The 526,122-nt window shown below is 45.9% G+C and overlaps 29 protein-coding genes across 63 annotated transcripts; 12 read left to right on the forward strand and 17 right to left on the reverse strand.

Moving 5' to 3' along the window:
• Positions 1-16,232: 16,232 nt before the first annotated feature.
• Positions 16,233-77,499, forward strand: CFAP20DC (CFAP20 domain containing). 3 transcript variants are annotated; one of them, XM_062500792.1, is made up of 17 exons: positions 16,233-16,253; positions 18,437-18,526; positions 19,011-19,104; positions 21,016-21,088; positions 30,450-30,564; positions 32,408-32,564; positions 36,137-36,295; positions 38,968-39,104; positions 40,278-40,434; positions 40,963-41,109; positions 46,292-46,623; positions 48,367-48,780; positions 54,158-54,304; positions 54,755-54,760; positions 60,444-60,505; positions 72,062-72,153; positions 77,387-77,499. In XM_062500792.1, the coding sequence occupies exons 1-17, from the start codon at positions 16,233-16,235 to the stop codon at positions 77,497-77,499; spliced, it is 2,316 nt and encodes a 771-aa protein (XP_062356776.1). The 3 variants fall into 3 exon arrangements, with proteins under 3 accessions (XP_062356776.1, XP_062356774.1, XP_062356775.1); XM_062500790.1 differs by lacking the exon at positions 54,755-54,760 and having other exon boundaries at positions 54,158-54,364; XM_062500791.1 differs by lacking the exons at positions 54,755-54,760; positions 77,387-77,499 and adding an exon at positions 73,574-73,655 and having other exon boundaries at positions 54,158-54,364; positions 72,062-72,145.
• Positions 77,500-99,636: 22,137 nt separating this feature from the next.
• Positions 99,637-103,856, forward strand: FAM3D (FAM3 metabolism regulating signaling molecule D). The gene is made up of 9 exons (XM_062500766.1): positions 99,637-99,664; positions 100,432-100,539; positions 100,861-100,881; positions 101,377-101,500; positions 101,738-101,796; positions 102,167-102,217; positions 103,211-103,295; positions 103,436-103,562; positions 103,767-103,856. Exons 1-9 carry the CDS (start codon positions 99,652-99,654, stop codon positions 103,854-103,856), a joined length of 678 nt encoding a protein of 225 aa, XP_062356750.1. The 5' UTR covers positions 99,637-99,651.
• A 14,887-nt stretch (positions 103,857-118,743) lies between these two features.
• On the forward strand, positions 118,744-132,999 carry FAM107A (family with sequence similarity 107 member A). Of its 2 annotated transcripts, none has more exons than XM_062500845.1 (4): positions 118,744-118,804; positions 128,308-128,482; positions 131,614-131,770; positions 132,892-132,999. In XM_062500845.1, the coding sequence occupies exons 2-4, from the start codon at positions 128,313-128,315 to the stop codon at positions 132,997-132,999; spliced, it is 435 nt and encodes a 144-aa protein (XP_062356829.1). In that variant the 5' UTR covers positions 118,744-118,804; positions 128,308-128,312. The 2 variants fall into 2 exon arrangements, with proteins under 2 accessions (XP_062356829.1, XP_062356828.1); XM_062500844.1 differs by lacking the exon at positions 118,744-118,804 and adding an exon at positions 120,119-120,182.
• A 7,174-nt stretch (positions 133,000-140,173) lies between these two features.
• Positions 140,174-156,501, forward strand: ACOX2 (acyl-CoA oxidase 2). Its single transcript, XM_062500693.1, has 14 exons — positions 140,174-140,348; positions 141,515-141,677; positions 144,298-144,449; positions 144,699-144,806; positions 145,466-145,585; positions 146,043-146,158; positions 146,561-146,733; positions 147,787-147,949; positions 148,600-148,790; positions 149,919-150,080; positions 151,031-151,136; positions 153,196-153,413; positions 155,121-155,250; positions 155,983-156,501. Exons 1-14 carry the CDS (start codon positions 140,189-140,191, stop codon positions 156,043-156,045), a joined length of 2,025 nt encoding a protein of 674 aa, XP_062356677.1. The 5' UTR covers positions 140,174-140,188; the 3' UTR covers positions 156,046-156,501.
• Positions 156,502-157,677: 1,176 nt separating this feature from the next.
• Positions 157,678-165,613, reverse strand: KCTD6 (potassium channel tetramerization domain containing 6). 2 transcript variants are annotated; one of them, XM_062500694.1, is made up of 3 exons: positions 165,482-165,613; positions 160,266-160,374; positions 157,678-159,046 (listed from the first exon to the last, which is right to left on the reverse strand). In XM_062500694.1, the coding sequence occupies exons 2-3, from the start codon at positions 160,290-160,292 to the stop codon at positions 158,360-158,362; spliced, it is 714 nt and encodes a 237-aa protein (XP_062356678.1). In that variant the 5' UTR covers positions 160,293-160,374; positions 165,482-165,613; the 3' UTR covers positions 157,678-158,359. The 2 variants fall into 2 exon arrangements, with proteins under 2 accessions (XP_062356678.1, XP_062356679.1); XM_062500695.1 differs by lacking the exon at positions 165,482-165,613 and adding an exon at positions 163,326-163,361.
• A 258-nt stretch (positions 165,614-165,871) lies between these two features.
• PDHB (pyruvate dehydrogenase E1 subunit beta) lies at positions 165,872-169,372 on the forward strand. The gene is made up of 9 exons (XM_062500869.1): positions 165,872-166,063; positions 166,225-166,332; positions 166,404-166,466; positions 166,550-166,585; positions 166,697-166,982; positions 167,673-167,783; positions 168,408-168,499; positions 168,776-168,917; positions 169,218-169,372. The coding sequence occupies exons 1-9, from the start codon at positions 165,926-165,928 to the stop codon at positions 169,361-169,363; spliced, it is 1,122 nt and encodes a 373-aa protein (XP_062356853.1). The 5' UTR covers positions 165,872-165,925; the 3' UTR covers positions 169,364-169,372.
• Positions 169,373-171,299: 1,927 nt separating this feature from the next.
• Positions 171,300-203,928, reverse strand: PXK (PX domain containing serine/threonine kinase like). Of its 12 annotated transcripts, none has more exons than XM_062500857.1 (18): positions 203,749-203,928; positions 194,896-194,946; positions 194,186-194,233; positions 189,842-190,028; positions 187,897-187,974; positions 187,647-187,720; positions 186,730-186,804; positions 185,794-185,898; positions 185,534-185,635; positions 184,717-184,878; positions 183,284-183,401; positions 182,764-182,842; positions 180,693-180,741; positions 179,852-179,929; positions 179,354-179,440; positions 178,658-178,727; positions 177,680-177,739; positions 171,300-171,525 (listed from the first exon to the last, which is right to left on the reverse strand). In XM_062500857.1, exons 1-18 carry the CDS (start codon positions 203,848-203,850, stop codon positions 171,329-171,331), a joined length of 1,722 nt encoding a protein of 573 aa, XP_062356841.1. In that variant the 5' UTR covers positions 203,851-203,928; the 3' UTR covers positions 171,300-171,328. The 12 variants fall into 12 exon arrangements, with proteins under 12 accessions (XP_062356841.1, XP_062356840.1, XP_062356846.1 ...); XM_062500856.1 differs by having other exon boundaries at positions 177,680-177,742; XM_062500868.1 differs by lacking the exon at positions 171,300-171,525 and adding an exon at positions 174,814-174,849 and having other exon boundaries at positions 177,680-177,742.
• A 793-nt stretch (positions 203,929-204,721) lies between these two features.
• On the reverse strand, positions 204,722-206,868 carry HTD2 (hydroxyacyl-thioester dehydratase type 2). Its single transcript, XM_062500386.1, has one exon. It carries the CDS (start codon positions 206,866-206,868, stop codon positions 206,362-206,364), a length of 507 nt encoding a protein of 168 aa, XP_062356370.1. The 3' UTR covers positions 204,722-206,361.
• Positions 206,828-209,404, reverse strand: RPP14 (ribonuclease P/MRP subunit p14). The gene is made up of 5 exons (XM_062500387.1): positions 209,334-209,404; positions 209,162-209,246; positions 208,270-208,346; positions 207,612-207,690; positions 206,828-206,965 (listed from the first exon to the last, which is right to left on the reverse strand). The coding sequence occupies exons 1-5, from the start codon at positions 209,402-209,404 to the stop codon at positions 206,909-206,911; spliced, it is 369 nt and encodes a 122-aa protein (XP_062356371.1). The 3' UTR covers positions 206,828-206,908.
• A 1,850-nt stretch (positions 209,405-211,254) lies between these two features.
• PRKAR2A (protein kinase cAMP-dependent type II regulatory subunit alpha) lies at positions 211,255-270,561 on the reverse strand. 2 transcript variants are annotated; one of them, XM_062500385.1, is made up of 12 exons: positions 270,353-270,561; positions 249,283-249,299; positions 246,692-246,727; positions 230,228-230,280; positions 228,535-228,618; positions 227,375-227,481; positions 223,308-223,461; positions 220,440-220,541; positions 218,630-218,704; positions 216,226-216,291; positions 215,371-215,509; positions 211,255-214,864 (listed from the first exon to the last, which is right to left on the reverse strand). In XM_062500385.1, the coding sequence occupies exons 1-12, from the start codon at positions 270,559-270,561 to the stop codon at positions 214,731-214,733; spliced, it is 1,176 nt and encodes a 391-aa protein (XP_062356369.1). In that variant the 3' UTR covers positions 211,255-214,730. The 2 variants fall into 2 exon arrangements, with proteins under 2 accessions (XP_062356369.1, XP_062356368.1); XM_062500384.1 differs by lacking the exon at positions 249,283-249,299 and having other exon boundaries at positions 270,312-270,561.
• Positions 270,562-292,904: 22,343 nt separating this feature from the next.
• Positions 292,905-303,169, reverse strand: SLC25A20 (solute carrier family 25 member 20). Its single transcript, XM_062501052.1, has 9 exons — positions 303,047-303,169; positions 302,308-302,400; positions 300,266-300,393; positions 298,041-298,131; positions 296,970-297,087; positions 295,746-295,818; positions 295,012-295,121; positions 293,559-293,683; positions 292,905-293,058 (listed from the first exon to the last, which is right to left on the reverse strand). The coding sequence occupies exons 1-9, from the start codon at positions 303,149-303,151 to the stop codon at positions 292,996-292,998; spliced, it is 906 nt and encodes a 301-aa protein (XP_062357036.1). The 5' UTR covers positions 303,152-303,169; the 3' UTR covers positions 292,905-292,995.
• A 224-nt stretch (positions 303,170-303,393) lies between these two features.
• ARIH2 (ariadne RBR E3 ubiquitin protein ligase 2) lies at positions 303,394-339,654 on the forward strand. Of its 2 annotated transcripts, XM_062501048.1 has the most exons (15): positions 303,394-303,549; positions 307,271-307,618; positions 320,252-320,319; positions 321,958-322,021; positions 326,717-326,864; positions 327,371-327,492; positions 328,387-328,496; positions 329,323-329,440; positions 330,952-331,002; positions 331,103-331,124; positions 332,607-332,758; positions 333,828-333,971; positions 334,326-334,394; positions 335,318-335,401; positions 335,879-339,654. In XM_062501048.1, the coding sequence occupies exons 2-15, from the start codon at positions 307,370-307,372 to the stop codon at positions 335,948-335,950; spliced, it is 1,473 nt and encodes a 490-aa protein (XP_062357032.1). In that variant the 5' UTR covers positions 303,394-303,549; positions 307,271-307,369; the 3' UTR covers positions 335,951-339,654. The 2 variants fall into 2 exon arrangements, with proteins under 2 accessions (XP_062357032.1, XP_062357033.1); XM_062501049.1 differs by lacking the exons at positions 303,394-303,549; positions 307,271-307,618; positions 320,252-320,319 and adding an exon at positions 320,811-320,852.
• Positions 339,655-339,786: 132 nt separating this feature from the next.
• P4HTM (prolyl 4-hydroxylase, transmembrane) lies at positions 339,787-357,411 on the forward strand. The gene is made up of 9 exons (XM_062501050.1): positions 339,787-340,035; positions 340,106-340,187; positions 349,529-349,719; positions 350,753-350,849; positions 352,891-353,053; positions 354,659-354,844; positions 355,252-355,342; positions 355,775-355,898; positions 357,148-357,411. Exons 1-9 carry the CDS (start codon positions 339,787-339,789, stop codon positions 357,375-357,377), a joined length of 1,413 nt encoding a protein of 470 aa, XP_062357034.1. The 3' UTR covers positions 357,378-357,411.
• On the reverse strand, positions 341,514-353,876 carry LOC134048947 (secreted frizzled-related protein 5-like). Its single transcript, XM_062501053.1, has 6 exons — positions 353,846-353,876; positions 352,681-352,711; positions 347,078-347,290; positions 346,160-346,332; positions 345,149-345,238; positions 341,514-343,988 (listed from the first exon to the last, which is right to left on the reverse strand). Exons 1-6 carry the CDS (start codon positions 353,874-353,876, stop codon positions 343,654-343,656), a joined length of 873 nt encoding a protein of 290 aa, XP_062357037.1. The 3' UTR covers positions 341,514-343,653.
• A 185-nt stretch (positions 357,412-357,596) lies between the features above and the next one.
• On the forward strand, positions 357,597-361,685 carry WDR6 (WD repeat domain 6). The gene is made up of 6 exons (XM_062500990.1): positions 357,597-357,663; positions 357,732-360,150; positions 360,431-360,526; positions 360,695-360,811; positions 360,999-361,117; positions 361,199-361,685. The coding sequence occupies exons 1-6, from the start codon at positions 357,597-357,599 to the stop codon at positions 361,672-361,674; spliced, it is 3,294 nt and encodes a 1,097-aa protein (XP_062356974.1). The 3' UTR covers positions 361,675-361,685.
• Positions 361,686-361,689: 4 nt separating this feature from the next.
• Positions 361,690-366,099, reverse strand: DALRD3 (DALR anticodon binding domain containing 3). Its single transcript, XM_062500741.1, has 13 exons — positions 365,924-366,099; positions 365,511-365,800; positions 365,155-365,426; positions 364,878-364,936; positions 364,658-364,780; positions 364,463-364,533; positions 364,304-364,362; positions 363,938-364,020; positions 363,714-363,837; positions 363,568-363,626; positions 363,347-363,460; positions 363,074-363,142; positions 361,690-362,858 (listed from the first exon to the last, which is right to left on the reverse strand). The coding sequence occupies exons 1-13, from the start codon at positions 366,092-366,094 to the stop codon at positions 362,739-362,741; spliced, it is 1,614 nt and encodes a 537-aa protein (XP_062356725.1). The 5' UTR covers positions 366,095-366,099; the 3' UTR covers positions 361,690-362,738.
• Positions 366,100-369,592: 3,493 nt separating this feature from the next.
• NDUFAF3 (NADH:ubiquinone oxidoreductase complex assembly factor 3) lies at positions 369,593-370,782 on the forward strand. Its single transcript, XM_062500525.1, has 5 exons — positions 369,593-369,668; positions 369,788-369,980; positions 370,069-370,135; positions 370,287-370,387; positions 370,514-370,782. Exons 1-5 carry the CDS (start codon positions 369,610-369,612, stop codon positions 370,676-370,678), a joined length of 585 nt encoding a protein of 194 aa, XP_062356509.1. The 5' UTR covers positions 369,593-369,609; the 3' UTR covers positions 370,679-370,782.
• Positions 370,783-372,177: 1,395 nt separating this feature from the next.
• IMPDH2 (inosine monophosphate dehydrogenase 2) lies at positions 372,178-385,736 on the reverse strand. Of its 5 annotated transcripts, XM_062500503.1 has the most exons (15): positions 385,623-385,736; positions 385,486-385,534; positions 385,295-385,396; positions 384,998-385,072; positions 384,319-384,525; positions 380,132-380,219; positions 379,321-379,520; positions 378,176-378,266; positions 377,412-377,507; positions 376,014-376,085; positions 373,711-373,854; positions 373,383-373,527; positions 373,155-373,298; positions 372,694-372,777; positions 372,178-372,423 (listed from the first exon to the last, which is right to left on the reverse strand). In XM_062500503.1, exons 1-15 carry the CDS (start codon positions 385,718-385,720, stop codon positions 372,402-372,404), a joined length of 1,617 nt encoding a protein of 538 aa, XP_062356487.1. In that variant the 5' UTR covers positions 385,721-385,736; the 3' UTR covers positions 372,178-372,401. The 5 variants fall into 5 exon arrangements, with proteins under 5 accessions (XP_062356487.1, XP_062356490.1, XP_062356489.1 ...); XM_062500506.1 differs by lacking the exon at positions 384,998-385,072; XM_062500505.1 differs by lacking the exon at positions 376,014-376,085 and having other exon boundaries at positions 385,013-385,072.
• Positions 385,737-391,387: 5,651 nt separating this feature from the next.
• On the reverse strand, positions 391,388-413,951 carry QRICH1 (glutamine rich 1). 3 transcript variants are annotated; one of them, XM_062500483.1, is made up of 11 exons: positions 413,881-413,951; positions 412,854-412,914; positions 409,074-409,403; positions 399,861-400,877; positions 397,415-397,592; positions 396,676-396,830; positions 395,791-395,905; positions 394,363-394,471; positions 393,868-394,019; positions 393,098-393,188; positions 391,388-392,328 (listed from the first exon to the last, which is right to left on the reverse strand). In XM_062500483.1, exons 3-11 carry the CDS (start codon positions 409,380-409,382, stop codon positions 392,136-392,138), a joined length of 2,319 nt encoding a protein of 772 aa, XP_062356467.1. In that variant the 5' UTR covers positions 409,383-409,403; positions 412,854-412,914; positions 413,881-413,951; the 3' UTR covers positions 391,388-392,135. The 3 variants fall into 3 exon arrangements, 2 of the variants coding, with proteins under 2 accessions (XP_062356467.1, XP_062356468.1); XM_062500484.1 differs by lacking the exons at positions 412,854-412,914; positions 413,881-413,951 and adding an exon at positions 413,324-413,489; XR_009933561.1 differs by lacking the exon at positions 413,881-413,951 and having other exon boundaries at positions 392,286-392,328; positions 393,518-394,019; positions 412,854-413,294.
• Positions 413,952-415,036: 1,085 nt separating this feature from the next.
• QARS1 (glutaminyl-tRNA synthetase 1) lies at positions 415,037-421,298 on the reverse strand. 4 transcript variants are annotated; one of them, XM_062500485.1, is made up of 24 exons: positions 421,165-421,298; positions 420,658-420,805; positions 420,475-420,584; positions 420,293-420,368; positions 419,949-420,013; positions 419,674-419,727; positions 419,415-419,478; positions 419,243-419,314; positions 418,988-419,073; positions 418,695-418,781; positions 418,488-418,587; positions 418,289-418,367; positions 418,049-418,157; positions 417,838-417,968; positions 417,619-417,711; positions 417,353-417,490; positions 417,192-417,279; positions 417,003-417,116; positions 416,797-416,901; positions 416,323-416,415; positions 415,923-416,050; positions 415,661-415,727; positions 415,329-415,454; positions 415,037-415,226 (listed from the first exon to the last, which is right to left on the reverse strand). In XM_062500485.1, exons 1-24 carry the CDS (start codon positions 421,294-421,296, stop codon positions 415,176-415,178), a joined length of 2,316 nt encoding a protein of 771 aa, XP_062356469.1. In that variant the 5' UTR covers positions 421,297-421,298; the 3' UTR covers positions 415,037-415,175. The 4 variants fall into 4 exon arrangements, with proteins under 4 accessions (XP_062356469.1, XP_062356470.1, XP_062356471.1 ...); XM_062500486.1 differs by having other exon boundaries at positions 415,694-415,727; positions 416,973-417,116; XM_062500487.1 differs by lacking the exons at positions 415,329-415,454; positions 415,661-415,727 and having other exon boundaries at positions 416,973-417,116.
• A 943-nt stretch (positions 421,299-422,241) lies between these two features.
• LOC134048628 (epidermal differentiation-specific protein-like) lies at positions 422,242-425,084 on the reverse strand. The gene is made up of 2 exons (XM_062500522.1): positions 425,009-425,084; positions 422,242-423,320 (listed from the first exon to the last, which is right to left on the reverse strand). The coding sequence occupies exon 2, from the start codon at positions 423,298-423,300 to the stop codon at positions 422,242-422,244; it is 1,059 nt and encodes a 352-aa protein (XP_062356506.1). The 5' UTR covers positions 423,301-423,320; positions 425,009-425,084.
• SLC6A8 (solute carrier family 6 member 8) lies at positions 424,785-430,374 on the reverse strand. Its single transcript, XM_062500511.1, has 14 exons — positions 430,307-430,374; positions 429,821-430,039; positions 429,337-429,468; positions 428,483-428,756; positions 428,273-428,405; positions 427,893-428,027; positions 427,699-427,802; positions 427,471-427,595; positions 427,279-427,391; positions 427,062-427,199; positions 426,650-426,752; positions 426,473-426,573; positions 426,091-426,261; positions 424,785-425,270 (listed from the first exon to the last, which is right to left on the reverse strand). Exons 2-14 carry the CDS (start codon positions 429,906-429,908, stop codon positions 425,139-425,141), a joined length of 1,749 nt encoding a protein of 582 aa, XP_062356495.1. The 5' UTR covers positions 429,909-430,039; positions 430,307-430,374; the 3' UTR covers positions 424,785-425,138.
• Positions 430,375-431,410: 1,036 nt separating this feature from the next.
• USP19 (ubiquitin specific peptidase 19) lies at positions 431,411-452,327 on the reverse strand. Of its 8 annotated transcripts, none has more exons than XR_009933556.1 (28): positions 452,259-452,327; positions 448,082-448,326; positions 446,305-446,361; positions 445,102-445,230; positions 444,421-444,554; positions 443,702-444,109; positions 443,103-443,370; positions 442,818-442,974; positions 442,649-442,720; positions 442,009-442,124; positions 441,474-441,688; positions 440,993-441,194; positions 440,770-440,903; positions 440,405-440,563; positions 440,215-440,325; positions 439,941-440,051; positions 439,684-439,785; positions 439,347-439,487; positions 439,047-439,165; positions 438,684-438,821; positions 438,230-438,594; positions 437,458-437,568; positions 436,713-436,929; positions 436,249-436,401; positions 435,978-436,141; positions 435,719-435,897; positions 433,187-433,904; positions 431,416-431,552 (listed from the first exon to the last, which is right to left on the reverse strand). XR_009933556.1 is itself a non-coding variant. In XM_062500474.1 (27 exons), the coding sequence occupies exons 2-27, from the start codon at positions 448,188-448,190 to the stop codon at positions 431,412-431,414; spliced, it is 4,206 nt and encodes a 1,401-aa protein (XP_062356458.1). In that variant the 5' UTR covers positions 448,191-448,326; positions 452,259-452,327; the 3' UTR covers position 431,411. The 8 variants fall into 8 exon arrangements, 2 of the variants coding, with proteins under 2 accessions (XP_062356458.1, XP_062356457.1); XR_009933557.1 differs by having other exon boundaries at positions 431,443-431,552; positions 433,113-433,904; positions 443,702-444,106; XR_009933558.1 differs by having other exon boundaries at positions 431,443-431,552; positions 433,113-433,904; positions 441,474-441,682.
• A 445-nt stretch (positions 452,328-452,772) lies between these two features.
• LAMB2 (laminin subunit beta 2) lies at positions 452,773-462,761 on the reverse strand. The gene is made up of 33 exons (XM_062500469.1): positions 462,636-462,761; positions 462,286-462,449; positions 462,061-462,196; positions 461,793-461,866; positions 461,504-461,692; positions 461,365-461,428; positions 460,295-460,497; positions 460,081-460,201; positions 459,590-459,778; positions 459,339-459,518; positions 459,150-459,262; positions 458,989-459,068; positions 458,776-458,911; positions 458,446-458,601; positions 458,208-458,335; positions 458,008-458,125; positions 457,701-457,893; positions 457,483-457,626; positions 457,145-457,376; positions 456,909-457,072; positions 456,608-456,829; positions 455,952-456,166; positions 455,769-455,865; positions 455,328-455,700; positions 455,072-455,256; positions 454,755-454,996; positions 454,484-454,687; positions 454,253-454,397; positions 453,766-453,973; positions 453,543-453,684; positions 453,287-453,463; positions 453,046-453,205; positions 452,773-452,962 (listed from the first exon to the last, which is right to left on the reverse strand). The coding sequence occupies exons 1-33, from the start codon at positions 462,691-462,693 to the stop codon at positions 452,826-452,828; spliced, it is 5,349 nt and encodes a 1,782-aa protein (XP_062356453.1). The 5' UTR covers positions 462,694-462,761; the 3' UTR covers positions 452,773-452,825.
• A 246-nt stretch (positions 462,762-463,007) lies between these two features.
• LOC134048605 (laminin subunit beta-2-like) lies at positions 463,008-476,831 on the reverse strand. Its single transcript, XM_062500468.1, is given in 37 exon segments — positions 463,008-463,254; positions 463,402-463,558; positions 463,649-463,825; positions 464,041-464,178; positions 464,267-464,478; positions 464,561-464,705; positions 465,059-465,262; positions 465,348-465,577; positions 465,649-465,833; positions 465,914-466,292; positions 466,699-466,795; positions 466,886-467,100; positions 467,491-467,715; positions 467,802-467,965; positions 468,295-468,526; positions 468,927-469,070; positions 469,261-469,447; positions 469,919-470,039; positions 470,165-470,286; positions 470,363-470,521; positions 470,619-470,762; positions 470,950-471,106; positions 471,353-471,432; positions 471,551-471,663; positions 472,042-472,221; positions 472,347-472,535; positions 472,827-472,947; positions 473,027-473,232; positions 473,307-473,370; positions 473,449-473,637; positions 473,744-473,817; positions 473,933-474,056; positions 474,161-474,336; positions 474,833-474,882; positions 476,532-476,632; positions 476,635-476,786; positions 476,789-476,831. Coding segments are annotated over 37 exon segments (5,790 nt in total). The 3' UTR covers positions 463,008-463,120.
• A 1,848-nt stretch (positions 476,832-478,679) lies between these two features.
• Positions 478,680-488,955, reverse strand: CCDC71 (coiled-coil domain containing 71). Of its 2 annotated transcripts, none has more exons than XM_062500513.1 (2): positions 488,891-488,955; positions 478,680-486,455 (listed from the first exon to the last, which is right to left on the reverse strand). In XM_062500513.1, the coding sequence occupies exon 2, from the start codon at positions 486,392-486,394 to the stop codon at positions 485,210-485,212; it is 1,185 nt and encodes a 394-aa protein (XP_062356497.1). In that variant the 5' UTR covers positions 486,395-486,455; positions 488,891-488,955; the 3' UTR covers positions 478,680-485,209. The 2 variants fall into 2 exon arrangements, with proteins under 2 accessions (XP_062356497.1, XP_062356498.1); XM_062500514.1 differs by having other exon boundaries at positions 478,680-486,447; positions 488,891-488,940.
• A 212-nt stretch (positions 488,956-489,167) lies between these two features.
• Positions 489,168-493,608, forward strand: LOC134048629 (uncharacterized). Its single transcript, XM_062500523.1, has 5 exons — positions 489,168-489,322; positions 489,396-489,781; positions 490,373-490,533; positions 490,935-491,067; positions 492,520-493,608. Exons 1-5 carry the CDS (start codon positions 489,169-489,171, stop codon positions 492,721-492,723), a joined length of 1,038 nt encoding a protein of 345 aa, XP_062356507.1. The 5' UTR covers position 489,168; the 3' UTR covers positions 492,724-493,608.
• Positions 493,609-494,465: 857 nt separating this feature from the next.
• Positions 494,466-497,814, forward strand: KLHDC8B (kelch domain containing 8B). The gene is made up of 5 exons (XM_062500521.1): positions 494,466-494,885; positions 495,436-495,600; positions 495,803-496,027; positions 496,274-496,375; positions 497,175-497,814. Exons 1-5 carry the CDS (start codon positions 494,513-494,515, stop codon positions 497,369-497,371), a joined length of 1,062 nt encoding a protein of 353 aa, XP_062356505.1. The 5' UTR covers positions 494,466-494,512; the 3' UTR covers positions 497,372-497,814.
• A 4,383-nt stretch (positions 497,815-502,197) lies between these two features.
• Positions 502,198-524,887, forward strand: IHO1 (interactor of HORMAD1 1). Its single transcript, XM_062500991.1, has 9 exons — positions 502,198-502,253; positions 508,907-509,066; positions 510,421-510,578; positions 512,433-512,481; positions 513,145-513,232; positions 520,398-520,501; positions 521,251-522,442; positions 522,659-522,716; positions 524,752-524,887. Exons 1-9 carry the CDS (start codon positions 502,198-502,200, stop codon positions 524,885-524,887), a joined length of 2,001 nt encoding a protein of 666 aa, XP_062356975.1.
• Positions 524,888-526,122: the final 1,235 nt, after the last annotated feature.

A 526,122-nucleotide genomic window follows, 5' to 3' on the forward strand; every position in this document is an offset into this window, starting at 1 on the left:
AAAATTATATCTATGTTTATTCTATGGACAGATACCTCAGGGAGAAAAAAAAGAAAAAAAGAAAAAAAGAGAGAAGCATTTGATTTCATGAGTAGAAAACATTCATCTGACAGATTAATTATTTTTGAAGCAACAGCAGCAATGAACTGATTAATACATGGAGCTCTCTATCTCCATGCTCATATAACCATCACATTAAGTAAATTCCATTTCCCTGAAAAGATTCTGACTTACTGAAAGGTCTTTATGCACTTATAAATGTGTCAACAAGCGACAAGGAGGTAATAGTTTCCAGAAGGTATTACTGCAATGTATATTTGATAATGAAATTTGCTGGGTAAATTAGCCAAAGAAGAAGTATAAAGGTCTAATGGGCTTAGTCTACCATTCAAAGAAGCACACACTGCTGGCTGTAGCAAAGATATGATGGATGCTTTCTGCAATGGAGCATCACAACCCGCCAGGACAGAGATTAATTTATCTGTTTGCAAGGGAGATATTTTTACAAATAAATTTGTCCATGAGCACAAAGTCTTTGCTTTGACAAACCATGCCCCATTACAGTAGTTACCAGTTTATTTAAAAAAAAAAATCTGTCTTTTGTCTAGACCGCTGCAACTTGCCCACTCTAGGAATCCTTTACTGGACATCCGCTGAGGGTCACTGACCACTTAAATCATAAAATATCATTGCTGTTCTGATCCCTAAACAGATTGTTCAAGCTAGAAAGTGATAGAAGAGCAAACCAGCAGGTCCACTCTGAACATTTGGATACTTTCAATTTGTACTTAAATTAATATTTTTAGATTTTCAGTAGAAGGTAAAGATTCAGAGACTTCTGGGAGCTGTGCAGAAAGCACACACTGGGAATTTTATGCCCCAAAACATTATTATAAATCAAATTCCAAGTTTCTACTCTACCAAAATAACTTGAAATCACTCCTGTTAATTCTTGATTAGCCATACCAGCTAAACAGCGCAATGAGTACTACTTATTACACTGGAGAGAAGAGCTGCCTAAAACCAGAAATCAAAATCTCCAAGATTTAAAGATGCAGAGCATTTGCGAAGCCATTTGACCAGTACTCAGTCATACACTCTGATTATGTGATGAGTGTCTTATAAGAAAGGATTCAAGTGTCAGAAATGTGTCATGTGCTATCATGGAACGCTGTTCAATATGTCAGCTCATTGTCTAAGAAAAGGAAAAACCTAGTGGGGTGTAGCAAAATGACAATGGTATATCTATGTAAATGCATCCTTCTCATAAAGCTTCTCATCAAACAAGATGAATTACACTTCATCCTCAACTTGAGACAAATTATAAAATACCAGAATATTTTACACTTAGGTAATTATTATCACCTGGAAGAACCCAGTCTAAAGGGAAGATGTGAAGCAGCAGAGAGCTCTGGGAAAGGATTTCCTTAAGTAAATGCAACCCATATTTCTGTAGAGAAAAAATTCACATTGGAGAGTTCTACATAAATATAGAATCATGAAAAAAATTCTAAAACTATACTGGTATGTTAATGGACTAGCTCGTCAAAATATGAGCCAGATTTATATTTCTTCTTATGAAATGCAACAAGTCCTTTCAGATTCTTTCTGAAGTGAAAAGGATTAATGTTCATTTCTGGAAGTGTGAGAAATTATGCTTTATCTGTAAATATAATCTCTTTACATATTCTGGTGTGAAATTAATACATCACCACTACATAAAATGTATAATTCATGTACTGACACCCAGTCAGATTTAGCAGCCATGAAAACAGAAGCTTTTGCAAATCATCAGCATACATCTGCAAAACAAGTGATGGCAACAATCCTCTAAAGGTGGACTGCTAGGCGGGAGGAGGTTTAAGTACCAAATTTTCAGTGCATCTACCTGTTACCTTTGCAAAGTAAGATTCAAAAATGGAAATTATACTTAGAAAATAAGATAAAGTTGACGTTGGTTTTGGTTTTTGTGTATGTGTTTGCGTGTTTGTTTGTTTGTTTGATTAAAATCATTATGTATAAGCAGGAAGAGAATCAGTTGTTTTGGACTCTAGAAGACAAACACCTCAATACAATGAATATAATTATGGCATGAGCTCTAGGAGAATAGTAAGGGCATATATTGAAACAATTATGTAGCTTGTAAGTGTTGCTGAGAGCAGGATTTGGGAAACAGTGAGCAAATTAGGAGCTAGTGACACAGAAGATAGGCAGACCTTCAAAAACTCCTGTTTGAGTCTTTCTTTGCTGTGGACCAGAGTGTGAAGGATCATCCCCAGCACATCCAGAAGGTGACAGATCTCTGACAAAGGCACCATGAGCAGATTGCAGGGGACACCATGGAACATATAACATGTACCACACAAGTGAATAAAAGTAGCACGTAAAGTTGTGCATTAGCTTGTCAGTAACTTAAACAATGAGAAGGTAGATATCCTGAATATAAATTTATATACCAAGAAAAAAAGTATTCCAAAGAAGCCAGAATCTGTACAACATATTTACTGAGAGAAAGAATTGAGTGGATTTGAGGGTGTCCATAATAGGTATTCAGTGTCTGATGTAGTGGATATCACAGGCACTGACTGAAAATGAGGGAACAAAAATGCCATGTATCTTCCATGGCTGGAGTGCCAGAGTATAGGGATCACAGCAGGAAAAGCCAGAGCAAAATGCTTCATTTCTGTAGCTCTTTACAGGGACCTCTTTGACATTTCAGGTCAGTGCTAGTGTCCCCACACAACCAATATATGGCCTGAAAGAGAGCTGACTTTGTTGTCTGAACCTCAGAGTATTCCCCCAAAGCATTCCTACTCATCCTCATGGGAAAATGCTGGCAGGATTTGCAGGACCTTGCACAGAAGCCACAGGAGACAGAGGCCTTGTTCTCCTCTCAATCACCCAAGGCTATACAAAAGATCCTTCTCCCCCAGTGAGCCTGATCCCACTTTGCTGGCCAGCTGCCATTCATTGTTCTAATGGCTTCAAGCAGCCCTAAAGCCCATTAGCCACTCACTGGCAAGAAACAGAACATTTCCAAAGCACCCCAAATGTGCTGCAGCCCCAAGCTGTCAGTACAGCCCTACAGACACTGGCAGAGAAATGAGGGGAGGTGAGCTTTCACCAGGAAGTGCAGCAGAAGCTGGATGGCTTCAGGGTACTTGTGATATAAAAGACAGACTTTAAATCACCTTTATATGTAGCCATAAATGAGGGCCTGGCTCTTTCCATGGGACTAAAACATTAAAAAAAAATCTTTTCAAAGCATACAAGAGCAAAGAATCATTTGTACTGGCTAGTTCTGTTCTTCCTGCTGTGTTCTCCACACATTGGCACGCTGGCCTTGACAGATGCAATGCAATTTTTGCTTCTTCACTCTCATTTTGCAGTGGTGGCACAACTACAAGAAACACTGTGAATCCATTAATCAATTACTCTCAAACATCCAACTTCTCCTCAGACCAAACAGATGCCCCACAAACTTGTCACTGCATGTCTCAGGGTGCCTTTGTGAAAAAAAAATATTTTGTTTATTTTACTTATATTAAATAAAAAATTAGCAGAAGAAGTTACATGTAAGGTTTGAGGAATAAGCAGAACTTGGTATCACAGAATCATAGAATGGTTTGGGTCGGAAGGGACCTTAAAAATCTTCTTGTTCCAATTCCCCTACCATGGAGGCAGTGACACCTTCCACAAGATCAGGTTGCTCAGCTCTCCATCCAACCTGGTCTTGTACACTTCCAGGGATGAGGTATCCACAATTTCTCTGGGTAACCTGATCCAGTTTCTTACCACCTTCTTAGTAAAGAACTTCTTCCTAACATCTTATCTAAATCTCCCCTCTTTTAATTTAGTTTTCCTTTGTCCCTACACCTCTCATGGAAAAACTGTTCCAGAATTTTACTTCATCAACAACTAAAAATGTCCTTCTAGTTTCCAAATTTAATTGTATTTATGATTGTTTTATGCTCATTTGTCCTTTTGCCAACACTGCTCTTTAGCTTCAGCATTTTCGCTTCCTCAGTCATTTCCCATACACAAGCTTGCAACTTATTAGTCTCCAAATGCATGACCTTGCACCACACAGCAGTGAATTTCATCTGATTTTCACTACTCCAGGCCTTAAGTTCATCCACTTCTTCCTAGCTGACAGACTGTTCCTACTCAGAGTTCTTTCATCTGTATATTTCACACGTAGACATGTCCTTTTCGAGAAAATTTTGTGTACAAAAATACCAAAAAATTAGTCAGGTCAGTTCTTAAAAATGGTACTGTAACCTAGTATTTCAATTAAAATTTTCTAGTGTCTCCTGTAGTTCTCAAACCCTCACATGATTTTTTACTTGCTTTGCAACTTTCTTTCTGATGAACATTATCTCTAATTTCCCTAGGAGATGCCAGATCACATACACAACTGCAGTCCAGCTAGAGAAGTCCAATTGCATTTTCCTATATAGAAAATGAGTTATCTTATCAACAAGGTCCCTATAGATTTATCTTCAATGTATTCCATCAAATCAATGCTGAGCAGTGGCCAAAAGGACAAGTCACTGAAAGATTGTTTGCAAAAGTGCCAGGTGCTGTATATTTTATCCAGCACAGTTCACCTTCATTGTTCATAGCCCAAAGCTCTATTAGTGGCTAATGTGACATCAGTGCCTGTGTTTGCCCCTGTGCAGCTGAACCAAATTCCATCATCACTGGGACCTGAGTGTCCCTATTTATCTCAGCAGCCATGCCAGGGCACAGAACCTCCCCATCTTCCCTGTCTTTAGATTTGTGTTGTATCAAGATGCAGTATAGTCCACAGTACCCTGTGGTAGAAAGTTATACCTCTAGCAGTAAGCTCCTAAAAGAACAGGATGTCTAGTCATGGATGGGGTAAGACAAAAAACATAATCTCCCAGATTCATGACATTCATGAAAAACTAAGCCAATAAACACTGTTTCACATCATCATGATGGCACTGGTGTGCAGGACTCCTGAACTATGCCAGTTTGATTTGCTTCCCAAACTTCTCCAGACTTGGAAGGTAACACGACAGAAATTGAAGAGACCAAAAAACTTCTTCTATTTTAGTAATTCCCTAAAGCCTATTAGTCCACACTTACTTTGCACCTGGCTTTATTCCTAAGACCTAATGACAAAAGCATTCAAACTGTATTAGCAGAGTTCTGTGAAACCTCATATCATCAGTGCACACAAAAGCACCATGCGTTTTCATATTAACAATACATCCTGGTAAGAAATAAATAAATGTACCACTCCACAAACTATCCTCTGTGAGGGTGGCTGCTGCTCCACAGGCAACTCCCAGAACTTGGTTCATTAATTTCAAATGAAAGTGAGAGTAATTAAAATTTTATCCTTCAAGAGAAATCAGTTAAAGTCATACAGAACTCACTCTTTGGAAGGGAGCAATGTATTGATGTCACATTGCCTACTGCAAAGTCTTTGCAAGCAAGCATATAAATGTGTGAAAGGAATATCACATTCATTTTGGTAGGTTTAAAGTTGTTCATCTCCCCTCATGACAGAAGAATTTGTCAGTTCCCTCTAAGAAATATACAGGAACATTTGTTTTAACTTGTTTAAAATGAACCTAGCAAGAAATTATGTAAGACATGGCTCCCCTTCTTTTCAGTCTGTTTACAACAGAAAATTAAAGCTGGCTGTATCTGAAAAAGGAATATAGCTTTAACCTCTACCAGCATTGGAGGTTTTGACAACCAGCTACTCGGTCATAACACAATAACTATTGATTTACAATTCAGATCAAAGATATTAATAAAAGACCCAAGACAGTCACCTTTCAGAATACATTGTATTACATAGAAATGCAAGACTTTAGGTCAAGTACTCCAAATCTTCCTCTTGAAATTGAAGACATTTTTTAGACTTACTTCATGTGGAATATCCTAAGACATTAAGCTCCTGAAAGGTTTATGAGAATCAACAGCAGGATGCAGAACAGATGTTATTGATGCTGCCATTAGAGAAAGGTGGGAAGAAATTAAGTCAGTACTCATTTGCTTTGGCAGCAGCCAGGCTGACATTCACTCCCTGTCCAGTCAGCACAGCTCCTGTTGGACACACCACAGCACAGACTTTATTTTCTGGCTGCTGAGCAGAAACAACGCAGAAAGGACTCTGGGCATTTGGGAACTCTACACTGCAGGAAGAGTTTCAGGAAAGCAGAAACTGGTCAAGATACAAGATAAATTGCCAGGAATGTAGAAATGTGAAAATATTACAGAAGATAAAGGAAAACAAGTGGGACTGTTGTTTTAAGGGAGTCACGAGAGACAGAGGAAGTTGAGGCTGTTAGGCAGGAGGAACTCAAGGCACATATCTGTGTGGTATCTGTCTTTGTTAAGACTTTTTTTCACAGAACAATTTTGTAGAAGCCAAAATGAAGAATGCTGCATGGAATCTAGTGACTCAGTCCAAAGAAATTGCAGATGCTCTTTATTTCCCAAAATTTGTATTTGCATGTTTATTTATATTCCAAATGCACAAATAATTTTATTTGAAACTGCTTGTATTTCTGAAAAAAACATTAATTTTAAAATATTAATTTAAAAGATAGCACAACAGAGGCATTTATATGTAGTGCATACTGTGAGAAACCTTAAACCCTAAAAATGTGAACAATAATTGAATGAAAAAGCAGTATGAAAACACTAAACAAAAATCTGACAAGTTAGATGAGCAACATCAAACTATATATTGACTTCTTTTTTTATCTTGTCAGTAAAAATAAAATCAAAGGTGGAGAGAAAGAAAAATAAGCCCAACAGCTATCAGAACAAATAAAGTCTGTATTTATCCTGTCTCTGCACAAAAAGAACACAGGAAATGTCAGAATAGAAGAGTCCATTTTGACCCATTGTAACCAATATTGTTCTTTCTAATATTTTATGCTGCTTCAAAGGAAATACTCTGTGGTGTTCTCATTCTTTGTACAAACTATGTGATGAAGAGATGAAGAAATTCATCTGTGAGTCCAGACAGCCATCCATTTTAACAATGGATCATGGAGCTGCTTCCAAAATTCCAATTTTTATTCTTGTCTGGACAAGTTACTAAGACTTTTTCATTATGCCTTAAGAAGGACACAATAACAGTAAACTACAGTGGTTAGTTTCTTTTATATAGACAATACAATCAACAGGATAAAGACCATTGGTACATTTCAGAGGCAAAACTCTGTGCAGCACTGGACTGGTGTGGAGATGGTTTCATTCTGAGAACAGCTTGGAAATGGTTTCATTCCAGACTGAGAACACTCTCCTCTGATTTACAATAGATAATGTGCTGAGTGCATAATACAGAAAATGTACAATGATTTCTTAAGAAATCATTGGCACGTTAATTGTATTATAAAAATCAATAGTTTATCGTTTAATGGATTTACTGGACAGAGAAGACTGGTTATGCTATTGAAAGTTCCCACCAGTCATCCTCATCCAGAGGCTGTTTTTCTTTAATCCTATTCAAAAATTCTCTGAATCAAAGAAGCATGACCAAACTACAAAAGGCATTACACAAAATATCCTTCTACACTGCAAAGCTGAAATGAAAAAACCAATAGCTTGGTATAGTTTGGGGTGTCTGAAGACTGTAACTCCTGTAAAGCACAGTAGCAGGTGCAAAGAGAACCTGCAAATGTTTTCACTCTAACATAACTTGCCAAACTTAAGAACATGTTGCTTCCATACTAGGCAAACCATGGCAAGTTTCATTTTTCCTGTATGCTTTCCTTGTTATTACATAACTTTAATGAATTACCTTGAAGGAAAGCAGGGATTAGCCCATACACTGCATAAAGCTGATGGGTCTTTCAGTTACAGAAATTCACTGCCTTTCTTTAGATGATATCACATTTTTTTAATCTGTAAACAGATACCAGTTTCCTCAAAAAAAATCCAAACAAATCAAAAAAGAGGAATAAATTAATCTTTTTAGACCTGTGCTGGTTGTCTTTCTACATCCATAGATGCTGGCTAACTAGTTAGGCATGTTCATTAAATACATCTTCATGGTTCAAGGGTTGAAATGCCTGCTCTGAAATGTAATGTGGCCAATTGGTCACATGAGTGGATTCCTATAAAGCCTGACAAGACATAAGCAGCCAGTTTCAAGTATTGCTGTCTGAGGACTCAGTGCTTTCTGGAGTGAAGAAACACATTCATTTTACACAAAGACTACAATTTTTTCCATACTTTGTCAACAGAATTAGCTGAGTGATGGAGAGTTGTCTTTGCTCTCAACTCACCTCTGTCCAGCCTGGTGTAAAGAACAGAGAGATGCAAAGGGAATATCTCCACAACTTTTCCATCCCCACTGCAGCTGTGTCTATCCCCTTGACAGTCCCTTTGACCATGACCATTCTGGAATCCCCTTCTGTGTTTGAGCATCAGAACTACACATCAATGAGAGGAAATTTCATCTAATCTTGGAAGTACACATCACAGAAATTGGCCCAACCCAGTTTTGTCATAACTATCCACAGCACTCAAATAAGAATTCTTACAGGATGTCTATGATTAAATACTTGTGGAGATTTGGAACATAGGTTGTGAACTGATTCTCAGTTTTAACCCACAAAGAGTCTTCTGCAAACTTCCTTTTTCTGAATCAGAGGTGTTCCTCCATCCTTCTAAAAACAAAGCCTTAGGATGCTGGAGAGATTATACACATCTCTCACAGGATTTATTTTATTCTAGAAGAGCAGACTGACAGTCATGCTGACTAATGAATTTCACTTTTTTTATTTATTTGAACAGTATTTCTATTAAAAACCAAGATACAAAAAAAAAAACTATAAAAATTCAGAGCTCTTGTACATTGCTGAAGAAGGAAGAAGCATTCTGCTGGAAATTGTTCAGAGATCCAAAAATAGTAGTGGATACAGTGGTGACTACACAGTTAAGTTACCCTGCATGATGTAATCTTGGCAAACATACTCCTAAGAAGGTCACTGGCTGAGCAGGAATGTTCAGAGGAAATGCAGAGTGGCCTGGCACTGGGACAAGTATGCCTTGGCCCCATGGCAGCTGTTACCAAGTGAAGGCTAAACAGGAAGCAACTCACACAGTCTCCCTTCCCTGCACATCAAGAATGGCAAGAAAAAACTACAGAAAATTTCATAGGGTGCCTGGGAGTCTTCTTTTTTAGCTTAACTAGCATTTATAATAGATATAGATCTCAAGACAAAGCATAGGATTTTACAAAATACAGGATGAACTAGAAAGACAAGAGATCTCCAGACTATGTGAACTGACAAGTCTTAAAAAGCACAAACCAAAGCAATTCAGAGCAATACCGTACAGAACAGACTGGCAAATGGTCATTAGAACTGAATTGGAGTTTTACAAAGAGGGAAGGGAAACTGCTCCAAGTGTGAGCAATGATATGTAGTAAGGCTAAGCCAGGAAAGGATGAAGGAAATTACAGAACTATTCCTATGGATATAAACCCAAGCTATGTCAGTGGGGGTCCTTTAAAAATGGCTGAGTTTAATATCACACATCAGATACCTAGTGCACATTGAATACTCTCCTAAATTAAATCAATTCATTTCCCAGCATGATGCTCCTAACTTCTCAGTATTTTAATTTAAGACAGGAGACCCAACCACACCTTATGCTCAGGTTGTGTATGAGAAGAAGGGATGTTCATGTGTTCCATTTTCTTAGTCCAAGACACAATAGAATTCTCTACACTGAAATATGTTCTAACATGTAAGGGGTGAAGGTAAATAAATGTGAGTTTTCACAGTTTTTCCTGAATTATTACCCAAACACTTGCTGAATACTCTGCTTTTCTGGGGCTTTAATAGATGTACATTGTACAGAGGCTTCAAAATATTCAGCCAAAGAAAAGTGCATAAGCAGCAGCTCAGGTACCAACTGCAGACAACCTACAGGTGCAATCTTAAAGAATTCATCATAACACCTTGATTGTCTCATCACTAGTTTTACAGTTTCCCACATCACCATCATTCCAAAATAGACTATGGAAATATGACGTACACAGGCTATGGATGGACCAAATTCAATGACACAAGATTCCTTGCCAGTCTTACATTACCTGCAATTTTTAGGTCACAAGATACAAGTTTTTTTTCTGTAAAACTGAAAAAAAAAAAGGGGGGGGGGAAAATTCCCCTCAAAAGATGTCTAAAACCAGTTTCCTGTGGCAGCTCAATTTTTCCCCCAGCAGGCAGGTAGCTCCTTACACCTCACACTCACAGATGGCTGATTCATACACCATTTCGACTTTAGTATTTGCTTATTCTTCAGCCCGAATCTCAGTTTTCAACTGGAATTTCTAAATTACTCAGGCCTTAGCATAACTCCTATCAGAAAGGGTGCAGGATTTTTAGATACAGTATTATGTGTAATTAATTTCAAAATTACTTCAGGTTAAATTGTATGTAATGAACTATGTCATTTCTGTTGGCTACAGAACTCCACAATAGTTTTTTAACCTTTCCTTTCCAATCGTCTCTCTTCTGTCCGTGTTCTATTAAATGTTTTTATTTAATAATCTGTAGCTCTGCTTTAGTAGTGTTGTTCTCCCTATCTCCAATATCTAAGAACTCTAACCAGTGTAATCCAGTGTATGATAAAACAACTGAAATTTGTTTGAAAACAACTGAATTTGTTTGAAAATCCTAAGGTAAAATGAGAAAGCGAAATACATCCTAAAATTGATTTAGCTCATTCCCTGCCTTGGCAAAATCAGGATGGTACCTTCAGGAGGAAGAGTGAGGAAGGTGAGCAGAGCAATGGTGGGCTGAGCACAGCAGGTCCCACTGGTAGCTCAGCCCTTCCAGTTCATGTATTTCATTGTTCTGTGATGAGTTACAAGGCTCTTAATAATTGCTCTTTGTAGAAACATTAAGACACACTTTGAGGAAGAAAATGGTATTCTAGTACTTTTCTGTGAAAAGGCTACAAAGCTGCATGGAGAAATGTTGTGATCAAATAAGCAGTCACTTCAAGGGAAGATCTTCTTTGAGTAATATCTCATTATAAAACCCCAGATCAAATTGGTTCCCCATGACCTTGCTCCCGGAGGTTTTTGAAGCCGTCGGGAGGTGTTTGCTTGTACTTGCCAGTGATGTTGAACTAATGGAGCCATCCTTCTCGTTTCCTTCTTGTAGGGAGAGATGCCAGACCTCTGAGGCCAGTGTAGTTCCTTAAAAAACAAGGACTTTGATGTGGCTGCCGTAGTTCACCCTTCATCCCTCTAATAAAAAATAAAATATAAAAAGAAAAAAAATAAAATTAGAGAGTGAAGCCTAAAAGGAAAAGGGCAAATACATTTCGTGAGTTGCCATATCAACGACACTTGAGGCACCTGCACGGGCGTTGGGTGACACGGCGTCATTTCACACACGCTTGGGACACCTGTGAGGGACCAGCAGAGGCTCTGCGACAGCCTCGGTCATTTGGGAGTGTCTCGGTGCGGGGCCGGGGCCCGCGGGCAGCGCGGCCCCCAGCGGAACCCCCGCCCGGCCGCCGGTGGCCCCGAGCTGGTACCGGCCCTCAGGGGCCGCCCCGCGCCGCCATCTTCAACGGCCCCGCCGCCCTCACGCAGGTGAGACCCGGCCGGCACCGACCTCCCCGGGCTCAGAGGCTCCGGCCCCACGTCCCGAGCCCGGCCCCGACCCGCATCCTGCTCCCGACCGGCATCCTGCTCCCGACCGGCATCCTGCTCCCGACCGGCATCCTAATCCCGACCCGCATCCTGATCCCGACCCGCATCCTGATCCCGACCCGCATCCTTATCCCGACCCTCATCCTGATCCCGACCCGCATCCTAATCCCGACCCGCATCCTAATCCCGACCCGCATCCTGATCCCGACCCGCATCCTTATCCCGACCCGCATCCTGATCCCGACCCACATCCTGATCCCGACCCGCATCCTGATCCCGACCCACATCCTGATCCCGAGCCCAGCTCCAGCGGGGTAGCGTGGCCGTGCCGCTGTTGCTGTGCAGTGAAGGGGGTGCCGCAGGTGATCGAGAGCCTTGTGTCAAAGCGTTTCGTGGTCCAATTTTTATAAAGCAAAAGCAGCCTCTACTTAAAGTTGTTTTTCCCCCTTAATTCCGCACGCTGTCCATAAAAGCTGGGCCGCTCCGCCCGTTGGAGCACCCGTAGTCTTGCAATAGCTTATTAATGGTCTTTCTGCCCGTTTATTATGCTAACTTGTATTTTGAGAAAATATATAGTGGTGTTACAAACTCAACTTTAAATATTTAATATGTGGAATTCATTTGTCTGGGAGATACTAAAACCCTTCATCAGTGATGAACTGCTTTCCCTGGCGTGTCCCAGCCACCATAAATCAGCTCTGGCTTTGGGCCCATGATGGTGAGTTATATGTATGAACATTCCTGGGTCTAAGCCTGTGTGCCCTGCCAAAAATAGTGTATTTGTGTCATTTTTCAATGCAAATTAGTAGTATGTGCAAATTCGCTTCATTTTGCTTCACAGATATGACTTTGGAATAAAAAATTTTGAATTAACATAGCTTTTCCAGCACTGGGATATTGATCAGAAACTTGGATGCATATACTTATATTAATAGTGCCTTTTAAGACAAGGGACTAACCATGACTATGAAGAGTTTTAGGTCTGTGTGAGTCTGTCCTGTCCCTCCTGGATTTAGAACAGTGCTTAGTACTAGCTAGATTAGGAAAGCATGGAGGTCTGTTTGCATTTGCTGTTTGTGAAATACTCTTTTTGCTTGTTAATTTCAAAGGACCAACTGTTGGAATCTGGGGCCACATAAACACCAAATATTATTGAAATATACATAAGAAACTGTCATAGAATGAAGATATTTTTGCAGTTTGTGTGAATGGAAGGAATAAGGGGCCCTGTGGATACTGCTACTTTATTGTTGATGTAAGAAGCATGGTGAAGCTAATGATCAAAGTCACTGCACACACCAAGACATCGCAAGGTAAATTTGGATAGGAATCTATTCAAAGATAAATATCTTTCATTGTTACTTAACTTTATAAATTATATTCTTGATTATTTCTCATTGACTGATACTTTAGGCCTGTACTTCCAGTTGGGCAGACATACTTAAATACACAGTTCAGGGCAATAAAAAAAATAAGTTTGATCTGTGACTGAAATATGAGAAAGCTACTAGTTTATAGCATTTTACAAAGATATCATAAAATACCTATTTATTTGATAACTATGCAAAAAATTGAGGACTTTCATTTCAAATTGCTGATGTGTTTTTTTTTAAATAGTCCCTCTGGATTTTAAGTACGCTTGATTTTTAGACTTACTGGAGGGACTGGGAAGAGGAGAGGTGAAAAGAGGAAAAATACTCCAACTTTCAATTTTCCCGACAATTCTCTCCTTTAAGAATAGCTTACTGTAATTAATGACAATACTTGATGCATCATGAAAGCACTTTTTTAGCATTACCTCAGTAATTACATGACAAATATGTCATCCACTTAATGGTTTTAGTGTCTACCAATCTTAATAGCAAAGGTAATTTCAAGTCTTCTTTTGCAGTTATAATTAAGTTTTAATTAAGCAATATGTAAGCAAAGATGTATTGCAATGTCACTTGCAGTATTTTTCCTGCCTTCATGAAAAACAAACTGACATTTTGCTGATTTCACAGAGGTGTTTACAATGACCAGCTTTGTAGCTGAATGACTTGTCCAAACACAAATGCTTATAAACTTTGGGTCTAGTTTACCTTCCTCTGAAGTTAGGAAGGGCCACCTGGTGATGAATTTGGTACCTACAACTGCCATCAGTCTTCTGAGTCTGCATAAATATGTTCTGCAAATTAGCAGATAAGCTACCTTGTTCATATGAATATCAGTTTAAAACACAGCTGCATTGATGACAAATTTTAAGCCAGAATACTGGTAGTAGTCCCTGAAAGAGATGAATTATTTTTTCAGTCTCAGAATTTAACATTTTTATACAATGACTTTTAGATCAGAATTCCTACATTTTTTAGTCCTAATATTTTTTCTGAGATGTAATAAGGCATAGCAGAACTGCAGAATATGTGAGGGCTGTGCTAGGGGCATGATGCTTGGCTAGTCTGAAACTGATCTTTAAAGCAAAAGTTAGTGAAAGTGCTTTGACCCAAGGAAAAAAGCAGTGTTTTCCTTTGCATCTCCTTCACTTAAAAAAAATAATAAATAAAAACTTGGCAATGATTAAATCCTCAGTCCTAGAATGTCAAGTGCCTCAGAGTGTGAGTTACAGGGATACACTCATCGTAAATATGTCCTGCAGGAGGGCTTGGCTCCTGTCTCTCATTCCCTGCAGGTCCTTCACATTCTGCTCTGGCAATGGAATCAAAGCAGTAGGTCACTGAGATTAGTTTCATGGTGCCACTACTTCTCACCAAGACATGAATCATACAATTTTGAGTTGTTCTGACTTGTTTAAAGGCTGTAGATAATAACAAAGATAGAGCTGCAGACAGAAAACTGAACAGTGATTTCAGAAAAAAGTGATCTTTATGTTAAGTGAATATTTAGAGAGAAGGAAAAGTCTAAATACACTTGCTTTAGAAGTTAATTCTTTAAAAGGTATTTCTAAAATGTCTAGTTCATAATTAAGTAGCTCAATATAACTGTTAATACAGTAATTTTAAAAGAAATATGCCAACAAGTGGAAAATCTGTATCAAAAATGGTCTAAGACATAGGCTAATGCAACCGGTGTTTTAGAAGTGCAGTGAGAATATTAGTTAAATTTTATCAAAATACTAATTACAAGTTTTGATAGGCCTGTTACAAATGCTGTGTTTGTTTAATTTAATTTTCCTTATAATCAAAAAATTTTAAATGAACTAATATTTCTGACAACAGTATGGAATAAATTTACAATATCTGATTGCTTTCCCATTTTTATTTTATTTACAGACAATTTTAAGATTGAAATAAATGTGGATAAATATCAATAGATTTCATCACATTTTCGTAAATGAATGATTATTTACTTTTTCAAATAGAATGCTGCCCTAATCCTTTACATGGATTCATTCTTCATAAACTCATGCATATTGTCACTGAATTTCTAGTTCATTTGTATTTATATATATTTTCATAATTTTTAAAAACTTTGTTACTACTTGGTTGTGAGAGCTGAACTGTTCATTATGAGAAGCTGTATTTATAATCACCTGGTCAGTATATTGTTTCTAAAAAACTGGTTGCAGTCTGCAAAAATATCCAGTATTTAAAAATAATTTAATTCTTAAGTTGTTACCCAAACTGAACGTGAACAGAACTAAGTGTATCAAATAAAAGTGAGGCAGAGTCTTGTGAAAGGATTCTTCTGTGAGTTGAGGAGCACTTTCAGTTCTCAGTGTAGGTGCTTGTTGTCTCTTGTGGCTGATTCTCCCTGTCTTTGGGGAGTGACAACTTCTTTTTATGTTCAGGCTCTCTTCACTTTCTGTTGATGCCAGGTGAGCCCCCAGACACTCAGTGAGGAACGTGGGAGGCTTCCAGTGTCAGTCCCTTCCCTTTGCACTGTTCCCATTCTACAGCTGCAGCCATCCCTTAATTCACAGTGATTTGAGCAGCCCTCAGATAACTGAAGTGCTTGGTTTGAGTCTTACAGTAACCACCCTCAGAGAGTGCTGAGTGTGAAGGAGAACTCCTCTCAGAATTCTCTGCCAAATACCTCTAAATGGAGAGATTTCTGTAGCAGCTGTTCCATGTTTCTACTTTTCTATATTAAATGTTAAACTCCTCTTTAATGGATTCTACTGTTTTCCTGTGGGCACTTGAGAACAAAGAACAATAAAAAAATATGTGTTAAAGATGATTTTTAAGTGTTTTTAAAGAATTAGAAAGTCTTTTTGATTAAAAATAAGGACTGACATAAAACTGCTAGTTTTACTTGGTATATAAGAAAAGGTAGCCCTGAGTACTTGATGCACAAAGAGAATGTTTTCCAAGACAGTGTCAATATTAATTTTATTTTGATGTTAATTCTTTTGCAGTAGCACTGTGATGCAGTTGATAGACATTTCTACTCAGAAGAGTACTTTAAATACTATTCACATATTTTAAAATATGGCTGGATTGCCATAGGATTTTTTTCATGTCAAATCGTACATAAAGTTGTTTGTTTTTCAGCATAACTTGAAAGTGGCTTTACTGATTGAGAACCTAAAATTATTTTCTGCCTATGAAAACTGGAAAAAATGTTCAGAAACCACTATCAGGTAAAACAGAAATAATTCTAATTTTTACCCATTTTCATTTCATCAATTAAAATAGCTTATCCTGAGAGGCAAAAAGTCTAGCTGCAGGAGTGTTTTAGAGTGTTTCATAATTTAGTATTTTTATGGAAGTGTTATGAAGTACTGCGTAGCTGTTGATGCTCTCAGGTCTAGAATGGGCACAGTGTGAGTTTGCCAGTGGCCTTTGCTCTTTAACACCTGTGGGCCAGGAAAGGCAATGCTGCTTCCACTCAGTCACGGAAGGAGTCCCAGCTCCTAAGGTGTAGTCAGAAATGAGGGTTGGTTTATTCCCTTGGTCCAACAGCAGTCACATTATTTGGAACTTCATTATCCCTTTTATACTTTCCTGGCCTCTCTTTTCACCACACTTTGCCTTCCTTTCTCTGCACCAGTCCCATCCCAAGAGAACAACCCACCCCAACCACGTTTTCCCCACTGGTCCCAGATGTGCTACTTCTGTACCTAAAATTGGTATTTCTGATGCTGTTCTCTAGCTGTCTCAGCTTTTCATGGAATTTTTGATGCCTAGCTGCCACTGGCCTTGCAGGATTGTGCTCCCCAAAGATGCTCCATACTCCCCTCAGCTGATGGTGGAGTTTGGCAGTTTCTTGCCTAACTTCACTGGGGCCCCGGTGAGACCCAACCATCCTCCACAGCACTGAGTAACTTTTGTCAGCTTCTTGCATCACTGTTTGTTCAACATTTTCTCATGTCGTGTCTGGTATTTTTCAATGTCTTCTTCAGTTTAACCTCAAATCAGGGCCAACTGTAGGTCTGTGCTATTAACAAAATATGTTCGCAAAGATGGAACAAAAAGATACTAGTTTAAGATTTGCAAGCATATACAGCTTGGCAGTTAAAATATTTTTTAACTTTTTGAGAGCTTGATCCTTTAATCCTTAAATAAATCAGGTAACTTGGAAATTGATAGTATACCATATTAAAAAAATTCTTCCACTATAATTTTAAAAAATATTTTGAGTGCAGTTTATGGAATGCCATTTTAAATTTCCTTAGAACTTACTAAGTCCAGTCACTGGGAACAGCCATGTGGCTGGAGCTGCCAGGTGTGTGTGGGCAGAGGAAAATACCTCATTCATATACAGTGCAGAGTTGATGTTCTCTGAAAAACTAATCTGAGGAGCATTTCTTTTGCTTGCCTCTCTTGCTCATTCTGACTTTCAGGCAATTGCTTGGGCAGCTGAGCATAAAGAGAATTGGGGAGTGCAGGCAACTAGAAATAAGAAGGGAATGGCAGAGTTGTAATGATTGATTAGGTCAACCATGCTGCTGAAAAATGCTTAGCAAACTGTAGGCTGAGTACATCAGGTATCACAAAAAAATGCGACATCAAATGGCAAAAATCTAAGAAGCAAATAATTCCCTAAACAGAGGTGATAAATACAACCTCCCCAAGAGCCTGTGCTTAGATTCCTTGATGTCCAATAGGGCACATGCTCTGTGTCAGGAGTTTTCACCTGATGGTGGCACCCATAATAATCTTTTCCCAGCAATAATTCTCTGTTGCCTCATGAAGGCCATAGCCCTTACCCTTTTGATGGCGATACTCACTGGAATAAATCTACTACCAGGCCACTTAAGTTGGCTCAGAACAGTTAGTAACTTTTTGTTTGGTCAAATCAGGTTGGAATTTGGTAACTAGTAGAAAAGTTACTGCAAAATATATAGGCAGAACTATTCACATATGTAGACAAATGGTGTAAACTTCATTTCTGTTGGAAATCAAACAAAACATCCAATCTGCAGCACGTTTTATTTTTTAGCTGCGTGTTCTAAGACTCATTTCATTTGGAAATTGCAGAAATAAATTTTATCCAGTTATAAATTAGTCATCTCTTGCATGGTTTTAGAATATTTACAATAATTTTGCTTTTTAGAGAATGACATTATAGATAAAATAATTTTAAATACTCCACAGTATTTCTTCAATTTTGTCTTCTGATCCTCTAGTAAAGGCAAGTATTGACTGCATGAAATGATATGTTATGGTATTTGGGGAGTTGTTATTGTTATTCTGCTGTCTGACTGATCAGCAATACTGACTGTGGTAACAGTGTGATACAGAAAGATTCTTAGGTTCCCATCTTGAGCATTGATATTTTAGTGCTGAGCATTTGATGTTTCCTTAAACCATTTTATCATAGGGGGGCCGTTTTGTTGAAATATTCAGTGCTCAAGGCAAGAACCCAGGAGCAAAATGGAAGATTTTTGGCAACCCATCAGCTATATCAAAAGTAAGTTTTTTAAGAAATCTATAAATCCTAGAGTATAAACCAGAAAAACATGAATGAAACTTAAAATTAGAAGGTAATGAGGGCTTTGACCTGACAGTGAAGTTGTCACTTGCAGTTCTGTCATTATGGCAGACTAAATGACTACTTAAATTACTTCTAGATGCCTTCTTGCAGACTGAGTTAGTCACAGTGTAATTTTACAGTTTAAATATTTAGAAAGTAATTTTGGTACTCTGGTAACCAATGAATTGAGCTTTGCTCACTGAATCATGAGTCCTGTTTGTCAGCATTATTTGTTCATAAAACACACAAGGATGTATTTGTGTAGATTGTATTTATTTCCATCAAATGTGAACCAGTCATATTTGCAGTTCCATCTGCATTTTCTGATGTGACAAAAAAAAGCTTTGCATGTTAATAGTATGGTTGTTTGTCAGGAGGAGAATTCTATCAGGATGCTTATGGTTGTTGTTCCTTTTTGTAGGAATATGACAAAGACCTAAAAGGCTTTGTTTTTGTACTTGAAGGAAACAGTCTAGTCAACAAAATGAAGCTGCCAAGGGAAACCAAACAAACTTGTGAGTATCAAAGAATTAAATGTCTGTGATATTGTCCTGATTATTACATAAATCTTATATTGGAATGCAAAAAATTACATTATTTTTCCTTAGTTCAGGCATAATTCAGCATAAAGAAAGTGTTTTTTCATTAACTATTTAGCAGGTCAATTACAAATAAGTAAGACTTACAGAAATGCCATATTAGAGTAATTGCTGTAGGGAAGATGTAACGTGTCCTGGTGCTGCCAAGTTCACTTCTGTACCTGATCCTACTACTGACCAATGTCTCATAAATTACCTCTGACTCCATTCAGCACTTACTGAAGGCAGTTATTCTACTGGCATTAATGAACATGAACTAGGTTCCTGAGCCTTTCTCATTTTACTTTTTAAAGAATTTTTACTTTTGTATCAAATAAGCACTAGTGGTATAAGGAAGATATACCCAAATTTCCACTGTGTTCATTTAATCAGTGTTTAAGTGTTTTCCTAGGAGGTCCATTGCACCACAATAAACCACAATCCAAGCAGTGTGCAATACAGCAATCATCATGTGCCTAAAACTCCATGAGGGGGTGGTGTACTTTATAAGGCTTGTAGAAGTGGATTGAGCTGCTTCAGAATTAACTGCTTTCTTTTGAAGAAAAATTGAGATGGTGATTTTAAAAAAATGGAATGGGAATCTTATAGTATACTTCTCACACAGGGTATATAGTAAGAGATAAGTTTTTTCTAATAAATAAATTTTAAAAAAAGATTCTTTCGGCTGGTTATGCTGTAAGGCCTTGAAGTTTAGTCTGATTTTCATAAAAGAAATAGGCTGTTATCTTCATTAAAATAAATATTAATGCAATGTATATTTTTGAGAAACCAAACTAATTTATTTTCAATGGTACAATAAATTGCTATAGCAAATAACAGTAAACAATTAAAAGAAAAAAAATTGCAAAGTGTTGCTAAACATTAAAATGAGGATTAAGAATTAATTGTGTGGGTAATCACTGCTAAAAATAGTTTGGTTTTAAATTTACTTTAGCTTGTGCTGCACTACTGCAGTCAGGCTTCCATCTGTTACCATTCTGTTTCCTTCTCCCTTGGTCTCTTCCTCTCTTGAGGTGTATGTACCTCAAGATTTAATTAATCAAGTATACAGTCTCCCAGTTGCACTGAAACTTTGTATACTCTTCCAAAATAAAAGATACTATATATGCAAATCTAATTTGAAGTTTTAAGGTGTCATTTGGCCCTCAGAATAAGAAAGTTCTGATTTTTCATTCTTCAGAAAAGCCAATGTTGCTGTTCAGTCTTGTGAAGTTAATGAAAAGCATCCTGTATCGCCTCTGTTTGAATATCTGAGAAAACAACATATGGTTCAATTCAGAGAGCTTTGTACTGTTTCCCCTTGATAGGGAGGTACCTGAGTTTTTTGTTTGTTCCCTCAGTCAGACTCCTCTGCTATTATTCTAAAAATCAGAAGCCTCCACTGAGCAATGTTGTCATGATCTGAATTGTACTCCAACCCAAGATTTTTTTTGAAGTTGCTTAGCAAGGGGTACATTCTCACCAACATGAGTGCAAGTTTAACATGACTATAAGACAATCTTGATAGGAAAGTATTGCTTCATTTTATAATTCTAATGGGATATTTACTGTCTTCATGCTCTCGGAGCACAAAAACTGTAAGGAAAAGAAAAAGGGTTCCTTTTGCTTTCATGAGAATTCCACCAAAGCCACAGACTGGACTTTTAAAACAATACTTTTATTGCAGTTTGAATTTGATTTCTTCAGGTTTTTCTTGTGTTCTTATGTTGTGTGAACCTTGGGAAATAGTGTTGTAGGAGCATAGCATATGGTACAAAATTGAAATGCTGGATACTGAAACGTACATCTGCATGCACACAGCACTTTTTTTTCCCCCCCTGTTTCTAGTGGGACTGGTGCAGCAATTTCTGACGCTTCAGATTTTTGTGCCACTGGGAAAAGACTTCTCCACGGAGTTACTGTAAGATGTATAAAATTTCCTTGAATACTTAAAGTGAATTCTTGATTGCAGTCACTAATTGTGGTGGCATATTTTGCATTAAAGCATGGTGACTTGTCAAGTCAATAAAAAGTAATTAAGCTAATGAGATCATTATTTCTTAGATGTTTTAAATACTGACATTCCTTTGAAGACAGAACAAACTCAAAAAAATCCTGAATGAAGATGATGAAAAATCTGAAGAATTGGGACACAAATTTATCAAACATATGGAAATACTGGCATATGAGGACTGCCTGACTATTCATAAGAGACTTATAGGTCATAAGAGAGGGCCCTTTGGTCCAGGGCAAAAAGAAATACATATTCTAATAACTGGGGGAGAAAAGCACAACCAAACAAATGCTAAAAAGCAAGAAAAACAAATGGAGTGCTCGACTCATATAATTATTTCCACTCTGTGAAGAGAGTAACAGCATAAACAGAATTTTTTATTAGTTAGGTGTGAAATGATTTAATAGAGTTTTAAACTTGGGCACTTGTCAGGCTTTGGACAACATTTCTCCCCTAGTGACACCATCTGTTTATATTCAAACAGCACAACTCACTCAGCTTTGTAGCCCATAGAATAGCTGAGATTGGATTAACAAAAGAAATATTAGGCCATTAGAAATGCGGCAAGAAAGGATGGGTTGAATGATATAAATTAAATTAGCAATTAAATTGTGTAAAGTGAGAGAAGGAGTTTATTTTTTTTTACTTTCTGTAAGTTTGCATTTAAAGAGACAAAGGAACAAAACAAAGAGTTTATGTCATGCAGCACACAGAAACCAAACACCAAGTACCAAACCAAAACCAAGATTTGCTTCTCATGGACATTCTGTAGGCAGGAGCAGAGATTTAATAATAGGTGCAGGAATTCAGACTTTTCTGTAGTGTCATGTTCAGTTTGATTCTTTTGGGTATTTTCCACCTTCTTAACAGAACCTCTTTTCTACTTCTAATTTTATTTTTCTCAATGGTTGCTTTCTTTTGATAAAAACGTTTTCTATCACCTCTCCCACCCTTTCCAGCTTATATTTAGACTTTACATTTTCTTTCTATTTTCTGTTCTCATCTTTACTATGTCCCTCTTATAGAAGCAAATATATGTCTTAAAATATTCTTAGGTACTTGTATAGATTTAAATACATGCATTTTGTATTTGCTATATATAGATATTATCTAACATATACCATATTACTATATAATAAATATAATATAGACTATATTAACTATATATTTTCTCTGTAGCTCCTGTTACTTTGAATGAAGGTGTTTATGTCTTAAAAGTACAATATCAATTGCTCCCCACTTAGTGCAACTGTATGAAAAAGTTAATAAAACTTCTTTAAAAACAGTTTTAATACTGAGTCTTGCATTTGAAATCAACTATAACTTACTTGTACCCATAAAGTCCTTCAAGACTTGCATAGTAGAAAATGCATTATTTTATCCTAGCAGACTTACGATAATCCAGTAAATAAAAAAAACAAGTCCTTCTTGCTTCATGTGACTGCTGTTCAGTTCCCTTCTTTTCAGATGTTTTGAAAGAAATCTCATGCTTATTTGCAAACAACAATCTCTTGTTTTGCTTCCTGAAGTTTAATGTTCAAAGATGGTTTCTTGCACAACCTGACCACTTAGTGCTGAATCTTTGAGCAGCTACAAGTGAAAACTGATAGCCTGCCAAACTATGAAATTTACTTTATTCAAAAATCACTGGCAAGTTTTATAATAGCTGAGCATGAAGCTTTATGTTACATTTCTTGCTCTCCCATTCTGCAGAGAGATGGAAGTAGGAATTTAGTTTGAGCTTCATCTTCCTTTTGCATTCTGTTCAGTGATTGATTTGGTCAGCAAACAAGAATTTTTTAAGAACCTCCATCACTGCTGGCATCAGCTGAGCTAAACTTTCTAACTTGCTGCTGTCAACCAGTCATGCGAGATTCCTGCCATAAACACTGAAATGTGCAAACTACTGTCTATATTAGCTGCTTATCTTTTCTTTGAAGGAAATCTAAATAGGATTTTAGGATTTTTTTACACGGCATGATTAGATGAATACCACCACATAAACAGTCAATGTATTGATCTGTGTAAAAATGTGTAAAATATATTGTGGATGAAAAATTTGATGAGGCATAATAAAATCACAACTAAGGTAGAGAGCATGTAATTTATGCAGCTTCTTTGGAGCAAATAATAGCAAAGCTATTAGTAATGCTGAATATAGCTGTCTGCTGCAAATGCAGTTGCCAGTTGTTAAATCTTCAGTGTTATGTATTTTGCTACTTTTCTGAAAAAGCAAAGGTAACTCAATGTTTGAAAAAATATTTGCATGTAAAAGAAAACAGCATCTGGCTTATGTTGTCATTTTTGCTTTAATTCCCAATACATCGACATGTGGGTGTTAATATTTCTGCTTGGCAGTTTGACAAGCACTCAAACATTTATTCTTAAAGAACTGTAATGCCAGTCATGATCATACTTTGTTTCTGATATGGTTTTTCTCAGTGTTGGGTATCACATAAAATTAGTACATCTTGTAATAGAAAGTTTTACAGCAAATGAGTAGAGCCGTTGATGTGAGGAAACAGACCTTGAAATTGTACCATAGTATAAAAAAAAAAAAAAACAGCAAAACAAACAAAAAGAGTAGACTGGTCTGGTGTAAGAACAAGGATGAGATGCTTAATCCCTGGTTAGTACTGAAATATTTTGTTATCTTGTGTGAGTCCCTTTGTATTGCTCAACCTTTTTTTCCCCAATTCAGGCATAGTAATTGCTTATCCATTGCTGTCTCTCTCAGTGATGGCCAATTCATGCTGCTTCAAACTTGTTTAAATCTTTGCATGGTAAACAGCTGTAAATAACATGTGTCACAGCTTCTGGCTGGAGATGTCTCAGTTCTCTTATGAGATCTTCTTGCCTCTGACATGAAAACCTGCAGAGCAAACATGCCCATTGTCAGTGCAAACTGCTGCTGCCCCCAAGCCCAGACTTGGTGCTCAGTATTAACGTGCCATGGGGCTCTGCTGTGTTGCCACTTCCTGGAGTCATCCTTCCATCCAGATTGCACTGGGGATCACAACGTGTTCGTTCACTCTAATGGCACTGATGTCTCTTAATTTCTTAATTCTTCCTGATGTTTCAACCTCAGCCTTTCAACCTTGCCAGCAAAGTGCTTATCAACAGGTTTGCTCAGTTACTATCCCCCTGGTCATTGTCAGACTAACTTTGCTTGCCACTAGCCAGCTCCAGAAGGCATCAGCTCTTGTTATATTCTGAATTAATGCAAACTCTGTGAGAGTTTCAAACTCTGGAACATACCTGATAAGTTTTCTGTTGAAACTAGTTATGTATGAAGGAATCTGTAGAGAAAAAGGAGTTAAAATATCTTTATTCCTGACATAGTGTTTGCTGATAAGAAATCTTACTAGAAGGCCTTTGAACAGTACAGTAGAATATATATTTTGGTACCATATTTCCTGTTTTCAAACAGTTGTTTCTATAAATATAAGCTTATTACTTTGAGATTTTTAATAAACACAACATAATAGGTTTTACAGGCATAGCTAATTTATTCATAGATACCATAACAGTTTGAATTTATGTGAATTAGATGCTATCATAATCAGTCATCATTTTAGCTTTGCTGACAGAGATATCATAAATTATTCATATTAACCTAAACACCCAGAATGTATTCAGAACAATACAGAACAATATGAATCTTGGTTAGTCTTGCAAAACATAGACCAACCTCTTAAAATTCAATGCAGGACATAGATGCTAATTCTATCATGTACATGTGAAACTACTGGAAGATTTTAGATAGAGACTGAAGGTAAACTTTACTGAATAGATTTAGCTGAGGAATTATTTGAAATTCTAGTATTTAGTAGCATGAGACATGTTCCTTGAATTTTTGGGAAGAAGGAGTGAAATATAGAAATATTCTTAGAAATGTTAGGGTATGTAAAATTTCATCATTTACAAAACAGGCTTTAACTCATATAATTGAAAGTAAAACAATTTTAATAACTTTCCCAGTCATCACATCTTCTACAGCTTTCTATGGAAGCAAAATACTAATCATATTTTGGTTAGTTGATCAATGTAAGTAACGTGTGGTAAACTGAATCCTATTTCTATTTGGTTGGTAGGGTTTGTTAGTCAGGATTTTCATATGCCAAATAAAGTATATTCTGTTAGCAAGAAAGTTGATTTTGTCTTTTTAAAGGGCAGACTTCATAGTAATTCATAGTAATTAGAATAAATGTTTTAAATATGAGAATTATGGCTGTATTTAAGAGAACTGTTACATTAGCAGGTGCAAACATCCTTTCCTTTTTCTCAAAAAGATGGATGAAAGGATCTATTGTCTCTTTAGAACAGAAAATTCATGGAAAGAATACAAAAGCAGAAAAAATAACAGCCAGTGAAATTAAAAAGCCAACATAACTTCCTGCAGGCATAAATAACAGCATTTTAGAGGTGCTTTTTTTAGATTCTGGAAAAGGAGACAGCACTAAACTTTCTACATATTAATACTCATTAGAGTACTTTGTACTGAAAAATTAAAAACTATTTTCTAGAATTACATTTTTCTAAATTATTTGGCAAAGTTAGCCATGTTTCAGAGGAACATTGTGCTGTAAAATGGTATTTACTAAATACTTGGAAATAAGAGAAAGATGAGCTTATTTCAAAAGCAACGATAGATACTAAAATATTGATAGACATTTCTGAAATATATGTTATGAATATTAGTGAGCTCTTCCAGAATTACTTGTGAATTGTGGAGTTGTAAGAGTAATTAAACTTTCATGCTGTTATTCATGGTCAGCAGAAATACCAAGTCACTTTCTTATTTGGAGAATTGATGGCAAATATGTCAGTATCTTATAGGGAGAGGTCATGATTCACCAGTTCTTCATAACTGCTCGGTTTTTGAAAGATTTCCATTCTAACACCAGATTTGATTATTCTTGTTTTGTGCCTGCCTCTTGTTACTCCATTTATGGATCCTGGTTAAGGGCACCTCGTGGGGCTTTTTCCTTAATGCTCTCCAGAAAAAAAAAAAAAAAAACACAGTCAACAGGAAATTCCAGTACAAAATACAACAACCTGTTCTCTAGGTCTGGGTGACACATCAGTCTTCTAGATCTCTTATTTTGTAGAGATTTGATTGAATTTAGTGTAACTACATCTGGTTTTATGAGGGCAGGATACAGGGCTCTGGACTGCAGATCATCAGGCAGCCACTTCAGTAGCATAGTATCTCCTACAAGACCAATTTACAAGTATCACATAAAATAAAATGTATGTGAAGTATGGGGTGCTCCTGAATGAGGAAACTTGAGAATCTTAAAGCATTGCAAATCAGCTGACAATTGCTATTCCTTTGTTTTCTGTCTTTAAAATGGAGGTGATGATGATAATGATGCTACTATCTAATTTTTAGGAAGCACTTGTCTTTTATGGAGAAAATGGCAATACAATTTTGAAGTACTAATATATTAATACACTAATTGTGAGGGATTAGCAAAGGATTCTCTCTGGATCTTGACCAGGACATAGAGAATTATGTTTGTCTTAAATTGCATGGGAGTTGTTCTTACCTTAGCAACATCAATGAAATATCTGCTTTCATGTTTGGTAAACTTCCAGGTAACATCATTTATAAAGAGAAAAACTCTTGCATTTGAAGACCAAGTGATCCTGACAAATGAAGCTTCCCTTCAACAGTTCAGTATTGTTTTTTTTCTAAGTTCATTTCTAGCCTTGAATTGAACATTAACAAATTATTATAAATTATTATCCATACAGAAGCAAAGTGAATAGGCAATCTGAGCAGATGAGTCTGTCTGTGCTCTTGGGTAGTTGCTTCCTTTCACTTGCAATCTCACTGTAGTTACCATTGTGAGAAAAACAGTCAATCAAATTTGAAGGTGCAAAATAAAATTGAAAATTGAATTGGAAGGTAGTTTTACTTTCAAATGGTTTGCAAATGTAGATGTTAAGTGTGAAATGAATGCAGTTAATGACCATAGCTGGAGGACTTATGCACCTGCTGATCACAGGAATATTATTATAAATGAGATTGATTTTCTTGTTGACTACCTCATTTTTCTCAACATGGTCTCATTACTTTTCTATCACGTCTGACCCTTAGACATAAATATTCCAGCACAGACATAATAAAAATACATTAACTCCCATATAGATTTTTTAAATTCATCTTTGAAAATCAAGATGTGTGCTGCAGATGTTTCTTGCCATTGTAGGTTTAACCTAAGTTCTGCTTTTGCATAGCAGAAAAAAAACGTTGAGTTTCACCAGAAGTACTCTGGAGTCATTTTGTGACTGATGTTCTAGTTCCCATTGTCTGAATTATTTCAGAAAATAGTTTCTCCAGATGCTTCCTTTATTTTTATTTTCCAATAAGCAATGTAATTGAAAAGTCTGAAAGTTACACTAACTCTTAAATAATTATCTTACTTCCCCTGGGAAATAAATTATTTTGTATAATTTTAAGGCCATCTTATTTTTTTTTTCTTAATTTGCCTGTTTGAATGTTTCACCTATTTTTGCCTGTGGAATAAAAGTGTTTTTATTGTTTCAAATGTATTTACAGAAATAAATTACACTTCTTTAGGAGTGATTATATCTATGCATCTCAGGTTTGCCCCTTCCTTATGGCACATCTATGGTCATAAAAGCCTTATTTTAGACTTATATGGCAGTGTCTGATATAAATGTATGTCTTTTGATCTAAACAAATGCATTCAGTGTTACATTTTGGAATGTCACTGAGCTGTATATTTACCAATGGCCTTTCTATAACCAAGGTACTAATATTTTTTCATGAGAGTGATAAACCTATTCATATAAGAAATAAATAATGAAATTCAAACATATTGAACTGATAGTGTAAAGCAAACTTTGGTTTTATTGCCAGTTGTTTGGAGATATGCATGACTTAATTCTAGGCTCCTACCACTCTGTTATAGCCTCATTTAAAGCAACATTCTATGTTGAGAATTTGAAATTCAGCATGGATAGTATTTTTGTTTCTCAGTACTCAGGTTATTGCAATTGCCTGGTTTCTCAGCACAATTGCTCAGCTCTACATGCAACCAGGAAATCCAGGGAGCTTCAAGCAATTGTTTCAATACTTTGGACTTCTTTGGTGCCCCAATTTTTTAGCACTTCTGAAGACCCAAAATTTAGAGTGAAGAGTTTCTGGAAACTAGATACATCAGTTTTTCACTAAAGGCTATATGGGAAATAAAGTGATGGGTGGAACTATGCCTGAATCTGGGACAAAGACCTAGGTGTGTGGCCCATTTGCTGATGATCTTAAGGGAATTATTTCACATCTTGCTTAAACTTCTTCAAAAGTAAGATCAAGGCCAGGTACCAGCACTCTAAGACACTTGGAGGTAGTCTGAGGAAATCACTTTTCAAGGACTTCATATGATTTTTCCATTCATAAATATATGTGCAGCTGATTCTGGAATCTCTTATGTCAAACAATAGAAATAGTGAAGATATAATGGGGTTTTCTTGGCACAGTAGTGGAATTTCTGCTTTTAAAGTGCATGTGGTTTATGAGGAACTGCCAGTCTTTCAAAACGAAACAGGTAGTAGAGTCTTCCACTTTGTTTTCATTTGCCCACCCATGTTATGAGGATGAATAGATTAAAGGTCAGGTTATATGCTAATGAAAAAGTGTTTTCAGTAATAAAACTTAAAAAAAAGAAAGTCTACAGGGCAGTCTCACTATTTTAAAGTAAATCCCAGCATTTGAATTGTTATGAGTAATTACTTTTAGCAACACTAAGTAGTGACAAAAAGTTGTTCATTATAATTTTTTGTCATCTTCTCAGAGGGGCTGCTAATTACAGAGAAATACCCATCTGTTTGAAATAGGCTTGTTCAACAATAATAGGTAAATTAATCATTGTTTCCCCATACATTAAGCATATTCTCCCAGACTGCAGCCTTTAAAGTAATAACTGTGCTCAGGAGAGTTAAGGGAGGACTGTTGGGGAATATCAAGGTTGTGCTGCTGTTGTGGCTTAACCCCAGGAAGCAGCTGAGCCATAGCAGCCCCTCTGTCTCCTGGGGAAGAGAACACACGAGGGTAAAAGTGCAAAAACTTGTGCATTGGGATAAAGACAGTTTAATAGGGAGAGCAAAAGCTGCACATGCAACCAAAATCTAAACAAGGCATTAGCTCCTTCCCAGGGGCCTGCAGATGTTCACCTATCTCCAGGAGCTCAGGGCTTCATCCTGTGTGATGGCTACATGAGAAAACAAACATAGCTCTGAACTTTCCCCATTCCTTCTCCTTCCTCACAGCTCTTACTGCTCAGCATGGCACTGTGTTGTTTGAAACATCCCTTGGATCAGTAGGCATCAGCTGTCCTGGCTGTGTCCCCTCCCAGCTCCTCACCCATCCCCAGCCTCCTGGCTGGTAAGAAAAGGTGGGAAGCAGAAAAGGCCTTGACTCTGTGTAAGCAGTGCCCAGCAGCAATGAAAACATCCCTGAGTTACCAAGCTTCCAGCACAAACCCAAAGTATAGCACTCTCCAAGCTACTCTGAAGAAATTTAACTGTGTCCCAGCCAAAACCAGTACAGCTCCTAACAAGACTTGAAAGAAACGAAACATAAAAATGACCCCCTTTATCCCTTTAAAGGAAACATAATTATTTCTGTGACCATGACTGTGGTTTGAATTTACTGCAAATGTTGAAATTCAGTGTCCTTGTTATCATTGTGAGATGACCTGAATGGTGAGCAATAAACTTCTGCATTATAATTCAGCTTTGAAGATATGTCCTCATGAAGTAAAAGAGACAGACAATGCATTGTGTTTACTGTTAAGCTGAAAAGAGTCTATATGCAGTGACAGAGGCATTTTTAGGAAAAGAAAGCAAATAATGTTTTTTTTAGTTAGCAGGCCCCAAGGTAACACAAGCTTAAGGAGCCAAAACACTTGTGATTATTAAAGGCTACTGGGTTTTCAGTTCATCCAAATTGAATTCTTTCATACTCTGAAGGGCTGTGGAAATCTAGCAAAGAGTGTAGACTGTTGAAATTAAATTAGCATGTAAAGTAACTTTTATATATGCAGGGATATAGCCACAAAGTTTGATTTGGAGAAAGAAATCTCATTACTCATCTTGTAAAAGAATTTTTAAATTCCGTATTTGTTATCACTGACATAAAGGTTCTGCACATGAACAGGTTTTTTGTGATTTCCCAGAGATACTGGATTATTGAATTGACAAAGATCTGTTCCATTCTCTCCTGACTTTTCTTTTATAGGATAACTGATTTTGAGAATATTAAAAGAAGATTGTATTTGTCAACAGTCCACAAGGAGTTATCTGTTACCCCTCTACATGCAAAAATTCCTCTGTGTATGGTCAAGCGCAAAATAGTAGGTACCTTGGGAATATTCCCTGGACTGAGGTTGAGCATGTTTTATGTTCAGAAATGTTTTGTGTATATTATGAACTTTTTGAAATTATTGCTTGGTTTAGAACTCAGCTCCTACTGATTGAAGATAGCATTTTATGTCTCCTATACCAGATGGCAGCAGAATCACTTAGTGCTGCACCTCTTCTATCCTTCTTATGTTAGGAATCATTCTCATTTTACAAAATTAGTGCTGTTTGTGTTTCTTCACCTCTCCTGTTGATCCAGCCTCTATAAAATTCCCTGTGTCCCTGATAATTCTTCATGGTAGTGCTCCTGCTCACATGTCCCTTCTCTTATAATGACCTTTGATGACATTCACTGGAGCTGCAGGTAGACTGTAGCTGATAGCTGCTTTCACATACTTCAGGTTCTTCAAAACTACGGCATATACAGAACAATCTGTGTGTCAAACAGATGAAAACAAAACAATAATCATTATTTTCTCCTTGTTCCACTGCCATGCCCAGCCACAACATGTGGTAATAGCTGACAGGATACAAAGCCTGATGGTTACTGCATGACCATGTAAGGACTGGAGTTTCAAACACTGCTCTAGAAAATAAAGTTGATATAAGAATAGTTAGATTTCAAATATTTTAAAATATATATTTGCATTAAGAGAACTAGATAATGGTATACAAAGCCGTTGCAAATTTAAGGCTAGACATGAGAGAGAATATTTTGCAATAATCTCTGAATTTATAACTTTTTTGAGATAAGTGAAGTGAAAGCAACTGTGGTAACTTAAAATTGAGGAGTTTTCTGCTTTGTGGGAAGAAGTAGTTGGATTTTTTTAATGGATATGTGTCCAATCATACCCCTGAAGTTGCTGTTAATTCAAAATCCAATGAAATTAAATTATTTTTCTTCACTGTAATTTCAGCTAGTTGGTGTCAGACTAGTACAGGGATTTCAGGATTTAAGTGTGCATTAATGTACACCAAGTTAGATTTAAGCAGAAGATGAACTTCAGTGATGTATTTTAATTTAGATAATAAAGCATGAATCAGATATGCCTTTATGCTCAGATCATTTATAATGACAAAATATTTTAATAACCTTAATGCTTGACCAACCTTGAAGAGTAGATCTGTATTCCATAGTGTATCTGAATACATATCTGTCTCCCTTAAATGGTTATCTGCCCTTTTATCATTACTTCTGCTTAAAGGAGGGAGCATGCAGCTTTCAGTGATAAGATAGATCTTTTACATGGCTCTGATAGTTCAACTTACTGTATATGCAAGCTGATTGTTATTGTCAGCATGAGGGGTTGTGATTCAGGATATATAATAAGTTGTTTGTTCCATCAGTAGAACATAGTTTGTGTTTTCACATGCTAGCTTTCTGTATTGTATTCCTACAGATTATTCTATTTTTCAACCTCATCACTAGAAGTATCAGTTATAACTAAATACTGAATTTTTCAGTCCATTGCTTGCTGTCTTCAAAACAAGTATTACTTTCCTTCCAAAATTTCAGATTTAAGACCTGAACACTAATGTATGCACCTATTTTTTTTTCTCTAAAATGTTTGCTATTTGACAATTAGAAGCTAATATTTCTGCCTTGACTTTTTAAGGAAATTAGGCATATATATTATGTTTTTACTTTTCCCTTAAAATTTCAACCATTGATAAGCTAAATTTTACACATGAGTAATCGTATCAAATATATTACAGTTCTGCAAATTGAATGAAAATTGCTGCATTTCTCCTCAAGGCTATCTTATTTGTTTGTATAGGAGGTGTGTTAGCCTCAGCTCATGGGTTTTACTAAAGAGTATTGTTTCTCTTTTCTAGTGGTGCAATATGTGTATTGACTTGGTAACATTTACCTATGAAATATTCAGAGGAGCTTTCTTCCGGTCTTTGGATGGAATTATTATTTCAGCCAACTGTAAGCTAAGAAAGATCTTCACTTTAAAATTCAAGCCGCAAGATACAGCTGAGGAAGATGGTGTGTTTTAATTACTCTCTAGTCTTAATCATAACTGTTCATGTTATAAAATGGAAAGCTCCTTATTCATCAGATTGGCAATTTGAAAGATTACGTGATTTCATAAAAATTAAAGTGGTACTACAGCAAATTAAGTCTGCTAGTGTTGGACTTAAGGCAACTAATTACGTATGTGTGTATTCCTGTGTTTTAAACACTGAATTTCTTAGAAGAATTTTATTGAAGAAATTCTGTAGAATTTATCAAGTAGATATATTTAGGATTAAGGTTTATCAAGTAGAGAGCTTGTTTTAATGAGGTTATCAAATGCTCATAGAAATCAGGTTTTGGCCAAGAACTGAGTATCTGAGAGGAAAGAGAAGTACTGAAAACAGCAACATTTGCTGTTTGTTTTCTTAATTTTGGACCTTAGCAAAATCTGATGAAAGATTTATTTTTGAAACAATGCAGAAAAAATTGTAACAAAACTTTATATGAATAAGAGCTATGAAACTATAATAAACACCTCAGATCACCTCACTCCAGTTGTCCTAATGTGACCTTGTTTATGGGAACGTAATATTGGTGGTGAGCTGAAAAATGACAGGGTTTTTTTGTAATAGATCAGGGTATTGGTCAAGTTTACAAATCTCCAGACTCACATCATAATCCTGAATCATCATTTTCCAAGGAGAGAACTTCATTCCTCACTGGTATTTGCAGTAATAGAGGAGAAATTTAAAAAGCACAGCTGGCACTTTCTTATTTTAAACACACCCCTAGGAATAGCTCAGCTTCTATTTCATTCAAATTTTCATTTTGTGGCTTTTAAGGAACATACCTGAAAAAACGTTTCTGTTTTCAGAAGGAGGGTAGCTAACAGTGTTGTAAGTGTAGCAAAATATATCTTCCATTTGGAAACACTAAACCAGTCCGGGAGAGTAGGGAAACCTTGTGATTACTCCTCTGATTTTTTCTTGATAAGATTGTAAAAATATTAATTAGAAAATGTCTACAGAGAGAATATGGCAAATTCTCAGCAGGAAACTGCAGTTCAAACTCTCACTGGCATTCATTTAATTTAATTCTATTGATGCATTGTATTTTCCTTTCCATTCTAAGCAGCATCTGAAATGTGCTTAAATATTTTAAATTAGTTCCAAAATTCTAAAATGCAGTTAACATAATGAGTCAACAGCTTTAATAAACTGTATGCATAGTAAAATATTTCACTTTTAATTACTTCATTATGAATTCTATGATTATTACACAGCTGGTGGGCATTAGTACTTTCTGTATGCTTTTGAATTTCCTTATCTAGGCAATTCATAGAAACAGAATCATGGAATTGTTTAGGTCAGAAAAGACCTTTAAGGTCTTTAGAGTCCAGCTGTTAAGCCACAACTGCCAAGGCCACCACTAACCCATGTCCCTAAGAACCCCACTCACATGGTTTTTAAATACAACCAGGAATGGTGCCTCCACCAACACCCTTGTCAGTCTGTTTCAGGCTTTTGATGAAGAAAGTGCTCCTAGTGTCCAATCTAAATGCCCTCTTGCACAACTTGGGACTATTTCCTCTTGTGTTGCTGCTTGTTACCTGGAAGACACCAACACCTACCTCTCTACGAGGTCTCCCTTCAGCCTCCTTTTCTCCAGGCTGAACAATCCCCATTCCCTTGGCTACTCCTCTCAACTTGTTCTCTAGACCCATCTTAAATTTTCATTACAGCTGAAGGTTTGGCTGAATTAAAATTATTCTATACTTCATACCCAATCAAAGAAAAACAAACAATAGTAAGATTTTTTTTTTTGTTATTATTAATTAAGTTTGATGAAGCTTTTTCCCTCTCAGAATGACTGGACCAGTTAGTTGAGCTCCACCGAATACAGTGACATTGCAACTTGTATTGAGTTGTCATGCTTTAACCTGTCAGCAACTAAGCACTACACAGGCACTCCCTCTAGTGGGATGGGGGTAAGAATCAGAAGGGTAAAAGCAGGAAAATGTATGGGTGGAGGAGATAAGAACACCTTACTAAACTGTAATGACAAGGGGAAAAAAATATTCAAAAACCCAAGAAGGACAATTGTTTTCTAGAAGCATAACTTGTTTACCACCAGCAGCTTCCCCCAGTCAGCTCTCCCTGTAGTTGATATGCTGAGCACACTGCCATGTGGTCTGGAATATCCCTGGAATATCCCTTGGGTCAGTTGGGGTCAGCTGTGCTGGCTGTGTCCCCTCCCAGCTTCTTGTGCCCCCTTGCCATCTGTTCACTGACAGGGCAGTTTTGGGGGCCTGAAGAACAACTGGCACATCAATATGTTTTCAGCACTGGTCACATGCCAAATCCAAAACACAGCCCTCTACCAGCTAATGGCAAGAAAATTAAATCTTTCCCAGTAGAAACCAGGACAAGGGTCGAGTTCTTTGCTTTAAACTCCTTGGTGTGGTGGAAGTACTGATTTCAAGATGCAATGAGTGTGTTACACTTTTCAAGAAGCAAGTATACAGTATATTTTGAATTTTAAAAATTACAGTAAATGCAAAGGAGAAACCACACATACAAAGAAATTATTTCTGTATGAGATTATTGAGAAGAGGAAAAACTTCATCTTTTATGCCTCATGACACTGAAGCATACAATTTTAAACTGTACCTAGTTTCTTGTTTCCATAGTAATGAAGAACTTATGAACAGGTTTTTATCACTAAACATTGCCCAACAGTGATAAATAATGTACTGGCTTGTCAAAAAAAAAAAAAAGGTTAAAAAAAATATGTATTGTACTGAAATACAACTTGGGACATTTGAAGTTTTTTATTCAAATCTCAATACTTATTCACGTTTGAGTTTCAGATTGTGTTTTCCTCTTCTTTTCCTTGGAAACTAGGCTAATTCATTAGCTTATTATATTCAATTCTTCTAAAATTTGGAATGAATTTGCATTGTAACATCAGGATTGGTTTTGACATGATTCCTTTCTTTGTAGAGAGCATCTTTCATAAACTCAGTCTGTATTGGTTATCAAAGGGAAAGCAGAGATAATCAGCTCACATTCTACTAGTGTCTGGTGTCACAAGAATAGAAAGGTTTACAGTTTTTTGGTTTATCATGAAAGCATAATGGTGTCCCAAGTTTGAAATTAAAGCTTGTTAAATTCTTTATTTGCATATATGGCACTTGTTTCCTACTTCAGTCCCACAGATGTGAATACCATATTTAGATGTTCATTTTATCTGAAAATCACTGTATCAGTGTTACAATTAAAGCTGAGTTGTAATAAAAATTAACAAAATGTATTTCATGACTGTTTTGTTTGCCATCTTGGCAAATCAAAGAAGTTGATTTTCTATGGCTATTCCAACCATTAGTTTCTATTTCTTTAACGGTATGCAAAATTTTTGGCCTAAAAGTATACACAGTATAATTTCAAAATTTGCAATAAAAAGTGACCAATTGCAACAAACTTTTCAAATTACCATATATTTTTCCATTTTTATAGCCATATGAACTAAAGTATATGTAATCTACCAAATAATACAAGTCAAACCGAATTCCATGAAGTAAAGCCCATGTTTTTTGATTCTAGGTACGTGCGTTGTTGCACCTGGGCCATATGAGGCCTCAGATGATATTCCTCCAACCTGCCAGCTCAATTCTGATGTCCCACAAGTTACACAAGTGCTGAATCTAAATGAAATTCACAAGTCAAAAATAAAATATAGGGGAAATGCAGTGCAAGAAACAGGTATTCTATTGTATTAGAATGCTGTGAATGCCATCCATACAGTATGTGTACAAACAATTGATTGCTTTGTAAATGTCCATGTTAAGAGTTCCAATGTCTTAAAATCAAACAGGACAGCTCCTACACACCAATAGTAGGTAAAGAAGATAGATTTTTATTCTACTGGGTTGAGAACTTTCTCAGCCTTGAGGATTCTCATCCTTATTATTTGAATCCAGTGAATAATCATTTCCATCATTTCTGTTAAAATGCTCTGAAGAAAGGTGCAAAACATTGACCAAAGGAATAAGGTTACAGAGAATGATTACTACTGGTTAAGTTTAAGACTGTACTTTCTCATGAAGCTCTAAAGAAAAATAAATTCCTGAGAACAACCTTGATAATACCAAAAGTTTCTAAAAATTATTTCTTAAACCTCTGTTCTTCTGCTTTTACCAGAATATGAAAAGAACAATTCCTAAAGGTTTCATCATCCACACTAAGGTGCCTTTGCTGGTGCTTTTTCCAGCTGTTAGCTTTTGCTCTCTCAATATACTTCCTTAGCAAGGACAATCTTTGTCCAACAGCAGCTGAAATTAACAGTAAGGGTTTTGAATTTTTGCTTAGAGTAAGACCCTTCATATATTTACTTATTTAAATTACATTCATCTTTTTTCTTTACAAACAAGTACAATTTTTATATTAAAGGGAAAATAAAGTTTTAGAGTATTACTGCCCTACAAGTAGTCAAGCCAGAGTTCTGTTGTAAAGTTGGATTACAAATTTGCCTTTGAAATAGCAGAGGAAGCTCTGTAATCCAATTTCTTAGAGACTATATTAAAAAAAAAAAACTTCTTGGTTGGATTGTCAAAATATAAGGGACCATAAAATTTAAATGAGTACAATAGTGTGAATCATGCATCTAAGTGGAAGAAATTAATGTTCATTTAAAGCAAGACTCAGATTTTACCATCCGGACTACAAAGATACATAGCCCTTAGGAATTTATGATAAAATAATTAATGATATCATCCCTCACCTGCATGAAGTTGAAATGTCTTAAGTTTAAGACTTACTCTTTTTTTAATCTCACTTTATGAACATAGCATGTGTTCTTCCAGACATGTTTTTCAAATTTCGGAAGTTTGCCTATTTGAAATTGGAAGCTTTTGTATATTTAGGTACATTTTAATAGGAAAATGTTATTTTAATCCACCAAACTTCTTTTGTTTATTTGGTAATCAAAAGCCTAATTATTTTTAGTTTCATCCACTTTTAATTACACATTATTTCATTATGTCATCAACACACTGTTATGTGTAGATGTAGGTAATTAATTGCAGTCAATTAATATGGTCATTAAGAGATATTTTAATGCAAATCAGCTTTTCTAATTGGAGCTAACAACATCCCAAGGTAGCCAGCAAAAAGAAATTGATGTTAAACCAAGACAGGTCATCTGATCTTGTGAAATGGCAGCTGTTAACAGCAACCAAATGTCACATCAGGAAAAAAGGAGTCAGGTAATGGCAGTAAGTAGCTCCTTCTGGGCTTAGTAGTACAGTAAATGAGGGTATTGGTGGCTAATGTATGATCTGTTTTTCATTTCCTTGATGACACCGTAAATAAAGCTGATCTTGAAATAAGGTTATGAAAAATGCTCAGGGGAATCAGAAAAATATTTTGTTTCTACTTTATTGCTTTATGAAGGTGTCAAATCTCTAAAGTGAGATAGTAATTTAATACAAGTTGTAGCAAGAAAATATCTTTGGACACTGTAGATATTAAATATAAATTAATGTGAAGATAACATTTTTATCAGCTCTGGAAAGGAGAATTCACTGACGATCTTGGAGAATTATAAAAGAGGAAAATAGATAGTACATGCAAATCTACAACCCTGATGGTAAAATTAATGTTTAATCATTTTACTGTCCTTCTTTTTTAAAATTTTTTGAGAGCATTCACCTGCATTCCATGTTTATTTTTTGTCTTGAAGACTGATTGGCAATTTCCATGCTTTAGAAGACTTATATAAATAAATCTACAATTTAAGCAGTAAAAAAATAAATAAATGGTGAAAAGGGTAGGACATTGTAGAAGTGATAGAGTGCATGTGCAATATTAGGGCTCAGTCCTGGTAATGCAGTAATTTCAAAAAGCATGGTACATGTAAATAGTTCTCTGAGCTGTGACTGATACCTTGACAGTCTTGCCTCTGGTTTTTGTTTGTTTGTTTGTTTGCTTTTGTGTTATTATTTATTTATTCTGTTATTTATTAATTAGAGTTCTTTTTTTTCTTCCTGTCAGAAGTTTTCATTGAAGTTACAAAGAAATCCTGCAAACCATGTTTTTGTTTATAAATAACCCAATTTTGAATAAATCTTTAACGAAAAAGATTAGAAATATGTCTCTATAGACTAAATAGACTAAATAAGACTAAATAGACTAAATAATAAACTAACTAAATAATAATAGACTAAAAGTTTCTTGCTGATACATTGATACACTTTTATAAAATGTGCATTTGCTATTCCTATCTTTCTAGGGAGTGCACTTTAAGGGAACATAACTTTTACATATGTTTAGTATTCATAATTCTTTTCTTTTAGTTGGTTCTTAAAAAAAATAATACTTTTTATTGTTTGTAAGTACTGTAATTTATTTTGAAGCTCTCAATTTTCTTAACTTAGGTATCTTGGGTAATAGAGGCCACGGCAACATATGCAATGGTAAAACTCAGGATGTATCACATATTGCATTTGGGTCAAAGATCCTTGGGCCACCTCCATCTTCAAACAGAAGAACCAATGCAAAGGTACCTGGAAAGGTAAGAAGGGCTAAATTCCAACAGCACCATTGGCACTTCTGCAAAGGAAAATATTGATAAGCAGAGGAGTTAAACTAAAGCTTTATTTCAGAGTCTGCCTCCAGAGAACTGTGATAGGTCATGGACCTCCAGTGCCAAAGATCCTGTAAGATCCAGAGGAGGGCAAGGAAAATGCATGGATGGCTCCAGCACAGGGCATGGGTTTATTGAGCCCACAGGAAAGAAGGCTAAGGGGAAATCTAGTTGCCATTTTCAATGAATGCAGGGCTGTAGAGGATCCAGACCTCTTCTAAGAGGTGCCCTGAAAGGCCAAGGGCAGCAGGCCCTAATTGCAGGGAGGCTCTGACTAAATACAACAAAGTGGTTCAGTACTGCCACAGAGTCACAAAAGATTGGAGAATTTCAAAATTTCTGAAGACGTAAAAACTGGCTGATCTAATTTCAGCATCAGACATAAAGATGCCTCTTTCTACTGAAATTACTCTGTTATTTCGTATCGTTCTTTTCTGAATTTTTAGTTCTTTGCTGAAATTTCTCTCTCTCTCTGTGTCTCTGTGTGTGTGTGTGTGTGTGTAAATATTTTTCATTATGATGAGAGCTACAATGCAGAGCAGAAATTACATTTCAGGATGCTCTGATAGTCAGTTTTACAGTAGCTCATGTGATGCTGTCAATTACAATGCCAGGGGAAGCACCTGATCCCAGTCTGCCAGCAGCAAATATGCAGGTTTTTGGAATCTGATCAGAACTACAGTTTTCAGTTTAACACCAAGAATAAGGCAACTCTTGTGTAGGAAGTCACTTGAAAGTCAAGATGTAAAATAATATTCCTTTCTCTAAAGAAGAAAAGACTCCTGAGGTCTAGAATAACTACCAGCTTTAGTCTTTTTATTCTGATAGTGAATTCTAATTTTTTTCCTTTTTCTTTGCATTGTTCCATTCATTCAGTCGAAAAAAAACCCAAGAACCTCTGCCTACTACTTAACTGTAAAGACTGAAGATACCACACTGAATAGAACCTGCCATTAAGTTTTCTGAAAATATAGTGTTTTAAAAAAGATGTGGAAATATATATATTTTTTTTAAAGTGTAATTAATAATGTGTGTTTTACCTTTGAGTATTTTGAAAGCTGTTATATTTTTGTCTTTCATCAAGAAATAATGTCTTTCAAGGTAACAAAGACCTTGGGTAGCAAAACATCATGCCAACTTCAAAATTCAGGAATGCCAACTGAGAGATTGGAACTACCACTCTGGCCATGCAATGATACTTTAGACCAAGGAGGCAAAAAAAGTGCTCTCCAAATAACTGCAAATGAATATCAAAATGGTAAGAGCATAAAGCAAAGACTACATAGATTTCACAAACTGCAAAATTTTTGCCTGATTGTGCCTTTGAATCTAGGACTTAATTCTTTGTTTTTCCAATCCTTTATCAATCTAATTAATTGCTAAAGACATGTTCATTAAATCATGATTTATTCTCCTGTATGAGGGTGAATAAATGTTCATTCTCTCTGCACCTATTTGTATTGTCAGTGATTGAGCCAGGGACCATCACCTGCTGGCATTAGCAACAACTTATACACATGTTCCTCTTTCCTCATGCTGTGAAAAATAACTGAGCTGCTGCAGTGGTTTTTGATTGTTTTGCAGACTTTTGCAAGCCTGTTTTTTATAATTACTATGGTTTTCCCTTCTTCCATACGTAGTGTTAATTTTTTCCTTCCTGATGGCTGCCCCATTCCTGCTACCCTGCAAGATTCCCAGGCTGTTTAGATTTTGCATCCCAGTACAATGCCCCATATGCACACAGTATGAGTCTTCACAAGCAGTTAATTTCTGCATTGCATTTCAGACCCTGAAATTCAGACTCAGAAAACATCTGTGAGTGGAGAAGCAGATTTTCAGCTTACCTCACCACAAGTACCATCAGCAGACAAGAACAGCCCTAGAAGATTATCTCTAAAAAATGCAGCCAAACCCGCATGGGAGATAACCAGTGGTATGGTACTCATTTTATGTTATTTTACATTTCAGTTCTATGTGGTCTGAGGGACTATCTGTTGTAAATTTCAAAGGACCCAAAAGCAGTTAATATTAAAAAAAAATGCCTGTGTTGTGGGGGATTATGGAAATCAAGCACCCTGCAACAGAATTGCTTTTGAACATTGATAAAGATTTGCAGGATTAAGCAGAGAACCAGAGCAGTGAATGAATATCAAAAGAAAAATTCCATGTTCTCATGATTAAAGGAAAATAACTAAAAATCATTTATTCATTATATCCCTAATAAATTTAACACTGAAGTCTCCAAATATGAAATATACAAAAAATTTTACTTGTCCTAGATAAGAGTTTAGAATATTAACTGCAGTACCTATGTAATATTGGGGAGTAAAGGGGGAAAGGAGGGGGGAATGGTTGTTTTGGTTATAGAGTTCAGTGGTGATTTATTTATTTTCTTATTCACACAAAGACACCTCAGCTTATATTTTGGGTTTCTTCGCTTTCTCACCTGTCTGCCAAAAAGTATGGATTTTTTTTGTCATACAGTGTCAATCAACTTCCTTTGCATGAGTCTGGGAATTGCATTATTATGGCAAAAGTATCCCTTGTCTCTATGATAAAGTAGAGTTACTTCTTATTAGAAGGCATAGCCACCAGTTTGAAAAGTGGTTGGACTACTCAGATGTGCTCAAAATTGACCAATGAGATTTTCCTTCATATTGTGAGTGATTTCCATTGTGTTTATTCTTTGGGGAGTTTTAGGAGGTATTATATGCTCTGGTAGTTTCGGTAATCCATAATTGCTATTATGCATTCCATAATTTGGCTGAAAGGAATGTAAGATGTTCAAGCAAATAGAGAAGTCTTCTGTAGAATTTTTAAATTCCTTCCCATTTACCTGAATTTTGAAAACTCTGGGGCAGGAATCACTGTCTTAACTTCTTTTTCATCTAGAACACCAGGACCTCCATCTAGTGCCAGAATTTTAGAAAAATTAACCAAGACTTGTTATTTTGTGTAAATGAAAGTGATATGAAAGGACAGCCTTAGGGCAGTAGACTGGCCTGTCTAAATGCCCTCTCATAAATTCAGAGGCAGAGAACTGAGGAAGAAAGCTATGTGTAAAGTCTGCTCTTTTGCTGTTTGTATTTGCAAGAATGAAAGCTGTTTCCTTATAATCTTAATTGTGTGTACACAGGCAGATAAATGCATTTTGTGAGTTTGTAAGGTACAGTTCTACAAACGTTTTTCCCCATATTTTCATTCCTTGTCATTGTTGTCACTCTCAGTATGCAGATTTCAGTTTCTCCTCAATACATGGTGTTATCTAATTTTATGTAGATGACATGATGACTTCTTTATCCACTAGTACTGGATTTATTTTTTCTGAAGGACTTCCTATAAGCAACTTCTTCATCAAGAAAGTTTCCTTCTAGGCTTGTTGTGGACTTCTTCCAAAGTGGGATAAACTTGGACTAAGAGAAGAAACAAAATGAGTGAACATTGTTTATGCCAATCTTATTTACTCAATGCTGAAACCTTCATTAAAATGTTAGGCTGCAATTAGAAGCTTTAGCATAAGTCTGACTGTGTAAAAGAGTTAATTGGATGTTAAGGTGATCATTCTTGCATTTATGTTGTTTGCTGCAATGTTGTGATTACATAGTAGTTTGCATATTCTACTCAGAATGTACTCCAAATTATTCACTACAATTGACATAGAAATTATGAGTTAAAAATAAATTCTAGTATAGATTTTGTTGAAGAGATAATGGGATTTTGTTTGGTCCAAAACTGCCCGTATCTTTCACTTGTGTACTATTGAAAAAGTGCTACACTGACTATAGGTTACAGAAGTTTCTGAATTCTGTTACCAGCATAAAATGTCATCTTCAAATCATACAGACTTTTCTGTCTTCCCACTGGATCTTTGAGTAAGACTAAGTACTGTGCTGTGCAAATGAATGTTTGGATTTTACTTATTCAAAGTATATTTCTTCAACAACTCTGGAAATGAATGTAGTTATTTACAGGGTGGCTTAGACTAAAAAGGAAGAATTTTCAGGCTAATATTACATAGATAGTATTAATTTTAAAGTAGTTCTTTATATTTCTGAAGTCCTTTTGATCTAGGCAAGATATTATAATGGTGACTAAAGTGCAAGAAATTTTTGGATGTCTGAGGCAGATCCAGGTGTAGGAGTCAGGAGCTTAAGGCTCTAATTGCCTCATGTTCTCTAAACACTTGACAAAAACTTTTACTCCAGGATTTCTTTTCCACTTTTTCATATTTTGACACTTCATTCAAACCTGACTTAAAATCTTAAAAAGCAAGTGATTCATCATGTTTTTTCCTTCAGAATTCATTACACCATTTTATCCGTAATGCCCTCTACTAATCAAACAGCAACAACTACATTGGAAGTTATTCTAGAATGAGAATAGAACAGGTAAGGTTACAATGTGGGAAGTTGGTTGTTACTAAGTCAGTAGACAAAAAAAATAAGCCACTGCTCTCTACTCTTTCCCAGTTCTATGTGCATAAGATTTAGTGAAGTGGGTTGTACACTAAGTGTATAACCATACCCTAGAGGGCTCTTTACAGTGGTCTGAGCTATTAGTGCATATTTGTAAACCATGAAGGCAACATGAGATATGTCAAATCTACTTTAATGATGGGGAAAAGACCTTCTGAATACTGAAGGAGTGTATGTTGTGTATTTTGGTGTTAGTCAAGATACTGATGGGGAAATCTAATAAAACATGTCTAGATTAAACTGGAAGGGTGGGTGCCAGACTGGAAAGAAGACTGCAAAGTGCTGAGATAAGAAAAAATACAAGAAGTTTCTTAGCTAGTACTTTTGAAGAGTGTTTGTCTGTTTGTTTGTTTGTTTGTTTGCTTGGGTTTTTTTTGTTTTAAAAATGCAACAAGTAAAAATTTTAATATCTTTGCCTTAGGAAAAAGGGTAAACATCATTTTAGACTTATCAACTGAAATAGGTGGGGAAAAGATTCTTTACATTCTTTACATTCTTCTTGCAGAAGAGTTGTCCAGTTGAAGTTTGGGGATAAGTAATATTTTTGTGGCACCTCTGCGTAGCACTTTCTGGAGTTATGAACAAGGCAGCATCTCCAGGGCCAAAGACTTTCAAAACAATCTCAGCCTTGGTGGGCCAGATTCCTACAGGGTAAATAATTGAGTAATTGAAAATACTGACTTAGTGTGACAGAGTTTTAAATCATGTTAGGTCACAGAATCAGTTGGGGAAAAAACAGTTTCTGAGTCTTTGTTCTTGTACATCCAAATACTGTGTTCAGCCTCACTTGAAAAGCTCATGAAAAGATCCCTGTTCTCATTTCATTTTTATAGGAGAAATGGTTGCTTAATAAAGGTAGCTTACATAGATAGTAAAGTATAGCAAAAGCATAAAATCTGTGAAATTTTCATGACTGTGTTTTCTCTTATGATTTCAGTTGTTTTATTCGTGTACCACCCATGACATGTAATTCCAATTACCTATGAAAAATATGTTATCAGAGGAGTGTGACACAATCTTGAATGATAGTAGACTGCAGAATTCTGCTCCAATATCCTCCTTTGAAGTACCTGTAGTTATAGATCAGAACTAAAAATCATTTGGTTTACTCAATGAAGGGTGTTTCCTAATAATTTTGAGTAGTCTCACTCATTTCTTGATGCTCTTGGAAAAACTAGTCCAAAATATTTATAAAATAAATGGAATCACTTGCATGTTCCCCTTTCAAGGCTTATAATAATTAAAAGCACCATCTACTACATTGCTTGAAACCAGAATGATTTTCTAATATAACAAGGGTTTACTTGAAAAGCCTTGGAGGTTCTTACTAATGATGGTTTTCATGAAGAGATTGAAAAATGGTCTTTCCTGGAACAAGAAGATGAAAGCCATGGTCATACAAGACATGCCAAGTCCCAACTTACCACTGGTTCCTGGATATTGACTGGAGTTTGGTAGCTTTACTAGCTGTCTTCACTAAAGTGGAAAAATCACAGCAACCCAGTAAGAAGACAGCTGTTTCTCCTGGCATCTCATTCTTCTTTATGGTGATTTATGGTGATTCCGATTTCTTCCCCCACTCCAACCCTCCCCCCGACCCCCCAAGCTGCTATATGTGCCTGGAGTGATAATTGTAACAAAACTAAGTAAAATATCACAGTAATGCACAAAATACCACACTAAACTTACTATCTTCTGTGGTGGAAAGCATTTTATTATTGCAATGCTACTTTACTATTGCATTTTTAGTATTTTTCATTGAGTTTTTTTAATGTGGTTGATGGTAACTTTGTTTTATGGAGCTGGGAAGTTTCAATATCTAGTGAATAATCCACACCACACTACCTTTAATGAAGATAAGGGAGTATTGCATACTTGAGCAATTCTCCTTTCCTTAGATGCTATTTGAGATTGGTTGTAATCAATCAAATTGACATTTTTTTCTATACCATCATTCCAAACAATAAAATATAAGTTAACAATAAGAATATAAAAATGGTCTTTTCATGTGTATCTGGTGCACTCAATCTTTAAATCTATTTCTGTAGTTTATTGTTTGTTTTAAAATTGTCAGATTAGTTGTGGCTATATCCAGGGAAACCTGGTGAAACAGATATCTTTATACATTTTTCATGTCACCCTTTTCTATCAGAATGGGAGTTTGAAATTGAGATTTAAACCGTAAGTTCTGAATGTAAAGGTGTGGAATTTCAGCTATAAAGAAGAAGCAGATTGTAATATTATGAACTTTCTGCCAATGTGTGATTATTTTTTTAAATGTCAGATGCAAAAAAATGCCTCTAGAAAAAGATTAATGGCCATATTTAATAAAATCATTCTTTCCTAGAATAAAATTCAGCTGTGCATTTCAAATCTTGATGGCTAAACAGCTTCAAGTTTGCAAATGGCAGGCTTGCATGTCCTGTACCAAACCCTGTATACTTCTTGAGCTCTGTTTAGAAATGTTTTACTGCCTTGCTGCACTTTGAAAACACCTGATCTTTTTCACTGCATCCTAATCACTCTTATTCTTCTTTCTGTATTAGAAAAACTTACTTTGCTGTACAGCTTTCTGAGAAAATGAGAATGATCAGAGTAGCTTACAATTTACATATTTGGCATTGAAATTGTATGTTTCAGATAAATGGGTGCTTCCAGAGAGGTTCACTGAGAGTATTCAGTTGGATAGAAAGGAGCACTCCACAGCTACTGGAAGTTCAGGCTGCTGTAATTTCCCTTCAGCCCAGAATGCCTCTGTTGAACATGACAGCAGGGAAACAGCTGATCATCACAAGAACAAGAAAGAGGTTTTCACATTTTCATCAAAACCTCGATCAGCTCCTTATGGAAAGTCTCCAAATCTCTCACCAGAAAGTTATCTTTTCCCATGGGAATTGCAGCTAGACAGTAATGGAGAACATGGGAAAACCAGAACTGAAGATTGCTTTGAAGGAACCAAAAGCAGTGAGGAGGTAGGCCACTTTGTACATGTAACTCTTAATACAGCAGTCCTCATCCTAAAACTCCTAGGATGAGATTCTGTCTTCAAGCCAGACAGAGAGGATAAATCATCTTTTCCCCATATACCAATGGGTAGATTTGTCTCTGTCAGGTTGCTGTGTCTAAGTGGATACAGGACTCAATGTAGGTGTACCCTGTGTAACACTGACAAAAGAAACCTAACTCTGTCAGCCCCTATGCTAACAGAGAGATGACATAACTGTGCATCATTACTACAAAAAATATTCTAGGGAAGTTTGCATCATGGATTTGAGTGAGATCCAAGGCCTTTATGGTTGCTCAAGACTTCAGTAAATAAGACTGCATTATGTCTTTTAAAACTGCAAATGGCTTTGTTCATTTACATTGTGGAAAATGAATTACAAAGTTCCAGCTTTTGAATGTCACTTGTTCATTGATATTGATATTTCTGCTGCCAGATATCCTGTCTCAGCATCACCAACTTTAATTTTTTGCAATGCAGAAATATTCCAGCAATTAAATTAATGAAAGAAAACAAACAATTTTTTAGTATATCTATCTAGTATCATCTGGTACTACTATAGAAACTTGCTGAATTGTCAATGTATGCAATAATTTCATTATGTCATTAGAGTAACTGCTGAAGTTCCTACCTTTATGAACATTCTAGCATATTTCACATTTAACTATAAAATCTGTTTCTTAGCATTTGAATCTGTAGCTCACAGCAGAGAAATAAAATCTAACTGAGTGCATAATAGCAAGATGGACTGAATTTGACTGTTTTACAAAATAACTGAGGGAATAAAACTATAAATTTCCAAAATGAGTACCATTAATAAGACTGAGGGATTATCTTCTTGAAGGTACATTTCATGCTGTGTAATCCTGGACTCACTGTAGTCAGTTACAATCTTGGATCACTTTCATGTGCAGCAGGATTGCACCTCAGCTGTGAGAGGCACACTGCAGGTGATACTGCCTTACATCCTCTGTGGGAACATATGGCAGAGGAGCAGCATCATGGGATGAGAATGAGGCCGCTCTCCTCCTTTCTTTCTAGAGAATAAAAACATTGAGGCAAACACTAAATGCACTCCTGCATTATTTCTCTTTCCATCTGTTCAGTCCTGCTGATTGTTGCTGATTGTATGAGTGAACATCATACACTTGATTCATGGGATATTTTGCAGAGACATTTTTAGAAGCATGGATATAAGGTTAATAAACTAACCTCTAAAATTCTTAAATTGTATTCAAATGGTAATGAATATGATATCCAATACCATATGATTACCAGAGAAGAGCAAAGTGATCTCAGTAGGAGTTGCTTCTTCTACATTTAAGATGAAGACTCAGTGTGAAAATATGGAATATTAATAATTCAATGGAAATATATCATTGCCATGGACTCATTGCTTAGTTTTGGTTTACAGTTGTAATGAATTCTATTGAAATTATGATTGTCAGGTAAGACATGGGATTTGGAGGTTACCAGCATTCAAAATCTGCCCTGACATTTTGAAAAGAGTAATCAGCTTCAGATATAAGAATATGTTTATGTTGTAGTCAGTGTATTTGCCAGGATAAGAAGCTGTTTTTCAGAATCCTTGTAAATTTAGAAACAGGAAGCAGAGACTAAGGGGAGATTTTGAAGTGCTAAGGTTATGTAAAACTGAATTGTGTAATGATGAGAGGGAACCAACTACTCTTGCTTTGTTTCCTAAATTCAGGATGACAACAGTGAACTCAGCCAGAGTAGTGAGAACATTGAGAACAGCCACAGTAGGCAAGGAACATCTGATTCGTCAGTTTTTAAAGAGATCCCATTAAATAAGATGTCACAGAGAAATGAATACTGGAAGAATAAGGAACACAGCAAATATAACTTCGAAGAGGCCATCTTATCAGAACCACAGAGTTCCACCATGAGAAAAACAGAATCTATTAGCTTTCAGAGAAGTTTAAAGCCTATCCTTTCTCTTTCTCCAATTCAAAGTAAATCCAAATCCTTTAGAGTAATTAGAAATGTATATGAAGAAACTAAAAGATATGAAGGATTTTCAGATCAATTAGAAAGATCTGTCAGTAAAACATCTCTCAAAAACGTCTCAAAAGGAAGTTCATGTCTGGCAGCGCAGACTTGTGTAAGTGATTTTTTCTTTGAAATTAAATTACTAGATTGTATGGAGAAGCTATATTAGATATACCCGTTTGCATAAAGTGATTAATAGTACATCTTTCATTCAGATATATTTTGGCTTCATCATAACAGCATTTACTGTGCTCAGTCTGTTGAAAGCTGATTTTTTAGGAGTTTGTGGCACAAAAAATAATATCCCAAATATAACAGAAATCACAAAGGTTTGTAGATAAAAAGATGTGTCATTGAGCAACTCACACTTTGGGAACATATGAGTTAGAAAATAGTTTGGGGCTGAAAAGTTACAGAGAAAAATTGGCAGATTTGAATAGCTGTATTAACAAATGACCACAGAAGGAGTGTTAATTTGGGTACTTCATGGTCTCTGTGTCTGCCCTGAGCAATGATAAATTATGTGACTGAGAGCCAGCAGTGAGGCAGCTTCTGTCCAGCAGTCAGCCAGAGATGGTTGCACAGAATAACAGGGCCAGGGCAGGGAAAGTACCTGGGATACTTCAGCAGCAGGGCCCTGCAGACTTCCTTCTAGCAGTCTTTAGCTAAGCCATTTCTTCAGGAAAGGTGGTGTCTGTGGTGAATAACTGGCAGTGGAATTTTTTACCACAGATTTTTGGGTTTGCATTTTGCATCTATATGGCCTTTGCCTTGTGACAGTGAATTCTGAGACTTTAACTGTTATTTGTGGGAAAGAATAGGTTTTGTTTTTTTTTTTAATGCATTGACTCATTCCTGGTGCTTTCTTATTCTTCTGTTCATTATAAAAAACAATTACTTTTTTAAATTAATATTCTTACCTGTTCCACTTCCTCCTTCATGGCTATATATCATATTCCCTTGCACGTGTCTCTGACAGGTCTAGGAGTTTCATGGTACTTAGTCCCAGGGCTGCTGCTTTGTGGATTGTTTTTAATAATTTTACCCAGGGATGTTGACTTGAACTACTGCATGATCATTATTTTAAGCATGGGGTTTGTTTTCTAATATCTTGGAAATATCTTGAATTTCTTATATCACTGGTCCCCAGGTACTGCACACCCCTGGGGACCAAAAGAATATACTCTTCTCTTTTGGGGGGACTCTATGAAGTAGGTGTGCATGGTTTGGAAATTTTTTTCTACTTTAATGTCTTGGAATATGATCTATACGTTATTTACATGAAGGAAATGGACATCTGTAATTTTGTGTCCTTGTAGTTTGTCTCATTTGCTGTAGGAAAGGGAGTGTGCCATGATTCTACTGGGGGAATTTTCCTTAGCATTTCTGTTGCCTGTTGATACAGTTAATTTTAGTGACCTGATTTGACAGCCTCTGTGAAAAGGGAAGCAGGAACGATGACTTCCATGGGACACGGCTGCTGCTGCTAGGGCAGAGCTATCCCTCTGAGAGGTTCTACCTGCCTGCCTGGAGCTGCTGTGGCTGCTGAGCCCTGCAGTGAACTGTGGGCATGGAAATCCAGGCAGGGAGCTGGGAGGAGCAATCTGAATTGGGCACCCGATTAAGGAATAGTGTCTAGGAAAGCGTGTTCAGCTTTTCTGTGTGTCCTTGTTGGGGAAATGCTCATCCTTCCCTGTCACAGATGCTTCCGTGCTTTTTGTGAAATGAGTCTCGTTTTAGTACTGGTGGAGGGGCTGGGGTTTATGTATCTCTCAGTGCTGTCAGGTTGTCTCTCAGACTGGGGGTACTGGAAATCTCTTCCTATGTCCTGTAAGTAGTTTATTGAATGGGTTGTAGCCCTGCACTGTTCCTGATAAAAACAGAACATATTTTTCCATGGAAGTCGTGGAGACTGGTTTCCTTTGGGAAGGAAGTCGACTGGGGGGAAGCAAGGGAAATGACAAACAATAGTGCAAGTGAAAATCAGAAACAGTGCTGAGACTTTATTATCATGAGAAATATCAGTGGCTGGTGATTTTAAAGACTATGAAAAGCAAAAGAAAAAAAATTAAAAACAAAGAAAATCCTATTAATAGCAGCATATGTTCCATGTATTTATGATCTGGAAAAAACATTAGAATTGCCACTAGTGATATAGAAAATGTGGAAGAAAGCAATGCATGGGTTCATTTCTATTTGGAAAGGAGATAATTTTTCAGTAATTTTCAGTGGTAGGAAAAGCCCCAGTTGATAACAATAATCTGATTCTCTTTTTCTTAGAGATGGTAATATGCAGTGAATGTGTATGATAAAATTTGTTTACATTTTGCATTCTATTACCCTCCTATTATAGTTTATGGGAATTTAATTTTTTTCTTTTTTCCAATAGATACTTACATCTTTGCGATTAAATGTCTTCCTTGTTTCCTGATACTTTCAAGTTTTAGAAAATTGTTCCACTTACAATTCAAGTATGTTTATTACATTCCTGAAAGATATTATCATTGTTTAATGCAGTCATCAACTTTGTCCTGTAGAACACAGCTAAATAGAGATTCTCTAGGTGGATTGCCATTGTTGATTACTAATTTAGACAATAAGGTTATCACCATACTGCACTTGTAGCTGTAAATGTATTGCACGTGGGATTTATTGCTTGTAAGTATTTTTTTAAAGAACAAATCCTATTATTAATGTACAGAAACTCATTAGCTACAGACTTCGTTTTATTGCTACAAAACATAAGATTAAAATATCTAGCAGATCTAGGTCTTATACGTGATTTGATCAAGTCTTAAAACTTTACAGAAGTGCTTCCTTGAGCTCTTTGACACTTCTTTTGGTGCTTGTACAGAGGACTAGTAAAGGGAAAAAAGTGCATAACCAAATCTTCTGCAATTGGTTTGCCTGCTGCTTAATATGCTTTAAGGACGTGGTTTCTTGCAATGTTTTATTCATGTTTTAATAGAGTTCTCTATTATTAAGTTCAAATATTTTTAATTAAGAAAGAAGTATAGCCCTCTGGGTAATATTTCAAGCATGTAGATAGCTGGTAATTAAAGTTTTCCACACGTGTGACTACATTCAAACAATTCTGAATAAATCATTTGAACCTAGAAGAATGAAAATGTCATTATATATTAAAAAAAATCCTTTAAACAATAGGTTTTATCAATCTAGCAAAAGTTTTAAGTGCTTAATAAAAATACTTTATTGTAAGGGAAGGATATGCAAATAGAAAAGATAAGCTTTTAATTACTAAATGAAATATTAATTTTAGACAAATTTACAAGTACTGCAAAATTACTTTTTATATCAAAAGATTCTCCTAAATTACAAAGTTAACTTAATTTCAAATTCAGTTTTCAAATTCCCTCTTTGAAAACCAAAAAAGACAATATAAAATTTTTGAAGAGTCTTTTTGGTAGTAGTCATCTGATGTTGAAAAATAAATATTCCAAATTATTTCTCCTTCATTAGTTTATTGCAGAGGATGTTTAATACAGAAGATGGCCATAGCATCTCTTCTCCTTCCTGAGTGTGGTATTTTCAGTGAGACCATTAAAGGAAAAGAAAACAGAATGAGAATTTGAAATAAGCTGGGAAGGGGGTGGGGAAACAGCAGATGTTTAGAATTATGCTGTAATGATTCTGAAAATCTATGCATCTTTCTTCATAGATGCAAAGGAAAAGGCAAGCAAGTTTGGGCAATGTTTTGTGCTTTTATTAAAAAGAGAATGAGAAAAAAAGTTCTTTCAATAGTTAGTGCTTTTATTCTGCAGAGCACCAGTTCATTCTGCCAGTTTAATGACTGCATACCAATTATATGAAGGAAGAAAGATAAGCCAAAGCTTCTCTTATAATAATCAAATAACTGCAGAAGGTTTATATATAGGAAAATTAACAGGAAATCAGAATGTTCAGTAAGATCAATAAAAGTTACAGCAGCTGCAGATCTGGTGGAATACTGGTACATCAGAGCAAAGCAGGCTCCCTAAGCAAAACAAAGAGACCTTTGGGTGAGGTGAACAAATGACTAATAGTCACTGAGCTAGTAACAGGCATTCAGAAAGGGTCTAGAGAAAACATCTCATATTATTTTAGGATTAAAAATTGTCATAATAATCACAATATTCAGGAATTAAGCCTGGACCTCATTAGCCAGGTATAAAAAAAGAATGGTAGCTGTGCAAACTGCTTCTGTCATCTTATGCTTTGTTTCTTCTGTCATCTTCTTGTACCTTGTATCTTATATACATAGGAAGAAAGCAAAGGAGTTGTAATTTCATTATGAATTCTGGTGATAAGGTGACTTCTGTACCCCTCAAAGACTCGCTAAAACATTGCACACTGCATTTCATAGTAGGAGAAGTTGTCAGTGTTCACTTGTACTGCTGACGTGTGTGTTCTTGAGGTCTTCAGTTACCCAGTGCCTTCTCAGAGCAAAAGAGACTGAGAAATCCGCCCTTCTGCCAGGAGTATGATACATTCCTGGTCTAAAAGCTCCATTTTCTTCACTCGAATGAAAGCTTTGTCCCTCTTTGGGAAATCCTTATATAGTGTCTCTCAGCCCACTGGCCAATTTCCAGTGATCTAAATCTATTCAAGTCCTGTTTGCTCCCTGGATTCAGTTTTCAAGCAGAAATGCTTTGTACTTACATTTTAGAATCAAAACTAAATGTTTCAACCCTTATTGGACTTGCTCCTTTGTGAAAGAGCAGTCTATGTAGGCCCTTTAAAAAGGGGAAAGCTTTTCTTAAAGAAGGAGTTCTTTAAACAAAGATAGTTCCAACAGCAGGTTGGGTGACTTTAGACTATCTTATCTTAAGGTTTTGAGAGAGGCTTAAGTACCAACTGCAAAATGGTTAGTATGTGTTTGCAGTTTTTGGCCTGTGGATCAAGTTTGGTATATAATTAGGGTTGCATTAACAATTCCACCAGTGTATTTGAAGAAAAGTGAAAAGACATTGAAGTTTACTTGAAAATTCATGCACTAGCAAACTGCCAGAATAACCTTTGAAATTTAGTGTTGACATGTCTTTCCAAAGAAATTCTGTGCTGTGCTTGACCAATAACTAAATGTTACGTTGATGGTGTTGATGATACTATGATAACTGTGGGTTTGCCTTTAATTCAGGATTTGTATTTAATAGCTGGTGGATTTTTTAACTTCTTAAAGCCTGCTTTTATCTTCTGTTTCTAATTGCAGCAGAACAGCAACTTCACTGAACACCTTGGATGAAAACTGCAGCTCTTTAGAGTGCTTGTGGTGTTCTTCCTTCCTGTAATTGTGTATAAATATGCTTGATCTTCATAGCTGAACAGAGATGTGTTAACTAATTTTTTCTAGTAAATATTTTGTTTTTCTTTCAGTATTGAATCTTCTTGAAGATTCTCTGAAAGATTCTCCAAAGTCTCTCTAGGCTTCATTCATCTATTCTGTTCAGTGATCCTGTCTATATTGTTGACTTTCCCATTTTATTTTACAGGAGTATGACAGGAAAAAGTACCAGTCAAATAGACCGAGTTCATCTGAACTACAGATGCTGACCAGCATGAAAAGACAACAAAATGAAGAATTAAGGGATGCTAAGATCTCCCATGGACTGAGTGCCTCACAGATCAATTGCTGCAATGCCAGCCTAAGTATAAGCAGTGATGATGATACAGCAACCTGGAACTCTTGTTTCCTACCAGTAAGTCTAAACCCACAGTATTTTCTCAGGGGTCTTGAATCTTAAATTTGCTTTGAGTAGAGTTGAAATTTAAGGTATCATTACCAAAGACTCTTAGAACTTATCAAGTAAAATATTGAACCAAGACACACACACTTCCAGCATGTTCTCTAGTACCACCATGAATAAAGAGCAAATCTATTATGTATATTCCTTCTTAGAATCCTGAATGATCATGTAGGTTGTACCATTTGTCACAATAGTGGCTGACAACCTGCAGGTATGTGATATAATACTTAAAAATAGTTCCAGAATGAATGAAACCCAGATATACCAGTCAGCAGCTGCATTACAGTGTGAGTAATGGAAAATAATTGCTTCTTACAACGATAAAGTCACATTACTGAAAAGCTAAATGTTTAAAGAACTGAAGCAGGAGAAAGCAGCAAAAAGCTGCAGTAGTTCTGAGCACTTAGTATGTGATCATTATGTATTTTATACCTTGGATTATTATTTGTCCTGGTACAAAGTGGTACAGAATCATTTACAGCTGCACTATGTGACTACTGCTATAAGAAGCAGAGTATTTGTTGCAGTCCACCAAAAAGTATTGAATGTATGAAAGCACAGAACATTTCAAGAACTATATAAAGGTACTAGCAGGAGCTGCTGTAAAACTGGATAACCTCATACTCCATTTATATATCAGCAATATAGCTGTTATTTTATTACAGTTGGAGCAATAATAAACAATGAATGTGACTTAAGTAAAGCTCACAGCAAAACTCTGAAACAAATCCAACATTAGAAGAATCCCCATATAAATTTTTGCAGAGTAAATGCCCTGAAATGTTAGGTGCAAATTACCTTCAAGGTTCTACAAGGTCCAAATAGAGGCCTGTAGGAGCAACTTTCCATAGTGAATGATCAACACAGGGAACTTTGGAGTACCCTGTTAAATGAAGGTTTCAAATGAGAAGAAATGTGTTGATAAGTGGGTAATTGGACATATAATAACTTGATTTACAGAATAATATTTTGCAGGACATCAGAGAAACGTTATTTGGTATTAACTATTTGATATACATCTCCATTACATATTTTGTTAATTTAATATTTCCAAAGTTTTTTCTCCATACTCATTAAATAGGTTCAAACATGGTACAAATCTGCAAGACCAGACAAATGGAACTCAATTAAATATAGAGAATAGCAGTCTCATTATTTTTTTAGTAGTTTAATTATAAGGAAATTGATAAGAATATTTAGACACGTCAGATTTGGTTAATACAAATTACATGACTAAAACAAGAGGAACTTTTAAAGTAGAAGGTACTGCTGCAGTATTCAGTGAAGCACAATGCGATTGCAAAGACTATTCTTTGATCTTACTGCCTTGATCAACTTCTGTAGCTTCAATCTAAAATTGTGTTTAGATATAACAGATTAGTAAAATAAATTGTAATTTAATATAGTTGTAGTTTTTCATAACAGCTCTTTATGGCCACCTTTCTCTACATAATTCAAGCATAAAAGGCAAGATTTTGTCTTTGAGAGAGTTCTTCACGTTTCATTCAGCTGACTGAAGAGTTTGATGTGCCTTACACATTCAGTCTTGTCAGGTTTCTCCTCTGCATTTTGCAAGGTGGACACTGAGGGTTTAAGATTATATGGCAAGAACCTCATTTCCAAGGAGGAATAATTTAGGAGAGAAACCTAATCTTCCTCAGATAAAGACTAACCACTTAGTCTATCTCAAAAACAAAGAAATCCAGTTTTCCACGTGTTCCATACCCATTTACCTCAGCCTTTATGGAGAGCAACACTGTACCAGTACAGTGTCAGTCAGTCCCCAGAATCTCCAGTTTCGCTTCATATTTTCCTTGCCAAAATATCCGCCAGAGCACCAGCTATTCATAGATATGATGGAAGGTTTTTGAGTATGGATTTGTGTATTTAACACTACTTGATGCCATTCCGTTCCAACATTTGGAAAAATGCAGAGTATCTATGTGATAATTCACTTTGTAGACCTTTGGTATCTAAGAAGGCTGTTAACAATATTTGTTAATGGATGTGATTATTTAATCACCCCACATTCTTTTAACACAAGAGCTTTTAAAAGAGTAGTTGGGGGGATTGTTGGTATGCTCATGTTAAATGTCAGTATATTTTGATATGCTTACAACATTTCAGATTACATGAGAGTAGCAATGCTGTGCCAGTTTTCAAATGGTTAGCTGAAATGAAAAAGTCTTTAGTCATGCATTCTCTTTCTGTAAGACCTAAAATCATGGAATTATAGAATACTTTGGTTTGGAAGGGGCCTTTAAAGGTCATCTAATCTGCAAGGATACCTTCCACTAGACCCAGTTGCTCAGGTCTCCTTCCAACCTGGCCTTGAACATTTGTAGGGGTGAGCAGTCACAGCTTCTCTGGGCAACCTGATCCGATGCCTCACCACCCGCATCATAAAAAACTTCTTCCTAACATCTGGTTTAAATCTACACTCTTTTAGTTTAAAACTGTTGCCCTTTGTCCTACCACAACAGGCCCTGCTGAAAACTCTGTCCCCATCTTTCTTGTAAAGCCTCCTTTAGGTACTGGACTGCTGCAGTAAGACCTTCCCGGAGCCTTCCTTTTTCCATACTGAAAACCCCAACTCTCTCAGCCTGTCTCATAGGAGAGGTCTTTCAGTCCTCTGATAATTTTTGCAGCTCTGCTCTGGACTCACTCCAGCAGGTCCATGTCTTTCCTGTGCTGAGGACCCCAGAGCTGGACACAGTACCCCAGGTGGGGTCTCACAGGGGCAGAGTAGAGGGGCAGAATTCCCTCCCTGAATCTTCTGCCAATGCTCCCTTTGGATGCAGCCCAGGATACAACTGGCATTCTGGTCTGGCAGGTCATGTCTAGCTCTTCATCCCCCAATACTCCCAAGTCCTTCTCTGTTGGGCTGCTCTCAATCCCTTCATCCCGCAGTACTAGTAAACTCATCATTTCTTCAGCTTCCAGTTTTTATAAAGAAGTGTTTCTTATATGAATATTTATTCCTTTTATATATTTATCATGTAAAAAAATATGTGTAAAATAAAAGCAGATTTGTTTTTATGTCCCTCATCTTTAGTACCACCATCATTTAAGAGAATTTTCAAATGCTCAATCCTTCTAAAATCAGATGTACAAACTGCAGAAAAGTTTATAGAGATATATATAAATATAGATCTGTAGCCATCTTCCAGTTGCATAGGTAAATGATTTTAGCAGTGCAGTATATAGAAAAGAAATAGAAATAATCCTCATATTGGAATTTGAGAAATTAAGGACAGCTTGAAATTCTTGTCATGATTAAATTTTCATGCTTACGTGTGTTTCCAGGTTGTATCTTTCTGATTCTTTAAATCAGTAATATGAATTGCTTTCTCTTATGTTTTTTCAGAGATAAATAAGGAGTATTTTCTCACAAATTTTTCTTCATTTTATCCATTTGTGACCTTTAGGTGGAATCTATGGCAACAGCACCACCAGAAGGCAGCTTTTTGTGTATCTTTAATTTTGAAATACCTTTGATGTTTTGCAAGGCAGGGCAGGGTATAATCATGTTAGATAGTGAATTTATGTATCAAAGTAATATTCTATATATAAACCACATTCTAAGTGAGTTTAGTTTTTTTCATTATTTTTAGCCTGATTTCCAGAGTCATTGAAAAGTGTCATGTTACTGACTTTAATGAATCTGAGAAATCTTTATGAATGTAAAGGCACATAGATCAATCATATTACTGAGCTTCAGTTAGAACAAAGGTCCTTAAACAACTACAAAACAGATATACTAAAACTGTGGATTTATATCCTGTGATAGTTTACCAAGAACCGAATGTATTCTGTCAGGAGAAAATGCTGAAATGTAAATGGTTTAGCTGCTGCTGTAAACTATGACAGCCAGAAAGGAATAAAATCACTTTGAATATTGTACATTACCCAGCATAAGCTCAGTTATAAATATGAAAAATTTCAACTTTAAAATGGATTTACTTTGAAGGAGAATTTTAAACCCTTGTAAAATGTGTATGGGGCACAGTTTCAATTCAATAATATGTGTGTGTTGAGCTAAATATTTTTAAATATTTTATTTGACCATGTCTTACCTGAATGTTTTCTTAAATCTTAAGACCTATGAAAATCCATGCTAGATTTGCAACACTATGAAAGACACAGTTCTACATATTGCAGAATTTAATGTGAAGTTTATACCCACACACATATACATTATCCAAGAAAATTTGCAAAGCTTACAAAACATTTCTGTTCAAATGCCTTGCTTTACTCTAGAGACCCTGTAAGACTTTCTTGCCCTGTCAGAGAATTGGCCCATTCATCTTCTTGGACAGTTGTTTCCACACTTCAGACACCAATTCAGATGCAACAAAAACATTCTGGAGAAAGATCATCTATACAAGTATTCAGGATATGCATAAAGTCCCTGTTTCTCAGTCAGAAATACAAAGGAGAAGAAAGATTCTCCTAATTGCTCACTGATATATCCTGGAAGCTTGTAGTGGTATAATAGTGATACAATGCTGCATTAGCAGAATCAAAATTATGCCCACTGCTAAGACCTGTCTTTCAAGTAGGAGTACTCACAGAAAAGAAAGATTACTTGTTCCACAAGAAACTTCCTAAATATAAATTCTGTCACATAAGTCTTGATCTGAAAAATCTTTCAAAGAGTACTTCTAGGTTCATACCTAACTTGTGGAAGGTCTTCTGGCCTCCTTTGTGAGTTTTCAGAAAGGAAAGCCACTTAGCACAAAAATAGTCTGGCAGAACTGAAGTCTGACAGACAAGAGGAGTGTTATTTAAACCCAGAATTATGTCAACTTTGAGCTCACTTTGACAACCCCTGGAGGGATCTGTTCACATCAAGTCAAATTGCAAAACTGAGGCAGAGTATTCTTTACTATGAAATGAGACTAAAAATTATTTAGACAGATATTCTGGTTCATAGACTGACTAATTCACTCTCTGTCTTGTCTTCATCTTCCACTAGCTTTCATCTGGGAATTGCACTATCCACCACCAGGCAGTGAGTCATATTTGGTAGTAATTAGGATGTCATTCTTCCTGAACATATATTTTACAACATCCTTTTACAGTTTCTGAAGCCATGAGGACATACTCATTTTCTCATTTTAACAATTAATTTCTTAACACTTATTATTTTAGCATTTAATCTAATAAATCGTACAAGTATTGTTAATGTATGCTTACATTTTCACTCCTTTTGCATTTCCTTCAATTTTGTTTAGAACTGCTTTAGAGGTGTGTGATAATGGCAGGGAGAGTCTCTTCTGGTAGAACTACATCTAATCTGGTAGAAAATGTATTTGTGGATTTTAGAATTGTTTAATTTTTTCATCAGTTTATGAATATCGATCTTTCTTGCAAATAACTCTTTTTAATGCCATAAACCAGATGTAATTTGAAACTTCTGGGGAATGTACTTACAATGGGTAGGTAAGATATGACTGAAAAATTATCATATTTTGTGTGAATATTCATACAGTCCTCTGTTAGTTATTCATGAACAGCTTAATCCATGCTTCAAAGCTGCAGTGCCATGGAGAATCATATGTGCTTCAGTAAATTTCATTTGGGAATGCTAAAATGACTGTTATTGCTGCTTCTAACCTGGTCTGCCAGCCCTCTTACCTCTCCCTTGGAGTTTTCTACTCTTAAAAATTGTTATTTCTGCACACATCCTACCAAGTGTTCCTTCCTCATACTTTGTACATATGTTCAATCCAGACTCTTCTGTCAGACAAGACTTTACCACCCTCCATCTCTGAAGTTTCCTGATTGTCCCAACACTCTCACAGGCAGCAGAGAAACAACTGTGATCAACTCCTTAACTGCATTTCCACCCAGACAAGAATCATCTTTAAAGTTGTACTTTTGTAGAGTTAGGACCAGAATATCCATTTTTAATTTCACAGATAAGAAAAAAGACTCTAAAATTCTAATATCTGAAGCTGCAAATGTATATGCTCATACTAGATCTCCGACATTCTTCTAAACAATCTATTATTTTTGTTTTCCACAGCCTGTCAGTCAGGAGCATCACTATGAGAAAGAAATGAGCCCACTTTCTCATTCCAACCCACGGTAAGATTCCATTTATAGCCCAGGCAGTAAGGATTCAGTTAGAGTGTTCTGAATATTAAATGTGACACTCTGATTTAATCTTCAATCTCTTTTCAATTGCAACCTCCTCTCAGAGGGCTTTACTGCTCATTTTAGTCATTGTCTACAGTATGTCTGAGCTGTCTGGGAACACAGAACTGAATTCTGCATGTTTTGGATGTACCACTGTGTATTTAAAGTATCTGACACAGGCCATGCTCCTACATCTGCTTTGATGTGTGATTCAGCAAATCGTCCTCATCTCACATACATACACACTCATCTATTTCTTTCTCCCTCTCTGCTTTGAAGACTCAGAACTAGAATTCTGTATGTGACTGTAGGTGTCAGGGAATCAATTTGCTCAAAAGATTATAATGCCGCTTATTAAGAAAGGGGTTTGTTTTCAATAGATAGCTTAGTTAGGAGAGGGGGTTACAACACTCTGGCATAGAGCAAAGGGATTCTGTCTACAGCTTATTTTGTCTGTCAGGTTTTTAGCTTGATCTGTTTTGTTTGGAATCAGCAACAAAATCCCTGTGATTTTAATGTAAGGTGAGATGACAAGAGGAGAAGGTGGCTAAGGAAAATTAATCACATTGAGACTGTTGAGACAATCAAGATTAATTGTCCAGTTTCAGACCTGCTTTGTACCTGTGAAACCCTAACATCACTTTGTCAATTTTTTAACTGCCTGCACAAGAGGTGTGCTATTTTTTAAAAGCAGTCCTATTTCACTTTCACTTGGTGTCATTAATGTGGATTTTGCTTGTCCAAGGTTTAATTGGATGATGCATGTGTGTTGGGGGGAAGGGATAGGAGGAGAGGACATTTCAGTTACAACTTTATATTTTACCAATAGTGTGAAATGTTTTATGAGAGCTTACTCTCAGTCAGTTGTGCAGGATGTGTTTCTCCTCACACAGATGTTTTTAGCCATTTGCTATCCACATTTTTATATGGATACAAAATCTTCTGATTAGATTTTATGAAGTGAACAATCTGAAACTTTCTATGCAAGTTCACCCAGATGCATCAGTTATTGCAAGACACAGCCGTGTATTTCCAGTGTACTACCAGAGTTAAAGAATAATCCTGGATTCCTGTTCCCTTTCACATGTTAATCAAGGTACTTAGGTTTGTCTAGAAGACCTCTCTGCCTTGGGTGATGATTGTCTAAGGAACCATCTCCTTATGAGCTGTTGAATGAAGCAGACAGAGATAATTTACTACAGTTCACAGAGTACAACAGGAGGTACCTTGAGACAGAACTTTGGACTCTTTATTCTAAAATTGATTTTATAGTTCTGATGACATTATAATTGCCTATATTTTAGTGCGAGCTACAGTGTTTGTCTTCTTTTTGCCCATACATTGGTTAAGTCAGATTTTATTAAGTTATTTTTATGCATGTGCTAAAGCATTTTGGTACTTGGTACATTTTATATCCTGAAAAAACAAATAAACACCATTATCTGTAAAAAGAAAGTGTTTCATCATATCAAGGTAATATGATCAACAATGAAAACTTGTTTTTCCATATAATAAAATTTAAAACAAAATAGTATAATTTATGACTTAGCTCTTATGCTATTATAGTTCCTATGGTATTATAATCCAGTACACAAAGTAGACTTAAATTTCTCTAGAAATCATTTTCGAGAAATGCAGGTGGCATTCATAAAATCCCTGACTTGCAAGTGCATCATAAATTCAGTAACCCTTGTGAACTGCCAGAAAATCATTACTGGGCTGTAAATACAGAAGATGACAAAATTATGAGGTCAGTTTGCATCATGATATAAAAACTGGAGATGATGTGGCTTGAATACCATTATTCACATCATTACCATTCATTTTTAATGGAAAACTGTAATGTTTTTCACAGAGGATGTGTACCTAAATAAAGGGGAAATAAAATTAATGGTAATTCTATAACTTAGTTCCTAAACTGTTTTTAAAGACAATTTTAACAAATCCTGTATAAGCAACTAGAAAACGTCTACAACTTCATAAGCCTACTATAGCTTTGTAGGGAACGCATGGAATATTTGAAATATAGCCCCTATAAGTGTGTGGGTGCAAATGCTATGGTATAAAAACAGTTACATGGTGCATTTAGTGAATGAACAAATAGTTTGCTGTACAGAGGGGTAAAGAACAGGTCTTGAGTAATTTTTAAAAGTCTAGTGTGATATTTTCTGCAAAATGAAAAGAGACCAGCGTGGAAGCTATTGTCCAGTGAATGTAGGTTCTGTCCCTAAGATAAAAGGACAAACCAAGAAAGAAAGCCTGTGAAGGTAATGGAAATTCAGTCAATAAAGACTCAGCTCGACTCATTGTCCATCGGTTCCGCTGGATAAAGGTCATAAGTCTGCCAAGAATATTGCTCCTGCCATACAAACCAGCTCACCTGGTGCTGCTCTGCAAGGCAGAGAAGCAGTTAATGAAAGGAGACCACTGAGTGCAGAGGCTGCAGGGCCAGAAGCGTGGGGTGAGGTGCGGTGTTCCGGCCCTGGCCGCGCAATTCCCACTGATGCGCTGCTGGCAGGACTCGGGAATTGCTTTCTGCGCTGCAAACAGGGAGCTGTCACTATCCGTGTTGCTTCTTCTTCCAGTGCAAGGACTACATTTTGCTATAACCAGCATCTGTTTGGTAAGAATTTGTCCTCCAAACTATTTGTGTGTCATAGAAGGCTTGGAAGTTTCACTACAGGAAATCCTGGAAGATAGGAATTGTTCTAGAATTTCAGCCATACTGAACTGTGATATGAAGTTCTGCTCTCTGAAAAAGATCGCTTGAACCTAATTTATTAATAGACTTTTATAAATGTCTACAGATTCTCTCCAGAAAATTTATTTCTGATAAAAGTTTATTTTTCTGCCTTAGAGAAAGGTTTCAGCTTATTAGAAAAATCCTATCTTTATAAACATTGCCTCACTAGATCCTGTCTTGGCATCCTACTCAACTCTTCCTAAACTACCAAATAAAATCTTTTCCTCTTGTTCGAACAGTTATTCCCAGAACAACTGCAATAAAGTAGGGCACAAATATTTCAACATTTAATTGAGTATCCTTTCACAAGAAGTATATTTTATTTAAATAATTTAATGCTAAATGTGCATGGCCAAATTTTCAATTAGGTTTTACCCAGATGTTTCTTTTTCAGTTTCTTCTATCTAAAATCAGCTGATTAGGCCAGCAGCCTCTGACAAATGATTAAGCGCCACTGACTTCCTTTCATGTGGACTTGGTATGAGCTGACTAAAGCAGGTTGTCTTGTCATTGTAATCTGCATTTGTTAAATTAGACTGATTGGGATGTCATCATTATTCTTTCCTCTGCAATCAAAAAACCCAAAAAACTAAGCAATACAATCAACCCAAAGAAAAGTAAATAACATTTTCATCCCTTTATGGTAAATGTTAAAGATTTGAGATTTGTCACCACAAAATGTTTCACTGATATGGAGAGTGGTGTGTTTAAGGATGACAATAACTTAAAAATAAAAAAAAAAGTTGTTGGTTTTACCTTAAGGAAAAAATCAGAACCCAAATCCTCAGTTGCTTCTTTCTCCAACAATGCGATTTTCTTATTTTTGTAATGATATGCATGCACAGCACTTCAGGTAATGAATCATGAAATGCATAAATGTACATTCAACTAAAAGTATATTTTAATTATATTCAAACTTGATGACTGGTAAAAATTAGGTATGTTAGTTATAAGTATAAATAATATGTAAACCTAATGAACACCTCTTTCTGTGCATTCTGACCACTCTATTGGTTTTAGTGAATAAATGATTTCTTTCTTTTTCTTTGAAATTTTCTTCTAGAGAAGTCTTTTTTTAGAACCCCTTGTTACCATATATATTGCCATTATCATGGTACCTGAAATTTCCATAATTTGCATATTATCAGTGATTTCAGCATAGAAACAAATCAGCTGTAAACTTTCAAATATTAAAAGTATCTTCAGCTTTGAAACTACCATTCAAGCACTCTCATCCATCCCAGATGAAAACTAAACATTCCAATAGCTGGTACATGTGTTATTATACCACTGAGAGATTCTGTAAAATTAAACTCACCCATGAAATGGTGCAGTAAAAGAGTGATTTTAGCTATAATATTTATTTGCACTACAACAGAACCAGCACCTCATGCAGGGTGTGAAATTCAGGCACAATAGGCCTTTGTATTTCCATGCAAAGGTTTGAATAGCAGAATAACTTAGTTAAGAATCACATTTAAAGACTGAGTTTTTCAAACAAAGAAGCATATTTATTCCTATGATTCATTATAAGATCATACAACACTAAAACTTCTGCAAAACAGACAATATTACATTATGAAGTAGTATAAAATTACACTAGTTGTCAAAATAAGTGAACAAGAATAATGTATCATAAAATGTACTTTGGATTTTATTTTACTTGTTCAGTTACTTACCCACAAAATAGAGTAATTTGCAGTAGATCTCCCAGTCGTTAATCTGAATTAGTGAAGTTCTGCTGCATTTGTCAGGCGATAATGTGCATGAAAAAGAACATGACAAAAGAAGCAAATGGCACAGGAATCATCTAATTGAACAGGTTACATTTTTTAATCATGATGTTAAAAAGCTTAGATGCAGAGAGGTTATGGAGAACCATGTGGCTAACATGTCAAAGCTTGTTAAAATAATCCAAAAATGGCTTTCCTTGTATGGGAATCTAAGAACATGGAAATGTGGCAGCATATGCACTAATGATATAAATATAAAACATGGCAAATACTTTCAAACATGCTGTTACATCCACATCAATGTAAGGCAGTCTATCTTTTGTTTTGTTTTGTTTTCCTTCAGGACTTACGGAGAATAATAATTTTATTGGTCACACCCATGTTCTGGATATTCTTGGGCCATTCAAACAGCCATACTTATATGTAAAGATGCAGAATAGGCAGTAAAAGATTTTACCTCTCAGATGTGTCAGATTGAAAGGACAAGATCCCTGTTCCCAAACTGTTCCAATCTCTCTTTCCCTACTCAGCTGAACGGTTGCTATTGCCCTCTCCCCCCATGCCTTTTTGCAGGGCATCTCCAGTGCCTATGGATGACAGGTTGCTTTGGTCCAGCCACATGCCAGCACCTAAGGTCTTAGTCCATCTTCTGAAAACTCTGAGAGCCTTGGGAACTGCACAGAACAGTCAGATGCTGTTGGTGGCTGGTTATGGTAAAAGGAATTACTTTGATTGCAACAAGACTTCTCAGTCACTAGATTCAGGTGCTTCCTGAACTGGTAGAACAGTAAAATATAATTTCTTTTTAAAAATTTATTTAATTGTTAAAAATATGCAAAAAAAATAAGTACATCCTACCTAACAGACACTTCATTAAATGTGCAAATCCATTTAATTCACTGGTCAACGAGTCTAATGTAGATACTAGAATTTACTTGCTTGGGTTAGTTTAACACAAAGGAATTTTGACACACTTTTGCAAATTCATTACTTCCAATTTATACAGCTGATCTTCTGATAAATGAATCACAACTAGCAAGGAAGAAAGAGCTAGTATTTTACTTACATCAGGTGTTAAAACACTGGTTTCCTCTACTAGTGCCATTTATATTGGTAGTGAATATCAAGACTATAATCTAGCCACCAAGATAACATAGTGATGATCTAAAGGTTCAGTCTTTAAGTAAAATTAAATGTTCCTTCCATTTAACAGTAGCTATGATAGCAATTTCATGTATTTAACTACAAAACGTTGACCAAATAACAAAATATATTAATTACTAAGATGCTAAACCTCCAAATTCAGGTCATTCATATTTTTAGATGTAGATGACTGTGTATGGTTTTAATAACCTACACAAAGTTATCATTTCAGCTTTGATAATGAAAGAAAAACTGGAAAGCATTGACACGTCAGATTTTCAGCAAATACCAGTCAGCATGATTATAGTGTAGTGCTACTTGTAGTAGCACCTAACCTTATCTAAATATCTTGTTTAGTAAGTAGAATTCACATCTTCTTGTTTTCCTTGAATCCAATCTAGCACCCCTAAGATAGTTCATTTAGAGATTTAAGGCTTTGAGAGCAGATTCAAGTGTTTCCTGCACAGTTGCACTTGCACTTTTTATGATCTCATGGACAATTAAATAATTTCACTTTTAAGGAGGTCCCTGCCTCCATTAGAAGTGAAGTGTTTGGCAAAATGTACTTTCTGAAGTGGTTTGGAGGAAGGGAAAATGCATTTGCTAAATATCCTTGTGATTTTCTCAGCCTTAGTGCTAGGAAAAAAAAAATAAAGTTCCAGTAAGGCATACAGTAAATGAAGATATTATGTATTAGGGATGGAATGAATCTGTCACTTTGACGGATTGTGAGGCAAAGAACAGATTAACAGATTACTCATAGTCAGAATGCAGCTCACTGTGAAAAATGTGCAGGAAATGATAAGTGTTGCTTTGTGCTGATTTAATGATATCTTGAAACTACATAGCACTCCAGGAAAATAACACAATTTTAGCTCATGGCTTACCTTTTTTTAGATCATCAAGGTATTGCTAGATTTCCCTTAAATACTTTTCAAAATAGGACTTTCAATTCATGAAAAGTTATAGGAAGAGGTATATTTATGTTATTTTTCAAGATTTTTTTTAAATATGCATTCAAAAATACTTGATTTTTATGTATAAGTATGCTTGGTATTCTTCTGGTAGTATATCTACTATGAACTTCTATGAACTCACTCAATTTTTCATTTAAAAAAATGCTGGTTTCCCCACCTGGAACTGAGTAGCACTGAACAGTTATTGATGTATAAATTAATACAGAATTTGTCTTAGTTTATGGAATTTTTATGGAAAAACAAATTTTCAAGAACATGAATTGTTTAAAGCATTTTAGATACAAAAATGGACAACTTAAAGCTCTGGTGATTTCATAATTATTTGTCATATGTATTGGCAGGACCTGAAATTAGTTTCAACATATTTTCAAATAATAATTGCATTTTGTACATACATCAATCAAATATCATTAATAATAGCCTACAAAAGTCTTTGCTTCAGTACTGAAGCTATTACTGAAGAATTTCTTTCTATGGAGGTACTTCTATTAAAAAATAAACCCAAACCTCCCATTATGCATACAGGATTAACATGTGACAAAGAGAAACAAAATAGGTGTGTGTAGGTAATTTGGCTTAAGTCAATGAAGTTACAAGTGTGCCTGAGGCTGATGAGATATGGAAATAATTGAAAATTCACATATTTTAATCTGGAGGAGCCTAACCAGCAACTCATGCTCCAAAAAACAGTTGCATCAGGGAATAGGTGAAGGGTCTTAAAAAGCTATGTAATTTTTTATTAATTTATCTGAGAACTGAGATAGTCTCTACTAAACTTTCTTAGAAAGACATAATTAATATTAAAAACAGGTGGAAATTAAGTCTCTATCTTAGCAGAACTAGACCATACTTTAGATGAGAGCTGGCACTCTACATTCAGTGCATCGTGACAAGATACCACTTCTGCATTTTCAGCATTTGCAGCAGGATTTGCTTCACATGCTATTAAATATTGCTAATACAGCAGAAGCATGCGCTGAGATTTAAGTTGATAGCTACCCAAGATGTCAGGAATTGATCCTTTTTTTGTTAAAATATTTTTATAGTTGATTCATACATTGACATTTTCTGACCCTCCACAGTTAGTCAAATAATCCACTGTAAAAACACAGTTCAGCAAATGTGGTCGCTTACTTCACCCAGGCACAAGTCCATTCTCCTCTCAAGTTCATAAAAATTCACTAAGTCGATGCAGTTAAATATGATCTTTTGTGTTTTTAGTGATTGTACCCTTCAGATGTTGAATAGACTGTCAATCTGATGTGTTCATAATGATACAAAACTAATGCTGGTTTTTAATTCCCTGATTTGATATAATGGAGGCCTTGCCTTGCACTTTTTGCAGTATAATACCTCTAGGCTGAACAAATATTCCTTTTAATTTTGGTATAGATTTGTTATAGATTGGACAAAAACATACTAAAACTTGGAAGCATTTCAATTTTTTTAATAAAGTGGATTAAATGATCCAATTGATTTATGTAATACAAATTAAGTGTGATCCAAAAGAAATGCAAAATATGCTATCTCAAGAGAGTGCAATATTAAAAATCTTTATACTAAGTGATCAGTCATTTTTTCAGTCCTCCAGTCTGCAGAAGTATCTGTGAAAAAATCTAAGTATCAAAGGTGTTCATTAAGATTTCAGTGAAAAATTTCTGATTCTAAGGATTTCTGTTGATGGCAATAATTTTAATACATTGTCACTGATAAGTGCTACTTAATAAAGCGTCACTAATTTTCTCAACAGACTTTGCTGATGGAAGCCTTTCTTCTGCAAAATTTAACATACTGTCATAAAAGTGAAAATTATGTTCATAAGTCAAAAAGATTCTTTTGCTTTCCATCACAGTTCAGCTGTCATGTGACATTTCACTATGTGACCACTATTATCTGAAAGTTTCTTTAAAGAATTTTTAAGTAATATTTTTTAAGAAAAATGTAACAGGATTACATAACATTGGAGTTATATTTTGGTATGGAGAATAGCTTCCAGTATAATGAAGAATTTTGGTGCAAGCACTAAAGGTACATGATACTGTTGAGTGTGTGTGAAACCTATTCTGAGCCTTCCTACAATGCAGCTCACAATGCCAAAAGACAATATTTGGCATTCCACACTGTTATCAGGAAGCTCTAGATGGTTTATTGCACATTGATTGTATTGATTACATCTGGAGGCATTGATAGCATAAATAGAGTGTTTTTAATTAGTCAGAATGTGTGATTAGCTTTTCTGTTTTAATGAGATAAACTACCTTCTTTAATAAAAAAAAAAAATAAAAATTCTTTATTCGCTCAGAATAGAACCACAATAAACAGGAACACAGACCAGAGTCTGCATTTCTTAGAATATTGCCAGTTGCCTCCATGCTTTTGTCAAGGTCAAACACATTTTTTCAGGATGCTTTCTTTAAATTCACTGAAACCCTCTGTCCCACACATACACACACACATGTGCTTTAGTTGCTTCCTAAAAGCAGCTGCAGATTTTACTGTGGAAAGTTTGGTGTGACTGCTCTGCTGCAGCATCTGTCAGAATTCCTGCTGTAAACCCACTCCTCAGAAGTTAAAAACTTCTTTGCCTCCTTCTAGAACCATCAAAACCGTTTGATCTTACACTTGCACCTCCTAGAAAAAGCAGTTATTCATCTAATGAGTCAGATACATCAAAATAAATATGAATATGAAACAATACCTTTATATAATATTTGACTCCAATAAATGAAGGACAAAATCAAAGATAAAATCACCCAGCTACTCAAAAATCATCCCATCTCTGATTTCTCAGACTTAATATTTCATGCAGATCTTCCAGATATGAGACTTCAAACTAAAATTCATCCATGTCCAGAGTAATAAAGCCTATCAGTATAGCACAAATACTGGTTTAACAACATATCATTACTTCGTTCCCTCATTGTTTTCTAAATGAATTGCCTCTTTCTTTTCCATTGGAGGTAATTACCTCAGTATCTTTTTTTCCTTCTTGCTAACATTCTCTATGCTTTACAGGTACTCTTTTCTTTAGGAATTCCCTGATACATGTTTTATATGAAAAACACGAATCTTTGAATGCTTCTGGTTTATGCCAGACAGGTAGAACTGCATATGTACTCTAAAGTTTTTATGTTTTGTAGCTGTGTTTGTTGGTCCGACTAAGATAATTCCGTTTAGAAGTAATCACTGTCTTTCTCTCTCCTTGCACTTCTGTTTCAGCAGTTGTCCCAGCAGAAATATCCTAGTTCTTCTCTGGTGCTCAAACACTGCTGCCTTTTGCAAATGCTGTAGTGAATGTGTAAAGGTAGCTTGGAAAGCAGAGATGTAAATTAGCACTCAGTACTTCCTTACCTTCCCTAAATTTGATGGAGTTTCTCTGAGACATCACCTTTGCATTTGCTGGCTTTGTGTTTCAGTGCAGTTGTAGAGAGTCAGGTTCGTGCTGCTGCTTTGTGCTGTCAGCCCATATCCTGTGAGGATAGCCAGATTCTCGTGATTATGGTGGCTGATTTTCAGGCAGTTCAAAACACACATGCAAGAGACAGGAATGGCAAATATATTCTACCATGCTACTATGTATCAGCCTGCATTTAACTGTTATTCCTAAAAACTTCTGAAGCTTTGGTGTAGACAAAGAGCCTTTGGCTGCATTCAGGGGACACAGATACAATGACAATGACAGACAGCTAATAATGAGAAGTTTAGGCAAGCACATGGCTGTGTGGATTGCTTGTGCCAGCTCCCACTGGCCTTAGCTGAACAGCAGAAGAGAAGGATTGGCTGTGAAGTTGGCCATATACGTGAAAATAATATGATGCTGTTAGAAAATTTTAAAGTATATTTTTTATATTTTGACATGATGGAAAATTCAATATCTCTTCCTTAAAATCTGCCAAACTACTTTCTGGATTTCTATACCAACAGTTCTGTGTCCTGAGGCGGAAAATTAGTATTTTTCCATTTTGACTGCAGATAGGTGGTTGTCCCCAAATTCAACCCAGATTATGCACAAATGTCAACAGGAGATGATGTAGAATTAATAACAAGTCTAGAAGTAGCAGAAAAACTAAAACTAAAACTAAATAAATAAATAAATAAATAAATAAAAACCAGTCAGCATATTTTGGCAATTGTAACAGATGACTGAGCCTTACCAAATTTCTCTGACAGAAGCTACTTGTACATGAGATCATGAAGGCTTTCCAGTAAACAGAAGTGTATTACCTATTTCCTTGCTGTTGGACAATCCAGTTGAGACAATTACAGTCTGGAATGTAAAGAAATCTGCCAAGCTTTAGGAAAATTTATCCCTTTTAGACAAAGCTATGGATGTTGAAGTTACCTCTATAGCTCTGGCTAATCTCCCAGCACTGATCTGGGAGACCTGTAGCACAAGTTCACATGCATAATGCTTTTGTGACAGCTGTTGGGACAGCAAGACATAAATTGAACCAATCCCAAACCAAGTTTAATTTACTCTTTAGAGCTGCACCACTCCCATCAGCATAAAGCAAACATATGGAAATTTATCCCCTTCCATACCTCTTGCCTTGCAGTTGACCAACCAAATAGGTTGGTCAAAAATGTTGGATCTATCAAAAATGAGGAGATTCATTGAGGTCCCTCAAATTCTGTGTTCAAGTGTGGAGTTGTAGTTTTTCAGTCTAGTCAATGATGACATGAAACCTTTAATGTGTTACAGCTCATTACTGCTGGAGAGGAGAGATAGGAACTTAAGGACACATCAGCTATGCACCGTGTGCAGAGATTAATTTCATACGTGATTTTGTTTCATAGCACTTTACAACCTGCAATTTCTTTTTATTTTTTTAAATAATCAAAATAATTAGAAAAAAATAGGAATGCAAACTGTGTTTTCATAAATGATATTTTGATTTGCATTTTTCAGGGACTGGTTAAGTGTGTTCAGTCCCTCTATCATTCCTGGAAGCCAACAACTAGAAGAGAACACTATATCTTCAACAAAACAGAGAACTCCAGGTAAGAATTTATGAAGACAGTGAAAAGAACCTGGGTAAAAAGACACTTCTAAATGTTCTTTCTGCAGTAGCTGGTACTGCCTTCTCATATTTTTCTATCCTACTACTTTTTGGTTTCAAGTTCAAGTGTTTATTAATCTCAGCTCGAGGTAGCAGAGTTTTCCATGGAGTATTATTTGCCTTCTCTAGAAGAATAATGTGCAGTTGCTGTTTCCTGATGTTCTGGCTCTATACAGATTAACTCATAAAAAATGCATCTTATTTGTTAAAAATAAGGAATTTATGCTAATGGGGATGGCAAACCTATGTAAGAAAGAACACTAAGACTAAACATTCTTATTCAGAGGCATGATTATACTTGCATAAGAGATACTTCTCTTACAAAGAAAAATTGCAGATTTAGCTTTAAATGAAAAAGATTTCCTGAGGACTGTTGTCACCAGAGTTACAGGCTTTTGCTTATTAATGGTGTTTGCTTACAGAATGGTAAAGACCTTAACTGAAACTGGAAAGTCAACAGTGGAATAAAGAAAATACCTTGTTTCCCTCAAATGCCCTTTTTCTTATCAGTTACCTTAGGAAACAAGGTAGAAGAATCATCATCATAGAATATCATAAAATGTTTTGGGCTGAAAGGGGCCTTGGAGTCCAGTTCCAACCTCCCTGCCATGGACAGGGACACCTTCCCCTCAACAAGGCTGCTCAAGGCCACATCCAGCCTGGCCTTGGACACTTCCAGGATAGACATTTACATTTTTCTTCAGGTCTCAGGAATTCACTGGGAGCTCCCATAAATCTGATTCCTGTATTCTGGCTGTCCAAGGGGTAAAGACATCTCAGTGATTTACTGTCTAAAATAAATTATGGCTCTCAAATTTGGAACATTTTCATAGACGTAGACTCGTAATTGTATGTGACAACAAAATACAATTTTTCTGTCAGGAAGGGACCTTGCTTTGAAGAATCAAGTAATATGTTGCGTTAAGGGTCCTAAATAAGCCAAACAGAATTGAACAGTCATCCTTGAGCTATAGGCACATTGGATAAAAATCCATGAAAGGTCCCAGAGAACATCTTTCATTAGTATTATGAAATCCAAGGCTTGGTGCAGTAAACCTATAATTTTTGTAATATTTTAATTGTGTTATTATCTTTTAAAAGCTTTAAAAAATAAATATATTTGGGTATTTCTCCTGTTATCCACACTAGAATTTCAAAACTGTTTTGTGAATTGTTCCTAAACTCGTTTAAGCTGAAATATTTTACATCATGTGCCTGTGTTTGCACATTTGGAGAAATTGTCTATGTACCATAGCTTTTTATTTTGGCTTTTAATTTTTTACCTCCACTCAGTCAAATCCTGACTCGTGTATATGTAGGATGTTTGTAATATTGATAATTTTATACATAAACTTTTCTATCTCCAGATATTCCAAAAGACCCGCTGTGATTAAGCGATCATTTCTCCAAGAAATAAGAGAGAACGACAAAGCCATTCCATGACCTTCCCTCCCCAAACAGGACAGTTTGGATTTTTTCTGAACTACTGGACACCCCTCTCTATGAAAGTAGCAGAGAATCTGCAGTGCTGTGTGATAAAGGCTGTCAGATGAGATTGTCCCCATCAAACATTAGAATCTGGATATTTTCCTAGATACCTTGGTTTAAAAAAATCCTGATGGACCATGGTAACTAGATGGTTTGGAGTACCATTTTTGGAAGAAGTGCTAAATAAATTGTGTCCTGTGATATATCTTGAGGACTTTGGGAAGACCTTTTTTCCTTGTTCACTTCAATCGAGGTCAGTTATTTGTGTGGCAAAAGAGCTGGTTCTTTACTGACAGTTATATACCAGATCTGAGCAACAAACTGAATGCTCAAATCCATTCCAGAAAATTCTGCTGCCCCACTTAGCCTCACCTTTTTTTTTTAATATCACATTAGAAAATTACTTAATTCTCTTGTTGAGAAGTGTCCCAAGATTATTTACTGTGTGCAGTTTTCCAGTGTTCCAAATATCACAGGATAATAAAAGCATATAATCAGCACTGAAAATCTGAAATTACTCATAATGTGTTCCAGAGAGGAATTTTATCTAAAAGTATCCTTAAAGAAAAATAGTATAGCATTAGTAAATTAATAAAAATTTGTCAATTCTTATATTTAAAAAAAATCTTTAAGTTGAGGCTTAACTGGGGGAAAAGGTGATTCCTTTCTAAGAAAGCATTTTACTGTAGTTCCTTTCTTAACATTTGCACCATCCGTTAGTTAAATGGCGAGATGCAACGAGAAGTAGTCTTCTATTCAAAAGGCTTCCCAACACAATAAAAGGAAAATTTTGACTCATAAATATGATAAATTTCCACAGATTTTTTCATTAGTGGCAGTGATGTTTTTGAGGTTTAGACACTTTTGTTTATCTTGACATAACAAGAAAATCTCCACATTAAGTGACAGTGACAGAGCTATAAATCCTCTGGAACTTACTTTATGGTATCTTGGTCTTAAGACCAAGGGATGAGTTTATAAAAACTCTAGGAACCACAGTCTTCCTTTTGGGGGCCACAGCTGCTGACAATATTCATATGTTAACCCTGCAGTACATAATTACAGAATAGATTTGAGCACTTTAGTTCAATGTTCAAGGATGATCTTGGAGAAAATATGAGCAGTGTTCTTCCCACCACACCATCTGCTGACAGCTGATCCAGTGCACTTCCATCATCATCAGAATATGATCCATGTATCTTAAAGTGAGATTTGGTACAAGATCTTTTCTAATATTAAAACCTAGAATAAAAATATATTTATATGAAAAGGGAAACTATATATTCAGTTCTCCAGACTATGGTGACTATGTAAATACTGTTGACATAATCCAAATAACAACACAGTTACTTGTACATTCATTTCCGAGTTCAGAAAAAGCTGACGTGCCTGCCCTGTTCTTTGTTTTCTGGGTTTAGACATCTTCATCAAGTCTTCTTCCAGAAAAACAGTAGCTCTCCTGATTTCAGTAGGACAGCATTTTATTTAATATAACATGTACTAGCTGCCTTCAGTCTTCTTTCAGCTCAACAAAAAAACACTCATCCCTCTATAATGTATATCACAGACCTCAGTTTTCATTTAAAATCAAGTTATTTTCTCACCTAAAATACCGTTTAATTTTTTAGTGATTTCAGAACAAAAGCTTTGATTCTGCTTTCACCATGAGATGCAAATAAAACTGCCAAGAGGTTTTTTTCATGCAATTCTGAGCATCTTCAGCCCCAAAAGTGTGGGTGGTGGCAACATGAACAACTATGGAAATTTTCTTTGAAAGTGGCCTGTTGATCAGTTAATTTGACTGCAAGCACTTCTTTGCTATATATGGTCAGGTTGCCCAGAACGTACCATTGAAACAAGACACCTTCTAACACAACCATTACATACTATTGGAGCCTTTTACAAGAATATAACTTAATTTGAGTAGTACTTCTATTTAGGGAGAAGAACAGCAATGAGGTTTTCATATGTCTGCTCAGGACTGAATACTCCATACTGCCATTGGAAATTTGTTGCAACACCTAGAAATGCCTTGTAATGCATTTGGGGGTCTTGTGTGCTGCTAGAAGAAAGAAGCCTGACTTTAAAAACAAGACAGGGCAAGAAAGCTAAATTCTCCTTTTGGTCACATGAAAGTATATGCAGAGAATGATTGATATAAAGGTATAAATCCAGCTAGTCCTGGATGCAATATAATTTTGATTTGTTATGAATTCAAGGCACATGGAGGAAGATGTATGCCTCTGATGCATCTGAAGAATTTCTTATTCCTAACTAAAACCAGGGAGTATATTGAGTGGCCATTTCCAAGGTTAAGAGGCAGGGACATGTAAGCTTAGGGGAGAAAAGAGAATAATTTTGAAACGCAGCATAGGCATTGAAAAGCAAAATAATGAAAGGAAGAATGCAGTGGAAATAACAGCATGGTTTCAGGTGAAATTGTAAGGCTGTGTGAGGGAGTGAGACATGAACACCATTTGCTTGTGTACTGTGATCTGAACTGGAGAAAAAGACATTCAGTTCACCTTCTTTATGCACTGTATCACTTTTCCCAAGAGCTGTCCAAACAAAATGTCCCAGTTAACCTCATTTATTTCCTAGGCCTGATGAAGCACCCACAGCAGGGAGGGAAACAATTTGGCTTTACCTTCTTATCTTCAGTTAAGAGTGAAAGACAGTTTCTTTCTAATGATATTTGTTACATGCTACTGAGGCAAGAAAACTGAAATCTTTTCTAAAAGGATGAAATGCACACTTCTGTATGCATCAAATGGACCAACCTTCTTTCTGATCCCCAGATAATGTACCCTATATATTGCTATGTGATCCTGGCTGTAAATAGAGTTGTGAAACCATTGCTGTTTGTGGAACAGGCCATTACTTATCACGGAGCTTTAGGGCATGCAAAGCACTTGGTATTAGCAGGCTGAGTAAGGATGAACATTTATGATGAAATTCAAGATACAGATTGCATTCAACTGGGAATTATCTCCTATCAAAAAGCTGTAGATCATATGACTTAAATTTAGCTTGTATGAAAGACATGCAGGTTCAGAAAAGAAGTTGTAATATATAAAGCACCTGTAAGAAAAGCCTGTAGGGCTTTATCAGTGTATTTTAGACTAAAGATTCATTTCTGTTACCTAAAAACTTTCTTGCATTTTATATAACTTTAGACAAGCTAGATTTAAAATTTTTATTGTCTGGAAGGGTCTTTTTTCCTCTCTGATATTGAAAGATCTTTTGCCCAGATTTACCTATCCTGGATATTTAAGTGACATACTGGATACCAGACATTCAAATTCTTTCATTCTTACAGGCCTTAAGTATGCACTGACTGTCTTTGTTCAAGCTAAAAAATTATTAAGAAAGTTATTGAGGAAAATACCATTTAAGAATACTTTGATCCACTATTAGTAAAGGTACTTTTGGTGAACTGCTCCATTGGACTTTGAAAATTCCAGTTGTTAAGCAAACTCCAGCTGACCTCATTTCACCTCAGTTAAGTACAAGTCTTAGGAAATATAATAAAAATGTGAATTGCTGTTATCTTGAAGGCAACAATTCAGAAGTCAGGAGATTATACATTTGAAAGAAAAAAATCTCGCATCTGACAGAAAGATATTTCCATGTTATTGTCTGAGGGAATAAGAGTGATTTATTCTTACTTTCTCCAGTTCACACAGGTGAAGATCACCTCAGTGCTGAAGTAGATGAGGAAGTTTTGACTCTTTTGTACAATCCATGTCTGAACTGTTACTTTGACCCGAATTCTGGGAAATACTACAAATTGGCATAGTCAGAACATCTGAGGATATTATTTTGTATTCATGGTATCTTCTAACTTCTTGCAAAGTCTGACTGAGCCATGTAATTTATTATATAACTTAAAAACTTAAATTTAGCAATAGTTTTGCAACCAAATTAATATATTTGGCAGTGTCTTATTTTTATAGCTTTGTATTAAATTGTAATGCAGTGGAAGATCACATAGCATAAAAGTTCCTTGTGTCTAAGACAGTTATTTGCAAGTCTAATTTATTTCCAATATTCACAGCTTCCATATGAAAACAAATGAACCTGAATCAAGAAGGTTGGTGGTGTTTATGTCTAAGTCATGCTTTTACTCAAATTAAAAAAAAAACCATTACCTGTTTACTGTGTATTTTTAATTTGTGTGAGATGGTGAGGGTATCAGCTACCATCACCTTTACTGCTGTAATGACACAGGGCTGAAGAGTGGGGAGGGATTGGTCCAACACTCCAAAACTGGAGTCTTGTTTCAGGTAAGGCAAGGAAGTGTGTATGTGTTTCATGTTTCATCTGTGCTCAGAATCTGTGCTGTGCTTATGTGAGTTTCTCCATTACACCTTGCAATAAAATAATGCAATTCATTTAACACTTCTGTACTGGGTTTCAGTGCAGTGTTCAGTGAGGATCCTAAATTCCAACTTGAAGTTTTAAATTGCCTGCATCACTGTGCATTTTGCTTTCATGGTATGTAAAGTAACTCTACTGATCACAGAGAAAGAATACACATAAAAAGCAGAGCATATGTAGCATCTGAAAATGAAATCACTATATAAAATTAATCAAATACCGTTCATGTATTTTATTTATTTTATTTATTCATGGATTTATTATCATGCAAGGATACAGTGTACTATACTTTGATCTTAAATCCAGTTAACCTGACCCTGATGTTTCTGGCTGCTGCTGGTCTCTGAGCTGTGCCTGACATTCCCAGCTCCAGAGCAAGTGCAGTGCTGCTTGCCAAGAGCATCCCCCAACCAACAGGACACTTGTCTAGAGGGTAAATAAATCATTAAAACATCAGCTACCAGGTATAGGAGAAAAGGTGTCACTTAGGAGTTGCCCATGACCCAAGAAGTCCAAGGAGTTTTGTTTTAATGGAGTTGAGTCAGTGGAACAGCTTTGGAGTCCACCAGTTCAGTACATAACACTTTTCTGGAGACAGCTAAAGGGAATGTGAAAGTCACATGGCAAAAGTGATCTATAGGCATTTCTGGTGACTCTTGTTCTAAGTTTCTACTTGATTATATCCAGTGCTATCCCACTGCAATTATTTTCAAGCTGACTACTCAGTGAATTTTTAAGAATAATGTATTTGAATGTCATAAAGCAAGCTTAGCAAGCTCGCTGCAAGTGATTTAAAATTATATGCCTGTAAATTATATGTAATTGTAGATCCCAGTTAATGAATATCCTAGAATCAATTGAAAATGCAGTTGTTAATAGTGGCTTGGCATAAGATCAGATTGTGTATTTGGTTCTGTGGCAGGTACAAACATATCATCACAAATTGCTTCAAGGAAGAGCAGCACTGAAATCCTCAGGAAGACAGATACTGCACTGAGATAATTTACTTACCCCACCTTAGCCAGAAAGATTTGTACCTGGTCTTGCTAATGCCATAATCACTTTAAAAGTTCAATGAAATCATTATTTTGACTTTCAGAAATCTGATGCTAGCTTATACATGCTTGTATGTATCTGGCCATCTAGTTATCAGGACCACACTCCCTCTGTGTGTGGCAAGGGTATTTAAAATATGTTATTAATTTTCTTTCATAGCCACATGTCTCACAGGAGAGGTTGGGTGTCCCAGTGCACCACTGTGAGTCCAGGCTGGGTCCCTGATGCGTCTGAGATAGCCACTCTCTTGGGAGAAAAGAACCCAACTAAACACTGGCTGCAAGCTGGTGTCAGAGGGATTGTCTGCCAACGCCTGTCTGAGTGGATGTGCTTGTCCTGGCTTCACAGCAGGCAGTCACTAACCTGTCACATACAGAAGTGCACCAGCAGGCGTCCAAAGCTTGGGCAAAAGGGAGACTTGGAGACTCTACACTCTTATCCCTGCCTTTAATGAGCTAAGGAGTCAGGTGAGTAGTGACAGTAGGTTCAGGGTGAGTCTGTTGCTCCCAGTTCATAGTCAAGTACAAATAGGATCTGTTTCCTTGTCATTAGCACAGTAGTATTTTATAGGTAAGCAGTTGTAACCTGCTTTTCAAAATCAGCAGTTTGGGATCCTTGCCCTTTGTGTTCTAGTTAGCAGCTTTATGTCTTCAGCATCCATGGGGATTGATTGCCATGATGCTGTGAACAACACCTCTGGCTAGAGCAGCACGAGAGGCTCACAAGGGCTCTGAGTTTTGCTCACAATGTTTTTCTTAATCATCATCCTGTGAACCTCAAACTAAAGCACTGCTGACACACAGCAGGTACTTTGTTGAGCCAATTTGTCAAAGCCAGCAGTTATGGCAAGTGATGAGGAACACAGAGATTTGCTCTTAGCTGTTATGTACAATGTTAGAGCCCATGAGAATCTCACCGTTTTCGCTAGAGCATGCTTTCCAACAGGTAAAAATACCTGTGTCTGGGCATAAAGCTTCAAGTTAATGAAACTGCAGGGATTTGTATCTACAAACCTGGCATCAGTTTGATTTTTGGGAACAGAAATTTTGAAATGCGGTAAATTTTAGTGAGGCTTCATTAATATTCCTTGGATCTGCATTAAAAATGGAAGAATTGAAGTTAGCTTGGTACAGCTGCTGGAGTCAGCAGATCACAAGTCAACCAATTGGTCTCTCAGGCTTTTCTGTTCCTTACACATGTGAGATGTAACTGATATCTCTGCTTTGTTTCTGCCTGCTAAGAAACAGTCAACCAGCTTTCAGATAGTTCAGAAGGAAGAAGAAATCTTTAAAATACATTTTCTTGCTTTAAAACACAACCCAGAACAGCGTGTTTCTATGTTGCTGGAATGATTCTCCTCATTTCTCATTCTTTTTGTTTTAGGTCCATCTACCAGGGTTTTCTCCAAAGTCCAGCCAAATTACCAGGTTTCAGCCTTCAGGTGTCTGTGGAGAGCAGCAGCACTGAGGTGCAGATCACTGTCAACCTGGTACCTTGTGGTACCACGTGGACTCCTCCAAGCAGCTCTAAGCTCATAACCTTGCAGTGCTGTACCCAAGTGTTGTCTGTACCTCAGCCTCATTATGCCAAACAAAGAACACACTCTGTCCTAAGGAGCTTACAGTAAGAAATCAATATTGATTTTTCTCCTCTGCTGCCTGGGTTACTAGGTGAGAAAATATGAAAAGTCATGCTTTATTATTCACATATTCTTCAGCTGTAAAGCATTCTGTTCAGAGGCACATCCTCTAAACACTGAGTCAAGTGGCAAGGATACACAGGCTGGAAAATCCTTGAAAATAATTTTGCATAATGCATTTCATATTCAATTTATTTTTTCATGGTATTTATTTTTTTTCAAAAAAGAGCTTAATTTTTTTAAGCAATGAGCTACATGTAAAATGAAAAGACAATCCAGTCTGTCTTTCCTATGTGATATTGCTGATAATCACTGTTTTTCTCATGGTTACTATAGAAACTTGGCATCCTTATCTGCCACCTTTTTTGGCACCTTGAAAAGAAACTATTTAAATTGAGTTCCCTGATAAACTGAAAGCTTGGCTTCACAATACCCATGGGAGTATGTGAGTATAACAACAATATTTGTTACTTCTTCTTATTTGGTGTTTAACTTGCTCATTAGCAGCTGCAGAAGCATTTCTGACTGTGATGTTCAGGGATCCTGCTGCAGGCATTGTCACCAGCACAAATGCGGCAGTCCTGGATGAAAGCCAGGAGCAGCCATGAGCTCCCAAGGGCTCACATGTAGCAGCCCAGGATGCAAAAACCTGAGCAGGATTTTGCTCTTATCACACCACTCTAAAAGCAGTTCTGTTTCCAAGTTTGACAGTTTTCAAGCATAGAAATAATCTGTGGGCATTGAACTACATGGTAAAAGTGATTATGAAGGTTCCTGTGGTAAATCAGTGGTGAATCAAAAGCCTGGTGATGCTTTTAATCCCTTTCCAAGTATATGCCATCCAGTCTGAATGGCAGCTGAGAGTGGACTTGGGCTGGGGATGCTGAGGAGCTGAAAGACATTTTTGGAGGTGAGTACAAGGCCAATGCAAACACCAGGTGTCCCAGCTGAGCACAGCTCCCCAGCAGTTTCACATTTCTTTTGTTCTAAGGGCACCAGAATTATGCTTGTAACAAAGGTTGTTTTTCTAGTTCTGTCAAAATGTGGTCCAGATAAGTCCCTCTGCTTACACAGCCCCTGCACTGGTGTCCTTCAAGATCTCTGCACAGAAATCCCCTCAGCAGTGGAAGAGAAAGGAGATGTCAACACCTGAACAGCTGCTTTTGGCTCCCAGCCACCGGGCACAGTGGTCCAGTGTGGGCTGCAGGGGAACAGAACATTCTGCTAAAGCCACAGTGTTTGGTGATCCATCCCTGCAGCTGTGGCATCTTCAGCAGATCTCAGGGTTTTAATTTGTTATCATGTTCTTCTACCAGGAGTTTTGAAGAACAGACAGGTTTGAAAGATTACAGAAACAAGTTACAGAACAGCAGAAGAAAAATGCTATCAAGAGCCATTAAATAAAATGCAATTTTACTTTTGCATTGTGGCTGGAGTGCTTCTGGGGACTAACACTGTGTTCTCATCCCAATCCTCACAGGTATCCTCACCTGGCCACTGCCAGAGAAGAGGTTCAGGCTATGCCAGTAGTGGATCCACTGCACTGACCTATAGAACAATAATAAAATACTTTTCATAAAGAAACCCGCCGAGCTCCCAGTACAAACTGCTAGTGTACTTCAAAAGATGTTTACATTAGACTGCTTAGGGGGTGTTTCAATGAAAAAGTTTATTATTGGATGATTGTGCATTTTATCTGTGTGGGAGACTGAAAAACCTGAGGTCACAGAAATTACTGACGTTGTTTTAGAGCACTGCATATTTATTAGACCATCTGCTGCTGCAGCACTCAAGGCAGAAACCTTCATACAGGCAATCTATTCACAGCTACTGTTTTACCACCTGATGTGCAAAATATCAAAGCTCTGGATGCATTTATTACAGCACTGAGTAATTTTCTAATGAATACATAAAGCTCAGGAAAGAGTCCCATTGCAAGAGTTTCCTGTACATTAGGCTGCTGTTTTCTCACTGTGGCTTGAGAGGGGCCTCTGAGGAGGAATACCATTGTGTCAGTGCTCTGAAATTTTAGTAGGGTAAAATTGAAATCATTCCAGCTGTGTTGCAGGCACATCCTTGCATGGGGCTGCCCATCACACTGTGGGGACTGAGCAGAGGAAAACAGGGATGGACGGGGCCATGTCTGGACACCCATGAAGGGCTCCTGCCATCCTCAAGGAGCTGCTGCTCCTCTGCAGTGCCACACAGTTCCCCCAGTGCATCAAGGGTCCCAGGGTGCCCAGTCCCACCCAGTGCTGACTTCTCTGGGGTGATACCAAAGAGGCCAGAGTTAAGTACTTGCTGTGAGACCCCCAGATAGGAACCCAGGGCATCATGTCCTGAGCAGCAAACAATAGATGTTATTATGAGGGATGTGTTTCATACAAGCAAGACACCCTTCCCCTCTGCACACTTAGAGTCAGGCTGGGACTCTACACTCAGCCCAGCACAAAACATGAAGAATCCTCTAGCCGTGTCTGAAACAGCTTCATCCTGCCCGTGGGTGCCTGCCACAGCAGCAGAGCTGGGGGTGGTGAGGGCTGGGCAGCTCATTGTGGCACTGATACACTACAGTGCCCCTGCTGTGCATTACACCTCATTTAATGTCATCTATAAATCCTCACCTGCCAACAGAAGGAAGTGTCTGGTCAGTCTGTAAGGTGCTCCAAGGACGCATCTTTTACTGTTATTTCCTGTTAACTTCCAGCTCATAAGCAAACCAACACACAGCAGGTTCTGAGACACCCAAGAGAAGCATGTCAGCTCACATGGATCCATCATCCCACCTCCTGCTGCCACTTCCCCTCCAGAGGCACCTGAGATACACGGATAGGAGGTATTTAAGGTATTTATACCTTTCCCCAAGTCAAAAAGGGGGCTTAATATCATGTGCACTCATCACATTGAAGATAATCATGGGAACACTTTGCCACTGTTACAGGTTAATGATGCATTGTTTAAATGGGAATGAGATATCGGTAGTTAAATTTACAGCTGTAGTTGTAGCACTGAGTGCCAGGCAGAGTCCTGGTGCCGAGCTACAGTGCTGCTGCCATTGCCTGGGCGGGGAACTGCACCCAGCCCTGGTGTGGCTGGTGGTCCAAGGGAGCTGCTGCCTCAGCCCCACTCCCTGGGACATGCTTTTCTCCTCCTTGGGCTCTGCTGGCTCAGACCCCATCCATGTACACCCCAGAGCCCAGAAAATCTTCAGAACAGACAAATGTAGGGCTCTGCATAAAGAACCCAGTGAAATAAGAATAACGGTGTTAACTCATTAATTTGCTTTCCCTTCCTGGTCCTCTGACACCTCCAGCTCTGCAGCCCTCTCAGCAATAAACTCAGAGCCAGGAGATTAAAATGTACAACTACGTGACACCTTATAAACCACATAAATATGAACTGGCAAGGCCCTGTAACAATGAAGGATTTTGCACAAAATGTTCAGGCACTAATTCAGTCTCAAGGCTCTCTTTCCACTGCAGTGGGTATGCAGTGCCATTACGAAACCTTGGCTGAATTATAACCTTTTATTCTTCTAAGGCACCTTTTTTTTCTATCTTCAACAAGGTTGTATTTTGACCCAATCACGAAAAAAAGAGCATAAAAATACAAATTCACTTAGTGATAGACTTGTATTCCCTGGAAAAACATGTTATATGCTAGGAATGCACCTATTAACTTGTAGGTTATTTTAAAGCAAATGGGTAATTATTATTCTGTGGATTTTTTTTTTCCCAGTGAAGAGTTTAGTTTGCTGGATGGTCCCTTTCCATTTGCAGCACTGATGTTTCTCTTCCCCTGCATTAACATGTTACCAGATGTTATCAGAACAAATGGCTGTGCTTTTGGCGTTGAATTTTTCTTTCACATTTTTGACAATTGTTTTTTATGTCTTGCATAAATCACTGTAACACATGATAAAGTAAAGCAGATTCAATGCCTGTGAATAGTTAAGGCACCATTTCTTCTTTATGCAATAGCCTGTAACTATATTTTAAAGCAGTCAAAATCTTTTATCAAGCACATCGGCACGTTTTTGTAGTTGGATCACTGAGCACACTCCAACAGCTCTTAAGAGCTCTCTCACACAGTCATGTAAATCCTTCTTAACTCACGGTTTATTGACCACAGTGGTTCTGGGTGAGCATCTGATACCTATCCCCTCGTGGGCAGGGTGTTCCTGCTACCACATCACTGTGCAAATTCCCAAAGTTCCTCCTGAAAACCAATCCAGGTGTTGCAGATCATCACAGCTTCCATAAGGAAACCAAGCTGGAGAGATGACACCATTTGCAGTGGGCTGACGAGTGGAATAGCCCACGGCCAAGCAGACACGAGCCCCTTGATCCTGGTGGGAAAAGCTCATGGGAAAAGCTCCAATCCAGTGTGGGACAAGGGAGCAGGAATTCCTCATCCCCACAAGGGCCAGTCCTGGGGGAACAGCAGGTGACACCCAGCACTTGGGGACATTTGTGGCTGTAACCAGTTCAACGACCCCCAAATCTGCAAACCTCCTGTGTATCCCTAACACCCGGGACACCATTTGTTCAGTGCGATCTGCAGTCCATGTGGGTGAAGGGGGTTATTTTGCTCCTTTTGTGAGCTGATTTATGACTTGTTTACTTGTATGTCTCACCCACACTGCTAGGTTGTAATTAAACCTTGTTAAGCTGCTCAGGCCCCCCTCAGGCATGTGTTGTAACACATTCTTTTCCCCATAACCCTAATTATTGTATGGGGGGAGGGGAAAACCTGGGTGGTGAGGAAGGGTGTCAGGCCGGCTTGGTTGTAATAAATACCTATTTAGCAAGCAGAGGATGTTTAGTCCTAAATCAGATTGCGTATTAAAAGTGGAAATTGCTGAGATTGGTGTTTACCTGTGAAACCAAAATTACTTCATGAAGAAAATAATTATAGAGGCAGGCTCTCTAAGAAAGCAGTTTTGAGCCCTTATTAAATAGTTAAAATCAAGATGCTGCTGTGAAGCACAGCATCAGCACATTGTGTGAGGGTTGGCTGGGAGTGGGCTGTGAGCTGTGTGTTGTACCCACCCCTCAGAGCTCTATCCCACCATTTTCCAGTGCACTGCAATGTTTTCTAGGAGATAACAACTCCCATGAAGTAATATTAAAGCAGGTGAAACAGGGCACAAGGGAGGTGTTTTATTACCAGAAAAGGCTGATGAGTTCAGAGAATTATTAGGGAAAAAAATGAAATTTAAATTAATAATAGTCATTTAAGACCTGTAACAAGATAGCAAACACTCTAATGAGGGAGTTCAGAGGCATAGTGTACTATGTGGTGTACAAACACCATGGCTGCAGTGCCTGTTCCAAAGCCCTTCCCCTGACTCTAAAGCAGCTTCAATTCAGTGCTGGATTTACTCAGGGGCTTCTCTTCGGAAGCAGATCCAGCAGTTACTACCAGGAGTCTCTCTAGATGTGTGTCTCTACACCTGGGGGTGTGTGAGTGCAGGTGGGAGAGCACTGGGGTGCCCTGGGAGCTGCTTGGCCACATGTGCAGCACCAGGGAGGTGCTGGTGGTCAGGTGGCAGCTGACAGATGGCAGCAGAAAGCCCCAAATGCCCTGCAAAGGCTCTTGGAGGGCCAGGGAACTGTTTACTGACACCTAAACCTGCTGTGGACACAGAGCCAGGAACAGGGTGGCCCTTTCCTGTAACTCTCCTACAGCGCTGCATTACAAGACAGCTCTTCCAGGAACGAACCTCATGTTGGAGCTTTACAGCTGAGGCACGCTGGAAGCTCACCAACAACTGCTTGGATGTGGACTATTTTTAGTCATTCCTGTCCAAAAGGAAAGTCTTTCCTGAAATAGGTGTTCCTCCTGGACGAGTGGCTTAGCACAGGATCTGGGAGAGTCACCTGAAGGACAAAGGTGCTGAAGAGCCCCGGGTTTGGTGTGAAGCTGGTGCTGCATATGTTGTGTGTCCGGCAGCATGGGGCAAATAGCACCTCTTCCCAGCACACTGGTGTGCCAGGGCAGCAGCTATTGAGCACCAGTTGGAGTATCTTCAAAATTAGGTTATTTGGGAAGGAATTGTTGAAGTGTTCAGAGCAGCAGCTCACCGCAGTGCAGGCAGCATGAGGGTTTTGGGTTTCATGGGCTGAACATGAGTGTCTTCAGTCTGGATTAACAAATTTCCCCTTCCAAGGATGGCAGAGCTGTGGTGAAGGACCCTGGGCAGCCCAAAGGCCTTGATTCTTGCCTTCACCAACTCTTCGCCTCAGGAACTGCACCACTCTCTATGCAGCTCCTGGCTGGATTCTCAGTGGCTGTTAGAGCTGGGAACAAAAGAGGGAGGGGGAAATAGATGGGTTCTTCTTATGGAGCTGCATGAAAAAATTCATTATAGAGTTTTTCAGGCAATTAGCCAGTTGTACCAAATGGCACGTGGAGTCATTCCTAAAGATGAACTGGTTGTTGTGCTGCCCTACATAGAAGTTGATGGATATTAAGGCCATGCAGTTTTCAAGGAAGTACAGACAGAAGCGCAAGGAGTTTTCACCCAGCTTGGCTTAGCCATATAGTGTGTGTGTGTGTGTGTGTGTGTGTGTGTGTGTGTGTGTCTGTGTCTGTGTGTCTGTGTCTGTGTCTGTGTCTCTGTGTGTGTTCATCAAAGGGAGTCATGAGTTCTGTTATCAGTTCTCTTGAGTCAAACACAGGAGTCCAGCTATAAGAATTCTCACCAATGGTGAGTTTTTGGGTGCCCTAGAAGTGCCATTCATTGATGTGAGAACTGCATCATGCACTGCCTCAGTCATGAGGCAATCTCTGTGACATGTGTTACACAAATGCCCCTCATATTTGGCCAATCTGGCTTGAAAAGCTCTGGAGGAATTTGCACTTAGACAAATTTTACCATTTCCTTTGGCAAATCCTTTTACCATCTCCATCAGCCATTTGCTCTGGGGCCAAACTGGCTGTGAACTGCATTGTGGCTGAACATCCTCTGGAGTACAGAAAAGGAAAACATAAACTATTGAAATACAGCAGACAAAAGAAAGACTTTTCACCCTCTAAAACCATAATGCTTGAGCTGTTGGTGCATTGTCACTATAAGGGACACTGGGTCAGGGCTCCAGCACAGGGTTTCACATTCTCTCAGGCATCTCCTTTGGAAAGTGAGGAAGGCAACTCCAGCCTTGCACTCATCAAGTCCCTCACCCTACTCGTCTCAACCAAGAGTAAAGGCTAAATAAACACGTCTAAACAACTGAAAAGCACGTCAACATCCAACTTCAAAATAAAATGCAGTGAAGTGTGAAATTATACCTTTTATTCCATAAATCTTCAGCAAGCGGCACAGTTCTATAGCTTGTATCACGCTTTAATACTGGCAGAATTTAACACACCATGCAAAGCCCCATAAGGTAATTACATTTCATCTCAACAAAGCAACAAAATCCCAGCTCATTCAACCCCCTCCATCTGAGGAAGGATTACAGACAATTCAGCACATGTTGATTTTTCCTGGTGATAAATCCAAAGCAGGTCACCAATGAAATGTGAATGTGGGTTCTCAAGGCAGCCGATTTAAGGGAAAAATTGAGATGTTTTTTGGTGTTCTTCAAGGCAGTGTCACCCTGCTTTCTGAATCTTACTGAAGTTTATCCTCCACCTAAAAGAAGATTTAAATGCAAAACTTAACCTTGAACAGCCCATTTTGGCACTTGGCAATTGCCCCTGTGCAGGTTGTTTACGTGCTTCACAGCAGATACCTATCCTGCTTTTGAAGAGTTATTTAATTTTGCAATAAATGAGGTTGTATGCATGATGATGAAGATGACGATAGAAAGCCAGCAAAAGACACAGCCCCTGTAACACCAACCATCAATCTCCAGGGGTTTGGGCACTCCAGACTCAACAGACCAGGCTGGAAATATTTGTCATCAGAGGATGTGTTGGCCGTCCTTCTGCCAAACCAAGGGTATCTCTCTCTACAACAAACCACAATTAATTTGACTAATTTATCTATTAACTGCCCTCAAATAAAGCCTCCCAACTTTAATTAGACCTTTGTGATTAAATGCAATTTAAACCCTTAAAGCAAGTCAACAAGGACTGCAGGCACTGTCATTCCCAAGGCCAGCACAAAGCTACAAACACACACAGGAATGGATAACTGAGGGTGAGGACAAAAGCATCTTTCCCCAGGCACAAAGTAACGTGACTTTATATAATCCCTAACTCAGACTCTGCAACAAGATAAGACCTTGGAAAGGAGACAGGACACAGTGGTGTCCTGAGGGATGGGGTAAGAGGCTTAAAAGTCCTAAAAGGGGAAAGGAATGCAATTGCCTGCCATGATAGGTTTGCTGCATCAGCTCAAAAAATGATGATGCCCCTCATCAGCCCTGGCAGTGATGGGTTTCAGTGAAGGCACAGGCACAAGGGAAACTTGCTGGGACACATTTTTATTCTTAATTCATTTTTTGTGCCTTGTTTCCTTGCATCTGAACCAAGCAGTATGTGATAAATATTGCACAGTGATGGGAAACAGTGGGGAAAAGCCGCAGCTTCCCAGCACTTGGTGCTGTTGCATAAAACTCAAGGCAGACAATGCAGAAATAACTTGCACAGACCTTTCCACACTTTTTTAGCTACACCTCATTCATGATACACCTCATGAATGTAGCTCAGTTCCCAGTTCCTTCCTAAAAAACCAAAGACTTGAAGTGATGCATGCAATTGTGTTGCCATAGTTGAGCCTTGTGCATGGAGAGGTCAGAGGGAAACCATCACAATTACCAAGACAAAGTGAATGACACTGAGTAGTGGCAGCACAGAGGATTAAATTGTGCTAAGAATCACCTGAACACGGAGTGGTCTTGATGGAAGACATAAAATTTGATGGGGAATTTTTATATCAAAAAGTTCACAACCTTTCTAGGAGATAGATGAGCAGTGAAAGACCAAAATGAGGCAAAATACTGCAAGGCGAGCACTAGACAGGTTGCACAGGCCAAAGAATTTGGTACTGTTATCATCAATTATGATGAAACGGGAAGACAAAACTAGAGAGGGCTACAAGAAACTAGGAAATGTCATTGCGGTGGGGGACATAAAGGACGTGAGCAGCAAGCAAGGAAAAAAATCAAATTTCTAAATATAAACCACATCCAGGTCCCTTGTTCCAGCTGTGGTCATTTCTCTTGCCCTTTAGACTTTTTGAAAAGCTAAGCTATAACTTGAACAACCCCAAATCATCCCTGCTAATGGCACCTGTATTCAGATTTATATTCTGTAGTCAACTGGAGTAGAAGGAGAGTTGCAGTAGGCACCCTGCAGCTCCCCAGCCACCGCAGCACAGTGTGCACGGCGCCAGGAAAAGCCCAGCAGGTGCAGGAGAGTTCCCTGAGTTATTTCCTACTCTCTGTCTGGCAGTAAAGACACAGCTACACCAGGTGGTAACTCTTAGCAGATGGTGACTTTTTAAAGTTGATTGCTGTATAAATGATACTTTCTGAGTTTGTTCCTTTTAATTCAGATTCTCAGTAGTGTGTTCAAATGTCAGAGAGCATCATATTTCTATCTTTTATTTCCTCTGTGAGCAGAAATCTTCTTTAAGAAGTCTAGAAATTACAGCTTGGGAGAGGAGATAGACTCCCTCGATGAAAGTGATCTACTTTACAAATGTTACAGAATACAATAAAAACAGGAGATGCAAAAAGCCCCACTGGCTTTGTTCTCAGTGGAGAGTTTGAATTTCTATTGAACTTTTAAAGAGACATTTTGTCTGCACTGTAATGTTTTACTGGATCTGTGAGGTCTATTAGCAGCACAAAAGCAGGATTTCCTCTGCTGACAGCACAGGGAGGGTGGGGAGTGGGGGTGGAAGACATCTAATTAATCTACTCCTGCAGGTAAATAATAGCAGGATAACTGAATGAGGACTTTATTTACCCCCCCCCCAACTGCCCTGCAGCCCCAAGCTGGGGTGGCCATGTGTCAGAACTCCATATCCTGCTCTGCTGTAACCAACCAGCAGGTCTGGCTGGCCCTGTGTGCTGGACTGTCATGTGCCCCTCAAATATCTACTTTTCAATGACACAGACACACCAGAAGTAGCCACAAACACCCCACTGACCCAGCACTAAGGTCCATCACCTCATGATATGAGTACTATGAAAAAGATGGAGGTGACAAATAGATGAAGCCCCTGTGTGATTTGCAATACTGTGGAGCCCCTGCCACCACAGGACACCCCCTGCCCATGTCCCCAGCTTGGGAAAGATGTACCAACACACATGCAACCGTGGCAAACTGGGGACATTCAAAGGGCTCTGGTACAGTCACTCATCCACCCTCTGTACTTCACCTCCCCTCAGAGTCTGTATCTCAGCCCATTTATTTATTGCACCTCACTGGCAAAAAAAAGGAAAGACATCCCCTGGCCAGAGGGAAATATCCCAATTAAAGAGCAAACGATGCAGTAAAACAGCAGAGCATTCTTGAGAGCCACGGTAAAAGCGGCCACCTCTTGTCCTCAATTTATGCTGCTCCCATCACCCTGGGCATTATATTTGTGCTGACAAGGATCAGTTTAACCCCTGCCTGCAATCTAATAAAAAGCTGGCATGGTGCAAGCATGCATAATCTTTCTTCAGTGTCCTAGAATGGATGCAATAAAAAACTGCTGCTGCTGCTCAATGGCCACAGCCACTGCCTGGAATAAATAACTCCTGTCCGATGCCAGCAGTGAGACGTGCTTTGGACCAGAGGCTTTTTGGACCCTCATCCCTTTATAGAACTTTATAGTCATGGGGTTGTTTAGGTCGGAAAAACCTCGAAGATCATGGAGTCCAACTGTGCTACCAGCACTGCCCAGTTCACCACTAAACCACGACCCATGAGCCACATTTACATGTCTTTTAAATCCCTCCCGGGACTCATCCACTTCCCTGGGCAGCCTATTCCAATGCTTGACAACACTTTTGGTGAAGAAATTGTTCGTAATATCCGATCTAGAACTCCCATGGTGCAGCTTGAGTCCACTTCCTCTTGTCCTATCATTCACTACTGGGGAGAAGAGACCAACCCCCACCTGGCAGCAACCTCCTTTCAGGGAGTTGTAGAGAGCAGTGAGGACCTCCCTGAGTCTCCTTTCCTCTGGGCTGAGCCCCCCACTTCCAGCTTAACATTCCAGCACATCTGTGAGTGCAGCACGTACCTGGGGGCAGTCACCCACCACCCCTCAGTGTATACTAGGGGCAAAGCAAAAGGAGAAGTCCCAAAGGCCTTGCCATAGACAAACAACAGATTCTTTCCCCTCTCATCATTAATTGACCAAGCCAGCACGGCAGAGCTGGCATTACGCTCTGCTACCCTTTGTAATGAAATCACTGCCTGTGCACAAGAAACAAATCTAACGATATGATACTAATAGGGTTAGAAATTTCCCGTGCAAATATTAATAATTTATATCTGCATTCATTTTTATTAATATTGCTTGCAGTCTGTAGCAAGGAAGTGCTGAGGTCTACCAGCCTCTCTCACAGAGCTTGTCTGGGAAGCGTGCAGGTGTTACCCAGCTGGAGTACCCTCAACACAATTTCACCAGGGGTTCAAATTAGCTTTTGTAAATCATGTCTTGGCCCATATCAGAAAAGAGACAATGCTTTAACAGGAGCACTGCTTGCATGGACCAGCCAGCAACAGGATGTTGAGCCTTGGTGCTGCCAGGCCCCTTCCCACAGGCATCTTTGCAAGAGCTGCACCAAGAGCCAGGGTTGCTGATCTCTCTGCAACAGCCCAGGACGAAATGAGCTGTGGCCCGACTATTACAGAACACACCAAACACCCACCTGCATCTTGAGGTAGCTGGCAGCAAAAGGAGAAACCTTTGGGCTGCGAAGTCAGAGGGATTTAGGGACTGAGGAGAGGGGGGAAGGGGAGGACATTTTATTTTAGGAGTAGCGAGGGATTTGTGTTGAATGTCCTATTTTTCAGCATTAAAAAGTCTCTGAAAGGAAGGGCAGTGACTGGGAACCTGCAGGGCTGAAAGAGAAACTAATTCCCTCAGACAGGCATAATTGCTGCAATTCAGAAAGGTAAAAATGTGAAATTAGGAATAATCAATGGCTGTTTATGATCTGTGTCTATACTGTGAATTCGGCTAATACGGAGTAATTACACCACACTAATTCCTGGTATTTGTCATCGTTCTGTTGCAGAGGAGTCCTGCAGAACAATAAAAGCAGATTGGCTGTGCTGGGCTCACAGACCAGGGGCTTAGCACCGCACGAGCTAATTTCTCGTTTAATAGTAAAAGCGGCTATGACTTGCCTTGTTTATTTTTCTCTCCCAGCCGCAGAGCCGGCGGTGCGCGGGGCTCGGCGGGCGCAGGATGCGCTACACAACAGCATCCCCAGCAGCCGGCACACGGAGCTGCCAGGAACCCGCCGCCACCCAATCCCTGCCGGCCAAACAGCGCCCGCCTCCTCCCGTGGAACTGCTTCCTCACCTTTCTGTCCGATATGGTTATATCAGCCCTCCTACAGAACTTTGTCCTCACGCAATCCCTCCCATCTAGGTAAGTGCCGGTGTCTCACCCGGATACTCGGTCACCCGTGAAACCTTCGGGATGTGTCATCGGTTTGTTGGCATGATTCACTCTTTGGCCAATGGAACGGTGCTGATTACTGACCTCTGCAAAAGTGGGAGGGGAGAGGAGAGGTGAGTACACGCGGCACTGCTTAGTGGAGGGTGAGTAATCCTCCGTAGTGGCACAGGTGGGATGTGCGGGCTGCAGGGACAGCCCTCGCCCTCCCTCCTCCCTCGCACGTGGCATGCGGCAGGTGCAGGTGGTGTTTAGCACAAGACAAACACACAAGTTACGGATCGTTTCCTTTCAGAGGAGCTACATTTAACATCTGCAGTAGTTTGGCAGGAGCAATCTGAAGCCATACGCCCACTGTGCTTATCAGTGGCCAAACCTTTCCTAAGAGAGTTTGTCATCAGTTTATCCCAGTGAACACACTCCTTAAAAGCAGTATTTCTTGGCACTGACCAACAAGGGATCTTTGGGGGAAACCTCCTCCCAGTGTTGACCTTTTCTGTCCTGGGAGGGACAGTCCTGCAGCCACTTTCTTGGAACCGGTGTCCCAGTGCTTCCCTCGCTAGCTTGCTCCTGCTGATCTACCACAGTTCTGGTCACAGTGCAGTGAGTTTGCACCACAGATTATTCATTCCCCAGTCTGGCAGCTTTTTGATACCACATTTTGACACCACTTTTGATACCAGCTTTTTGATATTTTTAAATCTAAACAATAGATTTTAATTTTTTCTTATTTCCTCTTTTTCTATATCATGCAGAACCCCCTGGGGGAGCCTGCGAATGAGACTTGATGCAATGTAATTGCACTGCACCAGTTAATTATTTGCTGAGTCAAAACTAAGCTGATGCCCCACTCCCAGCACTTGACACATTCCCTAATGTTAGGTGGGACTTAAAAGCCCGTTTTTGCTGTGTGCCACAGTGGATGGGCAAAACCTGGGCTACCACAGGAAGCAGAGACATGACACAAGGGCTCCCCACACCAGTGTGTGCCACAAGGAAAGCCCACAGTTCCTCATCCTTTCCTGTGGTTTCAGGAAAACATCTTGGATTGAATGCTCAGCTCCAGGGAGCAGAAGCATTTCACATGAGATTTCCTTGTTGGAGGCTCCTGGCCCTGCTGATGGTATTTTCTCTGCAAGCAGAAGAAACACCTCTATCCCCATAGAGGACTTGGCCTCAGTTCCCTTGAAATAGGTGGCAAAACTCATCATGGAGCAGGCCTCCCCAGGGTGTTACAATCCCCATGCCATGGGCTGCTCCTGCAGGGGCAGGAAGCAGGGGACACAGCAGGGACGAGAGCTGTGGCACTCCAGGGCTTGGGGCATTTTGTTATTGAGCTGAGCCGGTTATTGCCAGCAGCTAAACAAACTAATAGGAAGGATATTTCCCCAGAGAGCAAGAGGGGTTTTGATTTAGACTGTGCTGTTTAAGCTCAGACTCTCACCGCAGCTAAAATTTCCTTCTGAGGGCAATAATTATCCCAGTGCAGAGTCCAGGCGTGTGTTTGCTTTTCTGCTCCCTGTTTGGAAGGGTTTGGTTTAGAGGCTGTGATTTCCCCTGGTGTTCAGCACCTCCTGAACCTCTTGCCCAGCACTAAGCACCAGAGCTGGGGGGAGGCAAAGAAAAGCTCAGAGCACAGCTTTATACAGAGATCACCCTCAGGTATTAAACTAATTATCAGGAAGCAGCACTGGTCCCACAGGGACTCTGCTCCAGCCCTGTGCAAGCCACAGTCCCAAAGGCAGTTCTGTCACTGCCAGCCCCACATCTCCTCCACTGGTTCTTGGATGAAAATTGCTTTAAAAGCTCCAAGAGAAACCGTTTAGTTCTTCTAAGTGGTAAGAATGGAAAAGAAAAAGGAAAGAATAAATGGCAACACTTTTGTTCTTGGCTGCCAGGTAAATGAGGTCCAACTTTGGAAAAAATAGGCCCTGGTGCTAACACCAGGATTGATTTCTTCCTTCAGAACCATAATAATAACAATGATAAATGATTAAAAAGAGAACAGCCTAACTCTTAACCTTGAGTTAACACAGGACTCCTTTTGAATTCATGACTGTTGCTGGATGGATAAACAAATGCTTATTTGGAAGAGCAACCTCCAGCTTCCCGTAAATGAGAGGCAGAGAAGCAGGACTCAGGGCCAGCCCACACACACACACACACACACGCAGCACAGCTGGGGGGAAATCCCGACAGATCAGGTTATTCTGGTTTTACCCCAATTTGGGGAACACCACTCCTGGATTCATGCCCCGTTCCCTTTGCAGCACCCCTGCCAGCCCCGTGCGCCGGTCTGGTGAAAGAGCAGAAAGTCACCCTGGGAGAGGGTTCCCTCTTCTGACGTGCCAAATAGGCAAGGGCCAAGGTGGAGAACGCCTGCCAAGGAAACGCACGTGGCCGCGGCAATCAATGAGCGCTCTCCTCCCGCGGGAGAGCTGCTCCCAGCGCTGCGGCCGCTGTGCCCCGTGGGCTGCGCCCAGCTCCACGCCAGCCACGGAGATGAGGCTTGGGGAGGTGCCACGGGTCACAGGGGGCTGGGCAGGCCGGGCAGCTGCCGGGCACATGGAGCCGCACATCCTTCCCGGGATGCCGCAGCGCCCGCACAGCCCGCGGAGAGGGACGGCACGGCCGGGACACTGAGCGGTACGCGGGCTTGTCCCATCCCGACCGGGGAGATGCGTTTACTAGAGCATGACTGAAATAATGTCTTCCTGCTGCACTTTTCTTTTGGCTTACTGACAGGTTAGGGGGTTGCATGGGGAAGGTTTTGGTTCTTCCTTCTCGTAGGCTGGAGGTGAAGGGGAAGCTGGCATCCTTTCCGTGGGGTGCCATGGGCTGACCTAATGAAATCCCTGTGTGAATGGGGAGCTGTGATGTGCTGGAATCAGCTCTGTGATGTGGGGGGCAGCTCATCTTGGCTATGGATGAATTTGCAGGGTATTCACTGTCCAGAGCGTGGGGCTTGTCCAAGGTTGGTGTAGGGATCAGGTCTTGGCTGCCCACACAGCACGAGTAGGGACAGAATTACTTCCTTTAAAAAACTGGTGGCATCATGCGGAGTTTTGAGAAGCCAGACTAGATGGAAGAGTAGGAGGACACAAGGTACCAAGTGCTTTCTGGTAGAAAGCAGCAAAACACTGGTCAACACCCCGGATAACTGTGGGCTTGTGCCAGGGCCAGTTTTGCCATAAGATGCCCTCTCCATCCATTTGGGGGTTGCAGAAGCTGGCCAAGCATTTTTATAAGCAAGGAAATGTACAAGCTCTCTAGCAAACAACACCATCCTATTGAGCAACTCAGCAAAGTTTAGTCAGATTTATTCCTTTTGAGACTGAAAATGGCACTGTAGCATCCTCCATTCTCCTGTGGTGATAAACCCTGAACACAGGGTGGATGTGCACGCACCCTGCCAGTCCCTCCTTGCACCCCTGAATTTAATTGTGCAGGAAAATCCTAGCTTTTGGACGGGTAACTCAGTGGCTGTGAGCATCTGGCAGTCAACCTTTTTTGGAGTTGCATCCCCACTCTGCATCAAAATGGTTTTGTTCACACTCAGGGACCTGTTGGGAGAGAGGGGGACATGTGGGGCTCAAAAGCAGGGAAGGAAAAAAAAGGCAGAAGTTTGTGGGAAAGGGAAGTAAAGTTTTCTTGCAGCTTAGAGGGAGAACAGGAACATTCACCTGGTACGTCTTGGAAAGCCTCCCTGGGAGGGCAGGGATCTGTCTGTTCCTCCCAGCAGCAGTGACTCAGCTCCGCCAAGCGGCACTTCAGGCCAGAGCAGGCTTGAGTGGAGCTTTTGCTTTACAACACCATGAGCCTCTCCAGCAATATTTGTCCAAGAACTTTGTTGTTCCTGGGATGTTTATTTAAGCAAGATGCCAGAGAACAGGTGCCTTTTATTCTGGCACAATCCTAAGAAGAAAAAACAAAATTATCAATGCAAACAATTAAAAAATAATATAATAGAAATTCCAGGACAGGGCCTCCCTCTTGTAATGCAATCAGGTTCCAGGAATTCCACCACCCAGGGACTTCACCCAATAAATTTTATCTGGGATTAAGGTTAAGATAAATAGCCCAAAGAAATATATGACTTCCCTAAAGCACGGGCATTTATTGGTTTATTTTTCCATTTCTCTTCCTCTGCGATGAAGTCAATATGTGCAAGGAAAAAACACAACTTTGGTGAAGGGGAGGACTGTGCAATGTGCCCCAATGAGGCCAGTGCTCACTATAGCACTGGGGACCAAACAGGGAAGGTTTTGCAAACCCAGTGGAGTTTTGCTGCACTCACTATGTTCAAATCACAACCCAGGTCTGAATTCTCACCAGATCCAGGCTCTGCTCATGGCACTTGTGAGGAAGACAAGCTCCCAAACAAATATCAATTTTGAAGTCTTCTCAACTTGCCAAGAGGGATTGTGAGAACTGGCCCCATTTTCCAACCCCATCATCAGATCAGGCACTGGGATGGGGAGACAGAAATGGGAAGACAGTCCTTGTGTTTATAAACTTCATGCTGAAAGGAGAAAAAGGGAAGAGCCTCTGCCCCTCCAGATCCAGCCACAGGCAATGTTTGTCCTCTAAAACCTTTAAACTGTCCTTTTTCAGATCTGTGTCTCTTATACCAGGTCAGTGAAATGGGCTTGCTCATGCTAGCTCTGACACAAGCTTTAAAATCCATTTCAGAGTAACTGTGCTGAGGGCTGGGCTGTGGGGAAGAGCTTAGGGCACCACAGACCCCCTGCCACCTCCCATGGGGACAGACTCCTGCTCACAGCCAACCTTCCTCTGGGAGGAATAGCTGCAGAGGGAGGGGAGATGCTGCTGGGAAGCTGATAGACTATCAAAAACACATTGTCTCGGTACATGGGGGGACACAAATACCTCCCAAGGCTTCCCCCACAATGCAGGTGGGCCAGTTTCCCAATGGAAGCTGGTAGCTCCGTGCTGAAGCAGCTTTGGCACACCGTCCTTGCTGCAGTGTCACAGCAGGTGTGGGGACAGCAGAGGGGTCTCATGGGAAGAAGTGCCTGGCTCAGAAACATCAGCTGAAACATCACTGCAGGGCTGTCTAAAAACCCCGGACAGTGATGCTGCAACCCACCCCCGGGTGTAAGGGAAGCCATGGGGAGCATCTCCCCAGGGTACTGGTGGGGGACCCAGGTCCTTCCAGCCCAGGGCTGCTCCACGGCCACGGTCAGTAACACAGCCAGCCCTGGGAGAGGATCCGGAGCAGGGCTGGGCAGGAGGAAAAGCTTTTCTTGCCTTCCTCATGACGCAGCAGCCTGAAATCAACATCCAGCCCAGCCCTGCTACAGCCCGCTGCTCCTTATTTACCCTTCAAACAGGAAAAGCAACTCTCAGCACAGCTCGTTCACAAATTTTCTGTCAAACATTACTAAAGGGGTGGTTTAGTTAACATCAGGCTCATTAACTCTCAGCACCCATCTCGCAAGTGACAATTCCCCGGAGGGCTCCAGCGTGGTTTCCAGGACAGAGGCTCAACAGGCTGCTGCCCCAAATCCCAAAGGTAAGAGTGGTCCCAGCCCCTGGGGGAGCCCAGTGTGTGGGGTGGCAGTGGGACAGAGGGCAGCAGATGGATTTGTCCCGGGTAGGAAATAGTCCATGCTCCAAATTACAACCACGCCCTGTCCACAGGGTGAAGACGCTCCAGAATTTGGCCAGGTGGAAATATTTCTGCGTTTAAGTCAGGTGTGCACAAAGCTGGCTGCTCTCCTCAGCATAGTGGTGCTGCCCTTCTTCCCTTCTCTTTTGAATTTTAAGGAATGTTTAAGCTTGTTCCCAGAGATTCCAAGGCCAGATCACAGCTTGTCCTCAGACAGTATTTTGCAGTGCCTAATATTTGAAATCTTCTTTGCATCATCCCAGAAGAAAATATAGCAGAGCTGTGACTCAAAGTGTCCACCTCATTGCTATCAGCAGAACAGAAAAGGCTGGTCCATTTTCGAGAACAGGGCATGAACCAGGAGCACATGGGGCAGCACATGGTGGGGAGGGCTCTGAGGCTCCAGAAGGAAGTGAGTTGGGTCAGTGCTGCCTGCTCCAGGATTTGATCAGGGTGGGACCGAACAATTCCGCCTGACAAGAGTTTGTGTATCTTTGGTGACATCTTCACTATTGCAAATGTAACTAAAGATAGCAATTATCCTCTCATCTAAAATCTGCCTGGTTTTGGTGGGTTACAGGCACTCCTTAAGGCATTCCCTTCTCTCCTCAGGGTGACCTGGTACTGTCAGTCCTTCCTATCTGTTCTCTCTCTGCCCACCACTATGCGGGTAACAGGTAAGGAAGAGCACATATTTGCTTTTCTCTGTCTGTTTTACTAGGGTTCTTTATGCCTCCTTCTCCTTTACATGATGCCTTCCAAGCCCAGCAATCCTGCCCTTCCCCTGCCAGGAGCATGGGAAAGGGCCTTTGTATAAGCATGAGGTAAAAACCTCATACGAGATTTGTGTAGATTTCAGCCTGTTGTATTTTTCCCAGTGAAACCTTCTGTGACTGGGACGAGATGGCTATTGAGACGTTCCTGGTTCCATAAGAGCCATTCAGCTGCAATAAAAGTACATTTTTCTGCTCTCTTTCCATGCAGGACTGGAACGTTTTGCTCTGATGAGCGCTGCTTTAAAGCCAAATGCCAATCACAGTTGTATCAGCAGCTGCTCGGCTGTAGCTAGTGACTAATTGGGGGATAGCAGCCTTCCCAGCACTGGGAACATAAGAAATATTTGGATTTACATAGCTTTCTGAGTAATTATCAGATTTACTTTAACATAGAGAGAAATCTGAACAGTGCTTCCCAGCAGAGCAATAATGTCTATCTGAGCATCACCACATACTCTGGAGATGGTAATTAAGAGATCAGAATCCATTTGGAGGGTGAGGGATTGTAAGCTGCCTTCCCACACCAAGCAAGCCAAGCCCTGGCTGTCACCCTGTGCCTGGTAACCTTGGGACACACAGATCAGATCCCAAGAAACCAGAGGGATGATCCAGTGCCTACCCCGTGCTGCAGCTGCTGCTCTCACCTGGCTGCTCTCCCACCCCTGCAGGTGTGATCCGCTACACGGTGCTGCTCATCACCCTGCTGGGCACGTGGTTCATCCTGCAGACCTACTTCCACCGCAGCTGGAAAGCCATCAGCCTGCGGAGCTGGCTGGGTGAGCACCAACGGATCCAGAGGGGTCCACAGGGAGGGTGCCAGAGTTCCATTGTGAGCCAGCCCCAGAGCTGGATGTAGTCGCCCTAACCACTTGTATTTGCAGCCTCTGGCCAAGGCTTTAGCCATCAGCTCTGACCACTAGCACAGTGGACACATACTAGGACAATGTGCTGGGAAGTGCACTGGGGTGGATGGGTCCAGGAATGCCTGCAACCCTGAGAAGCAGTTTTAGAGAGCTGGTGCCTAAGCAGCCGCTCCTGGCTTGGGGAAGAGCCAGCAGCTCTCCAGGCTGTCTAATCTTCCTGCTTGATACCCACAGGTGCCACGAACAAGCCCAGGAGTGAGTAGCGCTGTCGACTTCATCACACAACTCCTCTCCAGGGTTCAGGGGGATGGTGGAAGCGTGAGATCTCCTTCAAGAGCCCCTTCCCTGAGGCAAAAATCCCCCTCTTCCAAACACGGGGGATTTTGCTACTGCACACAGCAATGGGGTCTTTGGTGGGTGGGTCCCTCCCGGGTGGGTCCCTCCCTTGGCCAAGAATGGGGAAACTGTGAGCAGAAAAGCCCCAAGGGGCTTTTGGACACCAGCTCCAAATGCTCCTGGCACACACCCTGTGTCATACCTGGAGCAGCACCTGGCCTTGGCACCATAAACCTCAAATAAGAAGCTGGTCCCGGCCCCAGGACAAGCCTCCATACAAGAAGTTGGTCCAGGTGTTGCCCCTTCGTGCCCCACTGTATCCCAGGGCCAGCCCTGCTCAGTCCCTCAGGGACATGGCCAGTGTCTCCCCATGGGGACAAAGCCATGACTTTTGTCTCCACTCCTCCCTCACAGGTGAGAAGCTGCCCCGGCACAAGTGTGGGAACCAGAAGAGCTGCCCCCAGAATTATTTTGCCTTCAAGATCGTCAGTGGTGCTGCAAATGTGGTGGGACCCTCAATCTGCTTTGAAGACTTGGTGTAAGCAGAACATGGCAGGGACAAGGCAACTGTGGCTAGCCTGGCCTTCAAGAGGGCAAGTTTGGCCTCTGCCAAGCACATCAATGGCCCTCACAGTGTATTTGTGGTTAAAAAAAATTTAAATAGATTTCTTTGCTACCACTTCTGGTTATTTTGCCATTGCCCCACCAGTTTCACTGGCATCAGCTTCTCCAGGGCATCCCTGCACTCACTGGTACTCTCTGCTTTCCTTTCCAGCCTCATGAGCAACGTGAAAAACAACATTGGCAGAGGCCTGAACATTGCACTGGTGAATGGTGAGTCAGGCAGGCACTGACCCCCTTCTCCCCACTGTCCTTCCTTCCCCAGGAAAGCACAGGCCAGTGGAGAACCCATCCCAGGCACTGTGGCTGAGCCAAAAGTACCAACCATGTGGTGTTGCATGGGGAGCACAGCCACAATTATGGTTGAAAGCAGTGCCAGGGAGAAGGGAACAAACCCACCTGGGATGTGCACAACCAACTCCACAAACTCCTCCCAGGCAACACAGTCACTGTCACTGCAGTTGCAACACACTGAGGGAAGACCAAAGCATTTTGCAAAGAACCCCGGGCTCATGGCCAGGCAAAGGCCAGAGCCATCCCAGTGGAAACTCACTGTGCTCTGTTTTCAATTTTAACCTTTCAGGAACAACTGGGCAGCTCCTGAAAACCGACTCCTTCGACATGTACTCTGGAGGTAAGCACAGTCACTCTGCTGCTTCGTGGTTCCCAGCCAGGGCTCACACAGCACTGCTGGCTGCTGGCTACTTCAGCTGCTTCCCTGTCATGTATTTAATGATAAAGTCAAGTGGACATTGACCAGATTTGCCAGCCTGGGTGGTAAAAGCCCACCTTTCTGTGAGGCCTGGAGTCCTCACAATGCTTCTACAGCCAAGATTGGTGTTTTGCTCCTGCAATAGCCTGGAAAACATGATTTCACTAACCTGAATAACCAAGACACTTGAGACTTGAGAAGGGTACTTTCTGAGATCAGGTAATTACACGAATCCTGATACTTTTCAACCTGTGACTCAGTTTTTGAATACTGGTGGTGACAGAGCAGCAGCTCATTCTACTGCCTTTCACAGCAGGATAAATGAAGGAGCTCGGGGAGACATGGCCCCCTCAATCACTCCTGGGGTTTGCAACCTGCTTTTGGTAACTCTGGAGTTTTAAAGAGAATCACCAATGTAACGAGATTCCCAGCCAAGTTCACGAGCAAGATGCTCAGTGGGAGAGACACTGGGAAGAAGGCAGCAGTCAGCTCATGTGCCACTAGATGGGGCATTGGATTCAAGCATCCCACAGATGCGGGATGAAGAACAATTCCCCAGTACAGCCAGAGGCATGATGGCAGGGAAGGCAGCTCTGGGGCCAAACAGGTTCATTTCTTGTTGTTGGGAAGTAAATTCACACAACTAGATTTGAGAGTTAGCAAGCAAAGTTTAGGAGGAATTTCCACCCTACAGTTGTACCAAAAGGAGGAAATCAGTCCTGTGCACTGCAGGAGAGCCCAGGTGGGAGCACAGGATGGGGAATGCATCATTTGGGAGCTCACCATTCCCCCAAATCCTGCCTAGAACCAGCACAGTCAGGTTATTTCCCACCAAGCCAGAGGAGGCTCCCCCACCTACCATGCAGAGTACTCTCTAAATCCCTTTTTTCTCTCCCTAATGCTCTTTCCTCCCAGACATTACCAAGCTGCAAACCTTCCTCCAAGGGATCAAGCGTGGCACCCTTGTGCTGGTAGCAAGCTACGATGATGCTGCCACAAGGTGAGTTTGCCCATGGAAGCAACACCAGGCTCCCCAAAAACACACAGCTGGGGGAACTGAACATGCTGCTGCCACCAACAGAGGGTAAAAGAGGAGACACCCACCTGGCACCACACTGACACCTTCTTGCACTCTTTCAGAATGAATGATGAAGTACGGGCATATTTCACAGAGCTGGGCAGCAGCGACGTGGGCAAGCTGGGCTTCCGGGACAACTGGGTCTTCTTGGGAGCAAAAGGGCTGATGAACAAGAGCCCCTTTGAAAAGGTACTTGGCCCTCCCCTGCCATGAACTCTGCAGGCTCCATCCTCCTCGTGGCACCTCCCAAGCTACATCTCACCCACCTGTCTGCAGAAGACAAGGACCAGTGGTATTATCCCCCAGGCCAAACTCAGCTGTAACTTTTGCCATGTTGCAAACTTCGCTGTTCCAACCTCCTCATTCATTTTCCCTATCTCTTTTTTCCTGCAGTGCATCAAAAATGATAAAGAGACAAATAAATACGATGGCTGGCCTGAGCTGTTGGAGATGGAGGGCTGTGCCCCCAGGAAGATGGACTAGCATCCAACTCCAGCCTGCCACGGAGGGCAGCTTCACCAGCCACACAGAGACACCAGCCCCACCGTGGGGACTCCAGCCTCTCCACTGCCATGTCACAGAGTCCAGCAGCTGCTATGGGAACTGGCTGTTTGACAGCAGGAACTGTGCGGGGCTTGGAGAAGAGCTGCACAAGTGCCTGCAGAGCCTGAGCAGACACGGGGCCAGGCTGCAGCCAAGCCATCCTCATCTACGGGTCAATTTTGGGTATTCTATTTTTCTATCTTTAAACCAAAAACTTTGTAGAAGGTTTTGTAAATTTTCTAAATGGGATTTCTAATTATAAACCAGTACCTTCTCCCTTCCATTTGCAAGCATAATCAACACTTTCCCCCACAGGTACAGCATGCCACCAGTCAAGCATCACTATCACCCATCCCACAGCCCTGCACACAGGAGCTCCCCCTGCCCACGTGGCACAGGGTAATGCCATCCCTGGGGATGCTCAGACTTTGGTGGTTTCCCCTTGGAGCTCTTGCCAATGTCCTACAGTCTCCTACAGCCACAATAAGTCCAGAAGTCCACAGGGATAGCATGCATCAATATAGGTTAATATTTGCAGGCCAGAGTATCATTCCTGGGTGTTACAAACTGGTTGAAACCCAGAAGAGTGAAGAAAACTAAAAGTCTCTGTGTATAAAATGGAAAGAACTTAGAAGGTTCAATATATTCCCCAAAATGAGATAAAAAACAAACGAGATTAAATATTGATGCCAAAAAAATTATATCTTTTTTATTTAATAGTAAGAGAGGCAAAGAGAAAGAAAGTTAAAAGTAGGGAAAAGTTAGAAAATACTGAAGTTACTTTTAAAAGCATAGGATAGGTCACCACCTCACTGTGCTACCTTTGTTGCTGCTGAGATGGGGTGGGGGGAGCAGAGCAGGTTTTGCCCTTTTTTTTTTCTGCTGTTTGAAGCATCTTACCTGCCTTCCGCGACCCGTGGAGCAGTTTGGCTGGAATGCAGCAGTCCATCCTCCGGGATGCAGGCAGTCCCTGCGGCCGAGCCCTGTGCGCTCGCGGTGCTCTCACCGCCGCGCCCAGGGCAGGGTTGTGGTTCCACAAGTCCCTGTGACTCTGGTCCAGGGGTGCAGGATCAGGGGTTCTCCCAGGCGGACAGCATCGGCTCCCAGAGGCTTCAGGGTGTCTCACAGCAGGCAATGCTGGTGGGGGTGGGGGAAAGGCAAAGGTCAGTGATTCTGCCCCTCCACATCTTTCACCAGTCTTGCCTTCCTTTTTATGGGCCTCAAGGTGGGTACTCACAGTCCATCCCACCCATAGTTTTCAGGTGTTCAAGAGCAATCATGGTAAGTAGACATAATGACAGAGCACTTTCTGAAGCGTTCTCTTATTATCACATTCTTACACTGGGTTAAATCCAAGTTAAATCCTCTGCAACACATTCCCATCAAAGATCAGGATAATGCCAGGGATGTGCCAACCTTGTTTTGCCCTCAGGGAGGGTGAGATGGATGGATGGATGGATGGATGGATGGATGGATGGATGGATGGATGGATGGATGGATGGATGGATGATGGATGTGCACGTTTCCTGGGCAGCTGAAGTTGTGCAGCACAACCAATAGGTGGGAGCCTTTTACCGGTAGAGCAGGAGCCAGCATCACTCCGGAGCCATTCAAGGCACGGGGGCTGGCACCCACTCAGGTCAGCCACACACCGGGAGCTGCACCCAAGCCTGGGGCCAGCCGACACCACCAGGAGAGGAAAGATCCCTGCCCAAAGGCAGGGCAGAAAAGCTCCATAGTCCTCCTAGAGCAGTGCCTCCACTGCTGCCCAGCACCGAGCACCTGGGGAGCATCTGCCCCTGCTCCTGTCCAGATGCATCAGCCAAGCGCGGTCTGTTCCCAGCCCCTCCCTGAGCCCCGGCACCACTGGTATCAGATGAGCTGCACAGGTGATGGCCAGGCTTATCTGTCATCAGCGACAGGGATGAATTTGCATCATGTACAGACTTTAATTTCCAATGATTGTATCTGTTTTTTCCCCATTCTCTGAAGCAGACAAGTAGTTTTGCAGAACGTGAGGATGGAGTGTTTCTCCTGGAGCATTTGGAACTGCCTGGGATAACAGACTGAACTGCATAGCCTTTTCTGCTTCCAAAAGGCCCTGCACAGCTCCTAGCACGCAGTTCACAGGGTTATCCAAGCCCTCAGGTCACACCAGGGGAGAAGTGAGGAGCACAGGCAGGATAAGGACACAGCCTGTCCTGTGCTGGCCACCTGAAGGATGAAACCATGGATTCAAAACTCAACACCACCAATCAATTGGTTTTCCCTAAACAAGAAAAAATCCCCACACATACTGTGTAACACCTTTAAGAACTTCCAAAGGCAGAACTGAAATGAAACCCTGGAAAAAGCCATCACAGAGGAATCCCCGAAGAGGTGTAGTATTTTATCCCAGCTTATCCTCCCATGCTCTTGGCACACACCTGATGGCACTGAGGGAAACCTCTGCCATAAATCGATCCCTAAATCTGCTGCAACAACAGCGGTTAATCCCAAGCGCTGAATCATCCCTACCCGTGGCAGCAGCAAGAAATAACACAACGAGCAGACACAACAGCCCTGCCGAGCTGCCAGCATAAATATGCCAACTATTTTAAGCCCCTCAGAGGATCTAGATTCACTCATAAACCAAACTGAAAACAGCCCAAGAGCTGTAAAGGTGGCTCCACAGGGTAAACCAGCATCAACTACATCCCCAAAAACAACCAGCCCCATTCAGCTGCAGGAAACTCTTCCTATCCCTTCTCAGTGAACATTAGAAATCTGGTTTAAAGCCAAAATAAAGGAAATTTATATTTCAGCACACTACAGGCAGTTAAAACTAGCTCTGAATCCATCACAGGGCAGTTACTAAGGTACATCACTGTTTTCAAGAAATAGGGAGAGTTAAAAATGCAACTCCTGTGCAGGGACCTTCAGTAGCAGCCAGTGTTTTGAAGAGCCATTCCTGCCAAAGTCACTGTGTCCTGATAAATAAATCAGAGTTTTTTTAAATATCCAGACGGAGGCAGGGAATAAATATGGATTCATGAGTCAAATTGAACTTGCTAATTTCTTTAAAATATTTTGAAAAGGACAGTGGGTGCAGGGACAGCAATCTCCAAATACCAGTGATGTGGCATTTTGAAAGCTGTATTACTGCAGGGACAGGCACCTACCTGGCTGGTCTGCACTGTGCTGCATCCCCAGAGTCTTCACCAAACACAAGCCTGACCTACCCGGACTCCCAGGATGCAGCTTCAGGTAACCTGGGCTCACCTGGGGTCACAGTAGGCACCAACGCTGCAGCAGCAAACAAGCAGCCCGGGGTGTTTGTGGAAGCAAAGTTTGCAAAATCCAATGCTGCAAAAGAAGCCAAGAGCCAGGATGCTGACAAGCAGCAGAGGGATAACCTTCCTCTATGTTTTGGGGTTCATTTGGGCAAAGCACCAAAGGAATATCTAGGAAAGATGCCACAGGGAAGGATCTGCGGGTGTCGGGCCGCAGCTGGGCGAATCCGCATCCTGTGACATCTTGCCCTGTCAAGTGCAATTACTGTAATCTTCCACAGCCTCTCAAAATACGGATCCCGGCTTAGAAACCGGGCATCCACAGCATGAAAGCTGCCTTTGTGCCCAGGCAGAGCCTGGGTGCGAGCCAGCCGTTAGGTGCATGAAGAAAATGAGTTCTCCACGTGCTGGAAGAAGGGAGGAAAAGCAAGCTTTCCCACCCAAGCCTGCTGCAGACGGGCTGGATTTCACCCACGTCTCCCCACAGGAGCCACGGAGGGGCTGTGAGCAGCACGGCCGCCTGTCCCCCCGGCAGTGACAGGGCTGTGACCACCGAGAGCCAGCCGGTCCCGCAGCCCGGGCACTGGAGCACAGCCAGCACATCCGACCATGGGCGCGTCTCACGGGAAAAAGGTACCGGGGTGGTTTTCCTCAGGGCTGGTGGTGAGAAGGGATGGAGAAGGCACCATCTGCTCACATGGGGCTTCTTGCTCCACGCGTGCTAAAGCGGCTGATGGCGGAGAGGGATTAGGGGAAGGGACCCGCTCCTGGGTGTGGGTGCCACTCATCAGGGCCGGATTAAGTAATTCCATCTAATGGGCTCAGCACTGGGGCCTGCCGGGGCTTTCAGGACAGCAAGGAGGGGATCAGAGCATTGAAAGCATGGCATTAGGACAGACAAAGTTTGGTTCTCCGGGGAGAAATGTCAGATTTGTTCTGAATGCATCCAGCAGCCTCTGGGATGTCTCCTGTAGATGCAGTGCAGAGAAAGCACCGAGTATTTCTTGGCCTGGGAATTGGTGCCAGCTCCCTCCCAGGACAGGGAGGAGCTGGGCCAGGTCCCACAGCACCAACATGTATCCCTCTCATCCAAATCCCTGGGGAGAGCAGTCAACCTGCTCAAAATGGAAAGAGTTTTATGGAGTGAGCCCTACAGAGATGGCTAGAGATGGTTGTGCTGAGGATGTTGTTGGATGTCATTTTACTTCCATGGCTGATGACATCAGTGCCTAGAGATGCATCACCCCTGCTCAGTTGCAATACCCTGTCTGGATAAGGCTTCCATAGCTCATCTCCCAGCTCTAAGAGAAACACACCTGTGCACCACAGTAGGTCAATAACTTCCACTGAAATAGAGACAGCAGTGACCCTTTGGCCCACCAGGGACCCTTCATGCTCAGCTGAGCATGACTGTGCCCTTCAGAGGTACAGGGACCAAGTGCCTTTCAGAATTTTGCAGACTTGCTGGACTTTCTTCCAAAACCAGAGCTAGACACTCTTGCAGGGCAAACATGTGCAAAAGCAACCCACTGGCCAATGTGACCAACACCCAGAAGGAAAATCAGAGCTGAAGTGAGACTAGTAAACATTTATCTATTTTTCTGGACTTCTGACAAGTGCCAGGTGCAGGAGGTGCTGCTGCCAGCCAGCCCTGTGCTGCTCCAGCACCTATCCATCCCAGGTACGAAAGCCACGCTGGCTCCAGCACACACAGGAGCCACGGATGTTCCCATGGCTCAGGGCTACAGCACACCCAGGAGGAGCAATGCTCTGCCCACAGCTAATCCTCAGGCCCCTGCTCACATGGCCCTGACCTTCAGGCTCCGGCGCATTTGTAGAGGCATTACTGGAAGCAGGGAAATAAGCTGGTTAGGTCAGTCTTGGCCCAGCGCCACCCAGTTAAGCCCTGCTGCATACAAAGCAGCCCATGCCAGCCTCCTGACCACCAGACCAGGCTGCTTTTGGACAGCCTTCCCCACTGTTCCCTCTCTCTGAAACACCACGATCCCACCACAGCCCGGTACTGAATGGCCTGGCTTTGAAACGCTGCCGGGAGCTCAGGCTCTCCAGCTTCTTGGCAGCTCCTAAAAGCTGAGACAGTTTTACTTTCATGGGTACCAAAAGGTCAGAGATGTCACTCCCATTTCAGCCTCCTGAATGTTGCCTGGGTTGACAAAAGCCTGTGCCACTGCCCAGCTGGCACCAAGCAGGGATGTCTGACTGGCAGCTCCTGGACCGGCACTTTTCCCTTAGGCTGATGCTCATGGGAGATGAAAGCAAGACAACTCTTTCTGCTGCCTTTCCAGGGTGGGCATAAACAGCAGGATCCAGCTCTCCTAATGAGCAGGATAAGTCCAGGTGGCAGGCAAGGAAGCTCCCCTTCCCCCAGCCCTTGCAGAACCGGGCTCAGGGACCTGAGGCACAGCTCAGGGCACAGGGACCTGCCAGGCTGAACCCATCTATCATCAGCAGCCCCAAGAAAACCCACAGGGAGCACAGAGCACTGCTCAGCACCCCTCACCAGCACAGCCTGCATTAGCAGTCTCAGCTGCACCTCTTTTGAGATTAGTCCAGAACAGCACTCCAAGGGGTTTACAGTAGTGGATTGTAGAGCGCAAGGCAATCCCCAGCTCCACAACAAAAGGGACTAGAAAGGCTGCCAGCGTGGCTCCGGGGACATTTTTACTTTAAAAGGCTGCATCTAGTCCCAAAAAAACCTGTTCTCGTATCACCAGTGTTCTGTGGGCCCAGGCCAACAGCAGGTTTCCAGCAAGACACAAACTTTTGCTGGGGTGCCCTTCTCTTGAAGGGAGGGCAAGGACTTTGCCACAGGCTGGTTCATGGATGCTGCAGAGGGGGTGCTGAGTGTCTGTTGAGCTGGTGATGATTCCCTGCTGATTCCTCTGCTCCACAGGGCTTCAGCCCCACTGGTGTGGCTGACATCCCTCAGCAAACATCCTTCAAATAATCTGCAAGCACAGCCCCACCAGCAACAGATCCCCAGGGTGCCAGGGCAGATGCTCGAGACCCTCTGGCACTGGAGGAGGTTGCTCCCAGGCACCTGCACCTCTCCACTTCTTTTTTCCACGTTTTCTCAAAGCAGAGTTTGCATAGTGGCTGTTTCCCCAGGGAAAGTTCTCTGTCCCCAAATTCCCAAGAGTGTCAGTTTACACTAATGTCAGATGAGCCCGGATTAGCCGTGCTGCTGAGCAGGGAGCTTTGCTCTGTGGCTGGTTTAGAACAACAAGAGGCAGCACGCCAGTGCCAGGGAGAGAGACTCTGCGTGTTCAGACAAACCACAGTACCTGGCTGCCCATGCTGAAAACAGAGCTTTGACAACATCCTTTAGAACTCCTCCATCTGAGTGGGACAGGACAAGCGTTTCTGGGAGCTGCTGGTGAGATTTTCCCACAAGCACTACTTGCCCCACTAGTGAGGGACCCACACAGTCTGGCCAGAGAAGTGTTGTAGCCTGTGCCACAGAAAGACAAAAAGGTCTGAAACAGCCAGAGCCTTGTGATACCCCAAGGAAAACCCACGGTCCAGCTCGTGGGTGGAAATATTACTCCAAAGCAGTGAGTTGGGACACCTCTGCTCCATCATGCTCCACAGAGCAGCAGGCACGGTAGGATTTTCCTGGCTCTCCCTGACAAGTATTTCAGAAAGCTGGTAGCCAGTGCTCCTGCCAGCTGTTTGAAAGTGTCCCTGTGCCTGTGCAGCACAAGATCCCTCCAAGGGACCCTGCCTGCTCTGACACTGCAGCCCTTTCTGCTGTCCCCTCCTTATCAGCCAGGGCTGCTCCACTGTCAGCAAGAGGGGTGCAGGTGCCAAGGCCCCTGAGCAGAACAAGTCCCACTGGCAGTCACAGAATGCCAACGTCTGTTGGGTGGCAGTGGCCTCGGGAGCAAATCCAAAAACCAGATGGCAACCAGGAACCACAATGTTTCAGTGTCCTTGAGCATTGTGCTTCCTGGGGAGAAGGGTTTGCATGTGCTGCCTGCAACAAGCCTTGCTTAGAGGGGCAGGGATGGGAGCTACAGAGGCACACCAGTAAAATCCCAGAGTGCCTCACTCAGTAGTGATAAAAAGGCCATTTCTGGGGAAACAAAAATACACACCAAGAAAATAACAGCTCTGCATCATGAGACAGCAAACATTTCTAAGTCCTCTCATCTGTCTGACACAGCACAGTCCAGAGTGGGGGAGCTGGGAGGACAGATAGTCCCCAAACCTCCACAGAAGCTCTCTGAGGTGACTGCCTCTTTTCCTGCCTCTTGCATTCCTCTTCTTCAACCCTTTAGGGTCCCACAGGTGGTGACACTTGGGGACTCTAAGTGGAGACACTGCTCTGGGCTTTTGTAGCTTTTAAAGTGCATAACATGCTGTACATCCCAACCCTTGGAAGCCATACCCATTAAAGTGGGACTACTCTAGCTCCTAGAATGAAATCACAGCTTTATTTCTTACTTCTCCATCCCGAGAACCTAGACAGCACCAGTAAACCAGCTCCAACACCTAACATAACCCATTCCCTGCCTCCAAACAGGCTGACATTCTGGTCCTGAGAGAGCTCAAATGGGCTCAGTGGACAGGGAACTAATTTGGACCCAGCTAGCCCAGGTTGAAACTCTGCCTTCATGCATGACAAGAGGCACAAGGGTTTGATCCATGGGTGAGAGAGCTGGGCAGGACACAGAGTGTGCTGCCAGCCCCTCCAGGGTGAGGGCAGAGGTTATCTAGCACTGGCTGATACTGCCTGCAGCACTGGGGTTGCAAGGGAGTCATGGAGAGGGTTCAGACAGAAGGGAGGTGCACGATGTGCTCACGGAGAGACCAAGAACAACAGTGCATGGGGAATGTTGCAGCTGCTGGCTCTGGGGTGGCTCAGCAGTCCTCAAATAAAAATAGATTAAAGTAATTAAAGGCTTCATTGGTTAACTCTGCTCCTGGGGGGGGGGGGGGGGTTTGAGTGGCATCTGCTGCCTCCTCCTGAACCCTGCCTTAACAGGGATGCTTCATGTCTTCCTTCACTGCCCCCTCCCTTTGAAGCTCATGGTGGTATTTGCAACCTGGCAGGTGACATCTCATCCCAGACAACAGCCAAAACTCCTCCCTTTTAGCTCCTTCCTTTGGGATCTTCTCTGCACAGGACCCAGTTGGCACACACTGCCCACAGGGATCAGACCACCCCGCTCTGCTTTGACCATTTGCTACCAGCAGTGCCTTGGCCTGGTGGGGCATTTCTGCCCTTGCCTTTCACAAATTCTGTTTTTCCAAGGTAGGAACCAATTCAAGTGACCCTAGGCAGGTAAAGAGCCCAACAAGGTGGTGTCGTAAGAGCAAATTTCTGATGGCAGCCCTATCCTTGGCCCCTAACATATGGTCCCTAGTTGTGAAATGGAATGATGATGCCCCTGCAGCCTGGCAGCTCTAGGACAGCATGACACTGTGCCAGAAATAAACGCTGTCCCTATTAATCATGTGGCATAAGCCTCACTTTTCGCAAAACAACATACTTCAAGGCACTTTAGAGTGTCTTAATGGTCTCTCTGCAGCATGACAACAATTCACTCCAAAGCTGTTGGAGCCGTTTTGTGCCAGTGACTGATGTTCTTCCTGTGCAATCAGCAGCATCCCCAGAAATAGTGTAGCAGTCTTTCATATCAGCAGGGGTGTCACATCTCCAGCACAAGGCAAGAATAACCTCCTGAGACAGGTAAAAAATGGTTTATCCATTGTAGCAACAACTTAACTGCTGCTGACATTGACGTGGGCAATACAGGTACTTCCAACACTGAACAGGGCTACAGTTTGGCTTTGCCCTGGTGTGCAGAGCTGGTGTGTGCTCTGCACTTTGCAAGGGACCAGATTATAAGGAACTGAACTGCAAGCAAGGATTTCCTTAGGGACCAAGGCAGAACAGCAGGTTCATTGATGTGTGCACTGCCCTGCTTTGTGCCAAGAGCCTCTTCGTGCCCTTCTCAGTAGGATGTCAGGCTTCACAGTCAACTTGAATGCTGACAAATGTGCCTTGTGCACTGGCTGCTGTGAGGCTGAGCCTTGCCACTGATTGCTGTCATTAATCTGCACGAAATCTTCTGCTGAGGTCTGGTGTGTCGCATCCCACCTCCCCAGCCATGTGCCCGGAGCAGCCAGGGAGCAGCTTTTGCTCAGACATCGTGGGAAGTTCCACGGGGCTCTCTGCCCCAGGGCTGGCAGCTCCAGCAAGCCTCCACCCCCATGCTGCTACCTCCCTGCTTTAGTTGGGGTTTTTGTCATTTTTTGTTGACAGTCAGTGAAATGGGACTCGATTTGCTGCCAGCTTTCACACCACGGGAGGGCTGTGCTTGCCTTCCGGGACCAAGAGATTTGGGAGAAGGAATTACATTGGTGAAAAGGACAGGCAGGGGTCAGCACAACACTCATCTGTGTCAAATTGTGTGTTCTTTATGAATAAAATAACACCAAGCACTATTTGAAGCATTTACAATTTTCTACTCGACTAGGCAGCAAAGTGGCCACCTGGGTGCTCCCAGACAGTGGAACAGGAGCTGAGGAGTGTCAGCCTGACCCCATCGGCAGACCAAGAGCCTGATCCCCTTCTGTAAACCTAAATTTACAAATTCCTGTGGTCGAAATACCCTTGAGGCTGCTGGCTGCTCTCGTGAGAGTGGCCACATGCATCTGCCCTCAGCTCACTTCAACCCAAGAAAGGCTGCAGACTTGTAGAGGTCAAAAGACCAGTAATGAAATCTTACACCAATAACTTGATATTTTTTAAAGTCCTTTGCAATATGATAGTGAAATCAGCTATGGTTGTGGCCAGAGACCAGGAGTAATACAAGCTCAGCTTCATTTGAAAACCCAGCTCCCTCTGGGCAGGTGTGCATGGAGGGCTGGGCACAGGCACCAGAGCGGCCGGAGCACAGGACAGGGAGGGCTGGGCTGAGGTGTGCACTGGACGCTGTGGTGGCTCCAAGATCCCTTCCCATGACAAAGATTTTATAGCTGCTGGCCCAGGAATGCTGGGATGTGCCTGGACACTGACTCCTGGGTGCCTGCCAGTCCCGGTTGCAAAACCTGCCAATAGAGCAGTGTCCCATTGTGAGCTGGGAGCACAGGAATGTGCACAGTCAAGCTCCCTGCCAAAGAGTAACCCTTCCAAACCCATCACTGCTCTGCCTCTGCAAGAGACAGGAACATGCAGTTTCTCACAACAATCCTGAGAGCAGCTTCATCATGACCACCACCAGGAAGGCAGAGCCCAGTCTGCAAGCTCCAGAAGGAGGAAGGTGTTATACTGCCTTTCCTAGCCCTCAAGAAATCTTGGAAATTCATCCAAACTGCAACGCTTCCTTTGGCCAATACCTTCAAGGAATTAGCAGCAGTATGAGGCATTGGGTTGTGCTGCTGGTTTTCTCTGTGTTTCTCCTTACCAAGAACACTGTGTCATCCCAGCAAACATGTGCCCCAGCTTGCTGAACCAAATAAGCCTCAACACCTCACATGGTAGGACTTTGCAGCAAAACAATAAAACTGACAGATTTTTGTGCATTGACATCACAGATGGGAAAAAGCCTTACTAATCCTCCAAAGTTCCTTCCAATGGATGACTTCATTGATGTCTCTGGATCAGTCCCAGTTGCTGCAAATGAGCACAGATAGACCAAAATTCAGAAGTAACACAGAAGATCTGGGCAACAGCTCAGAGGACATCTCTGAGTCCAGGGGCAAATACGAGATGTTTTTATACAGAGCACTGAGAACAGCAAAAGGTATTTGGGGCTAATCAAGAGGAATGGTAGAAAACCAGTAGAGAGTTTAGTTAACCTCCAAATCACATGTTTTGTGGCTTCATCACACAGAAATGCTGGCTTTGATCTCCCAGCCATTAATGAACCTTGTTCCGGGTCATGACAACACCTTTCAAAGTCTCTGGATTCATCAATAAGACCATTTTAATCAATGTATGTGGTCATTCATTTGTCAGGAGCTGCTACAGCACCTTAGGGATAAAGTACCTTTCTCTAAATCTATCTACTCCTAAATAGGCTGAGCAACATCTAACCCTGCTAATGGTGTCCCCCTCCCAAACCAGACCTGTGGGAATCACATCAGCCTGAGTGGCATTTGGTCCACTTTTATACCTCTTTAACACCCTGATCTGATTGCAGCAATCTCCTGCCTAACTCATTAGCTCAGACTTTGGCTATAGTGCTATACAAATGCTCTGATACTGCATCTTAATGATACCTGTATTGATCTGAACCTGCCTGAAGCCATTCTCATCACCCTTTCCACAGCTCACTCTCTGACCGTGCTGATGGCTGTTTTCCCTGCTTTTGTCAGAGTAGAGTCCAAAATTACTGTCAGCTGTGCTACAAGTAAACACTACAGCACCCACACGTGGGACAAATAACACTGGTTAATGGTTTATGCAAGGTGCTGGCTTTAAGCTCCAATAGGAGCATTGCGCTCCCCCAGTGGGGAGCCAGGAAGGAGGATGGTGGTTAGGGCTGGTGGTTTCAAAGCAGCCCATGCCTGTGACACTGCTCTAAACATTTGTTGTAGGAGCTCTTTGATGTGCATCCAAGACAAGGCAGGAGCAGTCCTGCCAGGACATGGTGATGCCCAGGATGTTTGGGAGTAACACAGAACCGTGCATGTAAAGCATGGAACTACTTACTATTTATACCTTGTGCTGCTTTGTGGGATTTAACCCACTTAATCACCAGGCTAATTCCAGCTGAAACAGTGGGTGTCCTCACTGACATGGTCAAAGCAGCATGGGGATCCCAGGCAGGAGGAGCTTGCCAGCAGGCTGGAAGTGGCACCTGCTCCCATCAGCAATGTCTCCAGGACTGTCCTGCTCAGCTGCAGAGGGACACAGTGCTACCATCTGATACTGGATTTTATTAATACTTCTTATTCCTGACAAGATTCAGTCACACTGCATGCAGAAGTAGTTTTCACTTGGAAATAGGTGTTTTTGGGAAATAGAAGGCATTTTCTGCCCATTTACTGCAACACAAACTCCCCATCTGAGCCCTCACTGTGACACATTAAGCCCTCTGACTGTAATACCTGTCCCTCAGCTGGTTGGGGACAGAGTGCCAGAACCTGCTTAGTCCCATAGGGAGCAGGCAAAAGTCTTCATCACCCGGGCAATCATTAACTGAACTGCCCCGGTGAGCAGGGGAGGTGCAAGGAGAAGCTGTCCCACTCTACAAATACACTAATGGCTCAAGTGGAGATTAGCAGGAGTGTGTCACCAACCTGTGCCAAGAGGTGACATGGTACCAGGGGCCCAACATGGTCTGACCAGCCTACATGCCCCCTGCCTTTGTCTTTGCCACCACCAAGGTCACCACCACGGTGCAACCAGCATGACTTCTGAGGTTGTACTGGGATTGCATAGAGTTTGTGCTGGGAGCTGGTGGGAGGGAAGGCTGGGCTGCACAGCCAGTCCCTAGCACCACAAGCAGCACCTCAGCCCACATGAAGAATTAACACAGCAGAGCAAATGTTTAACCAGCCTCTGGGGCCTCCCTGCAGCAGGAGGTGAAACACCATCTGCCTTTGAGTCCAGCCCCAGGTGACTTCAGCAGAGTAAAGTTTTGCCTGCAGATTGGGAGCCTGACATGACTGACAGTGATGCTCCCATCCCAGCCCTGTGTTGAGGGTGGAGATTTAATAAAGGTCTAGGCAGAGCTGTCTGCTCTGTCGCTCACAGCTGCACCCAGGCTCCTCAGTGGGCACACAGTGTTATCTCACTGTCACTGCACTCACGTCAGCAGGCAGCATTGCACACCCAGGGAGGGTCAGTGTTGGTGTTGGGAACTCACCTGATGCATCTGGGGTTTTTTTAATACATGGGAGACTTCACACAAGAAAGTTCCTGGTGCCACAGCAATTGGCTAAAGAGATGACAGCCAGCAGCCAACATCACTAACACAGCAACTCAGCAGCTGAAAGTCTGATTTAGCTGATCTAATGAACAGCCCTGGTAACAAGAACCCAGCTGTGGGCTTCTCCAAAACCATTTTCCCGTTCCCAGTATTTATTAATAACCATACAGCCACCCACCAGTGACACTCCAGGTGCACATTCAGTACAGCAATATTTTCTCTTTACATGCACATTGAATGAGAAAACCACATCATTCTCCCATCACAGCAGAGCCCAAGTCCCAAGAGATGAGCCCTCTGTGCCACACATGTCAGAGAGCTGTACCAGAGCTGCCCCAGAGCTATCCCAGAGCCAGGCCAGAACTGCCTGGGTCTTCTGCCAGCTGCTGACACAGGGACAGCCTGGGTTCACTCCTCTGGGGTGATACCTCCAAAGAAGACCCCCTGCAAACCCCTGCAGTATTCCCAGCAATACCATGTACAGGAGATGCAATGGGTGATGCAGGAATGAGCTCCCCATGCCACCTATCTCCTAGGACATGAAGCCACTGCCTGAGACACCTAGGGCAGCTGGTGAATGATGTAACTCCTTGTCTGCAGGAGCCACTCCAGAAAAATCTCACCCAGCAATCAACCACCCTCACAAAGTAACCTTCAGGAGCTACAGGGGTAACACAAAGGCTTTTTGTTAATCTCAAAGACACAGGAGCTCAGGGGGAGGTTGCTCACTAATTTAGATAGCAAAGAGAACTGTTTTGCAAGGAGCTCCCAGAAAAGGAGCTTTGCCATTAAAAGTCTCTTGGTTCAGGACAGCACCCCACAAACCCAATTCTTCCTCCTCTCTGCAGGAGAGGGGCCCAGATGTGCAGCTGGCCAGGCACCAGAATGCATCAGAAATATATCCAGAAAATGTAGCAGGCCTTTTTCTGACTTTATTCAGTCAAAAGCAGGTGTTGATAGATCACAGCCCTTTTCCATTACCACATCCACCAGCCATAACCACACTTCCCTGGGAGCTCAAAACAGGTTTAGATTGATGCTCTTTTCCCCCTTCGACACATCTCCAGTGAATTCACAGACCTGAAACTTGTTCAAAGGTGACCCAAGGGGAATAACATAGATGTGTATCCATTTTCTTTCCCATTCAAATTGATCCAAGTGGTATTTTTGGAATGTGCAATGAGCAGCCAGGGCATGGGGCAAGGCGTGATCTGAGGGGAGTCTGCTGGGCCACGAAAATCTTGTAGGGCACACATGGGCTGTGAGGTCACAGCTTGAAAAACTGTACATCCTCCCCAGTTAAAGGCATCTCCTTTGCCACAGCCTTGGTTTAGGTGCAAAAGCTGTGTGGGGTCCTCCAAACCATGCCTGTGAGTAATCCACGTCTGGACAGGTCAGGCTGACCATGCTCACAGGCACATGGACACACACTGGAGTAAGGACCAGCCTGCTTCTCCTTTCCTGCATCTGAGGCCCCATCTCAATTAAACTGAACAGTTCCTGCTCAGGAGGTTAATAATAATAATAATAATTTTTTTTTAGTCTCCGGTAGCAAAGGACCAGCAACTTATTCTATGTTTCATCTCCTGTGATGAGCAATACCTATACAGTCTTTTCTCATTTCTCTCTTGTCTTTTCTTCCAGAAAGAATATTCCCTTCAGTCCAAGGGTCCAAGTGGAAACAAGAAGCCAGGGAGTGGCAGTACAGGTGAGTGCCAGCAGCTCATGCTGAACATCAAAGAGCTTTGGAGGCAAACTAGGAGGGACTGAGGCTTCTGCTCACACTTGGTACTGCTGAGCCCTTGGCTGGGAAACATGGCTGGGAGGAGGGACAATGTTGGGATGTGGAGAGGTGCAAACTATGGAAAGGTGCAAGTGAAAGAGCACACCTATGTCCATGAGAACCTGGCTTCTTTCTCCAGTCCTTCACAGGGCTGGGAGTGTCAGACCAGAACACCCAACACCCTTGGGTGCTGCAGAGTGTGACCACCCCAGTGGTGCCCCCCCAGCTTTCCTGATCCCTTTCTTTCATGTGAAAATGGTTTTGCTTCATCCTTGACCCTCCTGGGACTGGGACACTGCAGGCTGGCACTGGGCAACCTGGGCAGAACTGGACCACAGAACCCACTAAAGAGCTAAAAGGGCTTCTGGAGTGGTTTAACCCCTTCTTCTCCCCCACCTTTGCAGCCTTTGGTTTCCCAGGCTGTGACAATTCAGGGACAGCCAACACGGCACAGCCACAGTGATGGTGGGGACAAGAAGCCCAGTTCAGACAGGGGCTGCATCCCAGCAGCAGAAGACCTGGGGCAGCGATGTTGTGGCATCGCACAAGCTCTGATGTCACCAGGACACCCCTGGCCCTGTGTAGGGGCTGCTTCTCCCTCTCGCAGCCCTTAGCCCTGGGGTGCTGCAGTCGGTGGATGACAGGGTGTTGCAACATGCCAGGGAATAATCACGATACCTCGAGCGGTTGCCCTGGTGCCGGCTTGGCTGTTGCAGTGGTTGCTAAAGAGAGTGGGCGTGCGGCTTCCTCTGGGGCGATCTGATTTCTCCAGGAGCGTGGTTAAGGCACGTTGAGGAGGAATCGTCCTCCGTGGAGCAGGGACGCGACCTCGCCACCAGCATCAGTGGCTGTGCCGAGCGGGCAGCTCGGGTGCCTGGGCACGCACTGGGCTGTTCGCTCTGGGGAGAAAAAGCGATTAGATTGTTCGTCCATCCTGGGAAAACATCATCAGGCAACAAAGAGCAAAGGGAAGAAGTTTTCAGGGCGGCAGAGGGACCGGCACTGAAGAGCCAGCAAGGCCAGCAGCTGCTGGCAGCGGAGCCCCAGCTCTCAGCGAGGTCCTGGAGGGGTGGCAGGAGCAGCAGGGAGGCAGAGCCGAAGCAGAGCCACCTCCACGTGATCCTCCGTCCTGCTGCCACCGTGGGGACCTGCCAGGAGGCTGGCAGCTTCCTTGGACCGGCCAAAAGTCACCCGGGCACGAGCGCAGGCGGGCGGCAGCGGCAGGCTCGGCACAGCCCCATGTCGTGGGACACAGGCCAGCACCTGCCCCCCGGGCTCCCCAGGGCCTCCCTGAGGAAATCAGGTAAGCCCGGGCTCCCCAGACTGCCCCGGGGATCCCCGCTCCTCCGGGGCTCCCTGCTGCGGGGACGGGCTGCTTCATCCCCCGGGGCTGCTCGGCACTGTGTGCACAGGTGACTTGGGACCCGGGTTTATTTTATTTGAGATATCATGTTACTTTAATACTTGAGTAGCTGGTTGAGAAGATGCCCTTCTTCTTCTGCCTTTCCATATCCCACAAGAAATTCCCTTAGAATACCCATCCTGCAATTCAAACCTTCTTCTTGGAGAGGCATTGGGCTGGACAGGGGGCTAATGCAATCCCCGCAAAACAACATGGGAGGATATTTTCTGTATTTAACAAAATACCTTCGAACTAACTTTAAGCATTCATTACTGATTGCTGTGCATTTCTGTCATTGGTATGCAAATGTACAGAGCAAATATTTGGTGAGATATTAAAACTAAGTTTATGATTGTCAAGAAGGACTGTTAAGCATCTGCCACTGTCTAACAAAACTAAACCAGTGCTCCACACGCTGTTTGTAAAAGGCACGGGACGTCTTGGTGATTGCTAACAGACTAAGGTTCCAGCTTTGCTATCTTTGCTTATCACAGTCCAAGGTAATTAAATGAAATTATTAACCAGCACACTCAGTCCTGCCTGGCAGCAGAGAGGCACTTACTGCTGCCTGACATTACAAGCATTCCAACTGGTAACTTCTACACTCCAGACAGCTCAGCAAGCCTCAAACCTGGTGGGATTTCTCTCTTCTAAATCCATGTGCGTGAATGCAAAATTCAGGGGGTGACCATGGTGACATCCAGAGTCCTTTACCTTTGGGGTGGCCGCAGGTGGAGACACGTGAGCAGCCCAGGCCGAGCCCAGCACCTGCTCCGTGCACCTTTAGGCAATGCTGGGCTGGTGCAAATCCAGCCCTGGGGCTGCAGTGCTGGCACAGGGCTCAGCAAGGGAAGGCAGGACTGGGGACAAACTGGGGAGACTGGCTATGCAGTGAGAGAGCACTGGCTGTACTGGAGGGGTGCAGTGGCTGTACAGGTGAGCAGCCCCATCCCCAGCATGTGCTCAGCAGTGACACAGAGGTAGGGACAGTGGCACGTGGCAGCTGTACTGGGAGCTGCAGAGATGTGTCCCCCAGCCCTGATTTACATTTTCATTAGGGTTTTCTCCGCCCTTCTGACCTTGTGACCTCGTGGGGTTTATTTCTGACCATCAGGGCGGAGTGAAGGCAAGGGGACCTGGGGTGTGAGCACCTGCTGCCCTGAGGCAGCCACTTGATAGCTGGGAACTGCTTCCCACAGCAGCCACATCGAGTTACACTCACCCTAGTGCATTATAAATACCAGAATTAGCCTTGCTTAATTATTTAAAACTATAGATTAAAAGCAGACAAAGGCTCTTTGACTCCTTCCCAGGGCACACATATCATTTATCAGAGGTACGGTGGCCTGGTGACAAGCACAGGGGAGCGTGCCAGCTCTGTCGGTATGAGCTGCTCCTGAGCTGCTGGCACAGCTGGAGCCAGAGGAGAGCAAAATCACAGTGAGGATGGGAGCTCGTGCCATCTCACCCAGGGAGGGTAATGTTTAGCATCTGTTAATCTTTGGGCACACATTAGTACTATTATTATTATTATCATCATTATTATTATCATTATTACCATCATCATCATCATCAATCACCAGGGCAGTAAGCCACAGCAGTCATTAAGCTAATGTGAATTACAGCTATTTTGTTCCAGGTTGTTGCAACAGCAGCACACAGATTACTGAGGTGATAAGGCACATTTTGTGGGCTCAGCTGTGGGGACTCACCCACCAAAGGGCATCCAGGCACTGCGAGCCTCACCATTAAACAGCACCCACATGTGGGTGCCTCCCTCTGCCCTGAACCCACCAACCATGCAGAAAGGGGCTTCCTAAAGCAAGTGCCTGGCTTTGAGGTCAAACCTCCTGTCCTCCTGGCAGGTGATCCTCTGCAATACAGGTGAACATCTGGAAGCTGCTGTGATCAGACAAAGCTTTGGGGCTTTCAGAGACTGACATGGAATTCTTTCCCATTTTGTCAACCCCAGCTGTTCTGTATTTCTAAAATACAGTTAATTAACACTAGAAAAATCATGCAAATTAGCAAGTGCCATGAATTGAAGAATCCTAAATCAATGACAAACTTTCAGCTTCATTCTTTGTCAGACTTAACATACATAACCTTTTCTGCCATTATTCTCTCACAAGAAAAGCTGTAGAGCCAAACTCCAACTTCAGACACAGAAAGGCCATACTCTAAAATGAAACAAAAAGTTAAGTTCTGGTTAACAGAGAAAAGCATGCATGTGCTTAAAAGTATCAGAAGCCAGTTCAAAGATCCCAAAAACCTCCATCTGCACATGCAATCACTTGTGGGGACTGAGGACAAGCCCTGCTGCTTTCAGCCTTCCCAAGGGGGGTGAGGGACTCCTATTCTCACCCTAGGGGAAGGAGGACTCCCCAGGGACTGGATGTTGCTGGGTTCTGAGGCCCAGAAAAGGGATGATTTCTGCCATAATTGCAGTTAAAAGCATCAGAAACCTGCATTATCCCCAGGCTCAGGTTACTTGTGTAAATAGCTTTAAACTGGCTCTGCTGGCCCACACTGATGTGTTGGTTTTGCAGCTGCCTGACTTGCAAGACATGTATGACCAGCTGCTGTCAGCAGCCCTTCATTAATCTCTTGGTTCTTTTAAAAAAGATGCATTCATGAATAAATATCAGGCATCCAGAAAAGCATAGGTTCTTCCCTGTAACCACAGTTTTAAGTCATCATTTCTTCTCAGGAAATGGTCTCTTGGATCAGTGGTTTTACAAACCCAGATCCAGGGCTCTGAGCCTGGACATCCTGCAGTTTTTGCCCAGTCTTTTCCCTTCTACCATGGAACAGGGTGTCACAAGGTTACAGAGAGCAATGTCCTCTGAATACAGATCTCATTCCCAAAATTATGCCTTCTGACTGCTTTTCCATGGCTGGCATTTCCCAAAGGCCTGTCATTTGCACAGAAATGGATGCCAATACAGTATTTTTAACAAAAGCAGTTTGGTCATCATCTGGTCCCATTGACAAAACTCTTCGGAGATGCTCTAGTTCAGTTCTCAAGTGACACAGACAGCAGAAATAAAACACTGTGAACTACATTTGCTTTCTAGATTTCAGCTAAAGCTGAGCCCTGACCTGTGCTCCATAAGGCAGCATTGACAGCTTTGCAGTTTAAGGATGCAGGTGGCATGGGAAAGGGCTGAGGGATGTGCAGGGGGAAAACAAGATGTCACAGGGGGCAGGATGTCAAGGAGACCTTGGCAAAACACAAGTTGGGCACTTCACATAAAAACCTGCAACAAGCAGCTGCTGTCCTGCTGTACTCTCCATTCTGTACAGGTGCAGGTTGGCAGGTGCTGGGCAGGACCCCAGACCTCCACTCTGCAGCTTTCCAAATCCAACAGCTATGGATTAACTCAATTTCTGATTTGTTTAGTTTTTTCCTTGTAAAGAACAGCTGTAGCCATGTAGGCAGCCGTAAGCAGAGCTGCGTCCCTCTGGTTACCTGCTTTTCCAAGACTGTTAATCCCTTTAACATTCCTGGGGATTATTTCCATCCCGACAGGACGGTAGCACAGGCTGCCAGCAGCAGTGCACAGTCCTGTTGCAGAGGGGCTCACACAGCAATCCACCACCAGCAGACAAGTTTCTTAATCCTAAATAAATGCTATGTGAAGGGCATCTCCTCCTTATGAGGGAAAACCAAAAAGCAGCAGCAGCCAAAGGAAGCATAGCCCAGCTCCAGCTGTGGCCAAACCCTCATGTTCAATGCTTGTCCTTGGGCATGAGCCAGTCCTCTCCCTTCTCCTCTTTCTCCTTCTCTTCGGGAGCAGGCTAAAACCTTTCTCCTTGTTCTGGGGGGCTGCACAAAAGCCCCTCAGCACCCCAAGCAGCACACTGTGTTTTACACTCCTAGTAGACCATATTTAATATATATTTGCAGCATTCATGCTTTCAAAGCATTTAGTGCTTCACCAAAGCTGCCTGATACCCTGTTTCCCAAAAATATTGCAGCTGAGCATAATCAGAATCGGAAACAATTTGTTCCAGGATTGCAGAGTGATGATTTTATTGCAACTCTCCCAGGAACTGCGGTATTTATAAGTATTTCCAGGTGGTCTGAGCAGGACTTTGGGCTTTGCTTTAGATCAGAACAGAAGAAGATACTAAAATGTCACTTTTCTCCTCCGGTCAGTCCCACACCCTGGGGCAGGAGAGTGTCTGATCTCTGGGCCACTTCAAAGACACTGAAAATTCCCTGTGTGGTCTCTTAGAAAACTAATAGAGACTGGAGGCTCATTTCACATTATGGTTGAGAGAGGAGACAACACCATGTGTTATGTCCAAGTACCTGCCAGTGGCCCTGGCATCCTCATCCTGGCAGTCTTGCTTTTTACTAACAGAAAAGCAGCTGGAAACACACATTCCCTAGAAAGCCTCAAACTTCTAGAAATGAGGAAAAGGAAAATACCTAAAAGCAAGCAAAAGCCTGAGCCTGTTGAAGCAAACAGAGTTCCTTTTTATTAGCAACACTTCAAAGCAGACCTATTTAAAAGGTCACACTGTCTTCCTCGGTACAGCAGAGGGTATTAACATCCATATTTGGTTTTTTGTTTGTGTCTTGCAAAGAACAAAATAAAAATGTCCCACACCTTTTGCTGATTTATGGTGGTGGCCAGGGAGGTGCCAAAGCAGAGCCTTGTTCATTGATCTGCAGCCGAATCATGCAAAACCAGACATCCTGCTGTAAATCCACTGCAGAGACCTGGCTTGATTTACACCTCCAGCACCATAAATAATGACAAAAAACAGCCTGATAGCACTCTGTCTCTGTTACACAGACATGCATTACCTCAGGTCTCAGAAATGATAGATCTGACAAACATTTTGCACTGGTCCTATTTGCCAACCTGCAGGAGAAAGGATGCCCCATCCTTACCCCCAGCATAACCCCAAGCTGTGCTCCATACACACCAGTATTTTTATATTCTCATTTTTCTTTTTCTCCTCAGTGCAAATGAAGACATTCATTGAATTGTTCCAGGCTGAGGGCATCTGAAGGTTTAAAGTGCTATTCTTGTAGAGAGGTTCAAGGCTCCTTCCAGTCCCAGTCAGGGCTTTGACTTTGTCCCCAGGGCAGCAGTACAGACACTCATGGGAAGCCAAACCCACCGGTGGGTATCTGCACACCCCAAGGCACATCTAGGGCCATGAAAACCAAGCAGGCAACTGCTGTGTCCTGGCCCCCACAGTCTATTGAGGCAAATTGCACTCTTCATGAGGACTTTCATATGCTGGTTTAACAGAACCCAGCCAGAAAAGCTTCCAGTCCATTTCAGTTCCTCCCACTCCTTCCTCCCCAGTTTTTTTCTTAATTTGTTTTAGTTTAAGGGGAAAGTTCCCCATCTTCCTTCAGTGAATAGGTTGATAAATTGCTGTTTCTTTGCAAGCCTCACTCATGCAATGTTAGATTGCTGCAGTCTGGAAGTAACCACTTTAGCCCATCCAAAACCTCCAGGCTCACCTCGGTGCTCCCTCAAAATGCCACATAAGACAGAAGGGGGCCCTTCCCTGATCATCCTGGGTGTCTGGAGAAATATCACAACCCCAGACTGAAGGACTGATGACACCATTCCATGAATGTGCATTGCTGGGTGTTAGACCTATGTGGATGTGGGGGAAGCCTGCCCAACCAAATCTCCCAGGATCTGGATCTTGGGGTAGGGAAGAAGTGACTCCCACTCCTGAGCTGCAAAAGGAAAACCATACATCATGGAGGCAGGGAAAAACAGTATTTAATAAACAACAGTGCTTCACCAGTGCCCCAAGAGCTACCACAACAGGACCCAAAAGCTAATTGGTCCAGAGAAAAATACCAAAGTCACCTGAGTTTCAGCCATTTACACACTCAGGTTGGTCCTTCAGGCTTGGTTGGCTGCATAATCCTTCCACTCTTGCTACTCACTGCATTATCCTGTAGCAGAGCACATCAAGTGGGTTTAAGATAACAAATCCAAGATGGACATGTCCCAGCCCTTCTCCTGACATGCATCAGGATTTGGAGACAACACACAAGCAAGTGTGGCCATCTGTGTCACTGGAGTGACACAGCTCTGGACTAAACAGGAACAGCAGGAAAAGGCAGTGGGATACATGGTGACATTAAGCCTAATATATTAACATAGCTTCCAAAAACAGTGTTTCCATTAAAAACACCTGGCATTTTATTGAAGTTACCCCAAGGAGAGATGTTTCAGTTTAAAAAAGGAAGATGTAGCTTTACCATTTGAAATAGGAGTTCAACCATTTCATTCATGCCAAAACAAACCTTTGCTTTTGTAGCTTCGTTCCTTGTCTTTTCTCTGCCTCTTCTGTGGAGAAAGGAAAAGGAAAAAAAAAAAAAAGAGAAGTACAAGAAAAAAAATGAAGCCATTTTACCCCAGTGAAAATCTGATATGTTTTCTCATTGTTCAAAACCTGGCTTTCATCTAACAAAAATTAGCCATGAAATTGCACTGCCTTAACCCTTTGCTGCTCTTCAATCCCGCATCTCTCTGGAAGGCAAGGCTGAGCTCCCAGTTTCAGCCTGGGGAGTCCAGCCCTGCAAGGGTTTGAGTCAGGTACCAAACATCAAACTACACCACCTTCCCTTCTGCCAGCAGTGATGTGTGATCCTAGAGGAAAATAATATGATAAAAAAAAAAAATCACTGGTTCCAGCTTTCAAGCACCCTTTAAATATGTACCGAACTATTCACCCCAATTACACTCCTGTAATGGGCTCTGATTTGTTTTCCTTTGTTCCCAAAGCAGTAGGGCACTGGCCACATTAACATTCAATGAGAAGTTGTTTGATATTGAATCTTTTCTTCAGCAGTATTATTCCTTACACAATTCTGTTTGATTGCAATCCACTTCACATTTTTAAGTGCTTACTGACTGTGAAAGAATGACCTAGCCAGCTTTCTCTTGGCTTTTTTTATTGATTTCTCTTTTAAAAAGGTTTTATTTCTTTTATACATGAGATTGAAATATGAGAAAGAGGCAACATTACTGAACAACTGTTTTTCTTCCAGCTCCATCAACCCATATAACTTCACAGTAGTCCTCAAAAATACTGTAATAATGAGACACCTAAAGACATGAAGCTGCCTACACCCTTTTCCTGACTTTTTTGGTTCTTACTGGTAAACTTCCAAATTGTTCAAGTGAATAGTCAGGAATAAATTGCTCTTTCTCAGCCCCTGATTAGACCATACACTGGATAATTGGAGGCAGACCTACTGTGCTCCTCATTTAAAGACACAGCCCACCACATGCAGTTTGTCTTATAACTTGTGCTTTGCACTCACTTTGAATAGGAGTTTTTTGTAAAGAGAAAATGTAAAGGAATTGAAAAACACCAACAGTGAGCATGCCCTGTGGTTTGCCTGGAATCCAAGCTGCCATTCCTTCCAAAACAGTGGGCTCTTGTTCTTACACCCAGAACATACAAATTATTGCAGCATGATCACAGACTGCATGGGCGAAGGATGCTTTTCTTTGCATTGGACTCGATCCTGATGAATAGTTCAGCAGGTTATCAGCAAAATCTTTCCTTGACAAGAGGTTTCAGATACAGCAGGACTTCCTCAGGCCAGTGTTTCAGAAGTCCCTTAAATCCCATAGCATCCCCCTGTGCTATGGGACCATCAGCCTCATCCAGAACATCCAAAGCAGCAGCTCAACACAGTCTACATCCATGGCTGCTTCCAGTTTCAGTTAGATCTATCTTGCATTAATTAATCCTTGGCACTAAATTCTGCAGCCACTGAGCAGGCGAGTGGCTGGCAAGTAATTTAAGTGATCTAATTAATATGTGTCTCATCAACAACACAAAGGGAGTACTTTTTAAAACCGCTAAAAAACCCACACCAGCACATGAAGGCACGAGCACACTGACACTGACACAGGTGTCAAGCAGCCAGGACAAGCACCAGCTCCTCTCCTCTGTCTTGCCCAGGGTTCTCACACCAAGCAGGGTGAGGCTTCTCATGCAAACATCTCCTTTTTCCTTCCAGCATCGATGTACACAGAAATACAGCGGGAGCGACCAGATGGTAGGAATATCCTGACTCACCCAGACTACATAGATGGAAACCCAGACCTCATCAAGCCTAAAAAGCTCCTAAATCCTGTAAAAGCCTCGAAGAGCCATCAAGAGCTGCACAGGGAGCTGCTGATGAACCACAAAAGGTAAGGGGAGGTCACAGCCTGACACTGCAGCTGTCCAAGAGGTGCTGAGCTGTCAGAGCTCAGGAGCTGAAGCACAGGTGCCAGTGACAGACTGCAAGCTGGAATGGCAGGATAAATCCCCTCACTTGCAAACAAGCACAGTATCCTCTCCTCTTTTGCTGTATCCTTTCCTCTTTTCTCTGATGTGACCATTTCTTTTAAAAAAACAAAACAGAACAAAAAGCCCCTGCTCTGCCATCCTGAAGCATTGGGTGGCACTTTTTAGAGTCACAAGCACTGGAAGATGCAGAGCATCCTTACAGCCCCTTTTTGGTGTCCCTTGGAGGTTTTCTGTTTTATCCTGTCTCCATCACTAATCTGCCAAGTCCCCAGCAATGTACAGCATTCCTGTGCACTTGAAGGTCAATCCAGAGGCAAGAATAGGTGCAGGCTGGATGCAGCCATTGAAAGCTGAGGTAGCAGTGGGGTGAGATCATCTGTACAAGGCTACTCACCAACTCCCTAAATATCAAATGGGTAAAGACAGGTCAGAATTCATATTGCTGAATTCCTACCCCATCACCCCAATTTAACTCTTTGGGGGTACAGATACAAAATCAGGAAAACCATACCAATGATCAAGAACCTACAATGACATCATTCCATTGCAGCAACTGTCTGAACATCAGTGCAATAAAGTCATATTCTGCTCAGAGGCTTTTAAGCACAGCAAAAAACCTGCTGGCTTTATATTGACATTTTCTGAACACCCTGAAATACCCTGACACAATAGCTCTTTGGCTGCCTAATTAAAAGGAACACAGCCTCTGTTCTAAAGGACTGCAGTCATCACAAGAACCAGACACATATATTAATTCAGTGAACAATCAAGCCTGCCAGCAGGGTGCATTAATCAATACTGGCACTGGCTGGGCTTGGGTTTGATTTGATTTTCCCAGAATCAGAAGAATTACGGGGACCTTTCTCTGGCATCAAGGCACATGTCACTATACCAGCCAGATATTTTTAAAAATCTCTGGCTTGAGAGTGACCATCTCCTCCCTAGTGATACTGTTCAGTTTAAAGGGTCACCCAGCAGCACTGTCTTTGAACTCACAGAACATTATTCCAGTCTAACCATGATGGAAAAAAGAAACGAGAAACCCCTGCAATGGAAGCCACAGAGAGGAATGGAGGTGAAGGAGGTGCAGACCTTGCAGCACCAGAGCTGCACTTCACACTGGGAAACACAAAGTACATCATCTCTTCGTGTTCCAGCTCTGTGCCTGCCACTGTGTCATATCCACGTGTACCACCAGGTACTGGCAGGAGGCAGCTCCACTACAGACATTCTGCACCACCTACTCATGTGGCCCCTCTCAAGCATCAGTTTAAACCTGTTTTGGCTCTGACCTCCCAAGTATTTCTCAGCAAATATGTGAAACAAACCCTACTGCAAAAAGTAATCCACTGTTGCTGGTTTCTTGTCTCTCAAATCCACCAGTTTTGCTTTCTGCTAAATATTACCACAGAGGGAGAGGGGGGAGAAGGGGAGAGAGAAGGAATTACAACTTGCTCCTGTTTCGGCTTTGGTTGGTTTTTCCCCCTCAAGCAGCAGGGGAAAGCAACTGAAATCAGCAGCTTGTGTAACAAAATCCTTATCTTACTCAACACCTCTGGGCACTAACACAGGCTGATTAAATCAAAGAATAGTAACAAATCTACAGGCAACATTGCAAGCTGTGTCTCTAGCAAGCCAAGGCAGGTTTTTCTTCTCTCAAGCCTTGGGAAAAGCAATTTTGCAGCATCCAAGTTGTTCCTGATTCAAAAACCATCATGAAAACTCTAGGGCCAAGGCTATGGCTGCCTTCACTGATGTTGCTGTGAACTTTGTCCTGTCATTAGGCAAGAAAAAAAAAATTATAATAGGAAGTACTTACTTCCAGTACCTTCCAGGGGTACTGGAAGGATGCAGGCACTCACCTCAGCCATGCTGTGGCAGTGCAGAGGTTTGCTGCATCTGGAGAGGGTGGTTCCTCTCTCCTGCCTGCCAGTTCAGCTTCTTCTGATGTGAGGTGCCACCTCAGCACCTGCCACCCTGCCAAGAAATCCATTGCTCACAGGGTTTGAGGCCTCTGCTTTCAAACAACCTTGGCCAAAACTAACCAGCCTTTGGTCAACAGAGACTTCCTGGTGCTGAGGAGGAACTTTACATTAACAGCACTCCCCAACCCAGGGCATCCTGGTCAAGCCCTTAGCACAGGCATGGGGAGGTCCCCTCCTCTCTCAACACAGACCTGCACCCACAGGAACACCAAACACCACCCAGAACTACTTCAGGTGTGGCAATACCCAAAGTGTGAGGTCTCTGAAATTTGTTCAGGGAACACCTTCCATCTCTTTACTGCACATTTATGCCTTGCCTGCATGGCCCTGCTGTGTCTCCTTTCCTGTGGTCCCCTCACAGAACAGGGGTTCACCTGAGATGCGTCAGGTGGCCAAAGGGGAGTCAGGAACCTGTGCCATCAACAAACCCTCCGGCTTCCAGGAGAAAAGCACAGGGCTCATTTTGGCTTCTTGATCCAAACTATCCATGTCAGCAGCTGGATCGCTGGCCCTCGGCTCCGAAGCAGAGCTTCAGATGAAGCAAAGCTTCAAAGCTTCAGATGGGATGTGCGGGGAGGGAAGAAGCTGCCAGGACAATTCCTGCAGCCCAATGACTACCCCTGCTGGTGGGAAAAAAATCCGCATTATTGCACACATTCTCAACGCCGCAAAATCTACAGCTGACACCGTTAAAGCCAGGAACAGCAGGAGCTCAAGGAAGGTCCCGTTTCCACACCTGACACTGAAAGCCGTGGTACCCCAGTACAATGGGATCAGTAGAACTTCAAGCATCAAATGTGCCATACACGAACAGCAACATGTGCCCAGCCCAAGCAGGCAGCCCAAGGCACCATCAAATATCCTCAAACCTTGTGGATGGATTTGTGGATCAGGGCTGGTTCATGGCTCTCCCATGAATCTCATGGAACACAGGTCTCCCGTGCTTCCATTTAGGACCAAACCACGTTTTGGGGTTGCCAGGCTGGCAGTGGTTAAACCCCAGCTGTAGATGCTCTAGTCCTCATTTTTCTGCATTTTATCCACAGAGGTTTGGGCGTGGAGAGCAAACCAGAGCTGCAGCGAGTGCTCGAGCACCGACGGCGAGACCTGTTCATCAAACAGAAGAAGGAAGAGGAAGAGGCAAAGAAATTGCAGTCTCCTTTTGAAAAAGAGCTATTAAAGAGGCACCAGAGGCTGGATCAGGTAGAACTGAGCTTTCAGCCATCCTTGGATTTTCCTAACCACCCGACACATGGCACAGGGGAGATGGGTGGGCTGAGGCTCAACCAAAGGTATAGCACTGCTACCCCTCCATAGAACAGGAGCCCAAGTACATCCTCCACTGCTGCCCCACACAGCTGCAGCACTCTCATCCTCACAGTGAGATCCACCGCGTTTATACCACTTCACCCAGGACTCCCATTACAAGCCCCGGGTCTCCTCTGTGTCCCACACAGTGTCCTTGGGGTTTTTTTCCCAGTTCAAAGCACCCTAAACTGCACAGGAGGGCTCAAGAACCTACAGTGCAGGCTGAGAGGCTGCAGAAGTGCTGGAAGAAACATTGCTGCAATCTTACCCAAACTGCTTTGGGAAACAATTCCTGGCATGTACCCTGGCCAAAACTCTGCCTGGGGAAACCAGTATTCACTGTGCACTTGACAGCAGCATAGCCATGCCCCAGGTGCTCTGTGCCTGCCCTCTAACCCAAACCAGTGCAAGCAGTGAGCAGGCTCGTTACTGCCGAGAATAAAGTCATTGCCTCTCCTACTTGCCAGTATATGCTCTGCAAATGGATGAAACCAGTTTGTTTAATTAGCAACACAACAACGTCCATCAAGCTGATATCATTTGAAAATCAAAGCCTGGCACTCTCAGAGAACAAGGAATATGAAACAAGGTGGTTTAGGGAAGATCCATGAAGACTTCACACATAAAAGTAAGGCAGTACAATGACTTACCTCACCTTAGACAATACCTAATGCTGAGAGCTTTCCCAGGCTCACAGGCCTCCTTTGCTGGGAAGGATTCAAACCTTTTCTTCCCTCTCCATGCCAGGTCTGAAGTGAAACCCTACTCTGCTTTTCTGATGGAGATGTTCCTCCCTGGAGGAAATAAAGAAATTAATGTTTCAGCAGGACAGAAGGAGACTAGGGGTGAACACAGGTCTGGTGTGATGGCTTGTAAAATAGAGCCACAACACATGCACTACACACTCATTCAGCTTTGGGCAATAATAACTGGACCCAGCAATAATTAAACCTTCTGTTTTAACATAGCTGATGCCCTTTTGTCCTTTCATGTTCACAATGAATTCTTTCTTACAGCTGGAGAAAGAGCAGGAGAAGCAGGAAGACCATGCACCAGAATTCATTAAAGTCAAGGAAAACCTGAGAAGAACATCAACAGTGATGGGGGACGAGAAAGCAGCATAGCTTCTGCCAAAACCCAGCGGGATCGTACCAACGCCAGCGCCAACACCCCCACTGAAATCTCTGTATATGGTGGACATTCCCAGCCACACCATCAGGGCTACTTGCAGTTATTAACACTTGCTCCAGTAGAAGGCACAGAAAAGGTTTTCCCATACCAGGAGGGATCACTGTGGGAAAAGTGCAGTATTCACCAAAGTACTCACACAAGTGGATGCAGAGAGAATGGTGTTATTTTCCCCCCCCCAGACTGTGGGTGCACACTAACCACCAGCTAACTCTTGGTTAACTCTAGAGACACAGTGTATTATTAGAGACACTGTATTTCAAACAGGGAAGTCTCTGTAGGAACAGCTTTGGGGGAGACCTGCTTCTTCCTGGAGGTAGGTTTGCCAGGCACAAGGAGACAAGAGGGCAGCTGCAGCTCTGGAGAGCCTCCTAGAAACCTAACTAAAAGGGACAACCTATGTATTACTGAGAACAGCCCAGGTCACCATAATGGCTTTCCCAAGGTCATTGGCTTTGCACCAGTGTGCCAGTTGAGCGTGGCTGAGGCTGTGCATCTCAGCAGCACACCTGTACTATCAGAAAAGCCAAGCTCTGTGTGCCCTTACCAGTGCAGCACAGGCAGGTGCAGCTGAACTTCACAAGCACCTTTAAATGGTATTTCAACCATTTCAAAGTGACTTTTTTAGGCAGTTCCATGCTCAGGCAGAAAACACATTGGGCTGCTCCATCAGCTCCCCAGGTGGAAGGCAAATGTTGTGTGCAGAAAGAAAAGGCTGGGTGTTCCCAGCTGGGTGTCCATGAAGTGTGCAGTGACCAGGCAGCAGATCCCTGTGGATGCAGCAGACAGACAAACTGCTGCTTGCCCCTGCACTACTGAGCTTCATCCCCTGGACCAGCAGCTGGACATGTGCTACCATAGGGACCCACAAGAAATGCCCTGTGATGGAGAGGGGGTGATGTGGTCACGTCCCACCAGTGCCAGCTGTCCTGGTAACCACCCACATGCAGCTGGTACCTGTGGGCACCAGGGGGTACAGGGCATGTAGGTCCTGATGCAGAATTACTTGTCAGTGCTTCTCATCCCCTTTTTTGAGGACAGAGCTGCCTCACTGCAGTTGCCACTTTACAAAACTAAAACTCTTCTTGCTGCTGGTATAGCCAAGCTGAAGTGGATGGTGCATTTGCACCATGTATGGACAGAGCCTGTCACACAGGGCACTTGTACCCTGGGATATCCACATCTAGAGCTGGAAGTATGTTTTCAGGAATATCTCAGCTTCTTGCTTCTCACATCAACCCTGATACAAAGCCTGAACAGCATAACTCACCGACTGCCTTTGGACACTGGCTCTAGAACAGCCTCAGCGGACCTCGTCAGCTGGGCAGGTAATATCTGCTTAATCCACATTTATTATCCACATCTTCAGTGGATCTATATGTAACTTAAGGGAAACTGGGCTTTCATACATATTTATAAAAAAGTTACTAATCCATTCTTTAGTCTCCTGGTCCAGTGGGATGTTTCATTTCAGCAGGCTGTTGCTTGACCTGGCAGCTTGAGTAAAACATCTGAGCCAAAACACGTGTCAAGAGCAGTGATACAGATATGGAGTTTCTGTGACAGACTGAACTATAAAAGCCCTTAACTCAGCTTCAGTCCTTGAGCACCCCATCTCATGGCACTGCCTCTGCTGTAGTTTTTAAGGCCCTTGCTCATATGCTTATTCTAAACATGATTTTATTTCAGAAATGCAGTGCATATTGTCACTATGGGTCAAACAAGATTTGAAAGGATCTATTAACAGCCCTTCCAACTGTGAAGCTTTTTATACAGGTTGTGATTAAAACCATAAGGAAGAAGCAGCATCCAGTATTTTTTCATAGGGAAAAAAAGCCAAATTTCTCCAAGGATAAAGAAGTGTTGCTAAGGTTGCTTGTATATAGCTGTAAAGAATGCTGCATGATACTCCACAGGTAACATTGGTGTAAGTAACAAGCCAGAATTACTGTACTGAGGTTTTGTGAGGAGTTATAGCACAGATTAAGTAACCTTGATCAAAGAGCTCAAAAAATTCAGCAATTTTTAATTTTGCAACAGATGGAAATGCACTCCGGGAGAGGCAATCTGTTGCTCCATATGCACCAGTGAAATCCATGTTATCAGCTCACCCAGGCTGGGACAGGGGCATTTATGCAAGTCCTTGGGTGGGATCCATACAATAAGGTCAGCAGTGAAGAGGCAGAAAGGATTTTGCTGCTCTTCTTAAGTATTCAAATACTTCCTGGAGGGGAAAAATAAATCAAGGTGTCTCCCTTTGATGTGATGTCCACAAAGCACAGAGAGGGGCTGCACACAATGTGGTCCATTGTGGCTAAGGGGTGTCTGGGTCACTCCCAGCAGGTGTCCCAAAGGGCAAGGGAGGGCCAGGTCACACTGTCCTAACTCAGGCTGGGCTAGCAGAGTCACAAGAAATCCTTCCAGCACTGGAGAGACAGCAGAAAGCCCCGACCCAGCTGCCCACCAAGGCTGTGAGCTGGGACCCTCCAGCAGGGGCAGCCAGCACAGGCAGCATCCTGGGGCACACACCAGGGCATACAGAGCTCCAGGCTCCAGCCCTGGGAGATGGCACATGGAAAATGATCCTTTTAGTGTTGAAGTACTGGCTTAAACATCACAGCATTTTCCAGCACAGCTCTTCTCACCCCTCTGAACTGATAACCCCCAGCCAGGCTCAGACAGAGTCCATACAACTTTCACCGATGCTCTTGTGATGAGGTTGCACCCTAAAACAATCAGTGTAGGTATCACCTGGAAGATTTTGGGGTATATTTGTGTCTCTGTTTCTTTTGCATCAATTTTTCCCCTATGCCCCTAAAGCACATTCCTGAATAAAACTGGTGTATCCAGAAGATACAGATTATCAGAGTATTGATGGAAGACAATTTTTTGCACTGTGTATGTTTCTTATGTGGTACATAGTCTGTATTCTGTGTTGGTGCTTATACATTTATATAAAACTGTATGTCACACACTTCTACTGAATTAACTCGCTGTTTAATGTGGACACTTCTGAAGAAATAAACTAAATTATGATTGTATATTTTACCCTTTTCCACAAGGAACTAAAAAAGCTCCAATGATACAAACAGATAACAGCCAAATAAAATGAATGAACATAAAAAACACTGAAGTCTGACACCAGTTCCTTTGTTAATGTGTTAACTCGCTCACCAATGAGCTCTTTCTATCATCTGCATCCAACACTGCATCCGGTGCTCATCCCCAGACATCACCTCAATTTGATGAAAGTGTAAGGGCACACAGATTGTGAATCAGGCTTTGTGCACTGAAATTCCAATCTGATTTCTAATTGACTGTGGATGCCCACCTGCCTGGCAGGGTAAAATCCACACAAAGCCAAGGAAACACATCCTTGGATTTAATTTAAAAACACATTTTTGAGCTGATAAGTAATCGTCACACTAGTGAGCCTATTTAATTATTTTTAAACGTTTTTAAAGTTGCTTTAGCACCAACCAAAGACTATAGATTTAGTAGACAAGAAAAAGAGATGATGCTTCACACGTGCAGGTCACACACATCATGGGTCCTGAGAGCCAGGACTAAAACTGAATGCAGCAGACAAATGAAAAGGACTTCTCTGTCTCATTAACATCCTTATCAGCACAGATGCCAACATCCCACTCAGAACGAGGCAGAGGTGGTGATTGGATGCATTTCTCTACACCAGGTATCTGCTGGGATTGCCACACTGGGAGGTGTTCCCGACTCTCCACACCCTGTAGCACTGGTGTGGCCAGTCAGCTCTTCACTGGGACTAGGATCTCTAAACCTGTTCTTCAGGTCAGGTTTACAAAACATCTTCCCACCTCTTTGATGCACACAGTAACAGCAGCCTTGCTACCCTATCATGGCAGGCTGTGTACCTCATTTCCTGGCATAAACCTTTCAAAGGGACAAATCTTCTCTTGGCCTTTGGTTATATATGAGACCAGGACACTCACACAGGACTTTGTAAAATGTTTTATCAACCCTACCCAGCCTCAAACAGTGAGATTTCAATGGGCTGTGCCCCAAAACTCCTGACAGTGATCACAAACCTCCTTCCATGCATGAATGCCAATGGCAGTTGTTCATTATGACAGTTCCTCTTCTGTGGAAGAGACTAAGAACCAATCACTTCTGCTCTTTAAAGATAAAAACCTTTTAGCTATGCTCAAACTGCTCCACTGCCTGGGATTTACTGCCTGATTTAATCCTCATGACTGCCTCAGAAATGGCCAGTTCTGGTTTTCTTCCTCAAGTCAGCGATACCCTCAGACTGGCCCTGGCTGAATATCCCTTCCCAAGAATTAATCTCTGCCTATCTTAGGTACTTTGCCACACTTACATAATTCCCCAAAATGATCTAAAATTGCCACCAAATGAACGGTTTTGTGTTGATGAAAGCATTATATGAAATCTTGAATCGGCCATGGTACTCGTGAGATCCAGCCTAATGAAAATGGGCAAAAATGCAAAATTATCAACAACATAATAATGAGGTTGTGTTCCTTGTGTTCCTTGTGGGTTTTGTTGGTTTTCATCATGGCCCATGAGATCTTTGGCATCCCCAGGCACTTGGAGCCGAGCTGGTTGTTCAGCTCTGGTGGCTCTCCAGTTCAGACCTCACTAAGACAGACTGGCAGTGACCTACTCAGGCAGCACCTGAGCCTGCCCTAATATAAACCTGCATGAACATCAGGCTGCATAGAGATTCAGGGACAGGCTTTTTCCAATCTGTCATCCCCCACCTTCCCTTCAGGAGAGCCATACCTACTCACTGAATTACAAGCAGCAGTCAAGAAGCACAAGGCCAAGCACTTCTGACTCCAGCAGAAGGAAATGTCAGAACAAACAGAAAAATCCCACAGAGCACTTCAGAAGGGTGTACTGCCTCCCAAGCACTCATGACCCTGAATCACTGTGGGATGTGATACTGAGCAGTACAGACCAGAAAACGGCACATCCATAGGACACCCTGTCACTCTGGGAGTGCGATGGAGCCACATGGCATCTTTAATGTACCAGAGTGATCCTAAACACACCTTCCACTGCCCGTGAGCCACTCACTGAATTGCAGCTGGCTGCTCTCATTGACTGCTGCTCCTCGTGGCTGCTGGGCTTGGTTCAACAAGCTCAGCTCCAGGCTTAAAATTATTGTTACCCAAAACTACATCCGATTTCCCAACCTTTGCTTAACTTCCCATGTTAAAGCAAGCCTTCCGTAATGTGCACCGCAGGCGTTACACCTGACAAAGTGGTTTGCAGCGCGGGTCTGCAGCACAGACCCATCCATCAGCCGTGGGCAGGGGGATCTTCTGCTGGATCAGAAAAAGAGGAATCTCCTCATCCTGCTCCATCCAGGGGGAGCAGGGTGCGAGGGCTAAGAGCTCCCATCTCCTGCCCAGCAGCAGGGCCAGGGTCAGAGCTGCCGGGGGAGAGGGCAGCACATCCCTGCACAGTCCCCATTCCAGCCCTGCACAGCCCCCCATTCCAGCCCTGCACAGCCCCCCCATTCCAGCCCTGCACAATCCCCATTCCAGCCCTGCACAGACCCCGCTTCCAGCCCTGCACAGTCCCCATTCCAGCCCTGCACAGCCCCCCCCATTCCAGCCCTGCACAGTCCCCATTCCAGCCCTGCACAGCCCCCCCATTCCAGCCCTGCACAGCCCCCCCATTCCAGCCCTGCACAGCCCCTCATTCCAGCCCTGCACAGCCCCTCATTCCAGCCCTGCACAGCCCCCCCCCATTCCAGCCCTGCACAGCCCCCCCCATTCCAGCCCTGCACAGCCCCCATTCCAGCCCTGCACAGTCCCCATTCCAGCCCTGCACAGCCCCCCCATTCCAGCCCTGCACAGCCCCCCCATTCCAGCCCTGCACAGCCCCTCATTCCAGCCCTGCACAGCCCCCCCATTCCAGCCCTGCTCCCCGCACTGCAGTATCCCTGAGAGCACGTCAAACCCCCGGGCAAGGAGCAGAGACAGCCCCAGGCGTGCTGGCTCTCCACCCGGAGCAGGCTAGGAAAACAATGAACCAAAACGAAAAACACCAGAAGGGCAGGGTGTAGAGACGGAGCTGCCAGTGCAATCTCCAACGCGGCAGCGGCCTTTAGCAGGATGAGAAGCAGCGGGGCCGGGAGCGCAGAGCCCTCGCAGGGCAGGGCAGGGCCTGTGGGATGTTCCTGCCTGCAGAGGTCAGCGCTCGCTGGAGCGGCCGCGGCCGCGCCGCCCGCCCCGGGACAAGGTCCCCGCACACGGCCCCGAGCCGCGGCCCAGGCGGGGAGCAGCGGCCGGACGGCTCCACGGAGGACGCCTCAGACGAGGTACGTGGGGGGCTGCGTTTGCACGGACAGACAGCAATCGCGTTCTCCTCGCCCAGCCTCACGGAAGAGGAAGCCGAGGCCGAGGCGTCCCCGGCGCTCAGCCCCGCGCTCCCCGTGACGGCTCAAGGGCAGCGCCGCGTTCCCCAGCCCTGTGTGCTGCCCCGAGGCTTTTCTCTCTCCAGCAAGACACCTTGAACTAAAGGCCTGAATATCAGAAAAAGCCGGAATTAATAACACATTTGCAGTGGTTTCCACAGTTTGTATTTCTTAAAGTACTCTGATGTTTGGAAAGGTAGCAGCCTCTTCAAAGGAAAAATATGATTTATTTTCTACTCACCGCGGCTTTTGTTTTTACTAGTGTCCTGCGACCAGTCTCACTAACATCAGGTTAGGGGTTAATGTAAAGCTGAGCCCCAAGGACAGAGGCAGCACAGGCAGAGTCACTAGTGCCTGTGCGCCCTGGGCCAGAAACTCCTGTAAACATTAACACGTAGTTGTGGGATATTCCAGCATGAACTTCTCATAGAATACTGTGGACAGTCTGGGAAAAGAAAAATATTCTATGCTTTAAAAATAAGTCATAAAACCTGCAATTTGAAAGTGCCATAAATCTCCACTGTCCATTGCAAAGAGGACAAGATAGTGCCTAAATATTCAGCGACCCTTGTGCAGGTACAACATCTTGGCCAACCTACCAGAACCACTCCTTGCTGTGCCAACACCTCCACCAGGCATCCACTGACAGCTGCCAGTGCCAGAGAAGCCCAGTCCTTTTGCAGAGCAACGCAGCCTCCAGGATGGCTCTGCTGGAGACCAGCAAGTACTCAGAGGGCTCAGCACTCGGCAGCGTGAACCCCGACCTCGCCAGCGAGAGGCAAACAGCCTCCTTCAGCGTGGAGAAGCTGACAGCCCTGCTGGACGGCGGCACAGAGCAGACACGGATACGGAGGGCAGTGGGTGAGTGACCCTTACGAGGCCCTGGTGGAGCTGGCACAGGCTATGCCTGTGTCCTGCTGCTCTGCTCCTCCTTTGCGGCACAGTGGGGTTTGTGCTCCTGGGCATTTGCTTATCCCCCATCTCTTTAAAAAGTGGGAGTGTGGAGCTGGAGTCTTGTCTTCATGTAAATCAACACGACTCCGACTCCTCCGCAGCCACTCCTGCTGTCTGAAGCTTTTCCTCCTCCCTGCTCCCATCCCCTCTCTCTGGCAAGACTGGTTTAACTGGAATACAAGAACTGAGGGTCGAGCATCCATGTGCAAGGGAAATGTATGCAGGGGCTGGTACTGCTGTGCAGAAATGCACATCACCTGTGAACCACAGTCAGCTTCCCTCCTTGGCACGTTGGGCTCATCCAGGTGGGGAATTTCTTGCGTAGGTTGGCTCAACCAGGCTGAGCTGCTCTCACTCGTGATGGGTGTGCCAAAAAATGACTGTTGCTCAGAAGAAACAGAGGAAAAAAACCTCTCTGTTGTCTCTGTAACTGCATCCATGTTATACAGTAACCAAAGGAAAACAGCACAGCACGGGATCACCCTCTTCACAGTGCCACTGGAGTTCACTATAACCTTCCACATTAATAGACTCAAGGTTTTAAGGTAAAATGGACAAGGGGAGTCTTCACACTGACACAGAAACAGTGACTGAGTTGTTTTGCAACAGTGCAGTGGGCTGGTAACATCCTAAACAGGACACCCAGCAGGCTCTGGTTGTAACCCACCCTCTGGCTAACGGAGGTCCCCACAGCCTGGGCAAAATGCAGCTCACCACAGCCTTTACTGCCCTCACAGCAACTGGAGGCAGGGGGATCCTTGGCGTCTTCACCCAGAAGTCACCTCTCCCACCCTGGCCAGGGAGGGTGCCTTACCCTTTAGGGTCACCATTTCCACTCTCTCAGACACACTCAGTTCCCCTTCTGCTTCCCCAAATCCATTGCTTTTCAGAGTTAGATGTGACAGCCGTGGGAGCCAGAACTGGCAAATCAAAACCTGTCTGCAAGCACCCTAAAAAATCACAGCATTAGTGTCCACGAGTCCAGTCCTGCCTGTGTTTCCCAAACATGGCTTGAGGCACTGCCTGCACTTCCCCAGCCCCAGGAGAACTAACTGTTCTGTGTTGCTTTGCAGTGGAAGCTATCGAATCTGACCCTGTATTTAGCAGAGAAAATCAGTATTTCCAGACCCAGAATGAGAGGTACGAAGCAGCAGTCAGGAAGGCTGTTCATCTCCAGAAGAAGATGCATGAGATGGGATGGACTGAGAATGGACCTGAATATAAGTACATTTACAGGTGATTTATTTTTCTTTTTTTTTTATTTTTTATGTACAACTAGTTTTTTGTTTGAAGCTTTGTATGCCAACAAGAATCAGCTTTATCAAAGGCTGGGAAAGGCCAACAGCTAACAGAATAGGTTTGGATAAAAATGTTCTGCAGGTTTTTAATTCAGCAGCACACTTGGGAGGAGGGAAAATGGTGGTACACAACCAGGAACTTCTCTGAGAGCAGCACATGGGTACAGTGTGATAAATCACAGCAGTACACAACCACAGCACAACTTCCTTACTTGTGCTGCAGCTCTCATACCACCCCTTAGACATTTTTAAATGTATAACCAGAATTGGAAGTGGTGCATTTTCAGTTACACTACTGACTTCTAAATAAAGATTACATTTGGTGTATCTAGAAAACACATATTTTATTAAGGGAAAAGGAAAATAAAAAAGGAAAAAACTCACCTATGTAGGTAAATGAAAATAAAGTATTTTCACAGTCCTTTCCTTTAAAAGTTTTCTTAACACTTCGTGTGGGGCTGAGCTCCACATTTCACTTGCTTGCCCCTCCTTTCCTCCTTTGCTCAATCAGCTCCTGACTGGCTGTTGTCCAGGGTATGCTGTCTGCTTGGTGGGGTCACATACCCAGTAGGAAGGTGCAGGTTGAGAAGTGTCATTCAGAAGGGCAATGCCTGTCCCTTACACAGCACTGCTGACACTCAGAGCCAATTTTTGGCTTTTCATATACTCATAGCACAGTTTGGATTGGAAAGGACATTTAAAGGTCATCTAGTCCAGCTTTCTGCAACAAGCAAGGACATCTTCAACTAAAACAGGTTGCTGGGAGCCCTGTTCAGCCTGACCTGGAATGTTTGCAGGAAGGGGGCATCCACCAGCTCCCTAGGCAACCTGTGCCACTGTTTCACCACACTCATTGAAAATGAATTCTTCATCATTGAAAATGAATTCTTCATTATGTCTAGTCTAAATCTACCTTCTTTTAATTTAAAACCATTACCCCTTGCCCTATGGTAACAGGCCCTGCTAAAAGTTGTCCCCATCATACAAAAGATGATAATTTTTTTATGCTGAGGTCTTCACCACTTACTGTGAGTGGAACTAATGAAGAGGGAAATGTGCCATCAAGAGCTCTTGGACCTGATCATTATATTCCCATTAAAAAGCAGCTCTCCACTGCTCCCTCAGAACAAAAATAAATCCCACCCCTTCTCCCACCCAGGTGTGCTTTTATCAGGCCCCCTGATGCCAAGGGCTGCAGCAGGACCAGCCCTGTGTTTGCTGGATTAGGAGCAGAGCTGTCTGGCAGGGCTGCTCTTGCCTGATGGAACTCCAGGTGAGCACCAAGCTCTTATGACAGAATCCTGGCTCCCAGTGCCAGGCACAGTGAATCACTCACACAATTTAAAATCCAGCTTTTCAAATCACAGCTAAAGGAACGTTATTTCTGGCCAGGCTGCCAAGGATTCATTAAGTCATTTTCTGTTAATCAAAGCAATTTCCCTTTAACTTCTTTGTTCATATTTCCCCCCCACACTGTTTCAGCATGATTAATTCTCTCTCTGGGCCAGTATAAAAGAAAGGTCAGAGTCATTTGTTAACAATAGAAGGTATATATGTGAAAGGAGATGCTCTCTACAGCACTGTAGTAAAGCAATGTGCTAATAGCCATTCAGCCACTGAGAACAGCACAGCTACTTACTTGTACATGTACCTGTGTCTGTAAAGTGATTCAACCATGTTCTAACCATCCCTCAGGAAGAGGGATATAGTTATATTCCTCATGATTTCTTATTATTTCTCCCACACACAAAAAAAAAAAAAAAAAACCCCTTAAATAAATGTCTCATTTGCACCGTGGAAATCACTGTACCCAAGTTCCCATACATAGTTTCTGTAATAGTGCTTTTTAGGATGTATGCAGATGATGATGGCAAAGGACCTGACCAGATAATAAACCAGGGGTTACTTGGATGTATTAGAATTTTTCCACAAGAAAATAACATCTCAATTCAGGACAAATCTCCATGAACCGCAGTATTGTTCACTGACAGCAATAGGCAGCAAACAAACAGCAAAAAGTACAGCAACAAACACCATGGTGTTTCTCCTGAATGGGAATGGGATGGTTCAGGAGGTCCAGGTTCCAGTCTAATATGCCTCACAGTGAATTGCTAGGGTTTGGGGTTTTTCAAGTAGGGTGCTGTTTTGTTCTTTCTTTTTAGTTCAGCCTCAAAATCTGACTTAAATACTCAAGAAAACAAAATCTTATGAAGCAAAATAAAAATACAAAATGCTTACAGAGACTCAGGAGCTCTGGAGCTGGGTCGTGCTTTTAGCTCAGCATCTGCTACTCAGAACAGGTAATTCCTCCAAAACCAAGTGAAATGAGCAAGCAACACATATGCAAACTCTGTTATGAAAGAAGAGACAAAGGCAGCTTGGAAGGGCACTTTTCCTGCAATGCTGTGCTGATACTGGGTGCTGGGCAAGCTATGACAAGGCAGAAATCAAAAAGCAGCAGGTGGTACCGTCTAGTGACCGCTGCAGTGCCACTGCCTCATTCATCACATGCCTGAAACTTCATCCCTTTAAAATCACCCCTTGTGCCTTCTCTGCAGGGCACTGTCAGGAGACGTCGCGTTCCTCCTTCACCGCGTCTTCATGAGAAGTATTTCAGTGCTGGGCTCTGACAAACAAATTGCCAAGTGGATTCCTCTCGCCACTCAGCACAAGCTCATTGGAAGCTACGCACAGACTGAACTGGGACATGGTAAGGCTGCAGGGAAAACAGCATTTCTGATGGCACAAGGCTGCAGCCCAAATTCCCATGGGAATTTGACTCCAAACTCCGTCCTTTACAGGGTTGGGTTCTCATTCATGGTTCTCATTAGAAGGGTAAACCACAAACCCTGGTAATTCCCACAACCAGCTTCCAGGGATCCTTCACTCTCTCCATCCCTGTGATATACCAGGAGATAGATACATAGATAGATTTTTTTTTTATTTCTTTTTTTTAAAGGCACTTATCTTCAGGGTTTGGAAACAACAGCAGTCTTTGACACTGCTACTCAGGAGTTTATACTGAACACACCAAAGATCTCTGCCATGAAGTGGTGGCCTGGAGACAGTAAGTACCACACAAAATATTTTGATTTTTGCCTCCTTCAGTTGCACCATCTACCCTGATTAAGTTCTGTATTTGAGGGCCCAGATGCTAGCAGAAGACTTCAATAAAAGATACTCACATGGACAAGCAAGTAAGAGAAAGGGGTTTGTCCAAGTTCAAAGGCCACAAGGGAGCCACCATCATTTACAAAACCCCTTTGCGTTGCAGGCTGAAGAACTTCACTCAGAAAAGCTCTTGCCTCTGCAGGAATAAATCTTATCTTCTTTGTAAATAATACTCAGACAGCCAAAAAACTGCAGAGAGGTCATCAGCATAAAGGATTTGAGTGTGAAATTCTTGGCTCCCTTCAGGAAGGTATTTCACAGAAAGTAACTGGAGTCACTGCAACAGCAACAGTACCTCCCACTCTCAGCATTACATTAGCTCAAACTGTTTATTTTTTCTCATATTCTGTTACAAAACTGTTAATCCAAGCCTCATGGGCAGCAACAGAGGCAGAATGATGCTGCAACTTCTAAGAGTTAAGAGCAGACTGATTTAGGTTTCCAGCACACACTTGTGCTGACCCATACCTAAGACCCAACACATAATTAGTACTGACCTCCCTTTACAGTGTTTGTGCCTAACTCAAGGGAATGGGGGTGGTTTTCTTCTTGCAGTGGGAAGATCAGCAACCCACACAGTGGTCTTTGCTCAGCTGTACATCCATGGGAAGTGCTATGGCATCCATCCCTTCATCGTGCAGATACGCAGCCTTCAGGACCATTCCCTCTGCCCCGGTAAATAACCTCAGACACTGCAGCACTTCTGCAAGTGCTCTGCCTATTTTGCCCTTGAATGTTTTCTAAAACATTGAGCCAAAACCAAGCCAAGAGAGATAGCCAAGATGTAGTTATCATTAACCCCTACCTTTTGATCTGAAGGGAAATTTAACATATCCTCAACCATATCCAGACCAAGCCCTTGACATAACCAGAAGCCTGGGCTGCTCTGAGCACCTTTGCATTAACACCTCAGTTCTGACCCCAGCCAGCACAGATCCATCTGTCAATGGATCATGGAAACAAATTACAACAAGGCATTCCAATGCCTGTTCCACTCCTCAGGAAAGATCATCTATGCTGGGGAAAAAGCAGAGCTGACTGTGCCCTTCCGTTGAGGTCCCCATCCTGACACAAAATGGAGAGCAAAAAGTTTCAGTTGGAAGTAAGCAGGCTCTGTTTTCTCCTGCTGCAGGCATAACTGCAGGAGACATCGGTCCCAAAATGAATTTTGAGCACACTGACAATGGCTACCTCCTGCTGAAGAATGTGCGCATCCCCAGGGAGAACATGCTGAGCAAGTTTTGTGAGGTATGTGTGGACTCACATCACAAACTTGCCATCAGATTCTCATTTCACAGCCAGAGAGACAACAGGGATCTGTCTAAATTTGGGACAAAAATCTTCCTTTGAGTGTCAGCAAGTCTCTGAGGTATTATCAAGGGCAGAAGGTACCTGAATCCTAAATGAAAGTCAGTGTCAAGAATTCCACATTCAGAAGCTGGGGATCAGATCATGGGGCAGGCAGAACCTACCTGTGCCAGAAACAGTAAGAGTTTGTCTCTTCAAATGGATGGCTTTCATCCATCATACATAAAAGCATTGTTTGCATTCAGTGAAGGATTTTAATGTCCATTTTATTCCGTGCATAGCAATTACACAACCATAGTAGTACTGAATGAGGCAGCACCTGACAGCCTCTCTCTGCTCTAGGTTCGACCAGATGGCACCTATGTACGACAGGGGTCACAGCAGATTAATTATTTCACGATGACGACAGTGCGCATTTCGCTCATTTCAGACGAGGTTCTGACCCCCCTCATGAAGGCTTGCACCATCGCCATCCGATACTCGGTGGTTCGCCGGCAGTCCAAGTTAAAGCCTGGGTAATGCCATGCACCCCGCTGGGAAGGGGACTGTACACCGTGTTCCCCCATGCTAGTTTGTGTTTCTTCTCTTCATCTTATCATTCAGCCCATCATTGGTTGATTTCCTGGCCCAGACGGGGCATGATAAACTTGGTTCGCCATTATTTACATTAATGAGCTTCAGGCAAAGTACAAGAGAATGTTTACAGTTCTTTCCAAGATAAGTTTCATACTTTGAATAGGTCAGTGGCTCACACAGGCAACTTACACTTTTATAACTGGCCTTCCCCTGTAATCCCATAACTGAGCACAATCCAGACAAGGCGGACAAGCTGCTGAATTCTTATTCCACAGGGTCCTACTAGTGGATGTGACATTAAAATACTTTCTAACATCCAGAAATCCAATATTCACACTTTAAGCACTGAATTGTATTCAGGGTTGAATGCCCATTATTTTTAAAGAGATATGTTAATGCAAATGGATTACAAAGATTTCCACTTAAATCTCCTTTCAAAAGCAGAATGATACTAGTGAAAACATGGTTTGGTTCAAACATAAACCAAACAGAAGAGCACAGCAGCTGAACTACTGCAATAACCAATTCCATTGATTGAAGCCCTAAATGTACCAACCATAGCAGAAATGATAAGGAACATCCAAAAGCAGCTCAGAAAACTTTAAATAATTCAGACTCAAATATTTTCAGGGAAACGCATGGGGCCACAAAGATTCCATTTAAAAAGCCAAAGTTTATCAGGGTGCAATGCCACTGCCTTTCCTGGAACACCTAACAACTTGCTGTCCTTGAAGGCCTCATTCTCATTCTCTCCTGTTCCCCTCTGTACTGACTGACCACACAGAGCCTTTTCCACATTGTTAGGCTTTTTGGGGTTTGTTTCTCCAATAGCTCAGCAAGCTGGGCAGATTTGCTGCCACACTGTCAGCTCACTCTAGTCACACACTGCTTCTTGGCAATGAAAAATGCTATTTTCATTCTGCAGCAGGTAAAGTAACAGTAGCTATGCCCATGTCCACACTTTCCCTGCTTCATCAGCTGTCTTCCAACAGGGAACAAGAAGCTAAAATCCTTGACTACCAGACTCAGCAAGAGAAACTGCTGCCCCAGCTAGCAGCAGCCTATGCCTTTCATTTCATCAACAACTACCTGCAGGAGCTATTCAACAGGGGGTACAGAGAGATCCAGAGGAAGAACTTTGACATGTTGCCAGAGGTGAGCTGCAGCAGGATTAAGGCATACAGCACCTCTGTTGTCTAAATGTTAAACTATTTTAGCAAACTGGACAAGCATTCCTCTCACCACTAGAGAACTGGAGAAAGAGGAACCACTAAGATCTCAAATGACGTGTCCCAGGTCTGCAACCAGTCAGCAACAGCATTCGCTCTACCACCCCAAACTTTTTATTTTGGGAACCACTGCAGAGTGAAAAGTCCTTGGAAAGCATGTCCAAAACCTCATGCCAAGTAGCTGGTGGCACAAAGTCGTATTACACAACTTATTGTACAATAAGCATGCACATAAGTCTGAGCCAAAACCAAAAATGTGACTTTTTTAGACAGAACAGAATGCAATTGGGTGCTTGAAATGAAAACACACTCTGAACAAAGATGGCCAAAGCTAGAACTGGCTGAGAGAAACCCAAAAATGCATAAACTGACTACAGTGTGTCCAGCAGGAGCATGTGCACCATCCCAGTGAGACACCAAAGGCCAGGCTCAGGGAACTGGGTGCTACCACCATGCAAAGGGGGACATGACAGGGATTTCTTGCCCAGATATTGCACAAAATCTTAAAAAGGTACTTATTCTGAACATACTACTAGTAATACTCTGCTTTTTCCTCTCTCTCTTTTTTTTTAACAGCTCCATGCATTATCTTCGGGTTTTAAAGCCGTGATCACTCAGCACTGCACTGCAGGAGTGGAGATCTGTCTCCGGGCCTGTGGGGGCCATGGCTACTCCCTGCTGAGTGGGCTGCCTTCCTTGTACACCAAAATACTTGCCTCTTGTATTTATGAAGGGGAAAACACCATTTTGCTCCTGCAAACTGCCAGGTAACAATTCAAGTGTTCATCTAAAAGCCTGCCCCCTCATTTATTCAGCCTTTATGACTTCTTTTCCAAAACCAGTAAAACCAGCTATTCCTTTCTCACAGCCCCTTCTAAAAATACAGCTCAGGACATAAACTATTCATATCTTCAGTCTAACAAGCATGGAAGTGTGTGGGAACTGGATTATCTCTTCTATTTTTTGGTTTGGGGATGTATGCAGGTGCTGTTCTGCATATCCTCGCTTCCCTCTTTGCCTAGTAGTAAAGCAAAGGTATTGCTGTGAAAGCTTTGTGGTTTATTTTTTAAGCAACCAATGTATCAATGGTATACCATGTAACACAGTATTGGTAAAATGGGGTCAATTCAGGGCAAGCAAAGTTGTTGAATACTGAAAGTGGATGAGTCATGCTCCATCACTTTCCTCTAAACATGCAGACTGATGATTATCAAGAGTAGATGAAATATGGGATAAAGAAACTACAGCTGCTTGAAGTTTTAATAATCTGTGTTTTTACTAGGAGAAAACCAGGGCACTTCCCAGGGTCAGAGCCACCACATAGCTCCCTGCTGTCATTACTCACTCATTACTGCTTTTTGCAAGATCAACAGCAGGGTCAAGAGAAATGCTGTACCCTTTTCATTCCAGACCTGGCCAGTCTAGCTCATAGCAGAGGTACCAAAACTAAGGGCGTGGGGAATGCTCCTTGTAAACTCTCTACAAAGTCTCATGTGCTAACATAATGTGGTTGTGTTGAGGATCACAAAAGGTAAGACAAGATCACCATTAAAGCTCCAGAGCATTGAGACTCAGGTTGCAAAGTTGATAATGTATCTAATCACCACACTGCAGAGAATCCTAATACCACAGCAAGTTTCTGCTGAAAAGTTTATCATTATGGATTGGTGTAGTATTAAATGAGGCAGACAGGCCACTCCTGAGACCCACCACAGATCAGGTTATTGTGAGTAACATGCAAAACAAAAGGTCATGACTTGTTCAAGTCCATTCTGGGCCACTGATGGGATGGGTCACAGCTTGCTGCTCTTCACCTGAGCCCGCTTTACTTTTTGCATGTCCATCTGCTGCAAGATCACCACCATACCCTGCTCTGACTGTTACTCTCTTCCCAGGTTCCTGATTAAGTGCTTCATGGCAGCCAGTGCTGGCCAGCCTGTGCCACCATCTGTCACTTATCTGGCTGCAGTGAAACATGGGAAGTGTCCAGCCAAGAACAAGTTGGATTTTCTCAGTCCAGATATTTACACTGAGGCCTATCAACACGTGGCAGTCAGGTCAGTACAGAGCATGGGAAACAGAATTTCTCTCTTTGAAATCAGAAATGTGTTAAGAGCTCAGCTTCTTCCTTGCTTTAAAGGGAGGTAAAATAAAATAAGTTAAACTAGGAATGGCACCATCTGTTCCTGAAAAACTAAAGGAAGGCTACATAGGATTAACAGCCATGTCAGATATTCAGTATGAAGCTTTCACACTCAGAAGTTTTTAAGCCATGCTCTACCAAACAGCTACATTTCACAGAGTTGGTGGCACTATTAAATTAAATCCCAGACCACATCACTGAGTTGCCCAAGCAGTAAAATCTTTATTGGGCCCTGAATAATCCTACTAGAATCTTAAAATTTCACATACCTGAGAAAGTGATGTTTGTTTTCAGTTTACACCATAGCAAGAATAGAGCCTCTCATTCTGTCTGTAGCCTTTGAACTGCACATTCAGCAACTCAACATAAATAAAAATGGTACCATGAATAGTCTCAGAATTATGTACACATGGGCTGCATAGGTGTCACCTCTGAAAATCAGGTAGAAAGACAACTCTGCTGTCATTGAAACCAGTGTAAAAACAGCCACTCTTCGAAAAGCTTCATCAGGGGAAACAGGATTTGAATCCCTGTGTAGAAAAGGAGAAGCATCATGTAACAGCAGTCTAGTATTAGTGTTTGTTTTGCAAGCTCCCCTTACACACACACGACCCAAGAAAAGCTCAGCCAAACCCCTGGTAAACTACCCTGGAAGCTGAGAAGGCAGAAATCCTTCAGTACCAGGGTGGTCTGGGTTCTTCTCACAATTTATGCTTAGATTTTGCATAATCTAAGTTCATTCATACTGAGTTTAGATAACTCCAGATGTCAGAAATGCCAGTTTGCCCTTCAGTCACACATAACTCCCAAGTGCAAATTCACACACGTGGGATGCACATACAAGATGCTTTTTCAATTTTCCAGGCTCACAAGCAACACAGCAGCAAAGCTACAAGACTTGATTCAGTCTGGAGTCAAAAAGCACGATGCATGGAACCAATGCACAGTGCAACTGGTGCAGACTGCAAAGGTTAGCAAAATTTATTTGCTTATCTGATGTTTGTCTTTATGAAGCAATATGCAACAGAAATGGCATGGTTAGCTTAGAGCCTCAGTGTTGTTTATTGTTTCCTGTTGGCATCTGAGAGACACCACAAAGATCACTGTGGTCTGCATGGTGGAAAAGTGTAGTTAGAAGCAATTCCTGATCTGAAAAATTTGCTGTCTGTATAGGCCAGGTGGAAAAAGACTAGGAGAAATGAAAAGGAGAAAAAATGCATTCACAGTTATGGTGCCACTACTGGCAGAATCAGACCTCCCATATCCTGCAACAAAAAAAACAGCATCTCCAAAAAACACTCATCTTTTTATAAGAATCCAGCATTTCTGGTGCCCAGAGGAGTCTTCCTAAAGCCACTCCTCTGAAAGCTGGTGGAGTCACAGCAAAGGGTGAAACATGCTTGGTATTTCTTCCATCTGCTGGAAGGATAACTGCAGGGAAAAGAGTGAAAGCCAGTGATAAGTGCAATGTTAACTACTGCTGAAAGGTAAATCAAATTTTATAAGAGATACTTTCAGTTGAAGTAGCATTGGGACAGCAGCATTTGTTCCCTAAAACAAGGGTGAATTAGTACAAACTTAAGCAGAAAAGAGGGGAGAAAACCCTAAATATTAATGAAAACTAAATCTGTTCATAGTTCTGTATCTCCAAAAAACAAAATTCTTCCTTTAATATGCAATTAAGTGCAATTCCTCTACAGTTACGGTGAAGATCTTCCTTCCTTCCTTCCTTCCTTCCTTCCTTCCTTCCTTTCCCCTTCCCCTTTCCTTTCCTTTCCTTTCCTTTCCTTTCCTTTCCTTTCCTTTCCTTTCCTTTCCTTTCCTTTCCTTTCCTTTCCTTTCCTTTCCTTTCCTTTCCTTTCCTTTCCTTTCCTTCCCTTCCCTTCCCTTCCCAACAGATCCACAACTTATTTTAACATCATTAACTATTTCTGAAGAGCCTAACATAAGCAGAGGGCTGGCTCTGGTATCATCAGTGCTGCTGCTAGACACCGGAAAATGGGATCTGGGCCCCCAAAGTTTCTTAAATATTTCAGGGACAGGAAAAGTCATCCAAACCCCTTGAGTCTGCCCCGTAACTTCAAAATTTTAACACACTGCTGCCTTCTTGGGGCAATTCTGTATTTACTTCTTATTCCATACCTTCCTTGGAAACTCACCCACACATGTGGCATGGCAACTCTATGAACTGACACCTGCCAGCTCTCACTAGGCAGACTCCACACAGGGTTAATTGCTTCAGTGGCCACTCAGGGCCACTCAGCTTCTCAGGCAGGTTCTGCAGTCCACACTGGCCTCCACCTCTGCTGCTTCACCATGCCAGCAGGAAAAACTGCAGTGCAGGTGTGCCCTACTTACATCTACAGCTGGAAGGGAACTGAGGTGGGGGAGTGAACCCACACAGATTCCAGCACCACCAACCACCCACAGCAGTGTCAGTATAGCAGGAGTCACCCCACAGACAGGTGGGGTCAGCCTAATTCATCTCCTCTGCATCTCTGCTAAAGTTTCTGTCATTTCTGGGTCAGACACTTTTACTGGTGTGTGACCCAAAATTACCAGTTTACTTAAATTTTGGTTGTTGTTCTGTGACAATGGTGTTTCCAGAGCTGAAGCCTTGTAGACACTAATCCCAAAGTACCATGAGCTCAAGGTCTTCAACAGAAGTTTTCTCCTGTTGATGTACAACCAACATTCACTTACAACACAATCACATTCCAATGTGTTTCCTTCACATAAACTCTTTGGGATATTCACCAGAACTATTTAGACTTAAGTACTACCATGACTCCTGAAGCAGTTTTCTGGAGTTTACAAATACCACGGTGTTGACTGTTTACACATTCTGTCTCCTGCTGTTGCTGTAAGCCATGAATGCAAAAGGCCTGGTCACCCAGCAAACAAAGGATACAGACTGGAGAAGTGCCAGGGAAATGAAAAGGTTTTATATTCTTTTCAAGAACATTTGAGTCACTTGGCCTACTAAAGTGTTTGAGGTGCATTCACTGTTGATTGCATTTGTTTTCCAGGCTCACTGCCACTACATTGCAGTGAAAAACTTCGCAGAAACTGTGGAAAAACTCGAGACCAAGGCTGGCATCCAGAAGATTATGAAACATCTCTGTGACCTCTTTGCACTACACGGGATCTTCTCAAATACAGGAGCCTTCTTGCATGATGGATACACGTCTGCAGCTCAGATGGACATGGTCACAGCATCCTACCTGGACCTCCTGGATGTCATTCGGTGAGCTGCTTTGCCAGGACACACAGAGTATCCAGTTTATCCCTGTGCTAGATGTAAAAGGGTGCTGCTGTACCTATGGCAACATCTCCACAGTCAATTCACCTCATTCAGTTTTTATTTCCATTGCCTTGGAAGCACTAGAAATTGATTTAAACATCTACTCAGAGCTTGTTTTCATGGCAAAACAGACCCAAGTGTCCAGCTCCTCTGCAATCTCCAAAGTTCTGTAACATGAAATCTTAAATTATAAATGAAGAGGACATGAACACTCTCTACCATCTGCAGTAGAGTGAAAGCAGGAAAATATGTAGTCAGAGCACACTGCCAGGAGGCAGCCACAGCAACCCATCACACGTTGCAAAATCTGCTTAAGCCAGAGCTAATACAGCCTACTCTGTTGCCATGGCTGAGCTGCAACTGGTACCCAAACAATCCTGCCTACAGCTACTTGAGAGGCATCTGCTCGACACCATTTATCATCAGCTCTGTGAATTCTGAGTTAAGGTTTTCACTTACCACAACACTCACAGAGGCTTTTTGACAAAGGGTTCAGCTTTAACTACTCAGTGCTGTTTGTTTAGAACGTATTAACTTACGGTGAAGAGGAGTTGCTACTGTACATACAATTCTACCTAAGCCACCTGGAGAGAAACAAGAACACACTATAAGCAAGGGCTGAACAGGGCTGAGCAAAACAGCAAGGGTTTTCAGAACTGATAGCAGAAAATTAATTAAGTGGTAAGTTTAACATAACATTTTCAAAAGCTTAACGTGTTGCCTTTGGAATTCATTGCAATTTCTGTGTTAGTCCATGCCTCGTTAACAGGATTCAAGAATGGAGTATTTACATATTTACAGTTCATAGAAAGGATATAAGCACTTCCTGGTCTGTAGCAAAAACCCAAACTCTCAGACAGCACTTCCCCAAAAGGAACTGCAATATAGAAATGCTGACATTTGAGCAAACCACTTTGCATCGTGCTACCTCAGGAATGAGGTACAGCCAGCACAACTTCCTATACCCAGGATGATGGAAGGATGAGAAAAAGAAACCATGTCCTGTTTAGGAGATGCTGCCTGTGCTCCAGCTCTCCATGCTGTCAGACTGGCCCCTGGGCTAGATGGGCCCTTGGATGGGTCAGGGTTATTTTGCTTTTACAGACAGGAATAGAAGAGCTCAACACCTCGTGATGACATAATAGAAATACTGAAAGCTAGATAGAGGTTGCAAAAACAACTTCACATTGGTCTAGTAAGAACCTTATTCCATTTTATAAGACGCACATACAGTATAAGAAAAATGAAACAAAGACAAAAATCAAAAGGACTGGCAGAGACTACTGAGAAAATATCTGACATGAGATTGAGTCCTGAATTAGGGATGGAAGGAGTGATTACTAGACCCTGCAAACACCCATTCAGCAGTGCAGACAACTCAGGGCATTAGCAGAACATCACAGAATGACAAAATTATTAGGGTTGAAAGGGACCTCTGGAGATCATCTAGTCCAATCTCCCTGCCAAGGCACCTAGAGACGTCTCTCAGGAATCAGAACAAGCAGGATTTTCCCCCCAAGGAAGAAAACTGGCACAAGCTTTCCAGGAGAAACCTGGGAAACTGACTTCCAAGTTTACCTCCGATTTATTTTCCCATCTTGCAAAGCAGTACCCTCTCAGTAAGAGGAATGTCACCCCTGTGCTCTGTAGGAAGGACGCTGTGCCACTGGTGGATGCTTTTGACTTCACGGACAAGAGCCTGAACTCTGCGCTCGGCAGCTACGATGGGCAGGTTTACCAGCGGCTCTACGAGTGGGCTCAGAAGTCACCCACCAACCAGGTAGGGATGAGTGACAGCTGGGCAACTTCCACAGCAGCCAGGGCAGAAACTGCTTTTCTTCTCACAAGAGACAAGACCTGTTAATTCCTCTTTATCACTGATTTGTATCGCATTGTACAAATAAGCCAGAAGTCTGTTTACGTATGACCAGCACTGAATGCAGGGTATTTTCTATTACACTAATACTTTTACTAGTGCAAAAACTTTGGGGTTTAAGTATGTTTAACCAGAAAGAGTGTAAGTGTTAAACAAGGCAACTTCATGGTCTTTAGCACTTTGCTTTCTCAATTCATCCATACTCTGGAGTAATGTAAAATTTTGTGATGTAAATATGTATTGCTCTGTTTGAAAACTCAATTCGCCTTGAGTGAGATTTTTACTATGGTAATCGGTATCCTTTTGAAATTCCACAGCTGAACACAAAATTTGCCTTCAGGAAACATTCAAGTCCAAGCATATTTTCTGAGGTTAAATAGTATGCTGTCCCCTTTGGAAAGAGTGTGGTGTGCTGGTTATGAAGGACAGCACATATTATAAGGAAAAAATTCTTGCACAGAGTTGAAGTAGCTGGTGGGGGTTTTTTTTGGTTTTTTTTTTTTTTTTGTTTGTTTGTTTGGGTTTTTTTTATGTATGCAGCTTTATGTATTTCAGAGATTGTTCTTAAGAAAAAAATTTACAGCCTTTCCCTTCTTAATTGCCATTAATTCCCTTCCACATTCTCTTTCTGAACAGATGAGCCCAGCCTACGAGAGGTATTTGAAGCCACTTCTGCACAACACGCTATCAAAATTATGAAGACCATGTTCCAAGTGAAGGGCACACATTTCCTCCTGTTCTTTGTGCAGCAGTACATTTATGAAGCATCAGTAATGACTAATCAGAATTAATAATCAGTTGCTTACTTGCACTTACAACAAGTATGAAAGATTCTCAGCCAGCCATTTGCAATTAGACAGATGCCAACAGCACTGAGTGGTACCTGCTGTTGTGAGACAATCTAGTCAGGAATGGTCCAGGGCTCACTGTTTTCTATCCTGAAGTGTCTTGACAGCATCAAAACTCTCTCATTTGGCTTTCTTATTCACTTTCTAAATCTACTATATGATTGAAGGGAAAACAAACCACCACTACACTGTGAACTCTCTCTCTCTATTGCAACTATATAGTGCCTTCAAAAAATCCAAAACAACCAACTTTGCTCAAAAAATCTATGGTGAAATAATGATCCTTTGTTTTTAGGAACAAGTTGTTCTCTTCAATCAGAAAGTATATTAGAAAGTGCATCTGTTTTGACAATTAAAAATAGCTCTTGATTTGCTCAGTACTGGAATATTCCTGCCTAATGAAGATGCAGACAAAGCTGATGCCAGCTCCAGTCTGCAGAATTTTACCTTCCCATTAATAGAGCTGCTCATACTGTCTTTCTATAAATCTTGAGCTCCAATAAAGTGAATTATTTGGAATACTGCTTCTCTAATTATTATACTTCATAATTATGGAAAGGGCAGGATGATCCAGGCCAGTCATTAATTTGCTCGTAAATTAAGTGTTGCAAAGAACATCTTGTGATTCTAATTCAATGCCAGTTAACACAGATATTTCTTACCACGTGTTTCAAGAAAGAAACAACTTTTCCTGAGCTTCGTCAGTTCTGCTTCTCTTCCCTCCGTGATAGCAAGAATAAAGCTCTCACTGCTGCCTCTTATTATGTAAGTCAAAAACCTGCAATGTATGAACAGGAAGAGACAAAATATGACAGAGAAATACCCCCCAAGACAAGCTTTTAGAGCCAGATAAGGGATGGAAAACTCCCACCTACTTGGGACAAGAACTTCATGGGAGAACAGGATCCACTCCATGAAACAGATACCAACTCCATGACTCCCAGCTGCAATCAAGTTAGAACATAACCAGAAATTCTATTAATAACTATGACAAAGGGGCCAGAATAAGTAGAAATGTCTGTATGAAATTGAGTAAAGCCACAGAATTTGAGTGCCTTGACTTGAACATCAGAAAAAGCATTCTGCACAATCACTACATAAAGTGCTGACAAACCAGGCAACTATTAGCAGCTGCAAGTATTTAGGCTCTGTGTTCCCTCCATTCCCACCCCTCTAGCCAGTACAAATATTTGCCATTTTTCTATCAGTCTAAAGCAGTTTTCAGAACACAAGCTTCTTCTATAATGAAGACATTTGAATCAACTGATTAACATAAAAAGGAACAAATTACATCATTAATGGAAGAAACCAGGGCCCTACCAGAACACCCGAACTACTATGCAGCACAAAAAAAAAAAAAAAAGGATCTGGGGGGGGGGATTTGTTCGGTTGGGTTTGGATTTTTTAAGTATGAGAGTTCTAAAAGACAAAAAGAAAATACAAAACAGTATTCTGTATTTCACATTTTTATTAGCTTCTTCTGGCAGGCATTACACTTGGGAATAATATTGCACCAGGCATTAAAAATACGAATTCTACCACAGGGACATTTTGCATTTAGACTCCAATATAAATATTTGTAATCATATTTCCATGGCTACAGATAATATTTGGTTGCTTGATTTATATGCATAGAAGAAAACAGTTGCCATAACTGTAAGGAACTGTACTTATCAAGTACTTTTAAAGGGTGGGATTTGTTTTCCTAGAATATTACAATACTGTATTGATTTAGAAACTAAATTAGTCTACACAATAGCAGCTTCTCCCCAACTGCATTTTAAAATCTTTTTTTGTTTCTTGCTCCCAGTGTCATAGCATTAGATGGATTAGAAACCATTTAAACAAGAGGTAATTTTAGCACTTTGAGTCGAGTCAGAGAATTGTGTTAATGACACAAAATACCCTATTGTACTGATTCTTCGGACTCCCTCTTTCAAACAAAAAGGTGTCTTGACTGAACAGGCACATGCACGGTTTTTTTTCTGAACTGGACAAAAGAACAGAGCTGCTAGAGAATTAAACTCCTCCAGTCCTCACTGATAAACAATAAATAGTCGTATAAAAAAAGCCCATATTGTTGCTTTAGTCAAAAATCCAGACTCTCTTGGGTTCACTGTCCAATTAAGTTGCTAATCACTGAAGCGGCTCCCGTGGACTCAGAATCAGTCATCTGTTTTCCGTGCCAGTCTACAGAAAGTCCAGTTATGTTCCACAGTGTTTTCATTGGCACGCTCGCTCATGTGATGGACTCTGGTGTTCCTGATCGTGAAGCCTTGCTTCGTGATGTACTCCATGAGATGGACTCGGAGCGACACTTCCTGGTGGTAATCACATGGCCCAAAGGTGAAGGACACCTGGCAGTCCCTGGTGTCCATCATGTGCTTATTCCACTTGGTGAAGTGGTTTGAAATGCCTTCCAGTAGTGCATGGACTTTCGTCGTGATGGTGAGCTGCGTGATGATCACAGCCACCGGGTTGGAGTACTTGGAAAGCTTCCGGGTGCTGGACAGCTCCACCACCTCCTCAAAGGTATCCACGGGATACAGCGGCTTGGGGTCATTAAGACACTGAATTAAGGGTTCAATCTGATAGAAGTCTGCTTCCTTCCGGAGCAGGTCAAACTCCTTGAAGTCCAGTGGCAAAGTGAGCTCTGAGGTCCTTAAAAAGTTAAGAACATAACGGAAAAGTGGTCCATCTCTGTCAATAAAGTAATTGCCCTGAGAGTCCCTGGCAGTGGGGAAGTCTCCCCTGAACATGGCCCCGAGCATTGAGTCAGGATATCTCGTTAGAGTTGTGAGGGAGGTCGTATACATGTGTCCACCCACATTTAGCGTGACTGGATCAGTCATCTAGAAAGAGAGAAATTGCAGAGTTTATCAAGCCCCAACAAGAAGATTTGATCACCTTGCTGACACACATGGCAAATACTGCTGGAAAACTGGGGGGAAATCACACTTCTGTTCAATGCCTCTAAGGGCTGTTCAAACCTGAACAAATCCAAGCCACCTAGCAACAAGGCACAACTGGCAACCAGACAGGATGATACTTAGCATGCAGAATGCACATTTCCAGAATGCTTTAGAAATCTTAACAACTCAGCTACTGTCACAGGAGCAAGTTTAGCATTTGGGCAGCAAGTTTTTTCCTATTCTACAGATGGGGAAATGAGAACAGAGAAATTTCCTGAAGAACAAGTTAGTCAGAATGAGGCCCAGCAATGTTCCTTACTTTCACAATCTGTCTCTCATTCTAGAACAAAACCAAAACCAAAAAAAAAAAAAAAAGAAAAATAAAAGGAAATAAAAAATCAGCCAAAAAATGTTAAGCCTCTTTTTATCCCTCAAAAGAGGAAGACAATGCAAGTTTAAACACAGGACCAAGAGCTCACAATCAAAATAATCCATGCTTTGGCTCAGAGGCTTCATTAAAACAGGCAAGGAAGAAAAATAACTTTCAGCTTTTAACTCTAAAAAGGAATATTTATTAACAAATTAATGTGCTGCATAGAAGTGGGGGGCAGAGCACAAACCAGTCAGCATCAGACTCCTGATAGCACATGAGGAAGCAAGAGAGAAAAGAACATAAATCCCATCTGGCCACCAATTCTAACAACCAGGACTGCAGCCAGCCAGAGAAAAGAGACATATGCATGGCAGCAGAATGAGAAGGGGAGAAAAATAAGATGTGCTTGTCTAGTTTGAGACAAGGTTTACAAGGAAAAATACTTTTCTAGATAAATAAAATGACAAAGTCCTTAAAATGGTAAGCAGGAAGCACAAACTATGTTCAGCTTTTCTGCTAGGAAAATGGTAACAGTGAGCTCAAGGCATCAGTTCAGTCCTGGCTGATTGTCCCTAGCAAATCTGAACCTGGGCACTCCCCACAAACTGCACAGGAGGTGCAGCACTCCAGGGAAGGTGAGTAAGCTGTTGTAAAGCTGTTTTAACAGGCATAGTTTTCCCTCTCTCATGACTGAAGCTCTGGATCTACAGAAGGCAGATCTGGAAGGATTCTTGCTGCAAGACCTTGGAAGCCCGGTTGTAGTGCACAGTGCACACTTGAACTCACCATATATCCCCAGTCTCCATTATCCATCTGTTCAAGTGCTTGAACTGTGGTATTCCAAGTTTAACAGAAGGCTGCTGAAAGGATACACAACTCCCCTCCTCTTATCTCCCTGCAGGAAAAAGCACACACAAACACAGAACAAAACATGGCAGACCATCAGTACCTACAAGAACACCAAGGGGAATGCTTTCCAATCAAAGGCAGGTTCTCTGCCAGGAAAGCATTCAGATACAAAGTCACATTAGCAGGAGAATCTGCAAGCACACTTTTCCCTCCTTCTCCCATCACATTACCCACAGGACTGTCTCTAGAGCACACATAACCACTCCACTGGTTGCGTGAACATCCCAGTTTTCTTGAAAAAAATATGCCTCTGAGGGTAATACATGTTCACAAGCAACCTTTCACCTGGGAAACTGTGAGTACTTTGAAAGACAGATGTCATTTTCCCAATTAAGAAAGTTTATTTAGCTACCTCTGAGGTCACATGTGATCTGTTATCAGGCATGACCCCATGCTCCAGTTTTAAACTGCTCAGAAAAATAAATCAAGCATGAAAGTCAATGAAAACTAAGAAGAAAAAAACTCTCACTGCAGAATTAATAATTTAGTAGTGGAGAACTGCAACTGATAGCAAGAACATTAATCTACAGACAGAGTATGAATGGACTTCCCAGAGACCTACTCTCAAAATCTCTGTAGGAACAAGCCAAAGGACAGCTAACATGTTGTCAACCCACTCCAACAAAAGCAATTTGAGAAGAGATTCATGCTGTGACTTCCCAGAAGATGTTCAACTGCTGACTTGCATAACAAGGGGACTGTCCACACATCCACGACCGGGGTTGTGCAACTTGGGGAAGGGGAAAGTGAATGACCTCAGATACCAGTGGTGATTTGCCAAAGGTGGCCTGCCAACCATGTCAAGTGATGGAAGGACAGGGAAGCCAGTCATCAGTAAGCCTTTATCCCTACCCAGAGCCTGCCTCTCTGCTAGAATTGCTGAAAATTTAGGTCAGCCTTTTTTAAGTAGGGTACAGCTTCTCAGCTTTGTTTATTTTTACATTTTAGAAGACCACACAGTTCGCAAGACTTCTGGTCCCATACTCTTTACTAACAAACTTCAACATACAGCCACACAGCTAAAGGCAGTACAGATACTTAGCCAGAGCCCCATATTCCACAATGACTGAATGTTCACAGTTAATTCCCAAGCAAAAAAGATAACTTCCCCTTCTCATTACTAGGAAATGAGGTTGGTTTCATTCACCACAGAACAAGGAAGCACATCCCACCTCTCTGTGCCCTGCCCAAATTCACAGCCTGGCCAGAACAGTGTCCAACAGGTCAGGACTTTGAGACCAAGCAACACAAGCACAGTCCCAGCTGCATCTCAGGTGGATTAAAGAGTAAAAAGAAACAAAATCAGTATATGAAAATAGTGAGGTCAGACAACAGAAGATTAAGGAATACTAAGATACAGAACAAGTCATACCAGGATCCTATTTTTACAAATTAGAGACAGAGCATGCCTCAAGAGAGTACATTAAAACACATCCCCTGACAGCAGATAAACCTGGAAGACCAGGTCTTTTGCCAACCTCTGTAAATATTTTTTTTAACTGCTCAAAAATCAAGAAGAGAATCCTCTCAAGATTTCGTTGTTTGTTTTTGGGTTGGTTTTTTTGGGGGAGGGGGTTGTTTGGGCTTCTGGGGGGTTTTCTTGTTTTTTTTGGTTGGTTTGTTTTGTTTTTTGGTTTGTTTTTTAATTGTCACTCAAGTAGTTTGTAAACTTTTAGCAATAGACCAAAACTTTTAAATTCCAGCACCTGAAGGTGTTATTCTGGTCAAATACAAGACAAGAATAACATGCAGATGCATTAAAACCATATGAGAGTGGTACAGGTTTCTGATACTCACTTGAAAGTGAAATGATGCACCCAGCCAGAAATTTCACCAGTAATCATGACAGAAGAGATCTGCAATCTTAGTAAAATTACCTCAAATTACACATCCAGAATATTTCAAAGACAGAGATGTCCATCAGTGTTATTTTAACTGGTGAATATGATGTTATTTTGGTCGCATGTAAGGCCAGTACAGATGAATCAAGACTTCATCAGGGAAAGAAAGAGATGACACTGCAAGTCTGTGCAAAGGCATGATTTAATCTTTGATCACAGCACTGCTGTGTAACACCAGAGTGAATAATTTACAAGCGCAATTATCTGAAACAAACCTAGCCCTCAACATAGAAGGTGCATGGAGAAATCTCTGTGACCTTTGTGTAAGGACCCAGAACCACAAAGCACACACAGACCTCCCTGGCAAACCAGTGCTGGAGTGAAATGAGCCACACAAAAGGATGATACCAGGAGGCCATCCTAAAATGACCAAGCGTGATCCCAACTGTTCACTGCTTCCCTCATCAGCCTGGGAGCTCTGAATTTCTAGACAACTTTACAGGAGAAAGTAACTTGGTTTGGGTACAACCTGAGCTAAGAACTCGCCAAACACATCACAGCAAGGATGAGGATGGATGCCCTTCACGTGCCCTTTCAATGATGCTTTAAATCCTCCAGATTTGAACACAGTGACCATCAGTGGGGATCAGCAGACACTCCATCCATCCCCCAGGACAGGCAGCCTCAAGCCAGCTCTGCCCTTGTGTCACACACCAATGGACTGCATGTAGGGACAGGCTTGCCAACACAGCTACTCCTGTCCAGACAGCAAATTACAGACGACACACAGTCATATCCCAAGGCAGCCTATGTTTGATAACCACAAAAAATATTTCAAGCGAAATTCAGTCAAATTGCTGACACAGTTAAGCCAAGCAGGATGTCCCTCTCTAGTGGGAGCAGAAGTGCACGGACGGTGACAAACCACAGTCCTGCTGTCATGACACCGCTCTGCATGCAGGGAGAGGACGCACAGCAGTGACACAGTCACTGGGGTCCTGCCACAGCCCAGCACAGCCAGAACGGGCATGGCACAATGAGAAGCAAGAAAAGCACTCAAGTCATCACTTTATACTTAACACACCAAACTGGATACCTGCATTCATAAAACGCTCACTCTTATTTCATATGTTATGACTCAGAGGATTACTAGGCTGTTTATCAGCAACGCTGCTGCAACAGGTAGTGCCACTAACTCCAGCAGGGCTTCTCCCAGAACAGAGCTGCAAACCAGTTTGCAAACTGAAATTCAAAGAAAGCTTTTAAGAGTCAGATGAACATCTGCATCTGTGAAAACACACACATAGACACACACACCCCCTGTTGAGACCAGGCCAGGGGATGCCAGCAGCACTGCCAGGCATTTGCACTGCTGCGACTACAGGCTACCACCACTCCTGGAGAGACCCCTGCAATGCTGTAACACACAGTTACTCAAAGGAGGAGCAGAAATACACCAAGCCCCTGTAAGTCAAGAGGCACAGATCACCTGATTTGCTCTGAATGTTCTTCATCTAGTTTTTAAAACAAAATAATTAAGGGCTTTCTTGTGGCATTAGTCTTTCATGAGCAGTTTGGTATCAATATAATAGCACAGGTTGTTTAACCTGAAGAGTTACCTTTGATTCCTATGTCAATAGAGAGATGGAAGGAATTCTAGCAGCAGCAACTTAAAAATGAAAAAAGAGCAAGGTAAGACTCTGATATACACTCTCAGCTATTCAACCCTTTGTGAGCTCCCTGCCTCTCACACTTAGATCTCACAAGATGAGAAGAAACTCCATCCCCCAGCACAGTTATGCAGTACAGGGACAACCTCTCTCTTTCCCAGCCAGTCAGAACACTTGAAAGGCAACTTCTTACTGTAAATTACTGGTGACTCACCTGAACTGACAAACACTGAGCAGCATCAGTGCTGACTGTTCTCCACCAAACTATAGCAAGCTGACAGTCAGCAGAGCAACCCCTGAGTTCCAGCTCTGTGCCACCCTAACCAGGGGAGTGAGGAGAAGGAGCGTTCTCAAAACAAGCAGTTACCAAATCTTCTGGCAATCAGCACATCAGCTTCACTAAAGAAAGCACCTACCACCTTCTACACATGTCAAGTTTATCATGACTAATGCAGTTTATTAGAAGTTAACTTAGTTTTTGCTTTTCTTGAGTTGTTCTTTACTAATACTCAGTCTTTACCTCAGGCAGGACAGAAAAATGCTCATACCAGCCACTCAACATTTTTGCTCCTTTATATTTAATTGCTTCACTGTAGTTTCCATCCCTCCCCCAAGGAGCTCAATGACATCCTGTTTTAAGTCCCGATTCCAAACCTTTATTTCTTGTTGGAAGAGCCCCCATCCCAGTACGACTTTAGCACTCCTATAAGAGACTCAAAGGAGACTCTAATGTCCAGCCAGGTTCTACTGAAGCAACCCAGGGCACTCAGGCTTCCAGGACCTGCGATAATAATTGGGGTTTATCCATGTACTTTGCTTCTGTGATATTAACCACTGTTTTTCCAATGAGAAAACATCTCTGAACAGTTTTGGTGGCTGGCAGGTGTAAGAAACACCAAGCCTCCCTGCACACACTGATGGGGCTTAGCACACATACGGACCAAGGAGTGACAGCAGCCTGGGACAAAAATCCCCCCCTGAAACCCAGAGTGGGGTCCAGGGCTTCAGCAGGAGGCAGGAAGTGCCCGTTTTCATCCCAGAGGAGCCAACGAGATCGTGGTAAAAGAACTCTCCCCCAGATCACAGTGATTCAGCAAAGATGCTCAGAATGAACCCGTTCTGCCTCTCTCCTCGCAAGTGACCCAAGAGTCCAGAGCCTCACCCCGACCCCAAAACAGAGTCTCAGCTCTGCCTCCTCTCCCCAGAGCAGCAGGACCCGCTCCCCTCCCCACCCTGAGCAAAGCCCATGGCTCCCAGATCCTCCCTGCCAGAAATCACCGCCGGGCACCGCTGCTCCCACCCGGGCATCCCCACCGCGCCCGACCGGGAACAGGACCCCCGGAACACCTGTCCCATCCCCGCCGAACTCGGGGCCTCCGCTCCCTGTGCCCGGCCGGAACAGCCCCGGGAGCCCGGCACATCACCTGTCCCTGTCCCGCTCCCTGTCCCGGTCCCGCTCCCTGTCCCGGTCCCGCCGTGACGCGCTCCCCTCCGCGGCTGCGGCCCCCGCCCCGCACCGCCCCCCGAGCCGGGGCGGCCCCGGGGGCTCGGCCCCTCGCCCCCCGCCCGGCCCGACACTCACGGGCGCAGCTCTCGGCGCTGAGGCGGAGCCCGGCGGCAGCGGCGGCGGGGACTGTGCCCGAGCCCGAAGCGGAGCCGCCGGCGCGGGCGGGGACGGCGCGGGGGAGTGTCCTGGCGAGCCCCGCCCCGGCGGTCGGTGACGGGGCGGACGGGCGCGGCCGGGACGCGCGTTCCCGCCGCCCTCAGGGCCGCTTGGCGGTGCTGGCCCGTCCCCGCGGGCGCGTCCCCGCGGGGCTGCGCGTCCCCGCGGGCCCGGGAGGGGCGGCGGGCGGGGCTTTGGGGCGCGCGCCACGCGCGGCCCCGCGGGGATCCCCGCACGGCCCCGGTGCCGGAAGTGGCGCGAAAGGGCCGCGCGCTTCTCGCCACCGCGTGCGCGCCGCGGACACTCTCGCGAGAGCGGCGGAGGCGGGGCCAGGCGGCCGCAGGGCGAGAGGACACGAGCAAGATGGCGGCGGCTGCGGTGGCTCTGCGGCACCTGGCGTTGGGCTCCCGCCTCGCCCCGCACGCCCGCAACGCCGGGGCCCCGCTCCAGCGGCTCCAGCATCGCAGGGGCCTCCGCCTCTCTGCGCCCGCCGCCATACAGGTAGCGGGGAGGGCTGCCCTCGGAGAGGGCCTCGCGCCCCTCAGGGAAGGGTCCGGCACCGGGGCGGGCGGGCGGTGAGGTGACTTTAGCCCCCGGGCTGAGGTGACTCCCGGCGCGTGGGGAGCGTGTCCCCGCCCAGCCCGCCTGCCGCTGTCTCGCAGGTGACGGTGCGGGACGCGCTGAACCAGGCGCTGGATGAGGAGCTGGAGCGGGACGAGCGCGTCTTCCTGCTGGGCGAGGAGGTGGCACAGTACGATGGCGCCTACAAGGTATGCGGGAGACGTTAGCGGCCCAGGAAAGGGCTTCAGGTGGGCCCTGACTCCTTTCTCCTACCCTGCAGATCTCCAGGGGTCTCTGGAAGAAGTACGGGGACAAAAGGGTGATCGACACCCCGATATCCGAGGTGAGGCTGCTCTGTCTCCTACCCTGCTGATCCCTCCATCAGCTGCTCCCTGGTCCTTATCCCTTGGTTTTCTTTTCTTTCAGATGGGCTTTGCAGGAATCGCTGTCGGTGCTGCTATGGTTTGTACATTTGCATTCTTCCACGTGTGGTTTTAAAATTAAACTGTTTTTATGTAAAAAAACATATTTCACATTTTTATGTAAAAAAATATATTTCCATGCATATAATAGGCAGGGTTGAGACCGGTGTGTGAATTCATGACATTCAACTTCTCCATGCAAGCAATCGATCAGGTTATCAACTCTGCTGCCAAGAGCTGTTACATGTCTGCAGGATGCATCTCTGTTCCCATCGTCTTCCGAGGTCCCAACGGAGCCTCAGCTGGCGTCGCTGCCCAGCACTCCCAGTGCTTTGCAGCCTGGTATGGACACTGCCCCGGCCTCAAAGTCGTCAGTCCTTGGAGTGCAGAAGATGCCAAAGGGCTGCTGAAAGCATCAATCCGGGATGATAATCCAGGTGAGCACAAGCAGGTCACAGCAATACCTGGCACTCAGACCTAAGGAACGTCTGTTTTTCCCTACAAAAGCAAAGACTGGTTAAACCCTAAAGCACTCAAGGTTGAATTACTGCAGTTTTAGGGTACACTAAAAGACACAGAGGGATTCATCCTTTCCCTAAATGTCCTCTGCCATGCTAACAGTACATTTTGTGCTGCTGCTAGGTGCATAGTTTTACTGCCAGATTGGTATCAACCAGAAAACCTGGAAGCATTTATAAATCATAAAGGGGTTAAAAAGGGTGAAAATGACCTAGGAGGAGTTCCTGCATATATACTGCCTGTGTAACTTAGTTTTACAGATCATGAAATTCAGAATGTACTTATTCAAGAGCAGCAACCTTTGTCTTTATTTTTCACAAACACTAATTAAAAATATGAGACCTTTCTAAAACTAGTGATTGTACTGTCATGTACCAAAAGTAAAATACCTGACCTCATTTCAGAATAGTTGCAGAAGTTTTTAGAATAATTCATTATTGAATAAAAGACTTAAATTTAGGGGTTTTTTTTAAATTACTTCTGCAAACCTAGTCCTCACTCCCTTATTGCCTGGATGGGTGTACTGTCTTGAGCTGCAGGACTGTTAATGGTCAGCACAGGCCTGTGCCTGCAGATGTACACACTAATCCAGGTATGTTTCCTTCTAGTTGTGATGCTGGAAAGTGAATTACTGTATGGTGTTCCCTTTGAAATGTCTGAACAGGCACAGTCAAAGGATTTTGTTATTCCTATTGGAAAAGCTAAAATAGAAAGGCAAGGTAAGCTGAGAATACATTTGTTTCCTTACTAATTGATGTGCTTGTAGACTTTTCTTAACCTCTTGGCTATTCAGGGTACTACTGTTATAGGGCACAGAAAAGTGTTTCAAATGTTAAGTGTTCAAATGTTCTTTCATCTAGTAGTGTGGTTTCATGTTCTGTTGCCCTTAAAAGGAGCTAACACCTGATTGTCCTTACCTCAACTTAAACTATACCCTTCTAAAAGATTCCATAAAATATTTGTTCTGTAGTATAGAGATTTGGTAGGTGATGGCTGAAAGTTTTTTCCTCACCTAAGTATGTAATGTTGGTCAAAAATGCAAACAGAGATCACTGTACTATTTCAGCCAGCTTGTTCATAATTTACCTCTAAATTATATGAACATTTGAATAGGTTGATCTGAAAACTATATTAAATACCTCATTTAGTTCCCTGAATTCAGAAGTAAAATTTGTGTCTTAACATAGTCCTTTCTTTCTTCATACTGTGCTCAGTATTTCAAATAAACCTGAGAACCTTAAATTTGCAAGTGAGTCCTCATGCTGCCTTGAAAGGAGCCTGAGGTCTAGAAAAAGCTTTAAATCTCAAGAGGTTTTTTTTTTTTACTCTTGTTTCTGTTTTAGGAACTCATGTTACGGTAGTGGCACACTCAAGACCTGTTGGCCATTGTATGGAAGCAGCTGCTGTACTTTCTAAAGAAGGTGTAGAGTGTGAGGTGAGTGGGGTTTGGGTTGCTTATCTCTTTCCCTGAAGTGGGGGAAAAAAAGTAGCATCTTCTTGTTCAAGTTCTGCAGAACTTCAGTGTATCAACTACAAGGGTCTTAATTTCAGGTGCCTTAACAGCACACGCCTTTCATGTTTCTGAGTTAGAATTATTAAGTCTTGTCTTTGGAGTCAGAACAGCTGAAAGTGCTGAAGGGCCCTGTACCCAAACGGTGGTGACTGACAGGCTCAGATCACAGCAAGGCTCAGAGTGTCCCCTCTCCCCCAGGTTATAAACCTGCGAACCATTCGACCGATGGACATTGAAACCGTGGAAGCCAGCGTGGTCAAGACAAACCATCTGGTAACTGTAGAAGGAGGTTGGCCCCAGTTTGGAGTAGGAGCTGAAATCTGTGCCAGGATCATGGAAGGTACTGAGTTTCACAGTACATTGATCTCATTCCCTACTCGAAATGTTGATTATTCTTGATGAAGCCAGGCAAAGGCAGAGTTGGAGGTTGCATCACACGAGCTGGAGCTGTCTTGCTCTAGAGATTTTCACAGGGTGGATGATCAAACCCCCGAGTGCATGAACACAAACAAGCCTAGAACACTGCTTTCTGGAATATTAAGAGCTACAGGAACAAATTGTTTAACTAGAGTAAGAGTCAGAAATTGAATCAAGACAAAACCATAGTTACTTGGCAACCTGACCCTGTCTTCTGTTTCAGGACCTGCCTTTAACTATTTGGATGCTCCAGCTGTGCGTGTCACTGGTGCCGATGTCCCCATGCCTTATGCAAAAATCTTAGAGGATAACAGCATACCTCAAGTGAAGGATATAGTATTTGCAGTGAAAAAAGCATTGAATATATAAGTTGTAAATACATGTTTTAAAAATGACTTTACAAGGCATTCTTGGTGTTGGGCACGTTGTATGCATAATTTCTGTTGTATAAGCTCCATTATCTTTGTACAGTGGGGAAAGTATAGTGACCTCCCAAAATATTTATATGGGGTTACCCCCCAAGCCACACTTCCTATATGCAACAATGTGGTAATACTTGTTTGTTCAACAGTACAGCTGGGTTTGTGTTACTATTTGTGAAAAAACGCTATTCTAAATTCAAGATTGAGGAAAAAATCCTCTCTTTTTGCTTGGCTTGTAAGTGCCAGAGGAGCTGTGCTGAATCTCCTGCAGCAGTGATGGAGGGCAGAGCTGCAAAGAGCAAGAGCAGGCCCTGAATGCTGTACGGCTGCAGGAGCCTGTGGTTGCAGGGCTCATTGAAGAGGAATGATCAGGCTGATCATGTGAGGCCCAGACTGTCAGTGCAGCGCAGCTCTGAGCACAGTCTGTGGCAGCCCAGGGGCTCAGTTAAGAGATGATGACTGTGTCTGGTTTGAAGAGCACTCTGCACATGCAGAAGGGCTTCTGTACAAGAGCTGAAATAAAGATACTGAACCTTTCCAGTATGTGATAGGAAACAATTCCTAATTTTTCTTTACTCGCTGCCACATAGCAGTGATAAAAATAAGTGCCCAGATGCTTTGCTTTTACTGTTCCAAGTTTTTTTGTGATTTTTTTTTTTTTTTGACTCCCTACCTGGGCTGACAACTGCACACTGACTATAGTTCTTGCAGTGCAAAATGAGTTCATTTGCTCAGCTGCACTGAGTCTAAGCAGGTGTGGATTGTGTGTGAAGAGCTGGGACACATTCAGAGCAGCCTTTTGAGAGATCACTGCATCCCAGGGAGTTCTGCCAGGCTTCCCTCAGCAGCTTCAGGTACAGAGGGAAAGCTGCCTTGAGGAGCCTGTGCAGCAGGGTCTCCTCTGCACCTCAGGTAAACCAGGGAAGAGGAGGTACCTCTGAGCAGACAGAAGAGCTTGGGTCCTGTTTCTGAAGAGCTAGGAATACTTCCCAGGATATTTCATGTAGCAGAGGTGCTGTTCAGTTCTTGGGAAGTCTGGCTTGGAGGTTGAATCCCACCAGAACATACCCACCACATGCTGCTGAAGGAATTCCATTAACATTTTAATAAAAATGACTGAATATCACAGGTTACATGAAACTTTGTACAGACATTCTCTGCATAGTAACAAACACTGATGTACTTGAATTTTAAAAAAAATGGATTATCTATAATCCTTTAAAGTGCAATTTGTTTTAAGGTTTTAATTCAAAAAGGATCTTTCAATAAAGTTTAAATGGTAGAATTAACTTGAAGGAACTTTTCATTTAATTAAATCAACAATAACATCCCAGTGCCCTATAACCTCCCACTTCAACTGCTTCCTCATTTAAAAACACTTTCCCCTAGAGCTGCAGATAGGATGTCCATTAAAACAAGCTTAATGAGACAGCATTTTAACTCCACCAGCAAACATGGTGGGAATAAGATTTAATTCTCCAGTTCCCTCACCTGTGCATTATGCTTTAAGGGTTGGATTATGTAAAACAAACTTGACTCCATGCAGCAAGAATTAAGATCAGTTATGAGTGTATGAAAAGAGTTGAAAAATTGAGCAGACTAAAATTACATTCCTGTAATTTGAAATAAAGGGTGGAATGGAGCTAGGAAAAATGCATTAATTTACCATCATCGCGGTCATTCCTATTTTCAGATTTTTTTTTAATAGAAGTTGCTGTACCCCTGAAACTGTAGCTAGAGGACACAGTTCTTGCAGCCAAGCCCGGAGTACTTATCCCAGCATGGCAAAGCAACTCGAGCAGGGCAGTGCTGCTACTCGGGAGAGCTGCTCTGTGCCCGTGGGGCAGTTGCGGGTCAGCAGCGTCAGCACAGGAGGGGGAGAGGGAATTGAATCCTGGAGTGACCAGTGGCCTCAGCTGATCCTGGGAGCACTGTAGTCGCACGTCTGTGTTTTCTTCAGAGTTCCTTTCTGAAAGTTCTGAATGGAGCTGAGCAAGGCTCCTCGGCCTGCGCTGACCTCGGGCCTCGCCGTCGGCACCTCTGTGCTCGGGGGAGGAGCTGCTGGCGGCAGGGGCGGCGGGGGCGGTGCTGGGGGTATGGACGATGCTCCTGAGAAGTTGGGGAGAGAAGATGGAGTTTGATTATGCCGGGGATGTCCTGCCACAAGAGGCCTGCGGCTGCTCGGCTGGACTCGGTCAGTCCTGCACTATAGTCACGTCATCCCTTGAATGCCAGTGGAGCGTGAAGAACAGAACAAATGGAAAATGCCAAAGTGATCAAATCCCTCTATCTGCAGGTGAGTCATGTCATCTGAGATACCTCTGAAATGAAGCCTGAAGAGCCTCAGGACTCAGATGCAAAACATCACTCATATGTGATCTTGCACCAAGGAAAATAGAGATCCCTTAAAGGGACTTCCAAGATTCAGTTTCTGCTATTTGTCCCTAGTGACGTAATTTGCTCTTTGGGACATGAACAGTAACAAAGACTGGAAGCAAATTTTACTACCTGTTGTTACTTACATAACTCACTTTACAATTATATGAATGAAGGACCACGTCACTGTAGTATCTGTGGTGACCATTTTGCTTTGTCATATTATGCCTAATTTTTAAAGTACTAACTGCAGATAGAGTTTTCTGGAAGTGTTTTACACTTCCAAAGTTCTGTTTGACTTTCTCCAAACATGTTGTAACAAATGGTCGTTTTGACAGACTGAATGAATCACAACACTGTCACACCACACACCTCCAGCCTGCCTCTCCTGTTCCCACCAGCCACCTTTGTATTCTGCCCCTTGCTCCTACATCAGCCACATCCACTTTCTGCTTCTCATCCAACCTCAGCCTCCACATCCCGACTCCCTGGGAAGCCAGAGCCCGCAGTGGAACATACAGCTGGTCCAGCAGTGAGGGCTGCATGGAGCTGTTTCCTGGCAGTTCAGATCCAGGCAAGTGGCCTCCTTTGCCCCAGGCACTCTCCCCAGCACATTGCACCATCATTGCCATGCAAGTCAAATAATAACGGGCCTATCTTGTCTCATATCCTGGAAGGAATAGGGGCATAATGATTAATATCCTGGAACTACTCAGCAGTGAATTTCAGCTCTATCACAGATCATGAGTTGTGCCATAGGAACACTGAAGAGACAAACGGCACCTATTAACACTTGCTTCCAGTAGCTCTGACTACAAAGAGGAATATACTGGTAAGTGGCAAGAACTGTGATACTGGGCAAGGTAAAACAACATTAGGGCAACCAAGACACTGCTGTTCCTGAAGCAGAATAGCTTGCCAGAAGTGAGCAAATATCAAGCAATTATGTCACATTACACCACTCAGGCTCAAAAGGGATTTGAGGAAGGATAAAGCTCAATTACAGAAAAAAAGCAGACAAAAGTTCTCTGTTCTGCATTTGTCTCTCAATTCTTCATCCACAATTGTTTTTAGACTAACAAGTAACAGTAAAAACAGAACTGTTGTTATTAAAACAAGGAGTTATACTATGTGAAAGATAAAATTCAAAACTCTCTCATTTTCTATCTGTACCAGTCTTTGAAGAAAGACTTTTCCCACTTGAGAGCAAGCTCAAAATGCAGAGTATTCACATAAAGCATCCATTTTTGCCAGTGTGCATTAATACATGCTGTGATTGTAGCACTTCCAGCTCTTCAGGAGAAATTCTCATTGGCATAAAAGCCTCATGTGGAAATGAAGCATTGAAGTACATATTGAGCTCATCTTCATTCTCTTGCCTTCAAGAGGAAATACTGAAGTCCTAATAGAAATACCAGAGATCAACTGAAGCAATTTACCCTGCCTGTTGCATGTGGATCAACTGCTTTCTAAAGTAACCAAAACTTTACACAACAGCAGCACAAACTGAAATAAATTGCATACTAGGGCCTTCTAACTTACCCAAATCTGCTTTTTACACTTGCCAAAGATCAATTTACTATTAGAAATACTGAAAAAAACATTCCTGGAGTTAGAGTCCTGTTTCTCCTGTGGATGGACTGCCAGGAAAGAAAAACTTGGCCAAAGGAAGAACAAGACCAAGAACAGTCCAAGTACCCATTTAGTGGCTGAAGTGGTCAGACCAGGACCCTGCAGGACTGGTGCACCAACCTACCCCCAAACAAATCATGTAAACTGCTGTAAAAGCACCAAGAGCAGCTAATCATAAAAGAAATGGCTTCAAAGAGATGCAAAAACTCCAGAGAACAAAGACAAGATTTTTGTCTGGAATTGCAAGGTGAGGCTGAAAGAGACTATGCAAGTAGTTGTACAAGTTGCAGTAGGGAATGACCATGAAAGCAGTGCCCAGGGAGTACAAATACAGTGGTAACACATGTGGTGAAAGAAGACACATGTGACACACACAGGGCAAAAAACACACAAAATGCTTGGATCACTAAGTATTAGGAGGCCAAGATTCCACATGTTATCTTCAAATTTTGGTCTGGTTATTTTACAAAAGTAGAAAAGAGAAGAAAGTAGGAGCAGAGATCAACCTTTCTTCCTGGAAAATTGTTAAATTCCTCAAGATTCATTATTATTGAAATTGAGCTGCTGCCAACATCATGTAGTTAAACTCAGGGAAAACTGGTAACAGAGAATTATACCCTTACACTTGGGCTCTGCCTTAAGACATAAATACACAGTGTTCAGAATGCAGAATGGTATCTGACTAGTTTATAAGCATTACATAATGAACCTGCTAATTAAGAGCATGATTCAAAAATCTTCAAATCCATTCACTCCAGTTAGGCAATCAACACCAAACTGTCCTTCCCTTCTTGAATAGAGTGATGCAAAAGAAATCTTAGTTCACATACATGTATTCATATACATTTACATCTACAGATGAAATTGTTCTGCCCTACAGTGAAATATTTTCCTGCACTTACTAGAAAAAACATTTGAGACAAGTGTTTAGCTATCTCTAGGCCCTTCCAATACATATGTTAAAGGACATATGTTGCCTGCAAACACACATTTTATTCATTCATGCAGTTGTAAGAATAAAACACTCAAACAAGAACTTACCAAGGGTTTTTACAGGGACATTTTTGTTAAAAGAGTGTGTTAAAAGGAATAGGAAGTAAATCAGATGCTGTAAACTTGATGCCTGAATTGAAACAAAAACTTAATTATGAATTTAAAGTGACAGCAATTGTGCAAACAGCATTAATAACTTGGCTGAGAATGGGATGTGAACAAAGAAAATAATTTTAGTGATAGTTTTTAAAGATGCTGTATTTCATTAAAATAATCTGTAAGAACATTCAGATTTTTTTTCTATTCCCTCCCAATACTAAGCAACTTCAAGATTTGCATCCAGCTTTCCCATTCAGAAACAGAGCATCTTTAAAGAGATAAATCAGCATTAGCTTACTTTTCCGAAAATTCACGTTCAAAATGATGCATGCTCTATTGAAGACAGCAGAGAAAGAGAGAGGACACAAGTTAATCATCCAGTTCTCATGTCAAAGTAAGAAAAACAGATACTGTTAGCTGAAAAGTTAGTACAGAAGTCAATACATTCTTACTGACAAATAGGAGGACAGCAGATTGACTATTTCATATTACATTTACAATGTTTCATTCAATTCTAAAAAAATGAACAACAATTTTCCATGCTCTAAGCATTATTATACTTGATCAACAAATACAACATACATGCTTTCAGTTGCACATGCCATAATTCAAGCTTTACAGGACTAAAGTGCATTTAGAGAGATTTAGCAAGAAATCTGAAGGAAGATTAGCCACAGAAGATGAAATCCATTCAGTTCAAGAAACACTTCCTGCTGTACTAACACCTGTGTTCACACTTATGGGTCAGAGACATTCAGGAAAAGCACTTCCTAAAGCATTCCAACTGTTTTACAGCAAGGTGAGGGGCAGGAAAGATGCACCATATGGGTGCCAATGAAACATGTCATACTGAAGGATTCAGAACTGGCACAGAAAAAGATTAAGCACAATTCTTTCACTATTCCTGCAGGGAAGTCCAGAGAAGCAAAAGTGACACCCTCCAAGTTCTTCTCTGTTGAAAGAGATCTTGCTGTATCTTGTGGGCTTATTTGATTTAGAAAATAATCAGTGAATTTTAAATAACCCATACCACACTGTTCAGCATCCCTTCTGACCCTAGCTACTGCTCACAGCCACAAAGAAAATGAACAGATTTTCACAACAGAAGCAAAGAATTGGGGGGGGGGGGAAGAACCACACCAGGAGAATGTCAGAAACACAGGATGTTACATTAGAGTCACTTGCATGATCTAACAATGCATTTCTAATATGTTAATCAAGTACCTGCAACACCACCGTGCTATCGTATCAACAGGATGCTTTGAGATACCCCAGCTCTAACACAGCCATACCAAACCAAATACACAGACTGAAAGTCTCAATGCCTTTTTGAGAATCATCTCACCACACACACCCATGAGTAACTTTGGTATAGAGGTAAATATCCTTAGTAAGTAAAAAGAAATCAGAAGAGAGAAATGCAAGCCACAGATGCATCACTTGTCACAAATAAAGTCCTACCATGGGACCAGTGTGTCTTTCCTCAAGGCAGCAATAGCATACTTGCTCAGAACAGTTAAAACTACAATACTGCTGGTGAAAAAAAAAAAAATCTAGTTTTCTCTCAGAATTAATATCTGAAATTTCTTCTACAAATTCTACTCACAAAAGCATTCCTGAAAATGTGACACTTGGTTTACACCTCATAAACAGCATCCAAGCCATCAGCTCACTAGCACACTTCCCAGTGTGAGGACAGGTAGGGCCACAAACCATGTTAGACAGGGCTGATCCCCACTAGTCATCAGGAGCACACTGGCACAAGATGATCAACAAACACACTGTGACAATATGGTTTGAACTGAGAAAAGTTTTGAGCACAAAGCTGAGCTACTTTGATCCACATCTGCACATAAACCTGCATGCCATGCTCAAAACTTGAAAATGCTTTCAACCAAGTTCCAACAAGTTCAAGTCAGAACATAACTAAGCAATCGTTTTATTGGAAAAAAAAAACAAAGCTTTCTAAACTTCTGTCCATTTTGGGGGCACATTTCAGCTACTTCATTATTAAAGCCCGCAGAACTGGTAACAAATTCTCCAGATCACAGTCAGTGCATCCAGAGAACAGCACTGTTACTGTGCAACAGTGACAGTAATTATCTTGCTTAGGCTATCTGGGAGAAGTTATTCCACATGCCCTCTACTTGAAGGAGAAATTACTAATTTGAATTTCAGCATGACTGATTTGAATTACATCACACAGACTGCAGTGTCCTTTGAAAGACTATCTACAGCAAAGACAAATTTGATTGCATTGCTTTAGTTAATGAGTTGTGCTGTCTTGAAAGTTCCTGGGACTAGAAATCTTATGGCAAGAATCACCATAAAAAACAGCAATGCCATGGCCTGCTTCCCCTCTATAAATATATTCTGTTAACATATTTTGTTATTAATATTTGACAGTGCTCTTCTTCCAGTCTTTGAGACTGAAGCACATCCACTACTGTTCAATATTTAGATTTGCAATTAAACTTTCAGGCTATTTCTATTGCCCATTCAAGCAGATTCTTCACCACTTCCCACCCTTTTTTTAAACATTAGCAAAACTCTCTGCACAGTTACCCAGCAAACTGAAAAACAGAATAATAAATATATCATTTTTACCCCAAATCAATCTTGTTTCTAGACTTGTTTCTACTAACTCTACTGGATTATAAATGGGGTGTAACAGAACTAGGGAGATTCATGAAGTTTAAGCCACCAAACTTGTCACACCCAAAATTCCTGAAAATACATCACAGCAGTACAGGAATAAAAAGAACAAAGAAACAAGGTAGGAGCAAGCAGTATTTTAGAGTGAACAAATCATTAATACCAGAACAAATGCATACTGCAACACGAGGCCCAGAAAATGCCTGGAAAGTTGCAATGTGGGTAGGCCTGGAGGAATACAGACTTTGAAGCTAGCACATACACCCTGGGTAAATCATATCACGTATATCTCAAGAAAGTTATAGTTACAAAAAAGTTCTCTGTGACTCTCAAAGGAGAGCACATGCCCACACTCAGGCTGCCACAAGGTAACTGTCATCTTGGTGTTCCATCCTCGAAAACCATCATCCCTTTATCATCCTTGGGAATAACAGCACCACTGAGGGGCAGAGGGGAATAAAAAAAACAACATAAGAAAGATAAACACTGTAGTGATTCTTGAACATACCTGCTGTGGAGGGCGGAGTGGGGGATGATGGAGATGTTAAAGGGGAACTCGCCCCAGAGCCTGCTAAATAAAACAACAGTCAAGTAACTACAGCTGTGACATGGCAGGTCAACACAGGCAGATTGCTGGAAGAAGGCAAATTTTATTGACTGAAAATGCAATCCTGCTTCCACATCTTGGGAAATACTCCCATTTGTAGCAATGGTGGCTTTACAGTTCAGAGTATGAGAGAAGCTCCAAAAACATAGGAAATGCATTCAGTATTTCTCAGTGGGAAACATTTCTGTTGCTTAGGCTGCTGGATTTCAGCATACAAATTCCCCTTAAGAGTTGTGCCAATGCATGGGTGGCACCCCATCTCTCCTAAGACATGATTTTCAGCCAGTTGCTGTATTCCACAACAAGCTGCTTTTAGGCATATTTTACCCAAGCAAATCAACTCTGGTAATCTGTTCCATAGTACCAACTGCACCTTTTAACTAAATGAAAACTTGTGAAAGGCTCTGTTGATTTAGAATTTGGCACTGAAGCAGCAATTTAACACATAATTTTCTCATTCATCTTAGCACCTTCCTATGTAATACAAATCACCAGAGAGTCTCCCTGAAGACTGCATTATTTAATGGCCCAAGTAATGGATGTTGTTGTTATGCAACTCAAATATCAAACAGAATGAAGAGACTGATAATTTTTTTGGGGGGAATCAGGCACAGAAGAGGGGAAACATTACTTTAGATTAGGCAACTGAAAATATGATAGCAACAATATTTTTAAGCCCTCAATTTACTTATTATTAAATACCCAAGCCAAGTGGTACCAGACTTTGGTAGTCAAATATCCCAAATAATAATATAATCCCAAATAAACCCAAATATTTTCAGACAGAAAATGACAGTAATAACAAAAAAAAAAAAAAGAGAAAGAAAAAAAAAAACTTAAAACAGCTGTGTAGAAGCAAATTCCTCTCTCTGTACTTACCTGAGTTATTTGAGTTGCTGTATTTGGCTGAGTGTTCTTCCCCACTTTCATTGGCAGAGCGTTTTGACTTCTTTAAAAGGGAGCAGAGGAAATAGAAGATAGGAATGAATAATCACTTTCTATGATAAGGATTGAACTGACACACAGATTAGTAACAGCTATGCACTGTATCACACAATATTTTTCAGTGCTCAACATCCCTCTCACCATACCAGGACACACTGACGTGATTACAAGAGCACCAAGGCTGTTTGGTGCTCAAATATCTCTAGCCAGGCAGCAGGGAACTCCAGTGCCCTCTGACCACAAAGGAAGGGAAGAAAACTGACACACACACCCCTCCCCAGAAAAGAAGAGTAATGCAGACAGTGCTGCAGGAGCAGGGTGAAACAGGCTCCAACACCTCCCCAGAGAATGGGACAGAATAGAGCAGCTCATCTGGGTATGAGCTGTTAACCAAGACTGCTTTCATACAGCAACCTCAAACAGGTTACACCAATATGCAAGTCAGCTACCACTGTAACTTAAACTTTTTAGTAAATCTATTCCTTAGCTGAAGAAGTGAAAACAACCAGGAAGTAGTGCAGAAAAACACAGGAAAGAGTAGAGTCATGTACCTATGGCTAAACCTGTACATGGTAAACGTTACAAGAAGAAACATCTTCTGTGAGAGAAACCTACTTAAAAATTGCTTACTTTTCGTGCCAAGATCTTCCTTTTCTTTTTTTCTTCTTCAGAGCCATGATGAGATTGAGCTCTTGTCAGCCTTCTGTGCTGGTGAATCTTCAAAATCAAGGAAAAAATAGAAAAAGACGATATTAAGATCTGAAATGTTTGAAAACAACATTTGGGCCACAAGAAAACTCACTGTATTCACTTTGCATGTTTGGATTTCCTTTTTTGTTTCTAGTTTTTCCTTTTCTGTTTCTGGTAGAGGATGGAGACTTGTACTGAAGTTAAAATGATCCTCTAATTTGGGAAGCACTACCTGTGAAACCACACCTCTTAAAATAGTGAAATGCCATATAGTCAACAGCTGTTACACAAATCCTTATATTGCATTTTTGGGAAACCAAATCTGTTGATGAAAGCCTTTATTACTCAAAATCACTTTAGAGTAAAAACTCACTTTCTGCATGTAAAAGTGATGAGGAAATGAAATGTCTGTAGGAAATAGAGAAATTCAGACATTACCAATTTCTGTTCTTCTGTTAATCGCTTTTCTATGCATTCCTTGGAGATTTTCAATGCCTCTTTTAGCTTAGTAGGAATCTAATACAGAATGGGGAACAAAAATCATAGCACAAAATGTGATAAAGGAAAACACAACTTCACTGATCAAAACTCACCATTCATCTGATCATATTTCTCATCTAAAGCCCCAAAATGTTACACTATTCCTTTAGTGAAGCAGAAAAGAAGACTCCAGATGCATGTTTTTCAACTCCAAATCTAGCTACAGATCAGCAGGGACAAAGAAACACCAAACCCTGGAAGGGATACTCTAAAGGCAAGGACAGATAACTACTTTGAGACTCCAGTCACATCCCCAAATTTCTATAAGGCTGACAACACAAGACACAGGCCACATATCCTCCAGGAGAAGTGCCCTGGGGCAGCTCCCCAGTGGGACCAGATGTGGCCCCTGAAATGCCCCAGTGCTGGAGCTGGCAGCAAGGTGCTGATGGTCTCAGGTACCAAAATCAGCTTTCACAATGTTTGCAATGTGTTTCCTCTCACTGCAAGGGACCTGCATGGCTCAGAGCCTCTGCTCAGACAGAGCATCACCATCAGTTACACAAATGGGCTCCAGTTCAGCAGCTGCTCTTGAACATCCCCAGGTCACATCGTGTCCCCCTCTAAGATGTGGTACAATATTCTCAGGGACGGTGTGGCAGAGGAATCCAAACACTGATGGCAATAGCTATAGAGGCAAATAAAGCCAGCTCTCCTCGACCCCCCTCTGTCAATTAATATGTAGCTACCCACATCCTGGAACATCCATAAACATCAGCAAATCAGTGTTCAGCTCTACCTTAAACTGTGGTTTCTCAGAGTTTGTTAGCAGGACGTCACTGAATAATCTGTGAGTTGATAAAAGAAAAAAGAAAAATTATTCCCAAGAGATGGGCAAAACTAGAATGAGAATACTATTGGTACCATTCACTTAAACCCCTCTTTCTCTTTTGCTTCTCTGTTGTCAAGCCTTGGCCACAGGTGTCTATGTACTGCTTTTTATTTTCTAAGCATTTCTGTAAAATTAGCAGGACCCAATTCTCAGAATGTAGCCACTACTGAGAAAATTGGTTTGTGTGAGTATTTTGCAGGTAAATAGAACAGGTACAGTTATCAAAGACAGAGAAGGGTTCCCCACAGAAAATAATACCTTATCCTTAAAAGTATATGGATTCTTTATGAAAAAAAATCAGGGACTTTATTTTAAATTTCACCTGAACAAAATCATTGCTCTTGTTAAAAAAAACTTCTCTTAGTACAACCCTTGTCTTAGAATTAACAAGAAATGTGAAAAATCAAGTGAACTTAACATTTGAAAATATCTGCATTCTTGCCTGTCCTCTACAAAAGGCAACTAAAGCAAATATTGTAATATTTTGCTCTCCCCTCTATGGTATCAGCAGAAACACCATAAATGATTAATCCTTTTCCATCCAAAACAAAGACACTAGAGGGCAATGGTAGTCTGAAAATAAACTGGTTAGTCCATTTTCAAGATACTTTGTCCTGGAGAACATACTAGAAAACTGTCACAGAGAGACCTCAATCCTGGCTCCAAGATAAATATTTCTAAGCTGCTGTCCACTATGAAAAAAATATCACAGGCTTATACTAGAGAAAACGAATTCACATCTAGAATCAAGTTAATTAAGGAGAATGAAAAATTCAGAAATAAAGCAAATTTTAAAATACTTCAAAAAATCCATGAAAGTTCATCCTTGTTTATAGGACTTTCTGACCCTTTCAGATTACATGTTCTTATGGTTATAATAAGTAGGTATTTAAATTATATTAATTGCTTGAAATTACATTAATTGCATTGCGTTTCGATGTAAAACACTTTTGTAAAGAGTATGGGTATGAAGAGAATGTGGTATAATATCTTACATATCCAATGCAGCTGGGCATAGATTATTTATTCAACATCTTTAAATACCTGTGTATTTTTGTATTCACAAAGTTTTCCTACACTGTTTCTCCCGAGGGGAGGAGAAGAAGGAATTGAAGGCTGCAGCGACTCTTCCCAGCCAGGAAATCTGAACCTCATACAGGCTCTAAATGCACTGTAATCTGTGCTGTGAGATCAGAGCCAGATTTAGGTATGGACAATCTCCCATTCAGGAGGCCCCAACTATAGCATCTCACACTAAGAAATAATAAAAGAACCTCCCACTAGAACTGTGATTCCATGCTTAGTGTGCTGGTGACATGTCACAGCGTGGGAACAGCAATTTCCCTGGAATGTTGTGCCCTAACTACAGGCAGGATGCAATGCAGACAGGTGTGGTCCCCACTCAGTGGCACAGGGCTCCCTTTCTGCATCCTGGCCTTGGCCCCATGCCTGCCCTGACCCCTTCACTGCATACTTGGAGGGCAGCCTGGAAGGAAATTTATTCTGTCTATGCTTCAGAGAATCCCTAAGCAAGTCCTGAAAGAAACCAGACAGAACTTCCATATTACATTTCATACCCAGAGCAGGTTTAAATGCCACTGCTGAGCAAAGTCAGTCTTAAGTGAACGGATAGCAAAATCTGCTGAAGTAAGTCTGAAGGGGACATGCAAAAAGATTCCTTATTCTAAATCTGTACATGATCTCAATCATGCTTGCATTACTTTAATGGCTGGATTAATTCAAACCATGCTAAATAAAGTGCATACATAACAGCTCCTACACACCAAGAGACAAAGCAACTTTAAACACACATATTAATACAGGATGGGTTCTACAAAGCCTATCGAGCTTCACTTGGGACACATCTCTCAGACCAAGCAGCAAACCTTTATAAAGAGGAACAAGAGCAGAAAGTTTCCTCCCCCTAAAATAATTAAAAACATTGCTATGAATATAAAGCAAGTCGAACAGGACTTACGGCATCTGTAAGAGCCGTGAGACAGTTGGCATCCCATTCTTCAGAGCTTCACAAGTCAGAATGGACTCCAACACTGACACTACCAAAGAAAGAATAAGAATGAACACACTTTTGCACAGCAGGATAGTAAATGATTCAGAATGAATGCTTGGCACTGCTGTGTGATGCTCCCCTAAGTATTGCATCAACCAAGCAGTGATGAAGCTCTGTGGCATGTGGTTTTTATTATAGCATTACTATTACACATAGAAGCTTTTCAAGAATGTTAGACATGAGGCAAGGGAATCCAGGCATCTCATTACTTGCTAAACACTGCTTTATCACTCAGCTAAAAAAAGTTTTATCCATACAGTACATGTATTTCATGAAGAACACATTTTCTACTTGACCAAATTACTAATTCTTTCTGGTCACGAGGTGCAAAGATCTCAGGCTGCTATTACACAGCACTTCATCTTACGTAAAGTCTAAGAGTGTACCCAGGCAGCTGTGACTGAGAAGTTCTGCACTGCATACTAACCAACAAACACTGATGGAGCAGGGGGGAAGCTCTCCACTGGAATAGTGTCTGGAGGTCTCCCATAGGTCATTTCATACAGTAAGTGTCCAAAGCAATGAACATCAACACCCTCTAAAGTCTGTGGGAGAACAAAAAAATAAAACCACAACTTGTTATTTTTTCACAACTGGTTAACCCAGTGATCTTGCATGTGAAGATAGAAAAGAGGAACCATTAAGGCAGTTCAACCATAACTATTTCCCTGCAAAACTGTAGCTCAGATGAAATCTTCATGCTACAAGCTAAAGCAGCATCTGTTGTCTTTATGCACAAGATGGTACAAATGGGAGAGCAGCGTAGTTAATATATGTAAAATGTAAAAATGTGTACAGTCAAAATCTGTAAAAATGTGTGAAGTAGTAAACTCTTCACAAAGCAGTTTAGAGATCTACACAGAGAGTGAAGTCCCAACCAAGCACACTTTCCTAGCTAAGTCAAACAGCAAAGAATGAGATTCAGAAAATGATCAGCTGTCAATTCACAGGGAAGTAGATAAAAAGACAGGAAAAAATGCATACCAGACAAACCTAGGAGAGTCTCTTTTGCTCCTTAGGTTTTTACAAGTTGTAAAACATGCTGAGCTCCCAGACAGCATATGTCAAAGATTTCTGAATCATGTTTAAACAGAAGAGGCTCCTCTTACTGCAAGAGGCTTTGATGGCACTAACAGATTTGGACTAACCATGAACTTGTGATCATTTCTTTGACAACACAGTAGAACTTGTTTAGCAAGGTCAGCAAGCAGCTCTCTCGTGATCCTGCACAGAATTCATTATAATGAGAGCCTAAAGGCAGGGAATGATGTTGCTGCAACAGGGCAAATTTGTTTCCATATTCTTGCAGTAAGGTAAATGTTTTTCTTTGCAAGCCTGCGGTCAAACAGGCACCCCCGCAAAGAAATAAAAATAACTTTTGAATAGCTAGAGATCTGCAAGCATCTGATCAATTTTCACAGTCTCCACCAAAGACAATGCTGATTATTGCTCCCAGCTAAGCACAAGTAAGTAAACAGCTGTGCTCACTGTACAGACATACAAGTGAAACTGCTGTAGACAGTATGCAAATTCCTATGAAATACCAGGGTGGAAAGAGATGTTAAAACAACTGCACTTTACCTCTATTTTTGCTGGCACTGTTGCCATAAAAACACTCAACTGCACTCCCCTTTACCTGCTTACCTTTGGCTTCAGCCTCACTCCAGTGTGCTGCAACAAAACTGCTGTGCAGCCAGACAGTGATTTGGAGGAAGCAGAAAAGCAATTTGATGGAGCAAAGCTCAAATTAAAAAGAAGGGGCTTGAGAGAGGTTTTTTCATTCTAGTCAGTTCTCCACAAACAAAGGTTGAGAATAAAGATTTGCATAAGAGTCAGATGAGTTCCTTGTCTGAACCTTACATTAATTTTCCGAAACTGTGAAAAGTATGAGCGATAAAATGATGGAAGTCCCAATAAGGAATTTTCTAGATCCAGCAACTTGCAGGTATCCCCATCCAGCATCACATTGGCAGAGTGAAGATGGCCATAAGGAAATCCTTTCTCATGGAGGAATTTTAATACCTGAAAAAATCCAATAAAGAAGCAATATCACAAGACATTCTGATGATCTCAAAATCACAAGATCATCAACTTAAATGTTCCAATACTAAAGTAGGCACATAATAAATGAGGCCCCCATTTGGAATGCTCACTCAACTTGATCTTCTATCTACATCCTCTTTGGCTGACTATTCATTCCCATTTCACTGGTAGCACTTTTCACAAAACAAATATTTGATGCTGATCCTCAAAGCAGGCTTATGGGCACCTCCCAAAGAGATCTGGAAACTAAAATTTAAAATTCTACTGAATGTGATATTTTGAGTGAAAAAAAAATTAAAAACACACTAACAACTATGAATTTATGGCACATGTTCTGTGGGCTATGAGTTACTTCTCTTCCTTTTTACACAAGGAACAGACTATATTATAACCTCTCTCCCATTTAAGCTCCAGACATACCAACTGTATTTTTTGGGGGGGGTCATATATGGTCTCACACAAATATATCTAAATTCAACTCAGCAGCATATCTCAATTTACATTTAGTTTTGAAGTCTCCTGCTGATATAAAGCTTGTGTACTCATAAGTCTGCCTACTTTCTGTAGTTTGACGAGTAGGCCTCCAAAAGAAAAAAAATCAAAAAAGCTGGTAAATAAAGCAAAAAAAAATTACCTCTAATATTTGCCTTCCATATGTTTTTATTTGCTGAAGTTCAAGACCTTGAATTTTTTTAGGATTGCAATACTTCTTCAGGAATGGATCTTTTGGCTTTGCCTTTAAAAGAAACATACATATCAAGCATCATGCCAAGAAAATTCACTATTTGTCTTAGTTTGCTTAGCAATTGATGGCAAACACTTTTATAAAAAACATCTATGATCATTCCAGCATATGTTCTGCCATTTAATTTGGGGGTAGGGGAAAGATGTTACCTTATAAATAAGGTCCTTTAGTGTCCCTTTTTCACTGAATGGTCTAATAACCAGCGCTGAAGATTCGTTGGCAGTAGCAAAAGTGATTTTGTAAATATAGGGATGCTACCAAAAGAAGAAACTGTAGGTAAATTTTAAATGATGGATTTTTTAAATTATTTGTGTTCAATACACAAGTAAGAAAAGATCAGCCTGAATTGTATATTTAAAGTAGCACATTGGATTCTCTCAGTGACATAGAATAACTCAAGTTATTCAGTCTTAACCTCAAGTATGCAAAGAAAACTTCACAAAGACATTATTCAATTAACATATAAATGAAAAACAAAAAAAAAAAATCTATTTCAGCCAGTCTTTCACATGTTTAACATCCTTAAAGAGAGACTCCAGAGATTTATTTTGGAGTCAAATGCCAGTTTTTCAGGCAGAGATGCCTACTGGATTTATAACATGGCATTTCACAGGAGCTTAAATTGTACACCTTCCTTTACAGCTCTACTAAGATGCTCCTGTCTTGAGTCCAAAGAACTAAAAAAATAATGATACTCATTCCACTGCCTCATCCTCTGCTGCCTGAGAATACCCCAGCTCAGGGTTAGCAATTACACCTAAGCAGCACTATCCCAACAGCCTAAAGACGTTGAGGAGATGAGATGAAATAAAAGCTCACGATCTCACAGTACTGCACAAAGGAAAAAAAAAAATCAAATCAGCCACAACACTGAATCTCCTGTAGTAATCCTGCAGGATTATTATTCGTGCTGAGAACATGTTACCTCATAGTATATGGGAAATTTAATTAAAAGGTTTGCAAACCTTTAATGAAAGCAGCTCTAAAATTACAAACTATGCCAACTAGGCTACATGTGCTTTTCCAAGATCAGTCCTTGACACACATCTTTGTGCTAGCACAATTTAAAAATCTTCAGTACTCACAGAACAGGAAGAAAGAAGTTTCACAGCATACTGTAAGTCTCTGTCAGACAAGTATTTATCAGGGCCAAGATCAGCCTGGAAGTAAACAGGAATAGAATGGCATTATAATAGATGTTACATTCCATACAGAAAATGTGATCGATGTTCTACCCTGGCAAATTAGCTCAGATGTCTGAAGGCATATTTTGAAGAGCAAGCAAGGAAATCACACATACAAAATTAAACCTAAAGAGGCTGAATAAGGCCATGGTTTTGCAATACAAACAGTCTGACCATAAATATTACTGCCTTTTTCCTCCCACAGACCTGATATGCATTACTACCACTGAATGAACTTTGCCAACCCTAAACTGGGGGACTGTGTACATTAGGAACTGATAAGGCACCTTCTTCCTCTACAGCAAGAAAAACATCCCTCCTCCCAAAGGCTTTAGTGACCTCCACTCTCCAGTGATGTCTCACAAACAGCTGTGCTCATACAGCTAACAAGGCAACACATTTCAGCAAAGGAGCAAAAGCAACTGTCATTAAGGGAGCAGTTCATACCCCTCTCACCTATTAGTTTGTCAACAAAACAAAAGATCTGAGTAGGAAAACCCATGACTTCAAAAAGGTTCATCTCATTATTTTTCATTAGCGAATTTATATTATGGTCTACAGCAACATCATTACAACTAAAGAATCCTGAGGTACAGGTTTGGGAACAAATGACCAGGCACAGGAACTTCCAAAGTGGATTTGCCACCAGAGGAAAGAAATACAAGAAATTCCACACCACACATCAACTTAAGGGTTTCCAAAGCTCTCTCAAAGCCTGAGCTTTTCGATCTCTCTCCCCATCACTTACACATGGTAGTCAAAACCAGACTTTGAGTGAAACTGAGAAAGACTTAAGTATGAAATTAAAGCATAGATACCCAGCTTAACACTAGCCGTTCCTTTGGTTGATTCTTAATTTTCATTAAGAAATATTTCTTACGTATTCGCCAACCTACAAAAAAAGTAAAGAAAAAGGTCAGCAGCAGTAGCTTTAATTAAACACTGCTAAATCACACAGCTCACAGGCAGGACAAGGTCTGTCAGCAAAGACAATATTGGAATCTTAGGATAGCTGATATAGTTGGGACAAAAATCAGGTAAGTTTTCAGGCACACATGCCCTTCTTACCTATATCTTTTAATGGTTCAGCTACTTCCCACTTTGGCTCTGATCGGAAGAACATTGAAACATGCTGTAAGGCAATTTCTGGAAAGAAAAAAAAGGAGACAAAGAGGAAGAAAAAGCAGTAAAAAATATAGATGTTTTTAAGACACTATATAATGTAATTATCCACATATGAGGTAAGGTTCAATGCCAGAAGGAAGCCTTCAGGAATTCAGAGCAAAAGTCAGCAAGATCAATACAAAAGGAAACCAGATAAAAACACAGTTAGAGGGCATTTGAATTTTTAACCTGGTAACTCAAATCCAGAGAGAAAACAGAGAAAGCACTGCTTGGAAAACTTACCTTACCAATCTCCATTCCATCTGTACTGGATCTACATTCCCAAGTCTAAATCACAGCTGAGATTTCCTTCACTAGGTGTACACAGCATTAAAACATCAAGTGTTTCTGCTGTATCTGTAAAAGTGCTTTTATCTCTTTGACATCCATCTATGTTGCTATTACTAAGTGTAGTTTATGTAAACTAATTTGTTCTATTTCACTATATATTTTATATATATATATATATAATTTTCTGTCCAGGCAGAGGTATTTGGCCAGCTATCACGAGTCTTAATACATTTTGGGGGCCAAAGGGGAGGACACCCATCTGGTTAGTGAATTCTCCCACAGCTGGGAACACAACTGGTTTATTCATGAAATGACTTCAGGAGAAATCTCAATGAGAAGTGAGGGAAGAAAGGGAATCATGCCAGCATGGGATTTTCCCTAACATGGCATAGAAACACAGCAAAAAGGTAAGGATGTGCTGATCTCTCTGCATTGTATCTTATTTCTTTAGAAATATGCTAGTAAAAAAAGTGCAATAAATATAATCTCTCTGCTCCAGTATTTAAGAAATGCCAAACTGATGGTGTCTCTAAAGACCACAGGCAATGACATGTGTCACCAGCTTCCCAGCAACTTGCAGGAAAAACAATCTTGATGAAAGTGCTCAAAATTAACACAGATGTCAAAACGCCTCCTTGAGAATTTAAATTGCTTGCTCAGCATTAGCCAGACAAACTGCATTCTTAGAGAGTTACTAATAATTTACAACTCCTGGACAGCTTATTATATTGGGAAATGTTCTTTGTACTTTGAAGCTGAAGACACGAGAATGTTATATAAAGGGAGAGAAAAAAGACAAGTGAAAAGGAAGCACTGAGTTCCTGCTTCAGTAAGCTCTGCTTTTAAGAAAACAAGCTTTGCATTTTGCAGTCGCTTTGCCTATGAACTAAATTTGTGGAGTGGGTTTCATCACGAAGAGGAAGTTTTTTCAGTCTGTAAGACAAATATTTATTGAAATCCAATGACTGAAGCTGAAGTAAGACAAATTCAAAGAAGGAACAGTTCGTAATGAAGAAACTGATCACTATGATATCATTTCCAGTATCTATGGGAAGAGGGTGTCTGGCTTAGTGTAGCCTTGAAAAAGTACTCAACCTAGCTCAAACCATTAGTTCTAAAAGTTTCACACCCCAAAGCAAGGGTAGGAGCTGGACAAGATAACTCCAATTCTTGAAAAACTCAGTGTCCAGAAAATGGGCTGTCTTAACAGAGCACTATGCTGACAAACTTAACTCCACTTTGCACTCTGGCAGACAAATTATTTCCCAAGAGCGACTCTTTTCATTCATTTATTATGAATTGTGAAAAGTACATGTTACGTCATCACCATCCCCTCTTCACTCCTCTGTGAAATAATTTAAGTATTTATATTTGACAATCCCGGCAGGATCCATGCACAGAGCTGGAGAATTATTATCATAAACAATCACATGAACAGTATGATAATTTTGTAGGCTCTTCTCCCCATGCTTCAGTGTAGATCTTGGCCAGCATTCACAGAAGATACACAGCACATGCTGAAGTCAAAGTGAAGCACAGTTTTGTATTTTCTACTTACCAGTGTAATTTACAGAATAGCTGTTTGGGTCCAAGAATTTCTTTACCAGTTCACAGTTAGACAGTATGTGATGGGTAGTAATTACATCCAGATAGGCCTGGAGTCCCTTCTGTCTTTCAGCGATGAATTCACGCTCCATATTTCCAATCAACTTTTTTGGAGGAAGAGGTAGACTTAGAGTTGAGATCTTAAAAAGAGAGGAAAAATTACTGATCGTGCTCCCAAAATGCCCCAAGGATATAAAACTAGCAACCCAGAAAGCAAAAGTCTCTCAGCACCAAACTAACTACTGGATAACTCTTTTTGCACTGTGCATGTATAAGCTTTTCTATTGCTCCTAAGCACTGTTATCAGTCAGATGACAACTTGCATCCCACTGTGAAGAGATCAGTAAGTGGAACAACACTGAAAATACAAGGAGACCATTTTTTGCTAGTGAGCCATACATTTAAGATCACTACCCCATACCTTCAGATACTAAATGACTACAGTTTTCAGGCAGATTCTTTCTGCGATGGACTTCTGCAACAGCACAAAAACAATTCACACCTCACCATTTTTTCTGGGTAAGATTTATACCTTCTTACTTCATCAAGTGCACATTAGTAACTTTCCTCTGCCTCTAGGTATTTGTAGGTAATGATAAACCCTATCTGTTAGTATTTTAAATATGTAATTTCAAATATAGTACAGATTTCCATTTTATCTTCTGCATTTGTTCCAGTACATTTTTTAAACATCTATCTATACACCTTTCAACCTAGAAATAGCTGCAATCTACCAGGGGATGTATACTAATTGTTTTATACTGACAAAAGAGATCCAAAACTTCAGGAAAAAAAATCAGAGATATCCTTCAAAATAGGACAGTGAAAAATTTCAAAGCCTTGTGTAAATCAGATCAAAGGGATCTTCAGTGTATAGATTCAATTACATCATGTGAATTGCCAGAATACATTTTTCATGTTGTTAACACATCATTGTCCTGCAGATCAAAGCACCTGCCTTGGGTAAGCTGAATCTCCATGGGAGTTATCTTTAAGAACTGTGTGTTGCAGGAATCAATTACACCAGATGCAATAACCTCATTTCTATAGTAAATAGTTCACCAGGGAGAAGACTGGGACTTTTGGTGTTTGAAAAACTTTCATTTTTACTAGCGGAAAAAGGAGAAGATTAATTGAACAAACTAATTGTAGCATCCCTCTTCCTTTCTACCTCCTTCATTTGAACACTGGAGTAGTCCCCTGCTAACTTTAGCACTTCTCCTACTTCTCATTTTCTGACTTCAATTTATGGACTGAAAAAGATCTATAACTATGTCTGAATTGCAGAAGCTGTTAAGAAAATCCAGGAAGAAAAACAAAAGCAACCATGTATCACTTACAGCCAGCAATTCACCAAGTAAGTTTTAGCATGGGAGACAAACAGAACTCTCCTTCAGCAGACCACTCATTTCAATTCAAAACTGAGTTTCTAAACAAGAACTAAATCCTTTTCTAGTATTACTCACTTAAAAAGCATGTCAAATCATCACCTTTACCTTCTTGACCTGACAGCTAACTACCATCAGAGAAACTGACTCTAATTCACGTGTTTTCCAACCACTATTATTTGTTTTAAAACTTATAAATCAGACTTTTACTATTTTTCAGCAGAATATAACATTCAGGCCAGGGCTTTTGTAGCAATCTGCCAAAACACACAACACAGCACAGCAAGAACACTCCACCACAGAAGAACACCTCACTGAGGGCCTGACCTTGCAAAGACCTCACATGCTTTCAGACCCTGCTTCTCAGTGGCCCCAGCTCACCACTGGAGCCAGGATGGGCTTTGCCACGGAAGAACCTGGGAATTAACATTCTTATCTTCAAACCACAGCCTGCTCAGGAATGTCTGTTCAAAAGCTGCAATAAAATGCTTCACAAAAGCCAGATATCTTGCTGTGAATTCCAGTACTTCCAGTACCAGTCCTTCACTTGACAAACAGAAGAGCCAATGATCTCCACTGATCTCTGTCAAGTAAAGAGGAAGAAATGCAGAACCAACTGGAAGAAGCTTTTTCAATCTGGTACTACTGAGAGTTCAGGGAACCTGTCTTGAAACTTTCTGATACAAATTAGGGTCACATATCTACATTTCATTATTTTCCAAAGTATTTGGCAGGACTGCATTCTCTAGCTGAGACAATTTTGAAATTCTCAATCCTTACAATTATTGCATAGTTGCATAGGTAGTACCAGATTGAGAACAGAAAATTCGCATTCCAACTCAACGGCAGCTGTGCTCAAACACACCCACACAAACATACACAGAGGTCAAGTATGCCATAAGAACTTGGAAAACTTGGGCCTTACACCCAAAAGGAGCTCCAGCAGTTCTTCCAGCAGATTTTTAGCTTTGAAGGAAAAAGATTAGGTTTCGGTATCTTCTTATTTGTTTGTTTACTCTCATTTCAATACACACAAGATGAGAGCTTAAAGAGTTTTAAAACATGCCATGGGACCTGAATATCATGATGGAATATTGTTGCTTAGAGTTTTGGATGGAAACATCTGAGAAGTGTTGCCTTGTCTTAATGGATGAGAAAAGTTCAGCTCCAGCATCACAAAGAGTAATTTATAAAAAACTCTGAAACAGTGGGAGAAAAGAGCCACTGGAGGAGACCAACTGCTAAAGCACATGGCCTGCTAATTCAGCCACCCTCTCATATACTCCCATTAAAGTTAGAGGTACATTTTGATAATTCTTTTTAATGTTTTCCAGTCATCCAAGCAGCTGATATTTTTGTCCTGAATCTTAGTCTCTCTTGTTTCAAATTTCCCCTTTGTCCCACTCTGCAAATTTGCTGTCAGATAATTTCCTGGACCCTCCACTTTTATCCTTCACCTCTATTCCAGATACAAAGGCTTTTTCTTTCTAAACTCCATCATACATAACCAATTTAGCTTCACTTTATAGATTTTCCACATAGAGCTAACTTTGCAGGACCTGCCATTTCTGCATTTTAAGTCTTAAAGGTCCATTGCCTTCTCTACTAAAACTGCCTCATTTGAAAAGTAAATGAGAAGGCAACAAAGCCTTTTCATGCCTTAACACATCTATTCCCTCATGGTTAAGAGAAGCTTGTTATAGGTGGCTGCAAAGTGAACGCTTCCTTCTTTTTGAAACTTTCACAAATTTTTTTCTCTGCGATCTCTATCAAATCCATGGTTAAGACCACAATGACCCCAAGGTACTCTGATGACTAGCACCATCTCAACTCTTTGTGTTCCCATGGGTGTTTGTCTAATTTTAAATCTTGGATGCCTCTGGAGCAGGAGATACCTCTGTACTGCATTTGTTCAGCACATCACAGAGAAGGTTTCTAGGTCATGATAAAAGTTCCAACGTGCTACTGCACATTTAACAGAATAATTCTACAAGGCAACCATGCTGTATCTGTTGAATTATGACGGATTTGCCCCCATCCACCTGCAGCAGAGGAAGTAGTTACAGTGGGCTCTCAGAGCATTCAAATCAATACCCTTACAGGGCTTTGCTCACCAAGGTTCATCAAGCAGATAGTTGATTTGATTTGATTTGAGGAGGAGGGAGGAAGTGGAAGCAGTATTAAGCTCTTGAATTCATTAAATGCTTAACAAGGGAAAAATTTTAAAGTTACTAAAATCTAACCCCAAATTGTGTCATTCGCTCTTTATCTTGTTTGCCCAGCATGGAAATCTCAAGTAACAAGTTTTTCTGCTGTAGATGTTAATCACTGCTGCTTCCCCCCTGTCCCCAAACACACTCACATACCCTGCTTTTTCCCACACAAACTAAAAAGAAATAATTGTCCTAAAAAGCAGAGGAAAACACACAGTAAGTCCAGTGTCTGACCAAGGAACACTCCTCAGTGACACAGAAAACCATCACATGAGAAGCAGCATCTGGTAGTGCTTTTAGACGAATATAAATAATGAGCCACATAGCACTTCAGTGCTGAATTTATAAGGCTGGTATGTGCCTTGGCTTTCTCCAAATCAAAGGAGGAACAAATGAAAACGCATAAAACCGGAACAAGTCACAGGACTGAAGGGAAAGATTCAGTATCTGCCAATTTCCTCCATTTCTATATAAACTGATCCTGTTGATGCTAAAATTCAAATTCTACAAGAGAAAACTTAAGGGTGAACAAGAACACATTCATGTCATGTTACATCTGAAGTCACAGTTTCTCTTTACAGCTATGCGATTCTTTTTCACCACAATATATAAAAACAACACAAGACAAAAATATCCTAATTTTGAATATATTCTTCTAATGACATTTTTTATTCATATATGAAGAGTGAAAATTACCTGCAGGCTGTTATTCAACAAGTCAAAGTCACTATATCGCCTCACAATCTGTAAAATAGAAGACAAAGTTCAGGAAACAAATCACTTTTTCCATTAGCATTTGACTCCTCAAAATCCCGTCAGAGAAAAGTAATTCCCATTTACAATCATCTTCTTTTGCAATTTTTGTACAAATACCTAACTGCTGGGTTTATGTCACATTGCCAGAGAGCAAAAAAGAGTTTTTAATCACAACTTGATCAGACAGAAAATGCATTTCTAAAAATTATCTTAAAACAGTACTTGTGAGCAAAGTTGTCTGCAATCAAGGCATTTTTGCCATATTAGATGCAACAACTTTTCTTATAATCTTCATTACTACTTCTTGGTTTCATTGGTCTCATATCAGCAGAGCTGTGATTTTAGCACTGAGAAAGGCAAACTGGCATTTGAGATTTTAAAATTATGGTTGTACCAACACACAGTAGAAACATATGACAAGCATTTTTCCTGGAATATTCCGAATAGCAGCAGACAACATGCCTTCTGTAGCTGGCAGCAATACTGTTTTTCTCTTAGTTTTGACCAAAAGAATTCAAGCACTTCATGTTCTCAACTCCAAATCAACATTTCACTTTCCAGCTCAAATTTTAAAAGCTAGGAATAGGCAATTTTCAAATTCTTCCTAAAAAAAGAATCCTGGGTACATGAACTACAACTTAAGAAATTACCTGCCAACTGTTTTCTGTTGAAACTCCTCTCTGGACACGGATTATGTATTCCTAATAAAAAGAAAAAGTCATTAGAAATGGGAACTAATGAGCTGAAGAAAGTTATTAGGCACTCCTTCAAAAATGACAAACTAACATTCAAATGCAGAAAATTCAGATCCAGCACCTTGGGGAAGGTCAGAGTGGGTTTTTTTGAGATAACTGGATAAATCTCAAATAATGATACTGCTATATTGACCAGGTACTTATTTGTGACCAGGTACTGGTCTACAAAAGCTATAGTGGAACTTGAAATGAAGAGACAGGAAAGAATGGTGACTTGTGAATGTAATTGTGGTGGGAGAATAATTAATTCTTAAAATTCTGAACTGGCTCACTAAGATTTAGATATATCTGCATAGCTAATATGTAAATATTTAAGATTAAGTATGCATTATAAATGAAGAATTAACACCATGAGAAACAGATATATTCTAATTACTCAAGCACATTCCAAAGCTTTTGTGGTAACCTTCCTAGTACAAAAACAATGAGAGGTTGTGCAGCTGTGGGTATTTGCAGGCATTTTACTTTGTTGTGGTGGTGGCAGCAATAATTCCTGGGGGTACTTGTTAGATATTGGAGGTGAGGAGAGAGAGGTTTCTTCAGCTGTTGTGGGTAGAGATGTGTGCTGAGTATGCTTTTGCTGACCTTTTCTGCACCTAAACTAAACTGCTCAAGTGCTGCACAGGCATGCAAGCTCCAGGAGCTCTCCTTGTCTTCTAGGCTGGCCATAGAGGCAAAGGCAACAATTACCATCTGGCATTACCTTGTCTATTCAACCTTACCTAATCCAGATTTTATTTACTGAAATTTCCTTCCAAAACTTAGTGTTGCTGAGGCAAAAATGGTATTCTATTTTCTAAAATTCACTTTAAATATCCTTCATTATCAGAGCTCTCAAATATCAGCAGCAAGTTGGAACCACTTAGCCTTGAGAAGAAACAAGACTAATAAGCATGAAAACCAGAGTGATTTATAGCACTTCTTGTCCTATCAGATTAGTTGGAAATTATAGAAATTCAAGATGTCACAAACCAAGACACATAACTGTTAGATTAGAATTAAAGTGTCTGTTTTCAGAAAGTCAGCCTGACATGGTCCCTCCATAATCTTTCCTCTTACCCATTTGAAATCATAATTATGGTATCTTCCTGCAAACCAAGAAGCCCAAGTCCTCATAAATAGTAACATAAATCCACAGAGGTGATAACATTTAGCCAGTGTAATTATCTTTGGAAACTGTGTGACAGAAATCAATTAATGGGACACCTAGAAACCCATATTCACCACTAATGTGGCTTTTCTTGTTTTGTGACCATTCCTGCATTTTGGGAACAGGCTACTTCACGCACAGACAAAAAACTGAAGCAACTGCTTATTCATCAAGTGTCAAAGGAACATTGGCTGTTTCTCTGAAAAACCACGCCAGTGATGATTCACCATGTGCAGTCATTCATCTTTTCTAGGATTTTGAAAGAAGCAGAGTTATTGCTCAATCCCTTGTAGCACTTGCTCTTAATCCAGCGATTGTCATTTTCTATTGTGCGCCGAGAAAATGCTCCAGGACAGGCAGAAGACAAACTCATTAAACAACCATCAAAGCATCTTACTGCACACAACCACACTGGCAAACACAGCTCTTCTGGAGAGCCTCATGATAAACAACTCGGGACTCAGAGCTCATTCTCACAGTAATATTTTTTAAAACCATATTTGGGCACAACTATTTATTCCCACACTTCCTTGAGCATTTTCCTGTCCCATCCATATCTGCTTTTGTGGCCTAATGCCCTAATCAAGTCCCTTTTTTATGTCACAGGGTTTGCAACTGGAAAGAGAAGAACAAACACTCTCCAGGTGTTTGCTCCAGGCCATTAGTTCTGTCTGTATGGAAAAGCTAAATCCTCATCACAGGCTCTGCATCAGCACTGACTGTAATGAATTCTTGTCCAGCTCAGCAGTACCCTGTCAATACAACTAACAAAAAAGCCTAAATGCTCATCTGAGTTGATGAGGGGCTTTTCCCCCAAAGCTGGTAATGAGATTGAAAGTCAAAGAACAGCAATAGTAGAGAAGCCAGGATAAGAAATACAATCCCATTCCCAGTATCTGCTGTGGCTACACACAATCAACAGACCACAGTATGCTGAGTTCTAGTGAGAAGTTGATACTTCCTATTGCCTCTGTGTGGCAACTAGCTTGTCGGGGGATTATAATTAGCACCACTGATATATGCTCCCCATAGGACCAGAGAAGAGCTTTCAACTCTTCAAGTCTAATGCAGAAAAGCCTTTATCACTCTGCCAAATTCTGTTTTAGTTAGGAAAAAAACCCTGAATTACAACAATCTTCTTCTGAGACAGCCTGATAGTGGGACTGAGACTGTGCCCATAGGAAATAAATGAAAGCATAAGGAAAACAGAGGCACACTCAGGATCATTTCTGTTTAGCAGCATCATCTAACATCGGAAAACAGGGTGGAAATGCCTTCAGAAAAAGCTTGTAATTACCAGAGTTCACTCCTGGTAATTACTAACTCCAAGCAATTTTAGACACCAACAACCAGGGTTGGAGAGGTCTATGCTAGCTACACTCATGTAGAAATTCCCATGGCATCTTTCACTCCTACATGAATAGCTCAGAATTTTTCCTATGACTCAGTTTACCAAATAACTTCAAAGGAGCCCTAACAGCTGCTGGTTGGGAAAGAAAGGTCTCAGCTTGCAGAATAGAGACAACCTTCTGTTCTGCTTTGCCCACGGGCAGCAAGGTCACTGTCAGCAGGAGCCTCCAACGAGACACAAAACCATTCTTAAAACAACCTCCCTGGGTCCCTCCACACAGATAAGGTTTGTACATCCGCTGCTCTTCCTATCAGTACTGCCAAGCCACTTCATAACACAACCTTGATATTCCTGCAGCAGCTCAAAATACATTTTTAAAGATGCCAAGGAAAGCAGTTCTACCTATGGGATCATTTCCTGGCTACTCCAATTAGTCAAAAAAAAGCTGAAACAGGTGGAGAAGGAGGTCGGGAGCAGGGAAAGATGTCTGACCCCAGTTGCATGCTGTCATTTCCTAAAATCTTCTTCCTACTACTACAGAGTTCTGGATAGAGTTTCTGAAAAGGAATACTTTCCAAATAACCACATGGATCAGTGACAACCACACTGCATTTCTCCAATCCTTTCCGGTAACAGTTTCACACTCACTGCATGGGATTAACATTATCCTGAATTTACCCATTTTCACACAGAGCCAAGACTTAGGTGGGGGGTTTTTGTTGTTTGTTTTTTTTTTTTCCCCCCAAAATTCACCAAGATTAGGCCTTGGTATTCCAGCACTTATTAAAACATTATCATCAGCAACTCAGAGCTGCACAGCAAAATTTTGTTAACATTCCTGGGTAAAAATTGCACAGCAAAGCACTCCAAATGTTTAACAATTGCTCTTTATCACCATCCCTAGTTTTTGAAACAGGAAGCAAACAGGAAAAGAGGCTTTTACAGAGACAAAATTGGAAAAAAAAAAAGTGATGAGTTAAGAGATTCTTATAATAAAATGTAGAGTCTCAACAATATTGGGTAATACATTCTGTTTCCCCAAGCAAATAGTCTCTAAATTTCCAGCTCAGGATAGCCAGTCTCTTTTTCCACAGATTTCTGCTTTACATCTGTTTAATCCAACAGGCTTGAAAAGCCAACTATTATAAAGATCCAGGTCACCTTCAGGTCACATCAACTGAAAGTTTGAAAGGGCTTTATTTTATAAGCATTAAAGAGAGGAAAGCCTAATTAAGCATGAATACAATCCCTGCTTAAGTAGGCTGGATTGGAACAATTTCTAGTAAGAAGCTCTTTTAAATGTTTATTTAGAAAATCTCCCATGTGAAAAGTAGCAACAACATCAGGAGAGCTGCTCAGCCTCAGAGGCCTCTCTGTTACAGGGCACAGAATTTATTTGCTATTGCACAACCTGCCATTAAGCCATGAGGTAGGAGCAACAGCAGTGGTTGGTGTTTCTCTGCTTTCTAAACAATGCAGGTGTGTTTGTGTCTGTGTTGGACCACTGACACACTGCATCCCTTCTGTAGTAATGAGTCAGCCATTCAAGAAGTGAAAGCTATGAAGTAGGACAACTACAGGGAAAAAATAGGACACACACTTACATGTAATGAAACTTCATGAACACGAAAAGCTTTGGAGAGAGATGAGAAATCACAGATTTTCAGTGCTCTGCATCACCATGACCTTCACCAGAAAGGCAAATTACTATTTTTCAGGAAACACTCCATAGCCAATAAAAATATTCTAATTACAGTTTACTGAAGGTCATATGGAAACTAATGGTCATATGGAAACTAATATTTTGACTACAGAACCTACAAATGCGATACTAATTTAGTAAGATCACCAGTGGAGACCATAAGTTTGTAATATTTAAAATTAGGTGTGATAAAAGAGCCATCTTTTGTAAGCTCAGGCTTCAGGAGAGGTGGGAGGTAATCAAGCTAAGTCCAGTGAAGGAACTGCATTTCTGAAGCCTCAAAAAAATGAGCTATGACAGTTCCTTATGTAAAGCCATATCTAAAAGTAACTTTATGTTTGGTTTTGTCCAAAGTGAATGCAGCCTTGAAAAGACTGAATTCCTTGTAAAGCAGATGTACAAAATCATTTACAAGCTTTTAAACTAAACCCTACAGTCCTAGAAATACACGTTTTCTATTTGGAACAATATAGGAAAAATATAAATGCTTTTTCAATGTTTTTCTAATCTAAAAGCCATGAGTGTCAACATTCATCATTGCTTAAGGAAAACTAAAAACTCTGAAAGACTGTTAGGAGAAGGATTTATTTCAGCTGTTCATTTCCAAATGCCTTTAAGACAACAATGTACTCTACCAAAGCTGGCTGTTTCACTACTTCAATTTCAAATATGAAACACATGAAAAAGGAAAATCACTTCAGAAAATAATTAAGAAATGCTCAGAAGAATATGTACAATTCACCAGTAGTTTTACTGCTGAAAAGACTTGCAAGTTCAGATGTGCAGTTCTTAATAAGGAAAATGTCTAGATTATCATGGAAGAAAATAGCATCCTATTTTAAGGCTTAGAAAGAAGCCACTATTAAATAGTGAGCACACAGATGAAATATTGCATTATGAGGCAAGTTTAACAGCCAAAATTTATTAAAGCTTTAGTGCTGAAATTGCCTCTGTTGTCAGAACACAATATTTGGCATCAAGATGAGACACTTGCAAATGGCTTAGTATATTGGATGTCATCCTGCTCCTATTAAGTCAAGGAATGCAATAACAACAAAACTTTATTTTCTACAAAAGGGTTGGTACACAGACCTACAAAGGGACTGACTCATGGCTATGGAAAGGTGCCCAACACACCCCTGGAAGTCAAAGTTACTCTCTCTCTGATCCAGTGCTACTGACAAGCATAAAGAAGGAGACAAAAGGAAGCTGACCAGGCTTGTTCTTGTAATTTCAAATCTGTTAGGTGAGATGACATTTGAATGCACCTGCAATATGTACTTTTTTGGCTTTCAAAATGAAAAGGACTCTGTAAACACCACACTATAGAATTAATTGTATTTAAGTGCACATTCCAACAAAACTCAGACTGCTTGTAACACATTTAACCAGGGAAACAACTTTTGCAAACATAGAAAGGCATCAGTTTCCTCTTCCAATTATGACTGGAAATAAATACACAGGAAGAAAACCTCAGTGAACAATTTCTTTGTTGCAATGCAAAAACATGGAGATTATGTTCCAGCTCAGATGTACTAAGTCCAGTAAGAACTTCTGAGCTCTTCTGACTTGAACCAAGCATGCTGAGCCTGCGAGCCTATCAGATAATTTTGCAGTTGGCTCCCTAGCAATCTAAAAACCCATTTGGGGGGGGTTGATATACTCTTACTAAGCAAAAAGTGCAAATCCTCAAAAGTATATTTTCAATAGTAGCTTAATCCCTTCTTAGGTTTCTGGAGAATTCAGGAAAGAACATAGTAGTTTCAGGTTTTGTTTTCAGTTTTGTTTTTTCAGTTTCACCTTCAGCCTCAGGAAACAGAAACTCAGCCTCTGCCAAGTACAGTCCTTGATTCAATGCTATGAAGTTTACACTTACCCAGTCTGTTGTACTAAATTTAAATTAACAGAAGCTGCTTAGAACAATACACAAGCAAACTATTCATTAGACGCAAGCTTTGGTCTTCTGTGTGATATTTCACCATGTCTACAGAGCTCTTCCTGAAATTCTTCACCTTTTCCTTAGCTGTCTTTTCAGAAGACTGACTATTTTCAGCACCAACAGAAGGTTTACATAATTACTAGTTCAGTTGCCATGTTAAAGCTGCACCTAAACTAAGCCTAAGTCATCTTCATATGACTGCTTTTAGAAGCTATCATCTACAGGAAAAAAAGATACAAACCCAAGTTTTAAAACAACTCTTGCAGCTCTAAACAACATTTTAAAAACTTAATACATACTGCTGACAAAAGAATATATTTTTTCTTATGGATGCCTTTGCTTTAGAACAGGCCAAGTTTTCCAAACATTAGTTTGGGATGAAGGACTTTATAGATCTACATGTTTTGATACCACTTTGAGGTGGAATGAGGAACAAAACTAAAAAGCATTCAGTTAATGACAATCTAATCTCTTCTAACTATAATTTAACAAAGTAAAATACAGCCTTTCAGCCCCACAAAAACACTTCAACCCTTATTTCTCAGAAGGGCTTTATTTACACACCTCTTCAGAGACAAGAATTTATTTCTGCAGCTTATTTTGAATCAGGAAAGTTCAAATCAGGGACAGTGTCACCCATCAACAAACAAACAATTCAGACACCAGGGACATAAGATGAAGTATCTGAAATGACAGAATAATCCACTTACATCAAATAAGAAACCAAGTCTCTGTTAATGGCTTCCTCTATTTTGTTATCCCACACTGCCTCTACATAAACCATCTGTGCTGCACACACTTCAAGCCATCTTTCAGCTATCAACAGGGCTTCTGCAGTAAAACAAACAATTACTAATAGATGTATCTTAGAGACAGATTTTAAATCAAAAGGCACGGTGCTTCAGCATTCTGTTATTAAGGAAAGATCAGAACAAAACAGTAGAGATTTTTTTTCTGCATGCCTATTACTAACAGAATACAAAGATGAAAGAAAGGGGGGAACATTTGCAATCACACTCCCTCAGACAAGATGACACAAGAAGAGTCTGGATTGAAAAAGTTCTTCCAAGTAATCATTCTAAAAGAATTTTGTGACTTTTCCGTTTCTATCCAGAATCATGCAAGCCAAAGGAAAGAACACAAAATGCTATTGTCATTTACACTAACAAAAAAGCATAATAAGGAAACAAGTTACCAATGAAACTTAATCTGGTCTGCTAACTGGGGTGTATTAGGAGTTACACAACTTCCCACAGGACTTGGCACACCCATCCTTCAGCTATTGAAACAGTTAAAAAGCATCACACTTGCCAGGAAATAAACCTCTTTAGTCTTACTTATAAGAAGAGGAGTTGCAAGAATTGAGAGCCATAGCTTGTTAGATTCACAAGACCCTCTAGACAATTTCTCACAGGTAACTTCTGTTCAGAGAAAGACCGCAACATCAGTAAATGTGAGTTCCTCGGACAAAAAAATAAACCTCTTCTTAGGTGTGAATTATTTATATGAAGAGTATTTAATAAGACAATCTATAAATTAGTTGTATACCCCATGGTGAACCTACAGCTATTGTCATTCAGGCTAAGGGCATGCAACAGATGCAAAGAACCAGGAAGGTATCCACAATGCAGGAACCAGAGCTGTGTAAGGGACATTAAAAAACTACCTTCTGCTGAGGTGCTTCTGGCCTCCTCTCCAGCATCCCTGCACTCAGCTAAAGCAGGAATCAGAAACGACAGCCAGTTCTCTGATTCACACTACTGCTTGGTCATGCCATAATGAAACCCGGTTTTTAAAGTGGAAAAAAACTGCAAACAAGACATTATAGAATTTGGATTCTTACTGCAAACTCAAAGACAGTTCTCACGGAAGCACTATGCATGTGTCCTAGGCATCCTAAAAGAATGAATCTGTGACACTCAAGTCACGGCAGGGCTTGTTCTGCTGAGCGCCACCACTCCCCAGGGCTAAGAAGCGGGGCTGGGGCTGCGGGGTCTCTGCAGCTTCGCAGCCTCCGCTCAGCCACACGGCAGGACCCGGAGGCAAAGGCAGCCCGTTCACGTGTAACTTCATCACAGCCACTGAAACGCGGCAGCCAGAGCCCATCTCCTCTCCGAAGGCTGCAACACGCCGAGGAAGGCAGGAATTACAGTAACTCAGAGGGCCTCGCTCGGAGCGGAGCGAGACAGCGCGAAGCCCGCAGCGGCCGCCCTCGCAGACCCGCGGCGGTGCCTTCGGGGGAGCTGCCGGCTGCCCCCGGGAACCCCGCGGACAGCGAGGGGGCGAAGGACCCCAACGACCCTCGGCACCCCACCGAGGGGCTCCGGGGCGCTGCGACCCGCGCTGCCAGGTCGCGGCCCCGCTGCCTCCCGCACCGCCTCCCCTCGCCCCCAGCCCAGCCCGCAGTGCCCCGCCGCACCCCCCGCCAGTCCCGGCCCCGCTGCCGCGGGCTCGGCTCGGGTCCCCCCGCCCCGCCGCGCCCCGGCCGGCCCCGCGGACCCCGAGCACCCCCCGGTGCCCCCCGTTCCCCCGGGGGTGCTCCCTGCCTTCCCTCCCCCGCCCCCGCCGCTCCCGCCTGCCCCCGCGGCCCGGCCTGCCCCGCTCACCGTGTGCGAGTGCAGGCTCTGGCTCGCCTCGATCTGCGCTGTCAGCGGCACCGTGTCGTCCAGCAGCACCTTGCCGGCCGGCGGCTTCTCCATGAAGGCCATAGCGGAGCTGCGAGCGGAGAACCGGCGCCGCCAATGCGCTTCCCGGGGCAGCTCCCGGCGCGGCCGCCGCTGTCAACACGGCAGCGCCGCGGCCTCAGCGCCGCCGCTGGCACCGCCCGCCGCCAGGGGGCGCCGCTCCGCCCGGGTCCCGCCCCGGCAGCGCGGGACAGGGGACCAGGATGGACCGGGGACAGGGAGGAACAGGGGCGACAGGGAGGGACGGGGGGACAGGGAGGGAAAGGGGACAAGGAAGGACCGGGGACAGGGAGGGACAAGGGACACGGCCGGGATAGGGGACAGGGAGAAATAGGGGGGGACAGGGAGAAATAGGGGGGGACACGGCCGGGATGCGGGACACGGTAGAACAGGGGACACAGCCGGAATAGGGGACGCGGTGGGATTTGGGACACGGCGGGATGCGGGACACGAGGAGGTTCGTCTCCGCGGGCAATAACGGGGGAAGGGGCTGGAGGGGAAGCCGTGAGTGCAGGAGAGTCGCCCCGCCGCCCAAGCCTTCTGCGTCCGGTGCTCCCGGTGGCACCGACAGCGGCAGTAGCAGCTGCAGCCCCAGGGGGATCAACCCCGAGACACTGCTGGTCCTCCCAGAGTGACCGGAAAAATTACAAGGGCTGGTGCACCTGCTGCTCATTACCTTTTGGAGTGTTTTGTGTTAATAAAACAATCAGAATAACCCATATATTTTACTCAATTTCTAGGATTTAGGTTGGAATTTGGAGTTGGTATTTTGTGGGGTTTTGGATTTTGGTTTGGTTGTTTTTCAAAACACTGATTTAAAGTTGTTGACAATTGAGCTCTTCAACGTGACTGCAGCAGGGTAAGAAACTTTTTATTTGAATACTACTTAGTGCTTGAGAACCTACAAGTTGGACACCTGTCTGCATTTCCTCTTTCTACACCATACACAAGAATTACTCTCACTTAAAATGTTGTAAGACTGCAGAGCTGGAGTTTGTCATACACCTGGAGCAGGTGTCACGAACAGCTTCATCTCTTTGTTTTGCAGCTCCATGATGAGAGGAAAATGGACTGTGTTGCTGTGGTTCAGCAGCCAGGCTGGAACAGCACCCTCAACTCTCTGAACTACTACTCTTGCAGTGACCCAAGAGGTCAGACATAGATCTAATTCATTTTGTTAATAGGCCTTAACAAGACAACTTCCCACCTGGAGAGGCAGATGAACAAGGAGCAGGGTAAGGAGGGGGCCTGCTTCGATGAAGTGCTCTGTCCAGCACAAGCCAGTGACAGGCAGTGACCCAAGGCAGAAGGAAAGGAGATGGGAAGTGAAACAGCTTCTACAGACAAGAGACAAGGAAACCCTTTCCTAATAACAGCTTCCAGGTTGCAAACAGACCAAAGTCCAAGCTTTGGAAAGAGAAGGCACGGAGTCAAACATCTAAACATTACCCCTCCCTCTGCTCCAGTGTGACTAACACCTGGGGTCAGAGTGCAGTACACTCAGGCAGAGCAGCTGTTTCACCAGTAGCTTTCATCACAGGTTGAGGAGAAACTCTCTTTTCTTAGCAGACAACTTCTGAGGTTATTTGCAGCCAAAGAAAGTTTCAAATGCATTTTTGCTGCAGAGAAGATGGGGGGATAACAGACACTTTGCCAGAAAGTTATATGAGCCACTAATTAGAGGCCTTACTCCTGACGGCCTCTATCATTCCTAAAAGAAGTTTCTTAGTGTATAACAATCTTATGCCAGTACTAAAATAATTTAACCCAGGTGATTTACTAATGAATTTACCAGAAGTCTACTCTAACAAGGTACTTTCCGTGTGGACAAGTGGACAAAGGGAAAGCCATGTTCACATACTCAAGCAAGGAGAAGCCATATAGTTAGTACTCAAATCATTTGCCCTTGCTTGTCTTGCCCTCGGGAGCACAAGTACAGTAAGTAAAAGTTGTGACAATATATTTTTTTTAAAGCCTCCTTCACTCTCATTCTGGGAGGCAAGCTTCAAAAGAAACATCAGCTGGAGCTGCCACGCAGATTACAACACATCTTGCAGTACATGTGTGTCAGTACCTTCACTTCTGTTCCACTTTTAAAACACAGCACGGTCTCCTCCCCTGGTGCTTGTTGGCAATACAGCTGCTTTGTACAGAAGGAACAAGTTTTAAGTGAACATTGCTGGTGTGGACTACAACTTTACCAGAAAGAACAGCCTCAGTGTGAGTCCCACCAGCCCAAAATTCCCACAGTGGAAGCACAAAGGTTTGTCTCAATGTGCCACTTGGTCGCAGCTAGCGCCTACCTCTGTTTGTTTCACCTTGGCAGTTGAACTCATCACAGTGAAACAAGGAAAAGCTCTAATTTTAAGGCATTTCTAGCAAGGTTAAGTTTGTGCACTTTGAGGCATTTTGAAAGGTTTTTGTTGCAAATTTACTGGTTTAAGTGATGTCACATCAAAAGAAAATCAAAACCAAGTGTGCATTGGTTCTGTATAAATTGGTTCTTTATACTGAAGTTGCACATGGTGAACAGCTCTAACTCTCTGGCACCATGACTTTCACCATCCCTTCCATAACAGTTTTCCCACTTTCTCTGACCTGACATGATACAGAAATGTGTGCAACAGAACCTTTCAGTCGTTTCACTTCTGCTGCAGCTGTGACTTCTTCACCGACATACAAAGGAGCTGGAAAACGAATCTCCTGGGAAAGAAATATACATCCTTGACCAGGCATTTTGGTACCCAGAACTGCAGAAACAAGTCCATTGATCAGAACTCCATGGACAACAGTTCTCCCAAACCTAGACTTCTTTGCAAACTCTTCATTTAAATGCAAAGGATTTGTGTCACCTGTTAAATAAGAAAAAGTAATGACATCATTCTGTGTAAAGGCCTTGCTAAGTTCAGCTTTGTCTCCAACTTTTATGTGTAAGTTCTGAAATACAGGATGTTCAAGCAGTGAGTTGATAAACGTTGGCTTTATCAAGGCTCTTTGTTGGAAAATCCCTCCAGAAATTGCATGCCTGAAGGGCCACAACATTTCCAGGAACGTCTTCACACAGCTGAACCAAGAACTGCATTCAGTCCAAGACTAATTCTCTACTGTTGCCAGATAACGCAAGTAGAAATGGAGATGTCTAGTTCAGGGAAAGAAAAAACAAACAAGAACTGAACAACTAAAGCCTTAAAAAACCCCACCATCAAATGCTCTCAAAGTTGAAAATACTTCGATTTTCCTTTTACATGATACATTAAAAACTTAGAGCAATGCCTGAGCAGACCTTCGTCTAGCCATGGCTTCAGAAACAATTCTCAGAACTCATTTTAATAAGCAGCGTCCTCTGGAAAAAAAATAAGCTCTGGAAGTGCATGTTTATATATGCATTGTTAAACAAGGTCAGTTGACAGTAACCATTGGAAATGCAGAAAATGTGGTAGGGAAAATAAAACCTGGACCAAGATGTGGGTCATAAACAAAACTTGCCAAAAAATTATTTTCTTGCAGATGTATTAACGACATCAGGACTTGTCACTGGACTGAAACCACAAAGTAATGAGACAAAGTAATGTACAATGAATCACATTGTACAAGACTCATTTTGAGATGAGAACTGCTCAAACACAGGCCCACACACCTACATTGAAAGTCACTTCATTCCCAAACCAAGGCATTTTTGCATCTAGGCCATCCTTCTATGAAAAGGCAATAGGCTTAGGCAGCCTGCCAAGTTTAGAGCCAGAGCTGACATCTGGGGGAAGCCACCCAGCCCCACAGGGCTTTACCTGCAACACCCGGAAGGCACACCTCCTGTTCTGGTAGAAGCCCAGCAAGGTTAGAGCACTCCACAGCTTGACAAAGCCACTAAATGAAAAGGAAACAAAGTATATTAATAAAATTTGGGGTTTTCTGTTTTCCTGCAGCACATAGAAAGCATGTTATGCAAAAAGTAAGGAACCCTTAACAGTTTAACAGTAGGTTATTTCACTAAAGGGTTCTAGTAGCAAAACTGTATCTTGAAGGATTATTGCAGTGGCTGTAGTCTCTTATCTTTGACACAGAGATATGTAGTGCAACCTCAGACTCACTTTACCAGCATTGTTCTTGTTCTCTGCATGCATTTAAACTCTTTCTTCACCTAAATCACCTGCAGTTGTTGCCACCATTCAGAGTAACTGTTCTCATTTTTACTAGAGAAAGAGATTTAAAGTCACTACCCCCATAATGCTTACTTCCTATCCTAAAACCATTAAAATCATTCTAGTTTAAAGCAGGAATGCTGATGCATGAAGTTACCAAGACTCAGTAATTATCTTCTGCATGCTGTATGCAAATATCTGCAAGTTAGGCTAATTCTTCGATAGCCATTCTTAATTTTAGACTTGTGTTGTCTTACCAAAAAATATTTTCATGGCATGGAAGCACACACTGACTGCACCTTACCTGCTAACTACTCTTAATATGGCAGACAGAGTTTTTTCCTCATATGTTAAGACATCAACAGGCAAAGCTGCTCCAACCTATGAAAAAAAAATATTTAGTAAGTATAACCCTATGTTCTTATCTTGGTTTATAAGCAACTGATTTCATCCCAGCACGTTACATCATTAAAGGTGTAACAGTTACACTCAAAACTCACACAAGTGTTTCAGTTACAACATCACTGGATTTTAAACAGCACTTTTTCTCTCGGAGTTCTTTAGAAGCCACTTTTATTTCCACATTACAGCTGGAGAAAAACAGACCAAGAGATGATGTGACCTCCTTAAAGTCAGCCAGCAATAGAGTAAACAGAGCAAAAACAGTACTGTGGACTTTCCTATCCACAACGCTGTTCCCTTCTCTCAGTTCTTTTTTTAAAGCCTCTCTACAGCAAAAGCATCAATACTGCAAATACTAAAAACAAGTAACAAAGAACGGTTTGAGCTAAAAGAGACGTTATAGACTTCATCCAGATCCAGCCCTGCTGCCATGGTCAGAGATACCCTCCACTAGACCAGGCTGCGCCAGGCCCGGTCTAACCTTGACCTCGAGCACTACTAGGGATGGCTGAAGCCGCCTGACTACGGGCACTGGGCTGAACCGCACAGCTCCACCGGGAGCGAGTCAGAACGGGGGCTGGCGAGCGGGTAACCGGGTTCCGGAGGGTCAAACCCACACATTCATCCTGCAGAGCCTGCTCCTCCGGCCCCTCCCGCCCTGCAGCCAGAGCGGCCGCTCCAGGGGACAACAGCCCGCTCCCGCAAGGTTTCCAGCCGCCAGCCGAGGACAGACCCCAGTCCCGGTTCCGATACCGGTCCCGCCAGCCGAGGACAGACCCCAGTCCCGGTCCCACCTCTCCATGCAGTTCCCTCAGCGCTGTCACCACGAGCTGCTTGAACTGCGCGGCGTTCGGCCGGGCCCCGCCGTCGGGCAGCTCCCTGCGGGAAGGAGAGCACAGGGGGTCAGGAGGGCTCTGTGGGAGTCTCGGGGGTCCCGGCTCGGGGGGGTCGGGGGGTGTCGCTCACAGGCGCACGCGCAGATAGTGATGCTGGGCCGCGCGCCGCAGCACGCGCCGCTCGAACGCGGCGGCCGCCATTCCCCGCCCCGCCGGGCCGCGCGCGCCGCCCGCCCCTCCTACGGCGGCCGCGCGGGGTCAGTGGCACCATGGCAACCGCGCGGTGCGACCGGCACGGGCTGGGCCCGAGCGCCCCGGGCCGGAACGTCCGAGTATGAGACGAATCTCGGGGAAGCGGTGGGCACAGGTGATGTTTCCAAGTGCTGCACGCAAGCTTTTAGCTTCACCAAGGCCAACACGGAGCGCTGCCCCCCACCCATGCTGTTGGAGACGGGCACACAGAGATGCTCCTTCCCTTCTCTTCCAAGCGAATGTGTTGGTCCCGATGCAGTTCCTGATAAAGGTGGCACCTGGCGCCAGGTTACACTGAGGAGACTCTGCTGCTCCAGCCTCGGTTTTGCAAGGACACACAGCTGAAACGAATTTGAAAAGTGCACAGAACGAAGCTGGGAGCCTGTCTTTGCACTCGCCAGTCGTCAGCTAATTGAGATGATAACACAATTTTAGTATCTTGCACCTGCTCGAAAGATCAGCATGAAGTGTGTCCTTAGCACGGAAACAGCAGAACTGACAGAAATACGTTTGCTCGGCGGAAGCAATTAAACCTTATCCTCCAAAGGACTTCACAGAACCTCCCTTCTTGTACCAGGGAGATAATTCCTTTATCCAGGAATTAGCATGACCCCAGCAAGGTAACACTGCAGTAGCCCAGTGTACATATGACATGCTTGACTCAAGGCCAAAGTCACAGGACACCTTTTGCCTGCACCTTCACTCAGCTCAGTCTGTTCAAAGGTCCTGTGTTATTGCAGCAAAGCTTTCTCATGCTCAGCAACACAATCCACCTGAACTCGGCTCCTGGGCTGACTTAAAAATGGTACATAAACTGCCAAATGTTCAGGAAAAGAAACTTCAGCAAAAGCAAATATAATTTCACATATACTGAAGTAATTTTCAGGTTGTTAGGTAGGTTAACGAAAAGGCAGTTTGCCACATAAAATTCAGTAGCTGTAAGTGTAGGCTAACAAGAGATCTTCAGAATACTGTGTTTCTCCTGGGAACTGAGAATTGATCGTTCCAGTGCTCAATAAATCAGTTCTACAATAATTTGGCAGACTTACCAGAACAGCCAGTTTTATTAGGATCAACAATACCTACAGAAGTTGGTATTACTTTTAAGATACCTGTAAAATTTCATCACCAAGCATCAAAACTTGGAGGGCAGGTGCTGTATGAAATCTCTTTCTGTTATTGCAGTAGGGCAAGTGCTGCTCTCCATGAGGCTCTGGCCAAAGGAACTCACTCAGTTCTGAGTGTATCCAGGGAGCTGCTGTAAGGCTGGGGGTTGTGTCAGCTGCAGCGAGTCAATAATGAGCACACACAGGACTGTAGAGGAAGGCTGGACACAACAGGTCAGTTTTTTATTAACCACAAGTGAAGCTGAACCCCAGAGTGGTTTAACTTGTTAAAACCATATGTTTATATGGCAGATATTTTTCTTTCATGTTTAACACTACAGTGCAAGAACCAAACTTCGCAGCTGCTCATCCTTTGAGAATCAAGTAGTAAAATGAATTAAAATAAGGGTCCCTCAATGAATCAATTAAAAAAAAATACATTTAACTCAACAGACCAATTTTAAGAACTGTCTTATTAAATTCTCCCAAGTGAAAGACCTTTAAAAGCATTTGGAGCCTTGAGGTAGCAACTTTATGCAGAATTTAATTCCCCTCCTGCCCCACAGAGGAAAATTAGTAGCATATTATTAGCTCCAGCCAGCTAAGCTGCGTTGAGTGTCTCCTGTGAGGTGACTTGCCTCTTGAAATAGCAGTGTAGTGCTGCAGAGCGCCAGGAGGAAATCCACAGGGAAGGCCTCTTGAAATAAAATTTATGGTTTGAAAAAAGTAAAAATTATCAGCAATGACTGTAACAACAGAAATTATCTGAAGTGAAAAAACCCAATGTGTTTGTATTTTGGCAAGACTAGTTTACAAATACAAGTCAAGAACAAGAGTCTGCTTTCAGCCAACGGAAAAGAAAGAATGGAAGTGACATTCAAAGGGGTTTGGGGGTTTTTTTGCCCTCTGTGCAAAATTGCACTTTGTTTTTAAAGTTTTAAGTTTTGCACTTTTGTTTCTAAGAGAGCACTTCTGCTCTTTTTTGTTCTTTTACATAGTCAAACCTGTGCTGTGACATTAGACAGAAATACCAAGTGCCAGGATTATTTAACCACTGAAAGCTCCTTTCACTGACTTCACAACAATCACAAGCAGGGAATCACAAACAGATTTGACTTCCTCTAAGCCTCAAAAACATGATCCTCTGTGCCCACTTTGCTGCTGAGTTGTCTTACTAAAAACCAAATCTCTCTTTAGTGCCAATTTCAGAGACTCAGTGGCAGATTTACTGAACACTGAGCGGTAACAAAACATCTGGGCTTGCTCTCTGCAACAACTGCCATAAACAGAGTGCAAAGGAACGAGCTGAGATACAGGGATGGGGCAGATGGTCACAAACAGGTGCTGTGGTTGCTCCCTGGACTTGGTATCAGCATTTGCACATGGCCCAATTTTGCTCACTGCTGGTGCTCTAACCAGATTCCTGGCAATACTGAGTATCCTACTAAAGCTTCTTGCACTACCTTCATGCTCCAAAACTGTAAAAACAGGTTGGTTAAACTAAACCAAACCGATCAGGCACATTGCACATTATAGTCCTTAAACGGATGAGCCTTCTTAGCAGCTCATTCTCTTTCAGCTCAAAGTCAGCTGCCTCTACACCACAGAATGATTCTGCAGAGACCCTGGATGCAGCACGGCATTGCCAAGTATGCCACTGCTCCAAGGAGTCCAGAGAAAGGCAAAACTTTGAAAACTTGTTCATATGGGATCCAAATCTTTTGATATTATATTCTCATATCTTCTTTGACTTTTAGAAGCCATCAAATCCTGCCTTTCAGGCAGAAATATCTCAAGAACCTGACATCAGCCTTGCCTGGGTTTCAGATAAGCTTTGGAACAACTGCCTGAGTTTGCCTGTGTTGAGGTTATCAGTCCTGTCCTGCACAGAACCAAAGGCATTAAGAACCAGAAGCCATCTGTAAGGCAGCCCAACCTGCCAGGCTCCTCCGGATAAAGGAGAGGATACTCTGCCTGGGAACAACAAAGGCGAGCAGGTGATTATTCACAGCAAGTTTCTCTTTAGCTCACATGACAGTTGAAGCAAAAACTCAGGCTGGTTCAGAGACCAGTTCCTGTTTGGTTCACAGGACAGTCACAAGCTGGCTTCAGAAACTCTCTTTGTCATGGAGCCCAAAGTATCTTAAAGTTATATCGGCTATCACTGCAAGGAGCTGATGAGTGGGGTTTTTTCTTTTTTTTTCCTTGTTAGTTTGCTTTGGGTTTTGTTTGGTTTTTAAAATTGTGATGAAAACAATTATTTTTGTCTTTGGTGTTAAACCTTGGAAGCATGAGTGAAAAGTACCTGCTGCTTCTTTGGCTGCAATTTATGACAAAGAAACAGGCCAGGAAAGCAAGTGAAATTCACTGTTCTAAAATACATGCAGTTAGAACAGCCACTAGACATCACAACCAGAACTTTAATAATATGGAAACACCAAGTTCAGTGGTGTCCATTACAAATCATTTGCATTATATAAAAATATGACTGCAATTACAGTAACTGGACAACAGTCAAATTTATCAACTTTCCATCTTACTCATATTGCAGGGAATGGGAGGAGCTCATCCACTACAGGGAAACAACCGTCCAGAAATCAATTTAAGAGCTGCTGCTAAGCATCTCATGCCTTAGAGAAATGTCCACTGTGATAACTAAAAGCAGGAATTCAATATTGGCATCCTTCCATTCTTGCTTACATGGCCATGAATAAAAAGAACAACTTCTGTTACACTAGAATTCACCATTAAAATTTTAAAACCCCGTAAAACACCAGTATGTTTTGCATGAGCTGTGGAAGAATGCAAATTCAAAGGGTCACTAAGATTTATTACCTCCAAATTCAATGTCTTAATGTATATAGTCTGTTTGTACACCATAAAAATGTCCTTCTTATGGTCTGATTATTATTTAGATAATAACCCTGATAAAAATCTCAGCCATATGCCAATTAAGGTCCTTAAAGCTATAGAAACAGAATCTACCTAATAAATGCTGCAAATTTAACAGGTATTTCAGATAAACATCATTAGCTTAGTTATCACCTAAACCAAAAAGACTCCTCAAACACACCAACTGCGTAGTTAGCAAAGACATTTGCTTTACAAAGTCAAATGCTGCTAAAGTTTAGCAAATCAACGTGGTATTTGGAAGCATCCAAGTGTCTAATGAAGTTGAAATACTGTGAAATGTTAGGACTAGGGGAAGCTCCTGTAACTAAGTACAGAAGTAGACTTCATTTAAATTAGGAAACATTCACCTCCTTAAAAAGCATTAAAACTGACCCAACCCAACAACTGCACCCTGCGAAATGTGGCAGTATAAATTATCTCTGTAAGTAAGAGAAGGTCATATATTGTGATCTCACCACCATAAAATGTACTCAGTGTCAGGAACAAGGAGCAAATTTGGGGAGATGACAATTATGACACTTTCAGGCCATTTGATCTGAACCACTGCACTTTGTTGGACAGCATAGAGTAAACCAATTTTCTTTGCTGCTCAGAAAACACTTAAAATACATTTTCTGCATCTGGTTGCTAAGCAGACTCTCCCATGTCCCCAGCTTGGTTTACTTGGTTTAAAGAGCTCTCTATATTTATTACCTGCTGCTTTCAGCAGGTGGACCAAAACTTCAGTGCCATCTTATTCATTGACTCCATTGATACTTTAACTTCAAATCCAGATGCTACAATTAAAAACAAATTTGACACTGTGTAAGGAAAGCATCAGATGAAGGTAATCAGCCCATAAAATACCTGTATTCCACAGGCTGCCTCTGCAGAACAGGCAACCTCCCACTGCAGAATCTGATGGGACAACTATCCCAACAGTAACACCCAGCAGGAAGGAGGCTTCTATATCTTGCACACTTTGGGTATCAGTATCAGGCACTTGAACTGTTGGACAGATGCCATTCTGAACCAAGTAAGTGAACATAGGGTTAGAATCATCTTTAATCTAGGTCTAATAATGAAGTATCAGCAGCGAAGTGGAGGCAGGGAGGAGTGAGAAATCCATCTGTGCTGAGACTTGTTTGTGGTTTCTAAAATGCCCAAGAAAACAGCAGCAGTAACTGTTCCATAGTGTCCGTTGTCCTTGTGAGTTGTGTTGCTGATAGGAGGCTTTTCTGTGTCTTGAACTAAGAAGGCATTGAGGTACCCTGTGCCTAATTCCCTGGATCCATCAGGTCCATGCTAGAGCCAAACATTGCCACCAGTTGCTCCTCGTAATGTGTTATATTTCTCTTCATAATGTCCATGCAGGGTCCAAGCAACCTCTCAAATGCTTGCACATCCATGACTGTAATGAAACAGAGGTAAAAACAAGATGTCAAAAAGGACACCAAATACCAATCTGGCTTTTGAACTCAGAACGCAGACCTTCAGTTCAACACAGTTAAGGCTGAGGCTTCAAGAGAAACCACAGAAACAGAAATCATGTTTCTGATTTCTCTCTGTACTGTTATTTGTAGAAACAAGATTAATGAAATACAAACCTGATCTCAAGGATAAATACAGAAGCCAAATACACCCCACAGTGATATTAAAAGATGACCTGAAAGTTATGTGTGACAAACAAATACAGCCACACACACAGAGAAAATAGAAAATCTTCCATGAGGAAGCAGCAGTGTTTCTCCAACTTCCACTTGGAGCTCCACTCCAGCCCATGCTCCTGGCTTCCAGAAATCTGACTGCCAGTTACTAAAAGCTTGCTGGGTTTTGAATGGCTGCTCACTCAAGCATGGTCCATGAGACAAGAAAATAACAGAAAAGGATGACTAGAAACACAGATCATCTGCTTACCTAAACATTTGACCTCCCCAACAGCATAGGCAGAGGCTGCTCTCGGTTTGTTGGTAACAAGTGCAAGCTCTCCAAAATACTGCCCTCTGTGACACCGGGCAATCTCCACTTCTTGATTAGCTTCTTTACTCGTCATAGTCTGTCAAACAATGTAGTTTCATTATTTGCACACAGCTCTGTCCTTGTACAAGGCTACAGTTAATCCCAGATACTTTATACCTGTGCAACAGCTCCTTGGTTTCAGGCCTTTAAACTACCAACTCCCAAGTCATGGTAGAACAGCTCAACACCACGTTCAATTGGAATTTGGTAAGAAAAAACATGTGCCAGCCCACAGGTTTTGAGACAGGCAGGTATCTACTGCTACAGCTTTGGGAACTACTGTTACATAGCCCAACACAGGCTTTATCATGCACCACATGCTGTTCCCCTGACTGCTCCAGACTGTACAGAGATCCGTTCAAATGTCAACGTCTAGTATGTCACTAAAGATAAGACTCCACATTTTGGAATGTGCAGTCTTCTGTAATCATGAAGAAAATTTTCACCTCCACCCTTAAGGCCAGGGAAAGTATATCAGTGTGGGAAGGGATGGAGTTGAGCTGTCACTCACACATCAGGTTAGTCTGCAGAGCAGCAGATAGAAGCAAAAGACCTTTGCACTTCAGTAAAATGACTTCTGGCTGCTTCAGAACAGCATGGTATGGGAGTTTACGACCTACATCATATGAATAATGATGATTAACATCATAAAGTATTAAAATAATTCAGGGTGGGCTTCTTCTCGCCTCTTGTATCAGTCAGTCAAATCAGGGATTGATTAATACAATGCCTAATCCCTCAATTTGAACTCACCTTGCTTTTAATCAGGATTTTTACTTCTCCGGATTCCACAATGTAAAAACAGTCTGCTTTATCACCCTGTGAAGAAAAGGTAAAACAAATTCTTTTTTACTTGACTGTGAAAGCATATATAAATGGTATTAATGCATTCACTTTCAAGTAGGCCTTCTGCAAAAATCTGTTAGAATTGACTAACATTCAGATTCTTAACATTAAAAGGTGACTGGTTGGGTAATGCACCAGAGGGGCCCACAGGGAAGGAAGTATTAGTGCACATCATTCAGTAAGAGAGCAGGAGGAAAGGAAAACACAAAGGAGATTGATGATATACAGCAAGATCACTTAAATGCAAATCTTCTGATCCTGATGGAAGTAGGCAATAGTTAGTGAAACTAAGTCAAACCTAGAATTTTCAGAAGCAAATTTTAATAAAACAGGGATTTAGTGACTGCATTTCTTTCAGCAGGAGAAAGGTGCCATTAAACTCTTCGTGCTCTGCTTGAGCAGACAGGTTGGACAAGGTGACTTCCAGGGGTCCCTTCCAACCTCAACTATTCTGTTATCCTGTGAGAGGTTCTACAACATTTTTCACATCTCTCTCAACCTCATCACGTTCAAAATCTTCAAGTAATCCCAGTTTACATCTGTTCTGGAGAGCTTCACCAGTACTTTATTTGAAGTTTTATCAGAAAGGACATTTCCTCTCTATATTTGCCCCTGTGGGCCTGGCATAGGGCTGGAAGTCAGAGTGGAGATCTGCAACGTGCCTCCTGCTACAAAGCAAAAGCAAAGGGACTAAAGGCCTCAGGGAGACAAAGGCTGGAAAAGGAACTGATAAGGGAATGAGAGCAGCTCAGCAGAAAAACCTGAAACAAAGTGAGGAGAGAGAGAAATCTGACATTAAGTGATCAAGGAGATGAATGCGATGGGAAAGATGGAGAGAAATGGTTGTAACTCAAGTACGAAACATGGGCTGGGAGAAGATAATGTTAGATTTAAACAGGGAGTTACAGAAGAAATTAGGCTTTTGGCTAAAATTCCTGGGCATGGTTCTAAGCCATCAAGTGCAAACTTCTCATCCACTGTTGCCAACCATCACAGCATGAACTAATGCTCTATGGTAACTTCTTAAAGAGTAACTGCTGAAAGAGTACTTTATTTTCACAAAGAATGGAAACGGAGTGGGAGACACCCTCATAACACTGCTAGCAATTTTCAAGTGCTTTAAAGCTTACTGCCCTTAACTGAAGGGTCAAATTCCAGAAAGGTAATTAAAATTTGAAATTATTCACAAGGGAAAAGAGGTTGCTAGTGTTGATGCAACTGCTGTAATGTAAAAGTTATCCTATCTTTTCCAAGCACACAATTTCATCATCTCTAGCAGTGTACTACCATCACCCAGACCTTTCCAAACTATTAAATCTCCTTTTAAGGATAATTACATCCTTGTCCTTAATTCAGTTATTAAAAAAGATTAAAACCAACTGTGTAATTGGATCACTGATGATATGAATTCCCAATATTGAGACTGATTTGTAAGCTCAGATTTTGCTGAGTTCAGTTTTCTCAGGATCTTAAGCAAAAAGAATTTCAACTTTAAAAATTGAGGGTATTTTTGGAGTGAAGTAATTTAACAGTTATCAGCTAACTTGTTTCCTATATTCAGTTATCTGGCATTCAAGATAATTAAGATCAATTATTCAAAACACTATAAAGAGTCATATTCTGTTTATACAACAAGAACAATGCTGCAGTTTCAGACAAGTCTTTCTTGCATTAACTTCTATCTGAACTAGAGCACTTTTACAACACAGCAACTCTCAGCTGAATTTGATGCAAAATTCCAGTGTCTGTAACAGTGTTTCAAAAAGTTATTTCTGTCACAACCAAAAAAAATCCAACAGCTACAGCTTGAGTTCATCCAGCTTCATGTTCCACCAGCCCAACCCTGCTCTACTGCAGCAGACAAAGCATTCACCAACCACTAAAGCCACACCACTGAAATACCTCAGGAAAGCACAAAAAAACCAGTGGTTTCAATTCTTAGAGCTAGTGACTCTCTGTTTAATCTGGTCATAGGGGCCTAGGAAAACTCTAGATGTGGGATTCTGTGGCAAACTGCACAGATATTCAATTTCAGCTTCTGAAGGCACACTCATCTTGAATCCTTACAAAGATACTTATAAAACATAAACGAGAGAAGAAATATCAAGAAGCTAAAGTAATAGAATAAATTTGCAACAAAATACATACTGTCCATTCCCCAAACATTCAAGAAGTAGTTAAATAATTTAGAAATATTAAAAGAATAAATGCCAAATTAATCCAAGTAATATAATTATGCAAGTAAATTCAAAACAGAAAAAACAGAAGCAGAGAAAGGAGAATTATAAAGAGATGTTTAGATTTCAAGTACCTGAGAAATTATACGTTCCCCATCTTGATACACCTTCTCTCCTATAACATCCACTATCTTCATTCGCTCTGATGCCTGGAAGAAAGAGGAAAATTAAAAATTATAATAATTTATAGTTCATCTCTATAAACTCTCCTGAATCTTTATGACATCTCCTGAAATGAACAGATATTCACTAGACACAGAAACACACAATTTATAAATATAGCCCCAAAATGACATAGTGGTAGTACTGCAACGCAGGTCTTAAGACTACCATAATCAACAGGGAAATAAAATTGCCTAGTGTCCCATCTCTGTGCTTGTCTTACCACTCAAGTTAAAAAATATCTGATTTGGTTGGTTTAGAGCAAAGGGAGGGGGAAAAAAATCACTTTCTTTAAGATTCAGTTTAAATTTGAGGAAAACACGCTAAAAATATTATAAACTTCCTAAAGAACTAACTTTAATGAGAAATACCAGCAAAACATTTTAAAATACTTTAACCACTACATACTTAAATGTGTGTGGGAGGAACTGTGTCCAGGAACTCATTCCTAGAGTGAAGAGGAAGGTGATATGACAAGGACAAGGGCTGTGAGCAGGTCCTGCAGTGAGATGCCCAGCAGCAAGGGCAGGAGGCAGCACCTGGCATGCCAGGAAACATGCCTGAGCCTTCACAAACAGGAAGGGAGAAATGAGTTCTCCAGTGTTACCCACCACCCATTTAGACCCCCACAAAACAATTTAATTTCTTCAGAGCAGCGCAAAAAATCATACCAAAAAAGGAAGAAAATCCTAACAGTTGAAATTCAGCAGATGATTCAGTTATAATCAATCCATTCATTCCCCAAATGCACCCTCATCTTGCCTATGTTTGAGAAATCAAATTCTGGTCCATGCGTGATTCAACTGCAATGTGTCATGCAAAAAGCCATCCAGTGCTAATGAGTTATTTTTCTGTATCTTTAAATATTTGAGTCATTTCTGAGCTCAAAAAAGTCACATGATGGAACCAGTTTAAGCCAGCCGCTGAGAGAGAAGGTGGTGTAATGTACCCCTTGCACAGCTACAATGTATGTCCAAAATAATACATAGTAGAGGCTGTTGTTCACACCTAATGATACTTTGCAACTTTGTAATCTTCTCCCAAAGGGATTAAGAGCTCAAATACTAAAAATAAATGCTGGAAAATATATTTTCATTATAAGAAAAGTTAAATTACGGTATAAGGCAAAGACAGACTAATGCAAAAGTGGGTTGGTCAGTTCCAAAAGCCCTCTGACAACACAGGGTGAATCAATGGAAGTGACAATTTCCACATTGTTCCTAAATTCAGGCACCACACACCCCAACAGGGCAGTGTCATTGTGTTCCCAGGTCACAGTGCTTCTCTTTAGCAGTTTAGCTCCTGAATATTAAGTTAAGCTTAAAGCAAGACTACCACAGCCCACACCATTGTCTCATATTTAAAACCATTCCTGGCTGATAAAGGCCAAATATCCCAGTGACTGTATCCTTACTTCAATACCACACCCTCACAGGAAACCACAGCCCTGACTACCAAACTGCATTCTGATACTTGCTCCCTGAAATACACAGAGGTGGGTTTTGTTTTTTTTCGTTTGTGGGGTTTTTACGTAAAGAAATTTTAAAAAATCAGACTGAGATAAAAATCAGCAAATCTCTACTGTGAACAAAGGATCTGGGGATAAAAACCCCAAAACTATTTCAGCAATGCAAATTAATTTGTGTGATACCAAAGCTGATGTAGCACGAACACTGACTGCTGATGCAAGAATTTGATGTAGATGTCTCTGAGAGGTTTTACCTCCAAGGATTTAAGAAGGGGCACAGACTCAATAAATAATTCATACGTCTTCCTCTTCTTTGCGTTGTTTTTCAGTATAATTCTTCTGAACGTCACTCGATCCTGCAAGAAACAGCACAGAGAAATATATTATTCCTCTTCACTGAAATGCTCCCTGTTCAAAGAACTGACAAACATGAACAAGTATTTACAGCAAACGCCAGGGCTGAGAATGCAGCTGCTAAAGTGATACCATATCCACCACAATGGTGACTGCAGCAGCTTACGTTAGAGTACTTACACTAAACTAAAAAACAGGGAGCTGTAAGACCTGATTCTTCTCAGACAACCACTTAGGGATTCAATTTTTATTCTATCTTGCAGTGTTTTTCTGGGTTGAGTTTTGGGGGTTTTGCCTGTTTGCTAATATATCTTTCATGCTTCTGCATTAAATGAAGAAGTTTATGCATTAAATGAAGAAGCGCTCTTCCTGCTGAAGCCAGTGAAAACGGGCATTTCCAGCACTTGTTAAGGCAACTGCAGAACTAAGTCTGAATTGGATTCTTCTCTACCTGAGTCACAGATTTCAAAAGTAGAAGATTTAAACTGGTCTCAAACAGGCCAGGGACAGAGTATCAAAGAGCAGCAGGCTTTTTCATTCCACCTTCTCACATCAAAGAGCCAGCTTCTGGAAAAACCACTTCCTACCTGCCAGCTGCGTGCGCATTCCACAAAGGAAAACTGCTGGGTGCGCTTGTGAAGCCCAAAGGCAAAGGGGGCTAAAAGCCCCCCAAAAAGGCAAAGGGGGCTAAAAGCCCAGCCCCCCAAAAAGGCAAAGGGGGCTAAAAGCACCCCAAAAAGGCAAAGGGGGCTAAAAGCCCCCCAAAAAGGCAAAGGGGGCTAAAAGCCCCGGCAGCCCCGCCCGCGCTGCGCGCTGCGGCCGCAGGGAGGCGCTGCAGGCGCGGCACCGGGAGCAGCGCGCCCCGGGCCCGGCAAACACAGACACAAGTATTTAGGTGAAGAGGTTTTCTCCAGTGGACATTTTTAAGGGATGCAGGCTGCAAATACTTGTAACAAGGACTAACCGAGCTGATCCAAATGGAACATGAAATTTGAAGGATGAGGAAGATGTAAGGCAGGATGGTATTAGTGTTATCCAAAGGAGATAAAGCAAAAGGGATTTTGCTGTTTTTAAAGGAATTCTTCAGTGGTAAAAGCGTCTTGAAATGTTTGTGGTTTGGAGAAGCAGAAAGACACAAAAACTGTGGGGGGATGGTAAAAGCATAAAAAAATCCGAATTCACCTGCTTGAGAATATCAGTGAGGGAGGAGAAGCATCAGTATTTGAACAAAAGAAAGCTGAGCTGTGAAGGTAGTGTGTGTGATTGTGAGGTTTCCCCCAGACACATTGAGCAGCAGCGACTGAGAATATTTCCCTTCTCCAGAAGGGACCCACTGTGATAAATGCTTTGTGCCTGAGCCTTCCAGATTTCTGTTGGCCTAAGCCTGCAATGCAGCAGGAGTAATCCACACTTCCCAAATGGCAGATAACCAAAGAGTTTAAGCAATAACTTCTGCATACTAATAAAAATATGTTTAAATTGCATCAGGGACAAAATAGTACAATAAAACATGGCAACAAACAGAAGAACTGGAAGAAATAACTGACGTTTGAGAGGCAAATGAAGCCTTTGTTAATAAAATGTTCACAGAACAGATGATTAGCAAGAGGTCTCTGCTCATCTACATCTTGCTAATTAATGGAATATAATCACAGAAAAACGAAATCCAAAATTAACCCAATTTGTGCAGTTCTTTTCAAAGGCAAACTGGAACAAAGAATCACCTTCTCATTTTCTTCCTTTTATGAATGAGCTCAGTTTGTAGGTAGCTGCTTTGTTCTGCCTTCCTCCAGAAATGAGATTCTGACATTACTCCCTGGTTGATTTACCAAACTCTTTTCTTTCACCTCACAAATAAAAGGGAAGTCAGATCTCCCCGCAAGCGCTGAGACTGCATAAACAGCCATGTGCAGCAGCTTATCAGTCCTACAATCAAGGTCACAGCACACGGCCAACCCCCAGCGATAGTTGCCGAGGAGCCCGGGGCACAGAGACAGCACACAACACTTGTGGCTTCAAAGGCTCCCTTGATGGCACAATCCACTTATTATGCCAACCCTCACAGATGAGTAAGAGAGCACTGGGAAAATTACCCCATCCAAATAGTGTAGAGAAAAGAACTAAAAAAGGAAAGTAATGGCTACAGCTTCACATTCAGCACTGCTGGGCCACAGACAAAGGAACACCACCCTTTAGTTTGGTATCTCATAGGTTATACTGACCCGAGTACCTCTTCCAAGGTACCAGGACAACAGTTTATTGTGAAGGAAAACAAAGCTGTGGGCAATTTTCTGACCTTTTCAAATTACTAACAACCTCAAGACAGTATTTAACATCGGGAATATTTAACAAGGGAATATTCCCATTCCCTTTAGAGACAAAATGGTAGGAAGGTCAGTTGAAAATAAAGAACATCATTCAGATACTGTTTCCCCCTCCCAAAAAAACCGTGTTTTAATGCCTCCACTATCCTCTGCGGGATGAAAACAAAACCAGGAGTTTTTTCTTCTCCCCTAACAAAAGCCACAATTACAGTAAAAGCAAAACTATTAAGGGACAGATAGAACTAGTGATATAGTTTTACAGACAAGTTGTTCCAGAAAGTCAGCCAAAAAGATTTGCACAATGGATCTATCATGCCAGGAGATGAGACAGCAGATCCTGATAAAATACCTATGAGCAGAGGAGCCATATCGAGAGAAGCTCTGGACAATGTGAGGCACTGCTTAAAATATTATGCATATGAGAGAGCAACTTCCTTTCCTTACCAGTCCCCAAAGGGCTCCTTCCGTTGTGGCAACAATGGTGGCAGCTCTAGGAGTGTTGTACATCAATGCCAGCTCCCCAAAACTGCCATGATTATCGTAGCGGCCAACACAGCGAGACTGGTTGTCTTTTGCTACAACAATATCATACAATCCTCTGGAAAATAATGGAATAAACACTTTTTATTAGACAACATCCCAGTACAAATCTTGAAAACAGCTTTTTGCTGTTATACAAATAGCCCTTTTATTGCTGTGTGAGATGGAACTTTTTGAGCTTTCCAACTGCCTGATTCTCTGCTGCTTCCATGTACATGGTTTTCACAATAATTGTCTCTTACGAAAGCATTTTGCTCCTGATAGATATGGGCAAGATCTACTTGGTTTCCTCTGCACAATATTTTGACTCTGCTGTTCGGGCCAGGGTGACAAGTGGTTTCATCATCTTTAACAGTGACATTTCACAGCATGTGTGTTGCCCATTGAGGCCTCTTTAGAGTTACTCAAATCCATCTCTACCATTTTCTCAGTGCCAGCATTTCTACAGGACCTTTGGGACACACTCAATCCAACTGCTCACCTACTACTACTTCATGTTTGTCTCAACTCCAGCTTCAGGGTATGTATATATCATAACCCCAAGATGTTCTGAACCTGCTGATATCTACCCAAGATCTCTGAACAGATCAAGAGGAAATGTCCAGCCACCAGAAATCTCCTTCACATTGTTCATACCCAGCTGTAACCTGTTCAAATTCGAAAGGCTTCCTATGCCCTGTTCTCCATGAGGCACACTTCCTACACTATAACCAAGTGAAAAGAACAGTATTCCAGAATTTACAATCAAACAAAAGATTACTCTGATGGAGTGCAGGCACAAGTACAGAAAGTCACAAGTCAAGACTCAAATCTGCATCAAACTGAACCACAGGAACTGCCGATGAAAAAAGAACCACTGTGCACAGAAAAGTAGCCCTTTGAAAGTCAAACAACTGTCTGTAAGACCTTCAGGACTGTCATGTTTGGGGCTTTAAAGACTAATTTAAAAATACAGTTGGAGTAGGCTTGATTAATCCTTAGCTATGGCAACAGAGATTGTTCAGGGACTACCCACTGGCCTAAGACACTTCATGATACAAAATGTATCATGTCCAGGAGAAAACCAGATAGGAAATCATCTTCCTGGCTTTAAGCAGCTGAATACATGTATAATTTTCCCAACAAGTTCAGATCTTTGTCAGAAGAAACTGTATTATATCCCACAACATCACTAGGCACATAAGAAAAAAAGAAAATTAATGACCAGAAATGGTACCAGGGAGGAAGGCACATGAGACTGCATTAACAATCCTACCAGACACCTTATGCCCTACTCCTTACTCACATCTAGGACAGTAAGAAACCAGCGGCATACTGAAGCAAACTAGAAAAGGATTAGTGTTGATGGAAAGTGTCACTAATTCTTGTAAGGTTTGGTATCTATTTAATTATTCTCTGAGAGGCACCAGAGGCAACAATCTTCAGAGTTGTTTTTTTTTTTTTTTTTTTTTGTCTGGAAGAGACAGATGTGAACACCTTAACCAAGAACAACTTCTTGCCATCCTTCAGCCTGAAAGTCACTTACTAGTGCCATTTATTTCCAAGTAACTATAGCCACATAACAACCTTCAGTCAAGCATTCAGCTGTCTTTGGCCCAAGGATTAATCTTGTGATGCAACACTGGGTGACCTTGGCTCAGCTTTATTGAGAAAACTGTTGCTGAGCTGTGAGAGAGTCCATGAGCTAAAGCCCTGCAAGATAAGAAGAATAAAAACAGACTGAAGTGTAATTGTTGAGATGGTAATCATTACGAGCCCAAGGACCCAAGTGAAAAGTACTGACATGAAAAAATACAAAACCCTCAGGAAAAAAAAAACAGAAAAGAAAAAAAGCAGAAGAGGGCAGCTCAGCAAGATTGTGGCTCAGTTTGTGCCAAGAGGCAGCAGAGGCCAATGCTCAATCAACACAGACCCTGCAGGTGCCTCCTCAGCAGCAATGAGCATCCCATGTTCAGCCATGCAACGCATCCCTCTGAGCTCTCCCCTCCATGCAGAGGGCACTGAGCACCTGCTGCATCCTCAGGTTGTACCTCCCCTGCCTGCTGCCCCTCTGTGCATGGTGAAAGACATTCAGACATGAGCCACCTCGTGAGGAAGTACTGCAAGCAGAAGACTTTAAGAAAAAAAGGCCAGTGACACAAAGTCACTGTTCATTTAGACAGAAAGAAACTAATCCTCAGAAATATTTAGGCATTAATTACTTGGGAGTAACAAGACATGCCTACTCATGACAGAGGCAGAGACCTCCAAACCTGCACTTGCAAACAATTAGAAATATCGTGGTTTTCCATAAGGACCAGCATTCTAGTATGCTTTTGCATGAAAAAAATAAATGGGTGGGAGGTGGAGGAAGACTGGAAAGGGAGAAAGGACTGAAAATTCCTAACTGCAGAAGTTATTCCTAGTAACCAAATAGCTAACAAGAGTTGCAGCCAAGTTACTGTTCAATGCAAAGGCTGTGTCACTGGACAACACCAAGTTTAATCTCCTTCACTGTACAACCTTCCTGCCACATAATTATAACTTGAGAATAATACAGAACAAAAACCTAAAAGCCTGAAAAATTCCAACACAACTATCTCTTGACAGAAAAAAACCTGTTGTGGAGTAACATTACACCAGTAGAACAGGGACCATAAAAGCATTTACGTAAGTATCTAAGATAAGCTTCTACTTCACTTCTTCATTTTAGGTTAAAACTCATAGCAGAGAGCTTTTAAGAATCAACAGGATAAGAGCCTTGCACAGAAACAAACCAAGATAGGCTGATGGCATCTAACATTTTTGAGAGGCTCCCAAACTGAGTTTAAGTTTCCTCAAAATCAGGAACCACTGCTGTGCACGAATGTCATCTTTGCAGAGCTGGTGGCTCTGGCTCCCGCAAGTTCTGATCTGCAGTACCTTACTCTTATCTGTAACAGCCTGATCTCTCTGGTGAATGTGGCAAGAGAAGGAACTTGGCCTGCCTAGCCAAAGACATGGGATTGGATGGAGGGAGAGCAGTTGAAGGGTGTAGAAATGAGGCACTGGTTTAGGCTAATGGCTTGGTGTGGGAATGGGCATACAGTCGGAATGTATTTTATGCAGCCTTAATGTTATGTAATTTCACTAACCAGAAAGGGAAATGTCCTTAAAATTAACAAGAATCACTTCAAACGACCTATTTCTAACCTAGAAATTCTTCTGCAAGTCAAAAGCCAACAACCTGACTTGAACTGCTTTGAAAGCATTTCATATAATATTAATGGTGCTATTATTTCAGTGATAAACAAGATAACAGTGTACCAAAAAAGCAGTTTGCTAAGATCATGTTTTCCAACAGACATTTATGAATCACTCAGTAATATTCTGTTTAATAGTACAGTTTTGCAGAAGGAAATAAATCCATGTTCCTAATTACTCTTTGGATATGGTTATTCAAATTAACATTAGCCAGATTTTTTTCCAAAAGGGCAAACGATACTCAAAATGTCCATGCACACATGTATGTATTATATGCCTGTTACACATATAACATGATCCCCAAAATTATTATGTGCATTTCCTTGATGGAAGAAATTCCAAAATGGCATCTTTAACTCCACAAATGCAAATCACAACCAACAGAGGCAGAGCAAACCCAACTCTCTCTGAAGTCAGTCACTAAAACTAATTGAATAAAGTTCAGGTTTTTCCATGGTAGCAACTATTTTTATTTCCTATATTCTCCTTCCTGAATATAATCTCCTACCCCTTCCCCTTACCACAGAGCTACTTTTGCTGCTTTTCCCCTTCCTTCAGAAAAAAATATAACCTGCTCTAGGGACAACATGAAATATGGCTGATTTTAAGCCGTGCTTATGCTGATAGGCATAAAAACTAAACTGAGCAAGTAACTTTCCTTCAGAAACTGTCCTGTAGTAAACATTCCCTGCCATTTCTAAGAAGCTGAAAAGAAACATCCTCTGCATTTCACAGGCACAGCTGCTTACCTCTCAACGACATAGAAGTTATCTCCATCATCACCTTGGTCAATCACATGTTCCTGAGGTTTCACTTTCCTCTCAAACATGGCATCAAGGACCTGAGACAGCTGCTCCTAGAAAACAAACAGGAGAAAGGGGAAAAACCAACTATCAGAAACCCCACCTTAGCATTACTGCTGGACAAGGGCAAGTCCTGGAACATGCACCACACTTTTGTCCATTTCACTGTACAAAAATACAAGTAATACTGATATAACATGTTGGATTTCTACTAGCAGCTCCTTCCTTTCCATCTTATTAATGTAAGTTCAATAATGTAGACAACCAGACCTCTAGCACAGAAGAGCCATTATCTCAAATTTATGTCCAAATGGCTCAATTTTCATATACCACAAGCACACATGTACCTTTGGTATAATCTGACATAGCTTCACTGCAATGGACACACATCAATTCATATCAACAGTACATGTATTTCATTGTATGTGTGTCTAGAAATGGCACCACGAGCTATTAAATTACCTGTACTGTCATCATCTAAGAGCCCCAGTCATGACCAGGACTATACTGAACAAGACTCTCCATAGACACATTTCCCTGGACAGTTTGTTGTCTTAGAGAAGCTGCAATTCTAGCCCCAGATGAGACAGGACAGGTACAGATGTGGAGCCCACACAGAAAATGGGATAATGCTGGTCTGCACAGGAGGCTCCAGCTGGATTTCCCTGTTGAGCCATGACTAAACTTCCTTCTTTTGCAAGCAGCACAGCCAGAGAAACTGTGAAATCCAAGAACAATGACACCATATAAATGCCCTGCCTTGACGCTGACCTGCTTTACCATCTTTGCTATTCCCAAGTCCATTAACAATATACTTTTGCTGCATTTTCAATGACCAGATGTTCAAAGTTGAAGATGCAGATCACAGCTGAGTTTCTAAAAATACAGTGCACGAACACACAAACCAGTCTTCATGCTGCTGATTCCCTGAAGGTGGGAATTATCATTGCAGTATCTCTTGGCACCACTGCACTGAAAACATTTATTAGCTTTTAAACAGAATCCTATCTTCTTGTCTTTAAAAACTGTGTCTGGACTTTCAGATCATATTAACTGTACGTAACAAAAAATTGACTCCATTTAAGATTTCCTTAAAATGCTATTACCTGATCTAGGTTTTTGAAGAGCAGGATGTCTTTACATGCTTCCTGCAGTCTGCATCGCTGTTCATCAGTTTTTGGATGAACTACCTTTAAAACAAAGTAAAACAGAACAGTCATGACAACAAAGAAATATGATTACAGACTAAACCTTCACTTCAGTATGAAAAAGCTGAACAGAATTTAAGTGTCAAAAGTATACAGTCCTTTTTTATTGTTTGCATTAACAGTATTTATATATAAACATATAATGCAAGACAAAATGAAAGACATGTAAGAAAAATATCATGCTGACAATTAACATATGAAAAATAATAGTGAAGAAAGATAAGAAGAGGATGCCTTTTTCATTCCATTACCTTCCCTTCTACCACAGCCATAGCCACAGTCAAAGCTTGAACATATGAAACAGAGGAAGAAGTGAACAGTTTTCTTCCTAAACTCTGGCTATATTAGACCTAGTATAATTACTGTAGGCACATAGGCAGTTTATATCCTACATGACACACATGAGTCTCAGCCCATCCAATAAGAAGTTATTGAATAAGCATGCTTTTTTCTAACAAAATCACTTAAATAAAAGCTTTGTTGTCTGAGATATTTTGTTACTTCCTTCCATTTAGAAACATTAGGTTAAAGGAACCAATACTCAGTGTAACAAGAAAATGTATATATATTTATAACAATTGTTAGGGGCTAATTATGAAAATATATTTAAAAATTAATTACCTGACATGTACCACATTAGCATTTCTTATTTCTGGAATAACAAAGAATCCAAAAACCAATTGTAACAGTGGGCAATTATAAAAAGTTATTTTCCAAAGTTAAACAGGTCTCAGATCCTTGTTTTAAAAGGAAACAGAATATTGAATCACCAGTCAAGAAAATTAAGACTTTTGATTGAATAAATGTGTCCAAGTTTACAAACATCTGGATAACCAGACACTCTCAGTAGTTTTTTCTTTTTATCTCATATAAAATTATTTACTAATTATATTTATGAAATATCTCTTCTTTTTAAGAGAAATTATATTAGACTTAGATTTTCGTTGCAGAAGTAAAAGCATCCCTGCAATGGAATCTGGAAAGGAACACCAGAAGTCCAGGGAGAAAACACTGATTCTCACCCACCAGGCTACCAGATAAACTCAGACAAACCCACCTCTAAAGAAATACAATTACAGTATCTGGATTTGCAATTCCTAGAAATTTCCAACTTTCCAGATGAAGATTAAAAAACAGGTGGCCACAGATTTAAAATATTTCAACCAAGCATTTCTCCTACCCAGGCAGAACTGCTCTGACAAGAAAGACAGTAAAAAGCATGTGAGGAATTTTAAGCACCCATGAAGAAACAGCTGTGGTAAAGCTTAACTAATTCTTCTCAACTGCATCGATGATCTAGGAATTACCTCAACAAGCCTTTAAGAGAATTAAGAAAGGAAAATAGCCAAAATTTTAAAGATATTAAACTTAAGCACAGCTCTTGAGTCCTCTGAAGTAAAATTGTATTAAAGCTGCAGTGACCGAAAAGGTCCATGAGACAAAGTGGCTCTAAATTTCGAAGCAATGTGACTTTGCACATGTCACCACACCACACTCAGCACGAAAAGCACAAGTGGTAAGAAAAGGCAATGCACATCTGCCTGTCAATCTGCAGAGAGAACCGTGCATGGACTGATTCCCTCACTCTTACCCTTTGTTCTGTATCTTCTTCCTCTTCATCTGGATTGAAAGCTTCAGCACAAACTTGGAAGAAAAAGAGAGAAGAAATAAGTACAAAGAAGTAATTACAAGAGAACATCAAACAAAACAGTTTAAATACATTTCTTTTATTTTCCTACAGGAAAAACAAAATCACTTTTCATGTTGTCATTAAAGTGTCAGAAGCTCAAATCCTGTCTGTTCTCTGAGTAGGCAAAGCATGGCTCTTCTCAGACTCTCATGTTAAGTCTGTGACTTACTAAATAATCTTGCCTAGCAAGTACTCAAGCATGGACACAGATTTCCTTTCAATTGGTATCAAAGCATATCTCCATTCAGGTTCATTTACAAGCATCTTCTCCAAAATGCAGGTGGAAAATACTGCTGCTACACTGCTTTGTTCTTTGCAATGCAGTGTTCAGAGCAAAACACTGAGAAAAAGGAGCACAAGGCACTCACTTCACCTCAACTCTGATAGGCAATATGTATATTTTGGGAGTTTTTTTGATACAGAGAAAACATGTTTTCACAGACATTAACCTGGGAAATTAACAGTCAGCTACACCATAGTACAGTCTATGAAAAAACAGTGCTTAGTCCCATCTTCCACACGTTCCTCTATCTTACTACATTTTAACCAAATTAAGATCCACTGGTGATAAAAAAACTCTGAAATTTACAGACTGATTTTTTTTTTTTTAAAGGATGAGAACAGTCGTGGAAAACTACACGCTATAGTGTATTGGGACAAGGCTCTGTCAAACATGTCATTGTACCTACAGGATAAACTGAAAGAGGCAATAATGCAGAGCTGCTGAAATTTCAAACCTGTTTTTGTTCAGTTTTAATTCTTCAGAAAAGACTTATCTTCAGTTATCTTAACATTTACAGTGTTGCATAGTTTTACAATACTAAACACAGACACTCTGGCCACCAAAAGCCCACAATTCTATCTTATATTTTCTTATTAATTCATGAGTAATTACATTTCTTGCATGTCGAAGTGATCTGCACATTCCAACCACCTGTACAGACAGTCAAGGAAAGTGAGAGTCAGTCCTGTTTTCATCACACTGTGCTCTTACTTTAAAAAGGGTGGTCTCACTTCTGAGGTTATACATTACTTATAAAATTATACAAGGAAACAAGACAAGCATTTTCCTTTGTACTTTATCCAGCATCCTGACAATAGTGAAGACTTGGCAGAATGCCCAGAAGCTCACTGCAATGACATCTAACTGCTGAATGGGCTGAGAAAGTTTAAATAAAAAAACAGAAAGGCTAGAATTCAGCAACTTGTAAATAATTCAGAAACGCACACATGCCTATTGACCCTGTCATCGTGCACTCAACTGGACTATAAAAATGCAAAACCCTAGCATAATTTACTAGGAAAGTTTTGCTTGGTTTTGTGCGTCTTGGGTTTTTTTATTTGGTATTTTTTTCTCCCTATCTAAAAGATACAAGTCTTTCCCAGGAAATTGGATTTTAATTCCTTTTTTTCCTGGAGAGAATGAGGAGACTCAAATACAACAAGCATTCCACTTACGAAACCGCAATGTAAAAACACAATCATATAATCATTAGGCATCAGGCATTTAGAGAGTAAGTATTGCTCATACAATAAACCCATTTAACAATACAGAAACAGTGTACTGACAGTGCACCTACCACTCACATGCTTTTAGTTTAACAGAGCCACCCACACTTAGGGCAGATACTTGACAAAGGATAAACAGCATTCTTCTCCAGCTGAAAAAAAATATAGTCCATGCCAGAGTCCAAAGATGACTGGTTTATGGGAAGCTACAGAACTTGGACTGATAGGCTGATCCACTTAATATGCAATAGAAAGTCACTAACAAAGAGAACATTATTAGCATTTTGGTGTGAAAGCTTTCCTCCTCCTCCCATTTTACAGTAAAGATCAAAGTCTATTGTGAAAGCTTTGGATTTTCTAATAAGGAACAGTTACTAAGAAGAAAGGCTCTGTGGTTTAAACGTAGTTTGAAGTATGGTGAAACTGGAGATAATTAACTCTCTTCATTTTTTCCAGTGTATCTTATGATTAACTGGAGTCCAATTCTCTATTAAGCACAATGTTACATACTATAAATCAGATTTCTGTACATTTCTAAAAGTACCTGGTGTATAAGCATGTTCAAGTCACATATGTAGGAATTCAGAGATCACTGTACCATTCTACCATTCAAATTTTAATATTAAGCTGCAAATTTCATTTTGTTCCTACCTCAGCTGCAAGGAAGTTATTGCTAAAATTGCTTCAGAATTCAGGAAATTCTCTTCAAAATTTCCTTGGGAAAACAAGCTTTATTACCACAGCTAAAACTAGAGCATCAGAGCAAAACCTTATCTTAAAACACACATCAAAGCAACACAGTCATCAGTAACTTCAGTATGAAATGGCTTTGGCTAAGGTTTGTAAATGTAGGTTTCCACTATTTCATCTTACCCAGCAAGGGTGAAAACAGCTCTCAAGGCCCACCAAGGATAAAGACAAGGACTTAGTGCCCTTCCCTTACATGTGGAAAGCACCTCTGTAATGCCCATGAACGGGCACCACAGAAATACAATAAAAACATGGCAAAATACACTTCTTCCCATGCTGTCACATAGAGTGCCTCCCCATTATATTTTTCATTCTTCACCCTCCTGCTGGGATTTCTTTTTCCATGGAGAACAGTAGGCCAGATGTTTTGACTTCAACTTTGGACAGCTCTGATTCACTGTGTATTTACTTGCAGGCAGAACTCTAACACTTAATGTAACATATCTGTTGCAGTATGCTTAAAAAGGGTGAGAGACACAAAATTCTCAAGCTTAATTAATATTGTGATATGCTGGAAAGCCAACAGAAAGCTTTTCAGCCTACTCATAACCAACAGTATTTCCCAAGTACTTTAAAACGTGACTAATGAAAAGAAAAAGCAGCATTACATCAAACCCATCCCATGTTTTATGGTGCAGTAGGTCCAATTTTTCTTTCCACTATTTTTAATTGGTAAATCACTTGGGGAAGTCTGTACTGTTGAACGTAAGACTTGTGTGTCAGTCTACCCTCCAAAATATTTCATGTTATCTGTGCTGCTTTGCTATTCTTCTGGCTGTAAAGGACACCCATAACTACCCTAACTCTGCCAATCCCTGTCAGAAATCTAGGGAATTCCAGGACTCCTGAAGGTTATTCATTTGTGCGTTACAGTACAGCCAGTCCTAATGAAAAAACATCTGATCTTTCATCCTGACAGAGTGAAAAACATCCTTGACCCATTATTTGGTACGAGACTGAATTCACATATTAACTATTTAAGTGTCCCAACAAAACAGACACTCTGAGGCAAGCTTGTTCTCAAAAGACTCTCTTGAAAAGTGCTGTTTTTCAGACTCATTGAAAAGGCAGTTGGAAGGGATCTCTCTCTCAAGGTCACCCAGTCCAACCTACCCCTCCAAGGGGAGCTATTTGGAATTGTGGGCTGGTTTGGGGCTGACCTGGAAACCTCCTAGGATGAAGATCGCACATCTCTCTGCTAACTTGTTCCACCACCCTCAGGGGAAGAAGTTTTCTTCATGTGCAACCTAAAGCTCACCAGCATCTTCATATAATTTGAAACTTGTGAAATCACACCTTGCCTAGCTGAGATTTTCATCACAACTCTGTCCCTGAGCAAGTGCTGAGCAAGAATCCATCAATGGAAGTTACACCAGTGTGACACATCTACAGCTCTATCAGCTCACATCATGCAGACCAAGATTCCTTCCAAATCTACCCATACATAGTTCAAATAGCTTTGGAACATAAAAAACAGTTTTCAATTTTGTGAAGCTTTAAGATAAAAAGAAATTCAGGCTTTTATCCTACCATCTACATTTAGTCTCTTTTAGCTTCTGCAGCTCTCATGCTGCACCTTCTTTGGCTTTCAAGAACATCTGTTAACACTTCTGAAGGCTTAGAAATGATACAGCTCCATCGCTGCTTTGTTATGCAGGTGACAGCATCTGAAAGCAACCGAGATCTTTGTAGCTGCAGCAATGACATCAGCAGTGGATGGGTGAGGGGGAAGCAAGGGAGAGAAGTAGCAGCAAGACAAGTTTGCCAGTACAAACACCACCTTTGTTTATGCATGTTTTAATCATTCTCAAGATAATATTGTTCTGCAAAATATGTGTTTTGTCAAGATCAAAGTCCTTGCACTCTATACAAATCTGTATGCAAATAACAGTTGAGCATTTAGCTCTGGCAAGTTAATACAGCCTCTGAGAAAAATGCACACCATCCCTGTCCCTAACAGATCACTGTTTTTTTTCAAAATAATAGCCAAGAGGCTGATGCCTGAACACCTTCAAACACACACACAAAAAAGGAAATTCATATTTTATGTAAGGCAAATGTATTATTAATATTTCTGTTGCTACTGAAACAAGTAGCAAATAGATGCCCTGTCATATATTCTTTTCAATTTTGGATCCCACCTTCTACACTTAAGAGTGAAACCCTATTCACTCTTCCTTTTTTATGAGGATGCATCACCTCTGATTGATTCTATCAGTTCCATTAATAAAAATCCACTCAGAGAAGTACATATAGAACCACTTTTCCAGTTACTTATTCAGATGAGTAATTGTAAACTCTGTATAAGGCAGTGTTCTTTGCATGTTCTTTGAGTTTGTCAAAGCTTCAAGCATTTTTTAAGTCAGTATCTCAAGGGACAGATGCATAACCTCTTCTGGGAGCACTATGCCAGCTGGAAAGATGACCACTTCCAGTGGCTTGTCATTCCCTCTGACAGCTGAGCTGCACTTCAAAACGATGCAGTCAGATGAATTAGGAAGCTTGAACAGCACTTAGACACAGGTCTTTGCTGGCACAGCTAAATGTGATTTTCCGCACTTGGAAAACAACTTCAAGCTTCCTCTCACTTCTGTTGCTGGTTAGCTCAGAACTTCTTGCTTTAGAAATTGCACTTTGTGTCTCAAGTGAAAGATCTCACCATGTCAAAGCAGACGACAGATTCATACCTCGATCCAGCAAGTGGGAAACAGAACCTGCACCCATTTGCACCACCTGAACCATCTTCACATTTATGACAGTTGGAAAGAAAAGCAATACTGAAACCCAAAGAACAGTTAATATGTGCAGGAAAATCATCTGCTTCAGCCTTCAATTCACTAGTGAGAACTGACTGAAATAAAGGGTAATTTTTTTTTAAATCAATGTTTTTGCCTCAGCCCAAAACTCAGATCTTGGGTTTTAAAAGACTGGTCTTTATATGCCACATGGCAATCTCCAGATGCAGGACTGCTCACAGCAGTACCACCTCCTGACTTTACTCTTAATTCTCATAGAGGCATAACTGAGACATGATTTACAATAACCAGGACTTGAGCAAAAAACACCCCATCAAACTTCTGTCAAATACCAAAGCAGAATATTCAAACATGCAACCACTTGCATGGCCATATATGTCAAAGCCAGTATAAGATTTTTTTCAGTGGAGAAATATTTAGTAATTATTCATTTCAGGGGGAAAGGAGAAGAATGGATTTTTGGTTCTTGAAACAGCTTCAATGTAATTTAAAGTTAAAAGGAAACTAAATCAAGTCAGCTCTTCACAGGCACAGTTCTTCAGTGTTACAGATTAACTACAAAGGCACTCGGACTCAGCAGGGTTGTGCCAAACCAGCTCTGTCCAGTCAGGATTACAGGTTGAGGCACACTCCACACTTGGTCCCAAAGCCTGCTCAGTCTGAAAAGCTGCACAGATCGCTTTGTCAGGCAAAGAAGCCTATGAGACACTAATGATGGAGCCTGTAATGCCCTAAAATCCTGCACTGTTTCACCTAGCTCTGCAGAAAGTCACTGTTGCCTCTCTTGCACAACAGGCTGAAGTGTTCACCTGGCTCTATCCAAAGCCTTGCTTACAGCCCAGAGTCAACCTGAAAATGCCCAGCTCTTATGTGGACATTTCCTATGTTCCATTTCTTTAACAGAGTAACAAAACTGAGGTCCAAGGCAGAGCTTGGAGAGACCTCACTCTAGTTCACAGTGGAATAAACACTTTTGCCAAGAGAAGTGCACGATGTGTTACAGTGCTTACTAACCTTGCTTTTAGAAATCCTTGATAACCATTTCCTCACCACTGTTATGTACTTTCCAATAGCATTATCTAAATCACACTTCTCCAGCTTGTTCTCTTTCCATCAAAAGAGAAACGCAACAGTTCCGACAACAATGGCTTGTGACAACACTGAAACACCATTGTCACACACTCCTACTTCATACTACTTTTCAGTAACAAGTTCAGAACAGACTGCACAATCAATTATAAATGCCACCTTCTATGATAATGGGATTTTTTTCTTCACAGGAAATCCAACTTTACATGCACAGACACCTTTTCTCCCAAGCTGCGTAAGTACAGGCAACATAATAAGCCCTTTAAAATCTGACAATTGGTTGACAACTATTTCCATATGTGCATTTGCTTTATCTATTCTGACTAATGCCATTTTCAAATATTCTTATTACATTCATAGAGTTTAATAAAAATCTGATTGTGTTTCTTTAAAAGGCTTTCTCGTCAGATGTACAGTAAAACAACTGAGACAATGCCTTACAGCAGAACAGCCATTAAAATATTTTTTTCTCCTACTACAGAAAGATTTGGCAAAGTATTTTAAATTGTATTTCCCTAGGGGCAAACAAGAACTTTCATGATGAAAGAACTAGAATAATAAACGGAAAGTAAATAATCACAGTCTCTTTTAGATTCATATCTTTACACACATGTAATGAAAGCATTACAAGCAGACAATACTGCTTCAACTATTAAAGACAAGCATAAAGCACTTTCAACAAGATACAATGTGTTCCTACTTAACTATTATTCCTAGGTAGTCTTTGTTCAAGTTTTTTGTTTTGTTTTGCTTCGCTTAACTCCTTCTGTAACCTGCAAGATCTGGCTTGGAAACCACCCCAGGTTAAGTGACTCAGGGATACAGCACCAGACAAACCACAGACCAAAGGCTTCACAGCACCTGGGAATCTGCTCCAGGGATCTGGTAGGAAAAGACATTCCCTATCAAAGTAAAAGACAACTTGTCAGGGGTCTTACTGAACTGCAACAAAACTTCAGAAGACAATCCTCAGCTTGTATATCTTTATTTAAATCCTTCTTTATTTAAATCCTCCACCTACTCAGGAGCAATTAAAACACAAAAACTTGTGCCAATGTAGGACTAGAGACAGAATTCTCCTAAGCACTTCTCCTACCTCTCTGGTATAACCAAATGAACATGACATTTGACTTTTTTTTTTTTTTGCAGCTAAACCAACAGCTGTTTATCATTGTATTTACTTCATTTAGTTACCTATTTAATTACATCAATGCACAACTTTTATTTAATGCAGTTATGTATGAGTTGTGCCAAATGTTTTAGCTTGTCCTTCCACTCTGCATGCTCACACATTGAAGGGTTATACTTTCTCACCTCACTGAAGCCACATGATGCAGGAGAATAATGATAAACTCATGCTTGAGGCTGTAATTCCTAGACTAGAATTTTTGATAATTTGAAAATGTACCGTTTCCAGAGGACCTATGATGAAACCACTCTGGTGATTAACACTCTGCAAGTCTCTCCTGTACATCTGGAGGAGCCAAGGGACAATATTGCCAGATCTCACAGAATCATCTAACTAAGCCACACCTGGGACTCCTGCACTTTGGGCTTCCATGTCACAACTCACAAGAGAGCCCAGCATCACATCAGACACTGGTGCGGGACTTGCAGTAAGAGATAAGTCTGCATGAAAATTAAAACAACAGAAATACTTCAATCATGGTAGAGGACTAACAAAAATAAGAAAGTTTTCCATGTGGCTGATCACTGGAACAAACAGCTCTGGCACTAAGAGCAACTACCAAAAGCAAAATACTGCTCTTTCAATCTTAAAACAGTAATTTACTTGTATTTCTAATTCCCTTTACTACAATTAAATAGAAATCTAAAATGGAAGCAGGGTATTTTGGAGTTACATATTATTCCATTTGGTGAAACCGGGGAAATTCAAATAGAGCAAGTTTTATTCTTGCAAGTTAAGAAATCAGAAGACTGAAATGGATAAACATGCTGTTGACCTTGTTCAAGCCTTCTAAGAGAGCCTTACCGATGAGATAGTCATCCATAAAAAAGGTCTCCTGGAAAACATGATGCTACTACTATTTCAGAGCACACAGATTCACAATTGTACAAGCAAGCCTTCTGCTTTAATGATTCTGATTTAGCCCATCACATAAATCTTAACACATTTCCAAATGTGTTACGTAAGCAAGGGAGATAGAACCAGAAATTCAGCACCAATAATGCTTATGTGCCTGAAACAGTGATACTTTCTCTGAGTTAAAAACAGCACAGAGAATGTTCACTTTCCATTCATTTTACAACAGAACACCACATGTTCCAAGAAATGGCTCAAATATATGCCTTCCTCCCAAAAAAAGGCATGTAGCTTACAGGCTTTCAGTTACAAACTGTAGATAGAAGAGAGAATTTAGCTGAGGAATAAAATAGAAAAAGTATGTTTCTAGTATAGAAATAAATTTTCCTTCAGTTTACAGATCAAGGCATTATTTTGTTTTATACTTGCAATTCTGTCACATGAACTGCTAAACCTGCAATAAGGCAACTAATATTTTCAAATCATCTTGAGAAAAGTGCAGTAAAGCACTTTTTGCCTTATCATTTCATTTAGCAATGAAGATTACCCACATCTTTCTGGCATCTGGCATCTGTTGTGATAGAGAACTAAAATATGTCGAAGTGTTAGAAGGCATTTCTGAAACCAATTATATGATCTGATTTTCACAGATTTCAAGAGAATGGCCAAATACGTTAAAAACCACATTACCCTGAACAGAACATCTAACACCTATTTACCTGCACCAACAGGGAACAATAAAAAAATCAGCATGGCTTGACACAAAAGGATTGTGTGCAGAGGAATGATGTGGAAGCCCCCAAGTCCCTGTGCTTGGAAACTACTGCTTCCTTTCCTGGCACGCTGGAAAAGCAGGAAATGTAGGAAGTTACTGTGGACCCCTTGAAGAAAAAGCTGGCAGCTCACCCCCATTCCTGTGTGGCTACTGAGCAATTCCAGTGGCCTGGTGAGCACCAGCCATGGCTTGTGGCTCATTCACTCTTTGATTTCCAGAATGAGCAAACTCTGGACTTCAGTGTCTCACTGGATAAATGGATTGCCTTTGCAAGAAATACACAGTGAAGTGGTCTGGCAAAATACTAATATTGGATAGCATTTCATCAGGTGGAACTTGTGTGCCTTACTTATTACCAGTTTTGTTTTTTTCCCATTAGAGAAGATTAGTGGGTTTAAGAAAATTAGGGTCTTTCCTCTATCAAATTTTGGAGACATAGGAAAAACACACCGAATCAGGTAAGTGCTTCAGGCAGCCAAGTATCAACACACAAGCCACCTCCCAAAGTCAAGCCCTTATTCAAGTCTTTCTTCAAATGAGTGCTCACAGCAGTTCCTGAGATTGATTTAATATTTCCTCTAGTGAGTTTTCATATTGCCATTATATTCCCTATAGTGAATTTTTCAGAAAAGTTTTCTGTTACTTTGGGCTACACACAGACTCAACAAGGTGCTCTGGTCTTAAAAACGACAAAGTAGTTTCTGAAAGTACATCCTTTCATATTTAAATCAAGTCTGTTTAAACTCTTCTGTTCTCCATGGATAGACTATTTGACCTCTTTCACATTTAAACAGAAGTAACAGCAAACTGAACTTGATTGAGTGTATTAATCAATATAGGAGCATAACAATACCTGTGACTTTGTCAAAAACTTTGTATTAAAATAGAGATGAAGCGCAGCCTTATATATTCACAAGAAAAATGCAAATCACATCTGACTCTGAGGTCATTCTAAAGATACATCACAGCACCAGGTTTTGCACTAAGTATTAAACTGCCTTTTTAAGCCTGTACTGTGACAGGCATTTTGAGATTTCCTCAGGTGTGTTTGACCAACAAACCATGTTGGAATGTTTTCATCTGGGCTTTAATTCCTATGTTTAAAACCACCCGGAGCTCAAACCAAAAGAAAACAACAACACCAAGCCCCAAAGGCAATTCTCTGTCACACAAAAGAGAAAAGTTAAATTCCAACCTATCAAAGGGAAAATTAAATTTTATTTCAACAATCAGCTGAAGGCTGATATTTTCAAATCTATTTATGTATACAAAGATATGGACCAACATTTATGTAGGCTTTTTAAAGATCTTTAAAGTAAAACAATTACTGGAAGCTAATCACTTGAACCTTTTTGCTACCTGAATATTTTTGAAAAACTTATCCATATTGCATTACTTGCTTAAAAATGTGCATTGCTATACTTAAGATCCCAACTCATAAGGGATAATTTCAGTTAAAACATTTGACTTTGGACAAACAACTTCTATTTTTTATGTAACACTCTGGCCACGATCTATTACTAAGAAAGAATAGATTAAAAAGATGAAGGATTAATTAATTCTACGCCACTGTATCACTTACGTGCATTAAGCAGACTGGATCAGATTTATTCCGACCAGGTATTGCACTGACTTAAATTTTAAGTAAGGATGCTCACAGTGCTGTATTTCTTTTTATGTCTTTAAAAAAATCCTACAGAATTGTTCACAACACTGTGAAATCCAAGTAATTGTGCAGTCATGACTATTAATTTCCAAAAATAAGCTTTTTATTATTCACTAAATGTCAATCACATGCCAGGAATTTTTAAATAAGTCCCAATATTGCAAACAGAGAAAACAAGCTTTTTTTGTTTAACGAATAATGATTCAGACACTTTCTTACAGGAGAGCACCCACACAATTTATCACCACTTTCATCTGTCATCCCACATGCTTGGCTTTTGCTCGTATCAACATTTTTTTAAATGAATTCTTTTCACACTAGTTATGATATCAGTTTTGCAATCATTAGGGCTAGCAAAAAAAAACCCATAGAAACTTCAGGTTGTTGATACAGGAAAATGGTCCCATTTGTAAAAATGTGGATTTTTAAACTCAGAAGTCTCTTATCACCTGCCTGAAAATCTTTCAGCAGAAGTTATTATGCTATCAGTGTTGTAAGATGGTGAATAATCAATATAGAAATTCATTAAATAGCTTCAAAAGGAGAAGATGGATCATGATTTTCAAGTCAACCTCTGATTATCAGATAAATACACAGCAAAGAGAACAGCACAGAGAGAGTCATCACTCAGTCTTCTTCTCTTAATGATTTCAAGGGCTGAGATTTTTATCACTCAAGTAGTATTCTCCAAGAGAAAATACTCAAAACAACCTCCCAAGAGAAGTGCTGCCTATTGTTTCATTGCTACCACTTAGATGTCCTAATTTAACAGGGTCCCAAAACAGTATTTTTTACCAAATACTAACACACTGTGTGGCAATAATTAACAGAAAAGCTTTAGTAGAAAATTATTTTTGTTAAAGTTGTCACTTTAAAACACTAAAAGCTACTAAAAGGAATTTACTATGTCTAATATTATCATATCCTAACATCTCAGCTTTCCAGGGTGTGAAGAAAATGCTGTATTGCACTAGAAAGCACAGAGGAATATCAGACTTTAGCAACACATGCACATTATGAGATGATTGCTCATCTTTGGCAGGAGCCAGACTAATGAAGAGTTCAAGGTAAAGAGTCCCCACCACCATCAAAATAAAGAATCAGTGAGTTGGAAGAACCAATAGTCAAGGCCTCTTATGGAAGCTTATATGATGAGGAAAAGAAAAGACAAACTGTTAGGGATTATTGATTTACACCTTATTCAAAACATAAAAGCCCTCAATTTTTTTTAAATTATTAATAATTAGAAGAAACAAAAACAAAAAACCACAAAATACTGCACAACACCAAGCCATAGTGTCACATCAAATTGCTAATCAAAAGTACTGATTCTGAACCCAGCATCTGCTGGAGACACTGCCAATTGTCAGCTGTCAGGGTTCCACACAATGTTAACGTTTGTTATACACAGGAAAACAGGATTCAGTGACATTTAAACAAAATTAACTTCTACATGTGAAACCTTTATTCAGCAACCCCACCTTAGGGGAGAGTTTAGCACCCAGCTCCAGGAACAGATTTCATCCTTCTCACCACTGAGTCTCTGCTGAAAGCTGCCCCACCAAACGGACCAACTGAGGCAAGTCTTGTTCATTTGATTATTTTTTAAATTAACATGAAAATAGGCACAGATCCTGACAGTCATGTTACTATTAAGGAAATAACTATTATATATTGCTTCCCTAAATTATACAGGTCAATTATTCTGCTTAGAGTTGTTGAATGTGAAAACTGTATTCTCATCCCACTGAGGCCAAAGGAAGGCTCATGAGGGAGAACAGGCATATGCAAAAGAGACAGATTATACCAGGTCACTCAGATAAACAGAAATAATAGTAGAAAAAAGATGAAAACCTTTTGTGATACATGTATGGTATGGGTGTCATTTTGTTAGATTTTCCTATCCCAAGGAATCAGCAAGTCTGCTGGGGAGTGGGTGTTCTGTGGAATGAATCAAAAGCATCTAGAAATGGGAAATGGCAATACAGAAATCTATCAAAAAACTTTTCTGAGATATGCTAAAACTAAAAGAGGAGAAACTGCACAAGAGAGACTCTAGTGGGTGTCACACTCTTCCTTCCAAAAACACAATTAATTTTTCATTAATATCCTGCCAGGAGCAAAATTCTCCTCAGTGTTATGTACCAAATATCAATGGTCTCTTCCTCTAGTTTTGAAACAGCTTTGATATAATTGAGAAAGGAGTAATCACTGATTTCCAACCCTCCCTGCCCCATGTAGTCAGTCCCCAGCCAAGGGCAGACATACTGGAATGCACTGCAGCCTTCCATTTCAGAAAATTAAGTGACCAACATAATTAAGTTTGTCAGGAGCCTCTCTGCTTGGAGGAAGACCAAAGAATGCAATGAAGCAAGTATGAATTTCAACCCAGTCCAGTTCTAGGGAGGAAGGAATCTCTAAGGGTTTCAGGCCATTGAATCCAAGCCCGGGCAAAGGGAGTCAGTCAGCAATCCATGTAACACAGGTTACACTGGCAGAAGGCTCAGACTGATAACTCAGAGCAGCAGCAAGACAACTGCTCTACTGGGTAATTAGCACTGAAATTGCATCACAGCCTATGGCACCCTAGAGCTAGGAGGTTTTCAAATTAGTGAGGTTGTTTTTCCATTTTAGTTTCTACCACCGATATAGCTTATGATGATTTTACAAACAGGATTATTTTAATGAAGTCAGCACCAGCTCAGATACAAATTAGAGCTGACCAACTGTTTGTGTGCACACCATGGATCTCAACACGTTACATGGCCAAACATGCCACACACAAGCCAGCTATTCACAAGATTAATTTCTAGGGGAACATCAAGCTCTCATTTCTCCTTCTCCTTCCAAGCATTCCATGGAAAAGGCTGTTTCTCTTCATGAGAACACTACCACTCTGCACTTCTATAAATAATTACATGAACATGATTAGATAAATCACCCTCTTCCAGGATGACCCTCCTGGACAGTCCATTTTGAGTAAGTCTTAAAGAATGACAGTTAAATATTTATGACATTGGCAGTATTTGCCAAAATGGTTTAGATGATTCATAACTAGAAATAAACACCTAAATGAAAATACAGTAATCATTTGAATTAGATTTATTCTACTGGTTTATAGATCTCTAGAATTTGCAACAGTGCACCAAGGGAATCGTGATCATCCTGTTATCTGTAGGCAACTAATCACAACCCACCAGTAGAAAACACTCCAAGTTCAATATTAATAAATTAATAAAGCAATTAAAAAGAGATTCTCTAACTGCTATGTGTAAGAGAGCATAATAAACACTTCCTAGCCTCCAAGAACACATCTGTAGTTGAATGTTTTACCACAACAGCTATTAGCGTGTCATAAACTCTACAATCACTTTAGCAACTGTTCCTTTAATTAAAACTATATTTTTCTTTTATTTTTGACCTAATGAACAAGGACAATTCAGCCAAATACTTCAAAAGAACAATTCTTGCTTGAATTTTTCTTCAATACATCCCATGTTAGTTTTTAAATTCTCTGTAAATCTGCGATTTTGTGCATATAAATGTTGACAGCAGCAAGCAACTGAGCTCTGCTTTTCATTCCCCTTACAAACACACGCTGCACTGGAAACACAGAAATACTGGTTAGACTGACAAGGTCCACCATGGACTAGGCAGAAAGCTCTTATGAAGAGAAGACCAAAAAAGAATACACTAAATGCAATTACAAAAATGAATTATGTGCCAGCTTTTCTTCTCCATGGTTTGTTCTGCTTTACTTTATTAGTTAAACCCAGAAACATTTAGCTAGTAGGCAGAGTAATCTGTAGGGCAACATTGGTTTGGTGTTTGCTGTTATTTGTGGTTTAAAAAGACAAAAACTTTCTTACAAAAACTGCAGAATGAAAGATGCATTAGGTTTTAAGCAAGTTAACACACAAGTCAAACCAAATTCAGAGCACCAAACCCAGCAAATCAGTCACTGATTTTATGCAAGAGATTGTAAAATGTGGTTGCCTATGATGGCAGGGGACTGAGCTCAGTAACCCAGCAGAGCTCAGCCAGTCTCATTCCTGTGTAGGTCTTGACAGAAACAGCAGGTATGGAGTGAAATAAAAACCACCCCACCAAACAGCCCTCCCACCCCAAATCAGCAGTTTCTGGTTTTGCTGCCAAGAGAAGAAGAACTGCATCTCCGGGTATACACACGGATGGCATTTCCATCGCCTTTGCATTTTAACAAATCCCACACTGATCATGACCTATACAGTGTATACAGAGAGAAAATGGATTTTTTTTAATTATGGAGAGTATTCAACACACAGTAGTAATATACACATATTCTATTATTGCTTGTCTCCATGACAATTCTAATATGAACTGTAAACTCTGAATTATTCTAGCTCTTCCTGAAGCAGAAGCATTATTAAGCAACTAAAATCCTCCTTAATCTAATTGCAGAAGATAGCAATTCAATTTCACATTTGCCTTTTAGTTGTTCACATTAACCTTTAGACCCCCTAAATGAGAGAATCTGTTTATTAACTAAGAGCAGCTCAGTACTGTGTGAGCACCAACATTACATTTCAGTACCACAAAGTCGAAAAGATTACAAATACCTTCTGATCAAGGCTTAATTTTTTTAAATTTGGGAATAACTCAGCCTTTATTTAAATTTAAATCTGAAACATATTCACTCCTCATTTCTAAAATTTTTCTCCATTAGCAGGTTCCAGGATGGATTAGTTTAATTAGCAGAGAAACTGAAGAGTCTTGGGCCTCTCCAAATTAAGACACTTTACAATATATGACTCTCAATATTTACTATCAGAGCATCAAACTCCACCATTCAAAATTCAATTTTGTCCTGCCTAGATTTCTCATGTAATTATATCTCAAAACTACAGCACTGTCAATTTTTGACAGTTATGAAGTTCTCATTATACTCAGTTATTTGTTTGTAGTGGTGTAAGTACACAATCATATCCTTAATCATATCCAAGCAACCAGTAGAAAAGCAAATGAACTGCATAAGAACATTTTGCACATAAATATGTATTTATCTTAGATTTATTTATATACCACATATATATATTATCAATAATGCCCCAACATAATGAACATATCCAAGAACATGTCAGATTATCTACATGAATTACAAACTGAGTAGACTTAAAACTAGAGAGAAAACACTGAATACAATGGCATTTTCATATGGGTATTTGTCAAATCAGAATCACAACTTTCTAAACCAGCTAACTGTTAGTAAAACATTTAAAGACAAAAAAGTACCACATGCAAAGCAACTCACACTGCACCTCAAATGAAAGAACAATGCAATCTACACATAACCTTTAGTTCATGTGATACTCCTTAAAATCAACTTGTAAAGGAATTTTTTGGGAATAATAGTTTCTCATTAAAGCATTTCATACTGGTTGAGACAGATAACAAACAAATAAAAAATAAAGAAGTATAATCTCTGTCTCTAGAACAAGTGAATGGCCACTAATTCAACAACTATAAACATCAGTTGCACAAACAAGGAACTAAAACAACACAATAAGGAAGCACCCCCCCATATTTCTGCTTTCTAACTGCTCTAAATCTAACTGCTCTAACCATTGGCATCTACAGTAAATTAAGAAACAATTCTCATTTTTTCAAACAAAAATAATGCAATAATTATGGGAAATAGGGTAATAAGAGAAAGGAAATTTTTAATGTAATTCCTTTAGTCAAGATACACATTTCAAAACTATTTCAGCTACTTTAAATTCTTAAAAAGAAACCATACCTGATACTCTTCTGTTGTATCGGTTAACAACTGGAGCTGGAAAAAAAAGAAATAAAAATCAAAATTACACACTTATATTTATTATTACGAAGTATAATAAATTAATTGAATAATCATTATATACTTTTAGTACACAAACCCCATAAAAATCTCTCTTTAAAATGCTTCAGTATAAAGCTTTCATCCATTTACTTGCCAGCCAGTAAGTATTTATTCAAAATTAAACTTAATATTCCTGAAGGCCATTACATGATATAAGATGGATGGTAAGTAGTTTTGGGTTGGGTTTGTTGGGTTTTTTTAACCTAATTCTGAAAAAATACACCTCTACACAGATCTTCCAATCCTAACCTATCATCACTTGGCAGCCTCATTTACTTAGTATTATTGCAAAGCATTGCAGCACCTTAGGTCAGCTGTACTAAATGTGGATCAAAAGCCAAAGAACTTTTTGCCAACCCATTCTGTGCTCCCACACAGCACAGGCTGTGGAGCTGCCCAGGCAGTGCCCCCACAGCAACTCCAGTCATCCAGCCCTGACATCCCTGTCCCACACCAGGGCACACACTGAAATTGGAAAAGGCTGGGATGGAGGATCCATTGGTTCTTTGTTCATGCTGTAGCTATACAAGGTACTTGAGCTTTGCATTGGGATGAACTGCCTGACTTCCACTATCACACACACTTTGACATAACTTCAACCTTCAGCAAGCAGCACCTTTCCCCCTTTCACCGTAACCAAGCTACTGTCTTTGAGAGTTGCTTCAGTCCCAAAAAAAAACAAACAAAAAACAACCTGTAAAATTTCACCCAGAACAAAATCAAAATCCATTCTACTTCACATCTAACAACCAACACTATTTTCTTCTGAGTTCTTCATGTTTTCCCACTTCCCTTCAACAGGTAATTCTATTTTTCCTGATACAACCTATAACTTTCTACTCCAGTCTTTAAATATTTAAGAATTAGAGAAGCCCTTATACCCCATCAAAGCACATGCATCACAGAGCCAGATTTATTAAACATCTACCACAAAAATCTTAAAGACCCTACCAATTCTTAGAAATATCTGAGTATCTCAGCACCACCAGAATATAAAGAACAATGATTTCTTAGCAAAGACAGAACAGCTTAGCTTCTTTGGAGCACTTACAGCCACCCTGCACCTATATGAAAACACATAACTGAGAACAATACCACCAAAAAAAACATTGTGTATTTTTTAAAAAAAGAAAGGAAATAAGAAGTTAGAGGGGAAAGGAATAATCAGGCTAATTCCATAGTTTTTAGCCAAATCTATCAACAGGGAGACAATGCTCAGCCTCAGAAGAAGCTCAGGATTAAACACAAGATTATATTGAATTTTACAATTTAGATCTAAACTTCTATAGTATGACGTAATCCTTAGTAACACTGATGCAGTGTTTCATACATCAAGCTTGAAGACGTTCAAAACCACTGAATAACAAACCTGAGAATTTAAGCAACTTTCTCTTCAAATCTTTAAGCAATTTATGACAGCAGCAACTCTTCCTGCAAATAAGGGCAGGATGTATCTCACTTGCCAAAAGACACCTTGATGCAAGTTTATCTCACCTTAAGAGAAACAGGCATCAGGAATACAGATCCATTCGGGTTTATTAAACAAATTCATGCAACTTCCTGATCTGAATGTGTTCATACATTTTGCCCCATTCTTAACTTTTCCTCGTGGGTCTGCCTGTGGCCACCAGTGGTGACACAAAACTGCTCTGGATAGTAATTTGCCCTGCAACAGTACAGTCTCACATGTAGTCTGATTAACTACTCAAAATTGGCCAATTTGGACCTGGAGAAACAGGAAAACTCACCACTTTTGTCCAGAAACCCAGTTATATGCCTACCAATTCTCTAAGGTTTTGAAAAATGACAGGACCAAAACAAATTAGTTCACTTTCTACTACAAAGTGATTCATTACAAAAGAAAATACTACATTTAAAACATATTTTGATAACTTTGCTGTACAAGCACCTCATCAAGGTCATAATAGTTTTAAGTAAATGTTTGACTAGACTCATGTTTTGATTCAGATACTTTTAATCAACACCATTGGTGAGTAAATACATTATTTCAGCCTCTATCTTGCACAGAATTTTTTCTCCACCTCATGACTTCTACACCCATTTCTCGCTCATATTTAAGAATAACATTTTCATGTCTTTGAACAGAATTAATAAACTAGAGAACACTCTGGCGTACTTAGGATAACACAGAACAAAATCCAACAATGATGACTTCTTTTAGAATCTTGATTATTTCATCCCAAAGCAGGGTTCAGTGTCATCAAAACTGCATCAAGTTTTCCAGTGTTAAAAACGAGAAAAACACATAACCTTTTAAGGGCAGTTAAGAGAGTACTATTATTCTGCCTCCACAAAGCTTTTAAAATTAAAATGATAGTTTGCATCTCTTACACCAGTGACAGTTCTAACATGTATAAAATCTACTTTATGTGTTGTCAGATAACTGTTTTTATGCTAAAGAGATAAAAATCTGACATTTCCTAGTAGAGAAGATTAGTGTTTTTTGGGTTTTTTTCCTTCTGGCTTACCAATGAAAAGCTCCTTGCTTATGACTATTTTCAGTATTGCACAGTCAGTATTGCCACTCCTATGGCATCCTTGTGTTTTGCCATTAAAAGTACATGAAGGAAAAGGCTGGCATTGAGCACTGCTAAGAGAAACAAGTCCTGAAGGTCCCACATACACCTACATTGGTCTGTGGACAGATTACAAAAAACTGGATGGGGCAGAAGGGAATAATATATTTACTGTTAACACAGCCTATTTCCTAGACTGAGCACTACAGGGCACCTAATTTAAAGCCACAGTGATGGACACACCAATAATAAACTCCTACATGAGAGCAGCCCTTAGAGCACTACTCTGCCTGTGACAGGAATCCAGTGAATCCAGCACACTGACCTGGTACCACCCAGAGATTTGGGATCTACAGAAATAAGATTAAACTGCTGCTTTGAAAGAGGAAACATTTTTTTTTTTTATCTCCAGTTAGAACTCCCCTACCACCACCACACACCAATGGGCCACAGCTCAGTTTCAACAATGGGTTTGAACATGAATGTTATACGTTAATTGCAAAAACTATAATGAGATTAAAAGATTTCGTTGTGAGATGATTGCATTGTAAGCTCTCCATTATGTCAAAACCTCAGGTGCAGCAATATTCAAGTTCAAAATGTTTCATACCTTTGGCACAGCTCCTGCTTTTACTTGGCTCATGGGAACCAAGACACAGTAATTGGGTAAACACAACAAAAACTGAGGTAAATTAAACCATTGTACCAGAAGAGAGCAAAACGGCCCAATTTCCTCCCTGGCAGCCAAAGACAAGTGATTCTGGCAGTGGAAAAGCAGATCAAGCTGTGCACTCCACAGTCTTGCCAGAACTGACTCAGGACAATGATCCTACTCCACTGTTCAAGAAAAATCAGGAATGTCTGCTCAACATGTACGAGTTCTCCATACTGTGATGAGGCACAGACTGAAGTAAGCACTAGATAGGAACACTTAATGTGTTGCTTCAGACTGAAAAACCTTTCTTCCTCAAAGTAAACTTATGTCATTACATTTATTTAATAAAAAATATTCAAATAAATCGCATAAATGGATCAATACTGTACATTCCATTACTTAAATTCAAAAATGTACCTTACATCAAACAGCACTAGTGCCCCACAGTTAGTGGCTACTACTAACTATACTGCCACTTGCTAGTGGCTCCATTTCATTGGGTTTTCTCAATTGAAAAATTAGGGATGTAAATCAGACACTGGATTTTTTTTTATACTTTCCATAAGCAACAAAACAGAAATTTCTCCAACATCCTTCAGTTTGCTTTTGCACTGAGATTTACTTTGAAATATCTGATGCTCAGTTGTGGCTCACTATATTTAACTTACAAGAGTTCTGACTATAGCTATAAGCAGGTATAAAATACAACGCCACAGTTGAAAAATGGAGACAGATATCACTTTTTTTTTTTACTGTTTTCATACCAAACCAAGAATTACAGTATTTAAGGCAAACAAGTGACAGTAAAACCATTTTTTACAACTAGACCTAAAAGCACACTTTTCCTACAGTGTGTGGGCTCCCTTCTCTGTCAGTGACTTTGAAAAGTGACTGGTAAAAAAAAAAAAAAAATCAGAGTTTTTCAGATGTACACTACTACCATAACAGGGAAAGCTGTTTCTCTACACTACTCACAAGCCTGAAATGAGCAGAAGTACAACCATCATTCTCCCAGCTACTGCTACCCACTTCTTACACATCCTAAGAACATTAAACTCTTATAGAAAAAGACAAATAAAACTCAAAAGATCAAATCAGGGTCACAGAAAAAAGATTCAGGGACAAACAAAGGACTGGCATTCCAGGCAGTAGAGTATTAGGTGTTACTGCTCTGTACTGGATGTACCTTGAAAACTTACTTCTTTTTCTTCACAACCTCTTTGCTTTTTATACTACGATCTGTGAATGTTTCCTAATTTCAACTAGGGTAAAAAAAATTTCTACACAACTGTTTAGGATTCAGAATACAATTTATAGCAGTATACTAAGTTAAGCTACTGTGAACACAAATATTTAAGACAGAGCTTTTGTGTAACTCTAATAAACAATTTTTGAAGGTTTCCTGATGAAAGATGGAGCAAAGCTCATAGTAGGTGGCATAAACTTAGTACAGTACTCAGAGTTCAAAGAGCATAGACACAAAATACCAGTTTTATTGCAACCAAGTAGCACGATAAATCAGTGATTTACAGAGTACTAGTGCCATGATTCGATGGGATAAATCATCCTGTGTGAAGAGAGACAAAAAGAGCAACAGAATGCAAACTGTTCTAATTTAACAAGTCAATTAAGTTTAACCAAACAACACATGAGTTGACACTATAAACCATTAAAGCTGAAATACCAGAAGTAGAGTGGAGTATAAATCTGAGGCGTGACTGTCTCTATGGAATGTTGTATCAAGTTATGATAAGGAAGTGCCAGACTACAGCTGTCAAACTGTTTTTCTACACACCAAGATGTTAATGGACTTACATAAATAGGAACCATCACAACTCTGAGAAAACTCACACATTCAAGTACCTTTTTTTTTTTTAGGATTCCCGGCAATTAAAAAGTAATACTAGAGCAGAAAGAAATTTCATCATCAGATATGTAACTGTACTTCAATAAATACTAATATGCACCTCTTTTTTGCAACAAGTAAGTAAACCTGTAACAGTTCCCTGTGACTATTACTAACATAATAGTTGTGTATCCATGATTTCCTTCAGGATGGCCTTGTTGGATAGTGGCAAATTCTCATTTACTCCTTCCACATCTTTGCTTTATAAGGTGGGGATCACTGGTAAAACTACAAACTACATAAGATTTTTTCAGAGGCAGCTCTGGAACCCAATAGTTCTCAAGGCTACACTCAGAAAAGCAAAACAGAAAGCAAAAAAGAAACAGATCAGAGTTTTACAGACACCCTTTTATTTTTCCTTCTACTCCTCTGCCCACCCACCCTCCATAGAGGAGGATGGAAACTCAGAACCCAGTCAGACAGGCAGGAGAGACCCTGATGGTGTCAACTGAAGCATGCCAGACATGTGGAGGAAGACAAAAGGTCAGAGAACACTAGGGAAGAAGTGAGTTTTCAGAGAACAAACAGAGGGAGCATAGAACATTAAAAAAATAAAAAGGCAGAAGTGGAAACCATGATACACAACTGGGTATACACAGGCTTTGCTTTTCTGAAAGAGACTTTTATATCTATTAATTTGGAAAACAATAAAAAAATTACATTGCTACTAAATATTGTTTTCCTGTCTGCTGCTATAGAAATAACAGAGACATAGACACCTTGTTATTTCTCAGTATTGAAAAATAGCTGCCATCAATAGCAAGAGAATAAAACATAAAAACAAAGTCACAACACATCCTAGTCTCCAATTTAATTCATTTTTTACATTTGCATTTAAAACTTACTGACACAAAATGGAGAAATACTGTCTGAAAGCCTCATTTTAGAAGACTCTCTGACCCTTGCTTTCCAAGTTTTTTTAGAGCCCCTCTGATAGAAAGAATGCAATAAACTCTGGGAAAGTTGAGTCAACAAGCAAAGCATTTATATCAGTGAAAGAAAGATGTTTATTAAGTTAAGACAGTTGTGCTATTTTGAGTTGGCTCTTTTTTGGTTTTTAAGTGCAGTAGAAAAATGAATATGCACTCTGGAATGGACGGACTTTAAACAGCTGATAAATTCAAACCAGAAATCACTGCCTGACTAACTGAAAGGAATCTGGGTGAACCTCTGGTTATGATGGCACTTCTTGACTAAGCCCTTAAGAGTTTTGTTTGTTTTTAAGTCACAGATCCTTTTTTCCAATGTATCACTATTTCCGTATTCCCTTTCCTCAGCTGAACCTGAACAGTCACACATGGTGCTATTTTCATTACGTTTCTCAGCAGATACTAATTCTCCCAAAAAAAGGACCATAAGCCTACTTTCAGAATTCAGGAGTTCATACAGCCTAAGTACAGGAGAACAAATACCTATCAAGCAGCACTTCACATTATCTGACATTGCAATGGCATGACCCACACAGCTCTCCTATTTCTTGCTGACATGTCTCAGATCAAGCCAAACACAGCACTTTTTTTTTTTCTGGTGTTGATTTTTTATGAGTGTAATCTATATTATGAAGATCAAAGAGATAGCAACAAGGCACACACTTGCTTTACAGGCAAATCAGAAAAACTTCCTGTGCTGAGGTACAATCCCAGCTAAAAGGACACATTGCACAGTGATTAGATATAAGCATATGCTGATACTACAACAGAGATTGTCAAGAGACTGAAATGAAAGACTCAGGAATGTTTTCAAGTATTAGAAAGACAAATCTATGCTCTGCACAGAGAAAGAAGGATGCTGCAAATACAGGAAAGTTAAGAAGCAGCTGACAAATCTTCAAAGCACTGTCAGAAGAGCCAAGACACTGGAACGTACAGCAAAGCAAATGAAAAAGGGAAATTTGCTTGGGCTTTGGGAGTAAGCTTAGAGAAGAAGGCATTTCAGAGAGAGAGAGAAGCTAAGGAGCCACACTGGTAATATCCAGAAACATTAAGCTTACAAACCCAACATTAAGCAGATTATAAAAAGAAAAAATCCTAAATATATTTGAATGTAACTTTCATTGTGACTGTCTGACAATGGAAAAGCCAGGAAGGGTCAGAGACGAGAATGAGACTACAGAGAAACAGAAACATCACATCACATCAAGAAGAAATAAGTGCAAGTTTCCTTAAAACAAATGCTTCATACAGAAAAAGATAGTGGCATCTTATCTAGGGAACCATGAGGCCTTTCCCAATCAGTAAGAAATCTGGGCAACCCACCCCCATGACCAGATGCAGTGGTAGAGAACAGAAAGCCTCCTCCTTTTCCAAGATTCTTGACTAACCCTTCCTATCCTATCAGTTCTGCTTTCAAACCTCACCTCTTTATTTAACTAGTCTCCTGATCCACCAGAGATCAGAGATGGACGAGGCAGGAAGATTAACACTTCAGAGTACTTACAGTTTTTGAAACATAATAAATTTTGTCTGAAATCTTTTTGTTAGAAACTTGACAAGTTCTGTTTAAAGCAACATTCGACTCTGACAAACAGTTCTTTTAAAGCAGTATTTCCTGTATTTCAATTGGGTTCTTTTACTATGGTTTTGATTTCTAAGACTTAACTCCACATCCTCATACCTTTTAAAACATCAAACCCCAAAGACCTTTGGTCAGATTTTTATCTTGTGCATAGTTGTAAGGTGCAGTCATTGTTCTGTGTTACAAAGTAAAAACACTTAAACCTCTTTCGGGTTATTTGGAAAGCTGAGTTCCACCAAACATACTTGGAAATTCTGGAGATAATTCCTAAATGAGTCATAAAAAGCGTCATTTAACTATATCTAGCACATCAATCTATTTTTATTATTTCCAACTGTGCCTCTTGCATAAATCTCTTTCTACAAAATAATGAATTGTATACAGGTGAACGCAATCTGAGTGAGATAAAATATGTGAACAAGAAAAAAAATTAGAAAAAAACCCCAAACAAACATGAATCAATTGTTTATACATTTCACTATTATTAAATTTGCATTCTATTACAGCACAAAGCCACTGCTAAGTAAAAATCCAAGGTACATAAGTCATTGCTCCTAAGGGAACAGTCTCAGTCAATCCTGATCTGCCACTGGAATCAGTCAAGGGTACTTTTGTTTTTCCATTTTCAGAAGCTTAGTTAGAAGTATCACCATTATTCTGAATATCTGAATGCATTAAACACTGTAAAAACTAACAAGAGCAACAACCACTGAAGGCCTCTCACAACAGGAGGTTAGACTCACCAGGCAATTTCTGAACTTCTCCTAAGTGAGATGATCCCCACATTAGCAGTCTGGGACATCACCATCAAAACCAGCTTCAGCAAGGTCCAGACACATCTTTCTCACCCTGACAGTGGTGTCCTCTCCCAAACCTCATGCACAATTCTGTTCTCAGTCCCAATATGGTCCAGATTTTAAAAACACTCTTATCAAATTAATACTATCCTCAGGAATAGCACAGCATCAACTTCTCTGAAAGTAGGTGTGTATCAAATAAATACCGTCAATGAAGCCAGGAACTTTTTCTTAACAGCTTGGCCAGTAAGTTTGAGAGAAGCATTAGCCAGCCAATATAACTATAATAGACAAATATAATCCAAATGCAGATCCAGGGGGAAATCTAAAGTAGTAGGGATGAAGTGGAAAATGCTATCATTGGCACTGGCTTTAGTGTTTATGCAGCCACAGGTATAAGCAGTTGTAAAATTAAGTTTGAAAATAGTGGAAGACAAGCATGTCACCGCTGTGGCAATGGCACAAGTGAAGCAGTGCACTGGCTCCATGTATTTCACACCTCCTGTCACTGCCTTTTCTATAACCTCTTCCCCCTGTATGCTCCCCTCACACACCTCCACTCTGCCCCGGAGGAGAAGACAAATGCAGCTGCAAAGAGGAGAGTTACAATTCTCACTCCCACAGAAACTCTTGTACTTTCAGTTTTGATACCACACTTAGCCTGGTTTTTTTTAAGGCCTTTAACTTATTCCTACCACCAAGGCTTTACTTCGTGTCCCCTGGACAGCCACAGGGGCATGGTAAGTACTTCAGCAACTAATACATGCTCTCCCAGCTGGATTGCTGCTCTCTTCTGACAGGTAACTTTGGGTTGCAGTGCACCATTTATGTTCTTGGCATTCTCTACATTCCCCAGTTTTGCTCTACCCCACCTGTGCAGGATGGATTTTTCCTAATACACCAACACAGAACACCTCCAAATCCCAGTTAAATACACACACACCTATATATACTTTTACAGAGCTTTTTCCAATGAGCAACTCCTCAAATAACTCACAGACATTTCAACTATTATCTGTCCTCTAAGCAGAGGCATATTTTAAGATACAGTAAATGTTGCATGTGTTCCCAATATTTTTCTAGGTACATCTGGCAGTTAAGAAAACTTCAATATGGCATAATGCTGTATTTTTATTTGAATGCATAACGTAGAGTTTATTTCCTCCTATATGTAAAGAAATATGATGATGATGCACAAATATTCTTGTGGATTAGCAAGGAAAAACAAAGAAAAAACTCTGACTGCCTATTAGTTTTCACTGAAAACACAACCTTAATTTTACATTCCCTGCATTGTATTTCAAAGAGATTCCATCTGCTCTGTCCATAGTGCACATTAATATTCAGAAGACATCTGCAGTGTGCAGACCAAGCTTTTAATTGGAATCATGTCACAGCTACCATCACACAACACTGAATGTAAATGTTGGCTATCTGCACTTGGCAGCTGCTTGGCAGGCTCAGCATAAAGTCCTACTGAGACTGATAGTGTCTTCAAATAATGCGGTATCAGGCTATAAAAGCTATCTTGAGAAATCAAATATTGAGTATCATATCCATAACTAATATAATTTACTAGCACCCTAAACTGCTTATAAGCAAAATATGGTTCATATTCAGCCATAACTTTCAAAGAGAGACAACAAACTGATACAATTCAACACTCACATCTTTCACTATGATAGATACTGAAGCAAATTTAACTTGTACATGAAAGGGAACAATGACAACTGAATTTCAGTGCAACCAAAATGGTGTCATGAAGCTCAAAGCATTTATAAAAATCTAAAACTCAAGCATTGCTAAGGACATAAGAGCACTTGAATAAAAAATTAATTAACAGGTGCACTCAGTGAATTAAGATACTTTGCTACAATGTCAGACTAATTATTCTAGAATGAACAGTACAGTTACCTTTTCTTAGAATTTAAAAAAAAAAATCCAACCCTGAGTCAACAGCATTATCATTTGCTTCAAATTCTTGCCAAACCATGGTAACACAAAATTAAATTTCCCCAGTCACCTGAATATTTTCTGCTTGTATTCTGCTGTAAGTTTCTGACATATGGGGCAGTGAGCAGCAATCTACAGAGAGAAAATTGCATGTGCATGTGTGTGTAGGTATGTGCACACAAACCAAAGTCCTGTCCAATACAAGCAACTGGCTGTTGCACTGACAAACTGATCTCAGGTATGTTGTAAGAAATTTCGATCTAATCAGTATGCAAGAATAACAACTGAACTCTAAGAAGAGCAATACTTGCTTTTCATGAAATACACATTTCCTTAGGGAATTTATATTCCACCACCTTTGCCACTGTACTGTAACAAACACCAATTAAACCAAAATTCAAGACCACAAGCCATTAAGGTACACAATTATGCCACCACAAAAATAATTATGCAAGTAGAAGCAACATCAGAACAGAGTCATCATGATCCAATGCCCTTCTCTGATAGACTAATTGGATCACTGGATCCTCTTAGCTTCAGATCAGCTCCCCACACAGATAAGGGAGTTCCACACAAGGAGAAGACATTTGTTTGTGTTCAGGGCATACATACATGCTCAGTCTCAAGCCTGCACTTACACATCTGCCACCATTTCAGAAAGTGTTATGATAGAAGAGTAGAAAATTAAAGAGACTGAGAAGGCAGAGTTAGGTTTCAGTCCCAAACCTGAGAGCACAACAAACCTATCACTGACCACTGATTGTAGAAGCAGTTCCAATCTGACAATGCCAAGGAAAAAAAAGGGCTGGTCTTAGCCTTTTTCACCAGTGATTTCACCTGGTCTGCTCAGGTTTGGACTACAACAGCAAGGAAAAATGAACATGGGCAGTGACGGATAAGATGCAGCCTAAGAAGATTTTCCTTTTGCCTCTGAGCTGTTTAGTCTCAGACAAAACAAGCTGGAGTCACTCTCACAGTCAGGTGTCTCTCGTGCAACACTATGAAACAACTCTAACTGAACTACTTCTACAAAAGAGCAATTTAGAAGAAAATTATGAAACAGGAGATTTGAAGCTCAGCAGAAACAACCAGCAACATGGAGAGAGTCTGGTGATTCATACACCCAGCAGGCACGTTACACAGCTATACCTGCCAGGTCAACCTAAGTTCAGGATTGCTTAATTATAGGTATCTAGGTAGAATTTAAGAATAGCATCCTACAGGTAAAACAGGCACATAAAAGCCCATAGCTCTTTGCCTGGGTCACTTCATATATCGCTACCAATTCCTGCTGACATATGAATGATGAAACATACCATGTTTTTACATAAGACAAAACTGCAATAGGTTCTGCTGTCATCTGATTTGATCTGAATAAAAGAGCACAAGGAATTTCAATCAAGTGTCACTTCAAACTGATTCAGAGCTTAATCTCACACATCCACATTTAACTCAAGGCATAAACACATTTGTATGTGCCAGGCTGGTTCCAGGGTATTCTGGACAGCTTTTGATGCACCATTGCTAGGTCAAGGGAGGTGGTCCTTCCCTCCTACTCAGCCTTAATAAGGTCACACCTGGAGGAGATCCCTGTCCAGTACAAAAGACTCACGGACATACTGGATAGAGTCCTGCAAAGGGCAATAAAGACGATGAGGGGACCTGGAGCATCTCTTGGAGCATCATCTTCAGCCTGAGGACAGGCTGGAAGAGCTGTGACTGTCAGCCTAGAGGAGATAAGGCTCAGAGGAATTCTTATCAGTACCTGAAGGGCATTGAAGGACAGTGGAGACAGTTTCTCATCACTGGCACTCAGTCACAGGACAAGAGCCAATGGCCACAAAGTCAAATACAGAAAGGGTCCACCTGAACATGATGAGCTACATTTTTACCGTGAGGGTGACAATACACTGGCATAAACTGCCCAGAGAGGTTCTGGAGTCTCCATCCTCTGAGATATTTAAAAGCCATCTGGACATGGTCCTAGGCAGTCACTGTAGGCAGTCCAGCTTCACAACAGGGGTCAGGCAAAATGACCTCCAGAGGCACCTTCCAAACTCAACCATTCTGTAATTCCACAAAGATCCTTAACAGCTCGTTAAAATGCATGCTCTGCTTCCAGTTTAAGTTCCAGTGGCCAGAAAGCAAATAGAAGTACAATTCATCTGCAGGTAGATGCATCTAGTTTCAGGTATCCTTCTTCCAGGTAGGTAATTTTTAAGTTCTGACACAGCCACTGCACAGATTTTGGGATGTTGGGGCTTAATTTGGTTGGCTGGGTTTTTTTAAGGGGAGAAAGGCAGGAAAAGCAAGGCTGAGAAATAGCCTGGGCTTCTACTGGTTCTTAATACAAGCACAGTCTTTGTAACTGCAAACTGAGGACCTTCTTGGACATTTTTTAAAATGTTCAGTGTTAACACTACTGCAATATACCAAACTAGTTCTTATGCCACATAAAAGTCAAAGAGCATCCACATCCTGGACAAACCTTCAGCAGAAGTATCAGTCAGCTTAGCCAGTGTGACAAAAGGTATCTACTATCAGCTAATCAGCTACTACCCTTCTAGGATGCAGCACTCTATCCTGCACAGGTCATCACCTCTGAAGACTCATTCTTGCCTGAACAGTTTGTAAATTATCTTCCTCAAAAGATCCAACAATTTTAAAAGCTGTCTCAATTCTTCTGGAAGTCTGTTTTTTACAGTTATGGGATTTTTTTTACTTAAGTGCTTAAAAAAGGCTGACGACGTGTTGTTGATCTGTGAAATTATAAAAAAAAATATTCAAAGAACTCGTGTTCCATATGTGATATGTTTTTAAAAATTTCAGGAAAAAAATGGTATAATACATCACACCACATGCTTTAATAACCCAAACCAGAGAACACTGATCAGTTGTTTATAAGAATTTCTACATATACTTGGAACTGAAGGGATCTGCTTTCCAGTTTTTTTTTAAAAAAAAGGCAAACCAACACACCAAAACCCCCATATTTGTGTCAACCCACAATTTGTGTCTTTGCTATATACAGATTTATCTATAATAGTGATAGAGGAGGTACACTGGATTGGCAGGATTTTATGCTGTAGTGGGAGCTTCAGAGTCACAAGACTGGACACCAGGTTTTCTGCCTTGCTTTCCCTCATCTCTAAGGTACAGGATCCTCCATGTGAGCACAACTGACTCTACAATTCATCACCATTCTATTGTCTGGTGCTTTCCTAGTAAGAACAAAATGTGAATTGCAACCAGAGCTTCCACACCTCTCCAGCAGCCAGCACAGCCTGAGCTCAGCAGAAGGGTGGCAGCCAGAGCACTGAGGGGTGACACAAACTGATCAGGGACAATGCACAAAAGAGTATGAGGGATTCTACAGAAGCACCATTAACATCTCTGGCAATTTTGTGATATTATGAGCACAGAACATGAAGTACTATTTCATTGCCAGTACAATATATTCACCAATAATTCACAAGTGAGCCTTGTTTCACTGAGATATAATTTGGTTATACCTCCTTTTAATAAATAAAGTACAAATAAATTTGAGTGGATTATAAATATGTATGTTTTAAAATTCAAAACTAATCTGATCTGGTCAATCTTTAGGTTGTGGTACACAACCAAATTAACGAGCAAAACAAACTTCTGTACCACATCTCAAAATAAAGTGTTTTATAGCTTTTCCTCCTTCAGATTTACACTGCTAACAACATTATACCAACATTCAACAGTTTCTTACAACATATAGCTGTAAAAAGAATCATCTCCATGTGAAAATGTATTTTTGACAAGACAGCCCCACACACACACTTCCAGTAACTGCATCCTGTGCATTTTCACAGGAAGAGGATTTTTGGGAAGAGGAAGGGTGAACACAGAGATATGTTCTGTATCCTAAGAAGGGATAATAGGAAAAAATAGCAGTGTGTTCTACCCAGACCAGGGAAAATCCTCTTTTATGGAGTCACTTAGGTTGGAAAAAACCTTTAGATAATTGATTGAGTCCAACCACAAATTCACCACTGAGCCAGGTCCCTGAGCACTGTGCCAAATCTGCTCATGGATGTCCAAAGTCACAGCAAGAGGCTTGGACAAATAACATCCATTCTGACAATATTTGGATGTAATGATAAAAAATGCCTTGACCCAACTGAGCTGCAGCAGGTGGCAAGTGCTGCATGGTTCAGCTTCCAGATGAACTGATTTTTAGGAGCAGAACTCCTAGGATACAACCCCCCCCGAGTCACACAGTGCTTCACAACAAATATACACACTGCACATCTTCCAACTCTGAAAAGCTAAGTAAAGCTAAAACCATTCGCAAAATCTCTATGCATCATGCAAAGGTACATTATTTCATACTGCTATGGAAAAATTGGTAAAGCAGTTAATAACTACATGTTTCCAGCAGTAAGAAATTAAATTTACTTCACAGGGATTTAAGAGATGCTCATAAAAATACCAATTGTGTTTATGGCTTTTTATCATAAAGTTACACCATCTCTAGATGGTGTAGAAGACTAGAATTAAAAGTATTGTATCCAGTGATGTTTAACACTACAGAAATTGGTCTCCAAATATCACCACTTTGAATAGCATTAATTTTTAGCATTTTATAACAAAACTACATATGGAATCTTTCCCCCATCCCTCCCTGAAGGTATGAAAGACAGAAGACAATGTTAGTTTTTCTAATAAGCCATCTTTCATAATTTATTAACCTGAAAACCCTTTGAGTCATACTAATACTTACTAATTTTAATCAGGAACATTGATAACAACAAATGTTTAAAAAGTGCTTCTAAACAATTACTGTAAAAAAAAAAAAAAAAAAACTAAAAAGAGGTAACGCAGAATATTCATTCCAGGGCTGTACAGCAGACATCTTTCAGAGAGGGGTACCCCCATACCTGTGGCAACCAGAGACTGACCAGCTCCTTCACTACAGATGTCCTTGAGGAAGCAATTCTTCCTGAACTATCATAATTAGCACAAGTGTTGCCACAGAAATAAATGTTTACTGGAGCCTCACCAGGAAAAATAACACAAAAATATTCGTGGTTGTTTTGGGTTTTTTTTTTCTTTTTTTTTTTATTTCTTCTATGGAAAACAGTTTTCTCAATAGGAAGCAGAAAACAATATGCTGTCCCAAGGGAGGAAGAACCAAAATGGAAATGAAGAGCCATTGTGACATCCTGCTTTATAGCAGTTTGTCAATATGCAATCACCAAGAATGAGGAAATTGGCACTATAGTTGATTCAAAAATATAGAGGAAAACTACAAAGCAGTTTCTCAACCCTCATCCAAAAACCACATTTCATTCCCCACACAAATTCCACACATGTTTTTACAATGTTCTGCAATGAAACTACTCAGATCCAGAAGGACAGAACAGTGATCGGTGAGAGAACATGCACCTTCCCTCCAATCTGCAATCTTAACCCTTCTTCACACATGTTTGGAGTGAGATTTTGTGACAATTTGCTCAGTTCTGTTTGTCAGGCCCCTGATCTGACCATCTTGGTCTGGACTTCAGTAATACCCAAAAAGGAATGCCGGGTTCCAGAGTTCTGTAAGATGACCTCACACCAAAAGCTGACATCATGCCAGCCCCTGCAGGCTAGAGACCATTTCTGAACAGAAGCAAAGCTGTTCTGCAAGCACCAGGAAATAAAATGAGAGAACAGAGAGTTTTCTATTTCTTGCAAAATAAACCCCAAGGTTGTTGTTGGTTTTAAATTACAATAAAAGCAATTCTACAGAAGGAATACCTGCAAGTCCCTACCTCACGCCTTGAAGAGAGGTTGTTCCTAAAGATGCTTTCTCCCCAGAAGAAATTTCCACATCTATGCACAAAGAACTGCCATTCTCAATCATGTGCCATTTCTACAGAGAAAAGAAATGCCCCTGTATAGAAAGGACTAGCAGCAAAACTGCTACTAATAAAATGCTGGCCTCTAATACACATGATTTACTGTGTATTTGTACAGAGGCCAAATCCTAGCAGTATGAAAACTGTAAGACAGGGTGCTTTCTTCTAAATCTCCTCTCTCTTCTAAGTATCCTTCACACAACAGCAGAGAACACTGCCACCATCTCCACAATTCTCACAGGCAAAACATCAGTGACCACAGAACAGCGGCTTGTTCTGCACAACAGATTTCTGGAGCTTCCATCAATGGTCCCTCTTTCAGATCCATATTTTTAAAAGAAAAATATGTTTTTGCATAAAGGATCTCGTAAGCACACAACCTTTGTTAGTATTACTTCACATAGTAATACTATGCAAGTCTTTTATACAAGAGCTTTTTGTCCACATTTAGATTTCCTAAATTCCTCCCCCAGTTGCTTTTCTAACCAATGTTTTTGTGATTTATTACTTCCCTTGTCTGTTTCATATTACAATGACGTATAAAGACATTAAAAGACTGAAGAAGAGTACACACCATTTGCTGTGGAACTGACAGTACCTCAGGAAAAAAATTACATCTACATGAATCAAAGAATCTTGATACATCAAAAACCACCAAACAATTGTTACAGACCAAAGAAGTACTGATGCAAAGACAAGCATGGAACACAACGAAGCATAACTAAAGGAATCTAAAGGACCAGTATAGAGGTAGAAATAACATCCCTCTAAAAGAGGAACCAGTGCATTTGTGAGTTATATTTATTACTGTCTCCCTCTTCTTTCACAAGAAAATATGAATGATCATTCATGAAGCTGAAAACATTACTGAAGCCAGTGGGAAGCATTCATAGCTCATCTTGGCTACATTTCCAGTCTTCATTCGAATAATGAGCAACAGCTCTGTCAGACATTAACGTTTTTAATGACTGACTGGTGAATAGCTTGAAGTGAGCTTGTTCTCTGCTGTCTCCTCTTCCCCGAGATCTCCATTGTTGTATTTTAGGTAAAAGGGCACAAGAAAACTTCAGTATTATTACAAAGGGAATACTGACAGAACTGTCTCAGAATTCTAATATTAGTTTATTAAATGAACAAAAAACAGCAAAGTTAAATAGAAATTAATGTTCATTACAATATCTCGTACTGATATACAGTATCTCCCTTTAGCTTTGTTTTAGAACCAGCTAGAAGAATACAATTTCAGAAGCTTCATACAACTTTTCTTACAATAAACTTCAACATGGAAACACAGGCTTTTAAGAATTCAGCCCTAATGGCCCTAGTTACCCAATTCCTTCATAGTTAGTTATGCTCTTTTAGAGGCTAGTAACAGCAGGATACCAACAGAGCAGAAACAGTTAAAAATGTATCTGTACAGTTATAGCAACCATCTAAAGCTCTTTCAGAAAATAACAGCCTTAAGAGTTATGTGAAAAGTTACTGGTATGCAACAGACTACAAATTTAAATTAAATTTTAAACAAACAAACAAAATACTGCATACTTCCTCGTATTTTAGGACATAACTGATCGCTTAAAGCAGAACAATTATGTCAAGCCACTAACTGCAAACTGAAAAAAAGAGGGTATCTTTCTCAAGAGATTGTAAGGAATATCTAATAGATGCCACAGGAATATTAACAGTACTGAGGGCAAGACCTTACAAGTAATTCTACATGTACTATGTCAAAATTGGAAGAAAGAATAATAATAATAATTATAAAAGCTAAGTTATTTATATAGAAGTTCATCCTTCCTGATGTAAATCAATATACATTTAGCAATAACCAGGGATATCTGAATTTCAGTCAATCCATCTATAATTCTCTGTTTCTCAGCCAGTCAGCACCATTTATCCCTTTACTTCATACTTCTAGAGTTCCTTTTACTATCACAGGGAAGAACATACTAGAGACACATTCTGATAAACTTTCCCTTGTATAGAGGATTACTGATGAAACATGCCTTCAAGTCCTATTGAGCTACAACTGGTGGCTTCTTTAGAACTACATTACTTAGTTCAAAAATTTTCTAGTCTAACCATGTAATACAGTAATTGCAACCTCAAGAACAACTACTGAAAAGCAATTTTATTGTGATAAACAAGTACAGAAGCAAAAAGGCCTCCAGGAAAAAAGAAAAAAAGTATTTACATGTTCTGTCCAAGCATCTAAACAACTAAAAAGAAGTAGTATCAGTCTTCCTTAATACTTAGTTTATCTTCAAAATTCCCCATGAGAACAAGATAAATATAGGGAGTGAAGTTCCACTAGCACTAACAGCAGCTACTCTACTTAATCCTTCAGATTTAAGTCATGGAGAACTGCCTCTGCAAAAGCAAAGATGTGCAAATACAGCAGCTGCACAACAGCACTCCTTCACTTCATATTTTTTATGTTAAACACATTCAAGATACTATGCTGCCAAAAATTAATAAAATTAGAAAATGAAATGCAGAAATATATTCCTCTTAGAACACAGATGCATCAAAAATATTTTGCTTTACAACTGATTTCATGCCATTGATGGTGATCTAAGAATAAATAAAACTCTAAAGCTTCTTCTATACCTTCTGGTCACTAGTCTTGTTTGAACATACCTTTTAAAACATGAAGCAAGAATGTGTATTTCTTTTCTACATACACCAAACTCAAAGGTTTCATTCAGTCAGACCACAGAATTGTTTAAGGTGGAAAAGACCTTTAAGATCACTGAGGCCAACCATTAACCCAGCTTTTTCCTCTGCCCCCCTAAAAATCTAGAGACTACTTAGAGTAGAGCACAAAACACTTTTGTTGTAACTACTATACAAAAAAAAAAAAAAGGTATGGAGAGCTAGTAATCATCAGATTATGAGAGTGCTCACTCTGCTACCTAGATTTTAAATACAGTAGCTACTCTTTGGACTGAACTTGTATTGCACATTTGAGGACAGAGCTACTGTGGTTTATTGCCAGTTAATTAGCAGTCAAAAGGATGAAGTAGGTAGGTGAAAGCACTAGTAAAAAGTTTAAAATACTTTAATTTTAAAGCTGATGGTATCTCACAGCAACATGGGCAATATCCTATTTATCTGGATTACATCTGAAAACTTGAACAGTGTTCTTCAAAAGGACCACTAGTCTTCTGATGCTATACTACACAAGTTTTAACATCATCCAACTCCTATAATTCAGCGAGTTTCATTGAATTATTTCAGGGAAAAAGCAAGGAGTTATGTCAAACCTGTGAATTGATGTAGGCAGACCATAAATGCTTTGTGATTGATATAACAGTGATTTCTGAAGAATTCCATATGACATCAGTTCAGAATAAGAAAGCATAAGCAAATCATGCTTAAAAATAAGAAGTTAAGCAATCTAAATCAGGTTTAACACCTAGTGCTTCCATTAACAATTAAAAAGTTAAATGTTTCAAAGATGCACCGAACTCTTATTCTGTACTACATTCAAGATCTAACGATGTAAACGAGCATTTCTCTACTACTCCCTTCTGCTCAGATATTCTACTGATGTTTTAAAGATGACATTTAGCAAATCCTCAAATTTTAATTGAGAAGCTCAGTGCAGAGCTAAAGAATCTTTCCACCTAGATTCATATGCACCATTTCCCCTCACTACAAGAGAGCACACTGAAGAGGATTATTTCAAAAGCAAAATACTAAGGAGGGCTCTCTTTTGCTCAGGGAGCAGCTGAAAAACACATCATCTTTCCTTCAATATCAAGGTGAAATCCCAAGAAGGAAAAATTTTATTTGCAATAAAATACTTGCAATTAATTGTAACATCTTATTTGCTCAAGTTAGTATAACCCCAAAAATATTTCAGTCCCATTGTTAGTTATACTTAATACCTCCAAGAACACACACAGGTGGTTTTATTGTTACAAAAAATAAGACAAAAGAGCAAGTTAATCACGCAGCATTTTGCACCTTTGTGCAATTGCCTCAAGGGACAGGGAAGCAGAGCTCTGCCTTCCTTCAGGTGTGCTCCTCAACAGGAGGTTTCCCAAAGCAATAACCCAAACAGTGAACCTCCATTTCTGTGGAGGTAATTTCACAGTCTTAACACATCCATACAGAGCCTGCTTGTTAAAAGTTCAAGTGTCATGGTCAACAACATACTTGAAGAATACTATTTGTCCTTGGTTACACTCTCAGCCTGATTTTTGAAGGTCTTTCTTCGCACCTTTCCCAACTTCTCAATTTTGCAGTTATATCAAACAAAGGCTCTGAGGAAAGCTTTGTATCCCTTTAATTCTCTGCCACAGCCCAGTGGATAAATGTTTCTGGAGGTTTCCCCACAATTATAATCATTTGATTTCCACACATGCCTTACAAGGCACTCTGCTGAACAGCCGTATCTTAATATCCTTTGATCACATGTACAAAAACAGTAAAAATGAAGGATGAAACTCCAGGAGGGGCAGACAGGAAACATAAACCAGGGAAAAATTTGCTAAGCATCACCTAAGAGTGATCATCCTAAGAAAAAAAAAAGTCTCTTTTCATTGCCTAGCTAGTTTCAGTGACTTTTACCACAGAGATAGAGTGCCACTTTGGCATCACTATGACTACTTGAAGACATTTGCCACATGGTTTACACCAAAGGCCAAGACCTCCTTCTGACTTATTCTTGCTTCTATCACTATATACACTCAGAGCATACAAAAAGCCCCACATAACTTATCTAAAATGTTCTCTCAGTCTGAGTGTGCAGATGCAGCCTAGTGACATACACTGATTTAATACTGGGCCACACACACACACACAAAGACAACCACGTTATTTCTGAAGATCTTTCCTACTCCCAACATATACAGCAAAGGCAATTATTTAAACTAGCTTTAAGTTTCCTTAATGTAAAAATTCACTAAAACAATTACTCAATTTAATCTTTTTATTTATAAACAGACATGGAAACATGTTTAAAACATCTATTTGACCTGTCATAGCAACTAAAAAGTGTGTGTTTCCCCTACTTCCACATGTTCCTTAAATACTAAGCAGATGTAAGCACCCAGGATCTTGTCTTCCACTATGACAGCCATCAGAAGCTCTAGCTTAACATTTTTCATTGATAGAGACAACAGTTAAAACAGAAACCTAATTAACACATAGCCATGGTCGACTGTCACCCACACTGTTAAACAATGCAAGAAACAATCACTTCCCTGACCCTCCAGAGGGATCCTCACCTGCTGTTACACAGAACATGGCACTGCTCCTGGGAAAACAAAAGGGGGGAACAGCATGGGTTTTCAAACAAGAACCAAAACAGCATTACTGACAGTGGCACTTGCCCAAAGGGCTATACTACAACAAGTGACAGTCCCCAGCCTTGTTAATTTAATTTTCTCTCTGGCCAAGATAGAAATATTATAAGCAGAAACATGAAGCAAAGGAACCACCCTTCTGCTTTGGACAGCCTCACTATGTAAAGCTGCATTTGAAAAGATGTATGCCACCATTAAAGTTTTACATTTTTATCTGAAAACATTTAACTTCAGAGTATCTGTCCAGCTGCAGTTGCAACATTCAGAAAGAACATTTTACACTTACTTCCCTGAAGATGGTATTTCAAACCCCAAATATAGGTAAACTAATCACAAAATAGCAATATTGCACTCAAAGACATTAGACTTCTAGCGGAGTGGGTTTTTTGTTTGGTTTTGTTAGTTGAGAGGGGTTTTTTTGTTTGGGTTCCTTTTTTTTTTTTAAGGAAAATGCTGAATACAAAGACACTGCACATTTTTAAGAATTACCTCCAACTATCTACTGCAATTTTTCCAACGTGGAGTTTAATTTTAAAGCATGTTCTACAAGAAACTCTAACTTCTCTCATATTTAGAGATGTTTGAAAATATAGCTGACTTGGCTGCAGGCAAAAAATCACCTGCAATTTCCATAAATCTGTGCTCATACTTGAACACTCCCTTAACTTCAATTCAGTCACCACCAGTGCTCACATCTTTACCCTTCGCTTTTCATCTATTCTTCTTCATGCCCTAAGCAGAACTTCTCTCTCATGAAAGAAAACATCCAAATCCAGACACTGATTGCAAGCTGGTGCTGGTTTTTAATTCTGACTGTACATTTCACTCTTGTCTCTCACACATTCCATACCCTGTTTGTCTGTTTCCAAGAGCTTAAGGTGCGTTTCACTTTGCGAAGTTCCCAGCCCAAAAACACTGCAAAAACAGCTGGGATCTCAATGCTTCCTTAATAAAAAATTACTTGTTCCACAGCTTAATTTCCTCCTATTTCTCTAAAATTTTTAACCAGGGAGTAGATGTTAAGAGCACACTTCATCCACAAGGTGACATCCAGTAATTGCTCTAAAAGAGGATCCTCTATCGATAAAAGTCAGAAACCTTTACGTTATAGGTCAAGGGCACAAGACCTTCAAACGAGGGCACTGAAAGTTCAGGGAAAGCACACCTTTTCTTACCCCTTTTAAGCTACTTTCTAATAACGAGAAAGTATTCAGTGATTTCAGGTCCAAAATTCTGGGCGTGCCAAGTACCACCGTTCACAGGCATTTTAAATAACTTCTCACACTGAGGCTCAATTATAGCCCAAACTACAAACACTCTGCATAGCCCAAACCACACAGTACAATACTGACAGAATAAAAATTTCATATCACAAGTGGCATTTCATTGTCCAGCTCAGGTTAAGTATGTTTTCCATCTTCGCGACCGGCAGTATAAAAAGCAATATACAGGTAGCTTTGAATTTTAATATGTTGGTAAATAGCGAAAGTTAATGCGGTGCTTTATAATCGCCACTTTAAACACACAACAGCGGCAACAAACCACCCCAGTTGCAGCGAAAAAAACCCAACCACACTCGTCCGCAATGATTTAAAGACAGAAATGTAAAGATAAGCACAGAAGAGGTTGCACAATAACACATGATCTTCCCTATCACATGCTTGGCAGCGCGCTCGCTGCCCGGCGATACCCGGTCAGACCCCGGGGCACTCCGGCCGCGCAGGGCAGCGCCGGACATCCCCGGCTCGGGCCGAGGGCTCGGGGCGAACCGGGGCTCCCGGAGCACGGCCGGCAGGCGGCGGGGAGCGGCAGCGGCGGCACCGCGGGAGCCGGAGGAGCCTCTCCCCCATTCAATCCCTCCCTGCTGCCCTCCGTGCCCAGCGGCGGCGGCCGCGGCACCGGGCACGGCGGGGAGGCCCCGGGCTGCAAGCCCCGGCAGCACCCCGCGCCCCCTCAGCCGGCACTTACGCTCGAAGTCGGAGTCGGACTCGTCGTCGCCGCGGTCGGGCTCCTCGTCGCCGTTGGACTCGGTCTGCATGGGCTCCCCGTCGAAGCTGACCACCCTGCGGCCACCGCCCGCCTCCTGGTCGCGGGCATCCCGCAGGCGGGCGAAGTACTCGGCGGCGAAGCCCAGCAGGTCGGACGGCCGGTGCCGCAGCACCTCCACCGTGTAGCCCTGCAGCAGCTCGGTGAGGCCCGGCGGGATCTCGATGCTCATGGTGCCGGACACCCGGGAGGCCGCCTCGCCTCGCCTCGCCTCGCCTCCCTCCGTCCGTCCGCCCCTCCCCGCGTCCGCGGCCGGCGGTGCCGGTGGCGGTGGCGGTGCGGGCTCAGGGCCTCCCAGACGGGCGCGGACCGACTCCCGCCGCTCCGGTCACACGAGCCTCGGGGCGCGGAGGGGAGGGACGGGACGGGACGGGGCGGGAGCGGCCCCGCGGCGCAGGCGCGGAGCGGGCGCGGGAGCGGGCGCGAGGCCGCGGGCGCGCGTGCGCGGGGCCTGGGGGGGTTCGTGCGTCACGGGGGGGGAGCGGCGGGGCCGGGGCGGGAGCGGGCACGGGGAGCGGGAAGTGGGGGAGGATCGGCGGGAGCCGGGGTGGGTCCCTGGGTGCGTGCCTGGATGGTTCAGCTCTTCGGAAAACTGATGGGCGCCCGCCGTGCTGCGCCCGACGGAGTCGTTAAACCCCGGTCACGGCGGGTTGGGCCGGGTGGGAGCGGTGGTGCGAAACCTCTGGACCAAAGCTGGCGTATGGGGAGGGGTAGAGTCAGGAAGGCGCCTCCCGGCCGTCGCTGCTGCGTTTTTATTTTCCTCTTTCACATCCGTGACCGCGTACGCTCCTTTCTTGTCAGAATCACCGAGCAATTAGGTTGGAAAAGACCTCTGAGATCGCAGAGTACAGACTTTGACCAAACACCGTCTTGTCTAGACCATGACACTGAGTGCCACGTCCACTCTTTCCTTGAACGCGTCCAGGGACGGTGACTCCACCACGTTCCTGTTCCACCGGGTTCCTGTTCCACTATCTAATCACACTTTCTGTGAAAGAATTCCACCCGGTGTCCAGCCCAAACCTCACCTGGCACAGCTTGAGGCCATTGTCCTCTTGCTTGTCCTTTTGTCAGGGGCATGGGAGAAGGGACCGATCCCCACCTGGCTACACTCTCCTTTCAGGTAGAGAGCAGTAAGATCACCCCCGAGCCTTCTTTTCTCCAGGCTAAACACCCCCAGCTTCTCCTCATCAGACTTGCGTTCCAGACCCTTGCTCAGCTCCGTTCCCTTCTCTGGACCCACTCCAGCACCTCAGTGCCCCTCCTGAATTGGGGCGCCCAAAACCAGGCACAGCAGTCGAGGTGTGGCCTCACCAGCGCCAAGGACAGAGGTTCTTCCTCGTGTGAAGGTGCTTCAAAGCTCCTCCCAGAGCAGGAGATCGAGGGTTTTTTGACCTTGCTTGGATCCAATCGAACTTCCATCCAATTCTTGATTAGAATTAGATTTAAGACTTATGATTTCCCGGATCTTGTCAGAATTATGTTATTAAAGAACAATTCTTTAGCCAGTGCAAGAAAAGTAGCGTGCAGGAATTCATACCTTTTGGTAAACAATGAATAGAGCCACAATAATGTCTGAAAGTGTGGCAATAGTACTGATCTGATAATAATAAAGCATTAAAGATAAGGAATTTCAGGAAAAAAATGAAATGCAGAATCATAGAATGGTTTGGGTTAGAAAGATCCCTAAAGGTGACCTAGTTCCAATCTCTCTGCCATGGTCAGGATCACCTTCCACTACACCAGGTTGCTCCAAGCCCCGTCCAACCCAGCCTTGAGCACTTCCAGGCATGGGGCATCTACACCTCTACACAACCTGTGCCACCTCCTCATCACTCACATAATTGCTAGTATTCATGAGCTTTGGAGAGACCCATTCATATGCTGTTAAATGAGCTTTTCTTCAGTTTTTTGCTTGTGTTTGTTGTACAAAACCTGTTATCTGTGTGTACAAGGGAGGTTTGGCAGGTGTCCAGGGGTTGTGTGGAGTGGAGCTATCGACCCTTAAGGTTTGACATTGCTGGGAAGCTCATCTTAAGAGAAAATAGACCTGTGCAAACATGACTCAAGGGGAATACGGATGTTGGCTTAGTGACTCCGCTGCGTGTTGTTAGTGTATGTATTTTTATTTAATTCTTCTTTTGTTCCAACAATAAAAGAGCAGAAACCAACTCATACTCAAAATATAAAATTTCACTTAGAAGCCCAGAATTGGCTGAGGCAGCATACTGTGTGTTTTGGTTTTGTTTGCTCGTGTGCCAGAGTCCTCTCGTTCATCCAGATGGTTCTCAGTGCACTCCCAGATAAAGGCAGCCTGTTCATCACTGCTGCACAGAGGGCACAGCAGCAGATCCCAGAACACCACATCCAGTGCTTTCACTGACTGTTCTCAGTGAGGGAGGCAAGTTGCAAATCTCATGGCACATAAAGGTGCTCTTTGTAATACAGCTCCCATATTTCCACGTGGAGTAAGATTACATTGTGTATCCATACAAAGTGAAAACATTTTTTGAAAAGCGCAGAAGATAGATTTGCCACATCTCATCAGTTTATCCAAAGATTTTGTATGAAGCTGTTTCTCTTAATTTCTATTCTTTTCTACAGCAGGAACAACAGCTGCTCTATTGCCTTTTTAAAAAGGCAGTTTTCATTTGCCATTCCTTCCATTATTATCTGTCTGATGATCTCAAACATTACAAGAACACATTTCACTGCTCAATATATGTACTTTAGCTACTGACAGAACTGGTACAGAGAAAGATTCTGATCAGTGAGAAAACTGTGGTTAGACCGCCCAGAAAATTAGGATTTCTGATTAGATATTCCCTTTGCTGATTGGGTGCTGAAGATATTGCTGGTGGTGAAGAGGTAAAAATGAAATTTAAAAAATTCTGTAAAAATGGTAAAACAAGATGCCAGTAAAAAGCAGGTTCAAAGGAAGGTTCAAAGGAAAAGAGGAAAAGTCTAATTCCAAAGGAATACACTTTTTCCTTCCCATTTTTTTGCACAATTGCCTGCTTTTGGCATTAGTCAGCTCTTGTATTAGCTTTTAATGCCTGATGATAATTTTGTGTCATTTGTGTCTGTGAATATAAATCTGGTTATTTATTCAGAAAAAAAATATGTTACCAGTAAACATTGTAAAGTCTCTGAAGGGCTACATTGTATTGGCCTTCTGATATTTATATGTCCACACACAACTAATCAGCTTCAGGGGAAAGTAAAGAGCAGAGCTCTGTTTATTCTCTTCCTGAAGGTCAACAGACAAAATCAAAAGCATCCAAGGTCACACAAAGTGCATTTTCAAGTTGATTTACACCACAGTTTATCCCATTTCTTTATATACCTTTTTTTTCAGTGAACATCAGAATTGAAGGCACAAATATGCAAGAAGCTTGTCGGCGATCAAGTTAATTGTTACAGTGCCTGCTGTGCATACATAGAGCTCATCATACGCTTTCTTTCTCCCTGAATTTGCATAACTTTTAAAATTATTACTATAATAAGCATTCACATTAAAAGAATGGTAGAAAATAAATTAGAAAATGCACTTGCAGCCTTAATTTAATCCCCTTTATAATAACATTTTTAATTCAGGCAGCATGACCAATGCATTTTCTTTCCTCTGGCTTCATGGCACGTTCAGCACCCAGTATGGAGTTAGATAAGACTTGCATAGCAGATGAGGCTGGTCCCCACAGTACTCCCGTCAAAGTATGTGTGTATTTCAGTATATAGTTCTCCTAATAATTTCTTAGTGGCTGAAAGCTATTCCCAAATATACCACGTCTGTGCTCCAAAATGGTGAAGTCTCTTCTCTTTACTCTGCCTTTACACAAATCTGTGTGACTTTGATGTGTCATTAGTGAAACTGTTGTGGAGCTTCAGTGCTTGTCCTGCTCAGGCAGGAGCAGCAGAGTTGCCAGCAGAAAAAGCAAAATAGTCTGTGTAGTTTTGCACTGGGGAAAAATAATCAGATTAAACTTCCTGACTGGCTCCTTAAAAATCAAAATAAATCCTTTTATAATGAGTAATAATTCACTTCTCATAAACCTTTCAGCACCAGCCAGAGCTCAGACACTATATAAACATATGTACATCTTGGATTAATTACACTTGCCGTCAAATTCCATACAAGGATCATGCAAGAAAACACTAAATATTCTAATGACAGTCATTAGTGAGCACAGCCTCACATTTTCCACATCCCCCTGGTGCTGAAGCCAGTGACCAAGGTTTGTCACAGCAGCAAGGTCCAGAAGTTAAATGCCTGTTAGATAAAGCAGCACTTCTTTTTCTATGATCTGGAGTACTTTCCCCAGATTTACCAAATGTCCCAAAATACTTTGTGATTTTGTAAACCTCAGTCTTTCCTCAGCCCTCTCAAAACTGAGGTCTCAGTCCTACAAATCTCTCCTCCAAAAGCAGCTGCTTCCCCAGGATGACATTAAATGCTCCTTTCTGTAGCTGCTCAGCTTCTCTGTGCCATTCATGAGCACTGTGTGCAGTTCTGGTCTCCACATCCCAAAATGTGGGCTCACTCTGGTTTTACACAGCAGAAAAATGATTGTCTGTTTTTTTCTCTAACACTTTTCCTTCAATTTCTGGGCCGCCACATCATTGTGAACTGAATGTATCCAGTCTTCTGTTTAAGATATAAAGAAATATATATAAAGAGGGGGGGGGGGGGGGGAAATACCACTTCCCTTGCCCTGTTTTTCTCATGGCTGACCACCCTCATTGTAAAAAACATGCTAAGTTTCACATTTTAAGTTTTCTATGTTTAACATTCTAATGTTTTTCTCCTCACTACTTGCTCCCGTTGCTGCAAATGTGCCTAAACATCATATATCTGTGTATAATGTACACAAACCTTCTGAGTTTGCATTTTACCAGGAGTAATAGTAACAAATAAGTGATCCTGACTTAACAACCAGGACATAGAGATCCCTGAACACCATGTGCAAGATGAAACTGCTTCTCCTGTCTCTCTTTGGTTCCTTCTCAGGAAAGGGCTAAACCCCAGAAACCAAACTTTGGTGCTCTAACCTGTTGGTTTGTTTGTGACAGTAAGCAAGATTTTGTATGTATTTCTGTTAGTCTTTAGAGTGAATAGCTTCAACAAATCATATGGGGCTGTCTGTCAATAATACAAAGACAGGTGGAAAATCAACATTTTTTTAAATAAATTCAAGTAAATACTTGTGTCAGCTGAAATTTATTAGCTTGAAGCTACCTTTAGTCCATCAGAATTATTTTGGATAATTCTTAGAAAGATGCCTTGCCATGTTTGTTGATAAATGTCAAAGTATCAAGTTGGGAGAAACATCTGTATAATGTCCAGATTTTCATTGGCATAATTTAGTTTATGAACACAGAAAGCACTGATTCTGTTGGCAACAATTACAGATTTTCAGGCAGTAGAAAACACCAACCTTAAAATACCTGATTTTGTAAGTCATTTGACCTAGGTGTTACCTAGATGTAAAAAGAAATAGCTCTGACTATCATGTCATACTTGTGATGTAAGATGGCACACCTGAATCTAGATAAAAGTAGTATCTGTGACACAAGACGTGTGGGATGACCATGTTGTTTAAACTACCCTGAACAACACTGTATAGCAGATGAGGAGTTTATGGTTCCCACGTCAGAGGAGCCCTAAGCAACAGCACTGCTGTGTAAATAGGGGATATTCAAATAAGGACTTAGCTAAGCACCTGGTTCTCTTGCATACAAAGTGGAAGCTGTACCCATTTTGGTTGTACTTTAGTTTCTGGCCCCAGCACTGAAAACGTTACATTAAGACCTTCTCCACAGAGGTTGGTGTGAATTCTGGGCAGAGGGAACTGGTGGGAACAGTGTGTCTTATATGTGTCTTCTGATAGCCAGTCACTCACTGGGCAGCCCTGATCCTGCTGGAGGGCTATGTTGGCCTTAGAGTACACAGACATCACTACTAAATAAAGGTAGAAGGTTTTCAGATTGTTTTGTTTTAAGAGAAGAAAGAAAATTAACCTCCCTGTGAGTTGTTCAAAGACTGATCTGAATCCAAACTATCAATTGCTTTCTGTGTTTTCCAGCAGAACCTGTTCAAACACAAGTTTGTTGATGTTGAGGGGTTTGTCATACAAAGAGGTCTGAAATTTATTTCTTCCTTGAGCTTCTGCTTGCAAATCTAGAACTGTCTTTTGTTGTATGTACAAACTTGTCCCCTCCCCATCTTCTCACATTTCCACCTGACACAGTTCAGTTCTGTACTGGGTCCTAACCTGCCGCTGTTGCTACAGCTCCTGTTTTTACACCTTCTGTTGTCACCTTTGTAGATTGAATGTTACTAACCATTTCTCACACTTGGCATTTTCTAATTTGTCATGTATCTTCACTAGATGCTTGTCAAATAACAATTGCCCTTCCCTTCACCTCTGAGGTTTTCCTTATATCTACAATCTATCCCTCACCCCATCTTGCTTATCCCCCTTGGGGGGACACTTTGAGCCTCCTTCCAGACTCAATCTCTCTCTCCTTTTGCAGCATCTGATCCCTCTCTGAGACAGAAGCCACAGTGCCTTTGCTGTTTGGCCATGACTTTTGGTGTCCACCAGAAGCCATTGACACATTTCACTGTTCTCAGTGTTTGTGTCCTGCCCTTTGGTGCTCACAGATCCATTCTGGGTACAGAATTGCTGTACACAAACACTGGGCAGTACCATGATGAAGGGCTCATTTTACAGGTCAGCATGGTGTGTTAAGCAATTCCAAGTGCTGAAATTGCAGTATTAAATGTAAAATGCAACACTAAAAATGAGGCTTTATCCACCAAATCCCCAAATTTTTATATTTCCCTCTGAAAACCCTTTTAATGGCTTCATTACAGCTGTTAGCACTTGTTTTAATTAAACTCATAGCACAGCATGAAGATCAGTTAACTAGTTTTTGGAGAAAATCAGGAAGCAGTTCCTATTCTATTTTACTGTCATTCTTCATATCCTGTGCTTTGGTGTACATTATGAAAATGTTGGTGGAGGATTCTTTATCTCAGGGAGGATAATGGAGATATGGAACTTCTCACTTCTAGGCTGGTTTTCCAATTCAGTTTCCAATTCTTATATTTTATAGAAGTATTTGATGTTTGACTACAGCTTGGATGTCTTCATTCAAGGAAACAGGTGGTCTTATCATCCAAAGCAGAAGATTATAAGGCCACCTCACCGTGTCCAGTTCCTTCTTTGTCAGTCTCAGAAAAAAATTGTTGGTTTGTAGAGCTGAAAAATGTTTGCTACCTTCAACTATGACTTAAATCACATCTGCGTAAGAAGCTGATTGAATGGGAGTTCCATGTAAAGTGCTGCTCCTGAAGGGGTTTTTGACTTTAATTCTCAAGGCTATCAGCCCAGAAGAGTTGCATTAAAATAAAAGAGGAAAACAAGAATCTGGTTTTAGAGAATGCAGCAGCACTGCCTTTTGTTACAGCTGCTTTGAAGTGTCTCTCCATTGACATCTAGTGTCCGAAAAGGAAGATCTTTAGATTTCTCACAGCCGTGCTGGCAATATTTATCTGTAAATTTTTAAAGATTTTTTCCTTGTGTAGCTATTAAGAGCTCTTATTGATTGTACCAGGTCAGCCAGTAGGTGAGACTGATGGTGCAAACACAGCAGTCTCCCTACTCCTAACAGTGGGCATCAGAGACATCCATGTATGTTTATGTTCTGAATAGCTTCAGGAACCTTTTTCAGTGCTTTGCAGTGCAAAAATATTATCCCTTTTTAGTTTTTTCTGTAAATACCTACAAAATATTTTAAATCTGTATCTCTTCCTCAGAGCATATAAGCAACTGTGAACCAATGAATATTCAATACAGATCTTATGTAGTATTGTACTTTGTAATCAGGCATTATACTAAATATATTTAATTAAAAAAGAGTTTTTTCAATGATAGAAATCTCTTATTTTGCACTCAATTTTATCACTGAAAAATGCTTAATAAAGAAGTGTCTTTATTCATCAAATGGTGAGAATTATTTTCATATTTATTTATTTATACTGTAGAAATCCCAAGTTTTTCCAAAAGGATTTGTTGTTTTGCTTTTGCAAAATCTTGAGCAATGGCAGTGAGCAATTAATCATGTAATTACTGCACACTTTGCTCTGTGAGCAGCTTCTACTTTGAAGTACTTCCTCCTGCTCCTTTGATCAGCCTGAAGTGCTTCTGTTGGGGTGTGCACACAGGGGCTGTGCCAGGGTCACAGCCACACCGTGCTTGGTCCTAGAATGATGTGAAGTCCTTCCCTACTCTGAATGCACCCTGTACATTCATACTTGGATCATTTCCTTTGTAATCTGCTCACAAAGGCAGTTATTTCAAATAAATTATGTTATGAAAGCTTAACAAGATATGTTGTCCTAATATTTGTGTTGCAGCTTCAGGAAAAGACAACTGGTTCAAGGATGCACACCAGACACAGCTTCTGTCTGTGATGGACTCTGTGTATCCAGGGAGCTCATGGACTCCATCATTTCTTGGCTGTGTTTTATGATTCATCCCTGTCCAGCCTTTCCTCAATATCTCATAAGCCCTGGGTGAGCTCTCTCTTGAATTGGTGATACCTGACATAGCAGGGTCCTGTCCTTGCCGGCTGGTGGAAGTTACTAGTGTGAAAATAATAGATCTTTGCCTTGGAACAGAGGGGAACCTGCTGAAAAAAGAGCTAGAACAGCCTTGATCTTGTCCTCTGAAGGTCAGAGGAGAGTGAATCAGTATTTTCCACCATTTCCCAGAAAAGGAGCAGTCATCAGTTTCTATGGACAGTCACACATTTTCCTTTTTTCTCCTTTCAGTGTTCTGTTATTTAAAAATTCTCATTACATTAACTGTCAAAGAGTCTGTGTTGAAAGAACCTGCTGAATCAATTCATCCAGAATAAGAATGACAGCATCATTAAGATGTATCCTGCTTAGATTATTCATAATTTAACTATAAAGCAAAACATGTGATCATGAGTAATAAAGGAATGTGACATAAATTATTTCATTCAGAGCAGTACATTAATGCAGGCACTGGCAAAGCTGCTGCAACAGCAGCAGGAGCCTTTAACTGCAACTGTTTATAATTAGGGTTACAAATAGAAGTTTATGTCTGTTTTTGTCGTGATCCTTTAGCCACTCCAACTTTCCATCCCCGATAGGACTCAGTGCTTCCAGCAGCCCCAGATTTTCCCTCCTTGGCGTCAATGGAAGGAGGCAGGAGCCAAGAGCATCGTGTTGCTATGGCAACACATCCCACTTCCCTGGGGATCATGTTGCCTCGGCGACATCGGGCGGGCAATGCCGGTGGATCAAATCGACTGAGAGCAGCTGCCCCCCGGAAAGCAGGACAGCTCCGGCCTCCGGTGGCACTGGAGCCCGGAGTTCATGGGCTGGCACACGTAGGACCCTGCACTGACAGCAGGGGCTGGGCCAGGAGAGGGTGACCCATGGGTGTGGTCCTCCAGGTACCGAGAGGAGGCTACAGCCAAAAGGAGCTTCTCATTGCCACCTAGTGTGTTAAAATAAGATGGGTGTCTCAGTGGGAGGGGTTTTGCTGAAGGGAGCAAATGCTGGGGTCACTGTCCTTGGTTTGTGTGATCAGGACCTGCAACCATAACACAACATCAGAAGTCATTGCCTCTTGTTGCACAGTCCGTCTGTGAATGGAGGTGAACTTGTACGTTGATTTTAGGGTAGCCCAGTTCTGCTTTTCACTGTGTCACATCCAGTACCCAGCACCACGTAGGCAGCAGATTAAAGATCAATTTACATAGTCAAATGCCTGTGTTAATGCTGTGAGCACAGAGCCTCCCCGTTGTGTGCCTGCAGGCACTCCAGCAACCAGCCCCAAGCAGTGACAGGATCTCAAGAGCCCCCAGCCCCTTTGCCACAAGAGGGGTTTTGGATATCTGCACCAAACCTTCTGTGGATTTCACTGGAGCCCTCTGTGTAGCTGCCAGTAAGAAGAAGGGGCTCAAAGCTCAATTCATGAACACCAGTTATGGACATTGATTATCCACAGCGCTTGGAGGGCAACTTGGGAAGCAGGAAGATGATAAAGCACAGACAAATTTGGACAAGACAGGTAAATTCCTTGTAATTTGTCTGTTAGTATAGGAATCTCTTCTCCCTTTACACTGTAGTATTAAGAAGCCTCTTGCCTACTGTAATTAGCCCTTGAATAAACACCATCTCTGGAACAGGCGCCTCTGTTGTCCTGATTTTGTGAGTTAGCAGAGCTTTGCTTTTTTTCTAAACCTTACACTAATTATTGCAGAAGAGCAGAGCCTGCTCCACGGAGTCTGGTGTTACTTTCTGCCTCTGGAAATATTACCATATGCTGCAGAACTGTGCCTCAGTGGTGTAACATACCTGGCTTTAAGTAGATATTGTCTGTACTTGCAGCTGCACCCTACTGCTTGCTCTATCCTTGTATTTCTGCCATTTGCCTTACTCTCACTGAGCTATTCTGTGTGCATTTTCTACACAACATTAGCTCTCTTTCTTCTCACAATCAGAGCTATGGTTAATTGTGTTTACAAAGATTCCTGAACTGTGGGAAATGATTCTCAGAATGTGCGGTTTTGCATCATTTAGCCTTGAAAGGATGCTGCTTCCCCTGACCTCTTGTTGGTTTTTTCTCAATGACCCTGGTAATTGCATCAGTAACCTTGGGAGTCACATTTTCCTTTCACATCTAGGAAAGATCCAACCTTTCCTTACCCTTTCTCAGCAGAATCACATATCCAGTCTCTCCTGTTTTCTGTGGCTCTACCACACCAGCTCTTTTTCTGGCTTCTTCTTTCACCCTTGTCCCAAATAAACTCTTGCCTGGGTCATCATTTCCACCACTCTACTTTTCTATGAAATTTTCTGTCTTTCTTCTTCTCTCCTGCATTAAACATATTTCTTATTTTCTCCATCAAAATCCTTTACAACCAGTCTTCTGTGAGGTCTGTCAGAATGCATTCTGACAGCGTTGTCCCCAAAATTCTGACAGCATTTTAACGCCATACCAAACAGACATGTCAGTGTTTTTTCCACATCTCCCCACCACAGCTGGGCAGAGCTCTCCAGAAACATCTACAACGAGGGTTTGGGGCACAAAAACCAGATGGTACCACATGCTCCCTCGTGTTGAGGGAATTCATCTGCTGTATTTCACTTATACTTAAAATCCAGCTGCCTTGAGAAAGGCCTTTTTTTGCTTCAGCACACTGAGAAAGTGAAAAATGGTAGCCAGGAGTGCACCCCAAATCCACACAGTTCAGGTTCTGATGTCACCTCAAAGCCACTCGGTCCCCACACTGATGTTCCATGTTATCTGCAGCTGTGTGTGGGAGGTTCCCTTTCAAACGCACTTAAGCAATGTTAGGTCCTTGAGATTAACCTGCAGTTAGCAAGAAGCTCTAGGGAACACGCAAAGAGAAAACCTGTTTTCTCCCTCTCTTCACACATCCTTAAAGGGAATTGTTTTTTTCTGAGTCACAGCTAAGGCAAACCTGTTGGAAAAGACTCAGTTTAGATTTATACTATGGCTCAGAGGAACATGAAAGACCATTTAGTGTTCAAGGTATTATTTTTAATTATTGATCAAGCCCCCTGTCTGGCTGAGCTCTGTCAGGCCCTTCTTTGGATTTTGTAGAGTTTATTTCTCTTGTCATCTTGAGCAGACTTTGACGTGCAGAACACAAGCTTGTTGATGAAATGAGAAGATTGCTGGCAAAGTTTGCTCTGTCTCTGCATTTGCAGTAGCATCTTAGTGCAGGGGATATGCAGTGCAGTAGTTCTTTTGTTCATATTTAATCATACAAGAAAGAAGAGTGTAATTAAGGCCTGTCTCCCTCAATCTCCTCCCTGCCTCAGAGTATTTCAACCCTTTGAGATAAAGAAAATGGAGCTTTTTCTGACAGCAAAGTGCAGCCCAGAGCATATCAGGAATGATTCTGCCCCCATCACTCCACAGTTTCCATTTGACAACGTTTTCCCTCTGAGCAGTTTCATATATGAAGGAACACAGCCATTAGAAAGAGCATTGCAAGTACCAAAATCTGATCAAAGCTGGAAGCACAGTGTTTGCTTTTGGTTTTCTTTGCACCTTTGACAGCCCAGCTTGCTTCACTGTCCCCCTCAATAGCTGACTGATTTCTCTTTATCTGAAAACACCCTTAAGCTGTTACTAGATTTCAGGATGCACCATCAAAAGGGGACTTGGCTCAGAAATAGACTTTTTTTTTTTCTATTTAGCTATTTTAGCTGTTTATTGTCTGCTTAGCTTTGTATCTCAGGGTAAACTCACTTCGTTTGTTCTCTAAACCTAGCAACTGCTTTAAAGCCCAGCACAGGGTTACAAAAGATTTTCTGCTAGAGAATCCTGAAAAATGGAAATGTCTCATTGAAAAAAAGGTGTTTCAAGCTTGCAATTTTGGTTGGCCTTGGGCTGAAATGAAACCATATCAGCAAAGACAAGAAATGACTGGAAGGGGCAGAGAAGGATGAGTCCACCCACCCAACCCCCATGGGCAGGCAGCAGGGGGAGGTGGTCCAGGATCCTGATGGGGAGGGATGGTGTTCAACCAGAACTAGGAGAAACATTCCAAGCTTGAACCCTGCCAGAGAGCTACAGAAAAATCATCAGTGAGAAGCCTGTCGATTGATGAAGTTGCCTGAAAGGAGGGAGGAGGCTCTAACACATAAACACTTTAATTGCAGAGTTGTTTATTCTGAGTTTTGCTAAGAACTGACAGGGTAAGTGTTATTGCTGCTTCCCAGGCTATGTAACAGGCACGGAGACTGACAGAGAAGTTTTACACTCAGTGGTAGGGTTATTAAATTATAAAAAAAGATAAGGGTTTATCACAGAAGCAATAAGCTGCTATTCTCTCAAGGCTTTGTTGTTGAACTTTAGAAGAAATACTGTGAAAATCAAAGCAATGCTCAAAAGGGAGAAATCTACTACAGAAAAAAATGCTGATTTAAATATTGTTTCAATTTGCAAAACTCTTTTTACCTACAGAGAGGATTTAAACAAGGGGAAAATATTTTCCTGTTGCTTGGGATCAAAATCCAATTCTCAGACACACAAAGACTAGTCCAGAGGGAGAAGCTGCAGAAAAAAAACATGACAAATGAGGGACTCCATGGACATGCAAAGTGAAGGGAAAAAAAAGGACAAAATAATAGAAAATGTTCTTGCAGTTGCAAAAGTGCAGTTAAAACATGAGATTTGATGATGTGGGAAATAAAAGGTTATATGGGAGGATTTCTTGTGAGTTAATGAGTCTGAAGGTTTCACAGTGGCAATGCTGGTGCTTAGAAGGAAAGCTGCAAGAAGGTTGGTTTAACTGGGAAGATGTTATTCCCATGGTGGAGAAACACAGACATGATGAGTCCAGGAAAGAGGAGTTAAATAAAATGGAAAGGATGAAATGAAATGGAAGTAGGGGCTGGTGCTGGGTGCCCTCAATGGGAGTCTGTCCTGCTGCAGCCAAGCACAAGCAGAGAGCATGGCCATGATTGGGGTTTGGCTGGGGGCAGGGGGCCACAGCCCAGGACAATAGGGATGCACAGGGAGCTGGTCCAGGCTCTGCTGCTCAGCATCCTGCCTTTGTCACAAGGTCCTCCTTGTCTGCTCAGACCTCCTTGGACCCCACCACAGGGATGGGGCATCCCCTTCCCTCAAGGGGAAGCAGCACATCTCTATCCAAAGCAGCACATCTGCACCTTTAATGATGATTAGATACCTTTAAACTGAGATATTTGAAGATCAGGGAAAGAAGCAACAAAGGCAAAAATGACAAAACTGAAAAACTGTTACTTTACTTCAGGGAAGTATTCAATCAAGTGTCAGACATGGAAGGTCTGCTCCAGCTGCTGTTTTCTGCAGCTTGAGCAAAGGAAAGACTTACTCTGTACTGGTGGCCTTCAGTCTGAAGCTGTGTGTAAGAATAGGAAGTGATGGTATCTCCTGTTAAAGGACACAGTTGCTTGCCCAGTTATCCCTATCACAGGATTCAGATTCTGCTCACAGTCAAAAGCAAATGTTTAAAATACACTTTAAAGTAGGCCAGTAATTTGGGAAAGGTCAAATTCTTTTTGGAATTCTGAGTAGTGTATATTTTTACAGGAAAAGACCCAATAAAGAAAGAAAAATAGAAGAGGCAGCAGGCACTCACTGTATCAGCAATTCAGGTTCCCAGACTGCTGAGACGAACTGCCCTCAGGGAAATGAGATTATACTTTACCTCTGACATATATAGAATAACAGATTTCTCATTCATCTCTAAATTCATATTCAAACTGATTAGGCAAGAGCTACTGGAACAGGAGGAAAATCATGACCAAACCTTAGAAGGTTTTTTGGTTTGCCAGATGAAGTCTCAGGGAACATTCTTTTGAAAATGAATACTGCTGTCACTGGAAGAAGTTAGAGAAATTAAGGATGACTGCTCCATGCTTTCAGCAAATGGAAACCTACTTATTTATTTATTTTTATGAAGACAAATTGCTTAAGCAATATTTAGGGCAAAAAACGTCCTAACTTTTTTAAAGAAAAAGTAAGAGTCATGAGGAATAAGTAAAAAAAAAAAAAAAAAAGGTAAATAAAGTCTTAAAATCAGAATTTTAAAAAGTATATTTAGAATTAATTTAATTTGAGCTTAAAACTGCATATGACAAGAAAATCTGGTCTCTTACAGAAAGAGAAATCAAGTGGTAAGGATCATTATTGTCAACATTGAAGAGTATCAGGGTTTTCCGTAAGATAGTTACATATTGTAGCAAAATGTGTATTGGTGTTGATTACTTGAGGGGGAAAAAAAAGTTTATACTTTAGATATTTTGACATAAACAAAAAAGATGTAACAGTTTGTCAACTGTTAAATTTAAGCATGTAAAAGAATTTTAAAATCTATGAGGAAAATAAGAAAAAAAATTACAATGTCATAAGGACACATGAGGTTATGGATTATGCCTTTCCAGCTAGATTCTACCAAGCATTTTAAATTTTGAGGGGCACTTGAGTTGTCATCCTGTGTGCAACAAGCTTAAACATGAAAATGAGTCTTTCACCCCCAAAGAATATGTCAAGAAGGAAACAAAGTAAGAAGGACATACCCTAAATGCAGCAGACTGGACACTGTTTTGCCATCGCCGGCAACAGCCAGGATGGAGAAAGGCTGGACACTTTTTTTTTTCTTGTTTATTGATGGTGTAAATGTTGCTAAGTAATATGGATTAAATTAAACCCCTCATCCTTTCCCAACATGTATACCACCTTCAGCAAAGAATGCTCTGTAAATATAGTAAAAGTTGAAGGGTTATTCCAGATCAGTCAAATTTATTTATAGAGGAACTTATAGAAGACAGATTAGCAGACAGCTACTCAATAAAGAGACTTTTAAGCATATTTGGAAATCAATACCCATTTTGTTAACCAGATGTGTGAGTGCAAGAGGAAGCTAATAGAGAATAGAATAGAAAATATCAATATGGCTGATAGAAACTATTATATTTTTATTTAAAATGGTACGTAGAAGAAATACAAAATTGGGGGAAAAGGCATTATATAAGGATAGGCTAAATGAGACATCGACTTGGAAAGGAAACCAAAGGAGAAAACCCAGATAGTTAAAAACTATTGCAGGAAAGATGAAGGGAAACAATTTGTTATTATTTCTCATGAGACAAGATTGAAGTGACATCAGTGAAAACATTCAGCCAATCTGAAACGAAGCAGCACATAATTAAACAGTGCTGCTCACTGCCATCAGATACCGGAGAGGCCAAACCCAGAAAGGTGTCTGGAAGGTGATTGTGTTTAAAACAAGCCTAGCGCTCTGGGTGTGGATCCAGGCTCCGGCCCAGTACATCCCAGCTGGTGGCTGTGGATGCAGAGCTGGTGGCAGCTCCCTGGGGAGGTACAGCTGGGTGCTTTGTGCCCCCTGCTCTTCTCACTGCAGGCAGAGCCTGGGATGAGAGACCCCCGGTCTGAGGCCCCAAACCCCATTCTTAATGACACAGCCTGCTTTTATCCTTTCCAGAAAGAGTACCCTTAGCACTATTCAATTCTGTTCGCTGAGGGAGTGAGGTGGAGGAGCTGTGCTTCACAACCCAGTTGGCTTTGAGGTCTCTATAGACATCCTCACCTCATCCTGTGCTCAGAGTGCAGAATGAAGCAGGGGGAGAGAGGAGAGGTCAGCACAGACCTGTCCTAGGGAAGGGCTGCATTTCTGGGAAGGTCTGCCCTCCCAAAGCAGCAGGCAGCTCTGGCATCTCTGGACATGCTCACTCTGGAGAGCAGGACAGCTGCAAGCTGCATTTTGTGAGCATTAATGAGACAAGTGCCAAGAGCAGCCGGTGGTTTTTGGGCAAACTGTGTGTGGATGCTTCATCCTCTGAGCTGGACCCATAGGGAAGAAAATGGGGAAACCCCCAACAATTTGTCATCAGCACCTGAGATTCATCCACATCATAAGGAATTGCTCACATCGGGAGAGAGAGACAGACATTTCACACCAATGCCGTGTCACCTCATGCCTCATCCATTATCCCTGGCAGGCACAGGAGCATCCCCAGATGCCTCCCCAGCCCGGAGAAGCTGAACTTCGTTGTTCCATGGAGTTTTGCTGCATGGAACAAGGACAGGGATCGAGAGGAGTTCCCAGGGCTCTGCCCAAGTGGCTGCCCGTTTCCTGGGATGCTGAGAGAACAGGACGTGATCCTGCTCCGGTCTCCTGCCCACCGCAGCTTCAGGCTCCTGCCCAGGGAAGCTCTGCGGCAGCTCCCGGCCGTGCCTCGCAGCCGAGCACGCCTGCTCCTGTGGGAAATGGGTGGTGGGGCTGGGAGAACAGCGAGTTCCCTCCGCCGAGTGATCTCCTGCCATCGAGTGCCAGATCCTGAACTTTGGCTCCGGCCAGGAGGCAGTAAACGAAGCAGATAATTGCCTGGCAGTGAGTGATAGGGAGTCAAGGGTGAGCGGGCAGGGAGGGGTGGGGGATGAGCGGGAGGATTATGTTTCAGAGGGAAGTATTTTTTTAGGATTTGTCTATGCAGGCGTTCAGGAGCTTTTCTGAATCTCATGGGCTTAGTCCCAGGAGAAGGAGGACTCGCTGTAATTTTACACCTTTTCAACATTTCAGCTGATTCTGCTGAAATCTGCGTAGGGATTAAAGATGGGAAGGGACAGAGAATTGATTTTCTTGCCTTTGGTCTCCAGGACAAACATTCAAAGCTGAATCACTGTTCAGAATTTTCTGATGGCATGAGTGGAGAGAGGAAGGAGCCAGCAGCTGACAGTAATAAATAACTATTAGGAAACAGTATTAGGAAATAGTACCAAGGAGAAATGTTGCTGCTGGGATATGCTTTCAGCCTTGGGAAATCCATATCCAGGCAGATCAACATTTGCTTTAGTATCCAGAGCTTGTATGCAACTTCTCTCAGGCCCAGAGCAGCAAGGGAGAAGGAGAGGGAGAAGGGAGAAGCCTGAGCTCAGGTCTCCGATGAAGAAGGGAAGTCAGCTCATTGCACGGACAAACATCTCCGGCTTCCACCCTCCGTGCCAAGGGTTAGCAACAGCACTGTGTCCTTCAGCAAATCAACACTCAAACTGTCACCTGCAAAGGGAAGTGGAGCTTATCCACAGCCTATTGCTAAAACTTTGATACTGATCTTTATGGTCATGTTTCTAGTAAGCCTAGAGACAACCTGTGCATCATAAACTGCTGAAAGAGATCTGTCTGAATTTAAACTGAACTGTCTGATCTCAAACTGGTGTCTGAATTCAGAGACAGATGTTAGTAAAAATCTTGTCCAATGTTTTCTTAATGTTTACATTTTTACCAGGTTTGAGATAGGCTGGCAGAACTATTCTAATACATTGAGGTAATGGAAAATGTCCTCCATTTTATACACTAATCTCCCTAAATTAGAAGTGGCTTTCCATTTCAAGCATCCAGCATCAGGCAGACTGTTTCTCCCCTTCACTGGACAGTTTTCTCAGGGCAGAGTCTGCTGAACAGAAAGACAAAATGTGGTGTAAAATGGGCTCAGAGAGAGCCATATCCAGCGCCCAGCGTTGTGAATGAGAGCAGTCCCCTGTGATCCAGTCACCCAAAAGGCATCCTGGAGAGCAGAGAAGAGACAGGAATCCCAACAATCCCTATACCCACCCTCCTGGGAAGCCCCCGGCTCCAAGGCAGGCATCTCCCTGCCTTCATCAGAGTCAGGAGCAAAAATCCCCAGGATGCAGCTGCTGGGGCAGCCAGATCTATTTTCAGCCAGGAGAGTTGGGCAGCACCATCAAAACCCTTCGGTGCAGAGCACACTCAGTGCCACTGTCACAGTGCCACAGCATGCATGGCTTCATGCCACTGACTCAGCAGGCATTTCAGCAGTGCAGTCACACACTACGGTTGGAAGCAGGATGTCATGAGGAGAACATGGGCCACCAATGCGCCCTTGTGGCAAAGAAGGCCACCAGCCTGCTGGGAAGCTTTAGGAGGAGCATTGCCACCAGGCATGGGGAGATGAACCTTCCCTGCTGTCAGCACTGGTGAGGCCACAGCTGGAGGGCAGGGTCTGGTTCTGGGCTCCCCAGCACAGGAGAGGCATTGACATATTGGACAGTCCAGCGAGCCCTGCTGAGACAGTGAAGGAACTGGAGCATTTGCAATATGAGGAGACCAGGAGAGGTGGAATTGTTCGGCCTGGAGGAGGCTTCATGAAAATCTTACTGATGTGTATGGATCCCTGATCAGAGAAGGTTTAGAAGGTGGAGCCAGACTCTTAGTGGTATCTAGTGACACTGAAATACATAAAGTTCATCTTAGACATAAGAAAACTTGGGGGGGGGGGGGGGGGGGGTTGGTTGGTTGTTTTGTTGTTTGTTTGTTTGGTTGGTTTGGTTCAGTTTTTGTTTTGTTTTGGGTTGGGTTTTTTTTCTGAAGCTGGAACCAGTTGCTCCAAGAAGCTGTGAAGTTTCTATCCTTGGAGATATTAAGTACCCAACTCAACACAGTCCTGGGCAACTTGCACTAGTGGACCCTGCTTTGAGCAGGAGGGCTGGACTGGACTGTGTCCAGAGATGTCTTCCAGCCTCATCTGCTCTGTCACCCTGTGAACTATGTAGTAGTGAAAACTACTTTGTTGAGGCTGTGCACAAGGCTGGTCTCTCACCAGCACAAACAGGATATTGACAGGAGTCCTCTTATCCAAGAGGCAGCAGATAAGAAGAACAATGTAGAAATGGAAAACTGAACCATTAGAGGCCAATTGGGCAGATGCAAAGCTATGGTGGTGCTGTGTCCTAGTGTATGTTGTTATTTGAAGGTACATGGCCAGCCCACCCTCCTCTGTGCAGACCCCACAGAACTAGTCAGTGCTTGCCCATGATTTTGTAAAAACAGCAGCCAAACTGATGAATATCAGATTTGAAGCCTGTCTCTTCCTCTGCCCAGCAGTGTCCAGCAGCAGATGCTTACAGAAATAACACAAGAAATAAAACACTAGTTGTGCCTTCCCTAGCATACTCTCCAAATCCCATCATCCAGCAATTCAGAAACATCCTGTGCCAAGGCTTTGCAGCCCTATCAGATTTCAGTAGATCTTGATGGACTGCTTTTCTGTGATTTTTTTTTTTGCATTCTGTTTAAATATTGCTTGATCTGCCCACTGTATATCTTGTCCTGTGAGAAGTATAAGTAAATACACCCTCTTGACATTGCTCACCATTTGTAAGATCTACCTTGCAATGTCCTTTTCCAAACTGAATGTGCCTCCCACAGGCAGCTTCCTATAATTAGACAAATTTGATCAAGACTGACTTGTCAGGGGTGTTCCAAGGACCTTTCTGTCACTACAGCAATGCTGAGTGTGCACAAAAGGCACTTGCACACAATGGGCAGAGAAATGCAAGCACAGAAGATTTATCTATCATGGATTACTTCTGGAATACTTCCAGACACCTTGAATCACCACTGGAAAAATCACTTGCATCAAAGCAGAAGGGGCCAGGAGGATGTACAGCACAGGAATCTTAGGGCACTCTATGCTGATTTTGACATAGCAATCCCAGATGTTATCAGCACAAGGAGCATAAAGAAAAATATCATTGTTACCACTGGCTGGCACCAGTGTACCAGCTGCTACTGTGTGCCCTTAAACTGCAGGTACACTGCTTGAATTCCCACAAGAACCTGTGCAATTAGAAAATAACATTTGAATGCAAATCTAGGCCTCTGAAAGCAAAAGAGTCCTCAGGGTATAGGAAATTATGCCTGTGTTAAAAATCTTTCTCTCTTTCTGAGGCTGCGCACAGTAGAGGCAATGTATTGGCAAATTTTGTATGGCAGGATCTTTAGAGACATGAGCAGCTTTTTAAATATTTCCAGGGTGCCTGGGTTTCAGTTTTTGAATAACCAAGCAGATGTGTCTGATGAGCCTTTGCAAAGCTCTTCTTCTCCTGCCACTGCCCCTCATTCCTGATTGTCTTCTGCCATATTTTACTTAACTAAAAGGACCAAATTAAATCAACCACGGTAAACAACAGAATGTTACCATGCAAAATACAAAGCTCTGCAAAAACCTCAGAGTGGGGAGAATACAGAATATAATTACGATAAGTCAGGATCTGAAATGTTTAAGAAAAAATGTTAAAAGGGATAGTTTGGCAGAAGGAAAAGAGTCTACAGTTACTAGTAACAACTGAACTAGTAGAGAGTGAAGGGAATATTTCAGTGTTCCAGAGCAAGTAGTGCTTAAGGCCACAGACTGGAGAGGCTCAGCTGGTGACAGCAGAGCCAAGGCACAGTGCTAAGCACCAAGCCAGAGGACAGTACACTGAAAGTATTGCGTTCATCTGGGGAGGAACAGCAGCCACTCCTGAGCACTAAGGAGCAGAAAAGGCTCTTGGTGGCTACAGCAGCAGTGAGAATGCAGAAACAGCTCTATGTGACACATTTTCCCACTCCAGGGGCCACCCCTCCTACCCTACAAAACATAAGAGGTGGACTCTGAGGAAGGCAGGTTCCCTTCTGGTCTCCCCAAAAAAATCTGGGAAGTAGAATTCAAGGCTTCTCAGCAGCACCGAGTGGGAAGGTTTTAGGGCTGCCTGTGGAAAGCTGAGGCAAAGGCTGTGTCCTCATGGTACAGGTTAACAGACCACACCAAGTACTTTCCACAAAGTGTGTGTTATTTGTTTCAAGATGTGTTACTTAGCGTGTTGCTTTATAGTTAAAAATTTGCATCCACAATGCAGCACCCTAAAAGGATTTCAATGACAAACATGCCAAGTGCAGAATATTCCTTTTTGTAGCTCATGTCAGAAATTTAAAAGCTAAAAGGCAAGGGGTTAGCAATCAAAGACAGCACAGTACAGCTTATTTCCCAATCAATCTCAGAATTAAGAATTGGAAAACTTTTGCAAAACTAAGCATGCATGAACCATGCAAAAAGTAAATGAACCAAGGCACACATTCTAGCCAAGCAGCACCTAGTTTTATTGAGTTCCGATAACACTGCATCACAACCAAAAGAAATTAAAATTTGCTTTTTGCTTCTCAGTATTAGTCACTTCTCAAATGAAAATGTGATTATGTTTAATAATAGTAAGAGAAAACCAAGGAACAGGAGAAAGAATGGAGTTAGACAAGACTGCAGAGCCAGTGTCCTCTTCATGTGTCCCTCTTGTGCCAGAAAAATTCAGTTCTTGGAAGTGCTGTTAAATTTTCTCACATCAGTGTCAGGGATTGAATCCCAGGACACAATATTTGATGAATCAAATATATCACATATTGCTATGAGCTGTGCTGTACTTTTGAAATCACATTTGGGCTCTCTTCAGTGGGACAGAAAGGATTTGAGAGAAAAGTTCAGGTTAATCAAACACATTTCCCCACTGGCTCCCTCAGTAAATGTACAAATGTTAAACATAATGCATTTTGTGTCCTAGTTCCACAGAAAAGATCAGTGTGCAAAACCTGATATGGTACTTGCTATACCCCTCAACCCACTGAGATGTAGCTCTGGCCAGCCCTGCTGAGTTGTGTTTGTTGCTGTACATGCACAGGAGATTAAAACCAGTGTTAACACAGAAACAGTCACAACTGAAAAACTACAGATGAGAACATTGTCAGACATTGTTTTCAGACACCACCATGTGCAGCTGCTGACTTATTCCCTGAGAGTTAAGTACATGCTGCTAAAAATTGTTTTAAGGAAGTTTTTCAGCATTAATAGCTACATGTTTCTTCATTAATAAAGAATTACATTTTAAGATGCGCCCCCTTCTTCCATGAGGAAGTACTTAAAGTAGCGCGTGTGACAGTGACAGCTGTGTGTTAGCAGTGTCACTGCTGTGGTTGGCTCAGATTTGTCACCTCTAACTCCTCACCAACTCTGTGTCAGAGCTACAGCTTGCATTTCTGATTGGCACATAGCACCACCTAAAGAATGTGAGGAAGGCAAAAAGGTATTAGGCAGACAATCAGTCCTGAAACTTTAAGTGATTATTCATTTATTCCTTTGAGGCAGACTTGCACTCTCTTCCTTCTCCTCTCTCATTTCCAGACTTCCTACTCTTCATAGACCAGGTGCAACCCAGTTAAGAAACTTCATGGCAACTTCAAAACCAAGAAAACATGCCTGGAAAAGAGAACACCGAACAAATAAGGATTCTAAAAATCTGTTTCAAGCAAGGCTTTTGAAATGCTGCACTATGAACACCTAACAAAGTTTATATGGAAGGAGGAAGAGGACAAAAAAGTCTTGAACCAGAGGCAAGAATTCTACTGTATCACTCCACATAAAGGCTGAACTTTGGCTCTGTTAGGCTCATTATTTATTGAAGGGGAAGTGAGTCCAAATTTACTGCATCTTCTACAGCTGGATGTACAACCAGTAGATAAAAAATATCAGAGAAAGTCAATAAAGAGCTTTCATGCAAAGCTTTGAAGAAAGATTTACTTGTCGTTCCTAGATTAGAGTTTTAGACTCTGGACACCAATAGTCAAAAGTACCTGCAGTGACAAGAACTTCACTGAAATGGTACAAGAGCAAACAGGCAGTTGTGTCCTCTCCAGACTGCAAGCACTCACTGTGAGCAGCCATGTCCCAAAACCCACCTGGAATCACAACGTACTCACCGCGTTAGCAGGAAAGGCCCTGATCATCACAGCTGTGAACCCCTTGTACAGAGATGCAACTCCCTCCTCTCTGATGAGCTCCCTCAGCACATCTCTAAAGCCATTTGGGTATTTTCCTGCAGGAGCTGAAAGGGATGCACAACACATTAGCCCAGATGCGTGGCAGTGACAAGGGCTGAAGGATGTGCCTTATGTAACAGCCCAGGATTTTCAACAGGTTCACACTGCTATAGCAAACAAACAAGACAGCTCAGTAAAGGCTCAGTGAACAGAAGTTAGGTGCTCACTGTGACCAAAGAATTTACACAATCAAGTCATTGCAGGCAGGGAAGAAAGGAGAATAACTTTTGTCAGGGTTGGAAGTCTGAGCTGTTACTTGCACTGCTGATCACAGCTCTTCCAAAAGCAGCACTTAGGTGACAGGAATGTCAGATATAAAAACTGATGAAGTTGGTTAATAAGAAAATGATCCTTCACATGCCCCAGCCAAGAACAGCAACGGACTTCAAATGAAAAGCACAGGATGTTCTAATGCTGATGTTACATGGATATGCTGAGGTGTTTTTTAAAAGCTACTCTACTCAAAAACCAAATTTCTTCCTTCTCCTGACAGTGCCCTGGGAAACACTGCCCTCTGAAGTGGTAACCCACAGATCAGCCCAGTTAAACAGAACTACCATGAGCCCACATCATCCACACAGCAACACTGGGGACTGGCTCAATGGATCAAAGCTGTGATGTGTTTCCCTCTCAGCCCTTGGTATGGTACAAACAACCACAGCATTGCTCTGAGAGGAAAAAAAAAAAAATAAAGAGGTTTCCTGCTGATTATCATGATTTGTGACTCAAAAAAAATGGTTACTGTCCAGTGGAGAATCGAGACCATGGGGAACCTTAACAAAAATATTCCTTGACAGGACTGGCAGAGGAGCCAACAAAAAATCTGTCAAATTCTGCTGAAGCACAAGGCCTGGAGCCATCCTGACTGTAATTAGGCTACAGACATTAAAGAGCAGAGCTGCCAGTCCAAAAGCAATGCTCTCAGCAAGTTACTATACTGTTACTGTTACTATAAACTGCAGCTAGTACAAGCTACAATTTATACAATAATGTCTGAAGTGAAGTAGTAAAACCTCTCAAAGAATTATATTTGTAACAAAGCAGCTGTGAAAGTTTTATTATTATGAGTTCTATGCTTAAGTTTCAAATCAGGTACCTCAAATCAGAATCATAACATTATCAAGGAGGCAGAAACAGAGCAGTGCAGCCCAAGGTGCCAGAATTTGTGAGGAAACCAACTAGAATGCTAGGAACACCCTTGGGTTTTTCATGCACTTGTCTCAAGCAGCACTCAAGACATGCTGCCTCCCAGAATGCATCCTTCATCACTGGCCAGCCCATTCCCAGGAGAACCACACTGAGTGTGGCTGTGACACACTGGAATGCAACTCACCAGTCTGGAAACGCGATTTCAGCACGTCTGGTGGAATGGCAACTGCCCAGTTGAAGATCCCAGCCAGGCCCCCAGCAAAGAGGATCCTAGGCACACTGAGGTCACTCACACTGTGGCAGGATCAGAGTGTGGTGGGAGGAAAAAGTGAAAAAAAAAGATTTGAAAAGGAAAAAAAAAAAGTCTAACTCATTGTTTTGACTAAGGTGACAATCAAAAAGACAGCCTGGCTGGCAGCCAGAAGGCAGCACAATGCTCCAGGCAGAGACAGAGTGCAGTATCTGAGCAACCTTTCCAAGATGGACCAACTCCAATCTAAAGATTCAAATATTTTTATTCAGCCGCACAAACACATGCTCTGGGAAAAAAAAAAAAAACAAAAAAAACAAAAACCAAACCAACCAACCTCCCAAACCCCCACAAAAAAATCTACCAAAGCCCCCCAGCATTTTGTGCACATACAGGGCTGAAACTATTTTGTGCACATACAGGGTTGAAGCTAAGTATTCCACACTTGGCTAATAAGATCCAAACTGGAATCTGAGAGAAACTCAGAATATTCTTTTAATTGTCAGTTAACCCCAGACCAAGACACCTCCACTCACAAGATGAGCAACCATTTTTCGTTTTTTAAAGATTTGTCTTGATGATACTGCTCTAAATCTCTTCCTAACTGGGGAGATTATTCAGCAGTGGCTGGGAAATTCAGAAAGTGATGACTGTGAGATTTCACTGACCTCTTTCCCTCAGGGGTCAGAATGTTCTTCAACCACTCGTACGTCATGAAGTACATTCCACTGGCTGGGACGTCTGGTGAGTAAACAACAAAGGCTATGAGGAGTGGGAAACCAAAGGAAGCCCAGAGGCACACCAGCCCCATGCCAGCCCAGCAACACCACTAAGTACATACAGATTCCTCTTCTGAACCTCTTCTACAAACAAAATAAAAATCTTCTGCTGCCTTAGACAGAGGAGGCTGAACTTTCCCACGGAGAACAGGTGCTAAAGGCAAGAACTTGGAAAATAACTTTTCTGTCAGCAGACTGTAACCTGGTTATATTACACTAAAGATGAGACAACTCTAAACTGTCCAAATTTCTGCACAGCACATCACAGCAGCACAGGAACTTCATTAATTTTGCACACTATTAGTTCTAGTGATTCTATTGGGGTTTTTTTCTACAGTTGATGGGTCTTGTTTTGTTTTTTTAAGCTACTCCCACTGTCTTCTCATCCCATACCTAAACTGGATCTAGGGACACTGCCAAAGTTACACTGCAGGCTGCAGCACTTGTGTGAGAAGCAGAGGATAGAACAAATTCCTGAAGTAACAAACTGAAGTAACAAAAATACAGAAAATTCAGTTTTTCAGAGGGGAATTACTAAAATACGTAAAGGATTCTGGGTCTGGCACAATTACTTAGTTGTTGTTGTATTTGAGAGAGGGGTCATGACATCCCAGTCCAAAATAACCCAGACTCAAAAGGGTAGAAAGCATAACTGCTGCCACCACGTATCTTAAACCAATCAGTATTATACAGCAACAGTCACAGACAGCCACAATCCTTCTCTCAAGGAGAAAAAAAGGAAAAGAAAAGAAATTTTTAAAAAAAGCCCACTTCTGTATTTTTCTCTTTTCTTTGTTCTCTCTGCTCCTCTCCTGAAGTCTCTCATTCCTCTTGGCTTCTCAGATCTTAATTAATTCCTATATCACTCTGTCTCTCTGATCCTTGTCATCTAATCTCTTCCTCACTCACTGAGAATCTCATGTTTATTTCTCAGGCCCTTTGAGACACTGGAGTAGGTCTGCAGACTGAAAAAAAAAAAAAAGAAAAAAAAAGAAAGAAAATGGGTGACACGGTCCCTCCAAACTGCTAAAGGGACAGTGAGATCTCCTATACTGTATCAGGCTTCTCATGCTGCAGTCCCCCCCAGCAGGACTGGGACAGCCCATTCCTTACCTCTCATGAGGGTCAGCACTGTTCCCTTGTACACGCCCCGGATCCCAGCCTCACGGTACAGCTGCTTGGCACAGTCCAGGGAGCCACTGTACTTGGTTTCACCTGTAGCTGCCTGGATCTGCAGGATTAAAGTGAGAGTTTCTAACCAGTGAAGGTTTCTGGTCATTGCAGAATTGTTCAGCCAAGGGTTGGAAAGCCTCACGTGTGTTTCCAGAGAGGAAAGAGCACACGCTTCTGCCTAGGGAACCTCTGCCTCACTTCCTCAAGCAGCTCTCACATTGAAGCTGAGGCTGTGGTTCCTGTTCCATGCAGAGGACAGATTCTCCTTTATTTTTCCACAGTGTAAGTTTGAAACAACTCGGGTCGCTTAGGTAATTCCGCACCGACAAAAAACTTCAAATAGTTCAGTGAAATTCAAACCGTGTGTATGTGTATAAAAGGTCCCATGATAATATCCTGTCTGTAAGAACTAACATGTGACCACCCATCACCATATTAACAGAGTTCAACACTGTCTGAAACAATCAGAGCTTCCCACACCTGCTATAGATGGCTTTTCATTTGTTCAGGTTTACATTTTCCAACAATATTCTAAAACCCCCGCAGGAGGTGCAGAGCTAACAGCCACCCAAATGTCAGAACACTTTTGAAATGCATTTCTTAGCTCTGCATGGGGAACTGTCAAGGTAACAGAACTTCTTTACACCAGAAAGAGTCTCATGATCTAGCGGGTTTACACTTTTTTTTTTTTAGGAAAAGTTTCATTCAGAAAAAAATTGATTTTTCCATACTTTGAAGTGGATTGAGGCATCCATGGATGCCTCATATAGTGTCCCATAGCATAAGGCTTGAGCTGTGTAAAATGAATAGAGCAATGAATGCTGTGTGTACTTATACTGTCATGGTGAGTTTGTTTAAAATGCTTCTGCATGACACAAATGCATTAAATGAGAGTTGTCTCAGTCCTGTCAAAAAACAAAACAGAGTAAATGAACTAACCAAAGAAATTCCTGCTATGGAAAGACAAGACCTCTAAAATTAAATTCCCATCACCACCATCCAATGCCTTACCTGTAAAAGGCACTTGATTCTCTCTCCTGGAGCCATGATTACTGTTGTGAACACTCCTGACAACATGCCAGCAGCAAACAGCTGAGGATATCTGCCCCAAGGAAACAGAAAACACCCTAACACAACACAGCACACAGGAAACAAAGGGCAGAAAGACCCCTGCATCACCAGATGATGCCGTTCCACATGAACATGGCAGTGGAACTTGAAATGCATCCACTGCTTTTATCAGTGCAGAAATGCCTTGTCAATGCAGAGCTAAAAATTTAGGATCTCTAAGACTCAAAGCACTGCTTCCTACAGCAACCCCAACTCAGCTCTTCATTCTATTTGCTAATATTCCTTCTACTTGCATTTTTTGCTATAGCATTTCCCATTCATTTTAATTCCCAACAATCTCTTCCTCCTCCAGCCTGCCATACTCTTCTCAGTAACCGCAGATTCCACACATATTCCTGCTTGTGCAGCCAGAAGCCTCCTTTCCATAACCTCTCACCACCTCACTCCTTCAGCCTCTGCCAAAGTTGTCTGTCCTACCAACCTGCCATTACCCCAAACATTCTTCACTGCTTTCACAAGTCAAAGTCTCCATGACAAAAATCCCTTAAACAAGCTGAGTTTCTCTATCACAAAATCATCTTTACATCCAGTCTCCTGCTATCTCCCCCAGTAGGATGACCTAACATCTTAATTTAATCAAACTCCATACCTTCTGCTTCTCTCCACTTGCCCAAGAGATGGCATTCTATTCCAATTCTTACATCTTTCTCTACTCAAATTCCCATGATATCTTCCAGACCATTCAGACCTCCCTCACCACTCCACATGCACTTCCTACTTTGAGGTTTTTAGCTCACCTTGGGATTATTCAGCCTCAGAAAAGGCAGGATAGGCTCCTCAGGTTTCTCTCCATCTTCTTCTTTCCACAACTTCCCTTCAAAATCAGCATGGAGAAATACAACCATCCAGCCTGCCTCTAGACCCATAACCACAGCACTAGGAGACTGACCTTTATTTTTGGGTCTCATGTGCCTAGCTCACTATATCTTCACCCACAGAACAGCACAGCTGAGCACACTGACAGTACATACACTATTTGCTCTTTTCCAGTGCTCTGATTCTGAGAGGAATCCTACATAAAGACTCAAAAAAACTACGCTGTCCTTCTCCAGCTTGCTCCTTAAAACTTCCTGTTGGTACCATGTGTATAAAACACAAGGCACTGAGCTGATCAGGCTGCCAGGAGTAAGTTCATGGTGCACTTGTTCAATCCCTGTTGTTCCCCTGGCCCTTTCCCTTTAGTCTTGCCTGCATGAGGACCCTTGCCATGGTATAACAGAGAGTAGATGAGCAGCTCCCCAGCACCTCAGCAGTGCTTGCCTCTGAGCAATGGGAGCTGTGTTGGCAGTGGCTTGTGTTGCAGGGCCAGGTGTGCTCACACCAGCCCTGTGCAGGCAAGGCTGGAACAGAAACCAAAACATCCCACCACAGTTGGCTCCAAATGATGGGCTGGCTCCTGCTTTCTGACAGAGCTCCCACCTAGTACACAAACAATGGGATAAAATGTTGCTAAGCTACAGCCCAGTCCCTGTAGAGATGTAAATCACAGCTTGGCAAACCCATTACAGGAGTACTTTATGGGTGGGGGGCTTTCTTTATGCACAGGTTGGCTTGTGGAAAGCCCCACCAAGTCTTCTCAGCCTCCTATTGCTGTTTCTGAAGGTCAGACATGCCTGAGAGGAGGGTTGCTCATAAACACCTCTTTTCAGAAATAATAATCAAACATTTATATGGCTGTTTTCATATCCTAATGAAGGAACACAAGAAGACCCATAACTAACAGGGAAAAGACAATCAGGGTTGTGGATGTTGTCAAGACTGTTTGACCATGAATTTATTGGTCCCATACTTTCTGTTAATAGCAAGACTGTTGGCAGGCAATCATTACATAACTCTCACTGTACTCTTCTAAACTGGAATTGTTCCTAATGGCTCCTTCTTGCATAGAAAGGGAATTGCATCGAACCTGCCCACACAATGTCTGTTTTTAGCCTGTGCTATCAGTCCCACGCTTCCAGAAGCATTAAAACATGAGTTTTTTTATTTTTCAGAACTATATTTATAACCTAGGAGAAGACACAAATTTACACCACAACTCAACGTGTGACAGTGCAGCAAGAGCCTCAGGATGCCTTTCCCAACCATCTGATTAACCAGGAACTCACGTCAAAACATCATCAGGTTTTCTCTGCTGGAGTCTTTTTCCCAAGCCAAATCCAAAGAAGCACACAGCAAACATGGGTGTCACTCCAATGATAGGAGCTGCCATTCCTCTATATAAGCCTCGGACTCCCTGCAAGAAACAATATCACAGGAATTATTTGGTTTGGCATAAACTTTGCACACATTTCAACTTGCTGAGAAGAGAAAGGCAACAATCCAGGATAGGAACCATCTAACAGTTAAATTGATCAGAGGAAAACAGGGGTTCATTTGCAGTTATACATGTTTAGCTGAGGCTCAGAGACTGCTGCAGAGGAAAGTTTTCCTTCCTGGGAAACTGGCACCACTGATGCCCTTCTATAACAATACTCATCACCTGCACATGCATCTCAAGTATCAGGAAGTGAAGTTAAAAGCCACCTGAATAACAGCCTTAATAGATTATGTCAAGAGAGAATACTCTCAGCTACACACAGAAATGCAGCTGTGTTTTATTGGTAACTTGTCAAATGCAGTAGTGTAAAATCCTGACACTGAACCTGAGAACACTGAAACTAATTCACTCTTTAACTAGAGGAAGAGCCAGGGAGAGCAACCGGAATTCCTTCACTCCCCACACAAATTCACTTTGGAACAGGTTCAAGAGCAAATTATTTTTTGTTTCCTACCCAAAATCCAAACTTTCCCCGCCCCACATCGCATCCCTGATGTTTTATACATTCTTGATATTTCCTTTCATAAACTACACAAATTAAAAAGTTCCAGCAGCTGTATTTATTTAATTTTCCTTGCCTTTAAATTGAACTTTTTCCAATAAAAAGGAGAGTTTTCTTCCTAGATAAAGACTAGACACATAAGTTAAATATCTCCTGGTCTCTGCACCCCTTTCTTCCCCCTGCCCCAATAAACCAGTGCATCCCAGTACATGCTGAAGTCTTACAGGCACAGCTGGCTCTGCCATGAAATTGCAGGTTGCTGAGAGATCAGCCACTGCTACTCAACCTCCCCACGAGCATTGGGAAGCAAAAGGCCTTGGCAGAGAGGTTTAATGGCTTTCCTTACAGAAATGCATGAGTATTGAGTAGTAGGAGTAGATGGGGAAGCAGCACTGCTTTTTAACTCCCCATCTCAAGGCTATTACAATGGCTCAGCTCTGACGTCTGTGCTGCAGCAGGGGTGTTAAAAACTGCCAGGGATTCAGAGCCTGCACAGCATTCCAGTCCTTTGTGGGAGAGACCAGAGAAACAAGATTTGCTTTGGTTATATAACAACCTGTTAATACCACAATGGAAGTAGATTTCAGATTTGAGGCAGGTCTTTCATTCAACAGGGAGTTACCTAACAAGGTCCAACAGTTAGAAATGAGACTTCAGGCAAGCAGATAAACAGTTGGGCTTTACAGACATTATTTCCAAATGGTAAATCGCTGGTGAGAAATTTAAAAAGCAGAAAATTGGACTCTCTGTCAATTAAAGACTTTAAATCAAGGCTGTGTGCCTTTCTAAAAGCAAAACAGACTAGCTGAACAATATGATCATGATGATTCAGGAGTAAAAAATACCGTCCACCTTCTAGAGAAGGGTGAACAACTACTATAATTAACACTCTGGTCACAAAAAAAGAAAAATAAAAAAAAAATCTATAAACTAAAGATCCTCTGTCTTGTCATAGGTGACATAACTCCTTAGAGAAGAAAGTAAAAGTATCACTTGTAGCAACAAAAGGCATTACCCATTTTAGAATTTCTAGAGATGACTTCAAATACCAGCAAAATTTCAGTAACTACAACAAGGTCAAAAAACAACTGCCAGCATTCACTCCAGTCTATAACTTTAGATATTAATATCATGCTATTTTGAACCAAAAACATTTCTTAGCAAAACAAAGATACATGTATTCCCCAAGCTCCATAATCTGCTTTAAAAATGTTAATTAGAATCAATTTAACTGATACCCCAGGAATTGTATGGTCTCTGTGGGGAACACAATTCCATTCCTACAATATACAAAAAACAACTGATATATCTGGCAGGTGTCACAATACCTCTCCAACAAGAGTCTTTCTGAAGCAGTCAAAGGTCCCAGAATAGAGTGGGGCTTGGCCAGGCTGTGGCTTAGGCTGGGTTTGCAGTCTGACCTAGCAAGAGGGAGAGGAAAACATTAATTTATTAAATATATCTAAACTTTGATTGACAGAACACCTCTGGCTGTTACGGAGTATGTTTTGTGAGTGGACCTGAAGGTATCGATAGAAACATCTAAATGACATAATTTTAGCCCTTTGCAGAAAAGAATTGGTTAAATTTTAATGCAATGAGTGGTTAATGTATTTAACTAATTAATTGCTGGGATGACATCCGGATGACGACTCCAGCTCCCTGGACCCCACAGGATCACTCCTGGCTTCCCCTGGTGCAGGAGCGCGGGACGGGGCTGGCGGGCGCATCCCATCTCCCAGGTCCTTCCAGCATCGGGGACACGAACGCTCTTTTCCCGATTTTTCACTTAAAACGCGACTGCGAGACGCCAGTCCGCCGCGCCGCCAGGGGACGCCCTATGGCACTACAGAGTCCCAGCTCAGCCTCCTCGAGGCACATACCGGAAGTTCCGCCTCCCACGCAGTGCCTGCCGGGAGCTGTAGTTCTACCGTAGCGCCCACCGGGACCCGCACCGCTCCCGCGCAGTTCCTGCCGGGAGCTGTAGTCCACCCCCTCCGCCGGTGTCTCGGACCGCACCGAGCACCGCCCGCCCCCCTCGTCCCCGGGTGCCCCGCGCCACCTCACCTTGATGGTGTCCAGCGGGTGCCCCACGAACACCAGGCAGACGCCCCCGAAACCGCCAGCGAAGAAGTTCTTCAAGGGGCTGATGGGCTGGGGCTGCTTCGCCATGGTGTCGGCGGCGGGTGAGAAGCGGGACCGGGACCGGGGTCGGGGCGCTGCGTCCCTGCCGAGCCGATGTCGCCCCCTCCGCGCCGCGACCTTTAGCCCAGTGCAGAGCACGCCGGGAGGCGGGCGCGGGGCGGGCCGGGACCGCGGCGGTGCGAGGAGCCGCTCCCGGCGCGGCCACTGGGTGCTGTCACCGCTCAAGCCCAGCCCGGGGGCCACTCCTGAGGTCGCGGGGCCGCTTCCCCCCGCACATCCACAGTGGTTCAGCCATTCCCCCCCGGGCCAGCTCCGTGGCCCGGCCCGGCCCCGCCCCGCCCGGCGGAGGTGACGCACCGGGCCCGGCGGTTCCGGCGCGCAGGAGGAGCTCGGGGCGCCGCTCTCGCCGCCCGCCTGCTCGCCCGGTAAGTGTGGGGCCCGGCCGTGCTGCGCCGGGGGACTCGGCGGGGTCGTGCTGGGGCTGGGGCGAGCCCGGCCCAGCGGGAGGGATGCGGGGCCGCTTATCCGTGCCCGGTGCTGAGCTCGGCGCTCCGCCCCGGCAGAAGCCGCAGCCCGAAGCTCCCGGGCTCCAGGCGGCCGTGCGGGGGCCCCTCCTCGCCCCGCCTTCCCCCGGGCTTTCCCCGCACGGTTCTCTGCCGCGGTGTTCCTGAGCTGCCTTCCCACAAGCCTGCGGCGCTCTGGCTGTGCGGGACGAGCGCAGAAGCTGGTCTCGTATACATTCCAAAAGAATGGACCCGAGGTAATTTAAATGCGCTGGGTACCGCTCTGTCCGAGCCCAGAGGTGCCGTGGAATACGTAGGTATCCATAAAACAACTTGTTAAAAGTGACGATAGGTTGGAAAGGGCAGGAATGAAACGGATTAGATGAGCTGGGAAAGACAAGGTAGCCGTGATAGTGTGAACCAAGACTGGCAAGAGGAAGGAAAGCAGGTATGTTCCCAGGGGAGTGTGATATGGCTGCAAGGAGGTCCCTGCAGAGTCACCTGTCATGAAAAGGCTAGGGCATGTTCTGGTTTCTTGGTCTTAAATGGAAAAATTCCTACCTAAAGAACAGTAGAGAAGGAACGGCGAGGTGTGCGCTGCGTATGTGATGAGACAGTTGGGGATGATGCACAAATTATGGGTTTGGGTGACATAGATGAAGATGCAATTAGAATTGATAACCAGCATGGAGGTGAGGCTGTGGATGGTTTCAGGGAAACAGGAGGGTGTTAGGCTGTCGAAAGGTTACATGGGTAAGGAGTCCAGGAGGCAGACTTAAGTTGCACTTTCTGTTTCAGATCAATAAAGAAGTGAAAGAAGAAAAAAAAGTATGAAATGGTTGTCAAATATCAACAGAAAAAGAGAAGGAGCATTCTCCAATTGGAGGAGTCTCCACCAAAAGATTTATTAGAGGAATCCCACAAGGGTAGGCAAGAAGTAAGAAAATAGTGATGTAGTGGGACAAGGTGGAGTCACATAACGTCCCGGCAAGATGGAAGGCATTTTGTTTCAAAAGACCTTGTTAAGAATTGTGTTGCAAAGCTGGAGTCAGGGAAAGGGCACTGTTGGAAGTGATAGACAGCAGGGGGTAGGGGTGGGTGTGTTTAGGAGTTCCTGCAAGAGAGGTGACTAAATTGTATCAGTGTCACTGAAGATACAGGAGTATCTTGTATAGAGGTGGTAAAGAAGGAGGTCATCCTCCCTTGGATAGGAAAGTGATCTAAGTATGGTTTAAAATTTATAATTTGGTTTTGAGAGTTATGGTCATTATTTAATCTAAATAATCCTGGCTTTTTTGACCCTATCTTTTGAGCTTAACATCTTGATTATCCTAAAAATCAGTGCTATGAAGTAGTAGCTGTGTCTTGTCTTTCTTTGTATTCAGAAAGTTTGATTGGGTTGAGTGTAGGTGAGTTTTGTTCCTGGTTTTCCGAGTACCCTTCTTTGTTTTGTCCATGGAACATGTGCCTTATCCTTCCTCTCCCTTCAGTTGTGTCAGTGTGGTGTCCAGTTATGCTGGAAGTGAGCTCTCCTGCAATTTTGGGACAGGAGTCACCCAGTCCTGCAGACTGTTTTCTGCTTGATAAATCCATATGTCCACTTGCCTGTGCAAACAGTTCCTCTTTTTGCTCACAAAACTATGTTAGTGGCACAGAGAGACATCTCTGCACTTCTCTGACCCCCTCCCCAGTGACTGGTGTGTAATTGGGAAGTACTGGGCAGGCCCATTATTCTACCTGGATATCTACAAACATCTCACTGCTTGGATATGACTTGCCATGTGTTGGAATAGCAGAGGACCCAGGTTGTTTTCCTTTCTCTAGAGTGTGGAATGATCTGAATGAGTTTGAGAAGTTCCCTGGCCTGTGAAACTTGCTCAGGCTTTGTGGTGGCTGAACAAAGTTGTTGCATGCTGGGGTTAGAGGCTCAAATAAAATTCTTTTAACATAAGTTTTTGCAGGTGAAGATCCCTTACTTTTTTTATGCAAGAGCTCAGTGTCAATGCAGATTAAGCCCAGACTCTAAGCAGGGTAGAGGGAGGGACGAGGGTTTGCCAAATCAGATTTCACATCTGTCTCCTTCCAGTATGGAGAGACACTGTGTCTGTTCCTCTGAAGTCCTGTGGAAAGTGGTGCTATAAATTATTTGTGTGCTCCATATGCTGTGGATAGCTAAGGAATCAAGAGGCAAATGAAAGGAATGAAGACCAGAATTCAGGGGGTAATATTAGGTACTAGTCTTCAGCCTCTCTGGAGGTTTGTGTCTCCTGAAATCACTGAAGCCCCTCAAATTAATTGTACATCACATCTCTTTCTGGTTATTCTCTGCTGCCTAGTCAGGTGACTGGAAACAGAAAAGAAAAAAGATTTGAGGAAAAATAATGAAAATTTATGGTTGAGATTTCCTGTACTCTAAAGTCAAGATTATCAAAGCTTGATTATGGTTTCCCCTGCAGCTACAAATTGCAATACTGAGGGAATATATTTGAGTGGCAGAGCTGACAACATAGTAATGCAGAATAGGAATGTATTTAAGGAACCAAATATGTGCTGCTTTGGGAAAATAGAGCTTTGATTTTCATATATGTTTTTATATGTAAAATTTGATTAAAGCATTTTTCTAATACTTCTGTATTTAATATATTATCTCTAAACTAAATACTTTGGTTAAATGGAAAACTACGACTAAATATGAGATGACCATAATTCAAGGTTAATTCATGCTTTACTGTTGAATCTTTTAGAGCTCAAATTCATACGGTTCAGTTACACAAGCAGAAGATGTGTAGTTCAGATAAGTATCAGATGTGTGAATTTTCCAAAACAAGCGAAAATCTTTTTTTTAAAAAAAAAGGAAAAGTTAGCTGTTCTGGTTCTTCTTCAATAATAGCTGTCAACACCTGAGCATAAATTTCTACATTCAAAAGGTAATAATTATATATTGAGAAGGCAATGAATAATAATTTTATTTCACTCTTCAGATATAAGGCCCAAGGCACATCACCTCCAACAGAAACAATTTAAGGGGTGAACTAGTTTCACAATTTCTTTTGAGATGGTATTGATAATTGTTAAATTGTCTGCATGTGAGAGATCTGTTTGCTGGTCTTTTTTCCCTAAGTCCCACTTAATGTCTGTGGCTCTGAAGCAATATGGATTTGTACAGAATACCACAGGTTGTACAGGGTATCACAGGTTGCCTTTCTAGCTACTATGGTTATAGGTAAGAAGTTTGTATTTTTTCTATTGATTAAATAGATAGGATGCTGTTCTTCAGCATTTCAGGCCTTTGAACTGAAATAATAAAAAACATTGTCATAAATTCATGTTTATCTCTGAGAAGATCTGTAGTGAAGGTTATGCAGCCTGTTTCCAAATGTCAGAAGTCACGGGGCCTGCACTGGGGAGTAGGATGCAGTGTAATAACCTAATCTCCAAGAGTTTGGACCTGTCCTGTAAGAGAAGCCTTGGCTTTGGAGGTGCAAGAATCACAATGGGTCCAAACCAGGGACATGCACAGCAGAATCCTCTTTACTGGGCCATTGGGTTGGTCTGTTCCTAGCTGTTTGGTCACCTATTTGTTGTTGACATGGCACCTCTTACAATTACTTAGGTACAGAAAAAATTGTTTTTCCTCCCTTAGGAGACAGAGCTCAGATGAAATCAAAAGAACGATAAAGTTTGAAGGAAAAACAAGAAGCTGCGCTTGCTTTCCTGGTCTGCAGTTTGGCAGGGCATTAAGATGTCCGTGGACATGAACAGCCAGGGCTCTGACAGCAATGAAGAGGATTATGACCCTAATTGCGAGGAGGAGGAAGAGGATGAGGATCCTGGGGATATTGAGGATTATTATGATGGGGTAGCTAACGACGTGGAGCAGCAGGGAGCAGATGCCTTTGATCCAGAGGAATATCAGTTCACCTGCTTGACTTACAAGGAGTCGGAGAGCACTCTGAATGAACACATGGCCAGCTTGGCTGCCACGTTAAAGGTGAGGAAAGGTTTCTGCATTAACACAGGTGTAAGACAAGTCTGTGGTTGAACAGACAAACATTGAGAATACAGTTGCAATGAAAGCTGTGGCAACATTTCTGTTATGGGGCTTGGAGGAGCATTATTGAAGGTCCCTTGTTTGCAACTGACTTAAAGGTTTACGATCGTTACATACTGGGGCCTGAAAAATCTTCCTTATTGAATATTGGTTTTTTTTTTTTTTTTTTTTTTTTTTTACAGAGATGACCAAAATTCCTGAGTTATAACTTTGCATTAACACAATGCAAAGAGGGTATATAGAAATATAGAAAAGAAACAAATCAAACCATAAATGGTGCAGTTTGGTACACCTGCGTCTGAGAAGAAAACTGACAAATAGGAAGACATGCTAAAACTCTGTAATTCTAGCAAAAACACTTTTCTTGGTTGGTTCTGAGAGAATAATCATGGATTTTCAAAGACAGATCAGCTGTCATGCCAGTTATTAACAGTACTGCTGTAGTGACAGCAATTGAAGTACAGTGAACTTGCCACCTCTTGGGGCAAGTGAGTTAATTCATCACTGAAAAGTCACACTCAGAATCAGCTCTGTGGAATTATGTTCAATAAGACTTTTGTGAAATTTTCTTTCTCTTTTTGTAACCGGTTACTGTAGTGTCAGTCAAAAGAGGAGGCAGGCCAGACAAAAGCAGTTTTCTGAGCTCTAGATGTGGACACTGGATTGAAATTGCTGCTGCATCTACTTTGTAAGAAACCAGGTCTTCTAGTGCTTGTTCTTCTCTGGAACAGCCCCTGAGAACAGGACAGGTGATGACTTCAGCATATAAAAAAACATGTTGGGTAGGTTTTGATTCCAGTTCATTCTCTCTGAATCAAATCTAATTTTAAAAAGGAGAGGGATCTGTTGGTCTTTACTTGCACATCAATGTCCTGTACAAAATGTATAACCATGAAGCCTGAGGACTATGACCCATAAACAGCAGGCTTTAAAAGGCACCTATAATTTGATGATTTTGCCATCTGTTGTGCTCGTTGCGAGCATTTGCCACCTCAGAAAATGAAGTTTTACTTTGTCTTGCTCTTAAACTTGTCTCTGTAATTGCTTCAAAAGGTGCATTCTGAGCTCTGAATGCCTGCAGTTCCCTACAGATTGTCAGAAACTAGAGGCAACAGAATAGTTGGTCAGCACTTCTGATCCAGCTGCCAGTTGCTTTTGGTTCTTAGCAATTAAAATTTAGAACAGCTTTTCTGTTCCTTATTGTCTGCCTTCAAATGGAACACCCACCTAAAAGGTGACCCCTGCCATGTTGTTCTCTTGAATTAAAATACAGAAAAAGCAATGCTTTTAGTCCTTAAAATCAGGCTTCCAGTGCTAAAATTTTCAGGAGTTCTGAAGGTCTCATTGAGACCTATTATAATTGCCCAGACTATACCAACCTGCTAGCTCAAATCTCATCCCAAATAGTAACCTATGAGAGAAAATCTAGATTTCTTTTATATCAAGAATATGCCTGCATGTTTACTTTTAAAAAGAAGTGCTACACACTATGGTCTGTGCATAAGAAGACAAAATTGAATCTGAGTAGCAGTTTGGAAAGATGTGATCTTGTAAGCCACACACTCAGGCTTTACCCCTTGAAGTGCCACATTAACCTCTTTTCTCCAGCAACAATAGTCCCACAGTTGCACTTTTATAGGATATCTCTTGGGTATCTTCAGCATTTGCTTTTTGTTTCCTGGCATACATGCTTACAGTTCTTCAACAACCCTATCTTCCTTCCCCTTTCTCTCCCCCCCACCAAAGGAAACTTGTGATTTTTGTTAGTTTTCTGAGACAAAATGAAATAGAAAGAATTAGTATTGAATTAGCAAGCATAGAGAAGAAAGAAATGGAATGGAGCATGCTGAATTATTTTTCATTATTTTCCATGGACCTAATGGATATGAGTAAACCGGGGTAGACTTTTAAAGAATTATATTAACTTCTTTTCTATTAATTTGCTTGAGCTGTAAAAACTGCTTTTTCTTTTTAAAACTACCTTTCACATTGTCTTGGGTTTTCTTGGATAGTGATGATTGTTATTTTGGAGCGTCTAGTTAATTTTGATTTCATCTCCTTTACTCTTTTATAATAGATACTGATTATGTGGTGCTTTTTCAGCATTGGCTCATACTTAAGGCAGAGTGGTTGCCCCAATAGGGAAGGCTGAAAGTAGATTAAAGATTATCTTCAGGAGGTACAATGTTGAAGCCAGTGGATGACTTGGTATCTCAGTGAATTGTTCTCACAAATTAATAGATTAATACAGTTCCCTAAAGCAAATAAAAAATAAATGCAATGAATGGGCTTAAAGGTGTGTTGGAATGTTCTGTCACTGTCTGTTCTCGTTAGGTGATTCACTTTCTGAAGGTTGAACTCTGGGACACATCCACTTGTATTGTCTGGCTTTTTTCTTTGTGACATACTGTCTACACACTTTAAAGATGAGAAACAGAATCTCAGAGCTTTATATCTGTGCTGTTAGTGGCTAATAACAGTTTAAATAGATAGTATTTCATTTGCTCTGCTTATTAACCCTCAACGTTTGTTTTTCAAACTCAGTTTTGCTCAGCTATTTCAGATCGATTGTTAAATTCCTATTTTATTTTAAAGCATTGTGGTAAAGGGTGGTCTTTGGAAATTTTCTTGGCTGTTTGCATTCCCCGTGAGTTATAGCTGACAGTGTTCTCATTCTTGCTGAAAGCACTGAACTGAACAAACCTTGCACTGGCTGGTTAATGTCAGGTCAGGTGTGAACACCCTGCATGTGTTTAAAAGTTTGTATGCAGCATTGAAAGAGAAAAATCTCTTCAACAAAATGCTTATGTTTTGTTTACCCCAATTAGAAATAGCAGTCAGCTAAAATCTGAAGTCTGATAAAAGCATAAGACCCTGCAAGTAGGCAGATGTATGTCCTTGTATCTCTTACTGTTGTAGGAAACTTTTGCCTCAAATTGTTCCAGCTTTTTGTCAGGTGTGGAAATCTGAATAGAAACATTAGTGCAAACAAGGCAGCAATAGACTAAGCCAGCTGTGCTGAGTGACAGGCCTGCAACTACATTAGTGGTTATTCCAGAACCATAAAGGACCTAGAGAGATTGAATACATGTTACTCTGAAAATTTCTCCTTAATTTTGGTTTTGGTAAGAACTGTGAGTTCATTGGTTTTCAAGGAAAGGAAGAGGAAATCTTTGCTCCTTGGTTAGTGATGTTAATATGAAGATCTGAGGAAGGTTCCATTAATATCCTGACTAAAATTAGGACAGGCAATCTCTATTGAAACATACCAGAAGAAAATCTTGAATTAATACCCAAAACTGTGCTTCTCTGACCAAAAGGCCTCTGAATTGAAGTAGGTCACTTTTAATTCCTCACATTAAAACCACAGTCAACACTTGGAAAGGACAATGCTCTCAAAAGCAGAGTGGCCTGTATTGCTTTCAGACCAGCAAATGAATTGACAGCAGTTCTTTTTAAGAAATAAATATAATTATAAGATACAGTATCTTTCAAATATAATGAGTTAAAACGGTATAGTAGTAACTTTGCTTTTGAGATAACTCTGTCAGTTGTCACTGAGTGATTGTGGGTCCTGGAGTGGCTTATCAGTACATGCAAACAGTGTGATACTCAGCAGTTGTACGAACAAAGCTGAGCCTGTCACTGGCAACCAGTTAAGTGTATGATGATGTCATACTGGTTTAGTTTCTTAATGGTGCTTCCTGGCTCTGCTGAGGGTCTCAATACGTTTCTGAAGTATCTGTAATGTTTCAAATAACTGGCAATGGTTTCTCTGTTTCAGTGATGAGGTGAATTTTTCTAGTGTAACTTTGTTGTTGTTTTTGTTGTTACAAACCACTGGATAAAACAATTGCACTTAGAATTTATAAAAAAAAAAAAAACAACTTTACCTTGACTTTAGGTGTTAGCTGATTGTCAGTCATGAGGAAGCTGTGATCTTCCTGCATATGCAAGCTAGCTAGGGAATATAGTCATGATGTTCTACAGGGAATCAGTACTGACATCTTTCCACTAAAACCAACGGAATTAATTGTAAGACTGAAGAACTTATACTTTTCACTTCACTAATTTGAGTGATCTGCTAATTATCAGAAAGCAAGAAGCTTACTTCCTGTGCTTTCTGAAATTGCAGCTTCTGATGTGGGTTTTTTTAGCTCTGTCCCTTGAAGAGTAAATCTTGTTAGATGCAAGAAGTATTTGATATCATGACATAATTCTGCTAATCCATGTTATCACTAGTGATCTTTTAGAGATAAACCATTTTTTTCATATATTCTGGCTCACCATACTAATGTTGCATCTTCTCATGGATCCAGGTTAGTATTTACTCATGGAAGCACAGCCCTCTGAGGCTGCTCCACACACTCAAACTGCACTGACACAGAGCAGTTAGTTTTGGAGAGATGCTTGGTGAGAGCTGGCAGTGCTCCTTTGCAGACGCCATCTCCAGCAGACCCAGGGTCATGTGCATGGGAACTGGCAGCCCATGTGAGCAGCCTTTCCTGAAGGAGTCTGCTCCCTGCAGTCACAAAGTGTCTGTGAAGAGCCTCATGTCAGGACCTGGGTGTGCGTGCGTGCCCCGCTGTGCTGCTCTTCAAACCATGGCCCAGAACGTGCTGTGGGGTGCTGCTTATCTGAACCAACCTGCAGTGCTGCAGTGTCATCCTTTCAATGCCATAATGACTTCATGGAAATTTCTGCAATGTAAAGTGACAGCATTAAAGCCTCACTGTGCCTGGGTACCTCAGGTGCAGGAGAGGGATTAAAGCCCCTTGAAGTATTAAAATGCATGTATATAAGAACAGTGTTTCAAAAATTTGTTAAAACTTAGTCCATAAGCACCAATATTGGTAAATATTAGTAAGCAGTAAATATTTAAATATAATTTTTTATAAATGGTAGAACCTGATAGGCAAATTTGACTTTTTCACAGAACTCCCATGGTGCTGTTTGGCCAAGATAAGACTGTTTCAAAGTACCCATAAAGCCCTAGATTAGTCAGGACATGCAGGTTTGTATCTATACTGTGTTCTGTATTTTAACATCAAACCAACATTATGTGGGACATCCAATCTGAAGCTGTGACCCTTAGGGGCACCCATGTTTGAGACATATCTTTGTCCTTTACTTGCTTTTTGTTCCTGAACAGAAAGATGCAAAAGTTGCATTTTTGCCCACACATTCACAGTGCCTGTACTTCAGCAGTATCAGGAGGACATGAGTGTGTCTAACTTCAGTGTAACTGTCCTCAGTGTGTTTTGTTTTGGCTCATAAAAGTATTTTTGTTTTTTAAAAATGTATTACATTTTTGTAGAGTTCCGGTCAGCAAAATAGGAGAGGTGGCTGGAGAGCCCAAACCTTGCAACCTTGTGACACCTTCCTGGAGTCATTTGAGGAGAGAAAACAATTTTTTTATTTATTGCCCAGGACTGCTGAAATTCTCAAGTTGACTGGGAAAATGAGCCACAAATGTACAGGGTGATTATAGCCCACACATTTCTTTGTGATTCACACCTTAAGTGTGTTGTACAGCCAGTATGACTCTGCAGTGAGCAAAAAAAATCTGTTTGCAGCTGTTGATGAGTGTGATCTTGGTGGGAGGTAAAGGCAAGACACAAGTCAATGAAAATGCCAAAACAATCTCTCAGTAACTGTTTCATGTTGCAAGCTTACAGCTGGACATCATGATCACAGGAGCAGCATGAAGCAGCTGGACACTTTGCCAAATTTGTGCTGCGTCTGTTAAGGATGGTGCAGCAGAAAAAAGCTCTGTTGTGCACTGTGAAACGTGCAGAGCAGATGTTCTTCTTCATCTTTGTATAACAAAAGTAAAATGCCCTTAGAGCTGGGGTTGTTGAGTGAAGGACTGACTGTCTTATTTGGGACTGAGCAGGGATTACTCACTGCAAAGCTACCTAAGCCCTGCTCCACTGTGGGTGTGCGCACACACCAGTGCTCCCAGTTTGGGTTGGCTGTCCAGTATTTTGAGCCACTGGTCACAGCTGTGTGGGTTCAGGTTATTACCAGGCTATCCTTTCTTCCTTGTGCACCTTCTGAATCATCCTTTCTGTCAACCAGAAGGAATTGTTCACTCCTGTGTTTTGCTAGGAAAGCACCTCATCAGGGGCTATGCAGTGGGGTGTATTGCTGGGTGTTGGCAGCATTCAGGGAGCACAGTGCAGAGTGTTCTGGGCACTGGTGTTTTCACACTGTGTTGCTTTGGAAAGAATAACTGCAGGGAGGACAGCTGGGAAGTCTCATGTCAATCTTATATCCATGTGCTGTCTTACAGCTTTCTTGTTGCATTTCTTTCGCTCTAAATCTTTCAAAGAAGGGATCTCATAGCTGTTTTGTAATAATGCCTTCTGGCATACCAGCTTGCTTAAATGTTTCTCTTCTTTTAATATTTATTTCTGAATTTCCTCAGGAAGAATAGCCGAACAGCTTGAGAAATACGTATGTTGAGATTTCCTAGCTGAGTCCTACTGATCCTGTTTGTTGGCAGCTGCAGCTGAAATTGTTACTGTCCTTGTGTAGGAGAGTGGATGGATTAAAGCAATGTGTAAATGTGGGGAAAGAGCTAGAATTTAACCCCAGATCCCCTTTCTTCTGTATGTGGCCAACTGCGTTACGCGCTAACAGCTTCACAACTGTGGTGTAACACCAGCAGTGTTTGTCATTCCCAAACTGCAGTCTTGCCTCCTAAATATGCTTCTAATCTTGCAGACTGACACCAGATCTCTGTGTGCCAGAAGGTGAGTGACAGGGTACAGATTAAAACCCTGTGATGAAGCAAAGCTTATGTAGTGCTGTTTGGCAAAACCTTTCCATGGTATTGAGAGTGCAGCTACAGTCTCTTAAATGGTGGCATTTCTTACCTGCTGCAGCCTGCAGTCTGTAATCAGGAGAGGGCCTGAAATGTCAGAGAAATCATCATCAATCCTCTATGTGAAAGCTAAAGATGGAAGGCTTTTTCTCACTTTTGTTTTTAATTTGACTAAACACAAGAAAAAAGAAATGCAGTATATATGATTTTGTTGTAAGACTGTCTGGCTTTCCTGTTAGATGAAATTAATTTGAGTTCCATTTTGAAAACAATCTTCTTACGCTCAGAAACTTGTAACAGATATGAAAGATTTTGCCACAAGTCTTTGAACACTTTGGGGTGTTTATAGCAGGTGATGTGAATCATATCTCAAGCCCCTGCAACCTCTTGAGTTTTCTACCAGGATTATATATTGGAAGTCTGCTTACAAGAGAAAGATCAAAGGATAGAGTGTGGTCCAAAAAAAAAAAAAAAAAGCTTTGGGTTGCCCTTTCTTAAATCTTGATACTTATGCAGTTTTCTGAGAAACCCTCCAGTAAAAACAGGGCAGTCACATAATTTTTCCAATGGGGCACGGAGGGAGTCAGATCTGCTTTCCACAAGAAAAATAAGTATAAAATGAATTTTTTTTCCATTTGTGGGTCACTTTCCTTACCTCAGCATACTGCAGTAAAGCATGTCTGAAGGGATTTTTTCTTCAGTGAAATTACTCAGTACAAATTATGGTTTCTTTCTAAGGTGTTAGTCTACTGCCAGCTCAGCTCAGTCTCTATTTTGCCATAGTTTCTCACCAACAGAAACAATTTAGAGGCTTTTGCTCTGTGTGCCTTTCCTGTTGTAAAGAATTTTAGTGTGTTTTTGGAGGTTTGGATGCAATGCACAAACTAGTATCTTTTGAAGTTCATCCTTTCATTGTAGAACTACCAAAAACTATTTGTGGATTAAAACAAATGCTTCTCAAGATCAATCCTATTTGCTTAAATCTATTTGTATAAAAACATTTGATTTGGGAAAATAAATGAAATGGAAGCTACATTTCTTTATGCCAGGTTTGTATTCTTCTCGGGCAGACATTTCAGTGCAATCCTGATCTAACAGGATTTGTCAGCTTGGTGCAAAGCTGTGGGATATCAGTTCCAACTGGACTCTGTCATCTCCAACTCGTTCTGAATTGAATCTCTTTGAGAATCATGTGTTGATCATTGTTTTAAATTCCTGATACCATATCTCTGCAAAAATGAGAATTGAAATGCATGTCAAAAAAATAGGCCTTCCCTTTGAGAAAAGTGAAATGAACTCATGAGATATGCATATGATATAAATGTGCTTGAGCAATTTATGTAGAATATAAACTGTACAAAAGATGGTGTGTTTTTAGCTTTTAGGAAACATTTCTGTCTGAATTAGCAGTTGTCAAGATGGCATGGTTGAAAAGATTTTCTGCTGTAAAGAGATGAAACATTACCTCTCCAAACACCTTGGCTCATCTAAGGAAGAAGGTTGAGACAATTGTTTTACAGCCCTCTGAACACAGCAAGGTACCTGCAGGGATTCTTTGCAAATTCTTTTGATACTGTCTAAGGAGTGCCAGACTCCCTTTCACACTTAAGAAGTGTGAGAATTTTGCTTATCTTGGAGACTAAAGGACCTAGGAGATGAATGGAGATGGAAATAATAATGAAAAAAAAATATTGTGCTTTCTTCCTGAAAATGGATAGATTTGTGTTTGATGCAGTGGCATTACTATTTTGTTCCACTTTCAGAATCTGATTTTGTTCAGCACTATGTAAAATCTTCAGGCTTTTTTTACAACTCCTGGAGCCTTTTCCTTATACCAAGCAGCTTCCTTTTGGCACCCTTGCTTTGTGCATAGGTGCTGTGCCCCTTTTTCAGTGCACTGATCAAGATTTGGTGCCCATTCCTGGCAATCAGCAGCCCTTCATAAGTCAGAGTTATACTGGAGGAGGTTTGGAAGAGGCTTTGGAGGTGATAAAGTTCCTGTTTTAAAATAAAGCTGGAAATGGCAGATTGGGTGAAATTCTGTCTGTTCAGCTTTCTGCCACATCATGGAGAAAGAAGTCTGGTCTTCAGTCAGAAATTTTCCAATTTCAGATTTGGACTGAGCTGATCTTTGGTATTAAAGTATTAAGCTGGTGGCAGAGAAATGAGAATGGGGAAAAGAAAAAAAAACAGCACAACTATTGCTTTCAGCTTGTAAACTTTAATAAATTTAATCTCAGATAGAGGAGTTCTGGTGAAGTCGGGCTGTGTAGGAGCACTGGCATAATTAATGGGTTGCAGGGAAATACTTAAATAGTGCAACACAGAATATGCATTCCCCTTAGGACTGGGGTCTGTAGAAGTACTTCTCTGAAAGAAGCTGCTGCCAGCAAGACACTAAGTGGGCTGTGTTACTGCCTTTTTTTGGTCTTTAGGATTCTAAAATGAGAATACGAAAGTTTAAACAAAGCAGAAAATTTATCAGAGGCATAATTTTTTTAAAATGTGTTTTGTGTTTGAGAGAAAATGTTACTGTTCCTGAGATCTTGTGGCACCCAGTGACTGATAGGGGACTGAATCAGTGCTCTTTCTGTAGTGTTTTATAAGTTTGAGGTACTTCATTGGGTCAAGTACTTTTCCTGGCTGCCCAGGAAATGCTTCATTGGATAATGTACCAGCTTCTGTACATTGCTTCTTCACTACTGGAAGGTAATGAATTACGTACACATGGACCAAACTTTTGATTGTGGTGGTATTTTTCTGTGTTCAGCATGTTTTTGCTCCTGCTTACAAAGAAATACTTCAACTCTTTGGGGTGTTATTGAGCAAGAACTAGCTGACTTGGTACAATTGTTCAGTCATTGTGAGTGTACAGTCATTGAAGAGAGGCTGGGGAGCACTGCTAATCAATAGAAGCCGGCTTTTGTTAATCATTTGTTTTTCTTCTCATGCTTGTTTTCTGGAATTTCGTCAGTAGTGTTGGCCCCTGATGGTATTTACATTTGTCTTCTGAATTCCCAGCCTTGCTGTTGGTGAGCAGGACATAGCATGTGGTGAGACTTCACTCAGCAGGCACAGCCCCACCATCATCAGTTGTTTGCTCCTCTCCCATCCCTCTTTCTTACAGCTTGACTATTACTTATCTTTATTCTGTAAGAACTGGTACTTCTGTGCCAAGGAGGCTGTGCATATGTTGCTGCAACTGTCTGACTCTGGGACTTCTGTTTTGCAAGATCTCATGTACTCCAATCAGGTAGTATCAAAAATTTTTCTGCTTCAGAGCTTTTATGAAAGTGGTTTAATATCATAGGTCTGGTTTTATTAATTTAAATTTTATATTTTTTATATTCTTGTGTGCTTTTATGATGAAAGTACTAAAATTAGCACTACAGCTGATCCAGTTGATGCTTGCTGTTGGAGTTACATAGGAATAGTCACAGAAGCTTTGTTATTCTTCTAGATCTGTTAGTCTGTCATCCTTCTGGAGCATTAACTCCACATTCTGCTTGACATATAATTTGGCCCGAAAGCTTTTGATTGTGTTAGGATAGTTTGTTAGATTTCAGAAATGTCTGTTGGTATTTGTCTTTCTCTTTCAGTACATCTTCACTCTTGAATGTACTTGGCTCCTCTTCAGGGAACAAGTAACTCTGCGGAATTGTGATGCTGCAACAAATGCTATACCTCAGGCTCTGAAAATCCAACGGGAAAAATACTCATTTTTCTATGTTACAAATCAGCTTCCCATTTAAGTACAGCAGTTTGTTTTCTTCTGTCAGTTCTTCCTTACTGCTACTGAGAAATAGTTTCATTACAGCTAAAGAATGATTCATTAGCATGTGGTTTGCATTTGTAGGAAGCCAGTCTTGTAGAGGCCACATTCCTGGTGCTTGTTTGTTTTACAGACTCAAATGCAGATGTTTTCCTTGTACAAACAAGTCAGAGGTGTCTGTCTGGGTCTGCCAGGCTGGGGGCTTAAGATAACAACCCATCCCAGGCTGGCAGTGAGGCTTCATCCATGCAGGCTGTGCACTGGCAGCAGCAGCCCTGTGTGCCACGCTCCATCTAATCACAGGCTTCTGTGATGGGAGGGAGGACAATGCTGCTGGCAGCCTTTGTTTTCAGAGGGTCACATTGCATTGCTGGTGAAGTTGAGGAAGGTGACATGCCAGATCTTGTACAGCATGAGCTAATGCTTTGGTTCTCCTAGAAAAAGAGTTTTTGTACATTGAAAATTGCTCTTTAATTAGTGGGATTTCTTAGTAACCAGCAAAGTGGGCAGGTCAGAATATGGTGATGGGCAAAAGTCAATTAAACACATCTGCTTTGTGTGTTGGTTTTGCCCTGGTTTAATTCACTGACTGAACCATCCAGCAATGAAAAATGCCAGTGCAGGACCAGGGCAGTATCATGTGGCAGCAATAGGTCAGTTGTGTTGTGAAACTGCACCTTCAGCAGTGTTGACTTAGAAGAGCAATGAATATGCCACTTCTAGGTGTGCAGAGCTGGCTGGTTTTGTAGGAGTGACCATTGCTTGTTTTTCCTTCCAGGATTGTGTTGGTGTGCTGTCTGTACTACATCACATCCTGAGATTCACTTGTAGCAGGGTTCAAGAAGGCCTATGGCATTTCAGCCAATGATTGGGGCTGACAGCTTCTCTAGGAGAAAAAAAAGCAACTCTTCCTGCAGCTAGAACTGAAGGAGTTGTTTTGTGTGAGCAAAGTAGAGAGATGCCTTGGTGATAGCTCATCTTGGAGTGTGGGAGGCAGAGCCCTTTAGTGTCAGAGGGTGTTTGAATGCAGAATGTGCAGACACCAGACTTGCCCAGGTGCTTCTTAGCGCAAATAGCAGTGAGGAGACAGGCATTGTCAGCCCTCTGACTTCCTCTGGAAAAGGTCTGTTGTTTGGAGGACACCTGCTTTGTTTGAACTCTAGGACCTGAAGGGGTTGAGAAGTAGGGTGAAGGTCTATCAGCTCAGCAGATGTCTGTGGTCTTGGTGGGTAGTAATCTTTGTGCAAGCACAGAAGTCTGTTTTCTTCTGAAATAAACTAATACATAAAATGAAGGAGGATTTGTTTGCTTGTACCCTTGTAGCATGACTTTAAATGTCATGTTGCAGTACTCTGATGGTGCTCAGGCTAGCACGGATTGTGCTAGTGTTTGCCAAGAGTCCATGTAATGCAAGCAGCTCTGCATGGAAACAGGCCCTGTCACAGTAGTTTTCTATCTTCCTCTCCACTCCAGCATGCAACTTTCTTCTCTACAGTGAAGGGCTGGCAAAATGTTTTGTATTTTCCCCATACCCTTTGCTGTCCCAGCTTGCCTGCATTTGCAGCCTGTTGCTTTTCCACCTCAGGAAGTGATATTTGTCTGCCCTACTTTGCACATTTGGTGAGGACCCCGATCACTGTCTAGTCTGGCCCTCCAGAGTGGTGATGACAGTCAGGACTGGATGTGGGGCTTCCATGAGCAGTTAAGCTAATCCAGTGCATTCTTGATTCCTTCCTCTCTGTGCTGTTGTAACAAAGTTAGTTTTTGGTGCACCCATACTTCATTCCAGCTTTTGTATTGCAGATGTACTGGCTGTGAGCATCATGTCTAGTGATTTAATGTGAATTGATTATCACTGGGATGTTGTACTGAGTCTGTACAATTTTTATATGAAAATCATACTCCTAAGCAGAGGTGCAGCTTTAAAATGTGTGAAGTTTGACCTTTTTTTTTTCTTTTATTTTCTACCTAGGTATCACATGCTGTTGCAAAGTTAGTATTAGTTAGTTTCCACTGGCAAATCTCAGAGATTTTGGAAAGGTAAGTGGAAATAGTCTTATCTTGTCTGTGCTTAGTGCTTTCCCCCCTAATTTTGCAGAAATGCTCAGGGTGCTCCACAGGTGTGTTTTTTGGCAAGTGTCTTTGGACCTGGAAGCAGGACATGCAGTTCATTTTAGGGAGCAGAGAAAACTACTGATTTGTTGAGGCTGCACTGCCTTTAAGAAATTTTTAAACAGGGAGAGGTTAGTAGTGGCAAATGTCTTTCAGTTTAGGAATTATTGTTATGCTAGGAACCCTCTAGGTAAATCTGTCTTAAATTTTGAGATAACAGATTGAGAATGCTGCATCTGTATTTATTTAATAGACATAAAGATAACATATGTTCTACCTTGAACATAGGAGTCATAAATCATAAAGGAGCACTGACCCTATAATGATGTAGTCTTTAGTAGTACATTCACACTGAAGTTTTTGCTCCTTTTGACGTTATTTTTTTTTTCCCAAGCTGGCCAGCATTTGGAGAGCAGGAGAAGATAATGTGAGAGAACTGAGTACTGCAGCTCCCCTGTTTGGTCAGTGTCACTGTAACAAAGCCCTCCAACTGATTTCAAAAAGAGGGTTCGGACTCGGCCCAAACATATGCGGGAAGTGCGTTGGGAGGCACTGCTGGCTGGCAGCCCCTCCACAAAATACTGGCTCAGAACTGAATATTGTCTGAAAATAGAGAGCATATCAGATTGACTCATTCTGCCCAGACATTTTTGGCCCTGTAGCCAGCAACTTCATCCAGAGAATGTATGGAAAATGCATCCTGTGTATGGACGCTGTTGCCTCCTTGGTTACCCTGTATCCTCTGAAAGCTTTTCTCTGGGGTTCAAGGAGGGTGAGATTCCTGCATAGCAGCTCAGAGTGATCCTGCAGGTTAACTTATGAGACTCAAACAAGAGGAAATTTGGGGAAGGGTTTACTTCTAAAGTGATGATTTTTCAAATTGTTCTCCATTTGATCTTGTCCTCAAACTTCTCTCTTGATACAAAATGACATTGTCAAAAGAAAGCTCACTAGTACAACTAAGAAGTGCTGGTGAGGAGGAAGGACTTACAGCAAGGCCACAACAGTGATGCTGCTGTTTCTGAATTCAGTGGGGTATAAACATTCGTCCACAAAGGAAATCACAAGCAGCAAAATGTGTTTAATTCTATGGCTGCTGATAGCTTCATATGCCTAAAGGGTGTTAATCTGTCACGGGGTAATTACTCAAGTAGACAGTAGTTTGGAGTTAAAGTGAGACTTAACCAGGACAGCTTAATTTTACAGAGGAATAGGAGACCGTCTGGAGCCTCACTGGTGTGTGTTATTGTGGACAGTGGCTTAGGACTACTCTAGGAGTGTGGATGGAAAATCTTATCTTTAAAAGCTAATTTTTAAATTTCCTAATTTTTCATGGGAGGGAGTAGTAGTATTTCTGCTTCTGAATAAACCCTCATAAAGTTTTGTTGATGGGAGCTCAGCTCTCTGTATGAAGGAGCCTCACACAGGAGACATTTCCACTTTCCTTATTGAAACCTACCCTACTCTTTGCACAGAGACAACTGTTTATTCAGGCGAGAAGGATCAATTTAATGATGCAAAATGTTTTCAGTACTTGATTTGATCATTCTTCAATTGCCTTTTCAGGCACAAGTCTAATGCTGCGCAATTGCTAGTAGAAGCTCGAGTTCAGCCCACCTCATCCAAACATGTAAGTATGTGAACTATCCCGTCTGTTCCCTTGGCAGACACCTCTGACCCCCCTCATGGGGGATTGCATTACTAATGGCATACTCTGTCCAATGTTAACCCTTTGCAGACTCGGATCTGACACCCTGATTCATTGTTGGGTTTACTTCTGAAATCACAGTGCATTCAAAAGGTCTCTGATCTTTAAATTGCAGCTTTGCTGTTGGCTTGCAGGTGGTGTTCAAGGATTACTTTCTTCAAGAAAATCAGGATCATTTTTTTGGCACAAGTGATGGCAGACAATGGAAGGAGCAGAGTGCATGGGCTTGGCTGCCTCTTCCGATTCTGTTCTCTGTTAAAAGATACTGAAAGGAAGTTCTGGCTGCACAGAGTGAACAGAGCTTGTCTGTGTCTGGAACAGATTTTTTGATTTTTTTTTTAATATTTTCTTTTACTTTTTTAATCTCTTTTTATCTATTTGCACTGCTCAGCTTGGGGATGCTTAAGCTAAATCTCCCAGTGAGTTGTGTTGCTGCTGAGTCAGTCAGTGCTGATATTTGAACCAACAACTTGTTTTTTGTATCCAGGGCTACACAGATCTTCAGATACTTCCCCCCCCCCCCGCCCTCCTTTAAGCAGAAGCTTCCTGTTGCATGTTTATAGATTTCATTCACGGTGGGTGTCTTGGTACAATGCAGAATTACCCTAGGAACACATTGCCATGTGTCAGATTTTGAGTGATAAAATATTACATCTGGGAAGCAGTCTCAGTTGTGGGGGAGAGGAGATCTTAAAAGCCTGATTTGGTATCTGAGCTCTCTTGTAACTAGCAGATAGTGAAAAAGCTAAGTTGACAGAAGTATAAGCTTCATGGGCTCAAATTATCTGCCTAAAGTCCAGGAAAAAAAAAAATCTTTCTAATCTGGCATACCTGCAAATTAGTCAGTGTATTTCAAGATTTATTCAAGTCTTGTATCAGCTGTCACTTGAGTATTCCCCCTGCATTCCTTGGCAGGCAAGGCAAAGACCATCAGCTTATCATTTCAGGCAGGGTCCCGAGAATGGACCAAATACTTTCCCAGCTTTACAGTATTACATTAATTTACAGTTGCTTTATATTTTGCTCAGAGGAGGTAAGAAGTGGTACAGGAATCTTTTTTTGCCCAATGTGGCAAACTTCTATACATACTGCAAAACTGAGACAAAACATTACAAATATAAACATAACTACTGAGACAAAATGCATGCAAATAATTGATGCAGTGAAGAACAGTGTAACTCTTCTGTCCTGTTGCCACTTCATCTTCTCATGCCAGTCATCTTCTCATGAAATACCTGTAAGAGGAGAGAGAAAAGAAAACCCAGTCCCTCTTGGACTGGTTTTAAAAAGGAAGGACTCGCCATCTGATGTTAATTTTATGTTCTCTGCCATGGGCATCTGTAGCTACCCATGGGATCCCTGAGCTTTGCCCTTTGTACAGCAGTCGGGCTCTTCATTTGCAATAAATCCTACCTATCTGCCATAGGTTACCAACTGTCCCCATGTAAGACTGGGTCCTGCCTGCAGTCCACCTCCAAGAGCAGCTCTGAGCTCTAAGCAATCGAGTTGCCTAAAGCTTCAGTGAGTCAGGTAGTCCTTTAATTGGGGGGTTTATTCTCTCTGCCTCAGCAAACAACAGCATTGGAGAAGACAGAGGTTGCAAAACCCCTCTTGTGTATCAATTGGAGGCAAGCAGCCTATTGCACACTCCTGGTGAGATTATCCAGTGCTGGAGTGGGGATAGAGATGTGTTCTCCCATCTCCAAGGGTTCTAAACCTCCTGCCCAGGAGGCTGTCCTTTGAGTCAGAGACCAGGGCTCTCTGCCATTATGCATTATGAAGGACACTCTGGGACCCCAGGGTCCTTGTGTTTCATCCTCCAACAGCTTTATGCTGGCTCCCCCCATCAGTGAAATCATCCACACATACTGTTGCAGTTTCCTTTGCATGCCTGCTGTATTCTTGCAGCTGAGCCAGCTGAGTTGCACAATAGGGCATTTGTTTAGTTGTTGCACTGGGTGCTGCCTCCTCACACTCCCTCTCATAAGCAGCATCAGTCTTTGTAAGTGGTCAGAGTTTAGGGAGAGGTTGGAGGTCTGGCTTTGCTGTATCAAGCTCCTCCCAAGGATAAAGGCAGGTGACATCATCATCAGTAAGGTCCACCTGTTTAGTGAGTCTGGAAAGCCTCCCCACCTCATTCTCCAAAACCTCCCCATTCAAGCAGGCAATCTACAAATATAGTTCTCTTTCTCTTACAAGGGATTTGTTTAGTCATATATGCAAGTTTTCTGTAAGTCTCCTTTCAGCATTTAACTCATCATGTGTTTTCTCCTGGTCACTGTGTTCTGCCTCCAAGGTCACCTGCAGTATTTTAGCCAATTTAGTCAAAGACCCATTCACCACCTTATCTCATTGCTTAACTCTGTGCTTATCTCTTTGAGCAGTTATTAAAGCAGCTCCCAAAAGTGTGCAGACTATGGATTTGCTGTTACCAATTTTTTTCTTCTTTTTTGCTAAATACTGTATTTTTTTCACTAGACCAGCCAGAGAATGCCAATTTTCCTCAGCCCAGCTCTGTCCATTTGAAGCTGGACAAGCTTTATAATCCTTCAGCAAGTCTAGCTGAAGGTAGCAGTTGAGATTGCACTTTTCCCAGGTTACCACGATCTCTCTGCTGGAAAATTCGGCTTCAGCTGAGTAATAGTTCTTCTTTATCCAGCGCTCTGTGTGTTGTCCCAGTAGAAAATAGCTCCTCACCACCCTCAAAGACACCCTGCTCGCTGCACCTGAAAGACTATCACGCCCTGAGCTCTCTCAATGAGTGTTTGAAAGGGGCGTAGGTATTTTGATACCCCTAGGCAGAGTGCGGGAGAAGACAGCAAACTTCTCAAGTAGTTGAATAGCAAACTTTTACTTACAAACTTGGGACCATAAAGGACTTGGCAAATATTAAAGCAATATCCAATTAAAGTAAGGCAAGGTGCTCACTTAGCAAACTCTAATCCATCCAGATTTCAAGAAAAGGAAGTTAGGAGAAGAAAGAAAGAATGAGAGAAAGAGAAAGATAATAGTCACCACCTTGGATCCAGTCAATCTTAGCTGCTGTAAGGTCCAAGGCAGTGGGACTCATCAAGACTGCATGCTGTCCTTATGGCCTTTTACCTGTTCGGGCCCCTCCCCACAGGTGGGGCTTTCAGTGTTCCAGTGGCTTGGTCCACTTTGGCCTGGACCAGAGGCTCTAGGCTCCAGTGGGTGGGATGTGGAGCAGTGACCACCTCACCTTCCCAGAACTTGTCCTGCCCCCACCCAAACACACACTTCAGTTGTTTTGAGTCATTAATAATTTCTCCAGTCTCCTACAAATGGTAGGATTTTATTTTAGGAAGAAAGATACTATGATTAAAAAGTTAATTTAAGCTTGATTTGCTAGGCAATTCATTATAATCTGCATGTGCTAGAGCAAGGTGCTCTGTGCTTCAGCTTGTAATACAGGATGATTCTGGGGACAGATGCTTATAGTGTCTGTAGGGGGACTGACCCCATAGGGACAAGCTGTAGTGGTGAGCTCAGAGAGGCAGCTTGCGAGGGTTTGAGGTAGCACGTGTGCTCTTCAGGCTGAGCAGCTAATCCAGGCAATCAGTGCAATTACAGACTCAGTGAATCTTGTTCTGATCTGTAAGTGAGGCCATTTAGAACAAATTTGCATTACTTCTCTTTCATGTGGCCATGCCATAAATCAAGCTCTGTCAGTCATATGGCTGCATATCCTGGTGCTGCTGCTCTGTGTCTCCAGCATGCAGAGATCAGTGTGGAAACTGATGGCAGGCTCACACCAGCTTCTCCACAAGTAGCAAAGTGGATGCAAAGTGATTATATGACTTCTCTGTGAATGGAAAAACTGGAACATAAACTGCAGCTGACAGCTTTGTAGGGCTTTGGTTTTGATGATGCTGGGCTAGACCTAGTTCTGCAGGTCCCAGGGATGAGTGGAGATATATTGAAGGCTGGATCTGTTGTCTGGGGGTCAGCTCTGCACTATGTAGGGGGAAACCCGACTACTTTGAGTGGTTTGGTGAAGCAGTAGCAGTTATGCCTGATTTGAAACAAACCCTCTTAATCTTTTTCAGCTGAAGGGATGATGCCTGTTTTGCCAAATGTAGCATAGGCAGAAGATAAGAGATGGGAGGTGATAGTTTGTGAATTCCCTTTTCTCTCCATATAAACACTCTTGTGTCTTCCATTACCCAAAACTACTGTCTGGTAAAAGGACATTGCTAAGTCTGCAGTGACAGCTGCTCTCCAGAGCCTCTGGAAATAGTCTGGCCCAGCTAACAAAGAATATTAGTAAATCCAGGGAAGGATTAACACGATGTATTTCAAACAAGGTGAGACCAAGAACCAGGAAAGTAAAGATGAGTTCTGGGCAGCACTAGAGGAGAGGCAGAAACTCTTCAGAAATTAATCTTGTGCTGTGAGGTTAGAGGTTCTTTAGAAGGACTGACTGTTTGGGGCAGTGCAGCACCTTAGCACACCAGCTGCTTATGAACCTGTTCTGGCCTCGACCTCTGTGGACACCGTTGTCACAGTGAGGGTGATGCAGGTGTCTGTGGATGAGCTGAAAATACTCTGGGAAGTGTGAGATGCTTTCACTTTACTGCTGATTTGTCTCTCTCCCAGGCAATGGTACATTCCTCCCACCACTGCGCAGTGTGCATGCAGTTTGTCCGGAAGGAGAACTTGCTCTCCCTGGCTTGTCAGCACCAGTTCTGTCGCAGCTGCTGGGAGCAGCACTGTACAGTGCTTGTCAAGGATGGTGTTGGAGTTGGTGAGTTCAAGGTGGATGCGGTGCTGGGTCTGTATTTGCCCCACTGGCCATTCTGATGAGTCAAGAGCATGACTGTAACAAGTCATAAACTGCAAATCTGTTGAATAGAATTTGCATCTGTTATGATGTGCAATGCCCCTGGAGTGCCTGTGGATGCAAACATCTGTTCCCTTTGTGCTGGGGAGAAGCCAGTAGCTGCCAGATTTGCTTTGGGCTTTTCTGAGCCTGTTTTTCATGTTGTCATGGCAGTAACATGTAATTTTCTAATTTAAGTATATGACGTTGTGAATACTGGTTGAAGCACTCACTGGTCCTGGATACACATGTGCCCTGTCATCTTTTGGTGAAGACAGTTGGGTTTCAGCTTTTCAGCAGCCCTGATTTGTTTCACAGTTGTATCCCTCTTGCCACAACAACAGATGGCACTCGGGAAATTGTTGAATACTCTGTGCATTCACCCCTTAGTATAAGTTGCACTGTTCTAAAATGTTGCTTTCTCTTCTCAGGGGTGTCCTGCATGGCTCAGGACTGTCTACTCCGGACACCAGAAGATTTTGTGTTTCCATTGCTGCCTAGTGAAGAGCTGAAAGACAAATACAGGCGCTACCTCTTCAGGGACTATGTGGAGGTAGTAGATTTTTTCAGTTTTAAAATACCCTAGGTCAAGTCACCAATGACTTGCAGAAATTTTTTTTGAAGTGTCTTGCATTTTTGATTACAACTGCAGTAACTGCAGCAAAATTGTCCTCAATAGGCATGATGTGGCTGCTTCTGTAGAGCAGCCTCACTGGCAAAATGCTCTAGCAGGTTGCCAAAGTAAATTCTGCTGTAAGGTCATCCACTAACTCCTTGGCTGGTGCTTCAGAATTCTCAGTGTTGCAGCTGAGAATTTCAAAACTTCAATCTGATTATTCAAGTCCTTCTTGTTCTTTGCATAATTTATTTTAGGTCCAGAAAAATAGGTCCCTCAACTTAGGGTAGCCCAGCTTCATTGATTTGCTCAATAACATTTTATATGCGCTTTCTTGAAATTAAAGTAGCATTATGCAGGAGTTTTCTGATAACTGGGAACAGACAGGGAACATTAAAAAAGTAGCAAAGCATTATGAAATCATGGTGTCATCTCTTCTCAATAAGAGACCCTCTGGTAAGAAATGGCCACCACAGAAGAGCAGCTAAATAGCTTCTGGGAGATAAAGAGAATATGGGAAAAGAGCTCAAATTGAATAAAATAGTTTTAGTGTGCTTGTGGGATTTTGCTTTTTGTGCTCACTTAGTCTGTAGCTGTCTTTTTGAATTCCCTGTTCTAGAGAAGCTCTAAGTAACTAACAAACCTCTTCCATATTAGGAAATGCAGAATCTGCTCTGATAGCCAAGACCTGGTGGCACTTTTTTTATATGAAGTAACTGCTACTCTTATATGAAGTAACTTACATGTTTTTGAGGATAGGAATGGTTAAAGTTGAACAGATAATGGTCTCCTGCACCCACTGCTGATCTTACTCCTTTGTTGTGTCCACAGAGCCATTACCAGCTGCAGCTGTGTCCTGGTGCAGATTGCCCTATGGTCATACAGGTACAAGAGCCAAAAGCCCGGCGAGTGCAGTGCAATCGTTGCAATGAGGTCTTCTGGTAAGAAACAGAGAAGGTTACAGATCACAGGGAAAGTGTGTGCTGCCCTCAGAGCCAATCCTTTTGCTTGCCAACAGTTTTGGTGTGTAGAAGTATCTGAAATGCTTTGCTAGAGTTGTCTGTAACTTGAGTAAGCCTGAGTAATTGGACACTTGTGATTTGACTTCTTCTGCAGGTGGTCACATGTCCCCTTGCTTCCTAAACTCCTGGGAACTTGTGTGTTCTGACAACCAGGGGACACAGAGCTTGAGTAACCAAGGGGTTTACAAATGTACCATTCTCGCATTTTGGCTAGGTTAAAAATTTTCCTACAGACACAGTGTTTGATATAGATTCTGGTAGTAAACATGGAGTCCTCCTTGCTATCTGCTGGCATTGAATTTAAGTTTATTAAAAACATTTTGCTCTCAGTTTAGAGACCCAACTTTCTGGTGTCTCCATGCAAATGGCCCTTACTCACCTGGGGTTGTCAAGCCATGCTAGTACAGGTGCCCAATGTCTGCCACTGGAATCAGGTTATTTGTAAGTGACTGGTCCACTGCAGAACTCTGTAGTCATGTTAGGGAAGACATTGGTGGGCTCTAGGAAGATGCACATCACCCCTCAGACACATGATTTGTCAGGCCTGGTTTCACTTTCATCCTGACTCTGGCTTTTACACAAGAAGGGGGAATTGGAGTTCAGTCTTGGTCTTCACACTCTACTAATACACAAGAGCATTTCCATCCTTTACTGGGCCCCCCTGATTTTGGTCAGGAAAACCTCAATCCTTGAGTCATTTCCTTAGAAATTGATATGTCTTTTTCTTTTTTCTTCCCCTGTTAAGCTTTAAGTGTCGGCAGATGTACCACGCGCCCACAGACTGCGCTACCATTCGGAAATGGCTCACCAAGTGTGCAGATGACTCTGAAACAGCCAACTACATCAGTGCTCATACTAAAGATGTAAGGACAGACACCTGCATGTTATTTCTTGTCCTCTAGCCCTGCCTGGAAAGCAGGATATAATTCTGTACACACATAGCATTGTGTTCTTCTTTTTCACAGACTGAAAATTCTCACAGCTCCCTAGGGACTGTCAAGAAACTTTCATCAGAAGCTACTGTCATATGTGAACTAATTATGTCCCTATGGCAGTCATATAACTCAACTGAATGCCTTGGGAATGTTTTGTGTGGGAAGCTCAGCTGCAGTAAGAACCTGGTGGTCCTTATTCCAGACCCGGTGTGAATGTCTTTGGCTGCCAGGTGTGCTGTCCTCCCACAGGCAAAAGAATTGTGGCTTCTTTGAAACAGTCAGTGGAGATGTATTTATAATGGAAGGAGAGGGTGTCATAAGTGTGAAGTTAGTACCAAGAAAGGCACCAGTGGTGTTTAAGCCTGAAAAACTTTGTGCAATACTGTGAACTGGAGGGCGAGGGAAGAAGTCTTGATTTGGCAAGGACTGCAAAGTGGGGTAGTTGAAGTCTGTAAATTAGACATTGGAGAACTTGTAGTAGATTTAGACCCAAGACAAAGAAATAGTATTACATACTGTGCACACTAGCCTACCTATAGAATCGTTGTATAAATATACTACCTACCTTTGTCCTCTAAATTTGCAGTCTGAGACTGGAACTTTTAATATCTTCTAGGCATTTTGTGGCCTGACTTCAAAACAGTTTTTGGCTACACTTGTGCTACCATGGCCAATGGCAATTGTGACAGTGGTGATTAGCTGCAAGCTTCGGTTATGTTAGGAAAGGGGGTACTTAGATGGATCAGAGATTTCAAGTTCCCTTCCTTCTCTGGAGAAGGTGTCAGCGGGTGATGGTATTGTTTCTATTATGCTTGTTTGCAGAAATAAGATTCTCTTTTATTGAGCATGGTCCTGGGATACATTTTGCCTGACATGAAAATTTATACAAAGTAGCAAAACTCACTTCCTCCCTTTTACCTGTGTAGCCCAAAAAATGTATCTGGGCACTCCAGGGTATCTGTGGAGCGGGGGTGTGTGCATCTCTCCTGTGGTTAGGCAGATTCTCTGCGGGTAGCTGAGATGTCATTTATTAGTGGCTGCTGAAGGCAGAATATAGTGATAATTATCTGTAGTCAAAGTAGCTGTGATGCACTGTCATACTTGAATTAATTGTGTCCCTGTGCCTGAGTAACTGCAGAGTGGTAACTCGGCAAGATCTTTCGTTTTACAAGGAGTAACAACAGTAAATTTGTTTTCTTGAGCAAACAGTCTGGTGCTGCAGTGTTAACTTCCTTTGCCTTTCTGCTGTCTTTTAAATGGAGCTGTCAGGAACTGGTGGGGAGCAGCGTATAAATGCTAATATTCTCATATGAGAATATTTCTCATATGTGAATGCATATTTTTAAGGAAAAAAAGGCAGAGAGGAGTAATGACACAAGTGCTGTCATTCTTCAGAAGGCTGCTAGAGCTAGATCTAACAATTATGTCTGTTTCCTCAGTGTCCCAAGTGCAATATCTGTATTGAAAAGAATGGAGGCTGCAATCACATGGTGAGTAATTCCCTGAACATGTCAAACCTCCCTTGTTCTAAGTGGAATTTTTTTCCCACACTTTCTGCTAACCAAGTGCCTCTTGTCTCTTCTTTTTCAGCAATGTTCGAAATGCAAGCATGGTAAGTTGGGTTTGGAAGCTGTTTCCTCTGCCATGTTTATCAGTGATCCCTTCTTTTTTTTTTAATGATATTAAGACAAATTGTGAACACAGACTGAAATATTTTCCCCCAGTAAAAGCTGAACCGGATTTAATTACAGATTTCTGTGTGATGGCTTTTTTTCCCCTGCTGGCTGTGATCTCAGCCGAATTCTGATTCAGTGCTGGTTTAGCTTTTGCCCCTGATTTGTCTATTAGATAGAGAATTCTCCAGAATATTAACAGTGGAATCCATTTCACAGGAGAGCTTTCCATGTAATTGTATTTGTAATCAGCTGAAAATATTGTCAAATGTAGCCATTTACTCAGATCAGTTTAAGTCCTTCTGCTTAGGGATGGAAATAATAAGCTTCAACCCAGATGCAGGAACTGTAAATGTAACAGCAGGCATTGAACTTCTCAGTCCACTCTTGTGCAATTAGCAGCCTGAGTGTCTTTGGCCCATTGTGTTGCCCTACAAAATGACAGCCTGTTCTTGTACTTACCTTTTTATGGCAGAATTAATTTCTGTTGCCTTGGAGTGCAATAGTTGTATTCAATCCTCTGAGTTAAATGTACCACTAGAAACTATTGTATTATCAGAACTTTATCAGTAGGGTGATTGAAGATGACTGTCATCTCTCATTTCCTTTGCTTTGGAGTTCTTGGCAGCACTGGATGTGCTTTGATGGAGCTCTGTGACAAGGGGGAGCAGGCAAGGCCCAAGATACCATGGTGACTTAGCACTCAAGAAGGCCCATGAACTTGGAAATTACAGATTTCAGTCTCATTATCATAAGTAACACAGAAGAGATTCTTATTGTAGCAATCTCCATCTTTTTTCCTTCACAGCAGAACACTCACAGCTTCTCTCTGAAATCAGTAAAAACAGGAGAACGTGTATAATTTTCTATTTCTCTCTTTACTCTGCTTTCTTCCTATTTCAGCAGCTTCTAACTCAAAGTGTCATAAACCACTGACATGTGACGTTACCTGGGTTGTTCCCTCCTGGAGAGAACTGAGGGCAGACTTTCTTTTGCGTTACTTAGTTCACTTTTGGATCCAATTGTTCATGTTTTATTCAGGCAGATGTTTGCATGGGGCGGTGTGCCCAAGGTGGGGAGGGTGCAACTCACAAAAGAGACTGGCAGCCTCTTCTCTAACCCAGAGTGACAATATGTGCAGGGTGCAAGTGCAGTTCTGCCCAGTGGTTTTGGTGTACAGGATGCAGAACTTTTAAGATTTACTTTCCATAGTTGAATGAGAGGCTATGCAATTAAAATCTTCAAGACAGGCTGGTATTTCTGGCTCACCGTTGAGTTCTGTTTTGCAAGATGATACAAAATGTGTGTGTTTCTTGGCTCAGCTGAAATATCTGAACACAGATGGGCTTTGTCTCTTGAAGCTTTTCTTTCTCAGAGGTTTTTTCTGTGCATCACAGCGGGTTTTTTGCTGTTTTCTGCAGACTTCTGCTGGATGTGTCTGGGAGACTGGAAGACTCATGGCAGCGAGTACTACGAATGCAGTCGGTACAAAGAGAATCCTGATATTGTAAACCAGAGTCAGCAAGCACAGGCCAGGGAGGCCCTTAAGAAGTACTTGTTCTATTTTGAGAGGGTAGGAGACATCTCCTTGGCCAGAGCTGCTGTAGCCTTTTAATGCTCCCTGCCTGGTGCAAAGGTCGTTGCCAGCAATCTCCGTGCAAGAACTGCCCAAAGAGAATCTGTGCAGAATGTTTACCCCTGTTGTTTTTCACTCAAAATCCTGCCCTGAAAGTTCCATCCAAACCAGTGATATCATACCCAAAGCAAATCATATTCACTCCCATATTCCCTTGTGCTAGAGAAGATCAGTATTACTTGTGTGCCACTGTACCATGTACCTGTAGGGTGAGTGGTGCTGCAGTAGATAGGTATTGCTCCAATCATTTCCTTTCAGGACTAGGGAACTTCTGTTCCTTGCAGTATGTGTTTATACAGATAAAAACTAAATAAATTCTACCGTGTTCAATGCTCCATTGGCTGTAGCAAAGTTTTACTAAAATTTCATGTAATCTTATTTTTAAAAGTTGCCATCAGAGCATCTCTGTCCACACAGCAGGCTCCCTGCACCTGGCCATGCAGAGCAACTCTACAGCAGCATCTCTAGAAGAGAATGTGGTAGAAGTTAAATATTGCTGCATTTCATTTTCCCCATTAAAATGCATTTATTCTTCACAGCATGAGCCAAGTCCTGTCATAAAAGAAATATCTTCTTTCCTGGCTCTCCAGACCAACAGGCTTTGGGAAATAGCCATGTTTACAATGTGCACGTGGATATTAGAGTTCACTGAGTCCGTGTCAAATGTTAATTTAAACTCTTGACCTTCCTGTAGAAACCTTTTAAGTAGAGGATTCACTGTGACTTTTCCCCTTGTTAGACACAAGGTCACTGTGTGACCAGAGGACATTCCCACTCGGAGGAGCTGGGTTTGTTCCCTGCTCTTGCTGCTGTCAGTCTGTTGTCTACAGCCTCCACCACTTGCTAATGGAGGTGCTGTCTTGCTATTCTTTCTCACAGCATGTCTTGCCTTGCTGAACTCCTACCCCACTCCAATTTCTGCTTGCTAGAGCTTGTGCTTTTACAGCAGTACTGCTCTGTTCTCATGCCATTTTTTTTCCTTTCCCTGTCTCCCCACCTCTTGCAGTGGGAGAATCACAACAAAAGCCTACAGCTGGAGGCACAGACATACCAACGAATCCAGGAGAAAATCCAAGAAAGAGTTATGAACAACTTGGGAACATGGATAGATTGGCAATACCTACAGAATGCTGCAAAACTACTTGCAAAGGTGGGTAATTGTGTTTTGTTTGGCACAAAGAAGAGAATACATGCCAGAATGCTAACCTCATAACACCAAGTAAGGAAGGAAGTTTAAGAGTTGTGGTTTTGTGGGACAGTACTTCTGGTCTAGGACATGAGCTAACCAAAAATCGTCTAGAAGTGACCTCTGTGAAGTCATACTCCACAATACATAGACCTGCACAAATTCTTCCAAGGAAGGTGTAGGGAATTCTACCAGGAAGAGTACAGTTGTCAGGAGGTAGCTTCGTAGCCTGTGGTGATCACATAAATGTGACTGTTCTGACTTCCAAGACTGAGACTTCTGTCCTTTTCTCTCTCTCTTCCTCCTACTCTTGGACAGTGTCGTTACACCCTGCAGTACACATATCCATATGCCTACTACATGGAGTCTGGTCCCAGAAAGAAGCTGGTAAGATGTTCTGCTCCTTTTTTTTGCTGATAACTCTTTGGGGTATAGCTGGCAGCATGCAGAGCTGAATTACAGAGCTGGGCAGTGTCTAAAACATTAGTCCTGAGTTTGAGGTAAGGACAGGATAAAATAGGTGGGTTTGCACCTTTCTTCTTCACTTCAAGTCGATCAGCAGCTCTGTCCTCTTATACACTACATTAATTTCCCAGGGGACTTCACTGCACTTTCACTAACAAGCCATTTATCCAGAACGTTTTGAGGCTGGAAGTGTGCATTTATTTCTTGCTAATACTTATCATAATGCTGTAGGCCATGTTTCCTGTGAAGAGCTGCTGGAGGAGAGCTTTTACTTGGATCAGGGTGTAGCTTTGCTTTTTATTCCTCGTATAAGTTCCTTGCTGGCTTGGTGCATCTCATGGGCTGAAAAAGCACAAAAATAACCTTGAATTCAGTGAAGAGTTTTTTCTTTGACTCAGCTGTCCTATAAAACCTGTTACAGAATCTGTCTTCATGTCATCATGTGTTCTCTAAGGCTGTGGATAGATGTTCTCTTCTGGATCTGACTGTGCTAATGGAACAAGTTGCTGCTCCCAGCAGTGGTTAAAAATCCCTTCACTCTGCCTGAAGAGCTACTTATGAGAGCATTTTTTTCCCTGTTTATGGCAAAATAAGCTGAATTAGGAGGTATTTGTCATGTGCAGTTTTTAGGCTGAATGAGTTAATTTTGAGTGATGCAGGTTGGGGAGTGCTTACACAGGAAATGCCCACAAGGGGTGATCCTTGTAGATGAAGGTGGATAAGGAGGAGCCACAAACTTCCTCTGCCAGCACTGCTGTCAGCAGAACACATCTGCTCCTCAAGTGTAATGAAACTGCTCCACTAAACTAGTTTCTTGTTGATGTCTCTTATTTTGCTCTTTGCAGTTTGAATACCAGCAGGCTCAGCTGGAAGCTGAAATTGAAAATCTCTCATGGAAGGTGGAGCGAGCAGACAGCTATGACAGAGGGGTGAGTGTTCTGTTTGCTTGAGCCTGTTGGCCAGATTTTGTTTGTTGGGCTTAACACTTCGGCAGGAGTTCTAAAGCTATCAAGTGAGGGTTCTGAGAATTTAGATCCAGAAGCCACCTTTAGACAGGAGATGATGTAGAAGCAGAGTGCTCACTGCCTTGTGGGTGAGGAGGGAGGGCTGCAGGGATTCCTGCAAAACGAAACAAGTCCCATGGAGCTCTGGAGGAGACTGCATGCAGCCTTCTGGTGAAAAGCAGTTTCCTTAAGTGTGTGTAGCATTTTAGACAGAGAAGGTGCTGGGTAACTGCAGAGGGAGCCCATGTAAAAAGGAAGAGGATCTGAGATCTTGTATTCCAGAGTGTGCATGAAGTGTGTGATGGTTGATGCTTCTCAAGCTGGAGTTCAGTATTCTCCTAAGGAAAGTGAGGTCTTCTCCAGGGATTTTATGCTAACAGTTTGTACCTTCTCTTTTACCAGGACTTAGAGAATCAGATGCACATAGCAGAGCAGAGACGGAGAACCCTGCTGAAAGACTTCCATGACACATAAGAGAGGAGGAAATGACAGTGCAGGGGTGAGAGCAGCGAGTGAAGTGATGGTAGCTTCACTAGGATAAGCCGGCACTGCCTCTGGGAGAACATGGCCAAGGACAAAGCCACCCCTCCCCTTGCAAGTCAGACACATGCAAACACCACCTCTTAGTCCAGTTTGTTCTCTTATCTTTCTGTTTCTGTTTCTGCCAGGCTAGAGGCCAGAGCTCAGATTGGCGTTATTTCCTGGGCCATTATCCTTCCTGCCCTTGATGGTTTCAGAAGGGGAGGGAGCTTTTTTTCTGAATGGCTGTTAATAGTGTTAGATCATTACAGTTTATGTAATTTTCAACGGTTGTACAATTATACAGACAAACCTTAGAATAACACAAAACCCTTTTTAAAAATAAATTGGCAGTGGAGTGTTTTTCCTTAATCTGCTTGTAAATTTAATGGGCTTTTCCCCCTCTCCCTCTCCCTTCCTCTGACCCGAAAATCCTCCTAGTCACTGAAGGAGGTTAAAAAATATCTCAGCTAGATTTTCCAGTGCTCCTTTAACCAGGGCATTGAAGCATTGGCATTGCATGAGGAGAGTGGCTGGTGTTAAGGGTGGCTGCTGCTGTGTCTGGCCTGACAGTACCGGCAGTGGCTGTGATTCAGTAGGATCACATGTGACATCTCTTTTACTTGTAAATCAGCTGTGCAAAATCCAGCTACACAAAGAAAAGCAAACAGAGGAATTGGACAGACCGGGTTACCAGTGGGGGATATGCCCTGAGTTGGAGAGAAATTGAGAGAAATCAGATTCTGCATTTGGTGAATTTTAGGTCTTCCATGTAGATTTTTGCTTTACTTGTTTTTGTGGGGAGGATGTTGTATTGCCAAAGTGAGTGATGAGGGAGTAGTAGCATACAGTTGTTAATCAAGGCTTAGGGCTTTTTGCAGAGTGAAAGAATCTATGTTCTAACAGTGCCATGCAGCCTGATGAAGATTATTTGTGCCTGCTGGGTAGCATGGCTGAGAAAAATTGATCTCATTCATCCAAGTGAGAATAAACACCACTACATTATGAGGAGGAAATATTATGTACAGCACACTCCCTGGCACATGTTGGCAATGTGGACGGGCACTTGAATACAGGTGCACTGCTTGTGCAGAGCCTGCACCAAGCCAGGCAGAAAAATTAACTAGCGAAATTAATTTATTTGTATATTAGTATTGATGCTGGTGGGAACTAACCAGAAAATTGATTGTTAGGAGCATGTGGAGCTTTTTTATTAACATTCTCTTTTCTAATGTAAAAATACACTAAAATAAAAATATGAAAACCTAGTTCATCTTAGTAGGGATTAACATGAAAAGGTTACTTAAATGCTGACTCTTGCCTGTTTGCTACAGGAAGCAGGCCACATACTAGAATTTCACAGATACCCCTGTCACTCGCACCAGGAGCTTGTTTGCAGCCAGTAAGGTGCAGCTGGTGTCTGATTTGAGGAAATTTTCACCTCCGTGGGGAACTCATGGGGTTCTTTCCTATGCTGTATTTGGAAGTGTTGCCTTTGATGCATCCCTGTATTGTTTTTATGCAATGTCACTTGATAAAGATTAAACTGGCGGGGGGAAAAGTGCTAAATTCCTGCATGTCAGAATAAGCTAACTCTGCTGTTGGAGCTTCTTTCATGTACCTGAGATATGTGACCCTAGGTATTTGCAGCAGGTGTAATTGGGCTCATAGATTTTATCAAGACTGATGCATTAGTTTAAGCAAGGAGTAGCTGTCACAGGAGCTGCTCCTGTGGCCATGCTTGCTGTACACAGAAGAAAATTTCAAACGGAGAGGCCTTTACCTTCCTCCCTCCCATCCCTGGTGTGGGATCTATCCTCAGGGAACAAGGGAATGCACTGCGAGAAGCAGCTGGCCATGGAGTGAGTGTTACAACAGAAGCAGCTGAGGGTAGGGCAGGCTTGTGGAGAGATGGCTGGAGTCAGGGAGCAGGGCAGGGAAGGGGTCTGTGGTTTCTGGGAGCAGCAGTGTGCTTGCTGTGCAAGAGATCTCCATAGCCATGGCTCCTTATGTTCCTGCTCTGTCCTGTTCTGGCTCTCCTCAAAACTGGAGCTGTAGACATAGATTTGACCTTGCTCCAGTCTCTTGATTTCACTCCTTACCCTGCACCCAGCAGCAGCCTCTCTGTGCCCTTCTCATGATATATCCTAGAAGTCAGTCTCTCTTCCTCTCCCCTTCCCAAATGATTGTCTAGGCATGCTGCTTCTATGGGAGGGGAGAGTGGAGGGGGGAAGGTTTGCTGAGACCCAGCAGTTCTCAGTGAATAGAACCAATGTTTAAACTATTCTTTAAAAATGTAATATGCAAAGTACTGATTAGGATAAAAGCTGGTGTTCTTGTTGTCTAAACATAACAAGATAATACCTAATCCCTTTGCAGAACAGGTGTGTAGAGTCTCCTAATCCCCAAGAATTTTCACTTCTGTTACATAATTGTCCACCTTTGAGCTAAATGAGAATGAGGTTTTGTCTCTCTCCTTCCCTTCTTCCTTTCCTCCCTCCCTCTCTCCCTCCCTTCCTCTTCTATGCCCCCACAAAATATTTTGCTATGAATCCTTGTTTGTAGACAAGCCAGACCACATAGCTGTGGCCAGGCTTACTGAACAGGCTGCTGAGATGCTTGGCTGAGGAACAGTAATAAGGATTGCACAGTGCACCCACTAATTCTTTCAGATTTTCTGAAACTAGAGCTTTGTCAACAGTTCCATTTATTTTTTTAAACAAAACATCCTTTCAGAAAAAGTGCTGAAAGTCCTGGGTTGCACACATAGATCCTATTGCCATACTCTGGGAAAACAACAGGACTTGCTTTTGCAGCCCAGGCAGGACCACTTCTGTGTTGGTGTTGTACAGAAAGTCATGGACTTCAAGACTAAATGTGCAGGGCACAGGGGCTGCTGGCTCTGTGTACAAGGTGAATGACACTGCTCAGGAGGCAGGTGACAGGAAGGACATGGGGTTTCTTAACACCAAAAGAAAATGCCATTGTCCCCCCTCTAATATAAACACATGGCCCTTTTTCAGTTAGCAAGGTTATATGGATGTAGGTAATAAAAAGTGGCTCAGGAGTCGTTAATTTTGAGGTACAAGTTTCCCTTTGATGCATTACTGCTACAGACGTGGAATGTTTGCTCTCTCTTTTCTTTTTTGCACTTGTGTCCAGCTCCTGCGCCATCCCGACACCTCTCCATCCTTGCATCTGGTAGTCTTTTATTTGGTCTTCGCTTGTGTTAGTGCATTGGCTGCCTCATCTCCATTCGTCCTCAGGCTTCCCAGACTGTAACAAAACGTTTTCTACTGACACCATTAACTGCATGACTGCTGCCCTGCGCAGCGAAGTCTCTGTGCCCGCCCGCAGATGGGGCAGCAGGAGGTTTCTGTACTATAGTCTTGCACTCTAAATTTTAGACTTTTTAAGCAGGTGAAAAATAGAACTTTATTTTTAAATGAGGCACTTGTTCTGGGAATTCCTTTCTCGGCCCCGGTCTGGCTGGGGTTGTGGGACAGCGTTGAGGTGTGTGGGAGGTCACAGGACTGCTCCCACCCCTCGCTTTTCTTCGCAGGCACCAGAGAGGGGCAGGGGCGGCGGAAACCGCCCGGGAGACGGTTGCCAGAGGCGTGCCCGTGGTTTACTTGAAATAAATTGTGACTTTCTAACTTCGGCGGTGTCCTGGCTCTTCTTAGCGGCGGGACGGGGAGGGGCGGGGGCTGGTGTCGCTGTCCCCGCCCCGCGGTGACGCAGCGCCCGCCGGGCCGTTGCCGTGGTGACGCGGGGCCGGGCGGGCCGGGGCGATGGCGGCGGCGGAGGCGCCGACCGAAGGGCCCCCGCTGCCCGGCCCGCCGGGGGGCCGCCCGCGGCCCGTCTGCTCCCGCCCCTACTTCCTCGTCCTCATGGTCTTCGCGCACCTCTACGTCCTCAACGTCCTGGGGCTGCTGCTCTTCGTGCACCTCAGCGCCGGCGAGCCCGGCGGGCCGCCCGCCGCCCCCCCGCCGCCGCCGCCGCCGCCCGCCCGCGCCCTCCCGCGCCTCGAGGGCATCAAGGCAAGGCCGCGACCGGGGGCCGGGGCCGGGGCTGCTGAGCGCTGAACGCTGACCGCTGGTCTCCCCGCAGGTGGGCCACACGCAGCGGGTGGAGCTGGTGCCCGGCAGGGCCCACGCTGTGCGCACCCTCAGCCTCAAGCCGCTCCTGTTCGGTGAGTACCGGCCCCGCCGGGGCAGCTGCTGCCGGTAGCGGGGGGGGGGGGTCCGCCCTGGCGGCGGAGCGGTCTGCCTGCCTGCCTGCCTGTCTGTCTGACACCCGCCGCTGTCTTACACCCACTCGGAAAATGACTTCCCGCGTGTTGGCATCACCTCCCTGTGCTGCTGTTCCTTGAGGCTACGTTAAAGAGTGTGGTATCGTTTAAGGTATGTTGATGCAAAATCCGCAGAGGTTATGTATTCTGGATGGCCCACTTTGAAGAATTTGGAAGGTTAACCTTTCCAGGTTTTCCGGTTCTCTCTAAAATACTAGGAATGGACAGCAGATCTCTGGCAAGAACCTTGAAGAAGCTGCTCAGTATAAAGAAAGGACAAGAGGTGCCCAAACTTTTGTTAATAAATTATGAAAGAGCAATTTAATATTGATGCTTCATCACTGCGGAAATGAGTAACAGGAGAAATGATAGATTTAAAGTCTTCCACCATTTTGTGTCCCATTCTAAATTTATTTTTGGCTTCTCTGATACACAACCACATGACATCTGCCTTTCAGATGTTTTTAAATCTTCTTTACCTTTCTGTGATCTTCTGCTGGTCAACATAATTGAACTCTGTGTTCTGGAAAGCCACTGACAATATGCTAAATAATTTGAGGGGGAGAATCAATCATTACAAAATTCCTACTATTGCAAAGTCAGAGGAAACCTGTTGTTTCTGAAAAGACATAGGGAATCTTTCAGATGCTTTCTCAATAATATAAATAAAGGGATTTTTTCCTGATTCCAAATAGATTGTATGCACTGAAAACCTCACCATTAATTTTTTAGTGGATTTCTGTTGGACATTCACTGTACAGACACACCAACCTGGAGCTGATAACCCCACAGTATCACAAAACTGATGTCATTACCAGAACCATGGTCTGTGGCAATTGCTCTGGTTTTCACTCAGGAAAATTCCTGTTTCCTCTTTCCCTGCCTTTCTAGTACCACTGAAGTGAAACAGTTGGTCCTGGCCTGCAAGTAAGGTGCTGGAAATGATAAGAGGCAGGTTTGTCCTGGTAGCAGTAATCCTGCAGTTTTTAGCTTCTTGTTCCAGTACCTCCATTGGTTTTAAAGGAAGTTTAGCTGCCTGAGGATGCCATCGCAGTGACATTCACCATTTGAGATGCCACGAGTCTGTTCTCCTTTGTCTTCCGATATGAAGTCCCTTATTTAGAAACTGCAAGTTACAAGACAGTTCTTATCTCTCAGATGAACCTGCCAGGAGCCAGTTCTGACCTTAAAAGACTTCCAGAGACTTCTCAATGCAAGCAGTACGAATCTAATTCAACTGGTTTAAAAAAATTTAATTCATTGTATCTGTGTTGCTTAAATTGGTGGAAGTGTTTAACTTGGTTGTGTTTGGTGACTGCAGAAGCCCTTAGCAAAGATTCTTGAGTTTCTGGGGGTTTAACATGAAGTGCTGCAGCATACAAGAGCCAGTTTAAAGAAACAGTGCCTGGTCTGTCATCTGCTTTCAGCAGAGCAGGCTGGAGTGGGACCACAGCAGCAGACAATCATGAATGATTTAATGTGTTCTCTGGGCTTCAGAACACGGTCTGGGAACTGTAGGGAAACTTTAGGTTTGGTTTTTAATTGTGGGTAAGTCACATCTGCATGGAACCCCAAGCGTATTTTATGGAGCTATGAAAAAATCCATGCCCTATTTTTTTCCCCCCTCTGGCTACAAGGCATCATTTCTAAAGCTTGTAAGTCAGACCATCTGTGCAGTTTTCAGTTGGGAAACACTACTAATCAAATAGCCCTACTAATGGAAAACAAATCAGACAAAGCCTTTTCAACCTTAAGAGCTTTTATGTGTTCTGTTTTCCAAACGCAGTCTGTTGAGAAGATACTACCATTGTAGGGACGACCTGACAGCAGATTCTGTGGATTGGGCAGCAGTTTCTAAGACAAGACAGTGGGCAGGAATAAAGATAGGAAATTTGGCTGTGTTTTTCTTCTGAGCCTCAGGGAAGAGAAGTAATCACTGCACAAATGTCCAGGCGCAGTTGAATTGCAGTGTGCGTGTCTGAGCGCTTGTTTCAGCCCACACCAGTGTGAGGAGGAGCCTGCAGCGTGGGTTGTTGGTGTTCCTTGTGAACACAGGGAGGCAATGTGTCTCCAGCAGACCGGCTGTCTCTACATGGCCAGTGCTGCGGGCATAACCAACAAGCCAGAAAGCATTCCTCCCAAAGGCTGTTTTTTTCCGCTTTTTCTGTTTGGTTGTTTTTTTTGTATTTGTTTTTGGGTTTTTTTATTTCAGCCACAGGTTTAAACCAATATAGAAAACTTTCCATGGACAGTGCTTTTGTTAGGCAGTAGAAATCCAACTTGTTTCCTCAGTTGGGGATTTGCTGTTTTCTGCTCTGTGGTCTGGAGCACAGTGTGTACCCCTGCAAGGAAGCGACAGTCCTGCTTGAGTGAGAGAGTGAGCTGCAGAGAACTTGGTAAGACTCAGATTCCCCATATTTTCTGTCTTCCTCACCTACAGGTGGAAGGCCAGGCAGCTGTGGAAGGTTTCTCCCCTGCTCCCATATGAAAACTGCAATATCCTACTGTGCTGGGGCTAGGACTCACCTCCCAGTCCCGAGCAAAGCTACTGTTCACCAAAGCAGAACTTTGAACAGCTGATGTCTCATTCATGCTCTGCTTTTCTCAAGGTTCTTGTGATATCCCCAGTTACCAGAATCTTCTGATCCACACTGAATTTCTGATGTTGAAAAGTAGTTTTCCCTGTCATGTAGAAACCCTCTGCTTTGTGCCTTTCCTGCTTGAGAATGGCTGCTTCCTTTTGTGTGTGTGGATGCTCGTCAACTTTCAGTGCAGGAAGCTGAAGGGACAGCCTGACTCGAGTGGAGTTCAGTGTGCAGTTTTTAAGGGGCTGGGCACAGCTGGGGTGGGATCCTCTCCCCATTAATTTTTCTCAGAGTGTTCAAGAATAAAGTATTTTCTCCATTACATAAAAAGTATCACTTAGCAGTCAGAGAGGCTTTCATGTAATCTCTAGACAGAAAGCAAGCAGGCATTTGTACAGCATCAATGTTTCAGGGTCAAATAATGAATCTGAAATACCAGCTCTGATAATTACAACTAGAAGGAACTGTTATTAAAGGTTTCTTCTAGTTTGTCCTCACCTGCATAGTTAAGTTTGGTTGTGATGTGATGTTGGATCCTATGCAAAGCTGAACATAGCACGTCCTGGATCTACAGAGCCTTGTGAGAGGAACATGTTAAACCTTCATGCTTAAGCTCTGTCTTGGTAAAACAGGGATCTGTTGTGAAGCCCTACCTGTGCAGTATGACTGCTTCAAATCACCTAGAAGTATGACTGTACATCTCCAAAACACCAGCTGCCAGGGAAAGGAGTTTTCTAGCCATAGGGAAGGGAGCAGTTTCTTATTGCTGGAATTGAGATTTTTCAGACCTTCCATCCCGCCTGTTCAGGGCAGCGGTGATGTTTCCACCTCCGCACTGCCTGGTGCAGGTTCCTGTTCCTCTTCTGCCAGGCATAGGCCTTGTTCACCACCACTTTGTCACTCTGTACTTCCCCACTTATGACGAAGACCCCTGCCTGAGTGCCTTTCATGATGTTGTGGGCACAAGTGGCATCTATGTCCAGCCACTGCTGGAGCCTGGCAGGGATTTCAGTTCTGAGGAGTGGGCCGTGCTTCAGCACCTCCACCTTGGAGGGGTCCAGGTCAAAGTCTGAGATGGTGGTGGTAGTATTCTTCCTCAGGATTCGGATTTTCACTGCTGCAGGGGTTGGAAAAAGAGCTGTGAGTTCTGTTTACTCTTCATAGCTCTTACCTACTTCAAGACATAGAGCCAGCCCAAGGCTTCTCTGCTGTCTGTAATGTGGGGAGGTATCTGACCAAGCTATTGCAATTGCAGTGAACTTGTAAAAGTTCTTATTTGAGGTTAGTTTCCAGTACTGAACGTGGTTCTTAGAATCACTGAATTATTTAGGTTGGAAAATACCTCAAAGATCAAGTTCAACCACTGACCCAGAACTGCCCAGTTCACCACTAAACCATGTCCTCAAGTTCCACATCTACATGTCTTTCAAAAACCTTCAGGGATGGTGACTCAAGCCTGTCCCTGGGCAGCCTGTTCCAGTGCTTGATAATTCTTTTGGTGAAGAAATATTTCCTATTTCCCAATCTGAACCTCTCATTGCAACTTGAATCTATTTCCTCTTGTTCTTGTTACCTGGGAGGGAAGACCTCCTTCTCAGTCCCTTTCCCTCCTAAGAGTGGCAAAGATGTATCAGCACTGCTGCAAAAACCCTGGAGAAGTCATGGGCACAGACAAGCAGATAGATGAAAGTCCTGGTCTTGTGCAAATTGCTTGACTTTTCTCTGAGCAGGGATTTCAGGAAGTGACATGACTGACAGCTGCTTAGGATTTGCAACCTTCTTTTTTTATTGAAAATATCTTTGTTTTTCTGTATGCGTGCCTGAATTCAAGACAGTATCTTGAAAACTTCCTGCCATCTGATTGAGCAGAGCCAGTGCTGCTGCTTGCTTGTGCTAGGAGAGGGAGAGTCACAATACTAGAACAGCACTATTAAAATTTGAAATAGCTGGCATGGAATTTGCTAAAGATTCTTATAGGCATTGATTGAAATGTTTGTCTACAAGGGAAAACCAGAGTACTGCTTGGTTTTAGCAGTCACAGACCAAAATCAAATCAGAGCCCACAGAAATAAATCAGGTCTTCACTTTCAGTGCTGCCAGGAGCTGGGTCCTCCTACTATCTCACAGGTATGGTGGAAACTGAAAATCCCAGGGATCTACTGTAAAAGCTGCAGTTTCTCCAAGTCAGTATGTAATACCAAAACTATTTTCTGTCCATGCCACTGCCTGGCTGCTGGAGGGAATGGCAGCAATTGAGAGGAGAAGGAGGGTACTCACCAAAATCATTTGCACAGAGGTTTTCTAGGATCTCCCTGGCAGTGCTGGCCTCCTCAAGCTCACAGTCCTTGCAGCTGGCCTGGGGCACTGCTGCAAGAGAAATTAGGTTATAACACCCTTGTCAGTCTCCACTGGAAAAGGCACAATGAAATTTTGAGATCTGCAAGTGGTGGCTTGCTGTTTCCTAGTATAGCTTCTTCCTGAGCTACCCTGGCCCTGGAGAGATACCTCAGACAGGCAGGGTGGGAAACGTTCGAGTCTCCTTCCTGTGACTGGGGCAGACGCTGCTTGTCGTGCTTTGTTCAGGCTTGTGTGTGTTGCTGCATGTTAAAGCAGCAGTGAAAATCCTTAATGAAGATCTCCTAATTTGGATGAAACAGCAAAGTTTCCAGTGGTATAGCCAGATTCATCCAGTGATGCTGAAATGATGTTGAAATGTCTGTTCTCCCCTTAACTGCTCTTGAATCTCCCCCAGTGTTCATCAGTATCTGGGTGTTAATTGAGTCCTTCAGACAGACTTTTTTTCCTGTGTAACTCATGTCTGCAGAGGCTCATGTCCCTTCATGGTGTTTCTAGTGTTTTGAGAGAAGGCTTGCAAAGCATTTCTTTTTGCATGTTTTTAAGCCCTAGACACAGCTGAAAGATCGGGGCTGCAGTTCCATAGCTCCACTGCTATGCACATCTCGCTGCTGGGAGTCTGTACTCCATGAGCTCTCCCACTGTGCCTGGGCCGGAGGCTTTCCAGCCTTTCCTTCCCCCTGCCCCAAACCCTGCAGGGTCTGATGGCACCCGGGGAGCTAATGAATACAGCAGAGAGAGGAACAAGCCACAGTCAATGTTATGCTAATTTTCTAGACACAGTTCCCAGAGAGAACAAAACTAGAATTTGTATATATTTTTTTAAATACAGCTTAAAACAAGAAATATGCAGAATAGAAACAAGTCATAGGATCATCCTTTTGAACTTCCAGTATTACATAGGGGAAAATACATGAAGAAAAAACTTCTTACTTCTTCTGCTTGAGGAATTTTCATCCATGGAGACTGCTGCAATGCACAGCTCATGATCTGCAGGGAACTTGTTGCAGTTCAGGATTTCGGGCCAGGGGTAGCCGTAACAAGCCATGACGGGTGCACAGCTTCTCTTGACAGCTTCACAGAGGCTGCGGCAAGGATAGATGAGCCTGGGGAGGGGATGGGGATTCAGTGCCTCTGTGTGCCTGGCAGGAGGCTGAGGGTCAAGCCCTAGCATCACTGCTGCTGCACAGGGCTGTGTTGAAGGGTTAGCAGGCAATTTTGGGATCTTTGATTTCTTTTTGAACGTTCATGTCCAGGAAGCAAGCAAGGAATTTCTGAGGACATAAGGGATGAGGCAAACTGCCAGAAGCCCTTCACCTCCTTAGGGATCTTTTCTAGTTGTGCAAAGACTGCTTACCTTTACAGGTGCCTGATTACACACCAAATTTCCTTAGCAGCTCTGTACTTTGAGAGCTGCACCTCAAAACTGGGGATTTCTTTCTGCTGCTAGAACTGTTGGGAAAAGCTGGGAAATTGAGAAACCATGTTTTCAGGGCAGGAGCTGGGGTGAGGGGCTGCACAGGAGGTGGGAGGTGAAGCTACTGTATGCCAGCAGCTACTGTAGTGTATGACGGGCTGGCCAGGGCATGTGGCAGCAGTGCCTGGGGTGAGAGAGCAGAAGAATCTCAAGGAGGGAACATAGTTCTGCTATGATATAAAATGTTCATATTTCACTTTCAGAGGGATCTTCCCTGCTGAGTAATCCAATTGTCCCTTGCCAAGAGCAGCAGCACTGCTTTTTGGGGAGTGTTTGGATCACATTGAATGCATTTTCTCTCAGGAGGCGCATTTAGTTGTGCTGCTGCGGGGAGTTAACTGTTACAGCTGAAATAACTCATAAAAGCATCTTACCTGTCCAAGCAGATCGGTGCAAAGAGGGAGCAGAGGAAAATCCTAGCGTCTGGGTGGCATTCCCTGGCCAGCAAGGGCAGCCAGCTGGAAGACTGCTGGATGACTTCTGTCATGGTCTCATGCTCCAGCAGGTTGGGAATCCTCATCTCGGAGTAGCCGATATCATAGCACAGGGCCATGCGGTGCGGGATGGGCATGCAGCTGGAGGATCTCCTCAGGTAGCTCGCCCAGGCACCTGGAGAGCCCCAGAGCAGCAGGCGTGCCAGGAGACCCAGTAGCCATGGGCCACCCAACCTCGAGGGGTGCCTGCGAGGGGACGTGACCATGCTTGGAGCAAGTGAACCGACAGCACACCCCAGACTGAGCTGCTCCTGACTGTGGAATGCCTTTTATAGCCTACGAGCCACCTCTTTGTCAATCCATCCTCATTAAGTTCGGCCCTTTCAGAGCCCTCATGGGGAAGACAATGCTCCAATTTTCATTTGCCAGCGGCCCCGATTGTTTGTATTTTAGCAGGGGTTTGGCTTAGATCAGCAGGTGTGGAAATGAGGGCAGTTGGGGAGGGATGAATGACTTGGCCCGTGTGTCTTGGGGCTCTTTCAGCGAAGATTGAATCTCTGTTTGACACCAGTGCTCCAACCCATCCCCTTTCTCTTGCTCCAGGATTAGTCATTATTTCATAAACCCTAATGTTTTCCTCTCTTTTGTTTTTTGTAAAAGCAATCAAGTGTTGCTTAAAGTCAATTAGGAGGCATTTGTTTAGCTGGATCTATTGTTGAGCAGGCAGGGAGATAGGATGGTCTCACAGCCACAAGTTAACTGTTTCGGAGAGCTGGGGGTAGAGAGGAACTAATTTACAGCTGTGGAGCCAAGTTGTTTGCAGACGGGATTGGCAGCACTCAGCTGGAAACCCCCTCACCTTGCAACCTGCATGACCACATGCTTTCCAGTTAACAGAATTCCTACTTCGTTCTGAAATCCCGTTACTACCACTGAAGAGTGGAATTGTCCTTCCTCCAGCACGTAATTAAGGTTCCCTAAGCCATCATTATTGTAGCCCGGTTTGAGGAACTGGAAATACTGGGGGCATTGGGTGCCAGTGCACAATAGTTTATTTGGACCTGGTGCTGTGCCATGAGGTTCAAAATGGCCAGTAGAAGCTCCAGCTCTGAAGCATCCTCTGGCACAAGGATCCTGTGCTGCCTGTGGCGGAAATTGTTTCCTTGGAGTGTGTTACGGATACAGCTGGCTGCATTGTGTTCCTGGGGCTTCCCAGGAACAGCTCATTTTCTACAGGGCTGGTTCTGGTCTGTGCTTAGCAGGAAGCCAACTGCTTATTGACAGCTTGAGCCGATAGGGTTGATTTCAGGTCATGAAAGTAATTAATTTTTTCCCTCCATTTGAGGATTGCTGCTGTGGTTGATCTATAATGTGTCCTTGGCACATACCTGCAGGAGCTCTAGGGAGCTGAAATTTGGAGAGCAGGACCTTGGGTCTAGGAGCACTTAACCTGTCCTGCATTGGTGGTTTTTCTTTCCCCTTTCAAAACTCCCAGCAGCTGGTAACAAGGTCACCATAGCTGTGACAGACACCAGCCAGGAGGATCCTCTTGAGCCTCCTGGGCCACAGTGTAACTGTGCTTTGGAATGGGACCTTTCCAAGTGCATGATCAGTATACCATGCAGCTAGAAGTCTCCTAGCCTTGTGGTCATTGGTGGATTTCTCTGCACTTTAATTTGTTTGGGATTGTGGAATTGCCTGATTGCTGCTGGGTTTGTGCTGCAAAGGAAAGCTGAAGGTACCTGGGTATGGAGCCTGGCATCCTCCATGTTAAGTATTTTCCTCTTTAATATTGTATGTGATGAACATTTTTAGTGGGGGAATCAAGAGAATGAGTGGGAGTAAGTTAGAATTTTTCTCATTTCTGTTTGAGTTTCATAGTAGAGCACTGTGCCATGCTTCCCTGAAAGGTATTTGGTTTTGTGCAAAGTGCCATCCTCTCCACGTGAGAGCAAGGATGTCTGAAACCCTGGCCATCACCACTGTCCACTGTAAAGATTTTTGGCCTCCCTTCCAGTAAAGCAGCAGTTCCCAGACTGTGATCCACATGGCACCTTTGAAATGGTGATATGCAGTGATATGCATGTGTTTGTTCCCTCCTTTGTCCATTGTTGTATTTGTGAGAGAGTTTAAGAGCTTGACCCCAGGATCCAAACATTTAGGAACTGCTGCTATAAAAATACCTGCCTCCAGCAGCTCAGGTGTGTGGTGTATGCTCTTTGAGAGCCTGTCTGATAGAAGGGTGGATGTTTTTGAATGTCCCAAACTTAGACAGTTCCTAAATTTCCCCCCTACCTCTTTTGATTTTTTTTCCTGAGTCTTCTGCCACCAGCATAGGATCCCACTGTATCAGTTCCTCAGTCTCTGTTGCTGCTCACACTTTTGCTGCAGAAATCCCTGACTTCCTGACAGAGGAGGAGTGCAAGCTCATTGTCCATCTGGCAAAGCTAAAGGGGCTACAGAAGAGCCAGATCCTACCAACAGAGGACTATGAGGAAGCCATGGAAATGATTGAAATCAGCCAGATGGATATTTTCAATCTGCTGGATCACAATCAGGATGGGCAGCTGCAGCTCAGAGAGGTAGAATGTGGGACAGACTGGGGAAGGTTTGCTGGGGACCCTCTGGCACATCCCCTTATCAGATGCTCACTTGGTTACTCATGTGCTTGGGTGGGGCCAGACCCCAGGATATACTGATCACAATTTGCTTAATTTTATGCCTCAAAATTTGTGCTGGCCTTCAGGATGGAAGTTTCTGGGGCAATGTGCTGCAGTTGTCATGCTATTGGGAGGCAGCAACAGTCCTTGGCAGGACTATGTGTTTCCAATATGCTGGATAAAATGTTCCTATGCTGTGGATTGTTGCCTCTTGCTGTGTGTCCTGGGAAGTGAGTTTGTCACGTAGGCCCTGCTTTGTGCAGCTTGTGGGGAACTTACTGTGTGAATTCACAAGCCCCAGCAAAGCCACCCCTATTGATGAGCCGAGGGGGATAATAAGCCTCTTGTCCACAGTTCTTCAGAACCTTTGCCCTGTAAGGCAGGGTGCATCAGGGCAAGTACTGACAGTTCAGGCGTGTCCCTCCTCAGGCTCCCGTTCCAGGTGAAGCTGGGAGTCTGAACTATCCTGTGTATCACGAGTGCTGTGGAGTATGGGGAGCTGTGCCAGTGACAGCCCAGGGCAAGGCTCCTTTCTCTGAAGGTGAGAGCCTGCTGAGAGCTGTTCAGGATTCTGCATCTCTCTGTACGGGTTGAAGGGAAGAATTTTGTTCCAAGTCCTTACCTTGGACAAGTAAAAGCATTCACTTTTATCATCAATAGCTTTACTTTCCCTTCAAGAGAAAACTGTGCTTTCTCCACCTCAGGGCTGGTTAACCAAGTCCCAGCAGTCATTTGCCATGACCTAAACTGGAAATAACAGCACTCATTGGCAACACTCTGTGTGTGGCTGCCAGATGATTCTCACTGCAATCGTCTTTCTACAGAAATGTGCCAATGCCTGTCTGGCTGATGTGCTGGGGAGGAGATCCTGCCAGGCCTCATGCAGGGAATCTGTAGGGTCTTAGGAGTTCAAGAAACCAGTGCTTTTTTTTTTTTATCCATTTATGAATTTCAGGTATTGACCCATACCCGACTTGGGAACGGCAGGTGGATGACCCCTGAAAACATCCGGGAGATGTACACAGCGGTCAAAGCTGATCCTGATGGGAATGGTAAGAGCAGTTCCATGGGAATTCCTTCACCCTCAGCACTTTGGACACCTTGCACAGCCATGTGGGGGAGAGCAAGAGCCACGTTCCTGCCCAGGCCTTTTTCTCTAGCTGAATTCTTTAAAGGGAAGTAGCGCTAGACTGCCCTAGACACCTTCTCAGGGCAGTAAATGCAGGGTAACCCTCTTACTGCAGCACTCCTGCCCCTGCATTACCACTGTAGTGGCTAATTGGTCCCACTGCCTGGGTTTGGATCTTGCTGGAGTAGGACCAGACCACAGCTCTGCACTCCCTCTCCCCTGTCAGACCTGCCTTGGTTCATGCCCTGCTGTAACAAGATCTTAGGGCTGTGCTTCTGCTCCCCTGGTCTGAGAAACTGCTCAGGTTCTGATTAGAGCTCTTGTTATCTGGGATGCAGATATTCAGACACACATTATATGCCCCCCTGTTTGCAGGGAGACTTTTGCAGCAGGCCAAGAGGCCCATGTCACTGTGAGGGGAGAGTGGAATAAGTGGAGGTGGGGGTGATCTTGTCTGTCAGCCTTTGCTGCTGACCCCTCTCTCTGCCACGCAATCTCTCTGTATTCCATGAGGCCACTTCTGGCCCTCCTGCCCCCTGTCTCCCAGGGGCTCCTGCGGGTCCGGATATACACTCTAACCTCTGCTGCTCTAATTAGAGTGGCCTCAATTAAGCAACACTCCATTTCCTAATCAAATTAAGTGAATGCACAGGCTCTACACACTCTCTTCCAGTGACCTGGCATTGAGAGCTGCCCAGGAGGAGCTGCTTTGGCATTGAAGCAGTAGCAGTGTGAATGCATAAATATCCGGAGGGCACCCCGTGCAACTCTCCTCCAAGTTGGTGGCATTCTTGGCAGGGGTATGACTGAGTCCTCAGTGGCTTTTCCACCATTCTGGATATTAACAAATGAAAGGTCCTCTTAAAGGGCTGTTGGCAGGACCTTGCTTCCAGAGTGCTGCTTCCCTCTGTTGTTAGATTGGTACATGACACTGAGAGACCAGGTCATAACCTGGATGTGGCACTGCATCATCAAAGACTGTGGGGATAGAGGGAAGTGGGGATAGAGAGACACTAGGAATAATATCAGTGGATCATTTGGTCATGACCTGAGGACATGGCACCTGAGGAACTGTCCCTGACTGACCCTTGTGGCTAGTCCCTCCTCCTGCCAGGGGGTTCTGGTGCCCAGGGAGCAGAGCTGACACCCAGCAGCACTGGGTTTGCTACCTGAGTGAGCTCCTCTCCCAGCCCATGGTGTGTGCTGGGCACCCCGGGGCAGGGCACTGCATGCTGGTATCAGGGACCTGTGCAAGGCTTCCCTTCTACAGAAAACAAATGTGAGGATTTTCCTGAAGTTGACAAAAGCAAGAGTCCATCCCTTGCTGATTCTAGTTGACTGTAAACAAGAAATACCTGTTTTAGGAGAAACTACTTTATACCTCTTGCTTTTCTGTTATTTCTATTTACGCAAGACCATACTGTCATGCATTCCTCATTTATGTTTTGCAATTACACAAATGCAGAACAATGTACTGCTTGTTTTGTGTGTGGCTTTTTCATAATTACCCTGCAAGGTCATATAGAAAATGTGGTCTGAGGTCCTACTCTGTCCTTAAACATGTTGATTTAAATATCTAAGTAATAAGCCTCAGGACACTGGGTGGCACAGACATTCTTCTATGTATCAGGACTGTAGTGTCTGTTTCTGTCTTTTGATGTATTGATTTGTGTGTTTCAGGAGCTTCTTAATGTTTAAAATGGTGTTTTGCTTGTCCCAGTTCTGACCCTGCACAGTTCACTTTGGCAGGTTGCTCTGTGTCCTCTGCTGCAGGTGAGAGCATTGCTGAAGCCAGTGACCATGGGCAGAAGGGGTGCAGCTTGTGGTGGACACAGTGGACCCAGAGTGGGGTCTGTGTGAGAAAGGCAGTTTCTGCAGTGCCCTCAACTGGTGTTTCTCCAAGTACAGGACACAAGAACTATTACCTGCACCAGAGTCAGGTGGCTTTTCCTGTGTTCCCATAGGTGTGCTAAGTTTGGAGGAGTTCAAGCAGTTGAATATCCGTGATTTCCACAAATACATGGGAAGCCAGAAAGTGAAGATGAGTGACTTGGTGCGCAATAGCCAGCACACCTGGCTGTACCAGGGCGAAGGGGCACACCAGGTCATGAGAGCCATTCGGCAAAGGTAAGGGCCAGGCAGCTGAGGGGAGGTTTGGTTTGGGTAGGCACAAGCATCACCTGTGTGCTGGGAGAGGCAGTGGCAGACTTGCTAATATTCACACTTCCTAATTGTGTGAAAAGTCTTCGGAGTATAAAGAGCAATGAACACAGCTCAAAATGGAGAGATGAGGTTTTCATTAGAACAAGAATTTGTATTGTCCTGTGGAAAGGGAAAAAGAAAAATCAAGCCTTTCACCATCTCCATTCACTTTTGGGAACAGCCCTATAAAACCAGGAAAATTTGGCAGTATATGAAATCATTCATTCTAATTAGTAACTGAGCTTACTGGGAGAAACTGCCTGTTTCCAATGCTGTCTGAGTGCCAGCAGTTAACTGTCATTTGCTTTACTTACTCATGCATTTCACTGAAATCTGTCTTTGCTGTTCAGAGCTGACTTTTTAAAAAGCACGACTTCACCTTAAATTAGTCAAGTTAGTTTAATCCTCCAAGCACACATATTGTAGGGCAGCTCATGGCAGATGGGAGAACCTCTTACCCTTCCCTTCATCTCATTTTTGGTACTGGGAAGGGCTAAGCCCAGCACGTAGTTGTAGTGAGTTTCAGATAATCGGCTGGAGATTAGCTTGTTCTTGTGGTGCTGGTCCTCACCCAGAATGTGGGTGGGTAAAATCTGTCCTGAGGCCTGAAAAACAGCTGTTGGCCACTCCTTTTCTTCAGTGCATTCCAGTGGGAAAAGGGGGTCACATATTGCCTTGATTAGAGCAGACTGTGGCTGCTTCTCTGTGGCAGCTAGCCAGCACACACAAGCATCGGCACTCCACTCATAAGGTCTCCAGTTGCCCACTGTCAAGAGGATGTGAAGACACAGCACTGAAGGAGGCTATTAGTCCTCCCTGGGACCAGGCAGCACCTGCAGGGGCTTTGCTGTCCTGCCCAGGTGCCAAATTCTCCTTGCACCTGCCCCAAGGGCTTCACCAGTCCGGATTCTCAGAGCTCTGAGTGTTCTTTGGCAGGTCTCAAGACGTACCTGCTTGCCTTGGGGATGATCTCAGATGTAGCAGTGGAAAAATCCCAGAGCAGGAGGGCTCCGGTCTCCTTGATCACTTCCAGTGCCCCTCTGCCCTGGGGGAGGCTGCTGAAAAGGCAACAGGGAAAGGTGAGTTAGGTGACAAGACTATTCCTAGAGCTAGTCTCTCATTCACTCTCAGCAGGGAACCTGTGCTTTGCTAACTGTCCCTGAGGTCTGTAGGTGGTGTGCAGGAGTCCAGAGAAGTGATGAGATGCCACATGAAGGCTTCAGGGACATGCACAGAAGGGATCTTGCTGAGCAAGCAAAGTCTTCCTGAGAGCAGTCCTGCTAGAGATACTTCCTTCTGTTTTGTTTTGTTTTTTTACTAACCTTGATGAGGGTTTTCTGAGCCGATGCTGATGGTCCAACAGATCTGTAAGGACCTGGTTGTCTCTTGGCATATTCACTGCAGCCCATCCGTCTCTCTGGCCTTTTGGGGAAGGGGGTTCTTTTTCTCTGGGTTTATTCACTTCTTGGGAGTAGTGGCTGACTAAGGTGAGGGTGGCTTTCCACTCACCTGCTCTGCTCTCTTCCCCAGGGTAATGCGCCTGACACGCTTGCCCCCAGAGATCGTGGAGCACAGCGAGCCCCTCCAGGTTGTGCGGTATGACCAAGGAGGGCACTACCACGCCCACATGGACAGTGGCCCAGTGTTCCCTGAGACTGCCTGCAGCCATACAAAGCTTGTTGCCAATGAAAGCGCCCCCTTTGAGACCTCCTGCCGGTAAGCTCTCCCCTGAACACTTTAGACAAGGGGTGTGAAGAGCCATTTTGCCTCACCTCATCTTGCCTGGGACTCGGTGCTCAGGTTGTGGGCTCACAAACCAGCTCAGGACATCACTGACATGGAGGAGTTTTAAAGGGGAGGTGGGCAAATCCTGTGGGTCCACGCAAGAAAGGCCGAGTGGGTGGGCCTGCCCCAGCAGAGCCTACAAATGTACTCTCTACTCTGGGTAGAGGTTTTCTTTGTTGTCCTTGTGTTACTCTTGGAGAAAAGGTGATGGTGTAAATCATGTGCCACATGATGTCTTAGAGGAGCCACTGTATTTATGGTGGAGTAGCAGGGCATGGAGAGCCCCTGTGCATCTTGTCCTGCTCCAGGTGTGTCTCCTGACAGCCTCTGTCTTGCAGGTATGTGACCGTGCTGTTCTACCTGAACAATGTGACTGGGGGAGGTGAAACAGTCTTTCCTATCGCTGATAACAGGACGTATGAAGAAATGGTAAATGAACCTTGCCCACACATTACCCCTGGGGATTCTGAGTCCCTCTTGGAATGTCTTTATTCATTGCGGCTGTAGAAGTGGTCTGGTGCATTAGGTTGGTGTACATTAGCAGTTTTAGCAAAACTGCGCTCCACTTACAGTCTTTTTCCTCTGAGGATGGGAGGAGGCACAGGGCTTTGACAGCTCAGCTCTCCCTGCTCAGAGGTTTGAGGTGTCAGGCAATGTGTTAAGAAATGGCAGCTGCTCAGAAACAGGTTATGAACCTCCTGGGGCCTGAAACTGGCAGCTCCTGGTGGGTTATGAAAACCCCTGCATCAACCTAAAGCCATCCTGTGGGACAGTCAGGCAGGGATGAGGGGCAAGGGCAACCCAGTGCACGTGCCTTGTTCCAGCCCTGTTTGTAACACCTTCCCTATGGTTTCTCTCCAGTCTCTGATCCAGAATGACATTGACCTGCGAGATACTCGGAAAAACTGTGACAAGGGCAATTTGCGAGTGAAACCTCAGCAAGGCACTGCTGTCTTCTGGTACAATTACCTGTCAGATGGAGAAGGTACAGGCTCACTTCAAAACTGGGCTCTTGGGAGGGGTGAGACTGCAGTAGGTGACAGCCATCATCTCCTTGCTGCAGCTGGGAGCTCAAAGAAAAGCCAAAAAAAGGGTGGTAGCTGCCTGCTAGTGGGAACTGTAGAGTCTTTTTGTCAACAGCTGAGTAGGAGCTTCCTGACTCTGAAAGGCCTTTGTTTACAGGCGGTAGGTCAGTGGCTCCTAATGTCTTTGGGGGACAGGACTAGCTAGCAAACAAAGACCTTGGCTGCACTCACCATCACCAGCTGCCTTCCATCCCACTGTGCAAGCTGAAACTCCTGCTGGAACTTGGTCTGCAATTCAAAATGTGTCACTGATGTGGTGTTGCCCAAAGGGGTGGGGAGGGGAGGTAGACAAAGGCACAGCCATTAGCTCTGCAGCATGAGGACACATGGGCCACCCCATGCCACGCTTAGGGCCAATGCCTGCTTTGTAGTTCAGCCGCAGCCCCATGATATGTCCTTGGGGCTGTTTTTGTCACGAAGTACAGCGCAGTTTTCCCTTACAGGCTGGGAATTGACATGAATCTTTAAGGCTGCTGGTGAGTATGGCTCCAGAGGATTTCCATGGCACATTTTGAGCTGTGGTGGGAAGAAGGAGTGTAGCATGCCAGGTCCCCTGAGAGCAGCCCATGTTTCCATCTCTAGAAGATCCACAGAGGAGGTCACAAGACCAGTGTTTGGGCTGTTGGGTGATAATATCAAGACCATCACTCTCCTGTGAGAAGAGCCCTGTTGTGTTTTTATGAGCAATTTGATCCTAAATGGAAAGTGTCTGCTGATGCATGTCTGCCACAAAAAAACGATACGATCATTGTAAACAGGAAAACGGCTGCAAGCCTCTGGCTTCCATGGGCCTTCTGGTGGCAGTACCCATCTCTTCTATGCCAGCCCTTCTTTTTCCAAAGGAGCTGAGAAAAACAAACTCTGATCTGGATTGTGAGAGCCACTTGTGCTGAGTGGAGAGATGGAGGCACTGGGCATTTTGTACTCAGGGAGCCTGTCCTGATGAACTCCATGTAGGTGCTAGGGTGAGATGGCACTAAGATGGAGAGGTGCCAGGAAAAGTAACTCCTGTAATGTGTCTGACCTCAAATCCAAGCAGGTAATGCAGGTAGGAGAGATGGCATTGGTGTTCGCTAGCCGTGTGTCCCTGTACAGTCCCAGCTGTACCTGCCCTCCTTTGCCACCGTCTAACGGGGTTCTGCTCTGCAGGCTGGGTGGGGGAGCTGGATGATTTCGCTCTGCACGGGGGCTGCCTGGTCACCCAAGGTACCAAGTGGATCGCCAACAACTGGATCAACGTGGACCCCAACCGCCGGCGGCAGCAGCAGTTCCAGCAGGAGATGGAGCGCTTTGCGGGGTCTGAGGCGGGGGCCGGGGCCGGAGCCCCGGGCGAGTGGACAGTGGACAAGGCCTACAGCGGAGTTCACCTGGAGCTGTAGTGCCGGAAATGCTGCTGCGCGCACGTGACCTTTTCCCGCGCAGGGCGGGGGGGCGGGGCCGCGTCGCGCGCCAATAAAGTGCGGAGACACGGGCACCGCCTCCGCGTGCTCTGGGGGCGGGGCGGCGGGGCTGGCCAATAGCAGGGGGCGGGGCGATGGCACGTAGGACTCGGCCAATGAGCGCTGGGGGGGAGCGGTGGCGGGGTCGGTGCAGCTAAGATGGAGTCGGTAGCGCTGGTGGCGCCGGTGACAGCGCTGGAGTTCGCGGGGGATGTGCTGCTGGCGGGTGAGCGCTGGGACCGGGACGGGGCGGGCGGCGGGACCAGCGGCGGTGGCTGACGCGATGTCCCGCAGGTACAGGCCCGGAGGTGGTGGCGTTTCGGCTGAGTGGCAGCGGGTCAGCGGCGGCGGCGGGCCGGCGGAGCGTGCTGAATGAGGCCAGCGTGCAGGGCCTGCGGGCCGAGCCGGGGCCCGAGCCGGCGGCGCGAGTAGCGGTCTTCGGTGGGCGCTGGCTGGCAGTGCTGGCGGTGCGGCGCGGCCGAGCGGGCGGCGGGCCGCGGCTGGCGGTGTGTGGCGGCGGCACCGCGCGCCCGCTCGGGGCGCGGGTGTGGGAGGTGCGGTGGGCGGCGGGCAGCCGGCTGGCGCTGGCGTTGGGCGGTGGGACCGTGGCGCTCTACGAGTGGCGGGGCGGTGGGCGCTGGCTGCGGCAGGTGAGCTGCGGCGGGGCCGGGGCGCTGCGCTGCGCCGTGCTGGCGGGGGTGAGGTGGGAGCGGCTGGCGCTGGCGGCCGGCACGGCGATGGGGGCCGTGGTAGTGTGGAGGGCGGCGGCGGCGAAGGCCCCTCGGCGTCAGCTCCGCGGACACCGGGGCGCGGTGCTGGCGCTCTGCTACGCGGCGTCGCGGGGGCTGCTCGCCTCCGCCTCCGAAGACCGCAGCGTGCGGGTCTGGGCCGTGGGTGAGTTGGGCGGCGGGGACGGGGCCGGCACCTGCCTGCTGGTGTGCTACGGGCACGGGGCGCGAGTGGCCGCCGTGGTGCTGCGGGGGCCGCTCCCGGTCAGCGCCGGGGAGGACGGCGCCTGCCTGGAGTGGGGCGGTGGCGGCGGCGTGCGGCGGGCGCGGCGCGGGCACCGCGGGGCCCTGCGCGCCCTGGCCCTGCGCCCCGCCGGCGGCCGCCTGGCCACGGGAGGCGACGACGGCGGCGTCCGGCTCTGGCAGCCCCGGCGGGCGGCCGCGGAGGCGGTCCCCGCGGCTGTGGCGCTGGGAGCCCCGGAGCGGCCGCGGGCCGTGCTGCTGGTGGGGCCGCGGCGGGTGCTGGCGCTGGGCGAGGCGGGCGGGCTAGCGATATTCGAGGTGGCTCAGGGGCGCTGGGCGCCGGTGCTGCACCCCACCGCCAGCGGGCCCCGCGCCGTGCTGGCGGCCACCCCGCTGCATGGACGGGACGAGATCCTCTGCGCCGTGGCCGGGGGCGACGGGCGCCTCCTCCTTTTCGCCTTGAGCCGCCCCGGGGCTGCCGCCGAGCTCAGGCTGTTCGAGGGGGCTGTGCACGGGTTGAGCTGGGCCCCCCGTCCCGGGCTGTCCCCCGACACCGCTGCTGCCCTTCTGGCCTCCGGGCCCGACGGGGAGATGCTCTGGCTGGACGTCACCCACCGCCCCGGGCAGGCACCCTGGGTGCAGCTCATGGGTCGGTACCTGCTGCCCCCCTGCAAGCAGCGCTGGCACACCTGTGCCGCCTTCCTGCCCCAGGAAGGGCTCCTGGTCTGCGGAGACCGCCGGGGCTCCCTCCTCCTCTTCCCTTGCAGCAGCTCCTCGGGGTGGTCTGCAGAAAGCACCAGCATAGTTAATGGTAGTACTGACCCAGCTGTTGAGGACTCCAGCAATGAGTTGGAACCCTCTTGCTTGTTGCACAAAGGGATTCTTCCTCTTGAATCCCCACTGTCAGTGCTCTTTGGACTCCATGGGAAAACAGGAGTTACCTCAGTGACTATCCACGGGGGTTACATTTACAGCACCGGCCGGGATGGTGTCTACCGCCAGCTCCGCCTGTGGGACCAGCAGCTGGAGCTCCTGCAGAAGCACAGGCCCTGCAAAGGGCTTCAGTGGATTGAGGAACTGCACTTCACATCGGATGGGGACCTGCTTGTTCTGGGCTTTCATGCTGACAACTTTGTGGTGTGGAGCAGCAGGACTGGTGAGAATATCCACTGCATCCCCTGTGGGGGTGGGCACCGCTCCTGGAGCTACTGCAGCAGCCCCTTGGCCAAGGTGTTTGCCTTTATCAAGTCTGGGGATGTGATGCTGTATCACTGTGAGGCCGAGCCCTGCGAGCAGCAGGTCCTGCTGCCATCCCTGCATGGGCGGGAGATCACCTGCGTGCGGCGCCTGGGGGCTGTGGATGTGCCTGGCCATGCCACCCCCGTTAACGTGTTTGTCACCGGCAGTGAGGACACCACAGCCTGTGTCCTAGTGCTCAGTGAGAACTCTCGGGCAGCTGTGCCCCTTGTCCGCCTCAGTGACCACATTTCCAGCGTGAGGACATTGGCATTTGCCATGGGACCTGGAGATAAGAGCTTTGGTGATGAGGGCTTGTCTGCCCTGCTCTTCTCTGCAGGCGGCCGTGCACAGATTGAGTGCTACCGGCTGCTGTGCAATGGGGATGCAGCATCTGAGCATGCTGTGGCCTGCCAGGTCATCCATGTGGCCTCCCACCGGCTGGATAAGCACTGGGAGAAGAAGAAGAACAGGCACAAGCTTGTCAAGATGGACCCAGAGACGAGGTGATGCTCAGGGACTGCCCAAGGCAGAGTTAGTAGTGATCAACAGTGTGGGAGGGTGTTGGGAACTGAAAAGGCCTCCACTGGAATACCTTCTCTGTGCAGCTGCAGGTTCAGCTGAAGCAGACAGGGCCAGCATTTCTTCATGTGTGATTCCTGGTATATAGTTCCCTGTGCCCCCTCAAGGGGCTTTTGGTTAGGGGAAGGCACAGGGGTGCTGTCCTGGGCTACCCACCTGCATGGGGCCACAGAGGTGTTAGTGAATGTTGTGTCTTTGCTGCAGGTACATGTCCCTTTCAGTTGTGCCTGGGACCAGCACCAAGCAGCTGCAAACACCCTGGAAGTTCTTGGCTGCTGCCTGCAGTGATGGATCAGTCCGGTGAGGAGCTGTCATGGGGCCTGAGAGGGAGAATGGAGCTGGTGGTGGCAGGAGATGGGATGTGGCCTCTCTGAGCTGTGGCCATAAGACAGCACATGGTGGGAAATGGGGCAGTGGAGCCAGAAGCTCCAACTCTCCCACAGCCAACTGCCCTCTGCTCCATTACAGGATCTTTGGGCTGCTGGAGGCTGCTCAGAAGTTGGTGCTGGTGGCAGAGTCATTTCACCACCAGCGCTGTGTGCTGAAGGTGGAGGCGTTCCTGCACACATGGGCAGGAGGGGAAAGGTGAGCCCTGAATGCTGGGCTGCAGCCAATGGGCTCTGGGGAGAAATGTCTGTCTTCCAAGGGATGGCAGCTCAGCAGGCAGAGGGAAGGGAGAATTTAATCCCTGGGGGCTGTTCTGCCACTTCCATGGACCTCAGTGGGGATGCTCAGGGCTGCAGCCAGAGACTTCCCCAACACCCCGTTCTAGGAGGCACCTCCTGTGCAGTGCAGCCACTGATGGCAGCATTGCCTTCTGGGACATCACCGGCCCCATCATGGATGCGGCGGATGCCCTGCACGAAGCAGAGGGAGACATGCAGCCCTTGGGTGAGTGCTGCTGCCCAGCAGCTCATCTGCTCCTTGTGACCAAGGTGAGCATTGCTCTCCTGACTGAGCCTGTTTACTCAGCTCTGGATGCTCCGCTGGTCACCATCATGGCCCACAGCTGCGGTGTGAACAGCCTTCACATCCGTGAGACACCCGAGGGACGGTACCTGGTGGCCAGCGGCAGCGATGATGGCTCCATCCATGTCTGCCTGCTGGAGGTGGCCCTGGGCAGGGGTGAAGCCACAACAGGGACGTGCCTGCAGGTCCTGGAGCGGATGTCCAGGCCCTGTGCCCATGCTGCCCATGTGACAGGGATCCGGGTGCTGCAGCCAGGCCTGCTGCTCTCTGCCTCAGTGGACCAGCGCCTGACACTGTGGAACCGGTGCCCAGACAAGCTGGTGCCCCTCAGCACCACCTTCTTCCATGTGCCTGACCTAGCTGAGCTGGACTGCTGGGAGGTGGTGGAGGCGGGGGGTGAGCTACGGTACTACTGTGTGCTCTGCGGGCAGGGCCTGGAGATGCTGTGTGGCACAGCCTCCTCCAAACCTCCTTCATAAGAGGCTCCCCAGTAATGGGGCAGGTGTGTGACACATCCAGGTCCCTGCCTGCACACTGGATCTGTCCTGTCCTGAGTGGACAGGCCTACTTGACTCCTTTAGGCACATACCATGGTTGTAGTGATCAAGGCTAGTGGTCTCTGGGAAGAAGGTAGATGTGATCCCTCCTGGACAAGCCTGGGGCTTCCCCATGCAGTAAAAAAGTGGGACTGTTGGTCCCCATTGCTGAAGAGCAGCTCTTCCTCTCCAAGGTGTGAAGGACCCATGTCGGCTTTCCAGTCTTGGGCGCAGAGGGGAACCGTGCTTGGGAGGGCACTGAGGACATGGCCTGGCCTGGGGAGCTTGAGAAAAGGAGGAGGCCAGGAAGGGTCAGGCACTGGTGTGACACATGATGGGCTGCAGCCTTGTGTGTGTGTGTCCTGGGACAGGGCCCTGTTTGACAGTCCTGACCCTGCAGTGCTGAGGATGATGCTGAAATGCACAGGGATGCTGATTCTCCACAGCAGCATTCTGTGGCAAGAGGGGTGGCTGGGCTGCCCACAAATGCCACCCCCCCCCTTAAGCCAATTGGGTTGTTCCTGCACAGCAGCAGGACCCAGGATAGTCAGACCAAAGGAAGGACAAACTACCTTGAGGTCAGACACAGAGAGGGTTTGTCCAGCAATAAGTGTATTGGACCCCAATACTGGGGCCTGGCTCGGAGCCTCAGGAGCTCCCTGCCATCATGGAGCACCCTTCAATAAAGTTTCGAGGGAAGTGAAGTTGGCGTCTGTCTGGCTTTGTGACTGGTCCCTGGTGCCACCTCCCCAGTACTTCCAGCCCAGCTTCTAGGGTGCCACAGGAACCCTTTTCCCTTCTGCTGGTGTGGATAGGGAGGGGCATCTATGTCCCACACTGGACACAGACCAATCCCCAAACACCACGGGCCAGGGGAAGTGCCTGCATGATCCTGAATTGGGCCCTGCTTACCACTCGCCCTGCCAGCAGCATGTCCCCTGTTCTCCCCCCACAACAGGTGGTGCATAGGTGACTGTCACACCATAGTACAGCTCTTCAGGGCTGGCTCAGATCTGGCTGAGAGCAGGGAGGTGCAGGGTTGCCAGTGCACTGTGGAACACTTCCTTCACTGCTCCCAGCAGCTGGAGGCGCGCAAACATCTGGTCAAAGAGATGAGGGAATGGCTCCTGCAGAGAGAAAGGCAGCAGCTAGGGGCTGGTGGCCAAACTGCCTCTCACCAGGCTGGCCCTGATGGTATTGCTGCCTGTGCACCCCTGGAGGATGGGACAGGGGGCCATCACACTGCTGGCACCATTCCCCACATGGCTACCCCCCCAAACGCAGTGCAGCCCCAAAAGGACTGCAGGGCCACAAGGCTGCAGCCTGGGACACTCTAACTCACCCCCAGGATGTGCACCCGGTTGTAGTAGGAGCTAAAATCCATGCTGAGCTGGATCAGGAACTTGCACACCTGCAAGGAAGAGACATTCTCATGGCACAGTGAATTTTGGCTGGTCTTCGGCCCTCACCCACCCCAAGCACAGCAGGAACTGCCCCCCCCCGGGGCATTGCAATCTGTCAACACTGGATGGGCAACACCTGCTAGCACGGAGCTTTGCCCTGGGCTGGGACTGCTGGAGCAGCATCCATGGATGCTGTAACACATGGCACTTACTGTCTCTGTGTTGGCAGTGATCCGGATCCCCTTGGAGGGTGGGGGCAGCTGTGCTGCCTGCTGCAGGACTTCAGGGAAGGGCAGGAGACAGTTGAAGAGCAGGAGCCATTCACCCTGTGAAGGGATTACATTTCTCAGTGTCAGATCTTCCAGGGCCAGTAGCATCCATCACCAGAGCCAAGGGTGCACAGATCCCCCCCATTCCTCCTCTTAGTACTCACCTCTTCTCGGAGGCAGGAGAAGTTCAGTTCAGACACTGGTGGCAGAGGTGGATATGTGCCTGGAAAGCAGGGAGACTGCTGTGCCCAAAGAAGCCCCTGTGGCTCTGAGAGTGGCTGTCGAGGAGGGTGATGGGGCTGGTGCTCACCCTGCTCCACAGCCCGCTGGAAGGTGTTGAAGAGTGTGGCCAGTCGGGCACAGTTGTACATCACAAAGGCACCGCTCTTTGTTCCCTTCGTGGAGATGCTGTTGTTCTCCAGGTCCAGTGTAATCTGAGGGCAGGGAGAAGTCACAGTCCAGGTTGCTCAGCACATTTCACTCCACTGTTCCCACAACCTGCCAGCCCTGGCTCCATGCAAGCTGCTGTCCTACCTGGCTCCGGTGAGCAGTGCTCAGCAACTCAAACCTGATGGCAGCTACTGTTAGAGTATCAATCACCTCTGTCCAGGCCTCATCTGTGAAGAATGTAGGTGCCATCATGCACAGATAGCTCCACTACCATGTACCAAGGCAGGACACCCCTGCCAAGACCAGGCAGTAGCTGAGGACCACCACACTGTTGGCCCTGGCTTCAACTGGAAAGAGTTGCTCTGTGCCAGTGCCCTGGATATTTAGATGCCTTCCCAAAGCAAGGGGAGGAGCACCCTGCAGGGGTGCAGCCCCCTGGCTGTGGACTCATGGGAGCAATGAGGATGGGATGGAGCAGCATCCATGCATGAAGTCCCAGAGTAAGCTCACCATGCGCAAGCTCCCCATACTTTATCACAGAGGCTTCATACATCTGGTGCTTTCGGAGCCTGGGAGAAACACAGACAGAGTCACTCACTGTGGGCTGAGCTGGCACACAGGGAGCCTTAGCAGGAGAGAAAGCAGCAGGTGCCTTGCACACCAACTTACTGGAAGTACTGGTCTGCCCCAATGGGTGATGAAGGGTTGGTCACCTTCACTGGCCCACAGACAAGGTATTTCTGAAAGACAGAGAGGCTGAGGCTGGGAACTGAGTGAAATCCAGCCCTGTTCAAAACCTAGTCATGAGCCAAGGATGGATGCTGGGGGCCACACTGAGGAGGGTCAGAGGTTGCTCTTGCTCACCTGTAAAGCTGTGTGGGCTCCTGGATCCAAAATCCTCCAGAGCACATCCAGCTGCTGCAGCTGGAATTCCTCCTCACAGTTCACCACATGCACGATGCTGCAGCAACTGCTCTGGCCTTTGGCCTGTAGCAGAGCACAACAGGGAGGTCAATCCTATTACCTGGCAAAAGGGAAGGACACTTGGAAAGCGAGAGACGGGTGGTGCCGTGGGGTCACTCACTGGACACTGCAGAACAGCTTCCTGCAGCTCAGCCAAGGACCACAGTGTCCCCTCTGTCACTGAAAGATGGAGGGACACACAGTGGGACACAGGGTTCTCCACACCATCAGGTCTGCCCCTGGCTCAAACCAGACTAAAGGGGAACAAGAGGGGAAAGCCATTTGTGCCCACCCCCCCCACCTTATTTTTGTTAAAAAACAACTGAAAGGAAACAGGCCTCCCTGCACCCATTCTACCCCCACTGCCACACCTGGGATGTTGTACACGTGAGGCTTACCAAGAAGCACATCTAGATTGGGGTCATAGCCCAACAAGCTCTGCTGCTCCACGAAGCTCTTCAGGTGCACCTTAGAGATGACACCCTCGGCTGTGCCCGGCCCCTGCTCGTAGGCTGCAGCATAGGGGCACCGGCCCAGCGCTGCCTTCAAGGCTGAGACGGCATCAGTGAGGGACGAGCCACCGGAGCCCGAGGGCCAGTAGACGCGGAGCTGCCGCAGGACGTCCCAGCTCCTCTCCTCGCTGAGGGCAGGGACCAGGCGGACGCTGACCCTGCGAGAGAGGGCGAGGCAGGCACTGGTGAGCGACGGGCTCTATGGCGATAAGCCGGGAGCAGGACGGGACGGAGGCACTCACCCTTGGGCGCGCAGCAGCTGAGCCAGGTGGTCAGCCACCAGGACGGAGCGGAGGTGGCGGGGCCGCAAGGCAGCGGGGCTCCGCAGGGCCGGGCAGTGCAGCACCACGCAGCCCGTCCGCGCCCCCGCCGCCGGGGAAGCCGGGTCGGGCAGAGGCCTCAACAGGCGCTGGAAGGCCTCAGGACGCCGCACCTGCACCGCCAGCCCAGCCGGCGTCTGCTGGCAAACCCGCAGCGGCAGCACTGCTGGGCCCCGCAGCGACGACACCGCCGATACGGCCTCGGGAGGCACCTGCGGGCGGAGGACGAGGGGTTCGTGCTGCACGTGCACAGGGCAGCTCCACCCCGCCACCATCAAACAGTTCCCGCAAATTCCCTCTCCCGACCGAGGCGTGCCCACGCCGCCATAGCCTACCTGCCCGCCGGGAAAGGCGGCGTTCAGCGCGGCCCGCGGTGCCAGGAAATCCCGGTGGCGCAGGTTGCGGGCGCCGCTCTCCTTCACCCAGAGCGCGGCGGGGCGCCCCAGGGCCCCGTTCAGCGCCCGCAACGTCGCCGCCACCCCCGGGCGGCCCCCATCCACGTCCATGGGAGCCCAGCCGCCGCTTCCACCACCGCGACCGGAAATGACGTCCCACTCGCCATACCCATGCCCGCAGACAGTCGCCATGTCGCGCGCGGCGCTCTTGGGCGGCCATCTTGGTCGCGGGCATGTTGCCCGGGCAGGGCGGCCATCTTGGGGAGGAAACGGGCGCGGAGCCACCATGATGGGTGTGGCGGGCAGTGGGCGCCGCCATTATGAGTGTGTCAGCTCAGGACCATGGGGCTGCAGCTGGGCACGCTGAATGAGACTGAGGGTCTCAGTCCCGCTCAGCCTCACCCCAGCAGGGCCATGGTGCCACCCTGAGGTGCGTAGGGGAAGCTCAGATCTAAAACCCTCAGGAACCCAATGGGAGCAGGAGCCAGAGGCCATGCCGGGGTCAGAGAGGCCTGGGCAGAAACGGGTTGTCGAGGGCAGGGAATGCAGTGCAGCTGTGGGCATGGCCTAGCCCAGAGCACAGCCCACTGGTCCCTGGGCTACTGCGCACAATGAGGGGCCCTGGGAGCAGGTCCAGCACTGAACTCTGGTGAGAAGGGAGTTTTGGATGGGCTGGAGTGTGGGAGGCAGACCCCATGGTGTCACTGGCAGACCCTGGCTGGCCAGTCCAACCTGTCCACCATGAGCCCCCGGGCTTGACTGGGCTGTGACACGATGGCTGAGGAACACCAGCAGCACCCACGTGTTCCCGGCATGGGCTCTGCATGGCAAAGCAATGAGCAGCTGTGGGTGCACACCCTGCGATGTTCTCCAGGCATGCCCCAGTGGGCTGCTTGCCTGTCCAGCACGTGAGCATGTCCTGCTTATCAACCCCAGGAAGAAGGAAGTGGAAGCGATTAGATCATGCCATCATGGTCTTGATTACATCTGCAGAGCTGAGCTGCTCCACAGCAATGCTTGGAGCACAGATCTGACAGAGAGCTCACACTGCTGGCCAGCTCCCCAACAAGTGTGCCAGTCTGTTGAACTAGGGACAGGGCAAAGACCCAGCACACCCCCAGCCCCATGGCACCAAGCCTGATTGACAGGGAGCAGGAAGCACCAAAACCCACCACAGTACGGAGCTAGGGACCTCCCTCAATACCATGCCCTTCCTGCCCTCCCCGTGGAGGAAGGGAGGGGGGAGGAAGGAGCTCTGCCCGCAGGGCCCAAACCGGTTCCTCCAGGGCTTGTGTGCATGGGGGAAAAGAGGTGGGGGGGGGGGGGGGGAGGGGGGAGCAGGGCGAGGGCAGATCCTGCTGCATGGGCTCTTCCAGGAATGCAACAACTCGTTTTGGGGCTCCTCAGGCAGGTCTGGAGCCCCAGGGCTGCAGCCCACAGCCAGTGAAAATCTGCAGCCCCAGGGCAGAAGTGAGAACGTGTCCCCCAGCCATGCCATGGTAGGGTGCTCCCTGCACCACCCACAGCCAAGAGGTGATCTGAGAATCGCTGCTCACACCAGACCAACTGCTGACTGTCCGCAGGGCAGGAGCTGCCCAGGACCCCTGCCCAGCCAGGGGGACTTGCTGGACCTGTGTCACCACTCGAGGTGGGTCCAGGCTGGATTCATCCACATCCCCAGAGCGTCCCGCAGGCCGCCCACGTGGGCCCTGGCAGGGCAGTGGCCTGGGGAGGGCTCTCGGAGGTGCCGAAAGAGCTTTGGAAAGACACGACATCCCCGATGGCTCTCTGGCTGCCTGCTCAGCGGGAGTGATCGTGTCATTCCAAAGCCATCTCTCTCCAGGGGTTGGATCCTGCCCACCCCTGCAGGCACTGGGGTGCTGTGAGGGACAGGGAGAGCCAGCATGGGCAGGAAGTTTGGCTGTATCACATAGCCTGCACCACCGTGGTGCAGGGGACCACATCCACCCTGTGGCCATGCAGTCGTGCTCCCCACACTCTCCGAGGAAGCCAGCTGCTATTTTTACCTGTTGGGAGCACAAGAAACAGAAGAGTCCCCAGCCGGTGCAGGGGCTGAGCCACGAGGCTGGGCTGGTGATCCCCCATCCCGACACCACTCTTCTTCCAGTGTGGCCCCAGGCGCTGCCCCAGCCCCAGGAAGGGCTGGAGTGGGACACGTGGCTCTTGCCCAGCACAGGGTGGTGGGCAGGGGTGGGGGGCGTTGGGGCGAGGCAGTGGCGGGAGCGCGAGTAACGAAACCCCAGGGCAGCTGGGCACAGCGGGGACAGCTGCTTTTGGGATTCCGTTGCCCGCGCTGGCGCCGCGGAGGGATGGGCACGGGCACCACGGCCGTGCCACCCCGACCCTGGGGCAGTCGGTGCGCCAAGAGGGGGAGACGGCGACTTACCGGCAGGGACCGGGGCGGAGGAGGTGCGTGGAAGCTACTGCCGGGCCGTTGTGATCGGGGGTGCCGGGCTTGTGCTGTCGGCTCCCCCCGCGCCGCGGGCCGGCTGCCAAGGGGAGTGCGGCACGACCGAACCAAAAGGAAACGGCTCCAAACAAAGCCCCGGTGGGGCTGGAGCAACTGGTGCCAGCCCATCAGCCCCCGACGGGGCCCGGAAACAGAAGCCGTCCCCGAGGGAGGGCACCTGCCCGGCACCTGCGCCCACAGGCGGCACTGCTCGGTCCGGCCCCGCCGCTGCCAGCGCCTCCAGACCCCGGCGAGGAGCCTTCGGGCACCGCCACGGGGGGAATTCCAACCGCGTGGGGAGCCCCACCGGCCCCATGCGGAACTCCCGCGGTGTCGCCCGGGAATCCCTGGGACCCTGCGCCGGCCAAGGCTGCCGGCTGCGGGAATTCCTCACGCCTCCGGCACGGCAGGTTGGCGGGAAATGCTCAGCAGCCACTGCCGGAAAGCTTCCCGGTGGCCCCCGCAGTGTCAGGCTACGGCTGGCCCCGGGTGGGTGACACAGGTGAGGGCCGTGGGTCCCCTGTCCCAAGGCACCTCTGAGCCCGCAGTGCCACCGGCCTCGCCGAGCGCGGCAGGAGGAGGGTGCAGCGGGAGGTCCCGGAGGCTCGGGGCGTTCAGCCCCGACTGGCAACACCCACCCGCAGTGGGGAACACGGGGAACCGGGGCGCCGTGCCGAGCCTGGGGCAGCCCCGGGGCACCGGCGGGGCCGGGCCAGGAGCGCAGCCAAGACCCGGGCCCGCTCCCTCCCGCCCGGGGAGCCGCCCGCTCCCCTCTCACCTCCGGCCCCGCAGCCTTCGGCACAGCAGCCCGGGCCGGTCCGCAGCCCCTCCCGGCGGCGGGTCGGGGAGGCTCCAGCGGGACACCCCGCACCCTGCTCCCGCCGTGCCGGTCCCGCCCCGCCGCCGGCCGCTTTCGCTTTCGCTCAGGCGCCCACCTGGGCTCTGCAGGTCGGGGTGCGCCCGGGCCCGGGGGCAGCGGGTGTGTGAGTGTCGCGGCCCTCCCGCCCCTCAAGATCCGCGGGCGGGGGAACCCCGAGGGCTCCCCGGGAGCCCCGGTCCGACCCCGCTCCCCCGGTGGCGCTGTCCCGGCCCCGGCCGCCGGGGGGCGGTAGCGGCGGGGGCGGGGCCGCTCGGCGGTTCCGGCGGTGTCGCGGCCATGGCGGCGGTGGCGGCGCTGCGGCGGCTCGTGCCGGCCGCGGGGCGGGCGGCGGGCAGGTACCGGCAGCGGACACCGCGGCTGCCCTGCGACCGGGGGAGGTGCCTGTAGGAGGCCGCAGGGTCTCCGGGGTGTGTCCGTGGGTCCCACATGTCCTAGCTGCTCGCTCTCCCCGCAGAGCGCCGTGCCGGGGTCACCGGCTCACGCCGGCGGATGATGAGATATATCAGCGGACGCGGGTGATGGTGCTGGAGCCGGAGTCCCCCAACATTATGTTCATCGAGGGCTACAGCACCCGCGGCTTCACCATCAGCGGAGTTGTGGTGGTGGGGCCCTGCGCCGTCTTGCCCCGCAGCATCCTCCAGTGGAACGTGAGTGCCTGGCGGCGGGGCGGGGCCTGCCGGTCCCCACCGCGCACCGGGGACAGCCCCCCCCTCAATGCCCGCCGTGTCCCCGCAGGTTGGTTCCCACCGGGACATCTCGCTCGAGAGTCTGTCGCTGTTCCGGCTGCTGGAGCCCCAGATAGGTACGCGGGGCAGGAGGGGCGCGGGCTGCTCTCCCTTCGGGCTCCCATCGGGATGGCTGTGCGGGAGCCATTGGTCCCTGTAGGAAGGGTAGGTCTGGGCCAACGCATCTCGAATGCTGCCCTGCCCACCCTTGTTGTGGCCTGGTTGCAGAGATCCTGGTACTGGGCACAGGGGACCGAGTGGAGCGGCTCCACCCAGCCACACTGAAGCAGATGCGGGAGTGCGGGATTGCTGTGGAGGTGCAGGACACGGTAAGGAAGGGTGAGCACAGGCAGCACCCCACTTAAAGGGAGGGAGGGGGTCATGTACCTTGTGGGGAGGGGTCGACTCTCCTTTCTGAGGGCCGGAGCTTCACTCGCTCCCTTTTCTATTCCCAGGCGAATGCATGTGCAACCTTCAACTTCCTAATGAATGAAAGGCGCCTGGTGGCTGCTGGGCTCATCCCTCCACGGGGCACCTATGGGGTGCAGGCACTGCCTGCCAAGGCCCATGGGCTGAGTGGTTCTTCCCCTTGCCTGCCTGAAGCCCCCAAGTGTCACTGATCCTGGCTGAGAAACGCTCCATAGTGAACTGTGGAGCTGCCGGCTGTGTGATGGCTCTGCACACAGGAGGGCTATGAAATACATGGGCTTAGCTCTTCCCTGCAGTCCGTCGCTTCTTGACCTCCCTGCCCAGTCTGGGCCGGGGACTGTGGGACACCGTACAAGGCTTTGCTGGCAGCGCTGCTCCCACAGCCCTGCCGAGGTCATGCCCCACACCTTGGCAGCAAGAAATCTCACCTGAGGGGAGGGTAAAGGCTGGTGGGGTGAGCTGTACACCCCCAGGCACAGCTGGAGCTTCACGACAAAAATATATGTAAATGGGAAGTACAGGTAATTGCATGGTAGTTAATGCACAGCGCATTGAGGCGGCAACAAATTGATGGGGCATATGCTCACCTTGGGCACTGGGCAGCATGTGTGGTAGTAGGATGCCATGTGTGAGCAGCTTCCTGAGCACAGGCAGCACCAGCAACTAGTGTGTCCCAGCTGGTGCTGGCCTGGCTTGGGCTCTCCTGTGGGGCTTTGTATCACCCCAGCACCAATGTCCCTTGGGCAGTGTTGGTCCAAGGGTGCTGCACCCCCTCTCTCATTGAAGGCTTAGCTCCAGCAGGGCACATGGAAAGGGTCCCTGTCCTGTCCCACCACTGGTTGGTTCATGGTTGGCAATGTCACCCCTGGGGAAGAGAGTACATGTACCTAATGGAAGCCTCATGCCCTGGACTCTGCCACCTTGGCAGGCAAAGGCAAGGGATGTAGCTGCAAGGTTAGGGTGGCTTTGCTTAGCAAGTGTCTTGATGAGTATGTGACACCAACACTGGAATTGTAGTCAAGGCTCTGGTTTTAGTGTATAAATCAGATTTGACATCCCCAAACCACTGTAAACACAGACTTCAGCAGGAGTGACATGTGGGACATGTACAGCTGGTACAGGTTTTCCTCTTGGCATTGCAAGTGCAGGTAAATCTGCCAAGCCAGGGAAGTTTGCACTGCTCAGGACTGCAGAAATGCAGACCAGCTCCTTTATAAACTCGTGCCCCTCACAGTGCATTGCCCACCTTCCAGCAAACAATTGCTCTGTTGGAGCCTGGGCAGGTACTGCACACTGAATAGTCCAAGGGGGTGCAGCCACTGGGCCAGGTGTGGCAACTGCAAGAAGTTTAGGGGAACACAGCAGCTGGACCAGGAATGGGGGCCTGCAGCATCCTGGCTGCTGCCACAGCTGGGTTTGGCAGCTCCCAGCAGGATATAATGGCCCTGTAAAATGGTTGGCTTCCTTGCTCAGCAGCTCAGCTCTCGTTTTCTGCTCTCAGGAAGGATTTTTAAAGAAGCCACACTGTTACCCACTCAGCCCTGTCTCCGGGCTCTTCCCTCCCTGTTGCCCTTCACATGCACACAGTCTCTTCTGGGCTTATTAGCTGCCTCTGACAGTGTGGGAAACGGGACAAAGAGCAAGGGAGGTAAAAAAGGAAGAGGGACTCCGGGCTGACACCATCTGCACATCTTTTCATTTTTTTATTGTAAAACATGGCCAACATGTGCAAGGCTCCAGCCCAGGATCACAGCTCCCAGGTGGAAGGTGGGCCCCGCGGGTGGTCAGAAAGCAGCCAAGGGACAGCGGGAGCTCCAGGCAGCCCAGAATAATGGCACTTCTGCAGCACGAGCAGCTCCTGCACAGAGCAGCGCAGGGCTGGGTGGCACAAGGACAGACACAGACAGATCTCCTTCAGAAGAGGCGCTTCTCATACCTGTGAGGGAAGCAGCACCAGGGAGCCCCTTTACTGACCCACCTCACTCAGGGCAGGGACTATGGTGCAGTATGGAATGGATCCTGCCAGCCCAGGGAGGGGAAAAGCCCCAGCACCCTGACAGGCCACGGCTTGACCCAGCTGTGTAGTGCCAGGACGAGCCAATGAATTGCACACCTAGCCAAGGGCATGGCAGCTGAGGTATAGGGTGGCCGTTCCTGACCCCAAACACCACCCCGAGGTGACAAGGATCCTGCCAGAAGCACTTACGAGTGGAGGCCATGCACCCCTCCTTCAACCTGGGCAGACGTTGTCCTCTTCTCAAATTTCAGTTCTCCCGAGTACATCATGGCTCTGAGGGGGAAGGACACCCGTCACAAGCCAGGCAGAGTCCAGGGAAGACAGTGCTCTGGGCATGTGCTCAGCTGGAACATCTGGGATGAGGGCAACTGGTTCCACCAGCTGTGGCCAGAACAGTCTTTGCTGTGCTCCCAGGAACCAGGCTGGGTAATGTAACCCCAACATTTTGAGCCCAGCCAGCTGAATATGCCAAAAGAGACCACACTCCTGTGTCCCTGGGGCTGGCAGTTCCATGATGCAGTGCCCACTGGAGATGAGGGAAGAGAGCTACAAACTATCCAGAACATACCACAACTTGAGTACAGCTGCACAGGGACTCCAGAAAGCAGCACCATGACCTAACCAGAGTACAGGCATGGGGAAGCACTCACCGGACTTGGGTCAAGCTCTTGGCACCAATATCCTGGCAGGAATGCTGGATCCCAGCAATTAGGTATGGAATGAATTTATGGATAGAGCCTTTGTCTTGCACTGCACCAGAGACTCCCTGGGCCACTTTAATTTTGTCCGTCTCACTGCATGAAAGCACAAATCAAGGGTATTTGTGAAGCAGAGAAGCCCCAAAAGCTTGATCTGCTGCCCCAAAGCACCTGACTGACCTGAAATATCGATTCTGGCTTCCCAAGTTCTTGTCCATGGCATCTAGGGAGCCCATGCCGCGGTATTTCTTCAGCCTGATGCCATCCGAGAAGAAGTACTCGCCTGGGGCCTCCGTGGTAGCAGCCAGGAGAGAGCCCATCATCACTGGCACAAGATATCACCAAGAAGAGCAGATCAGCAGCAGTGGCTGCAAAATCCTTCAGGGTTCCTGGACACAGCACTGGTTGCAGTCCCCATGCCCCCAGCCACCCACAGGTAAATACCCTCATGCCCAGTGTGATGCTATATGGAAACGCCTCCTAAGAGACTCCCTACAATGGTGCTCACCTGTGGAGGCCCCAAGTGCCAGGGCCTTGGCGATGTGCCCAACTGTCTGGATGCCTCCATCGGCGATCACGGGCACGCCGAACCTCCTGGCGTACTCGGACACCTTGTACACTGCCGTGGCCTGGGGACGGCCACACGCCAGCACTGTGGGACAGAGCACACACAGGGTCAGCTCCAGGCAGCGGCACACCCCCGTCCCAGCAGGCTCTTTCAGGCTTCTAGCACACACATGCTCCAGCACTCAGAACACACAAATCCCTAGATGCTCCTTCCCTAGGCTGAATTGCAAGAGAAGCAGATGCCCTGGAGATGCCTGCTGAGACGTCCTCACAGCCCTTGGCTCCAAAAAGCTGTGAGTAACCTTTGGACTGGGGTCTTTGATTGGATGCCTGGGATCAGATGAGATTCGTGGCTCAGTCCTGGTGCATGGCAGACATGTGGGGAGCTTGGGAAGGAAATAAAGCAAACTCCAAAAGCCCCTCTTCAAAGCATCCCTGGCATGTAGCCGTGTCCCACTGCTGGCTCTCTCCTGGAGCTGCCAGACCCCTTGTCCATGTACCCAGCATCTGTATGATGTGCCTCTTGAATGGAAAGGCAGTTGGCTGGGAGAGAGCTCGTATATGGTATAGATATAACTATATCTATACATACAGGTCTGCATACACACACAAACACACATGCAGCAGTGGAAAGGGAAACAGGCAGAATGGTTTGGTAGTAATTCATGATCCTGCCCTGCAATGTAGCAAGGATTCCATCAAGTTTAGCTGCCCCATGAGGAGAGAGTAATTAGCTTTGGATTTACTTGTTCTTCCCAGTTGGTAGCAGTTAAGAAGCTTCTCATTATGTGAGTAAAACCAGCACAAAGCATGTCTTGTAACATGTCTGTCAGCCACAGGCATGCAAACACACAGATAAGCTTCTCTCAGGGAGAGGTCCCTTCCCCACCATAAACTGGAAGCCTTTTCTCCAGTCATGGTTAGTCCCATAAACTGGGTAAGATTAAGGCCATACAGTATTAGTATTTGAAGTGTGAACTCCAGGTGTGGTTCAGCCTGCATGGCAGCAATGCTGGCAGCACATCCCTGGCAGAGGCCTGCCAGGGCCAGGAGGCTACAGTTCCTCTACTCCCAGCACTCGGCAGCAGCTGCTGAGGGAGGGCAGCCAGACTCCAGGCTGAGACTGTGACAGAACTAAATTTAATCAGACCCCAGAATTCAGCTCAGGCTCAGCCAGCCAGGGAGAGGCTGCCAGCTTTATCATCAATGCCCTTAAAAGAGATGGTCTTGCACAGTTCTGCACTGCTGAAGGCCACAGAGCAGTTGTAAAACGCTGCCGTGGAAGAGCTCTGTGGAGAGAAACACCCATTTCTGAAGAGTTTTGAGACCAGGGTCTATGGAATTGTGCCATAGACAGTGCAGGGCCTGCAGAAACCTCTCAAGCGCAATGACAGAGACCAGGCCTTTTTAGGCACAGCTTGGCTCAGGGCCCCTGGGAACATCGTACCTCTCCGACTGTCCCAGTGCCCCGTGCCACAGCCCCGGAGCGCAGGCTTCCCAAGCAGGGTTCTGAGCACACACACACATCACACGGTCAGGGTGAGGGTTTGTCCCTTTCAGTGTATTGGCAAAGGGTGGCCCTACAAAATCACCTGCTAGAGAAAACCTTCCAGGATCTGCAAGAGTAAACTTCTCCCTTTGAGGTGTGTCACAACTAGGAGAACGGACAAAGCCTACAGCTTGCCTTGCAGGGGCTGCTTGATCAGAGCATCAGAGCAGAGAACACTACATCCTGTGCTGGGCAGGCAAAAGCCTCTTCTCTCTACAGGATTTGGTGGGGAAAAGGTGGAACGCAGCTGCCAAGGTGGCCAGGTGCAATGAAGTCCCTTTGTAACTCAGGGGAGCCAGCTCCATGGGAAGCTTGGCCAGTGCACAACTTCCCCAGAACTAGGGCTGTATTTTGAGCATGATTGAGAACTGCTCAAGGATCGCATCCCAGTACTGGATCAGCAGGAGCATGCCTGGCCAGGGATCCAGAAGGTGCAGTCACTCCTAACTGGATTTTGGAATGGAGAGAGGACAGGCCTGAGTTCCCTCAGCTTGGACAGTTCAGATTCTGCTTTACGAAATCAGAAAGGCTTCTCAGATTTCATTTCAGATTCAAAACCAGTATCCAAAGCCACAAAACCCCAAGTGCATCTACAGCTAAATTATTCTCAAACAAGCAGTAGGGCCATGTGCAGCCAAATCAGGGTCCTGCTTCAAGACACATAATTAGGGTTGGGAACAGGGCAAGTGACTTACTATAGGTGCCCGTGACAGTAGAAGGGCATTTGGGGCTGTGGGACTTTAGGTCTGGAGGGATCTTTGGAGCAGCTAAACAAAAACAAACACACACATTTTAGAGACAGAAGAACAGCAGCAGAACAAAGGACCCCAGAAGTGACCTGCTACTGGGCAGAGCATACGGTGTGGGACAGAGCTGACTTTGCAGACCCTTCCTATCCCAAGCCAAGCCAGAGGCCAGATCTGAGGCAGCCAGGCCCTGCTGTGCACAGCACATGCTCGCCCTACCCCAGCAGCCACCCAGAGAGGTGAATCCTACCCCAAAAAGCCAGAGTTCTTGCCCTTAACAGGGCCAAAAACCTGGGCAGCTGCAGGCAAGAGTTCTGGAACTACATCTCCAGTGAAGCGCCACACTGTACCTGTGCTCTGCGCCTTCTCCAAAACCAGCACCCAAATCCATGTCCCAGGCAGCTGGAGGGACCCTGGGACACTCACCACTCTGCAGATCAGAGCATGCCTCTGCCTGGGAGCCTGGGTAGGACAAGGCCTGCTCTGCTCTAGCTATGGAAGTGTCAGCCCAAGGATACTATTCCCTCCTTAGAAAAGATCTGAGACAGGCTGCCCTGACTGGGAACGCCCTGCAGTCAGGCAAAGGGGGAACACAGCACAGGTCCAGGGCTGCTCACAGGCTCCATGCTGGAAAGGACAGAGCTAATGCAGTTCCTACAGCCAACAGCTGCTCACTTGCTGCCTCCTGCGGCACAGATCAAGGACCAAAGCAGTGAGGGGCTGTGCTTGTGGACTGCAGTGCCTTGCTGCACCACCTCTCTGCACCCCACCTGAGGTTCAACACACAAGGCCTGAGTCTGTCCTTATGACAGACTTTCTTCAGGCCCCAGGGGATGCCCCTCTTGCCTTTTAGCTAAGGGTGACACAGCCTCTGCCCCACACAAGCTAACTGCAGAGATAAAAGCAAGAAATTCCATTTTGGCCTGGAAATTGCAAAGGCATCGAGCCCAGATCAATATTCAAGCATCACGCACACTGCTGCCAGAGGGAAAGGGAGCATGGACAGCCCAGTGCACCTCACCCATCAGCAATGGGGATCCAGTAAACCTCTCTCCCTGCACAGCTGCCCACCAGCCCCATCCCACACCCAGCCAACAGCTCCCCTCAGGCAAAGCCACCATCTGCCACACCGGCTCTACTCAGTCTCAGTCAGTACTGGGAAATGCCTTTGCTGCTGCTGCCACCCCGAAGGTTGGAAGCCCTGGACAAAGGGGGTGAAAGATGTCCTGCTGTTGGACACTGCCCTCACAAAGGGAGAGTTCCATCCCAGCTGTGCTGCTTTTCAGCAGGGAATTTCTATTAAACAGGTGTCTTCAGCCTATTTAGGAGGCGGCTGATCCCTCTCACCTTCCTGTGTGATGCAGATGGAGCCACTGCCCATCCCGACCCTCAGGGCATCAACCCCAGCGTCAATGAGGTTCTTGGCCTGAGCAGCAGTCACCACTGTGGGGAGCAGAAATCGGTTTGAAAACAGAAAGCACATTAGCAAACAACACTTCTCTGCCCCGGAGGTTCCCCACAGCTGCCAACATCCCCCACCCAGGGCAACAGCTTGTGCCACAGCCAGGCCTATCTGGGAGGAGCAGTGAGTTTCTGCCCCAGCTGTCCCAGTGGGTGAGGTGACACTGTCCCTTTAGGCTATTCTGCAACACACTTCCACCCAAAGGCTGAGGCAGCAGAAGTCATGGCATGGTCCAAGCACTGTCTGGGCCACACGAGCTAGGGAGGGCAGAGTACAGGCTAACAGTAACATCAGGTAAAGACAAGGACCACTGGACTCTGCTGTCAAGAGGCAGGGAAAACTGATTTCCACATCAAACAACGTTCATTATTATGCAAAATTTTAAACTGGTGTGTAAAATAAGCTAATGTGTAAATGTGCTACAGAGGATTGTAACTGTGCTGCAGAGCAAAGGCTCCCAAGTATCTGCAGCAGTAAGGTACTGCCCTCTGTCTACAGTGGTCTTGCTCCATTCCACAAGTCAGAGGAAACCATTTAAGTAAACAGAAATTTACCAAGATGACTGCTTCATTCACATCTCTGCAGCTCCCTGTATGTCTAAGAAACAAATGTCATTTAAAGATAAGAAGAGTCTTCAATACATGCCTACCATTTCCTCCAATAACTTGTAGGTTGGGATATTTCTCCTTAATATATTTTATCATATTGATCTGGAAGATGGAATTTCCCTGAGAGGAATCCTGCAACAGAAAGAAAATCAGTTTCAACCAGAATTTCTGCAGATTGCAAATGCAGCTTCAGACTTTCACTCTGCTTGCTGGGGTCTCTCCTAAGCTATGTAATGGGCAAAATGACTCCCCAAATTGGGCACAGAACCCCAGGAGAAGCTGCTGCCAAGACAGGAATATACCTTCCCTTTTTACAAGGCAGTTTATTGTAAAGACTTCAGTAATATCCTTCATGTTTAATCCTGTAGCTTCTACAGAAGGCAATAAGCAGAACATCTGGCTGTGGATAAGAACCATCTGGCTCTAACAGCAGGACATTGTCAGCCCTGTCTCAAACTACAGGTGAAATAGAGAATGTTCCTTGTGAAACTCAGGAGGGCTGGAGGGGGAATGCACCTCCCCACTGTGCAGCAGAGCAGCTCAAATACCAGATGTCGAGCACTGAGCACTCAGTCCCTGCCAATCTCTGTGACCCAGTCAAATCACGTCTGTTAAACATTTCCCACTGCTCAGCCATGCCCTAGAGCACAGCAGACTCACAGGATCACAATCAATAAGAAAACCATGTGCAAATACAGGCAGTGACAACTGTGCTTGAAAGTTTACAGGCCAGAAAGGGAGACCAGCAGAGTAGCTCTGGGCTCACTGACCACTCCTGAACATCAGTAAGAGAGTAATACAGTAACAAACACCACAGGGACACTATAAAAAGTTGAATATTCAAAACTAATCAGGAACGTCAGAGAGGCCAGTGGAAGAGTGCAAGAGGTAGAAGATTCTGTATTAACTGACAATGTTTCTCTTCTCAGCCTTCAGGGCTTCAATACACCTTACAAACTCCTTCCAGGTCACATTAAGTCTTCAGGCAAGAGGAATCCCCTCAGCCTGAGGATTCTAACCTGAACAAAACTGCAAACTGCCATATTCTAACACAGAAAGACCTGTGACAAATCCAGTGAGTGCCACACTGCTGCCACATTGTCAGAGACCTTCATCCAGCCCAGGGACTCACCCCCCCAGTGTCCCAGGCTGACATAATGCCCATGGGTCTCCCGTGGATGCTCACCAGCACGACGGCGTCCACGCCAGCCTGCACCAGCAGGTCCAGCCGGTACTTGTCATCCTCGTGGGTCCCAATAGCGGCACCACAGAGCAGCTGCTTCTTGGAGTCCTTAGAAGCCAGAGGGTAGTCCCTGTTCTTCTTGAGATCAGTGCGGGCAATGATAGCCACCAGCTCGTCATCTTCATTAACAATTGGCAGCTTGCCTGGAAACAGGCAGAAAGAACATTACTGCGTATTTCTGCAGGAGACAGACATTAGCTCAGAGCAGTGCGGCAGACCAAGAGCAGTGGGCAGGCAGAAACTGCTACAAGATGGAGACTCAGAGGTGTGTTACCAAATCTTGTCCGGCCATGGATGCCAGCAGCTCTGGCTCAAGAAACAGAGAAAGGAGTTTGTTTGTAGGACTGGAGAAGGACTCAGTATTTTCACAACAACCACAGAAAACACGTGCATTTCTAAACAACAACAACACACAACACACATTTCTAAACACAACAACACACAACATCCTATTAAAAGTCAAACTACTAAACCATAAGAGAGCTGAACTGAATGCTGAAATGTGAAAGCCAGGACAGAAAACCAAAGACATGTGGCTGGACAGCCAAACGCTGGGCTGCCAAGAATCCCTCAACTCCAAACACATTTGAGATGAAGGCATGCGAACTCTGTACCCTGCAGAGGGTTCTGGGCACTCTTCACTGTCATCTCCCATGTTTCACCCATGCAGGGACTGTATGCCCACATTCATCCACTGCTGCCCCAGCCCAGCGCTTCCACAGCTCTCCCTCATGCCACAGACAGTCACAAGTACCTTTTTTACTCCTTTGCAGAATTTCATTTGCTTCTTTCAACATTACGCCAGCTGGGGCCACAACAAGATCCTCCCGCTTTGTCATAATCTAGTGAGTGGGAGAAGATAAAAAGTCACAAGAACTCCTTCACACTGATCTGAAAATACCAAACCCCCCTGTCCATGTGAAACGCTCCACAGCAGCCATGTGGGAGCGCTCCGCAGAAGAGCCCACAGCACAGCAACACACCTCCAGAAACACATAGGCAAAGCCTCCAGTGGGCTGTCCCCATGTGGGCACTGCCATCAGGCCCCAAGCCCATTAGTGCACTGGAAACAGGAGATGGCAGAAGGCCTCAGGAAGACAAGTAAAAGCACCTGGAAACAAGGGACAAATCTCAGATGACCCTTATTTGGGATAGCTCTCCCTTTCAAAGGCACACATGCAAATAAGGGCTGGAGACACCTCCAGAGTGTCATGCTATTTGGGCAGACTCGTTTTCAGGCAGCATCTCCAGTGCACAGGCCCTGGAAGGGCTCTGCCTAGAATAACCCACTACTGCTTCTGAGCAGGTAAGTGGGGCAAAGAAGTTGCATCAATCCAAAAATGCTCGCCCATACTCACTCTGACAAACAAGCACCAAAACACAGTGGAAAGCCAAGGGCAGTGCTGGACAGTGGGGAAGAGGGAAACATCTGACCTGGTATGGTGGCATTAACCACAACAGTAGTGTCCCTCTGGGAGAACAGCACAGAGAGATAATGAAATCTCCATCCTTGGAGATTTAGACACAGCCCCACAAAACCTCCTCCAGCTCAATGTGCCTTGAGCAGGTGGCTTGACAAGAGACTTCCAAGTCCCTTTCCAGTCACAGCATTCTGTGATCATCAAGTCCCCATGAAAGGTTATTTGAGAAGGCTGGGCAAAGCTAAAAGGGAACATTCTCTAACCCTTCAGACAGTTAGATCAGTTGCACACAAAGAAGGAACATTTTAGTTATTTATACCTTAAGATCAGATATTTTGCATCAGAAGGAAGCTGACCACAACCTGCATCTACTCAAAATGCTGTCTGTGACAGAACCCACGTCTCAAGAGAAGCCTGAGGCATCAGGCATATCACAGAATCACTGGGTTGGAAGAGACCTCCAAGATCGAGTCCAACCCATTCCCCAACACCTCAATTAAACCATGGTGCCAAGTGCCATATCAATTTATTTTTAAAGACATCCAGGGATGGTGATTCCACCACCTCCCCAGGCAGACCACTCCAGTACTTTATCACTCTTTCCATAAAAAACTTTTTCCTAATATTCAACCTAAATTTCCCTTGACACAGCTTGAGACTGTGTCCTCTTGTTCTGTCAGTGCTGCCTGGTGACAGAGACCAACCCCACCTGACTACAGCCACTTTTCAGGGAGTTTAGCGAGTGATAAGGTCACCTCTGAGGTCACCTCCTTTTCTCCAGGCTAAACAACCCCAGTTCCCTCAGTTGTTCCTCACAGGGTTTGTGTTCCAAGCCCCTCACCAGCCTTGCTGCCTCCTCTGGACACACTCAAGCATCTCAACATCCTTCCTAAACTGAGGGGACAGGACTGGACACAGCACTCAAGGTGTGGCCTCACCAGTGCTGAGTACAGGGGAAGAATTACCTCCCTGCTTCTGCTGGCCACAGCATTCCTGACACAGGCCAGGGGCCATTGTCCTTCTTGGCCACCAGGGCACACTGCTGGCTCATGTTCAGTCGCTGTTGACCAGCACACCCAAGTCCCTTTCTGCCTGGGCACTGTCCAGCCACACTGTCCCCAGCCTGTAATGCTGCAGGGGCTTACTGTGGCCAAAATGCAGGACTTGGCACTTGGACTTATTAAACCTCATTTTACTGGACTCTGCCCATCCATCCAAGCATTCCAGATCTCCCTGCAGAGCCATCCTACCTTCCAACAGACTGACACATGCTCCCAGCTTAGTGTCATCTGCAAATTTACTAATGAAAGACTCAGTGCCCTTATCCATATCATCAATATCATTCAATAAAAGTACTGAACAGGACTAGCCCCAGCACAGATCCCTGAGGGACACCACTGGTGACTGGTCACCAGCTGGATGCAGCACCGCTCACCAGCACTTTCTGGGCCCGGCCATCCAGCCAGTTCTCAACCCAGCACAGAGTGCTCCTGTCCAAGCCAGGGGCTACCAGCTTTTCCAGGAGTTTACTGTGGGACACAGTGTCAAAGGCCTTGCTGAAGTCCAAACAGACAACATCCACAGCCTTCCCATATCCACCAGACAGATCACATGGTCATAAAAGGAGATCAGGTTGGTTAAACATGACCTCTCCCTCCTAAACCCATGCTGGCTGGGTCTGATACCCTGGCCATTCTGGAAGTGCTGTTTGATGGCACTCATTATAAACTGTTCCATAACCCTACCTGGTACTGAGGTCAGGATAACTGGCCTATAATTACCAGGATCCTCCTTCCCACTCTTTTTATGAATGGGTGTCACACTGGCCAGCTTCCAGTCATCTGGAACCTCCCCAGTGAGCCAGGACTGCTGGTAAACGATGGAGAACCCAGCTCATCTGCCAGCTCCCTCATCACCCTGGCATGGATCCCATCTAGTCCCATAGACTTATGAATAGCCAAGCAGCTCAGCAGTTCTCTGACAGCCTCCTCCTGGATAACATGGGGACCATTCTGCTCCCTGACACCATCTACCAGCCCAGGAGGACAGCTGTCCAGAGGACAATCCATCTTCCCCCTAAACACTGAGGCACAGAAGGTGTTAAGCACTTCCACCCTCTCCTCATCAGCAGTTACTAAGTTCCCTCTCTGATCCAGTAGAGAACAAAGGTTGGTCTTACCTTTCCTTTTGACATTAATATATTTGTAAAAACATTTTTTATTATCCTTCACAGAAGTTGCCAAATTAAATCTGAACTGAGCTTTGACCACTCTAACTTCATGATCCCTATGCCCCAAGAGGCATCCAAGCACCACATTTCCCACCAGCCCATCTCTATTTTCAAACAACAGGTCTAACATATTCCCTCCCCTGGTGGGCTCACTCACCAGCTGCAACACAAAGTTGCCCTCCACACACTCTAAGAACTTCCGGACTGCCTCTTTTCTGCTGTATTAAGTTCCCAGCAGATGTCTGATAGGTTAAAGTCACCTACAAGAACAAGGACTGGTGACACTTCCTAAGCCTGTGGGATTCATGGGCTTCCCATGCTACAGTAGACTTGTTTGTTTAAGTGGATGGCAACAAACGGCTCAGTAAAACGACTATTGGACTGCAGGTGGAGAGAAGGTTGAGGAAGCCATTTGTTCCCCTGGCTTTGCCTGGTTACAGGGACAAGCACCAGACACTGACAGCAGAAAGTTTCCTGCTCTGCAGTGCTGAATGACTCACAGAAAGTATTAGGAAAGATTCTTATCTGGCTCCTCTGAATGGACAGCTTCAAAGGGCTATGTACACTTCTATAACCTACTTCTGGTTTAAGGCTCTTGTATCATGTATTTGAAGCTGATTTCAAACCAAACACAGATCAGCATGTGACACCAGGTTTGGTCAGCAAGAGCTAAAAATATTTGTGAGCCAAGAGCAAAGCATGGCCAAGAGGCACTGGTGGTGTAACCTGACAACACTGCAGATCTCCAGTTACACTGTGTAACTGGAATCACAGAACGTTCTCCTGCATGAGGGGAGGTAGACAGCGAATCATTGTAAAAGCCAAACTGCCAGACTGCAAGTTCGGGAGGTTATTTGAAAGAGCAAGTAACCCAGATGATGTATACAGGGACAGGCAGCCCAGAAAAGGAAGCTCAGCACTTGGAGGGCTTGTTGGGCAGAGCACAGCTGCTAGAAAGCTGGCCAGTGCCAGCATGTGGGACTACAGCAGCAGCCACAAACACCAGCAATTAATTAGTGAAGAAGGGGAGAGTTTCCACAGCACTGAAAGACAACCACCATGACTCACATAAACAGCAAGGCCTGTACTGCAGGAGTCACTCAGAGAGTGCAAATGAGCAAGACACTCTTCCCTGGAAATATATTCACAGACAGATCTGCAGAGCTAAGCTGGAGCTACTCCCTCCCAGCGGCAGAACACCCTCACAGCCACACTCACCCTTGTCCTTATCACAAGCCACACTTCTTCCTAACACAGTGTTCACATCCATCAGGTGTGAGCACTTCTCACCTCACCGAGGGGCAGGTCATGCTCTGACTCTTTCAGGAAATCAATATCTCTGGACGAGATGATCCCAACCAGCTTGCCCCCCATCTTCCCATTGTCCGTGATGGGAATCCCACAAAATCCATGACGAGCTTTTGCTTCAAACACATCTCGCACTCGGTCATTGGGGCTCAGCACCACGGGGTCTGTGATGAATCCTTGCTCGTATTTCTGAAAGGAAGCAGATCCAGCAGCCAGGCTGAGTGGCAGTGCTAGGCCAGACAGGAGCGAGGCACGTGCCTGCAGATTACTGCAGCCACTCACACGGGTCTGCAACCACCCAGCCGAGCCACATGCTCACCAACAGGACGACTCTCAAACCAGCAACAAGGCTCACCCAAATAATGTTAAAATCCAGGGGTCTCCGGGCTAACCTCCCTCCTGAAATGATGGGGAATATTCCCACACCAGGAGGACTCAAATCCCAGGCTCACAGACATAGACATTGCCATAGACAGTGCCTGGCACACAACAAGAGGGCTGCGTCTGCAAACCCTGGCAGCACTACAGCTCTGAAACACCAAAATCGGGCACACGTCAGCAATCTCTTCACACAGCTCATTCAGCGAGGCCAGACCCGCTGCCCACCTCCACGGAGGGCCCTGTGCCAGCACGATTTGGTGCTGCCATTCCAGCCACTCACCTTCACCTTCCGCACTTCGTTGGCCTGGAACTCGGGGGTGCAGTTGTGGTGGATGAACCCAATTCCTCCGGTCAGCTGGGGACACAAAGGCGGCTGTGAGTCACTGCAGACACTGCTCGGCGCTGCACCAGCCGGGTGCAGCGGTGGGGTCGGCACCGATGGAGCTCCCGGGCCCGGGCTGGCCCCGAGGGGCTGCTGGGACCCCAGGGCAGCCACGCGGGTGCCTCAGGCAGCGTTTCCTGCCCCGCCACCCCGGTGAGGGCGGCACAGGGGACCCGCCCGCGGGGTCGCACTCACCGCCATGGCGATGGCCATGCTGGCCTCGGTGACTGTGTCCATGGGCGAGGAGACCAGCGGGGTCTTCAGGGTGATTCTCTTGGTGAGCGCCGAGGTCAGGTCCTGGCGGGGAGGTAGGCGGAGGGTGAGCGGCGGCACCGGCGCGACCCCCGGTCTGGCCCCCGGCCCGCTCCCCAGCCCCGGCCACTCACCACCTGGTCCGCCGTGAAGTCGATGTACCCCGGGAGGATAAGGAAATCGCTGCGGGGTAACGAGGGGAGACGCGTCAGCGACCGCAGCGGCCCCGCGCCCCAAGTCCCGGACCCACCCCCGTGCCGGCCGCACTCACTTGTAGGTGAGCCCATCGCCACAGCTGAAGAGCTGCTGCGCCGTCAGCCCGTCGTCGGGCACGTAGCCGGTGCCGCCGCTGATCAGATAGTCCGCCATGGCCCCGCCGCGTGCCCTCCCCGCCACACCGAGCGCACGCGCGTTCCGACGGCCACCGGGAGGAACCCGCCGTGCCCGCCCCGCGACGGCGCGGACAGAGCGACTCCGGCAGGGGCCGGCGCCGACAGCGCCCCCTGGCGCCGCGGAGGGCCCCGGAGCGGAGCGCAGCCCCGGCCCTCGCCCTGCGCTGTGCCGGGCGGTGGCGGGGACACACCGGGCCCGCCTATAGCTCTCAGCCGCCGGCAGCAGCTCCAGAGCAGCTTCTCAGCACCGACCCGGTACATGTTCAGCCCGGTGACCTCGGGTCATCGCGGCTGTTCTGTGCCCAGTCCGAACAGCTGGGTCCGTGTACCGGCAAGAGGCAACAGGAGCGAGCTAAACTCCAGTACAGGCCAGTAGGGCCCTGCGTGCCGGGCTCTGGCTTGGCTGGCACCAACTTGTGGCACCAGTACACTGTGATACCTGCCAGAAGACCACCTAAAAAGGCCCAGCTACGGGTGACATGGTGACATGCACAGAGAGACACTGGGTTGGGAGCTGAGTGCAACAACAGGTACTCCTGCAGCTTCAGAAGACAAGAATGGGCCTGTTGGGTCAGTGGTAAATGCAGAGCTGGGACAAACCAGCAGAATCCAAACCAGTTTTTTAAGTCAAAGGGAGTGGGACGAAGGATGAAAGTCAAGAGGCAGCAGCGAGGCCAGTCTTGCACCTTGAGGGGAATGAAAAGGAGAGAGGCAGCAGTCTCACCAGACTGGATCCAAGGTGATCCCAGCTAGGCATTAGCCTCCTCTTCCCCAAGCCACCAGGCCAGGGTGTACAAACAAGCAGAGTGAAGAGGATAGCTGCACACTGGGGATGGGGTTGTAGCACTTCCAGGTGTGTGCCACAGACTGGGGCTGGAGGGAGGATTTTGGAGAAGAACAGTAGCACGAGGACTGTGCCCAGAGGAGCAGAACAGGCACAAACACTGATTTGCCTCAGAGGAGCCTTGCAGGACATAGCAGTTGGCTTTTTTTCAGGATTAGATGTTCCCATCCTTGCAGTTCCATCAGGAAAAGTTCCTGGGATGTATGTTACAGAACAACTTCCTGCTCCTGGTTTGCTTCTTGTGACATTCCAGATCCAGCCTCAGAGCAACAGGGACATGAGACAATCACACCCCTTCTCACCTGCTCCCCATAACACGCTGTCCAAGGCAACCCCCTGTCTAACACTAACTAATTCAGGGACTAAAGAACAGTGCTCCTGTGCCTACAACTCCTTGCTGCAGAAAGCTAATTCCTTATTCAAAGATCAGAAAGCAGCTTCAAGAACCGTGTTACTCAAGTTACCCTGCAGGACACAGAAATGTGAACAGAGATCGGAAAGCACGGCCTGCCAAGGACATGCACTCTCGAGTCTGCATTACCTGTCACAGGATCAGCAGAACAGGAGGCATCATGCCAGACCAAGATCAGTGTGACAGGTCTCTTTACCCTTATTTAAAAAAAAAAACAGACTAACAAAGGTTTGCTGAGTCTACCTGGGAGGCACACATGGATCTGAGCTATTGTGCCACACCACAGGCACAGCAGTAAACAGGCATGTTTGGCTTCTGTTCCAACAGAAACACATCAGACAAAGTTTAATGGTTCTCAAACAGACTACAACAAAGGCTGCAGGGAAAAACATTTTATTTCCAAGCAGATTACAAAGAGCAGAGAATATAAGAGTAAAATTAAATTAAAAAAATAGTTGAGTGCATCTCTTTAAAATGATTTGTAGTGTGAGTTACTCACGGGGCAAAGCTACTGGAGAGTTCTGAAGGTCACTTTGCAGGATGCCAATCACATGTGCTGTTTAGACCTGGGTCAACACAGGAGGGACAGACAAGATGTATTTTGCATATAGGCTGCACACTCATTATCAAGCGAGGTTTTGGGCTGCAACTGGACCCTGCCTTTTTGAGACATCCTCTCCACCTCATTCTCTCCTGCAGTTCCCTCAAGTTCTAGACATGGTTTATTGCTGCTGTAAGTGGGTTTAATCTGCCTCCCTGTTCTGATGAGCTCCAATGAGAAAGGAGAAGCAGGCAAACGTGTCTGCCATGCACAAGGTTACAGGGAACGTGACTGCAGTGCGAAGAGCAGAGTTTCAGCCACGCAGCAAAGGAAACCAGCAAGTAGGGACACAGCAATAGCTTCAGAGATTTGGGAGCAGCATGTCAGCAAGACTTCTGGAAGAATTGAGATGTTCCTTAAGGTACGAAGAGGTATAAGTGGAGATGGGCTCTTTCCTAAGCATTGGCACCAACGAAACAGAAGAGGCTGAATCATCTGGATAAGGTGCATTCCCTGTAATGTTTGAGAGGAGCAGCTCCAGCAATAAGATGAGGAAAAAAACCCCATATAGGGTGGAAGACAGTTGATATCCCACTTTAACAGTGATTTAGGAGTCCAAGCACTAACTCCAAGTCAGTCAGTATTAAACTCGTGTAAGAACGTAGTTTGGCTGGACAGCTGCACAGCCATTCAGTGTCCAGCAGCACTCAGTCCAGCAAGAGGATGAGCAACTACAGTACCAGCAGTCCTCCACCCCCGTATACTCAGGGGGCTCTTTTCTACCATTTCTGGATCTGCTCTTATCACAGCATAGGAGGATTCAAGGCCTCATCCCTTCTATGTATGCCGAGGCAGACAGTAGCCCTGATGCAGCTGAGAACAAGACTGTTAATTTCTGCCCTAGCAGCAACAGTGCAGAAGAGGATTCCTATTTAGAGATCAGATGAAGTCTTTTTGTATTGCCGAAGGCAGAAGAGTTCAGGAACTACTTCAGACCTTGTGACTCCTCTGAAGTCCAGACCTCTAGGGGTGAGGCAGCCAACAGATGAGAGCCCTATGAAGTTCTCAGACCATTCCCTTTATACACTGCTCTAGACAGGAGTGAAGAACCACTCTCTAGTCTGCTCTCTGCTGCTTCAGCCATTACCACTTAAGAGCAAATGCTTGACCTCTTGAAAGCAAATGAAAATCTAATGGTGCTGTGGACACATGTGTAAGAGGCTAGAAGTTTCCTAAAGAAAGCAACACTGTTAAATGTCAAGAGTTTGGACAATACATTGAGGCTCATGTCAGAATGTGAGGTGCTTTACAACAGTCAGTCTCTGCTTTCTATGGTTCCTTTCATACCACAGTGACAAGATGGGCACAGTTCAAAATCAACAACACACAGTCTCTAGCTTGACTTCTCAGCTCTATTTATTTAGAGATTGATGCATTTTCAGCCTGTCTCATACAAGGCATAGGGCATGGAGAGTTCCTGTCAATATATACACGCATACAAGAGCAGTACAAGCAGTTTGGCACTCTCAGAGCCAAGGGGAAATGCCCTTTAAGCAGCAGTCAAGCTGGTTATAGGAAAGTGTTAAAAAGCTATTTTACATGTTTAACTGGGAACATTTCCCAGAATGTGGATAGCAACTCTAAGCCACGGCACTCTTCTGTGCTACTCTGTGCACGTCTTCCTACGAGCCCCTACAAGGGAGCAGATCATGTTCTTCACTATTAAAGAACATAGTATTTATATTCTAGAAATACTGTACCTTTTAAACTAGCTCCAGAGAGACAGACTAGAAGCCAGATCCAGGAAAATAATCCTTAAGTCACAGTATATCGATTGTCTCTAAAAATAGGGAATGAAATTAACACAGTGGACATTCTGATGAGACAGTACAGAACAGTGCAGCAATCCACTTCTGCATCAGCAGATCCTCTCCTATGTACATGCAGACAATGAGAAAGGAAACACTCCAGTCCATCAGGACAAAACCAATCATCAGGAGATCTCCACAGCTCATCATGTGCCTAGTTTCCCTGTTGTTAACCAGTATCCTCCAAGGAGAACTCTTCCCCCTACAAAGACTTGAGATCATCTTGCAGTTAAGAGTAGAAAGGAAAGTACACAATCTAGAATTTCATGGTAACATGGAATTTTGTTTCCACAGAAAGGTCAGCTGAAGTTCTTCTTTGTCCCCAACCTGCAACTGCCCTAAAGGTCTGTCAAGTATTGCAGCTTCTGTCAATTTTAAGTGTTAAGAGGTGGCTCTCATGGCTGCCCAGTAGAGCAACTGGTACAGTGTGTATCTAGCAGTTTAATATCCACTGTATTTCTGATGGAGACAGCCAAGGCAGCAGCCTTTCCAACTCTGCCCTGATGATGGGACAAACTGCCCGGAAGAAAGGGAAAGCCACTCTGTGCATGCCTGTTGGGCACACCCCATGCAGCAGGCACATGCAACTGCTTGGAATAGTAGAAGCCTGCCCCAACCGTGCCCTCAAAGACTTAAAATAGGGCCAAAGATGGACATGTCAGCCACTACAATATGGTGAAAGGATTAGAGGCTTCTGATAGCTGAAGCAGTACTGGTGATCCCAAGATCCACCCTACAAGGGGGCAACTGATGGCTCCCAGAAGACAAACTGAGGTCGTAGTACCTGCTGCCAGCCCTACATCCACCCTAGGCACCAGCTTCCCAGCTTACCCACTGCAATCTGGGCACTGATCCTAGGCTGTTTTCCTCTGGCCTAGTTCTGAGGGCAGACACTGAGCTAAGAGTCTAAAATGATACAACTGTGCATTGCTACTTCACCTCTCTGCATGCACTTTTAGGTACAGAGTCCTGTAAGAGGGAACAAACTGCTCATACTGACAGCAAACTCAAGCACACCTGCTTCCTCAGGAACATCAACATCAATATGAAGCATCAGGGGCTTGGGAAGTCTCTCTAAGCTGCACACCTCAACACTGCTCACAAGCACAAAGACAGGGAACATTGGCTACTCTCATCAATTTACACTCTGCACAACCAATAGAGAGGGCAGACCTTCCTTCTCAATACAGATAGGTGCTGGACAACAGAGGCTTCGGGAAAGTTGCTTGCCTGTACACAAGTTTATGTTCTTTTACTGTAATATATATTTAAATATTTATCTGTGTATTTTGGAACAGGGAAGGGACATGAGATGGAGAAGCAGGGAAGACAAGTTCAAGAAGCAGAGTAATTTCTCTGCATCCAAGAAGCCGGTGGCACAAGTAACAAGCCTGGCAAGTGATCTCCCATTTCAAGCAAAGTTGGCTACCTGCCGGCTTCAAAAGAGCAGACTATTTGTTAATGATATAAAATACAGCAACCATTTAAGACATAGCAAGGCAAGGCTACAGGGCTGGGGATTATGGTCATGAACGATGCCAAAAGCTACACAGCTGTGTTAGAAACTGTGAAAAGGCTGTTAAACAGCAGGAGTAAGCCATATGCTGCTCCTGGAAGGCCTTTTCCCTCCACTACCCCTCCATCATGCGTTGTTGTGATGCATTTGAAAAGGTGGAGAGAGGGGGACTTGCCTAGGGGTAAAGCCACAGAACATTAGGACAGTCTGATCTGATCTCATAGATCCCATGTTCCTAGCCTGGCACTGAGCTTCCATCAGCAATCAAGCGTTCAGGTCCTTCAACAGAAATGTATGCCCTTCTACCTTCCTAAGTTGTAGGGGTGAACGAAATCCAGCAGAGTTGAGCTGGAAAGCATGAACAGGGATGAAAACAACCAGTTTGCATACTGATCTTTGTATAATGACCCCCCCACCCTCACAGCTCACTCTTCCCCAAATAAAGACACATTGTTCAATGGCATGTTGAAAAGACGTGCTCGTCATTCTTAATAAACAACTAGAGTAAGAATACATAAGAGAAACAGGGTGGTATCTTTATATGATACACAAGTGTATGTTACAAGAATTCCATCAGGCACAGAAGCCTCAAGGTTTAAGGCCTCAATGTTAGGCCAAAAAAGAAGAGTGTGGTAAAGTTTGTACTTTTAACATCTAAAAATGTCACTTAAAGGTCTGAATAGAAATTGTTGGTTTGTTTTTTTTTGTATAAATCATAATTGCAGTTCACTCTCTCCTCTTTCTTCCAAGATAACAGCAAATTAACGTCCAAGCACAAGAAAAGAAGATGCCTGCCTCTCCTCCACTGGCTGAGCAGGTCCATCCATCATTCTGTGCCCTCTAGGCTGCACGTGGCTCCAAGGAGACAGAGGCCCCAGCCAACCAGGCCAATCCTGTAGTTCATGTTTTCTACATCATAAAAAAAAAACCCAGAGTCAACCAGCAGCTTTCCACAGCTCCCAGCTTGCAGGGGATATGCAGCCTCCAATGGTTCCAACAGTTTGGTGTTTGGTGTGTTGGGTAGTATACACAATGGGTAGGTTTTCCTTTAGATTCTTTTAAAGAGAAGAAGCCTAAAAGGGCTTCATAACTACACCAATAAAAAACCAAAAACTTAGGCATCTCCTTTAGTGTAAAAGTCTGTACAATTTCTCTTTGCTTGTCCCTCCCCCATCACCCTGCCCCACCCCATCTGAGCCACGAAGGATGCCTTAGTGCATGGTGCTGGCATTAGCCACGGCAAGAGCTTCCTGAATCTCTCGTATCACCAGGATCCGGGTGAGCATCTGCTCCATCTGCTCTCTGCTGATCGGCTGGATGGAATACCAGATAGGGCTGTTGGGGGCCACCACTGGCTCTGGTGTCAAGTAAAATGTGTCATTCCGGCCTTTCACACTCTGGGGGCTGTGTGAGGAAGATCAGAAATAACCAGACTAACAAAATGTCCTGGAATAGAGAGACCATCACTGTCCTCACCCCAGGCTGCACAAATCCTGACAGTGACCATCTGGCTGATGACATATGAAGGTACAGAAATACATCTAGGGGCAACGTTCATCCCAAAGTTTTAGGACATGCCAAGGTTAAAAAGCCATGGTGAGGACTGCAAGAAAGTAGTTTTTATTTCACACTGGTAAGCATAACACACACATGGCTTTAGGGGTCTTTCAGAGTGAATAAAGGATGGGATATTTTACATTCGGGCTACCAGCAAATCCATCTGTGCAGATGAACCATTATATTAAACTTCAGGATCATCATAATTTAGAGATGAGTCCTTTGAGGCACCCTCCAATCTCCATAGCAAGTCCTTGTTTTTGTTCAGAAGCTAGTTTGAATAGGACCCTAATCCTATCTTCAGTAGTTGATGCTTCAGATGACTTGCAACTCACAAACAGAAGAACAAGTTCGTGCCAACACAGCAAATGTCCAAGATTAGGAGCAGCCAGTTCACAAATCAGGATTTGTCTCTTAAATACCCCAAAAATTCAATTTACATGCCATCAGTTAATCCCACTCTCTCATATCACCACCCCTCTCCATTTAAGTAAATTTATGGAAATAGAGAAATTGTGCCAGCAATATCATACAGTGCTGGAAACTAGGCCAGGCACAGGGTGCAGCTCGCCAGTCACAGAAGACAAGCACCATACACACAGAAAAGAGCTCTCACCATTTGAAGAGGTAGAAGTCATACAGCTTTATCGGACACCTCAGGGGGTTCTCTGGATTCTCAGTCTGCTCTGCATACATGTCATCTGTAACTACAAACCAGCCCCCCAGAAGTTTGTCAGACACTCTGTGTAAGCACAGCACACTGAACAATACCACAGAGCCTCAACACTGCAGCACTTTGTCACTGTACAAGAGCTGGCAAGAGACATATGGTTGTTCCAGAGCAGAGGCACCTGGCTGTAAATGCTTAAGGCATTATGCAGAGCTTGTTTTATCCTAAGGCTATTGGAGATCACTACCCATCCATATCCTTCTTTTCATTTCTCCTCTACCAGTGTGCAAAATGAGGGATATCTCACTACTGAGACTGCAAGCCTTAGCTGCAGCCCGCGCTTTTAAGAGCATGGATTGTACTTACATAGGAATTCCGTATGAGTTCACATGAATCAAGGCAAGAGAAGCCCTCCCAAAGAATTTTTGCATCTCTTCATAAGCACTTAACACCCAATAACCTCTCTGCCCATAAAAAAAAAAAAACAAAACAACAAAAGTAACAAAAAAATTATCCTTAGTTCTTGATGAGTCCCACATGTCTCAGGTAAGGTATGTCCCCAGGGTATGATTAGAAGGTACTATCCTCTCTTGGATAGAATGCATACTGCCAGGCTACAGGTAACTGGCAGAGCCTACCTGCAAACATCTCCAGGTTCATCCACTTCTTCAAGCCCAAGTAAATAAATATTCCCAAAGAAACCTCCTAGACACTACCTTTCTGTCCTGTCTGGTGCATGCCTGGAGCCTTCATATAGCGGATACTCGTGCTTTTATCCTTGGGATTAGAAGGGTTCTTCTTGGTCTGCCTCAGCACCTTGGAGAAGGCCAGCTTCATGTGCTGGTCTACTGTTTTCAACAGGAAGTATCTGAGCAGCAAGAACAGAATACAGGACATTGAGAGGCAAGCAAGGAATATAGTCTCAACAGCAAGGTAGGTTATCTTTAGTCATCATGAGCAGGCTGAAGCTCAAACCAACCACTGGGCTAAGGACTGTTCCAGCAGCAAAGCATAGAAAACCCATAGGTTGAGTCTACCCTCTGCTAGATCATTTCCTTGTTAAACTGCATCCTCTTTGTCTGATGAAGCTACAAGCGGGCTCTGTGTGCAACCATTTGAAACTCATGATTTTGCAGCAGTTCCACACCAGTCCTATTAAGGCATCTGAAATTCCTTTATTCCACAAGATTCCCTAAGACCTGAGTACTTACTTTGTATTAAAAAACATCAGTGTAGTAAGCAAGGTGGAAGGGGAGTGAGCTCCGAGCTGCTTACACTCCCACAGCATCTCTTCTGTTACATGACTGGAGAGGATGTAACCTGCAATAATCAGAAGTCAGCATCATGCCAGGGGACAGACACAACATGAATACAGGCAGCATTTTACAGTCTAAGTACTGGAGAGCACATGAATCTTAACAGAAGGAGGAAGAGGAGATTCTCACTAATGTCAAGATTCAGTGCTCTGCAAATAACTTTTTAAATAGCAGGTAAAGTTAGGAAACACTTGTACATATCCATCAACCTCTAGTTGTGGAGAGTATGCTTGTGCAACATGCCTATACATCCCAGCCCCACAGAGAAAAGAATATGCACTTAAACAGCTTTTAATTATTGGCTTGACTCCAATGCAGATGCTCTTAATCCAATAATATGTGAGAGCAGGCAGGCCAGTGTAACAAATCAGTTCTTGGCCCACAGCTTCAGTAAGCATGCAGTGCCAAGTGATGTATTTGGACACATGAGTAATCCTTTGATTCTCAGAATTTTTTTCCTCTTTGTGTAGAAGAAAAACACTACACACCAAATACACAGATAAACAGAAAAACAGACAGCAGTATGAACTCCAGGGTTTGTGGAATGTCAAAGCACTGATCAAACAGCCAGACTGAAAACAAAAGGATTCCAAAACTAATGGTGCTACTCAGCCACCTAGCCTGTAACATCAGCTACTTTTCTGAACATAAGCAGTAACTTCTTCACTGATGTCCGAACATATCAAAGGGAATAAAACAATGAGAACACAGGTTTCCATGCTCTGAAAATGCAATTCTTATCTAGTTCCCATGCAGGTCTCCGTCAAAGTCTGTCTCTTCTGGAACTGTTCCCCCCTCCCTGTTGCCATGATCTCCTAAACATGAGGTTGAGCTGCAACTGATTGCAGCACTGGAGGCTTTAATCACTCATTGTTTTTTACTTTGACACTCACTTGGTCCTGCAAACAGTATCCATATCTGGCTACACATCACTATGACATATATATCTCCCAAATAAACAATACATATTAGAGGCAGGATGTATTACCACTTCAGATGAGGAAACCTGATTCAAATCAAAGATCAGCTGGCTGCCAAGTAAGCCAATTCCATGACACTACAAGGTCCCCACAATGTGCCTTCTGACTGGTGACAAGTGACAGACAAATAATGCTCAATGACAGTCAGGGTTAGAGCCTGACAACTGCTGTAACCCCAACATTCACTGCAAACGTAACATTTTCCTCCCTGACCAGCATTAGCTAGCCTAGGGATGTTACATACTTCAAAAGGGTTTCTATTCAGACTACACTCATGCTGTAGTTTCAGTTTAAACATTCCAAACTCTGGAAAGTTTTAAAGTTCTTAAACAATAGCCCTTACCAAGAGGTGAAACACGGGGCTGTATGTCCTTAAGAACTTCATGCAGCCATTCAGTGAACCGAATGTAGTAGAGATCTGAGAAGATGTCATCAACCCGGCCATTTTCAAAGAGATACTGTAAGAGATTCACAACATAGGCCAGTACAGTGGGAGCAAGTGTGCTCTTCAGACCAGACCTCATCCTAAGGGCCCACATCCTCAGTCGAGCATTTTACAGCATAGCACTGAAGACTAATAGAGTTTACTTGAAGAGTGAGGACTCTTGCACCAAGGCTAATACGGGGTAGGTAGGTAATCTCTATTACAATAATGGGAATGCCAAGACCAAAAAAAAGGAAAAACCATCTTACAAAGTAAAGCTGCTTGGATTTCACCTTTTATTTCATGTGTGATCACTTCAAGTCATTTCACATGACTACTGGACACTACTCTTTCAAGTTAACAACAAGGAAGCTCAGTTTCCCTGTCCAAGTTTAGCTCTGTTCCTGCAGCTCTTCCAGAAAGCTCATACTTCCCATGGAACATAAAGCTAAGTTCTTGCCTGTTAGAGCTTCAACTAGATTTAGGTCTTGACAATGACAACTTCTTCAAACATCATTCAAACCCTTCTCCCCGCTACCAAAAGAAGTTAAATTGATTTATTATTTTCACTGTGATACTGAACTCAGTTATTCACAAACTTAACTCACAGATTAAAGCACTGCTTGCAACAAGGACGGACAAGTCATCTGATGTTTTCAAGATTTTTTTATGCAAAGAGACTTGTTTCATATAAAATGGTCTGAAAGCCTAATAGAAGCCACAGTCTACTTTTATAACCAAGAGTCCCTCTACACATGCTGACAACATGGACAGTTCTGCAGCACACAGAGCTGTCTATCCTACCTTCTGAATACACAAGAAGATATAGTAGAGCACATCTGGATCATAGGGTTCACCATCACCATTCCGAGCTTCTCGTGTCATTAAGCACAGACCATAATTCAGCTCAGCCACAGCTGAAGATATGAGATCTTCCTGGAACCTCAGCAGCTGACGCCCTGGAAAAGCAAAACAAAGCTACATTATTTAAGTCATAAACTCATTATTTCCTAACATTTCAGGAAATATTTCCCACATCTCCATTCCATCTGGCAGGTCCAGTGCTACCTCATTTTCCCTGTACAGTAAAGCAAGTTGAAAAAAATCCAGATCTTAGGCTGTCAAAAATACTAAAAGATAAAATAGGCAATGGTTTGATAGGAAGATCCTCTGTCCTACCAAATGCATGACTATGGCTTTCTTTTACCATGTCCCCAGTGAAATGCTGCCCTGTAGCAACAGGAAAACAGCAACCCCACGACTGTTGTACCATCTTGGCCAGACAGTTTGTCCATGCACCCCAGTCATGCAGTTTCTATTGCTATCAAACCCAGGTGTTCAAGAGGGCTCAGCACAGAGCTAATATATGTCCTGTGGCAGTGCGAATACACAGTAATAAGTACTACAGAGCAAATTAAAATTAAAATTCAGGAACAATCACTCATTAAACAAAAGAGTTTTCCAGAGCAGTAAACATCTAACATTTCAGTAATTCCTAATCCTACTTGAAAGGAAACAAAGGCCATGTTGTCACGATACTTACTTCCAATAGGTGCTAGTCTATTTTGGGCTTCTTTTTCCAGCTCTGCATTCTTGGTCTGCGCCCAGCTTTTCCACACTTCAAGACCTTCTTCTGGCTTCAGAGAGTTTGGAAGTAGAAGTTCAGGTGAAGTCTGTGGCTGTGGCTGCTGTTCAACTTCAGCAACCTGAACAGTTTGAGCCTATGAAAGCAAACACTTCAGTTTATATACACACTTCAATATGCAACAGCTGGACAAAAAACAAGAATCCCACAACACCTGTAGCCCCAGGATACCAACCTTCTGCAATGCTCCCAACCAGAAATTAATCCAAGGAATGCAACTTTTGCTGTCCAACCTGAATTGCTGCTCAGAAAAGAATATTCTACACTCCAAAAACGCTCTGTTTGAATGGACAGATTCTATCTTCAGCTCACTTGTCACTCTGAATCACCACTGAAGTCTGTCTCACTACAAGGGCAGCCCACAGAAACCACCAGCCCCTGAACAGGAAGGTGCCACCAGCTTTATTCACCATTGCTGCTCCACACCTAGACTGCCCTGAGGAAGGTCCTGGGTACAATCACATACCATATACCACTGGCATTCCTCCTTATCCAGACTCCCTTCTTTAAGCAGTACATAACAGGCACACACAGTAAATATATTCTGTTCTTATCAACAATGAATAAAATTAATTCACTTGTAAAAGCTATAAAGCAGTAGGACTACAACACAGCATCAAACGTCAATTCAATTTCAATGCAGTGTTCTCAAAATACCAAATACTACTAATGGGGACGAGCTACTATTGAGTGAAGAGTGACTGCATGACTTATTACAGACCTAAGGCATCTCCAGACCCTTTGGAAATTTACTTTGCAGTAGGACCTTAGGTCACCAAGAATTTCAATCTCAAACAAACTTATTTGTAAGGCAACCAGTAGCACCAATCTAAAACCTGCAGCAAGCCCTTCAGCTGCACTCATTCAGCATTCTTCACTTCAGGTTCTCAATTCCATGCCACAGAGTCTCACAGCTACCTCAATTAGCAGCTTTACAGACCTTAGTCAAGCACTGGCACCCTGAATATTACAAAAATAGCAATTCTTATATCGAAACAGTTCTGCTTTTTCCTTCCTAAGATCTACTCCAAAAAGCAGCTTTTCCTTTGATACTGCTAAGTGTCAATATTAGTGGAAGTTGCTCTGACAGTACTAGAGACTGCACAGAGACTTTTAATACCTGTACCTTACTTAGTATTAAAAAACCAACAGCTGAAGAGGCAAAGTCTGCAAGAGTCTCAGACTGGAGCCTTCCAACTGCCTCTGGTTGTTTTTTAACTCTCTGCATCAGCTCTTACTAGCTTTTTGCTTATCAGCCCCTGTAGCTGCAGCATGCAGCACAACTGCAGAGACTGACTGAAAAGGCCCAGCTTTAATCAAGGCAGATGGAAACTAAGTTGGGAAGCAAAGCCTCTCTCTGCCTTAAAGAGTCCAAGGGTGAATGGACAGCTTGTCTTTGTAGGAGCTGGGATTGAGCCTCTGCTCTCCACCAGAGCGCTGCCACATTACTGTCCAGAGAGCTGAAAGCTTTCCAGAGGCAACTCCCTCCATCAACCCAATCCAGCCTTCTGCCCTGACCTCACAGACACCTTGTCCAGTGCAAAGGCTGGACATCGGCTGACGTTAAGTCTGCTGAACTGGCAGATGCTTCTTAACAAACTTGTATTTTTCACAAATAGAACTAAATTGCTGCAGCTTGCCCAGATCCCCTAGAAGCACAATGCCAGAGGACAGCACAGGGCAGGCAGGCAAATTCCTTCTCAATTTCACAGTTTTTAAAGGGTCAACTCTCAAAAGTATGATGTTCACCTCTAGTAGCTTTATTGCACCCCTAGAGAGAGAGTACATCCCTCCTGGAATTGCCTGTGTATTTAGGGGATTTCATTTTAAATACCTTATGTACCCTAAAGTACACTTGATCCAGGAAGTTTGCTCTCAACTAGTCAGACTTCAATACTTTACCCAGGCACTGGATCTGCTGTGGACTCCACGTGCAAGACAAAGTAACTAAAAGATAATGACTAGTACTTATTAGCACACCTTATCTGTCTGCAATTATCCCTGCCTGTCCACTGCAACCCCTCGAACAGCTCAGGAAAATACTGCAGATCTCAGAATACCCACTATGAACAGTCTGGCATTCAGTATGTATCTATTAATTTTTAACACTAAGATCAAGACCATACTTTCTTTTGGAAAGTTTTGAGTCCTATAACTATGTACCAACATTATCACATGAAAGTCTTATACCCATCACGAGTCAAGTGCCCTGTGTCACATTCAGGCTTCTGGGACAGATGCATCTCTGCTTCCCAGACACCAGCTGTCTGTTGGCATGCTCCCTCTCCACAACATTTGTAAGCTGTTAATCACAAACTGAGTGCAAAAGGCAGTTTTAACTTACTGAGCAAGTTACTTGTAGCTGCTGCTGCTGCCCCTGCTCTTGGGGTGTAGGCTGCTGCTGTTGCTGCTGTGGGTCCCATATGTGCACTGTTTGTGCTGTATTCTGATATGTCCCTGCCACAGCCTGCACTGCCACTGGAATGTGGATGTTGCCATTCATAAACTGTGCTGGAAAGATCGAATTAGCAAGAGTCTGCACCACTTCCTCGTGAGAGTTCTTCACTACTGAAGTACTTCCCACCATCTTATCCTTGTCATCTTCCAGCTTCACTGTAGCCAGTGTTGTGGGTGAGCCACTGACGTGGACAGCATTGTAGGCCTCCTGAGGGATGGCAATGTGGGTTATGTTTTGCTGCTGAAGGTCACCACGTGGTTGAGCCGAGTAAACAGGGATGGTCCACGTCTCTCCAGTGGGGCTAGTAATGGTCCCAGTGGCACTGTACAGGTGGGCACTGTCCACTGTTAACAAGTCTGGCCTTAAAGAGACATAACTTTGCTGCTGGCCCTGAGGAATGGCCAGCACTGTGGCAACTGGCTGCCCTGAAATAGCATACGATACAGTAATAGGCATATCCACTTTACGTTTCTTCACTGGCTGAAGGACACTCGCAGAGCTGATTCGCCTCTCTCCCTCTCGTGGGGAGCCTTGTTGAGAAGGTGGAGGTGACAGTGCTCCAACTGTCTGGATCTGGATCTGCTGGCCACCAGTAATGGCCTGTCCTGCCACAAGTTGGGCTTGGATCTGCTGGTGTTGTATATGTTCCTCCTGTAGTTCTGCAGCCTGGATCTGTTGGGCAGTCTGCACATGCTGCACTTGGATCTGAGCTGCCTGCAGCTGTGATGGGCTGGGGCTCTGAAGAGACTGACTCTGTATTGTCTGGGATGCCTGCTGCTGTGCCTGGCCTTGGATCTGCACTTGGACCTGTATTGGCTGCTCCGAAGCCTGATGGACAGAGAGCTGCGGAGAGAGCTGCTGGGCGGAGACCTGCTGCGGTGACTGCTGGACCTGGACCTGAACCTGAAACGACACAAGCCACCAGTCAGAGATCAGAAAACATCAATGATTCAGCAGAGATGTTCTGTCACTCAAGATCTATGCTCCAGGTCTTTTATATTCACTTTTGATTTCATGTATTAATCCATTAGTAAAGATTTCAGGAAAGTGAAACCAAGTTATTCTAGAATAAGTGCCTGGTTGATAACAGTGATACAGTAGGTGTGTTTGCTCAGCCTTGCACATGACTCTCAGCACAGAGAGAACATCTCCACCCTCAAAGCTTGATGGGCTCAAGCCAACAGATTCCATCCCTGGAATCCAAGCGTGTTCAAAACTATTTACATTGCTAAATTGTTACTTTAGCACAGGTCTTGCAATAACAAGACTTTAAGGTCATTCACATTACAATCACAGGAGCTCATTCTTACCATGCTCTAAAGATTGTTTTACTGCTGCCCACCCTAGTCCCAAGATGGCCACAGGATCACTTGCTGGTGACAGGCAATAAGAAATATGGGTAAGTCGAAACCAGCACTTGGCTCTTTCCTCATAAAGCACAGGAATACTACTTTGAAACCTATCATTAGTAGTAACGCTACTCAAGCAGGTGTAAACACAGATTGTGGCAAGTTCCATCTCAATCTTTGTCATGCATTAATGGCCTATGCCGCATCATTTTTTTTTTAACTCTAGAAGAATTTCTTCGGCAATGATCATTAAAACCAACCTTTTTTTTCTTTATTTATTTATTCCATTTAATACCACTTATTGTCCAAACTACTCAGTTATATCTTCTAGCTCATGCACTTAGACAATGATGAATAATATATACACAATCTGTTGACTTGATTCCAAACCAGTTCCTTTTATTTTAGAGAAAAAAAAAAAAAATCACACCCTCTCACATTAATGCTCGTTTGTCCAAGGTCTGCCACAATACCTAGCAGCAGTCCAGCAGCACAATGAAAGCCAGCAGTCAAAAGTAGCCCCCAGCACAAATTTCAGGTCTCAATAGCTATACATGCCTTGTCCAGACAATTCTCCACTTTTCCTCACATTTACAGATAACTTGTTACATTTGCCTTGTCCTAGAAGTGATATCCCAGGTACTCATGACCATCTGTTTCTCCAGGCTTCACTAACACTTTATCTTAAGGGAGGGAATTAATTACTCAACACCTCTTTCTGGAGCCAACACGGACTTACTTAGTTGCAAGACTGAATGTCTTCCTACTCAGAGTTCTCTCACCTTTTTCTACCTCACATCCTGAAGCCAAGCAGACTAATGCAGCATTTGCACACACAGCACACTAGCCAGACTGACAATACCAGAAAGAACTACAATACAGGCCTGCTGTGCACAAAATCTCACTTCACAGCATTGCTGCTAAGAAGTCTTGAAAAATGTTAGGGACCTATTTACAGCCAATTAACAGCTGGTAAGGAAAAAACTGGGTTAGCAAAATGCCCCAATGGCAGGCCAGATTTCTAAGTCACCTCCTGTTAAGAATTAGTTCATTTCCAGGAAGAACACAGTATAGTTCCTTCTGGGAACTCTGTGCAATATACTGTAATCAGATGACGTGGTGGCTCTATAAGAATTTCCTGCAAGGTAACAAGAAGCATGTGACCTTATGTTAGCACAACAGTTTAAAAAGCTGCATCAATGAGTGATTTGATCAGGCAGTCAATTGAAAAATATCAACTCACCTAGGGGATGTTTCCTTAGATCTATTTGATATCATTCTGCCCTGGAGCATGAGTACTGCCTTGGGCAAACAGGCCCAAATATGGATCGCATGTAAGGGTTCAGTTTAAGAAAGCCAGTTGCAATCACACTCCTAAGGCAAGAATCGTACAAAATATTTCACTTCAAAATAACTAATATGGTCCTTACTATTAATTTAAGTCCTTGTTCAAAAGATCACCTGCAAGGCAAAGGCCAAAGATTGAACAAATTACATGTTTTATTGCACAGTTATTTTCAGTTTCACACAAGAAAACACTGCTTTATCTGCTAGGATTCAAAATCATGTTAAGAGGTAAATGTGTCACTTTTTCTGAAATTCTGTAGCATTTTCAGAATTTGCACAGGTTGACTGAGAGCACCTTAAAAGCACTTCCACCTTCCTTCCACACAAACTTTTACATTAGAGCTCCTATGAGTGCTGTACCATATAAAAAAGAATGACGGTTTTTTGCTAGCAGTAAGAATTCAAAGTCTCCTCCTGCACTGAAACAATTTTATCACATAAGCTCAACTAGGAAGGTAATGGAACTGGTTTAAGAAAGAGGCATTGTCAGCAAAAGGCATGATCTAAGAACAAATGGAACAAGACAGCATTTGCTCCCTCCTCCTGCAAACAGAATTTCAGTTTGAAGGGACCTCCATTGATCATCCAGTCCAACTGCCTGACCACAAGCTACAGCATGCCATCCACAGCACTGCCTAAATGCCTGTTAAATAATGACAGCCTTGGGGCACCAACTACCTCTTGGAAGCCTGTTCCAGTGTTTGACCACTCTTTTGGTAAAGAAATGCTTCATAATGTCCACTCTAAACCTCCTGGCACAGCTTTGAACCATTTACCATTTCAGAGTCTGAGCCTACTGCGTTTCAAAGTCAGCAGCAATTTCCACCACTTTCAACAGATGAGCAGTCACGCCCTGGAGGCCCTTCGAAATCCTAACTCTTACAATAGGGATGTCTTGCTACTGGTTTAGAGTCCACCCTGTTATTGTTAACACCCAAAGAATGAGTCCAGACCCAAACAATATGAAGTCAAACTCCAGAATCACTTGAAGCTCTTCATGTTCCAAACTGCAGACATCATGCTTCTGACTAGAGAGTGGTCCCATTCAAAAGGATATTGGAGGTCTGCCTACCACACATTATGCATCCCCTGTGGATTACACATCCATTTTTAACAACTGTATTTTGCAATAGATCCCTCCCTATTTTCAAGTAAGTTGTATCCAGGAGCACTACAAGCATCCATTTCAGATTTATAGGCTTTAACCCAGTCTGAGACCAGAGGCTTCTTATATTGACCTCATTGTTCTTTTTTTTCCCCTCAGATAGCAAGTTAGACAAAGAATTACATTCAGCAGCAGCAGATGACTTTATAAAAGACTCTGTACAAAAGGGGCATATTTTAAATTTACAGGCCAAGACCAACAGGGAAGACTTTAAATCTTCACTTTATGCTAAAGACTGAAGCAAAAACATGTTATGCTGGCAATTCCTGGGTTACTGGTGCAAGAAAGCAACATGCCAAGTTACCAGCACTGAAATACTATTTATTGCCAAAAGTCTGCATACAAAGGCATGAAAGAATCACCTCCCAGCAGGCTACCATGACACAGAGAAATACCATAAAGTAGCTGGAAGCTGAATCACATACTAGCTGCCTAGAAAATCAAAAGCGTCAGAAATCAACCTCATATCATAACATGAGGGCAGAACTAAATTACCTTAAAGGAAATAATCTTTTCACATCAAGCCCAAAAACATATTCTGTCCTGAAACTGAGCATATGCAAAGAGTAAATAAGTTAACCCCAGGACCACGAGACATCTGAAGCCTGGTTGCCAAAACTTTTTTTCCTAATGGTTGATAGACAAACTTTCAAGTAGAAGTCATAACATGTCTGCTCTGCGTGGATTCTCTGCCCAAAAAGGAATCAGACTCAGTTGTTTCAGAATTACAGCTCTGAAACTGAGATTTTCTTTGCCTGTTAATTCTTTCATCTGCAGACTGGCTGGATTATCTATTATTTCCTAAAACCTAACTCTAAATGAGCACACATAGCAACTCTTTCCTGCATGGATTTTTTTATATGCAGCTTGTTCTAGAGCACCTGACAGGCTCTTATATGCATCTTTTCACAAAGAGATCTTGGTTTCTGAAGCTGTATTTAAACCAGCAAGCAGTAGTACATACCAAGAGCAGATTTCCAGAACAAGTCTGGAGACGTACTAACATGTCCACACTACACCTTCCAGAAGACTATTTCAAAGTTAGTTCTAGTCTTGCCCACCAGCCAAGTTTGACATCACCAAAACACAAGACTGCATCTTACTTAATTTGATCTGGAGAGAACCCCAAATGACAGGCTCCAAACCTACAAGAGGTAAGAAGGAGGAGGTGGCCAACTTGCTGTGGGAAGCATGTTCTAAATGCCCCCAGAAGTAATGTGGGTGCATCTCAAACTTCCCACACAAAGTCAAGTACTTGGGGAAAAAAAAATAGTGAGAGAATGAGAAGAGTAATCTCAGGTCTTTCAGCCAAACTTAAGGACAGAAGACTTAAAATATAGTTCCCTCAACAACAGTCCTAAGCTAAAGAAAGTCCAGCACTAAAAACTAACACTATAACAAAGAGTTCCCTCTAAAGTTACACCAGAAAGCGTACATGCAAGTACAAAATAGACACGAAAAGTGAAAAGTGAAAAGACTGATCAGGGAAGGAGCAGGAAATGTCAGAACTTGTTATTTAACTGCTTTATAGAAAGCCCTTTGCTATCTAAGTAAACAAGGTTTACGGGAAGGGTACAAGTCAGCTTTTCAGAACAACTGCCAGACTCTCACTCCAGGTTTTTCCTCTGCTCATTCATCAACATCAGAGAGAGAATTCCATCAGCTAAATTAGGCCTTGGGTGTGTTTAAACAGTTACAATATCAAGATTATGCTGTCAAGCAGTACACTGGGGAGGCATTTAGGCCTAAGTTAAAACATATGAACCAAGGAAAAACAGCTTACCTCTCCAAAAGAAGCCTAACTTCCATATACAAGTAGATGCTACCTTGAAAACACCACTCTTGACTATAACCACTCTTTGAAGTGTCCCAATCAGCCCTAGCAAATGCTAATTAATACCTGCTGCTACACTAAAATCATACTGGCATGTTTTTCAAATGTAAGCAAATAGGAACTCTACCTGCAAGCTTAACTTCAAAACCAATACAGAGGCAAGAGGAAGGTACATCCATCAAAAGCAAAGGAAAGATGCATTCTGTGCAGAGCCAGAAATAAGACTTTTCTCTAAGCTATTTAAAGGCATCTTTCCCTGATTTGTGTCATTAGTAACATCTAGCCTCCTATAAAGATCTGAAGTCACAGAATGGATGGAACAGTAAACACATAAGGAACTGAGCAATTAGAAAGGCACAAGTATTAACTGAAAGATATTCTGCACACGCATTTAACCATTCCCCATACAGTTCCATGATCTTGATCACATGTAGCAACATCCCCTTAAGCCCTGCCCAATAAAATCTTGCCACCTAGACATCAGACCGTTCATAAAAAGCTGAAACTGAGGATTTTCTCCACACACACCATAAGCAAAGATACTTTCTGTTCTCTGATATTCTTTCAGTTAAAGCTTCTTGTGGAAGAGGCACAAGAGGTTCACTGACCTCTGCAAAAGCACCATATTTGGGAAGCAATTCAGCACTAAACACCTCACTGGCATCATCAATTCAATGGCCTCACTGCACAGGAACAACAAGCAACAATCTCATCAAAAGCAGAGCTGATAAAACTCTTACTTGACTGGAGCAAAACACAGGCCTTCCCTGCCACTTCCCTGATGCACAACAGGGTATGACAACTGGACACACTAAACTCCTTTTTAAGGTCACTTATGGCACCCCTGTGATACTGGGCGTGGAAGGAGCTCCAGGACACTTGAACTGTAGCAATGACCAGCATACATAACCCAACAGTTGCATCCACTCACCCTGCAAAATAAATATTTGATAAGACTTTGTTGAACCTTTTAGGCAAGAAAAACTTAAGGTGACAATTCATTCTAAGACAAAATTTACTTTGCCAGAATAAAGAAAAGCAGTAAGCAGTCACACTCCGTCTTTAGTTGTTCACAGCAAGTGAAATCCAGGATGAAATCTGGGCACTGATCTCTGTGATTGTAAAATCATCATCAGCACTTGCAACTGTGAGCTCATCTGACTGGTCATACTGTTAATCACCTTCAGCAGCACTGTCACACTGCCAGACATAAGCATAGTCATTCAAAGGGTCTTCCACTGATTTGCAATTGGATTAGCAAGAACTAAACAGATTACCAAATCAAGTACCAGGATGACAAGTTTAATCAAAAGCTAAGAGGCTTCGGCAGACAACCAAAATTCTTCATAATACAACACAAGCAGTATTTCAGCACAGGGAGCCAGCTGGACCGGGTGCACTGCTACAGTGGAACACTGTCACTCCCCAGAGTCACAGCAAAATCCAGCTTTATCCAGAAGATGTGCCCTGCCACTCCTGCCACAGTGACAGTGCAGAGATAAGTGAACACTAGATCATGGGTTTAGCATAAATTATGTCTCAATAAGAAATCCTGAAAGACAGGGAAATACTCCTGCAAAGGGGCAAAGACATTCTTTCCCACCCAATTCTTGCAGAAAACTAAGATAATTCTGAGCTAGCTGCTCAAATACACCTGAGTTCAGCTGCACTGCTGATACACAAAAGCTGCAGCCACGTCTAGTACCAAATATGCCACCTGAAGTGAAGAGCAGGGTAGGCAATACAAATAGTAATAAAGATCTGTACAGATGGGAAAGCAGGTGTCTAAAAGCAGAGGAACATCAAAAACAAGAAGAGAGTAGACAACATTCTTTAGGAAAGTCGCTGAATAAGATTTTTCATGAGAAGGTTTTCATATTCAGGGTGCAAGTCATTTGGTTCAAAAATCGGGAACTATTCTCTGGCAGCAACTTTATGCTTATTTATAAGAAGGTCAGGTTATTTTTCTCTGGAGCATATGATATATGACCCCTCTCCCTGTCTCTGTTACTAAAAGACTTGCAAGAGTCAAGCCTGAACATTGGGTAGTACTAAAAGGAGGCAGCAACAGGAAAAAAATGGGAGAAGGGGAAAAGAATAATCCTTTTGACTTTTAGAATTAGTCTGGGGGCTTTCCCCAGGAAAAAAAAAAAAAAGCCTCATCTTCAAAGCTGAGGTATTCAAAAGCCAATCCTCCTAGCTCTTCTACTGAAAAACGAAACTTCTTCCAGAAAACATCCTAGCTAGCAAAACCAAAACCACTCTTGATCAGTTTTAATAGCCTTATGCAGAGATCCAAGTCATGCCTGAAAGACTTCAGGTTTTTGTTCTTCAAAAGCCTTTCAACACAAGTTACTGTAGGGCAACAGGTTACAGAAGTCCCAGTTAAGCATTCGTTTACTCAAAAGGGAGTAACTGGAGACAAGTTACCAGTGAAGGAGGTAAGTTTGTCTTTGCTGTAGGATAAAAACATGCAAGAGAGCTGTTGGCACCAGTCCACTGCACTGCAGCAAGTGCACACTACCTGATCTCCAGTCATTTGCGACTCCATACCCTCCCTTATTGTATGAAAAAAACAACAAAAGCTCACAGCTGTACATTCTGCTACAGAAACCAGAAACATTAATAGCTCAAGTATATCAGAATTAGAGCTATAGCCAGAGTTCAGCTATTTAGAGACATAACACAGAAAAACCTTAGTAAATGCCCTGCCACCATTCTTCAAATTACAAAATGTATCTGAGGACAAAAGCAGTTTCCTAAGTTATAAAATTGGTTTGCTTTTTTTCCTTTGATACTGGATTTGCTTACTTAATAAAATACCTAATATAATATCTACTTAAAAAAAAAGATAACTCCTTCCACTGTGCAAACAAATAACCTACCTCGATGCATATGCATCCTTTAGAATTCCTTTCCTGAAATGTATCTTCCCCTGGTTCATATCCTAAAGTTGATTCTCTTGCATTTCTCCCTCACTTAAAAGCCAGTTTTCAAGAACAACAACTTTTAGAATGTTTGACTAAAACTATTTAAAGATTATTTATTAAGGAAAAAAAAATCCTTAAGGCAAGCTCCATCCCGCAGCCACCCTGAACAATCAGAGGGGCCTGGTATTTATAGCAGCTTCAGAGCACAAGGCTTTGGGAGTTGTGTACATGCCAGAACTGTCGACCAATAGGTGACACCACTCCATTGCTATGTACACCGCTCCTCCGACAGGAGAGCTCGAGGGAGACACAGTCAGGAATGCCAATTTACTACCAAATTCCTTAAATGAAAGGCAAATATTGCTGTTCTATATAAAGTTAATTGGCCCTGCCTCTCAAGTACTTGTTTGAGGCTTAAGGAATCCATCAGTTAGCAGGTCATATATACATTCAGAGATGATTTCAGATGCTTACCTGGACTTGCTGGGGTTGCTGAACCTGTATCTGCTGCTCTGGCTGAGTTTGTTGCTGGATACTGGTTGTCACAGGACAAGCAAGTTCAAGCAAAGACCCAGCCACCTCTGTGCTGTCCGTGTAAATGCAGTTGCCACCCTGCTGATACACCATTGTGGTGGTGGCTGTCTGCTGAAACTCCTGGAGAGCTTCTGGCCCCTTAGAAGCAAGGGAGTCTAGAAACTCCTTCATCCTGTGCTGGGGGATCGTTCGTGCCTTCACACGGATGTATTCTTCAAAGGAAATGGTGTTCTCCAGAGAATTATTCATATTGCAAGGTCCTCAGGGTTCCTTAAGGAAAGAGAAAGTAAAAGTCTTAACTACAGCACTTCCTTCATGCAAGGATAATCTTAACTCCAGTAACTGATCTCTCATACCAAATACTGTATGAAAACTGGCAAACATGCACAGCCAAGATGCCCAAGACAGATGCTTTAGTTTTATGAGGCATTTTGTGCTATTACACATTTCTCAGATTAACCCTTGTCAGTTCAGGGGAGTCTGATATCCAGGTGTGACTCTTCCTCTTCCCAGAGCTCACTGCCATGTAAACTCCTCTAGCTCTGCACTTCACCCAGACCAGTCAAGTCCTGTACCAGACAAATCCCGTCATACATTCCATTTGTTTGCAGCATGCACTGTTAGCAAGAGAGGCTCAGAAATCAATATCTGTGGCCCTGCTTTGCAGCCGCAGAGGTGGGAAACTGAGCAGTGTGTTCTATCAGGCCGTGCAGTTCTATTCTAGGCAGCTAATGGGAAGCACAACAGAAGAGCAACAGATGCAGCGTTCAGCTCACTGCTGTTAGGACTAGGCCAGCCTCATCAATGTGAGCATAGCAAGCAAAAGGAGAGCACTGGAATTTAGATATTTCCTCAAACTGGAAACTACACACATGGAGAAGCAGAGCTCTGGAAATGACAAAGGCAACTGCAGCATCAGTTCTTGATCTTTTAATATAGGAAGAGGTTAACATGAAACATGCCATGTGTGAAGACAAAAGAAAGACACAAAAAGAAGTCAAGATGATCAGGGCGGAAGTGAAAGCAAAGACAAAAACCACCACCTGAGAACGTCAGACAGCTCTAGGGTATACTCTGACAGCATTCTTCTCTTATTCACTTATCTTGTTTAAACCCACAAATTGTTTTTGCAGTGAGTATACTCGTTGTTTCTGAGGCACTAATTAGCCCTGATAGAGCATAAATACATTTGAGCTATAACATCACCAGACACTGAGACAGTTGTGAAAAAATGTGAAACAACGCAAGATCAGGACTAGAAGAGGTGATTCAGCACTACTAGATCAAGCTGCATAAAGGAGGAAAAACAGACAGACATCACTATGTACATCATAACTGTAGGTCTAAAGAGAACAGGTATAAAACCAGAGCTTTATGTATCCTTCCAGCACAATTTAACAAAGTAGAACTGAGACAGGGCTCTGGTTGAACACAAAACTGCAAAAGCCTGCCTGTGTGAAAATGAGAGTTAACTCTAGGCTTTCACTGGCACTCAAGCACACTGCACAAGTCCAGTGCCAGATATCACCAAAATCTGTGACATCTGAAGCAAATGCTAACCCCTCTTCACTGTTACGTGACAGCAGTCCAAACATACAGTTTTTGTTTACATGGAAGTTCATGGCTAGTGCATTGGACCAGGCTCACAGGAAAAGAAAAACTAATATCAAAGGTAAGGGGAACATACATGAGACAACTTGTGCTCTATGGTTTCTCAAGTCTTCAAGACACATTTGTTGCTGCATGAGATTTCTACAGAAGATATTCTTAAAATATTCAGCATGTTTAGTAAAAAACACCAGATAATGGTGTTCACACAGCAAATCCAACGGCTCTGCAAATATCAGCATACAGAACCTCCTGCAGAGCTCACATCTGGACAGAAAACATTCTTTCAGACAGCAGTGTGACATTTTCAAGCCAGCTCTGGGTGCTGGAGCCAGCAAGACCATTCACCTCTCCAGGAGCCACCCAAGAGTACGCTACACCTCTATACACATTACTAAGCTCTTCCCAGGTGACCATACACCCAGGGTGAAACCAAGGAAGAACAACAACGTTAATGCATCCATAGGGATTCAGGACTCAGACAAGACCTACAGCAGGCACACTGAAATGTGTTCTGTGTCTTAGCTGCATGATGCTCTGTTATATACTGAGGTTGGAAAACAGATTGTGAGCAATTAACTTGTCGTAGTCTTCTACTTGGAACTTTCAAGTATTTTATTTCAATACTATAGCAAGGCTTTCAGAAGAGAATTATCATTTTCCACGTCCACCCTGAGGTGCACTAGCCAATACAGCTTTGAGAGGGAAGACTCTTCTGAAGAATAAGCCTCAAGGATGCCATGCTGGGATCCCAAACATGAATGCCACAGATATTCTTTGACAGCAGGATCCCAGACATAAGTGTCTCAGATGCTCTTTAACAGTCAGCTGCTGCTGAATTGGATGAGCTCACCTCTTCCAGGTGCTCTCTTCCTGCTCCTGCATTTTTTTTATTAAGTTGTAACAATGCAGGGAATTGCTATTCATCTTCTGTTATTCTTGTCAAAGGAGAGAGTAGGGAGGTCAGCAGGGCCACTGTTTCCAATGGGAGCTGTTAGCCCTCACTTCTACTTTTGGTAGCCCAATCCTTCTTTCACAAGCTACATCATCCTCCCACATAAGCAACCAGAAGCCACTAGAAACCCGGAAGCATAAGCACCAGAGGTCCACCACCAAACCATCACCAACCTCTTCTGACCACCAGGAAGCAGAAGCAAACACTAATTTCTTAAATATAAATCCTTGACCCTGCTCAGCAGGTCCATTTCAAATAGTTCTTGTTAGCATCAAAATCAAGAGCCTACTAGGCCAGTCTTCCCTTGCTAGTAAATCTTCCTCTCTCACAAGCTGTCAGAAGAAACTTCTTTCCTTTCTTCTACCATGGGGGAAAAAAATCCTTTACATTTTCTTCAAGTTACTATACTAAGAGCCACCAAGCTGAGCCCTGCAGTATGCCAAGAACCAGGCATGGACCAGAGCCCCACCATGGCACGAAGCATCTGTTCCTGCCCCAAAAGAGCAGATCTTCCTTCAGTTTTCTCTATAGCTGCAGTTACAGACCCTGTAGGTAACGGTGTCTCCCAGAGCCATTCATATCAGTTTAAAGGCTGCTAAGGATTATTTAATTAAAAGCACTGAACCGCACTTCACAAGACCCTATACAGCAGTAGCGGCACCAGATCCAGAGAAAGATTCAGAAATGTAATGCTGCAACCCGAGAAATTTTACTTATTAAAACAAAACCAACCTGTATTTATGGCAGAAACCTTCTGTAAGGCTCTAGGGTGCATTCAACAGGCTTTTTCAGGGTAACACATACAGCTTGCTGCTGCAGTCACCACTTTTACTAGTAGTTATTAAAACACGCAAATTTGTGCATTCCATTTACCCCACAGACACGCACTGGAAACTGTAAATGCCCACCCTCACTGGACCTCAGCAGCATGTCTTTAATAGTACAGTTTAAAATTTAAAAAGAGCATCCAGGCAATAAGTTTCTGCAATAAAGGAAGGTAACTCCTCTCTGTACAGCTTAACTGCATTTTTTTTTCAGGAAGTAAGTTCAAGAAATTCTTTGAAGATTATGAGCACATACGGTTAGTTGATAAAACTTAGACTGAGGTTACTGAAAACACACACACAACTTGCAGCATGTGGACAATCTGGACTCACCAGTCACCATGTTGCATGTATTTCTGCTGCTCTTGTCCTGAGCTCTTAGACTTGTAACGTTCTGGAGAAGACAGAACAAAGAAGCCCTTTCCATCCCCAGTTCCTCTTTCTTTGTTAAGTCATTTTATTTTTAATATGTATTCCATTATGAAAAAAAATCAGGAAACAAAGATATGATCATCCACGCAGCTAGCAGCTCCTACTGAGAAATTTCAAGATGCCCAATTCCTAAACATCGTATCCCTCAGCCTGGTGGTACTGAGAACGACTGTGTGAGCATATCTGTCACAGAGCGCCGTGCGACGACAGCCGCGGCACGGTGGGCAACACCGGAGTTACTGGCAGACAGAACTTAGAACAAGGCAGCAGCAGCAGTGACCGCATCCAGAGGCAAATCCCCCCTGTCCCCCGCAGGTGTCCCCGGGACTGCCCCGAGAGACAGCCGGGCACGCTACGGACCGCTCGGTCACCTAGGCAAGACGAGGCAAAACTCCGTATTTAGGCCCTGAGACCGCCGCTGCAGCTCGGCCTGTCCTGCCCGAGCAGGGACGCGGAGCCCATGGGGCTTCCCCGCCCGCGGGGACCCGGCACTGCCCCAGCCGCTCCCGCCGCCTTTGTTTGTCGGCGGGGCGGCCGGGCCGGGCCCGCAGGCGGCGCCGTGACACCGCCTCCCCCGCCCCCCCGGCAGGAGCCATGTCGGGGGCTCCGCGAGGACGGGACCGCCGAGGGCCGCGCACAGGCCGCGCCTTCCGGTGCCTCGCTGGCCGGGTCGGGGGGGGGGCGACGGGGACGCGCCCGGTGCATGGGGGGAAGAGCAGGGGGCGCGCCCGCGCGGGCCAGGAAAGCGCGCGCGCGCGCGGCAGGCGGGGCCGCCCCCTCCCCCTCCCCGCCGGGCCCGCGCCGCCCCCGGAACCGCCGCCTCCTCCTCCCGCGCCCAAAGAGAGGCCCCACCCGGCCCCGCCGCCGCCGCGCACTACCCCGGCCCGCCGGCCCGGCTGCGCCGCGGAGTGACCCGGCCCCGCCTCACCCCGGCCCTGTCGCCGCCGCCGCCTCGGCCCCGAGTCTTTTCCCCTCACAGCTCCCTGGGCGCCATCTTACATTCAACCCCCTGCAGCCAATCACCGCGCTGCCCCAGCCTCGCGAGAGCGCGGTTCCCAAGCCCCGCGAGAGCTCAGCTCCTAGGCCCGCCCCGCGCCTTAAAGGGGCCTGGTCACAGCGGGGCACGGGGAGGGTGTGGCCGCTGGGGGGCGCCCTGCGTTTGGGGGGTGGGCGTGCGGTCGCTGTGACAACGCAGAACGCGCTGGGGACGCACAGGGACAGACCTCGCGTAGTCGGGATATCCGGCACACCGGCAGCACTGCGTGGCCGTGAGGCGACGCCGGCCGAGGAGCTCCACGCGGCCGCCCGCTCCTTCGCGGCATGCGGGCGCAGCCCGGCCGCCATCCCCACGCAGCACCTGGGGCGAGGCTTCGAGTCGCGACCGTGTGGGGTCATACCCCGTTGCTGGAAGGGCACTGAGGCCTGCGCGGCTTGTGCCGGAGGGGCTGCGCCCTGCCCCGGGCGGCACCGCAGAGCGAAGTGTCTCCATAGAGCCGGAGGATGCCCCGCGCCGTGGGACCGTGCCGGGTCTGCTTTAACGTGTCCATGTGCTCGGCGCGGCCTCCCCATCCCCGGCCCCGCTTAAGGTGGCCCGTTGAGCTGGGCAGGGTCACCCTCCACTGACTTCAGGTCCAAGGGCCCAGGCACGGGGCTCGGGGCACACGGTTCATGCCACTTCCGCGGGGACACCCCTCTGACCCCTCACCGGGGCCAAGCAGGGACCACGCCACTCGAGTCCACCTTAAGGGAGGAGGGCGCTCCGGCGGTGTTTGTACACAGTGTGCACACCCTGTCTGCACCCTCTTGCACATCCCCTGCACCCCCCGGAGACACTTCTCCATTCCACCCCAACACCCTAGGCCCCAGTCCAACCCTGCGGTGGTGCTTGAGGGAGCTGCAGCTCACATGGGGTCACATCAGTGTTACACAGCAGATAAGAGTAGAGACTCTGTGTCCCCAGAACACAGTAGACACCCCACACACACCTCCTGCTGACCCGAGGCTCATCAGGGGGACAAACAGGAGACCACCCCCACCACATCAACCCAAGACTGCGCAGGAAAACAGGAGGCAGTGACAGTGCAGGAACAGGGCAGAGATCTCCATTTATTGAGGCAATGCTGTGGGGCACCCCAGAGGACTGCGCCAAGGCACGGTGGCACTGGGGGCGTGCAAGGACCCCCAAGGAAGCAACACCACGTTGGTGTAGCAGCAGCAGGTCCGTCAGGCCTTGCCAGGGTCCTCCTTGAGCGTCACCGTCCGGTTGAACACCATCTGGGGAGAAACACAGGGTCCACTCAGAGCCCCGTGGCAGGCAGGGGGTGTTTGCACAAGTGCGTGCAGGCTGCCTTACTGCCCCTGTCCCCCAGGGCTCACCTTGCCCTCCTCACTGTCAGGATCCATGGAAAAGTAGCCCAGGCGCTCAAACTGGAACTTGTCAAAGGGTCGAGCAGAGTGGACAGAGCTGTCGACCAGGGCATTGTGCACCACACGCAGGGAATCCTGGCAGAGGCAACAGCTCAGCCAACATCCCTACCCCTTCTGTTCTCTCCACAGCCCAGCTCCCCCAAGCTCCTCTTTCTCCAAGACGCAGTAAGGCCTTGGCCCAAGAGAGCTAGGGTGTACATGGAAGTGGGTGCCTCAGGACTGGGTGCAGGAGCTCCCCACTTGCCCCTGGGCCCACAACCTCAGCTGCTGCCACTACTCACAGGGTTGAGGTCACTCAGAAAGCCACCAGGTACCTCAGATGGGTCCTCAGGATTTTTGTGCAAAAACCTGCCATGAGGTAAGAAGAGTCTTACCCCAAAGCTGCCAACTGAGGGGTCATGGTGCCACTCATGGGACCCCAAGGCATCATGTTCCCCACCAAAGGACTGGGCATACCCCACCAGGGCCTGCTGCTGTACAGCTGTGTTGCTGCTCCAGCACTGCTGAGCTTGTGCTAGCCTCGGCTGGCAGCCAGATACTCACAGCCGCTCGTAGAGCCGCACTTCACAGACCAGTGGCACCGACACCCAGTGGATGAAAGCTTTGGGCTTTTCCGCCACATCAGACTTGGTGCAGGTCACCTCCAGCTCCATGACACGTCCACTGATGTCCTGAGGGAGAGGAGATGAGCTAAGCTGTCAGGCAGCAGTCTTATCCCATATGGCAGGCCTGGGGCTGAACCCCCAGCCCCCAGCTCAGGGGTGCTTTGTTCCCCACTGTGAGGCACAGGGCAGGCAGAGAGTGGCCACACAGGCAGACTGAGCCCTCACTGTGTCCAGAGCATCCAGCATGAGATGACGATTACTGCTCTTCCCTGCTGGGGAATGGTCATGTCCCAACATTCCACAACCCAACCTCATGTCACCAGCCCACAGCCACACACCTTGATGACATTCTGGACAGTGATGATGTAGCCAGTGTGACGCAGCCCCACTGGCTGCCCGGGGGCCAGGCGCTTGTAGCCCTTATCTGCCTCCTGTAAGAGAGTTCACAGCTGCATGAGGGGTCCCAGCATGGACAGCAGGTCCCCCCTCCAGCATGGCTCTTCTGCCTCCACTCCTGCCATCCCAGGGATCAGTGATCCTAGCAGTGTTTGAACTCCCATGTTGCTGTGGGACATTCCCAATGACAGGCCATGTTGAGCACCATCGGGTGGACATATTCTGGCCAGGCTGAGGGCAGCATTTTCCCAGTGCCATTAGAGCTGCTGCCCCATTTGGGAGTTGCAGTCAGGACCTCAACACTCAACTGTAACCTCTGTGTGCAGCACCAACACCACTTCGAGTGCTGCCAGGCTCCCGCTACACAAGCTATAGCTCCAGGAGTGAAGGTAGTATAGTCCAGTAGGCGTGCTTACCTCCCTGAAGTCTGTCTCCTCAATGTAGATAGTCTGGTGGAAGGGCACTTTGTGAAAACCACGGCTCTCATCAGCTGGAAAGTTGGGCACAAGGACCTCCAGCGCCTGGGGAGAAAGAGGGTGTGAATGCTGGACTCAAGGAACCCCACTCCCACAACAGCCCATGGCAGTCTCACCGTTGGAGCAGGGAAGTTGGTGATGGTGACCTTGAGGGGCTCCAGGACAGCCATGGCACGGGGGGCCTCCTCATTCAGCACCTCACGTGCACAAGCCTCCAGCAGATGCGGCTCCATTGTCGCCTGGGCCACTGTCACACCAACCTGAGGAACAGCATGCTGTGACCATGCTGGCCAGGGGATGGCCATCTGCCCTGTCCCATGCTATCCAAAGCCTACCCGTGCACAAAAGTTGTTGATGGCCTCGGGGGGGAAGCCTCGCCGGCGCAGGGCTGTCAGCGTGAAGAGACGTGGGTCATCCCAGTCCCTGAGGAAACACCAGTGTGACAAACAGGCATGCTCTGGGTGAGCCCCATCATGGCAGCTGGCCCTGCTCCTACCTCACAGCACCTGTCTCCACCAGCCGGATGATCTTTCTCTTGGAGACTACGGTGTATAGCAGGTTCAGGCGCCCATATTCCCACTGCACAGGGCAGTAAACATCCAGAGCATTGCACAGCCAGAAGTAGGAGGAGCGCCTGCAAGGAAGGTACAGGCACAGCCCAGCTCAGCTGTATGGACACACTGTCCTCCAGCGCTCTGGCCGCCACCAGATGCTGCTCCCAGGTCTAGCTCAGCCCTGGGCCATGCCATGCATGGTGTTCACCTGGCCTGGAACTCCTTGGTGCAGAGGGAGTGCGTGATGTGTTCGATGGAGTCGCAGAGGCAGTGTGTGTAGTCGTACGTGGGGTAGATGCACCTGCAAGGCAGATGCAGTCAGCTCAGGGCAGAGCACAGTGTTGCTCCACTCCTTATACCTCCTCACTCCCAGGAAATCCAGACCCACCCCCACCACATGTGCCAGGACATGGCAGGTGCTCCCTACCACTTGTCCCCAGTGCGGTGGTGCGGAGTGAACTTGACGCGGTAGGCAACAGGATCCATCTTTCCATCTTCCATCACCAGCTTCATCCTCAGCGTGGCTTCTCCCTCCCCAAACTTGCCCTTTCTCATGTCCTGTGGAGAGGGGGAAGCTGTCAGCTGAGCCACAGATCCAGAACCCACAGGCATGCAGCACCTGCTCCAGCCAGGAGTACCTCAAAGAGCAGGAGTGACTCCTCCACAGGACGGTCCCGCCATGGTGAGGGTGGTGGGTTGTGGCCCTTGATCTCCTCAACCTTCTGATGGCAGACATATGCCTGACCCCTACACAAGGGAAATGTCATCATCAGACATGAGTGACCCATCCCCTGGGCAAGGGGGAGAACCCAGCCACGGTGTAGTCCCATGCACCTGTGCTGCCACCCTGGCACAGTCCTAGTGCCCCACATGCTCACCTGCGGATGAGCTCCAGGGCCCAGGTATAGAGCTGGTCAAAGTAATCCGATGCATGTGTCACTGCATACGGCTGATAGCCTGTGGGGATCAGTGAAATGGAATGGGTTGGAGGAACCCTAAAGGCCCAGCAGCAAGACCTGAATGCAGGGGTGTCCCTGGCACCTGGTTTGACCGTGCCCTCCCCATCCCAAGCCATACCCAACCACTCCACCATCTCCCGGATGGCTGTGAAGTACTTCTCCTCCTCCTTCTCAGGATTGGTGTCATCATAACGCAAAAAGCACACGCCACCATTGGCCTGGGGATGAAGAGATTGTAGCAGCTGCTCCCTGAGGGACCACAGGGCCAGGCCAGCAGCCAAGCAGTGACGAAAGGCAGGTGCCAAGGCGGCTTGGTGCTTTTTACCTTGGCATAGCCAAAGTTGAAGTTGATGGCCTTGGCATGGCCTATGTGCAGGATCCCATTAGGCTCAGGAGGGAAGCGTGTCCGTACCTGAAGAGGCAAAGGGGACACCTCTGTCCTTCAACAGACTTTTACCTTCCCTGACAGCAGTGACACTGGTATGAGCCCCTGGCAATCCTGCAGAGCACCCCATGCTGTGGGGGTGCTGCCTCTGGCTGTGCCCCCTGTGAGCTGTGTGTTCCCCACCCACCCCAGCTGTGTCACTCTCACATGGAACCTGCGGGACATGGCCTCACCTGCCCACCCGTGATTGCCAGGTGCTGCTTCAGCAGGGCCATAGTGTTGGGCGTCACCACGTACCCCTCAGTCTTGTAGTTCTCTCCTGCAGGCAGAGGATGCTCAGGGCTGCAGCACTGCCCTAACCATGCCAAGCCCAGCAGCCAGGGGGGAAGGACACAGGACCTGTCCAGTCCTCTCCAGCCTAAAGAGCTGGGACCAGGCACAGAGCCAGTGGAGTGGCCCCACATATGGCAGCAGGTCCTCACACTCACCTGGCTTGTGGAACTTCAGGGCTTCTCCCCGCAGCTGCTCCAGCAGCGACTTTGTCTCTGTGCCCATGTCACCTGCAGGGACATGGGGCTGAGCTCCCTGATCACAGCTCCCAGGGCCCAGCTCAGAAGCAGGTCCAGCAGAAATTAACTGGGGAAGAGGACGGTCTCTTACCATTCTCCACCACAGCCACCTTCTGTCTCTCTTTCTCTGCTGGGGCCAGACGGGCCTTTGCCACCTGCAGAGACCAGCACAGCATCCTGAGTGCCCAGCTGCAGCACATACCTTCCCCTCCAGGCCCAGCCTGCTGTCCCCAGCAGTCCCTCAGACCGGTACCCATGGTGGCAGCTCAGCCCAGAGCAGCTATGTGGGATCCTTCCTGGACACTCTGCAAGAAGATACCATCCAAGTCTCCAGCTCTCCTGCTCCTTACCTTTGGCTTCTTTTCCAAGTCAGCTTCTGTCTTTGGCCCAAGCAAATGCAGTACCTGGAAAAGAGTAACACAGTCAAAAAGGAGTCAAAAAGGCTCCCTGTGTTCTAAGGCCTGGAAATGTCCTGTCCAGCCATCACTCTGCTCACCCTGCCAGCACCTAGGTGGGGCAGGCTGTGCCCAGTGCTGGGCCCTCCAGGGGACTGGCTGACAGGTCCCACACCAGTCACAGCACACCCAGGGGGCCACAGCACCTCATGCAGTAACCTTGCACCCACCTGCAGGTCCACCTCGTTCTTGATGGTCTTCCCGTCTGCCCACTGCAGCTGGTTCCGTGCCTCCCCTGCAGACAGAGCACCCCGTGGGCAAGGGGCAGGGCCCAAGCCCGGGGAAGCTTCAGCTGGGGCAGTGATGCAGAATGACACAACCTTTGCCCCTGGGCTGTCCCTGTTGCTGGGCACTATGGCCCTGCCTGTGTGGGGGATCTGGCAGGATGACATCTCCCCATGGCAAAGGGCTGGTTCTCAGGATTCAGAGGAGCAGACAGCGGCACTTACAGTCAGTTACAGAGACGTGACAGCCACCAGCACCAGGCAGCAGCTGTCCCGGTGTCACCACTCACCCATCAGCAGCCCCATGTTGAAGTGGTAGCGCTCTGCCAGCAGCTCTGCTCGGTGCTTGCTGATCACAGCCTCCACCTGGGAGCAGCACAGGGACACCGGGGTGAGAGAGGCAGGCAGGAGCACAGCAGCAACAAGTCCAATGTCTTCTATGCTGTCTCCACAGGGTCACAGCCCCACTCACCGCTTCCTCTATCTGCTCGGGGGTGATGCAGACCCCCACACCACAAGCCCGCTCAAAGTCTGCCACGTCCAGGGGCTCCAAGGGGTGGCTCCTCACGTACTCCAGGGCAGCTGGGAACAGAACAGGGATGAAGAACGGGGCACCCGGGGCCGGGGCCAGGGCCGGGCAGGGGCCGCACGGTACCACTGAGCTGCAGGTCGGTGAGAATCTCTCTGCGAGCGATGTAGCCGACGAGGAAGCCGAGGTGCTTCGGGTCCTTGAGGCGGGCGGCCGTGTTGTACAGAAGTGTCCCAGTGGCTTTGTCCAGCGCCGGGCCCAGGGCGCTCCGAGCCTGTCGCCGCCCGAGGAAGCGTCAGGGCAGGGCCGGGGCCCGAGCCCCGGAGAACCAGCGGCATTGGGGGCCGGAGCGGGTCAGGGGAGTGCCAAGGGCCGAGGCCGCTCAGCGGGGTCGGGAGGAGGCGAAGCTGGGGGAGTTCCGGGAAGGCTGGGGTCGAGGAACCACGGTGCCAGAGGAACCATGGTGCCAATGTACCCGGGTGTCACCGGGGATCGGGGTACCGGGTCCCGAGGGTGACACCGGTACCGGGATAGCGAGTTCCCAAGGTGGCTGGGTCCCGAGGTGACATGGGAGTGACGGGGTACTGGGGATCGAGGACCAGGGACCAGGGTGCGGGCCCTCGGCGGACGCACCTGCAGCACAGCCCGGCGCAGCAGCGCGCTGAGTGCCCCATTGCGAAGCGTCTCGCGCGCCTTGGCCTCGCTGAGGCCGATGCCAGTGAACAGCCCCAGCGCCTCCTCCGCTTCCTCCGCCGCCATCGCCATCGCCGCCGCCATGCTGCCGCCTCCGCCCGGGGGCGGGTCCGTGCCCAGCCAATCGGCAATGAGAGCTCTCCGGCCAGGCCAATGGGAGGGGGGAACTGACGCCGGCCGGGCCAATGGGAGCGCGGAAGGCGGGCTCAGCGCGCGGGCGGTTGCATCATTTAAAGAGACCGACGGCGGCGGCGGCCACGTGGGGGGCGGAGCTGGGGGTGGTTCCGGGGGCGGAGTACGTGTCAGATCCCGCCCCCGGAGCCCCCTTCTCCAGGCGCTTTGTGCCCCGCGGCTGGTGCCCGTATCTCCGGTGTGCCCTGTGCGTCTGCCCTGCCCCGACGAGCCCGTGGGGACGCACGTGCACAAGAGAGTGGGTAGCGGTGGCGGCCGCAACATGGTTTATGTGGAGCCGGGACGGCTCGGTGTCCCCGGCTCCCCCGGATCGTGCATGGTCCCTTGGCCCCGCCAGCCCAGTGTCCGCCCTCTTCCCTCCTCTCGTGTCCCGCCTCCCCCCCGCCTCATCTGATGTCTTGTCCGGTCTGGTGTCCCCAGGTCTCCCCTTTGTCCCGCCAGCTTCCCCAGCCCGGTATTCTCTAGCTCCTCCCAAGCCCGATGTTCCTCCCCAGCCCCGTGTTCTCCACAACCCCACATTTTCTGCTTCAGCCCGGGAATCCCCCTCACAGTTGGTGTTTGCTCTTAGTTCAGTGCCCCTCTAGCCCATCCATCCTACTCCCACCTCAGCCCGAGTAGCAGCAGACTCGAGTGGTTGGGGAAGGGGGTTTATTGGAAATACGGGGTGGGAGGAGGCACTGGCAGGTCCTGCCAGCCAGAGCCATTGGACACAACCAGACAAGGCAGGTCCTGGCTCCTCCATCGATGGGTGCTGGGGTCAACGCTGGTGTCACAATGAGACCCCCACCATGGAGAGGACAGCCATTGCTTAGCACCACCACAGAGCTATAGTTCCATCCTGGTGCCAGGCACTATGTCTGTCCCCTTGGTGGCTGCCTGCTCCCTGCCCGTAGCTGGCAGTGGCTTTAAGCTATAGCGAGCACTGACATTGGTACCTGAGACGCTGCGGTACTCGCCCATCTCCATACGAACGTTCTCGTTCTGGGTGATGGTGAGCAGGACCGGGACAGAGAGCGTCACCTCCTTCCGAAGGACTTGGATGCTGAGCGCAGTGCGCGGGGGGATCTTCGCCGGCAGCTGCACCTCCACGCGCTGCCGGCGAGTGCTGGTTTCGCTGCGCCCTTTCTGCACCGTAAAGATGTTGGAAGCTTCCACTGTCAGCGTGAAGGAGAGCCCGGCTTTGAGGCTGGTGGCATTGCTGAAGTGGAAGCTCTGCCAGAGTGTGGTGCCGTACTCCCGGCTGCTGCTGGCCGCCAGCGCCTGCTCCGACTCTGTCTCGTTCACCCCCTCAATCTCATCCACCAGCACCTCCCGCTCCTCCTCCACCCGCTTCTGTTCCCAAAGGAGACGTGCTGAGACCAGGGGCCGCCCGGGCCGTAGCGGGCGCAGGTGGGACAGCCGAGACTGGAAGTTCAGCTCCAGTTTGTAGTCAGCCAGACGCTCGCCGGGCCATGCCAGGCAGTGCCAGCCGCCCCGGCTGGGATGCTGGTAGAGCAGCCAGACACCTCGCTGCACCACGTGGGAGGCCACCCGGTCGTTGAAATACCCATATGCCAAGTTGGTCTCCTCTGTCACCACCTTGCAGGCGCCTTGGAAGTTGGGGTGCTCGTAGAGGGTGATCTGGGGGTCCCCCAGGTCATGGTGCACGAGGCGCAGTGCTGAGAAGCTCTTGGGCCGATCCACAGAGGGGTACTCGCCCTCCTCGAAGGCGTGCGGCTCCCCCTCGTATTTGGGGTCTGTGTAGGCAATCCACGGCTGCCCCTCCACCTTCAGGGAGGCAATGCAGTTCCCAAAATCCAGCTCGTGCAGGTCAGGCACGTCGCAGGTGAACTCTCGGCTCAGCCCCTCAAAGTTGGCACGCTCGTACACTGTGATCCTGTTCATGGTGCTGTGGGTGCCTGCCCCTGTGAGGGCACAACGTGGGTCACGTCCCCTCCTGTGGGGTCAGGTGGGTACTACAGGAGATCTGTGAGCAAAACCCAGCCAGCAAAACCAACCCTCAGCAACCCTTTAACCCTTGTCCTCTGCCTTTCCTTTGCCCACCTCCGCCTGGTTCCCGTGCTCTCACCGTCTGTTCTGGCAACACCCCGCAGCTGTGCCTTTTAGGAAGGGGTGGTGGGACCAGGGCGTGCTGCGGCATGAAGCAAAGGCGATGACAATGCTCGCCCCCACACCCTGCACTCAACCTTGTCCCCACTTTGGTGTTGGGGAACCAACCAGGCCCTGCACGGCAGTCGACACACTGGGATGCCAGCCGGTCCCACAGACCAGCCCTGCCGGAAAGTCCTGCCGTGCCCCAGGCACGTGAGGCTCTGTGCTAAATAGTCACCTCCAATTATCAGTGATGCTTCCACCCTGCCCTTGCTAATTACAGTGTGCATTGCCGGTGGGGCAGGAACTGCTGGCTCACCCCAGTAGGGTGAGAGGGTATCGTGGTGGGGCAAGCTAGCACCCCAAAACAAGAGCCTCTGGAACCCTGGTGATCCCAGCAATTGGATATGGACACCTGGCATGGTGGCACTGCTCCAGCTCAGTCTCTGAGGATGGCTGGGGCAGATAGGGACACTTTTTCCCCCTTGTCGCTTCATGGCCTGGCCAAGGCACTGCTGGGGTGGGATACTGGGCACAGCAGGATGCTGACATCAAACCAAGGCATTGGAAGGCAGCCACTCCAAGCACAGCATGCTGGTGGTTTCCTCTGGGCTCCATGCAGGTTCCCATGGCACGAAGTGAACCTGGTCTCCCCAGGAGCTACTGGTGTGGGGCACAGGGCACGTGCACTCTCTAGCTTGCACCCTGCTGAGACAGGGCTCAGGCAGCTCAGGCAGCTCACCGGTTCTGGAGCAGGTTAAGCCTTTGACTTCTTTGGCTACATGCCCAGGGCTGCCTCATCCACTTGTCTGCACAGCCCTCACCAGCCCAAGGCTGTTCCCAAGGCACAGCGCATGGAATGGGGAGCCACAAAGCTGATATAAAAAGCTCCCAGTGGGGTACAGCCAGATCCTGACCCACCCTTTGGGGATAGTCAGGGCACCCAAAACCTCTGGGCTAAAATCTGCCTCTTGGGGCTGATAAGCAAGGCCCGTCCTGGCTGCATGGAGTCCCCCAGTCCCACAGGGGTTTAGTACAGCCTGTGGGCACTCACATACTGTGGTGGAGAAGGATGGAGACCCCATTGCTCCAACAGCCTGTCCCTCCACAAGTCACCCAAGAGGGAAACCCAGGTGTCCCTGAATTCTCAAACCCTATTTCCTTCAAACCTTTGTCCCCCAAAGGCCACTGCCACCCCACACCTCGCCCCTCATTTGTTCGCCTCTAGTGCCCCAATTCTCCTGCCTGCAGTTCCAGGACTGCCAGGGTCTCCCAGTTTATTGCCAGATGTCGGGGCGGTTGGGGTTACACCAGACAAACGCTACGGGAAGCAGTTAGTGAGTGGGGGGCCATGGGGGCCGCGGGCAAGGGCCAGGGAAGGGCTGTCCCACTCACTCCCCCAGCCTGCGGCCTCCCTGCCATTCCCCCTGGGCCGCCACGCTCCCCCGCGCCGGGGACCCCTCCTGTGCCCCGCGGCTGCCCTGGCCCCAGCACCCCCCACCTCGCTGTGTTCACCCCCCTGCAGCGAGGCCGGCGGCCAGGGCGGCGCAGGGGGCACGGGGCAGCGTGGGTGGGAGGTGGTGCTGGCATTATTGCTATGGCAGGCGGGAGCAGCGCGACCCTCCCCATGCTCAGATCACAGTCTCGAAGAGCGTCGCCTTCTCCTTGGGGGGCTCTGGGGCCAGCAGCTTGGCTTCTGCCTCTGGTGTCAGGTACTCCAGGTGGTGTTGGCCCCAGATTGGAGTGGTCTGGAGCTGCCAGCGCTGTGGGGACATTGTGTCAGCACCCAGAGACAACAGCACTGGGACTGCCTGAACCCAGCTTGGTGAATTCCCCACAATGCACAGGGATAGGAAAGGGATGAGATGTGGATGGGGGTGGAGGTGAGGCTGGGACAGGGAAGTGATTGAAATGGGATTGAGAAAGGGACAGAGATTGCATGGGGATAGGAACGGAACTGAGACACTGACAGGATTAAGACAGTGATGTCAGCAGGGACGGGGTTTGGGTGAGGCTGGGAATGAGACAGCAGTGGGGACAGGAATCTGATAGGAGTCAGAATAATGAAGACAGGAACAGGACTTGGATGGGGGTGAGCCTAGGATGGGAAAAGGACTAAATGAGATTGAGAGAAGGACAGAAATTGCAAGAAGACAGTGATGGGGATGAGCATAGGATTTGGCTGCAATAGGGTTAGGGACAGAACAGTAAGCATCAGTGGGAACCAAGTAAGATTGGGAATGAGACACTGATGGGGACAGGGATGGGATTTGGATCAGAGTGAGATAATAGGGACAAGCAAATGATTTGGATGGGAACGAGACAGTGATAAAAACAGGGATGGGACCTGGCTATGGACAGGACTGTGACGGCAATGTTGACACTGGTGGGACTTGAATAGTAGTCAGACAGTGATAAAGACAGAGATGGGATCTGGTAGTGGATGGAACTGAGATGGCAATGTAGATGGTGGAATGTGAATGAGGCCAGGACTGGGCCAGGGACAGAACTAAGAGGGGGACAACCATGACTGAGAATGGGGTGGGGACAGAGGCAGGAGTGATCCCGCTGCACCACCCTCACCTCGCGCAAGGAGCCTTTGCAGCGCAAGAGCTTGTAGATAACAGTGCAGGGGATGCAGAGCATGGAGGAGAGTGCCAGGACCCAGCCGATGGCTTCCCCCCACCACGGGTACACGTATGTCTTATTGTATGTCAGCGGCTTGTAGTTCACCACGTGGAACACAAAGATGCCCTGTGCGGAGAGAGGGAGGTGAGGTCTTTCGGGGCAGGGAGCTGGCGGTCCCCACCTCCCACGCGTGTCACCTCCGTAGCGCCCGAGGTGCACGCTCGCCCCACGGTCGTGACTCGCGTGTGCCCATAGCGGCCACCGGGGGGCGCTCCGTGCCCGCGGCACACCGGGGCGGCGGCACACGCGTGTACCCACGCGCGGTGGCCTCGCTCACCACGCAGACCAGCGGTGTCACCACAGCCCAGCACCACTTCATGACGGGCAGGGGCCGGTAGCCAATCATACGGGCCACGTCGTCCATGAAGCGGTCGGCACCTGCAGGGAGGAGGGCATCAGCTGGGGCACTTGTGTACCCCTTTGTGTCCCCCTCCCCGTGTCCCCCTTGCCTCACCATAGACCCAAGCAATGACCACGCACTCCCAGAAAGCCTGCCACAGCAGCGTGATCCCACTGGCCGAGTAGTTGTCAAAGAGCTGGAATACGTACATGCCGCCCTGCCAGGAAGGTGCCTGTGTCACCAGCATTGTGCTGGCTGCCCTGCACGCCGCCACACTGGCAGTCACAGCCTTGCCAGCACCAGTACCCCGCCTGACACGGACACCCTGTGTTCCATGGGCACCCTGCTCCCACAGCTCCCCTTCGCCACAGAGACCCCCATGCCATCGGCAGCTCCACTGACACGAGGGCAGCAGCCCCAGGGAGCTCCCACCCCACAGCGGGACCTCATGGGAAGTGATGGCTCAGGAACAGGCGCGGGTGGCCGGTGTGGGGCTGGCTGGCAGTGTCCCTGCTGTGTCCCCCACCTGTGTGACCATGGAGAGGTCAATGAGGCAGCAGATGATGCAGCAGAGTGCAGCGGTGAGTTCACGGCGCAGCGAGCCGGCCCCTGGCTGGGGGAACAGGTCCAGGATGCCCGTGATGAAACCCTCCACACCGACAAACTGTGGCACAAAGCAAGGCTCAGTGGGGACGTGCCACCCATCCTCTCCCTGTTCCCCATCTCCCTGGTTGGCACAGCACCTGGCTGTCCAGCCCCAGCACGAGGAGCATGATGAAGAAGAGTGTGGCCCACAGCGGGGACAAGGGCATCAGCGTCACAGCTTTGGGATAGGCGATGAAAGCCAGTCCGGGACCTGCAGAAGAGTGGGGTCAGAGATGCCACTCAAGGGGTGACACAGAAGACACAGTTAACACCCACTGCCCATCACTCACCAGACTCGGCCACCTTGGAGATGTCCACGCCTTGCTCAGAGGCCATGAATCCGAGCACAGAGAAGACAACGAAGCCGGCAAAGAAGCTGGTGCAGCTGTTTATCACAGCCAGGATGTAGGCATCCCTGTGGGCACAGCATCTAAGGAAGTGCTGGGGGGCACTGGGGGACACACCATGGGGTCACTGTGACACACCAGAGGGACTGCCTGCAGCTGGCATAGCTCTACCTGTAGCAGTTATTGTGGAAGCGGTTGTAGCTGCCCAGTGCCGTCAGGGCACCCAGCCCGATGGCATAGGAAAAGAAGACCTGGGTGCCAGCATCAATCCAGACCTGGGGTGTGAGGGAGGGTGTCAAGGGGGGACAGGGGTGCCAGGGGGTGTCTCGCACCCAACTCCCTGCTGTTCTCCCTACTGCCCTCACCTGTGCCTCAACCAGCTTGGACCAGTCAGGTTTCAGGTAGTAGATGATGCCACCCAGTGCACCAGGCAGTGTTACTCCGTGGACCAGCAGCAGGATGAGGACCACATACGGGAAGAGTGCCGTGAAGTAGACAATCTGAAGAGCAGTGGGTGGCCATGAGACTCCCCAGGCTAGGGCTCTCTGTCATGTGCCACAGGTGTCCCAGCAGGACCAGAGCTTGGGAATGTCCCCAGCAGCTGGTAGCACCTCCTGGGCAGATGTGGGACACAGGCCTCCCACCCCTGTGAGCTGTGGCACAGGTGGGCAGGAGCCAGCAGTGGCATGTGTTGCAGTTCTCTCATACCAGTGGCCCTGATGCATGTTCCCCCTGCCAGCATTACCTTCCCAGTCGACTTGACACCCTTCCAGATGCAGAAGTAGACAACGATCCAGGTGGTAACCAAGCAGAGGATCATCTGCCAGTTCATCTCCCCTGGCTCACTGAGGCCCCCAGAGAGACGCAGCACCTTGTTCCTGTAGAGTGGGGCTGTGCTGAGTGCCAGCATGACACCCCCAGCCCCAGATGATGCCCTCCTGGTTCCCACACTCACTCCCAAAACTCAATGACAGGTGAGCGCTTGTTGGTCATGTCGGTGCAACTGAAGTTGGAGGTCCAAGTGCTGGCAGTGGCGTTAGTGCTGACATTGTTGCACAGGTCCGGGTTGAAGAGCTCAGTGCACTGCTCCGTGTTCCAGGAGTGGCCACAGGTGGCCCAGGGCAGGGTGTCCGTCAGTGAATGCACCAGATAAAAGAGCCCCCACACCAAGATCATGATGTAGTAGGAGTTGCAGAAGAAGACAATCACCATAGAGGCCAGACCTAAACCTGTGGCATGGGGAGGTCAGAGCCCACAGACACCTGTGGGCATCTGGCAGCCAGGATGGAGCAGGATGTGGGGTGTTGTAGGGATGGGGGAGGACAGAGAACTGACAGGGACAGGACAGGGAAAGCTGGCAGCCCTGGACAGGACAGGGGAGAGCTGGTGGGAATGGGACAGGGAAGCTGGCAGCCCCAGGCAGGACTGGACAGGGTGGGGACAGCTGGCAGCATGGCACAGGACCGGGGGGAGCCAGCAGGATACCTCTGAAGTGGGGATCCAGCAGCCGCCCAGGACCCAGCAGTGTGCAGGCAGGGAGCCACAGAGGCAGGCAAGGCAGGCAGGGTAGCACGGGGTGCCATGGGGCACAGGTGCAGGCAGCTGCCATCCTTGGCCGCGGCACAGGGCGGCAGTGGGACGCGGGCAAGGTGCAGGGGAGCAGGCAGGGCGTGGGCAGGGTGCTGCCAGCCCCAGCAGGCTGCGTGCAGCCGAGGCAGTCAGGGTGCAGGCAGGGTGCCGGGGGCCCTGGGCAGGGTGCAGGGGCCGCGGAAAGGGTGCAGTCGGGGCGCGGGCAGGGCGCGGCGTTACCCTTGAAGAGGGGGGCGATGTTCCAGGCGGCGATGCCCCCCTGCTTCATGAACTGTCCCAGGGCCACCTCCAAGAAGAAGATGGGGATGCCGCCCACGAAGACGATGAGCAGGTAGGGGATGAGGAAGACGCCTGGGGCCAGGGGCAGGGGGCTGGCTCAGCCGCCGCCGTCCCCCCGGCCCCCCCTTTTGCTCCCCCCCTTCCCCGCGCCGCCCGCCCGGACGCAGCGAATGGCAAAGGCTTCTCCGCGCCCTCCCCTTGCCGCGATGTAGGTCGCCACGGGCAGGTAGTAGGGAGCTCCCACGACCCCCCCGCCCCGTGAGTGACTTCGGACACCTGCGGGGTGGCCCACCAGCCGCTCTAAGGCGCAGGGCGAGCTGACCCAGCGCGGGCTGACCCCCAGCCACACACTCCGGGGTGGAAAGGGGGTGCCCCCCGCGCCGCGGGACGCACCCCCGTGGCGTGGGGCGAGCGCGAGGCTCACCTCCGCCGTTCTTGTAGCACAGGTAGGGGAAGCGCCAGACGTTGCCCAGCCCCACGGCGAAGCCCACGCAGGACATGATGAAATCCATCTGCCGGGTCCATGTCTCCCGTTCGGGGGCGGCCTCTTTGGGGGGACCAGGGGGTCGCACCAGTGGTGCCGTCACTGTTCGCTCCTCGCCCGCCGTGGGGGGCTCTGCGCCCTCCGCTCCGCCGGGGCCTTCTGCCGAGACGGGGAGAGTGGGGATGCCCACGCCGCCATCACGCGCGCCCGTGGGGGCGCGGGGAGAGGGGGGGAAGCACCTCCCCCCGCGCGCCCCTCTCCGCGCGTAGGGGCGTGACGTCAGATGTCAGGCCGGCGCGTGACGTCACAATGCAGAGCGGTGACTCACCCCGCGGCGGCGGGAGGGGGCGCGCCGCGGTCGCGCGTGGCCGTGGGCCCCCCTCTCCCCCTCCCCAAGCTCATCCCTCCCCGACGCTCCCCGCTTACCGGAGCCCGCGGGGGCAGCGGCGGCCGCGGCTGTGGCGGCGGCGGCATCGCGTCGCGGAGCGTCGGGCGGCTGCGGGGCGGCCGTGTCGGTGGGGACGGGGGGCATGTCGCGGGGGGCCGGGGAGCGGGGGCGGGTCGGGGGCGGCTCCGTGGCCGAGGGGGGCTCAGAAGCAATCCACGAAGCACTTGAAGGTGAGTCGGAAGAACCTCATTGAGGGCGGCGGGGCGCGGCGGGGCGGGCCGGGCCGGGCGGGCGGCTCAGAGCCGGGCTGCGGGGCCGGCGCCGCGCGGCCGCTCCGGGGCTCTCTGCGCCGCGGCACCGGGCGGCGGCGGAGGCAGCGACCGGCCGCACCGCCCCCCGAGCCCCATTGGCCGCGCCACTCGCCCGCGGCTTGACGGGACTTGCAGTCCCGACGCACTGGCACCGGCCCCGGGGCGAGGCGGGGGGCACGGGGGGACAAGGCACACTCGGCGGAATTCCGGGCACTGCGGATAGCGAGGGACGACGTTGGCAACGGGGGATACTGGGCACGAGGGACACAAGGCAGTAGGGCACGCCCGGGCACACCAGGGAGCAGAGCGCCAGGGACAGCAGGAGACAAGACAGTCAGTGGGGAACGAGGCACTTGAGGCACTAGAACGCCGGGACTTGCACATGTCGCCCCACTAGCACCAGGGCACAGGAGAAGACACGAAAGCGGCAGGATTTGCACCAGGGGTCACGAGACAACAGCAGCCAGCAGCAGAGCACACGGAGAGGCAGCAGGCACCAGGGGACACCGAGTCCGTCCATCCCCGCTCCCCCCGCTGTGGAGTGCACCCGGCACTGGCACCAACAAACAGCAGTCCCTGAGGAATATTAGCGAACACCAAGTCACACCAGGGAACACTGGAGCACTAATGCACCTGGGGCACGCGGATGCTGGGGGTCCCAACAGCACAGTGGGGACATGGTGCCCTGGCTCACCAAGGGATAGCAGGCAGCAGAGGCGAGTGAAGTTCAGAGAGTTTAATGAGCGCAGGACAAATCCCGATTCCCCCCATCCCCCCCACCCCCCAATGCCCGGCCTGGCCCACACCCCCAGGCCAGGCCCCCCAGGACACCCTAGTCGACTTCTTCCATGCTGCTGTAGGAGGGGGCTGGGCGCTCGGCGGGGCTGGCGAAACGCTCAGGGAGGCCTTCCGCAGCCAGCGGCGGGGCTCCTTCGGGGGCCAGGCCGGATCCGAACGCCACCGGGGGCAGTCCCTGCAAGCAGAAGGTGGGCATGAGAGGGAGACTTGCACCCTGCCCACCCATCTCCCTCCCTACTCCCGGTGTGGGGACACAGCCCCACGTGCAGAATGTCCAGCCCCTGGGCTTAGAGAGCAGGAGCTGGTGGCAAACTCCGCGGCAGGGCGGAGGGAAGCAGGGTGCCCAGGGCCTCTGGAGGCAGCCCCTCTGGCCCAGCAGGAGAGCCGGCCGCAGCACACTCCTGCCCCAGGGCTGCTCAGCCACTGGCGGTCGGAGCAGAGCCCTGCACCCCAGCCCGGGCAGCAGTGACAGGCCGCGGGCAGGCTGCCAGTGCCTGCCGGCGGTCTGAGGAACAGAGCAGGGCCAGAGAGAGTTTCCAGGGCCGAGAGCACCTTGTCAGGCCTCACTGCTGGCCACCCACCGCCAGTGAGGGCAGGCAGCAGCTTGTAGGCCACAACCCTGGGGTGCCAGCACCAGCTGGAGCAGAGGTCAGCCCACTGGCGCCGGGCACTGACTCAGACCCACGAGGCCAGCACTGTGGGTGAGCGGGGGAAGCTGCTGAGACCCAGGGCTGTAGACAATGAGGTAACTGTTCCAGGACAGGCACCTCATGACCACGGCACAGCCCTGCTGGGCTCCCCGGCTGGCACCTGCCTGGGAGGGGAGCAAACCTCAGCACGTGGAGGAGGGGTGTGGGAGAGAGGTAGGGGGAGTCCACTTCAGGCCCCAGCCTAAAATGCAGATGAACCCTTTCACTGCCAAGCATCCCTCCCGAGCCAACTGAGGGCACTGAGAACAGAACAGCAGTGGAGACAGAAAAGAAAGTCACAGGGCTCTGAAGTCACTTCTCACACCCAAATACGCCAGAGCTGTCTGAGCCACGCTCAGCCAAGGGCAACACGTCTCAATGTCAGACAATGTTGTAGTTGCAGCCTGTGCCCCAGCCTCTGGGGAATGCCTGCTCCTAGCCCTGCTGTGCTCCCCACACCCTGCATGTGTCCTGCAAGGCTACCACTCCACAGCTGGGACTGCAGCCCAGCCTGTGCCCCATGATATGGGCAGGCAGAGCTCTCCCCTGAGCCTGCTGCCACACAGGGTGCACTAGGCACCCAGCACAGCCTAAGGGATGGTCCTGGTGCCAGCTGGGTCACAGAGTGACCTCAAGTGACCCCAGTGTGGCATCCTCACCTCTGTGTGGGAGTCCCAGCACACAGAACAGGAATGCGACATTTATTTGGAAAACCTGGCTTTATTAATGCACCAAGGTCATACCTGTGCTCCCTGACCCCATGTCTCTCCAGCAGCCTGGGCAGCTGGTGCCCTTGCAAATGAGGTGCTGCATCACACTTCCCTGAAGATACCAACTACCCCAGATGCTGCCAGCCCACAACCCCACAGACTGGTGTGAGGCACTGATTCACAGAGATGAGTGCTCACCATGGGCACCCCAGTCAGAATTGCCAGGCTCCCCAGCAGCTGTCTAGGCTGAGCAGGGAAGCACACAAGCCCTTGGTGACAAGCCCGTTGAGCCCCAGCACACAAGCATGGCACACACAACTCCCAGTGCATAGGCACCTGGCACCAGAAGCCTCAGCAGAAGGCTAGCAGGGCAGACTGGGCTGGCCAAGGACCACAGGTAGGCCTCAGACCTTGGGGAGCTCAAGGCTCCTGCAGCAGCACAGCTGAGACAGGTGGCGAACCAGGGCCTGGGTCAGGGCATCCTGCCCTTGCTGCAGTCTCCCGGCAGGTCTCCACCTCCTTCTTAGGAGCCAAGCAGAGATGGTTGATGTGCCCATGGGGCTCTCAGGCCCCAGCCTCATTGCAGCAGCAATGTCCATTCTTGAGCAGCAGGTAGTCTTGAGGTCTGCCCCACTCCCAGTGGGCAGCAAGGAAGGGCAAAGAAGCTTCTGGTTCTGGGCTGCGCCTCGGCAAGGTAGCAGGCTGACCACACAGGCCTGCCAGCTGGCACAGGAGATGCCAGAGCAGACAGGCAGGAGCCGTCAGCCCCATGTTTCCCTTGGCGAGTCTTTCCCAGCGTTTTCTGTTCTGGTGCCTCATGTCTTCGTCTCATAGCGTCCTAGAACGGCGCGTGCCCTGGCGGCCCTGCTCGCGCAGCTGGCCACGTGCCTGGGCCTATCTCCAGCGGGGCTGGTAAATGAGCGGGTAGAAGACGTTCAGGAAGAGAGCCACAATTGCGGCCGTGGTGGCCAGGACAAAGTATCTGATGCAGCCTTCATCTGGGTGCTGGGGGGTACCCGGACTCCACTTCTGGGCACAGGGCCTCCAGGAGTTTCTTGCAGGCCTTTGGGGTGCCTCAAGCTGCAGCTCTTGCTCTTCAGCCTCCAGTTCCTGCCAGATCAGAGAAGCCTGCGATGTGGAAACCTGCGTCAGCACTTGGAGAACACAACGGGCAACACCCCTTGCCATCCCCCGGGGCAGGCGGCTGCCTGCAAGCCCAGCCCCGTGCCCAGCCAGCCCGCCTCCCCATGCAGCACCGTCGCGGTCGCGCCCGCCCCCGCAGCTCTTCAGGGTCTCTGGTGTGGGGAGCTCCGGTGGGTGGCTCTGTGGGAGGGAGCGTGGGCAGCTGCCAGGCAGGGTCTTCACAGGACGGCAGGGAGTGAAGCCGGCAGCTGGATCCCGATGGAGCAGATGCACTTGCATTGAAGGGTCCAGGAGGCAAGGGAGCAGGCAGCAGCCAATCACAGCCCAGCTTCTGTGATCCCAACAGGATCTTTCAAATGACAGCCAATCCAGAGCCAGCTGGAGCAGCAGGAGCAGGAGGCACAGTGCCAGTACAGCCAGTCACAGCTCTGCTTTGGTGGGTAGGAATGCTCTGACAACCAATCGTAGCCCAGGTTCCAGGGGGATTTTCCACAGGCAGCCAACCACAACTTGGCCCTTCATGGCGGTGATCATGCAGAGCAGCCAGTCAGGGAGCAGGTCTCTGGAGGGCACCTAGTGCCACGGAGGGTGCTGGTTGTCCAGAGTGCTTGGGGACCTGCTGAGCCCCACTGGAATCCAATGCATCCCATTACTGCAGGGAAACAGGTGCTGCCAGGGGCCCAATGAGCCCCAGTGCCATAGAGCAACCCAATGAACCCCAGTACCATGGGGCATACAGTGAGCCACAGTGCAAGTTCAGTCCCTGAAGGCTCTCACCACCAGTGAGCAGTGCAGTTTTCTCATTCATTTCAGGCTGCCCCCAGTGAGGGGAGCTGCTCCAGGACACAGCACACAGGGCAGGAACAGCCCAGGCAGGCAGACACCAACATGCCAGACAGCCCCACCGGCCTCAGAAACAGCCATCTTCTGTCCGCAGGTGACAGGGCAGAGCTGGGATGCCTAACCAGCACTGGGCCAAGGGGAGGATGAGCCAGAGGGGCAGGGAGGCCAGGCCAGAAGTGCCCCTCCCACATGTGCAGTCATGCTGGAAATGAACTCAGTATTGTCCTCAGACTCTGCAGGCCCACAGAGGTGCTGAGCATGGAGGGAACATCTGCAGCACAATGGGGTCTGATCAGGTGGGCACCAGCCTTGGCCTTCCTGACTTTCAAGAAGATCAGTGTAGCCATTCCCTACCACTGCATTCTGAAAGCACCCCACCGTCTGGCCCACCCCCAGTCCCTCCCTCCCAGGCCACCCAGCAACACAGCTCACTCTGGCAGGTTTCTCTACAGCACCCTGTGAAGGCTGCCAGGCCTCTGGCTCAGCACTGGTATTTACCTTTTTTGCACTTCGCTTGGCCCCGAGTTGGGCCCCAGCAAAAAGTGTCCCCCACCCTGCCTTGAAAGCAGCTCCAGAGGGCAAGTTTTTACTGCTCCTTGGCAGAACCAGATCCTACTGTACCGCTCACAATCCCTCCTCCAATGCAGACCCCAGTGAGGCTGTGCCCCTTCTTCCTCTTCCAATGCCCTCCCACCAGCATTTTGACACTGATGATGAAAAACAACTCTCCTGTGATCCCTCAGGACAGGGACTGTCACAAGCCTACAGTGAGAACAAGGCAAGACTTGCCGACGTGGCGCAAGCTCTTTGGTATCAAAGGAGTAAAGGCACTGCACCACAGCTGCACCAGGCTCTGTGGGTGCAAGCAAAGATGGGCAGGGCCCTGCATGTGGGCCCCTGAGCACATTTCAAGGCTCTGTGGCTCCAACAGTGCCGAAAGAGACGCAAATACTCACCTGGCTGGCAGCAGCTTCGGCAGAGGGGGTGTGCTCAGCACGGTGGTCTGAGGGATGCCCTGGCAGGGGCCTCTCCACAGGAGAGTTCCTCCGGCGGTAGAAGAGGACATAGGCATATCTGGTCACCACCTGGCTCTCATCCACGGTGGTGACTGTGCTGTCATCAAAGAGCCGCCAGCCTGAGAAGGAGGAAGGGTTAAGCAAGCAGACAAGTCACAGCTGCAGGAGCAGAGGGGTGGTGAGAGTGACAGATGCTCACCCACGTCGCTGCGCTGGCTGCTCTTGTCGTTGGGCAGGCGGGCGTATGCTGTGTAGTGCCCTCCAATCATACCTCCATAGTGGTTGATCACAGCATACAGGTCATACATAGGCAGCTGCTGCTCACCTTTCCGACCAATGCAGAACTTGCTCAGGTCCAGGCTCCTGTGGAGAGACACAGCGACCGTCAAGGATGATCATTGTTACACAGGCTGTGCTGCAGGTCAGCAGAGGCAGTGCCAACCCAGGCACATTGTCCCCCAGGCTCTCACCGGACAGGAAAGTCCACCATGTCATTGATCTTGTCCCTCCAAATAAAGCTGCGGAAGGAGAAGCGCTTGAGCTGGATGATGAGGACGTTGGGCAGCCGCCACAGCATCAGCTGCTTGGAAGCCTCGCGGTGCTGCTTGCACTTGGGGCAGTACCTGGGGAAGAGTACAGTTATTACTGGCACTTGGAGAGCCTCAGTCCCTGCAGCCCAGCTCAGCCCCAGGCTCCCCACATCCATTGCTGGCAGAGGGTATGTGGGAGGGCTCAGCCTCTTCTGTCAAGGGCAGGCCAGTACAGTCCTGCAGACCACTAGCTTTGCTGGCTTAGCCCTTCCCAATGCACAGGGAAGGCCAGCCCATTGTTTCTGGCTGCCAGCAGAAACAGCACGCAGGCCCGGGCAGCTCCTGGGAAACCCCCGCTGCTGTCTGGGCCTGTTGGCTGGAACCCACCCTGCTGCCTTCCTCACCATGCTTCCTCTGGGGCCAGGACTTCAGGCTTCGTGAAGAGATTGAGGCACTGCTCCAGGGTGAAGTGACCAGCCCGAGCTGCTTCGCTGGCTGAGCCTGGATCCTCCACACACTCCAACTCCTTGGATTCTACCAACACGAATTCCTTGAGGCGCTCATTGTTCTGCCACACCAGGGCAAGGGAGCAGCCATCTGTCAGATCCAGGGGGGTGTCACCTGTCAAGAGGCACAGACCTCACACACCCATCCCACCAGGCTGGACCAGGCAACCTTGATGGAGCAATCTTGCCCATCCCAGTTAGATACAGAGATCAAGAAGTGCTGCCAGAAAGGGACAGGTACCCCCTGACCAGGTTCATCATGCTGGGGCAGCAGAGCCCCTCAGCCTGCACTGGCACAGCCCTCTCATCAGCAGCACCCTCATAACCAGCACTTGGTGTGGGCATCTCATTCAAACAAAGAGGTGACCCAGAGACCACAGACCCTCTGAGAATACATGAAATAGGAAGGAATTGACCTATTTGCTGAGGAGAGCAGGAATGTCATGCCCAAGAAGAGCTTCTAGACAGAGGCTCTGTGCAGCACAGCCCTTCCCTCCCCTGTCAGATGCAGCTTTTACTGTCCAGTGTGGACACCTGGGCTCATCTTGTGCCAGGCAACCTCCGGCACCCTGGCCAGGCAGATCCACTACACTGCCAGAGGCTGTAAGGGATGAAGGTGGTGCTTTACAGGGCTCTGGCTCACCTTTATCTTCCAGCTTTTGCTCTCGGTTGGCAGCGTCAATCTTAGTGATGTAGAACTGCGTGGCGCGGGCACTCAGGGAGTCTGGAGTATGTTGGTACCCAGGGATGGCAGCTGTGAATAGGCAGAGACAGATTTGTGGTGGCACTGCCTGTCTGCCCTGCGTAGGGGCCAAGAATTTGCAGTGCCCCCACCCCCACCTCACATGCTATGGCCTTGAAGGGACACAACCACGTGCCCGTGTCCTTGACTATTTTTAGCAGGCGCCTGCCCCTGGCAAGCTGTGCTCCTCTGCCTGCCTTGCCCCTTCACTGCACATTGCTGCCATCCTGAGACGAGTGTCTGGAAACGTGACAGCCAGGCAGCTGAGCGCAAGAGGCTGGTCCCATGCAGCTGAGTCAGAGCGAGCGAAGTGCTTTCCTCACAGCCTCCAGGGGCTCAGCCTGCACCAGCTCTGCCTTGCTCCCACAGGGCTTCTGCCAGCCCCTGCCTTCCCACCTTTCCCACAACAACACAGCACTCCAGCCTCTCTCCTCATCAGGTCTCTTCTCTACACCCTGGGCTTTGCCAGGGCAGGGCAGAGTGTGGGTAGGTAGGCATTTCAGGTGAGGCAACAGCACCAAAACAAAGCTCCCAGGACTTCATTTGTGTTCCCAAGTGTCTCCAGACAAAGCTTACAAGGGGAGAAGAGATGCTGTGCTGGGAGGTCACTCCAAGGAGGGAGAACTGCCTCAACTCCTGGCACAGACACAGGCAGCATTTCAGCACCTCTTACCTTCTGGCTTGAGGGCTCTCTCATAGGACGGCTCCTTCTCACAACAGCTTTCACCCTGTGACTCCATATGCTCAGAGAACCCTGAATCCAAGCTCAGCAGGGAACTCCTGGCTGTCAGGACCTTGCTCCGGACAGTGGTAGTATCTCCCATCTCTGGCTGCAGCTCAGGCACAGCTGGCGAGAGCGGGGGCTCCTGTGGGAGGCTGGAAACCCTGTCACCATCACCCAGCTCAGGGACAGAGGTGGCTGCTGCACAGCTACTCTTGACAAGGGGCTCCAGCTTGTCTGAGTGCAGAGGCTGCAGCCCCTGCTCCGGTGACATCCGGCCCAACTGGAATGGAGGCTGGAACACGCTGACTGAGTACCTGGGCATGGAGGTCAGAGTTAGAGCTGGCCAGACAATGGGCTGAGCTCAGCTCGGTGGCAGAAGTACCCTCCTTCCCTGGACTCTCACCTTGCATAGCCCTCCAGCAGCTGGGCCAGGCGGGCATAGGTTAGGCGGGACTCAGGCACACTGATGAGGAAGGGGAAACCGATGTTCTCAGGACGGCATGAAGCCTTGTGGTCTGGCCAGTGTGTTTTCTGACATGCCCTGTAACACATACAGCCCCTGCTGAACCCAGCATCCTTGAACAGTCTGGGAAGAAGCAGTGCAGAGTGACAGGGGTGTGCTGGGGAACAAGGGGAACACTAGGAGTTCAACTGGCTCCATTCCAAAGGGCAGGCTCATCCCACCTTCTCCCAGCAGTAGAGCTCTTCCATCCAGCCCTTCACAGCAGGAGACCCTCCCTCCCTGCCAGGCACCAAGCCAACTCACACATTGCAGTAACCGACTCGGTAACACCTCGTGCAGCGCTTCAGCTTCTCATCCTCTGGCAGCTGCTTCTTCTGGCAGGCTGCACACTTGGCGACAGGGCCACTGGGCACCTGCGGACGCTGCAGGAGAAAGGACCCATTGGACAGGGAAGAGCACCTGGGCAGGACAAGGCAACCTCGGTGGACATCCATGCTCACTGTAGCTAATCATCCTTGTGTGCAGTTCTGTCCCTCTTGCTCAGTTCCACTTATGTCTCAGCCTTCCTACATCCCTCCCAGTAGTCCCAATATGCCTTCTTACCTGCTGGACCTGAAGCTCCACCACACGCTCCTTGGCCAGTTCTGGGGACAGCACCTCAAAGCAAAGCAGCAGGTCCGTTGGTGAGACTGTGTCTAGCGAGTTAGATGGCAGGAACATGCGGTGGAAGTGATTCTTGACCACCTGCCAGGAAAGCAGGAGCAAGGCTGTGTGAGGGCTGCCCCATGTGTCCTCTCCTCAGAGAGCCAAAGATCTCAGCCTCACAGTGAGCTGTGGTAAGAGCAGCAGCTCAAGGATCCTGTGCTCAGCTCACCACCTCACAACGGAAAGATGAACATCCCCATGCCCTTCACAGCAAGTATCTGCCCAGCCCTCTCACCTCTGCCAGGCGCAGGTTCTCTGGTTTCACCCGCACGCTGTGGGCCACTGAGTCAAGTACCTCCATGGCACTGGAGTTCTCCTTGCTGATACTCACGAGGAACTGTCACAGAGAAAGTGCTGCATTAGTCACACCACACTAAGGCATGTGGGCCCTTACTTAACACAGGGCTTAGCCTGCTGGCACATGACCAGCTGCCTGGGACAATTCCAGGAGCCTTCTTAGGCTCTCTCCCCAGGGTAAAAGATATCCTTTACCTTGATGGGCTTCTTGTGTGGCTCCTTTGCAAAGTAGTAGACAGTCAGCACCTTTTGCTTCTGTGGAAGGGGTACAGGGAGGTACAGGAAGGGATCAAAGGTAATAGACACCTGCAGATACAAAAACACACTCAGCTATGGGAAGTGGTTGTGGATGAGCAGCAGATCCACTGGACCCAAGATCTAGCCTTGCCCTGTGACCTGTGGTCTCTGAGGGTCAAGAGCCTACTTTTGCACAACCAGGACAGGGACAGAACCTCCAGGGCTACCCTACCTTGGAGCACACTGGACACACGAGCTTGGATTTGTACTGGCCCTGGAAGAGGTCTACTATGAACGAGTCATTCCTCATCTTGTGTCGCTGCCAAGCCTCCTCAGCTACCACCTGCAAGAAGAAAGGGCTTAGTACCTCATTAAACCATCCAGGCAGCTCTCCAGTGACTCTGGGGGAAGAACACCCTCACCTCATCAGGCCTCCCATCCGAGTCAACAGTCTCTGTGTAGGGCTTGTTCTGGATGCGGTTGAGGTCCTCGTGCAGGCCATCAAGCAAGAAGGCCATGAATTCCTGAGCATCATGCTGGGCATAGCCAGTGAACTGGCTGGCCTTGCTGGCCACAATTGCCTGTGGGGAGCACAGTAGTCAGGGCTGGTCAGCAGACCTCTGGAAACACTGCCTGCTCCATGCACAAACCCTGGCTGCATCCACCCACACCCACAGCTCTCTGTGGCACTTACAGGGCAGCCAGGAATGCTGCCACACTTGCAGCCACAGAGGAATGCTGGGGACCCACAGCAGCTCATGCTGAGCACCAGTGTCAAGGGCCCTACCTTCAGTTTAGAGGGCTGAAAGGCATGGTGTGTGCCCTTCCACAGTGCTCTGAGCAGCATAGCAAAACCGATGGCCAGGCGCCCACCCGTCCCCAGCGGGTTGTTATAGTTGATTTCCGACTCAAAGGACCGATCTGTAAGAAAAACAGGAGCTCAGGGTGGCTGGATGCTGGCTTCATCATCTGAGTGGCCAAGCTCTGCTGGGCACCCAGTGTGGGCTTACCATGGAAGTAGTCACGCAGCTCCCGGGTGTTGGACAGGGATTGGATGACACTGTTCATGAAGCAGGTGTTGCCCAGGTTCACCAGCCCCGTGAATCCAGGCAGGCAGACCTTCTTCTTCTCATCCTCATCCTCATCATCCTCCACACTCTCAGCACTCACTGGGCTGTGTGTCATTGGTGGCACCATGCATGTTGGTTTGGGCTGCCAAAGAAGAGGCAGGCAGTGAGGATACGGCACTCAAGAATCTCTGGGAACACCAAAGGAACTCAAAAGCCCAAGAAAATCCCCAGAGAGGGCTGGAGCCATCACATCATCTCCCACTTGGATGGGGACAGACAGGCCACCAGCAGCCCCTAATCCTGCCAACTATGCCTGAGGGGCACCACCTCCTCCTCCAGGAATATTTTGCCAGTCTCCAGAGTCACACTGAGGTGTCTGTCTTTCCCCTATCCAGGTCAGATCCAGCAGGGCCACACTCACCGAAGGAATGTGTGGCTCTTGCTTCACTGCCAAATGCTCTGGGGCCGTACGGGCTGCCACACCATCCAGAGCCCCATCTTCCACACGCGGCTTCTCTTTGTCACTGGTTCGAGCCTCTTCCTTGCTGGAGAGGGGGTGCTGGTTACTGCCGGGAGGGTTCTTATCCAGGGGGGTAGGGCCTGTAGGCATGGCAACCTTTGCACCACCCACTGCACCTTAAAAAGGGGGAAGGGTGGGCCTGTGGTTAGCAGCACAACGTGCTACCCATAGTGGGGCTGAACTGCTCAGTCCACACTTGCACACAGGCTCTCTCCTACCCTCTTTCCTGTGAGCAAGGGAAACAGCAGTGCCCTTCCCTTATCACTTGGCTCACACCCTACCTCACATCCCTCCTACCTGCACCCACTCAGCCCCTCTCCTTCCCCACTATTCCATGCCAGAGGATCCAGCACCAGCTGGTAGCTGGTAGTTGTGAGGAGGGCCCATGCCCCACTGCAGTGCAGCAGGCAGGCAGGCACGAAGGCAGGGTGCAGACCTCGTGTGGCTGGAGCCTCCAGCCCTCCCCAGCGCTGACTCTGTCGTTTCTTCAGGCAGACATCAATGCGAGACACCGTAAAGTTGTATGTGCACTGGTCCGGTTCAATAAGGTTCCTGCAAGGCAGGCAACGAGTCAGAGGTGTCCCAGATTCTGCAGCAGCCTCAGACATACCAAAGCCTTTGCATGGCAAACACATGGCCTCCAGACAGTAGCGACCCTGCTAGCACTGATCCTGAGGTAGTCCTGGCAAAGCAGGGTGGAAACCCTCGAGCCTGGCCACACTGAGCACACAGAGCACCCTTTTTCTGATAGATCCATTGTGCTTGGCTCTCTCCTGCTGCACATCCCACCCAAAGGGCACAGACACAGCTCTGTCCCCAATAGCTCTACAACAGTCTGGAGTGAACTGCAGGTGAGGAGACACTGGGATTTCCTCCCCTGCAGGTGAGCACAACAGCAAAGGCAGACCAGGCTCAGGGCACTAGTGTAGCATGGTGTTAAGTGAAACCTCCAGATGCAGAAATGCGCATTCCCTGCAGAACCACTAGCTGGAACTGGTTCCTCCTCCAGCTCTGGACTCTCACCTCCGTTCTAACTCTCACACCTCTGGTGTGGGTTAGAAGAACAGGAATCATACCTGAGCTTCACCTGCCACCGGAACACCGTGTGGGGCCCACAGCCAGGATGAAGACGAAGGAAGTTCATATCACTGCAGAGAAATTGGGAGTGAGGTGAACAAACAAGTAGCCCAGCCGCAGTCAGGAGCTCTGGCAACGGCCTGGCATCATCCCGAGGCAAACTTGTACCTCGTCTGGAACACTAGTGTGAAGTCTTGTTCCCGGAACAACACTTTGGATGTCTCCTTGTGGATCTCCTTCACATAGACATGCACCACCACCAGATCATTGCCCTTCTCGTATGAGTCATTCTTGACAAAGGTCAGGCTTACAAAAGGCTCTGGCTCTGAGTAAGGAAAGCCATGGAGAGAGAGGTTATCTTCCTTGCATACTGAGGCTGCAAATGACCCAGGAAAGGTCATGAGCAGATGGACCTTCCTGACTAGGCTCACCCCATGGGCTCTGGCCACTCACCATCAGCTGCTGCTTCCAGAGCCACGTCGTCCTTGGACCAGTCCCTCTTCTCACCATCTCTGCCCATGGGAGGGGTGGCCAGTGGGATGGCCTTGGAGCTCTCTCCCAGGATAGGCAAGCAGTCCCGGCTCCGCAAGACCTCATTAGGGCTGCCTGGCTGCAGGACTCTCTTCTCAACACAGGTGGCAACACGGTGGGGGAACACCTCTGTGGTAGCCGCAAGAGGTGGCATCTCCACGGGAACAGTCTCTTTGGCCAAAACTACAGCCTTTCAGTACAGAGAGACAGAGTGAAACACAGACACTGTCACCCTGACCTGCCCTCCCCTGAACTGCCACCCACTGTGACTCCTGCCAGCCACCCAGGGACAGCTCCATACCACCTGTTTCCCCTGCACATACCATGACAGCTCAGCCCCATCAGCACCACAGAACAGCAACTGCAAGGTCCTCACTTCACCCTCTCCTCCACCACAGGTCCTCCTGTCAGCCCTCAGCATCCCAGAGCCCATCTCATCCTCATTGGCAGGGATGGGTCCTGCATTCCCTGCACAGGGCAGAGGAAGCAGGGGTGCCCTGTCCAGCCAGGTCCCCAGGTACCTTCTCGAGTGGCAGTGCGAGGTCTGCAAGGGCCACAGGTCCATCTACCTGGCTGGCTCTGCCATTGCGGCGGCTACCAGCCCTCCCACTGTGCCCTTTGCCAGGCTCTGTGCTCCCGGTGACTCTTGCATTTGGCTCCTCTTCAGTGGGAGCCACTTTGAGGTATACTGCCCGCTTGGCGCTGGGGCCACTCTGTGTCCCTGGGCTGCCTGGACTTTTCCCTCCCAGGGCCTCGCTTCTTCCCGGAGCACGCTTGGGGTTGGAGGGCTCCCGCCGCGATCTTGGTGGTTCTGTGCCTTCAGCCCTTGGCTCTTCAGGGGTCAACTCTGCAGAAGCAGCCTTCTCCTTCCCGTTCTCCCAGCATGCCGTCCCTTTGGCTGGTTCTTTGGATCCATCTTTCCTTTTCTTCTGTAAAAAGCAATGCAGCACAGTGGGAAGGTATTCAGGTAGCAGCATCTTTCAGGCTCCCTATCAACCCCTCACCCTCATCCCCCCTTCCCAGACTACACCAGGACTCTCTTCCAGAACCTGGGAATGCATGACAGGTAGAAACAGGGGTACGACTCCCTGAGACAGTGACAGATGGCTCATACAGCACATGGATGAAGGATGTGCCCCACATTGCTCCCTGGGCAGCTCAACAGCAGGAAGCTCAGAGCTTACCCTGGCTCCCCAGGGCTCCAGAAGCTTTCTTAAAAGACAGATCATTCCTTCCTTACCAGAAGTGAAGCCCAGTTATGGAGTGGGATCTTCTTCTGAAGCACAAGCTGTAGGAAGTTGCCCTTCTTGCACTGGATTTTGCTGCAGGAGCCCTCGATTTCCTCATAGAACTGACAGCTCCACTGGCGCCCATCTGTAAAGCAGAAGGGAACCAGTACCTCAGGCAGTGCTCCAGGCAGCTGTCACCTAACCCACAGCCCCCATTCACCTGCCCCCAGGATGAAGGAAGCACTCATTCAGAGCCAAGAAGGTTGCAGGCAGGCTGCCACCATACCCCAGGAGCCTTCCAGGGCTCCAGCCAGCTTCCCTGAACTTGCTTTGTACATCTGGCTGGCCTCCTTCCCAGTGGGAAGGCCCTGGGCCTCCCTGGCCTCAGGGGCACAGTCACTTTTCCAAAGGATACCGGGGACTGACTCAGCCATCCCAACAAGCAGGGGAGAGACGCACTGGCGCGGCAGTGGGCACTTGTTCACTTGGCACAGAGGCCAGCTCCTGCCCTTCCCAGCTCTACAATGCTCTCCTATCAACTCTGTCTGCTGCCTGAGTGTGTGCCAGCTGAGAGAAAGGCACTGCCTCTGAGGGAAAAGTTTGATGTCTGCCTGAGGCAACCCTGTGCTTGGCCCAGAGCTGTGCCAAGTCTCAGTGGAGAAATGCTTGTAGCAATTGCTCCATTCCCATACCTGGTAGTTTGACCACACAGTCTGTGTCGGTGAAATCAGCACGTACATCCTCCGCCTTCAGAGCTCCACTGCCCAAGTTCAACTTGATAATGATCTCATCGGCATTCTGCTTCCAGTCCAGCAGCAGCTCTAGGAAAAGGGAGGGAAGTGTCACCCACTTGCCGGGGAATGAGCCTGAAGTGCCCACTTCTTGGCTGAGGAACACAAGCAGCTAAGGAGGTCAGCATAGAGAACACAGATCATGACAATTAAATGGGACCTGCTCTCATTAGACAGGTCACAAACAAGAGCACATGTTGCAGCAGGGTGGATGAATCCCAGTGGGAACCAGAGAGATCAGAAAGGCAGTGCTGCTCTTGGCATTGCCACAAGCAGCAGTGGCAGCTGGGAAGAAGGGGTAGCTCCTGCGAATGATAAAGCAATTACTGCTTTCCCAAGGAACGAGGAAGCCACAGAATTACTCTGGGGGATTTAAGTGGACTCTGACCACAATCAGAAATTGCCACTTCCCCTTTGCATATGCAAACCAAGCAGCCCAGCTGCAACCATCAAAGCCCTGTACTCCTGCCAGGTAAGTGTGGCTAACACAACTGAAACATGGGCAGGCCAGCCAGTGGGCAAGTATGCTACAATGGGTGAGAAAAGAGTGCAGCCATGATACTCTGGTGCAGGCAGAACTTCCACTGTGTGCCTGCCAGACTCCAGGTGTGGCCTTGTGGTGCCCTAGAGTCTACAAGGAAAAAAGGTGATTTAGATCACCTTGATTTCAATCAAGTTTGTTCTGCCCCTGGGGCACAAGGACATCCTACTCTGTCCTCAAAGCAGGCCTGGACTGTGACAGAAACCAGTCAGTGCTGCCCACAAGGTGACACAACTTGGGATGTCCCCAGCCCAGCATCATGTCCTGCTCAGAAAGATGCAGAGCAGGTGTCAGCAGTGAGGCATCCCAGATCTGTGCTCAGTGGGTGCCATGACACTTGAGTTGCAAGCAGCCTGCCACATACCCAGGGCCTCTTCCTTGCAGGCAGCCCTTCTCCACTCCTGGAAGGGCCACATACTGTTAAGATAAACACTGAGGCAAGGGAGTGCTCAGGTTAGCTCTGCTCAATGCCAGAGCACTGGACAACAAGGTGAAAGCTTCAGATCCCATGGCAAGGGCACTCCATGGCCATGCACTGACAGCTGGCACACACCTCAACTTACCCTCCTCTGAGTCCTTCTCCTGGGCAGTCTCAGCCTGCTCGAGCTCAGGGCGAGACACTGGTGGGCAGAGAAGCAGAGCGCAGGCAGGTCTGTCATTCTGTCACCTCACAACATAGGCCAGCAAGCTAATGCCGAAAATTTCACACAGCATCTCCTTCTACCCTGAGTCTGTGTCTAGGCCTTTCATCCTGCATGTGCTGCCCATCTCCCCCCTCTGCTTTCTCACACTTCTTCCCCAGAGTCTTGCCTGCAGCACTGCAGCAAGTCATCCCCAGGAAGCTGCTCTGGGCCATACCATCATACCCCAGTCTAAACAGTACCACAATGGGAGCAACCCAACAATAGCGCACCATGTAGACAGTGCTTGTTTGAGGCACATCTCATCCAGGCTCGGCTGTGTGGCCCAGGCCCCAGCCATAGAGAGAAGTCCTGTTTTGATCTGACAGAAAGAACCTGGTGTTTGGTCATGCTCAAACTAATTCTGCTGTAACCAGAGAACCACGTGGCCCAGCTGCACTTTAACATTTCCATTCCTGCACAAGCTGCCAACGTCCACATCTGAAAACCTCCTTCTAGAACAGGGTGGGGAACCAAACTGATCTGACACCTAATCTCTGCTCCCCACAGAATTACCTCCAACAGCCAGAAGTCTCCAGGCCTGGTCTAGCCTCACAGGATAGTGAACTCTGCCAGACAAGGGACCCAAATCAACAGCACCTTCTCCTGGAGCCCAGAAAAAGTGGCAACAGGAGCTGCGGTCTCCACTCAGAGGGCTGTAACTGCCTCTCTTGACTGGCTACAAACCCGTAGAAAACTTCTATTGACCACCACAGCCACTGGTACAAAGGTGCCTGTGCAGCAGAGGCAGTGTGAGAAGCATGGCAGTGGCACTGCCTGGAAGATCTACAGCCTCTCACCACCTCTCACAGAGGGGATGGGGACAGCATGGCTGCCCTCAAGTAGGCCCCAATGTCAGAGGATGTAGAGTCAAGCCCTACCAGAGGTGTACTCCTCCCATGCAAGAGAAAGCACAGTGCTGTGCTCTGCACTGTGGGATTTCACACTGGGGACTGTGCCTGGCCGCTCTGGCACAGACCTCACCAAGCACTCAATTACCTTGGCCTATAAAACACCCTGCAATTTTGAGGTTACAATAATCATAACAGAGCAGGCATGGAAATGAAACAACTTTCTAGAGCCACAGAGACTCTTGCAGGCATCACGCCCACAGGCATTCCCTGTACCTCGAGCATCATTTTTGTCAAAGAATACATGGCAGTTACAGAAGGAATTACTCTACAGCAACCACTTCACCTGAGCCACACCTTGCCCTGACTCAGAAGCTAAAGCACCAGCCCCACTCACAGGCCTTGCACACCCCGTCACTGCCTCACAACATCTGGACTCAGCAAACTGATGGGAAAGAAGCAGCGCTGCCTCCAGCTGCAAGAGCACCCACAGCTTTCATTCAGTTCCACTCTCGCTGGGTTGGGACAGATCACACCCAGACCAAAGCAGAGTCTATAAACAACCACCAAGGCCATAGGCCCAACCTTCCTGACATTGCTGGGGCTAAGTAGTGCCCAAAAGAAGGAGGTTACAGGTCCAGAGAGGACACTGTGTCAGAGAAGATCCCACATCACATGGGTTACCATAAGCCGCAGGAAGTGATTAGTCAAATCTACTTATCCTGCAGCAGATGGCTGAGAGGCTCCCAGGCTGCGGGCCTGAGACACCATGGGACCTGCTCACCACAATGATGCTGAGGGTCTCTCACCTTCCTTGCTTTCCTGATTGGCTCGATCCTTCTGCTTCTTCTTGTTGGTGGCATCATCCAAGCCCCGAGACACTCTCCTCTGGCCAGGGGCATTTGTGCTGCTGGACATTTTCAGCCGTTTGGAAGACACAAACAGCCCGCCGGGGTCGGTAATGGAGTCTGGGTCAGGGGTGCGACGTTTTCTTCCTGGCCCAGCTATCTTGGCGACTCTCTGTGGTCAAACTCTCTGGCAAGGAAGTAATGGCCTAAAGAGAGGAAAGAGCAAGCATGGCAGGAGGAGCAGGTGGAAAAGGCCCAACAGCAGCAGGATCCGCTCTTGGCCTCAGGGCCAGTGCCCTTACATGACCTTCACCATGGTGTTTATGGGAAGCCCCATGCAGCACTCAGTGAGGAAACCTACCTCATCACAGCTGCTATAATGCTTACTGCCAAAAGCATGGGCTTGTCAGAGCTCCCAACATACAACCAGGGGTCTTCAGTATGTGGCACGCATTAAAAACCTGGAAAGCAAGTGTCATGCTCATGGTTCCCACTATAGCAACACTGGCCCAGAGGAGCTGCTGGCACTAACAACACCCAGAGACACAGCCAAGGGCAAGGACATGAGGAGGCCTAGATCTGCAAAACTCAGCCTCCAGAGTCAACGGGGGAGCCTGTCACACAGCTTGGAGCAACAGCTATTTCAGTCAAACAGTGTTCTGTGTAACAGTGCCAGAATAGGAGTCAGTAACACCCTAAGAAGGAAACAGGCCTGGGACAGTCTCCCATGACAGATGAGAGCAGAGCTGCCTGGCAAAAGGAGAGTTCCTCCCCCTTCAGCCACTAGCTGGGTGCTTAACCAGCATGACTGCACCTTGAATATTTATCTCCCAGCCAGTTTACAGACAGCGTCAGCGGGGCCTGGCCTGGAAACAGGATACCTCTATTCCTCATGCCCCAGGAAGAGAGTAGGCTGAGCAGGGAGTGTAAGTTGCTCACCCCTGCTCCCTCAGACATGCTCTCCCTACAAAGCCCACTTCCCTGCAGGGTTTGGGAGCTGTTGGCCCAGGGGTCTGTTGCACACATCAATGTCACCGTGCACTGTTCAGGGCTTTGAGATAGCAGAGTTGAAACAACCCACTGAAAGCAGTCCCATTGGAGGTGTCTCCATAGAGCTAGTGGAGGCAGTGAGAGCAGAGAGACGGGAAGGTTTCCTCCCTCACTGCCCCAGCTGCACGCCCTGACCCTGGCAGAGCTCATCAGCCTGTGGGGGTTTGCAGCAGGGAAACAGGCCCAGCCGCATGGATCCTGCCCACCCCCAGGTGCCAGCTGCCTGCCACAGTTCCCAGTGCACTGTTTCACACACATCCCACGGCCCAGCTCCCATGTGAGGACATGGAGCCAAGCCAAACAGCACCTTGGCCTAGACCAGCTCTACTGAGCCTGCCGCTTTCTCCATGGGAGGCAAGCTGTCCCTCAGGAACACCCTGTCCTGCTTTCACCCATACACCAAGCACAGACCCCTTGATGTGCTAGGGAACAGCCAGTGGCAGGAAGCACCAGTAAGGGAGGCATTCTGACAGGGGAAGAACGCCTCCAGTTCTGTGCTGGCAGCCCCATGTTGCCAGGGCATTTGTGCTCCTGAAATGCTCAGGGCAACACGTTGCCACAAATGTGGAGTGGTAGCCACAATCTGAGAAGAGCCCTAGAGAGCAAAGCAACCTGGTCTTGCCCTCAGCTCTGGCAAAGTCAGCCCAATGACAGGTGTTGCACCCAAACCACTTCTCAGGCCAACCCACACTCACCACCAAGAGCCACTGAAGCCAAGTGAAAAGCTGAGTCCAGCCCGACTGCCTGGCACAGACAACTCCTGCCACCCATGGTGGAAAGGCCCAAGTGACCTGGAGACTGAGATGTTGAGCAGGGTCCAGCATCAGTCCCAAAGGGCTTGACAGAGTGTGGGAGGGGAGCAGCGTCATCCCCATACTGCTGCACAGACTGGGTCTCTCCAGGATGTAGGAGCAATTCTGGCTCCAGAGGGAATGGGAAGGGCCCGCACAGCAGGGAAAGTGGCAGCAATTCACCAGGCTAGGCCTCTGATGCCAGCTGCATGCTGTCACTTAGCTCCAGTCCACACCGACACCTAAACAGGTTGGCTACAGATGCTCAGATGCTTCCTGGTGCTGAAGAAGCTCACCTGGCCTCAGCAAACATGGGAAAGCTTTTTTTTTTTTTTCTGTATTTCTTTTGCAACTAGGACAAAAACCGCAGGAGAAATGGGGAAGCAGTGACTGCTTCACACAGGGTCAGGCAAGGCTATGTCGCCTCCTTCCTGCGCCTCCAAAGGTGTGGAAGAGGGCAACTGCTGGGCAGGGTGAAAACAAGCTCTGAGAACAGTCCTGGAGAGCTGAGAAAGGACAGGCCTCTGCCCAAGAAGGGGTGAGGAAGACAGACAAGGGTTGTGGGCCTGCTTGTCACTCTTCCAGGAGAAGCCTGCTGCTTTCATGCCTCACTGAAGGCGCAGCTCCCTCGGGTGCTTTTCTGACAGTTATTCTTCACAGCAGGAAGGAACCAAGGGGGCTGGAGTTCTGCCCAATTCAGCTGCCAGACTGATGGCAGCCTGAGGCTGCTACAGGCACCTCAAGGTTTTGGAGGAGTGAAGACAAAGCACAAGTTACTCAGGGATTAGAACAGGTGATGAGGAGACCTTTGCCTTTCTGCCACCAGGAAACGCACCTACAGGCAGCATGTTCAGCCCCTGGGTGCACAGAGGTTTTGGCACCACTCCTGTTGGCACGGTAGGAGCCACTGCAGGGGAGAGATGGTGAAAGGCCGCTCTGGCTAGATGCCAGGCGAATCTCCAGGAAGCACCTGATGAGCTAGGCACTCCTACAAAACCTTACCCAATCCCCAGAGACAGGGAAGTCGGGCCATGCTGCTGCTGGGAGCAGAGGTGCTCCCCTGTTCTCTGCTCTCCTTGCCTTTGTGCTGTGTCTCAGATCCACATGCCAGCCAGGGCTTTCTCCTAAGTGTGTCTTCCCCCCGAGCAGTTTCCCAACCCAGCTAATGCTGAGGCTGCAAATATTTTGACTAGCCAGAGGAAAGGGAGGAAGTGGCCAAGGAGAAGGGCCACTCCTCCCCACGCCAGCACCAGACCAGGAAGGACAGCAGAAGGTGCTCCATGAGATGCAATTTGTGTCCCATGTCTGGGGCAGGTCTAGCATTTGGCAGGAGGAGCAGCCTGTTTCTTGCCCACGGCACTCCCCATGAGTGCCCAAAGGCCTTTACAGGAGTAGCTGCAGAGAAGGCTGGCTATCCCAACAGCATCATCTTTCCATGGACTTTTGGATTCTACACGTCCTAAACACAGCCAACAGAAACACACCCCTCGTGTACACAAATACTTTTGTCACCTTCTCTTACTTGTTCCCCTGAGGGACCAGAAATCCCAAGACTCAAGCTTGACTTTTACTTTAGTTTCTGGGCATGCCTGACACACGGGTGGAGCCAGGGCAAGCATACAGTCCCCTAAGGCAGCTACTCAAGCCAGCACTGTCACACAGCATGCTTCCAACCCATGCGGAAATCACTGTGCCCCCAACGCATCATGACAGCAGTGAATCTCCTGCTGAGTGGGGAATCCGGCAGGCCCAGCTCCCTTATTCTGGGGTCAATCATTCAATCATAAAACAGTTTGTGCTGGAAGGAAACCTTGAAGATCATCTAGTTCCAGCCCGCTGGCCATGGGCAGGGACAGCGACGGGAGCGTCCAGACAGCAGCAGGCGGCCCCAGGCAGCGAGAGGGGAAAGGAACTGCGAACGGTGTTCGCGTGAACGGTGTTTGTATGAACGGCCCCGGCAGGCAGAGCACGAGGTCACAGCGCCGGCTCCTGCCCGGGGCTGCCGTGCTCGGGTCCGTCCTGGCGAGCCCCGCTGTCAGCCCCCGCGGCCCCAGCTTCTGTTGCTCCGCACGTCCTCCCCGCTCAGGCCCATCACAGGCCGCCGCCACCGCCATCCGCCGCCTGCCTCGCTCTCCACCGCCCCGGCCTCCGTGCCGCATCCCGGCCTCCCTCCGCCCCCGGGCCCAGGCCCTGCCCGCCGCCGCGGCCCCTCACCCCGCGCTGCCCCAGGCGCCGCTCGCCGCCCCTGCGCCCCGCCACCGCCCCGACCCAGCCGGCCCGGCCCTCCCCGCACTCACAGCCCCGCCCGCCGCTCCGGTCTGTTTGTGCCGCGCCGAAGTTCCGAGCGGGCCCACAACGGAGACAGGCCTGAGCCCGTGACGCACTTCCGGGAGCCGCCGGGCACGCCCACGTGATACGGGAGCGGGTGTGCGTCACGTGACACAGGAACGTGGGTGGCGCCGGCGCGTTCCCGCGGCAACGGGAGCGGGGTGGAGTGGGGGTGTCCTGTCCTGTCCGCCAGGCTTCCGGGTCTGCCCTGTGGGGGCCCGGGTTTGATCCCTGGGAGTGCCGGGCTGGTCTGAGGGGGTCCCGGCTGTGCTGCGCCCCTCAGCCCCACCGCCAGACCCCAAGCCCCTCTGTGCCCCACACCCGGTGGCGGCCAGCCCCCACCCTGGGGAAGCCGCTATGGGATTCCGGGGCAGACAGCCCACGGCACGGGGCGGAGGTGAGGCGGTCTTGCTCTGTAACTTTATTCACACGGGGGTACCCTGCAGCCCCCACCCTGCCTACCGCTGCGGGGGCAGGCGGAGACTGGGCGGCAGGAGAATGGGTGCTTCGGGGGGGGTCCACGCCCCTCCAGGGGATCACTGGCAGGTGTTGTAGATCTGGACCTGCTGGTTGATGGTGGCCAGCACCTCCCTCATTCTGGCCTCTAGCCCACCCAGCTGGGCTGCTTTGGCATCCAGCACTCGCTCATTTCTCTCGTACTCCTCCTCTAATGCTGCAGGGGCAGGGAGAACATGAGTCAGCCTGGCCGCCCTCCACTGCCCCCACCACCGCCCCAGCATCCTCCTCCGGCCTCACCTCGAAGCCTTTGCAGCTTGCCCCGGGCATCCTGCAGCAGCCCTGCAGCCTCCTCCCGCAACTGCTGTGCCCGGTTGCCTGCCTGCTGTGCACCCTGTGCCCGGTGCTCTACCAGCTCCTGTGCTGTCCGGTACCGGTCCCGAAGTGGCCCCTCCAGCATCTGCTGGGCAGCAAGCTGGTCAGTGGGATCTTCAGGGGACCCCTGCTGCCACACCCACACTGGTGCCTCCTAATCACCCACCTGCTTGGCCTCCCCGGCCCGGTCCCGTGCAGTACTGGCTGCCTCTTGGGCACGTGTGGCTGCCAGGCTGTTGTTTGCACGTTTCACCTTCAGGGCATCAGTCTGCCTGTCCAGGAGCCCAATCTGCTCCATGGCACCTGCCAACTGCTGCTCTGCACTTCCAGTCTGGGTCTGCATCTGGGGATCGATGGCATGGTTTGGTTTGGTGTCGCATGGTGGGGATGGGGTTCCATGGCTGTAAGGATGGGGCTCCTACCATGCTAAGGGCTCTCTCGCTGTGCTGGATGTCACTAGCAGATTGCTGCAGTGCCTGCTCGGCCATGCCCTGGGCTTGCCGCGCCTCCTCCAGCGCCTGCCGTACTGCCTCGGCTGTGCCCCGCACTCCCTCCGCCCGTGACCTGAGGCCAGATGGCAAGGCCTCAGCATAGCCTGGGCTGGGGGTCCCTGGAGGGATTGCATCTTCACATCCCTGGGCTCACCTGGCCCGCTGGGCATCCTGCAGCAGCTGCCCAGCCTTATGCACATCACCGGCTGTCTGCTCCAGGATGGCATCCACGCTGGCCAGGCTGCGGACCCGCGTCTTGATCTCCTCGGCCAGGTGCTGGATCTGGTCCGGTGCAGCAGGGAGTGACAGCTCCAGTACCCGACTGGCTACCACCTCAATGCTCTCAGGATCAGCCCCCTCCTCTGCAGGTGGAAGTAGTCAGTGTGTTCCCTACAGCAGGCTGGGGTGGAGGGGACAGGCAAACCAAAGGGCAGAGGGGAACATGGGACAGGGCAGGGGGGAAGAGATGGCTGGAGGGCACAGGATGGTTGGGGTAGGGCAGGGACCATGCAGTGCAGCATGGGGCAGGGGTGGCACAGTCCACATGCAGTGTCGGACAATGCAGTGCGGTGCAGTGGAGGGTCAGTTCAGTGTGGTGCAGGTGCAGAGCCATAAAGCCCTCCCGGCATGCCGGCACTCACGACTCAAGAAGGCCTTGACATGACTGATTAGCTCCCTCAGCTCCTTGTTGGAGCTCTCCACACAGGCCCTGGTCTGGTTCGCCTTGTCCAGGGCTGCCTGTGCTTGCAGCCGGGCCTCATTTGCCTTCCCCTTGGCCTCTGCCACCTGAGCACGGGCAGAGATGCTTGGTGCCAGTCCCAATGGCTGCAGAGCGTGGCTGTGCCACCAGATCCCACCCATGTGCCACACACCTTGTGGGAGAGCTGGGTCATGTCACTGGCAGCCTGACGCAGCTCCTCCTGGGCATGGCGTGCCCGGTCCAGAGCACTGTCAGCCTTGGACACAGCTCCACCACAGCTCAGACCACCACAGCGTCGTCCCCCATCCTCATCCTGGCACCCGGCACCTCCACAAGGGCTCTCCGCACAGGGCACATCACCCACCACACCGCAGACCTGCAAAGCAGCATGGGATCAGGGCAGCTCTGGGTGCCATTCCCCCAGTTCCCTCCCTATGTGCCACCTTCTCGTTGAGCGGCTGCAGACTCAGTGCCTGTGCCCTTGCTGCCAGGTCCATCAGTGCCCGCCGGCTGGCCGCATTGTGGCGATTGAAGTCATCCCGCTGGCTGGCCAGGAGCTGCTCAGTGCGGTGACGAGTGCCTGCCGAGATGCTGACAGGGCTGGGCACGGCACGGGTGGAGGTGTCTGCCTGGCGCTCGGCCTCCTGCGACTCCTCATAGGACTGACGAATACTGTCATAGGCACCTGGGGAGGCAGGGGCAGTGTCAGACCCCTGGCCATGGTCTGACCACTCTGGCCTGGCTCTGTGGTGTGGCTCACCAAGGAAATTGGAAGTCTTGAGGGCGTGTAGCCGCTGTTCCAAGTCCTGCAGGCTGTGGTTGAGGGCGCGGGCGCCCCGGTCCACAGTGTTCAGCACATGGCTGGCATTGAAGTTGGCATCCTGAGCAGCTGTCAGCTCCCCTTCCACTCGTGTCAGCCTCTCAGTTGCCTCTTCAATATGCCGCCTGCAAAGGAAGGGGGTGAAAAGCTGCCCCCATGGCTACCCTGGGAGCTGTGCCCTGTGCCAAGTGCTCACCGCAGTCCCTCCATGGAGTGTGTCAAGTGGGCGGCGGTAGCAGCAGTGGTGTTGCGAGTGGCCACCACATCACGTACAGTGGCAAGGTTCTCCTCCAGCTGCCGGAAGGTGCCCTTGAAGGCGCCAGCAGCCCCGGTGTGCTGCAGGAGGCTGGCCCGCTGTGCCAGTGCTTGGGTACGAGCGGCCAGATCCTGCACCACACGGTCCCAGTCCCCGAAGCAGGGGTGGCAGGGCTGGCAGGCAGGGAAGGTACCAGCAAAGCCCCGGGCACACTGGTCACAGCGGACTCCAGAGATACCAGGCCGGCAGTCACAATGGCCACTGCTGCGGTGGCACTGGGCACTGGCTATGCCACGGGGGTCACAGTCACAGGCTGCAGGGAGAGTAGTGTCAGGGCACTGTAAGGCCCACTGCAGTCCCCCGGCTGGTACCAGCTCTCACCTCGGCACTGCTGCCGCGGGTCACCCCAGTGGTGCTCCTGGCAGTCGGTGCAAGTCTGGCCCCCAAAACCTGGCCGGCAGGAGCACTGCCCTGTGAACTGACAAACATGGCATAGTCGAGGCTGGTACTGCGGTAGCACACCCCCAGCCCTGTCCCATCTCCCCTGTCCCTGTCATGTCTCACCTGGTTGCAGGTGGGTGTCAGGGAGTGCTGGGGGTGGCAGGCACAAGGCTGGCAGCCTCTCCCACTGGCCAGGTTCCAGAAGTTGGGGCTGCAGCGGTCGCAGCTCTGGCCCTCCACATGGGGCAGGCAGTGGCACTGCCCACTGTGCCTGTCACAGTGGCACTGCTGGGGCCCACAGGTGCTGGGGTCAGTGCCCAGGGGGTTGCAGGAGCAACCTGGAATGAGGACAAAGATGGGGATGAGATTGGGATGGAGATGGAATGGAAGTTCTGATGGGGATAGAGCAGGAATAATGTGATGATAGATGAAGGTGGAAGCAGTGTGGAGACAGAGATTGGGCAGGTGGAATGCAGGTGGAATGGGAGCAGTATGAGAACCACTGGTGGGGACAGAATGGAGATGGGACCAGGGTCAAGATAGAGCTGGAATAATGACAGGATGGGGACAGACAGATGGCAGTGGGGACAAGAATGGGCATAAGAATAGGATGTAGGTGGGATGGAATAAGTTGGACATCGGGACAGGGACTGGGCCACAGTGCTGGGCCTGAGCAGAGGAGACAGCCCTGTGCACAAGCAGGGGCAACCATGGGTGCACATGGTCCCCAAAGATGTGTCAGGCCCTGGAGGAAAGTCCATCTTGGCATGGGTACTCACGCCTGCAGCTGTGTCGTGTGGCATCTCCATAGAAGCCGGGCTGGCATTCAGCGCAGTGGGGCCCTGCTGTGTTGTAGAGGCAGCGCAGGCACTGCCCTGTGCGCCGGTCACAAGCCTCTGGGTCCATCACATCGATGTTATCATGACACTGGCAGGGCAGGCAGTGCCCACCCTGCAGAGGGTCCCCATAGTACCCAGGGGCACACTCATCACAGCGGGAACCTGCTGACACAGAGCGCTAGGCAGTGCCTGGGGACAGGGCACCCCAGAAGGCTCTGAGTGTGCCATGGCAGGTACCCACCTGTGTAGCCAGGGCTACAGTGGCAGACAACCTGTTGGGTGCGGCTGTCTTGATAGCAGGAGGCAGCAAAGTGGCGGGCGGTGCTGGGCCCCTCAGGACAGGGGCAGGGCCGGCAGTGCTGCCCAGAGCCAAGCGATGGGTTCCCAAAGTGTCCGGCCGCACACCTGTGGGCAGGAGGTCAGCAGGAGCCAGGGCTGGCAACACCCTGCCCCAGTCCGGGCATGTACCCCACCTACCTCTGGCACCTTTCACCATCTGTGTGGTCACGGCAGCGCAGGCAGCTGCCTGTCCGAGGGTCACAGTTCTCAGTGTGCCCGTTGCACTGGCAGGGCCGGCAGACAGGGAAGCCCCAGTGGCCGGGCTGACAGCGGTCACAACGTGGGCCATGGGTACCCTCACGGCAGGGGCACTGCCCTGTGGTGCTGTCGCAGATGGTGCTCACTGAACCCTCATGGCTGCACTGGCATGCTGGAAAGCACAGCACCCACAGTGTCTGCCCCCTAGTTTTAAGGAGCATCCCTTTCCCATGCCCCCAGCCCTGGGATGCCCAGGCTCCTCTCCCACTGGCACTCACGTCGGCAACCACCAGGCCCAAAGCCAAATGTTCCTGGGGAACAACGGTGACAGCGTCGTCCCATGACATTGGGTTTGCACTGGCACTGCCCACCCTGGGGCTGGCACTCGGCACTGAGCGAGCCCTGGGGATCGCAGAGGCAGGCTGTAGGCAGAGAGCAGGGTCAGTGTCAGCTGCTGTGGGACAGGGTGCAGGACAGAGCGTGGGGCTGTACTCACACAGCGCCCCATCATGCAGGATGGCTGAGAGGCTGTGCAGGAGGCTGGAGCAAGGCTCAGCCATGGGGGAGGGCCCTGCAGCGTGGAAAGGCTGGGCACAGTGGTAACGCTCAAAGGTCTCTCGGCGCTCCATGGAGCTGGGGTCACCCGCAATAAACATCTCCAGTGAGGAGTAACGGGGCAGGAGCACCAGCTGCGGGGCAAAGTCAGGGGATGTCACGTCCCTGTCTCCCTGTCTTGCCTGTGGCTGCATCCTATCCCCCTGAAGGGTTGCTGTCTCCCATCCCACTTCCCGTCTGCCCCTCACCGAATCAATGAGCACGCTGGCAGTGGGATCCTGATGGGCAGCGGCACAGCCCAGTTCCAGGCGGACCGTGTAGGAGACACCCTGCTCCAAACAGATGGGCTGGGACAGCACCACGTACCTGGATTGGGGCAAAACAGAGCAAGGGCAGCAATGTGCCTCAAGTGAGCCCCAGCACAGCCCAATCCTGCTGAGGTGCTTACCTTGCACCAGAGGGAAGGCTGGTGGAGAGCTGGTCATCGGCAGGGATGGTGTTTCCACAAGGGCTGCTGGTGGAGACAGGGCTGGGGCGCAGGACCTTCAGCCCCACCTCCTGCCAGGCCTCTGGGTGCTAGCAGCCGAGAAGGAGCAGTGTCAAAAAGCCTCACCATACGGAACTCCCCACCATACCTCCCAATCTGACAATGTATCACACAACTGGTTTCACCATCTGGTGCTCACCTGGGGCTCATAGCGGATGACCACATCATACTCAGTGGAGAAAGGCACGTCACTCACATGAAACTCCACCCAGCCACCTTCCAACATGCGGGCAAAGCCTGTCCCTGTCCAGGAACCTGGACGGTCTGGGGGGGGCTCACGCTCCACCACTGAGCCCTGGTGTAAACAGGTGTTGTGAGGTGGGACCCTAAAAATTGCCTTAGCTGGCAGGCACTGCTCTACCCTGAGCAGGGAGGCAGACCACTGCCTGCTGGTTTGGGAACCCTGTAAAGGGGCACCCACTGCCCTGCTCTGCCTGATGTCCTCCCCAGGGACACCTTAATTCCTTACCTGATGCAGCCGTGCATCCTCTGCCTCATAGGTGTAATGATCCAGATTGATGCGGTAGAAACCAGTCTCCACCTGTTCACACTGTCGTCCTATCACATGGCTGCGGCACTGGCACTGCCCTGTCCCCATGGCACACCTGGTACCCCAGCAGCACCATCAGCCCTGATGCCAGGAGGGGTGCTCCTTGCCCTCTGCATCCCCACAAAGACTCACAGGTTGTTGCGAGCACCTCCCACATCGCAGTCACAGGGCCGGCAGCCTGGGAGGTCGTGGCTCAGTCCCCAGTGCTCAGGCTGCAGAGGGCAAGGGTGTTAGAGAGCAGTCATCTGTCTACTATAGCCCTGAACACTGTGCATGAGCACAGACCCACTCACCAGGCACTGGTTGCAGCTGCGCCCAGTCACCAGCCGCTTGCAGAAGCACTCCCCACTGACAGGGTTACACCGGCTGCCATCAGCCACCGTGCCACGGGGATCACATTGGCATCCTGCATGGAAGGCCAGAAGTTTCCAGCAATGCCAAACCACGTGCCTGGCCCTGGTGGGTGCCACCCTGGTACCTACTCTGGCAGCCTTGTGGGTTGTCAGTGCTGAGGCCAAAGAAGCTGGGTTTGCAGCGGTCGCAGCGGGGACCAGCCACATGCTCCTTGCAGCGGCACTGCCCCGCAATCAGGCCCCTGGCTGGGTCATCAGCACTGTCGCATAGCCCACCATCCAGAGAACCCTCAGGGTCACAGTCACAGGCTGGGGAGACAGGCAGGGTCAGCACTGTGACCACTAAAGTACCCACCTTGCACAGGCTTTGCCACACTGACCTCGGCACACTGCAGGGTCCCGCAGGTCCTTGGTGGGATCCTTGTAATAGAAGGGCTTGCAGAGGTGGCAGTGACGGCCCATGGTGTTATGCTGGCAGTCGTCACACACACCCCCACTGGTGTTCCCCGTGGCCAGGAACACGGCCATGTCAAAATGGCACCGCCGTGAGTGCTCGTTGCAGTCACAGCCTGCAGGGACAGCACCGTGGCATGGCATGTGGCACCACAGCTCACACCTGGCAGGCAGCATCCCCAGTGCCAAACCTCCACTGCCTGGATTCCCCTTATTCTGATATGCAGCACCACAATGCCAAACAACCCCAAAGTACAGCCTGCAGCACCCCAAACACCCCCACCCAGTCTGCATGATGTCAGCCACCACCAAACCACATCCCACTGTACAGCACCCCAAAACCCCTGGCACAGTACAGCCTGACAGCCCTGGCACCAGGATCACTGTGCCAGGAGCTGGTGCCAGCAGGGGCACTCACGGCGACAGGCGTTGGTGCTGGAGCCCTCGGCCGGGCGCCAAGGCAGGTCTTGGTAGAAGTCCTCGCAGCGCTCGCAGTTCAGTCCCTGCGTGTGATGTTTGCAGACACAGCGCCCGTGCACCTGCCAGGACACCATGGTGAGGGGCTGTGGGACTAGGCGGCACAAGCACAGCTATCCAGCTCCAGCAGGGCACACAGGCCTGGCTTGCCGTACCATGCCATTGGTGGTGGCGGGGGCCCCGCTGAGCGGGGCGCACTCAGAAGCGTGCCCGTAGCAGAAGCAGTTCCCGCGCATCACCAGCTCGTAGAGCGCATAGTAGTACTTCTCCTGGATCTCCCGCCGTGAGTCCAACAGGTTGTCACCCAGCGTGTGCAGCTTGGTGAGGTTCACACGCAGGTTGGTGACACGCAACAGGTCTAGGGTGGGGAGAGACCGCTGTTGGCACAGGGTGGCTGGGCACATCTGTGCACAGCCCACCTCTGCTGGGCATAGTTGGGCTGGACTGTGCATGGCACAGGAAGCTATAGGTGGTTCAGAGGGGCTGGGCATGGCTGGGATGGGGTGTGCATGGCATGGGGCATGGGCTGCAGGGTATCAGGGTGGTCTGTTGTTGTTTTCTGTATCACACAGTATTGGCCCAGGGCTGTGCATGGTTTGGGATCACAGGCACGTGGTTGCATGTGGCCAGGCTGGGCTGTATGTAGCTGTGGGGGTTCAGTTCCTACACATGTAGCTGTGCACAGTCTGGCTGTGAGTGGGCTGGGCTCTGCACTCCCATAGCAGAAGCAGGCTGGAACTCCACCAGTGCAGAACACCACCCCTGGCACAGCACCTTTACATGTCTTGGGGCACTCACTACTGGGGGCTGTGCTCAGGAGATGGCTGTTCCTGATGGGCACAGCCTGGGGGCCCTGGGAAGACAGAATGGCTTCCCCAAAACTGCAGTTTCCCAGCAGCCCTGCCCTGCAGATTCCTCCCCTCCTGCTCCCAGTCTAAATTTAGCCTTGGGTGATTAACCCACTGTGTCCTGTGCCCAGCCTGACTCCCCATCTTGAACCACAGCTGGTGTTGGGCTCAGCTGGCACAGCCATCCTCCTCCATTTAACCCAATGTAGCCTGACCTTTAGCTGCTCTCACAGGGCAGGGTGCAGGGGGGCCCAAGACCCCACAGGCTGAATCAGGTCCTGACCCCTGTGTAGGGCCCAGAGTAGGGAGAGAGCAGCCAAAATAGCTACACCCAAAATAGAGCAGCCAAGCAGGAGCCCAGATGGCTGGCAACTCACTTTGGATGGCAGGGCTGTAGGGGTCCCGGATGGGGATGGCAGGGTCCAGCACCCGGTAGATGACCTAGAAGGGGCAGCAAGGTAATGAGAGCAGTGCAGGGGATCCCCTGATTCTCCTGGGACACTACTAGGGCCTCACCTCCCCCTCAGTGGAGGGCTCGATGTCAGAGTAGCGGGACTCGCAGATGACATCATCAATGCGGCGTGGGGGCCCATGGGGGACGTGGGGAAAAGAGGCAGCGCAGTCATAGGCGAAGTATCGATACACCTTCCAGGTGTGCCCAAAGTCTGCTGAGCGCTCCACCAGCATGGCCGCGGGGCGGAAGGTCTGTGAGACACCCAGGTGGGACAGGGGCTAGTCCCACAGTCTCTGAGGGTGTGTTCCATCCTGTCCCGTCGAGCCTGGGTACCCACGCACTGGGACCAACCTTGAAAGTCATGATGAGATGGGTGAAGTGGAACTCGGCCTCCAGGTCTAGCTGGATGCTGACGTGCTCCACACCTGGGGATGACAAGTGTGGCACGTGGAAGCACCCACTCACAAGTCCCGGGGACTCGTCCTCCCCACCCGGCAGTGGTCCAGGGGCGCGGCCGCGGCCACAGGCTGAGTCACACTTCCTCAGTGTGGGAGGAAGGAGAGCCCCCCGGGACAGGACAGGATGCCCCACCACCCCCACCGGAGGTTCTCCGACTCACCGTTCTCCGACTGCCACCAGGCTTTCTTGGGACGGGGGGCAAAGCTGGTGACCACATTCTCGATGCGGTGGCTGTTGGTGTTGGTGCGGGCATCGTAGGGCCGCCGCGAGTCGCAGATGAAGCACTTTTTCTCCTCCTGCAAGTTGGAAGGCTCAATGATGTGTATACCCAACTTGTCCCGCGCCCCTCATCATTGTCCGATCCCCCAGGTCCCGTCCCACTCACCTGGAGGTGGCTGACGATGCAGTAGGGCTGGGGCCGGCGCAGCCCGCAGGTGGAGGTGGCACTTAGGCGGGCTGCTCGCCCCACCAGCAAGTCCCCGGTGGCCGGGTAGCAGCTGCCGCGGGCACAGCCCTGGGGGGAATCGGGGGCCAGGGCCACCCCCAGCCCTGCGGAGCGGCGGAAGGCTGAGGGCGCTGCGGAGCGGGGGGGGGGGGGGGGGGGGGGGGGGCCGGAGCCGGGGCTCCCCCCGCCGCGCCCGGGGCCCCTTCCGCGACCGCCCGGAAACAGGACGGCGGGGCCGGGCCGGACCCTGGCGCCCACCGGCCCCGCTGCGGCGCGGGGTGCGGACTCACCGGCCAGCAGCGGCAGCAGCAGCAGGACGGCGGGACTCCGCTTCGCCGGGCTCCGCATCGCGGGGCGCGACGGGGCGAAACGGGATGGAAAGGGGCGCAAAGGGGGCGCTCGGCAGGTGCCCGAAGGTCCCGTCCCGTCCCGTCCTGACCCACCGGTTCCCCTTCTTCTTCCCGTTCCCAATCCTTTCCCCGTCCTCTTCCCGGTCCCTCCTGGCCCCTCCGAACTGGCGGCAGGCGCAGCGCTCGGGGCTGCGCGGAAAGCGTGGGGCGGATCCCGGCTGGAGCGGGGGAGCGGGCCAGCCGAGAGAGGCGGGAGGAGGCAGGAGCAGGCTAGGCAGAAGTCATCGGACACAGGCACACACAGTTTAGGGCTTTATTTGCAGGCGCGTCCGCACTAAAGGCACCTGCAGAGTGGACGGGACTCCCGGGCTCGGGGACCTGCGGGGAGGCGGGGCGCGACCGGTCCCCCGTCCCGCCAGTGGTCCCTAGCAGGTGGCGTAAGCGTTGGCCCTCTCCCGGATCTCCTGCAACAGCCCGGTGACCTGCTGCTCCAAAGCCTGCAGTCGTGTCACTTTTGCTGCCATCGTCCGTTCATTGGCCCCAAAGCGCTGCTCCAGGTCTGTGGGATGGGCAATATGGTCACAGTGAAGCCTCCCACTGTGTTCCGTATCACCATCTGGACACCCTGTGGGACAGGGCCAGGGAGACACAGGGAGATGTATGGGGAGGTGGCAGGAAATGTACCCCACCATGTCCTCCGCCTCACCTTCCAGCTTCCTCTTGCTGTTGCTGGCCTTATCCAGGAGGTCTTGGGCCTCTGCCATCAGCTGTGATACACGCTGCAGGGCCCCACCAGACACCCTGTCCAGCAAGCCCACCCGGTTCTTCAGCACCACATAACGCTGTGTTACTTGTGCCAGGTCCTGGCGGCATGAAGGCATGGTGAGGCTGAGCACCTGCAGCACCCAGTATCTGCTTGGTGCTATGCATAACCAGGCAGGGACGGAGTTCACCTGGCTAAGCATCCCTGAGGTTGTGGTGGCACGCTGTGCCCCATCCTTGGCTTGCTGGGCCATGTGGCGAGTATCCTGGCTGCTCTCCTGGAGGACAGTGATGTGCTGTGCCAGTTCCTGCAGCCGCCTCTGTGCCTGAGACTCCTTCCTGTCCAGCACCCGCAGACTGCGCTCCGCCTGGCAGGTATGGACACCAGCTGCAGCAGGCACAGCAACCACCATGCCCATGGTGCCAGCCTCACTGCCCAGGCACCTGCCCAATGCCAGTCACATTTCCCCAGCACCAGCTTCCCTACCCATAAAGTGCCCAAGGCATCAGTCTTGCTCCCCACAACACTGGCCCCATTATTCCCGGTGGTAACAGCTCCACTCCCACAGCCCATGCCACTCACCTCCTTGGCCCTGTTCTCAGCCACCTGGATGGCATCTCTGGCGCTCTGCAGGGTGCTCCCTGCTGTCATGGCCTGTGTCTGTGCCACCTCCAATGCCTGCTGTGTCCCCACCAGCTCATCCCTTATGCCTTCTGCTCGCTCCCTGCAGCAGCACAGGCAGCTCCAGTCCCTGCCGGTGCAGGGGGACTGACCCTATTCCCTGCCTGCCCCAGCATGCCCCCACTACTTGCCTGGCCTTCTGTCCCTGTGCCAGCAGACCTTGTGCCACAGCCAGCCCCTCTGCTGTGCTGTTGAGAACTGCATCCACCCCCTCTAGCTGCCCGATGCTGTCCCGTATCTGCCACAGCAGCTCCTGGATCTGTTCGGGGCTGCTGGGCAGGGAGATGTTCAGCACCTGCCGGGCCACCAGCTCGATGCTGCCTGGGTCAGCTCCCTCTTCTGCAGGGACAGGGGAGCAGGGTGGGCTCAGGGTGGTCTCACTGAGTCCTGCCATGCCCATGTGCTCCAGTGCTGGCCCTACCTGCCAGGAAAGCCTTGATTCGGCGGATGAAGTCCCGCAGCTGGGCCGTCGCCTTCTCTGCACGACTGCGGGCGGCCTGAGAGCGCCCCAGTGCCTCCTCTGCCCGGCTGCGTGCCCCCCGTGCCAGCTCCTGCACCTCCTGCATCTGAGGGGAACTTGGCTGAGCAGGGGGAACGGGGCAGCCACAGGATGGGGCATTCAGGGTGAGCAAGGGGTACGAAGGGACAAGATATGAGCCTGCAAAGGAGCATGCAAGGGGGGTGCAAGGGGACAGAGTGTACAGTAGTGGCCCAAGGCGGCGCACACCTAGATGGTACAAAGGGCATCTCTGAATAAGAGATGAGACATGTACAGAACTGACATGCTTGGAGGCATGGAAAAGGAAAAACCAGGACATAGAAGGGGATCATGCAAGGTGGCATGGAAAGGGCACAAAGAAGGACATGCAAAGGTGACACAAGTGGACTCCAGAAAGTGCCATGGAGCAACCACCCCTACCTTCTGTGCCACAACACCCAGCTGCCCTAATGTCACCTCCAGCTGCTGTGAGGCATTTTGTACAGTGCTCAGGGCTCGAGCTGAGATAGGCAGTGCTCCTGCACACCCAGTGCCACCGCAATGCCTTGTCCCCTCACTATCTCGGCACAAGGCTCCTCCACACAACGAGTGCTCGCAGCTCCGGTCTCCAGGTGCCCCACAAATCTGTGATGATGCAATGGTGGAAATGGCAGCTCAACACTACATAGGGGGGTGACACTTGCACCACTTCTGCCAGTCCTGCTCTCACCTTCTCATTGATCCTGGTAATGTTGAGTCCCATCACCCGTTTCTGTGCCTCCCGCAAGGATTTCCGGGCTGCAGCTGTGCCACGGCGGAAAGTGTCTCCCCGCTGCCGCAGCACCCGCTCAGTCTCCCGCTGTGTCATCTGCGCCCTACGTAGCTCGCCAGCCGTGCCATTGGCCACCACCTCTGCCTGCCGTGAGGCCTCCATCGATGCCAGGATGCTGCGGTAAGACTCTGCAGGTGCGGGTGTCAGGGTTTGGCCAGGATGGCCGCCACCAAACCCAAACCTTGCTTGTTGCTCTTACCGCTGAATCCAGCTGCCGCTACATTGCTGAGGAGGGTTTGAAGGTGGGAGGTGGTTCGGTTGAGAACTCCCAGCTTGTGGCTCAGCTCAGCTAGCCGGTCATGGTGCTGCATATCTGCCTGCGCCAGCTGGCCTAGATGTCGCTCCAGCTCTTGGAGGTGCTTCCAGAAGTTGTCCAGCTCCATCCTTTGCGGAGAGAGGGAAGCTTCAAACTTTTGGGAGGGACAAGGGGGATCCCTCCACCCCAGCCCTACATGTACACTTGCCTGGTGCCACCCAACTGCCTGGGCAGTCCATCGAGGAGGGGACCTACAGGGCTGTCCCCCTCTCCCAGCAGCTGTTCCACGTGCCCCAGAGTCTCCTCCAGCTCCCGCAGGCGACGGGGGCTGAGTGGGAGTGCAGATCCCCCCTCCCTCAGTGACTGCACCTGTGCTCCAAGGCGTTGCAGCCCTTCCCTCAGGCTGCCCACGGTCAGGTCCCAGCGCCCAAAGCAAGGGTGGCAGGGTGAGCAGTGGGGGAAGGGCTCCTGGTAGCCCCGCTGGCAGCGGTCACAGCGCAGCCCCCCGAATCCCAGCCGGCACTGGCACTGCCCGTTGTCCTGCTCGCACTGTGGGCTCTCAGCACCCAGCGGGTCACACTCACAGGCTGCAGAGACAGTTGGTGGCGTGTCCCAGCCTTCCCATGGAGCCCCATGCCCCCAGATTGCCATCATGTCCAAGCATCCCATCAATCTATCCCAAGCATCTTCTATTGTTCCCATAGTTCCACCAAGTACTCTGGGTCCCCTGAGTCCTGCATGTCCCCAGAGATATACCATGTCCTCAATGCTCCACCATGTTCCCAGCATCCCACTGTTTCCCCAAGGTCCACTATGCCCACAGTGTCCCACCACATTCTCAACATCTCCTGAGTCCCCAGTCTCACTGTGTCCATGTGTCCTACCATGTCCCCAGGGCACCCATTCCCTAGAGTCTCACCATGCACCTAGAGTCCCACCACATCCCCCGTCCCCAGAGCCCCTGCTCCCCCAGTCCCTGGGATGTGCTCCCACCTCGGCACTCCTGCTCAGGGTCTCCCCAGTGGTGCTCCTGGCACTGGGAACACACACGACCCCCGAAGCCAGGCCGGCACTGGCACTGCCCTGTCACCTGCAGCAACAGTGCCATGCTCACTGTGCAGCTCACTGGGCCCCAGGAGGGCAGTGGAGCTGTACCAGGGTGCCAGGGCATGTGACTCACTGTGTCACAGGCCGGGTGCAGGGCATGTGTGGGGTGGCAGCCGCAGGGCTCACAGCCCCTTGGCCCCCCCAGGTTCCAGAAGTGGGGTGCGCAGCGATCACAGCTCTTGCCCACAACGTTGGGCCGGCAGGTACAGGCTCCTGTGCCACGGTCACAATCGCAGGAGCCGTTGGTGCAGTGGGAGGCCAGTGTACCCCGCTGGTCACAGCCACAACCTGCAGGAGGGTGGGTGGCCACAAGTGGCTCAGCCCATATCTGCTGCCCAGGCAATGTGCTACTGGCACCAGCACCCTAAATCTGCCTGGCCCCAGTGCCCTCCTGGCCTCAAATTCCTGCACAGTCCCAACACCCCTGATCCCAACACCCCGTGTCCCCTGCCCAGCCCCAGGCACAGTCCCATGGCCCTTCTAACAGCCCCAAAACTCTCCTGGCCCTGAACCCTAGGCCTGCAACACCCCAAAATTCTCACTGACCCAACCCAAATTAACCCACACCCAACCACAGCCCCATGCCTCATCCCTGCCTTGAGCTCTTATATCACTTCAACCCCCCCATCCTAAACCCCCATACAGCCCCAGCCCCACAGAGCTCCCTGCCCCGCTCACGCCGGCAGCTGCGCTGCAGGGCATTGCCGTAGTATCCAGGCTGACACTGGGCACAGTGTGGCCCAGCAGTGTGGTACAGGCAGCGCAGGCACTGTCCTGTGTGGGGGTCGCAGCCCTCTGGGTCGCTGGCATCGATGTTGTTGTTGCACTGGCAGGGCCGGCACTCCCCCCCCTCCACCTCCGGAGCCCCAAAGTAACCAGGGGAGCAGCGGTCACAGCGCGGCCCTGCAGAGATGGGGGTTATAGGTGTTGGGGTCCTGCAGCCCAAATGCAGAGGGTTCCTGCTGCACTGTGCCCACTCTGCCCCTTACCTGCATATCCAGGAGCACAGAGACAGACAATGTGGTGTGTCTCATCGTCAGCATGGCAGGCAGTCCCGTGGTAATGCCGTGTGCCAGGGTAGCCGGGGCAGGGGCAGGGCCGGCACTGCTGCCCCGAGCCCAGCACAGGGTTTCCATAGTAACCATCCTGACACCTGAAAGGATGAGGGAGGACCCAATGGGTCCCATCCCATCCCATCCCATCCCATCCCATCCCATCCCATCCCATCCCATCCCATCCATCCTATTATATCTATCCAGTCATCCATCCATATCCATCATCCATCCAATTATATCTATCCCATCCACACCATGCTGTCCCATCCCGGTCTACCCCATCCCATCATATCCATGTGACCCCATCTCAACCCATCCCACCATTCCAACATATCTCATACCATCATATCTCATCCTGTCCTACCCCATTTTATCTATCCCATCCTACTCCACGCCATGCCATCCCCTCCTCTTGGATCTGGCTCACCTCTCACAATGCCGTCCGCTTGTATGGTCACGGCAGCGCAGGCAGGTGCCCGTTCGGGGGTCACACTCCTCAGTGTGCCCATTGCACTGGCAGGGCCGGCAGGCAGGGAAGCCCCAGTGGCCAGGCTGGCACTGGTCACACTGCCGGCCCACGGTGCTGGGCTGGCACCGGCACTGCCCGCTCACCTGGTCGCACAGCTGGGACACCGAGCCCTCTGGGGAGCAGGTGCAGGCTGCAGGGCAGCACAACTCAGGTCAGCCACATGGATGCAGGGACACAGGGATGGACAGACAGACAGACAGCAGGGGACCACTCCACAGGCTGTGGCACAGAAGGACTCATGTGGACATGTAGGTCCACAAGTACATGGGTGGACAGACAGACGAGTGAGTGCAGGACAGCACAGTGCTCATAGGGGGCTCATGTGGATGGATGGATGGATGGATGGATGGATGGATGGATGAATGGATGGATGGATAACAGGGACTGAACCTGTGGGCTGCAGGACAGCAGGGCTGAGATGGACACACACAAACAGATAAGTGAACAGGGCAGTGAAGAGGGTGCTGATGGCTGGACAGGCAGACAGGAGAGACAGTAATTCCTGGCAGATGAAGATTCCCATTACTCACGGCTGCATCCCAGGGGCCCGAAGCCGTAGCTGCCTGGGGCACAGCGTTCGCAGCGTCGGCCGATGACATGGGGCTTGCACTCACACTGCCCACCCTGTACCTGGCACTCGCTGCTGCGGGAACCCTGTGGGTCGCACTGGCAGGCTGCAGGAGCAGGACCAGCATGTGGCCAGGGCTGCATTGTCTGCACCCGCCCACAACTGTCCATGCCTGCCCCCCACCTCCCCATGCTCTGCCACTGCTTCCCTGCCCACCATGCCATGGGCATGGGCATATCCTGACCCACTGCCCCAGGCAGGGCTCCAACCCTGCCCACTGCAGGCTCCCTACTCACGCAGTGCCCCGCCGTGCATCAGGGCTGAGACACTGCAGACCAGGCGGGCACAGGCCTGGGCCAGGGGATGAGGGGGAGCCATTCGAAACACCTCCAGGCACTGGTACCGCTCCAGCTCCTCCTGGCGCGCTGCTGCCTCTGCCCCATGGAACCCTGGCAACTCTGATACCCGCGGCAGGAGCACCAGCTGTGGGAAGGGGAGATGGGGCTGGGGGGTATAGCCAGCTTCCACTGTGGGACCTACCACCAGGTGGGATCTGTGTGCTCCAGGACAGTCCCAATCCTGCTGGGTCAACTACCCCAGCTCCATCAACAGCTCCAGCTCCACTGATATTCCCATATAAATTGCCATCCCCATAAGCTTCCTTATCCCCTTCCATACTGACATCCCTATGCCAACCCCAACTATCTAAGTCCCCAGCCTCATTGATAACCCCTTCCCATCAACATCTACTTCTCCTTTTCCTTCCCCATCCCATTCCCATGCTTATCCTCATCCCCATCTCCATCCCATCCTATCTCATCCCATCTCATCCTCGTCCAAACCCAATATACATCCCCAGAGCAGGTTTCCACTCCAGCCTGTGGTTCTCAGTCCCTGCCCATGATCCCACCCCTGCCAAACCTGAGGCATAAGGTGCAGTGGGACCCCCCTCACCGAGTCGATGAGGATGAAGGCACCAGGGTGGCGCTGGGTGACACCGGCCCGCTGAAGCCGCATGGTCACCTCATAAGGGGTGCTAGGCTCAAAGCAGAAAGGCCGGGACAGCAACACGTACCTGTTCAGAGTCAGGTGTTGGGGCATGGGCACAGCAGGGCCATGGAGACAGCAAAAGGATAGCAGCAGGACCCAACCACCTCCCTTGTTCCCATCCCCAGCCCACCCCAGCCCATCCCATTGCACCTCTGGCTGTGGGGCAGACTCTCACGGTACATCTGCTCGGAGGGCAGCAGGTTCCCACAGCGAGAGCTGGTGGGCAGCACCCGGGAACTGACGCTGACCATGGCCTCCCAGTCCTCAGCTGACTGTGGCGACAAGCAAGGCAGCGTCAGAGCTGTTCTGTGCCATACACACCATGGCCATGGTTGTGGCAGTGCTCACCTCGGGCTCATAGCGCAGCAGCAGCTCGTAGTCCATGGGGTAGGGCACGTTGTCCACGCGGAAGGTCAGGCCAGCCCCATCCCGCACCCGGGCAAACCCCGAGCCCGTCCACGTCACCATGCGCCCGGCACTGTCCCGCACCACCTCCTCCACATCCAGCTGGGCAAGGCATCAGCAGTTTGGCCCTGGCTCTACCCCCAGCCACTTCTGCCCTGCAGTGCCTCACTGTGCCTTCTCCTACTACCCCAGGGCTCACCTTGGGGGGCTGCTGGCGGCTGCGGCGCGAGGGGACAGGGGGGTGGGGAGCACGGGGTTGATGCCGTGAGCGTCCCTTCCGCCCCACCGGCTCCCTGGTGTCATACTCCAGGCAGTCCTGGGGCACCTCCGCCCGAATGGCACCCTGCAGGGACGGGGATGGTGGCCAAGCACAGGGACCGCCATGCACAAGGACAGCCATGCACAATACATGGCAACAGCCACATGCAGGACAGGGTGACAGCCATGCATAGAGCCCAGCAGCAGCTATGCATGGAGCATGGTGCATAGTGACAGCCATGCACAAGCACAGGGACCCCAAGGAGACTCACCGGGAGCTGAGGGTGGCTGGGGCCATGGCCAGTGGCCTGCTCAGCTTCATAGGTGTAGTAGTCAAGGGGGGCACAGAAGAAGCCGGGCTGTACCTGGTCACACTGCCGCCCCATGATATGGGGACGGCAGGGACATGCCCCATCCTCCATGGAGCACCTAGGGGTGACCATCCTGTCCCTTCATCTGTCCTTCTGTCTGTCTGTGTCTTCATCCATCCCTACTTCCATCTCTGTCCCCATCCCTCCATCTCTGAGGGTAGAGATCCCTCTCTTTCTGCCTCCATCCAAGCCCCCATATCCCCCCAGCCTTGTCCCCATCCCTCCCTCCCCCATGTGTGACTCCCAGCCCTGTCCCCACTCTCTCCCCCACCCCTGTCCCTCCAGGTGCTATGCTGGGCCCCACCGGTTGTTGTAGGCTCCCCCGAAGTCACAGGCACAGGGCCGGCAGCCCCCCAGGTCATAGCTCAGACCCCAGAACTCGGGCTGCAGTGAGGAGAGGACATGTAGGGCAGGTATGGGGTCAACCCAGCCTTGGGGGTTGCCACAGGGTTGGGGACAGTCAGGCCCACAGGCATGGTGTGGGGCAGGCTGGGACACTCACCACACACTGGCTGCAGGAGCGCCCAGCCACGAAGCGTTTGCAGTAGCAGTCCCCACTGATGGGGTCACACGGGGAGCTGCCTGCTACCGTACCCCGTGGGTCACACCTGCATGCTGCCCCCCCACATGCACAATGTGAGGAAGTGCCAGTGGGACCACAGCCCACATGCTTCATGGCCCTCCTTCCCCATCCCATATTCACCCATCTTCATCCCTCCATCACCATCCCGCCATCCATTCTCATGCAACTATGCCATATTCCTCCATCCCACATCCTTCCACACTCATCCCTCTATCCCAGATCTTTCCATCCTCTTTCCTCCATCACCATACCTCTACCTCCATCCCTCCATCCTCATCCATCCTGACCCCATTCTTCCAACAACATCCCTTCATTCCCCATCCCTCCAACTTCATCCCTTCATCCCTAACCCTCCATCATCCCTTCCATCCCCATCCCTACTCCCATGCCACCCCCGGCTCCCAGCTCACGCTGGCAGCCCTGTGGATCGCCATGGCTGAGGCCATAGGCGCCGTGCCGGCATCGGTCACAGCGGGGACCAGCCACATTCTCCTTGCAGCGGCACTGCCCCGCAATCATGCCAAGCGCCACGTCCGTGTGCCCGTCGCAGGCACCTCCATCCAGTGAGCCTGCCGGGTCACAGTCACACGCTGCCAAGAGAGATGATCATGAAGAGTTCTGGCTGCTGGCTCTGGGAGCTGTGAGGCTGGGGTAGGTGGCACTGGGAGCCATAGAGCTGGGACAAGCCATGGGGCTGGAGTCCCAGGACACTCACGGGCACAGGCAGTGGGGGACCGGATGTCAGAACGAGGGTGCCGGTAGTAGAAGGGCTTGCAGAGGTGGCAATGACGACCCATGGTGTTGTGCTGGCAGTCGTCACACACACCCCCACTGGTGTTCCCCGTGGCCAGGAACACGGCCATGTCAAAATGGCACCGCCGTGAGTGCTCGTTGCAGTCACAGCCTGCAGGGACAGCACCGTGGCATGGCATGTGGCACCACAGCAGGCAGCATCCCCAGTGCCAAACCTCCACTGCCTGGATTCCCCTTATTCTGATATGCAGCACCACAATGCCAAACAACCCCAAAGTACAGCCTGCAGGACCCCAAACACCCCCAACCAGTCTGCGTGATGTCAGCCACCACCAAACTACATCCCACTGTACAGCACCCCAAAACCCCTGGCACAGTACAGCCTGACAGCCCTGGCACCAGGATCACTGTGCCAGGAGCTGGTGCCAGCAGGGGCACTCACGGCGACAGGCGTTGGTGCTGGAGCCCTCGGCCGGGCGCCAAGGCAGGTCTTGGTAGAAGTCCTCGCAGCGCTCGCAGTTCAGTCCCTGTGTGTGGTGCTCACAGACACAGCGCCCGTGGATCTGTGGGGAAAACCCAAATCAGTGTGGCTGCCAGGTCCCACTGGGCACTGTGCCATGCTGTTAGGTGCGTGCACCTCACCATGCCAGGGACAGAGGGTGTTGGGGCACCCGGTGCTGGGGCACAGTGGGCAGCATGGCCATGGCAGAAGCAGCTCCCACGCAGCACCAGTTCATCCACAGCGTAGTAGTACTTTTGCAGCACCTCCCGACGTGAGTCCAGCAGGTTGTCTCCCAGTGTGTGCAGCTTGGTGAGGTTCACCCTCAGGTTGGTGACACGAAGCAGGTCTGGGGGCATGTCACTGTTATCACCTGCCCTGATGCCAACCAGCCCTGCATCTCCAACACCCCTGGCCGCATACCCTGGATTTCTGGGCTGTAGGGATCTGCTACGGGGATAGAGGGGTCCAGCACCTTGAAGATGACCTGTGAGAAAGAAGGAATGGGTGATCCTATTCCACCCAGACCTCTGGCCCTGCTCTGCACCACCCTATCCCTACTCACCTCCCCGTGGCTGGAGGGCTCGATCTCAGAGTAGCGCTGGTCACATAGCACCTCATCCACACGCCCCAAGGGGTGGGTGGGGACTCCAGGGAAGAGTTTGGAGCAGTTGTAGGCAAAGTAGCGGTACACCTTCCAGGTGTGCCCAAAGTCCGCTGAGCGCTCCACCAGCATGGCCGCGGGGCGGAAGGTCTGCAGGACAGCCAGATGGGATGGGGGCCAGACCCACAGCCCCTCTGGATCCGTCCTGTCCCATCCCATTCCATCCCATCCCAGGCATCCATGTGCCAGGACCCACTTTAAACTTCATGATGAGGTGGGTGAAGTGGAACTCGCTCTCCAGGTCCAGGCGGATGCTGACATGCTCCACACCTGGGAGACAGAGAGAAAGAGAGACAGAGATGGCTGAGGCTGGGGAAGACTCCCACGACCACGCAGCCCCACAGCACGTGCATATAGGGCAACCCCACTGCCACCCTAACCTCACCATTCTCTGACTGCCACCAGGTCCGTTGGTCATGAGGGCTGCTCAGGTAGATGACATTCTCAATGCGGTGGCTCTCAGGCAGGGATGGTTCACGTGAGTCACAGGTGAAACATTTCTCTGAATCCTGTGCCAGGGAGTGGCACCATCAGGGATGTGTGACTGGAGGCTGCACTGGATCCTGGCTCTGTGGGTCTACACCAGAGCCATTCTGGGGCTGGGTGGGCTCACCTGGAGGTGACTGACAATGCAGTACTCCTGGGGCCCGTCCAGCCCACAGGTGGAGGTAGCACTCAGGCGGGTGGCTCGCCCCACCAACAGGTTCCCAGTGGCTGGGTAGCAGCTGCCACGGGTGCAGCCATGGCTCACATCAGGCTCCTGCCAGTCTCCTGCCACCAGTCCCCCCACTGCAGAGAGCATGAGGGCATGGGCTGGGTGCTGCACTGGAGTGCCTGGGCATCCCCTGTTCCCCCATGCACTCACCCCACCCCCAGCGGTCCCATCCCGTCCCATCCCTACATCCCGACCCACTGATGCAGCACGAAGCTTCATGATCCGGAAAGGTGCTGGCAGCAGTGCTGCAGCCTCGTGACCAGGAGCAGGGAGTGGGGTGAGTGGGGGCTGGGCTGCCCGTGCTCCTGGGGGCCTGGGCAGCCCCAGGGTGCCGAGAAGTGCTGGGGGGAGTCAGAAGCCAGGTCAGGCGCTTGCTAATCCCAACAGGGCTTAGTGCAGCCTGGATTCCCTGCTGGGTTTTGTGGCAGTCAGGTGATGGCCGCTGCCAGGCAGGCAGCATCGTCATTGCCACCTCTGCTGCCCAGCACCCTCCACCCAGACTGAGGTCCCTGAACCACCACAGCTCCCAGTACTTCGGGCATGCAGGGTGCCCACGAGGCCAATGCTTACCCAGGAGGAAAGCAAGCACCAAGAGGTCCATGGACAACCACGGAATCTGCCTGGTGGAACACGGAGATGGCACTGCGGTAGGGTGCAGGGTATGGCATGGGATGCAGGGCAGCTGGTGCCTGTCCTCTCCTGGCTCTAGCACAACCGTGAAGTCCAGTATGCACCCCCCTGCACTGGCATGATGATGCTTTCCACGGACAACACGAGGAATAAGGGTCACCTGGGGCAGTTGGGTCTGAAAGTCCTTCGGGATGATATGCAGCACCCAGATGAGCAGCTCTGGGAGACTGTCACACACACACACCCAGGCACACAGCCATGCTATGCCCCACCAGGGCTGGCATGAATTGTGCCATGCCCCGTCCTGCCTGGCTCAGAATGGATCTGTTCTTTTGAGAGTCACTAGTGTCCCTGGGGGGTACCAGCACCGGGCCAGGGCCAGCTTGGGAGGGGAGCCAGGAACGCCGGAGCCGGCAGGGCAAGGGCGTTCCTGACTCTGGCCAGGGTCCCGCTGTTAAATTTAGGTTGGAGTTGCCTTTTGTGTTTCCTTCTCTCCCGGTACTTCCCGCTCCCAGCCTCACAAGTGCTGGATCAAAGCCTGGTCCCGGCTCTGCCCAAACACATCTCTCCTGTCCCCCGCACGGAGCCAGCCCAAGGCAGAGGGCTTCGGGGCGGCGGGGGGAACCGCGACTATGTCCTGGCACCCGCCCCGTTCGAAGCCGTGCCAGGGCGATAGGCAAGGTGGTGCAGAGCCACGTGCTGGCACGAGGGTCCCCGAGCCCCGCGAACCCCCTGTACCTGGCGTCCTGCGGCGTCCGGCGGGACCAAGGCCAGGGTCGAGGGCGGCGTGGGACCCTCTGCCCCTGGGCTGGGCGCGCAGAAATGAGCTGGGGCAAGGGCAGCGATGGGATGGCGGCCGGTGGCCCCCCTTCCCCGTGTACGATTCTTATTCAAATGGGCTGCCCGCTGAAAGGGACGGCGGTCTCCAGGCTACGGGAATGTCACTGCCGATTCCTTCTGCCTGGAGGCCCCCACCGCCCGCCCGCCCGCGGAGGCCAGGCCGGCCAGGCGTCGGCAGCCCGGGCACGCCCCAGCCCCCAGGCGGCACGGTGGGCCCCGCCGGCAAAACAAAAGGGCGTCTCGTGGGCTGGCGAGCCAGAGGCTCCGCGTTCCCTGGGCTCCCGGCACGGCGCGGCAGGAACGTGCCTGCTGCCACTGGCAGTGAGGTGTGGGGGGCGGCATGGCGGGATGGGTGCCTGATGCTCCAGGAACCGGCGGGTGCAGATACAGTGCACCGTTCTTTGCCCTAGCTGGGGATATCCCACGGCGAAGGCACCTGCACGGCTACGCTGCAGGGTGGAGCCGTGCAGGGCACCTGCTCCACCAGGACCTCACCCGGGCACGGTCACGATGCTGCCGGATGGGAACGTCCCTCCCGAGGTACCTGTCCCTCCCCACTGCCACAACTCCGTGGGCAAAGTCCGGCACACGTCAGCCACAGGAAGTGAGTGCATGGCAGGGGCTGGGGTCTCCAGCCTGTCACTGCCCAGGGACCCCGCAGCCCCTTCCTTGTGTGCTGCCTCATGCCAGTCTCCAGCACCCAGCCCGTGCCGTGGGGCTGTGCCGTGTGCCGAGGACTGTGCCATGCCCCAGAGCTGTGCCGTGCCCAGGGTCTCCCCTACGGCACACTGGCTCCTACCTGTGCCCGTGGGAGCCTGGGATGCTGGGCAGGCGGCTGGTGGCCCGGGTGGGCTGCCGAGTCGGAGGCCCGCTGGGCTCAGGCTGGGCTCGGGCTGGGCTCGGGCAGGGCTCAGCTGCTGTTCCTGGAGGAGGGCGGCCGGTGCCTGTCTCCTCCTCCGGCAGCCGTGCCAGGCGAGGGGAGGGACCTGCCCGCACCGAGATTTAGCCAAGGTGAGGCAGAGGAAGGTACACGGTGGAGGTGGCCCACGTGTGAGCAGCACTGTCCTGTGCCTAGGCTGGCCAGGAGAAGGCACAGCATTCCCACAGGACTGCTGTGCCCGGTTGTGCAGCACGTGGGGCTGCTGAAACAGGCAGTTTGGCTGCGACTCGCCCCACACGGCACGGGCCCGTCTGTGCCTCTTCAGGGCACATCTCAAGCCGCGGTACCGGGAGCCCTGCACTGCACTACCTCGGTACCCATGCCGGATGGATCCTGTTCACGCCCAGTGCTGGCACTGCGAGCGCCACCGTGCCCCACTCACCCTGTGCTGGTCAGGGCTGCCTGGGATCGTCTGGACTGGCCACGTTGAGTGCTGAGCCGGCAGCCCTGAAGCCCTGCAGGGAGCACGGCTGTGCACCAGAGTCGGGTTCCACAGAGACTTCACTGTCACGCAGGGATACTGCCTTTTATTAGCCAAGGCCGAAGGAAGGAAGAGGAGCGTGTGCTCTCCATGCCAAGGCCATGCTCTGGCCGACCGCCGTCAAGCAAGGTCATGGGCAGACAAAGAAGCAGCTCTTGGCCACAGGGATGCCAAAACCCATGCCCCCAGGGACACCCTGAGACAGCCGGGCACCTTAGCAGGACAAGAGATGCTGTGGACAGTGCTGTACCAGCTCCCCATAGCAATGCAAGGCACTTGGAAGCCTGGAGGAGGGTCCAGGCTGTGCAGGCTGACCCGGTCAGGCACCACCACCTCCTTCTGAGCTGGGAGGAGATGAGCTGACAAAAAGCCATTAGCACCGGCCAGCTTGTCTATTTCAAGGGATCTTGCCAAGCAAACCTTTTCTGCTCTGAGATCCAAAGAGGCCTGATAAAGGCAACTGTAACAGGACCTCTGCCCTTGAAAAGCGAAGTGGGAGGGAGCCTCAGTGGGATGTAAGGGAGGAGAGAGGGATCCCAGCTTAAGTCCAGGCACCTCCCTGAAGGCTGCTCTCTTTCTATGCTGCAATTCCCTTGTCTGCCCCAGAGCTGAAAGCGTAGGGGTGGCCCGGGTCTGCCTAGGGAGATGGCCTGTCCGGGGGCAGCTCCACTGGCTGGAGATCTGCCAGCAGCTCTGTCCTCCATCACCAGCGCTTCAATGCTGCCGAGCATCTCCCGCTTGCTCGGGTGCCCACAGCCCCACTCCCCCAGCAGCGACCTTTCAGCAGCGACAGGGCACTCTTGCAGCAGCGCAGAGGCCCTCCCCACCCATCCTCTGCAGAGCCCCTGAGCTACAGGGGCAGCCTCTCATGCCTGGCCAGCCCTGCTTGGATCAACTTCCGTGAGCGCAGCAGGCAGCCAACACTTTCCCGAACACCCTTAGTGAGCAGAGAATTACTTAACCACTTCCCTTCTCGAGCTTCAGCACGACACCGGAGCTGCTGTCTGCCCAGGGCCATGGTCCCACCACCATTAGTGCTGGGTCAGTGCACTGACAGCCCTGCAGCACAAACTGGATCCAGATCGCAAACCGTGGAACAATGGTGCTTCTGTTGAATTAGCCAGCCAGAGGATCCTGGCTGCAGAGTGGGAAGATTCAGAGAGAAGCAGGAGGGTGGGCAGGCAGGCTGGGGCTGGAAGAGCACCTGCCAGCACAGTGCCACCCTGCATGTTTCTAGGAACTAACCAGGAATGCGGATTTATCCCAATTCGGCACCAGTGAGACACATCCGGGGTATTTCCCACCCTAAACCAGCCAACGCTTAATGGAGTTTGTGTAATGCCAAACTTCCCTGGGAGAAGAGGGGAGAAGAGCTGGGAGTCTGGCCTGCAGCTGAGCGTGCCCCATGCAGCATGCAGCAGCCGGGCACAAGGGAGACACCATTCCATGGAGCTGACAAGGGCTGGGAGCGAGAGCCCAGGGAGGAGCAGTCTGTCATAGGCCAAAGAAACGCTAGACACATTGGGTGGTTTTGAGCACCATTTTACTGAAGGGCTGGACACCTGCTAGGACTTCATAACAAAAAGTTCACTTCGTTTAAGAAAAAAGACAGTCTGTTTTTTGTCCCATTCCCTTACAAAGAGTGGAATAATACTAATGATGTCTTTTCACTAAGCAATGCCATTCCAAAATATACAACACTGAGTGTGGAACAGCCCAGCTTCATATTAACATTAAATATTATTAGAACTTCAGAAACATTCTACACAAACAAATGAAACGGTAAAAAGTTCACGTAAGAACAAGATGGTAATTTGTAAAATCATCATACAAAGTTTGTTACTTGCCCTTCCACGGGTTGCAGTTGCTGCTCCCCAGCTGTTGCTTGGGATGCCCAAACACCAGGGAATGCCACAGTGGATCCCATGGCATGGCCTCAGCTGGAGCAGGTCAGTCATGCTGTGGTGTGGAGATGGCTCTCATGGAGATGCTGGCTAGCAGAGAGTAGCACAAGTGACCGTGCAGTGCCCACCCACAGCCCCTGTGTCACTCAGAGCAGCTGCCATGCCTCTGCTCAGGAAATGCTACTCCTCAGGAGTGCTGCACTGGGACCCAGGAGGAGGGAGGGCATCATATGGTGCCTTCCCCCCCATGAACAAACACCAATACTCGTTTTGTCCCAACCCAGCCCTGGGCAGTGCGGCAGAGCAGGGGCAGGAAGGGAGGTATTTCTGAGGGTAGCTTTGCAGCACCTTCTCTTAGAACAGCACCATGTGCCTGACTGTGTCTACAGGAATCACCAGAAACTCACAGGGGCTCTCTGTAGCCACAGGAACGGAAGAGGCTAATTAAGACAATAAGGAGAGAGTCCCAGAGGATAATAAGGCCTTTAAGGGACTCCCTGGGGAAGGTATTTCAGAGGCCACGTGAGCATTGCCAGATTGTGAGACCAAGGGTGGAAATGAAGGGTTTGGGGGGGGGGGGGGGGGGGCTGCTCCAAAAGGACTCCTGCTCACCTGCTGCACCAGTGTCCGTGTACTGCTGCCAGGCAGAGCAGGGGAAGCTCTGTGGGTGGGCAAGGATGGAGGGAAGATGGTGCTGCAGAATGCCACAGCCTTGGCTCCTCCGTTTGCACATCTCCTGCAGCAGACACAGAAGCTGCAGGCTGCTGGCTGTCTAGGTGCTGCTGGCATCTTTAGCTTTCCCTACTCCCAGCTTCTCACTTTTTCAACAGACTTCCTTGGTGTTCCTAAGTGAAGGGAGGGGTCTGGCCTCAGCACCATGGCTTTGGAGGCAGCTGCTGGCCAGCCTGCAAGTTCCAGCAGTGTCACACCTACAGACAAACTTCATTCCAACTTCACTCCAGCTTCATTCCAGCTCAAGGATGAACTGGTGACAAAGGCTGGCCTTTCATGTCTTCTGGGACAAGATTCCTCCAAGTTACCTGGCACCTTCCTAACAGCACCTAGTTCCAGGCAGAACAGGCTGCAAGGAGAGGGAAACCCTACCATGGTGCTCTCTAGCAGTGTCCTGGATGTGAGGGCTCAGGAGCATCCTGCCTTGCTGTGCTCTCCACAGGTAGTGCCAGCCCACTCAGCTGGCAAAGCTGAGGGCTGCAGCATTGTCAGGAAGGTGCCAGATATCCCGAAACTGCTGTCCTCTCCATGAGCCACCTCAGTTCCTGTAAGGTCATCCCTATCTGAGCACTAGAACAGAGGCCAGTGACATTTTGAAGACTGAAGAAGAAACTGTCACTTCCACACAAGCCAACCAGCCTGGCTTAGCAGCCAGTGCTCCACTGCTCGGAACTGACCCTGCCAACCACGGCCAAAAAGAAGGATCCTCCCACTGAAATATGCCTTCCTGTCTGGGAAGCTGCCCAGTTTGAGTCACACTGCCCAGCTGGAGCTGAGACACAAACCTGCTCTCCATACCCAGGGACCCCTTGAGCCATGGCCAAAGGCCCAGCTCCTAGACAGGACAGAGAACTTGGATCCAAAGGGAAAGAACTTCTGGGTGGCTGTACCCCCCACATGCTGCCAAGTTTTGGCCATGAACACAGCACAAATCACAATTAAAAGGGAACAAACTCTGTGTTCAATTCCTAAACCCAGAGCCTCCCAGCCTCTCTTGCCACAGCTGGAGCCAGGGTGAAGTGCTCCTGGTGTACCTGGGGTCCTGGAGGACAGGGTGCAGAACATGGGCAGCTGTGGAGCAGGACCATGCAGCCACATCACCCATCTGTGCTGTTCTGCTGCCGATTCCCCTTTCGTGTTCTTAGCTGGCAACTTGCTGAACTCCATGCAAGGAAGCACCAAGCAATGTGGGGGATCTCACACTAACCCCGCCCTGTTAGTATGAACTGGTCTGAGAGCTGTCCAGTGAGGTGAGCACTCCAGGGAGCACAACTCCTCCACACACTGAAATACCACTCATGGGCTGCCAAGAAGGAGTAACAAAATAATCCCTTCATATTTTGCAAAAAAGTGTTTAAGAAATTCTGCACCAGGATTGCTACAGCAGCTGGCTCAGTGGGGATGCAAATAGTTTAGAAGCAGCAGCAGCAACACGCTACATGGCTTGCAGGGAAGAGGCTGAGGAGAAACTTCTACAATTGTAAGAAGTGGCAGATGGTGAAATCTGATCACAGTGGACATGAGCATCAGAACATTTCTACTAATTAACATTGTGATTTCAATGGTATCTGATGTCAGCTTCAGCTGCCTGCTGGACAAGCTACTCTCCCCATGGACTTGCTGATGGACATATGAAGCATGCAGGAAGCTCAAGGACTTTGTCTGGTGGAGGGGAAGCACAGACTGCTTCTTGGCAAATGAATAAAAGGAGAAATTATTTCCAAAAAAATCAGTTGGAAGAACAGCCTTTTGACTGCTAGCCGAATCGTTTCTCCAAGTGACAGTGGCACAAATCCATGAGTTAAAAGCATTCCTAAGAGAGTCTCCAAAGCTCTCGGCTGTCACAGTGCCCAGAACAACACAGGCCAGGTTAGGCACTTGGATGAATTCAAAGTGACTAATACAGAAACAGGTCTGAACAAGGGGCATACCACAGGCTCAGCAGAGACCACAGTGCTCTGGGCAATGCATTTCTATGGGCCCTGCCAGTTACTGTTGCACAGTTCCCTAGAAGTGTTACTCAGCTGCCACAGAATAACACAAGATAGAGAGGACCTGGGAGGAGACCTCTTCTTAGATCAGGTCTTAGGTAGGTAGCTCTGGTTTGATCAAACCCTTCATCTTCCCTAAAGAGCAGAGAGCAGCCTCCACACAGAGCTCCTCTGCAGCCTCGTGCACATCAGTGTTACATGCCTAGGACATCAGGAGCATCCTCATCTGGGCATGAGTCGAAGGATGGTGGAGCAAACTCATGCCACACTGAGAAACCCCCCTCCACCAGTACTGGCTGATATGGGCAGCAGTTGCTGGCATTGGCACAGAGGCTGTAAAGCTCCTCTATAACAACCTGCAATCCTTTCAGTCAAATTCCCCAAGCACCTGCAAGATGAAGAAGAGACAACAGGAGGGCAGAGAATGGAGGTCCAGCACTGCCCTGTTGTCTGTTACAGATGTACAGGAGAGCTGACAGAGATGGAATGAGTAATGAGCAAGTCCCTGAGCACACAGCTATGAAGTGCTCACTTCCCTAGAAGGAGTCTCAGTGACAGAGAGGCTTTTCCAAAGCTTGTCTGTCCCTGTGGAGCAGAAAACCTTTTGCTGGTGGCCTGGGAAGGACAGAGGGCAAACTGTCATTACCAAGCATGCACAGAACTCAGTTCAGTGCTGGGAAAGGCATGGCAGCACTAAGGCTGGATGCTGTGCTGTATGTGTTAAGCAACAGCACAAATCAAATCCTTGACTGACAGAGACCCAAGCTGTGAAAGACAAGAGGTGATGGAAAAGAGTGGGGAGGCAGGCAGCAGTGCAGCTGGGGGAACACACAGTGATGAGCAGGGATGTGGCCTGGTAAGTTGGTCTCAGATGCTCAGCTTCCCACTCAGGCTGGAGGAAAAGTGACCTCGACCTGGATTCAGCTTTGTTGAGGCATGTTGTTTTTCCCAGCGGAGGCCAAGTGCTCAGCTGGGACGTCTGTGCTGCATAAGGAGGCTCCAAAGACAGCTCTCAGTGCCCTTATAAGGGTCTGGGAATGGGGAAGCTGCTGAGCAGCCTGACACCAATACCACAGGCAGAAGTTCATGAGCCTTCCTCGGGAAACAACCCAAAAGAGAAACACCAGTGCAGGACTTCAAGACCTGGCATTTGAGAGCGTGGGAATAAGAAAGGTCTGAAGGAGTGGGAACAAAGGGAACAAAGCAATTTTTGGCCAATTGACAGTGATGGAGAGCCCCTGTTCATCCAGTACCAGGTCAGGACAGGGAACTCTCTGCCAGGGCACTTTAAAACACAGAAGCAGAAGAAAATATTTCCTCCTCCTCGGCAGCCAAGCAGCGGCATTCACAGATCAGTCTCAAACACTGCAAGTTATGACCTCTGACAGCAACTCAGAACCCAAGAGTGGGGTTCAAGGCTTGCAATCATGCCCTGAATCATAAAATCACAGAAGGGTTTGGATTAGAAGGGATCTTTAAGATTATCTTCTTCCAACCAACCTGCCATGGGCAGGGACACTTTCCACTAGAAAAAGTTGCTCAGTGAAAGACAACCTCCACCCTGTTTTATGTGGGTGAGAGAACTCAGAAGCACCTTAGAATGCTCAACTTCCCTGCCCTCTCACCGCATCCTGAACCTCCTCTCTCCTTTCCATACCACAGTCTTCCTTTCTGCACTGGGGATCAGACACCAACCCTTCTTATAAACCACTGAAATCCAACCAGGTGCTTGGGGAGGTGGGGCTTAAATGTAAGGAGCTGAGACTTCTATGGGGAGCTCATCCCTTCAGCCAATGTTCACAGAGATTACTAAGTCAGACAACTGGTATTTTGAGCTGGTGAGAGAATAAGTGGATTACACTACAGCTGCAGAGATCTGAGCATACAGCAGTGCTGTATGGAGCCCAGAGCAACACCTCTCCCTTTCCCCAGACCACCAGGTTGTCCCTTCCAGGTGACAGCAGCAGCACTAACTGCTCCAATGAGGTGTTTCTCCTGGGATTAGTAGATCCCTCCCTGTGTAGCGCAGAACTGTGTTCCCATCCAACAGCATGCCCCTGGTGCAGGGAGGTGACAGTGGTTCTGCAGTGCCTCCTGCGGATGGCAGAGCCTGCACTCCTTCCACACAGAGCTCTCACACCTGCCATACACCTTCTCACAACATGCCTGACAGCACACCAAGGCTGCCACCCACCACAGCATGGTGCCCATCTCTCCTCCTACTGCTTCATCCCCACAAACCATAGAAAACGACTCTCTATGTTTAAGTGCTGGTATATGTCCTCCCAAATATTTCACTTTTCTGCTTTAACTTAGGCTCAAGTATCCCACTGAGCTCTGGGACTGGCAGGATGCAGCTAATACATTCAAACACAGCCTGTGCCTCTATTGTGGTTTAACTCCAGCCAAAACCAACAGTCTTCTCTACCGGCACCTGGAATCCGCTCCTGGTACAATCAGCAACAGCAAAGTAGTCACATGGTGGACAGGACACTACACAATTCTTGCAAACATTTCCAGCCCTTTGGCTCTAACAGTCACAGTTCATGACTCATAGCTGCTACCTGGGGTAGAGGAGAGCAGAGTAATGCTGGGTGCTGAGGAGGAATCCTCTTCAGAGGCAAATCCCTACCATGAGTTCAAAACTTCTGCTACCTATGAAGGGAGGAGGTGCCTAAAAACATCAGACAGACTTGTAGCCCTGTGACACTCCCCCATTGTTATGCAGAGGTAATACCAAAAACAGGATTAAAACTACCAACTGGTAATTCTCCAAATTGTTTGGCATTCTGGAAACAAACAAGTGGTTACAACGCTGCTGCCTCTGAGCTGCTCAAGCCAGCTCAGGACAGATTATCACAACACTGAACCACAAAGGAATCCCGTCACCTTTCAACAAAAGACTAGTGGAAGGGAAAAAGGAACAAAAGCTATCAAAACCAATCCCAAAGGGATGGAGGAAGTGCATCTTCCCACAGTTCCTGGGCCATATGCACATATATGGATATATAGATATATAGATAATAAAGTTATAAAATTTGATCAAAATAAAACCAGTAAATGTACAGCTTGAAAAAGAGCAATATCACAGTGCATCAATGTCATGAGAAAGTCCTGTGTTCTCCCCTGCACAACAGCACAGCCTGCCACGTTCAGGGGAGCATGGTGGGAAGTGATCTCTCCAGCCTGCTCAGCTCGATGCTGGCCAGAGTCACTGTCCCACACTCCCAAATAGGGGTTTGGATTTCTGCAGCAAGTTCTACAGAGCAGTGGTGGACAGGCAGGAACAGCATGAGAGTGGGCTGCTCTGTCTGCAGGTTAGTTGGCATATTGGCACCAGAGACACAGAGTCACTCCGAAACCTCTCTGCGCTCTGGTGCCAGGCTTGTATTTACTTACTTACAAAAAAAAGTGACAAAGTGAAGAAACTCAAGGAACACTATGAGAATAGGACAAAGGCTGAATTTGGATCACAGGGGACAGGTTGACCCTAAGAATCTTCTGTGCTCTCCTCCTCACTTCATCATCTGAGGAAGAGTTGCCCACCTTGATGGTCCGGAATTTCAGCAGGTTCAAAGTGCTCTGAGCCTGTTGAGTTTTCTTTCGAACAGGAATGGTATTTGCTTTTTTCCTCTGTGGTGCTTCTTTTGCCTCCTCAGCTCTTCTCTTCTTCTGCCCAGTGCTCTCCTGGTAAGTGCTGCTGTCCTTCCACTCTGTTTTTCCCAACACAGCTTCCTTATCTTTGATTTTCAAGGTCTTGGGCTGTGGTGCTGTGGTACAGTCCTGGGATGAGCTACCTGTGACTCTCCCGTTGAGAACTCCAGAGGCCTTGCAGGCATTGCTCTCCTGCAGCACTCCACCCTTTGGTCCCTTCAGAAGCTTTAAAGCACGGGTGGCAGAATCTGGTGCTTTCTTAACTGAACGCTTGTACCCCTTGCTTTCGGTTGTTTTAGTGCTCTTGCCTGAAGAAAACTGCCTTGGTGAACTTGAAGTCTTGAGGAGTTTAAGGTCTGAGGGAGAGATCCCAAGACGCCCTTGTGTGTACTTGGACTCCAAACAGGATGTTGCAGTTTTCAGTGGCACCAGAGCTTCCAAAACCACCGACAGTCTCACAGCTGGATACACATCAGGATACATGCTTGTAGGGAAGCCCACTGCTGCTGGCTTGGATGTGCCAGATCCTGTCTGCTTCAAGGAGCTCAAGAGGAGATTTGTGGAGTCCCCTTTGGAGACTGACTGACTGGAGACTTTCAAAGAATTCACTGGAATGCTGGTGGGCAAAGGGGCCACTTTTGCCACTGAGTTCCTGGCTGGACTCTGAATGGGCTCAGTGGTGCTGGCACAGTTGCGTTGTGTGTCTTCTGTCTGACTTGGTGTGACTGCTGTGCACGAGCTATACCCGTACACATCCTTACTCCTCAGAATTGTGGGCTGGTAGCCCTCCTCCTTCAGGCCTTGGATGAAGGCCACCAGCTGGGTCTCTGTGTCTGAAAGGTCCTTGGACATCGGGTTGAAGACTCGGAGGGCCTCCTCCAGCACTTTCTGTCCTGCAGAGGAAATTCTTGACCAGGAATGGACAGCTTTTTCTTCCTCATTGTTCACTGCAATATTCATGGCATTAGGCAAGCAGGTGCTTCAAAAAGGTCCAAATTACTGGAAAAATAACCCTTGACACCTCAAAAGGAGAAAGAAGACAGTTAGCTTACAGCAACTGAAATTACCCAAGTTTCTAAATCAGGACTTGAAACAATTAAGTCCAGGCGTGGCTGCTTGCAAACACTGGATCAGATTCTGGGCTCAAGCCAAGACAGAAGCACCATCAAGAAAATCCTGTCACTCATTCATCTCTGAAATAAAACTAAAACATGTCTCACAAAAATATCCTCCAACCTAAACAGACTTCAGGAAATCCCATCCAATCCACCCCAAGATGAAGGACTCAAATGATTAACCCAGCAAAATCTGCAGCTCATTTCCAGTTTGAATTAGACCCACCCATGCTTTGGATAACCAGATCTCATTTTCCCTGGGAAAAACTGAACCCTCATTGAACCCTTTCCCTGTGCACACACCGCGAGCAGCACCATCGAGCCATGTCAACACTAAGAAATGCCTAAGCACTTCAACTGCATCCCAGCACCACCATCAATTTCTCAGCTTCTTAACTGATGCTGCTCAAAAATTGATGCTGAGTCCCTGCCAAAGCAGCAGCTCCCTCCTGGAGACATAGCAGCAGGGCTGGAGGCTGTTCCAGTTGTCCTTCATTGATGCTGAATGCTGTGGCAAGGCAGCACTGCTCCTTGCTGTTCCCTTGTTTGAACAACAGTCCACAACTTGCTGTCACAGCAAACTGGTGTTGATCCAAGGACACTTGCTGCCAAGTGAGGAGGAAGCAGGAAATTCAAGCAGGGCGGTATGAAGGAAACACACATCACCAGGGCCAAGTGTACAAAGGCCTGAGGGACAACACTGGGATCACACTTGGGCCACTGCACAGCTGCCTGCCCGGCATAAAAGCATCAATTATTGCTTTCAATAAAAAATAGGCACTAAAGGGCAGCACAGGGAGGACTTGGAAGAGGCAGTCCAGCCAGGACTTTAGGATGCACCCGGGAGAACTCTGATCCTGGTGGCCTCACAACTCCACAGCTGGATGCAAGATTGCCAAGGCATAAAATCTTTAACTTTACTGATATCTCTCAAAATAATAATGAAGATTGAGTTAAAAACCCTGATCAGCAAAATGCAGGAGGCATCAGAGACAGTTTTGGAGTGGGCAGTGCACAGCCAAGAAAGCTATGATGGAGAAGATAGCGTCTGAGCAGACAGAATAAGGAACTACTCCTGTCCCATGTTCCCCCAGAACTCTGGTCTCACCACAGCACAGGAGCAGAGTTCGTGCTGCCGCCAGCTGCACAAACAGAGAAGAGACACAAGCCAAGAGCAGCCACAGAAGGGAAAGCACAGGTCAGTGGGGGAGTAAGAACCTCCACATGACAGACTAATCTCAGTCAAGTGCTCTACAGACGTCATGGCCAAAGAGGGATTTGGAGGAGGATAATGCAGTTGTTCAGAGGCAGGCGGGGGATCTCCCACAAAGGAGGGGAGGCAGGCAGGGAAGTGATCCCACAGAGCCCCAGCCAGCGTCACCAGCCAGCAGGGAGTCACCACCTCCAAAGTGACCAAGCAGTGCCAGGGACAGGAAAGCTACAGAGAGTGTAATGGTAATTTTGATCTGGTAGTGAGGCAGAGATCAACAAAGAAGCACAAATAACAACATGCTCAGTGGGCTGCAAAATGGATCATATTCAGGCTGCAGCAAGCCCAGGAGCAGGGACATTTGAAGGGGTGTTCTGGCTGTGACAGTTCACGGGAACAGGATTTTCCAACATCCATCCACTTGGTCCTGTTTGGTGCAGTGTCAGCTGTACTGGTGACAAGCCAGCCACGAGCAGACGCACCCCTGGACAGTCTGTCCTCCCAACAGCAGGTTCCTTGCGTGACACACTGCTGGGGGCCAGGGGGCAACGGGAACACAGCGCTCCCAGCACAGTGCATGAACAGCACCGGAAAGGCGATGCTAGCTCGGGTTTAGAGGCCCGGCTGTCCGAGCACGGAAGGGGCTCTTCGGGTGCACCGCAAGGGGAAGCTGCTGCCGGCAGGGCCGAGACGCGGGGTTGGGGCAGCCTGTAGAGCTAGACGCCGGTGCGCAGTTCCAAGGAGGGCTCGATGGTGTCACCAGGTCCTCGCTCAGCCACTCCTTTTGGCCCGCCCCTCGGCGCAGGCGATGCCCCTTCCCGAGCGCCCTTCCCTCGCTCCCGCTGCACCCTCCCCAAGGCTCGGCCCGCCGGCCGCAGGCACCCCGGGGTGGGCAGGCCGCCTGGGCCGAACCCTCCCTGCAGGGTTACGGGAGGTGATTGGTGCAGACAGGGGGTGCGGCGCCCGCGCTCGGCCCGCGCCGGCTCCCGGGACCGGGGGGGCGGAGGCCGGGGCGGGGCCTTCAGCACCGCGGCTCCGCCTCCAGCGCCCAGAGGCCGCCCGAGCGGGCGGCTCGGCAGCGCCCTCGCCGGGGAGTCGGCGTGGGGCCCGGGCCCGCCGGCCCCAACCTACCGGCTGCCGCCAGACCCGCGCCCGCCGCTGCGCCGCACCCGCCGCTCCAACATGGCCGCCCGCGGGGCACCGGAAGCGCCGCCCGCTTCCGCTTCCGGTCCCGTTCCGCGGGCCGCGGTCACGCCCACAGTCACGGAGCATATTCGGTCACGCCCCCGCGTACCTCCCCGCCCCCGCGATGCCCACGGCAACGGCGGGGCGGACCGTCCCCGGGCCGGTAGGGGGCGCCATTGGCGGAAGCGGCGCCGTCACCAGGGAGCGGGGTCGGTGTCGGGGCGATGAGCTGCGGGGCCGGGCGACGGCGGCGCCTGGTTCTACACGTGGACCTCAACAACACGGTGGTGGTGGCGGACATGGTGACGGGGCAGGCCCCGCGAGCGGCGCTCAACACCTTTCTCTGCACCGTCACCTGGGGTCGCGCCGGGGCCACCGGTGAGCGCCGGGGCCGGGGATACGGGGAACCCGGTGTGGCGGTGCGGGGGCTGAGCACGTTCCTCTCTTCTAGGCGAGTGGGAGTGGGTGAGCGACTACCCGTCCCTGCGCCCCCCGTGCCCCGGCGCCCTCAGCTACTACAACCGCTACGGCCGGGACCCCGCCTTCACCGAGGCCGGCCCGGGCCGGCGCTTCCGCGATCTCCACGCCCGCCACCTGCAGCTGCTGGAGTGGCCGGGCCGGCCGCAAGACGCCTTGTCGGTGCCAGGGGAGCCCGGCAAACACTATCACTTGATCCTGCCCTCCTTTTTCCGCCTCCTGGACACGCTTCACCGTGATGGCAGGGCCTTCGCTGTTATCTTCAGGACCTTCGGCACCGACCTGCCCCGCGCCCTGCAGGCCGTCAGGAGCGCTCTGGACGGGCAGCACCCCCAGTTCCCTGCCCTGCGGGACGTGGTGGTGAGTGGCGTCCTGGGGGTCCATCGTGATGGGGAAGGGCAGCCGGGTGGTATCATGGAGCCCTCCCCCGCTTCCACACACATCAGACTGCTTTTAAAAGCATCGAGTTCTCTGAATGAAGCTGTTAGCTGTGGGGGAGCATGTTTGTGCAGATCCTGTGTGGAACGGGATCCTCTTGGGGTATCCCGTGTTGGTCAGAGCATGCCTTCTACCGAGGAGGGGCTGCTGCCGCAGAGCAGGGCCCCCTTGCCCAGAGCCGATCGAAGCTGCACTCTCCTCCCACTGGCAGCACACTGGGCGGGAGCACTGGGAATGAGCTTTAGAAAATGCTTTAGTTATTCCTTGGAGTGTTTTCAGGTAGCAGAGATTGAAAAGGGGGTAGTGTGCAGCTAGGAGGTCTTTCCATCCCTGGGGAGGGGATGATTTTTGGTTGGATGCATTCCATGCCTTCTCTTGTCATCTTCCGAGCACCATCCTCCCACACTGTGCTGGTGGGGAGTCTCCACCCTGCTGCTTGGTGTCTCTGCTAGTGCATGAAACAACCTGTCTGCTTTGGAAACTTTTCCTTCCCTGTTTTCTGTGGTCCTGCAGCTTCCTGTGGACCTTACCCCTGGCCAGATACGCTGCAGCAAGCGAGAGGTAGTGCTAACACAGGGAGCAGAACGTCTGGCCACACGGGAAGACGGAAGAAAGCTTTACAACTACTTCAGCTCCTTTGAGGGAATTGGAGGCTTCCAAGACCACTTTGACTGGTGAGAAAGAGGGCATTGAGGAAGTGGATTGGGCATTATCTTGTTTCCTGTGATTCTCTTGGTTTCTGGGATAGCTCCTAGTTTTGAAGCCTTTATGTTGTTGGGGTCCCTATCACTTAGGCACTCCCCATTTTGCCTCTGGGCAGCCTGATGGGACTCTCACACTTTATCTGAGGTCCCCATCTTCCGGTGTACCTCCTGCTTTTCTCCAAAGACCCCCTGATTCGTTACCTTGATGCAAAATGCCTCATTCCTAGAAGTCAGTGGGCTGCAGGACAGGACATTCTCCATCCTGCTTCCCTGGCTCAGAGGGTGCCCTGGGCCTGCAATACATCTGCTATTATCCAGGAGCCACTACCTCTCTTTCCCCTGACTGTTCCTTCTCCCACTTATTGTTTCAGGTGGGCCAGAAATCAGTTCTCTTCTCAGGGTGGGAAGCCCCTGTGGATAGACCCCTATGATCCTGACATTCACCACATCTTCATTGATGACAACATCCGGCTGGACGGTGGAGAAACCATTGTTCACCCCCAGGTAGGTGGCTGAATGCCCCTCTGGAACCAGCAGCCTGCAGTAGGGGTGTCCCTGGCAAGCATGTTTTGTCCCCTTTGCATGAGGCTGCAAAGGGGAGTCAAAGCATAGCCCTGGTGTCATTGCATCCTGTGCCACAAGTATCTTTGGCAGCGATGCACTGGGGGGGTGAGATCAGCCATCAGCAAATGCACAGCAGGTGCTGGCTGCCTCTGCTCCCCACTGAGTCAGCCCTGTGCCTGGTGGCGGCAGCAGTGATACTAGGGCTGCCAGCGCCATCAGCCATCTGAATGAAAGGGCAGTGTTTGTGAGGAGCACACTTAGGAAACAGAATATTTATGCAGACAGAACTGTGCCTGGCCGTTGGACAGCTGTCAGTGCTCAAACAAGAGCTGCAGGTCCACGGGTGATCCTCAATCTCTGCCTGTTTCCATCCATATGGAGACAGTGCGGGGGGGATATGTGGCGGCCAGTGAATTTTCTGCAGTGTTTGCCAGGCAGCCCAGGAATGGCAAGGGGTGGGATGCTCATTGGATATTCCCTTCCATACAAGCTCTCTCAGCTTGCACATTTGTAGCTGATGGCAGGAATTGTTACTGCCTGGACAGACCTGTCAGGAATAGGCTTTGGTCTGTGCCATGCCTGGTTGAGGGGAGCCTCTGCAATGGCTGGTGTATGCAGATCTGCAGCAACCAGAGCATGGCTCACACAGCTCCACTTGCTGCATTTTAGCCTCAGGCTATTTGGCTCATCAAGGAGTTCCTCCTTTGGCACTGGTAGCCTGTGAATCTGGTCAGTCAGGCTGCTCTGCTAATCTCATGGCAGCCATGCAGCCAGCCCTGAGGCTACTCCCATGCTGGATCACACAGGTAGGATCCAGTTGTGGTAGCAGCAGACCTTGTGGGAGCCTGGGCAGCAGCCAAGCATCTTCCCAGCAGGGCTCATCATCACTGCTGGGACCTTGTTGTCCTGCAGCCAGGATCAGTAGGTGGAACCCTCCTTACGTCACCAGCTCTGTAGGGCTGTCCCCATGTCAGTGGTGGTGACAGAGCAGCACTAGGAGTGAAACAGATTGCCAGGTGGCTTTAAACAGGCCATGGTGAAGATCAGAAGGTGAAGCCCCTGTTCCATCCCGTGGCAGCTAAAGGAAGAGCTGTTGGCAGAGGTTTGCCTGGAGTCAGCTGCTCCACAGAGCCCTATCGTCCAGCTGCATGGTGTTGCCTGTTTCCTTAAGGGAGCAGCAGGCACATGTGTGACATGCTGGTTCAGAGTCAAAGGCACTTTCTGGGAGCGGGGGAAGTCTCAACAAACTTCACTTTCTGCTGTTGCAGTGGAGATAGGATCACCCTGCCCTCTGCCCCTAGCACACAGCCAGCATGGAGGCACCTGGCTGAGAGGAGGGGAGAGTGTACCACGGGGCATGTGAATTGCTGCCAGGCTCTGCTCTCCTTGCAGGTGTTCTCAGAACAGGGCAGCAGCAGTCCCAGGAGTGTGCCCACCTCAGAGCTGTACAACATTTGCCTGGTGCAAACCAATCTGCTGGAGGCCATTGCTGATGAGGACTATTTCCTGCGCTGTGTGAGGAGGTGTGAGGAGAACTACGACCGCTACCTGGCCTGCATGGAAAAGGACATCCCAAGCCAGCAGTGGGATGGATAGTGATACCACCTCATGGGGCTGAGTGGCTTCAGCCTGGGACACCACCTGCTTCCTGCTGCATGCAGGCAAAGTCCCAGGAAGGCTTCTGCTTCAAGCTGTTATGTCTCCAATGTGCAATGTTGGGTGTTCAGTCCTATCAGGAGATTCCATGAGCAAACACAAGTGTCCTGGGAGGTTGTGTGATGGGATTCTTGGAGGAAAACGTTTTCCATTCTTTGGCAGTATTGCCTGTGGTGCCCACTTCTGCATGAGGGCTGGGGCTCACGGTCCCCCTGCAGTTGCCAGGCATGTCCCTTCCACCATACTGTGATGCAGGCCCCCTAGCAGTGTTTGTACCTCCCTTCCTGCTCCTGCAGTGATGGCTGGTGCAGAGCAGGTGCCAGGATGAGTGCAGTGTTATCAGCTACATCCCCAGGTGGCATTTGTGGTTCGGTGTTCTCAGCAGATGCCTTGTCACTTCTGTCTGTTTTTAAAGCAAACCTTTTTAGCTCATTTCTGTGTGAGTTTCCTGCCTGCCCTTGGCTCTGCCTAGGCTGGTGGGTGGGAAGTGCCTTTCCCAGCGTGTTCATTTGCCTGGCTCAGCCAAGTGGGGACAAAAGTGTTGGTGGAGGGTTTGAGACCCATGCGTACCTTTCCTGATGCTTCTGAGAGACCCCAGCAAGGTCGTGCTCAGAATAGATCTGAGCTCATATTCTGTCCCTGCAGTGGTGACAGGACAGGGGTCCTCTCCAGGGTAGGACGGTGGGTTCCCGACTCCTTGAACCCGGCACTGTGTGCCTCTGGCACCGGCAGCCTGCAGCAAGGGAGGGCAGAGCCGGGGTCTCTCCAGTCACTCTCGCTGCGATGGTTCCTTCCCGGCAAGGTGAAGGCGGCAGGGTCACGGCGGGCCGGTGGCGCCGGGAGGGCCGGGCGGAGGGGAGCGTGGCACGGCAGGGGGGCCGGGGCGGACGCGGCGCCGCCTCCACCGGCAGCGGGCGGACCCGGGGCGGGCGGAGGCGCGGAGCGGCAGGGAGAGCGGCGGAGCGGGCGGAAAGGTGAGCGCGGTACTGGTCCCGGTCCCGGTCCCTGCCCCTACGCGTCCCGCTCCCGGCCGCGGGGCGATGCGTAGCGGGCAGTCCGGGCACGGCGGAGCGGCCGTCCGGTGTTGCGGTCGGGAGCCCGGGCAGCGCCGGGGGTGCGGGTATTGCAGCGGGAGCCCGGGGGACGCCGGTGCCTGCAAGCTGTGAGCGGGAGCCCTGTGGGGTGAAGGCTGCAGGCGGGAGTGCGGGCAGCGCTGGGGGTGAGGACGGTGCTGCTCCGAGAGCAGGAACCTGGCGGGGTCTGGGTTGTGAACGGGAACCTTCTGCGGGGTACGGACGCACGGGGGATGTGGGTAGAGAGCCCCGGGCGCGCCTGAGTCCCAGTGAGTGCGGGCTGTGTACCAGCGGCACCGGGTAGTGGGAGCCCAGGGTGCGGGAACCTCGGGAAGCAAGAGCACTGGTACGTGCGGGCAGAGAGCTCCAGGGAGTGGGAGCCCGGAGGGACGGACAGGAAGTCGTGGGGCGCGATCGGGAGCCCGGAGGGGGTGGGCAGGCAGACCCGGGGTGCAGCGCGGAGCCCCGCGGAGCAGCAGCTGTCGCACCGCCGAGGAGAGCTGGCTAGCTGGGGCTGGGGGAGCGGTGGGTGCTTGAGTTCTGACTCAGATGCTCTCCCCGCAGGAGGCCGTGGGCCGGACCAGTGCCGAGCCGGGCCGGATGGGCGGCACGGCAGGGCCAGAGCCTGGGGACCCCCGGGGCGGCTGAGTTGGCCCATGGCGGCGGGCGCGGGCGCCTTCGCGTGGGCCACCTTCCCCGCCATGCCCACGCGGCGCGTGTACTGCAGCGCCGCGCACCGCGACGGGCAGCTCTTCGTGCTGGGCGGCTGCGGGAGCGGCGGGCGAGCCCTGGGAACTGCTGAGGTGCTCGACCTCCCAGCCCAGCGCTGGACCACGATCCCACCACTGCCCACGCCGCGGGCTGGCGCTGCCGCCCTCGCCCTGGGCAAGCAGATCTTGGTGGTGGGCGGTGTGGACGCGGCACAGAGCCCCCTTGCCTCCGTTGAGGTCTACCACGTGGATGAGGGCAAGTGGGAGAAGAAGGCTGCATTGGCTCAGCCCTCCATGGGCATCTCAGCTGTGCAGAGAGGTGAGGGATAGTAACATGTTTTGACTCTTGCCCAAAGTTTGCTGAGCATCCTTAGAGTCTTGGCACAACGCAGCATGCCAGGAGCCAGGGTTGGTCCCTGTATGTGGTGCCCATATCTGCTCCCTGGACAGGGCTGCTGTGGCATGGACTAGACTGCAATGTGGTAGGCAGGGCAGAGATGTCAGGACAGTGATGGGAATGGGCAGGGGTGCTGGCCACACTGGAAGCAAGAGCAGGATTTGGCAGTATGGCTGTGTTGCCATGGTGTCTCCAGGGAGATGATACTGCCGAGAATAATTAGAGAGGATGGCCTTGTGCTCTTCTCTGTGCCTGATGGATGGGATGGAGATGGGGGCGGGGGTCCCAGTGCGGTCAGGGCATTGCCAGGCTTAGGCCTGGTTGTATTCATTGTCCCTTGGCTGCCCTGGAGCAGTGTCTGGCTGTGGGGCTTGGCATTACTCGTGCTGCTGACCCTGGAGGGCATGGGGGGACTCCCAGACCTTCAGTGCTGCCCACAGATCCCCCAGCCTCACTGCTGCCTCTTTTGCAGATGGGGCTGTCTACGCGCTGGGGGGAATGGGTGCAGACACATCTCCCCAGGCACTGGTCCGTGTCTATGAGCCAGCAAAGGACCACTGGCAGCCCTTACCCTCCATGCCCACCCCGTGTTATGGAGCCTCTGCCTTTCTGCAGGGAAACAAGATCTTCGTCCTGGGTAGGTGCTGCTGAGGCAAACTGAGCATCTCCTGTGCCTCTACCCTCTCCTTCTTCCGTTCCCAGGCCGGAGAATGACCTGGTGCACCCCAGGGTTTCTCCGTGCTGCCCAGCACTGCAGCCAGTGGGCCCCATCCTGCTTGCTGAGCACACCAATAGTGCCAGCTTGGGGCACTGGCAGCTACATCTCCTCTTGTGCATAGGAGGCCGGCAAGGCAAGCTGCCTGTCACCGCCTTTGAGGCCTTTGACCTGGAGACAAGGAGCTGGACACGCTACCCCAGCGTGCCCAGCCGCCGCGCTTTCGCCGCCTGTGCTATGGCTGATGGGGTTGTCTTCAGCCTGGGAGGGCTGCAGCAGCCAGGACCACACAACTTCTATTCCCGTCCCCATTTTGTCAACACTGTGGAGATGTTTGATCCTTCACAGGGTGAGCTCCATGTCTCTGGGTGAGGTGGGAGCATCTTCTGTGGGTCCAGGATGACTCTGTGGGTTGGTGAGGGGTGTCTGTGCCTGAGGGACGTGATTATCTGGGCTCTGAACATCAGCCTCTTGCACCTGGGTGAATCCTGCCCTGTGCTCCCTGGTCCCAGAGAGTGATTAACCTGGGGTGTCCTAGCCTTGGTGTGTAGAGGGAAAACCCCAGCAGATGATGCTTACTCCCTCTCATACCCAGGTGTGTGGAGGAAGCCAAGCCGCACCATCCGTATGAAAGAGAAGAGGGCCGACTTTGTGGCTGGATGCCTGGGAGGAAGAGTGGTGGCCGTGGGTGGCCTCGGTAATGCTGGGGGTAGGCGTGTGGCCATGTTCCCATCCCCATTCTTTGTGGCACACCAGTGATCTACATGGCAGTAGGGAGGTTGACTGTGCAAAGCCGGGGGGTTACTGCAACACTGTCTACAGCAACACCTGTCTGTGTCCTCACAAATGCTGGGGAGACCCTACTGCCCTGTCCCACTGGCTGACCCACTGTGCTCCTTTGCCCCTTTCACCCCCCGATCAAGCTTTTCCCAGCTCATGTGCAGCACGCTGGACTAACATAGCCCGTGGTGGCTCAGCTCCGCTGTGCAGGGTTGCAGTGTTGCATTCCTCTCCCAAGGGAGCTGGGGAAAGGTTAGTGCTGTCACTCAGCAGCGGGAATACAGCAGGAAAGGCCTGCCTGGGGATCTTGATGCCAGCCACAGCACCCCCAGCCCTGCAATGAGGACTGCCAGACTCCCGAGATCATTGTGGGAATGAGGAATGGTGCTGGCTGCATCTGTGCAATGTGGCATTGCTCCTGAGCCCTGCTGCAGCTGGAGCTGCCCTCCCTTATCCCTGCAGAGTGCTGGCACGGGAAGGGGGAGGGTGAAGAATGGTTGAGGGGGCAGAGCCAGCAGGTGTGGCATTAGTGCCAGCAGCCATCCCTATGGGGACTCTGCTAATCCTCATGTGCTCCCACTAATTGCCTCTGGGATCTCAAAGCCTGTGCAGCTCAGGGCTCCTGAGGCATGAAAGGGATGTGGAGGAGGAAAGGCAGAGCCTGGGGTGGGGGGCAGGAAGCTGCATGGGGGCTGATGTCGTTCTGTCTTTCACAGGGAACCAGTCCTGCCCACTGGACTCAGTGGAAGGGTTCAGCTTCTCGCAGAAAAAGTGGGAACCACTACCCCCCATGCCCACTGGCCGCTGCTCCTGCTCCAGCTGCCCAGCGCCCAGCCTGCTCTTCGTCATCGGCGGTGTGTCCCAGGGTCCCAGTGGCGCTGTCGAGGCTCTGTGCCTGCGTGATGTGCCCTGAGCAGGCCCCGGGGGACCAGCCCTGGCCAAGCACCAAGTGCCTGAAGACAGGGACAGGGTGTGTGAGCACCCATGTGTTCACCCAAGGTGACCTGGCTCCAGGAAACCTCTGTCCCATGATGCCAGGCACCAAAGCAGCTGTGGTTTTGGGAACTTCCAGCTCCTGCAGCACTGTGGCAATGAAGCCCAGGGCAAACTCCTGCCTAGTGGGATGCAGTGGTGGGATGCAGATCCATCGCCAGCAGTGTGGAGGGAGCAGTTGTGGCAGGACTGGCGCTGGCCTCACTGCCCTGTCCAGCCCCATCTGTGCCACGGCGTATCCGTGCCGTGTGTGTAGCAGTGAGTGCTGTGTCATTGTAGACCCAGTCCATGTCTCATGTAGCACAGAGGTGCCCTGTAGCTCAGTGCCTGGGAGGTGATGTAGCACCTCAAATAAATGGAACATGTGGAATTTTATCCTTCTGGAGTCATGTCGTCTCTGGTTATCCTAGTCCAGGTAGGCACATGCCACAGCCTGTCAGGAAAACCCCTCCCAAGAGTTCAGTGACCCCATACTGTGGAGTTGGGGTAACTCTTGTTCTCCCCACCTCCAGGGTGAGCGGAGCAATGTGATGTGGAGGTCCAGTCCCTGTTTGGAGAGGGGGAGATAAGCAGTGGCTGTCCTGCCTTGGTACAGCCTTGTTGCTGCTTGGCCTCTTGTGGGTGAAGAGGCTGTAGGGGGTGAAGACAACAGTAGGAAAGGCTTTTTTGAAGTGCGTGAGAGAGGTAGGGAATGTTGAAGGCTGCCAGGATACTAAGAAGAAGTAAGAGATGCCTAATGTCAGGGCTCTTAGGCTCTATCCAGCACCACAGCCCTATCTCAAAGGATGGACCATGACTGGTGGGGAGAGCTGGGTCAAATTTTGTCTAGCTTCTGTAGGCAGGAGCACTGAAATCCTGTTTACTGGCAACCAGGAAGGGAACGTAAGCTGCACACTGGTGGTGTCTGTGGGTGGTGTTTAGGGGTGGACTGCGAAATCAAAGGGGTGACATTTGAATTATCCAGTGCTATGGGCTCATGTGAGCCTTGCTGCTCTTGGCTCCACACAAAGTCCCATACCCAAAGCAAAAAGCAGGTGAGGGATTTGTTCCTTCACTGGTTCATTAGAAAGACCTTACAAGTCCAGGTAAATATCAAGTACAGATGCCTGACCTTTCAGAGAAGACAGCCAGCTTGAGCCTTGTGTTGGCCGCAAGGCTGTAGAGACAGGAGACTGAATCCCATCAGAATGCGGCAGCAACCGACACATCACTGGGGCAGGCTGTGCCATGTCCTGGGGACATCACAGTATGGGAAAAGTCAGAAATTATTCATAAAATGGCATTCAGAAGACTTTTTCGTATTGCTGCTCCATTGCCTGTGGTACCTACCTGACACAGTGACTGCAGGGTCCGTCCTGATGCGCTGCATGACTGTTTGCCTGTGATTTGGGAAGAACAACTTGGGATACCTAGGCTGATGGTACCTCAGCTGGAAGCATCCCTGCATCTGCCTCTGGAGTTGCCATAGAAACCACCGTTACACCAGAGCCAGCATCAACAGTGAGCCCCAAATTAGAGCTGGGAGGATGCGCTGGCAGCTGGGGGGTAGGTCAGTGATTTGTGGTTGGGGGCTGGACAGAGGGACACCTCATCTGAACACAATGTGCTCCAGCCTTCTATGAGTATTTCACAGCACTCCCCAGCCTGTGCTCAAACCCTGGCAGGCTTGTCCTTCTTAGGGTCCTGGAAGGTGATAGACCCCTTGCTCCCACTTCGGTATGTCTCCCTACCCTGACAGCTCTTTCCAGAACCAAGGCATGTAATATTTCCACTCCTGCTAAACCTTTAGTCTTGGGGGACCCTAAATCATGGAGCTGCATTGGAAGCACAGGCATGATTAATAAGCTTTTCCTGCAGGAGCATTGCATGAATGGGATAAATCAAGATGCTGAGTCACCAGCAAATTGACATCCCTATGTGCCAACTTCACAAGCTCCCTGCTGCTGATGGGGTGCCCAAGGCTACTTTTCTAAATTCAAGGTGGTGGCAGCTGCAAGAGCATGAGAATGCTGGAGGGGGAAGCTGGAGCTTAGGAGCCCCTTGCTGTTGCAGTGTTTCCAGCAGTGAGGCTGATGATCCCCTCTCCATAGGGTTTTACTCCTCTGTCAGCAGCACTTTTCCTCCTGCAACACTTTCCTGGCACACTGACCTACCACAGTGCCTTTTGGCCTGGCTCCTTCACCTGAGTAGAACAGGAATCTATGACCTCTCATTTAAGTGTGGATTTCTCATTCTTTTCTATCTCTGCTTTTGAGCACAAGACCAGGATGCCATTTAAATGAGTGGGGAAAAGTTACCAGGAAAATGTTCATGGATATCTCAGGAATGGAGGGATGAGGGTCCTCGCCACTTTTGCAGACTGACATGTATTTAACTTAAGTGCTCCTGTGAATTTCTAATGAAATGTGCTATGAAGTTAGAAAAGTTGAGGGATGTACCAAGTATATTGCTGTCTATCTCCTGGAAGCTTCTGCTAATTTTTTTACTAAAGGAAAGACTACAAGTATCTGGCTACCATCCCTAATGCTAGAAGCACAGACTGTTATTTCAGATATAAATGAGCCAGCGCCTGGCAACGTGGTTAATCTCCCCGGAGCGTGTTATGGACGGGGGAGATGGAAATGGAGGTAGCTGTCAGACCTATAATTAAAAAAATGTGTTTCCATATAGAAATTTCTTTCCGTTGTCAGGAGAGATGGAAACACAAAAATCCCATTTATCATATTGAAGAAACTTGCTAGACCAGAAGGCTCCAGCCACATCAGAAATAGGAATAGCTCTTTCTAAGTACCTAAAATAACACATTGAGCCTTATCGCCAGTGCACACAGCACCAGCAATTCCTTTTCTAATGGCAATGGAAATACTGCAAATGAGTACTAGACTCTACAGTCTCTTCTGCAGGGAGATCTGGGCCAACTTTTTAATTGTAAGCAATAAAATGGTGGAAAATAACTGTTTATGATGCAGTGCCATATAGGGCCTAGATGCACAGCAAGGCTCTTGGCAGCAGTGCCATGTACTGGCCTGTACAACAGAGCTGTAGGCAGTTCAGGTGCAGAACAAGGCTTTTACTTGCTTAAAAATCACAATAAACGTCAACATTTCCATCAGCTTGGCACTCTGGAGGAAGGTTTGCCTTCCATACCACGGCTTCCTTGGACAGCCCAGCCGCTACCCTATCCCTGAAGTAGGAACATGGTCCAAGCTCCAACTCCCTACTCTGGTCCTAGAAAATCAACCCATCAGAGCCTTCTCATTTAGCTGGGAGGTATCAAGCTGCCTTAATTAATTCAAGCTATTTAAACCAACTGTAATGCTGTAATGTCAAGCAAAGCAATGCAGTAAAATCACTCCAGTAAGATTTTTTATGGGTAGAAAGCCAGAATTTTATTTTTTAATCAAAAGTTAAAGCTTTATCTACATGGGATTTGATTAGGAAACCAGATATATACATCAAGAAAGCAATTATTTTAACATCCCTGACCTCTGGGCTGCCTTTAGTACTAAAGGCAAAAGAGAATAAAGGGGAATTTAAGTAATCTCCCATATCTATCCATGAATTTATGTCAACCTTATTTCTGCAGTGGTTTAGTGCTTATGGAATATCTTCAGAGCCAGGAAACAAGTATTTTAACTGGTATTGAAATCGTTTTGAATTAAAGGAGGAAAAAATAGGCAAGCAAGCATGCCTATTTTACATTCCTAAAGATGAGGGTTATGGAACCACAAGGCAAAAAATCCAGTAAAACCATATTTGAGAATGCTTCTTTGGGGAAAGTTTAGATGGTGGTTATTTTTGTCATACTTCTCTGAAGGATGAAATTAAGTCCTTCTGCATTTCTGCCAGAGGTATTTACATTAGAGACCACACAGCCTCTGGAAATAAGGGAAATGGGTGCTGTGGCTGACATGCTCCCATGGGAGCCACAGCCCTCTGTGTGCCAGGTTCCAAGCTTTCAGCTTTCTCATCCTCCCAGTGTCCTGCAATGACCCCCTGTGCCCGAGGCTGTGCTTCCAGGTGAGGGGCAAGGGCTGGCTTGAGGAGCAGCTGCAGCTGGGGTTGATCCCGGGTCCATGGCCACAGGGTGAGATCCAGAGACCCTCAGCTCCAGGGATGGAGCCAGGGATACTCAGTCCCAAGGTGACCCCAGGGACCCCCATAGGATCCATATCTCAAGCTTCAGGGTGAGGTCCAGCCTTGAGGTGAAATCCAGGAACCTTCAGCCCTGGGTTGAGATGCAGAAACCCCCATAGGACCCTCATGGCTCAGAGTGCAATCCAGGAACTCTCAGTTTGGGTTGACCCCAAAGACCCTCAGGCCTAGATTGACCCCAGGGACCCCCAGCCCTGAGGTGAGTTCCAGGGACTTCCCTCAGCCAGGAAGGAATTCCAGGAGTTCCAGGAACCCCCAGCCCTGGGCTGAGGCCCAGGGACTGCCTCAGGGCACCGAGACCCCTCAGGCCCCACAGTTGGGCGGGCCAGGACTTGGCTGCATCCCTGGCCTGTGGAGGGCTGCAGGCCAGGCCTGCCCTGGGCCTGCAAGGCTGTGTCCCCCTTGGCTGTCCCCACAGCCACAGGACACAGGTGACACTGCCCTGAGAGGGGCTGGTCATCTTCTTCCATCTCCCTCCTCCCTGCAAGGTACTGTGGCACCATGGCTGCTGCTGGCGGGGAGAGGCCATGAGGGCCGGGGCCATGGTACTGTTTGGGGGCTCCCTGACAGGGTGTCAGCCCTAAGAACAACATGAATTTCAATGTCTGGAACATAAAGGAGATGCTGAGCACACCAACAGCCCTTGGGTGAGCATGATGGGGGGGGAGATGGAGAGGGGATGGGGTGTAAAACGAAACACTTGGCAGGGGTGATGGCAGTGAGGTGAAACATGTCCAGAACTGATCTGTGGCTCATTAGGGAAATCTAATGTGAATTCATTAGCCTCCCCTGGGATCCTGTTTATGGCCCCATCCTACCAGCACTGCCATAGATCCACCATTGGTGGGAATCTAAAAGTCAGCACCAGCTGGAAGCTGTACCCTTGTCCATTCTGGGTGAATTTGGGGAAGCCCTGTGAGCTGTCCTCATCTCATTAGAGAAGTTAATTGTTCCTTGTGATGTGCAATATTATTGTACATTATGTAACCAAAAAATTATTCCATATCCTGCATTTATACACATGGCTTGTTTGTTGTTTTTTCCCAGCAGAGGCTAGAACTCCCCACATCTACAATCTGCAGTGAAACAACAAATATTCAGATGTAAACATCTGGAGGGCAAATATGTAAGACAAGCTGCAATTTGTACTTCGGAGCATCCTTTGTATCACATAGCTAAAAAAGGCAGTGGGACTCATCCCCTGTTTGACTCCAGAAAAGCTAATAGATGAATTTGGTACTCTGACCCTCTGTTAGTTAAATAACCCACTTACATAACTAACTTGTTCAAATTCACAGTTTTAGTCATACTGTCTCTTTGGACAGATGTTACCACAATGATGGATGATAATGAAAACATAATAGTCATTTTCTCGCCCATTATAAAAATGCTTGTCATATAGGAATGAATTAATTGAATTTTGCGCAGATGCAGGGGGCAAAGGGGAGCAAATTCAGGGGAAAATATATTTATATCTGTCAAAGTTTTGTCTTTATAATTGTGCATTGCTTAACTTTATTGTCTTCTTGGTACCTGTGTATTTATTTTGTTTGCTTTTTTGGGGGGTTTGTTAGTTTTCAGCAAGTTGTTTCTAAGTTTGAAAACCTGTGACTTTCTGGTCAGATACTGAGGAGGGAAAATTTAGAGAAGACATTAAAAAGACATAATATTATAAATAAAATATATAATTGCATTTTATATTATATGCAAGATATATAATACATATTTTTAAAATATATTAATAGTTCTGTGAAGTTGTGCCATGAGTGGAAGAAGTACAGATGCCTGTTTGGAAAGGAATCGCTTGAATTTCTTCCTCATCCAAAGTAGCCTATCACCTACAATGTCTTCCCTTTTAACTCATTTATTAAAGCAGGAAGAAAATACAGGCAAGATTTTAACACCCACTCCTCACCATTCCACATTTTTTATAAGTGAGTTCAAAAGGGTCAAATAGGGCATAAAATGTTACTGGAAATGCAGCTGAGTTTTTGGAGGAGGTAAGAAGGAGGAGAAAATTTTCTGTGGACAATTAACTTTTTCCATAGGGAAGAAAAGTTTCCCACAGGAACATGTGAATGTGTGTGTGTGTGTGTGTGTATTTGAAATAGAGGGGAAAAGTGTTGAGTATTTTTCCCTGGCTCACTTCTGTTACTAGAAACCTTTCCCACCACAGCAGGGCATGCTGTTTAATCCCCAGAAAACTCTTTCAGGGAGCTTTAAAATGAAACGAAATCAGCGTATAATCTAGGCAGAGTATGACTCACTCTGTGAGCTCTTTGCAAGTTTGAGTCAGGGTGTTACTTCTGAGAGAAGCTGCCACCAGGTCCCCAGGAAATGCAGAGCTCCAGTGATGCATTGCCCTCACAGCCACAGCTCTGCACAAGCCCAAAACTGCTCTGGGTTTTATTTGTTATCTGTCAGACACACAAGTGATTCTCTGCAACAGTAACAGCCTTTGAAACAGGGTGTGGGGAACCAGAACCCCTGTTCCACCTGGTTTTCTGTAGGAATATTGGCATAATAGAGATACTAGAAATGATGCAGAGGAAAGATTATCAAGTTGGACAATAATATCAGGGTGCCAGTTATTTTAGAGGATGGAAGGGGGCCACATGACAGCTATCTTGGGAAAGCTTAGTCTCAGTTGAAGTATATTGACAAAGCACACAGCTTTTATGGATTGAAGTGCAGCCTACATTAGAGAAAGTGCCACATTAGAGCAGTGCTGCTCAGCCAGGAGGGCTGGTGGAGGGAGATCACAGGGGGTACGAGAGCAGCAGCCACAAAAGCAGTGATGCTTCAAACAGCCTTTGATTGACTGGATAAGCATCACAGGGGTATGATGCTGAAAGCACATTTTCAGAAATCATCAATAACTGCCTTGGTCAGGGAACTCACAGGCCCTGAACTGAGCACAAGATCCCTGTTCAGGCTATTTACTCTTGAAGTGCTACCAGGAGAGTGGCAGCAGGGAACCAGAGTCAGTATCTCTGCAAAGCCAAAAAAATCCACTACTGTTAATTAAAGAAAAAAGACACAGGAATAGTAATAAGAAACGTAATTTAAAAATAAATTAAACTGTACAGCCCACAGGGTTAAATGCTTGCCTGAGGTGGAAAGATTATTTAGACTTTATTATTTAGATTTGAAATTGAAGTAATGAGAAATTTCTTGTACCATGAGAAAATAAATAACTTGCTAAATGCATAAAAGCAACTCATATAGTGACTTTCAAAGACATCAGAAGCAGAAAGCCTGTCAGAGAGTATGTAAGGCCAATAAATTATGAAAATATTAAAGAGGCATTCTAAACAGATGGTTGAAGTTAAGGCCTACATGGGCCACTGCTCTCTATGGTTTATTTCTGCTGTTGAGAGTAACTTCCAAGTTTAAAAACCTCGTTCAATCCATTATCCTATGAAATTCCATCCCACATCACAAGGTCACATATTTTGAAGTTGCATTAAGGTTCGAGAACAAGCAGAAAATGAAAGAGATGGCCAGGACAAAGACCAGGAAAGCAGCTGCAAAATTCCAGAGCCTCACAGGAATGAGAAACTGGGTCTGTAAGTGCAGGTTGGAAGATGGCTTCAGGATAGAGAGGGGGTCACAAAAAAAAATCCCTGTTTCCAGATGCCTAACTTTTAATATGGATGGGGATGTGTTTTGTGGGAGCAAACAGGGCTACTCTGCAGAAACCCCAATCTCCTCTTAAGGAAAAGGCTTTGTTGTAACCAGCTCAGGACAAAGGACTAGCATGGATTCCAAGGTAAGGATGTCTGGGCAGTACTGAATCACAGCTGAATGAATAATGAATAAACTAACAGAATGTAAAAATGACCTTGAGAAATTAAAATAAGACCAGAGGGATTTTGAACCTGAAATCTGGAAACTGGATGTAGTGTTAAAGCTGAATAACTGAGTGGGATTTCATCACGGTTAATGCATTAGGGCCAGTGCTGGAATCTGTTTATATAAATTCCTTTTAGGATGTGGTGCAAATTATTTGCAACAAGCAGGTCATGCCATTCCAGAGGATGGGAAGCAGAAGAATAATTTTCTGCTGTGACTGTTTCCAGTGAAGAGATGGCGAATGGCTGGAGGCTGCAATAGCAGCTAAAACTCCTTTATTTAAACTCATCCAGCTCCCCTGCACCCAAGCCAAGGCTGATCCTTGCTCATTTGCTGAGCACATTAGCACATTGGCAGGCAGCTGATAGTGAGGATGGGAGCAGTATAGCAGAGCTAGAGACAGTTCCTATAGATACAGGCTAAAGCCAGGAGGAGGAGCAGGTGAACGGCAGCTCCCAGAATTTAAATTGGATTTGTTGTGATTCAGCCCTGGTCCCTAAATGAGGCGGAGCAGAAAGGGCTGTGAGATTTTCTGGAGGGGAACCAGGAGAAGAGAGACTTTATGGCACTGATCCTACTCAAGACACTGCTACTAGGAGAGAAAGATCTGTTCTTTGGGAAAGAGGCTGTACTGCACTTTGAAGAAATGTGTCAGAAAGGTGTAAGTGAGTTTCACCCACAGTGCTTGAGAAGAAGAGAGGTGTTGGCACAGGTTCAGTGGGGATGACAGAACCAGAGAAAATCACATGCCATGTTTTGAGGTAAGGCAGAACCTTTGAATGAACAGTGAATGCTTGCATGTGATTGTGCTAAAATATTTGGAGTGAAATCAGAAAATTAGAAAAATTAAAGAAGCTCCTGAAAGTTCTAACTCTTCCTATAAAGGGGGAATTTCCACTGACAACAAGGAAACAGAGACTGGAAAGATCTAGCTGACACCCCAGATATGCAGAACGCTGCAGATTTTTTAGATCACACTCATACCACGAGAAAGGGTTGGAGTTACCAATATTGTAATACCTTGCATTAAGTTAGGTAGGAGAATGAAGTCATTTGACCACCAGTCAGCAGAGGATGATTTACCATTTTTTGGAGCTACCAAGAATTTGTTTTATATATCTAAAGTTGGTTTTGCTTTGAATGCATATGCTAGTGCCAGTACCAAAGGAATGCTATGGGCACCAACACACATTTGGAGCACACCTCATGATAGCCAGAAGTTCCCCTGAGGTTGCACTCCTCACTTAGGAGGGACTGCTAAGTGGCATTGCATACCTGAGATGTTTCCTTGCTGTTTATGGCAAAGGGTTTATATTTAGGACAGAACACACTTCCCTGCATCCCAGGCATTCTGAAGGGAATGGTCAGGTGGTTTGAAGAGCTGGAGTTGCCTGATCACACATCTGATCCCACATGTGATCACGGTTGTCTGATCTCTCTATCAGGGACAGGCCTGGGCCAAGCATGGCCAGGCTGATGGCTTGCCCAGATGGTCTTGTTAGAAAATTAATTGCCAGCAGTGTTAAGCAAGGGAGAAGTAAATCCATTGCTCAGGGGAATTAGTATACTAAAAAGAGACATCTGTTTCACCTCTGCCTCTAATTTGCAAAAGTGCCACCATTCCTAAACCAACTGCTGAGGTAGTGGACTTCAGACAGAAAAATTTGGCTCCAGAGCAATCAACAGTTGCCTTTGGTTGTAGTGCAGAATAAGCCTAGGAAGTCACTTGGCTCATAAAGTCCTCTCAGCTCATTACTCCTCATAAAATCTTTGTTACAAGAATCTTGTGCTTCAGGTATTAAATACCATGAAGCATCTGAGAAAACAAGCGTATTATGTTCACCAATTGTACTGGACCCTTTCAAAGGGTGTTTGTCAAGACCGTAGAGCATCTAAAGGTTATAAAAACACTTCCTCAATCTAAGAGGGAGCTTTCTTTGGCTGGAAGACAGGAGGATTTAGAAAACTGGTGCAGGAGATGTACTACTCACATTGCAGGCAGGGGCTCTGCCTGTGGGGGGTTATGGCAGCCCATGTGCTCACCTCTCTCCTACATACTGCCTTGTAGATTAAGACTTTTTTTCTACAAAGCTTAGCTGAGATGGAAACAAGAAACTGTGCAAGTAAAATTATATTCAGATTTTTCCTTAGCAGATATGGGGTCCAGAGAGGGATTAAGGGAGAAGGTTTGAATTCAGACATACTTATCAGGCCTTTTGAGAATCCAGAAACCCATACCTCATCTATTTTTGCCTGCAGCTCAGTGTACTTAGTGAGCTTAAAGCCAAAAGTATTAATATGATATTGTCAGTGACACTACTATATAATGGAGACTGAGCAGTTCAAGTACTGGTGCTAAATCCTTTTCCTGTTGTGTCTATGATGTTTGGGCTCCTTCCAAAACTAGGGATTAACCAAACACGTCACTGCTAATAAATGTTAGGGCGATCATCTCTTGTTATACACATGAGTTATTATCCTGTTCCTTCTCCTTTACTTGTATCATTTGATATGGAAGAAAAACCTTGTGTAAATGTTTCATTAATTATTTTCATTTATTTTGGTCTCTAGTTCCCAGCTCCAAAGGCAGCAACACATCTCTCCATCTTGGCAGCTCAAAAAAAGCAAGAACTGAAAGAGGGTAGCTTTAGATTGATTGTTATGAAAAAATTATTTTCTGTGAGGGTGATGAAGCACTGGCACAGGTTGCTCAGAGAAGCTGTAGATAGGTGCCCCATCTCTGAAAATGTTCAAGGCTGGAAGAGATGGCACTGTGAATAACGTGATACAGTGGAAGGTGTCCCTACTTGTGATAAGAGGGTTGGAACTTGGTAATCTGTTAGATCCCTTCTAACCCAAACTATTCTACAATTCTTTGTAAAAAATGAAAGAAGTCTTTTGTCTGTATTTTTGCTAACGAAAAATTGAAGCCAGCTTCCAACACAATGAGAAACAGTGCAGCTGTGCAGGGGAACCCTTGTCTGAGTGAAACTGGTCCTGTGCCACAAACCTAGTCCATAAAACAGGAGAGGAATATGAGTGTTTCTGAAGAGGAGTAGAATCAGAGCAACACAGGGTACCTGTGGGTTGTACAATACAATACAATTGTACAATACAATCGAGGGTATCTAGAAAAGATTTATTGGAGTAATGCTCAAGGGAAAGAAGAGCGCTTTTGAGTAGCATGTTAATATGTTTGAATTACTTCCAACAATTCATATCAGTTCATCCAGCCATATGCTACCTCTATTTATTTGTTGTTCTACTGTGTCAGACTTAAGGCATCTGGAGAATAAATGCCCAAGAAATGTCAACTATTAGTCAGCAAGGTTTATTCTCTTGGAACTGCCTTCCAATTAATCTAAGCAACATCTGAGTTACAACAGAAATTGTTTGGCTTTTTAATTGCTCCAGACTCACTCACATCCCTCTTTGCACATTTCAGGCCTAATAAGTTTTCCATGAGGAGCAGCAATGCCAGTGACTACTCGAGTCTGAGTGATTCTCAGCTGCTCTTTGGCTCCCAGTTCTGCCCAGAGAATGTGCAGTCGGCAGCAGCACCGCTGGAGCTGGGCACGCAGCCGGGACAGCAGAACTCCCAGGATGTGAGTCTTGCTCTCAGCCCTGTGCAGGCACACAGCCACCATTCAAAGTTAATGGAAAATGCTGAAATTGAGTGGTAACATTTGCAAATGTCAGTAAGTGCTGAAATCAAGTTATCTTCTTCCTACATACACATACTCACTGAGACAAGACAAAGTAGCAGCCTGGTCAGATGAACATGGTATTTAAAACAGATTGCAATAAATTATGATTGAGATAAGGTATTATTTTCTTCAATTATGTTTTTTAGGTTACTAAAATAATATGAAATTATTTTCAAGCTAATGTCTTTAGACCACCTACCTAGCTAAGTTAGAATATTACATCTATTTTTCTTTTAAAAATGATGTATTTCGCTTCCTTAGCTTTTCACAAAAATTACAGAGCTACTTAGTGTTCACTTCCCTGCATTGACAATGACCTTGCTGCATTGTTGTTATGGTAGATGCTTGGATGATTTTGGATAGGGATCAAGAGTTTCTATGCTCACAATGTTTCTCCTACAGCTCATGGTTTCTGATGTTAACACCCTCCACTAAAATAGTTCCTGTGCTGCTAACAGAGAGAACCAGATCTGAATAAACACACCTGGAGCAAAGATTAGGAAAGAGCAGTGGTGCCAGCTTGGAGGCCCAAGGCTGTCCTTCAGTTCCAGATGCTATCTGCTGTCCTATGCATTTTGCCTAGAAGCGGTTTTCATCAGACACAAAACAGGAAATTCACTTTACACTATGGGAAAAAAAAAAGGAGTTTGCATTTCCTTGTGTTTTAAGGAAAAGGCATTTCCATTTTGGTCACACAGTGTCTGGAAATTTTGTAGAACGAAGCTTTCACATTAATATTAAATTTCTTGTTCTAAAATGTGTATTCAAGCATGTGAAAAACTCATCTACAGTCTGTCAATGTTGCTAGTTGGCAGCAAAATGATGTCATCCACCAGGAAATTCAATAGGATTTTGTTTTAGATTCCTGTACAGGAAGATTCTACTGACAACTTGAACTTTTCCACCATTCCAGGAACACTGAAATTCATTTATAGTCTCTGTCTTGAACATGGAAGGGAAAAAAACCTGCACACTTTATAATTCTTATAAACTGAAAATCCTCGAGATGAGAGAAAAGCTTGTGTCTGGAGGAATTTGGGCTAGGTCTCAGATCCACAGCAAGTTGATCTAACTAGGCACACTAAATGGCATATAATCTCAAAAAAATTCTTAATCTCCTCATCCAATCTAATCTGTCATGTCCAATCTCTGTGATGTCTGTCTGCAAAGGACTGGATAAACAAATGGTTTCTTCTAATTAATATTCTAATTATTTTTGTACTTCAACATTTTTCTTTTGTTTGTGTCACAGAGTGAGACCAGTATTTTTACCAAATACCAGACAAAACCACAGTTATTTGATGAAGAAACAAGAGAAAAAGGTTCTTTTAGTTTTGGTGCAGGAAGAATGAAAAGTGTCTTGGAAAATTTTGAAGTGAATAAGAACAAAATAAAGGAAAAGTATGACCGGTATGTAGACATCCCTTGGAAATTCTTTCCGTTCTGGTGGTTATCACTGCCTGCAGCTCCTTCTTCCCCTTTTACATATTATATATGGCATAGCTTCATATTTCTCCAAGAAAAGTATTTTCAGGTTTTAAATAATGTGTAATTGGAAGGAGTCACAAGGTAAGAGAATAGGGTTTATTTGCAATTTATGTAACACATTCAGTTGTAAGCCCCACAGAACAGCACAACTCTAACCTGAATCTACCTTTGTCTTCCTTTATCTAATCAGCATTGTTTCTTCTTTCTGTATTAATTCTCTGTTAAAACCCTTATTTCTCAAAATTTTATAAGGTATGTGAGGACTGATAAAAGGGAATCTGAGGATGGCCTTCACATTTGGGCCAGATGAGGGGATTGCCAAACACACTTGTGTGCAGTTTACTTCTTTATAAACCTGCACATATCTCTAGAATTCTATTTCCATACAAGATTTTTATGGGTTTGTTTGTTTGTTTGTTTTGTTTTTTTGTTGTTGTTTTTTTTTTTGTAACAGACAAGTATTATTTACTAATATAATTTGCATCTGCTCTTTGTCAGATGTCAAGAATTACACATACCTGTAGGTCCTGGAGGACTTTAAGGAACAAGCCAGCAATTTGAAGCTCAAAAATGAAATACGGCAACTCAGTGCATCTATAAATAATTCTTAGCACTGTAGATTTTGTAATGTAACATCCAAAGTGAAGTGTGTTTTTATTAAAAAGTCTTTGATCAAATCTGGCTATGTATCTCCCTTGTGTTTTCAATGGGCACTATGTTTCTGATAAGATAAAATTTTATTCTCTATTGCCTGTTAGAGGAAAATGAAATGAGAAAGTAGTTTTAAATGTTCAGGCATCACTCATAAATATTTTTTTTATTTTTTCTTTATATGGATTATGCTCCTTCCTACACTCCAGACTTGCTCCCAAATTAGAAGCCTGTTTTTAGAAATAACTATATTATCTTTGCAAAAGTAAGTGTATAATTTATCAATTTGTAGCCCCCTCAAGTTTGACTACGAAAATTAGTATCTTCCTTTCCATAAGGCTAGAGAGATTTCAGAAGCACTGCCTAATTCTCATAACTAGATTATACTTGACTTCTGCATATTTTTGGCTGTTGTAATTTAGAACATTCAAATTATTGACTTAAAATGACTGAATCTTCAGAGAGGAAAAGGTTATCACTTTGCTTAGCAACCATCCGTGCATTTTGGTGTGGCAGGTTAATCATGAATATAGGCTGGTTCCTGATACACTGGCTCAACTTAAAAGGACAGATAACAGAAACCACAGGCATAATCTCAGGAGAAAAGGATTTGCAGTGTTTGTTCTTCCTGGCCTGAGCTTTGTTGATGCTGAAGCTTTTTCCCATGTTTTTCCCACAGTTATTTTAGTCCAAACACAATACCCGCGTATCGCAGCAACTGGCACGTCACTGCACAGGCTGGGTGCTTCCGGAGCAGATAACATGGTGATCACACCCCCGCAGCTAATGGACAGTTGTGCAAATACCAACTAAAAATTTGAAAGAGAGGCCAAAAATCTGAGAGTAAAAACACCATAACTTAATGTATATGACATATATGGGCATGTCTGTATATGTATTTTTTTCTCTACTTTACATTGCTGAGTCCATGTTTTCCTAAAACAACTGAGGTGACTTTAAAGTGTTATGCCCCCTGAAGTAATCATGTTTCAATGCTACCATTACATGCTACACTATGCCTTACAGTGTTTCTCTGTCTCGTTTTTACAGTGATTTTTTTCAATTTTTGTACACTTCAGTAACTTACATTTCGGGTTCACACTTGTTGGTTTTTTTCCATTTTAGTGAAGTCCTAAGCTCCTTTATTTCCAGCACCAAAGACAGATTTCAAGAGGTAAGTTACTTCAAATTCAGAATGTAAAATAATGAACTGTTAGAAATACTACAGACCATTCAGTGTTCACTTTTTATTCTTTACTATGCTGATATCTAAAATATTACATCCTGTGTATTAAACACTCAAATACTTCAACAATTGTAAGTTTTTTTATTATACCATTGCCTTTGTGGCCTTAGGGTCAAGGTCTTTAGGAACTTGCCTCAGAGCCAGTGGTGGAATTTCTCTGGATCTCTGGAGCAAAACAATCTGTAGTGGCAGCCTGCAAATAACAGGTTTTTTCCCTTTCTGCCTGAAGAAAGCAGTCTACTCTCAGGATTAGTCATTGTGGTCTGAAGGTGAATGTTCCCCCCACACACACACACTTCTACAATTAATTTTATTAGTTATTATTAATCCTATTAATCGGAGATGAGTAAGAGATCAGTATCTCTTTTTTGAAATCTATTCAGATTTCATGAGCCTTTTAAGCCATCCCAGATCTTCTTGGGGATTGCAACCAACAGCTGGACAAATTGTTTCAAGTGACAGATAAACAACCATTTTCAGGCTGTTCCACTCCATGACTTGCAGTCATTGTTCTGTGGCATCTGGGGCTGTGATTTTGCAAACAAAGAAAAGGCAATGTTTTAATTTTCCCATTTACCTTTGTTTTTGCAGCTGCAAGTGTCCTTCGAGAAGCTTGAAGAAAAATTTGATTCCAAACTCAAATCCAATTTGGTTTGCCAAGAAACCTTTTCCAAGACATGTAAGTCCTTCGTGTGTTCCTGTTAACAGCAGAGGGCACAGTCAAACTGCCAAATGTCCGCATGTTTTCTGGAGGCTGGGTTGAACTGGGCAAGTCATGCCACTCACAGCTGCTCTCCCTAAGGGAGAGAGAAAATAAGACTTATCCATGGTATGGACTTGTCAGTTTTTCCATTCCTTCTCTCTCATTTTTTTCTCCCTTTCTATGCCTTCTTGTATTTAGGTGTTGCATGGTTAGACGCTGTGCTCAAATAGATAAACACACCTCTGGTTTTGTGTTTTGCCTGGAGCATGATCATTTTTAGACTATCTGGAGTACTAATGGAACACACTGTAAAAATAACTTAGATACTTATATCCTGACTATCTGGTTTCAGTTTTTAGGTCTTTCTCAGATTTTCATATGTTAGTTTGAAGTCTTCCATTGCTCTTCTGTGTTTGAAGTGCTTAAGTTTTGGATGTAAATAAAACTAGTACTGCTCATTTCTTGAACAAGAAGCACATAGCAAAGCACACTATTGCCATGATGAAAGGATGACCTCCAGAAAAGCTAATAATGTAAAATACTTTTGAACAACTCTGTGTCTCAAGTGGCTAATCATAGAAATCTTTACTGAGGGAAAATGCATCATTAAATTGTTTCTAATTTAGCTTAGATCTGAGCCTTTGAGAGTACATTAATTTTTAATGCTGGTGTGATGCTTTTTCAACACCCTGTCAGGACTGCTCAGAGCTTGCTCTGCCCTGTGCAAGAACAAGAGGCCATTTTCAATACACACAAGAAATGTGAAGTGAGTTGTATCTTGTGAGATGAAAGCAGCAGACCTTCACAAAAGCATAAGAGTATTCATTGTGTGGCAAAATGTGGCTTCCATAAAGCACATCTTTGACAGATAGCTTTTAAATCAACAGAGCCCTCTCAGGCAAAAAGAGTGGAGTCTGATGCATTATGCTAGAGGCCATGATAAGCTGTACATTTGAAATACCAATCTCATTGTACTAAGAACATTCCCTTGCTGTGCTTGGCAAGTGCTCTTGGTGGGACCCTAATGTAAACAAGAATCTGTCTGCTTTGGCCAGCACAGCAAATTCCCTATTACACATTTTCCCATCGCCTAATTACTTCAGTGTCTCAACTTGTCCACTCTGCAGCAGGGCTTTGCCTAATTCACATGCCTCGTGTACAGAAATTGTTGTCATGGCACTGAAAATCAAATCTATTGTTCATGACTCTCCCTGTTCATTCCATACCATTTACTCAGTTGTCCTGTTTCCTCTCCATATCCATTTTCAATGAATGTGCCTTGAATGAAATGAGAAACCTCCCAGAGGTGCATGCTGCTAGATTTTCAAAGCAATTGAAAAGAAAAATTGGCACTTTCTGTAATGCATCATACTGCAGAATGTTGAATATATAATGAAAATCATCACATGCTGCACAGTGTTGTTCTTTTTATATTTCTGGGAGGTTCATCTGTCACTGGTTAATTGCAGATAAACACTGTCATTTGACTAATATCACAGTGATAGATAATTAAGTTCCCACTAAATAGATACCTACACTAGTGCCTTGAAAACAGGCAATTCCCTTGAAAAACTGGTATAAAATTCCAAAACTCAGGTGAAAGAGCTAAATTCAGAGCTAATAAAGTTCTGAATGTCAGTGAGTGATGATACAGTACCTTGGGATGTGGGTGACACAGCAGACATGTTAAATCGTTGGCAGTGGAGGATTTCACAGGTAGGAGAGAAATGCAGAAGATGAAGAGAACTAGTGCACCAGGACATCCCAACAGCTCTGAAAAGCAAAGGAAGGTGGAACTTGAAATCAAGTCTGTCTTCATCAAAAGCTTATAAGGAGTATCATAGGTTGCATTTTTAGCAGTGGGAAACAAGCACATTTGGCATAGTCTGCATAGCTACCAGGAAAGAACAAAACAGAAAATATTTTTCAAAATGTATTTCCAAAGCATTTCCAAATGTTGCTGGGCTGGCATGCTCTATGCAGGAAGATTTTTTTAAATGTTCTCTTTTGAGTGTTTGTCCATGTGTGCTTGCCCACAGTGGATAGATCTGTGTCTGGCACTGGATGAGAAAAGGTTTGGCTGAGCAGCTTCCACAGAGGCACCGGTGCTCTGTGCCTTGCTCACATCTTGATGTATAGTGCACAGGGATGAAAAGAGGCAGACAGACCCTGTGGCCTCAGTTCTTCCACCTTATATGTATGTACAGTTTCTCTGGTTGACTTGCCCACTCATTATTTGCTCCTTCCTTCTGTTTTCCACTCCCATAGCTTGTTTATTGTCATATTTTTCACATTTTAATTTATATGCCTGCACTTCTATCAAAGCCTTCTATTATCTTATACAAATGTCAATTTTCACCACTCAGCTCTCTCTGCACTGCTTTGCTGTTCTCGTATCTGGTAGTTCCAGCTGTGACAGTTCAGAACAGCTGAATCCTCCACAACACCTTGTCTGCAGTGTACATGAGCATCAACCTCCCAGTCAACGTGCCACAGGCAATCCTCTGACACACTGCCATCAAGGGTGACAAAGTAATGTGCAATATGTCAGTTACAGAGGGATGAGGTGATGCAGTTCTCTGACAAGATGTGGTGCCCAGTGAGCAATTTTCAAACCTGACTTGCTTCCAGACTCCCCAGGCCCAGCAGCTGCTGGCAAAGTTTCCAAGGGGAGATGGCTGTACTTAAAATGATGGGATTTGAACTTGTTTACCTTGAACAGTGGACAGTCCAGACTGGGACACCCAATTCAGACTCCCTTATATCCTGCACGGATTGAAAAGTCAAAAAGTTTGATTTAAAAAATGCTTTTTCCATGTAGCTGCTAACTAGCCAAGTAAAGACTGACAAATGGATGGTGAGAGGAAGTGTGGATGTTCCAGTAGATACTGAAACACCTCATTGTCACAATTCAGGGCTTGGAGCACTGTGTGCTGTAGCACAGGGTGAGCTCAGGGGCAGCTCATCTCACAGTCCCCTGACGCAGGTGCTATCTGATGTCTTGTGGAATGGGACCCAGACTAACAAACCTGCCAGCTGACTGCTTGGAGTATATCTGAGAAGGATGCAGCCATGACAGCCCAACTGTCTCACCCTCTGGCACAGCTCCATGGCTACCCAGGGAGAACATGCAGCGCTCTGCTGAGCTCCAGAGCTGTCTTCCTTGCCTGTGTCTCACCAGGTTTATAGCACCTCCAATTTCCCCTACTGAATCTGGGCGTGGGGGAACCAACCTCCTTCCAAAGTGTTATTTAAAGCCTCTGTGCTGTTAGTGCCAGTTTCAGGATGAGCTGCATGGATAATGATAGAGAGACATCAGAAGCAGTTGCTGTTTAATATTCCTAGGCTGGGAGGCTGGTGCTCCCTCCCTCGACTGCTCAGGCTGTAGTTTTCAGCTGCTGGGAGTGCAGCTGCACCCAGTAACAGCCTGATTTGCAGGGTGGCAACCCTATCCTGAGGTCTTCCAGCCTTTTATCTCATGCCAGATTTCACATTCCAAATGTTATTATTGTAAACGGTAGCATCCAAAGACAAGGGTACAGCAAATCGAAACACAGCAATGTTTCAGACTGTAAAAAACTGCTTTGCTTAAATTACCTCAAGAGAGGCACAAGTCTGTACATAAGTCACCCATTAACTGAGTAAAGATTTTCTGTCTGTGATCAAGTTATTCAATAACTATCTGCTGCAGGGTTTATTTGAAGAGAACCTCTGAAGCAGCCCTTCTTGATCATATTCAAAGAAAAGAGACTTGACTTAACAGGGTCCTTGATCTGATCTAATTTGGCCATCTCAAGGCCTATTTTTTTTTTTGTAAGCCTTTATTAGCACTTATTTCTACCTTGTTTATTAGTGTTTGACAAGTCTGAACACTTTTCTGGGTATGGAAGCAGGGAGGGAAGGAGGGTGCCCCTCCTCTGTACTGAGGGATTTTTTCTGCAGAATACTCCTACACGTACAAACGAAATGCTTTCAAAAGGCTGGCTGCTGGTTGCTTGCCGGCAGCATGCTGTGCTGAGTCAAATGTATGTGCAGATCACAAGCCCAGTGGATGCAGGACTATTTTTAGACTGAGGATACTATGTTGAAGAAGAATAGACAGACTAGGGAAACCAGAAAGTTTTGAAAATAATTCTGAGCTAAAATTAAGCATATGAGAAAGAGCAGCAAGATAAGGTAAGCCTGCAGATGTTGCCCTTCCTCAATGTAGAGGAATCTCCACAATGTAGACATGGAAGGCGATGACGTGACATTAAAGGAGTTTCTTCCTTTAGTCACTGCTGCTTTCCTTCTCTTTGTAGGTTGGCATGCCCCCCAAAAACGTGCTCTCACATTTCAGGTAGGTTGTGTCTAACTAGGGAGATGAAAAGTCTAAAAGGCCCACTCAAACATTTGCTCCCCCATTACAAACCCATTCTGCAAGTTACAGATTTGCAGTTTTCTAAAATAGTCTAAATCTGTCAGAGCAAAACACTAAAAGATCAAAAACAGCAACCAAATGTCTGCAACAGCATATTGTTTGAAATATGTGCAGATATTCCTCAGAAATCAGCCAAGATCCTACAGAGAACAAGGCAAAGCCATGTGGTGATGTGTGTCCTGAAATAACGGAGAAATTCCCCTCGAGCTCAAATCTGGGAGGTGGTTTTAATTCAGTGTGTGTGAGGACAATGCACGGATGAGGCAACTGCTGGGTTCCTTCTCCCAGATGACAGCTGTGTGCACTGTGCCCAAGCAGGGCTCCTTTGGAGGAAGCAAAGTTAAAAACACAGCTGGGCACAGGGGGATTCCTGGTGCCAGGAGGTGCCGTTCCTTGTGCTCCTCCCTGAGCAGCACCGCCAGCCCTGTGCCACCCCACACCTCTGCTTTGCGTGGCTGAATGAGACAAACACTTTCAATCTCCTTTCATAAGAGGAGATTACCAAGTAAGCACTTAATTAACTTGTAGCTTTTCTCTGCCCATGTCTTAGTTCACTCTCTTTCTTTCCTTGCACATAGACAGCTGGGAAGGTCTGTGGACTTCCGGGGTGCATAGCAGGTCTGGTAGCCAGAACTGGTGCGCTGCTGTGTATCACACTGCCCTGTCTCACCTGTAGCCTCTGCACTGGCATTTGCATCCTTGTGTCACTTGCTAATTAACTGAATGCCCTTCTGCTTTTTCACCCAGGTGACTACAGCAGATTTTAAGCCTGTTTGGCTCACGAGAAAGCCTTGATGAGCACCTTTCAGAGCTGCCTTGTCCCCTTATGCCACTAGGCTCAAAAGCTGGTGTTTTCCCTTTATTTACTTATTTTAAAGCGTCCCCTTTTTTCCTCCTTTTATCTTTTAAATATATATTATATAACAATTTCCACTGAAAAGCTTTGTTTGAATCTACAGAAAGGCCACTATGTTTTCTTTGTCAAAGAAGTCACCTACCTTGTCTTAGTGCATTAAATCACAATCCACCTTTTTAAAAATCCTCTTCTTATTCCATTTCCCTCTATATCTTTGAGTACTTCTCAAAGTCTGCTCTAAAACCTTACATCCTATGAGAACAAATTACTAAGCCCATAATTGCTCGGGGTTTTTTTCCTTTCTTCCTTCCCAAAATTTTAAAACATTCCTGTTTTTTCAGACAAGCAAAGCCTGTACAATCACTTTTTGCTTGCCGCTCCCTAATAGTTTTTAGCTCTTTAACCAATTCCATCTACAGTTTGACAGAAGGGCACAGCTCACTGAGATAATTAAGTCCCTGGAAGCTTAATGAAAATAGCTGAGCAGGAGGAGAAGGGATCCTCAATGCCCTGCAGCTCTGCAGCCTGAGAGCACAGCACTGTGGGGCAAGAGGTGCTCACCAAGGAGCTGAGAAAAACACTGGTGAGCAAGAACAGCTTCAGATGGGCTCTCAGCTCCTCTGACACCAAAGTCAATCAAACACCTTGGATCTGTAGCAAAAGGAGACTAATTAATTGCAGTACTCTTGTAGCAACTTGTTGAAATGTAGAATTTGTTCTGATTTTTCTCAGGTATGCAGTGGTCCAGCACTCCAGGGTTTCAGTTATCCTGGCCCATTGGTTTGGCAGTGCTTTACTTTACCAAGAGTGCTTTGGATCCTGTTTTATGCCGACCAGCCAACATTCCACACCATCTGTACACACCTTCCTGCACCCTTCACAGGAAAGACCAGACATGTTTAGCTCTTTCTCAGCTCTTTCTCTCTGTCCTAATTCACAATTTTAAAGTAGACTTACACAAGATTGCTAAAGTTTTTTCATCTCCACACACACTGTAAACTCTGTTCCATTTCTGTAGTTTATTAGGCACAGCAGTGGTACCTATAAGAGTAATTCAAGCTGTATGGGGGGAGTTATATTCTTATCCAGTCATGTAACACAAATCCCTGGGGTTTTATCAGTTTTTCAACAAGACTGACTGAAGCCAAGAGTAACTTGCTCCGATTTAAAACCCTCCCAGGGAGCCTGTGCCTCCACAGGATTCTGCTGTGGCCCCCACTACCCAGTGCTGGGCACTGTTGCCTGGTTCAGGTGGTTTCTGACCCCATCTCTTCCCACGACCAGCAAATGGAAATTTCAATTCTTTGCACATTCCTTAATAATTTCTCTATAATTCTTCCAGCAGTTTTCCTTCAGTTTTCAGCCTCCTGTGCATTTTTGACACAGTTTCTCTGGTTGTACTTCTTAGCCATTAACCTTTTACAACTCCATTCTGCTCAAGCCCCATTTACCATTGCCTGTTTGCATGACAGTGTTGTTTATACAGGGGTGGATCAGCTATACCGGGGTTCCCCTGCCTTGGGGAACAGGTGCCTGTTGTGCGCCTGGCAGACAACCAAGCCTCAGCCTTCCCTGCATTCAGCCTACCAAATTCTGCAGTTCTGCACAGCCTCTCTTTTCCAGCTGCCACATTAACAGAGGGGAGTAAATGAGGTTTGGCCTATGCAGCATCTTATAAATTTCAAGTGCCTTGCTTTAAAAATCCACCCCATTGTTCATTGCTCGGGGTTTGGGGAGATCACAGCAGAAGAATCATGTGGTGATTCATGCCAAGCCATGCAGGAAGTAGCAATAGTATTGATAGTACTTTATTCACATTTACAAATGAAAGACCAAATGTGTATTTTATTGATTTCCCTGTTTAGTGCAAGATGCTCTTCAAAGTCACTCCAACTTGGTGCTGAAAGCTTTGACAGATAAAAGCCAAATGGAGCAGGCTCTGCTGGAGATGGAGAGGAGACTTGCAGCCGTAAGTGAAGAAATTAATCTTTTATTCTGAATCCTCATTCTGAATTTCTCCTGCTTCTTCAAAATACAGACTGAATATTAAATTACCTTCAAATGGTGGATTATAAAGCAGACTGCTCCTGTTATAGTGAAAGGGGAAAGACATATTAAAATGCTAATTCTAGGCCAGATACTGACAGAGGCTTACCCAAGTGCTGGTTAACAGTGCTGTGAGCTCTGATGAAGTCCTGGTCAGTGAAAGAAGAAGCCAACAGTGCCTTGATGTGGCAGGCTGTGATGGAGCACTCACTGCTTCCTCACCTGACACATGCCTTTGCTGGAGGAGATGGTGCAGTGCATGCCTGTGAGGGGAGAGCACCTCACAGAAGTGCAGCACCTTGTCCCTTCAGCCAGGTGTGTCTCAGGAAAAAAGACATGAAAACAAGTGGATGTGAGAGACACAAGAATGAACTGTCAGAGACCTCCTGATCAGGGCTGGTTTCTCCAACAGCCCTGCTGCAGGAATTGCTTTTGGCAAGGATGTGTCACACCAGAGCATGAGAAGACAGTGATCCTAAAAGAGAGGGTACACAGTGAGTTAGGGGGATGCTCACCTTTGTGGGACAGTTTGAGGATATCTATTACACAGGAAGATACAAATTGCTAATCTTTGGGTCAATACCACACTCACACATGGTACCTAAAGCTTTCTTACTATTGTGCCTTTCTGTGTTTTTTTTACTGCTTCTGCTCTGCTTTCTGCTCCCCCAGAAAGATATGGAGATTTTGGATATGAAATCCAGTATCCAGCAGCTGAAGGAGGGTCAGGAGTCACTGCCAGCCCAGCTGAATGACCAGTTCCTGAAAATGTGTAAAGAACTTGGCTTCCTGAACCTATGTAATAGCTCAGCTGAGCAGCACACGCTTGTGTCTAGTGCCAGCCTGCCCCCTCACACGACAGATAAGTCTGTCCAGACCTCCCCTGGGCTGTACCAGCACTGTGTCCTGAGTGAGGAGTACCCACACAGCCCATGCTGCAGAGGCAAGGGAGTTTGCAGCTGCTCAGGCTGGTCTCATTTCCCCTGTGTGACAGTGGGGCAGCAACACGGAGACTCCCCTGGAAGAAACCAGCTCAGTGGAGATGGCACATCTAAGGGTGGTCTAAACCCAGCTTCAGGAGACAAAGCCAGCCCCATTGGTACAGCAGCCTGTGGCAGAGCAAGCACCTTTTTGCAGGAAGGGAAATGCAGCTTGGAGACACAGAGCTGTGCTGCCCATCTTTGCATGTGCTGCGCTTGCAGACACTTTTTGGGGAGTAGTCAGAAGAAACACTCTCCTGTACCGCTGGAAATGCCTCTACCAACCCCACTGAGGAAGGCATTCAGGAGAGGCACTCGAGGGTTTAAACCCCTGACACTGTCACCGCAGCAGCAGCCTCAAGTTTGCCACCATTCTGCACAGAAAGTTACACCTGGGCGAAGACACAGCAACTCGTCCACAGACCACGAGGTGGAGAAGGTAGCTGTAGGGAACAAAACAAAACAGAGTCCAGGAAGGATATTCTGGAAAAAAGCAACAGGGAGAAAGACAACATACTTCACTAAGAGAAAAGGCGAACACTCTGGATGTGCTGACAGTGGGCAAAAGCAGAGGAAGGCAAGTGGTGTTATTGACTTGGAAAGTTCCAGAAAAAATTCCCTTTCCAGATATTTGGTTGATATCAATTCAGAAAACTCTGACCCAGTTTTTGCAGCTCCTCGTCAGCCAATCCTCAGCAGTGTTCAGCTGGGGCTTACAAAGAATTTCCCACCAGTGCCACGCTCTGATGAAAGCCTGCAACAACTTGCAAGCAGAAGAAAGAGAAGTCTTGAAACTAAAAAAACAATTAGTGGTTCCAGTGTGAAAAGGTATCTCTTGGATTCCTCTCCCGAGCAGGATGTACTTTCCCTGTGTAGCACAACAGGTGTAAAGCAAGTGAGCTGCTTCAGCCTCCAAAGCCCCTCAAGCTCCAAGAAACCACATCCTGTCAATCCACTGGCTCAGCAGAACACAGCCTCTTGCTCTTTACTGTTTGATTGTGATTCTTCTGATTGAAGGGGTTTGTTTCATGCTCAGAGCCCTTAGTGCAGGATGACTATTTCAGTTGCAGTTTATTCCTCTATGTGTGTTACCTGCTTAGTCAAAGGCAAGACTCAAGTCTGGATGCTTGAAAGTGCTATTGCCCTGTTTGAGATATTGTAAGAGACTACATGGGGTCTAAGCAGGGCTCTCCCTTGGCTTGGAAAGCTGAGGGGATCTGTATTGTTTTGCTTTCCCACTCCCAGCAGAGATGCCATGGGCTTGAGTTACCTCTGCATTTACACAGCAGCAAAGTACCTGACATTCCCAGGAGGAGAGGGCTGGCAGAGCAGACAGTCAGCTCAGTCAGATTTGGCACTGAGATCTACTGGAAACTCCTCAGCTAGATCAATATAATGCTATCTCTGTGGCCAGAAGCTTCACTGTTTCTCACTCATAGTACCTCTGCCAGTTTGTTCTGAAAAAGTTCAGGTTTTTAGTAGAGTAGTGTTGTTCTGGTTGATTTCGATCAGGTTCAGGTTCGTCTCAGGAGTTGTTTGTGAACTTTGGGCAAGGACAGGTTTAACTTAGGAAAACCATACCCCAGCATCTCAGCTTCGTCCACTATTGTATCTCTTCTTACAGGCTGAAATTCCTCAGTCTCAGAGATTCCAGGAAGTTTTGTATCTCTTGGCTGATTAAGAAATTCTCCAACATGCCCTCTTCAAGGGCAGTGGTTTTCAGACACCAAAGATATGTCAAGCACATCCAGCAGATGAGATGTTGGACAGTCCCAATTCCCACAGAACAACTCTTTTCAGGGTACCCAGCTGTGACTATGGGCAACTCCCACTACTTCAGGCATTTGTGTCACATTTGATTTTTGATCTGAAATGTCACCAGCAAAAGGAACGTTTTGATGTTGACCACAAACCATATTGCCATAAATTCAAATTATGCATCTTTGTCATCCCAAGGGAAATGGCTGGGATCCCTTTTATTTTTGGCTTTAATAAACTCATTTTCACTAAAGCCCAGTGCCTCTATGTTGTTTCTTTTGGGAGAGGCAGAGTCCTGTTCCAGCAGGAGAACTGTTCTTTAGCTGTTTAACTCCCCTGGATTGTGGAATTAGGAGGATCCTTTTTTTAGCTCCTCTCTGGTGTTTAAAGACGGAAACTTTCACCCTTCCAGCTTAACATTGGTCCAGTGATGTTAATTAACAAGGAGAAGGGTGGGGGGGGAGGGGGGTACTCAGATACGGGGAGCCCCCAGAGCCTTGGGACCCCCCTGCAGTGAAGGGGGTTGGTGATAGCTGCCAGCAGTAGTGACTGCTTGTTTCACATAGCCCTTGTGTACCTGCCTCCCCAGGAGCCCCAGCACAGCCTTTGCTGGACAAAACCTGTTTAGTGGGCTTGTCACCCCTTGTGCTTTGGGACTGTCAAAGATGGGTGCAGGTGTCTGTGCAGCCCCTGGTCTGGATGTAGGGAGCTCAGCAGCACATGGCTGAGCTTGGAGGGACCTCTGGAGGTGTCTGCTGCAAGCCCCTGTGCAGAGGCAAAGCAGGGACTGGCTCCTTGGCACCCGAGATTGGAGTATCAGTGCCATGGGGTGCAATGCAGGGCTGCCCTGGGGATCCCTGCCACACAAACACACTGGAACACAGTGCAGAACAAAATTCCTGGAGATGGAGGTGTAACACCCAGGTGGCTATGGGCAAGGGGGTTGAGAGAATTGGCTGCATCCTCCACCCAACATTCCAGCTGTGCAGACAGCAGGCAGGTAGGTGGCTGCTGCAGCAGCACAGAGCAGGGGGCTCAGCTTTTCATCTGCCAGTGAGTCACTTGGTAGAGGAGGAAATCTCTGACAGCACCGAGGATGTGGAGGTGGCTGCTGTGCCCCTGCCTTGTGCTAAAGGTGCTCCAATGACTGTGCTATATAGGGCACAGCCAGCTCCCTTCCCATAGTCCCACTGCACACTCAGCACAGCAGCTGCACCTTCCTTAGGATGGAACCATCCAGCTGCAGTGGTGCCCAGCGCTGGCAGTGCACGGTGCAATGCAGGATCACAAGCACTGTCCCCCTGTGTGGCCTCCCCAGCACTAATCCCCAGACTAGCTGCCTGCCCTGCCTGCTTTCTGGGGCCCACTGTACCAGCATTGTCCAAATTCCTGGACTCTGCGCTCAACTGGCTGCTGCAGTGTCCTGACCCCACAGAGGAGTGTATCGGGAACCAGAAATGCCTCAGGCACTAATGCTGAACACAGTGCCCCAGGAATGGATACGTGGCAAGGAGCATGAGTGGGGCACGGTGTGCTACCGCCTGCACACAGGTGTTGTCATGGGGACCTGATGTGACACATGTACCTGCTGGCCTGGCGACAGAAGAGCGATGACGATGGCAGGACTTCTCCAAGGTTTCAGCTGCTCAAGCACTGATGAGGTGCAGGCAGGGAGGAGCAGGGGTGCAGGCAGGGAGCTGGAATGCGGGTGTCACCGTGCAGGATTGACTCCTGAGCTGGTGTGACTTTTTGGCGCCGTGGCCGTACCATTGCCAGCTCAAGCCCTGGCAGGGTGGGCAGTTTTCCAGCCGGACAATTAAGCAGATTAACTAATTACCTGAACCCTGGCTGGGTCCCACAGCCCCACTGGCTGCCAGGGCGCTGCATATCCGTGCCGGACGGCTGAGAGACAAGTGTGGGGCAGGTTTGGGGCAGCGCTCACCCAGATCTTCTTCGGGACCCTGCTAGTGGGTCCGACTGCCTCCTCCCGCCGCCTACCCCTGGCGGCCGCGGGACCAGCCTCGGCCACAGCCCGCTGCCACCACGCTGCTCCCTCCAGGCAACTCGGCCTGCCCCGCGGGTAGCATCGCCCCTCCGCCTCCCTACCCAGGAACCTGCCCTGGTGCTCCCCCGGGATCCACGTTCCCGAGGATCTGCGCCACGGCGAACCCGTCCCCGGGAGTCCACCCCAGCTGAGCCCCACGGACCCGCCCGCCCCCGTGCACGGCCCTGCGGATCCCGTCCCGACGGCGGCCTCGGCCGTGCCCCGCGCCCCCCCTCCCGGTGCAGGCGGGCTCCCGCGCGGGTGCCCGAGGCTCGGGGCGGCGCGTGACCGGCTGCCGCTGCCGCCGCCCGCTCCGCCGCAGAGCCCGGCCCTCCCGCACCGGCACCGGCACCGGCAGGTCAGCGCGGGGGGCTGCGGCTCCCGGGGCACCAGTACTGGGGCCGCCAGTGCTGCGGCGGGCGGCGGGAGGGGGCTGGCGGCACCGCGGCCCGCGCACCGCGCACCGGGCACCGAGCGGCGGAGCCGGCCCGGCGCGCTGCGGGCGGGGTCGGCGGGATGCGGCGGCCGCACCGTCCCCGCTGTGGTCCCGCGCCGGCCGCGGCCCGACTCCGCAGTGCAGCCCCGTCAGTAACCCGCACCGCGCCGCGGGGCCGCCGCCGCAGTACCCTGGCGGTCCCGGCCCCGTTCCCGGCACGGCGGGTCTGAGCCGCGTGTGCGGCGGCAGCGCGGGGCACCGGGCCGAGCATCCCCGCCGAGATGCGGCCGGGACGCGCCAAGGTGAACCGTGCGCGGCGGAGCGGG

Source organism: Cinclus cinclus, chromosome 12 (genome assembly GCF_963662255.1).
Source record: "Cinclus cinclus chromosome 12, bCinCin1.1, whole genome shotgun sequence".
In the NCBI taxonomy this organism is placed as follows: domain Eukaryota; kingdom Metazoa; phylum Chordata; class Aves; order Passeriformes; family Cinclidae; genus Cinclus; species Cinclus cinclus.

Excerpts from the sequence above, each read along its gene's own strand:
- CFAP20DC (XM_062500790.1), top strand. The coding sequence starts at position 16,233 with ATGTTCAGAAACCACTATCAG. Across the intron at positions 16,254-18,436 it reads TGTTCAGAAACCACTATCAG|GGGGGCCGTTTTGTTGAAAT; the intron begins GTAAAACAGAAA and ends ATTTTATCATAG. Across the intron at positions 48,781-54,157 it reads GTCTGGCAGCGCAGACTTGT|GAGTATGACAGGAAAAAGTA; the intron begins GTAAGTGATTTT and ends TTTATTTTACAG.
- FAM3D (XM_062500766.1), top strand. Across the intron at positions 100,882-101,376 it reads TGCCACGAACAAGCCCAGGA|GTGAGAAGCTGCCCCGGCAC; the intron begins GTGAGTAGCGCT and ends CCTCCCTCACAG. Across the intron at positions 101,797-102,166 it reads GAACATTGCACTGGTGAATG|GAACAACTGGGCAGCTCCTG; the intron begins GTGAGTCAGGCA and ends TTAACCTTTCAG.
- FAM107A (XM_062500844.1), top strand. The coding sequence starts at position 120,119 with ATGTCGTGGGACACAGGCCAGCACCTGCCCCCCGGGCTCCCCAGGGCC. Across the intron at positions 120,183-128,307 it reads GGCCTCCCTGAGGAAATCAG|CATCGATGTACACAGAAATA; the intron begins GTAAGCCCGGGC and ends TTTTCCTTCCAG. Across the intron at positions 128,483-131,613 it reads CTGCTGATGAACCACAAAAG|AGGTTTGGGCGTGGAGAGCA; the intron begins GTAAGGGGAGGT and ends TTTTATCCACAG.
- ACOX2 (XM_062500693.1), top strand. The coding sequence starts at position 140,189 with ATGGCTCTGCTGGAGACCAGCAAGTACTCAGAGGGCTCAGCACTCGGC. Across the intron at positions 144,807-145,465 it reads GAAGTGGTGGCCTGGAGACA|TGGGAAGATCAGCAACCCAC; the intron begins GTAAGTACCACA and ends TTCTTCTTGCAG. Across the intron at positions 148,791-149,918 it reads TTGCTCCTGCAAACTGCCAG|GTTCCTGATTAAGTGCTTCA; the intron begins GTAACAATTCAA and ends CTCTCTTCCCAG.
- KCTD6 (XM_062500694.1), bottom strand. The coding sequence starts at position 160,292 with ATGGATAATGGAGACTGGGGATATATG. Across the intron at positions 159,047-160,265 it reads ATGGAGACTGGGGATATATG|ATGACTGATCCAGTCACGCT; the intron begins GTGAGTTCAAGT and ends CTCTCTTTCTAG.
- PDHB (XM_062500869.1), top strand. The coding sequence starts at position 165,926 with ATGGCGGCGGCTGCGGTGGCTCTGCGGCACCTGGCGTTGGGCTCCCGC. Across the intron at positions 166,333-166,403 it reads AGTACGATGGCGCCTACAAG|ATCTCCAGGGGTCTCTGGAA; the intron begins GTATGCGGGAGA and ends CCTACCCTGCAG. Across the intron at positions 168,500-168,775 it reads AAGAAGGTGTAGAGTGTGAG|GTTATAAACCTGCGAACCAT; the intron begins GTGAGTGGGGTT and ends CCTCTCCCCCAG.
- PXK (XM_062500856.1), bottom strand. The coding sequence starts at position 203,850 with ATGGCCTTCATGGAGAAGCCGCCGGCCGGCAAGGTGCTGCTGGACGAC. Across the intron at positions 185,899-186,729 it reads AACTTCTTTCTTCCTGTTCT|CATCCCTATATTTACAAAAT; the intron begins GTGAGTACTGAA and ends TTCTTTTGGTAG. Across the intron at positions 180,742-182,763 it reads TCACGGCTCTTACAGATGCC|ATTATTCAGTGACGTCCTGC; the intron begins GTAAGTCCTGTT and ends ATCAACTCACAG.
- HTD2 (XM_062500386.1), bottom strand. The coding sequence starts at position 206,868 with ATGTTGTGGCCCTTCAGGCATGCAATTTCTGGAGGGATTTTCCAACAA.
- RPP14 (XM_062500387.1), bottom strand. The coding sequence starts at position 209,404 with ATGGCGGCCGCCGCGTTCGAGCGGCGCGTGCTGCGGCGCGCGGCCCAG. Across the intron at positions 208,347-209,161 it reads TGAGGGAACTGCATGGAGAG|GTTGGAGCAGCTTTGCCTGT; the intron begins GTGGGACCGGGA and ends TTTTTTTCATAG. Across the intron at positions 207,691-208,269 it reads ATATTAAGAGTAGTTAGCAG|TGGCTTTGTCAAGCTGTGGA; the intron begins GTAAGGTGCAGT and ends CTTTTCATTTAG.
- PRKAR2A (XM_062500384.1), bottom strand. The coding sequence starts at position 270,561 with ATGAGCATCGAGATCCCGCCGGGCCTCACCGAGCTGCTGCAGGGCTAC. Across the intron at positions 246,728-270,311 it reads GTCCGACTCCGACTTCGAGC|CTCCAGTTGTTAACCGATAC; the intron begins GTAAGTGCCGGC and ends TTTTTTTTCCAG. Across the intron at positions 216,292-218,629 it reads GGGAACGTATAATTTCTCAG|GGTGATAAAGCAGACTGTTT; the intron begins GTACTTGAAATC and ends TTTTCTTCACAG.
- SLC25A20 (XM_062501052.1), bottom strand. The coding sequence starts at position 303,151 with ATGGCGAAGCAGCCCCAGCCCATCAGCCCCTTGAAGAACTTCTTCGCT. Across the intron at positions 300,394-302,307 it reads GAAAGACTCTTGTTGGAGAG|GGAGTCCGAGGCTTATATAG; the intron begins GTATTGTGACAC and ends TGTTTCTTGCAG. Across the intron at positions 293,059-293,558 it reads GGGCCTTTCCTGCTAACGCG|GCATGTTTTCTTGGTTTTGA; the intron begins GTGAGTACGTTG and ends TCTCTTTTCCAG.
- ARIH2 (XM_062501048.1), top strand. The coding sequence starts at position 307,370 with ATGTCCGTGGACATGAACAGCCAGGGCTCTGACAGCAATGAAGAGGAT. Across the intron at positions 326,865-327,370 it reads CAAGGATGGTGTTGGAGTTG|GGGTGTCCTGCATGGCTCAG; the intron begins GTGAGTTCAAGG and ends TTCTCTTCTCAG. Across the intron at positions 331,003-331,102 it reads ATGGAGGCTGCAATCACATG|CAATGTTCGAAATGCAAGCA; the intron begins GTGAGTAATTCC and ends CTTCTTTTTCAG.
- P4HTM (XM_062501050.1), top strand. The coding sequence starts at position 339,787 with ATGGCGGCGGCGGAGGCGCCGACCGAAGGGCCCCCGCTGCCCGGCCCG. Across the intron at positions 349,720-350,752 it reads GGCAGCTGCAGCTCAGAGAG|GTATTGACCCATACCCGACT; the intron begins GTAGAATGTGGG and ends TATGAATTTCAG. Across the intron at positions 355,343-355,774 it reads ACAGGACGTATGAAGAAATG|TCTCTGATCCAGAATGACAT; the intron begins GTAAATGAACCT and ends GTTTCTCTCCAG.
- LOC134048947 (XM_062501053.1), bottom strand. The coding sequence starts at position 353,876 with ATGAGTGGAGTGCCGATGCTTGTGTGTGCTG. Across the intron at positions 352,712-353,845 it reads GCCGATGCTTGTGTGTGCTG|CAATGCTCTCACCTGCAGCA; the intron begins GCTAGCTGCCAC and ends CACTGGCTTCAG. Across the intron at positions 345,239-346,159 it reads AAATTCCTCAAGCAGAAGAA|CAGTGCCCCAGGCCAGCTGC; the intron begins GTAAGAAGTTTT and ends TTTCTCTTGCAG.
- WDR6 (XM_062500990.1), top strand. The coding sequence starts at position 357,597 with ATGGAGTCGGTAGCGCTGGTGGCGCCGGTGACAGCGCTGGAGTTCGCG. Across the intron at positions 360,812-360,998 it reads ACATGGGCAGGAGGGGAAAG|GAGGCACCTCCTGTGCAGTG; the intron begins GTGAGCCCTGAA and ends ACCCCGTTCTAG. Across the intron at positions 361,118-361,198 it reads GGGAGACATGCAGCCCTTGG|CTCTGGATGCTCCGCTGGTC; the intron begins GTGAGTGCTGCT and ends CTGTTTACTCAG.
- DALRD3 (XM_062500741.1), bottom strand. The coding sequence starts at position 366,094 with ATGGACGTGGATGGGGGCCGCCCGGGGGTGGCGGCGACGTTGCGGGCG. Across the intron at positions 363,461-363,567 it reads TCTCCTGCCTCCGAGAAGAG|GGTGAATGGCTCCTGCTCTT; the intron begins GTGAGTACTAAG and ends ATCCCTTCACAG. Across the intron at positions 362,859-363,073 it reads ACCGGGTGCACATCCTGGGG|GAGCCATTCCCTCATCTCTT; the intron begins GTGAGTTAGAGT and ends TTCTCTCTGCAG.
- NDUFAF3 (XM_062500525.1), top strand. The coding sequence starts at position 369,610 with ATGGCGGCGGTGGCGGCGCTGCGGCGGCTCGTGCCGGCCGCGGGGCGG. Across the intron at positions 369,981-370,068 it reads GCAGCATCCTCCAGTGGAAC|GTTGGTTCCCACCGGGACAT; the intron begins GTGAGTGCCTGG and ends GTGTCCCCGCAG. Across the intron at positions 370,136-370,286 it reads GCTGCTGGAGCCCCAGATAG|AGATCCTGGTACTGGGCACA; the intron begins GTACGCGGGGCA and ends GCCTGGTTGCAG.
- IMPDH2 (XM_062500503.1), bottom strand. The coding sequence starts at position 385,720 with ATGGCGGACTATCTGATCAGCGGCGGCACCGGCTACGTGCCCGACGAC. Across the intron at positions 385,535-385,622 it reads GGCGATGGGCTCACCTACAA|CGATTTCCTTATCCTCCCGG; the intron begins GTGAGTGCGGCC and ends GTTACCCCGCAG. Across the intron at positions 372,778-373,154 it reads AAGAGCTTGACCCAAGTCCG|AGCCATGATGTACTCGGGAG; the intron begins GTGAGTGCTTCC and ends CTTCCCCCTCAG.
- QRICH1 (XM_062500483.1), bottom strand. The coding sequence starts at position 409,382 with ATGAATAATTCTCTGGAGAACACCATTTCCTTTGAAGAATACATCCGT. Across the intron at positions 397,593-399,860 it reads AGCTACAAGTAACTTGCTCA|GCTCAAACTGTTCAGGTTGC; the intron begins GTAAGTTAAAAC and ends TTGCTTTCATAG. Across the intron at positions 392,329-393,097 it reads GACTTCTACCTCTTCAAATG|CCCCCAGAGTGTGAAAGGCC; the intron begins GTGAGAGCTCTT and ends TTCCTCACACAG.
- QARS1 (XM_062500485.1), bottom strand. The coding sequence starts at position 421,296 with ATGGCGATGGCGGCGGAGGAAGCGGAGGAGGCGCTGGGGCTGTTCACT. Across the intron at positions 420,014-420,292 it reads CAACATGGGGCTGCTGATGG|GGGAGGCACGGAACCAGCTG; the intron begins GTGAGTGGTGAC and ends CTCTGTCTGCAG. Across the intron at positions 419,479-419,673 it reads ACTTGGAAAAGAAGCCAAAG|GTGGCAAAGGCCCGTCTGGC; the intron begins GTAAGGAGCAGG and ends TGGTCTCTGCAG.
- LOC134048628 (XM_062500522.1), bottom strand. The coding sequence starts at position 423,300 with ATGAACAGGATCACAGTGTACGAGCGTGCCAACTTTGAGGGGCTGAGC.
- SLC6A8 (XM_062500511.1), bottom strand. The coding sequence starts at position 429,908 with ATGGATTTCATCATGTCCTGCGTGGGCTTCGCCGTGGGGCTGGGCAAC. Across the intron at positions 429,469-429,820 it reads GTGCTACAAGAACGGCGGAG|GCGTCTTCCTCATCCCCTAC; the intron begins GTGAGCCTCGCG and ends CCCTGGCCCCAG. Across the intron at positions 427,200-427,278 it reads TGCTGGGGCTGGACAGCCAG|TTTGTCGGTGTGGAGGGTTT; the intron begins GTGCTGTGCCAA and ends TTTGTGCCACAG.
- USP19 (XM_062500473.1), bottom strand. The coding sequence starts at position 448,190 with ATGTCCAGCAGCACAAATGCCCCTGGCCAGAGGAGAGTGTCTCGGGGC. Across the intron at positions 444,555-445,101 it reads CTGTGTGGTCAAACTACCAG|ATGGGCGCCAGTGGAGCTGT; the intron begins GTATGGGAATGG and ends TCTGCTTTACAG. Across the intron at positions 435,898-435,977 it reads CAGCCAGCGCAGCGACGTGG|GCTGGCGGCTCTTTGATGAC; the intron begins GTGAGCATCTGT and ends CCTCCTTCTCAG.
- LAMB2 (XM_062500469.1), bottom strand. The coding sequence starts at position 462,693 with ATGCGGAGCCCGGCGAAGCGGAGTCCCGCCGTCCTGCTGCTGCTGCCG. Across the intron at positions 459,519-459,589 it reads GGACCCTGCAGTGTGCCGAG|CCTGTGACTGTGACCCTGAG; the intron begins GTCAGTGTGGCA and ends CTGTCTCCCCAG. Across the intron at positions 457,627-457,700 it reads CCTGCATGATGGGGCGCTGT|CCTGCCTCTGCGATCCCCAG; the intron begins GTGAGTACAGCC and ends CTCTGCCTACAG.
- CCDC71 (XM_062500513.1), bottom strand. The coding sequence starts at position 486,394 with ATGAATATTGCAGTGAACAATGAGGAAGAAAAAGCTGTCCATTCCTGG.
- LOC134048629 (XM_062500523.1), top strand. The coding sequence starts at position 489,169 with ATGAGCTGCGGGGCCGGGCGACGGCGGCGCCTGGTTCTACACGTGGAC. Across the intron at positions 489,782-490,372 it reads CTGCCCTGCGGGACGTGGTG|CTTCCTGTGGACCTTACCCC; the intron begins GTGAGTGGCGTC and ends GTGGTCCTGCAG. Across the intron at positions 490,534-490,934 it reads TTCCAAGACCACTTTGACTG|GTGGGCCAGAAATCAGTTCT; the intron begins GTGAGAAAGAGG and ends TTATTGTTTCAG.
- KLHDC8B (XM_062500521.1), top strand. The coding sequence starts at position 494,513 with ATGGCGGCGGGCGCGGGCGCCTTCGCGTGGGCCACCTTCCCCGCCATG. Across the intron at positions 495,601-495,802 it reads AAACAAGATCTTCGTCCTGG|GAGGCCGGCAAGGCAAGCTG; the intron begins GTAGGTGCTGCT and ends TCTTGTGCATAG. Across the intron at positions 496,028-496,273 it reads GATGTTTGATCCTTCACAGG|GTGTGTGGAGGAAGCCAAGC; the intron begins GTGAGCTCCATG and ends TCTCATACCCAG.
- IHO1 (XM_062500991.1), top strand. The coding sequence starts at position 502,198 with ATGAATTTCAATGTCTGGAACATAAAGGAGATGCTGAGCACACCAACA. Across the intron at positions 512,482-513,144 it reads CCAAAGACAGATTTCAAGAG|CTGCAAGTGTCCTTCGAGAA; the intron begins GTAAGTTACTTC and ends TTGTTTTTGCAG. Across the intron at positions 522,717-524,751 it reads ATTGCCCTGTTTGAGATATT|AGGAGTGTATCGGGAACCAG; the intron begins GTAAGAGACTAC and ends CTGACCCCACAG.